Consider the following 538707-nt stretch of genomic DNA (forward strand, 5'->3'; position numbering starts at 1 on the left):
TGTTTTTCTCCGAACGTAACCTCCATGCGGCGGGTGACTATCAGGTCATACCTGAGTTACGGGCTGTCAGGTTTGACGCATGCTTTGTGTGGAACGTCAAGATGAGGGGGAGAATTCCACAGAGCAGAGGAAAGGCTACCCGAGCAAAACCTGGGCTTCTCAGAATCTTTGTGGCCAGAGAAAGCTTCATATTTACTTTTTTTTCTTCCCCCTCTCCAGTCGAATCGACGAATTGAGCTCGATGCAGGATAAACGGACCAGACGGCGACGCTTCTTCCCTCCACCCTCTCTGACCGTAACCGCTGCTGCAAGGTTTTTTTGTGAGATCTGACAAAGACTTGAGCAATTGTGGGCAGCGCTCTGCTGGATTGGGAGGAGGAGGGGAAGATCCAAGCAGCGCCGACGAGGAGGGGCAGCCCGGGTCCGGGAGCATGGACATGGGTTTCTCGTCAACGACTGCCAGTGACCGCTTCTCGGGAGCCAAGACCTCCAAACCTTGCCCTGCTCTGCTCGTCGATATGTATGTATGCTTGAACTGTGCCATTGTAGCATCCGTCAAGCGTCAACGCTGTCAGCATGTACCTCTGAAAGCAACCTTGGAAGAGTCAGAAGTGAGGCTTTCCTCACACCGCGCGAATGATTGATCACTGAGCGGCCTTCCTTTACCATGGTAGCGCGGACTTTGCGCCCGTTTGATGGGCGACGGAAAGTATGGATGGTCCTTGCTGGTGGGCTCGGTCACGGACATAGGACTGTGACACTGACAGCTGGGTGAAGGGCCGCCAAGTTGTCGAAACACTTTCTTGCTTTTCTTCCCTTCCCAATGGACTGGACTGCTAAGCTTCGGCACTCGGTCAATGTGTCGGGGGAAGTCGGTGGGCAGAAAAACACTGGCAGCTTTGGGCAGAGAATCCTGCTGCACTAGAAGTGGAATGATATCGATCATCTCAAGTTCGTTTGCTGTGGCCCATCCAGATCTTCGCCTGTGGGTTGATGGGCTTCGTGGGGTCCAGCGATAGTGGTATGCTTCTTCTTTGGGACGTCGCGCAATCTCGCGCAATCTCTGCGGACCCCATAGTTCAACGTCTGCATCTGTGTGATCTTTTCTGGACTCGATCTTGCTGGAGACTTCAGAGACGGGGGGTCCCCATCAGAAACCGAAGAGCCGCAAAACATAACCGTCAGACGATCGGCCATGTTGACGGTACCGACGGGTCGACGGCCCCGGCCTTCAGTTTCGACCGAGCTTCGGCGCTCTGTGCTCCGTGCTCTTTGTCCCAACTCTTGAGCTTCTTGGGCCTTGGGTCTTGAGTCTTGACCACCTACTCGTGGGGTGCTACGTTTCCCAGGAGTTCCCCTTCTCTCGGGTTGGCGGTTTGACTGTACTGTCGGCCGCTTGTTGCAGGTTCATGGCGCTTCATCCCAGCAGCTTGGTTCAAGACAGAATAGAGTTCATGGACGAGGTGTTGATCATTTGCGGGCTCCATCGAAACCTGCCACAATATCGAATGGCATGGCGAAGTGAACGAAGGCCAAGACTCGGTCAGACGCGAAGGTGCCGACACTACGAGAGTGATGGGCAGGCCTTTTGACAGACGTACTAATAGCATCGCAGACTAGAAAGTCCTAGACTCGTGACGTCTACCGTGATAGACTTAGAGTCGTCGAGATGATTATTGCGGAACTCTCCGTTAACTTTTGATGTCCCTGCGAAAATCCTCGATTTGTCTTGGGGGCCCTGCCGGTTCCGGGCTTTGAAAATGAGCTTGTACCTGTCCAGCACAAGTGGAGAGAAGAAGTGGATTAGATAAGCATGCCCTGTACCATGGAAACGTCCGAGCCAAGGGCCCAAGGGAAGTGAGTGACACTGACACTGACTGGGAGCTGGGCGGGCTGGGGAGGGGGTGGAGGGCCCTGGCCGAGAAGGGAGAGGAAGAGAGAGAGAGAACAGTTGTCGATGTACCTCGACACCCACAGGTACTTCCGCCTTGTCTTTACCTTTGCGGCTTGCCTTGCCTGCCCGGATCCATGAGAAAGGGGGCAGAGAGGCGGCCGGGACGCTGTACGTTCCAGGTCGAGGTTACTCCTGGTGCTCCTCCCATCCGCAGCTCTTCCCAGTGCAGCAGAGCAGCTAAGGTAGAGTGTAGGCGAGGCGAGCAAGGCAGGGCAGGACAGGACAGGGCACTTGCTTTGCGTCTGCTGTGCTTCTGCTGCGCTACTGCTGCTGCTGGAGGAACTCATGTTCCCATTCCCTTGGGTCAGCGAGCCCCCTGCTCCGTACGTCTGCGTCTAGGTATGTACTCCGTACACAGTAAGGACGATGTCCTAGCTGTAGCAGCAGCAGTCGTCGTTGCGCGGCTTAGGACTTCCCTCCGACGATAGTCCGCATAGCAAGCAGGTCGATGGACGTCCGCAGGAGAGTTCCCCATCAGCAGCTCCAGTTGCCCCTCTTCAGTACAGAACATGTCGACATTCATTGGCATCACGACTGGCCACGCCTCATCATGTGCTTCTCAGAGTCTTCCTCTGGGTCCTCTTTCCCGTTGCTATCTCGCCCTACCTCATATCCTTCTCTCTCGACTCTCGGTCTACCTCCCGAGTCTTGACACTGCGCATACACGAAGCACATGCAGATTCATGTCCAGTCTCCATCATGCCACCATGTAGACGCTCCGCTCATTACGCACGCATCGTCTTGGCTCACACCCGTATGCCTACAAGAGTAAGGATGCTCTGTACTCTGTACGGATATGCACAGAGCATCGCGGCTGGCAATGGATATCTCTCCATTCGGTGAACGGCTATCTCTTAGATACAACATGCGGTTACCGTTCCGGTTTGAAAAAGAGCCCTACTGCCGCACATCATCACCCGTTCTCATCAAGGGTTTTGACGGCTCCTGACTCGCCCATCTACCGTGGCACCACGGCACCGCGGCCATGGTCGCAGCCCTAAGGCAAGCCACGTCTGCCAGCGCACAGCACATTGGGGATTGTTTCTCGGAGCTGCACTTTGGCAATTTCGCAAGGACAAGAGGACCCAGAAGTGTTCGCAAGAAACCCCCCTCTTCTTCCTCGATCTTCATAACCTAAGAACCATTCCGGCGTTGTCTTGACTCTTGGGGTAGTACGATAACCTATCGCAAAAAGTCACCTTACCTTGACCTCAACGTGCCTTGCACCCCTCCACTTCAGCTACAACCTCACCGAATCCCACTTCCAGACTGTTTACACTAGTTTCCCCCTCCGTCCCCTCTTTTGAACCCTTTTCCTGTGTTCCCCTCACGATGTTCACTTTTTATTCTCTCGCATCATCCTTTTGGTCACGGCCCATCATATCCTATCTCGTGCTACACGAGCAGACGGACGGGAGAACCCCCGTGAAGCATGTCTTATACTGATGCAATGAGCTGATGTTGTGACGGACCATGTTCTCTCCCACATGGGGCCACGTTCGTGTCTCTTCTTCCCGTCGTGCCTCCTGCCTGTCCCGCTGCTGTATTTCATTGTGTCTGTATGCGCTGTGCTTGTGCTACCTACGCAGTACGGACGCAAAGGCAGGGTGATGCCAATTCTGGTGCAAAACAGACGTGCTTCATCCCCAAATCCCTGACTTGAGCCAATCATAGGCCCATCACGACGCCTTCGTTCCTCATTCCCGGGTCCCCACGTCTTCAGGTCTGACCCGACAGCTTGTTTTGAAGGATTCCTTCCCCTCCCCTCCGACGCCGATGCCCTTACCCTCCTCTCCCGCTGCCCGCACCACTGATGTGCGCAGCCACCCCACCGACAGTGGCCAGGTCTGTATGTTGTACCCTGCCTGTTTCCAACCTTGCCCAGCCCGTCGTATCTGAACGTCTGCGCCTAATAGTGTACTCACACACACTCACTCACACACTCACACCCCCCAGTGGCCCCCCCAGGCCCCAGGGGCAGATTGATGGGCGTTAGGCACACTCGAGGAACAGTAGGCGGCTGACGAGCTAACCAAATTCGAGACAACTTGCCTATGGGTAGCTCGCTAGCTCACTAGAGCTGTCGAGACTGTCTCGTCTTGCGCAGTAAGCATGGTAAGCTCGCTTGGTGCCAAACATTGCCAAGGACAGGTTACACACTCCTTGAGCTCTTCTCTCATCTTCCTATTCATCTTTATCTTAATCGACCTTGTGAAGCTGTAAAGTCATCAAGAAATATAGTTATTTAGTCGTCAGGCAGCGGCCACTATCTACCCTGGCCTGCAGAGAACCACAGCCCGGGTATCGAGCGGGAAAGCATTACCCGCCCCTGCAAGTACAAGTCATCCAAGCCTTGCTGTAGCATCTGAGGTAGGTATCGAAGCAGAGCAGAGCAAAGCGCAACTGCCACTCTCCCACTTGTACCTGGGCGAAGCAGTGTACATTCCCTTGACCCATCGACCCTCATGTACCTTTCCTTCCCTGCCTTAGTGTCTAGTAGGTTCACTTCCGTGCTTCCTGAGAGCAAAAGTGACAGAGAGAGCGAGAGAGGACCACAGCGACCCGTGCAGGGACGGGACGCGGAGCTGTAAAGACCTGGAACTCGCCAATCGCCAAATACTCGAACATCCATGCTTCCTTCAAGTCTACATTCTGTTGCCTGCCTCTCTCTCTCGCACTCATTGTCCCTTGCCTTCGGACCACTGACACCAAACACATACATAATCGCTCCCTTTTCACCTTTGTTTTCGCCATCGTGTTCTTCAACGTTGCCATACTGTCGGGCCCTCGAGATTCCCCCGCGTCATCATCTTACCAGCCCAGGATTCCTTCTGCGACTTATCTTGCGACCTTGTCTCCCGGTCGTGCCTCGATCTACCGGGAGCGTTGTTGAGCTATCGATCACCTGTCAACTTGAAGGATTCGAGATACCTGCCAGGGTCGACAACCTCTTCCCCCGCACAGAGCATTCGGCGAACAACCCGATCTCACCACATTCCGCTGCGTCGAATCGTCGCTGTTCACACCCCAGCCACGACGACGGCCGAGAGCACACAAAGTCTTGTCGCGTCAGACTTGAACACCGCTCTTCTAGACGGACGCTAGTCGACGGTCGAAGTCTGCTAGACAGGTTGCAGGTTACATAGCTCTACACGAAGCCTGAATCCCCCACCCCTGATACCAAAAGGTCATCCACCAAACACCATCTCATTCTCAGCCTGTCCGCCATCCGCCGCCTCCTCTGGTACCGGGCTCCTTCAGCTACCTTGCTAGTACGTACCTTGGCGACTTTTATTAGTCTATGGGACGACCCCCTTCTCGTTTCCCCCCAGTCGTGGAAGTCATTCAGATTTCTGAGGCACCCTCACGGGCCATGTCAAAGTTGATGCCGAGCCGTCCAAACCACCATACCCTTTCTCTCTTAACACCAAGCCTGTCCCGTCGCAAGACATGCCAGAATTTCCGAACAAACAGTTGTTGAAAGTCGATCCCTGATCCCCTTGCCTCCCATCCTTCTCTTCGCTGCTCGCGTCCGCGATTTATCTCGTCCCGAACAAAGGGCACGCACACCACCCCCAAATAACCCTCTCCCATTGTCTCGGGTCCCTCCTTGTCATCCGCTCCAGTGGTTTTCTATCCTTTTTTCCCCCTCCCAGTATCCTCCTCTTCTCCAAGACAAGCAGCGCAAAGTTTGCTTCCCCATCATTCGTTCTCGCCTCCCCGCTTCCACACCTCCAAACAGACCGACGTTTTCGTCCAACATCTTCCCTATCCAGATTGTCTCTCTATCCACAAGCGGCTCGACCGCTCCCCACGCCGCACGCCGCTTCGGGACTTTTCTGATCTGACGGTTGGAAACAGACAAGCCTGGCTGCCAATCAGGGACGTCATCGCCGGCATTTTGGTCTTGGTGGAGGGGTCCCTGATTAGAATTTTCCATCCCTGGAAAGCTCACTGACGTTGAGAAAGCCAAGGTTTTGGATTTGGATCGCTTCACGTTGCCAATTCGCATCGCCGTCAACTTCTCGGCAAGTCAGACGCCCGTCACTGAGGACCTTCCTCCACGCCTGACGGCAGTCGACTTCGTGTACGCTCAGGTTCGAACAGTTGACTCGGGCTGGCGTCTGTTGGGTACGAAGCGCAACAAGCAGATAATTCACGTCCACAATGAATTCGCCGCCAAACTCATTACGCGAAGAACAACTGAGAGATCTCTTGGTGAAGTCCGCTCGCGGCCCGCCTTCAGACCAAGAACCCCCCGAAAAGCGGCTTAAACTCGGCGGCCCCCCTTCTCCGGCAACCTCAGGCCCGGCCGTCATGTCACCGCCCGGTTCCACCGATACAGCTATCACTGTCGGTTCTCATAATGGCGATGAGTACGACACCGAGAGCTTGACCGACAGTGTGAGAGAGCACATGTACGAGAACCGACTACGATATCACGCCTATCGCGCAGGACGTTATGCATTTCCCAACGATGCTATTGAGCAGGACCGCGACGAGATGAAGCACATCATCAGCATTGAGCTGAGTGGGAGGTACTTCTTTTCCCCTGTCGATGACCTGATGGCAAGAGGCGCCGAAGTCCTGGATCTGGGTATGTGAAAGCTTTTCATGTGAGGCACCATGGTGGTGACGTACTTGAGTCCATCGTGGCGAATACCTGCCGCTACGTTATGAACGCTATCTTCGGCAAGAATCATCACAACGTTATTCATGATGCCTTGGCAATGAAGAGAACAACGCCAGAATCTTGCGACGTCATCACCGAGCCGTTTGTTTACATATTGGGATATGCTGTGAGTCGCAGTGAGTTAACGCCATTCTTCACAGGAACTGGACCCGGTCACTGGCCTATTGAACGTAAGTTCCAAGTCCTCAAGACGCTTTCATGCGCCGTCATATGATTCACTTTCACATCGTTCTCCTCACACCATCACGACCTCCCTACGTTTATGATAAGCGGTCAAACTTACATGTGACCCCGTAGTCGCCGATATGCATCCCAACTCTACGTTTCTCGGCATCGATCTATCCCCGATTCAGCCGAGTGAAGTGCCTCCCAACTGTCACTTCATGGTCGACGATATTGAGCACGAAAATGGATGGGATTTAGACGAAGAGTACTTTGATTTCATCCATCTGCGACATACCCTGCACTCCATTCGCGATCGCAACGATCTCATGCAACGCGCCTATAGGTAAACTCCTCATCTCATTTTCACATCCCATTCTCAAGGTATCGAACAATACTGCCTCAAGATAAGAGACTGAACTCTCGTAGGCACCTCAAGCCTGGTGGTTGGTTTGAAATACAAGAACTCGAGTTCTTCCCTTTGTGCGACGACCAGTCCTGCCCGGACGGAGATGGATACGGCTTCCGAGTCTTCACGCAGTACCTCGACGCGGGATTAAGAGTGCTTGGGTCAGAAATGCATGGGATTCGCGCCGCCGCTGATGAGATGCGGGCCGCTGGTTTCGAGAACGTGGAAGAGGACAGGAGGAAATGTCCCATCGGCGACTGGCCAGCAAGGCCTGAGCTGCGCGAGTGTGGCATACTGATGCGGGAAACGATCTTGGAAGGTCTCAAGGGTCTGGCGACAAGGCCTTTCAGAGCCCTGGGATGGACCGAGATACAGATCGAGATGTTCTTGTTGGACGTCCGGTCGCACGTCAAGGAAAGGGACTTCCACTCCTATCTGAACCACAGGACAGTCTATGGAAGAAAACCGCTCGACGCGCCGAAGCCATGAGTGGCGAATTTACGAAGAAAAAGAACCAAGAGCACGAAGCAAGACTGACGACACGAAACGAGCGAGGCGACGAGTACGAATGAGATCACCGATCACCGCATACCGATAAAGGCGATGTAGGGTTTTTTAGATTTGGGTTTCTGATTTTCCTGGGATTGGACGCCTCCTATCCCACGTTGGATGTGCTTTGGTGTCACTGGGGCATTGCATCAAAGGGTTCAGCCGGCGGGCTGGCATCATTATCATTATCGTTATCATCATCATCATCATCATCATCATCATCATCATCAGCAAAACAACGGCACTGCATCGGTTTGGGGATCTCTCGGTGGGTTTTGGGGTCTAAGGACAGCTGGAGGTAGCTTCGGCTTTGGCATGCCGTCATCGAATTTCGGCTACAGCGGGCGATGGGGGAGTTTTTTGTTGGCTTTCTACTTCGAGGAAGTCATGAGATGATTAGGACCATGGCGGCCTCATTGACTCCATCAGCTTCTGATAGGCCTGGTGTATCTTGCCGTTTCATCCCGCCATATTGGAGTAGTCCGCACGAAGGGGTTCGTTTATTGAACAATCCCTCAAAGTCGACGAATATTGCGGAAGTGGCATGTCTATATTGCCCATGAAAAATATATTGCAAAGCCTCTCATCCCCGAGGGCTCATTTTCAGTTTTCTACACTTCCATTCCTCCCTGATTAGAGCTTTCAAATTCGAAGTGATGAATCAAACAAGCCTATGTATTTGAGTCTTTGCAAGAGACATGTCATAGTTCGAAACGCAAAGGCGTCAAACAAGATTGTGATCAAGCTTGAGATGTTTCAAGTTGTGCTTGCTTTTTCAATGCCGATCATTTGATGACTTCATGGACCGTGATTTACATGCGCTCATAGAAGTCAATTCTTACTATCTTCTTATATGTCTCCATAGCCGAGGCTTGAATACACGTCCGGGCTGTTCTCTTCGTGTCTGAAAGGCTCATCATCGACTACAAGGTATGAGGTCTGGACTCAGGTGATGGAGGCGTTTGGTCACAGACTTCTTACTCTAGAAGGCTCATATAACATTGTAATGGACGTTAGGACTGCTGTCGATGCCATGGATATTCTAATGAACTTGTTGTGATGTGTTGGTCTGGAACCCTTAGTGGTAAGTTGGGGCATCGATCTTGCTCAAGGGTAATTGCGTAGCCTATATGAAGTGACTGGTCTTCAAGTGTCATGGACAACGATTTTCGGCACTGTTTTCTCTTCAATCAGCTAGCTATCTTTCTTGAAGGATGTTTGGAAATGCATGCAGATTAGGCTTCAGACAGTTCACTATCAAAGAAGACTGAAAGATTGTAATGTAAGGTAGAAAGCTAAGTGGGTGTAAAAATGGCTCGCTGGAGAAAATATGATCAATCGCCTTCGATTAAGTCAGTCAGTAGAACAAGTGATTTGATTTGATTTGGAAGTCTCATATGATCTGTCTCATGACTGAACATTGTCCTCACGAGCTTCTCGGTGATTTATATACGGTGACATCTCAGCTGAGAAACAACTGTTCTTTTTTCTTCTTTCTTTTCGATCCTTGTATCTAGACCTTCCGGCATGGATACATGCAATTTACTCTCAACTCACCTTGGGCACTTTCGGCGAGTGCTTGAGTGGATGATAAACTGATCTGCCGCTCAACCCATCCCAAGTTTCCAGTTGTCGATGACAGATACTCTGTATAGCAACATCGTTCTTTTTCGTTCTTACTACCGCACTCTCCACAAGCCTGAGTGAATATCATAGGTACGCTGAGAAGCACTCAAATTGACACCGGTAGTTACCATATGATTACAAGAGGCGTCGCTTACATGATGTACACCATTCCGACTATTTCGTCACTCACTTTGTGCTCCGGCTTGGGATACAGGATCGGGACGAGAAGTCCTACATAGCTTGACCTCATTACTTTGATTAATAGCAAAATCTCATTAAGTAAGAACCAGTAAGATTCTCGTAAGGCATATAAATTAGCCAAGGCAGGAAATGCTTATTTAGACTGGATGGCAAAGTACTGACGCCTTTCCTTGAAACACAATAAGGCTGTGTTATTATCTTGCCAATGATGATTTGTATCACTCCACCCGAGAATCCTCACCTGAATCCCCACAGTCTACTAACTTTCGCGTAGTGATGTCTCGTTCTTCAAAGGTTACACGACAAAGTATATGATTCTGAGCATCTGCAGGATAGGATACTGTAGACATGACCAACTGGAGAAATGTCAGCTGTGCATTAGTGGGATTCAATCAAGCGATTTCAGGTTGAATGAACCCATCTCTCACGATAATATGCTCAAAAGGTTGCCCGACCGACATAGCTATCGCGGCTTGGGTCTGATGGTCGAGCCGGAGTATTCCGGGCTCGCAGCAAAGTCTGGTCACGATGCCTTCACAGAGAAGCACCGAACCATGTAAGCGTTCATACATGCACTTTCCATATTACCAGAAGCTTCAAAGACATTCTGGAATTACGGATACTTACTCCTGTCTTTCGGTCCAGCTCTAGCCCTTTTCCACAGAACCTTCTCAGTGGGTCCCAGCAAAGCACCTTGACGGCACATCCTGCAAGGCTCAAGCAGATCGGATGTTTGCCAAGGATGCGATGGGGTCCAAGCTCCAATAAAGTTCCGGGCCCTCTATACTTCAGACTTTGGGTAATAGAATCCTTTCCTTCCCCTGAGATATTGCGAGATATGGAGCGTTTTTGTTGAATGGACGAGTCATGCATTGTTCGTGACTTTGCAAGCCAAAGCGCGCAGTTGTGTATTCGTAAAGGAGGCAACAGATGCCGAAGGCAATCAGTTTTCTCTTAAATAGTAGCCACTCTTGAGCGAATAAAGATTTCATGTTGATTGCGTCGCATCTGCCCCATTTCTTGCCAGACAGCATCCTAGCCTGTATTTCTTCAAGATTCGAAGTCAGAATGCCAGCGATAAACCAAAACTTGGGCATCGATGCTTAGAGACCAACACGTTGACAAGCATTCGAAGAGCTTTCAATGGTAACCAACAGTTCCGATTATGGAGCAGTCTTGAATGCACCTTAGATATGTTCTACTCAGGGGGCCCATGTCGAGTGTTCTGTATGATATCAGAGTAGTTTTACACAACACCAACTTTGACAAAAAGACATCATATTAAGCATTGATGTTCAACTGTGGCAAAGTTTCGGAAGCCTTGGAGAACAGAATTGGGACTTTGGCGTAGAGCCCATGTAGCTATGTAGAAGATGGAAACGAACGCCTCGAACGCCTTCTGGTGGCATTGAGTCGAATAAGAAAACAATTGCCTCATGGACGCTATGGATGCTTTTTGCAATATTTCTTGACACAACAACAAAACATGAGTCTGACTCGCATAGCTTTCCAGGAATTGGGTAGCCTCTGACAAAGTCGGGACCTCATGAGGTTGACTAAGATTCAATGTAAAATTTACTTTTGACTAGTTCAGACTTGTCGATGAGGAACGTAGTCTGACACTCAATCCTTCGTCATCCATGTGCAGTGACATGTGTGTGAAGTTGATTTTGAGACTCTGTGAAACTCACACGCGCCTCTTTGACTCACTGTAAAGCCATGACAGTAGGCAAAGTGATTTGAGAAGCACGTGTCTGACTCCCAGAGTTGCCAAAGATAGGTTTGTGGCTAACATCATGAGACCAGGCTGGCCCAGACCGCTAAACTACACACACTTCAACTTGACGAGTACTTCGTGTGGCACGGCGATGAGATAAAAGACTCAACGATCAAGATTCGCCCACACTTTCGTTATCTTGTCCACATAAAGACTGGGTTCAACGAGTTGGGCGAGCAGACGCTAATGGTCTAGTCCATGGAAGTCAAACAAAGCATTGGTTGCTGATGACATGTTTCTGCAGCTATGGAGTAGTTAAACCAAATATCACGTACTTGCGCTCAGACAGACCTCTCTAGCTCACCCCAGTTACATCATGGGGGCTCTCTCCACAGATTTGGGAACGCACGTCGACATCAGAACCGCCAGTCCGTGTGTCTGTGCTATCTTATGGTTGCATCGGATGACATGACATCCATCTCTAAGACCGCCACATGGCTTGGGATCTTGATCTCAAGATACCTAGCAATGACTCCTCGATATCCAAGCGTGTTTGCTTGCCACCGCCAATTTTCCCTCTGAAATTCGTTCGCAAACTTGTCATGTGTTATGTGTCAGAACCGTGTGGCAAATGCTCTGCTTACACGACTCACATCACGTTTGTCTTCTGCCCATGATCGACTGCATTTATTTGGAACTCTGGAAGCCGTTGGAACCATGTCCTGGCTGCTGTAGTCACTCAGTAACGAATATGACCAGCCATCAGTTGTCAGTTTACCCCATGATGCTTTAACCTTCAATGCAGACTCCAGAGTGGTAAAAGGTTCAAGTTGTATTCCTGGCGTGTTCATCTCATGGCATCTGAGCCTCACAGAGACAGCCAGCGTGATCCAAGGTGGACACGATCCCGGGTGGGCCGGCAAACAATGAACAGACCATCGTCCCCAGACTTTCCAAGGGCGGGGTGGTTTGGCGTCGTCGACGAGGTATCCGTAGTCCCCTCCAATAGGGTTCGCCGTCTTAGAGTGCAGATGATCTTCACTTCCCGAGGCAGCTCAATTAATACGAGGAAAACTTTAGTGCCCGGATGAGGAGCCAGGATCATGAGAGAAAACCAACCCCCGAGATAAGAGAAAAGACGGAGAGTGGTACGACCAGACCATACGAAGTGCCGTAGGTATGAATGCCCGAAAAGCGTTGGTCGGTCGGCTGGCTACATCAAATGAAGCGAGTAAAGGAGATTATTCTCGAGTTTCTCGAAATGATGTAAATCTTCAGCTCGTCATCACGGCTCCGACCTACCCGACGCAGGGTGTGCCATTCACGTCACACGTAGCCCTACTAGGAGCGGTAAGGCTTGCAAATCAGAGTTTCAATAAGCAACTTGCAGGATTCATGAAGCTCTCTAGACGAACGATGACAGGCCACCCCGCGCAACCCGCGGTTCATCGGCATTCCCATCTTCTCCATTGTTCCTCTCGCGCGGGGTCGCGGGCGCCCACTCATAGTTCGTATCGTTCGAACGGGCTTGCTGTGCTGGCAAGAAACTCAGAAATAGAATGAACCAGCGGAAAGAGCAAACAAACAAAACCGCTGGTTGGCCGTATTCCCGCCGCTGGGCTGATCTGGCTCGTCGGAGTCGCGCCTCTTGTGTAAGCTAATGTCTTCGTATATGCATATCGCACACAAGCGAAGCGGCAGTCTAACCTCGCGGTCTCAGTTGTTGGCCATGGGGGTCGGGCGGTGAGTCAGCTCCCAGCCTTTTGGTCTCACAATGCAAGGGCAGCAGCTTGGCCAACCTCACGGCCACATCACACATCACACATCACACACACTTCATGGCGGCAGAGACACAGTCACACACATGCTGCTGCTGGGTGAAGATAAGGCATTGGTGCTGTACGCCCGCTTAGCCGCCTGAAGCAACATCGCGCCCTGCAGGGTTGCGGCACGCGCGAATTTTCAGGCAGAGGGCCAGAGAGAGCGTGGGAGGCAGGTCTGTCCACAGTGGGAGGGCCAGAGGCCGAAAAGGGCTCGTTGCTCCTCGATTGCGACACGGAAGGATTGTAACCCTCGTGCCGAAAGGGCTCAAAAAGGCAACGTCAATAGAGTGCCAAGGAGCCGCAACACGCCGCAACGTAGCACCAGGCCCCCGGGAAGCGGTACGGAATAGGGAAGGGATGGAAAGATTGGAGGGAAATCGATTGAAGAGCACTTTATCTCTGCCCTCACCGGAAAGCAATCAATAGAACAATATCGAGCCGGAGCTCTCATTGGAAGTTTCACGTTCGGCAGCGAGGGCCGCGAAACACTTTCGTCCTGTTCGAGCCTTGAAGCCCCCATTCAGGGTCCTCAAGAGACTCGAACGACTCGAACCAGTCAATGAACCAGCTCATGATGGACGCTAAGCCGCAGCTGCTTGCGCGGACGCTGGCGTTGCGTGCGCTCCACGGTCGCAAGGCTGCGCGGATTACAAGGCGTACTTTTTTGACATGACTTGACAGATAGGGGAAATGAACGACTTACGTATCTGGACATTCAAGATACTGTACCTGGAAGATGACCGCCGACGCCGTCGACGCCGTCGCAGAAACCAGAAGGCAGAAAAATCCTTCCGAGGCTCACGCTAAGCGATTCGCAGTTAGAGAGGGCTCGCGTCAGTGAGTCCGAGGTTCGGGTCTTTTTAGTTGGACAGGCTCGCAATCCCACGTCCCGTTAACTACGACCTCGCGCGACCCTCCTCCGGGGGTGTTTCCCCTCTGTGCCTCTCTCTGCTGAGTAAGACCCACGTCACGTCTTTGGAGCGGCTGCTCGATAGTCTCCTTGCTGGCGGGCGGGTGTGGAGGTTTTTTTGTCCTAGTTGTCGGGGCGAAACCGTTGTGGAGATGACAAACAGTAGCTCGACAGTAGCTCGAACAGATTTCGGCGCTTCTCTGTGCCAGGCAGCAACTGCCATTTTCAAATCAACAGTGACAAACGACGACCCGAGGCGAGGGTAGGGGGAAACGAGGGTGGCGGCGTCAGGGCGTCTAGCAGGGACGGGTTGGGCTTGTCGTGGCTGTTTGAGTGACACTGACAAGTCACGACAAGAGCCGCAGGTCGTTCGTAAAGTAGTCGAACTCCGACGACATCAAATTACTTGCTCGCTGGTGGCACCGTCCCGAAGGATATACCCGCACGTCTGGAATGAACACGGGCATTTAGAGTGCTGGTCGGGGCGCTTCCGTCGTTCCCGGGTGATTGGGTCCAATAATTCCTTGCCAAAATAGTAACAATATTTGGCAATAATACGGAAGTTTAGACGGTAATGGCATATGCAAGTGCGAGCTCTTTTCTGGCAATACTCATCTCGACAATCGCAACGTTATCACTGGATACCGAAATTTTGGACGCGAGCGTCTAAGCGAGACTGAGAGAGAGAAGACTTTTTTCCATATCCACGGCTCGTGGGAGCTGAAGCCTGAACGTCGAATTTTCGTTGAGACAAGCCGCTGGACACTAAAGCCTTAGGGCATCGAGATCTTCGGCATTCCGGTGACCGCGGGGCCCATCTCGTTCTTGGCGGGGAAGCTTGGACGAGCTCCTTGCTTTGTGCTCAGCTCTGGGCGGCAAAGGGGGAGTGCTCTGTGACAGACAAAGAGAACAATTTCTCCGACAAAGCAAGACAAAGCAAGGAGAAAAGCCGTTGGAAACTCTGAAAAAAGGAGACCAAATAGGGGCTCAACTTTCTGGGGGTTGAACGACGATGAGTGAAGATATTTTTCCTCCCTCGACTCCATCAATTTGCTCTGCGACTTCGCCTACGCTACCGCACGGGTTGAGATGTGTCAGATTGATCGTGATTCCGTCCAGAGGTTTCGAACCCATGGGCGAACAACGCCAACGAGGACCACACTGGCTCCAGTGTTTCCTGAACCTGGAGGCTGGGAGTGAAGTGGTCCCAACCCACCGGGACAAGGGGGGGTGTGGCACAAACGCATGGTCAAGCGGTCTCGAATTCAGTCAGAATTGCTCGGCGGCGGTCCTTGTGCTCCGTTCTCGATAGTGGGCAGCCGAGGGACGCCACTCACAGAGGAAGTCAAGAGTAAGAGAGCAAAAACGAATGGGCTCATTCACTTCATTAGCCACAGGACCGGACAATTGTGCGAGCTGGTTGTCGATACTGGAGAGAAAAGTTGGCACAGCGAGTGAGAGAGCGAGACTGCGTAGTAAACGAGCCAATGGTAGACGCCACAAATCACACAAACAACGCTCTTCCCTGCTGTTCCGTCACCGATAACAGAGAGTATTTATAGCAACGATCACCACAGGGGACACGGATCGGGTTTGGGTGCTGAGAGGCGTGGTGCTGTCGTGCAACCGTCGCTTCGACGGCTGGTCAGATTCGGGCATTTTATGACGAGACTTCAGACCTCTTTAGCTACTAGTAAATATCTGCTGGTGCCGGTATTCAGAAGGCAAAGCTGAAGGATTTGCTTTTTCTCCGGGCCACAATCGCTTTATGCGGGCTCATTTTGATCACTTTATGGATTGATGGGCTCATGCTGTACGTCCCGGGCTGGCCGGGGGGAGATAGATGGCTCACCGAGATGCGTCAAAGTGTGGTTGCGTTTTGTTCAGGGGCTTTTCTCCAAATTGGTGGCTGAGAGTGGGGGTCGTCGCGGGCGGCGGACATGCCGATATGCCGATATTCTTTTACACGAGTAGAGTTTGATTGTCTACAGAGTATCGAAACGTATTTTGTGCTTTGTACTATGTGTACGGAGTATCCATACGGTGCTAAGGTAGGGTATAGGGGAATACGACACGCGAGGTGGGAAAACTCGAACGGTGTGTGCCTGCTTTTAGGGGCCGGACGGGTGGCTTTCGAACCGTCCTCGCATAGTCTGGATAGTCTGGATAAATCTGGATAGTTTGCATTAAATGGCTTGATCAACGATGACGGCGGCGGCGTATATGCAGGTCCGTGGCTATGTCGAGTGCACAAAAAACCGGCGCTCCACTACCGGTCCGTATTTCTTCGCGCAGCCGCGTCATGCCAACTCTGGAATAGGGGCAGAAGGGGGGTGACTAAACAAGCTTCTGGTCGACTTGGCGAGAATTTGTTCATCAAGCACGATAGCCCTGCCAGTGAGCTGCCAAACCTCCTGATTCCCCACAGATCATTGGCAATCGCTTGTCTCATTGGATACAATAGGTAAGGCAACTGGGCATAATCAAGAGAGAAAGTTGACAAACCTCTTCCAGGCTCTCCCAACCTCGCTGTTTGAGTTTCAGCTTGCAAGGACTGCCACTCCCGCGCGAGTCCGCCAGCGGTTCGGACGGAATACGAGAGACATCAGACGAGGAACAGACACCCGCTGGTCGCCCGCCGTTGGCCTTTCCTCTGTGCACTATCCGCAGCCTCTGTGCGCTAGAGGCGCTGGCTAATCTGCGCACTAAAGTATAACCGCCCTGTCATCGAGCTGGTCAGGGCAGTTCCTGGGAATGACAGAACCGTTGGCTTTGTCTCTCTTTCTCTCGTCGCCGTTCGAGAAACCTTCTGAGAGAGGGTCGAGAAGCGACGGGCGAAAGGTAGAGACAGAGAGATAGGTAAGTATGCGGGCTTCAGGTATGAGTTACGGCGATGCTTGGAAGTGTGTGCTACAGACCGAGACTCAGCGTAGCACCAGTTCAGATAGTGATAGTGATAATGGCTTGACAGAACATGGAAAAAGGAAGGTGACTGATAACCACGTCGGCTACCCAGCCTAAAGTGAGTTGTGCCGTTGCAATGGTTGGCGTACGATAGTAAGGATTCAGATACACACACAGTAAAAGGAGGATGGTAAAAGGCAAGCCACAACGTTTCGCCACCAAAAGTGCCGCTGCAGGCTTTCAGAGTTCTTGAATCTTAGCCAATGCCGTGACGTCAAATTGCTGTTCTGCCCACTTCTTTTCTGTCCGTCGACGTTCGACAATTCGACAGGCCGAGCACAACATCACGCTCAGTCCGTCCCATCGCCCATCCCAACCTATCCCATGCCATTACATCCCGGCGGCCGTGTTGTAAACTTGTGGGACCATCTCCTGACTCGCTTGGCAGCTGTGTTCTCCTTATCGCAGTCTTCCCGAAAATTCTTTTTCTTCTTCGCCTGTGCTTTCTCGCATGCCCGCCGCATGGACGCAAAATAAGGGGTCCTGTTTTTCCCTTTACTGTGAACCCAAGCAACGCAGCCCCAGGGCCAGAACCACATGCTGCGGGTTTGCGGGTTGCTGACACGAGAGAGAAATATGCAATGCAATGCATTCTCCATTCAATGGGCCATGCTCGCCGCCGCCGACGACGGTCGACCAGCCCCTCGCAGCTCGCTCGCCCAAGACATGCAGAATAAACGGCTTCAAACGCTCGAGAATCGGGGGACCACTCGAGCTGACATCTGTTGGCGCCCAGCGTATGTCGACACCTCGACACCCGTCGAAGCTACTGAAGCTTTCTCTCGGCGGCTGAGGACCATGGACGACACACCACGTCCACGCCCGACACAAGCCAAATGATCCCTGAAGGATCCCAGGATCGATTGGGTTCCCGGGAAAATACCCATGTCGGCCAGAAATCCTGCAAAAGTTCGACTTTTTTCAACTCTTTGCGGCTCCACCCTTGCTTGGCCCGGGTTCCGCTTCCCAACTTCTGTTGCTTGCCAGTGCGAGCTCAGTCCAGCCCGCGGACACGGCCATGGCAGAGCAAGGAGAGAATGGTCGTCGTTGATACTGAGATACGTACCTTTACACACGCGAAAGGGGGCCGCCGTCCGAACTATTCCATGAGAACAATGGACGGACAGTGGGACAAAGGAACCCCCAACGTCCTTCCTAGCCTCTGGGTCTGGCAAGTGCACTCAGTACCTACATACCGGGACTCTGAAGGTCGTGCGTGGTCGTCTATCCGTAGCTGGGTAGACTCCTCCAGGGCTCCTCCAAGTTCCCGACCGGGAAGATCTGCGTTGCTGGCTCCAGCCCACCCGCGGTGGCCGGGCCCATGGGCTGGTGAGGATATTCTTAGGATCCAATCGGCCACCCTCCGCAACCCTGCCCGCGAAGCCGAAGACACCACCGAGAGGTCACCGCTATGATGCAGACATGAGTAAACTTCGAGCTCGTATCCTAGAATGGTGGGCTCCGCAGGCGGCGGGCATGACGGATTCTGATGACCCTTTTTCGTGAGGCGATGCCCAGCAGCCGGGCGGGTCTGGTCTGCCTCTCTCTCCATGTATCCTCCCACCCCTTACCACCACCACCACCACACACGCCCGTGGACCGTGGACACGCCCAGAAGAGGCAAGCAAGCAAGTGCTGTGCTGTTCAAAGATTTCCGTCTCCATAGTAAAGTCCATCTATCCCGTAGTCCCTTCTCCCCTCCCCATCTCTGACGTACGTTGCTTCTGCATTTCCTGCCTAGCTCTCGTTCTTGCTCTGGTGTGTGTATTTTGTGGGAAAGGGAAACGGCTCTACTATCGTTCAACCATCTTTCCCATCTTTCGTCTCTCGCTCAAACCCCCAAACTGGCATCACTCGCTTTCTGCCAGTCCATGATTGCTGTTACATTTTGTTTACTTTTGTTACCCTTTTTCTGATAAGTATTGTTGTTTATCTCTGGCGTCTTCCACTGCTTGATATCGCAAGCCCGCGCCTACCCACCCTCGCTTCGAGGACGCACCTCCCAGGCGTCCTCCATCAGAACATCACAGACCAAACCGCCCAACATGTGGTTCGGAAGGCTAAAGGCGCTCCTATTACTGGGCGTCTTGTCTCATAATGTTAATGGTCTCAAGTATGAAGAAAAGTACGCCGACTACAACCTCAACACAAATAAGGATGCGACAGATCCTATCCTATACGATGGAAAGTGGGAGAACCACAAATTCACAGCGTCACCAGAGAACTGGCGATTTCCGTTTTATACAATCATGCTCGACAGATTCGTAAACGGTGATCCGGAAAACGACAGCGCCAACGGAACAGTTCTCGAGCAGGATATCACAGGCACACAACTGAGATGGGGTGGTGATATCGCCGGTCTCGTCGACACACTGGACTACCTGCAAGGAATGGGCATCAAGGGAATTTACTTTGGAGGATCTATGCTCATCAACGCGCCGTGGAACTACGATTCCTACTCACCGTTAGATCACACGCTGTTGGATTTCCACTTTGGCAACCTCACAGAATGGCAAGCCGCTATTCAGGAGGTCCACGACCGTGGAATGGTAAGTTGAATTATTCTGGCAAGTATCTCTGTGATTATGCGACTAACTTGCGCGCAAGTACATCGTTTTCGACAACACGATGGCCACCTTGGGAGACTTGATCGGCTACAAGGATTACCTCAACTCCTCGGCGCCCTTCGAACCTCATGAAATGGATGTCATCTACAAGACTGATCGCCAATACCTCGACTGGACGTTCCCCACCAAGTACAACGAGACTTGCGAGCATTTCCCCCGTCTCTACCTCGAGGAGGGTAAGGAGGTTGGCCAAGAGATCTACGACATGTTTGGCGGCTGCTACGATGGCGACTTCGATCAGGTATGCTTTGGACCGTTCTGGAAATCTTGAGTTTGGGATATTGTACTGACCTTTCCCGCGAACAGTTCGGTGACACTGAGGCTTTCGGCGTTTACCCCGATTACCGACGTCAATTGACCAAATTCGCTTCCGTCCAAGACAGATTGAGAGAATGGGTCCCGGCCGTGAACCAAAAGCTGGCGCATTTCTCATGCATCATGATCCAGCAGTTGGATATCGACGGATTCCGATTTGATAAAGCTCTTCAGGTTACGGTCGATGCCCAGGGTCTTTTCTCCAAGAAGATCCGTGAGTGCGCTCGCGATCTCGGCAAGGAGAACTTCTTCCTGCCCGGTGAGATTACAGGTGGTAACACCATGGGTTCCATCTACATTGGTCGCGGAAGAACCCCCGAGCAGTGGTTCAAGGACGTCAACACGGCCTACAACACCACCAACGAGACTGCCAAGGACATGGATATCTTCCTGCGCGACGAGGGCCACCAGGCTCTGGACTCTGCTGCCTTCCACTACTCTTTCTACCGTTTCTTGGTCATTTTCTTGGGTATGGACGGTACTGGTGTCGCCGGTTACGATGTGCCCAGTAACTTCGTCGAGGCTTGGAACGAGGTTCTCCGATCCAACGACATGATCAACGCCAACACCGGCAAGGTCGACCCCCGCCACATGTTCGGTGCCATGAACCAGGATACCTTCCGTTGGCCCGCCATCGAAGTCGGCCATGAGCGCAGTTTGATGGGTCTTTTCGTCACGACTCTTCACTTGCCCGGTATTCCTATGCTCACGTGGGGCGAGGAGCAGGCATTCTACGTTCTCGATAACACGGCGCAGAATTACATGTTCGGTCGTCAACCTTTGGCCTCTGCTCCCGCCTGGCAACAGCACGGTTGCTACTCCATGAAGGCAACTCTTTACTACCAAATGCCTCTCTCAAAGGCGCGCGAGGGATGCCGCGATGACACCGTCTCTTGGGATCATCGCGACCCCAGTCACCCCATCAGAAACATCCTGAAGCACATGTACCACCTGAGAACCGTCTACCCCGTTCTGCAGGACGGTATGTGGCTCGAGCAGCTTTCCAACAAGACCGAGGAGCTCTACTACCCTGGTAACTCCGGAATGGCCACTGTCACTGGTCTTTTCAGTGTCATGCGCTACCAGCTCGGTGTTCAGGACCTCGGCGATGACCTCGTCCCCGTCTGGTTCATCTACCACAACAGGAACGTCACCACCACTTACACTTTCGATTGCTCGAAGGAGGATGACGCGATCATCTCTCCCTTCACCTCTGGCACCACAGTGAAGAACCTGTTTTTCCCTCATCAGACAACGAAGCTCGAGGCCTCGCCCGTGAAGCTCACCTACGCCGGTAACACTGGCTACAATGGTTGCTTCAAGAACATCACCATGGCTCCTTTCGAGTTCCGCGCCTACGTTCCCGAGGCCGACTTCCAGCCTCCCCCGGTCGCCATCACCAAGTTCGTTCCCGGACACGACGCCCGTATCGAGTCCACCGAGCCTTCAAACACCGTGCCCATCGAGCTTCAATTCTCGGTCAAGATGAAATGCAGCAGCGTGACAGAGTCCATTACCTTCAAGTCTCACACCGACGACAACAGCGTTCCCACGATTGACACCAGCTCTGTCAACTGCACAGACATCTCCGAGACGATTTCTGAGTGGACTGGTGCCCTGGCCTCGTCCTTCTCCTGGAAGGCCAACCTACTGAACGTCAAGCACGGTGTTCACCAGGTGATTGTCACTAACTCCTCGACCGCCACCGGCAACTCCACGATAGCAGCCACCGACCGCTTCCTGTTCCGCATTGGTGCCCAGGATAACGCCATCGTCTTCCCTCACACTGCAAACTACTCTAGCAACCTGCTGACCAAGGCCGATGACGGTACGATCACGATCAAGCACACTTCCGCTGGAGCCAGCAAGTTCCGTTACTCCACCAACTTCGAGTCGTCTTGGAGTGACTGGGCCGACTACGAGACTTCCACCAAGGTCGTCAAGCAGTCCTGGAACGGTACTAAGGACCAAGAATGGGAGGGCGAGCACGTGATCGTTCAGTACTACAGCAAGCTCCTCGGCTCCAGCGCGTACAAGGTGCACGCCGATATTGACTACGACATCCCCCGTCGCATCCCGCACATGTTCGCTGTGGGCAAGTTCAACCAGTTCGGCTACGACAGCGGTCTCCTCAAGAACATGAAGCACCAGAGCGAGTCGGAGTGGACCTGGCATTACATGGACGAGTGGCCAAACTACTTCAAGATGAGCATCTGGGGTATGAACCCGGACAAGATGCCCGATCAGTCTTTTGTCTACGGTGACGTCGACGGAGACAACGTCGTTGAGCGTCTCCCGCCTTCGTCCTTGTACGAGAACGCCGTCAACATCACTGGCCACCCTCCTACGCCGTACCTTGCTTACAAGGTCGTCCTCAACGATGCCACTTTCCAGTACCAGCTCATTCCCCAGGGTAACATGTGGATCCAGTTCTTTCTCTGGCTGTTCCTCTTCATCGTCCCCGTCCTCACCGGTCTCGCCGCCGTCCAGGCCTTCAAGCGCTCCTTCTACAAGGTCAAGTTCAACGAGCACGGTGTCCACGACCAGTCCAAGTTCAACATGATGATCCAAAAGACCCGCAATGTCTTCATGGGCGCCGCCGGTGCGATCCCCCTCAGCATGCGCAGCTCGACCGACCTCGTCACCGCCGCCGCCGCCGCTACCGCAGGCAACAAGCGCAAGACGGTGCTGATCGCGACCATGGAGTACAACATTGACGACTGGAACCTCAAGATCAAGATCGGTGGTCTGGGTGTCATGGCCCAGTTGATGGGTAAGGCCCTCAAGCACCAGAACCTCGTGTGGGTTGTGCCCTGCGTCGGTGATATCGAGTACCCCATCGATCAGATCGCGCCGAGCATGTACGTCAAGATTATGGACCAGGAGTACGAGATTAAGGTGCAGTACCACATTGTGGACAACATCACCTACGTTCTGCTCGATGCGCCTGTCTTCAGGAAGCAGACCAAGTCTGAGCCTTACCCCCCGCGTATGGACGACTTGGAGTCTGCTATCTACTACTCTGCCTGGTAAGTTTTCGTCATGATATCTCTCCTGCCTAGACGACTGTATGCTAACAAGCCTTGAAGGAACCAATGTATCGCCGAGACCTGCAACCGTTTCCCCGTCGACATGTACCACATCAACGATTACCACGGTTCCATTGCTCCTCTCTACCTGTTGCCCAAGACCATTCCCGTTGCCCTTTCGCTTCACAACGCAGAGTTCCAGGGTCTCTGGCCCATGCGTACCCCCGAGGAGAGCGCCGAAGTGTGCAAGGCTTACAACTTGGATATCGAGATTGTCAAGAAATACGTCCAATACGGTTCAGGTAAGACAATACGCTCCTTTAGAAAACTCCACGTCCAGCTGCTGACGACTATCCAGTCTTCAACCTTCTTCACGCCGGTGCCTCGTATCTCCGCGTCCACCAGAACGGATTCGGTGCTGTCGGTGTCTCCCGCAAGTACGGTGATCGTTCATTCGCTCGTTATCCCATTTTCTGGGGTCTCAACAAGGTCGGCCAGCTGCCCAACCCCGATCCTACCGATACCGCCGACTGGGACAAGAACGACTTCATGAACCAGCCCAAGATCGAGGTCGACCCGGCCTACGAGGCCGGCCGTGGTGAGTTGAGACGCCAGGCCCAGGAGTGGGCTGGTCTCAACGTGGACCCCGAAGCCGAGCTCTTCGTCTTCGTCGGACGTTGGTCCCTGCAAAAGGGTGTCGACCTCATCGCCGATATCTTCCCCTGGGTTCTCGACAACTACCCCAAGGCGCAGCTCATCACCATTGGCCCCATGATTGATCTTTACGGACGCTTCGCTGCTCTCAAGCTCGCCAAGCTCATGGAACTCTACCCCGGACGTGTCTTTTCCAAGCCCGAATTCACTGCTCTCCCGCCTTACATCTTCAGCGGTGCCGAGTTTGCCCTGATTCCCTCCAGAGACGAGCCTTTCGGTTTGGTCGCCGTCGAGTTCGGTAGAAAGGGTGCCTTGGGTGTCGGTGCCCGCGTCGGTGGTCTCGGTCAAATGCCCGGTTGGTGGTACACGGTCGAATCAACCAAGGCCGCCCATCTTACCAAGCAGTTCAAGCACGCCATCAAGGATGCTCTCGCCACGGATACCAAGACCAGAGCCATGATGCGTGCCTGGTCCGCTAAGCAACGTTTCCCCGTCGCCGAGTGGCTCGAGAAGCTCGAGAAGCTCCAGCAGGGTTGTATCAGCGCTCACGCCAAGTATGGTAAGAAGGGTCTCAAAAAGGGCAACGTCCTCGTCAAGAAGACTCGCCCCGGTTCCATCCAGGAGCCTCTCCGCGGTGAAGTCGAACTTGTCGACCGTTCCCCCGCGTGGATGCGCCAGGTTTCCGACTACGATGATGATGGCACTACCCTCCACACCGGTCGCACTACTCCCGCCGGCATGCAGACTCCCGTTGGCATGCAGACTCCCATGATGTACACCAGCACTCCCGGATCGCCTTCCATGTCACCGTCTCCCGCTTATGTCGACTCCCCGTACGGTTCTCGCGCCAACTCCCCTGGGCCTTTCGGCAGACAGATGGAACACGGTCGCAACATCTCCGATACTCACAGCCGCAACTTCTCTCTTCCTGGACAAGGTGGCCAGGATGGAGTTCACAGCCGCAATGTTTCTGGCTTCTCCATGGCCGATACTCTGCCTCTCCCGCCCCCGGGTGGTGGTCTCGGCATGCAACAGGACAACTCTTCGAGAGCCTCCATGCTTAGTGTTGAGGATGTCGTTGGTGACAGACATGATTACAAGCTCCAGCAGGTCGATCCCTTCTTCACTGACTCCAAGGGTGAATTCTACGAGCACTTTGAGGAGAAGCTCAAGGCCCTCAACGCCGGCAACTCCATCTCTGAGCTCTGCATTGAGGACTACCTCATCAAGTCCGAGAAGGAATGGTTTGACATGTACCTCGACGCCAGACTGGGTCGCTCCGCCTCTCCCTCGTCGGCCAGAGGACAGTCCAGATCCAGAGCCTCCTCGCCCAACGCTTCCCGCCTGAGTCTCGGCATGTTCAAGAACAAGTCGTCTTCCAAGTTGAGCTTGCCTCTCGAGCGTGGTCGCGCCAGAAAGTCCGGATTGATGAACAGCATGGCCGCCGATGATCCGAACGGCGCCTACGACAGCAGAACACCCCCCGACTCGCCCGGCTCTTACAACGCGCAGTTCGACCTTCCCGAGGACTACGTCGCGCCCACCGGTATCAGGAAGTGGCTTCAATACCGCGTCGGCGATTGGCCCGTCTACGCGATGCTCCTGGCCCTCAACCAGGTCATCGCCACCAACTCCTACCAGGTGACCCTTCTCACCGGTGAAGTTGGCCAGACCGCCGAGAAGCTCTACATCATCGCGACCATCTACCTCGTCTCGTCCGTCTTCTGGTACGTCTTGTCGCGCACCATGCCTCTGCTCTACCCGCTCTCAGCACCCTACGCCGTCTATGGTATCGCCTTCCTCGTCCTCGGCTGCTCTCCTTTCGCCGGCGACAACAACACAATGGTCTGGCTCCAGAACGCCGCCACCGGTCTTTACGCCTTTGCTTCCTCCTCCGGATCGCTCGCCTTCGCCTTCAACTTCGGTACCGATGGTGGTTCTACAGTTCCCAAATGGATCCAGCGTCTTGCCATCATCCAAGGTCTCACCCAGCTCTACACCCTTGGTCTCTGGGCCTGGGGTAGCTTGGTCTCCGAGGCCGAGGCCAACAGCGTCGCCAAGCCCACTCTCGCCGGCAAGCCCGCTCTCCTGGGCATCTGCCTTCCCGTCGCCATCCTCCTCTGGGCCATCGGCGCCATCCTGTACCTCGGCCTGCCAGACTTCTACCGCCAGACCCCCGGCCCCATCCCCCAGCTCTGGAAGACGCTCATGAAGCGCAAGACCATCGCCTGGTACCTCATGGCCGTCTGCATCCAGAACTACTTCCTCAGCACCCTCTTCGGACGCAACTGGTTCTTCCTCTTCGCGTCCCAGCACGTGCCCGTCTGGAGCATGGTCATCCTCGCCCTCTTCTTCTTCATCATCGTCTGGGCCCTCGTCCTCTGGGGTCTGGCCAAGGCCAGCGAGAGCCATCCCTGGCTGTTCCCCATGTTCGCCGTCGGTCTCGGCGCCCCGCGCTGGGCCCAGATCTGGTGGGGTACCTCCCGCATCGGTCTCTGGATGCCGTGGGCCGGAAGTGCCGTCGCCGGTGCCGTTCTCAGCCGTGTCCTCTGGCTGTGGCTCGGCGTCCTCGACGGTCTCCAGGGTGCGGGTATCGGTATGATTCTCATGCTGACGCTTACCCGTGTGCATGTCGCGGCGGCCTGTGTCGCCGCCCAGGTTCTGGGTTCCATCTTTACTATGTTGGCCCGCGCCACCGCGCCTAACAACGTCGGTCCGGGTCCTGTTTTCCCTGATATTAGCGAAGGATTGGGCGTCGCATTTGCCAACGCCTGGTTCTGGGTTGTGCTTTTGCTCAACCTGTTTATCTGCATTGGTTACTTCAAGTTCTTCAGAAAGGAGCAAGTTAGCAAGCCTTAAAAAGAAATAGGCTATGACATGTTTGGGTTAGATAAGGATAGAATTTTCTTTCATTTTTCTTGAGTAGACATGAACCTCAGTAATGACCAAACTACTATGTTAATAGAGTTAATGACTTGTTATTCTATTGTCGCCATTGAATCCCTCCGTGATAAGTTCTTCATACTCTGTGCTGGATGGCATCTCAACAGGGCCTCAGCCATGGCTACCACGATTTCCTTACGAAAACATATCAAGGCCGGACGGCGTCGATTGATGGTAAGCCGATGAAGGCAAAGGGCAAGGATATGAGCCCCGTCGATTGGTAACAGTCATCAACGGCATCCGCGCCGCCCGGCCTACCGTGCCGGAGGGTCGACTATTATATGCAAGGGTAGGCTTGGTCCATACGGAAACGCCAACGGTCTTTTGACAACACGGTCTTCCACTCGCACAAGTAGTATCATCATTGCCGCAAACGTGCCGGATCATCGGTGCTTTCAGTGGCTCTCTCATCTAGAGCAATCTATGTTAGAAGTTTAAGCTTCCAAAAACACAGGCGCGGTGGGCGACCAAATCTCGTATCGAGTCATGCTAACCCACTGCACTTCATGGTGTAATTTGACACCCGCTCAGATGATAGTAGCTCTGGAGACTACTGACTCGTTTCCACATCTCACACAAGGTCGAAGCTATATCAATTCAGTCTCGGTCTCTTCTGCCCCAGGAGACTTTTAAGCTATTGAAGGCTTGAAGCTAAAGTTCAACAACTCTATCCTCATTACGAGCTTATCATTGCGGCCATCGAAAGTCAAAATGAAGTTATCGCTCCTAGCTACAATCGCGGCAGTTGCCATTACCTCTACGGAGGCATGCGCCAAGTACAAGACTTGCTGGTAAATAGACTCCATCATCATCCCTACAAAGCTCCAAGCGCCCTGTACTGACTTTGTGCTACAAAAAGGTGCGAGAGAAGCAACTTCATGTACGAGGGCAGACTGCAGGATAACATCCCCTGGGACGAAGACACAGTCAAGGCCTGCGTGGACCCCGGAAAAGTAGGATACTATGGGCAGAACTTTAAGGAGTGCCACCGATACAAGAAGTCGTTCTTCGCTTTCATTCCCTCCAAGGCCATCAACAACTGCGATTGGACCAAGGTTAGTTGACACGGAGATCTTGGAGGATACAAAGTCACTGACCAATTCCACACAGAAATGCCAATCAGTCGGTGCTACGACCGGATACTGCCGCGAGAAGATTTAGATACCCCGAAGTTCGAGAAAGCCTTACGCTATTTAATGTTTACTACAATTTAACTTCTTAACCGATTCGGTTTTCTAGTGCAACTTTCACACAGCATACAGGTTGGTCAGGAATGGCACAGATCGAGGTTGCGGGTCAATAGTCGTGAAATTCTATCGCACCTCCTTGCTGTAGTCGGGTCAAAGATATCGGTCATGCAACAATATGAACACTTAGTTCTAGTTCTTTGAGATCTCAAGAAACTCGGCAATGCTTAATCCTGCACCTTAGTTACTCCACCGAGCTCCTGCAGCGCGTCAAAGCTACCGTGCAGCTCATCGGCAACGGTTGGGGCGTCCCTCCAAAGTCCAGATGAGAACCACCCCCATAGATCGAAACTTCTTCTTTCGCGACCGCAACTGTGTCATCACTCATCGAAACATACGAGAAAGACCCCTCAACCAACACTACTCGGCCTCCGAACCAGTAGGAGGGACAGGCATAACCTCCTTGAGCTTCTCCCCGCCAAAGACAGGCATCTCCGCCGCAGTAAGCACAACAAACAACCTCGCCACCTCTGTCTCGCTCACATTCCTCCACCCGTGCATCGTGCCCCTCTGCACATAGACATCTCCCTTCTTGAGGATAGCCGTCTCCCCGCTGTCCAGGACCAGCTCCAGTTCCCCCTCGACAAGCACGCCCGTGTCCAGGGTTTCGGTCCGATGCATCGGCGCGCCGGGCCCACCGGGGAGGAAATCAACGACGCGGGCGGCGAGGCCTCCGGGGATGTCGATGCCGATTTCGAGGGGTGGCTTCAAGGTGAGGTGGGTCTTGTAAGCGTTCAGATCGGCGTCTTCGGGGAGCGGAGCGGGGAGGGAGGGGGAGGAGTAGGCCAGATAGAGGTCTGTTCCCGGGACGGATCCTTTGGGGAGTTCAGGGGCGAGGTCGGTGGTGAGGATCGCTTGGCCTGCGGCGTGGTGAGTTGTGACTATGCGCCGGGGTGCCGGGAGGGGCTTGTATGATGGTGTTTGACTGGACATTTTGAGAACCACAAGTAAGATCGCAGGCTTGAAGGTTTGGTCAATAGTGAGATGAAACTGCGATGTAATCGTCTAGATGGAAATCTGAGTCTTGCCAGAAAGCGTCTTGTCAGCTCGCTTATATACCTACTTAGATAAGTAGGTAGATCTGTTGCTTACTGGCCTTCCTCACTGGCAACTGTTCAGAAAACGACGTAATCGGTCGGCCGAGGAATACTTCCAAAGACCGAGGCACCGTCAGAAAACATGCCTGAAGCGAACCCCTCAATCCAGGATCGATACACCATCTTGCAGAATCTCCGGCCGAACCTAGCGACGGACCTACATCTCATTCGTTGTTGAGATTCCCAAGGATCGCTTCTCATCCTCTTCTCCAAGCAAAGTACGGCTGAGGATTTGTGCGGGGAACCTTGATTCGTCGCGTGTGCCCGACGAGGTGGTTGAAACGGCCCGAGATGGGATGGGAGACGTCAGCTTACCTCATGGCAAAGATCACTTCGCATTTTGCAGGCTGAGAAGAGCTGAGACGATGGTCAGCGGGAAAGATTGCGTGGTTCTGACCAGAGGAGGGAAAAGCATTTGCAATGCTGCAGAGCATAATCAGGCGTTTAAGTTTCTTTTCACCTCAGCCCTGCTATTCCGCCCGAATCTCTTTGGGATGCAAATCAGGATCCCCTTTGAAGATCTAACGATCAAATCTGCCGCATTTAGCATTGAACCGCTTGATGTCAATCTCCACTGGGGCGCTTCTAACCGCAGCCGCCGGATTGCTCCTGCTCTGTAGAGCGGGAACGCGAGCTTACACCCCGGGATGTAAGGTACGAGGACCAGTTGGGAGATATCTTGGAAGGCAAAGTCTCTTCGAAAGTCTTTCATAGGCTCGATCAAGTTCCGAGAAGGTACTTCTCAAGTTCCTCAACTCACGAGGCACTTTGAACTAGGAAGATAGGCCCACGGTCTCAGCTATTGCCTGCTTACATGCCTGCGAACCTGGCAGACACGCTTACATCCAATCCACTACACCAGACCACACCTAGAGCATTATATGATGCCTCCATGATGGATGAAAAGACGACGTGGCCTTTCGAGGGGCTCACAAGCCGCTGTTCTCTAGATTCTTGGAACTTATAAGCGTTTCTTAGTTATTCTTGGCGCGCTAGCCATAGTCTTAAGTATCAATTTCATATTCTGCCCCAAATCCTTCCAGCACATGGGAAGCGCATTGAGGAATCCTACACACCACAATGAACCCCAGACCTCATCGTCCCAACGCGGCAGAGAGCTACCGGAAGAGTTGCGACAACTGCGCCGATTCCAAAGTACATTGCGGAAAGGGGCAACTATGGTGTCAACGATGCATCCCACGGGGCCAAGCCTGCAGCTATAGTCCATCACAACAGACAAGAAAGCGGACTGACTATGCGGCAAATTCCGAACCCGAAGAACGCAATACAACTCTTTCACTCACTAATAACGAAAGCACTGCTCTTCAGACGCCAGGTGACGGCGGCCTGGGTTCGTATACTGATATCGTGGAGTTGTTGACCAGGGGCAGCAGCGCCGAGTTATTGACACCCGAAAACGCAGACTCGTCGTAGATTTCGGGGAAAGAAGAATCCCGAGGACCCTCGTCCAGAGTACAGTGATAACGACCCTCGCGAGATGAGATGGCTCTTGGAGAAAGGAACCAGTCTTTGGCCGAATGGGTGGGAGGCTTAACTTGGGGGCGAAGAAGATACCGTTGTCCATCGTATCTCGGGGGCGAATCATTTCACGATGTTGAAGAGAGGCCGGAATGCAGGCCTAATTGCTGAGTTTCTTGCCAGAGCTTTTGTCGACTTGAGTGAGCAAAATGTAGACTGAACGGTTGTCGCTTTTTGTCATCCTGCTTGGGAATTCGTTGCATCACAGAAATCTACGAAACTTAACTTTCTCAACCCGCCCTCCGTCTATGACCCTACAGTGGACTTGATGTTTTAATAGCATGAACCGAAATAAGACGAAAATTTGATCAAACACTTTGCTTTTGTAGCTATTCATACTGGGGATGGAGGCAGCTGTGCCCCTAATCATGTACTTCATCAAATATCAACTTGAACACACCACCCCGGCCTCGTCTTTTCATCTCTTCGTCTCCTTCTTTTTACTTCAACAAGTGCCCACCAGAAACGACACCCTCAGGCTTCTTCCAATGCACCGGCACCCCGCCCCAACTCTCCTCAGCATACTGCTGCTGCACCTTCTTACACGTCCTCAACCCCCACTCGGTAACGCCCACCATGGCACAGCTCTCAAACATGAAGGCGCAGCTGCCCTCGCCCACCTTAGCAGGCTTCAGCTCGGCGTTCCTCGCGCCCTCTCCGCTCTCGGCGTCGGGGCCGTGGCCAGACATGGTATTGTGCAGACTCGCGCCTCCGGGGACGAACCCGCCCTTGCCGCCGCGCTTGGCGTCGTAACCGCCCGTGATGAGGCCCATGAACTCGGACATCGTGTTGCGGTGGTAGTATGGGGGACGGAAGGTATCTTCGGCGACGAGCCAGCGCGGGGGGAAGATTACGAAATCGGCAATGGCGGTGCCGGGGACGCCGCTTGGGGCCGAGAGGACGGTGAAGATGGAGGGGTCCGGGTGGTCGTAGGAGATTGTGCCGATGGTGTTGAAGCGGCCCAGGTCGTATTTGTAGGGGTAGTAGTTGCCGTGCCAGGCGACCACGTCAAAGGGCGTGTGAGGCTGCTTGGCGGAAAAATAGTCATTGTTGAACTTGACCGTGATGGTGTAGTTATTCTCGCCCTCGTGCGCCGTGGCGCCAAAGTCCTCGTCGAAGCAGGCGACGGGCACCTGGAAGTCGCGCGCGTTGGCGAGACCGTTTGTGCCGATGGGCCCCAGCTCGGGGAGGGTGAAGTGACCCTGGTAGAGCTCGAGGGCGTAGCCGCGGGCCGGGCCGGAGGGGAGGTGGACCTGGTATTTCACGCCGCGGGGGATGACGGCGATCTCGAGGGGCCGGACGAGGAGCCAGCCGTGTTCTGTGCGGATGTCGAGGGTGCCCTCTTGCGGGACGATGAGGAGGTCGCCGTCTGCCGAGTAGAACGCCGCCTTGGAGTCCATGCTGCGGCCTGCGGCGTAGACGTACATGCCGATGCCTTGCTTCAGGGTTGGGTCGCCCGCGCCTGCGACGAGGCGCATGCCGGCGACAAAGTCCCATTCCTTGGACTCGTCATGGTCAAAGGGGTCCCAACGGAGCTGATTGGGGATGTATTGAAGCGCAGAGGGCTGGGCACGGGTCTCTGGAGACGGAGCTGTTGTCGGAGCGTACGGGTGGTGAGCGCAGGAGGGGAGGATGCGGTAGAGCCAGGCTTGTTTGCTGTCGTGGCGGGGTGCCGTGAAGGAGGTTCCGGAGAGCTTTTCGGCGTAGAGGCCGTGGGGGGCCTTTTGTGGGGCGTTTTGGCCGATGGGAAGGGAGTCGGGGACGGCTTCGGATCTGGGGAGTAGAGAAGGTGGAGATGTTAGCATATTCCGGGGAAAAGATTGTGGGGGAGAGAGGGATGAGTGGTAACCTAAGACGGGAAATTGGGAAAGTGAGGGTTTAACGTACTCTAGATGTGAATCGAAGCCGACCTGGTAGCGGTACTTCTCCTTGAAATCAAACGTTGTGACGGGCATTGCTACGGGTTCTTGTTTGAGAGGGCAAGGCTATTAAGATGGGTGAAGTCGCAAGCTTTGGTGATGTTGATGGTTTGCACAAAAGGCCGATTGATGAAGGAGATAAGAAAACTGTGATACACCAATGTTTCCTTCGAGGATACACGTCGTTCAAATATCACCGCGTTCTCCCCGCCTCCTCCCCCGCGGACCTTTTCTGGATGACGTTTGGGTGAAATGCCATCCAATTCCTCCCAAAGCCGGGCGGGCAGCTTGTGTGCGCCGGTATCATATTCCGCGTTTGTGTGAGAGGGAAAGGTGCGGCAAGACGCGGCGTCTGCCGATGTTAGCCGGGGTCCGTGCTTTGCTCCCCAAGGTAGGTACGAACCTTGGACCTCCCAATTCCGATTTCCGACAGGCTTACTCAGGATACCTTGGGTACCGTCAGATGTGCTTTTGAAGGAAGATACCCCCGGCCGTTGGTTCCGCTCAATCGTGCGATTCTCAAGAGCTTGCATCGGAGGCCAATCGTTTTGAGCATTGCTGGGGATGGTTCATTCACATCCTCACTGGAGAGGATATTTCATCAAGCGGGGAGTTGGCCATCATCTTCCGTGTTAAAAAGCATTCAATAGAGAGCCGTTGACGTATTAACAAAGTTAGCTGTGAAGCATAGCGCTGCCATGTTAGTGCACTATGGAATTACCCCGCCATCCATACCCCGCGAACAAGTGAGAGGTCTTCCCTTGATTGTTTGACGGATTCTTTAGCATTAATATCCTCATCTTGTGCCTGAAGGGTCCTTGGTAGTGATTCAAGCTGTAAGCCAACATTAGTCTACCATGATACAAATCATTCTCCAGTCAGGATCTTCCAGGCGTGTGGGCTTTCACGTGGAATCCACGGTAAGCCGCTACGGAGCTGCGGCGTGCAGGACCCTTGCTCCCCGGAGAGTGGGTCACGATAGATGCAGGCCAGCCGCAATGGACTGTCACTCATATCCACTCACTCGAACTACACACTTCTCTCGGCTGAGCGTCATTTTCTATTCGGACTCGGATCTTGAAAGTGTTCATAATCACTCGTTATTCTCACATTCAAATGAATGAACAGGTGGAAGGCCAACGAGTCAATTGAACTGGGTACCCAAGCTATCACCGCCAGACACCCCGCTCGATCGAGCGTCAACTCCATAATCCTCTTAACTATACATCTCGAAGCATCAAGCTCCAGAGCAGAGACCCGTACCCATTGACAATCATCCGACGATATCTATCGCAATATCCCATTGCGCCAAGTCGCCTATTGAGCCAAAGCGAAGCAAGCAGTTTTACCAGGAAGTATTGGACATGATACGAAGAAGCAGAGCCAGGGCAGTTTACTCCTCGCCCTCGTTCTTCTTGTTCTTCTTCTTCTTGCCACCGCCGCCGCCGCCGATCTTCTCAATTGCGGGGTTCTTCTGGAGGTGAACAACCAGGCGCGTCCAGCACTCCTCCTTGTCCCATTCAAAGCCTGCCAGGTACGGGTTGTCGAGCTCATCGTCAGACTGAGCACCCTTGTTAGCAGGGGTCTTTTGTACCAAGGGACTCTACAATTGTGTACTTACTCTTTTTTTGTATGCCTTGTGGATGGCGTCCAGGGCGTCCTTTATTGTTACTCCCTTGAGGTTGCGTGCTGTTACTTCCATGCCAAGAGGGAAGTGCAGGTCAATCTTCTTGACTGGGGGCTTTGACAGGTGCAGCTTGAGGATTTCCTTGTCCTCAACTTGCGATGATGAAGTGTTGATCTTCCTGTTGGGGGTCAGCCTGTGTTATCTGATGTATAGCGACAGCAGCCATCAGAGAGTCCAGAGTAGGCAACGTAGCTAATCATGTGTGCTGAATAGATGTCAACTTACCATCCTGTCCGTTGTGTTTCCGGTGCGAGCTCAAGCTCAATCTTTTGTTCCTCTGTTGTGTTGTTAGTCGTGTCCCGAAGTAGCCGAGTCAAGGGTCAAGTCAAGTGCGGGGTTGAGGCAGTGACGTACCAAGGTCCTTGATGTTGTACACACCAGGTGCAGCGGCGGAGGATTGGCGGCGAGTCTTGGACTCCTTGGGTGGTGATTGAGAGAGACCCTCGACAGCTGAGTCGACCTTGGTGAGCGGTTCCGTCATGATGGCAATTGTTTTGTGTGAAGTGTTTGATCAAAGGTGATCGTGTTGTGTAGTAATCTGGATGGCATGTTAGCTAGGGGAGCTTCCCATGATGCCAACCCGAGCTGAAGCTCAAGCTCAAGCTCCAGCCCAAGAGCTTCTCCAAGCTTCAAGCTCCGAGGCCCAGGAACAGGAGCTCTCGTACTTCTCTCAATGGATGACGATTTGGAAGGAAAGGGGTAAAGGGGTAGCTACCTTTGTTGAACAGGTGATGTGTGGTTGTGAGATGGATGGTTGGAGGAGAAGTGGGATGAGGAGGGGATTAAGAAGGGCAGAGAAGGAGGGGGCAGGAGCGGAGGTAGATGGATGTCGATCCGGTCGGGCGCCTGACCTGGCGTGCGGGCCTGAGGTAAGGAGAGGAGAGGGGAGACGAGGGAAAGAGAGGGGTCCGTCAAAAGTGAAGTATCGAGAAGAGGTATCTGATGTTACGATGTGCAGAGTGAGGCGTGGGAGGATACTTGGAGATGTACATTGGATTGGGGGTGTACTCGTACGTATTAGACGAAAAAGTGGTGCTTGGGGTCCTGGGAGTGGTCGGTTTTGTCGGACCAGAGCTGGAGCTGAGCAAGCCGTAGGTACTTACTTACCTGACTGAGGAAAGAAGCAGCAAGCTCCCTGCATTGGCCTTGGAGTGGTAGCCATTCCATTGTCGATGCATTACGGTTTCGTCAGACCGGGCGGGGTAACTGCCCATCAATGGCGTCGCCAGACGATCGCGTGACATGGAAGCTCATGAGATGCGCGCAGGCCTGCGACTTGCTGCGAGGGAGCACGGCGAGGAACGGGCGGCAGGTGACGGGTGGTCCGGGCTGGGAGCAGGTGCAGCGCAGGGACCAGGGGGCAGACCTGAGCTGACAGGGAAAGAGAGAACCACAACCCACAGGAGCTCCTTCTCTTTGCTCTCTCTGCGACCCTGGCACTCCTGGATGCCTTCCTCCGTGAGCTCATATGAGGTTATTCTGGAAGGTACCACTTCCATGCTGAGGAAAGTACACGCAATGTTCTCTTGCCTTGCCTTGACTCTTTACCTATCAAAACCCCCCGCTTTCTCCTTCTCTTCCACTGCCTTCACTCCTACTTCTAGGAAATGGTACCTAATTACCTGACTGGGTGAGCAAGATGGTCCGACTGCTTTGGTTGGCTGATTGTCCGAAACGGGCATGGCGCGGCCCAGGTCGAACAACCACTGGAGGGGACTTCCTGACAGATCGGCTTTAGTGCGGTCTCCGAAGTGCAAAGTCTGGGGTAAAAAGTCTGGGGAAAGGGCCAAAATAGAGAGCTTGAAGCTGCAGTCTGACGGTCCAGCGACGGTCGGGCCCACTCCTCCCGTCTCATCCAAAGCAAGCTACCTACCTACATGCAGCGATGAAGATGGGTGCCATCAGGAGGAGAGTGCGAGCGTGTGTGTGTGTGTGAGGGTATGTGTGGGAGGAGAGCATCTTGAGATCATCTTGATGCTTCTTTCTGGCAAGAGAGATTCTACGCAAGATCTCCAGCCTTGAAAGCAGGCACACATCCAGGGTCAGGAACAGGCGGAACAGGGACACAAGCGCAGCTCGGCGTTTGTACGGAGCACAGCAGCAGTAAGACCACCGTCTCCGACCCGTCGCTGCAAAAATGAGCCAAGCGAACCGGTTTCCCGTGGTGGGTCTCGCCGTTCAGTGTACGCAGTATGGATACGGTGGTACCACAAAACAGCCCATCCCTCACCTGATTCATCACCCCCCAACCTGCCGACACCAAGACAGCACGGCAGCAACCAGAAAGAGCGTTCGAGAGTAAATTGGGAAAATGGTTCGCTAGTGACACCCAAGACAGCCATTACCGATGGGCGATGACAGACGGCAACTGAGACGAGTGAGGTGATTTGCTGGTCTCGTGAATATGCTTTGATGGGGCTTCTGCTAGCAACGAATCGACGGCCTGCCCTCAACCGCCAGAGTTTGACCATTTCCTCACTGTGACACGGTGACACAGCTCACACCACCCTCCCCGTGCTTCGTCTTGGCCCCTTTGCTCCCCCTTCTCGAGGATCCCACCTTCAATATAAGCCATGCGGATCCCGACATATGCTCTTTTCCCACTGACTTCTGGAAACATTTCTTCTCATTCACGGATTGCACCCTGTCTGCGTTGATTCAGTGTTCTGTCCTGCTTCGAGCTTTTGTCCATCGTTGTTCTGTTTCCTTTCTCCAGAGCATCCCACCATGACCTGCTCCATGTCTTTCTCTATCTATACCTGCTTTTCTCAATAGCCAACTCTGGCAAAGTCACAGACACATTGCGCGTATATCAACCCCAACTGCAGCTAGGCGAAGCAACATTACAGTAGCAGCATGTCGTCACGTTCCCCACATTCTCGCGCCAGCTTAGCGTCTCACTTCATCTCGTCTCGCATGCTTCACACGTCCACGTTCACGCCCGCATCGTTTCTGTCTCTCTTTCAGTTTCTCGCTCGCTCTCTCTAAGTCACGTTTCCACGTCCTGCCGGCATTCCTCGTTCCCCGCTTTCGCTTCCGCCCGTCGTGAAGACCCCACAACCCCAAGCGCGCTCAGCAAGACCATGTCCATCTCCGTACGCCCCCGTCACCTGTTCGATCAGAAACGCCGTCCTACGCCACTGCCCAGATATCGCTCGGAACAGCACTTTGAAGTCCATCGCCAATGTGAAAATACCTAAACGTACTGCAATGCACTATTTGACTACTTCGCGACCTCGCCCTTGGATGATCCGGTGAGTATGGAAGATTCCCCTCCGCTGATGCTTCAGTTGGACCATTCGCCGTCCCGAAGACGTCGACTATCCCGAGCATGATGCGAGCATGAACACGATGCACTAGCGGCACGGCAAGCCCACAACGCCAATGACGGATGTCCCGGCCATTTTCTCTCCCCCACCTAGGTACTTTACCTTACGGATAGTCGCCAGCCCGTCCCAGTCCACTCCGATGCGCAGTAGTGATCACCCGCCACCTCACTCGCCCTCCCGGCGTTCACCGTTTGAACAAGATACGGACAGCGTTTGAGATGAGGAGGTGTGAAAAGAATGAATGAGAGTGTATGTGAAGAACATTTGGCTCCTTGTAATAATTGTACTAACGGATATGTAGTAATTCGAAGCAAGATGAGCATGGGGGTTTCAGCCTTTGTATCTAGAGTCTAGACAGCATGCGCCGACCTTTCGGAATTCGACAATGATACATCTTCCCCACCCAGACAACTACATCGAAACGTCGACATCGCCAAGCGACGAGTCGCCCTTTACATACGAACGACAGACGACATGAAAACACGACATAAAAACAATATATTGCATGGGCATAAATGGTTGGGGACGAAGCACGAACGCTTGACGGACTCATTGCTCAAAGCTTGAGCTTGGAGCCGCGGCGATAAAGTGCCCTGGGCTTGATGAGCGGAGGGATACATGAGCAGATGGTTTGGAAAGATGGAGCTTGTAGTGCTTGGGTCATTCAGAGCCCGGAGCCAGCGTCTTTGCTTGAACCGATAACAAGCCTTATCTTATCACAATCAAATCAACCCCGCCATCTCCCTTATCACATCTTAGTCATCAGTGACGGGTACGACTTTATGCCCCTCGTACCCCTCTAATGCCAAGTGAGCAATCCATCCGTGCCGTCCAGTGTCCCAATTCCTGCCACGGAACCCCGCCCCGGGCGTTTGCTTTGCTTGACGTGAACTTTGTCCCCGAACAACACTCGCTGCAACCAATCACTTTCTCCCTCGGCTGCCACCACCGTCCGCAACCATCCAATCGCACTTTTCCTGCGCTCCGTCTCTGGATCCCACCTACGGACCAGGTCCGCCATCTTATATCGGACCGCACTCGGCCAACCGCCCGTCGTTGCCATGTCATTTGTTACCGTCGCGGCGGCGACCCTGCCTAGTGTCCCCTTGGACTTCAAGGGAAACCGTGACAGGATCTTGGAGTCCATTCGCATCGCCAAGGCTCAGGGTGCCACGCTCAGAACCGGACCAGAGTTGGAGATTCCTGGCTATGGCTGTCTTGACCATCACCTTGAAGGTACTTACATCCAAAACCTTGGCGAGCGTTGCGAGAAGTTATCTATAGAGATGAGCATGGGCTAACATCCCGCCAGGTGATACCTTCCTCCACAGCTGGGAAGTCCTTGCTGAGATCATCAGCGATCCCATCTGTAAAGATATGCTGATTGATCTTGGTATGGGATGCCGCCATCGCAACGTCCGTTATAACTGCCGCGTCCTCTGCACATACAAGCACATCTATCTCATCAGGCCAAAGGTAAGCTTTCCATCTCAACCCTCCTTTTTGGGAACCCAAGCTGGACTCACACCAACAAGCAAAGCCTGGCCAACGATGGCCTTTACCGCGAAGCACGGCACTTCACGGCATGGACGAAGCTCCGGGAGGTCGAGACCTACTACCTAGAAGCCGTGGCCGCTGCGGTCACCGGGCAAAAGACGGTCCCCATCGGTGACTTGATCCTCAGCACGCTCGACACTGCCGTGAGTTGTGAAACCTGCGAGGAAATGTTCTCGCCCCTAAACCCATCGACGTTTCTCGGCCTCAATGGCGCCGAAATCATCCTCAACAGCAGTGCCAGTCATGCCGAGCTGCGAAAGCTAAAGACACGACTCGATCTGATTTCGAATTCGACGCGAAAACTTGGTGGCATCTATGTATATGCCAACGCGACCGGCGTCGACGGTGAGGCGCGCATGCTGGTATGTATTCACTAACTGGCCACCAAATTCTTTCAAATAGGTTCCAGCAGCTGACTCGAAGTCCAGTTCGACGGATCAAGCATGGTGCTCGCCAATGGCAAGGTCTTTGCACAATCCTCTCAATTCTCTTTGAAGCCGGTTGAAGTAATCACTGCCACCATTTCTGTGGAAGAGGTCAGAAGCTATCGCTCTAGCATCTCACGAAATGTGCAGGCTGCTGCCCAGCCCGACTTCCCTAGAGTCGACTGCGATCTGCGACTGACGAGGCCCGCCGACGAAGTGTATCTATCGGATCACCTGCAAATCGCAAAGGAGATCGAGCTTAAGATTCTCGACCCCATGGAAGAAATTGCCCTGGCTCAAGCGGTCTTCCTCTGGCAGTACCTCTGCCGCACAAATTCCCCTGGCTACTTCCTCGCCTTGAGTGGAGGTCTGGACTCCTCGACGGTCGCGCTCTTCGTCTACAGCATGGCTAAACTCGTGCTTCAGTCCATTGAAGCCGGGGAGATGTCGACGTTGGATGATTTGAGACGCATCACTGGTGACAAGACGTTCATGCCTGAGACACCACAGGAAGTTGTATCGCGCCTGCTGCACTCGTGCTACATGGGGACTGTCAATTCAGGAGACGATACTCGGACAAGAGCCCGCCGCCTCGCAGAGGTCCTCGGGGCTTACCACTCTGATATCTCAATCGATGAAGCGGTTCAAGCTCATGAGGCTATTATCGAGAAGACGCTTAACTTTAAACCCCGTTATGGTGTCGAAGGTGGCAGTCCCGCTGAAAATGTGAGTAACCCTCCCGGCAAGATGTACGAGGTTCTAACAGTGGATCTAGCTTGCGCGCCAAAACATTCAGGCGAGAAACCGCCTCGTTGTTCAGTACGAGCTGGCACAGCTATCAACAACTGCAAGACAACTCCCAAGAGCCGGCGCAGCGCTTCTTGTCTTGGGAAGTGGCAATGTCGACGAGAACCTGCGTGGCTACTACACCAAATAGTAAGTCTCGAACCCCACGCGCATGTGCATACGGCACATCAAGCTTACCAATGCCAGCGACGCATCGTCCGCAGATATCGCGCCGCTAGGAAGTATCTCCAAAACGGACGCCAAGAACTTCCAAGCTTGGGCCAGGGATCAGTGGGACTTGCCCATCATGTCCGAATTCCTCGAGGCTACGCCGTCGGCGGAGCTTCTTCCTCTCTCTGCCGGAGTCCAAGATGACGAGGCAGATACCGAGATGGGCCTGGCCTACAGGTAAAGACACCAGACGTTTCCTGCCATGGCTCCAAACACTGACCATTTTCGCAGCGAACTCTCCGAATTCGGTATCTTGAGAAAAGTACACAAGCTCGGCCCGTGGTCGACATATCTCCGTCTCCTCGGAGACTGGAAAGAGAGGCCCGGCTACGGTCCCCGCGAGATTGGCGAGCGCGTCAAGAGGTTCTTCCGCTTCTACTCGATGAACCGCCACAAGGCCGTCATCCTCACGCCCTCGCCGCATCTCTCGGCGTACAACCCCGACGACAACCGCCACGACCTCCGTCCGTTCCTGTACGTCGTCAACTGGCCCTGGCAGTTTTCCAAGATTGATGCGCATGTCGAGGAGCTTGAGAAGAAGATTGCGGATAGGGCGAGGCCGGCGGACGTCCAGTACGACGCGCTCGACTAGGAGACGAGACGCGAGTTGCTGGATGATGCTCATAGACGGATGGCGGGCTGAGAAAGTGAGGTTTGGTAGATTACCGTGGAACAATAAACTCCCAAGCAAGTTAACCAGAAGAAGAAAACATCAATTCTACAAGTTACTCACTCAATCACGTTAGAGTTCGTGACACAGGCGGGTGCCTTATCACTTTCCTTGGGGGTTCCAAGCTGTGAAGGCGAGGCTAGATGTCTCGTCTGGAACTGATGAGAGGCGATGGATTTAGCCCTGGTATTTTGTGTCATCTGCACCGTCGACTCTGGTCTAGGGATTGCGCTTCAATGCGCCATATGTTCTACGAAATCCCAAGTCAAGCAACCGCTTGACTGCCCGATTACATCCAGCCAGGCCTTGATACATTGATGACTGAGACTCGTTGCATTGAGTATGTATACATGTGATAACTACGATTTGCAATGCCATCCGAACGACCGATCCATCGTAATCACGCAACACTTCCGTGATCTAGCTCTTCAAGTTCTCGCAGGGCTCAGCGTGTGTCTAGCCCTTCTTCGTCTTTCCACCAGACGCAGTTACCGGCTCCCCGACACTAGCAGCATTGCCTTTCACGTCATCCCCTGAGGCCGAAACCTCGGTCTTCCGCGGGAGAATAGTAACCAGCATAGGCCACCATGGCTCAGAGCCCTCATCCGTACTCCACGTAGAGACAGACACCCCAAGTTGAGCATCGTAGAAATACACAGATTGTAACTCCTCATTGATAGCTTCAGCCCGATCCGCATGGCCAACGAGATCAGCCATTCGAAATCTCGTAAGCGGACCGAGTTCGCGCGCCCCGACCGCGAGATGCGCCGTCCATCCGCCACATGATTTGCCAGACAAAATGTACCGACGGGTTTGGACCCAGTCATTGGCTTGAAGATTACCGGGACACTGTTTGAACGTGATACAGCCGGATTAGGGCTGAACGTTGTCTTCCGAGATGATGAGGCCTTTTTGCAGGACTTGCTTGAGATCTTTGGCTTTGATGTAGAGTGCAGCCTCCCATTCTATCTTCGAAAGAATCGTCTCTCCTGGATTGGAGATGTAAATGAACAGGATATTGCAATCAACATTTTTGGTGGCGTTTTCTGTCGTGATCTTGCGCGGTTGGCGATTGCGCGGCTGGCGGCTGAAGATGACACCCATCATGACGGAGCGGAGCCCGTCTTTTGTAGCGATCTTGTTGTACTGCAATGCTTGTATTTTGTTGATTTGAGACAGATGTATGGAGTTGATGTAGATGAAAGGTGCGAAGTCAAGCGTCGAAGATTAAAGAAAGGGGCAGAAAGGTTCGTAACTCAGGCTTTGCCGTGCCATGGGGGAGGGGAGGTGCGCACGACAGAGGCCGTCCTTCCTACTTGCCAGATATTGCTAAATTGGGCAGTAGCCCCCCGGGTAGATACCACTTCGTGTACACATTGCGATATTCATGGTGACTTGACGGCAAGTGCGCCCCTACCTCTTCTATCTTAGCCTGTTATGCTTGCAGAGCGGCTTTTCTTGGATAGAGCAGCGATTCCAACAAAGATCTCAAAGACCAGAGGAAACCCATCACTAGCGATCAAAGAGAGTAGAAGGGGCACTTTGGCATACGGGACAACTGGCGACACGAAAGGCTACTCAACCAGCAAACTGGCACCTTTGGGTCACAACTCCCCATGAAGCAGTAGAATATGCCCCTGTCCAGAACGCCCCCTTCCCGGCTAAGTTTGTTGCAGTCTTGAGACAAACTGGCAAAGCCACTCAAGAATGAGACTTCCGTTGACTTGCTGACCAGATTCCTTACAGGCGTGTCCCTCGTTATCAAAGGGGGTCACGTATATAGGATCCTGCCTAACATGAAGGTGTTTTGTTTCTTTTGGTCGTCCTTGACTAAGGCAGTAATACACTTTTGGGGAATCTTGTTTCCTATGTCCTCCACACATTTATCAACCAGGCACTGCTCACTGGACCTGAAGCAGCCATCCATCGCCCTCCTTGCCCAGCGCACTGACGCCGCCCCAGAAGACGACACTCTTTCCATCCGCTGCGTCTGCGCCAAAGTATCCCCGTGGTCCGGGGTGCGCCTTTCCCTCCGTCTTGACTTCCTCTGTCGGAATGAGCTCCACCTCTGCCCAGCTGAACTCGCCAGAACTAACACGGGGCAGCTTGTCACGAATCGCATCCTTCACAGCAGCCGCGTTGAAGCCGTGAGTGGGTAGCTGAAGAGCCCAAATGTCAGTGTAGAAGTCCTTATCGGCTGAAGTGCTGTTCTCGCCAAACATATAGACGAGGTAGTGTCGGCCAACACCAGTGTCTACTGGCACTAGCGCGCCGCCTTCGCGGGGGCGGGGACCCGGGGTGAGTGGGTTAGTAGGGAAGTTGACAGTCTTCCACTGAAGAGCGTCGGGCTTCTCGCGGTCCTCGGCGTTTGACTTGAGGTCCATGTAGTGGATAGCACCGCTCATGTTAGAGTCAGCCCCAATGGTATAAAGAACGTTATCCACGAATGCGGCCGCGAGAGGAGGCTGAGGAGAAGGCGGTAGTGCTGTCCAGGCGAGAGTATCAAAGTTGTACATCCAAGTCTCGGTAGATGCCTCCTGTCCTGGTGCAGTCCGTCCTCCGTGGAGAACCAGGAAGTCCTGGGTCTGCTCGACAAAGATGTGGTGGTCGAATCTCGGCGTGATGGTCTTGCCAATCTGGCTTGCTCCTTGGATCTTGGTCCACTTCAAACTCTCAGAGTCCCATAGCCAGAGACAAGTCTCGTCGATGGGCTTTCCGCTAGCATCAGCACCGCCATTGACGATCACGAACTGGCCGCGGGCTGCCGCCGCATGTCTTGAACGCGGGGAAGGGACGTAGGTCTTGCCGGTCTCTGCATCCTGCATTGCGAATGCCGGATAGCAAGCATAGGCTGCAACTGGCTCACCCTTGGTCATGGCCGGCAAGGAGAGGACATGAAAGTCAGTAGAAGCTAGCTCGCCCTCTGCTGTCTCGCCGCCGAAGATGCATGCCTTGTGGTTGACGACAGTGACTGAGTGGTGAGAACGTGCAAGAGCGCTATTCAAATATTAGAGTTAACTTCCCTAGAAAAAAAGGGATCTGACTTACGACGTGTCGAAAGCGGGGGACTGGGTGGTGGCGACCTGGGACAGTGACACCTTCAGAGGCTGGGTTGGGCGTGCCACGGCGACGGCAGCTCCAGCCTCAATGCCAGTGGAAACGACCTGCTCAGCTACGACAGCGCCTGCCGCGATTTCTGCCATGGTGATTGTGGTGTGTGCTTGGTGTCGAGAGATAGAGACAAGGATTTTAATGTGATCGGTAGCAGGAAATGAGCGGCAATAGCCTGCTTGCTTCCCGTGGTGTGTGATCTCGCGAGTGGTGTTCTGAGGTGTGTTGTATGAGGGAGAAGGTATCATGAAGTGCCGCACTCAACAAATCTGACAGTTGAGGCTGGATTGGTTGTGCTGCAGCAATATCGGCTGCGAGGTGATTGTCAGGAACAACTGGGGAACGTTGAATGACGTAGTTACCTTACTTGAGGTCCCTGCCTTCTGTGTACGGTATGACGTCACGTGTTCTCGTCTGATCGTCCCTTCCGTTCTAAAATAGGGTTCCCAAAATTATTCGACAAACAGAATTATTACGGAATTGGTGCAGGGACGAATAGAGTATCTCCGGCATAGAGAAAGGACGAACATGGAGGACCTTCCCGCCCCGGCCCGACGCGTCCTGTTCCTGCGAGTCAGTCGCCCAACTGGCAGGAGCCAGACAACCTTCATTCAAATGAGGAGGAGTTCACATATTGATGAATTAGTCCGAGGGAATGAGTTTAATGAAGCATAAGATGATGCATACATGGATCCTAGCGGAAGCAGCTCTCAGGCGAGGCCCCGACGCATGTCACCTCAGATTCCCGGCGCCGGCTCCCGAAGGCCACTTCGGCGAGGTGGAGCCTGGCGGCTTGGGTAACCAGAGCCGTAATTCCGGACCTTTCAACCCACCCTACAAAATCAGCGCTGAAGCTCTCGATTATCATCAGCAGACAGGAACCACCAAGTATGTCACCAGCAGACAATCAGGAGTTGTAGCACTGTACCCCGCCCCAAGCACCGTTCCTGTGCGGAAATACTCGTCATACAACGGACAATACTGCAAGACCGTCGCATTGAAGTACCCCTGCGTGCATGCCAACTCCTTGAATCCACCAACATATCGCCCCGACGGAGGCTGCATCGTGCAATAGACATAGTCAAACCCGACGTCCTCGCCATTATGACCTCTGCGCGCCTGGATCCATCCACGGGGCAGGATGTGCATCAGCTCGAAGTCATTATAGTCATCGCTGGCGAAGAAGTGATCGTCATAGGATGTTTGCGTGACGATTCGGCCTTTGCTATCGAGGGTGAAGATGCTGGCGGTGCCTTTGTCCGGAGTATATTGCGGCTCGAACAAAACGCCATTCTCTGTGAACAATTCGAACTGCGGATTCGCGAGCACGTATCTGCCGTTGTACACCGGGACCGGTGTTGGGACCGGTGCAACGGTTGCTAGGAGGTAGAAAGAAGCGTCGCTGAATGAAGGGGTGCATTTGATCTTTCGCGTATGGGTCGCAATTTCTGCTTGCTAAAATGTCCCGAACTCAAGATCAGAGACGACCATAAGGCGACAACGCAGGGGACTTTGTGATTCGCGACTTACCGTGACAGTGCTAGTCAGAAGTGACACTTCGGTTGTAATGATCGGATAGTATTCGATATTGGTATACGTAATGAAAGAAGTTGTTACCTAAGGTAGTGATCAGACTCACGTCAATATTGGTCTGGTCAACAGGCCTCAGGGAGGATTTCCGGGTTAAGAAACCTACGACCCATGAGATCTCAGTCTCAACACTCTTAATGGTTTTGCGACTATCCTTGGTAATAGGTCCTGGACACGTGTAAAGACACGAGCAGGCGCTCTTCTGAACTGCAGACGGGCACACTGAAGTAACTGCTCTGTCTTCAAGGTGATTCGTGGCCTTTCGCCGTTTCTTCGTCTTTGCTGTTGTAACTTCGAATCGCCTACAACAGTCAGTCAAGAGCACACACCTCATTGTCATCTGTATGGCCTACTCGACTGTCCATGTTGGCCTCACAGTCTCAGTTGCTATGTAAATGTAGGTTGACTCCTGTAACAATGGAACTCGTGTCAGCTTCCTGAAGTTCTTGATGGCGCAATGTGGAACATGACAACGCATACTGTGTAAGAGAACGTGGAGGTTGTAGTTGTTTCGGTGCCCTATCAATCACGAACATGCGTCAGTTTGATACGCAACCCTAGAGTCCATGATACCTACTATTTCTTCAAGAGTGTACGTAGATGTCTGCGTTTTGGTTGTCGTCGTTGAGACAGTGCCGACCAGAGTCGTGCTTGTGGGCAGAGGGCATTCCAAGACTGAAGAGCAAAATTTCGACGCGGACGCTGTGCGACTGATGAGTGATGTGACCGAGGATACGCAGGAGGCAACGCTAGGAACTGCTGTGCAAGACGATGCTGACTGCGCGTACACGATTGGAACTGTTCGCAGCAGCAGCAAAAGTACTGCACCTGCGATGCTCGGAAGCCTCATCATTTTAGAATCGACCTATGGTTGTGTTCTTTGTAAAATGCTCAAGAGTTTCACCTGTGGAAGAGCCGATTTATATGAGATCCGACATGGAAAACCATCCTCCCACTTATTGTCAATTCTGAATTGCCCTTCCAACTTCCCACATTCAGCCTACCGCCACAATCATAAGCTCAACGCCTCACCAATGAAACCGACGGTCAAGTAACATTAGTCTCTGGCACATCGCCGCGTATATTGCAATGCACTTCACGCACCAGGTCAGCCGCAGCCTAGCGTCGGGGATAAGTATTTTGAGACTAGCAATTGATTTCAAGGGAGAATGAACTGTTGTTAGTGCGCCTTCGATAAGACAAATGCCTGTGGTCTTGACGACAGCTCTTTTGATGTCACGACTTCTCATTCCTGAAACCTAGAACACCCTTCCTACATAACAGATGTAATACCAGACGGAAGCCTGTTTTCATCTAAGGACAGTCACGTCCAGGCCAAGTTGTGGCTTTCAATCGATCATCACGCTTCATGCGGGGAAAGAAAATTCAAAATCTAGCTCTCGATTTTAATGCATATCCTGTGCTGGGTATCCGTCGTTCTTCAACTCAAGACTGGTTCAAATTTCTAATGCTTGACAGTTTGGATCAGGTGTCGATACCGCAAACTTGCTTTAGGCATGTAAGCAAAATCATGTCGCAGTAATCGAATGGAGTCGAGTGTACTCACAGATCTACGAGCTCTGAAGTCCGTGTAGAAGCTAAGCCACAGCTTTCGTGCAGTACAATCCTCATTCCCATCTTTGACCACGCAGTCAGGTTGCCTCTCCTTGATCAGACTATCAGAGGATTTCAACCAGGGTTTGTGCATAGGCCAGTCAGAGAAGTGAAGATATTTGGCCTCATTGTAGACAGTTACCGCATCCCAAACCTCGTTGCTGTTGCCGAGATAGTAGTCTTGGTGATCGCCGCCAAAAGAGCGAGTCAACAGCGCATATGGCCGGTGAGGGAGAATCATGGCGCTGTCTTTGTACAGGTCGTTGATGATTTCCATGTCATACTCTTCTTTCCCGGCGTGGTCCACCTTTTCCACTATCCGGGCAAACTCAGCAACGCTGGGCTGCACGAGCATGATGTGCGAAGCAACTATCTTCTTCTCAGGGTAGAGCCAGTAGGCCCGCGGGACGGCGACCGTAGCGGGCGGCGATAGGAATAGCTCATCGATATTCTGTAGCAGTGTGGAATCAGAGTCAATAGAAAGGACTCGATTATACTGGGTCTGGTTGAAGGCTAGGAGCTTGGTGAAAGACTCAGCCCATGTAGCTATTGTAGTTGACCCATTAGTACATCATAGACACAACTGGTGAGGCGCAACCAAGGGACTCAACGCACGATCCGAGCCTTTTCTGTGCTGAACAGTGATGGGAATTAGTTTCACACCATATGTATCCCTCGCATGAATGAGGAGGGAAGCATCTTTGGTATTTCCAGTTGTTGCCAGGGGATCTAGCATTTCGGAAGGGTACAGCAAGATGCGATCAGCTTTGCTTTGCAGGTGCTGCAACCTCTCAAACACCATAACCGAATTGCATAGATATGGTGTGTTGGTGGCATACTGCACATAGGCGAACCGGGACCAGTCTACGTCTGTGTGGCTCTTCGCGCCCTCGACTTGGCCCAACGCCGCCTGGGATGATGACGAGGTCGGGTGCCGGAATCTCGAAACCTGAACAGAGTTGTCGAGAACAAAGACCACCAATAGCGCTCCAATGACTGTCCCCACCAGCCAGCGAAAGCGCTTCGAGGCTATGACCTCGGAAAGACTTGGCCGTTCTGTACGGGAAGACGGATCATTTTCAACCGCGTCGTAATCTAGGCCCTTGTTGCGGTGCCATGATGGAAAGAGACCTTGAACAGCCATTGAGAAAGTAGATGTAGCGAGGAGGGAAGTGGACAAGCAGAGCGGCCAGGCACAACATGTTTTTTCACAGCTGTCAGATTATGCCACCTAACTCTATAAGACGGATCTTTGTGGATACGATTGATCTAACTTTGGTCTAGGACGCCCACGAGATTGCTGGACAAGCTTGCTGTGCCTTTGTGAACCCTGTCGTGTAATAACAAGAGTGGATTCGCACTTCCAACAGGCGCTTAGCTTCAAACGCAAACTATTTACCAAAAGGCTTCTTGCCGGTGGGCGCACTTTCTTGCAGCCAGATCTCTCGAGAAAGTGAGAGTGTCTAGAAAGAAATAAAGAAGAAAATGGAGCGAATTAAAGATGAATGGATCTAGGAGTCTAGAATATTTAGAGAGAAGTGTGAATTCTCAAATGTGGTGGTTTGTTGGGAATCCGTGCTTTGACCGAACGAAGCTGAGGCCCGGTTGTTCCGCAGTCTGGGCAGAATTCTGAGCTGCGAGGAGGTAGAAATAATCCCGACTGCCGACCCCTTGATTCAGTACCTATTAGCAGTTCATGTCCTCTTGGATATAAATAGAAATTCTCCTGGAAGTAAAACAAGCGTGGAAAATGCACTGTTTGCCGCTTGATGCCAGATAGATATGATTCTTGGATATGTGCAACCGACGAACCGCCGCAATCCTGCCTATGAATGCCCAAGGCCCATCTTTCATTGCTGACCTCTGTTCATTTTTGGTTGCTTTGTCTTCTTAAACTCGCACCCTTGGCATCCTAGCTTCTTTGTCTATGTTTTAGGTTCTGACATCCCCTGCTGATTCCTGTTTGGTGAATCTATTTCTATGAATCGCTGGGCCATGGCCCCTAGTTTCGATAACGGCCATCAACCCGCCGCTTGGTCTCCCGGTAATTATCTTTTCTTCTCAAATGTCTAGATTGTTTCGGTATAGGGCCAGTTTACTTCTCCAGTGGCAAGATCTCCTTGGACCTTCTGACCAGACGTTCAGTAGCAAGCCATCGGAACTAATGCCGGCGGGAAGTCGAACATGGCTCGGTATCTGGAACAAACTCTCATTCCATAAGGACTGAGTTTAAAACTTATAAGCTCAACGTTTCCTTCGGATACAATAGTACAAAAGCCGACACATATTTACTTTATATAACAGCATTGGTTGTTCAAAATGGCATCATGTCAAAGTGGTGCTTTGATAACGGAATGCGTACCGTACTGCCACCTAATAATCGAACCCGTCGTCAAATTACGGACTCTACCCTTTCCCTGGTTTCCCGGTGGAACTAGTATACATGATCTGGGGCAACGTTCTAGCGCATTCTGGGGAATATAGGTACTTGCGGCAGTCTCATTGACGGCTTAGCCAGGCTTCAGACCCGAGTAAGTCGTCGCCAAAGTCTGGCTTAGATTGTGGGGGAAAAGACCACCACCTCTGGCAGGAGTAGCAATCTCTTCCCCCCGGCCCATCTAAGCGGCTCAGTCGTAATAATGCTGAGGATATATGATGTACTCAATTCGCGGATTTCGTCATTCCATTTAATCAGGACACTTCAACACTGCTGCTTGTCGGACGGACTAATTATTCACTTCATATGCCTCCAACAGGCAAAAGTCGGTCCCGGATGATTCGACTCGGGCTAATTCCACGGACTGATTAATTGCGACTGCTGTTTTTTCTTCAAGTGTATGCCGCATAGCTTACCTACAAATGATTTCCTTTTCAAACCAACTATCATCGAAGAACAGTCCTACCCTTTTTACTTACCGACCACCATTTCTAAGATGGTGCTGACAGCGCCCATCGACACTCGGGTTTCGGCCCCAATGCAGCTTATTGTCGTTATCGCCAGCTACGTCATCTGGGCCGTCTTACTCATTTACGGACTTTTCCTCCAGAAGAAGGAAAATACGTGGTTTTATATCATTATTGCGCTGGCCGCGGGTCTAGGCGGTATATTTGAGCCAATCTACGACAATGCGCTGATGCTCTACTTCTACGGCCCCGGCCAGTGGACAGCTTTCACCTCGATGGGCGTACCGCAGCCCGTATGGGTTTATAGCGGCTACGCGACTCTCTACGGCACCGTCTCCGTCTTTCTCAATCGCCAAATCACCAGCGGCATCACACGTCGATGTTTCTTTCGATACGCCGTCATAGAGTTCGCCAGCTCATGTCTCTTCGAGATCGTCGTTATCAACGGTGGTGTGTACGAGTATTGGGGTCCGCATGTGCTCCGCATCTTCAAATATCCCATTGTTATTGGCATTCTAGAGACCGTTCAGGTCATGTTCTACAGTGTCGCCGTCGCCAACCTGCGTGCCAGGAGCGATCGTACGGTATACCATCTCATTGGCGCATTACTTATATTTCCGATAACTTTCATGGCCGCAAACATCGGCGTTGGTGCGCCTCTTATCATCAGTCTCCATTCTTCTATTCAATCTGAGGCCTTGGTCACCTTGGGGACGATGGCGTCCATTCTGGGCTCCGTGGTCGCCATCATGGCTCTCCCAACCATGATCCCTGGAATTGAGGAGGAAGTGAGACTACCGATGCACTCTTCGAGTTCTTAGCAGATCAGATCGTGTCAGAGTTGAAGGACAGCCACAACCGACGGAAGTTTTCGATTAATTATGGGCCGCTGCCGTTGTGTTATTCAAATGCAGACAGATCACTCATTCACCGTAAGAGCGGTTTATATAATGCATGAAGATCAGATTTAAAGAATAGTGTGTAAGGTATGTTTTTGGCTTTGCAGCTGTTTCTGGTCTACCGTGGCGCCCCGAACGTTGAATAAACAAAAATAGTTCAGATGCTAACAAACATCTCTTCTGAGCGTTGAGTTTGATGATGTTATTGACTAATGTGGCGGCCAATTGAAGAAGTCTGCAATGACAACGTTCACCCCTTTGTCTCCCCTTCAGATTTTCTACAATGAACGGGCTGATGATATGCCGAAGCTCAAAAATCTGCGGGGATGACCGTAAAAAGATGTCTCGTACGGATTCACTACGAGTTGACTAGTTAGCATACACCGGTTGTACGATGGGAAAGAAAGGCATACGTATGAATACTGTTTATCTACAGTTATTCCCAGTGCGGCAGAAGCCACAGCAACGCTGACCGGTGACTTTGCTAATGCAACATTGGCGGGCATTCAGCTCGCCGCTCGAGAACGGGTGCTCACCGAGCGGAGTGGCGGCGGCAATGGCGGCGAATGCAGCAACTAAGACAAATTTGAATTGCATGATGATGGTGCTGCGGCAGTAATGGGCTAACGAATGATGATGTTGGTTGAGATTGATGTATAGCGAGGAGAGTCTGTTGATGGTTGTAGCGTACTCATATATATATACCCAAAACGATTAGGTTGGTGTTCTAGAGATGCGGCAGTGTGTTCTAAACTAAGACAAAGTCTCTCTGATTGCCTTACTCCGTATAACCTCGCCAAAAGTCTCAACGTACCCTTGACCTCTGCTCGAGTTAATTACTTACGTAGGTAAAGTAGGATCAGTCTCAGCGGAGGAATAGTATCCCGTCGGTTGCTGCATGACTCTAACCCGACGGGATGTACAGGGTTGTTGACTTCGTATTTCCCCGGATCTTTGACTTTGAGACCGACAAAAACTTGCCGTGCATGTCTTTGTGAATTATGAGTAAAGAGGCGTCTCATACCCCAGAACACCTCGCTAGGAAATTAGTCCTATAGACTTATCCTGTGCCACTTCAACTGTGCCAATCTACCCTGGATTTTGACCATTGGCGAGGTGGACCGATGCTCATAGAGAACAGATTCAGGATCTCCCTTCTGCAGCTTCAGCAAAAGCAGAATGACATATTCCATCAATTGGGGAGTTGTGCTAAGGGCAAGGTTTGGGGGTTTCTGGTGAAGCCAAAGAGGCTTCTTTACAATTTATTTGACTTTCCGCTCACCGTCGATCCGGAAAGACGGCAAGAGCTATGAAGCCCAAATTCTTGTCATGGCGTGGTTTCAAGTCATGAGATTGAAAGCGGGTTGATTCTAGGGCGGAGATTGTCGATCAGTCAGTATGTTGGAGCCTCCTAACCTGGCAAAGTCTGCGGGCATGACCGGGACGTGCGGCACCGAGATGAATGCACTTTACTAAGGGTAGATGAGGCGATGCCAAAAATCGAACACTTGAAGTTGCTGACTCGTTTCACGAAGATCTCGAAGCCGGTTTATTTATATTCATTTTCTATTGCGTCGCTGAGACCGTAGTACAAATGTCTCATTTTCTCTCTTCTCGGACGATTGTCTTTCCATCGCAAAACGCTGATGGAATAGTTAGCGGTAATGGGCTCTGAGACATGCCGTGAAAAGGGCCGGCTGCTTACGTGGTCCGACGATGACTCCAACACCGGTGAACAGCCACGTAGAGTAAACCAGCGACCTTGGGCGTCATGTATCATAACGGTACTTGCATTTTCGAACCTTCTCCTCGTCGCTCTCTGCGTGTGCCTCCTACTGCGAATAGGTAGCCAACCAGCACCAGAGACTGCAGCACACACCGTTGCAACCTCCGGGCCTTCGTGGCTTCCACCACAAAGTAACGAAACCGCCCATTTCCCTTGCTTGCCTTTTCAGGGAATTATGAAAAACAAAATCACAGACATTTTCTAATATTGGCCGTGCTACAGTACCGATGAAGAAGACGCTCAACTCCGAACCGATATATGGAGGCCCGATGACGAATGAGAGCAAGGACGCTTGGGATGCATTGATGCCGCGTATGTTCCCGACACCTGGTTCTGAGTTGAAAGATCTGACATGTACACCAGACGGTCGTGGGTTTGTTATCATCAAGAATGAGACGGCTGTTCCTGAGATGCCAAAGTTCAATGCGACCATGAGTGAGTACAAGGGAGTAATATCGGTCTTCCACCAGCTCCATTGCGTGGTAAGTTTTCAGCATCCTCTACAATTGCAGTATCTGCCAAGAAAGGCAATCGCTTTCCATTGAATATGCTGAGAAAATGACAACTTCAACAGTGGGCTACTCGGGAGGCCTTCTTTCGGTTACTGCGTGATGGCAATTCGACTGAGATCGACCTTGGACACCTTGGTCATTGTTGGGACTTTGTCAGACAAGCCATTCAGTGTCGTGCTGACACCACCATCGAGTGGCAGGTGTCAGATGAGCTCTCTGGAAGCCTGGGATGGGGCTACCAACATCAGTGCTATGATTATGACGCCCTGCTTGCCTGGGCTGAAGAGCACAGGTGGGGTGATGAACAGAGTATTCACTAAACAGTTCTCTACTACATCAAAACTCCATTATGCCAGGCACGCTTGATGAACTGTCTCATGCTGACATCACATCCCTAAGCCATGGCCTATTGTTCCGTCTTTTCTAGCCGTTGGTCTTGGGTAAATATTTGTACTCGGCACGGGTCAAAGCAGATACGGGATTTAGTCTTTCTCATGCTGTGTCATACTGGTTAGCAGACTTGGAAGGAGTGCTCATGCTCCTCAGAAAGTTAAGTAACAGTCACTGTTCGCCGAGCTGCCACAACAGCTCTCAGTGATTGTTCACAAGGCAAGTGTTAGAATGACCTCACATGAAGTCTAGAGGTGTTGACTAGAGGTTCTATGTCTTTCTGGCGTGCGAAAGTGTTCACCCTGTTGGGGCTGAATGACCTTCGTCCGCTTATCACGGTTCCACCAAGTGACAATTCGGAGGATCGGCCACCATGCTCAATCACTGTAGCCGAATCGAAAGAAGATATGCGTGCGAGTATTGAGATGGAAAATGACGTGTCCGATCCAGACGGGGCGAACTGGGAGTTTGCCGACCGATGCCGGTCGACCTCCGAAATAATCCCCGAAAAGCCATCCGATTCCGGGGCCCAACGACGCCGGGAATACTGCAGGCAGCATATAACCATCAACTTCTAAATCTGGAGGCGCATCCAAGTGCCGACCGACTTCCAGATCTGCGCCGTGTGACAAAAGGCACGGGGACATCACCGCCCGCCCCACAAGGAACGGACTTCGTCCACGGAGCTAATATGGTACTACCTACTTAGTTGTACTCAACCTCCGTTGCTCTTACAAGTCCTTCGTCACAGCCCGACTGAAGCTATTTCATCTCTCAGTCTTCTCCCTGACTCTCTCTGTGTCAAGAAACCATCGGGCTGAACTTCTTCATAGATGCTATTGATTCTCGTCGGGATGACCAGAGTACAAGCCGGCACCGCCCAGATTGCGGGGTCACCAAACACACACTGAGTCGCATCAACAGATTGCGTGCTCAACGCCCAGGATAGCAACATTGCAACCACCATTGCTAATCAAAGCCATTTCTGATGGTCTCTTTGGTGGCCATCCCACCATAAGATCGGTCTTGTTAGATATGAATGGCGTCATTTCCCCCCATTCAGCAACACCCGACTCCTCCATCCTTTCGTCTCAGGAGGTACTGAACGCCAATAACATTGCAATGTTCCATGAACCCAACAGTCGGTACCGCATCGGCTGGTACTACTTGACTATGTCTTGTTAAAAGTCCGAAAGGCAACGCAATCGAACCCTTGTCAGTATGCAATATTTGGGACGATTGCCCCTCATCGGATGTACTCCGACATGGACGGCCTTTTGGAGGGGTAGTCTATATAAGCTCACGGACACGACTTCGAGTCTGTAATCCTGGCCGTGGTAACCTATCCTTGATTCGACATTAAGAAAGGAGAAAAAACATCAGTGGCAATACAATAATTCACAATGGCCCCTTCAGCAACCGCGACAGCGACTGTGACCGACCCGGCCAACCTCCCAGTTAACAATCTCCGCCTGTACGCCGACGGCTCCGGAGACTACAAGGAGCTATCACCCACAACCTACGACAAGGACGCTGAAGCCAAGGGAGGTGACGGTCATCAAGGCGCGAAGGTCAGTACCACCTCAAGGGCCCGTCAAATCATTCTTGATTAGAAGATGAAAGACTGACTTCAGTGACGTAGTACCCTCACTACCTACCGACGTGGAACCCCGAACAACAATACCCTCCCCTGCAGCCTTTCCAGCATGTCGAGCACGGCAGAGACGCAGACCCTAGCTATCCCGATCTTCTTCCCAAGGACGCACAAGTGACCGACCTCACACCCTCAATCGGCACAGAAGTCAGAGGCGTTCAGCTCAGCACACTCAGCAACGCTGGCCGTGATCAACTCGCTCGCTTCGTCGCCGAGCGTAAGGTCGTCGCTTTTCGCGCACAGGACTTCGCCGATCTTCCTATCGACAAGGCCCTCGAGTTCGGCGGGTACTTTGGTCGGCACCACATTCACCCAACTTCAGGATCCCCTGAGAACTTCCCCGAAGTCCACCTTGTCCACCGTGCCGCAGGCGACAGGTCAGCAGAGAAGTTCTTCGCCACCAGAACCAGCTCTATCGCGTGGCACTCTGATGTCTCATACGAGCAGCAGCCCCCTGGCACAACTTTCCTCTACATCCTCGACAAGCCTGAGACAGGAGGTGATACTCTGTTCTGCAATGCCGCTGAGGCTTACAACAGACTGAGCCCGCTCTTCCAGGAGAGACTTCACGGCCTTCAGGCTGTCCACTCTGGTATTGAGCAGGTTGCTGCTTCTGTCAAGAAGGGTAGCATTAAGCGTCGCGAGCCTGTTGCAAACACTCACCCCATCGTCCGCACACACCCTGTCACCGGCGAGAAGGCTTTGTTCATCAACCCTCAATGTGAGTTTGAACATCCCACACCATCTCCACTTGAATACTGACCATCATCCTAGTCACGCGCGAGATCGTTGGCCTCAAGAAGGAAGAGTCCGATGCTCTGCTCAAGTTCCTCTACGAACACATTGCTTGGGGCGCTGACTTCCATGCCCGCGTGAAGTGGGAGGAGGGCACTGTGGTTGTTTGGGATAACCGCGTCACCCAACATTCAGCTCTCATTGACTGGAACAACGGTTCAAGAAGGCACTTGGCTAGAATCACACCACAGGCTGAGCGGCCGTATGAGACGCCCTTCAAGGGTTAGAGCGCTGCAGGGGTGAGGAGTTCTGTGTTGTGTACATCAAAGACCGATGCGGTCGGTAGAGGCGAGTAAGCTTCTGAGAAATAGTCTGGAAAACCGGCCGTGTGAGCCAGGTAGTTACGAAGGAAATGCCAAACTGATGATTGATTATTACGTAGTTTGGACATGAGTCCAACGCAAAGTCAAAATGTAATGATTGACACCGTGTGTGAACACTCACAAAATGTCTTCGTTGCCCATCGCTAGAGTCAGCCGGGGAATGATTCCTGCGGAACATGCCTTACGACTTTGCTGAAGATTATCAGCCAGTTGCCTCAGTTGTGAGAGAAGAAATCTTTTCGTTCACTCCAATCTTGGTCTCGGAAAGACACCGAGTTCCTTTTTGCCGTTACCAACGTTTGAGACTTTTCCTTCATCCTTATCACCGCCAAATAGTACCAGCGGATGATGAGATAGTTCCAGCATCCCAAATAAACGTTAGCTCGATGAATCTGAAGTATGTTTTTCGAGCTATTTTGAATTTGGGGGCATTTTCTGCCCTTGACAAGCCACCGCTGAAGCCTGGAATTGCACCGTCGGACCCAGACCTCTGGGTAAGACAAAGACCTTGCAGCCTTTAATCAAGTATTTACTCGGAGTAGTGAACGATTAAGGCATTGGGTTGTAATAACTCTTGGCGTCAAGTTGCATAGCCGATTTGAAGGGACCGCCGGAGGGGTTGGCAGTTGACGCGGGTTGTTTCTTTTGCTGTTATCTGATTGGCCAATCTCTCACATTTCGGCCCAAGAGTCTGTCGCAATCCCATGGCCCCCATCACGCAATAAATTCTCCAAGCCTTTTTCGTCAACAAACGTGTGGATGCTCATGCCGCTTGAGACACTCAAGGCTCAATAGGGACGGGCATGGATTAACCTCGTTGTCGGACGCACTATCCACATGTGGTGATTGACTCGTCATCTTTGCGGCATTGAGCAGCTCTCCTCAGTCGGCATCTAGACCCTCAGACATCCAACTCCCCAATCACTCCCGGTAGTCCAGACGGGATTCCTTCCGCTTAGCTGAAGCCTCTGTAAAGTAAGCTTGAATCGGCTGTTTGTAGCGCGCTCCATGCCCTTAGGTAAGGGCCGCCGCCCAGCTATCGTCGACGACATTGAACATGGCCGGAGCCACCCCGGATCACACCCCCCACGCTGCCCAGCACAACTCGTTGGACCATTGACATGCGGCGCAATTCAGTCAAGCAATTGCACCATAGATAAGAAGTTCTATTCGCTCAAGGAAGAAAATCGCCCATGAGGTGATTGCCTTGGATCATCGCGACACTGTAAAGGTTTTTTTGTCTCTGGAGAGCCCCTGTCATCTAATGTCGGGAAGGAGGTTTGAGATGGATCTGGTTTGAATACCACTACCAGATTGTCGGGTCCAAGGATGGAATGTATAAAGGTCTTTGCATCTCCGCGGACCGGACCATGCTCCCGGTACCTCTGTGTGGCTAGAGCTCAAAAGACTTCAACAGGACTCTGCATTCAACACGACAATTGGTTTGTCAATTGTTTGCCAGTCACGTCCAGCCATGGCTTCGAAAGCAGTCGAAGGTCCCTTCAGGGATTCGACTAAAGAGGTCAACACCATCCAGACCCAAGCTGCTACCGACACTTCAGCTTCGTCTTTGAAAGAGCAGGTCGCCCAGCAGTACGGGTCCACAGACGAACATGTCTTCTCGGATCCCAGCATCGCCGACCACTGGCGGAAGGTCTACGAAAAGGCTTCATACGAGAACCGCCACCGTTTCGATCCCAACTACACATGGTCGGCCGAGGATGAGAGGAAGTTGGTCAGAAAGGTATACTTTTGTCCACCTGCGCATCGGAGTTGGTCAACACGGACTCAAATGGACGCTAATTCGGCTCGGCGTAGATTGATAGGAAAATCATGGTGTGGGCTTGGGTAAGAACTCCATCCTGTGAGCAGATTGATAGCGGGCCGAAGCTAACGGCATTGAAAGGTCATGTTCTGTGCTCTCGATCTGCACCGGCGAAACATCAATCGTGCAATCTCCGACAACATGGTAAGAAGTGAACGGCGTAAGCTATGGCAGTATTGAAGACGCTAACTCGGACACCAGCTTCCCGAACTCGGTATGACCACCAACGATTTCAACTATGGACAAACTGTTAGTATCCGCATGCGATAAGATATCTTGTGAGGTTCATTGGCTTATGCGTGGTTCAGATCTTTCTTCTATCATTCCTCGCTGCCGAGTTGCCAAGTGGTTTGGTCAGCAAGAAGCTTGGCGCCGATGTTTGGATCCCTTCGATCATGGTTGGCTGGTCGATTACGGCAGGATGCCAGGCTTTCTTGTCAAACCGTGCCGGCTTTTACGCTGTGAAGGCTCTGCTAGGACTCCTCATGGGTGGATTCATCCCGTAAGCTTTAACCTTTCCACATTTGCTTCAAGAGTGCAAGGTACTAACTTAACGCAGTGATATTGTTTTATGGCTCACATACTTCTACAAGTCTAATGAGTTGCCTCTGAGACTCGCATGGTTTTGGACAGCCCTCAGCACTGTCAACATCGTTGGCTCACTCGTCGCCGCTGGTGTACTTCAGATGCGAGGTGTCGCAGGATGGGCCGGTTGGAGATGGCTGTAAGCTTTTGTCGCAATTGGGGCTTTTTGTTCAAAACTGACTTTGGCTAGCTTCCTTATCGAGGGTATCGTAACACTCATCATCGGCCTTTTCTCATGGGGTCTCATGCCGCCTGGTCCTACACAGACCAGGAACTGGTTCCGTGGAAAAGATGGATGGTTCACCGAACACGAAGAGCTGATCATGGTCAACCGTTTGCTGCGGGATGACCCAAGCAAAGGTGACATGCACAACCGGTATGGATACTCGTACTCTACGACTTTACCTGTGGATATCAACTAACTCACTGAGCAGCGAGGCCGTTGGACCGTCTCTTCTGTTCAAGGCGATCAAGGACTGGGAGCAGTGGCCTTTGTATCTGATCGGCCTTACCACCTATATCCCGCCGTCCCCGCCGAGCACATACTTGTCCTACATCCTGCGCCGACTGGGCTTCTCGACGTTCCAGGCCAATCTTCTCGCCATCCCATCACAGTTCCTGTTTGCCGTCAACCTCTTGATTATCTCTTGGGTTTCCGGAAAGTTCAAGGAGCGCGCCATCGTTTCCTCCATCTCAAACATATGGATCTTCCCCTGGCTGGTTGCTCTCGTTGCACTTCCTGCCGATACCAGCACTTGGATCAGATATGCGCTGTTGACGGGCCTGCTGAGTTACCCTTACTGTCACGCGATCTTGGTCGGATGGAATGCCAAAAACAGCAATGCCGTGCGAACAAGAGCTGTTAGTGCCGCACTGTACAACATGTTCGTTCAGGCGGGTAACATCGCGGCTTCAAACATCTACCGTGATGACGACCAGCCTCTGTATCGCCGTGGAAACAAAATTTTGCTCGGGGTCTGCTGTTTCAATATCGTTCTGTTCTATTTTGTCAAGGCCTTCTATATCTGGCGCAACAAGGTTCGCGACAGGCGGTGGAACGCCATGACTAAGGAGCAACAGGAGGACTACTCTATCAACACCACGGACGAGGGACAGCAAAGACTTGACTTCCGTTTTGCGCACTAAGTAGCAATGCCCGTAGTTATTTTGCAATACTGTAAGGGTAGAGTATCTTTAGGGCCGCTGGCTAGAGATAGTCGGGGACAAACTTTGATCTTGCCAGTGGAGACACCGTTCTTCAAGTAGAAGACAAGTCCGCGAAAAGAGCCCTGACCTCAAACATCTCCCCAAGATCTTCCCATACGTAGAAAATTGTATTGTGCGAGTAATCATATCAAATAAGGACTAATCGGAAATGAACGCTACGTAAACGGTGCTTCCATGTTATAGTCTTTTCATTAACCAAGCGTAAGATATAAAGTCGATAAGCTTTTTCTCCTCTCGAAGGCCATGACTGCATCAATACAACTAATGCGCGAGTTATTGATTGGCACAATTGGGCACGCTCAAACAGAACTGGGGGGTCAGCCAAGTGATTAACATAAGGTCTCGCCATAACTCGATGTGTCAGTCAATAGGGCCCGCGAATGACGGCGTCCTCGCAGGCTATGAGGTACACATATGACTGAATAACTCTTTGACGCAATAACAATACTACCATCTGGCGATTTCTTGCTTCTTACAGCATTGAGTGCATTTTACTCACCGTTTACTGTGCTTTTGCTCTTCTAGCTTTCGCCAAGCGCGACGAATCATCATCCAGCTCGGTCGATATGCTGCAGGCATCGCGATCTAATGGCAAATCAAGACTCATTTATCGAGTTTACGAGGCAATTAAAGGCACGAAATATGACTTGTTTACGGCCGCAGCATTTCTCTGTCGAAATCTAGGCTATTGTCATCTACAACCAAGTAGGACCCAGCATCTACGAGTATAGCTCATCCTCACAACTCATCGTCTCAGGATCAGCTTCTATGTGCTGGCCGCAATGCTATCACTCATACTAGATTCGACATGTCTTAGCTGGATGAAGGGCACCATACTGGTCGGTGTCTTCCCATCCACACCTCAGCACGATGCGGGTTCTCTGCACCATTAAAGCCCAAGTCGACGACCACCACATCGAAGTTGTCTTCGACGCCTGCCCAAAGAACCAACCATGGCATAACTTATGAAGCGTAAAGATTACAACTTCTCAAAATAACATTGTGTTTTCTCTAACAAGGTACGATGACCAAGACCAACCTGTCCTCAAAGCGTTAGCCAAACCACCTCACGCATCAATGGTTTCAAGATATAATTAACCCGAAAGTTGAAGCTCTCCGGTCTCATTTCTTGTCAGAGACACGGCCATGAATAGGCTTGAGGTTGGCGCTAGTCCCGTCAACTACGACGATATCGCCTTGTTTAACCCCGTAGTCTACTCCAGATGTCGCCCCTTTGGTGACCGCATCCTGGATTCGAGGTGGCCAGGTTTTCTTCCAAGGTTGGGACTTCGTGGGTTTCGAACAGTTCATCGTAATGGAATGTAGTAATAACTTGATGGTCTGGATTACTGGAAGTTGTATGCTGTTTGATATAACTTAAGTCTTGAAGGGGGCGTTCAGCTCCTTTGATCTCAAGATCATGAGGTGGTCACAGAACCTCAGGAGGCGGTTGCACGTGGCTTTCCAATCGTTGGAGATGGTAAAGTATGTCCAATTTGAAGCTCTGAGTAACGTTGAGACAAGCTTAGTTGTAAGGATGGATGGGATCTATGCGAATTTGGAAATGAAGTGAATCTAGGGAAAAGATTATCTGAGTCAGGCCGCGACTGACGAGAGGGCGGCAAGCGCAATTGAGAGGATATTAAATATTTCACTGGCGTACCACTCGGAAGAGAGTGGCCTGAAGCTTTTTTAACATCCTGCAGGTAATCTCAGGCTAATCTACACCGCTTGGCTCAAACTACTGCTGAGCAGTGATGTGGCGGTCAGAGATAAAGATCCACGGTATCATGGGTGGAAAATTACGTCCAACGAGCAATCACCCGATTGGCAACCCCAGCCATTGACTTAGCTGCGCTCCGTGTATGCAATTGCGTCAAGGAACCCACGATATTATCAACTTCTCATATGTGTGAATTTGTTGAGAACTTACCTGGTACACCAAAAAGCTTGCAACCAAACCGGTCAATCGATCAACGGCCACACTTAGATGTCGTGAGTGAGGTGAATTCCTTCTAAAGACTAAAACTTTCCGGGCACACCCATATTTTGAGCTGAATGAGCCACACTTCGTTATAGCCATCATGACAAAATCCATCCAGAGCGTCGCTATGAGCTAGCACGAGCAGCACACGAAAAGATGGGTTCAGCTACAGATTAACGATCACAGGAACATTTTGGTGTACGTGCTAGGTTGACCGAACGTCGCACATAAGAAACATACGCTGACCTGGTGACCTGCAAGTCTCCTGAGGTTTCGTGGCCATATGCATGTTCTACAAATCAAGAAGCCGCGGAGATGCCGCGGGGGATAATGCGGTGTGTTGTGTCCTCGATTGTCCGAAGTCGGAAGGGTTCGACCGTTCGAGTAAGCACCCATTTCCTCACATGCAATTTCAACATAAATTTGTGACCCCTCCAAAGTTACCGCCGGGGCTAATCAATTTGAGTGTTCGAAGCTGGCCTCTCATGTTCTACGACCTCAATCAAAATGGCATTGCCTTCGCCTTCATGTTTGACGGCGCAACTGCATTTCCTAGCTCGCAACCCAAAATACGAACACGAAAAGCCTTACACGCTTCGATATACCCCAAGCCCCAAAGACGGCCTTTCTCAGAGCAACATTGACCGAGTCCAACATGAAGTCAAGTTCCATGATCTGCGCCTTCGGTCCTTAGATTACAGCGAGTGTGGCTTCACAGTGACCGACTGCTCATCCATCCTGCAGTATGACGACTACGCAGACACAGATAAGATCGAGAAAGCACATGCTCCAGAAGTCATGGTTGCGGTGAGACTGGCTTTAGGAGCAACATCAGTTGACCTACTTGACTACGTGGTCAGTACTCACCTTGAGTCTGGAAAGTTGACAGACTAGTGAAGCAGGCTCTGGCTTACGCCTGCTCATGTACGACGTAGGTGCGCCGGCGAGATCCGAACTGGCCAATTGCAACAGGAAGTCTGTACGCCTTCAATCAGCCTGCTTCGAGGGCGCATATCGGTGAGCTTTCGTCTCCGATTACCCCGCCCCAAAGCCTTACTGACGTTACTTCATACAGATCATACCTACGAAGGAGGCAGGGCCATCATTCAGGAAACTTTTGGGGGTGAGGCAGATACAATATTGGCGCGACGCTGGCAGTGTGTCAAGTAAGCCTTAATTCTGTGCTCCTGTTCCCAACACAACATCCTCGCAAGCCTCGATATCCAGGCCTTGTCTAGCGTTCCACTAGCTTCCGTGGTTCCCGAAGCATTTTTACCATCAACTCGGCTGCCCCGATACTCTGCCACGTCTGTTTCTGCACATACATCACATATGGAACCACCCACATCATGCTGTGATTGGGCTGACAAGGTGGCTTGCAAGCGTGTGGCATCCTCTTCGAGGGCCTTTGGTCGATTGGCCTCTGGCATTGTGCGATGCCCAGACCGTCGACTTCGCACGGGATACGATGGCGGGCGATGTCGTCGATCGTGACAACGTTTTTGAAAATACACAAGTTCATTTCAACGAGGGACAAAGATGGTTTTACCTCTCAAATCAGTTGCCGACAGAATTGCTGATCTTCAAGAACGCTGACTCGCAGGAGCCCCTGGGGGCGACTCCTGGCGTTCCGCATGCCTCTTTCGATAATCCCATCACAAGCAAGGAGGATTTTAGAAGGGAAAGCATTGAAATGCGTGTATTGGTTCAATGGGACTGATAGAGAATATTGGCCTGTCCATACGGTTGTTCTAATCCGACTTCATATCCCCCCAATTAGTCTCAAAGTATTCTGAGAGCGGCTGCAAGATCTCGCGATCTACATCTTCGGAGAAAGAATTCGCAGCCGTTGTGAGAGAAATTGCACCTGTTTCCCGAATCACTTCGCACATCAAGCATGCTTCTACTACAGCTTGATATGCCACACTGATCTCCTCTTGCAGTATCTTCCGCCCAAGAATAGTCAAAGCGGTATCGTAGTCTCTCTCATCCTGACTATCTTCTCCAAATCCCTCATCAGTCGTGCTGCCATACTTATGCAATTCTCTCCATCGAGATAGTCTCATGCCCAGCGCCAATTCGATCAATGCAAACCCGAGTCGAACAAGTAGCGGTTCTCGAAGAAATCGCCAGATTCTTGCTGGCTTTCCGGTTGAACTTCCTTCGGATGTTGGCGCAAAGATGGTGCGTGTCACGAATAGTTGGACATCCCTGGAATTATCGTCCTTGACTGAGAAATCCCTCCATGTCCACCACCTGTCAATCCAAGATGTTGACCAAAACTGCACAATCGCTAGAGCAAGCCTCTGTGCAATGTCGACACGCTTCTGGCGGGACAGTAGCCAATCCTCGGATTCTGGAAGCTTCGCATCGAGTGATATCACATGGTTGTCTGACATTGCTGGCTCTATGTGGCGAGCTGCAAAATGTCTGTCGCCGTGACCAAGTGTACCAACTGTTTGATACGATCTCCGAGTGGTTGCGACGTTCTTATCTAGACTCTTCACTAGATCACACATATCGTCAATTTGCCTCCCATTATCGTTGGATTCGGAGAGTGGCCGGTAGAATATGATCGGGAGTGCTCGGGTGGTTCTCCTTTCGTAAGAGCCACTGCTAGTGCTGTTGTGACGCGATCGAGACCATGATGTTCTAGCATCGTCCTGACTTCTACACCGTCAACTCCAGATATTGTCAGTAGGGAGTAATCAGATACTTACCCTGGACTTCTGCTGAACTCCGTCCGCTCAGGTGTACCCACAATCTCGGGCGCTACAAATCGTCCTGATCTGTCCAAACCACCTTCAATCCCAATATTGATGGCTGACACCGCCGGTATTATAGGAAGCTGGGGCTCTAGGGAGGCTCCCGAGAAGGCCCTTCCGGTTTCGTCATCAACATGGAAGTACACCTGAAACTGAGCGTCCCCATTGATGTTGAGATCCGCATCGTGCCCACCGCTACAGCTACAATGATAGCTCTCCTCGAGAATCCGGGAGAATTCATTTATCTGTTTTGGTGCCACGCGTCTCGCTCTCATCATGGTTGAAGCCCGTCGCTTCCTGACTGAAGCTGGAGATTTCCATCTGGGCCTGTTTTGAGGCTGTTCGAAGACCTGAACGAGCTGTTGCAGTTCTCTGTTGTGTTCTTTCAGCTTTTCGAATGATTTCTGAAATTCCGAGTGCGGCATGTTGATTCTTATCTGGCGAAAGTGATGCATCATTCGACCTCGTCTCGTGCCAGTCACGGTCTATCCAGTGCCTAAGTCAGGGTGATCGTACTTTTTAAAAGATTCACATGGGCTCACAAGATCTGCTTGGCCATTTTCAAGTTGGCTGCGTAGGCTTTCCATCGTCTTTTCTATCTGCTTTAAGACAGACTCCATCAACTCAAAGTCTCTTGCACCAAGACGGTCGTGCAGCTTCACTCGGAAAGATGGTCTTTGCCAAAACGAGATGTCGAGTTGCCTAATTTTCGCATCCGTCAAATCAAGGTCAATACTTTCCTGATTATCTTCGATAAGCTGTCTCACGCAGCTTTCGTAAATGGTCTGCTGGATTTCAATCTTGAGGAGAAACGACCTGCGGTCATCTCCATCCTTAGTTGCCTTGTACCCTTTGACAAGACTTGTGATAATAGGCCATAGACCGAGGACCAGGCCTACCGCTTCGACGCCTGACATTTTGCACTCGGGATTTGAGTAGGCAATGGTGAAATATTAGCATGCGGCGTGGCAGAAGAGTGATGGTTTGGAGTGGACGATATCTCGGACAGGATTATCATGATTAAATCTTCCCACTGGACATAAGACAAGAAGAAAAGGACTTGTCAATCCCAGCCTGATCGGACCTTCACATGTGGTAGCACACCACCCCCACCCCCAATCCTCTAAAAGGCATTCGGTGACGAGGATTCTAGGAGCGGGGTACTTTCATCACACGTTCTGAGTCCAAGCCACGCAGCCTTGATTTGGCTAGTGACGTTGGGCCTGAAGCCATCGCTTCGGCTCACAGCAGCCATCGTCAACCCCTGTAAGTCAGCATCATTTGCGATAGTGGTAATGTATGGATGAGTTGTAATCTTGAGGCGTGGTCGATGACTTATGTGTTTGAGCACTGCAGTTGCCCGGCATGCTTACTGCATCCAAGCCTCAAGCCTTCTTTCGTGCCGCATCGCGGGAGGGTGTTAGGAAACAGTCCGTCTAATGGGCGCTTTTTTTCGGCTGGACTCGCATTGCACTCTGTGCTGTGTATGAAGCACGGTACTTCTTGTTGAAGGATGTCAGCAGTCTGCCTCACACACCATCTCTGATCCCGGGGTGGAGTGTTCCAAGGCATACTCAGGTACTTACCTAGCATGACCGCCTCTCCATTTACCAAGGCAAACCCACTAACATCATTTGACCTTCAGTCGCACCCTATCCGTTCGCTGATTTTTTTCGAGGTCTTTCAAACTTCAAAGCTTCGGACGCTATTGAATCGACCTGGATAGTTTGTGGTCACATGATGTATCCTCGTTTCTCATCGACAGTGTATGCTACCATACGTTCTGGGAAAGGCAGGAAATCAACTTCCGGCGAAAAGGCCCTAATAGCAGCCAAGTTCGAAGAGTGTCGTGAAACTCTACAGAGCGTCTGTACGATTTGCGAAAATCTCAAGAGCAACAACCCTGAAATTGAACTTGATATTGCCGATCAAGTCTTGACATCATTCAAAACCTGGGGCAACGACATCGGGGCCTCCAGTTACAATCTGGACCGAAGCCTTCGGCTGAACCAAAGGCTTCGTGATCAAGTTGTTGCGCTATTGAATGTCTTTCAAGATGAACTGAAGCAAGGTGATTACCCCTTACTACACCGACCTCGTAATTGTTTCCATCTTACCCAGATTGCTGACTGATGGTATATATCTCTAGACATTGAGGCTCTTCAGTACGGAGCCTACCAACTGAACAACACAAATTTGGCCGACCCCTCTTTTGACGATGAATTGGATCTAGCAAGCCCGCTGCAGCAGACCGAAGGCACACGTATAGCTGCTGAAGTCCAAGAGGTTTTCCTTTGTGCCGAGGAGTCACTGGACCAACTTAAGTCTCTCAATCCTGCTCTGAGAGAGGCTTACCCAGAAGACCTAAATGGTGGTTCTGGAAGCTCGAATGCTTCCAGCGACCAACTGGAGAATCCATTGAGCGACCATGTAGAGTTGACTAGATCGATGTTTCCTGGCGCATCAAAAGTCTTAATCGAAAGGCTTGGACGAGCCAACTGGAGACGACAACAATCCCTGCGTGTTGTGCGGGAGAGAAGGGCTATTTCTATGAGCACTAAGGCTAAGATCTCTAAACTTGGTCCTCGGCAGGGCCCCCGGCGTGATGTCGCTGTTGACGCTTTCAACTTTCAGCAGCCAGCCCTCAAGGGCGGTAGCGATTACACGAAACCATCGGTCCCTAGAATTGAGGAGACTTCGGAAAGACCGCCCAAGCAGGACTCCGTCTCTGTCTCGGACTACAGCTCTTCATCACATGCAGAGATTTCTGTTGCACCATCCCTGTTCTCTCGTCCCCATTTCTCTCGTGCAGCATCCTTCACTTCTTACGCGCAGTCCACGACTCAGAAGCCAGACCCACCGCCTTTTATACAAGGGCCTGAGCATCGAGAAGTACCGCTGCCGCCCAGATCCTTGGATGGCCAGCCATTCACCTGTCCGTATTGCTGTTTCGAGGTCAATCTTTACAAAGAGTTGACAACCACTGAAGATTGGGAAGCTCATGTATTTGAAGACTTACTCGCTTATCTCTGCACTTTTGATCAATGCGACTGGAGTCGCAAAGCATACGGTGCGCGTGACGAGTGGTACCAACACGAGCTACGAAGTCATCTCATACCTCAAGTGTGGAGTTGCGAGTCTTGCCAGAAGGAATTCAAGACCAAGTCAGACCTGAAACAACATTTGTTGAAATCACACTCAACTGACTTCTCACCGAATGAGGCTACTCAAATGGTGTCGTTCCTTAGGCCGATTCATTCTCGCGAGTCCTTCTCGCGAGAAAGATGCCCACTGTGTCCGTGTCCACTAGACCCGGCACAGATGAAGGAGCACATAGCAGAGCACTTGGAGCAATTGGCTTTGACAGCTGTGTGTGGGGAGGAATCTACGGAAGAAGACGACAGCGATGATATCATGTCTCAAAGCGCTAGCGACACCATGTCTGAGAGGGGAACTAAACTACGAATGCTGCAAGCCTTTGCTGAAGAGCAAGGCGCACAGTTCGGACAACGTCCAAAACCGGCCGAAAACATCGATGAAAATGATATCAATGATGTTTCGGACGAGGACGAACCGTTATCGGACTACTCTAGGGCAACTGGAGATCGATTACCCGGTTCCTCGGGTGCTTGGAGAGTACAGGAATTAATGAATGATGGCACTCTTCCGAGCCGCCATGTCGAACAAAGCTCAGGACGAATCCCTCATCGATCTCGATCTGACACAGACTCGTCACAGAGGTTTCCACTTGTCGAAACAAGAACGTTTCCCAAAGATGAAAGTTTCAAAGGGCGTGAAAAAGAGTTGGCCAACCTCTACAAGATACTATCAGAGCCTGGCCGGGTTTATGTTCTGAGTGCCGAGGGTGGCATGGGGAAAACAACTCTGGCCGCTGAGTTCACATACAGATACGAGCAGTCTTTCGAGTACATCTTCTGGGTTCAGGCTGAGACACAAGTTGGTGCTTCAGAAACCTTCAACCAGATTGCTCTTGTACTAGACCTAGCAGCACCTGGCACTGATCAAGAGGAGCTTACAAAAATCGGGCGCGAGTTTTTGGAAAGTACCAAGAAGCGATGGTTGATGGTCCTCGACAACGTGGAAAAGTGGGATAATATTGATGGGTTCACGCCGATGAAAACATCAGCGACAACAGGAAGTATCCTGATCACCACGAGATATCAAGAGCTCACAGCACCATCAAGGCCAATTAACTACTATCGGAAGACACTCGAGGAGCTGCCAACGGAGGAAGGAAGGGAACTTCTGCTTCACGGGCTTCCCCTGGATCTTCGCCCATCCAGTCACTCCCTGAGAGATCCCGAGTACAAGGCTGCGGGAGATCTGGCAACTCTAGTGGGTTTGCCATTGGTAATTGTTCTGATCACTGGGTACATGAAGGCAATGAATTGTAAACCGTCTGAGTTTGCCACCTACTGGGATTCGTGGTGGATGGACAATAATCCAGGCTCTGGTCCAGAAGACCAGAAAAGTACCAAGGGAAAGCTTGACACGATCATGAAAATTTCCACAGAGGATCTCAGTAGCGATGCGAACAAGGTGCTCCGCATATTGTCTTTCTTAGATAGCGACGGAGTTCCCAAAGACCTTTTGGTCGTTGAGAAAGGTCAAAGTGGGCCGCCATATCTACAAGCCTTCAGGTACGAGCCCCAATTGTTACTGAGATCCTTTGGCTAACCTCCCTCAGGATCGAGAAAATCTTGAATCAGTTGATATCCAAGCACTTCATTTCTGAGAAGACCCAAGATAACAAGAAGATGTACATCGTTCACCGATCTGTACAAATCAGAATCTCCCGAGAGCTTCACAAGAAGACTCGGCAAGCTGAAGAGCTGTTCAAACTGACTGTCGAGCTGGTCCGTCGACGGCTCCCGCGGCCTTCTTTGGACTTCCCAGACCAACAGAAGTGGAGCCATTTCAAGGAATACTTGCCACATGTTGCGACCCTCCAGAAGATTTATTCCGATCAGGGTACGGTAATCGCTTTGACGCCTTTCATCGAACTTGCCGAGCTGTTCAAGGATGGCGGAGTGTTCCTGTGGCAAAGGTTCCTCCGAAATGATGCCATGCGGCTTTTGTTGGCTGCAGAGAGAATCCTCGACCAACTGGAAACAAATCACGATGAGCTGAGAGCTGAGATCCACGTCACAATGAACCTCTTGCTTCAATATCTTGGAATTTCCCGCCGCAAGGAAATCAGTGAACGGGCGAAGAAGATACTGGACTTTAATCAAAATCGTGCAAGGCAGCTGGAAGCTTCAGGCAAGCTCAGCGATGTGGACAGGATCCGAGTCATCAACGCTTTCGCAGACTACGCCAACTCATTGCTTCAGGGTAACGACTTCAAAGCCGCCGAGGCGATCTACAAAGGCTGTCATGAACGGCTGCTTACCATCACCTCTGAAGAATCAGATCCCTTCGCCTTTGCGAAGCTTGCCCATCACATGGCTTATTGCAGCATGTATCGGCACGATTTCGCGGAAGCCATCCTACTTGCCGAGAGGGCTATTCGGCTCATGCAAGTGTTTGGCGACAAGCTACTTGTTCTGCGATTTCAGTTCGACCTTGCCTGCATTGTGCTGCAGAGTGGCGACTTACAGGGCTCCCTAGACCAGCATGAGATCATCCTAGCCGAGAGGATGAGGCTTCAGGGTAAAGACAGCTACTTCACTTTACAAAGTCAGTATGCTGTGGGTGCATTGTATTCCTATCTAGCAAGATGGGATGACGCCGAGTAAGTCAATTCAGTGTAGTTTTCATCTCGTTCTGACTAATAGAATACCAGGTGGCAGGTCAACAACGCCCTGCAGAAAGCTGAAGGTAAGCCCGGGAAAAGTGTCTGGTCAGATGCTGCGACCGCGAGAGCCAAGTTCCATCTATCCCAAATATTGAAAGCACGGAATGGTGGCAAGATGTCAAAGGATGCAGAAAAGCTAGCCCAAGAAGGGAAGGACGTGTTATCAAAGCTACTCGTGTATGATGACATCTCCGGAGTCGAGGAGGATGATACACTGGCACTATTCGATCATTTGCAGCCGGTCTTCGGAGGGCGTTGGACGGGAATGAGTCTTTTGAAGTACGTATCCTAGCCAAGAACAACTAGTTTTTTCTTGGTGTGGTGAAGATGTCATGTTACCAAATCTTCCGGTTCCTGGTCTTGGAGTCTTGACGAGGTGGTGAAGCAAGTGGGCATGTCACTAGTCTATAGAATGCGCATACTGGGAGTAAGCTGGCTCGCGTTTGTGAACAAAGGTGGCAAATAAGTCAGCTAATTGACAGGACTTTACGCAAAAAAATGTACATAACCAAAGTTCAAGTCATAGATTCAAAGTTCAGTTGCTCTTAAGTAAGTGTTATCAAAGACCTGAAAGGTACATGCACTGTACCAACAAATGCTTGCTCACGATAGCATTGTCAAGACAACACTGAGTAATGCAGACTGGCAGCTCCCAAAGTAAATGCTCACTACAGGCCTCCTGTTCGCTGTGGAGGGCGGTCTCACCAAGATTCTGCACGGCGCGCAGTCATGTAGTCATGTAGGTGCAGCAAAGATCCTCTGCCTGCAGCCCCTTGAAAGTAGCCTCGGAGAACTATCCCGCCCTCTCCATGGTCCATGTCGACAAGACCGCCTCGCCAGGGAGACATGTGACTATGGATTCGCCAACAGCGAGGTTGGTTCTAGCCGCGCCGTGTGGCATCCGCAATGCCAAGCCGCAGAACTAGGCGATGAGTGCCCCTGCACCAAGGTTTTGCTCCATCCTCTGATTCCTCTCTGTCCTCCAGATGGATCCCCATGTTTATAGTAAGGGCTCTGGTGGGTCGAAAATGTCAATGTCAGGATAACTGATTGCAAGCAGTGTGAGCATCAGTCTGGACGCAGCCCATCATGCGTTTCTCTTCTGCAGCTTGGCTCACTGCCAATTGTTCTCGTCCATCAGCTACGCCCTACGGAGCAAATTCGGCCCAAGGAAGAGCCACATGTGTTATGAAGATTTTGGCGAGTAGCGACTTACAAACTTTTTCAGTAATGCGAGTGATCGATTCTTGTCAAAAGGCAGATTTTACCAGACTAGGCTAAAAGTCAGACCATGTCCATCAGGGGTGCCCCTTGAACGCGCTCTCATTCTTGCTCCAAGTTGAGACGAACCCATTGCCACATGCGAAGTAACTCGGTCTGTTCCGAAGAAAGAAGGCGCCAAGTCATTTCCCACGATGCAAAGGGACTCTTGCAAGTTGCGGACCCCCCATGTCTAGCCCTCGGTTAGACAAATGCAACCCCAGGGCTGAAAACCTCCCTTGTCTAGCGTTGCCACTAGTCTACGCTGAGATGATCCTCCGGTAAAGGGCCTTGCCTGGACTCCACGATGCCGAAGGCCGGATTGGACGGATGGATCAGATAACGAGGGTGGTGGGGTAGCAGAGCGGATCTGATAACTTGACTTGGCATCATGTGCAAGAGAATAATTCGGCGAGGAACTTTGACTTGGATGTGTGGCGTTTGCGCCACCAATTCTAAGCGAGGCAATTCGTGATACTTCTCGTTTATGAGGCACTTGGAGACCGTTGAAGGTTCTGCGTGTTCCTCTTGGGAAGCTTTAGACTGCACTCTAGTCTAGTTGCTTTGGAACCAATCATTTTTGGATATCATGATGTGGATGCCACCATGCACAAGGCAAGACATGAGGTACCTTAAGATCACACTCGCCGGGCCCAGCTGTTGGTCGTAGCTATATGTCTAAAGCTTGGCAACGACACGGCGGGGAACAGTTCCACAGACACGTTGGCCATGGATCAGTGGTCTTTTGCTAGTTCATTCGCATGTCGGGTCTGCGTGAGTTCATAGCTGTCCCGCCCATTTGGGTGGGTGGGCGGAATCGAGTCACAGAGTCTGAGAGTCCGCAAAAAAGGTTGCAGCCATCAACACTTGGCCGAAAATCCTCAGGGGTCTAGGGCGTAGCAGAGCGGGGGACCAACACGAGGGCGCGAGCAGACTTTTGCTGCTGGAATGGCGGATCTGATAACTCTAAACGAGCCTGGACTTTGGACGAGGTGGAATGGCGCCGAAGTGCTCGCTAAGTTAGCAACTTGACTGGCCCACTGGCATCTCCCTTTGGAGTTTCCGTACTAACCTGGTCCACGTCGAACACTTGAAGTTCCGCATCGCAGAGACTTCTCCGTAGGTTGGTTGAGCCGGAGGCTTCTTTGGTCTGGGCGAGACCAGACCATTTTTACCTCCTTTGGTAAGTTGGTCGGGAGGAGACTCCGCATGAGTAGGGCAGGGGTTCGACTTTGAAGCTCTATCGTACTCCATCGGAGTGGCTGAATGGGTTGGATTATGGGTAGATGATAGATACATGGACTACTCTGTACAAAGAGGGACAGAGAACATATATAAGTCTAGCTTCAGTCCTCGGTCAGAGCCATTACTCTAAAAGATAACTCAAATCATCGTTCTTTGCCATCTTCCACTACTCCTCTTGACATTCTGAATACATTTACTTTGCAAACGTTTTGAACTAGATCTGTTCCGAACATCAGTCAACATGGGTTACGCAATTCTGCCAGCGCTGATTCCCGACATCCAGAAGGTCTACGATTCATATTTCAGTGCCTTCACTGGTGATGAGATGGGAGAGATCATGGTCAAAGTTCTCTTCCCCAACGGCGTAGACTCTGAAGAATTCCGCAAGGCACACACCGCTGGCACGTTGGCCTGGTGGCATCACAGCGACTGCCAGTACACCTACAAGTGCGTCGACACCGAGACTGGCGAGATCGTGGGCATGGCCCTGGGCGACATCTATCTCAGAGAGCGTAGCGAAGAAGAGCGCAAGAACCATGGTGTTGGCTGGCTCGAAGGCAAGGACAGAGAGCGAGCCGAGGCTGTTCTCAACCCCCTGCACGAGGCTAGAGAGAGGCTGTTTGGCGGTCGCCGCTACATCTGTAAGTCGACGAAACCTACAAAGGGTACCCTGGCAAAAGAAAAAAGACTGACTCGACCTTCTCCTTCCAGACTCCCACGTTATTGCGGTCGATCCCAAGCACCAGGGCAGAAAGGCCGGTGCCCTCTGGTGTAAGTGGGGAGCGGAACTCAGCGACAGCCTGGGTCTCCCTCTTTACTTTGAGTCGTCCCCTTCCACATACAAGCTCTACGAGAAGATGGGCTACGAGACTCTGGACGAGAAGATTGTTCACAGCGCGGAGCTCATGGGACAACCTGAAGACACAGTCGTTCCCCTCATGGTCAAGATGCCTGCATGTGCAGGGGGCATGACTTTCAAAGAGTGGCGTGCTGCCGGATACCCTGCCTTCAACGAGGTCAAGAGCGTCCCGGCCGCTCCCGTGGTCGATATGATTGGTGTCGACAAGAAGGCTAGCAATGGTACCATGGCTGTGGAGGTGCAGGTTCAAGAGGTACATGTCTGAGAGAAGACGGTGGAGGGACCTTGTGTTTGATATCGGCGTTCTAGCATGCTTGAAAATTCCCCAATTTAGTTAATACAATCGACTCCTCTAATGCTTATTTTGTCTGATAATGCTCCCCTCCCTCCTCTTCAAAGGGTCTTTTGCACGCGAGGTCCGTCATGGAGAACCATGACTCGTTGCTTGGATGGCCCTGGTTCGGTTCTCGGAGTGGAAATTAGGCTCCTTGTCCCGGGACAGGGGCACCGGCGTCGGCAAGATCTCGTCTCTGTTGGCCGTACGGGCCCACGGAGCTGCTTAAGCCGCCTTTGGATCTTCGTACCGAGTGTGGTGAAAACGCTGCAGGTTTTTTTCCACTAGAGCGTAGAACGAAAATGGGCGAGGGTTTCTCCTCCGGCGGAGACATTTGTACGTAATAAACGCCCATAACCGTCCCGAAAGTGTGGCACGTTGTCTTAGCGCCCGAACTCTTGAGGGACGATGGAAGTCATGGCAGAGTAACACCTGATTATCTCATGCTCAGCGACACTGCACATTCTCCAGGTCAGGTCAAGGCCGAGGTCAATACCAAAAGCCCGAGGAGCTGCCTCTTTTAAATCCGTCTGCGTGTCAATCAACAACTGAATCTGACCAGTTCCGGGGATAGCGTCGGCCGATGCGACATCGGTCATTTCAGAGCCGATTCGTCCGCCGAACGACAGCACGCTACTAAACGAGACCGGTTCCCGTTTTGATCTAATCAGATGCATCTGATAAGTATTGAGGCCATCCGCTTGATCGGATCCTGTCAATAATCATTGTACCACACCTCCCTTGACTACTTCCCACCAACAAGCCCGCGGACTCCGGTTATTGGCCGTGACCCCAACGATGGACAAGATTAGGAAGGTCGTCCTTTTCGTGAGGCTTGTGGGATACTCGCTACGGCTTTATGCGGACTTTTTCTCGCGATCTTACACCACTAAGAAACTCCCCGCCGGTCCCGCATCGAAAAATGGCGAGCCGATCAACATTGTAGTCATCGGCGCTTCTTTTGCCGGATATCATGCTGCCAGAGTAATCGCAACCTCCCTTCCCACAGACGGTCCGTACCAACTCATCATCGTCGAACCGAACCAACATTGGCAATTCACCTGGACGTTGCCTCGCTTCTGTGTCGTCGAGGGACATGAGCACAAGACGTTCATCCCCTATGGCCCCTATCTGCCGGCAGGCTCGGAGAAGATTGTGCGATGGGTTCATGATCGCGTCTCTACAATCACCGAAAATACGGTGACGATCCAAGGCACGGGAGAGAAGATTCCATACTCGTACATGGTCATCGCAACAGGGTCGGGCGTGGGTATGTCTCTGCCGTCAAGAGTGGGATCAATAGACAAAGCTGAGGGAATCAAACTACTGCAAAACTTCCAGCAACGCATCAAAGCCGCCAAGAATCTTGTTGTTGTTGGCGGAGGTGCTGCGGGTGTCGAGCTTGCTACGGATGCTAAGGACCAGTACCCGGACAAGAATGTTACGTTGATTCACTCTAGAGACGCAGTCATGAACCGCTTCGGTCATGATTTGCAGGCTGGAGCTCTCGCGGGCTTGAAGGATCTCGGAATCGAAGTCATACTCGGGGAGCGGACAACATCCGAAACACCCGTGGATGGTTTCGTCACACTTCGCTCTGGGCGGAAAGTCGAATGCGATTTCATGGTGAGCCAAGTTTTTGAACTCCTATTTTCTCAGTGGCCTTTTAACAAGTTTCGGACGTCTAGGTGAACGCCACTGGCCAGCAACCTTCTTCTCAGATCATCAGCGATTTCGTCCCCGAGGCAATCGCAAAGTCAGGCCGGATCAAGGTCAAGCCAACAATGCAAATAGACGTCGACTCGCTACCGCACATCTATGTGTGCGGCGATGTTGCTGAGGCAGGCGTCACAAACCCCAATGCCCGAGCCGCTATGAAGCAGGCCATCTACGCCGCGGATAACCTCGTTCTCGCTCTTCAGTCGAAGAAGCCTTCCAATATTTACGAGCACTACTGGGCTGACGGCGTCATTAAGCTGACGCTGGGTCTCGTAAGTTTTCATCCTAAGCATTTTCCATAGCCTGTGAATCTTCACGTCTAATGCTCCCCAGCATAAATCCATCACGGCCTTCGGTATTGGGGACACAGAGCTGCTCTTCCGCGGAAAGGAGAAGGAGGTTACGCTAATGATCGAGCGTGCTTGGACGAACATGGGAGCTAAGCCTTATGAAGACAAGGAGTATGACACGGGAAGAGCGCAAAGCAGCGTAGCTGATAAAGCTCTGGAGGTGGCCAACGAAACGGTGTAATATGCATCCAGCGCAACCGCATGTTACTATCAAGGGCTTGCTTGCGGAGTATTTAGATATAGAGATGTTCTTTCGGGGTTCGAGGCCAGAGGATACCAGTACAGGTGTACAAGATCAACCAATGCCCTGCCTAAATCGAGTGACGTGATTAGATCAGATCCCCATAGGTTCCGCCTTTCTAAAGCATCGTGAGGTACGGTTTCTCCCACATTCCGGGTGGGACAAGAACAAAGCCCTACCGGGCTGCTAGTCCCCAGACTCTAGGTTGCAACCCACTGTCCGCATACCCCATCGGCTTCGAGACGCCTGCAGATCTGCCGGTCACACAGGAACCAAGTACACTAGTGGGATGGGCTTATTTTCCGTGCAGAAAACCTTGATCAAACCTCATGATTCTGTTTCTCGTTGGCACTAGAGAGATCATGCGCTCTTCAGTTGCAATACTCGAAGAAAACGACTTGCCAATCACTACATATATATATCGTTCCCTTGAGGCTAATTCATTCACAAAAAGTTCATCAGCCTCTGTTGTACAATTCTCGATACTTGATATTGAGATCACATTTGACCATGACACACTGTTACCTTACACTTTCGCCCCAAGTCCTTCTCCCCATGTACACCATCAACCCTGATCCAAACATCCACCTTCCGACACCTCTCCTCCTCCTTCTCATTCCACAACCTCCCACACCGCCAACAAAGACGAAAAACATCTCCCTGCTTCTTAATCGGCTGCAAGTGACCATACCACCTCTTCCGAACAGCACAATCCCAGCACCGCCTCATCGTCAAAGACTTCCGGAACCACGACTTCTCATACCTCCGCATTCGGTCGCCGAAGCAATTCTTCTCTAGGATACGACCGCACTCGTAGCACGGCCAACGCCCTCCGAACCCGCGGCGCCCGTAGCGATAGCCGTAACGCTCCGTCTTGTAGAGGTACTGATTCCGTTGGTGTTTCGGTATGAGGGTTTGGATGTTGAGGTGGTCGTGGAGGAAGTGGTTGGTTGCTGAGAGTTTGAGAATGTCCGCGTAATCCAGGTAAACGGCAATCTGATAATGAACATCGAAAGGCAAGTTCTGGAAGGGACACGGCATTTTAGGTGTTGTACCGGGGTCAAGCTCCTTTGCTAAAGCCATAATCGTTGTTGTCAGGATCATGAGTTGTTGTATTTTCTGTGGTCCTCTTTTCTGCCGTTTGGGGCAATCATGACCGGAACGCAAATCTAAGCTCTTAGACGTTCCCAAGTTTCAGTGGTTGATGACGATGTTTACTTTGATCAGGTAAAAATCTTGGTGTTCAACTCGTTGCTGCCTGGAATCGCTGATCGCGGTGTAGGAGTCATCGTTGCAACCGGCTTAGCCGGCCCGGCTTACCGTACCTGTGTTACAAGGTAGGAATGGTGCATCTCTTTAGACTCGAAGCATACAGAAATTGCTGAATCTAATCCTACCTATCTTTCAGATCTACTAAGTTCATACAGCAAAAGATCGCGTCGATGCTGTTAAAATAGATTCGAGGTTGTTTGTTGGAATTAAGGTGTCTCACCCAAGATTTTCTCGATGCCTATCCAGTAGTATTCCATACTTATTATGAATACTTTAAAATACCTTTTGCTAAACAATTTTGTTATCATGTGTCCGTGTTGCCCATTACGCCCCGTGACTCCGGACTCTCGCCCTGCATATGGCGTAAAGAAGCAAACTCATCCCAAAATTCCTCCATTTTACCGCAATACCGATTTGACTCCCATGGACTCGTCAGAATTCTCTCCTTATGTCTAAGACTGCTGCAAATCATACTCTCTAGGCTTTCCACCGTTGATATACTCCCATAGCCTGCTCTTTTGGCAGACTATGTGCCCTTCGACGTCGCAACTGCCATTTCCAGCTTTCATACGCTTAGCCATGAACTTGCTATCCACGACGCTAGTGAGGGTTTCGTTCAAGGGAAACAGTCTGTCGAGATAATGCTGATTCAATAGGTGACCCAACACGTTGTTCTCGAAAAGTAGTCCAGCAAAAGTATTCTGTCTCTTATCCAGGCGTAGAATGTCATCAACGATTGGCAAGAAAGGGTGCCGTCCATCCATTGGCTGAGGGTTGCTTTGCTCGGCAACCAGAGACTTGAAATGAATGACTCCCCATTGGGATACAAAGTCACCAGTGTTGCCATAATGCTCGATATGCCCGATAACGTGTTCATTTTTAGAAGTTTCGGGGTCATTGAAGTGGTTGGCAGCGTTACCGAAAGTGTAGATCTCCAGCTTATGCAAGGTCTCTCGGCGGTAGTTGGAGAGGAGCCAATCGAGGATGATGCTGCCCTCAAGTCCACCTTGAGAGTGAAGGATGAGAACGGTTTTGTCTTTCTTCTGCGCAGGGTCCAGGGCAGCTGTGATGAGCGCATAGCAAGTTCTGGTGTCCGAGGTACCAAAGTAGAAGCATCGCTCTAAGAGACACTGGATAAGGTCGAAAACAATTCCAGAGCTGCGGTATTATGATTTAGCGAAGGATGCACCTAAAGTCAGAGGTTGGTACAACCTACGTTCTGTTGTGTACACCCGTAATGGGACGCTGAAAAGTGCGTGATAGTCTGTTGATGTTCCCCTGCAGCCAATGCGAGCTAGCCTCCCGTCAGAAGCGTATTCACAAGACATAGTGTGATCAAGGTGCGCTTACCCAACGGACACGCCGTTAAGAAAGATCCATTCTTCGCTGTAGTTCTCGTTGGGGTCCAGCGACTTCCAATTAGCCGCCTCTGGCCACAAATCATGCTGGGACTTGAGCAAGTTGTTCTCGGTTCCAGCATTGAGCTGTAAGCAGAAGATATAGTTGACGAAGATAAATCCGCCGACGTATATCATGAAGAACTGGAAGGGAAGGGTGGCGAGGAACGGCAGTGAAACCAAGAAAGCGAGTTGCGTCACGATGAGGATGCCGTGTATAAAGAGACACCAAAGGTTTCCGACCGAAGGATAGAGCTCATCCATCTCGCCGGAGGGGTAGTAGGGGTCGATTTTGCCTTGATACCAGGTTTGAATGGCTGTGATGGCGCTGTCGATGGGGCCCCATAGGAGCCATCTCGGCACCCATGACTTGTCGAGCTTTGGGTATCGGACTCCATCTCGCCGAGGATACCATAGGGGAGTGATGACGAAGGGGATGTATCCGATGCATCTAATAAAGAGCACCAAATCATCCCAGAGAAGGCGCCATGGCGGTGCAGTGTAGTATTCGGGCAACGTAGCCTTGATTTCTTCGGTGTCGCCCGATGGTGGGCGTGGTGATCTCGCGACTGCCAGAGATGTGGTAACGGGGCGCTTGGTTTTGTCGACCGACTGATAGACGTTGACGAAGTGCCCCGATGTCGATGAGGCCGCCATGGCGAGGAGAGGGCCGGACGTGACGCAGTCTGTGATGACGTACAAAATTCACCAGGTTTATTTAGGTTTGGAATGTTGAAGGGTTCGGATCATTTCGAGGTTGACGGGAATTTGGGACATTCGCTTGCCTTTTTGTACCTCCTGCCTGCTACCTGCGTGCGCGCCTGCCCTCTGTGTTTCGGATGCACAGTCCGGCCCGCCCTTGGCACTAGCGGAGGAGGCTGACGACGGGCTGTCAGAAGAAGCAATAATTCCTCACTTGACTTGGAATAGTAACATTGAGGCTGTCTTGCAATCACATGCTCTTACTGCTCAGCATTCAACTATTTCACTACCTTGTTGGTTGAATCTGACATAAGAAAGCCACCCATTGGCTGCGGTCACTTGAGTTGCCTATCTGAGCCATGCTGTGGCACGCGTGGCACGCAAATCACAGCGAGCGTGCACACACGCGACACCATCCCTTGGAATCTGGGCTGCATGATGCGCCCATTGCCCGCCACTTGTCAGCCCGGCATCTGAGTCTGATGGGTCGCGCTTGAATCCTTGCCGCTGCACCGTTTGCCTTATTCTGCACCTATGAGCGCACAAGACAGGCTGGCGAGCCGCATTCTCGGCCCCCATCCTCTCTTCATGGTGCTCCTTTTCCAACGGCTATGTCCGTCTGACGTACAACCGATTCACTTGTGCGATTCGATTTCTGACATTGAGACAGGCTCCTATGCAGGTAGATGTCGGTACTTGGTGAGGCCGATTCCTGCCATAAAAGTTGTTAATTTCTGTGATAAAGCTTTACCGGCAGCTATCATCGCCTTCCTCCATTTCACTCACCTTAGAAAGTCTTCAAGTCGCGGTAGCCGGCTCGATAATCCTTATCACTTGATGTAACTTGTCGCGTCCATCTGAGTCAGAGTGAAAGGTTGGCATGCCACCATAACCCTCTTCTAACCGTATTATCGAGGTACAACGCCAGGCGAGACGGGAGACGGAAGACGGGATCACCACAACTGACGTTGTGCAGCAGCAGGCGGAGGTTGCGGCCAAAGAGCCCCAAGTGCTGCCAAGGCAGCCGGTACCAAGCCCCCTTGAGCCTGCGGCTGATACTGAACCTGCGGCTGGTACTGGACCGGAGGCTGGTAGGCTGGGGCCGGCGCTTGATATTGCACCGGCGGCGTCTGATACATGCAGTACGCCGGCGGAAGGGCATTCTCGAGGTCCGGGTCGGGACCCTTTTGTATGACGACGCATTTGTATACGCCGTAGAGTACGCCACTCCCTACTAACGTGCTGAGCACTGCGATTGTGACTGCTAAGCCGGTATCCATGGCGACGATCTGTCTCGTAGCAATTCTTGAAGTAGGTGGTTAATTCGGAGGTTGTTAGTGGTTGTTGGTAGTTGTTGTTGGTAGTTGTTGTTGCTGGCTGCAGTAAAGCTGATGAATATCCACGAGAAAATAGCGAGTATGGATGTCAGACTCTAGAAGAAAGTACTCAGTTGTCATGCGAGGGAGTAATGAGATTTTCGTCTGAATCTGTAGTCTGCAGAGAAGTTGGGCCTTTGTGTGTCTATTTCTCTAGGCTTCGGAGGTACCACCTAACCACGACTTCCAAATATGTTAGCGGAGAAAGTTTCCACAACCACTGGGTATCAAGTGCTTGATACTCGTCATACGAAGTCTGATGAACCTTGTTGAATGCCATCGGCAGGCACTCCTTTGCAGGACGCCTTACGCAACCATGGTAGAGATCATCTGGCTGCCTCGACCTTCCCAAGATATGCTTGACTTTGCGGTGAAATTATGTCAAGAATTCCGCAAAGGTCGGGTTCACCAAAGACTTTGAAGAACCTTGAGGGCCGGAAGACATCAATGAATTCCTATGGCCTCGTGAGTACGACAAGGCCATAGAACGGCGTCTCATGGATCGATAGACACAAGGCAGTAGATAGCGCCAGTCCTCCGGAATAACATCCCCACTTCTCACCGATATCCGGGCCCGGGGCCGATCGGACGACTTGCGACGGGCCTTTCGCGCGACATGTCCATGCCGTGACTTCATCGTTTCATTGCTTTTTCTAAACTCTCTCCCACAGCACTCTGTCCCACCACCGAATTGACATCGTAATGCGACCTTACTCTAATACGCGTACCGAGGTACCCCTGCCCGCGCGGGGTTATGCGAACCGAGGATCGTCCTCACTTGGCTACGGTCCTTCTCCAAAACGAGACACAAACAACACCTTCTTTTTCTGGTTCCGCCTAGATTGGCCACCAATCTCTCTTATTTATCCCACCAAAAGGCCAAGCATATCTGCAATATATATAGGACAAGAGCCAAGATGGAACATCCCCAACTACCGACCATCGTTGCCGAAGCTATGGGCACTGTTTTCAGAATTCTTGGATACTCAGGGGTAATTTGCCAACCAACTTCAACCCAGCAAATCGCAACCTTCCCCTTTTATAGCCCTTGAACTTGCCTTTTCGATATCCACGGTCCCAGAGTCCCGACCTACTTTCCCCTCTTGACAAGTGTTGCGTAGGAGCACTTTGCTGGTCTCTTTGATGTGACGATACTATACCAAGGAGGCGCTTACCATGCGTTTGGTCTTCTGCATTGAGCCGAGGCCCTGGACTTTAGGCAAGTCACAACGGCTGTTGAGAGACATCTCTGACTTCTGATAATCGGACTCGAGGGTCTATATCTCCTGTATATAAACAAGCTCATTGTCGATAGACTTTCCATCTGATCTCTGCATCTCCATCCAGAACAAACTTGTGCAACATCAAGATCCGCAAATCACCATCTCACAAAAACGCTACCAAATATGCATCCCCTCACCCTCTTCGTCGCCGCCCTCCCGCTGGCAACCCAAGCCAACGCAGCCCTTCAGCGCGTCACAAACTTCGGCTCAAACCCAACAGGTCTAACAATGGACATCTCCGTGCCCCCAAACCTATCCGCCTCCCCCGCCATCGTCCTCGCCCTCCACGGCTGCGGCGGCTCCGGCGCGGCCTACAGCCGGCAGGCAGAGTACATCCCCTTGTCGGACGCCAAGGGCACTTTTGTCGTAATCTACCCGTCCTCCTCCCGCGACTTCAACTGCTGGGACGTCGCCACAACCGCCAGCCTAACCCGCGACGGCGGCGGCGACTCCACGGGGCTAGCCAACATGATCCGCTACACCATTGCCCAGTACGGCGCCGACCCGAAGCGCGTCTTCGTCACGGGCAGCTCGTCGGGCTGCATGATGACCAACGTGCTGACGGCCACGTACCCGGATCTCTTCGCCGCCACCTCGTGCTACTCAGGCGTCGCGGCGGGTTGTTTGGCGGGCTCGCCCGGCTCAAGCCCCATCAGCGCCGATCCCACGTGTGCCAACGGGCTGGTCGTGAAGACGGGCGAGCAGTGGGCCGCGCAGGTGCGCGCCATGTATCCCGGCTACAACGGGAGCTACCCGCGCGTGCAGACGTTCCACGGCACGGCGGACTCACTTGTCAAGTATCCCAACCTGGCTGAGCAGCTTAAGGAGTGGTCTACCATCCACGGTGTGAGCTTTGCGAAGAACAACACCAACACGCCCATCAGTGGATACACGCAAATGATTTACGGAGATGGGACCAAGCTCGTGGGGTACTCTGCGCAAGGTGTCGGGCATACTGTCCCGGTTCAGGAGGATCAGGACTTGAAGTGGTTCGGCTTGTGATAGCTGTGGTTAGCCAAGAGGATTGAGAAAAAAGTTGAAGAATGAGCTGGTATTGATGCAATGCAATATGTACAGCGTAGATATGGAAGCAGGCGCTAAGTCTCCGCTAGATACATTAAATCAACAGATCCACTAAAAATGGGATGTGAAGGAACTGCTCGATAGACACTAGAACATTTCCCTAAAGTGGTTGAAGACGTTGTCGACGTATGGGTTCGATACAGCAGTGGTCGGCGGCATGCTGGCATCGGACTGGCCACCGAAACCATCCTCCCCGTTGGATGCGAAGCCATTGAGCCCCAAGTATCCCTCAAAAATGCGACTCATCTCGTTTTGAATGCGGACTCCGTTGTTTGGAGATGGGGCCGTGTCCAAGTTTGGTGTTTGCTGTTGGGGTATCGTTGGCGTTGTCGATGGGCGTCCGAAAGGCGCAATCCCCGCCGGGCTGTTTGGCATGCGTCCGCCACTCGCGAGTCCAGCCATCGTCAGAGCCGCGGAGCTGTGCGCATCTTCATCTGGCAAGTTGCGAAGACCAATGCTTGGTGCAACTTCTTTGAGCGAACTGATGGTACGCCATAGCCGCTGGGATACCCAACTTTTGGCAGAAAGATCCTTGACAAGCTCCAGGGCCATGTAGAACTCTTCTCGGCACGTGGAGCTGAACCTCACGGGTGCATGGACAGAAGCCAGGAAGAGAACAGAGATTGCCGATGTCAGGAATTGGTGATAGAATACTTGTATCTTACGATACAAGTTCGTGGTGTTGTTGAGATGACTTAGATAGCGGATCGTGTCTTTCGCGAGATCAACTACACGCTGAGCTTGGGCAAAGTGGCCCATGATGCTAGTTGCGCTATGCAGAATTGGTGTATACAGCCAGATGCGGATCTGCAGACAAGTCAGCATCAAAGTCATGGCCGCAATCTCTGATACAGCAGATACAAACCTGGTTGAACCGCAAATATGTCCAAATGCGCAGGCGTTGAAGGTTATACGACGGAGTCGACGTCATTTGCTTCTCCTTGTCCCAATTACGTAGTTTGACTTCCTCTGGTACGTTCTCATACCATTGAAGGATCTCTTGGTCTAACTGCTCCATGTCTTCGTGACGGAGCTCACGAGCTAGGACAGGGCCAAAGTCTGTGACTTGACGCCAGACCTTGGCTCCCAACCTCGAGTAGCTGATCATGGCAACCAAGTACGGATATTCTTCCTATGTGACTGTGAGAAAAGACACGCCCAGGTATTTCATGCTGAAACAGGGTTACTCACAGGCATAGGTAGTTCTGGGTCAATCTCTTCATCGGGAACGACGAAGGGTAGGCCAGTGTTGAAAGCCCACCGCCGATCCAGAACGTAGGCCGACCAGAAACTATTCAACGCATTCTTCCTATCCTCTTCGTTCTTGATTTTCGCGATGCCGGTTGTTCTGTGGATGCCCATCTCCAAACACAGTCTAGTGACTTGGCCCATCACGCGCCATGCCAGGATTTCCTCGTTGGCCAAGAATCTATATCCAGCGAGAAGACATAGAGCTGGAAGACTCACAAAGTCGACCGCCTCGACCATGAGCTTTCGGTTGAGGACGGCGTCCATGCTGTCAATCAGCTTGCACGCTTTCTCGCTGTGCCCGTGCTCTTCCACCACAAGAGCGCAGCTCATGACGATCTTGAGCTGCAATGTCTTGTCATCGTTGAGATTTGGTGTGATGCCCTGCTTTCGGGCTGATTCCATGTAAGCCGTCAGGTGACGGACATGCTCAATGACTGATGGTATCTTGATGACAGGATACATGATGCCGACCTCTTCGTCATGTAGTCGACACAAGCGAATCATCTCGTCCTTGCCAAAGTCCCATAAAGGGTCAATTTGGCTTTCTTGAGGAGGCATGCGGAAAGGACTGTCCTCGGGTATGCCCAGGGGCGTGCCTTGTTCATCCTCCCCAATGCCCTTGTAACCCATATTGTGAATGGTAGTGTTGGCGATGTCCAGACTGTAAGCCATACTTGTGGGGCCACGGAAAGTTGCCTGCTTCGTTTGGGTCAACTCAGGCCGGTGGAGAGGAGACAGCGAGCTCGCCGGGGAGGCCTGAACTGTGCTTGAGGGGAAAGGCAATACTTTGTCCTGGATGGGCGCCAGACGCAGGGTTTCGGAACGGAGGGTATTCATGTTCTGATAGAGGTTATCGACCTGCTCTTGCAAGCGGGCCATCTGCTCCGTCATGGTCTTGTACTCGTCCGAGTCCTTGAAGCTGTTGGAGCAGCAATTCGGGGCATAGAGGCACTGCAGGTTGAGATTGCCACATCGTTGGCAGGGAGTTTCGCCATTGCATTTGATTTTGCGTCTTTTGCATTCGTTACTGTTGGAGAGAGCGTGGGCCGAATTAGTGATTTCGTCTTTTTGTACAGATGCGTTTTGGAGACTTGAAGGAGCTTATGACAGCCAATAGTGGACGATTGGACCATGGGTCTCCAACCACGAAGAGAAGAAGTTGCAATGGTATTCGGCTGGGCGCATGCCAAAGACACGGCCGGGATGGAGGTATCCTTACCAGGCAATGGATATGTACTGTTACAACGGCAATTAGCTTTCTGGAGTTCCACAAAGTTTATCAATGACATGGCACACAGCGGGAAAGGTGTTCACAGGGGAAGAATGACAAGAACGAGGAGACGATGGGTAGCCAAGGTAATGAATGGTAAAGACTGAAGGACGTATAGACAGCGGCAAAGACTACGCACCCGGTTCCTCTTGCTTCTCTGCTGCTTAGCAGCATTGCTCTCATCCTCTGACTTCCTCTTGGAACCAGTAACGGAGCTTGAGCCAGGCGTTCCAACTTGAGTTGCACCTCTGGAGGCCCCTGGTTGTTGTGCGGAATTGTCTCCGGGGGTCGCGGAAAGGGGGGAATGGACAGAGTGATTGTGTGGAGAATAAGCGGCGGCATTGGCAGCGCGGTCAGGCGGCAGAGGAACGGCTGCTTGGGTCAAGTAGCGCAAGTCGCTGACCTGCGCATCAATCTGCTCCATTGCGCATGGCGAGGCCCCCGGCGGACCTGTTTTTGTTTGTTTCTCGCGTTCGATCGTGAGCGACTGTTGAGCGATGGGGAGCAGGCGAGTAATGGCGATTTTCTCCCCTGTTTGCTCAGGCAGGTACCTGGGTACCTCACTGTCCCCCCCTTTGGCTCTTAGCCTCACTTCTTTTTTCGGGTATCGGGGCTTTCCTGCTCTCAGCTAATCCCGCTGACCTTCACGTGACCGGCTGAGACGTCCGGTCACGCGTTATCTTCATAAATCCCACTTTTACGTGATGCGATCCTTGGATGATTGGTCGCCCTATCGAGCCTTTCATTTCAAATGACGGCATTCCACCCATTGCCCAGGCTGTCAACCGAGGCTGAACCGTCAAAGGGCGTGTTATCGACTCTCAGATCTGCAGCCAGAAGATGAGTCTGCCTTGTGCTTGTCCGAGTGCCGGTGATGGAGGGTTGGCTTTCGTTCAGCAAGGTAATAGGTAGACACGGAATCTGCTTCCAACACCGATGCATCCTTCTTGAAGGTTTGGGCCTTGAGAGTCCAAGTCCAAAAGGTTGGAAGTTTGAAGCAGTTTGAAGGTCTAAGTCTAAGAGGTGTTTTTTAAGTCCCAGAATTGATACCCATTGACTTGATACACTTTATTTCTCAAAAATTGAGTGTTTCTCAACATCAAGCATGTTCTAAAGTATTACTGAACATGCCGACACCACCTTGGGCAGCCAGGTGTACAGGGGTCCACGAGCTGAGCTTACATAATGCGTCAAACTTCCTTGGTGGGGTCCTTGGTTCTGCCGCACCTCACCACCAAAAAGTTTCTTGAAGCCCAGAAAATTCGCCTAGCATTGCGCAGCGGGCCCCTCTGCGAATTGCCATACAAGCCGTAAACCACATGCACGATGTCGGCCCGTAGAAGAACATCCGACTGGGAAGACAAGCCAGCAAAGGGTATGCGAAAATCTGCTAAGCACATCATTGGAGTACTGACTCTGACATTTTCTAGATCTCGATCCTGAGGCTGAGCACGTCGAGCAGAGCGAAAACGAGAGCGGCAGCGAAGAAAGCGCAGATGAGAATGCGGGCACCGAGCACTATGTCGCAGTCGGGTACGATACACGCCAAACAGAAAGCATGCATATGTAGCCTGGGGGGAAACTAACCGTCCGTCACAGCAAGAGCAAACTCCGGGGAAAGGAGGGTGTCTCGCTAGGCCCGAAATACCGCGGCGCTCGCGTCAGCCGCGACGCCCTGAACGAGTCGAGCGACGACGATGATAGCGAGATATTCGAGGATGCGCAGGAGGACCTAGACTCTAATGGCGAGGAGTACGATGACCCGGACGCCGCCGACTTGGCTGCCGACACTGCAGCCGCCGGAGACGAAGACGTCGAGATCTCGAGCGACGACGCACTCGGCGAGAGCGACGACGAGAAGCTCGAGGCCTTTGCTTTCCGCGGCAGCTCGCAGCCCAAGGATAAGAAGGGAAGCCGAAGCAAGAGACCTACCGCTGCCGACTTCATCTCCGACGAGGAAGAGGAGGAAGAAGATGATGACGAGGAGGACGGCGAGGGTGCTGCATTGGATGATGAGGACGACGAGATGGACGACTCGGATGACAACGAAGGTCTGACGGACGGATTGGAAGGGTCAGACGAGGACGAGGAAGACGAATTGGGTTCAGATGAAGAATCTGAGGAAGATTCCGAGGACGATGACGATGACGACGAAGACGACAAGCCTCGCGGCAAGTCCTCCAAAGCCGACGCCAGAGCCGAGCAGCGCAGGCTCATGAACGAAGGCTCAAAGGTCCTCGCCGCCTCCATCTCCGCCGCCGCGCAGCAAGACGCCCAAAAGGGCCTCGCCGTCCGCGAGCAGCGCAAGACCTTTGACGGCCTCCTCAACATCCGCATCAGGCTGCAAAAGGCCCTCGTCGCCACAAACTCGTACTCCGCCGTCGAGGACGACGAAGAAGAGCAAAACTCGGAACCGTACGAGGCGGCCGAGGAGGCGGCGCTCAAGCTGCTCAACACCCTCGACAGCTTCCGCGCCAGCTTGCTCCCCGCAGAGCTACAGCAGCAGCAGCAACAGGCCGGCGGCAAGCGCAAGAGGGGCGAAGCGTTCGACGCCGCGACCTCGAGCCAGGATATCTGGGAGGGCATTCAGCAAGCCGAGGAGCGCGCGGCCAAATACCGCAAAAAGGTGCTCGAGACGTGGTCCAGCAAGACGCGCAGCGCCACGGTGGAGGTCAAGTCGCGCAACCTCGTCTCCACGCAGACGTCCATCGTCGCCTCCCTCGAGGAGCAGCTCCTCTCCGCCGACCGCCTGATCAAGCGCACCCGCACCCCGCGCTCGTGCGCGCCGGCGCAGGTCGCGGCCAAGGTCAACGAGGACCCGGAGATCTACGACGACGCCGACTTTTACCAGCTCCTCCTCAAGGAGCTCGTCGAGCAGCGCACCGCCGACAACGGCGGCGCCGGCGCCTCGGGCGCGCAGCCCACGGTGCGGTGGGCGGCGATGAAGGAGGCAAAGACCAAGAAGCACGTCGACCGGCGCGCGAGCAAGGGCCGCAAGATGCGCTTCAACGTCCACGAGAAGCTGCAGAACTTCATGGCGCCCGAGGACCGCAGGGCGTGGGAGCAGGATGCCGTCGACAGGTTGTTCGGCACGCTGTTTGGCCAGAAGATGGAGCTAGGCGAGCAGGCTTCTGATGCGGAGATGGAGGACGATGAGGAGGTTGATGCTGAAGAGGCCGGTCTGCGGTTGTTCCGCAACTAGGACTGTGCAGGAATGTGAATAGCCGAAAGAAAAAAATGGGAAACTGGACACGCAAAAGTTTGTACATTCAAAGATATCCCCATGATATTTGACCGGGGCGAGAATTCGCATCAATAATCTCAAAGGACCATCATTAAACCGTTCCCCCTAAATCGTAACACCAGTCGACTTTCTAAGCGGCAACCCAGCCTTCACATACGCCATATCAATCATCCTCATCTGGCTAATACTATCCTCCCCATCAACCCACACGCTCGTCTCCCTGCCCCTGACGCGGTTGACAAACTGCTCCAGCTGATGCCGGTACGTGAACCAATACTCCTCGCCCTTGCCCGCCAACCCGGCCTCGTCAAAGGTATACGCCTTCTTGGACGTCTTCTCCATCCACCTCTTGACCACCTCGCCCGAGCCCGTCCGCCTCACCACAAACTCGTCCACGACGTCGATGCGGTGCCAGATCCCGCCCAGCATGAAATTCGCAAACTCAATCGTCCGCTTCCGCGTCTTCTCCTGGCCCGCGGGCAACTTGTCGTCAACAATCCTGACCTCCTTGTGCACGACGCTCAGCCGCGGCAGTCCCATCCCCAACGTCCCCGTCCGGAACGCACCCTCGGCGTGCGCCGTCCCGCCGTTGGCCATCCGCCACGTGATGTCCCACGCGTAATCCGCCCTCTCCTCCGGCGGCGGCATCGTCTTGAACTTGGCCGTCAGACACTCCTCGGGCTCGACGCCAAACGTCTGCCGGATGCTCGAGACGGTATACGTGCCCAAATCCATCAGCCCGCCGCCGGCAAGACCGTACTGGAACCGGATGTCGTCGTCCCCGAGCGCGAACCAGGGGATATACGCCCGCGCATGCACGTGCTCGACGTTCTCCTTGTCAACAAGCCCCATGAAGTACTGCCAACTCGGCTGGAAGCGGTAGTGGAACGCCTCCAGCAGGACGGGTGCTCCCTTCTCCTTGAGCAGCGGCAGCCGGAACAGGGTCTCGGCCTCCTCGGCGTTGGAGACGGACGGCTTCTCCAGCAAGACGTGCTTGCCCGCCTGCAGCGCCTTGAGGGCCCACTCGTAGTGCAGGCCGTTGGGCAGCGGGACGTAGATTGCGTCGAGCTCGGGGTCGTCAATGACGGCCTGGTACGAGTCCTTTACGTCCGGGATGCCGTGCTTCGCGGCAAAGGCCTCGGCCTTTTTACGGTCGCGGGCGGCAATGGATTGGACTATGACGTCCGGGTGAGTTTTGGCCGGGATGATGAGGGCCATTGGTCTACATCTCGGGTTAACTTCCAATTATTGATGATAAGGTAACTTGCAGGAGTTTTCTTTTTCACGAAAAGGCAAAGTCCGAGATGATACTTACGCAATGTTGGCTGCGCCCAGGACGCCGAAACGGATGGCGCCATCTTGCTTTGGTGCAACGGGCGGGTTGAAGATGAGATAGTTGCGGCGTAGGAAGCCGAAAACGGAGGCCATGATGGTGAAGGTGAGATACGCAGGAAGGGGGCTATGTGTGATTACAGATTACAGCTCAGTCAATTGAACTCAGTTCGCAACTCCAGCTACTCGCGAGTATTTATGAGAGCTAGAATGAAACTAATTGAGTGATGAGTGAACCAACAGACATATGCAGGGGAAAGTTGATTAACAATCTGGGGGCTGGTGTTGCAAGGCATGGGATGTTTCTCCTCACCGGCTTTGGTCCGCCGACGGACATGAGACGACGTAGCAGCACAAGGAAACGGAAGGGTTAGCTCAATCCCGGCGGGGTTCAACGGGCAATTAGGCCGATAACATCAAAGCTTAGTGCGGGTAGCTTATATTCGATTGCAGACTCTGGTCACATAATAACGAGGTGTCGCCGAGCTTGAAGTTGTTGGTTCAAATTGCCAAATATGGGCCTTGCATCCATCGTACCGCTTCTGGCAGGTGTTTTCCGTGTGCACCGTTGGACCGACCGTTGAAACCCCTGCAGATATCCTCAGACAAAACCCCGCCATCACTGCTGGGCATGTTGCGCTGTGGGAACGATGCATGTTATCACAGTCACCGTATGCATAGGCCGGTTGGTTGTCTCTTTTACTTCATTTTGAGAACTACGTAGGTGGGCTTTTCGCCATCATCATCCTACGGAACAGAGTAGACCACATCCCATTTTTGGTCTCATCTCTGTGGAGGTATCACCCATTAACTTTTCCTTTACAAAACATCGTTGGCGTTGAAGTCGAACAGAGCCTGCTTGACGCGCTCCTTCATGGTCTTCTCGCCCTCACGGACCCAGACTCTAGGGTCGTACTTCTTCTTGTTGGGCTTGTCGTCACCCTCGGGGTTGCCGACCTGGGTCTTCAGGTAGTCGATGTTCTTGGTGACGTAGTCACGGATACCGGTGAGGTAAGCCCACTGCAGGTCAGTGTCGACGTTGACCTTGACGACACCGAAGGAGATGGCCTTCTGGAACTCCTCGACGGCGGAGCCGGAACCACCGTGGAAGACGAAGAAGACGGGCTTCTTGTCGTCGGTGCCCAGCTTCTGCTGGACAAACTCCTGGTGCTTGCCGAGGAGCTCGGGGTGAAGCTTGACGTTGCTGCAATGGGTTAGAGCTGTGGTTTGCAGGTTTTTTGAGACACACGCGACTTACCCAGGCTTGTAGACACCGTGGACGTTACCGAAACCGGCAGCGATGGAGAAGAAGGGGCTGATGGGGCTCAGGGCCTGGTAGATGGCGTAGATGTCCTCGGGCTGGGTGTAGAGGGAGTTGTTGTCGACGTCCTCGTTGTTGACACCGTCCTCCTCACCACCAGTGATACCGATCTCCATCTCGAGCCACAGCTTCATCTGTGCGTAATGCGTTAGTGATAGGCGCAAGAAAAAGGTTTTGTTTGTGACTTACGGGAGCAGAGCGCTTGAGGTACTTGGCGGTGGTCTCGATGTTGTAGGCGACATCCTCTATGTAAATGTTAGTTGTGGCCTTGGGAAGGGTGGGATTGGAACTCGACTACACACCCTCGGAGAGATCGATCATGTGGGAGGAGAAGAGGGGGTGGCCGGAGCGCTTGAACTCCTCCTCATCGGCGGAGATCATGCCATCGAGCCAGGGCAGAAGCTTCTTGCTGTGGTAGAAGGTCAGTTTGCTGGGTATCAAGATTAGGCAGTTATGCTTGGAACTTACGCGCAGTGGTCAGAGTGGAGGACGACGGGAACGCCGTAGATGGGGGCGATAGAGGTGATGTAGTGAGCGGCAGCAATGGCACCGGCGACGGAAGCCTCCTGCTTGTCGGCGCTGTTGGGAATGCCCTTGCCGGCGAAGTAGGCGGCACCACCCTGGGAACTGCAAAGCTATCAGATATCTTGCTGACGTTTATGGTGTGGCTGATCTTGGATCCATGGGATCGGTATAGGATCTCTACGCACGTCTGGAGGATGATGGGAGACTTGGCCTCGCGGGCAGCCTCGAGAGCGGCAACAGCGGTGGAAGAGGAGGTCTGAGAGGCGGGGTCGTTGTTAGCCGATTGTTACCAAATATTATTTCCCCTCCACTTTGGACCGCACGACGCCGACTCAGCGCGCGTCACGGGATCGACAAGATTGATATTGATATGGCCGGGGCAACCAAAGGGGAAGCTACTTACGACGTTGGCAGCAGGAATGGCAAACTGCTTGGCCTTGGCGTAGTTGAAGAGCTTCAGGAGGTCATCGCCGTAGACGACACCAGGCTTGATGTTGAGCTCTGACAGGAGACCCATTGTGAACGGCGGGGTATCTGACGTGGGGTAGAAAAGATGTTCAGGTTGATTGCGTGTAGTAACTTGTCCAGAGTAAAGTCGGACTGTTTCTAGATTGATGCTCAGAGGCAGAAGGATAAAAAAGGTAAGAGAATATGCAGGGACAGGTATTGGAGAAGAGGGAGAAGAGTCAACAGGAAAGTTTGGATCGGGGTTGAGGTGGACGCGGGCGAGTTATGTTTGATTCCCACGAGCGGGATTTTACTCGGGCTGAGCAGGACTGGTCCAGTGTACCGCAGCTAAGGTACTGTACCAAGCCAGCCAGGCCCGGTCCACCTTGACCATCCGTCGATAGGCCACGCCTACGGCCAAGCATCGGTCCAGTTACCGGCGGGTGCTCTCCCACCTCTTCCAATTTGACCAAGCGTTGGCTGGTTGGCTGGGCGTGTTGCGTGAGGTGCGAGGTAAGGTACATGGGTGACGCCGATTTGGCCGTGGTTTCCCCTTCAACTGCTCCGAGCGGGAGTACTTTACCTGGTGGTTCTGAGGTGAGGTACCTGACTCCGTCCATGAGGAGCTCCGCTCTGCCAGCTTGCTTCAATGCTTTGGGGGAAGTACCACCGTCCACCGAGCATCCCATGCTCCCTCCTTCTTTCCTGCCTTTGGTCACTCCGGTAATGGGAGGAGGTGGATGTACCTGTCCTGGCACCTTCCGTCTGGAATTATACATCAGTCACGAACATGAACCCGTGACATAATAGAGGAATCTTAGGTAAGAGACTTTAGGCAATGCATCTTCCTTTCACACACTCAATTACCTACTTTACACCAAGACAGCAAGCAAACGGTTTGACCTGTGGCTGGATCCGAGCAGTGCTTCCATTGGGAGAAACAAGTCATCAACAACACTGCGCCTGTCTCAACCCAATGGAACACCGTGAGTTGTTGAGGGGCAAGTACCTCGACCGGGCGGACAGCAAGAGGGGTACTTCGGACAGCTACGAACAGCCCCTCTATTTCCTCTTACCACCACGTCAAACGCGAGTAACCCCTCCCCCCACCCGGCCATCAAATTGACGTCAAAAAATTGATACTGCACCACTTTCTGCAGGGATCCAATCGTCGCCTCTGCTTTTTTTGGTCTCTTTGGGTCAAGGAGCCATCAATAATGGCGGGGGCCTCGACCTGACACCACCGAAACCGCCTGCAACAGACCACCTGAACCTGGGCAAACGGTACGGATACACCTGCGACCTTGGTGCCAATGGCGCGCCGACACCGCCATTGGCCGGGGGGCGCAGACTGCTGACAATCATGGCATTTGACTTTTCCACCTCCAGATCTCTCGGCCTTATTATTTTTTGTCCACCACTGCGATATTTAACGTACAGTAGTAGCCCCGTCGCCCATCGAATGACTCAACTCTCTGACCTCTAGGGTTGCGACTATTATCATCACGCAGGGTGACGTCTCACCGAGACCGATTCTCGGTGTAATTTTCCCATCTACACCTCAGATGCTTACTTGGTCGGTGGGAAACCAAAGTGATACCTTCGTACCTAGAACTAATGGATGTTATTCTAGGTTCACCCGCATCAACGAATCTCCGCCTCACAACCCCTCCATCCCACCCACACCCAACCCATGCTATCCCGACCGACCATTTCCTTACCTCATGTGCGCCGGGCCCCGGAAAAGCCAGACCAATCGCGCTGCCCCATGACGATAACCTCCCCCGGGGGACCATGAACTCATCCCGTCCGCTTCCCGTCTGCGCCCTCACGTTTCCACCCCCAGCCTTAGCCCATTGCCGAAGGCCCGGAAAGATGCGGGATCGTGTCCAGCTTCCATCCTTTGTCCGCCGAAAACCGACTCTGCACGCCTTCAAAACGCCCCTCGACGCCATTCTTTCCTCGGCACAATCGTCCTCCAAGGCGCGATACCTTCTTTCATTGCCGGAAGAATTACCCACGCTTCGGCTCATCTCGTGTCTCTGATATCGTGCCTCTCCACTTCCAACAACTCGCCTGTCCACCTTCCGGCGCAAACACGAACTCGGAGTCTCGAATCTCGGGTCCAAACCACGAGCTTGCATAGAGCCATCCATGCCATGGCTTCGCGACCTCTCAATAAGAACTGCCAACCAATGAATGACGCCGAAACTGGGAATCTCTTCGAGCTCATCTATTCAGTTCTACCGTCGTCTTGACCAATATCTAGCACTCGTCATCTTCGCCAGTGTACCATCCCGGGAAACGCTGGGCACCTCGGCCATCTCTCCGGCCTTGCCATGTCTTCATTAGCGCCGTCAAGTCATGGGTATGTATCCGGGCGTCCTGCTCTTTCTTGCCTCGCTATATACGATCTCCCGCTCTAAACCAGAGCACCCTTTCCGAACCTAGCCTCCCAAAACCCCCTCAGTCGAGATCCAGCTCCTCCATTGCCTCTGCAACAAAGGTCTGGTCGGCTTGACGCCCCGAAGATGCCCGCTCTTCCGACCGCACCGCGCCATCATCCCCAGCCTCGCTAGTGCTGCCCTCGCTCTCCGTCTCCGGTGGCGTCTGCAGCCCCGTGGCGTCTCGCGCCCGCATGTTCCGCTTCAGCATGCACATCTCCACCGAGATCCCCGGCCCGAACGCACACCCCACCACGTAGTCCCGGGCTCGGCCCTCCGGCGCCACGGCGTCCATGTCCTTGGACCGCAGCCTGTCCATGACGCTGAATATCGTTGCCGAACTCGAGTTTCCGTGATTGATATATGTGTCGTAGCTCGCCCGCATGTGGTACGATGTGATGCCCATCGTCGTCTCTGCCCCTGATAAGATCGTCGCTCCTCCGGGGTGCATCGCCCAGTCGAAGTCTTCGGGTTTCTGATAATTCGATGGTAGTGATGGTACGTCGGAGACCATCTCTGCAAATGTCGACGGGATTGCCGCCGATGCGAGCTTCGGCACTCGTGGGGTAAGGATTACTTTCCAACCTGGATTGCTTTAGTCACGATACTTTGGTTGCTTCACAATGGAGTTCTTGAACTCACCAACAGGGTCGACATCGAAGCCGAGGTCCTGATCCGTGTCGGGTATGATCTTGTGCTCCCAACCCAACAGGTCGTAGACGGGTTCCGTTGGCTCGCCGACGCCGTTGCTAAGCACCACGGCGCTTGCGCAATCAGAGAAGAGCGCAACACCGATCCGGGTTTCTTGCAACTCGTCGATGCTGTTGAGCTCGCTGCGCACCATGGTAGTGCTGACCTCGAGCGCAACGCAGAGGATCCTCGCGGGTTTCCCGCGCGCCTTGTGCCCCAGTGCCAGGTTCGCTGCCGTCCGGAGCGTTGCCAGCCCACCGCTGCAGCCAACGCCGTGGAGCAGAACCTTTTCGACCTGGTGTGTGATGCCGAGGCCGTTGACGACGTAGTGGTCGAAGCCCGGGTTGGCGCTGTCGGTGCAGGTTGTCGATACGACGTGGGTGATTTCAGAGAGGTCGATGCGCGCTTCTTCGATTGCTTTGCGGGATGCTTCTACGGCGAGGGGCACGCCATCGCTCATGAAGACCTTGTGCAGTTCTGCGATAGAGGGGGCGTCTTTCTGGTTGACGACTTCGTGCTCGTGGGTGCCGATGGAGGAACGGTAATCGATGCCGGTGAATCTGTTGATGGACAGAACCTTTTTCATCCTACATGGTAGCTGTGGTTAGAAGATGTCTTGCTACGACTAGATAGGCTACCCAATTTGCTTACGAGGGCGATTCTGGATAGAACTTATTGCTGAGGTAGTCTATTGAGTCTGTCTTGAGCGAGTAGGGCGGATACTGGCTGGCGACGCCAATGATGGAGAGACCAAGCTCCCCGAAGGTGTTGGGAGCCGCCATTGTGGATTGTGTGTACGGAGAGCTGCGATGCGGGGGAGGGGTAGCTCAGCAGTTCCTCTCGATTGGATGTGTCGTTTCGTGCGTATTAATTTCTGCTATGTGAAAATCGACGTTGAACCAGAAAAGATCTAAGGTCAATGGCAGGTTGAAGAAGAGAGGAAGCTTGTCGAAGCTCTGGAGAAGCTGCGAGAGGCGTTTGGCAAGGGGGTAGAGCTATGTGCGACTCGCAATGGGCTTTGGCGCAAGAGAGAGAGAGAGAGACAAGGATGGATGGGTGCTAGGCGGCTGGTAGCTGAGGTGCGCGTACTGGGAGTGATGATATCACTGCGGACGAACAGCAACACAGAAATTGCCAGTGTAAAACGTAAGACACCAACGTTGTAGCGCGGATAGAATTGTTGGTCTAGTGTATTGTGCCAACGTGGTGTACTTCGTATGTTGTCGACGGGAGAAACGATGGACACAGGCGAAGCGGGTACTAGAAGAGAGCTCTAGGTCTCTGGCATGTCGATTTTAGGTGTCTGGAAAGGAAACTCGAAAAGTCGGTCAGGTATGGTCAGGCCAGATGTGTGTTCAAAGCCAAAGGATAGAGAGCGAGCGGGAGGCGAAGAAAGATAATAGACGAGAGACAGGCCCGTCATGCATTAAGGAAACATAATAGTGACGCCGGCATTGAGCATGGGTGGTGGTGGTTGGTGACTTGGTTGGTGGTGGTGCCCGTGGTGCCGTGGTGGGTGGGATGAGGCAAAGGCGACGGGGGGTGGAGGGGGGGGAGTAAAAAGGACAGTATCCGTATGTAAGGAAACACAAGCGCCGGTCGTAGTTGCACCTTGAGCTCAACAAAAGTGGTTGGCCAAGAGGAGCTACCCTTGCCGTACCTTGTCCGTATGGCGGTGCTCTTTCTACCTGCTGATTACTAGGCTTGCCTTAGACCACGATGCTTCCTCTAAAGTCCGTACACTACCTATGGGCATATGAACACTGGAAATAGAGAGAGAGAGAGAGAGAGAGAGATAGACGGCAAGACGGGGCTGGTCAAGAGACGCGCCGTGTTTGCTTGTGGCGATAATGGCAGTGTGGCCATAGTGGGCGAGTCGGGTCGATACTCGATACCAACAACAGAGTCGGAGGAGTTGTTGCACCGTTTCGTTTCGCATTCATGTTCTCCCACCCCATCTTAGGTTCCCCCGACTCGGGGTTCTGCCTCATCCTGGAATGTACGAGAGAGAGGCCCCCGGAATGACTTCCGTGCCCGGTTACTGCTCAGGGGTCCAGCAGTGTAACGCTGCAGTGCGGTTAGCTTGCAAGGTTGGAGGTGAAAAAAGTAGGGTAGCCAACCCCGGAACTGAAACATTGTCTGAATCCAATCTTCGGAGCCGGGCTCACGCGAGGCGGCGAGGAGGTGGAGTTTTTGTTTTTTTCTGGGCTGCTTCTTGATAAGTGATACTTGCTCGGTCTTCGCTGTTGGTTCTGGAGTTGGTCCTTGAGGGCTTGGACACCACATGAAGAGTAGTCCTTATCGCGATGAGCAACATGATCCCTGTGCGACATTGATCTAGTAAAGGAAGCTGTGAATACGTGATTAGACAGGCAGGAAAGCTAGAAGCTCCTATGGGCCTGCTCATGAGCCGTGATTGCACTGCGGCCGATCAGTCTGGCTGTACTATCTCACTGCCCAAAAAGTAAGTGGGTGTGAAGGGTCGTTCCCAGATGGGATCGGCCGCCAGCTGTCAGGAACCAAGATGTGGTTATTGGGAGGCCATAATCTGACATGCGTTGGGATATCCGAAGAACTGGGCTGGGTTGGTTGGACGCTGCTCATGCGCTGCTCATGGTCGCTTGTGTACCAGTTAGTCGCCATCCATTTTTTCTATTTTATTTTTCTTCGTCTCATAACTTTGCTAATGATTTGCCATGACCAAGAGGTCGGCACGTCTCATCCGATACTGTGTTCCATCCCAAGTCAGTCCACGTCTTCCAGAAACGGAACTGGTTTGGGAGTCCGTCCCGCGGCCCGCGCTCACGCTGCCATCTCTTTTTCATTTGACATCTCTACGCAGTGCATGTTACCGAGCAGACAGGCCATGACCTCAGTATGCATAGGTTGATGAATAACACAGCGCAGAGGCACAGGCCGACGGGTTTTGGGAGCTTCATTGCGAAAAGACACGCGGCATGATTCATGAATTGGCTCCAGGCGGGGGCTTTGAGGCGCCCTACGAGAGTCGCAGCTGCTTGAATGAACCCCAGTAGCTTAAATCCTCAACCTCGGCTCCTAGAGCTTTCCGAATCGACCGCCATGGCACCAAGCTTGCGGGTGCACGTCACAGGATTTCATGCGTAATCGGCAAGGTTGCTGGGTCTTATTCTCCTCGAGAGCCAGTCAAAGGCACCTCAATGGAGCTGACCAGGTCTCATAAGGCATCACAGGTACGGAGTACAATTTTGCATGGCCCAGCTATGGGTCTGTACAAATACTCTGTACAGGTGTCGACAGGGCGATTGGGCCTGATTTGCAGCATCCTCCAGGATTCTTGTTTCCCAAGGCACGTGTGCTAGGTAAGGTATCCAGATAATGACCATTCGTACAAAAAAGACAAAATAGAGTAATGTAAACTCAAACTTCGTCGGACCCAAGGCCTGTTGCAATCATCGTTCATGAGCAAAGCCACTGTAACTTACGTCGAAGCCGGAGGCAGGTTTCCAAAATAAAAGTATCAATCCCTCCGCTCGGACTTTTGAGTTGCTCCACGGCCGACCGAGCTTTTCAAGTCTCACCGTGCCGGTGAACCTTTGCGGATCCGGCCAGCTCCGGATTCTGAACTCCGGACCGACCGTGTCACTCTTCGATTAGGAAATATCGTGTACCCAGGTAGCAACAGAGACAGAGCATCAGTGGCTGAACCCTGTAGGTAGGTGCCAATATGAACGAACTACAATGATCAACCAAGGTAGTTAATGCAGACTCAAAAGCTCACTGCATGCAATAGTTCCACTCACACACACCCACTCACCACGTTCAGCTCCTCAGCTGGGGTTGACAGACATAGACGCATCACCGATACAACCCTCCACATGATGCTGCCGCCAATGATCCAACCCGCAAAACTCCCCTTCCTCTTCCACATCGCCATCGAAACCGCCGCCGCGTGCTCCTTCATCCTCAGGCCAGGCAGTCAGCTGACTAACCCATCGATCGCTGCGCAGCTCGTGCTGCAGCAATTCGGTGGGCTGCTGCTGACGATGAACCTCATCTGCCTCATCTTTGTATCGCGGCCGTTTGACGAGACGAGCAGGCAGGTCGCTGCGGCGCTGGCGTTTTGGCATGTCTGGCCGTGTTGGCGCGCCTATGTGCGATTGACGAGGCCCGAGGTGGATGGTCTGGGGAAGGAGAAGGGAGGAGAGGTGAAAGCTACTACGCAAAAGACTCTTGGAGGGCCGGCTGTTCATCTCGCGGTACATGTTGGCATGTTTTTGTTATTTGCTAGGACTGTTTTCATGTGACAGCCTAGAATGTAACCACTGCTGCTGGTTGACCTTGGAAACTGAAAATAACGTTATTGCTTCAATGTTAGGAGGAAAACCTCCGTAAATCCAGTGCTGAATAAGGTTGGCATGATTTGGCTCGCCGTCTCTCTTGTCGAGGCCGGTAAACACATCCATCCCATCCCAGCCTTCCCTTCCTCTCATCGAGATGCCAACGCCAACTCAACCACGTCCAAACCCGCCTTTGGCAACCTCAATAAACTCCTCCTTACTAACCCACCCCTTGCCCGAAATATCCGCCATGTCAATCATCCTCCTCATATCCGCCTCGCTCAGCGTAGAATTCACCTCGCCGCACACGGCCCGCAGACTCTCGAGCGTGACCCGCCCCGTGCCGCGGGGGTCAAACATCTTCCACGCGTCCTCGGCCTCCTCCTGCGGGTCGCGGCGCATCAGCAGCCACGCCGCGATGGCGGAGAAGTGCTCCTGCGGCATGCGCAGGCGGGACGGGCTGCAGGGGCCCCGCGAGGGGTCGTGGTCATGCGGCGGGACGCCGTGGGCGAGGAGGAGGGCGTAGGTCTCTGTGCGGGCCAGGTCGAAGCCGATGGCGCGGAGGGCAAAGGGCCACTCGCGCGCGTTGAGGGAGCCGAGGCCTTGTTGGTCGACGACTTCCCACTGGTGAGGGGTGTCAGCGATGTTTGCGCGTAGGATGAGGAGGGAGGGAGGAAATGGAGATACGTGGATACATGATTTGACCAAGTCGACTCTCGGATTATATAGGAGAGCATGATGAAGTAGTGCTAGATAATGCAAGGACTTACAGCTTCTCTGATGTTTTGTTGCCAGTCGGAGGGTAGGGCGGCTAGGTCGCGACGACCTTGCGTCATGTCGAACATTGCCGATGGGGTAGACATCGCTTCGTTTGTATGTGTGATATGTTTCTTTCTCCCCTTCTCCTTGGAACCGGTTTTGGTGCTTCTGATAACTCAGATGGAGGTGAGTCTCGAGACTTCCTTGCAGCGGTTGCTAGCTTGACGAGGTAAGGCAGGCACAAAGAAAACGAGAGTGAGTGCCAATGGTGAAAACAAAAAGCGTGGAATTTCAAAGGGGTATCAGAAATATGGAACTTGAAGGCGAGAACTGGGGGAGGATGTCACTATGAGTTCTTCATATGTGAGATCTCATGCTTAGCGGGCGGTGGGGCTCGGCTTCTTGAACGAGAGCTTTCAGTGAGTGAGATGTCGCGTCTGCAGCTCAGTTTCCTCTCATCGCGAATTCGACCGCGATGAAAAAGGTACGTACACGAGCCATGGAGAAGGTTCGGTGGGGTCATTTACACCAGATCACGTGATATTTTGACGTCCTGATGACTTAGACGTTCATCAAATGGGTTATGCACTGTTGTTTGGTCTTTCTCGATGGACTAAAGATGCATTGTGAACACAGGTCACTTTGACAGTAATAGATTGCATTGTTCTAGTCATGTGCTGCCGTCCCAGGTAGTGCTATTGCAAGTGAATGAAGCTGAAGCTCAGCCGAAGATACTCCGCAAACAGATCCAGTCTACGTAGAGCCAATCAATTACATCCTCTCATCACCACCCCCGAGGCATTGTCAGTCTCCCGGGTCTCTTCAATTACATTGTGCATTGCATCGCTCTTTGACGTTGAGGGTGATTGTGTATCACCTGTCAAAGGCCACAGAATGAGGCCAACATTATTCCGTCCGTTTCAGTCGACTCTCCGAGTCCTGGGCCATGAAAACCCCTTGGTATAACTCACGCTTCTCTCTCACTCTCACTCTCATGCGCCACTCCAAACTCAAGACTTACCAACATGTCCTACAGGGCCTGCCGAAATCCGGCACACCGCCCAACTGGCCCAGGAAGCCCGTGAAGAGGAAGATTACCGGCGTGGAGAAAATCATTGCAGTTTCTTCTGCCAAGGGTGGCGTTGGCAAGAGCACAGTCGCAGGTAGGTTACGCAGCTCGGACTGAAGCTTGTATGCAAAGGGGCAAAGTAATAATCAATATTCATAGCAAACTTATCGTTGGCGTTTGCACGACTAGGCTACAGGGCTGGCATCCTGGACACCGATATCTTTGGCCCGTCTATTCCGACACTCTTCAACCTCTCCGGAGAGCCTAGGCTCTCAGAAAGTAGGGACTCCAAACCGTATTGATCGTCCAAGTTCGCCAACTGACACTACCGTCAGACAACCAGTTAATCCCGATGACTAATTACGGCGTAAAGACCATGTCCATGGGCTACCTCGTGCCAGAGGATGACGCCGTGGTATGGCGAGGCCCCATGGTGATGAAGGCGATTCAGCAGCTACTTCACGAAGTCGACTGGGGTGGATTGGATGTTCTCGTGCTCGACCTGCCTCCAGGCACGGGCGACACGCAGCTCACCATTACACAGCAGATCATACTTGATGGTAAGTCATGTTTCAATGTCGCAACACTGGGCACATATATACCGGCCATCGCTTACAATAGCCAGGTTCCATCATTGTCACCACACCCCATACGCTCGCAGTCAAAGACGCGGTCAAGGGCGTCAACATGTTCAACAAGGTCAATACCAACATTTTGGGCTTAGTGCAAAACATGTCACTCTTCAATTGTCCACACTGCAACGGCGACACACACGTTTTTGGGTCCAACGAGAGAGTCGAGCGCATGTGCAGAGAGCACAAGATCGACTTCCTAGGCGACATCCCCCTGCACCCATCCATCGGCGATGATGCGGATCTGGGCAAGCCCACCGTCGTATCGGAGCCGTCGAGTGCCAGGGCGGAAATCTTCCTCAAGATTGCCAAGGATATTGCCCCGAAGATTGACCTCCGCTCACCGTAGCTCGCCAATGACATGTGACGGCCAGTGAGCGACGTATTCTGAGGCCGAAATGAGAGTGTAGGATATCCTGTATAGCCAGATGTTTAGTCAAGGTGGCCAAGAAGCTGGGGAAGTTGGGCATCTCATGTATTGGTAACAAGGACCCCTCCGCGCCTGATGCGCAGAGTCCAGATGAGATCATAATCCCATGTCCACCTGGAGTGAGTAAAACACATGTGTACAAACCGTTAGCCTATGTAACGCGGAAACAAGACACTTTACCATGAAGAGAATGAGAGTGCCAAATCACCCATGAACGCCAATGCCTTGACCCTCCTTCCCTCAAGATCCTCCCGCATCCCTACGCCCTAGCAGCAGTTAGTCGAGCTCATCGTTTTGTTGATACACGTGTCGACTGCGAGCAGTGTCTTTCCGCATAGCTTGGCCAGAGCCTGTGAAACCAACTGTAATTGTGTCAGCATCATCCTCAGTATTGGTTCGGCGCATACAACGTACCTCGGCCGCCAACGCCGTCGGGTGTGCGGAACATGCTGTCCTTTTTGTGCTTTCCAAACTTGGACTTTGAGTTGAACTCCTGCCACTTGGATTTGCCCTTTTCCAATTCTTTCGTGGCCTTGATCTTCTTGGCTTTGGGGGGCTTTGCGGCGCCATCGGCAGCATTCTTCTCTGCTTCAATCTTGGCTTGTTGCTCCGGGTACAAGCTAGCTGCTGCGGATGTAACGACACCATTCGAGGGGCCCGGCGGACGTGCGGTCTGTTGTGCGGTGCTAGATGCGGGAGCTGGTGCTCCGTCAGCCTTGCGTTTGTTGGACATGGGGCGGATGTCCTTGGCTCGCAGCGTTTCCGTGTTGTCATAGCTCTTGAACTTGACAATATAGACGGGATCTGTTGAAGAGCCGGTGATGGATGTGATTCGCGCAGGATAGAAGCCTCTGTCGCCCGATGCCCATTTCGCCATGACAGTGTCATTCACCGAGTACGTGACCGGTGGTTCCTCCTTCTCTTCGGGGGCGGGTGCAGCCTTCTTGAAAGCTGGGTGGTTTTCCTTGGACCACTTCTCGGGCTCCGGCGGGCTGGGGGCTTTCTGAGGAACGGGCTTGGGCGCCTGCTTCGGCTGCAGCTCAGCAAGAGACTCGTTTAGGAGGGAAATCATGTCATTCAACTCCGCCTGAAGATTCTTGAGTTCAGCATTTTCGGGATCATCTTTAAGGCCGGCGAGAACAACATCGAGCTGTGGAAGTTACGTTAGCGAAGAACATATATGATGTCTGAACGTCGAGGTGTTGCGTACCTGCTCTTGATACTGTTGGCGATCCTCCTTCAAAGCTGCAATTTGGCCCGACATGATGGCGGCTGCAGAAGCGGTCTTTCGAGGGTTGAGGCTGTGCGGGTTTAGGAATTGGAGGATACTTAGATATTCAAAGTAGAGTCGGTCCCGACTAAAGTTGTTCCAGCGTTGAATTGCTGGGATGATGCGGATGTCGGTAGAATGATGGTGAAGCATGCGCCTGGTTGATCTGTGACGAACTGGGGATGGCGTCCATTTGCGGAAAGAAGCTTATCCGGCAGAGTCACGTGGAGATAATGGGGAATTCTGGGTGAACCAACTGCATCGTCATTCCCGATATTGGCCAATCACCGAGTGCCTGATTCGTGCAGCCACCCCCCCAGACTCGAAAGTGGGATTTTTTTAGGAATCGTGGAATGCAGGGGTGGGAAGCGGTTGAAGTCGGTTCCAGGCGCACCTCAAAGCAGCACGCACAGGTGCTGACGATGGACGTTAGCGGGCGTGGCATGCCGAGAATGGTCCTGAATGGCGCCGGAGCCAGCAGTGGAGAGGGAATCGTGGGTGCCTCCCATGGTCTCGGGTACCTTGTCTAAGGTAATTTAGCCAAAGGGTACCTTAGACAAATGGACGGGAACTTCGACCTGGCCCTTTTCCCTCTTCTTCACTCTCTTTCTCATTTTACACTCCTCATTTCTCCTCGCAGCTTCTTCTCTAGAACGCAGATACCCGAACTCCCACTATACCTCGACTACGATACGACTCTCACCTCCAGTTGTCATCCCTTTTACTGCGCAATTGCTCGCCGCAATCGGCCCCCAATTGGGCGCGCCTTGTCCAGCCCGCGCTCTCCCAGAGTTCCAGTGCTCTCCCTCCCTGTAGTTTTCGACGCATTACCTCATTGAAACAGCAACGCGGGCAGCCACCACCGCAATCCGTCGGTCCTCCGAACGCCCACGCAACGTACCGCACCGCACCGCACCGCACCGCACCCGCGCATCAGAGAGAACAAGCCTTGCTACCACCCCCAAAAACCTGTCGACACCCATGACATTGTTGTACCTTGGCTGCAACGGCACATCATAGTACCTATTCGTCAAGTACCGGTATCCCCCAGGGGGCCAAATAAGCAACCATGGTTCGAGACAGAGACAGAGACGGTGATGAATCTTCCGCGCCCAGCCAATCAAGGCGCCCTCCTCTCAATCATCAGGAGAGCGATTCGACAAACAGCGACCAGGCTCACCGAGACCACCATCATCAGCACCGCTCGAAATCCCAAAAGCACGTTGTTGGCGGCGGTCGCCTGCATGCACGCGTTCCTTCCTCCAAAGCACTACACAAACACCATGGCTCGACGGCCTCAAAACTAAACAATCACCGCCGACAAGCATCCCCCTCGCCCGATCGAAATCGCGCCTCCGCAGCTGGCCATCGCCGAGTCCAATCTGAAGCAAAACTCTCCCGCGACAGCTCCTCCGCGAACCTCAGCAAAACCGCCTCCGCGACGAGCTTACGGAGGAACAAATCCCACGGCGAAGTCAACAAGCCCGCAAAGATCAAGTCGGTGGAGAAACTCAAGAGAACTAGCTCGAATCCGGCCGTGAACAAGGTCAAGTCGCAAAAGTCGCAGGTACATTTCGACTTGGGGAACGACGGCCAAGACGACGAATGGGTTGACGCCAGCACATCCGCTTCACCATACCTATCAAGACGAGGATCGCTCGCCAGCACACAAGCCTCTGCGAAGCCTGACGACGGCAGCAGCAGCGCGAATAACTCCGCCAGCAACTCGGCCGGCAACTCTGCGAACAACTCCAGAGCAGAAACTCCCGCAGCACAATCATCACCCCTGGTCCCAGCGACACCCGACCGCGAGACCGTACAGCACAAGGCCTATCTGACCTCGAGATTACTCCAACGCACCCCTTCCCACGGCGCACCTCCCAAGATGACGGCAGACACAGTATCCGTCTCACGGCGGGGCCACTCCTCATCCCCCGACTCCATCGGCCGCGGCTCGACCCTAGGCGACTCGCACAACGTCAGCACCTTACCGGGTAGCGCCGGCGACGAGCTTATTTCGAGGTTCGTCAACGCAGGAAGCTCCGGCGCGGCGCGCGAAGGATCTTTCTACCAGCTCCCAACGCCTGGGCCGGCGAGCTTACGGTCTGAGGAAAACCCCTCTCGAGGGCGACCGCAGTCCTCGGGGTCCGGACGCCAAGGAAGACACCGCGATCTGCCATTATCAGACGATGAAGACGGCGACAGCGCTCTCGAAACTCGCAAAACCCGCGATACCACTGACGGTACAGCGCTCGCGCCACGGTCAGGAAGGCGCTTCGCTCCGCCGGCTGAAAAGTCGCGAACGCAGCAGAAGCTCAATCTGCAGCGCGCCAGCTCCGTCATCGAGCCAGGCCAGGCGGTAGGAGGAGGCGTGGGCGCAGTGGGCGCGAGCCCCCTAGTCGGCATTGGCGGGCCGGGCTACGACGGCGGCGCGAGCCGCGACCCACGCGTCGCAAAGCAGCTGGAACGGACAGGGATGGAGTACCTCAGCGTCCGCCGCTTTCAGAACCCCGTGGTGCGTTCGCTGGATCGTCTCGCGCAGGTGAACCGCGCAAACAAGACGCAGCGGATACCGCGCAACGGGACCGCCAATGGCAACGGCAAGGCCGCGTCGGTACGGGGGGGCGTTACGCCGGCAGGGCAGCATATGCGTAACTCGAGCCTGAATGAGGCGGCTCTGACTGCGGCATCGGGCGGCACCGGCTCCGGTAATGGCTCCACCCGGAGACCCGTCACCCCGCGCGCTTATTCCATCCGGACCAACGGGGCTGGGTCGAGCTACGAGGCCGACGGCGACGATCATCAGAGCAGTCGCGCCCTTCACGAGGGAAACGGCGTCCAGGGCCTCAGCGGGTCGAGTCTTGTGGGTGGAGAGGAAGACGAGGGTATCACGGCGATCCTCCGCAACCTGTGGGAGAAGAATCCGGACCTCAGTGCCAGCCAGGAGTAGGTTGACCAGGCTGGCTACGTGGATCTAGATATCATTCCACTTGACTCGTGAACCCTGAGGAGGAGACGAAGTGACCATACACCCAACGTTGATAAGCAAGCCGGGTCACGATCAGGAGCGAAGCGAAGGGAGGATGCGTGTTTTAACAACGGATAAGGCGTACTACAAATGAGGTCTTCAACGGGCCTGGACGGGACATGGACGGGAGGATTACAGTGATGGGATGGCCCGCCCGGGGTGATTCTTTTGAAAAAGCATCAGGTGGCTGGCTGGCTGACTGTCAATCCAGTCTCTGATATCCAGGTTTTTAGTTTGGCTCTTCTTTGCAGATAAACAAGGGCAGGCGAAATGGGAAATGGCGGCATACACAAAGAAAGACTTTTAATAATTCCAGCACGCTTTTGATTTTCAGAGACCATCCAATGTTCCCCTCAGGGATTTGTCAATGGGGTTCATATTGAACTCTAGGAAGGGTATTTGATTCACATGCATCCTTCAACGGCCGGACATGGTTGGCTTGTATCCCACACATGAGCGTTGCATGAGCGTTGAGTTGGGCGAAAAGCCACATGGATATAATAAAAGATGTGACATACATACACGCACACACACCTCAACTGGTGAGCTCGGTGAAACCAAGTGGACCAAGGAGACTGGCTCTGCACACTTCAGCCTCTCTGCTGGGACTCACTCTACAGGTGAGCTTAGATAAATATCTGCCTCCAATGATTGATCCGCTCAGACCAAAATCTCACCAAAGGCATGCCACTGGCTCACACAGACAATGTTGAGGAACACACAAACACCGTCTTTGGCACTCAACCCCCCACCCGCTCTAAAAAAAAATTAAAAAAAAAAAAAAGGAAAAAAAAGGAAAAAGGTTTCACATGCGCAGGCACACACACATACACACACACACACATGCAGACTCACTAAGTGACACGCAGATATGGCTGAATTCTTCTTTATTCGGTCCCCTAAATAGCGTGGGGGGTCATACGCCCATCAATGCCCTTTCAACGGGTGGACGGGGGCTATGTACGTCTGTATGCCTCTCTTTCGTCTCCGTTCCTTGTCCAAACCATTGACATAAACCCAAAACGCAATACTATTTACCTCCAAGAAAACCCGACTTGCAATAACACCGAGAGCGCCGGGTCATTAAGAATGACTAATCAGAATGCGATGCCCAAATGGCTCGGAGGGGAGGCTATGCTCTGCTACACTCCAGCCACAAGAAATATTCGAGACGACTGAGACCTCGAGGGCGCCGGCGATTGAATGAGACTCTCGTTCGTGTCGTTCGTATTATTCGTTCTGCGTCTATTTGGTGATGAAGCCAAGGTAGTCGGCAACGATGAGTGTTACCATTCTGTTGGAAACGCACTATTGTTAGCACACAAACATGGTACCTAAAACACGGGCACACGGGGTTGAGATGGTCCACTTACGCATGGGGAGCAATGCGGACGTAGTAAGTACCGAAACCGCGGTAGAAGCGCATAACGCCCTCCTGCTTAGCCACCTTGGCGAAGCAGTCGGCCATTGACTTGTACGGAAGCTTGCCATCGGGTCCCTTGGACTGCTTCTGAAGGCGGGTCTTGACGAAGTCGAAGGGCAAAGAGAAGAAACTGGCGAAGAAACCGGCAATGGCGCTGGCGGTAAGAGTCTGAACTTGAGAGGACAGCTGCGTATTCTGCTTGAGCTGCACCTTGGCCTCGCTGAAGAAGGCGAGCTGACCAAAGTTGAGAGCCATAGCACGGACGACCGTGGGGGCGGCACCGGCCCAGAGAGCGGCAACACCTTCAGACTTTGCAATGCTTGAGAGAGCGTCGATGACACTCTTGTAGTTCTTGCGCTCAGCAAGGGGCTTCAGTCCGTCACTCTGCATGCGGATGAGGGCAAGGTCGGCAGGATTTCCAATCATGGCGGCAAGACCTCCGGCTGCGAGGCCTGCGGTGGCACGTTCCTTGAAGCCAATGGCGTTTCCTTGCTCTTTGGCGCGTTGGCCGAGCTTGCCCATAAAGGTGTCAAAGAAGCCCAAGCGGGCCGTTGTGTAGACAGCTTGGCGCAGGAGACCGGCCGACAGACCGGTGTAGAGGTCGAGGGCCTTTCCGCTAGCAAGAATTTCCCGGGTGACTGACAATGGTGTAGGCTTGGGTCCTCCGGCAACACCCTCTCCAGCGAGCTGGATGCGGACCTTAATCATGTCGACGGGCTGGATAACAGAGGTGGCTACCATGCCGCTGATACCGCCATTGATGAAGGGCAACGCTGCCCTCATGACAGGAGTGTGAAGGAAGTCATTGGCGACAGCGGCACCGTCTCCCTTCAGAACTTCTGAGGTGCGAGTTCGTGCGGCCTCAGCTGCCTGCTTGATGGATGAAGAGCTCATGATGGTGGATGTGTGAGTAGGACTGAATCACAGTATACTCTAGTATTCAACTCGGTGTAAGTTGAAGAGGTCGTCGAGAATGATAGCTGCTTCGGGTAGACAGTCGAAGAGCTAGGATGAGAGGTAGAGAAGCTGTCAAAGAGAAGAAGAGAGGACACTAGTTAGCCAGCGTTCGATCCAAGAGGTTTCACAGGTAGCTTTATAGTATGAGAGAGAGAGCTCCCTCGTTCTTCCGTGCCTGTCAAATACCAATGTTAAGACAACCCCCCGGTCAGTTTGAACGAGGACCAGATCCGGTGGGGGTCCAACAAAAGCATGAGACGGGACGCAAAGACGCAATTCCACATTTGGGCTATGGCAAGTCCCACATGCAGAAACGGGCGCACGTTGGACAGGGTATGCAGATGAGTGGTGTAGTGCAAGTGCGCAGGCTTCGGCGTAGAGTAGATGCAGAACGAGACAAGGGCTGGGCATCCGGCGGAACTAGAAGCAGTGACCGAGGTGACGGTCCCGGGTCTCATCGGCCTGGAAGATGAGGCGGTGGGGGCGGGGGTATGTCATCGGAAAAGATAGGGACGGGGGGTAGCTCCGGGTGGATGCAGCCGTGGTTGAGGTGTTCCGCTTCCCATGTAAGTGGAAGGGAGGTTCAATGACGGTGAGTGGGAAGAGAAGGGTGTTCCGCACTAGGCCGGAGATGACTTGGACCAGTGAAGGAGGGGAGACGGAGGAGAGTAAGACGCAAGGCAAGGTGGGTTTGGTGTAAGGCGGAATGAGGTGGATCGTAAGTGAAAGGTGCCGGCTTGGGCTGGAGCTGGAGCTGGAGCTACTAGAGCTTCGAGCTGGAGATGTACAAAGGTCTCGGACTTGCACACTATGCAGAGCCAGGTAGGGTAGATTGGTAGAAGAATGCCGGGTCGTCTGCAAAGAGCAAAGCCGCAGCGGGGGTGGGGTTGAGGGGAATGAGAGAGAAGAGAGACGGGATTAGCTCAAACGCCCTTGTTGAACGCCTCGCGTCCCCAATGAAAGCTTTCGAGACACATTGAGAGAAGACCGACGTTGGCTCGAACGTTTCGACTTACCAAGAGATGAGATGTCTTGTTGGATAGGATGGTTATCGTACAGCTAATGGTTTGACGTTTTGCAGTCGATATAGGGTATAAGAGTGTTGAATAAGCGTCGCAATGACTCTGCACGAAGACTAATGTTTGATTCGAGGTCGCGTGCTGGCGTTGGGGAAATACTGAAGTAGTGAGAGGAGAGGAAGGCGGGGTTGGGTTTATGGCTTGCTTTGGGGTCGGAGAGGAGAGGGTGAAGGTCGAGAGAAAGACGAGTCGGACGAGCAAGCAAATAAGCAAGTTTCAACAAGAGAGAGGTGGACGGTAAGGTAGGTAGGTAGTCACAAAGCTTGTGAAGATGCGGTGGCCCGTAAGGAAGAGACGAGTCCAAGTAATTCCTTCTTTGCTCGTGGATGGATAGTTTCCTTCGGGAGTTGACGGTAGCTTAGGTGGTTCAAGATGTCAGGTGCTTCTCGGGACGATCAACATTCGGCAGTAGCTGCTCCCAGTTGGGCTAGCAGAGGAAGGCGGATTGGAAGCCGTTGATGGATTCCAGCAGTAGCCTTGCTTCTGTGTGTTGTTTGGAGGAGGACCGGGGCTTCCCACTTGATCGAGATGTGTATACTGCGTAGGTAGCTTTCACGTCTCAAGAGGGACGGGTGGACGAGAGCGATGAGTGCAGTACTTTGGTACGGAACAGACAAAAAAGTATGGATGGTGTGAGAGGTGAGCATCTCGTGCGGAGTCGAGGCTATGGTGTCGATATATTTATGAGAGAGACACATGCCTTGTGCCACTTACCTTGGCTGATCCTGGTGTCCGAGACGGCATGGAGGAGAGAGATACTTGGTGTTGATGACCAGACAAGTACCTCTCTACCCAGTACATGGAAGGCATTGTCGGTATGCCAGTTCACACACACAGGGTCACAGTCGGTCGGTCGGTCAGTCGACCATTGGACTACGAGGTATTAGCCAGCAGAGACAGCGAGACATGCCAGCCCCCCTCCTCAAGCTCTAGAGACGAGAGGTAGGCTACGACTCAAAGCTTCCCACCCTCCCATCCAAGCGGCGTTGTCCCTGGCTTGGGGAGGTAACGCGCCAATGAGGAGTTGGGGATTTCACCAAGAGGCCGTGGTTGCGAAGCCAGGCGCATTGTCTGTCGCGTCTGTCTGGTGCCGTCCGGATGCGGGGTTGAATGGTTTCGGCACACCTCATCCATCAACGTGTCGGAGGCAATGAGGGGGGGGGGGGGCGTGGCTGGCCCGTTCTTGTCCAAGTACCGTGTAGTCGTACCTAGAGTGCTAGAGAGCTGGATGGATGGATGGGATGGGACAGGTTACAGGGTGGAATGGATGGATACCTGGGGAATCGCTCGAATCTCGGGAACATCCTTCGAACTGCCTTGGGCTGCAGTAAATTGAAAGCTGGGCAATCTGAATGGAGGTAATCAGGACGACATGCACATCGGTGGATGTTTGGTGTTGAGGGGAACATTGACATGTCCGACATTGGAAACGTCACCGTGGGCGCCATCAGGAGAGGAAATCTCCTGACAATCTGAGCAGATTGGAGCGGAACGAATGACTGCGACAGCGAGGTGCTCAAGGTAGGCGGCGGCTATGTTTGCGCCGTGGGAGAATGCAACCCCTTACGCAGTCGAGTCTTCTTGGACCGTATCTGTCTTTCTGCGAGTTGTGACATGCCTTGCCTTGCTTGCTTGGAGTGATACCTATTAGCGGTAGAGACCGGGTGAGACGGTGCCTGGCTTCGCCTGGGCTTGGATGACGGCACGACAGTAATGAAACGGGTGTCGATCGTTGGCTGACCTCGGGCTGTTAGGCTGGCGGGGGTTTGCCAGTGTGACTGAGGTGAATTGGGGCAGTAGCAGCTATGTTCGAGTAGTTAGGTACTCGAACCGTGATAGAGAAGGCTGGTTGCCTTTCAAGATGGCTTGGATTGCTCCGCGTCAACACGGACAAGGGAAACACCGCGGATGAAGAAGAGATGGATGGCTGATAGATGGCGTGCAAATAATGTAGCGCGTGGTGGCCGAGGCGTTTGATTGCTCCTGCGGGAGAATGAGAAGCGGTGGAAGAACCAAAGCAGATGGTCTTAAAATTGGATGGATTGCCATGCATTTCATTGCCTTCTTGTGTGTTGATACCGTTCCCTATGTTTGGTATCGCACCCAAACAAGAAGCGACCAGCTCCCTTGCTCCTTGGCTGCTCATTTGGCTTTCCCTTCGTCCTCCCGAGGCCAGACGAGAAAGCCCCGACGATGCCGATGAAGCCGTTGCATTTGGTCGAGGTACTTGATCAAAGTTGGGGTAAAGGTCACTCGCCATCGCATCGAGCTATGAATTCAAAAAAGAGCATAGGGAAGACTGTAAGAAGACGTCTGGCAGATGGGACGAATTTGCAGAGAGCGCTGTTCTCGTCTGGGACTGGCCTGCGAACTGTTCGCTGCCACCTGCTGCAGGAATGCGGGGTAGTCGGTATGCACGGACCATGATACGCTCCATGGGCGAAGAGACCCAGTTGATACGCTTATGTAATCATACACGTGCTCGGTATCGATAAGAGCTTGTGCTTGGGTCACTTGATGACCTCCAGGCCAGGGCAGCTTCACCACAGGTACCTCACCTACCTAGGTAGTGTACCTAACCGGCAAAACCTTGGACAACTTGGAAGCAGTCACGCTCTCATCCCGTAAGGCAATAGCCATGATTTCCTTCGTATCACCAAATCAGTTTTTCTTGCCTTATACTTCTCCCCCCGGAGTGGAAGCTGGAGAGGAAGCAGAGCATCAAACTTGGGCTCCTTCCCACAGACAGATGCCAATGGGGTGACGTAGCTAACTAGTTTCGCTCCCCTGTGCTTGCCAAACAAGCGCACTTGGCGCCAGGATTCTCGTGGGACGAGAGCTGTCCCGACTCCCGCGAATGATTTTAATTCCAGCTCTCAAGACTGGCTGGGCTCGAATAGCCTCTATGCTGCCCCCGTATCTCATGCACCATACTATCCACTCGGGTCGTCTTATTTCGTCACAGCTTGGCAGAGCAACATGATTGGTTTCACACCTCTGCCACTTGCCCTCGACTCACCTTGCCTCACCGAAACGACGTCAAAATGCCATGCGCCTCGTTGGATCCGTCCGTTGGGGCCACACCGGCTCCCCTTCAGCCCGCCATGTCTTACCGAGAGGCATCTTGTTGGAATTGGGAACCATTGAGCTCGCTCAAGATATTGGGCTTATTGTCTCTCGGGCAGTCAGACTGTCAGCGTACGGACTACCGCTACTAGTGCTAACTCTGATAAGCTGCTTCCACCCCAAAGACCTTATTCCCGTATCATCTCCCACATTTCCATGTTCGAGCTCGAGCTCAAGCAGAAGACATGTGAAGCTGTTGAGCTACCGCAGCCCTGCAGCATCCATCCAATTTGGTCCCCAACGGCGAGCCACCCTCGGCCCTCTCAACCGCTGGAAGATACGGACGACGCAGCCATACCAACGCCTTGGGCCAGCCATCCCTTGCAATCTGGCAGAACCTCCAAACTCTATCCTGTCCGTCCACGATAATTCGGCTATAGCTGGCCAACAAGTTTGAACGAAATGTGCCGATGCCGCAACGGAAAGTCGCGGTTCAAGACATTAGGGAAGATCCCCCTCCGAACAGACACGAATCGGATTTCATTGATTGGAAGAAAACACCGCAAAAGCCTCTCTTTCTTGGCTCATATCGGCGTCTTCAACATTTTCGCCGTAAAAGCGAAGACGCGAGCGAGATAGCTTCACATTCTCACTTGTGTATCCTTGGCCTTCCTAGGGTCTAATTTGGCAAGCAAACGCCCGTGCGCCACTTGGCTGTTATTCCCGAAAGCTCGGTAACCCGCCACGGCACTGGTGGAAAAACCACCGATCCCTTGCTCTCTTTCTCTCTACTCGCAGTTCCTCTCTGCTCGTTAATACCAGCAACTCCACGATCCATCCATTTGCCGGAAATTCGTCCCGAGGGAATCCGAGCTCACCATCCCCGGTCCGGAAACGCCAAACGGCATCTCTCTCAATGAGTCAATCTGCTTCTTCCAAACAGGAACCAAGCAAATAACATGGAATATGCACCTCGGCCTTCTATTCCCTAGGGCGGAAATGTCAGGAACCTCAGGTACCGCCCCGTCTTCCCAACCGAGCAAACATCCTAGCGCTCACTTCCATGCGCGGCCCCTCCATCCCGCGGGATGACGCTTGTCCGTCCCAAGAAGAAGTGGAATGGGGATGCACGATATGACCCCATCCACCGGGCGTGGTTCCGATGCTGCTGACCGCTTGCTTGTCTATTCGTACATCATACACTACACAATCTGTCTCGGACCCCTGGTTTGACAAGATTGAACTTGCATATTTGATGAGCCGCACTACGTACCCGTAAACCGATAGCACGAAGCGTCCCAAAAGAGATCTTCCGTATTCCGGCTACTCGACCCTGAGAAGCCGGGATGGCACTTCAGCTCGGTTACCACAGAGCTCATATTCATGGACTAGCAGAGTCGCAGTATCGTCAACCAGCCTCCTGGTAAATCATCTTCTTGTAAACGTGGGATGACACACTGGCGGGCCAGATCAGGCATCACCAATAACACCCAACATGGACTTCGTCTTCTACCTTGTTTGCTGTTCTATCTAGACCAGTCACCGTGGTGCTCACAATCTCTCAATCTCATCCAATCGATTGACCCCACCCCCGTCACAACCCGGCCGCTCCCGCACATTTCATATCCTTAAGCCGAAAACCCTCGCTCATCCTCATCATCTCGGCTTGAGACTCTACAGCCCGGCCGCGATCCAGGCTTTTGAGAGATGCAGGCTTTTCCAGACCCGGAATGGGCTCCCCCGGAAAGGAGCGTGGAGGGCCTCAAACATGAATAGACCATAGCCTAGCCCGAGCCTCATCATCCAGCGGTTCATGGCTCGGCTATGTTGTGATGCCATCGCTTCTTGCGGCTGGCTATTTGGTAGGGAGGCAGCCCGGGATGGGTCATGCTGATGTTGAGGTATCCCCCCCACCCCCCCCCCCCTTTGACGGCAACTTGGCTGTAAAGTGTCGATTAGACCTTATGACAACATTTGATGGCCAAGGTCGATTTGCGCCTTCATTACATCATATCTTTGACACTGCCTACTTGACTTTACTACTCTAGTCTGAGAATTTCCGAATTGCTGCACATTAGTGATGTTCCGTATTTGATGATTTTGGAGTGCCAGGCATCGCATCATCACCCACACCACCATGCTGTCTCGATAATGGTGTAATTAGATGTTAGTAACGTACCTTCACTATTGGAGGCGCCGGCCTCACAATGTTTGTTATTACACGGACGGTGCTGAGCAAGTCTCAAGGACCCGCCGAGGTATCCCAAGCACCAGATAAAACTATAGTCCGTAAGTCGGAATTCATAGAACTTGGAACCCAAACGAGGAGGTACAGCATGGCGCTGTCGTTCACAATGTCTGGGAGAGCACTTAATTATCTTGGACACTCGCATGCTTTGTGTAGATATTGTCCTTGATCTCCCATGGTGCCACGTCGCTCTCTTGGAAACGCAAGCGAGGGCTATTTGGCGAGGTTCAACACAATGTATGTAATAACACTAGCGAATTACATACACATCACACGGGGGAACTCCTTTTATAACCGCAGTAGGCAGTCTATTTCTTAGATCTGCACGCATCACGTTCAGGTGACCAAAACTTGGAGAGAGGGCGCCTGGGATGTTATCGCGAACTAGCAGTAGACTCCAGAATTGCAGCTGACGAGCACCTATAGCACCTCATCTCACCTCGAACTCGCTCGTTTCCCCGCCGTAATGGGAACCAGATCTCACCACGCTACCATGTCCCCATGTGTCGTGGACCTCGCTGTCAACCGTCTTCGACTCTGATGGCGCGTACAACGCTGTTCGTCCACGATTCTGCGACGAGATAACAGGTCTTGACGACGCCGATGATGCGATCCGACAGAAGCGGCTCGTAGAGTGAACGAGGAAAGACTTCTCCGGCTCATAAGAGGCTGCTCAACATCTTCATTGCGCCCGATAGTGGCCATACTACTTCATCACCCCGACTCAAGCCTGAGACCTGTATTCATACTTTGGACGCAGTAAGGACAGGCTGATTCACTGTTGTTGTCAAAAGGCATAGTCACGGGCTGTACTAGACTGCAAACTCAAGCATCAAGTTGGCACCTCCACGTCTGACTGGATCATGTCACGAGAGTAGCTTGGGTGGAACAGTGCAACAGGGGCAGGCAGAGGAGAGATAATAGCAGCCAGCAAAGTAGTCACGTCAGCACTGAGCAGAGTATCTGCCATGTACCTTGGTTGGTACAGGCCAAGATACCAAGTGAATGCCTTAGACCGATGGCGACGGAGAGAAATCGTTTCCTATGGACATGTCAATTACATTAGACAATGAGATCGAGACAGGATGGAAGGGTATGCTTACATTATGCGTTTGACTCTTGCCGCAAAGTGTGTCGAGGTTGACTAGAAGTTAGTTGAAGTTACAGAAACAAAAAGGAATGAATGACTTGCCATGTTGTTCGGCCTTGTTTTGACGAGTACCAAAGTACCTGTCGAAAATTGTTGAAAGTTAGTCAAAGCTCATTGAGACATAGAAGGACCAAAGGCTTACTTACCATGTCAACCAAGACTACTCTACCGAGTCGGGCAGATTGTGTCTAAATGAAGGGATATTAGTTTAAGCAAATTGGAATAGAGAAGGGAGAGAAGCTTACCATGATGTCGAGTTTGATGGCTGGATCTAAGTTTGCATACTCAAAGTTAGTGGACTGTGACAGTTCAGAGGTGGATGGGGAAGACTTACAGATATCGCTGACACGTTCTATGTAGCAAGAATATTGACATATATAGTAGATAGATAGATAGATAGATGAGATGAAAGTTAGATCATAAGAGCGGGAGTACAATGACCCTCCCGAACGAGGGACCTATCGAAGTTAGCTGACCAAAAGGGGGGCCGAACGAGAGTGGGGGAGTGAGAAAAAACAGAAAACAAAACAAGCACAAAACAAGATCCCTCAATGGCTCCTAGAGCCAAAAGGGAAGAAGCAAACATAACAAACCAAACCAAGACCAGATCCGAGACCAGTACCCAAGACCAGTGGCCAAGACCAGTAACCAAGAAGAAGGAGCCAAAAAAGACCTAGGGCCTAAGACCTAACCCGAGGAACGCGGCGGGTGATCTTGAGGGTGACTGCCTTCATGCCCTTGGGCTGGGTCGTGATCGTGGACGTGACCAGGTCAAACTCAGGCTCAGGCGCGGGAACGGGCACGGGAACAGGCGCAGGCACGGGCGAACGAGGACCATAAAGCTCCAGCAAGGAAGAGATCGATCCAGATTCCTCGGCAGAACCAGAAGAACCAGGGGACCCAAAAAAGCTGGAAGTACCGAAAGATCCGGTAGATCCAGGGGACGCACAGTAACCAGAGGAGCCACCAGATCCAGAGGAGCCAGCGGAACCAGAGGAACCATGAGAGCCGGAAGAACCAGATGATCCAGATGATCCACGGGAACCAGGCGAGCCAACAGAACCAGACGAGCCAACGGAACCAGACGAGCCAACGGAACCAGAGGAAGAAGCGACTGGGGATCCAGAATACACAGGGGAGGCGGCCGGCGAATCCCACTCTGCCAGAGCTCCAGGGAGCTCGGGAGAGGCGACAGGGAAGGCGCCCTTGGTCCAGGAGTATTCCGAAACCCGATCCTCTTCCAAGGTCGAGTCCCAGTTGGAGATGGTATGCGGCGTAGGCGAGTCCGTGCTGTAGTCGTGAGAGGGCGCGTACCGCCTCTGGGGAGCAGGCCAATCCGATAGTAGAGCCCGGATCTGCGCAAACTTCGCCTTGGCCTCTGCGCTGAGCTCGCGGGCCCGAATCCGTTGCCGTTCAACGCTGCGGTCGAGGGTATCCATCTCACGAGGAGGAGGAGTACGAGGCGGAGGCGTACAAGGCGGGTCAACCGGATCACGGAACAGGGAGCCAGACTCCTCAACAGGGGCATCCACCGAAGGTGAGGAAGTCATAGGCGAAAGGGACCAGGGCTCCGGAGTCCTAATCATCCTTTGCTCTGGGGTCCTTGGCTCCGGGGTCCTGGGAGCAGGAACAGCGATGGGGGCAGGTCGACGCTTAGCGGTGTAAGCGCGGGCCAGGTTGATTTGCCGGTCGGCAAAGGCCATCAACTGTTCAAAGTCAGGAGGAGGTCTGATGGGCGAAACCAAAGGACGGGTTGGCGAAGCCAGAGCAGGATCAGCGGCGTCGTCCACAAACGGATCCTCCAGGTTGGAAACGGAAACCGAACCAGATCCTGGAGAACCAGATGAAGCAGAGCGAACCGAAGACGAAGGGCTGACCCGGGGAACCGACTCAAAGTAATGGGACATACTGAGAGTGAAGCCACGCGGGGACAAACGGGGAGGAGTGCAAACAGGGCCAACAGGCTCCGTAACCACAGTTCCAGCCAAAGACGGAGAACCTTCCAAAGGCAGAGGACCAACCCGGGACTCAGGACCTAAGTAATGGGACATACTCAGGGTGAAGCCATGCGGGGACCGACCGGGAGGAGTGCAAACAGGTCCAACAGGAGCCGTAAACGCAGAACCAACCGATGGCGAAGGAGACCTGACCAAAGGAGAGCCGACCGAAGAAGGACTGATCCGGGATTCCGGCCCTAAGTAATGGGACATACTCAGGGTCCATCCATGCGGAGGCCCACGGGGAGGAGGAGTGGTTACGTGCACAGCAGGCTCCGTAAACAGAGAACAAAAGCCCCCAGAGGAGGACTTACCAAGAGAGGACGACACCGTGATCGAGGGCCGAGTAGCTCCAGTCTGGGGTTGACGAGGAGACGAGCTACGGGCAAGCATCGCGGGGGGTGCCGGGGTACCGATGTACCGGCTAGAGAAGACTGATTAGCTATCAAGAAGACAAAAAACCCAGAGAGGCTGAAGGTGTGAATAGTTACAGGATGGGGCGGACAGCGCTTGTGACGGCGGCTGCGAGAAGGCGGGGGACGCGGCGGAGGAAGGAACCGAGCGAGGCCACGAGGGTGCTGGCGTTAACGGGGGCAGGGACTTGAACCCTGGACTGCGGACCGGTCTCAGACGGGCGGGCGGCAGCCGAAGCAGGCGAGAAGCAGAAAGAAGCCATCGTAGCAAAGCTAGAGCATCAAACGATCAAACCGTGAAGAGGAAAGGAAGAAGGAAGATTGGGGAGTTCGAGGAGGAGAGGTAGAAGTAGACGGACAGTGCACCCAGATCAGTAACACCTGATTGGCCAGAATGGCCCACCCCCTGAGGGAGTGGTTGCAAGAACGACTCGTAGGGCTGGACACTAGGCCTAATGTAGTGTAGCGCCTACACTCGATCACCCGCTAGGCCTAATCGGGATGGCGCGTCTGGATTGTCAGATGGAAGGAAAATGGTATGAAAGATGGGATGACGGAGGCGCAATCCAATATGAAGAAATAAAAACCGTATCATTATCTTTATTATGCCTATTTGAACCTATGTGCAAGTTTTCCCGAAGAAAAAGGCCTGTTGTGGCGAGAGATACCGCGTCGAGGGTGGAATTGGCGGTTATAAGTCGAGGGGACGTCGGGAGCTGGCTGAGAATCGTCGATTTCTGGCTTCTGGCATCGAATAATCGCCGCGCAGATGAGATACTGTCGTGAAAATAGAATCAAAAGATGGAGCAAGTCGGTTGGAACATTTTGATGGCTGGATATGCTCGCGCATTACCGTGCGGTTGAGGTAGCCGAAGGAATAGGTCGGATTCGGCCACGATATGCCATCCTTCGTCGGGAGAAATCATCGCAGCATTTCGCAGCGCACATTGAGGTGCATACAAAATTAGTTTCAAAGTACTCTCAAGACTGCCAGCTTCCTCTCGATGTAATTTGAGCTCATTCCCTTGCGCCGTGGCATCGTGGTTGCTCATCGTAGCGGCGACGCCTTCCCCGGTATTAGGATCGAGCTTGCCGCTTACCTCGTCCAGGAACAGCGCGTAGCTCCTCTGGCTTCAAGCTCTGTAAACTTGGTCCTCGATTCTCTGTCAACAAAGAGTCATAGCCCGGAATCAGCGAACCGTAATTCGCGGCACAAGATTGACGAACATGGGCAAAACCACCGCTAGACAGTAACAAGGACCACAATCAAAGGGACGATCATCAGTAAGAAGATTTGCTGTTCTATTGATACTGCTGTCTAACAAAGTTGAAAGAAGCGTCTTCTGAACAAGCCCTGCCACCGATGCGCCCTCAGCGTCGTTTCGACCCCCTCACCGAAGAGGCGAACCCTTTCCTGGTGTCCAAGTTGAGCCTGCACCGAAGCCGCCACTTGATGTTCCACCTCCCGGAGCCCCCGGCGTAGAGGGTGCCTCGTTGGGTAAGGGAGGAGGCGTGTCTGTTCTTTGGACATCAGCGGCCTGTCCGCTCCTAGCAGGCGGCCGGAAGTTGACGTCTCGTCCGCCTCGATAGATATCTTGAAGCATCGGTTCCAGGATACCTGCATCTTCGAACTCCAAATACTTTCGGTAAAGCTTCAAAGCTGTCCGAGCATCCTCGATCGAGTCGTGTGTCTCCAGCTGGATATCTTCCTTCAGCAAGTACCAAGCCAAGAAAGCCAGCGAGAGCTTCCGGAGGCGGGATTTCAAGAAGAACAGATCGATCGTGTCGATGACCTGGGACTTCGGTATGTGTATGTTGATTACTCTGAAATCCTGTTTGAGGCCATGGCCGAGGAACTTGCAGCCTAGGTTCAGCAGGATCCAAAGCTTCTTGTAGGCAACCTTCAGCGGCACAAGATTGTGCTTAGAAATGCGGGGATCCAGATCATCGTGAGTTATACCCGAGTACGATGTCAGATAATCAACAATGGGCTCTCTGATCGAGATGTAGTCGTCGATGAACGGCAGGCCTTCGTCCTCTCCTTGGCCCCGGACGACCGAGGCTCTGGCTAGGGCGTACACGATCGGCCGAATTGTCTCTCTTTCGCCGTCGGAGTTCATCTCGATTTCGGGCTGACGGACGGCGACGAACTCCGTGTCTAAAGCGACGATGCTCTCTGGCCCGGGTCTTTCACTTGCCGAATCGAGCGCTCGGTACGTCTTACCGTCGTTATGAGGGCTTGATATGTCAGCGGGCTAGCTAGGACGGCACATTCAGGGAGGGAACCAACTTGTTATCTTCGTAAAGGAGGGAAGTATCAATATTCTTCTTCCAGTCCATATCGATCTTGTTATTTGCCTCCTTGATCTGGAAAGCAATTACCGAGGGTGTCTTCCACGGCGGGTGGAACGAAAGGGCTTCCTCGGTGCTCACAGACCGAACTAGGAAGTCATTGAACAAGTGCCATTGACTTGTAGCCGGGGCGGTTGGCTGCGAATGGGCAACTTGGACTTATCAGCATCGCCACTCCACAAGCAACGAGGATAACGTACCGTTGGCCATTGCGACCAGGTGAGGTTTTTGACCCGGGCCTGGGTCAATATTCATAGCCATGCCAACTAGCGAGTACACCGTTATGTTGTGAATACCACGCTGTAGGTGGAGCTTGAGATCCTCTCCCTCATAACAGAAGAACTGGCCGTGGTCTACTATGACGCCAATTTCTTCCGGAAGGAATCCGGGTGTCGACCAATACCGCCTTTGCTCCGAGTTCCCGATTGCTGTGTTCAGCATGAAGACGGCGGGGATATTATGGATGGTCTTGCGAGTTGCGATGGTCTGGTATCGCTGGCACCGACCACACCAACCTTTTGACGTTGTTTCCCTCTCGACACTTGACTTCAGGATTTGTGAAAACGTCACTTTCGGCGCTTTCTGACCCCGGCTAACGTTCTTCTGCGAGCAGTTAGCGTTTGGACAGGAAGGGAGAACCTTGGCCGAAAATCAGGAAGCTAAGCAGTCGGCGAAGCTGGCCACATGCGAGTTACGACATCCGAAGACGACAGCCAACACATTTGAGAACACGGACGAAGATCACAGTAGTTTGGACTTACCCCTGTCCCAGTTGTTTGCGGGTACATCAGATCGTTGACAAAATTTGATCCAGGACGAGTGTATTCGAACCTGCAGTTGATACACCGAATCGAACTCGTTGCGGAAGTTGTGAGCATCTAGAGACGGTCAGCCACTGCAACATTTTCCAACTTGTATTTGACGAACCTGCTCCATCATGTTCGAGCCAGGCGGCATGGAACGATAATCAAGGACAATCTTCTCCAAAAGGAACCTCGTCAGTCCCTGCAGCATCACCGTTAAGGTAGAGCCATTCGATTCTTCTTCAAGGAGGCCAAGATTGGCGGCTACGAAACAGTCAATATTCGCCGCAGACACAGAGAATTTAGTCACAGACATTGAGGGTGGTGGCTGAGTGTCTTCAGCATGTTGGTCGCTTGACAGATTGAACCTTCGGCCTTTTGGAGCATATCGAACAGGAAACCCAGTTCGCACAACAGACAAGTATCCGTAACACACGCAGTAGCCGCGTGTTGGAGAGCCATGTTTCGAATTAGAGGCGTAAAGTTCATGACTTGCAGCAAAGAGTTGGCGTATGAGTTTGCGATATGGATCTCGAGTCCAGAGTACTGCGTTCTGTTGTAGAATCTGGACAAGGTTAGCAAGCCAAACCATTTCAGTGCGATAAGCTGACATACCCAAAGTCAAAGTCGTCAACACCAAACTTGCTGTACTTGATCTCAACATTACGGTACATCGGGTGACACTCTTGTTTGGTAGGGTCGATTTCCATTTGCATCAGAGAATGGGCAACGTCGTCAACCTTTTCGTCGCCGCTAGCATTGCCGACTGTGGCCATAGCAAACTCTCTAGCTTTCTCGCTGAGGAACTTTGGCGCAAGGATTCCCGAAGCGTTTCCTCTGTCCAAGTTCCGAGTATCTTCAACTTGGTTCCTTCGAAGGCCCCGTGTATTCCGTCCATAGTGGCCAAATTCGGACTGTTTGAGGCCCGCAACAAATTGGGGCTCAAGTTTGGTCGGAGGAGCCCCAACATCAGAAAGAAGATCTGGCCAGGCGGACAGCAGCGCCTCGCGGTAATGCGGCATGCCAATAGAGTTGAGAGGTCTGGTGCTAGGTCAGTGATCGTGGCACATGTCACAGATTCAGCACAGAGAGGCATTACTAACGTATCGGCAGTCCACTCTATGGTAGGTAGAGGCTCTTCCGGAGTTGCGAACTCAGTTTGAGAGGCAAAATCGACGAAGCGGAGTTTCGAAGGGGAGCCCCAGATGTGAATGTTATGATCCGCATCTACCAGAGCCACGGCTTCGCCAGATGGGGCGATTTCGAACATGGTAAGGTAGTTCATCGTGTTGGTTTGCCGCACATTGCTAGTGTTTGGGTTCATCAGATCAACAACGTGCATCTGGCCACTTGTGGACATGACAATGCTAGTCGTCGACATTCTTGGGTGCATTCTGACAAAGGCAGCCCCGGCAGGAAACGGAATCGGCGACATGGACGACATTTTCTTGATATCAAACACATTCAAGAACGGGTCGAGCATGTAATCTCGTCCTTGCCGCAGTGAATAGCCGCAAGTGACGATGAAGTCATGCTGAGCATCCATATCGCTGATCAAGGCGGAGTGGGCGTTCCAGCTCTTAACGACGGAGAAGTTGACCGCGTCGATCAGGTTGACTGTGCCGGTCTCTGTGGCGGCGCAGATGTATCTGCTTTTCTTCATAACCTTATATGAATACGCGGTCGGAACCTGGGTTCATCAGCAAGGCGTCATCATCGTCATACCGCCGTCGAACGTACCTGCTTGACCACCTCTCCCTTAGCGAGGTCGATCACAAACATGGTGTCCTGGAATCCAGCAACCAGGATTTCAGACGTCCCTTTGGACGTAAAGCTCATGCATCGTAAGTCTTTCATATCATCGTGTCTGCGTTTATGCTGTCAGGTAGAATTCCAATAGGTCAGGTTTTATGCTCCCGCACCTTATATGCCATATCGGAGGGCCTTTCCGCGAAGCCATGTGGATGTCTCGAGACCCTAGTACCACGACGCCCTTGTCATTGACGAGTATTTGTCTAACCGGGCCGTCGGATGAGGTATGGGCCTTGAAGGACGTATAGCGCTGAAGCTCGCTGCGGTAGAACGACGTGACGCGGCCCTAGAACACGATCAGTCTTTGTCGTCGGTAAGAACCGAATCCAATGGCTCGTACATAATCGTTTCCTGTCCACAGCAGCTCTTGAGCCGTGTCAAAGGTCATGGTCGACACGGGCGTCGCTGCGGCGTGGATGCCCGGAGGCGGAAAGGGGATGCGAGCGACCTATCAGCCATGAAATCGGTTAGTTCAAGGTATGACTACCGGACGAGACGTGCGATATCCGCAAGCTAAGCTAGCGACAAGAAGTGCAAGGCTTGCGACGAAGGTGCGTCGCAACGGGCATTGAGGGGTGACGATGAGCTTCAACGTACCTCGTCCCAGTCTCCGTCCATTTTGGTCTGCGTTTCCTTGCCCAAATGACCATAGTAATGGGAACAGAAGAAACGACGTCAAAGGATGGGCGACAGACAGGTCGCAGTCGAAAGGTCCAGGACAACCAATATTGGGCACAAAATAGAGCAGAGCACCTCACTGAACTCAGATCGCGACGACGCCGGAGCTTCGCGCAGCTTGAGCCTTGGGGCAAGCGGGCAGAGACAAGGTGTCGCGCGCCCGAAAGCTCAGCCACTTGCATGAGCCGGACAGGGAAGAGAATGTGGGGGAGGGATGCTGAGCTTCTTTTCCGACTTCTCTGCGCTTTCTCCTCCCCTCCTCCTCTCCTTAGCTTCTGGGCTCTGGAGTGTGACGCACGCTAGCCGGCGTATTTCCGGAACTGGGTCCAGGTGAGACAAGCCCCACCCAGCTCCTCACCGAAAACCATCGAACTATGGGTACCTTACTTGTTGTCAGGGTTGAGTTTGGTAACATATTCCCTACTACTAACGATCTATTTTTCTATGGCTCATATACCTTCTCATCTTTGTTCACTACACAAAATAGCGGCTCAAAGCCGCGCCTATGGGTAAGTATCAAGTTGAAACTTATAGCAGCGCTCTAATAGTAGCACCGACAACCAGCGTCTCTCAACGAGTCTCGAAACACCATGGCCGGCGCGTGGATACCATGGAACGTCTAAGCGTGCCATGTGGTAGGGAAGTTTCCAAGTCTACCTCCATCCACGGTTATCACCGCGCCGTTACAATACGCACCAGCTCTCGAAGCAAGGTACAGCATGACGCCTGCCATGTCTTGCGAATCGCCCATTCTTTGAAGAGGCACCATCTCCTTTGGGACACTGCCGTCCTCAGCGTAAAGCTTGGCAATGGGGGCCGACATTTCGCTCGGGAACACTTATTGTTGGAGGATCAGTATGAATCTGAATATTGTTCTCAGAGGAATACTCACAGCCAGGAGCAATACAGTTCGCTCTAATGTTCCAACGGGGCAGGTTACTTGACAGTTGCTTGATAACCAACGTCGCGGCCGCCTTGGATTGGCCGTACGCCCAGCCGCCGGGAGCGATCTTATTGAAGGCGGCAATGGAGCTCGTCGAGACGACCTGAGAGCTTTGTGATAGGTTTCCCTTTTTGTTACCAAGGTCAAGCAGCTTCACGAAAGCCATGGCTGTGTACCACACAGAGGTGACATTGATGTCAAAGACTCGCGTGTAGTCGGCCGTGTCATGGGCAAGGTGCTGCTCGGCCCATTCCTCAGCTGTCATCTCAGGGGTGGGAGCCTTGACTTGCGGTCCACCGACACCAGCATTGCAGACGAGTAGATTGACAAAGCCGGCTTCCTTCTCAATGGCTGCGGTCGCCTCCCTGAGGCTGTCCTTGCCACTAACATCGCAGACCAGAGGAATGATGCTGGGTCCCACAGATGCGGCAGCTTCTTCCAGGACCTCTTTGCGCCGACCGAGGATGTAGACTTTCTCGGCGCCATTGGCAGCCAAGGCTTTGGCCATCATGAGGCCGATTCCTGAGTGATTTAGCACTTTCACGGTAGATATGAAGCTATCGCGTAAGTGACTCACCTGAGCCACCACCAGTGATTGCGGCAACCATGCCCTTGACGCCAAAGAGGTTGCCAGCTCCGAGAGCAGCGAGGTCTTCCTTGTTCTCAGCCATTTTTGAAATTACACAGTATAGAGATTTAACTAGGTATAGTTCTAGTTTTGAATAACTTCGCGGGAATAACTACTTATACGATTTGCCAAACAAGACTCATTTGTAATAGCGTAGGTCCACGGGCTATCTGCGACGGCGGGGTGCTTCGAGTGCCCCTCCAAGATCCAAGGGAACGTCATCCATGAGCGCTGGAGGAGCAGCTGTGGCCAATAAAAACCGTCAAAACCAGTAGCTATCATTTATGACCAATCGCATTGTACAGAATGCGACCCGTAGCGGGTCCTTTCTCTCGGCGAGCGTTCCGCCTTATCGATTAGATCTTTAAGGTCGCTGAACCACATTTTTTTTTCTGTTGCGATCCAGCTTCGAGGTTCGACGATTGATTGCCTGCGCATGTCCATCTAATACCCGCGATAGGGAATACGCACGATCCGAACTCGAACAAAAGCACAGACATGGTCAAACGAAAGAGGTCGCGCGAGGATGATCTCGAGGCGAAACTTGCCGACTACAAAAAGGAGATTTTTAGGGCCATCAAAGGCGCAAAGGGACTCGAGCGTCAACGGTACAGCAAACGCTTGCGCGATGACAAGGCGTCGCCAGACAAGGTCAAGCGGTTGGAGAGGGAGATCTTGGTCTTAAAGGTAAAGAGTTTGCCCATTATTCCTAGGTTTTCGCCGCTGATCATTGCTTCCACCTACAGTCCCTCGACCTCCAGCAAACCGCCGACGCTCACCTCCACTCCTCGCTACTCAAGATCAAGCAGATCGCCGAAAGCCCCGCTCTCCCCGAAGAAATTAAGCAGGGCGTGCCGAAGCCGGATTTGTCCGAGGAGGAGAGGGCGGCGCTGCACAATGTCACGAGCGGCCTGTTCAACCGCCCGCACGTCCGGGAGGCCGTCGACAAGGCGGTGCGGGGCGTATGTCTTATCCTGAACGTGCCCATACCAGACAAGAAGAGCAAAAAGGGGAAGAAGGATTCTATCGCGGCTACTGAGAGTAAGAAGCAATTAAAGGACGAGGTCGACGATGAACCTAGGGAATCGAAGAAGGCGAAGCTGGTGGATGCAAAGGATGTCTCCGCGAAGCCAAGGGCCGAGTCTAAATCAAAGGAGACAGAGGTAGAGGCAGAGGAGGAACCGAACCCATTCGACGAGATGGACGACGAGATCCCAACGGACAGCGATGTCTCGGAAGGCGGAAAGAATGCAGACGCCGCCAATGAAGAGGAGGAGGTCGACTCAGACGAGGAAGAAGAGGAAAAGGCCCTGTCCAAGATGGAAGCCATGCTCGGCGGCTCCGACTCGGAGGAAGACAGCCCCGACGAGGATCTCAAGGCCAGGTACAAGGCTTTGCTAAGTGAAGTCGCCGACGAAGGGGACACGGCCGACGACGAGAGCAACAGCGACGACGAAGACGAGGACTCGGACGAAGAGATGGCGGACCCGGACTCCGACGCAGAAGACAGCGGCAACGACTCGGACCGCCAACGCCGCATCAACGCCGCCAACGTCTCCCTCTCGCCCGAACCGGAACCAAGCAGCAGCAAAGAGAAGAAAGTCAAGCGCGCAAAGAAACCCACAGGCCGGCCCGGCGAGACGACGTTCCTACCCTCGCTCATGGGCGGGTACATTTCAAACTCCGAGTCCGAGGCCTCGGACCTCGACCTCGCGCCGCCCAAGAAGCGGCTTGGTCAAAAGCAGCGCCAGGCTATCTGGGAGAAGAAGTACGGCGCGTCGGCGAACCACGTTAAGAAGCAGGCCAACGGGCAGAGGGGGGCGGGCGGCGCGAGGGACAGCGGGTGGGATATGAGGAAGGGTGCCGTGGGCGCCGACGAGGACGGCGGGGCGAGGAAGCCGTGGAAGAAGGGCGTTTCAAACCCGTTGGGCGGCGGCGGCGGCAAGGGTAGAGATCGCGGCGGCAGAGGGGAGGAGAAGAAGAAGGCGAGGGTGCCGCCCAAGAAAGACGATGAGGGGATTTTGCATCCCAGTTGGGAGGCGAGGAAGAAGGCCAAGGAGACGCAGACTACGGCTGCGTTCACGGGTACAAAGATCACTTTCTAGGTCCACGATGTAAAGCGAAATACCAATGGAAAATTCCAAGTCAACTGTGAAAGAAATCATTCGCTGTCTGCCTATGTGGCTAAGGTAGTTACTGGTATGCAAGTGAGATAGCCATCACCTGTGCCCCTTGATTCGACCAAAAGCAAAACGCATATAAGCTCCCAAATTCGTCGGGCTCGGCACCGCAATTGCTCCAAATCGCTTGAAATTTGTAAGAAACGCCGCAAGATATTGATCAACCGCAGAACCCGCAAGAAATCAATGAGTGAGATTCAGGACCCATCCTGGCGAGTCAATGTCTTCGTTTTTTAGTGAAGGGACAGTCATCTACGCTTCCGACGCTTTGAAGACGCGAAAGCCTAGGGAGGGCAGTCTCCTGCTGTATGACGGGCGGGATGTATCCATAAATCCCTTCATTACCGCTACGGCGCGAGGCGGTGGCCATAGAAGAGCTTGGGATACCGGTGAAGTAGGAGCTGGCATCGTCATCCTCTGTCGTCAGATCGATGGCGACTCGCATTGCCGACTCGTCGTATCCTCTCTTGCGCAAGGCATCCGTCAGCACGGTAGTTTCACGGCGTTGTCGATAGTGTGACATTGACGGCGACGAGCCGCCCACGAAGAGGCCGTTTCCGCTGCCGTGAGATCTCTCGCTCCCGGCTGAAGACACATGACCAATTGACATTGCGTCGGAATGCTCGCGCTTGACGCGGTTGAAATTGTCTTCTTGCTGAAGGCGCCATAGGCGTATATTCATCTTTGGTGGCTCTGTGCTGTCCAAGTCGATCGGGTTGCTAGCATTGGACCCTGCCAGTGATAATTCGTCGTCATAGTCGTTCGCGAAGCTGTCTTCCGTAAGCGTTGAAGTGGTCATTTCAGTATCCGCTCGAACGCGGTGGATGTGTGCTTTCGGTGTTGCTTCGCCAGAAGCCTCGGATTCGGTTCCGTCTAGGTCCCTATCGGGCGTTGTGGTCCTAGATCGGGCGACCTTCTTTCCCTTCCCAGGACGTGGACCCTTTGATTTATTGATGGAGCTTGACTGCCCCAATTTGCTCCTTGCAGTTGTTTCTCCTGTTCCTTTGTTGGCTCGTGATCCGCCTCGAGATACCACCGTAGCACGTTGCTGGACCGGATCCTGGCTTCCAGCGTCTGCCATCTCGATATCGCCGTCTCCATCCCTTTCCACAACTGGCGGCGACACATACACTGCGTCAAAGGCTTGACTATTGTGATAGAGGCCCTTGATCGCCTCAACGTCCTCTTGAGAAGCCTCGTACCGTGGAAGAACCGGAATCAAATTGGCCAAGTTTGCGGTTTCTGCCTTATCGCCGGTCTTTGGCATAGCCGTCACACCCTCGATATCCCTGATGAATGACCAGTCACGGATTCGATGACGACCACCTTCCTGGCGGGATATGTTGTAGTCGTAAAACTGTATGAGCTCCATCCCACGAAGTGCGTGAAGGAAATGCAGTCCCTGGAGATTTCGCAGGGATCTCGTCATGCGGAAATTGGGTTGACCAGCCGTGACAGACGCCATCCAGTCAGCATAGGCCTTGGGCTCATGACGGCGCCTCGTGTACTGCGGGCCACTCTCATCGATATGTATAATGAGAGTTCTTAGACGAGGCAGCTGGCAGAGCCAAGAAACGTCCCATGTCCTTTTGGATACATATTTGAGTGCGCCCTTTCTACCTTCCTTGACAGGCTTGTGAGTGAGGTACTGGCTGCCAACCCATAGCAATTCGATATGCTGGATTCTTTCTCTTCTTGCTTCACCGATGCCAGTGCAGAAGCGGCCAAATTCTCCAAGGCTCGAGAAGGCGAAGGTGTTCAGACCGTAGAAAGCGTGGATCCCAAAGTAGTACCAACGCTTGCAGACTGTGAGCAGAGCGAGGCGAGTGTTCGGTTTCATACCGTAGGTGATATTGCAAGATGTTCCGGAAAGGTGGAAGCGACGAGGGAGACCACTTTTGTTCGCGTTTGTTTGCGTGGGTTGCTCTGGAGGCATGAATCTATCGAGACGAGTGATGCAGTGAATAAGCTTGCTTTCTTCAACGAAGACGAATTTGATGATGTTGGCCTGTACTTTGGCGGGCAGTCGATCGAAAGGAAAGTCCTTGAGGTAAGGATCCGCCCGTGGTTGCTGGCCCTCTAAGCTTTGAACTTCCTCGGGGTGCTCATCGTCCTGCACGAAGAGTCCCTCAGGACCATTACGGCTCTCCTCAGACTCCCTGTCCTGACTGACTGAATTGGTGTCAAGACCTTCCAGCACGTCGCCTTGAATTTCCTTACTTGTGGGGCCCCTCAGTCTCAAGTTCGGATGAACATTGTCAGTCTTCGTGCTCATATTCTCCTCCTTGCAGCATAGCTTGTAGATGTCAGTATATGTCAGTGCTTTTCGGTGGGCGGGGTTCGTAAGGTATAGGTCCAGCTTCTTGTGCCAGGTCGGCTCGTGTCTATTTTGGCTGTTTCGCTTTTTCTCCAACCTGGCTATATCCGCTCTCAAAGTGTGGTTGTCTAGACTAAGTTCATGGATCTTGCTCTCGAGTCTTTTGATCTGTTCATCGTAGATGCCGATGCCCTGCTGGAACTCCGATCGGCACTCGTCGCTGCAGCCAATGCTACTGAGATTGATGGGCGGTGGCAAAGACGGCTCCTCATCGTTGTCATCAAGAGGGCCAGGCTCATCGTCGAGCTCTTCGTCATCTTCTTCCTCTTCTTCTTCTTCTTCTTCTTCGTCGTCGCCGATTTCCTCAGTGTTCTCGTCTTCACCCTGTATGGTATCCACTCGCCCATCAGACTCTATGGTCTCTTCCCGATCAAGCTCCACTTCATCTTCGGAAGTTACTTCGTCGTCCTCGGACTCGACTTCGTCGTCATCTGGGTCATAGTGATGCTGTGGCCCATCGGCCTCATTGGAACTCAAGACAACAAGTCCATTTCGATCTAGCTCTTCTTCTTGGCTCAGTACCCGCAGGATGTAGGAGCTGGTGCCTGTGTGAGCTGTAGGGCTACTGTGTCTCTCGGTGACAGCGGCTTGAGAAGGGGATCCCGTCTGAGATGAGACATGCAGGTCCTGAAAAGACCACTCGACTTCGGAGATCCTTGGAGAAGAACTGTCGATATTGCGATTGTCAGAGACGGCAGCAGTGATTGCCGGTGGCTGGACGACAACCGAGCCTTGGCCGAGAGATGCCCCTGAAGCCAGAGGAGGTGAAAAAGCAGGAGGAGAGGGCGTGGGAAGGCATCCAGGTGTTGCATTTGACCCAGCTTTCGAGATGGCTCGTGATATGGATCGCGAGTGATCTTCCATCGTGACTGTCAGCGGCCTGTCAAAAATGAAATATCCTCAAGCTGAGGCTGCCCTTGAATGGTTGTCAATTATGCGTGCCGAGCAACCAACCAACCCATGGGGCAAGTACGAGCTGAAATTAGCTACACAGAGGGCAGTAGATACTGTGAGATGTGAGAAGTAGACCTGTGAAGGTCGTGATAAGTAAGAAGCAAAGCTGCCAAGACGTAGAGAGCAGTTGAAGTAGTAGTCCTCGTAAGAAAAGGAAAGAGTGATGTGCCTGATCACGGAAGGTGCCACTTGCTGCGGAAAGAAAGACGTATGCTTTGAGCGAGGCTATATAAGACTGCCCTAGGAGTGATCGTAAGTCGTGTGCAAAGTATGCAGCTAAAGGTTGATTGATCGAATAGTGAGCGTAAATTTGAAGCGGCCCTGGCGGTTGAGGTATCATGTAATGGAACGACCGGGCTTGAGGTACAAGCAGAATCAATATACCAGATCCGAAATAGAACGACTGTTGAAGATATGTTGATGAGAAGACGCGTCTGGGCAGACAAGGTCAAAGTCGTATGGTTGTGTAAAAGGAAGAATAGAGGCAAGCTCTTGTGTATGTGGCAGCCAAACCGTATAAGTAGCAGTAATATCGAGAAGGAAGGAAGCCTCTCAAGTCGTAGCTTCTTAAACCGGAAGAGGAAAGTGCGGGTTCGTTCGATGTATCCTGGTAATGAACTGTATATTGGGTCAGAATGTGAGAGAAAAGGGTGAACACAAGGCCAGGGTCGGTCTTCAACAACGCAAAGCTCGCGGCAGGCGATAGCAATGCCAGCCAAGGTACCTGATCAAGCAAAGTTAGATGTCACTATGGCGAGCACATATCCTACCGTTGGCAAAGGCCACGGAGATAAAAATGTGAAGCCCAAAAGTTTTGAAAATGATTGCATTGCTGGGCGCCAGAATCCAAAAAGCCCCGGTGTTGGTATCTGCCTGTACAAGATGTACATTCCTCCGGTTGTCTCTCTCTTTCTCTAAAATTTTTAATCTGTTCCATTCTAGGTGCGGATTTAAGCGTTGGTCTTGAGGGTGCGGAAGAAATCCATGACGCCGGTGAAGACGACGAGAAGGATACCGCCTCCGGGACCGAGACGGAGGACCTTGGGCAGGAAACCCTTGTACAGCGCGCTGAAGCCCTCCTCCTTCGCGACTGTGGCAACGGCGGGCCAAGCCCAGTTGTACTTGGGGGTCTGTCCGGGGACCTTGGGGCTGTTCTGGATGCGGGACTTGACGACGTCCATGGGGGTGTTGAGGATAGTACCGACGGTACCACCAATGGCACCGGAGATCAGGTCGTTGGTGACCTGGCCGGCCTTGTTCTCGGCCTTGGGGAGAAGCTCGCGGACCTGGAAAATGCAGCCAAAGTAACCGGCGTTCCAGACAATGTGGCGCCACATGGTGCTCTCGAGGCCATTGTACATGGCCAGAACACCCTCGGCGGCGACGGTCTTGCGAATAACGTCGAGCATGCCACTGTACTTGCCGGCAGAGGCCTTGTCCTGTAGTCTAATCTTGACGAGCTCGAAGGGGACGACGACGAAGGCCTCGGTGGCACCGGCGCTGGCTCCGGTCAAGATGGAGAGAGACTGGTTCATCTTGGCAGCGCCGAACAGGTTGCGGTAGATCTTTCCCCACTCGTCGTTGGCGGCGAACTTGGTAGCACGCTTGGGAGCCTCCATGAGGATGGGGGCGGTGATACCGCGGTAGAGCGTCGCAAAGCTGCGGTTCGTAAGCTTGGTGAGTACATTTGCGGAGGCCGAAGGAGTGGTTTTGCCTACCCCTCGTTGCGGACAATCTTGCGGAAGCAGTCAACCATGCCATTGTAGTGGTCGGCACCTACGCCCTTGCCGGTTTGGAGTTGCCTGGACGTTCGGGTCAGTCGGGGTTTGCGCGAGTGGCTGGCGATCGCGCAGAGCTTACACTCGTGTCTTGACGACGTCCAAAGGGTACCTATTGTGCGGGTTAGCATGGTGGCCACGTGAGCGTGTCGTAAGAGGATGGTTGACTTACATGACCAGAATCTAGAATTGCAGAAAGCGTAAGCATATCTCGTCACTCCATTACCGTGTGGCATCGTTGTGTACTGACCTCCGAGACACCGGCAATGGCGCCTGGATGCAGTGGTCAGTATTTCGGGTCCGATATCGCGACGGTGGGGGGATTTCGGGCAACGAACCTGCGGCGAACTGGTACTGGAAAGGGAGGGGCTTGTCGGTCGACATCTTGACGGTAGACAGCTGGGAAGTCGGTGGTTAGCTGGGAGAGGAGAGCAACGGCGGGTGCAATTGAGAACTCACCGAGGAGCAAAATCAATCGGGCGGGTTGAGGTGCGTAGGTGGGAGGGTTTGAGGAAGCGCTGGGAAACTGGAGTGAATTGGATGGAGCGGAAAATCGAACGAGGTACGGAGTCTTAGCTTTAGCGGGAACTGGGCTCTTATCGCCAGGGCCCCCGGGCGGAGGTCCCTTATCGGCCTCTTTTTTGTGTGTGCAGCTCGCACTGAGAGTCTCAAGCAGCCAGTTTCCAAGTTACCGAGCGGCGCCGGACTCCACCGGATGGGCTCTTGCAGCGTCTTGCTCATCGTCCCTGACACTTGCGAGGCTCATGATTGGTGCGCTCTTCTGGGACCAGCGGGATTACGTATTGGCATCTCGCTTTGGTAGCATGGCGGCACTGCGGCAGCGTGGGCAAGTGGCTTTTTGGGACGTTCCGGGGACCTGGGGGGGATCTTTCTTTACCCCAGGGCCCGGGCCACCTCATCTTCCTCTGCAATCCATGCCGAGATGCATCTGCCACTGCGACGGTGAGACAGATTTCATGTGCCGTCTATTGCCGAGATTCGGGCGACAATTCCGACTCAAATGCGATGGTCATTCTTCACATTGATCTCAATGCCATACTTTTCAGTACTAGGCGTGCCAGATATCGCGGCTTCGAAGCGGTAATGTATCATTGTACATCGTTGACAATGGACTCAAGAGTAGGTTAACGCAACAAATTACCTACTCACATACGCTAAACTAGACACACCTGTTTGGAGTGTTGTATCTGAATAAGGCAAGTCATGACGATGGCAATGGGGCCTTTCGCCGAATAACACTCTCTATATAAGATATGCAGGAATTCAAGGTACATGCAGATGACCGGCATTGGTTGCCAATAACTAAGAGCAAGCCCATTGCGCCTTACCTAGGTTCTTCGGTATCTTCCCCATTAGCACAACAAGGAAGCAAATGGCATTCGGTAATATGCAAGCCTGCCGAATGGAGGCTCATCGCGTGCAGGCCGAATGCGATCCCGGCGTTTCGAGGGCAAAGAGACCGCAGGCGGGGTGCAGCAGCTGGCGGGGGATAGCTCCCCACCTCATAACGGCCTTAGATAAGCACACAGCGTGTACCTGTCCTATGAGTCGGGAGTGGCAGCTCTTTCATTGTTTCGTTTCCACCACTGCTGCAACTGGGGCAAGTATCCGCGGATTTGTTTCAACGCTTTGGTCGAGTGAAGACTGATTCTACCTTATAGATACAATAAGTGAAAGTAAATTTGAGAATTCTTTCAGCCTATCCTACCTTCTTTGGGAGACGTAAATAAGTATACCTATGTGAACCTAGTAAATGTAAATTCAAGTTACCTATGGATTGACTTGTATGACATGATCAGGTACCCTAGATATTGACATAGATCCAGGGTGTTTGGCCAAGTCACAAAGACCTTGAGTATTGCACACTAACCAATCACTTTACGAATTGAAAAAAGTAGGCTGGAAAGTTCTCACCTTGTCATCGCCGTGACTTGGGTTCTCTTAGAGAACATGCTTACATAGACAGATTTCCTGTGACTTACTCGGCGTGCCAGGACCAGCATGTCTCAATCCCCAAAAAGTGCACCGCTGCCCGCTAGCCACCCCACCTGAAGCGACAAACGGGAAGCTTGTCTGGCCTGCAACCAGAGCACAAGCTCCCAGCTTCGAGTCCGATTGGCTGCGCCATAACGCACCAAGGTGCCTGTCACCTACCTTACCTTCGCTGCATGCCCCCCCGTGGAGCCGGGAATTCGCGGCGCGGCGGGCTCTGACGCGCACAATTGGCGACTTGAGGTGAATACCTTCAATTTCCATCGCCAACCCCACCCCCGATTCACATCTCTTCGCCAGCAACGACCCTCCTACAACCGTCGTACTCATCTCATCTTCCGTTCATCTCGGTCTTTCTAGGAATCAACACCAAAAATCGCAGACCCGCGACACCGTTCATCAAACCGAATACCCTCGCCACTCGACTGCTACTACGCTACCGTATCTAAGAGTCATAAGCTCAACGACCAAGTGGCAACTTCGATAAACCCCCCCCTCTCTCTCTCCCTCTCTCAACTCTAGGGCTTTGTAACCTCACAACATCCTTCGCGCACCATCTGGCCGCCCTCGAACCGTATCGATTCAATACCCACGATTCCGCTCTTCTCGCGCTCGGAATCGCACCTTTAAACAAGCCGTGATCCCAGAGACTCACAGCGAGGTGCTATCCAAGTGCTGGAAGGGTCCCTTGCCTACCATCTGCCCATGAGTCACCTACTTTGGAAATATTACTGGGAAAACGATGTCGACAGGTTTCGGCGTCTGCTCGTCCCGGCCGGCCATACGGCGCAAACTGCGACAAGGAGCCCGGGCATAGGTGCTGGACCCCTTGGGGGCAGTCCCGGACAATACGGAACTTCTCCCCGGAATCTTAAACAACGCAAATCCTCCGCCGTCGGTTTCGGCCCAGCTGGATCAAAGAATGCCAATAACGCTCTCGGAAAGGCTGAGATCAACAGCCGTGATCATGCTGGCCTCACAGTACTGCTCCGCGCTGCTTCCTCGACAGATTCGGCCGCCATCCTCTTCGTCCAGGCCCTGCTCGACCACCCCTCGATCGATCTATATGTGCAAGACCCCGAGAGTGGCTGGAACGCTCTTCATCGAGCACTCTACTGTGGAAATATCGCCATTGCACGTCTACTGCTTGAACGAGAGCGCAAGATCCTTACAGAGCAAACCCTCGGAGTCTCGGTCTCCAAGGTTGGGCAGTTGATCAAGACGAAAGACCGCGAGGGCAACAGTCCTTTTGATCTCTACAACTCAACCATTGCTGTGCGAACACTGGGAGACTCTGGGGACCTCAACGACTCTGACATCGACTCGGATACAGACAGCACCTCAGATGGAGGCCAGGCGTTGATGAGATCAGTCGCTGCACTCGATGGCGCAGCGGAAGGCGAGGAAATCTTTGTTTTTGGAAGCAACCGCAACATCTCACTTGGTGTGGGCGACGAAGACGACCGGCAGTATCCCGAGAGGATCAGCCTAAAGCGGCCGGATCAACTCATCCGCAGATTCTACCAAGAGTACCTGGAGAAGACCAAAGCTGTGTCTCATGGTGCCAGCCTGCCGGATGAAGATGTGGACCTGGAAGAGATTCCAGCCCTCATCCGCAATCGGCCTCTGCGGATTCACGATGCTGTTCTCTCAAAGCTGCATACCGCCATCTTGACAACTGACCCGGTTTCAAACTTGTACATCTGCGGTGTTGGCCGCGGCGGGCGACTTGGGCTAGGCGACGAAAATACGCAATACCGCTTCGTGCCGGTACAAGGCGGTCTCGCCGACAAGAAGGTGGTGCAAGTTGCACTTGGCCAGAACCACACTATGGCTGTCACGGATGCTGGCGAGCTATGGACCTGGGGCTCCAACAGCAACTCCCAGCTAGGATATGGCTTGCCGCCGCCAGCCAGACAAGACGAAGAACCGATGAGCACCACCCCACGACAAGTGTTTGGGACACTCAAGAAGGAGGTAATCCTGGGCATCGCAGCATCGGCCGTGCATTCAGTCGCCCATACCTCTTCGTCACTGTTTTGCTGGGGTAAAAACCTTGGTCAGCTGGCGCTGATGGATGCGGATTCGAGATCTTTGGAAGTCCAACAAACTCCCCGAAAAGTCGCAGCTTCGCTCTTCTCTTCGCCCATCGCTGCAGTCTCCGCCGTAGATAAAGCAACCACCGTCTTGCTGGCAGACAGCACCGTCTGCGTCTTTACGAGCTACGGTTACAACTTTGTCAAGTTTCCTTCCCCTGACGTCTTTGTAAATCACCAGTTCACCGCATCAATGTCGACTAGGTACAGTACAGTACGGAATCAGGTCAGCCGTATCACATCCGGCGGCGAAACGATTGCGGCTGTCACTACGAGGGGCGATCTCTTCACTATGGCACTGATCCACAAGTCGGATGCGACTACGACGGCAACTTCTACGACAAATCCAGCCAAGATCAAGGGTGCCGTCACGACACCGCAATGCGTGTGGAATGCTCGGAAGGATGGTGTCAAATCCGTCAGTGTTGGAGAACACGGCGCTGTGATCATCTGCACAGAGTCTGGAGCGGTTTGGCGTCGTATCAAGCGCGCTAAAGCGAAGGACGCTGCCACCCCGGGGTCAGCAGACATCAAGAGAAAGGATTTCAAGTTCCAGCGTGTACCGAGTATCACCAATGCTGTAGCTGTGCGAAGCTCCACCTTTGGTGCATTCGCGGCAATCCGCAAGGATTGTGATGTCATGAAGGAACAAATCAGCATCAACGAGCAGTCGCTCTGGGAGGACTTCGCCTCCCTATTCGCACTACGAGAGTTTCAGGCATCGACGCCCAAACCCGGCGACAAAGACACAATCGGTTTCTGGAAAGCCGAGGAGCTGAAGTATCGGATAGGGGAGCTGCCGTACGAACTCCTCAAGTCCGTGGATCTAGAGCGTGACTTACAACAATTTTTCCTAATGTACCCGAACTCGGACGTTGACATGGAGCTTCGCACCTCGTCATATCCAGATGTCAAGATTCCGGTGCACTCATGGATCTTGACTGCCCGAAGCTCTGTTCTGCGAAGTTTGCTCAGCGACTATCGCAATGGTGGTCAGGGGAACATCCCGCAAGTGCTTAGTCTCGAAGAAGGAGATGGGAGGACGATAATCACCCTCGAATCGGTCGACCTGCTGTCTTTGATGAATTTGGCTGTTTATCTTTATGATGACACCGTCGTCCCGGCATGGAATCACACTCGCCAAGCACCCGCTCTAGCCCACAGGTACCGCCAGGTCCGCAATGAGCTGATGAAGCTTGCGACGAAGCTTGACATGATGAAGCTGGAGTCGGCTGTCCGTCTGCAGACGACCGCGGAAAAATCACTGGACAAGGACTTTGCCAAAGCCATTCAGGACCTAAGGTACTTTGAAGACGCGGATGCTCTTGTTGAGCTCGACGGCGAAGAGGTACCGGTTCACAGCCAGTTGCTGCGCCAGCGATGCGAGTTCTTCGAAGGCCTGTTCCATGGGCGAGCCGGCGGCATGTGGCTTGCTGGCCGTCGCGATGAACTAGACGAGGAAGAACTTGTCAGGGTGGACTTGAGTCATTGTGATCCTGAGGCGTTCCAATATGTTCTGCGATACCTCTACGCAGACGTCGGAACGGAGCTCTTCAACCAGACCACATCAGCCAATATTGACGATTTCTCTGACCTGGTAATGGGCGTCATGAGCATTGCGAATGAACTCATGCTAGACCGGTTGTCCCAGGTCTGCCAATACATCATCGCACGTTTCGCCAATGCTCGAAACATCGCCTTGCTGCTCAACGAGATCAGCGCATGCTCGGTTACGGAGTTCAAGGACGCGGGGTTAGAGTACATTTGTCTGCAAATGGAGGCTGTGCTGGAAAACCACTTCTTGGATGGCTTGGAGGAGGATCTCCTAGAGGAGTTGGATAACGTTGTCCGAGAAAACCAGCTAGCTCGCTATCCTTTCGCCAGAAGTGGACGGGCCGAGCTGCTCTTGTTTGAGAAGGACCCCGATCTGGCTCTCGATATTGACGAGGAACGCCGCCGAAGAGTACGCGAGATGGCCTTCCGGGTTACGCAAAGAGACGACGAAAAGAAGATATCATCATCTTTCAAGACCAAATTTGGCAGTCTTGAAGACTTGTCCGGCGTCACGTCTCCCAGTTTGGACAAATCTCGGCGCAAGTCCAAGACTGGCCGCAACGAGCCGTTCAGTCCCAGCCTCAGACCCAAGGAATCCCATGCCGATTTGATGTTCAACATGGACGACGAGGGACCTTCCGCTCTAGGTAGCCCTACAGTATCACCCACGCAAAGGGCTGCCGAGGCCAAGAGCCAGTCCGAATTGGACCGGATTCCGTCGTTGTCTAGTCCCTGGAAAGACACCAAGGTTCAGGCAGGCTCGCCGCAATACCCAGTGCAAAGCCCCCCGATGGGTACATCCGCCAACCTCGGCATGAGTCCTTCACCGACAGACTCACGTGGGCCGACTGCCCAAAGGTCTGGCAGCCCGTGGGCAGCAGCAGCATTTCCAACCCAGAAGATGGACCTGCGTCGGGTTCTGACGGAGACGCCCACAAAGTCTGCCTTGTCCGCCGGCATTGCCGCGCAAAAGAGCAAGGAGGCGTCGCCGAAGCCCGCGCAGCCCAAGGTATCGCAAAAGGAGCGGAAGAAGCAACAGCTAGCACAAGCCGCTGCTCAGGCGGCTCTCGAGGCTGAGGTCTCGCAGCCGAAAGCAGCCTGGGACAAGGACGCAGCTGGCAACAAACCCGCCCCCTGGAAGCCTGTAACGAGCGGGCCGAAGACGTCGTTGAAAGACGCACTGGCCAAGGGCTTGGCTAAACCGGTATCGCCACCAGTGGACAGCCCATCTTCAAAGCCGCTACTCTCAGTCGAGAGTTCAGCGAGATCTTCACCGCGGAGGGCAGCTTCACCGGACACGCGGTTCCCGGGTCAATCACGCGTCAGCAGTTCCTCTCCAGCCGTGGCCGGCGCCTCGACGAGTCAGCCTGCGTCGTCGAAACCGCTGGTCCCGCACTCCAAATCTTACATTACGCCCGCGAACAAGGCCGAGCCCATTTTGGGATTGAGTATGGCAGACATTATCGGCCAGCAGAAGCGGGAGCAAGAGATCGTCAAGGAAGCCGTGGCGAAGAGGTCGATGCAGGAGATCCAGCAAGAGCAGGAGTTCCAGGAGTGGTGGGACCAGGAGACGCGGCGGGTGCAGGAGCAGGAGGCGAGGCGGGAGACCAAGGATAAGACGGCGAGGGAGGGCAGGGCGCAGAAGGACGGCGGCGGCGGAGGCGGCAGCAGTAGCAAACGAGGGCGTCGGGGCCGGGGCGTCGCCAAGGGTAAAGCATCCGGTGGCGTTCCTCCGGGCCAAGACCACGGCGCCACCACCGCCAGCAACGCCGGTAACGTCGATGCCGGAGGGGTACCACCGGCCAAGGCGCCCGGTGGCCCGGCGAATAACTCCCGAGGGCGTGGTTACCGTAACCGGGGGAGAGGTGGGAAAGCATCGGCATCCGCAGCGGCATCTACATCTTGATTTTCTGCGTCTTTGTTTACAACTGATTTTCTAGGGCGTTTCAAGGTGTCACGGAGCCCGACAAAAACCTCGAGGCATGGTTTACCATTTGGGAAACACGGCAATTGGGTTTTCTATTTTACACGAGCATTGGGGGACACCAACTTTGTGTTGTTACCAAATGTTATCAAATTGCTTTCCGCTTGGTCACAATAGACGGAACGAGAAGACAGACAGACGGAAAGAGAGAGAGACACACACACAAGAGAAAGAAAAAGAGACTTCTTCACTCCTACATGCTGCGCCCACTGCTGCCCACCGCTTCCCAAGATTTTGAAAAGACTTTGCACGATTCAGGTTCTCGTTGACCGTTGAGCGCTAAGGCATTGGCTTGGTAACGGACTTGTCCTTTTGCTGGATGGGAGGTGATGCCATGTGACCAGTGGGGGGGCAGAGAGGGAAACGTTGCCAAGAACGGTTTACTTTGAGCTACCTACTAAGGAACGCAGGAAACAGAAGGCTCTCTTCCTCCGCATCGGCGAATTTACCACGATGCCGTGCCCGCTTCCTCCTCCGATGTACAGGTCTCACAGAGAGCGTATCTATACGCAAATGTAAAAAAGGAGGGACAATGTGTGGTACTTTCGGGAGATGGGTCCGATCTGCAGACGCCGGTTCGGATGCAGCGTGCCACTGCGCCAGAACCACAGTCACCATGTTGCGTGGGTGTGTGATGCGTTGTGGTGCGCGGTTGACTTGCCTTGCCTTACTACTACGTATGTACTCCGTACGTTGGACGGGTGCGGGGGAGAGGAGAGGAGTGGAGCCCGGGCCGGAGCATGGTCTTATCGTTATCTGCAGATATCACGAGTCGGGTGGCAGTGGCACTGATAATGACTATGGCAACTAACCTGAAGCACCAAAGACGATGGTGGTGATGCTGATAAGGGGGCTGGCTGCCAGGCTGGCTGATGGATGTGCAGGTTGCTAGTTCATTGGCGATCGGTGCGATGACTCGTTTGCCCAGGGAAAGGTTGCTTGCTGCTTGGCTGCTCGATTTGGGATTGCCGCACATGCCGCCAGGGGTGGGATCACGACAACATGAACAGGCAACGAAGCGGCAAGCCAGATGGAGTAGGTCGCTCGGGGTTTGCCTTGCCACGCTTGCCTACCTTGGTATATGGGCGAGAGATCGCTTTCTCGGACGGTGCCATGTATAGGAGCTGCTGGAGGCTAGATCCGGCGCATTACAAAGTTGCCGCCCGTGGAGAGACGACGATAAGAGAGGCGGGTACGGATACTCTGTCAGTCCTGAGTCTGCAAAACAGGATGGGGGGTGGTTCCCCAAAGAAAAGAAAGGACGACGAGCTGAGCGCTACGGTGACGGGAGAAGGATTCCCGGGATCAACCGAGGACCGGGTGAGTCGAGTGCCTACCTTAGAGTGAGTGTCGACTACCGGCGTACAAGCCTGCGTACCTTGGACCCTGCCATCTATCCGCCTTTTCAAAAGTGTCTTTGCTCATCGTGGACTCGGGCGAGACAAATGTTGGCGACCTTGTTGACCTCGACGTTCACTTGATGGACACAAGGGGTTGGTTGGGTTCTCAGCCGCAGAGGCACACCGAGAAGGGGGCAGGGTGGTTGTTGCTAACACTAACAGTGCCTTGACAGTCGTAGACAAGGGACATGGCGATAAATCGAAATGATGATGGCGCTTGGATGACCCGGCCAGCTGTCAGCGAGCACCAGTATGTATTTGGACTCAACCCCAATTCTTCGCATTGCAGGGTCTGTGGTAAAGGCTGCGGCACTCCGTACAAGTCAACAAATCAACAAGCAAACACCGCTGCGGCCGAGAGAAGCGGCCCTGACGCAAGGCGGAGAAGAACAGGAACAAGCAAGACTGGTGTGACTGGCGACGGAAAGTCAACGAAGCACAAGTCGGCCGAGGCAAGGGAAAGGCGAAAGTGGAAGTGACTTAGCAGAGCCGCCCGCCACCCCTTACCTACCCCGTCATTTCTGCCCCAGAACCCAGTGGTCATGCATGGGGTGGAGTTGAGGCCATTCTGAGGTCCGGGCTTGGTACGGAGTAGGGTCGCGGCGCTGCCTAGGTATTCCCCATCCAAGACCTTTTTGCATATTGGAGGCGGCGACCCGGAGGACTTCCAGGACTCAAGCGTCAAAGATGTGAGAGCCAATCCCAGTGGATTTGATTGCCTGACCTCTCCGTATCGGGGCAAGTGTCTGTATGACTACGAGGTGCAGTCCCGGGCGCGCCCCATACATGATACATGCAGCTGGCGATGGCTTGATCAAGTTGGCGAGTGGCAGCCTAGAGGAAGAAGAAGTTGAGCCTCGAAAGTCTAGGTTGGGGTTGGTTGAACGTCGACCGTTGGAGTTGGAGTTGGAGTCAGAGATGGAGTCATGTCGATTTGAGGATGATGACTCTGACTCGGAAGGTAATCCGTGCCACCCCTTAGCCTCTTTCTTTTTCGTCTTCCTTTCTTCTTTTCTGCATTTTTGGGATCTTCTTTGTTGACATTTCTTGATACTCCGTACGGTATGTCGATATCCCCAGGTCAGCTGGGGGTAATCAATCGAGCCCAGGGAAGCAACACAAAGACTCTTGGTGATTGAATGAGGAGCATGCAGGAAGCATTTCAGGAGAGAAAAGTGGAAGAATGGGAGTCTTCACCCCACGACCGCTGTCACACAATAGAAAGGCCGGTTCTACCTGAGGTACCTAATGTATGCATCTTGACGAACGAACGGTGCAAGTACAACCAGGAAGCAAAAGCAAGGCATGGTACTCTGACCATGTACATACTTCCCGTCGTTCGTACTTTGGAGAACATCAGGGTGCTTGTATGTCACCATGTCACTCATGTCTCTACGTACTTGATGCACCTGCAATCTGCAACACTCACAACTTCGCAAAACCAACAACGCTCATCATCAGTCAATAGAAGACAGCAACTCGTAACAATACCAACTGACCTTGCCCTGTGGTGCTACAAACAACAACACCTGCAGCAACTTCAAACCCCAGCTCTGTTCTGTTCCGTCCCATCCCATCCCATCCTGCTCCAGTCAACCTGACGGAACGATGCATGCACGGGTGTGTCTTGGTCCACCGCCCATCACAGATGCAGCCCCATCGAGCCCATCCATGCTCCCCCTGTTGCTGTTCCATGCCCTGCCCCCCATGCTCCATGCTGCGGCTACTGGCTGCTGCTGTTGGCCTGCACGGCCTGGTACTCCTCCCACGGATACTTCCACTGTCCAGGCTATTAGCAGCACCTCATGCCGGGGCGGATGCGCTGCCGCTGCAGGACCCAGACCAGCCGGTGCCAGCTCCTCTCCTGCCCCCTACCTCTCTACCCTAGGTACCTTAGGTAGGTACCCTGTCACTCCTCTCTCTGTCTCTCTGAGTCCACGTCCCTATCACTGAGGTGGTGAGTCTCTCCAAGTCACTACCAAGCTCTGTATCTACACGAAGTTACTTCGTTGCTCATATGCTTATCCACACACTCAGACAGCTCCGACGAGAGATCCATGTCATCGGCTGCTCAGTGTCTCTCCCTTCCCATCTCTCTTCCATCATCCTCTGCCTCCCGTACCTTACCTCCAAATCTTCTCTATTACCTCTCGCCCTCCCTCACCTTGTGTCTCTCTTCCTAAACTACCCAGCAACTGCTCAGACAACAATCCCCTTGTCTTTGCCTACCTCAACGCACTTGATTATCTACTTCTTCTTGTCCTCTTTGCATCATCGCCTCTGGCCCTTGCGCCTTATCGCCCTTGGCCCCCATTCTGGCAACGCTAAATCTCCGTCTTCTCTCCAAAGTACTCACCACAACCTTTTCCCCATCATCACTCTTCTACACTTTCCCTCGCTCTCTTCGAGTCAGCATATCCCGTCTGATCTTTCTGCTGTGCCTGCTTCTTCTTCTTCTGTGCCATACTTAGCCTCCCCTGCCTCTTCGCTAGGTACGAACGCATCGACAAGTATACACCGCTTTACTTGCACGCCTGAATTACAGTCCATTCTGCTGGCCCACCCAGGTGACTCGATGACGGAAGGGTACTTGTCGACGATCACGAGGCTCAACAACCATTGAGCGGATGACACCAGCGCCGATAACCTCCGACTCGACCACCACGGCACCGCAACTCCGCATATCGCCGTCCATTCTTCTCTGATTTCCTCCCTTTTCTTGGAATCCGGATAGCCACACCAGCCGCGCATTCTGGAGCGGCTCGTTTGCGTTGTTGTTGGAGGACGTGCTTAGGAAGTCGCTTTCCCTGCTTGGCGAAAGCTTCCCCTCTGTCACCACAGCTTCTCGTTTCGACTTTCCTGCTCTATACCGCACGCAACCGAGAGCCATGGTCCAAGGCAGCGCTTAGCTTGTACATTTCGCCCTCGCCCTCGTTCTGCGGTTCTGCAGTCATCAAGCCCGGCTCCATAACGCCCTTGGCCTGCTTGTGCGATATCGCTTCTCACCATTCGCCGCCCGTCTCCACGTTGACTTTGTCGCCTTGCCCGTCGTTGCCTGCGTCGTTGCGCGCCTTTCCAAAAGGGTACTGCAACAACTACTTTCTCTCCGCCCGCCCTACGAGTTCTTCTCCCCCGACCGGCCGATTCTCCCCTCGCTGTTCTCTCAACGACCGAGGCAATCGAGGTGTTGTTTCACTCCCCTTGCAGTTGTCATGAAGGATGGATGAGCAAGTTCGGTACCACCCCAACTTCGATATCGCGAATACCCTCTCCCCCGCCGCCTAGAACTTCCACGAACTCGCAACACACAGCTTGTCCTTGTCTTCCCGAAGCTTAGCCTATCACGGCGGCTCTTCAGATCAATCTTGTCCTAGACTTGCCCTTGGGGCTGCAATCTGCCAGACAAGATGCATCAGCAAGCTCGACCCGCCCCACGGGTCTCTTCCCCCGCTTCTGCGCCCCAGACGAATCCCACAAGAACGAACAACCCGAGAGAAGGAATGCTTGGTACACGCGAAAGAGCTAGCTCGGGAGCGTCTGGTCGCGATTCTGCCGCAGCGTCACCCACCATCGAGACGCCTCCGGGTTCCGTTTCGGCAGATGCCGTCAAGAAGTTGGATCAGATAATTCAGGTGTGTACTACGAGACAGAGGCCCAAAGGTGCCTCGGCCAAGATCTTCCGCTAATTTGAGCGCAGAACTTCCACACCAAAGCTGCATCACTGGTGTTGCAATCGCGTTTGAACCTGAAGCCCATATATACGGCTCGTGGCTCTGGGAACAAGAAGCTGAACAAATGGGTGAGTGCTGGCTCGTTTTGAACCTCTGGTATCGCTTGCAGAGCTGGGTACTGACGCCTATGCCTCCTCAGTTTCAAATCGAGACGGAAGAATTCGACGACTTCAAAGAGGAACTTCGTATTTGGCGTAACTGCGGTAGCTTCGAGAACAAGCCTATGCCCCTCATCATCGAAACCTATCTCGATACATCACGTTTAACCCCTAGTCAGAGCCTGGTCATTGTGGACGAAAATGGTAAAAGATGGGACGTGATGGAAGCTCTCAATTCATCCGACTCGAGCGACGACGGCCGCTCTCTACCCACAAAGAGGAATACGGAGGTGATACTCGAAAGATGGCGCATTGAACTCAAGACTTTTCCCACATCCGACCCGGACGACTTTGGCCCGATACTGCCAACCATCTACAAGAAGAGCATCGTCTTCTTTCGGTCTCTCTTCGTTGCAACCAGGATTCTTCCTGCCTGGAAGTTCTCTCAAGCATCTGCAACCAAAGGCGTCCATCCTTCATTAGAACCCCGTTGTCGTGTCCGAACTGGCGAACTAGACACCGGCGGCATCGACCGGCTTAGGCATCCGTTGTATGATGGTCGCCCGGATGTCGTAACTGATTACGTTTTTGGCGACTTGGAGGTACCGGTTGGTCGCTTCTATGCATCAGTCACTTACAGAAATGAGTGTAATTTCAGAGTGGACGACTCAGAGGCATTGCTAAGCTCACGATTCATGGGCGTTGATGAGAACTTCTTCAAGCCATCACTGCCCCAGCGAACATCAAGCACCCGACGAAACGACCCCGAGGTGGGTTCTCTTCCGTCTCACAGGAGGAGTAGGACTCTTGCAGATATGCACCAGACATACGGCAGTCTCTCAACCTTTCACGGAGAGGGAGCCTTGGGCACTAGCCCTATATCAGCTCTCAAGGCTGTGAAGCCCCCTGGATCTGACACGAGCTCTCCGTCTGGGTCTGCTCCTACGAGCAATGAGCTGAACCCACCAAATTCATTACCCGTCACTGGCCTCGCAACAAGGCCCACAATGAAGGGCTTCAGCAGCAGTGGCCGACGTCCGTCCGTCTCTTTCCAGCCATTCAAGGCTGGGTCACTGTCTGGATCCCCCGTCCCTCGAACTCTCGATTCCGAATCTCCCGCATCTCCCATCTCACGCGCGGCGGCACTCAACGCTCTTACACAACCTCGCAATCGGACGTCACTGACCGCAGGAATGCCTGCCACCCTCCGAGGTGGTCCTCCACCGGCCGAAACAGCCGTAGTAGGCTCGCCCCGGCCGTCTTCGACAAGTCGGTACAGCAGCAGTTTTACTCATCGCAAAGGACGGTTATCCTTTGGCGGCGCTAGCAAAGCCGGCGATGATGAGCAAGGAAGCAGCGGTCGACAAAGCCTATCCTCGTCAGTGGCTCAGCCAGGATCAGGCCTCCTAGCAGAAGCGAGTGCAGGCGGCAGCTCCGGATCGCTCCAAACAGATGACGACCAGATCTCGGAATTCTTGAAAGCGCTGGATAGCAAAAAGACACTCAAGAGCTTCGAGTCAGGCAAGAAGGGCGAGGGCGCGACGAATCGGACAGTCGCACAGCTTTCGAGGTTCCACCTCATGAAGGAGTCGAACCAGGCGCTGACAGACTCGATGACTTCATCGATGCAAATGCAGCGCTCCTCAAGCTCATCCAGTCGACAGCTGTCCAATGTGCCAAGCATGGCCGCGCCAGCGTCAGTATCCGTTTCCTCCTCGCCTGGAAAGCCTCTCTCTCCTCACACCCCTCATACGCCTGCTGTCCCCTCACGATTGAGCGAGAACTCGATCATCAACTACAACACAAGCCAGCCGCGAAGCGACCGCACCAATCCCAGTGCAGAGAACACACAGATGCCTAGAGAGGACACCATCACCCAGGATGGGACCACTGCCATTGACATACCCATCTCTCCCAGAATCGGCACTCACCCTAGACGGTCTAGCTCGGTGGCACAGCAGAATCGGGCCATGGCCGACGATGAAGACGGGGATCTGGCCTTCGCCGCCAATCGCAGCATCAGCTTGGGGGCAGAGGATCGCGAGCCGCCCACGCTTAGCATGCTGCTGGGAAGACAGACAGAAGCTGAGTCTGCGTCTCGGCGAGCAGCGGGCTCGCTGCAGCCGACAGCGGACATCCCATCCTCAGGTTCGGCAGAGATGATGAGGCAGGGTTCGTCAGAAGGATCCAAACCCCCAGGTGGATTGATGGCAGTTGCGCCATCCAGTTCGCCATTTGGCAGGCGTCGTTACGCTGGCATGGCATCCACGGGAGGACGAGGCCAGACGCCTCCTCAGTCCTCCAGGGGAAGCTTTACGGGGTCCATTGGACGGTACGGACGCGGCGAGAATGACTTGATGGACGAAGAGCCGCTCCTCTTCGATATGTCAGAAATGGATGCGCAGTCGCGGAGAAGTCTGGAGGAGGGTCGAGGTGGTGGCAACATTGGTTCCGGATCTGGCAGTCGAGCCGACTTTGAACCTCGTGGTATCAGTCGAAGGGGATGGTGAGTAAGGAGCTCTCAGTGGTGATGAGGGACGGCTTCACAAGCAATGTTGCTGGAGGTGGCCAGGAAGCGCACCAGGCCCATCTCTTTCACTGGGTTATACTTGGGCTGAATGACACGAGCGCTTTTTATTTTCTCTCTCTGTTTTTTTCATAGGCCTACAAAGCTCAGGAGGACCTGAGGACAGGGTCCGGCAGAAAGGTATCATCGAAACGGTCTTTCATTTTTACTTCTCTTCTCCCGTATTCAAGACATATATCAACGGGTCGGAGAGATGGGTTCATGGCGTTGGATGGAATAGGAATGGCCAAGACAATTCCCAGTGCCGGCAGAGACGGCGGGGAGCACCTTGGGGAACCAAGGACATAGTACAGATACGATAGAAAATGCACAAAGACTGGCATGCATATACGCATTACCTCTGGGCCCCGAGTATATGCTATCCGGCATCGCATGAGCTCAAGCTTAGAAAATTGCAAGGGCGGAGTGACGATCCAGGGATGTTAGACGTTCTAGATGTGGCTTGACGTCGTTGCTGGTCCCGTTGGTTGGTAACTTGTTTCCGTGTTGGGTTCCCCGCAGGCCGTGATGGTGTGGCGCACGCAAGACTGACGTTGTGTTGTATAATAAGGATTTGGTTTAATCTCTCATTATCCTGTTTTTCTGTTCTTTCAATCTAGTCTGACAGCTTGATGCCTCTTCTGACGAAGAGATTTGGTCACCAAGGTATTTTGTAATCCATCTCGGGGCTACGTGGTGATTGTTGGGAAGTGAAGGGTAGCGACTGCAAGGTGAAGACTTGGATGATGCATGGATATCTACTAGAAGAAGAAGAAGAAGAAGGAAGAAGAGATTTGTAGCTATTTTAGGCAGCGGGTTTGAAGATGCTTCTTTGGAGACTAAAACAGAGGCTAAGGTAAAATAAACGCAAGAAGCCGTGGACCGTGGTGGAGCAAGCGAGGACGATGAGCCCGAGGAGGCAGGTCGCAGGACCCTCGGGCTCAAAGACGGATCAGGATCCGTTGGAATTAATTCGAGTCGAAGAAAGTCATCGTCGCAATTGGGCAGCGAAAGAAGAGGAGCCTACGGATACAGAGCAAGGTATGGAAGGCAACAAAAGAACCAAAGGCCCACGCGGTTGGTTACGCATGCTTTTGGCCGTCTCTCCTCCACACGTGTGGCGGTGCAGCAATTGCCCATAGTAAATGGGTACTGTTTTGAGCGTTTGCTGCTAGACCGCGGGTGGCAGAGGAGCAAGTCCGCGTAATTCATGGGCGAAACGGGCTCAGCCCCCCCTGTTGGGTTTTCCTGAGGTACCTTATACTCCGTACCCGTACCCATGGAGTAACTTACGCAGTACAGAGCTACCAGGCCGTGATGACGACGGGGCCTCTTTCGGGCTCTCCAAGGCGCACTTTGTTGGTGGCACCGCGGCACCGCAGCACCTTACACTGAGGTGAAGTATGTCACTCTCCGACTGTAGTTGTATGCAATGGGTACATCCCCCGCACATTCACAAAGCTGAAGAAGAGGAGCTCACACTTGGGCTGTGGTGGACGGGACTAGGTACCTAATGGTCCGGACCTTGTGACAGCCCATGGTGGCATGGCCACCTCCCAGAGCCCAGGTGCCAGATGCCAGCTAGAGAGCGTGCCAGGTTTCCCTGTGACCTTCTTCTCCCCCAAAGCCACAAGGTAATATCCGACCTCACCTTGCCTTCCATTGCCTTCAGGTTCCATACCTTGCCTTAGCGACGGATGCATGCTGCCGACTTTACTTTACTACGTATGTACATTAGGTATTAGTTGCTTACTTTATTTTCCACCAGAGGTAGAAGACGACGACTGCAAGATTCTGCCAGGTGTGCCTCAGCACTTACGCACTTACGTACCCGTCACTGATTACCTCAACCTTGGCGACCTTATCCATCACCTTCCTTTCCCTCGGGTTCACGCTTCGCCTCAGCACACACCTAGGTACACACTCGCGCGACATACCCACCTCATCGAGACGTCCCTCTCCCCAAACACCCACGACCTTCAACTCCGCCGACCCAGGCTCCAAGAACCTCCAACCTACACACGATTTGGCCAACTTTCGAGCGCACGCCTTTCACTCCGTCGTACTCGCCTAATTCCGTCCTCAACATTGCCAACCATCGCATTACATTCGCGCAGCCCGACGACAACTTGCACGTTCGCCTGACGTAGTCCACCGCTTTGCCCACTCCAGGCATCTTCTTGCCACAAAGCGCACCCGCAATATCTCCAAACCACTCGGAACAAGACAGCTTCTTGATCTCACCCGCCACCACACAGCATCTGCAGCGGCTCACAGCTTTTGCCCAACATGTTTCGAGCTGCCGCAGCTGGTCCCTTTGACGAGGGCGTCGGTACGTGTGCAGCCTTGCGAGCCAAACCCCATCGCTGGCCAACGTCGCTAACCTGTCCATCTTGCGTCATCTAGCCAAGGCCACCGACGAGAACCTGACGTCCGAAGACTGGGGAGCTATCATCGAGGTCTGCGACCGCGTAGGCAGCGATGCAAATGGTCCCAAAGAGGTTGTACAGGCAATGATTAAGCGTCTCGCCCACCGCAATGCCAATGTCCAGCTCTATACCCTCGAAGTGAGTTGCACCCATTTCTCCCCAGCTCGTTGCTGCCGCACCCATCCCGGCACACTGGACCTGTCGCTGACCTTGCTCCTCTTACTGCGCAATAGCTTGCGAATGCCCTCAGCCAGAACTGTGGCAAGAACATGCACCGCGAGCTCTCAAGCCGAGCCTTCACTGACGCCATGTTGAAACTCGCAAACGACCGCAATACCCACACCCAGGTCAAGGCCAAGATTCTCGAGCGCATGAAGGAGTGGTCCGACATGTTTAGCAAGGACCCCGATCTCGGCATCATGTACGACGCCTACTTCCGCCTCAAGCAGAACAACCCGACTTTGCAGGCCCCCTCGGCGCCCCAGAAGACTGGCCTGACCGACCTCGATCGTCAGAAGGAGGACGACGAGCTCCAGATGGCCCTAAAGTTATCGTTGCAAGAGGAGGAGAAGAAGAAGGCGCCTGCCGAGTCCAGCGCCGGCCCATCCTCTTCTGCCGCCGCCGCTGCCGGATCCTCGACACACGCCGCTGCACAGCCCCAAGCTCACTCTACACCAGTGCCTGCTGGCACGACAGCTGCCACTGTATCAAGGGTGCGAGCATTATACGATTTCGTTCCTTCCGAGCCGGGCGAACTCGAGTTCAAGAAGGGCGATGTTATTGCAGTCCTCGAGTCGGTTTACAAGGATTGGTGGCGGGGCTCGCTCAAGGGGAAGACAGGAATTTTCCCCCTCAACTATGTTGAGAAGCTCACAGATCCCACTCCTGATGAGTTGGCACGTGAGGCACAGATGGAGGCCGAGGTGTTTGCAGAGATCAAGAATGTCGAGAAGCTGCTCACACTTCTGAGCACGTCCAATACGGCGCCGAGAGAAGAGGATAACGAGGAGATATCGGTAAGTCCTACGAGTGCCACTTCAGCCCGACCCGGTACTAACAAGTCGCCAAATAGAAGCTCTACCATCAAACGTTGGCCATCAGGCCGAAGCTGATCAAGCTTATTGAGAAGTACTCCCAAAAGAAGGGTCAGAGATGCTCCACTCGCTTGTCTATGCTGCTTATACTGACCAAAACATGTAGATGACTTTACACAGCTGAATGAGAAGTTTATCAAGGCTCGCCGCGACTACGAGTCTCTTTTGGAATCATCCATGTCGCATCCTCCTCAGCCTAGTTACCACCAGTATGCCATGAGACCCGGTCCCGGCGGGTACCCAGGCGGACCGGGGGCGGGCTATCCTCCTCAAGGGCCTCCTCAAGGCCCTCCTCAGGGCCCTCCCCACCAACAGCAGCAGCAGGAGCAGAGATACTATACTCCAGCTCCCCAAGGTGAACTACCTTGATTGCCTTATTCCAAGCGCACCAAGTTTAACTAGTTTGTACATAGAACAACCCCAATACCCTCAGTCCACGCCCTCGCCGAATTTCCAGCGTCCGGCACAGGCAACGCCTGCTCCTTTCTACGTAGCTGGTGCAGAGGTCCCTTCAGCGCCGTCTCATAACCAACCGCAACAGTATCCTCCGCGTGATCAACGTATTCCATCCACGGGCAAGGCACAGGTGCCGCCGATCAACACCTCGTCACCACCGCCGGCCAACACGTACTCCGCATATTCTGTGCCTCCCAACCAAGGAAGGCCACAGAGCACTTACGGTCCCCAGGAGCTGGCAACCTCTGTCTACGACTCCCCTATTGCTACCCATAACCCGAGCTCTGCTGCAACATATACGTCCTCCGTGTATTCCCAAGACGATTACAACAACGGTAGCCCCGTCGTAGGCAATTCGACTGTTCCAGCACCTTCATCCTTCCAACCATCTGCACCACCAGTTGGGCAGCCCTCACAACCCCCTCAACAGCCACCGCAACAACACCAGCAGCCACAGTACCAGAGTTATCAGCCACCAGGAGCTCAAGGGCAGGATAATTACGTCAGTGCCCCTACTCAGGCACCGCCGCCTGTGCCAACTGGAGCAGCTCCGCCGATCCCTGGTGCCGGTCGATCTGAAGTGATGACGCCGCCGCCTCTGCAGCCCGGCGGTGCGGCCTACGATGCTAGAAACAGCCTTCCGAGCCAGGGACCATCACAGCCGCAGTACAGGGCGTATGTTCCGCCCGGTGGCGGTGCCGATGGGCCGAGCGCACCACCCGCTGCGGATTACTATCGACAGAGTGGCGTATACTAGACGCGGGGGAGACTGGGTAGTAGCAAGCAGCCTTGATATCAAGTAGATGAGGTGGTCAGTTTGGTCGGAGGCCATCCTATTAGGCGGGGTACATTTGATATTTCTAATGACTTTCATTGAGTGTGTCTGGGAGGTATCTTGGGCATGAACGGCCGCCCCTCGGCCATGCAAAGTTATGTTGTGTAGCAATCAGTCAATCGCATTGGTTGATTTTCAGGATGACGACTGTCAACTTTTTGGGAGTTGCAAAGCCCGTCTAGAGGGCATCATACCCGACATGACGGGCAATTTGTCGATTGTGGAGAGGGAGGGAAACCACCGTAGTGAAAGTAGGAGGAAGAGGAAGGCCGAAGGAAGGGTAATTAATAAATACTCGAATCTGTATACTACCTTGTCTCGTGATTGGTGTATTCCTTTGTTCCCATTGTCAATCCGCTGTCGCAGTCATGTGTCGCGAAGCAAGTGAAGCAAGGAAAGGGCGGTGCTTGATCAAACGTATATCCATAGTCGATTTTGTTCCTATCGTCATATCATAAAATGAATCCAATAACGCCAATGGTCCTGGGCTCTATGGAAGAAGCCGCCATCTACAAATGTCGCACAACTCCTAAACCGCACACTGCCTCCCTCCCGTCATAATACGCAAAACAAGTTTTCCCTTCTACTCCATAACATTGCCCACCAGGACGAGACAAGATATAAAGTGATAAAAAGGGGCTTCTACCACCGCCGACCAAACATCTCGTGCTCAGGCTTCTTCGCCTTCTTCTTCCCCGCAACCAAGCTGGACTCGGGGGACCCTTGCCTGCTCGTTCTCGCCGAAGTTGCTTGGGAGGCGGACGGGTCGGGATAAGAATCACCGAGGCCGATGGCGGGCGCTTGGGAGGCATCGCGCCGGAACAGATCCATGATCTCCTTGAATCCGAGCTTGAAGGCGTCCTTCTTCATGCCGCCCTCGATGGCCGTCTCGGCGAGGAGTCGCTTCTTGTCCTGCAGAGCTAGGATGCGCTCCTCCACCGTGTTCTCCACGGTGAGCTTGTAGACGATGACGTCGACCGTCTGCGTGAGGCGGTGTACTCTGTCGATGGCTTGTTCCTCGACAAACTAGAAAGAGGTAGGATGATTAGCATACTGTAAGATGTATATGTCTCGAACAAAACGCTGGGGTAGACTTACAGGATTCCAGAAAGGCTCTAGGATAATGACACGAGTCGCCGCAGTCAAGTTGAGACCCAAGCTACCGCACTTGAGACTGCAAAGAAGAATACGCGTGTTCTTGTCGTTGCGAAGACGGTCCAGACTAGCCTCGCGCTCGTCGTTCTTCATGCTGCCGTCGTACCGAGTGAACTTGAGCCCATCCTTGCGGAAGAATGGCTCAACGAGGTCCATCATGGACGTGAATTGCGAAAAGACAATGAACTTGTGCTTGCGGGCCTCCTTGTGGAGGATCTGCATCATTTCGCGAATCTTGGCCGAGGCCAGAACCTTGGATGCCTTGCCTGCAGGATCGTAATCGGTGTCATTGTCGGAATGCAGCTCCGACTCGTCTACACCGGTGTCTTCTTCCGAATCAGTTTCGGAGTCCGAAACACGCGACTGCGAAGATCTGAGCTTCTCCTCCTTGACCTGCGATGCTATCGCTCCTATTGAGAGAAGGCTGTCGTCAGAGACGTCACTCTGGTCGCCATTCTGACCGTGCTTGTCCTCGTCATCCTTCACAATAAAACTGTCGAGCTGGCTGTCGTCGTCTTCGTCTTCGGAATCGTGCTTGGAATCATTCGCACCAATCCACTCGCCACCCCCCTCGGCATTCTCATCCTCTTCGCCGCCGGTCTTCCCCATCCGCAATTGGCCCTGCTGGTCCTCGGGTACGAGCCAGCTGCCGTCTGCCTCCTCATCGTCGCTATCGACGACAACGTTTCTGTTTCTGGGCCTCCTCCTAGCCTTGGGCTTATACGGTGTTTCTTCTTCAGCATCTCCTCCCAAGGATTTCCGTACCACCTTCTTGACACTGCTCTTCTGCTTCTTTTGTTTCTTTGGCTTCGGCGTCTCGTGCTCATTGAAATATGCCAGGTCTTCGCGACACTCCTGGCAGGTGTCTTTGCCGCTATTGGCTACGTCCCTCGGCAACTCCCGACCGCAGACGTCGCATTGCCTTGCGGCTATGCCCATTCCGCCAAACATTTCAGCAAGAGTGTCGATGTCTCCGCGCGCGGTCTTCGGGGCGGCATCGGACAACGCTTCCCTGTCCTTTTCGAGCTTGCCTTCAAGTAGCTTTGGATGGTTACAGGCCTGCCTGAGCCGCAGGAGCAGAACCAAGGCATTAGCATAGTTGATCTTTCCCTGAAGCATTTGCTCGATGCTCTTGTCGGCTCGAGCTTCCAACCTGGTATAGAAGCGACGCTCTGCTGGGGAAAACTTTGTGGCAATTGTGACGACCTTGCGCTCCGTGACTTTGAAGCCAGTGGTGGACTTCTCGCCTTCCTTAGTTGGCTTACCGCCAGGGTTGAGGGCACCATCTTCCTTGAGGATTTCCTTCGTGCGTCGTTTCATGAAGCATCGCAGAAGGCTGTGAAGCCGGCCGATTGCCACATGGCCCTGGCCATTCTTGAGAGGCTTCTCGATTTGCTCTTTCCATTCCTTGAGATTATCGTATGGCTTGATACCGAGGAACTTGATGAGGGACTGCAGCTCCTCCAAATTGTTCTGCATCGGGGTTCCTGACAGGCACCATCGATACTCTGAACGCAGAGCGTAACAGGCTTTTGTCGACTTGGCGTTGCGGTTCTTGATTGTATGTGCCTCGTCAAGCACAACTCGCCACCAATGGAGGCCGAAAGCGCCTGCTTTGACACCCTTCTCATCTTCGGAGGAGTGACCCCATTCGGAAACCAAGACTTGGTAGGTTGTGACTACGACGTCGTAAAATGCGAGGTCCTTGAAATTCTTCGTACGTTGAGGTCCATGATGAACACAAACCTTGAGCCCGTGCGACTTGTTTACCTTCTCTTTGATCTCCGCTTCCCACTGCCTGATCAAGGCAAGAGGCGCGACCACGAGCGTTGTCTTCTCGATACCGCTGAAGTGCTTCTTCCAGCCCGCTTCATCCTTGTTGGGTTTTTGGTTGCTGAGTATCAAGGAAATGGTCTGAAGAGTCTTGCCGAGACCCATGTCGTCCGCCAGAATGCCACCCTTAGGTACCTTGCCCTTCTTCACCGGGCCGAGTTCGCGACCTCGCATCCACTCCACACCTTCAACCTGGTGAGGCAGAAGCTTCACTTTGAGACCCTCCACGGTACCGTCATTCACGGCTTCGCCTTTCTCCTTTTCTTCGCCCTCATCCTCTGATTCCATTCCGCCCTCCAGCAAAGCCTTCAGATCGGACGACGCCTTCGCAGGGTCTGTCCAGAACTCGTTTTCTCCAAAGGTTGTGGTGGGCCTAAAGGTCGAAGGGTTGGCATCAGGGCCTATGGAGCTATACAGCGTGGGTGGCTCGGGTTTCCTGTCTTGGTAGAGAGGGACTGATGGAACAGCCATCTGCTGAGGTCGGTGATGCTCGGGGCGTGATCTCCTCTCGTTGAAGATGCCTGTTGCCTTCTGCTTAAGAGAGGACAGAATCTTGGTAGGATGTCCAAAAACAGGCTGTGACGACGAAGAATGAAATGGATCGTGACGTTTGACATCCGAGAAGAATGACTCCAACGCATCGGAGTGCAGTATTGACTGCTCGTGTTGCGAGCTTGATTCGCTCGCCTTCGGAGCTGGTCGAGGAGGCGGCTTGAAGTCGTTGCGGGATATTTCGACCAGGTCAGGACTCGTTTGGCGATAGGCTGGCGGGTTGCGCCTCGCAGACGAATTCGGGATCGCTGCGGATGCTTTTGACTTCGGTGTTGTTGACAAGCGCATGGAACCGACTTGGGCGGCAAGGTCGTCGGGGTCGAATGAAGCTGAGTCCAGACTCTCAGCTCGTGAAAGCAAGTGTGCGGCACCACGGGATTCCTTACTCGGGTTGTTCGTCTTTGGAAGCTCGCGGCTGGTTGATGATTGCGAATCGTCGTTAGGGTTGACCGGGCGCAAAGGGCCTCTGGCCGGATTCCTTTGGTTAACCATGACTGTGTAACGCAGCTGCGGGCTGTCTTCGTGAATATTGTCGGAATGCAGTTTTTGTCTGCAATGAGATGGAGGGAGGTCGGAGGATGTCTCAGAGGCAATTGTGTTTCTAGGCTGGAAGGAGAAATGGGCGCCTGGTTTTCTGGAGTTTCGACGTAAAAGTGTCAGTTGGATGCTGGACTCTTGGAGGGGTAAATCCAGAGAGAAAAACAGAAAAGAAGGGGGGAGAAAAACAAGCGAATGTGGGCTTTACCAACTTCATAGAAATTTCATGAGGGGGATCGATATAGTGCCTGGACTCTTAGTAGACTAGGTAGTACTCGCCCCTTTTGTAGTAGAGTGGCTGATCGCGTCCAGGAAGCTCGAAATGTGTAAATAGATGCGATTGTTGGGGAAAGTGCTTAATTGTGAACGGGATGTGAAAGCCGTCGGTACCGCCTACTTAGCAATGACATAACTCTCCCCAGCAACGGGCAGGCAACGAGCGCGACGCCACAATATACCTTGATTGCGGGACACCTGCTAGGGGTCTTGTGCGACAGTGCACCGCCACTATCTTATGGACAGTGCAGAGTTCTAGCCCGCACTCCCTGCCACTTTGCTTCACCGAGTCTCACCGAGACAAGTAAATACCACAGTGTGCCATTATTACAGGCTACACCCTAGAAGGCATTGATTTTCTTTCGTCTAATTCAGAGGCATTTCTATTGTCTAGATGGGGTATCAGTGTATGGATCAAAACCAACACGCTTTTTCGTCTCCGTTCGAGCCCTCAAACGCTCTTCTCCCGTGAGCCCAGTCGTCGATGATTCCTCCAAGAAGAAGTTCAGGATATGGTCGTGCATCGTGAGATGCGGTGCCTGCTGGAACTCTTGCAAAGTCGTCAGTCGAATCAGCATCTCCATGAGAGACAGAGAAGTGACGACAGCATAAAATGGTGACCTCGCCGCGAACGAATCAGAACTGTTCAGCGAATGCTTTGCCACTTCTTGCGAGAAGGGCTGCGTCGGCGTCGGCGATCTCACGCTTCTACTGAAGGGGGATGACTGCACAGATAGATTCTGGATCTGTGCCATGAGTCTCGAGTCCAGCGAAGTACGGGAGTTCCGCAGGGCTGGTCTAGGAGACCCTCTTGCCGAAGTAGGCGTTGCCAACCTTGGTAAGCTAGGTAGCTGCTCAACATCATCTTCATCTTCGGTATCGCTGCTGTCCGACTCATCCTCTTCGAAAACCTCCAGAGCGATCCATTCCGGATCTAAGTGGCTCGGGAAGCTTCTGCGAGGATGAGAAACGGGAGGCTCAGGCAATTCTTGAGGCGTGTCCAGCGCTGCGCTCTCTTCCCGAAGCTGCCTATCAACGTCATCCTGCTCATCTGTGTCTTCCGATTCACCACCGGCCTTAAAAGCTGTCGGTGAGTCCGGCTCATCCTGGAAAGACATCATTTCCTGTTGAGTCTTGAGAGGTGGCTTGGCGAGAACGTCCCGTTTCAGCAACAAGACTGGATTGTTGTCGCCATCGTCACTGCCAATGTTGAGAATTCGGCCAGTGTCGGCGTAGAAGATCCTGGATATTTGATAGATCGGGATAGACTCACGAATACCCGCCCGCACGATGTCGTCATATGGAGTGTCGTCTGCGTCCAGGTCGTCATGAGCTCGCCCATCATCTAGGTCCTCAATGATTTCCAAGTGGTAAGCATACTCGTTGCGCGGGCCAATGCCGAAAGGATTTGAACCATAAAACCTTGATTCGTCAGAGTCTTGATCTTTGGGCGCTTTCGGTCGAAAGCCTTCTTCAGAGTCGAAGACATGGTCCATAGGTGTCCGACATAGTCGTACCCTGGCTTTGTGCATCACTTCCTGCCACAGCGGCTTGCGGTCCCCCTCTCCAATACCATAAGGTTGCGCGTCTTCGCGGAGAGAGCCTTTTTGAGGTGTTTGCGGGTTTCTAGCATGCTTGCTTCCCTCAGCGGGCTTTGAGGAGTGGCCAAGAAACAGCATGTAGATTGACAGGGTGAAGATGGGTCCAATCTGCACCGGGTGAGTGGGATCAACGGCAAATTGACTATCACCATAGGTGAGGAACGTTCCTGCTTGCGAGAACCTCGAAGGCGATATATGGGGGGACATGGCAGAATTAAGACTCTCTCCTGACGCTGATATGGCCATATGCAACAGGGGAATATCATTGTCCAGCTGGTCCAAGAGATCTTTCATGTCCTTGATGATGGCTTTCAGTTCTTCGAATTGCCTCTCAGAGTCGATATTTTGTCGTGAAGACCCTCGTGATGCTTCTCCAGCTTGAGCTGCTTGTTCTACCCGACGACCTAGGGCTACGATGTCTCGACGAAGACTCTTGGCCAGAGGAAGGGCTGATTCCAAGAAGGCGTTTCCTCTACCTGATCTGAGAGGTAATCAGCAAATAAGTCTTGATTCTCGAGGGAGTCCTTGATGATGTACTTGAACTCTATGAGATCTATTGCAGGAGAGACGATCTGCCAGCGAGGTCAGCATGTACGAACTCAAGGTAGAACCAGAAGGTGGAGTCTTGCCTTGATTTTGCTGTCCAGCCTTTTCTGGAGCTTCTTGATATCTGAACGCACAGTTCGATCATCGACAGTCTTCATAAGGCGAGAACACTGGGAGAAGGCATAGGTTGAGGTCAAGGCGATGCCTGACCTGATGGCCATGTTCATTGCCTGGGCTCCCAGCTTCGCAAGTAAGGCGTCCATGACTGTTCAGTTCCCATGCTGGTATGGAGAAGGACAGATCTTGAGTTAAGTCTCCAGCCAGCAAGACGGGTTGGGTTGATGTGTAGACTGTAATACGAAAGTGAGAACAAACAAAGAAACCCCTGCAATTGGTGATGAATGAATCGACCGGGATACCTGAGGCAGGTTGCCATAGGTGAATCTCACAAAAGACGGAATCGCATCTCCAAGCCTTAACCGTCAGTCCATGGAAGCCCTGTAAGGACGTTAAGGTAGCTACACCCACTGACCGCTGTACCTTGCCAACTGGGCTGCATTGGGTAGAAGGGATCCATAACACAGTGCGAAGGTCATTACCAGCCCCGCGCATCTCACGTGCCCAGGCGAGGGGCAAGACTGATTTTAGCGGCACAAATTACCCCTCATTGGCTACGTACCTCTGAGTTGCTGCCAGATGAGGACAGTGCGATGTACAGCCAAAAGTCGAGGCAGCAACCCCGCCAAGTGGTGGGGCCCGCACTTCAAAACGTTCGTCAGGTCTCTACGCTAGCAAACACAGAGCCGCTGCGTTATATCATTGAAAAAATTGACAAGGCCGGGAAAAGCTTCTAGAAATCTGACCTGAAATTCTACCAGAGGCAGAACAGGAACTATTTCTTGGAAATTCAGTCAGGCGGCCGTCATCAACCCACAAAGTGAGTCATTCCAGCCCAACTTCAAGTCACATTCTCGGGCCCATAGATTACATTGTTGCTCATCTTTTGCCTCCCATTTGTGTCACTCCTGTTACTGGTCTGCTGGTGCCACAGAGGTTGCCGTTCACGTCTGAGGTGCAGGAAAAATAAACCCTCCAGCCCCTCTTTAAATCTTTCTCGGGGCGCATCTCGTTAACGACCCATCCCACTTCTAGCTCACCTCTGACCGCATTCTTCCCCCCTCCCCCGATTACGCTCCCCGATCGTGTACAAACGAAACGACACGACACCTCACCTTACCTCACCTCACCCTCTCGACAATCCCATCCATCTGCCGCCCCGCTGCAGCCCATCACAATGTCGAACCTCAACTCGTGGGAAGACGACCCATCCGCTCAGGACGACAACCTGTCGCGCCAGGCCCAGCAGCAGCTCAACATCAACCAGCAGAACCCTCAAGCCGGTGCCTTCCGTCCAGGCGGCTCCTCCTTCACCCCTGGAGCCTCCTCTTTCACCCCAGGAGCCCAGGCTTTCCAGCCTGGCCAGCAATACGGCGGCTACCCCCAACAGTACCAGCAATACTACGGCCAAGGTTACGGTGGTCCCGGCGCTGGTGGTGCAGGTGGCTTCCCTCAATACGGCGGCCAGCAAGGATACAACCAATATGGTCAGGGCAACTATGGCGGTTACCCCCAACAGGGCTACCAGCAGCAGCAAGCCTATGGTATGTTCGAGACATCGATAAGTCATCTTCTCTTCCATGAGAGTTGCCTAACATAATCACCTTCCAGGTCAAGGCTACCCTCAATACGGCCAGCAGCAGCAACAGCAGCCCCAGGCTGCGGCACCTACCATCGCTAAGCGTCCGACTGACGCCCCGTCCTCTGGCTCCAGCACTCCTGCCCCTGCAGCCGCAGCCGCACCTCAGCCCGCAGTGAAGAGTGAGGGAGGCGCCAAGGTTTTGAGCATCGGCGGTGACGCCCCCAAGCCCAAGGCTAAGGTCCTCTCCATCGGCGGCACCGTCCCCCCCAAGGAGGAAAAGAAGAAGGAGGAGGCTCCCAAGGAGACCTCATCTGACGCCGCAGTTGAGGCCGGAGCCAAGGCAACAGCTTCCAAGGCGATCGAGAAGACGGGAGCTTCTACCACTAAGTCTGGCAAGGCCTCCCCTGCTCCTTCCTCAGGCCGTTCCAGCCCCTCTGGACCTGAGAAGAAGGGAGTCACGAGAGATGTCGATGCCGTCCAGAAGGAGCAGACTGCCGATGTCGACGAGGCGACTCTTAAGGAAATTTACGGAAAGGAGCACGTCAACATCATCTTCATCGGTCACGTCGATGCTGGAAAGTCTACCTTGGGTGGCTCTATCCTCTACAACACCGGCATGGTCGACGAGCGGACAATGGAGAAGTACAAGAAGGAGGCCAGGGATATCGGTAACCCTTCTTGGTACCTTTCATGGGTCATGGATCTGAACAAGGAGGAGCGATCACAGGGCAAGACCATTGAGGTCGGTAGAGGTTACTTCGAGACGGACGTACGACGATACAGCATTCTCGACGCCCCTGGCCACAAGACGTACGTCCCCAACATGATTGGTGGTGCCTCGCAGGCCGATGTCGGTATCTTGGTCATCTCGGCCCGTAAGGGAGAGTACGAGACCGGTTTCGAGCGTGGTGGCCAGACCCGTGAGCATGCTATGCTTGCCAAGACTCAGGGTGTCAACAAGTTGATTGTTGCCATCAACAAGATGGACGATGCCACTGTCGAATGGTCTCACGAGCGTTACACGGAGTGCACGACCAAGCTGTCCCAGTTCTTGAAGGGTACCGGCTACAACCTGAAGACGGACGTCTTCTTCATTCCTGTTGCTGCCCAGCAATCGATCAACATCAAGGAGAGAATTGCCAAGGGTATCGCCGACTGGTACGAGGGCCCTTCATTGCTCGAGTACCTCGACGGTATGAAGGCTCTTGAGCGCAAGGTCAACGCCCCCTTCATGATGGCCGTTGCCGGCAAGTACCGCGATCTCGGAACCATGATCGAGGGTAAGATCGAGGCCGGTGTCATCAAGAAGGGCATGTCGCTCGTCATGATGCCCAACAAGCAAAACATTGATGTGTCTGCCGTGTACGGCGAGACTGAGGAGGAAGTGCAGGTTGCCCAGTGCGGTGACCAGGTCCGCATCCGCCTCAGGGGCATTGAAGAGGAAGACATCATGCCTGGATTCGTCCTGTGCTCGCCCAAGCGCTTGGTGCACAACGTCCAGACTTTTGAGGCCCAGATCCGCATTCTGGAGCTCAAGAGCATTTTGTCAGCAGGCTTCAACTGTGTGCTGCACGTCCACGCCGCCATTGAAGAGGTGACCTTTGCCGCGCTGCTGCACAAGCTCCAGAAGGGCACCGGCCGCAAGAGCAAGCTGCCTCCTTCGCACGCGAAGAAGGGCGACAGCATCATTGCTCGTCTGCAAGTCATTGGCGGTGCCGGGTCCGTGTGCATTGAGAAGTTCGAGGACTACCCGCAAATGGGTCGCTTCACCCTCAGAGATCAGGTTTGTTGCGCCTCAATTTCCAGATTTTTTTCACCTGACGACTAACACATGGGGAAATAGGGACAAACCATTGCCATTGGCAAGATTACGAAGCTGATTACGGATGAGACATCTTAAGTTGATACCAGATGACACGAAACCCACGGCTGACTTCAGGCGGAGGAAGAGAGCCGAGCGCTCCTTGGATTTGGCAGGCGTAAGGAACGTTCGCAGGAACATGATGAACCTGTTCCGGGCCATGGCCAATGTGCATAGAAAGCAGCGCGGAAATGTGTAAAAGAGAATATAGCGACGTCATGGGGAAAAGGGGGCGGCCAATGCCGTTTACACGAACCGGGCCGCGAAAGGCTCGGCATGATAGACCCCGTACGTGGCATTCTCGGAACAAAGAGGATTTAGGAAGGGTAGGGACGGAAAGAACGGTTCTAAAACTCAAAATCAATCTCAAACCTTGTCAAACAAGCGCATGACGATGGCTTCACGTTTTGACCCTGTGTATGTGTGTGATGTGTACGGAAGGGGCGATTATGTGCGTTTGAATCAGGATTGACGAAATCCGAGGTGACTGCATGGAACTCTTTGCACTTCCGATTGATTCCGATGATAAGGGCATTTTCGGGGGGCATTGGGGCGGTGATAAGATATGGCCCACCCCGCCCCCGCGGTCATCGGCAGCTCCGAGTTATTCTCGTGCTTGGAGGGGAGGATCTTTGGGCCCAGAAGCCCTCTTCGAGTCTCCCCGGCTTTGGAAACTTGACAATCAACATGGGTGTTCACCGTGTTTGGGCAGAAAAAAGAACAAGTTGGCGTTGTGGAGCCGAGATATGACGGACGGCAATCTACTGTGGAGCAGCAGCGGAGCCGAAGGGGGTGATGCCGGCCTAACGGAGGCTTGCCAGTTCCAACTGACTGCGATGGGCAGTGTTGTCACGGTGTGTAATGCGTTTTTCCCGAGCCGTCAAGTCACGTCGGAAGGCTGGATGGCTGGAGCTCAGCATCGTGGGGTTGGTGCGTACATAGAGGTGGGATGGAGGGAGCCTCTTCCAAGGTTGGCCAGGCCAGTCCACGGGGGGAAGAAAGTCTGGAGTCTGGAGATGCTGCAATCTCAATTCTTCTTTTTTTGGTGTCGTTCCTCCGCCCTCCTCCTCATTACCCCAGAGAATTTTTTTTCAAAAACGTGCAAGTTCCGAGTGACCACTTACCCCATGCTTGGGAATTTTTTACGGGCTGGAAAGGCTTGGCCTGGGCAAGGTGAGTCGGTGACCTCCTTTTTCTGTCCGTCACATGGCTCTGGGGAATGAAGCTAGGTACGTAATAGTAACAACCGTCAAAGCGAGTGGACATAGTGAAAGTGTTGACTATCCTCGTGTAAAAAAAACACACCCCTCCCTCAGTAGGCTTAGGTTAGGTACTATTCGTTTGCTCAGGCACGCCGCACACGAAAAGAATCTACACAAAATATGACGGAACGGCCATGGGATCAATATTCAGCCCCAGTAGGAGCCGTATTTGATTGTCCACCCCCCTGCATCGAGTTGTATTATAGCCCTAGACGCTTGAGGAACCAAAGGCAACCGGAATACGTATTATGTGACAGTCGCACACCAATATCTTCCTTTTCCCTATCTATCGTGCCCGTTTAGTTCAAAATTCGGGTCAATATGATACAATCAAAACCTGGTGAAAAGAGAGCAAAAAGCTGGGAATTCCGAAGCAAGAGTCGGGAGAAGTCGGAATGAGAAGCTGAAGGTCAGCCTTTGTGTTTCCAGACCACCTCTCATTGGCAGAGACCCGTGGGGCGCGGGGTAGTCTGCGCTAGCGCATGTACTCAGGTACCTGTAGCCGTACGGATAGACAAGTGAAGGTGGGGCCTGGAGACTGGAGTTCAAGGTATGCTCGGCTATGTGGAGGGGCAATTTAGAGGGGGGGGTTCCGAAGCGGGGCCAGGCGGCTCTCGATGTGAGGTAGCAACAAACTTGAACGTCATCTTTTGGTCAGATTTCGGGGCTCATCCCGCTCAATACCAGGGGGCATTAGGAGGATTTGTGCATACGGACACATGGCTGATTCAGAGCTATGTTTCTAATGTTTCTTCCTTGCACATAGCCACAGTGTGTACACATAAATCGTTCCCGTGAAAGCCCGATCGAGAGACTACCTACGGAAGACCAAGCAGGGAGGGGTGTGCTAGATGGGCCATGGTACTTTACCGGTAGGTGTTCCGTTGCTCGCATTGCATTGCCGCGATGCGTTGGCGGGGTTGGGCTTAACAAGAGACACGCGCGCGCACGCGCACACACTGGTCCCAACTTCTTTGATATCGGAACTTGGGAAGTGGCTCAGGTTCCTAATTATTATCGTGAATGCTGTTTCAGCTTTCTTTGCATAGAAAAAGAGACAGCTGACGGCAGCTTGGTGCCGAGTAGCAACCAGCTGGAAACTTGACAGAACGCAATTTCAAAACTGACGGTGAGTATCAGAAATGGCAGACGAGGAAAAAAGTGAGAACGGAAGTGCCGTGGAGGGTTCAAAGACTCTGGGACTGCCCCAAAGCGGGGACGAAACATGTTACGGGGAGAGAGGGACGAAGAGAGCATTAGTGTAGAAACCAGATGTATTCAATACGTATAGACTTTCCGTGTAAGCGCTGAACGCTGTGTAAGGTAGCTCCTTCTCAGATTTGTGGAAAGATTCGGGGCCGCAACTTGCCAAGTTCCATTGAGATTTCCCAGGACTTCAGCCCGCAGGTTAACATGCTGATAGGGGCCGCCGCAGTAGGCAGCTAAAAAGATCAGACCAAAAAAAGAGAACTGGCCTAAATGTTCCCAATGCCATGTTAAACCGACCTGTCTTGAAGTCTTGGCTGCGTGTGCTTTCTTTCCCCCTGTTGCTGGGCTCGCTGGGCTGAGCGGGAGACGGGGTGAAGGCGGGCTGGGCTGGACAGTGGAGGGTACCTACGAAGAGGGGAGCGGGGGTGCACAACTTAGACAGTAGGGCGTAGATGCGGCAAGGCACCGCGGTAATCGAACGCAGGTGTGAGTCTATTGGTACTACGTACATACAGATGGGAGATGGTACAGCATGTGCAAGTGCAACTGCTCAGTCTCCAGGCCTGAGACGGAAGACGTCGGTGTACGTACCGATCTGGACGGACGGGCCAGGTACGGCAGGGAACGGGTGACTTGATTCGTATGCTTTTTTGATTCAGGAAACCCCGTCTCTGCTCTATTGGCACATTAATTCGAGGTCGCTTTCTACCCGAGCAGGTAGAAGCGTTAATTCGAGGCTGACTCGATGCCGAGTCAGAAGCCGAAGTTTTGGGGCTTCCTTGCGCAATTCGCAGACATAGTTTCGGCGTGCACGCGGCTTTGTCCGGCTTGATGACCTAAGGTGCGGCAAGGGGAGGGTTTCCCCGGGTCCCCTAGCAAGATTTGAATAATTATCCGGGTGAGCGGCGGGTGGGATAATTGATCTTCATGGTCCGGCCTTCTTTTTGGCGCCGACAGTGTAACGGGATCCCCCTCCACGTTCTGATATCTCTTTTGCGCCCAATCATATCAAGGTAGTATCCTATTTCCTGTTCGATGATGTAGCTAGCCTAAGCACCAATGGAGTTGTTCTTCGGGCTGCCGTTTCCTGGGAAATCAACATTTGAGGGCAAGGTAGCGGAGCGATGAGCGTGTCTGTCCCGGAGGCCGCCCGAACTCTTTCGTCTGTTGACTGTTGTACCTCCATGTACCTTTTGCCAAACCACATCACAGAAGAACCGGCAGCCAATGACGAAGCGTCACTTGTATGGGGTACCTGTAAAAGACGGGCAGAAATGCAAGAGACGACCCCTTTGCATCTCTCTATGGTGAATTGGCATACCCAACTTACGTACTGGGAAGGTGGACGGCTTCAAAGATGAGGTAAGTTAGCCAGGATTCGGGAGGACCAGGCCGACGCAACGGAGACAGACGGAGGAAGCCCGCAGATTGTGGGGATACGCCAACAGGGGGGGAGGTTGGAGGGGTGTACTCTTTGCCTTGGTTAAGGCAGAAGAAGGTACTTCCAAGGCTCCAGATTCAAACCCAAGATCAAGGTGGGATTTGTGGATTGCAGGATTGTGCATTGTGATAGACGCTGTCGAAGAGAACATGGTGAAATTTGGCTCCTTCACTCTGCCTTGCCGCAACCACTTCCACCCCCCTAGCCCCGCGATAACATGGCCCGAAGGGAAACATGGCGGGCAAGTTCGGGCCCTCGTTATCTTGGGACGATGAGACAATCCGATATGCCCTTGCACTCTTCATCTTCAACCTGCTGCTGCTGCTGCAGCATGTCTCTTTTTCTTCATTTTGTCTTTTTCCTACCTTTGCACTGCCCACACACCCTGCTCTCACACCCCTGACACCCCTCTTTCCTCCACACATTTTCTCCCGTACCTAGTCTTGCTAGTGTATCGTACTACACGCCTCCATTCCCAACCTAGGAAGCACCATGCAAAGATACAAAGTGACAAAGGGCTCGAGACAAGACGTTCTCCCGAGGAGTCTTCCCCAACTCTCCCCGATTCTATCCCTATTCCTCCTCTATCCCGAACCCGCACAGGGATCTACGCCCCTCCGCCGAACCCGAGATAATATCGTGAAGCTCGCAGCAACGGCAATTCGTCCAGTTACATCGGCGTCTTCGCCCCCGCGACTCCACACGACGCGCCCGTTCTTATAAGTCCAAGACCCCATTCTGGCCCTCTATCCTCGGTCCAGCTTCAGATCCAAGCCACCCAAAGCAGCTTTGTCTATGCTTGTACTCACGAGTCTCACACTCCCATCTTACTCCGTCCACCCCGGCCAATTTATTCCAGAAGTGTGGATACGATTCCTTTCGCGATCCCTGAAAGCGGACGAGAACCACAAGCCTCCAAGCCTTGACCCAAACCATCTTCACCCGATCTCAAAGACCTACCCGTCCAACGACTCAATTCTTTATAACCATGAAGGATCCCGTCCAGAGAACTGCTTCTCCCTACACTGATCCCAAAGTTAAAGGCCCAAAGTCTCAGATTCTCGCAGAAGGAACCCAAGCAGACTTACGCAAGAGTACGTCCACACTACACTCCATCTCCGTTATATCGTCATATACCCTCTTATACAACCATTCCCTCCCCGAGTTTTTCCACAACAACGCAAACTCAGTCTTGGTCTCCTTCTTATACCACTTGTCACCTCACCCAAAAAAACATCACCATCATTCAATTTTGCCAATCGACAAGTTGTAGCTAACATGGCGCCCTTAGTGATCGCTAGCAACGTCAACAAGACTCCTCTCCACCCTGGTGGTGTTGCGTAAGTTTCCTACTGTTTCTTGGTTCAGCGAGTCCAGTCTCTGGACGAGAAAAAACACAAGAAACAGCTGGCTAACCCATTACTTGCAGTCCTCACCAGGAGCACACTGAGCTTGAGGAGGAGCTTCACGAGACCGCGCACATCGACTACGACCGTGTCGCCATTATCCCCAACCCTTCCGTCCCCGCCCTTTACGAAGATGCTCTCGTCTACGAGACCGGTTCCGCCATCACATCAAGTGGTGCCTTGACTGCCTACTCTGGAAAGAAGACTGGCCGTTCGCCTCTGGACAAGCGAATTGTCGAGGAGGACAGCTCCAAGAACGACATCTGGTAAGCTTCTATCTCCTCTCCGAAGCCAGAATAGTCGACACGCACAGCTTCAGAACGGCTGGCGCTGACCATTGAATGCGTAACTATTTGCTAACACAATGTTCACCAGGTGGGGCCCCGTTAACAAGCCCATGTCACCCGAGGTAAGAGAAACCGCACCCCAGATCGAGTCATGGTGCTGTGGGCACGCTTCCCCTTGGTCCTTTGTTTGTGTGGCTCGTCATCGGTTGGACATTCGCATTTCCCCCCAAGACACTCAGCCATGGCAACTGCGCTTGCACCCAAACAGAGCCGTCTGTCACGCGACCTTTCGGAGACAGCAAAAAAGTCACTTTGGAAAGTGCCTGGGCCCTTTTCTGCTGTAGGCTTGAGTCCTACCCTGAGTCAGCAGCGAAACGAACTCAGGCACTGCCGAAGACTTCTTTGCTGTCAATGAATGCGTCATGTTTCAGCTCGGCACTGCTACCGGTATACACCTGCGCGCAACAAGCAACAAAGTCCACTACCGCTGGTCCTCTCTGCACAAACCCGAGGAATTGATGCAGGCGCATCGCATCGGTTCATGCCGGAGGGAACTCATCGAGATGGTCTTTCATCCAATGTTTTCCCCCGGTGTTCCCCGCCAGGTTCCTCGGGTGCAGTTTTGCGATTGGGAGTGTCGTCATCAAAGGCTGCAACCCCTCCTCGTTCCCCTTTGGGCTTTGGGTGCAGCGCATGAGAAAAGAAGGGCAGTTGGTTGCCGGCCCCGCATTTTCCAATGCAAAGCCGCGCTAAACCCTTTCCTCATGGCTCCACCCCTCCTCGTTCCCCTTTGGGCTTTGGGTGCAGCGCATGAGAAAAGAAGGGCAGTTGGTTGCCGGCCCCGCATTTTCCAATGCAAAGCCGCGCTAAACCCTTTCCTCATGGCTCCACTCCTGTCACCCATTCTCTCCTGCCACACCCACCCCGCGTACCGACGGCCTCCATGTTCCTGCTTCTCCCGGCGCTGGACCCACATCCAGCGCCCGGGCCAACCTCTCTTTGAGCATTCGCTGACATGTGAGATTTCTAGGTCTGGAAGATCAACCGCGAGCGTGCCATCGACTACCTCAACACCAGAAACCGTATCTACGTCGTCGACGGTTATGCCGGCTGGGATGAGAAGTACCGTATCCGCGTCCGTGTCATCTGCGCCCGCGCCTACCATGCTCTCTTCATGAGAAACATGCTCATTCGCCCTCCTCGTGAGGAGCTCGAGCACTTCCACCCCGACTACACCATCTACAATGCCGGCTCTTTCCCTGCCAACAGATACACCGAGGGTATGACCTCTGGCACCTCAGTCGCCATCAACTTTGCCGAGAAGGAGATGGTCATTCTCGGTACTGAGTATGCTGGTGAGATGAAGAAGGGTGTCTTCACCGTCCTCTTCTACGAGATGCCTATCAAGCACAATGTCCTCACTCTGCACTCCTCTGCCAACGAGGGCAAGAACGGCGATGTCACCCTCTTCTTCGGTCTGTCCGGCACCGGCAAGACCACTCTGTCTGCCGACCCTCAGCGCGCCCTGATCGGTGATGATGAGCACTGCTGGAGTGACCGCGGTGTCTTCAACATTGAGGGCGGCTGCTACGCCAAGACCATCGGCCTGTCCGCCGAGAAGGAGCCCGATATTTTCGGCGCCATCCGCTTCGGCTCCGTCCTCGAGAACGTTGTCTTCGACCCCGAGACCCGTGCTGTCGACTACGATGACAGCACCCTCACAGAAAACACCCGCTGCGCCTACCCCATCGAGTACATCAGCAACGCCAAGATTCCCTGCTTGTCAGAATCTCACCCCACCAACATCATTCTCCTCACTTGCGACGCTCGCGGTGTTCTGCCTCCCATCTCGAAGCTTGACCGCGCCCAGACCATGTTCCACTTCATCTCTGGTTATACCTCCAAGATGGCCGGAACTGAGGACGGTGTCACCGAGCCGCAGGCCACTTTCTCCTCCTGCTTCGCTCAGCCCTTCCTGGCCCTGCACCCCATGCGCTACGCTAAGATGCTTGCCGACAAGATCGAGCACCACAACGCCAATGCCTGGCTCCTCAACACCGGTTGGGTCGGTGCTGGTGCCCTTCAGGGAGGCAAGCGCTGCCCCCTCAAGTACACCCGCGCCATCCTCGACGCCATCCACTCTGGCGAGCTCGCCAAGGTCGAGTACGAGACCTACGACGTCTTCAACCTCCAGGTCCCCAAGACCTGCCCCGGTGTCCCCGACGAGCTTCTCAACCCCAAGGCCGCCTGGACTGCCGGCAACGACAGCTTCAACACCGAGGTCAAGAAGCTCGGCACCCTCTTCAACGAGAACTTCAAGAAGTACGCCAGCGAAGCGACCGAGGAGGTCGTCAAGGCCGGTCCCGTCGTTTAAAGCGCAAGCATGCTCTGAGTTGATTAGCGATCATATTTATGGATTTATGAAGGGCTCTTTTCTTTAATCATCTTTTGGGTACAATTTTGGGAAATCAGGATGTGTCGTCGACATAGTTCCGACACGAACATAATTGTCGCGTGGATTGGATACCGCGGCAAGCTTTGGGGATTTGGTGTCAAAACGGAGTGATATCTGTTCTGGGCTTCATTTCATAGAATGAGAATGAGAATAAACATGAAGCAAAATCATCGTTCCGAATTTTGAATGTGAATGTTCCGACCCACCACTGGTAACTTTCAACATCATTTTGATGTCTTTGTGGACTCCAGTACGCCAACTGGATCAAATTTCGATGCCTCTTTACAACTCGTCACTAGCCAACTTGTTCTCAACTAGCACTGGGGGGGGAAGTCTGTGACATATCAACTACATCAAGGATGTAAATTGTAATCATTCATCTCTCAATGTCAATGTGCGCGCGTTGTCAAGTAATGATGACATGTAAGCACATAAAATCTTTGTAGTTGATCAATTCCGACAGCAAATCGGTCTTGTCTTCGTTTATTTTTAGTTTTGTATGTTCTTTCAGTCGAGATTCTTCCTCTTTTCCTCTAGCCCCCAAATCTACCAATCTCTAGAAGAAATCTTCTCCGCCACAATCCATCTCACAGAACCAACGGGCGGCATATATATCTCCTTACCGCTCTTGAACTCCCACCCTTCGGTCCGGCCGCCACACGACTTCATCAACGCCTCCACTTCGTCCGGCGTCCTCGTCCTCAGCGCAGAAATGTACCCGTCGAACACCAACACAAACGGAATGATCGGGATGAGATAGGTGAAAATGAGCACGGAGAAGCTGCGTAGCCTCCAGGCGTAGAGCGGCGCGAAGATGAAGCAGCCGATACCAAGGATCGCGGGCATGATGAACGACAAGAGGTCGCGGCCCTGCAGCTCCATGATAGCGAAGCCATCCGACGTCTCGAGTGTGTTCTTCAGAATCGCCTTGGCCAGCGGATCGTCAAAGTGGTGGAACGCCAGGTTAAACAGGCGAAACACCTTTTTGCCCTTGGAGGTATACCCGTCGACCAGCTCGCGCGGCGCGTGCGCGGCGTCGACGCTCTTTGGTTCGTAGCCGATGTGCTCGCTGCGCGCGGCGGCGCGGGCCCAGGACTCGGTGTTGGGGTGCAGGTCCGTCAGCACGAAGTCGACGTTGGGCTGCTTCTGGGCGGTGAGGTGGCGGTTGACGAAGCGCTCGATGGCCGGGGTGGGACCGCCGGAGCCGGCGCAGAAGTCGATGAAGGTGTAGGAGGGGAGGCGGGGGCCGAGGACGTGTTGGAGGATCTGGGCCGCGACGCGGGCCGGGGAGGAGGTTTGTAAGACGGGGACGCGGTAGACCCAGGCTGCGTGGAGGCCTTCTTGGACGTAAGCTCGGAGGAAGGAGGGGAACCTGGGTTGGGAGAGGATGTGTTAGCTTTCTACAATAGACAGTGAGGATTGTGAGAGGTGAGGGTAGGATTTTGGAGGCACAACATACCAAGTCTGGTCGTCAATCTCAAAGAGGTGGAATCGTGGGACGAGAGGCGCCATCGTGATGACGTCGAGATGCAAATAGCTGTCGTAGCAGGAGTTTGTTGAACACTGGTGGCCGATTGAGCAGTTAATGTACTTGATTGTGCTGGTAGAAGATTTTCGGCATCCAGATCACATGCAAAGCGTCCGATGTAAAGCTCCTTGCAAGTCGGCTGGAGGTTCAACCCGGCGGCCACGAGGGCTTTATTACACGGTGCTTCTTGTTGAGACAGATGGAAGTTCGTAGGAGAATTGGGGTCCCCCTGTGCCCTGCCGTTAGCCGGCACGGGGTGGCGGGTGCGGGAGCTATCGCATTCGCTAGTGCTGAGCTCGAGACAGGGAAAGCTCCAGCCCGGGCATGGGTCTTATCCCCCCAAGCTCCGCTGGAAACGTGCCTACTAGGTACCTCATCAGTTCACCACGGTGGAAGTAAGGCCTGAGATCAGCCTGTCGTTCCACAGAACAAGGTGATCACAGACTATATTGATTTGGCACATCGTTGAAGTCTGGTTGTAAGTACCCTAACGGTGTCATGGCGCGTAGGGCGAAGAGTTCTTGGAAAAGAACGTCAACATGATGGCGGGGAGCTACCTCATCCTTAAAGGCAACAAGGGCCAAGCAAGGGCTTGAAGTTTCGACAGGGGTGAGATGTTTAGTGCAATGTGGACTCACTCGGGAGCGGTGCAATGGAACTCTGAGTTCCCCCGTCGGGGATGCAAGCTACCAATTGCTCCCCTCTCACTGGTCGACGCCTATTGAGACGTTGAGGGCATTGGACAATTGTGTTGGCCCTCGTCTTCGTCATCATATACTTCGTGGTATCATCCTTCCTCGTCTCTTCTCAACGCCTGCCTTCCACCATTCCTTTTCAGGTCGAGGTTAGTCAAAATCGAGAAGCTAGAAGCTACAGTCTGGCTGATAATTCTTGAAGGTTCGATTACAGTGAATTGGGCTTGAAGTGTGCATGGTGTCTTCGGCACATATTGTAGTGGAAAGTCGTCCCACATCTCCATTCTGAGAGATCAAGGACACCGCCTCGTGATGGCCCTGGTCAATGCCCCAGCAGCCCTCGTAGTGGTTGCGATCTCACTCCTAATATACACCATCTTTGGTCAGCCAAAGTTGAGGAGGAACGGCGTCCCATTACGGTCAGTTCACCAACTTTTATTAAGCCTATTGCACTACCTACTGAATACACCTTTTGCTTGGATATTGACTTTGGCCTAGACGACCTCCAAATACACTGCCGCTCGCCGGGAATGGCATCATCTTCCTCAGAGACCGCCAGAAGCTATTCGACTGGTTCACCAAGTGTGAACAACTTTACGGCTATGAAACCCTGCAAATCTCTGTTCCCAGTCTACCTCCAGGGGTCATCATCAGCGATCCCAAGAACCTAGAATACGTCTTTAAGAACGAGGGCATATTTGCTAAGGGAGAGTTCTTCAAGGGGAGATCGAGGGACTTATTTGGTGAGCCTCAGTGCCTCTCGGCACTGATGATCACTCCGCTTACGGACCACAGGTAACGGCATCATCAATGTTGATGGCGAGTTATGGAAGGTCCAGAGAAAGGCCGGCCTCAATTTCCTCAATACCTCGAACCTGAGAGTTCTCACAGACGTGGCATTGCCACAGTATCTATCTCAGAGTGTCGCCTACCTTGGAAGCCAGTCCGGTAATGATGTGGTGGACTTGCAGGCAGTCTTTCACGAAATCACGACCCAACTCATGGGCAAGATGGCTTACAACGTATGTTGGCATGCTTCTTACTGTCCATTCTGATCTTCCCATTGCTCCATCTAATACATGACGTAGATGGAAATGCACGCAGAAGACACATTCGGCCTGGCCTTCGACTACGCATCCGGTGCGACTGCAGAGCGGTTCCAGAATCCAATGTGGTTCCTCACAGAGATCTTCGCCGGAGCACGTCTGAGAAAATCCATCTCTGTCGTGAAATCCTTTGGACAGAGCATAGTCTCCAGTGCGATGACGGACAGAAAAGCGTCTCTCAAACCCGCACCAGTTGTCTCACAAGATCTGGGGAGCGACAGACTCGATGGCATATCCGGCAGTCTAGTTCAGTCATTACTAGACTCCATTGGCGACGAGCAGCTGGTTGCCGATGCCGGGCTGAATTACCTCTCGGCAGGCAAAGATACCACGGCGCAGGCTCTGACGTGGACATTCTACCTGCTTATGCAGCACCCCGAGGTCGTAGCCAAGATCCGCGAGGAAGTCGACGGCATCAAAAAGCAGAGTGAGGAGGACACCCTTGAGAAAGCCATTGCGGAACAGGGTAACCCGAATACGATGCCGTACGTCTTCTCAGTCTTTTACGAAGCGCTGCGCATCTTCCCACCGATCCCTTTCGAAATCAAACAGGCTGTTCAGGCGACAACGCTACCGGACGGCACCTTTCTACCCCAGAACTCCGTCGTTGTCTGGTGCACCTGGGCGATGAACCGCTCGCGCACCACATGGGGCTCTGATGCGGACCAGTTCCGGCCTGAGCGATGGCTGGTCGGCGGTAAAGTTATCAACAAGAGCACCTCCGAATTCCCAGTCTTCAACGGCGGGCCAAGAACATGCTTGGGGAAGAAGATGGCTGAGATCATTGCCGTGCAAGTAATTGCGACCGTGGCTGGTCTCTTTGACTGCGTGAGAGTCGATGACTCGACGAGAGTCAGCAAAAGTAGTCTTACCTTGCCGATGAAGGACGGCCTGCCCTGTTTTGTACATCGTAGACCTGACGTCGAATTTTAAGCTACCAATCTTCCGCTTTTGAGGGTTCTCATTCCCTTTGGTGGTCACTTTTGAAACTGTTGAAGGCAAGTAAGTCAGAGGATGTGATAGGGGATACGACGTTGATTCTGGAGGATCATCGATAACAGGTAGGGACCACTATGGCATTTCTGCACCCCCGATTGAAAGAAAAGAATGCAAAACATCATTCTCTGGTCCATCAGGGTCTAAAAGATCAAAAAGGGTGCTTCAACAGGAAAAATTGCAAAAGAAATAGCACAACCTGGTTTCGATCCAGGGACCTCTGGGTTATGAGCCCAGCGCTCTACCCCTGAGCTATTGTGCTTTGATGTGGGGCTAGTTGCTGACAGTTCTTCGCCGGACCAACGCTCATCAATGCTTGCTCGCCCCGTACAGCACTTGAGGTCCAGAATCCTGCGCCTTTGTCTAATTGCCTGTCATTTGTGAAAATTCTCAGACATCGAGTAGAAGCAAACTGTAACGTTTAAGTGTTGGAATAGTTTGAGGTATCTTTTCTGCCTTTAGATTATTACTTGTTGAGCAGTACAAGTTGGGGAAGTACACCAGTACGCGTGAGGTATCACCAAGTCAGACCATGTGTACGCAGACAAAGTCTTAAAAGATTAATTACAGAGGCATTAAAAAGCCGAGTATGTGCTAAAATTTTGGATACCCTTCTAAGTATTCTTTTGATTACCTGAACCACCAATTCACGGAGGCATTCAACCTCCCATCATGATGTCCACTCTTGACACTATGCCACCAACCTTTGGGAATGAAGAGAGCATTTCCAGGGCTCAATTGAGCCTCTGTAATATCCGCGTGGCTCTCCAATCCCCAGACAGCTGTATTCATTGCTACCCTCTCGCGACCCTCCATCATTTCCGTCGATCTAATGCGACTACTACCCGACTGCTGAAGCTGAGCCTGTATCTGACGATACAACCGATCGCCAGATGACGGCGGTAGCAGGCGGACTGTTTTGCTGCCAACAAGTTGACAGAACAAATTAGGGTTCGGATCGCGATGTAGCGGGGTGTATGTCGGCTCCAGCCCAAGCCACAAGCTCGAACTGTATACGTCGCCTTTACCGGCTTCCAAGACAATGCGTGGGACGGGCAGGTCTTCCTGGAGTTCTAGAGGTAGGTCCGGGAGTTGAGCCTGGGCTATGTAAAGCTGCTTGATCTTCTTCTCGTGCAGGCTGTTGAACTCCGCAGCCTTGAGAAGGAGTTGCAGGGGAGCAACGAATGACGAGAACTTTGGCTCCGAGGCATCTGGGTGAGATGCTGCGTGGACGATGCCCGCTAGCACTGCACCCATGGGATCCGGATCAGACGCGAGCCATGCAAGGAACTGTGTTGTTGTGTTCACTAAAACTCCAGAATCTTCGGCGATCTGAGGACTCATGAACTCGTATGGGAACATGTGGTGGGCGAATTGGTTCATATAGGGAGTGAATTTGGTGATGGGTTTCTGGTTAGCATCTTGAATTTGGGCGAACCATTTTGAAGATGCCGAGAAGGAACTCTGCTGAGCAGGGTTGGAGGACTGCCCGAATAGGAGAGGCCTTCCTTGTGTAAATGACGATTTTCGAAACTCTTCGATGTTGACCACCTCAAATGGAGATTCTGTAGCTTCTACCGATTTCAATGTTGAAAACCCACGTCGGATTTGGGGAGCCTTGGATAAGGTGAGCGCATGGCAACAGCCACGGGCAAGAAGCCTCATGTCTGAGAGCATCTAAAGAAGGACCATAGTCTTAAGTAAATGAATGAGAACAAGGATTGTTCTGTATCATAGACGAAGTAATCAGCAAGCTAAGAAGGGCAGTGATGGGCAATCAATTCGACTTGAATTGACATGGCTACGTACCCAGGCACACACGTCTCGGTGAATAGCAATGAATCAGTGGAAGCGAGAAGGAGTACCCTCACCGAGAAGATCGGCGGAGGGAACAACTAGAGGCCCGCTCACCGAAGGACCGATGAAGTGCGCACAGACCAGCACAGTGATTGGACGTAATCTCAGCGGGCTGGGCTTCGTGAGGCACCGCAGTCCACAGCCCACCCACCACAACTACAGCTTTTGCTGAGAGGCTCCAAATACCGCTTCTCTCCCCTGCCGCCAGAAAAAAGGACGGAGAAATATTTCTCTGTATCGCAACTCAACTTTGCTCAGTAGACGGCATCCGACCGCTCGCGAAACCATTCCTCGATCTTGCAACTTCTCCATCGCCGACGTCGCCCTTCGCGCTTGACATGCGCCGCACTTGACCCGTCACGCCCACCAACTACCCCGCCACCTTTGCGCCCCTGCTGGGAGACTATCGATATCCAAAGCAGCTTTTCGGAGACCGTCGCTGTCCTCCATCCGACGACTGTATCGCGCGTGCTTGCCCGCGTCGCAACCCAACCCATTTTTAAACGACACCCCGTCAATACCATCACCTTGGATTACCTCGACGACATGTCCACCTCTTCGGGGGCCCCGGAGTCTTGGATATCTTCCTTTTGCTCTCTCCTCGGCCATGAATACTTCGCCGAGGTTTCTGAGGAGTTCATCGAGGATGACTTCAACCTCACTGGCCTGCAGAACCAGGTCGCGATGTACAAGGAGGCACTCGAGGTACGCAGGCTGTTTCTTTCTCGCTAAAATATCCTTTTTTCTTTTGTTTCTTATGGCGATTGGGAGCTCAAGCGCCCTTTTCAGCCCCCAGGCTGCGCGATAGACGTCCATGCTGACTTGACCTGCATAGATGATCCTTGATGTGGAGCCTGAAGAGGACGAGGACGAAGAGGAGGAGGAGGATGAAGACGAAGACGAGAACGACTCGGGAGATCAAGACCGACTCGGCCCCAGACACGACCGGAGACAACATAGCCGTATGGCTAGCGACCTAAGTGTTATCGAGTCTTCGTCCGAGATGCTTTACGGCTTGATCCATCAGCGATTCATCTGCTCGAGGGCGGGCATTCAACAGATGAGTGAGAAGTACGAGTTGGGCCATTTCGGCTGCTGCCCCCGCACCAACTGCGACCAAGCGAGAACACTCCCTGTCGGTCTCTCTGATATTCCCGGCGAAGACACCGTGAAGCTGTTTTGCCCCTCCTGCCTCGACGTCTACGTCCCTCCCAACAGCCGTTTCCAAACCGTCGACGGTGCCTTCTTTGGCCGTACCTTTGGCGCCCTCTTCCTCCTCACTTTCCCGGAATACGACCTCACTAAGCGTGGGGCCGAGGTTCTCAGCAGTGGCGGCGCTCGCATTAACGATGATTCGCTCGAGATGATCAACGGCATGTACGCTAAGAACATTGCACCGGGCCTGGGCGCTGGACGTATATATGAGCCCCGTATCTACGGCTTCCGCGTTTCCGAAATTGCAAAATCAGGCCCTCGGATGCAGTGGTTGAGGGACAGGCCGGATAGCATGACCGAACTGGACGAGGCGCGTCTATACGCGGATGAAAACCCCGACTCAGATGATGACGAGGAGAACCTGAACGGCAACGGCCGGCCTACACCCCGTCGCCGTGCTCCTGGCAATGCGCGCCTCCGTGCAACGCAACGCCAGGCGCAGAATGGCAGCCCGATGGCTGTGGAGACGAACGGTGCAGAGTCGGAGCTTTAGGACTTGGTTTGGAAAACGATTCGTACTTATGGGACCGGTAGGCCTCCAGGGTTGAGCGGCGGATGTGGCAACGCGCCAGGATGGAGGCAACAGGCCAGAGAAAGATGTCGGTGCAGATCGAGCGAGACGGTCAATACGGCTGCTCTGCATAAGGTAGATGGCGTTTAGGAGGCACACCCCGATCTCCGTGGATGAAAGAGGCACGGCGTTGCTAAGGGAGATGCATTACTGAAGTAAACAACTCATGCCGTTACACGAACTCTGGTTTCAACTCTTTTTGCAGGCAATGGTGCCTGTTGTATAGGCTTAATGCGATGGCCATTGCATTTCTGGGCCTCGGGACACAGAATATAGACTGCATGCAATTCGACGGTCAGAAACAAGGACTCTTCATTTCGCTTTCATCGCGATGCAAGGAGGCGATGCCTCTAGACAACAGCTCAGGAGCAGATACCCTTGTAGGTAGCGATGGCCCACGTGAAAACCCCATCTTCCTCATGGGGTCAGCATCTCGATGTCCACGTTGCGTCCTTCTTCGCCATGCATACTAGTAGCGTATCACTGGCCTAATATTCTCGAGCCCACCCCGCCCCCTCCTTCCACCTGCTCCTCTCCTCCCGGTCGCGTGTTTCCGGGGTCGCCATCATGCTTCATGCCCCAGACGATCCTCCTAGATCCACAAACTCATGCAGAACAGAGTCAATGAGAGGACTATACGACCCCGGGTGAATGCTGGACAAATCTACGCTCGAGCTTATAACTATTTATCCTATGCCTGCTATTGACCCGGATGATGTCACCCTGTACCAACGATGCGGGGACTCGAGCTAGGCTTGTTCGTTTGCAGATATCCCGAGCATGTTTGATGCGATTACCATGACCTTCCGGTTCGCCTATAAGTCGCCCATATAGTCTCTAATATAATTACTGAGTGTCATATCTTGGAGAGAAGGGCATGTCACTTGCATTATTGTAGACATTATGTTTTCACTTGTAGCATTGGCCGTGTGGCTGATGTGCCTTTCAATATCAGAGGGATCTAACTCGACCTTTTATAACCCAATAATCCCAGGATTCCATCCAGATCCTAGCTGTATATTTGTCCCTGAGTGGAATAATACCTTCTTCTGCGCGTCCTCTAGTTTCAATGCATTCCCGGGTATACCACTCCATGCTAGTAGAGACTTGCAGAACTGGAAGCTAGTCGGTATGTTCTAATGACCTGTGAGGGTGACTACTTCATTAACACGGCCTAGGGCACGTCTTGAACAGGAAAGAACAGCTCCCCCGACTTGTTGAGACAAACCGATCCACAAGGCAAGTCTCTCGGGGCAAAGAAAGCTTGCTGCGGCTGACAGAATCCAGTGGCATTTGGGCACCGACACTGCGCTATCACGATGATACGTTTTGGCTTGTTACGACTCTTGTAGACGATGATAGAGACGTGGCAGATGCTTCGAGATGGGACAACGTATGATTTGATCCACGTTCTTCTCCTTGACTCATCTAACTCAGCTCACGGGTCCAAGATTATCTTCAAGGCGCAAGATCCTTTTGATCCAGCATCTTGGACCGATGCGGTCCATTTTGAGTTTGAAGGATACGATACGGAGCCATTTTGGGACGATGATGGCAAGACATACATCAATGGTGCCCACGCCTGGAAGATCGGGTATGTATCATGGAAATGAGAACGACCCTCGGAGAAAAAAGCACAAACGCTGAAACGATACAAGACCGTGGATTCAACAGGCGGAGGCCGATCTAAACACCGGGAAAGTCGGCGAATGGAAAACTATCTGGAATGGCACGGGCGGCATGGTCTGTGATAAGTCCTCTGGAGACTTCCGCACGGCTGACATGGAGATAGGCACCCGAGGGACCACACATCTACCGTAAAGATGGCTACTACTATCTTCTGGCTGCCGAAGGTGATTCCGAATGAACATCCTGTGGGCCCCGAAAGCTAATGGCAAGTTGAAAGGCGGCACTGGGCTTGGCCATATGGTCACGATGGCCCGATCAAAGAGTATTGGTGGCCCGTACCAGTCAAATCCATCGAACCCTGTTCTGACCAACGCCAATACTACCAATTATTGTTAGCAAAGCGCAGAGAGTGCTCTCTTTCCAATTTGGCTTTGCAGGCGAGGTTAACGGAGATCAGTTCAAACTGTCGGACACGCAGATGTATTTCAAGATGCCTCCGAGAATTGGTAAGGAGCTCCACCGTTGTACTTTGAGGAGCTAATGAGAAGTAGGTGGTGTGTTGCCTTGGCCACGAGATCAGGGCCAGAATGGCTCAACTTTCCAATGGGCCGTGAGACTGTCATGACTTCGGTAAGGTGGAACGAGGGGGAATGGCCATACTTTACCCCCGTCGAAGGGAAGATGAGTGGCTGGGAGATGCCGCTTGAGAATTTGGATATTGAAGGCTCCGGGTACGTATTACATCATTTTCCTCTCAAGAAGACTTCTGCTAACCAAGATAGCCCATTGATCTCACTGGGAGCAGTTGAAGGTGACGCGTTTGACTTCCCTCCGAATTCGACCCTTCCAGCTCACTTTACGTATTGGCGGTACCCGATCGAAAGCTCATACATAGTCTCTCCGCCTGAGAAGCCCAACAGCTTACGTCTGACACCATCCAAACTCAACCTCACCGCTCTAAATGGGAACTACGCGGGTCCCGATGGGCAGACATTCATTGGAAGAAGACAACAAGACACGCTCTTCTCTTATAGCGTCGAGCTTGACTTTCAGCCAACCGAAGAAGAGGAAGAGGCCGGCGTTACGGTGTTCCTTACGCAGAACCATCACCTTGATCTCGGCGTTGTCTTGCTGCCCGCGAGCTCTAGTACGCAGGCCTTCCCTGGCCACAATTTCACGACGGGGGGGAATCCGACTGATCTCAAGCTTCAATTTCGGTTCCGAGCTATGTCATATGTTGCTGTTCCCGCTGATGTTGTGGCACCCGTACCAGAGGACTGGCTTGATAAACCACTCAGGTTGGAGATTCGGGCTGCCAACATGACACATTACTCGTTCTCTGCTGGGCCGGCCGGGTCAGCTTTCCAGACCAAGACTCTTCTCTATGCCTCCAATGATGCCGTTAGTTGGGGTTTCACAGGTATGCTGCTTTCTTTTTCTGGATCAAAGCTTTCGCTAATGGCTCAACAGGTGTATTCCTCGGGGTGTACTCGACTAGCAACGGGAGGATTGGAGATACACCTGCTTATATCTCAAACTGGAGATACACCCCCGAGGTGCAGTTCAGAGATTAAAAATCACCAACCAGATCGGACTTTTCGAAAGTTGAATGTGGTTAATAAGGGAGCTACAAGTAGATTATTTGTACTGGTCCTTGTGCGCAGCAATCTTTCCAAACTCTCGTTCTCTTCTGTGATCAAGACCGCGGGTACACATCCACATCAGCAGACTGAATCCGTACATGATATGCTTCACTCAAGGATATTGCATCAACAACGGCAAGATGGCCGAGCGGTCTAAGGCGCTAGCTTCAGGTGCTAGTCAAGTAATTGGCGTGGGTTCGAATCCCACTCTTGTCATTAAGTTTTGCTGATGGAGATATCACCGAGTTATGATACGTGCTGGGGACCGAAAACATTATATCTGCTTAAACGTGTATGATGATATCTATTCTGGGATGTTATAGTACCCCATGCCAACCTTGAAGAATTGAACGTTCTATTTTGGTCTCTTCACTACCTCCGATTTTAGTATATGGGTTGGTTAAACACGACCTTGACGGTACTGTTCTCCAGCGGCAGTGATGGTCACGATTGTGGGAGTAATCTATGGTATATTCACTGAGGAAACAGTGTTGTGTCCACGTCTAGAAGTGCCTTCAATATACGGAAGGCGGGAGCTAGTTCATATAGAATGCCTTCTTTGCAAAGGCTGTCTGTCAACGTCACCACGAAGCAATAGACAAGAGAAGAGCATCTGCAATTAGGGCCCTGGCTTTATTCGAGGTTGACGCTTCGGCACATGTGTCACTGAGGCGCTCGCGACCAACAAGCAGTTGATCCGACGTCAGAACCACCTCCGCGTCCCTGGGGCAGCACTCCATGTCGCTCGCCGAGCAACTCAGAAGACGATAAAGGAAAAATATCACCAAATAGCGGGCCATTATGCACAAACAGACGAAAAGTATTTCTTATAGTCCGTGTTTATTGTTTCTACATGGGTGTACATAAAACGGTCCTTCTTGATATAGCAGGTTCATTAACCAAAGCCAAGGTTGAGAGATCTATTGATATCCAGGTTAGCTAGTGCTCTCGTGCTAACAAACGCTTAATAAAAATTTTGCTTCAAAGCTACATTCAGACTGTTGAGCTTGATAAATTGAATCAACATAGTATATTCTGTTGGCCGTTCTTAATGGAAGAGTTGATCATCAACGTAGCAACCCACAATGGGGTCGAATTTGTTAAGAAAATATGAGATCAAATGCTTACCGAGCAGGAAGAATTCTGTGAACAGAATGTAGTGAAGTGAGTAAAAATCCGAGGTAAAGCATTCGTGTCAGCTGAAGGCAGGATGCGCAGGAGATACCATGGACGAATTGAGCACTGTGATACAGTTGACCATTGAGATTCTCAAAAAAGATCGATACTCGGTTTGGTTCGTCCTTGATATCGAAGTGAGGAAAAAAAGCTGCGACTGAAGAGAGACAGAAAAGATTTTTGTAGTCAAGTTCTCGGCGGTGCACGGCCCATGCGGAACAGGCTCGCTTACTTCAGATGATGGAAACAGTTGAGTTGAGCCTTAGGCAGATGGCGGCTCCCCATCAAGAACGGTTTAGCTGCATCTATCCCTCGAAACAAGAATCACCCCGCCATTTATGCCAGTATCTACCATATAGCACTTGCACAATCGCATGCTGACAGTCGAAACGGTTGCCCAGTAGGTCGCAGATGTCAGAACCCCACCATCAATACTGGAACCCAAACCCAAAGACCAAGTAAAACTGCCCTATGCCTAAAACCTGGAAGTTGCCCGACAGCCCGGTGACATTAGGTACCTGACCACAGTGAGCAGGTGCCCAAGGTACCTTAGCCTCCCACCTTCCATTGCGTGTGTGCTGTGCGCCGCGCCCCTGCCATTTGATTGTGTTAGTCCCCCTCTTTGCCCACCACCCCTCCTTCGTTGCTCAACCTGGCGACCGGCGAAAGCTCTCCTCCGACAAAAGTCTCGATCGCTTCAAATCTACCGTAAACAAACCAACCCCTCCCTCCGACCCGAAACCTCCCCGTCTTCAACACATCCTTCGCCTTCCAAATCAGACAAAATGGCGTCCAACAGTAAGTCACATATGCACTCAATCGGCCTTGGCACTCTTGTGACTGCTGGACTTGCGCGCGCGCTCGCTCTGTGTGCTGCCCCGCATCTCCATGATGTTTTCGTCTTTTTTTGGTGCACTTCATCGGACCAAGAAAGGAGATAAGTAGCTAATTGATGCCTTTCCGCAGACTTCGAGGGAGTCGCAAGTAAGTGATCCCATACTCGATAGCCGAAGAAGCCCGCATCGCAATGCCCTTGCCTGCATTTCTTCGACACAGAGCACACTGACGGCCTCCTCAACGCAAACAGAGCAGTTTATCGAATTTTACTACAACCAGTTCGACTCGGACCGCAAGGGACTTGCCAGCCTCTACGTGAGAACTCCACTGCTACATAGTCACCCGGGCATTCACTGACAACAATAACAATAACAGCGGGAGCACTCTATGCTGACTTTCGAGTCTGCTTCTTCCCTTGGTGTCAACTCCATCGTTGAGAAGCTCACTGTGTGTACTCCCAAAGAGAATGCGCAAGTTCAATGCGCCGTCTGCAGTCCACTCACTGACCCTTTTACAATAGTCCCTCCCCTTCGAGAAGGTCAAGCACCAGGTCAGCACCCTCGACGCCCAGCCCACCACCGATAACGGCATTATCATCCTCGTCACTGGCCAGCTTCTTGTACGTATATAACATGCCCTGCGGCTGTTCCACCGTTACAACTCTTATCTAACCCAAGAAAAATAGGTCGACGAGGAGCAGCGCCCCATGAACTACACTCAGGCTTTCCAGCTTCTGCATGATGCCGCCACTGGCACCTACTTCGTCTACAACGACATTTTCAAGCTTGTCTACGGTGCATAAATTCTCCACGCACTCTAGGAGGATACGACTTGATGAGGCCCAATATCTGATTTCGAGGGACCGGGCATGGCTGAGGGCAGGATAAAAGAATCTCTGTCTCCTTCGATTTCTCATTCCCATTAATCTACGCTGGGTTGAGGGCAGCACGTTGGCAAGGATACCATTTCCCGTTTCCAGGAATCCCAAGACGGCTCTGTTCACACATGGCTCTTTAGAGAACTGGGAAAATACCCCTATTATTATCATCACATGAGCTAAAAGACCTATGACGCCCCTTGATATCTTTGTATGACTTTGTGGCCTTGATTTTGCCTGTCATTCCATTTCCTGCGCCTCGCATAAATTTCAGTACAAGAATGAAAACCCAAAAATGAAAACCAAACATCGCCCCTCACAGGCTAACTTCAGACAAGTGGTCACCGTATCTAGACGGTACCTTTGGTGTTACATCATCATCACATTGCCGTTCTTTTCCACCCTCAACGGACCTGCATGTGGGCGTCTCCGCTGTCGCGGAACACGAGCTGAGCGTGTTGACCGCGGACGATCTCCTCTTCCCCACCTCCGTTCTTGAGAATGCCGTTCCGAGTGGCACCCGGGCCCATGGTTCCGAACCCAAGGTCGCGGATACGGCCACTCGCGATGTCGAAGATGCAGCCGTGGACAGTCATACCTCGCTCTTTGATAGCCTCCTGAACTGTGAAGTTGGCCATGAGCACATTGACACCAGTCTCGACGTTCATCTCTGCGATACGGACAGCCTTGTGGTCATCATTCTTGATGGCGTCGAGCTCCTTTGCGTTTTGAGCGCGGACTGTCTTCAAGGGTGTGAGCCAGGTATCGAGCACGCCTCCGACACGGGAGTCGCCCAGCGCCGCCTTGGCACCGCCGCAGGCTGAGTGACCGCAGAGCACGACGTGCTTGACCTTGAGGTGGGCAACGGCGTATTCGATGACGGCCGAAGTGTTGATGTCTGTGGGGGCTACGATGTTGGCGATGTTGCGATGGACAAAGACGTCGCCGGGTTGGAGACCCAAGATTGTTGTCTCGGGAACACGAGAATCAGAGCATCCTAGCCACACTTTGCGTCGACATGCGTTAGCATCAGAGCTTAAGGTGGACGTTGACATTGCAGATGAGCTTACAGATTGAAGGCGACTGCCCCGAGGCAAGGTTCTTGAAGAACGCAGGATTCTGGTGTGATTTGTATCCAGCCCAAGCTTGGTTGGAGCTCAGGGCATAAAGGAACTTGTTCTCTTTATCCATGGCGATGGAAGGTCAGCATGTTGCCTTGCAGTAGGACTATTTACCCAGGGAGGTGAGATTGTCGAGCACTTACGGTCATGGAAAGCCATTGTGATCGAATGTACACTGACGCAGCCGGACTCAATGTAAGAGCAACGCTGCGGGGTATCTAGATGGATTGGACTACGACTCGGTCGATAGTCTGAGAACGCAATAGCTGGTTCAAGTGTGCAAGCAGGAAAGTATTACGTGTTGCTCCTGTGTCCGGATGCTGTGTGCAGGCAACCTGGCTGAGACCTGCCCAGCTGTAGAGATAGTAATGATATACGAGACCCTTGACTGGCGCTCGTTTCTGCAGCGAGGTAGAGAAGCCGGGCCGGTTCACTACTGGAAAGGAGAAGCTGATTTCTGACTGTACACACAGAGCACGACAGACGTCAAAGTTGTCGGACGTCCTTGGCTACGACGTAGGATGCCGGGTCGACGTAGGTGGGAACACAAGGCCGCAGAATCGAATGTATGACAAGTGACTTTCTGTTCCGGCCGACGGTATGCGGGTTAAGCTGGTTGGGAGGGACTTTGGAGTCTGAGATCGAAGATGGTGGTGGTGGTGGTGGTGGCCAACGCCGAATGCCGTAGTGTAACCTGGGGTTTTCTCGCGGACTGGTCGTGCCACTTGAGTATAAGCAAGATGTATTGAGCTAGTGATGCGTGACGAGAACAGGCATATGCAAAGAGATTCCGAGCCTTCAGCGAAGGAAGCAAGGATAGTAACAGAGAGAGGGGAAAGAGGGACGATCCAATGAGCCGAGTGAAGGAGAGTGAGAGTGAGAGAGAGTATGTGTGAGAGTGTGGTATGTGAAGGGCGAACCAACCTATTCCAGAAAACTTGCGTTGAGATGAGCAGAGACTTGTGGTTGAGTGGGAGGGGGAGCGCCGAGGGAACGGTTGATCCAATGAGAGATGGTGTTGTTGAGACAATGTAAATGAGCTTCAAGATCAAGCTGAGCTGAGAGAATGGTAGTATCAGACAACGTAGTGGGCAAGCGAAATAGACTCGAGATCCTGCAGAAGGCTACATGCAGATATCATAAGATGTAAGGCCATGAGCACGCGGGGGGGCGAGACATGGAGGATAATATAAGTAGTATGGCGATGCATACTTGGGCGCTACCATACATGGAGTCGATGCATGAGACGAGAGCAGAGAGACGAGAGCAGAGAGACACAGACAGACGGAACACCCCCCCGGGTACCACCCGCAATCCTCTTGGCCGGGACCATGACCGTGACCATTTGGTGGATAGCTCTCCGCACCTGGAGACAGAGCCAAACACAGATCCAGACAGAGCCAAGACTTTCGGACGAGTCTCCCCAGAGGATTGACGGTGCCACACCCCGGGCATCACCAGGGACAAGTACACACGGCAGAAGACAGAAATAGGGTGGGGGGGGAAGGGGAGATGGGAGACGGGAGAGAAAGACGGAGGGAAACTTGGGAAGAAGACACCATACCCCGGTCACGTCTTTGTGATGCGCACTATTTCGGGGTTGTGACCTGTGACTTGGGACGTTTGCGCTATGCCTCCGGCTAATCCACCACCCTGGGGCGGTGCGGTGTCCGCATGGCAATGGAAAGCATGGCCAGTGTTCACGGCATATGTCCTGACTACTATCCTCTAATGGACGGTTGTGTATAACAGAATCGGACTGGTTTTAATCGATTGAAAACACTGGCGAGGGCGCGCAGTGTATAATTGTCTCCGGCCACCGAGTGGGGGCTGAAGGACCGTCTCCGTGCGATGGTCAGTCAGGCCGGGCCATCTCCGTCAGTCGGGCACTTATCTCCGTTCCAGCCCACTTGGGTCATGGAGGATCTGACCGAGCCGCTGACAAGCTGAACTGACTGTTTGACAGACAAGGGCAGTGGGCCATAGTGAACCTTCCGTCTCTAATGCGCCACCGTGGAATATGATCCATGCTCTCTGTCTTTGGGACTACTAGAAGTCATGGGAAAACAGTCGAACCAAGGGCGACTCCCGGCTGTGAAACAGTGCTTGTCAGTGTCATCCCTCACAATACTGCCGTAAAGGCAAGGCATCCTTCGTAATCCCAATCCTTCCCTCGCTGATCTCCATGGTGTGATCGACGGTGATCTGACAGATTGGGTTCATGTCTCTATCTCAATCACAATGCAGACAGGACTGTTTACCAATGAAAAGGAGTATCGAGAGTCGACATTGTTGACCAGTTGTTCATCAATCCACGAGGAAACTCTTGGTTGACCGGAAGAACCAGTGAGAAAGAGAAATGCAACCAAGCTTTCTGGAAGAGGAGAACAGTGTTTGGTGGTTGCTTACTAACCTAAAGCAGTTTAGCTAGCTAATGTAAGCTCTCATTGAATGTCTGCGTGGCAGCGTGCTAGTTGCCGGGCGGGCACTTCCTCATGTTTCCCTCTGCTCTTCATAGGTAGGCTCACCTCTTTTTTTACACCCCACACAGAGTATAAACCGCCGGGGCAATGGTCCGGTCGTATGAGAAGACAAAAGTCAACCTGGCCTACGTAGAGTTGTAAATAGGCCGAGCACGTCCAGAGCTCGGGTCGCACTCGCAGTCGTGCTCTTTGGATGGACAGGGACATCTCTGTGCCAGAAGTGGAAGCATATGGGTACACGAATGCCAAGAAAATCAGAATGTTTTCGATATTTGCGGCCACGGCGACTTTGGAGTCTGAGGGAACAAGGAAAAAAAAAAGGGGTGGGGGGGGGGGGAGCCTTTTCCATAGACAACCCGGGCCGGGGTCATTCCCACAATACCTACGTACAGCTTCGGGATTTGAGGCGGCAGAGCACACAATGAATGTAAAGCTGGCCCCGGGTCTGCATCCGGTCCGGGTCGCCCGACATTCATGGAATGCGCCGTCTTCCACAAACATTCGACAAGCGGACGGGATGAGAATAATTGCGTATGCGAAGAAAGAAATAGCCAGCGAGAAACAGGGCTGCCTGTATTTACCAACCTGGGGAGATTGCTCAGCCCAGAATACAAAACGCGCAATGCACCACAAGGTTTACCGGCTTGGCGTGCAGCAGCTCTTCAGCGTTGCACGCGTGCAGAGGCCCTCAGGTTACCATACCGCAGCTATAAGGAGAGCATGTTCTCAGACTTGGTTCTTGGCACTTTGTTGAGGAACCCAGAGTTTTGCATCATCGTACGGTATTTCGATGGTCGATCTGGAGCACTACCGCACTTGGACCCTTGCGCCTCTGTCTGGGTTTCTCATCAAGTTGTGGGACCCCTGTCGTCGATCAACCCCACAGCCGATTATAACTGGTTGTTTGTTACTACTCCGTACACTCGTTCTACAGAGTGGTCCTGTAGTATCTCACGCTGTCGCATCTCGCCAGATGCGACTTGCCAAGACTTTTGAGAGAGAAAGGCCCTCGGTAAGCACAGAGTAGACCACGGCATCCATGGACGGACATACCCGTCCGCCTTAATAATGGGTTGACTTGGCATTTGTATGACTGCGCCGTGAGCCCATGGCAGACTGCCATCAGATAAGACTTGACTACTCCGCAACCCACAGGAAGGACGTCAGTAATCTTTAATTTCCTTACAGTATTGGGCCTGAGTTCTTTGCAAAAAGACTTAGCCACCAGTGTCTTTGATACCCGCGAACCGTCAAATTTCACATCATTGCTAAGAATTGAGCAGGATTAAAGAAGAAATGTGCCGGATTGAGAGTAAAGGGTTCGTGAGGTCACCATGTCATGGAAGCAAAGCATGAACTTGAAACCCAATAGAATAATCCCGACGCCATGCCAAATTTTTATGATCCGATAGCCTCCAGTGGCCTAGTCTCCTAATACACTAAAGTAGTCCGGGTATTGTTCCATCTTAGACCTTGATGGCGTTGTCAAGAGCCTTCTGCTTCTTCTCGGTGCGCTTCTGGGCCTTAGCACCCATGATACCACCACCCCACTGCTTGCGAGCGCTGTCGGTCTTCTCCAGGTATCCGTCCTTGATGGCGGAAACAAGCTTGGAGAGCTCGCTCTTGTCCTCGGAGCGGACCTCGGTGAAAGCGAGGACGGCGGCAGTCTATCATCAGTCAGTAAGCCGCAACAGCAGGATCTGTGACGACCGGGTAGACATACCTTCTTGTGGACGACGGTTCCGAGGCGGGCCTTGCCCTTAATGATGGCGAAGGGGACACCCATCTTGCGGCAGAGGGCGGGGAGGAAGATGACCAACTCAATGGGATCAACGTCGTTGGGGATGAGGACGAGGGAAGCCTTCTTGTTCTCGATCAGGCCAACGACGTGGTTGAGACCGTACTTGACAGTGTAGGGCTTCTTGGAGACGTCCTCCTTCTTCTTACCGTCCTTGACGGCGGTGGCCTCCTTGACGAGACGCTCCTTCTTCTCGGCCTTGGTCTCAGGGCGGTACTTGTTGAGGAGCTTGAAAGCCTGGGCGGCGGTGTTGCGGTCGAGGACGTGCTGGAACTGGGCGATCGCAGGGGGGACCTTGAGGCGCATGTTCAAGATCTTCTTCTGGCGCTGAAGACGGACATACTCGGGCCACTTGACCATGCGGGCCAAGTTGCGACGGGGCTGGATGTCCTGGCCGATGCCGAAGTTGCGGGGCTTGCGCTCAATGAGAGGGTTCTGTGACCGTTGTCAGCCATCTATGGAACTGCGCGCGCAATCGTGGAGAGGATTTGTGCTAACCTTAGGAGCCTTCTTGGAGCCAGCCTTTCCCTGAGGGAAAGGGGCGGGAGCCACCTTCTTACCGGACTTGGGAGGCTATCATTGAGAAAGCAAGACATCAGTGAATTGTTCAAATCAACTTGTGTCTTCCTTTAACTCTAAGGAGAAGGACGGAGAAGCATTGGAAGTGAATCCAACACTTCACCATCCCTTCCAGCCAAATCATCATCAACGGCCCGTCCCAACAAGCAAGCTAGCTGAGGACCGACGGCCGAGACGGAAAATCGCAGTTCGCATAGCAGCGAGACTGGATGGAGATTGGCCTCGAGGGCAGATGAAGCCGTCTTCGTTCAATGTGTACTCACCATTTTGTCGGTTGTCGTGATACTGCCTTTGGCGGGGATGGATGAAGAGAAGGTCGGTATGCAGAAACATAAATTTCGGGAGACGAGGATAAGACGTTGTTGGTGTGGGCGCGAAAAAATTGGATTAGGGCAAGATAGGGTGGGTACCCGATAAGAAACATTCACAACGTGGTCGCGTACCTGCACCGTACCTTAAGGTACCGGGGGGATTTCGCACCGCTGGTCTTATCTCCACGTGATGATCACTTTCCGACGATAAGCGACCTGGAGGCTTGAAGTTGCCTCAACAAATGTTGCGCGGAATAGCCTTGACAGGGACGACAGGTACTCGACCCCACTACGAGGGAAGATGGAATGTCACTTTTGCGCCAGACAAAAAGTTCAAAGACCCGAGCACCTCATTGTTGGTCATCTTGTTCACCACTATTGGACCGACTCTTGAAGTACCCATGACAAGTCTTTACGCCCATCCTGGATCAACCTTCTGCTGGCATAGATAATTACCCGTTTGGCAGCTCAAGCGTGCAAGCTGGCAGGCAATGCGAAATGGAGATAGCAGGAGCAATACGAACGAGAGCCTCGTGTCTTGTTTCCTTATCAAAACCAGGCTGACAGTCTTTGTTATTCGAGGGATGAAAATTGTTAGAGCAGATGATTGTAGTGCATGGCAAAGCCAACGAGGAGTACCTATTTAGATGCTGGAGAGAATTTCCCGTCCCTTTTCTGCGCTAAATGACAGTACGAAGTACCCGTGTGGTATCATGCCCACTAAGTGATCGAAGATCAGGCACGGAATCCCGCTTTGCGGTACGTACCTATTGCGCCGACGATGATGACTCCAAGGTCATCAAAGCGACACAGCGACACATGCTATTCTCAAATTTTCCTTAACTTCGATCTAGCAACGACATATTTTTCGATTCGACCCCCCGGACCACTCTTTCCCCGGAACACATATTACGTGAAGACACCCAAGCACACGTACACTGCGTTCTTAATCTTCCGGTTCAGCTCAATTTTATCCTGTCCGATCCACCGCGGGGTATCAATTCTGAAGTTCGTCGATTCAACTGAGGAGACGATTCCTCCAGCGCAAAGTGGCACTCAACCTCCGCTGCCGACACGACACTATTTCTCTGGGACGCCTCTCGTATCGCCGGGGACCTACTTTTCCTTTCTCGTGGTGCAGCAATCAAGATGGCACCGGTACTATGCGCAAAGTGCAAGACCGAGCGCGCGCTCGTGAAGCGGCCCAAGAACCACCAGAAACTTTGCAAGGCTTGTTTTATCTCAGTATTTGAGGAAGAAGTACATCACACTATTGTCTCTTCCTCACTATTTTCTCGTGGAGAGCAGGTGGCTATCGGGGCTTCGGGTGGCAAAGACTCGACCGTTTTAGCAAGTGTTCTCAAAACCCTAAACGACAGGTATGACTACGGCTTGAATCTTGTACTCCTCAGCATCGATGAGGGAATCAAGGGTTATAGAGACGATTCGCTAGAAACCGTCAAGAGAAATGCCGTGCAGTACGACATGCCCCTTACTATAGTAGGGTACGACGAGTTGTACGGCTGGACGATGGACCAGGTTGTCGAAGTGATTGGAAAGAAGGGCAACTGCACATATTGTGGTGTGTTCCGCCGACAGGCACTGGATCGAGGCGCCAGGATTTTGAACATTAAACATGTTGTCACCGGCCACAACGCAGATGATGTTGCTGAAACCATCCTCATGAACCTCTTGAGAGGCGATTTGCCACGGCTAGGTCGCAGCACAAGTATCGTCACTGGCGACGACACTAGCGATGTCAAGCGCAGCAAGCCCCTCAAGTATTCTTACGAGAAGGAAATCGTGCTATATGCTCATCATAAGAAGCTCGACTACTTCAGTACCGAATGCATCTACAGCCCCGAAGCTTTCCGCGGCACTGCTCGCACCCTGATCAAGAATCTCGAGCGGGTGCGGCCAAGTGCTATATTGGATATAGTCCGCAGCGGTGAGGATATGGCTCGGCTGGTTGCGGGAGGATCAGGCAGCTCTTGCGCCTGCAAAGGAAGTGCTCCCCGTGTCGCTGAGGATGACTTCATTGCTGGCTGCGGCTCGCAGCAAAGCAAAGGCCTTGCGACCGAAATTGCTCAACTGGATGCAAGCTTGAGCCAGACAACTCTGACCAAATCTCAGGAGACAGACTTCACAACTGCTCCTTCACCTTCACTAAAGATTGGAAAGAAGATTCAGAATTCGCCTGAGACGCCCAGACCGAGACATGGCCAAGCACAGGCAACTACAAGTGCTCCATTACAGACATTGGGCAAGTGTGAAAAATGCGGCTACATGTCTAGTCAAGCCATCTGTCAAGCCTGTCTGTTGGTGGATGGGTTGAACAAGAATAAAGCGCAGATTAGCTTATAGAGATAACAAGATCCTCATCCCAAGCCAGAACTAGCAGACATTCACAATGTTTGTCTGTGGCCCACCTCCCACCCCTCCACTAGACGTGACCGGCACGATTAACTCAATAATCGCATAGACTACGGCAGCAGTTCTGAGACTGAACAGGAAATAAAAGTTTCATTGGGTGGCTGAAGGGATGATGAATAGTGAAACCCCCATGGTTTCCAGGCAAAGTAGCATACATGTTTTCTGTTGAACCCCATCCTCTATGTCATACGCTTCTCCAACTGTACGATATGGTTAGCCGATTTTCAGTCATCCGTCGCAAGCAAATACATACTCTCCAGGGGTGGTTCAGTTCGAAGCCTGGAGGCGCTTCGTGGTTGGCAATCTGTCCCCGCAGATCGCCCGTGAGTCTGCGATCCCGGTCCATCACTGTTATATCTTTAGGTTAGCTTTCGATCGAACAGTAGGATATGTTCCCTGTCGGTTGGACACGTACTTTGCTGTAAGAAAGCGAGGTTAGCAACGTAAATATTGAAGGAGTGCCAGTTCACGAATACTCACCCTATCCCACTGATCCAAGCCCCAACGGGGCTTCTTTCCGCCGTTCTGAATGCCCTTGATGACGTGCAGTCCGGTACCGGTGATACCGAACATCTGAATACGACGTTAGTTTCCGTCGTGGAGGTTGAAGTCGTTTCGCGCCGGCGCAATGGCAATCACAAGGTAGCTCTTACAGCAATCATGATTCCATAGGGAATCAGGGTTTCGAAAGGGACGGGCATGGTAGCGGATAGCCGTTCGGCTGAGCGTCGTTATTCGTCGGCTTGTATGTATCGAGAGGTCGCAAGGTTGACAAGAGACACGGATTGCAGTCGTCGGTGTCTACGGGAGACGTCGTTGGATTCCGGCTTCCTTGAATTGATTGACCAATTGATAGAAGCAATCCGCAAGTCGTCGGGCCGTCGAACTGGTTATTTCTGAATCACGTGATATCTAATTCGCGTCAGTGCTTTTGCGATCAGACTGATTGGCTGAGCATTGCGAAAGGTCCCGGCAGCTTGCCATTGGTCACTGTGGGAGTTATTGAATAGAAGTGGGAACCCTCCATCCATTGTTTCTGTCCCTGACACGCCTGGCAATACCTAGCCCCTCCCCCAAGGTTGCAGCTCATGGCAACTGGCTAGCAGGTAGCTACCCAGGTACTGCGTAGGAGGCGCCTACCTATTACCTTAGGTACCTCCACTGCCTTACCGTCCCACACCCGGTGACCCAGCTGCATGTCGCGCATACCTACCTACCGTGGGAACCTCACCTTTGACCCAGGTGGTGCAGACACAGTGCTCAATTGACTGATTACTGTACGCGCCACAGGTGTGGAAGTCGCATCCCTTGGCTTGCGCCAGTCTGTCAACTAGGTATCTGCGCCTCGGACAAGACGTGAAAGCCATTGCTGGCATTTCTACAGTCGTGGAGGAACCTGTGTCAACCATCTAGTAACGCGTCAAAACCCTCTGCCAAGAGACAGCATTCGATCTGTACCAACAACAGTGCATGTTTGCCGCGCATTGTCGCCCAAGACTAAACGCGCTCATTTCGCTCAACAACATTCGCTCACGGCCAGCCGATTCACCACAGTTGTGCGCCAGACTCGCTCGATCCTTTGGCTTTCTTGCTAGCTATGGGCTGCGAATACCGGAACCTTGTCATTCACGGGCGGAATTCGAAGCAATAGCTCTGATAGACGATTGCAATCCGCAAACTCCCGCGATCTTCGAGCTTCGACGACAAGATGGCAAGCGCTCAACTCACCGAAGAAGAGCTGCAGCAGAGCGCTCTTCTTTCAGATGAAGATGCCGACATCGAAGACGCGCCAGCAGTGCCCGTCGAAGAGTTGCCTCAGGATACCGAGAGTCCCTTGACGAACCCAAACACGCACGACGACGAACTTTCGGATGCGATCGGCGATGAAGACGATGAAAGAGACGCGCCTGCCTTGGACGGGGACATCGAAATGGCCGAGAATGCGGACGATAATAGTGAACTGTCCGAGCAGGACTCTCTAGAAGAGAACCTGGACGAGTATTCTGGCGTCGATATGGATCAGCGCCTGGAACAAGACGATGGAGACGAAGCTTCGGGCGGTGCGCGCAGTCGCAGCAGCAGCTTGCTAGATGACATTGAGGAAGATGAGGCAGAAGGTGTTGGCGCTGTTAAGATTAGACCAGGCGAAACCGATGATGAGGACGCAGATGAGCCGGATAGCGAGCACTCGGAATCACACAGTGAGTCTGGCAACGAGTCCGAAGGAGGCGAAGCGTGGGACGACGTCGCCGTAGAGGAAGAAGAAGACGAAGACGAAGGTTCAGAAGACGCAGCGATGAACACCTGCATGTTCTGTAAACAAGATGAAGAACATGATCCGGCAGAAGACTTCGAAGAGTACTTAGCTTGCGTTGGATGTGGAGAGAACTGTAAGTGCTTTACATCATAGGGCGGAAAAATATGGCGCAGAAAGCTAACAATATCTATTTAGCACACCAACATTGCGCCAGAGAGGCCGGCGCGTTGCAGGAGTTTAACAGTATATACTCCCCTCCTCCGTTAAGCCTTATCGTGTCTAATTCTTTCTTGTAGCTGCTTCTCAGTGGAAGTGCCCCGATTGCGCGACTGCTGATGACATACGTGCCGACGAGTCTCGAACGAATGCTTCTCCCGAATATGCAGAAAAGCTTGAAGCTGAGCAGGAACCAGATGCTGAGCACGAACTTGGACTGTCTCCGTCGTCCAGACGGTCAACGGCATCCCAAGTAGCGCGAGACCTGCTTCCGCCCCAAAAAGGCACCTCAAAACCTGACTCTCACTCGGTGTTCAATCATCTTCTCTTGAACGACGATCCCATGGATGGAACCCGAGTTCTTCGTAAGCGCAAGACGTCTTCTGTCGAAGCTGAGGAAATCGTCATGTCGCTCAGGAAGCGTCGACGAAACACGCCCAAAGATAGGGAATCAAGCCATGGTACAGGCACACTACAGGACGGCGCCAACGGAGCTGGGGAGAAGGATACACGCCGCAAACTACGTCTACACCCCCCTCGAAAGTCAAAAGCGGTTACTATCACTCGACGGAGCCGGTCCATCATTGTCAAGATGCGTGTCAAGCCAGCCGCCCTTCGCCGCGTGCTGTCAAGAAAGTCCTCGTCCAATCGAAGAAGAACGGAGAAAGTGATAGACACGACGGCTTCGTCCCAGGATGGATTGGCTGCAGCCATGGCAGCTTCCTTTGCTTCCACTGACTACTCACATCCCTTCTATTCCTTCTTGGACCGAGAAACCGACGACGTAAGAACAAAGCCATACGGAGGCATTCTCAGTGAGAACGAAGCAGACACATCAAGGACTTTGCCGACCAATGATGATCGCCGAAAATTCGATGAAGCCAAGCAAAAAGCCGAGGAGGTATGGCGAGCTCGTCTCCACAGTGTCCAACTCAACCTAGCGACGCCAGCCAAGAGGCCCAAGAAACATGCTGGACCAGCGAGCCAAATTGAGTGCATCGATTTTGGAGGCTGGGAAATCGACACTTGGTATGCCGCTCCCTATCCAGAGGAGTATAGCCGGAATCGCACTCTCTACATTTGCGAATTCTGTCTGAAGTACATGAACTCGGATTATGTCGCCTGGCGTCATAAGCTAAAGTGCCCAGCCAAACATCCACCAGGCGACGAGATATACCGGCATGGATCCGTTTCGGTCTTTGAGGTTGATGGCCGAAAAAACCCCGTCTACTGCCAGAATCTCTGTCTCCTCGCCAAACTATTCTTAGGGTCCAAAACGCTCTACTACGATGTTGAGCCGTTCCTTTTCTACGTATTGTGCGAATACGATGCTCTTGGCTACCACTTTGTGGGTTACTTCTCCAAGGAGAAACGAGCCAGCAGCCAGAACAATGTTTCTTGCATTCTAACCCTGCCCATACACCAGCGAAAAGGCTACGGCAATCTCCTGATTGACTTTTCATACTTGCTCACTCGCGTAGAGCGAAAGACTGGATCACCAGAAAAGCCTCTTTCGGACATGGGTCTCGTCTCCTACCGCAACTACTGGAGGCTGGTACTCTGCCGGTATCTCCTTGACCATGTCGAGGAGGATAAGTCTACGGCACCGGGCCTCAGTGTTCGGCAAATGTCCGACGATACAGGACTGACTCCTGACGACGTCATCTCTGCCCTTGAAGGTCTCCGATGCCTCGTCCGTGATCCAGTTACGGAGCTCTACGCCTTCCGCGTCGACCTTTCGTACTGTAACGACTACATAGCGAAATGGGAGAGCAAGGACTACGTCAAACTGAATCCAGAAGCGCTCACCTGGACTCCGTACGTCATGGGACGAGGCAATGCTACAAACTTTGAGTTGGGTCCAGCTATCAGCGCGATTGCGCCACGAGAAGAAGATGACATTCACAAACCTGTGCAGAGTGTGCCGCTACCAGCCTCTCAACAAGAGGCAGCAGCCAATGGCACTATCGACAACACTTCCGTTGCTGAAGGCGGTCCATCGAACATCGCTGAGGAGACTGATACAGAAGCGACTGGGCCGAAGTTGGAGTCCAACATTTTTGAATCGACGGAGTCACATCCAGACGGTCTGATGAACGGCGAGACTGGCCTAGAACAGGCTGAGGAAGACCCGTTTCAGCTCAAGGAAGCGCTTCAGTCTACCCCCGAACAAATGGCCGGACGCGACTGGGCCAGCTTATACAAAGACGTACCTCCATCGAGGTTCGAGGTATATCCGCCTCCGGGGGGTCGACGGTCCGACCGGCCGCGACCCAGTGTACCTCGGCCTATCGTAGCACGAACAACGAGCAGCAACTCCAGACCACGACGTTCGGGTGGTGGCAGCAGCGCGAGACGAACCACATCGAGCCGACCCAAGAGCAAAAGCTCATCGTCGTCATCACGGCGTAAAACTGGGGGGACGGGACGTGGACCGGGCCGTTGGCCGAAGGGTACTAAGAAAAGCGATTACGGTAATGCCGATAGTGGACCCGGTCTCCCGCCGGGCTGGCTTAGAGAGAAGCAAGAGAAACAGCGGCTGGCTGGCCTTGCTGTGACCAATGGCGAAGAGGTCGAAGAGCTCACCATCGAGGGCAACGAGACAATGGATGTGGTTCGCGTGCAGTTCCAGGAAGGGGAACACGAGGACGGTGGCCCCGAGGGAGCAGCAAGCGAACCCAACGGTGATGTTGGTGGCCAAGCAGAGGACGAGTGATGCCAAACAGCCGATACCCCCTTACACTATTATTATTTCTAGTTTCATACGAGCCGACTTGTACCATATTGTTTTTTGTTAGTAATGCCAGCGCTGCAACTATTCGTTGATTTATGTTCTCTTTTTTTAATAGTCAAATCGACTACTAGTGGAACGTGTTCAGCTAGTGTCCTTACTGTGGACGAAGGCAGCTCCAAAAGGTGTTGGCAGTACTGACAACTTTTGCAATACTTGGAAAACCCTTTAATCTTGTTTACCTACCTGCAGGAAAGCAAACCTAAAGTTGAGGCTGACATTACTGAGTATCGAAATGTGGCTAACTGAAGGTGCGTCTGGTTCTAACTTCTGTGACATACACGGTTCGCCCTAGCGTCTTCCCAGCATTCTCCGTTATGAAGAGACTGGCTGTCACGCTTCCTATCCGTACCGTCCCGCGCAAATACGTCTCCGGCCACCTCACATGACCTTGCGATAGTATGCCTCCGTATCTATTCTGCTCAGCACCTCGACCGTAGAGGAGCCGAAGCTAAATTCACTCAGCCTCCCTTGATGACATGGCCGCAGCCTCCGATTTGGCCACCTTCTTGTTGCTCTCATCCAATCGCTGAGTTACGTGCCTTTTCAGTACGGGCAGGCACGTGATAAAGTATTTGTCTACGTGACACAGAGGATAGATAGGCAGCGACACATTTTCTGAGAAGATCATTCTCGAGTGAACATGGGAGTGAATGGGCAGGCGTGTAATAGAGCTGCAATGCTGGAGGTAATACCTTCCTTACCTTACCTTAGTAAGAGCCGAACAGGTCGGTAAGCTGGTGAGGTACCTAGTGTAGCTTAAGGTAGGTAAAATGTCTGCCCATAAGTTACCTGGAAATGTCAGTTTGGCAAGGTTGGGTCCGGCATCAGGGGATCCGCCAGCCGCGTATCCGTCGGTGAGGTGTCGTTGATGGGGTCTGCTTGTACCTTAACCTCAAAGCACATGCTTAAATACCTAGGTCGGGTAGGTAGCTTTTTTGATCGCCTGCAACATGTGAGGTAAGGTACTTGTCGGAATGAAGACCTGCAGAGGCACATCCTGTCGCATGTTGTTCGAGGCATAAGATACCGCCAGCTTTGCGCTACCAAGATGGAGGTACGGGCGTCCGCTACACAAATTGACCAACGTTAATTTAGACGAAGTGCCTCACACATCCACGACCTCTTTGAGATGACTTGCCATCCAGGTGAACGTGTGCTAGGTACCTTGAGACCTTGGCTGTCAGGAAAGGTAAGGTATTTGTACTTTGTACTCCGTACCGAAGCAAGGTAGGTACGGATACCTTTACCGACACAGCCTTCTGGCTCCACACTGAGGTAACTTCTATGCGCGGGACAGACCTGGAGGGAGACTGCTCCAGCACTCCAAAGTCTTGGACCTCCGAGTCGCAGTCTCCGTCTCCGACCGCCCGGCCAAGTTGCATTACGCACACGCACTCGCCGCACCGCCAGAGACGTGAAGTGTGACACTCAGGTCGTCACTCCCGCCCCAGTGCCAAGTGCCCAGTGCCCAGTGCCAAAGTCAGTGCCAGTGCCAACCGAACCGGGACCTTTCTGTCTTTTTGCCTTCCAAGTTCCACGTTGCTTCCCCAAGTCGCTCATCTTTGACAAACTTTAATGCTTCACCTTCAGAACTTCCATCTTCCGACAATCGCGACGCTCTAGGCACAAACAAGCGCCATCTTCGTCGCCAAAAATCTACCCACTAGCCAGCTAGGCACTCCATCTCCGTTTCTCAGTCTGCTGGGCTCCGCTATCCGCCGTCATCTGGCCTGCCTCCTCACCCCAACCACTGGCGAAGTCGGCCTTGCGACCCGTTCATCCCCCTCCGCCGACCCTTCGTCTGCCAACGCTCTGTGCTAGGCCGTCCTTCGATTCGTTGGACCAAGCTGTCGTCACAAGCGCCCCTCCCACCTCCAACCTTTGACTTCCATCCATCATCAGCCTGTCACTTCGCTGCGCTTTTATCCTGCTCTCCGACAACACCGTCAATCATTCTTCGTGCTGTTGCTCGTCGCATCAGCAATCAGCAATCGCCTGCGTTGGGCTCAAGCTCTCCGTTGTTGTTGCCCCAATCGCACCCAGCTACATCGCGTCGCTGTCGTCACTTTCTTCCAGCGCATCCGACAGCCCACTTTCTCCCGAACAATACCCAACCTCCCTTCCTCACGGGAACCGGACTTGGCATCGCCTACCAACCCATCGCACACCACCTACTGACAAAACAACACCCTCTGACGGACTGACGATCAAAACACCGCCAAAATGTCCAAGGTTATGCGAAGTGTCAAGAACGTGACCAAAGGTTACTCCAGTGTCCAGGTCAAGGTTAGAGAAGGTGAGTCGCAGAGTTCCTGAGCATTCGTCCTCCTCGGAACCCATCCTGACACTCGTCTTTTAGCAACCAGCAACGATCCATGGGGTCCTACCGGAACTCAGATGAGCGAGATTGCTCAGCTCACGTACAACACGTAGGCTTTTCCCTTCACCGTCGATCATGGGAGTCCGCTAAATTTATAATTCAGATCTACCGAGTTCTATGAAATTATGGACATGCTCGACAAGCGTTTGAACGACAAGGGAAAAAACTGGAGGCACGTTTTGAAAGCCCTCAAGGTGCTCGACTACTGCCTGCACGAGGGCTCCGAGCTTGTCGTGACGTGGGCGAGACAGAGCATCTACATCATCAAGACATTGCGCGAGTTCCAGTACATCGATGAAGACGGTAGAGATGTTGGCCAAAACGGTATGCGCCCCCTCTACTATTCCTAGTGCGTTCACTTTAGTCAATTCTTGGGGTTTCTAACACAGTGACTAGTACGTGTTGCCGCCAAGGAACTTACGTCTCTCATTCTGGACGAAGAGAGGCTTCGAGCCGAAAGAAGCGATCGCAAGTCATGGAAGTCCCGCGTCACCGGGTTAGAAGAATTCGCTCCTCAGCATACCAGCCCTACTCAACCGCGTGTCCGCCGCCGTATGAGCAACGAGGACGATACTGAATACAGACTCGCCATTGAGGCTAGCAAGCATCAGGAGGAAGAGGACCGCCGAAAACGAGCCGGCCGCGGCGCCAACGAAACCGAGGACGATGACCTAGCTAAGGCGATCAAACTTAGCAAAGAGGAGGACGAACGGCGCAGACGAGAGATGGAAGACAACAACGCCTCGCTCCTCTTCGACGATACCCCCGTCCAGTCAACGCAACCGCAGTACACTGGATTTAACCAAGGCTATCAGCAAGGCAGCGCTGTGGACTTCTTCGCCAATCCCATCGACCAGAACCAACTTCAGACGCAACCCACCGGTTACATGAACAATGCGTACACCGGGTACCAACAGCCGCAGGCGACAGGATTCCAGAATGGCTACGGCGGCAACGGTTTCGGCATGGACCCCTACGGACAACAACAGGGCATGCAAGGCTTCCAGCCGCAGCCAACGGGCTACAACCCTTACGCTCAGCAGAACATCACCCCTCAGGAGACAGCCTCGCAGCCAGGGAGCAACAACCCGTGGTCGACCGGTTCGATGAAGGCGGGCAACCCAATGAAACCAATGCAAACGGGTTCCAACAACCCATTCGCGTCCTCATTTGGCCGCCCTCAGACGCAAACTTCCATGCCCCCCTTACCAGAACAGAAGACACTCTCAGCTTTCAGCCAGCCCAGCTTCGCTCAGCAGCAGCAGCAGCAACAGCCGCTGCCTCAGCAACCTCAGCAACCTCAGCAACCTCAACTCACCTCGCAGCCATCCTTTGGAACTCCGCAGAAGGAGCTTACGGACCACGAAGCCAAGCTCAATGCGCTGCTTGCTGGTGGAGACGGTATGGACACATACGGCAACACCGGCCAGACACGTATTCCCGCGCAGCACACTGCACCTGGGACCTTTGTCAACAGCGCCGGCTCTGGTGCTCAGCGACTCACTGCGGAGGCAACTGGAAGCAACCCTTTCCTCCGATCACAATTCACAGGCATGCCCAGCATGTCATATGGGCAGCAAATGCCGGCTGCCACAGGTCCTGCAGGTATCAATGGCAGCAACAATCCATTTGCGGTCGGAAGACCACAGCAGCAAAACACCCAGCCGCAGGACCTCATTCAGTTTTAGGTCACCGTGTCACGGGGGGGATATACTACGAGGCTGACTCAGGCGCTTGATCATCGGCGCTGTTCAAGCCAACGAATGTTTGCACTCAGGTTCAAAAGGATTCTTTTTTTTTATTTTATTTTTAGAGACTGGGGGATGCGGAAGTTTTTACTTGCGGTGCGGTCACATACCCGGCAGAGGACTCAACTTGTTCCTGTTCATAGTTGGCCGGCGGTTTGCTTCGATTTACATTTACACAGCTTGCCTATAGCGCTCTTCAATGAGCCATTTATGATCTTTGAAATTTGGCCACAGCATGCACCCGCCACCGGATTCAGTGATAAGTAATGGAAGGGTTTAATGTCGTCTCATGTAGATTGCACAGTAACATGCTTTCCAGGCAAAGATGATCACGGCTAGCACTTACAACCAGTAACCATCTTGGCCAAAAATCTGTTGGATTTTCGCTTCTATCAAAGGGGCACAGGGGGTTGTGTCCTCGAGTGTGGCAGCCTAGGTAGAATTTATAAATGAGTACCAACTGGAGATGGATTCATAATGGAGAGACAGGTTTCTGACAAATGCACAAGGCCTAGATTCTCCCTGACTTCAATGCAAGACGACTTGACCAATTGAAAGGAAGGAAGGGGATCTCGAGTACCTATAGAATATGCCTCGGGAAACATGCATTTGAGCGTATGAATCAACGTCAATAGCGAAAACGTGATCTGATGACCTAGCAGGCGTTTTCGTGGATGCCGTTTATGCCCACGATGTAAGAGATGCAAAGGTACCATTATTAATAAAATTAGGCGGAAGCTACTTGCGGGTGGCTCTGCCTAGGTAGGTAGGTACAACTGCCTGGAACAGAATTCTAGCTTGATCATTGGCTGATTTATCCAAGCTCCTTCAAGTTGTCGAATCGGAGACAGCCATTGTCCTCAGGCAGCAGTTGTCGGAAGCTACCTAGCACGCCTAGATCTCGCCCGCGGGAGCTACCACCTCACCTTACCTAAGCTTCCTACGCTACTTGGGCACCTTTCCAACCGCGCCAGCTTTGGAAGTAACCTCTGCAAAGAGACGTGAGCTCAAGTCCATTTACCTACTTAAATCATTTCACCCTTCCCGTAGGCACACGCGACTAAACCGCAAACTTCACCTGGCAAGTTTGACAGCAGTTTTGACCGTTGCATTTTTGTTGTCTTGCTGCTTCTGTCGACGTCTTGACGATTTGCATTCCCAGTACCTTCCTTGGGCTGTTCAATCCCCCTGCCCCTTTCGTACCAGTCAGTACCTGGGCAGCGCGCATCCCTTCCCACCCCCCCAGCCTTTTTTTCTCCACGTATCTCTCCGTTCCTCAGCGCGCTTCGCAAAGTGCAAAAAAAACTCGACCACAACCTTGGCTAAGGTAGGTGTACTCGACACAGCTCACCCAAGTCACGTCGTCAATCGATTCCGCCGACGCGACGATAGCACATCAACATCATCGGCACCCCTCCGATCCGATTGCGCTGGATGTTTGTCCGCAACTGATCGTCGGCGACACATACTGCGTCCACGAGCCTGGACCTAACGCCCTCGTCGCGCCATCGATCAACTGGCCACGACTGTATCACGACTTCGTCGCTGCTAGTCATCGCCCATCATGTCCGGCTTTGGCAGCACCGGCTTCGGCGGCTTTGGCTCGACCAACAATCAGCAATCTACTGGTTTTGGCGGCTTCGGGGCCACCAACAACACCACTGCTAGCACTGGTAAGTCGAATCCATCTCCGTCGCATCACCTCACCTTGTTGTCCTGTCTTATTCCACTCCTTCCCCGATTGCCTGCCAACTAACTACCGTGTGCTCAAGGCTTCGGCTCTGGCAACACTACAAACAATGCCTTTGGGTCTACCGGTACCACCAATACCGGTGGCGGCTTGTTTGGCGGCGGCGGCGGCACAACCAGTGCTTTTGGCGGCACATCATCGGGTAGGTTGATCTCGCCGCTGTCAGGAGTGGATGATGCACAGGCTCCATCAGTATCATGCTAACTTTACATGCTTTCTAGGATTCGGCGCCAACACAGGCTCGACATTCGGTGCCGCGAAACCCGCCTTTGGGGCCACTCCATCTACCGGAGGTGGCCTATTCGGTGCATCCAGCACTACCAACACAACAGCCGCTCCATCTACAGGATTCGGCGGCTTTGGCGCCAACACCACAACCACGAATACCTCATCGCCTTTCGGAGGCACCTCGGGTGGAGGCTTATTCGGCAGTGCCAACAAGCCCGCTTTCGGCTCCGGCACCGCTAATACTACCGGCGGCACATCGCTCTTCGGCGGTGCCACGTCTACTGGTTTCGGCGGAACTACGAATACTGCCAGCGGTGGCTTCGGCGCGACCATGAACCCCGGCATCGGATCCAACGTTGGCGACCCACCAGGCACTGCGATCACCCCCTTCCAAGCACACCAAGAGAAGGAGACTACTGGAGCTGGAAACCAGTCCAACTCCTTCCAAAACATCCTTTTCCAAGAGCCGTACAAGAAGTGGTCGTCCGATGAGTTGAGGTTGGCTGACTATGCTCAAGGCCGTCGTCACGGCAATGCCAGTGGAGGAGGAGCCTTTGGTGTTTCCAACTTTGGCAGTGGCGGATTCGGAGCGACCAACAACCAGCAGACCACAGGATTCGGAACAGGTGCCTCTACTGGAGGAGGTCTTTTCGGTGGTGGAGCCAACAACACCACAAACACAACAACAACCACCGGCGCCTTTGGAGGTGGTTCTACCGGAGGTTTCGGTGCTGGCGGCGGCGGCGGCTTGTTCGGAAACAATGCCGCCAAGCCGGCGACCGGGGGAGGCCTTTTCGGTAGCGGAACGGCGACCACAGCGGCGCCTGCTCAGTCTGGCGGTCTCTTTGGCGGTGGTTCTACTGGAGGTTTCGGCGCCACGGGTACCACTGGTGGGTTCGGGGCCACTAATAACAACACTGGGGGCGGTCTTTTCGGCTCGAACAACAACACCGCAACTCAAAACAAGCCGTCAGGCTTCAGCTTCGGAAACACTGGAGCGACTACTGGTGGCTTTGGGAACACCGCGAGCACCGGCTTCGGTGCGAACAACAACACCGCTGGCAACGCCAGCACTACGGGCGGGCTATTTGGAAGCAACACCGGACAAGCTGCAGGTGGTGGCCTCTTTGGCAACAATCAAGCACAGCCTCAGCAGCAAAACACCGGCTCAGCATTTGGTGGAGGATTCGGTCAGCAAAACCAGCAAACGGGTGGCGGTGGACTATTCGGAAACACCCAGCAGAAGCCCGCAACAGGAGGTGGTCTCTTTGGAGGCGGCGGCGGTGCGACGACAGGTGGAGGACTTTTCGGCGGTGGAAACACTTCTTCCACCTCATTTGGTGCCACGAACACCAACACGAACACTGGCGGAGGTCTTTTTGGCGCGAAGCCGGCAGCTACCGGCGGCGGTTTGTTTGGGTCCAACCCGGCAGGACAGACCAACAACGCAGGTGGTGGCCTCTTCGGCGGCGGCTTAGGCCAAAACAACCAGACTCAGCAACAGACTGGACAAACTTCTCTATTTGGAGGAGCCCAAAACCAGGCCAAGCCTGGTGGCCTGTTTGGCTCATCTCAACCCGCTAGCAGCGGCATGTTTGGTGGACAAAACAATCAACAGCAGGGTGGCATGTTCGGGGGTGTAAACCAGCAGCAACAGCAACCGCAGAACTCCTTGTTCGGTGGTTCACTGCTGGGCAATTCCCAAGGGGTCAGCCAAGGCCCCCAGTCTCTCACGGCCAACATCAATGACGTCTCTGCCTACGGCTCGCCGTCGCTCTTCTCCAACCTGGGAGGCTCAGAGACGCCCAATCCCGGACCTCTTGCCACACCTCTTTCAAGCAAGTCTAAGCCTAGACGTAGCTCGATCTTGCCCATGTACAAGTTGAACCCCGCGTCAGCCGCTCGCTTCGTCACTCCCCAAAAGCGAGGCTTTGGGTTTTCATACAGCACCTATGGTACACCCGGAGGCAGTCCTTCAAGCGCAGCGAGCACCCCTGGCGGTGCCAGCCGAAGCTTGTTGGGTTCCTCGAGCTTCAACCGAAGTTTGAGCAAGAGCGTGTCAACCAGCAACCTGCGGAGAAGCTTCAATGCTGAAGATAGCATCCTTGCACCTGGTGCTTTTTCTGCTAGCTCTGGACCCCGCTACTACGGTCAGAACGGGAGTGTCAAGAAGCTGATCATCAACAAGGACATGCGCAGCGACCTATTCTCTACACCCACCAAGGAAAAGCCGTCTACTGATCTGGTCAATGGCTCTCGCAAGCTGTCGAAGAGGGTCAGCTTCGATACTAGCACGATGGACACCCCCGAAGTCGATGATAACGACAGTGTCTTGGGATCTACGCCAAGAGTCGGAAACGTCGCTCAGGAATCGACCCCGGCCAGTGTCAACGTTAACGGAAGCAAGCCCGCTAGCGCTACCGCAGAGGCAGATCCCAGCAAGGGTAAAGAGCTGGCTATCGTCCATGAGGAAGACACTTCCTCCCAAGCACCCGAAGTCAACAAGGAGGGTCTCGACGCCGCCCCCGGTGCCTACTGGATGAGCCCGACCAAGGAAGCTCTCGCCAACATGAACAGAATGCAGCGTCAACAAGTCACAAACTTCACTGTAGGCAGAGACAACGTCGGCAGTGTTCGCTTCAAGGTCCCCGTCGACCTTACCAATATTGATCTGGACGAGATCTTTGGTGGAATCGTCATTCTTGAAACTCGATCTGCGACTGTCTACCCCATTGCAGCCAAGAAGCCTCCGGTCGGCAAGGGGCTGAATGTTCCGGCTCTCATCTCTTTGGAACAGTCGTGGCCACGTGGTAGGGACAAGCGCCCTAGCAACGATGCCAAACGTTTCAACAAGCACATTGAGCGCCTGAAGCGCATCGAAGACACAACCTTTGAAAGCTATAACACCGATACTGGGGTGTGGAAGTTCTCTGTTGAACATTTTACCACCTACGGCTTGGAGTATGATGAGGATGACGATGAGCCTGAGCAGTCTGCAGTCCAGCAGCCCCACGAGGAAGTTTCTTTCAGCAACGCTTCCCAGGAAGACCCTTATGATTCGCAGTCCAGCCCAAGGGAAGATGACACCTTTGACTTCCGCAGAAACAAGCGACGCGCTCTTCCTGGCGCATTCGATCACCGTGATGAAGACTTCGGTGACATTCAAGATGCTCAACGCCCCTCCCAGCGCCAGTCTTTTTTAGGGGATAGCTTCGCGGGTTCGACGTCCAATGCGCTCATTCTGTCGACTGAAGAGGAGACAGACGATCAGGACAACGGATATGGCACGTCTGAGGACGAGGACATGGTGGGTACTCCAGCCAGACGCCATCTTGCCGCGGAGCAACCAATCGACTCGCCGGAAGGCGATGGTACTGCCCCAACAAGCGAAACACCAGGAGGCATCCTTCGAGCAAGGATGCGGGCACTGAAGGGTTCGGCTACTCCCATGAAGCTTCAGGTTGCCGGTGGAGACGAGTGGATGGACATGCTTCAGCGGTCTGTCAGCCCTCAAAAGAGAGATCGGGCGTTCTTGCGAAGTGTGAACGAGACAGCATTGCGTCCAGCTGCCGACGATGCCGATGCAGCAAGCCAGAGAGGTCGAGTTGTGTCAGATGGGCGTGGATTCGCTACAAGCATCGACTTGATGAACTCGCTGTTTGAAAAGGCAAAGGCGCCGCCTGCGCCTGCGCAGACGAGAGGCTTTGTTCAGGTTGGTGAATACTTCATGGTCTAGGGGTTGCCAAAACTCGGCAAAACGGTTTCGGGCTCTGATTGACTATCCTGTACTTAAGATGAGATCAGTTGACTAAAATAACTTTCTTTCTAGTGGCCCTACGAGCGACAAACCAAGTCATTCGTTGACCAGTCCGATATGAGTGATGCCGACCACGCCTTTCACAGTTCAATGAGGCCCACCTGGGGACCCGATGGAACGTTGCTGTTCACATCGACCCGTTCGTCTCTTGAGGATGCCAGCAAGCAAGGCGAAGCCAGCAACCTGATGATCACGAAAAATGTCATCCAAGCAGAAGGGCGAGAAATCCAGGCGGCCAAGTTTTCCAATGAGGTGAGCTCGTCTAGTGGCATGCCATGAGGTACAGCGACTAACACATGTCAGGACTCTGCTAAAGCCCTCGAAAACCACATTCGTCTGACCAACGTTGAGCTCGTCGGTGACGTCCCGAAGCTGTCGTTGCAGCCTGGTTCGCTCAAGTCTCTTTTCCATGATCAGGACTCAGGCAACCCCGCGAATGCGAACGAGAAGCTTGTTTGGGATCTTGCTTGTATTCTGTTTGACGGCGACGCCAGCACTGAGTCTCGCAGAAGCATGCTGTCCCAATTTTGGGCAACGCTCGTTGACTCTGCATCATCACGGTCTGTTGCTCTTGCAAAGTCCAGCGAAGAGAAGGCCATTGCAGCCTTGTCTGGTCACCGTGTCCAAGATGCCTGCAAGCACTTGCTAGACGGGAAGAACTTCCACCTTGCGACGCTAGTATCATTGATTGGTAGCAACGACCAGTCAAAGAAAGACATGCGCGAGCAACTCAGCGAGTGGCAAGATGCCAACTTCCTGTCCGAGTTCTCCGACCCTGTCCGAGCGATATACGAGATTCTTAGCGGCAACGTTTGCGTGTGTGAAGGGAAAAAAGAGGTTCCCCTTCATGACCGCATTGAGTCATTTGTCATATCCGAACGATTTGGCCTGGATTGGAAGCAAGCATTTGGTCTTCGCTTGTGGTACTCAATCTCGCGAAAAGATGACCTTTCTGCAGCGGTCCGCGTGTTCAAGGAGGACGTGACCCAGGACAGGGAGCAGCGTCCACAGACGTGGTACGTTGAGCAAGGCATTCCGGCACTCTGGGAGGACCAAGACCAAGACCTGCGGGAAGACCTCCTGTGGGGCTTGCTCAAGCTGTACGCGGACAGCGAGACCGATTTGGAGGCTGTCTTGCGGCCAGAGAACAGCCAGCTATCACCACTGGACGTCCGGCTTAGCTGGCAACTGAGCCGCGCGCTCCTCTCTACTGGCAAGGTGGCTTACGGCCGCGACGCGACGGAAAAGGCCGACGCTCTGACAATTTCTTTCGCCGATCAGCTCATCAACGAGGGCAGTTGGCTGGAGGCCACCTTTGTGCTGCTGCATCTCAGCCAGGAAGACAGAAGGGCGAAGGCTGTTCAGGATAACCTTTGCCGCCATGCTGCTCTTTTGGGTCCGGAAAACGGAAGTAGCTTCGCTACGCTCGCTCATACTTTGAAGGTGCCAGCGTCTTGGATTTGGGATGCCCAGGCCCTTTACATGCGAGCGGTGAAGAGAGATGCTGCTTCCGAAGTGCAGTGCCTCCTCCGTGCCGGCTCATATTTCGAGGCTCACGAGGTTTTCGTGCACAAAGTTGCGCCTTCTGCCGTCATCAGCCGCGATTATAACGAACTGGGCTCTATTCTGGCCCGGTTCGAAGACCACAAGAATGACATTGCAGGCTGGACTCTGGGTGGTGAGGTCTACAAGGCCTTCTTAGAGCTTGTGGATCGTCGCAGGCAGCGACAACAAGTCTCCTTGTCTACCCTCGAGAAGTTGGTTGCGGGCCTTCCTGCCATGCGTGAGCATGCAGAGAGTGCCAACGTGACGAGTATGGCAGCCATCTCAGAGATGAGCTCAACAGTAGCGAAGGTTATGGTGGAGACGTCCAGACAAGACCAGGTAAGAATGTCCGAGGCCCACTTCTCGTTGACACAATATACTAACAAATATTCCTTCATAGGATGTTCCTCGTGTATTAGGTCTTCCAGTCACAGAGGACGGTCACCTCAAGCACTCACTGCAACTGGGTCTTTCCTACTATGAAGGATTGATGGCCGGAGCCAGATAGGCAATAGGAGAAAAAGGATAAAGAGAGAAGCTAGGGTGTGGAGGGAGACTGCTTTCTGGAGTTGGGCATGGCGTCACGACTGCCCAGAGGGAGGGAAAGGAAGCAATAATGTATCATGTATGTTGTAAGGCGTAGCTGCATTCTGGCGTATCCAGAAATCTATATGTTTTGCCTGAATGGCGTTGTACTGTCGCAAGCATCCAAATAATCGTTTCTACCAATTCGAATGGCCCAAGTGACATGTGTGTTTTTTTTTGCCTCTTGGTAACATTGTGAGGTCGTGGGATGGAAAAGTAGACCTGTAGGTTCGTGAGCCAGCCACTCAATTCAACCCACTTTGGAACCTAATTCACACCAGCTGTTTGGGCGCTTGTTGCTGAAGTTCTGTCTCTCACAATCAAGTTTCAATAACACCTGCAGTCCAATATCACAAAATCAAAAGTTCTCAACTTTCCACTTCCCTGTGACTCATCCGGGCTCGTATCAGCATACGTGGGTACCTCAACTCAAGCACCCAGTTCAACAAATCCTGCACGTAGCCACGCCATGTCACAGCCCAAAAACTGGCCCTCGGGTCTGTCATACCTTTCGGCGCCGGCGCACTCCAAGCTCCTGAGCCAAGCACAACGGCAAGCCATCGCACAGAAACCACCAGACGTGCCCGACATCCCCGCGCACGCCACCGTGCTCCCCAGCCCGCTGGTCAAGATCACGCCCATCACGGACACGGGGCACCCGGCCCAGGGCCAGTGCGGGCTCTTTGCGACGCGGCACCTCAAGCCGGGAACGTTTGTCCTGCCGTACCTAGGCACGGTCCACCCTGGGGCCGGGGCCTTGGGAGCCGAAGCCGGGACGGAGAAGTCGGATTACGACCTCTGGCTGGACCGGGAGGCAGAGGTGGCGGTGGACGCGGACAAGGGCGGGAACGAGGCGAGGTTCATCAACGATTATCGGGGCGTCGGGGAGAGGCCGAATGCGGAGTTTCGGGAGGTTTGGTGTCAGAGATGGAGGCAGAAGTGTATGGCTGTATGGGTGCTGCCCGAGGGCAAGAATGGACGGGGGAAGGGGGGTATTGGGAAGGGGGAGGAAATTTTGGTAAGTTATGGGAAGGGGTTTGGGGAGTCGGAGGAATGAGGAGGGATGAGGTCTTTTTGGCATCAGGATTGTTTTTGTAGATAAAATCACCTCATCTGATGATATTATCAACAATAGGTTGTTTGTTTTCGAACCATTTTTTCGGCCAAGTGGCTAGGACTGACGTCCATCTCATTCTAGAATGATAAAGAGAAAAGTCAAGATGAATTTCAAGGCAGCCAACTTCAAGAGCCTCGGGCTTCTTGGCCAATGTTTCTAACCTAACCTGTGTCTGTCCGGTTTGGTGGTGCCACAACGTGCCCAAGGTCAAAGAGGCTGTGCCAAAACATGCCTGTACTGGAACGTAAGAACGACGGCAACCTGGAGGCTCCGCGAATACGTGGGCGCAAGTGCCACGGCTTCTCGTCGAAATCAAAGAGTTTTACGAGTGAGGCTCTTGAAAACACATTTATGTGGTATCGAATACCTAACACTTACAGTCTGCCTATATCACAACCAACTAGAGACCGAATGCTTTGGATTATGCCGCCGGCTAACTATAATGTCCTACGGTATAGACTTCTGTGCCAAAGGCCGTTATTATGTGGGACATTAGTAGCATTTCTCACTCGTGGGCCTTGGTGGAAGACATCGTCACTTCAGTCTGCTGCATAATAGTCGGGCAACGAACTGTTCGGCATCGGGATTGCACGAATCCCGTCCAAGCCTTGCGTGTATGACTACGAATGTCGAACGAGCACTTTTGTGTCTGGCATGGCGCCAAGCCGATGGCGGATTTCTCTGCCCTTGCCCAGATGTGTAGTCTGTCCAGCTTCATCTTTTGCCTTTGGGATGTTAAGTATTCTGAAATTGAATGCTGTTTTGAAATCGATGCCAGTCCGAGTGCCGTGTTCCGCCAGCATCGTACGAGATCTATCGTGTTCAACTCGACCAATTCTCCCGATCTGACCAAGCTACCTAGATACCTTATACGAATACATAGTAGAATTTACGACAATAGTTTCCGTAAAGTAACCTATTTCGGGTAAGCATGTGCCAAGGTTCCTTGGTGATTCTTAGGGGTTGAGCTTTTTGGAGGTAGTGACGACGACGATTATACGGGAAAGTGCACGGTGGGCAGCGTGGCCTATCATTTTAGGTTGGGTGGAGAAGGCAGCGCCCGAAACGCAAATCAACGTTTGCCCGGGCCCAGGGGAGCTTCCATGCTGTTGGCTGGGTGGCTGCTGCTTCCACGTTCAATCTCCAGGCGTTAAGCGAGCTGTGGAGGCCGCGCGCCCCTGTCATCCCGTAAGTTGTAACGTACATTAGGTTACCTTGCAGGCGCAGGCGTGGGCCGTACGGACTTCAGTAAACGCCTTTCTTTCCTGTCCGGGTGGCGTCCGGCGCGTTCATCCCGAGTCTGCGCACACTTCGAGACGTTCCGACGTTCATCGAAAGGTGTCTGGAAAAGAAGTTTTGGACCTAGTCAGGAACCTTCAATTCGTCTTACTCCGACTCTGTAGTGACCAAGGAGCATCGAGTCGTTGATTACCTATTCCTTCTACCGACCAAGAGTCTGCGCCCAGTCTCAATCCTCAAAGGACCACTTTCATTACAAAGCGGCATCGCCATTTGTTTTTCTTTCCCCGTCGATTTGACTCCGATTCTCTTCCTTCTCCCATGTCCAGGCACCCTGGACTTGACTAATTTTCAGCAACATCCTCAACATCGTGCACATTCCGTATTGCAAGCCTGCTTTCCTTCTATCAGCTGACCTCGTCGCCTTCATCGTCGACTTGGGCCTCCTCCCTCAATACCAACCTCCGGACGATACTGGCAGGCAACAGAAAGTAGAACACGGCCATCGGCCGACGCTCGCCAAACATGGCGTTCCTACGCCAGACTTGGACACTCACACTGAAGAACTGGAAAATCATATTCCGCCACGCCATCTCCGCCATCTTCATCGCCTTTATTCTTCCCATAGCTCTGACCACCTTCTTCAGCTTTGCAAAGAATCTCTTTGTTCCTCCCGCTGTATATGGTGTTTCTGATCCGAGGCATATTCGCACTCTCCCAAACGCTCTCGATGCTGCCGCCAGCGCTGGGAGACACAAAGTCGTATTTGTGAATGGAGGCTTTTCCGGAGGTGACATCGACAAGGTCATTGATAAACTCGCCGCTTCTGTCGAAAGTGCTGGCAAGACTACGCTCCGCCGCACGTCCACAACCGAGCTTTCGCTCGATTGTCCTACCAACCTTCGCGGCGTCTCCAATTGCTACGGAGCCGTTGTCTTCCAGTCATCGCCTTCAGAAGGACCCGGAGACCACTGGAACTACACCCTTCGCAGCGACGGGGCCTTGCGAAGCATCGTCATTGACGTCGACTCGGACAAAAATGATGCCCAGATCTACCTGCTGCCACTGCAGAGAGCCGTCGATGAGGCAATTGCTTCCGTCCAGGCCGCTTCCGGTCCTGCCTCAACTTCTGTCCAGCAAGGCCCTCTCCCCAGCACCGTCGACGAATATCCCTTCACCAGCCTGACCCAAGAAGAGCGTGCCGTCCGCGTCAGGATCAATTATCAAAGTGCCATTACGAACTGGATGGGTGTTGCTTTCATGACCAGCGTTCTCTTCATCACCTATCACCTTACGGGCTTCATTGCGACCGAGCGCGAGAGTGGCATGATCCGCCTCGTGGATGCTATGATGCCCGTCAAGCACAGATGGTTCAGCCAGGCTGCCCGAATCATCTCCTACCACGCCGCTTTCACCGTCGTTTACCTTCCGGGCTGGATTATAGGATCATTGGTGCTACGTGCCGGCGTCTTTGCTCGTACCAACGTTGGTATCGTGCTTGTATATCATGTCTTGAACGGCATCGCCATGGCGTCCCTCTCTATCCTGGCATCTTCACTCTTCAAGAAGGCTCAGATCAGTGGCATCGCGGCCGTACTCGCTATCATTCTCCTTGGAATCCTCGCACAGTCCATTAGCTACCCCAGCACCGCTGCCGTTGGTGTTCTCGCCTTTCTCTTCACGCCATGCAACTACGTGTACTTCATTACTTGGATGGCACGTTGGGAGCGAGAAGACCTCCCAGCCGACCTATCCAAGGTCGCTCCCAAGAGCCCGTGGGATATTTCCGGCATCATTCTCTGGGTTTTCTTGATTATCCAGATTTTTGTGTACCCTTTACTCGGCGCTGTCATCGAGTCCTCCTTACACGGCACTACTACCAGAGGCAGAACAATTGTTTTCAACCGTGCTCAAGCTCATTCCAGCACCGATGAGCCGGCTGTGCGCTTGCAAGGCTTCACTAAGGTTTATAGCTCTTCTCCGATCCGACGCTTGTTCTCCTTCATCTCAAAGCCACGCGAGCCCGTTCGCGCAGTCGACGGCCTGACGTTGGATGTCCGGAGAGGACAAATCCTCTGCTTGCTTGGTGCGAACGGTAGCGGAAAGTCCACAACCTTGGACTCTATTGCTGGCACAAGCAAACTTACAAGCGGCACCATCACCATTGACGGTACCGGTGGACTGGGAATTGCCCCGCAGAAGAATGTCATGTGGGATGACCTGACCGTGGAGCAACACATTGAGATATTCAACAGGCTCAAGTCCCCTGGGAGAGGTGCAAGCAAGCAGGAAATTCAAGACCTAATCCGGTCTGTTGATTTGGAGACGAAGGCAAAAGCTGTGTCGAAATCCCTTTCAGGCGGTCAGAAGCGCAAGCTGCAATTGGGCATGATGCTTACAGGAGGAAGCGCGGTTTGCTGTGTCGATGAGGTCTCGAGTGGCATCGACCCTCTGTCGCGACGCAAGATTTGGGATATTCTACTAGCTGAGCGCGGAAGGCGGACGATAATCCTCACAACACACTTTCTCGACGAGGCTGATCTCCTGGCCGACCACATCGCTATTCTCTCCAAGGGCACGCTACGTGCCGATGGCTCTTCGGTTGAGTTGAAAGATCGCCTGGGTGGCGGTTACCGAGTCCACGTGACCAAGGAGACTGGTATGGGCAATACACCTGACATCGAAGGAGTTCAGAAGAAGATACACTTCGACCTGATAAGCTATATCGCCCCATCTTCTTCACTTGCTGCGCAGGTGATTCGCACTTTGGAAGCCAACAACTTCCACGACTACCGTTTCTCCGGGCCCACCATCGAGGACGTATTTCTTCAATTAGCGGAGGAAATCCACGATTCCAAGGCGAGCGAGATTGTTCCTGATTCAGGGTCAGACTTGAACGAGAAGGGGTTAGCTGGCGACGTTGGCGCTACTCCTCAAGCTGGACTTCAACTCCTTAGCGGTCAGCAAATTGGATACATGCGGCAGGCTGCTATACTTTTCCGGAAACGAACGACAATCTTGAAGACAAATTGGATTCCCTACCTTGCAGCATTTGTCTTACCCGTTGCAGCCGCTGGCCTCGTCACCCTGTTTATCAAAGGCCAAACACAAAGTGGCTGCGCTCCATCTGAAGAGCGCTCGCTTGATCAGACGCAAGGGTTCAGTCTGACAGATTTTACATGGAAACTAGTCCTTGGGCCCAGTTCACGATTTGACCTCAACACTGCTGCCAGCGTTCTTTTGCCAGTATTCAACGCTGCTGCCGGCAGCTCCGGCAACGGATCGACCTCTGGGACTGGAACCGACTTCGCAAGGCAACTACTCGCCGAGAACGCCACATTCACTGACAGCTTCAAAGCCTTCCAAGACACTGTGGTTGCACGGCGGGTCGAGACCGTTCCTGGCGGTATCTGGTTAGGAGACGACTCCACGGTGCCCACCATTGCATACATGTCGAACTACAACGGTTTACTGAACCCCATTTTGAGCCAAAACATCTTGAATATGCTCCTCAGCAATGTCACTGTCATGATGGCATGGGCCCCCTTCGCTACGCCTTGGCAGCCCAACGATGGCAACTCGCTACAATTCCTCGTATACACCGGAATCGCACTTGCATGCTATCCTGGCTTCTTCGCCCTGTACCCAAGTCTGGAGCGTCGACGACAGGTTCGTGCCTTACAGTACAGCAATGGAGTTCGGGTTCTGCCCTTGTGGGCGGCCTACTTGGCGTTCGACTTCATCATCGTTCTCGCGTCAACAGCTTTGGTTACGATAATCTGGGCTGTTTCGTCCGGCATCTGGTACCACATCGGCTACATCTTTCTTGTCTTCATGCTCTACGGACTGACTGCGATTCTACTGGCCTATGTTATATCCCTATGGTGCAAGACGCAACTGTCTACTTATGCCTGGGTAGCTGCTGGTCAGGCGGTTCTGTTTCTAGTCTACTTGATAGCCTACATGTGCACCATCACCTACTCCCCAGTTCCCAAAGTCGATCGGAACATTCTCGTTGCTCACTTTGTCATCTCGGCTTTTGCACCTATTGGTTCTGTAGTCCGGGCTATGTTCCTGGTTCTGAACTTATTCTCAACGGCCTGCGATGGACGACAATTAGCGGCATACCCTGGTGGCATTCTTCAATACGGCGGGCCAATCTTGTACTTGGTTCTGCAGTCCATCCTTCTATTCGCGCTTCTGCTATGGGCTGATAGCGGCTCCGTTGGCTCTTCAATTCGGCGACTTTGGCAGCGGAAGTATGACGGGCCATCGGATGATGGCAGAGTCGCCGACGAGGAAGTCACAAACGAACTGAAAAGGGTCACCACGACATCGGGTAGCGACGACGGCCTACGGGTGATTCATCTTACCAAGACTTTTGGCAAGAATACAGCGGTCGATAACGTAACGTTTGGGCTCAAGCGGTCTCAGGTTTTTGCCCTTTTGGGACCCAACGGCGCTGGCAAGTCAACTACCATTTCACTCATCCGCGGAGACCTCAAGCCAAGTCGGAACGGCGGTGAGATCCTCGTCGAAGATCAATCTGTTATCCATAATTTGCCTGCTGCTCGATCTCATCTTGGCGTCTGCCCTCAGCACGATGCGTTGGATCTGATGACTGTCCGGGAACATCTAGAGTTCTACGCTCGCATCCGAGGCGTCCCTGATATTCACCACAATGTCGATACCGTCATTCACGCCGTTGGTCTTCAGGCATTCTCGAACCGCATGGCGGCGGCCCTGAGCGGCGGGAATGCCCGTAAATTGAGTCTTGGTATAGCATTGATGGGATCTCCTAGCGTGATCTTACTCGACGAGCCATCCTCTGGGCTGGACGCCGCCGCCAAGCGAATCATGTGGAAGACTCTGGCGGCCATCGTCCCAGGCAGATCTCTCCTCCTCACCACGCATAGCATGGAGGAGGCCGATGCTCTCGCAGACCGCGCAGGAATTCTAGCCAAGCGAATGCTTGCTTTGGGCACGACAGATGATCTCCGTCATCGGTTCGGCGACGCACTCCACGTCCATCTAATTAGCAGAACGGCACCACACACGACACCCGAGGAAACTGCACAGCTTCGTAACTGGGTAATATCTACATTCCCAGGGGCCGATGTAGAGGAGAAGACGTACCATGGCCAAATGCGCTTTTCCGTCCCCGGAAAAGAGGTTCTCGAAGTTTTCGGCGGTGACAAAGTCGGAGACATCACGCCGGCAGATACTCACTCCTCAAGTGCGGTTGGCCAACTGGCTGTCATGCTGGAAGAACAGAAAGGGGCGCTAGGTATTAATCATTTCAGTGTTTCGCCAACCACTTTAGACCAGGTGTTCTTGAATATTGTCGGTAAGAACAATATTCAAGAGGAGGGTTACAAAGAGCCCGAGAAGAAGCCATGGTGGCGGTTTGGACGATGAGAGCAGTCGCCGACACGTACCGTCGTTACGTACTGCGGCTTTGAGATACCCAGTTACTGGAGCGTCGACGACACGATGCTGTCATAGGCAGCTCATTTAGACTTGAAACATAAGACACAATACATCAGACATAATATATCATTAGTTAATCATTATTCGGACGCGTGAGCACACCAGCGCCATTTGATACATCCGCAGCGGTTGCCCGTCGTGTTTATGTTCGCAAAACCCCACCCACATAAGAGTCAACTCTTCAGGTGTAACCGCCAGTCTCGAGGGACGACGCCTGCGTCTCCCGTAGACTTTCAAGCTCAGATCTTCTCGCCGCCACATTGGCGTGGTACTGGCAGAAGATCTGATTAGATTCCGCAGAGATATTACTCAGCCAGCATCCGCACTGAAAGCGCTGAAGCACACATCCAGGACTCGATGTTGCCTCGATACTACGTCTCAAGGAGTCCCTTCCCCTTTCAAAAGGGTGTTCCATCTCTACGGACAGGATACGAATTTGTGGAAGTAGAAGCAGTCCATGCTGGCCTGGGGCTCAAGGGACTGAAGTTGGACTTAACGGGTGTGATGGAATCCCCGCGCACGCTAGCCAGGCCGAAAATCGTATCACTCGACTCGTGGGCGTGGGCATTGTGCTGATACGGCGATCCGTGGTTAACGGAGGATCCGTCGTCCTTGAGGTGGCTCGATCGAGCACTCGATACGCCCGAGGCCGTGGTCCCCTTTTCGGCGTCCCGGGGAAAGCTCTTGGGCAGGTTCGAGTACGGGCGGGTCGGGTGGGTTCCCGGCCGCGTGTCGGTCTGGTTGCTGTGGAGGGAGGTGATGTTGACTCTGCTCATCAAGCCCGGGAACATCTTTGTCAGAAGTGGGCGGAGCGTCGGGAGACAGGCGCAGGTAACGGCGGATGAGATTTCGCCGATGGACCAGAGCGAGGCGTCGACGTTGGTCCAGGTGAAGTCTGCCGGTGTGCTGAGGTATTGGATGCGTACGATGGAAATGGCGACGGTGCTGGCCTTTGGTGTTACTAAAACGGACAAACGAGGTTTTTCATGCGTGAGACAGGATCTCCCAAGGTCGATAACTTACAAGAATCCAAGACTGAAGATGCCCATGAGGAGTGCTTTTTGTTTCCGCGGCAGGCTGAGATGCCAGAAAATGGGCAACGGCAGCGCAAAGACGGCAACGTCGGTGATGATGTTTCCAGCTGCGTTGACGTACCACTGCGGCTGATTGGGGATGCAGTGCGATACTACGGACTTGTCCCAGAACCCTTCGACTGGGAGGCATTGGAACGCGGCGATGAAGACCTGCGAGGTTGACCAGGCGCCGACCACGAGGAGGGCGACTGCGTAAATTCTACGCATCCGAGGTACGGCCATTATGCGGTAGTACTGGCACAAGAAGGAGAGTTTGATAGCGAGAAGGGCGATGTTGTAGAATACGATGGATATGTAGAACATCTTGAGTTGCAGTGTTAGTCGAGGGAACTGAGCCATCGTCACTGCTGTGACGAGGCGAGTGTGACTTCACTTACGTGCAAGTATTCCACAATAGCAGATGGCTTGAGGACGACGATGTGTCTGCCAAGACCATGATTGGTCACTTTCATGGTCGTCAGCTAATCTTCCTCCGCTAAGATTGCATGAGTATATAACTTACTGAGTGCGATGGCGATGCCACAACCTGTTGTTGCCAACTAGAACAACGAATTAGACTCAGCATCTTGACATTGAGGTACATATCGTCACTTTCACTCACCAGAGCCACAACAGCTAGTATATCATCGATACCGAAGAGCACGATAACCCTTGTCCTCGTATAGATCCTCAACCCAACCATCGCCGTCACAAACAGGATGCAGAAAACCACGGATGCGACCACTATGGTCCTTCGATCATCTTGATAAACTTCTAGTGGAATCGTTGTATCCATGGTTGCGTCGACGGGAAAGAATAGGCAGTATAGCTGAACTAGGCCGGATTTCTGCTGAGGACTAGTGAACTGAATGACGGGCACTGCCCGTGTAAGACCACAGTACAGATGAGGGATGTAGGAGAAGGAAAACCAAAGGCGGGTTGAACTGGATGGTGTTGTCGGAGATTGTCTCAGTATCTGTCGGGGATACTCGAGAGATATTAGTAAAAGAAGCACGAACAAGCAACGCAAACGAAGAAGTTCAGTCCATTCTGGAGGGGGTGTTCACGAAATAAGACGACACAAACGAGCATACCCAGACTTTTCCAAACAGCGTTTGCGCGAGGGATTGCCTTTGGGTCTAAGCTGCCCAGCACATCCCATCCTAGCAGATGACCGCTGCCGGTCGTAATCGAGTCATTCACTTCTACAACAGTACGTCTCCTCACATGGAGGCCTGTAACGCCGAGCAACTGATCCTGGGGGAAGGAGGCATGACAGCCTTTGGTGCGCGGCCGGATTTGTAGCCGCGCGACGTGCAGTAATGGAGGAAACGGAGGCGGAAACAGGTTGACGGGGCTTCCCTTCCCTGGGGTCAACTTAACCCACCCACATCGCGTGAGGCTCCACAAGCAGAGTTGCAGACCTACAACGCAATACAGAGAATACAGGAGATTTCCTGACTCTTCCAATTCCCTGCTTTTGTGGCATCGGGGGCGACAAAGAGGGGTTTGCTAGGAGTTCACACAAGCCCAAAAAACAGGCTTATCCGAACCAAGATTCTAGTTCACGAGTAGCCGACGTATCCATGTCCGCACTCCTTTGATCACTACAGTCGACCAATATGAACAAACGAGAGAACTATCAGATTGGAGGGAGAGAGGAAGCGGGGCTGCACACACTTCCCAAGGGAAGACCAGAGTTTAAATGGCGGAAGCCAAGTTGCGAGAACCAAAGAAGCAAATACCTATATAGACAGACTACCATATATAGCACTATAGTTTTCTCGGGAAGAGACAAGAGAGGCCAGACATGGATACAAAGATCGGACGTCTTCAGAATTTTCCCTCCCATCGCTATCCTCTTGTGAAGCAGCTCTTCTAGATCACCTGCTGGCCCTTGCTGCAACACACAGACATCATGAACCGACGTAAGAATGGCGGCCAGCATTAGCCACAGGGACGACCACACAGGTCCGAACTTTGTTCAAGGGAAGAGGGATACGGATACTTATCTTACATGCTTACAATGACAAAGTTGCTCGGACAGTCAAGAAAGGCTTGCGATGACAGCGGACGACCTTGCTCGATGACTCCGGACGCAGGTTGCGCATCGAATCATGATACGAATCTTGCACAAGCCCAGCCGGGTAGAGTTGGTCCACAGCGCTCAGTCCTCTTCGCTCTACCATCCGTCATCCCACCATCTCGAAAGGAAACAGTCGGTTCTACGACGGTCATCTACGCAGGGTTCTCTTGGTTTTTGGCTTTTGATATCTATCCGAAATCTTGGAGTTGCATATTCGCCTGTGTTTATCCCATCCTGTTGAACTCTTTTTTTGTCTCCCCGCTCCCGCAAGGACGGCACTTAATTCTCCCGACAAGTTGTGGACAGGTTCGGTCACAAGATTACCAGACGAATGAGTTAGACATCGGTTTTGTTACCAAGTTTACCTCGCGAGTAAACAAGAAAGACGAGATTTATAAGCGATTGATGCTGGTATATCAGCTTCGCCCATTCGAACTCAATCTTGCTCCACACGTTCTAGCAATACACCCTTCCATCGATTAATATGCTTGACACGTGCGAGGGCTCGAGAGGGCATGCTTCAAAACCTCAGGAGATGCAGAAAAGAACGAATCACAGAGTACGATGCTCCTCGTTCCGGGAGCGGGCCACCTCGGAAGCTACTGCAACCAGACGTTCAGTCATCATGTCCTGCAACCTAAGCCCAGCACACCCCGCATGCCAATGTTTCTCATTTTCCATCTGCTCTCTCGTCTCTAATATCAACCTTTCCATATTCCATCGAACGAAGAAAAGGAAACAAAGGGATGAGAAGGGCTACGGTAAGCAGAGCAAGTGACTGGAATACAATCCTTGTGTCCCCGTGCGAATCGCCGGCTACTTCGTCCAACGAGCGTCCGTTGATAGACATGCAGAATATAACTACGGACGCAAAGACGGGTGGAAGAGCACGAGTCGCACCCATGCCAGGCTCCGATGCCTCTACCCTGCCCAGCTGCCGTACGGGGGGCGGATCCTTGGCCGTCGTGGGCCGGCGTCTACGATTGACTGCTTGTCGTGTCCAATCTTGTCTCGTCCTGTCTCGACGCAAGTCCGTGCAACATGTATCGCTTGTCGCTTGTTGTGTCTTCGAAGTTCGCGGTTCGTCCCCGGCAGCCAAACCTCACCTTTGATACAGGACGAAAGAGGGCAGGAGAAACGTCTCATCGTGTATGACTGAAAAAGCTGTTCATTCTCTCCCATCAACATACCATTCTGCTAGACTATAGGGCATACATAGTACCATCGTCGCCTGTACGGTTCTATCACGGATTCAGGGTTCTCCTAAAGTTGAGTTGGGCAGAAGGCTTGACTCAAGTCAACCCCCCTCGGGCGCATTAGAGGATCATCGCTTCTATGAAGCCGGGAAATCTGATACATGTGACGAATCTGACAAACCCTCAACGTGCCAACCGAGTTTGAATGTTACCGCAGCATGCAAATCAGATTTTCGAATACTAAATGCCTGAAGGGCATCTGTACAACATCGGGATCGGCTTGCTGTGACGGATCATTTGCACGGCAATCGTGTCATTCATACGTTGGCCATATGTGAATCCCTAGACCAGGTATGTCCAGGGTCTCCAACACTTCTGTTGATTGGTTTCCGCGTCATCGCCGTCGCGACAGACGATCGCCTGCCACGTGCCAGTGTTGCATTACCGATGCTTCAGTGGTTATCTATACAAAAGCGCGCTTCATGAAAAGCACCCCATTCAGGCGCGGTCGAAGAGCGGTCTCTATTCTCGGGATCATATTTAGTAGACGCTTTGCAATGAGGTAGAATGTGGTTTTCACCCAGATGCTTCAAGCCGCCGCCAACGCCACCATCTTACAAGGCTGAGGACACCCTAGTCAGAACCGTCAGATGGCGATTTCCAACTACAGACGAAAGTATGCCTCGCAAATGAGACTTGTAAATGGTATAGTTCGTTTAATACCGTGATATGTCATGTACACTGCGCAAACTCGAAAACGCCGCCCAGTGCTGAGTCTTCTAAGACAGTCAGCCCCCCTGGGTAACCTTCCCCATGCAATCCGTATGCTTTTGCCATGGTATCATTGCCGTTTTCCCCTGAAATCTATTTTCATCATATTTCAACAAGCTTGTGTCCTGTCTTGAACCCGTTCCTTTGAGTCACCCATGAACTCCATATTCGCCAAGAGCCGTCATGGTAGTGTCGCTAATGTCTTCTTTGACATCATCCTTCCTCGCTGCTCGGCTGAATGCCAGCTTTGCAAAGCATCTTAAACAGCAAGGTTCGTCAAGATCTTGCCGTTGTACAGATAGCAGTAGCCGATGTTTCCACGGCCGATATCCGTTTACAATGTCTTCCCAAAAAGTTGTAGGAGAGGCCGTCGAACAGTACATCCTGCTGCGCTTTGCCGGTGTCGACTGTCAGTGCCGGCTGCCAGCCAGATACTGACGACTTTAGCTGGAAACCTCCACCTCTGGCGGTGGATCTGTGTTTCCATCTGTTGTGGTCTCCGCAGACGTGTCCATGCCTACAGGCGCCGGGGACACTGTAGGTGTTGGCACGTCGTCGTCCTTCCTCTCCTCAGTGTTCCTAGTATTAAACCAGCCGCCCTTCTCCCATTGTCCAGATGCATATAAGCATGATGCGCGCACTCCATCGTCCACAATTCCCAAGAGAAGCGTGTTGAGTCGCTTGAAATCAATAGGCTTGAGAATCCACCCATCAAATCCGGCATCGATGTATTTGTCCTTCTCTCGTTCAATCAGAGATGCAGAAACTGCAAATACTGGAATACGGCCGTTGTGAGTTGCGATCGCTGAGTGCCCCCCGTGGTCGCTGGACTTTTCGTGGGCTCGTATCATCTTTGTGCTTGTCAGGCCATCTACAATCGGCATCTAGGGAGTCCAGGCGTCAGTCGGCATCACACAAGCCTTTAGCGGTTAGTACGACATACCTGCATGTCCATTAACACCACATCGAAGGTTTCAGGCCTCTCCTTGTAGACAGTAGCGCAATCCTCGCCGTTGACAGCATGGGAAACCTGGTGGCCAGATTTCTCTAGGCGCTTTCGCAGAATTCTCGAATTGATAGGGTCGTCTTCCGCGATCAAGACTTGGAGCTTCGTATCGTCGAAAGCCGAAACAACGCTTGGCGCGGTGCCGGCAGTGCTACCGATTGTGCCAGCTTCCGATGCACCGCCTAGCTTTGAGCGACTACTGACTTCAAAGAGAAATCGTGAGGAGTCGCTTTGCTGTGACTGTGGTGGTACGGATGTCTCATCAACGTACTCATCTGGCACCTTGACAGCTCTGATGGGCGTTTTCGCATCTGTAACTGTCGCGTACCCAACCTCTGAAGGCTTGGAGGCTTCCATGCTTGAGATGCTGGGGTTGCTTCGACGCGAGGTAGGGGATTCCATGCGCCTCGCAGTCGATGCTCCAGCAGTGCGGCTCTCCGAAGACCTCGGTCTCTGCGAATACTCCCAAGACTGCTGTCGCATAGTCGACGGTCGGTTCATGTCAGCTTCGCCAATAGAAAGTGGCGTCTGAATTGCGTCGATCAAGCGATCTGCATCACTTCTAGAGCTCTGGCCACTGACTTTGCTTCCTCCCGTACCTGCTGTCTTCATACTTTCGAAGCTTCGCGTCTCGGAACCTAGAGCATCTGTCCCGCCTTCCTCAACCATCGATATCTTGCTGCCGCGATCGATGAGCATCATCTCGCCTTCGTTATCTGGTACAGTTGCCGTTGTGACAGAAGCCACGCTTGAAGTAGGGTCCGACTTTGCAGACTTCTGACCGCCCTCCGGTGGCACAGGCACATCGCCAGGCAGGTCGAACGGCAGCTGAATCACAAATCTCGAACCGATCCCTTGTTCCGATTTTAACCGTAGCTGGCCATCCATATTGCGGACGATTCTAGCAACGACGGCCAAGCCCAGACCCAATATCCTAGAGTCTTTGCTCGCTTCGTCATCATCTGGGAACATGGAGCTGACTTCGTCGGTCTCGACGCTCACTTGCTCGAGATCCCTGAACAGTGTGTCGAGCTGCTTAGCCGTCATTCCTTTGCCTGTATCTTCAACAACAATCTCGACGCGTACTCGTCGTTCGAGGACCTCGCTGACGTATAGTTCGACTCTGACCGATCCACTGGATGTGTTTTGCACTGCATTGGCTGCAACGTTCGAAATAGCTTGTCTGAGGCGTCGGCTGTCACCGCATACGTGCTGTGGCAGTCCAGGATGTTCTATAACCTGATACTCGATGCCCTTTCTCTTGGCGTCGTTGGTGAACGGGTCTGTCGCTTCTCGGATGCACATGCTGAAATCGAATACTTCGTCTTTAATCAGATTCTGGCCCTCCTCAGTTTTCGTCAAGTCGAGCAGGTCGTTGATCACGTAGATGAGTGACTTTGAAGCGGAATGCGACTTGGCGAGATTATCGCGCGTCTCTTGGTCGAGAGAACCCTCCAACGCGATCTCCAAATAATTGATGATGGCATTCAGCGGCGTCCGTACTTCGTGGGCTGAGTTCGCCAGCAAGAGGCGCGTCAGTCGGCTACTTTGCAATGCAGCCTCCTTCTGTCTCCATACTTCAATGAATTTGCCGTAGACCAAACAGAGAACGGCAGCTGTCTCAACTTGTTCCTCTGACCATTCTCGGCATTTCCGAAGTATAGTCTCATGCCAAGTCTTGAAACTTTTCCGAGGCTCGAGATAGGCTTGAGTGCCCTCGCGAAGAGTCTTTTCGTAAGGGTTTCCAGCCCACTTGACCTCTTTGACTTGGCCTTTGCGGAAGAAGACAATGAAATCGCTACCTCCGACACTCAACGGAACATACAGCAAGCCTGCGATTACGGTAAATCCAAGAGGGTATCGCAGATCTGGGAAGTCCTCTTTGATGTCCTGAGAGGTGACCACTGACGTGAGCTCCCGCAAGCGTAGATATTCTAGCATGGCCAACGCTTCTTGCGAATGCTCGAGATCGCCCAAAATTTTCGTTTCCCCTCGGATCGAGAGCATGCCAAAGTCAGCATCGAATAATTTCAAAAGATCGTCGGATGAAGCAATGATGTAACCCGAAGGATTGCTCTCTGACGGTGCCGTGTTGATGAGTTTCCTGGCCTGCAGTCGAGTAGCGTATGATAACCTCTCAATATTGCGAGACGCGGTGTCTCCCACTAGACGACACATCTTTCTGATGGGGAAGGAGACACGCATGCCCTTCCGGCCATATGAGTGGCAGGCAATGAGACCCCAAAGCTCGTTGAAGGCATTAATAGACACCGACATGGATGACCGTACAGCCATGTTCTTCAGGTACTTGATGTGGATGGGTGACATGGCACGCAAGTAAGAATGGCTGAGGTCCAAAGGTACCTCGAGGTCTTCTTTCGCCCTGCAGACCAGACGTGCGGTTTCCAGGTCCCTGTCATATAGGAGCCTCACCTTGTTCAGCTTGTACAGCTCGCGAGCCTGTCGCGGTATGTCCGAGGCGGGGAAGTGCAGACCCTTGTATAAATCCTTGGTGTGCGAGGTGTCGACGAGTTCCGTAACCACTTTTCCGTTGAACGAAGAATCGAACTGATATATCATGACCCGGTGAAACCCTGTCAGTTCCTTGACGATGCCCACCAGAATTTTGAGAAACCCTTCCAGGTTTATGGCCGCCGCAAGTTGCTCTTGAACCTGGGACATGATATCGAAGACCTGCATAGCACCAGCGTCGCCTCGGCGTTTGCGTGCGCTTCGCAACACCCTCAATGGCTTGCTCAAGATTTCGGTGCTCTCCGCTAATTCTTCCGATGTGGGATTTGATTGCAAGGTATCTTCAGGGGTCATCGGCGTGGCCTCTTCCGGGGGTCGTAGTGGGAATTGATGATCGTCGTCGACTTCAAATTCGCAAATGACGAGTTCTGGATGCGCGGGATTGATGTGAATTGCGCACCAGAGTTTGACACTCTTCTTTTTCGGGGGGCGGATAGATAGACTGAAGACTTCGGGTCCGTTTATGGCTGGGTCTGCGTCTTCGTCGCGAATGAAGTCGATATGGTCTAGGAGGTTATCTTGCTGCTCCTCGCTCAATATATCCAGAAAACTTTTAAGTCGGAAAAGCTGCTGAGGAGAGTATCCAATCAATTTCTCCGTGTTCTCGCTGGCGCAGCGAACAGAGAATTGGCCGTGGCTTTCTTCGCGAATGGCCACTAATGCGCCAAATCCTTGCACAGCTCCCGGGGTATGGATAGGCTCATCCTCACAAGTTTGTAATACACCGTCGGTACCTGTGATGACATGATGCCCTTCATCTGTCATGACGTATTTGAAGCGCGTTGTCAGGAGAGTATCGGTAGCCGAGTCTCCAAGGGCACTGGTAGATGATGCCTGGTTTTGCGAATGCTCATCGCCGGGTAGTGAGTCCTCTTCAGCATCTGAAGCAACATCTTGAAATATATCCAGCGGTTGCGAGGTGTTGTGACGTGCGGCATCGGCTTGAACGCTGGACATGGGGCCAGACCCGGCGTTCTTCCTCCTCGCTTGGATTCCTTGTCGATCGCCAGGCGAGGTGACATTGGATAGCGGCGTGGACGCAGAATCGCGACGAGGAACAGCTTCGAAGGCGGCGGTATCGATTCGAGGATTGCTCGGACGGGGGGCTTGGTATTGGCCATGGTCGGGTACTCTGGGGAAGTAGTCATGCTCGCCAGAGGTTCTGCCGGTGCGATCTACGCGCACGACGGAGCGGATCGGGTAAACGCGATCCGAGGGATCGGGACTTGCAGTGTGGCCGAGTTGGCGATCAGAATTAGCACTCCATGATGAGGAACAGCTCAGGGGAGCGTTGACGGAGACGGGAGTAGGAGCTGCAGACGAGTCTGGCATGTGCGGCGTGACAGTATCGGAACGGACGCTGGGGATGGGAGTCGCCTCCGAGGAGTCTGTCGTCGAGCGGCTGGCAAAGGAAACGGAGGGCCGCCGTGCGTCGGACGGGGCGTCCATGTCCTCGGTTGAATATGGCAAAAAAGACCTAAAAGTCTATCAACTCCGACGCAGTTATGTGAATGAGGCCTCGCCGGAAGAGGCTCAAAGGTCCGTAATCAGTGATACTTGGCATGGAGCGAAGGCGCGTAGAGTAATGTGTTGAGCCAGCTGGTGAGATGCAAGGATACAAGAGTACGCGTGAACCTTGAATGAAGAGGCGAATGAGGGGGACTGGAGAGGAGTGTAATGCAAATGTGGTGCAAACGTTGGTGAGAAAGAATTAGAACCAAACTCCAAGGATTCAAGAAAGAGCGCAGAGGCTCGCCGTGATCTAGAATTTCCCTTGTATGGGTGCTCTCTCCCCCTGCTTGCAGTGCGGTGCGTAGGATTCGTCTACTCGATCATTCGGTCGTCGAAGAGGGGCGTGCGGGATGGGGATGTCGGGGTGGGATGCAATTGTGCGCGGACGGGTCGAGATTTGGTGGCAGTGGGCCGGGGTTGGGAAATGGGAAATCGAAAGCTGAGGGCGCAGGGCGAGCTCGTGGCAAGGTGAGGTGGGTAAAGCTACCTTGGCCAAACCGTAAGGTAAGGTAGCTGAGGTAGACGTCGAGAGATCGCTGGGTTGTAGCGAGAGAGCTTCGCGTGCTCTGTGCCGTATCGTCTATCGAAAGTGCAACAACAAGTGAAGAGAGAGGAGACTGGAGATGGGCACTTCAGCCTCGGAATTCCTCAATTCTCAGGTCTGGGCCCGTGGTGGTGTGGTGTGTGTACCGGGTTGGATCGATCGATGAAGGAAAGGCGACCAAAGGTGAGGGAGGTGTGTGTGTGTGTGTAGGTAAGTAAGTGGCAGAGCAAAGCCGTACCTAAACTCGTGGCTGAGAACAGGAAGGTAGGTGGCCAAAGCAGCACACCTACTGGATTCGCTACTCTGATGCCCTATGTCCAGTATAAAGGAAAGACCTTATTCATAGGTTAGGGGGGTTATAGGTGCAATAGGTAGGTAGGATGGCACGAGAAAAGGTACCTTCTATCAGCCAGAGCTTGATCGGTGGTAGAGGAGGCGATGCGATGCAGATGCAATCAGTGGACAGGCAGGTGTTATGGTAAGGTATACTTTGGAAAGCGCGGTCGAGGGTTGGAAGACGAAGGCAAAGAAAGACCAGCAAGAGATGAGGCTAGTGAGTAGGCATTGCCTACGAAGAAGTGGCTGATGGAAACATGCAAAGTATGAACACAAGTGGCGGGCTGAGGCAGGTAGAATGGTGAGCGGTAGACAGTCAGTAACGGGGATCTTTCAAGCCCCAGCCCGAGAGTGGCAAATGAAGAATTATCACCGTGCAGGGAAGTGGAAGGCGAAAAGAAGAACGGCAAATGGGCAGGGTTGGTGAGGTCAGGTATCTGGAGAGGCGAAGAGGGGCCGGTATCCGTACCTCTCGCAGGGACGGCTACAGTAACCTACCTAGGCACATTAAGATGAATGATGCACAAAGTAGGTACTCCGTACTGCTTTACATACAGGCAGGCGACTTTACAGCCAGTACGGACCTGGGAGCAGAGAGGTGAAGGCAAGGGAGGGAAGCCCGTCTCGTGTGCCGGCTAACATCAATAACGAAAAGGTACATTGACCGGCCAGTACAAGTATGCGTAAATCGGAGAGTACGTAGTAGAGGCAAAAGCGTCTCGATAAACAGGTCTGATAGGGCAAGCGTCGAAGCAGGAGCGCTATCCATAGTACACCAAATTGAAAGTCCCAAGGTCATGACGCAGACAACACAGACAGCGCACCTAAGTTGTGCAGGCACGCAGGATCTGGGAAGCGCAGACGAGACGGGGAAACGGGCACATGGGAAGACTGGAAGGTAAAGACGAGACGACAACAAAAACAGGAATGAGATGCGGCGTGGCCCGGTCCAGTCAACCCAATCCGATCCAGTTTGTTGCTCGCGGTCACCCAGTCAAACCCAGTCCCAGACTCCCAGTCAAACCCGGTCGAGTTCAATCCAGTCCAGTCCAGTCCAGTCCAGTCCAGTCTAGTCCAGTCGAAACCACGATCCACAATCCAGTCACGGAGCGGTCAATATGATGGTCATCAGCGCTCTGCATAGGCAGACGGATAATACCGTCTGAGTCGTGCGCCGAATGCTGTACGAGACCTACAGCGGCAGCAGTGGCAGAAATCTTCCTTTTGCAACAAAGAGGGAGCAGGTAGCGAAAGCAGAAGCAGCAGCAGGTTTGGTGAGGTATCCGTACCTACTCCCTACAAAGTCTCGGGATGGATGCGAGAGACAAGAACATGGAATCATGGATCCAGGATGGACTGCCTAGCCCTGTTTAGTGTGCCGATCATCAATCAAGTGGCCCCCTCCGTGGGACAAGTTGGAATCGCGAACCAAGCCCACTCATCAGTCTTTTTACGGAGTACCTACGGATACTGAGGTGCAAAACCGCTTAACGACGTGAGAGACAGGCCCCCAGTGGCCCCCAAATGGAGGGGAACACGACCTACCTACACAGGCACACAGGGGAGACACCGAGGGTGGGAAGGGACGATTGATCCAAGGTCCTCCCAGAGCTGCTTCGTCCGCTTGCGGTACCTACCCCACTAGACTTACCTAAGCAATTGAGGTACCTGGAAGTATGTCTGGCTAACCTTGGTTAGGAGCATTTCATCCGGTTGCAACGAACACGAGACCCTAGGGACCCCGAGCTCTCAAGGCCAACGTTCGGACACCAGGCCGCTTGCTCTTTTGCGCTGCTGTGCTCGTGGCTGCTTAGCTGCCATCTCTCTACTGCTTTCCTCAAAACACGGCGAAGTGCAGCGCATCACGGCGACCGGGGTGGCATGTCGGGTATCCATTCTCTCATATGATACGGAGTACTGCGTACAAAAAGATGGCCGTGTCTGTCGGCATACGGAGCCTCGGCCATAGCTAATTTCGAATAAAAAAAATGAATCACTTCGCCGCAGGGCTCGACGGGCTCTTGTTTTGTTCCACCACAAGATGCCAGACATCTTGTCTGGCCCGCCTATCTTGATGCAAGTCTCGGTCGAAGGAACGGTATGTAAGTCATGCAAGGCAATCGGGGTATCGTATAAACATAAAGCTGAAAAGATGATACATCGTGCGCTTAGGAAGGGAAAGAATGATGAAAACCGTTACAAAAGTTGGTAGTCGGAGCTGCTAATCACAGAGTGGAAGGACAGCTTTGAAATCCTAGCAGCGATTGACCAAGGAGCAACTTGGCAGCATCCGTCCACACCGGAGCTGGTACCAATGGGGATGTTCTATCCGGCTTGATGGTTTTTTGCATGCGCAAAATGCTGGTTTACCTAAGCAGCTAAGCAACTTGAGGTAAGAGTGGCACGAAGCAGTGTGGGGTGGAGGGGAAAGGGATCGGGGTTTCCAGCGTGCTGAAAAGGCGGGAATCGAGAAAGGCAGATCTTGCCTTTCGCTACATTCTGTTCGTACTGGAATTCGGAGACAGTCATTGCAGTCAACGAGGGCGTCTGGAGGGGTTTTGGCAGTCTGGGTGACGACTGGGATATCCCCCTGACTATGCATACCCTGGGCCGGGAGGTAGCTCGCTTGATTGGATGCTAACCTGGCGTGTCACAGGCTCCATGATGCGCTCTTCTCCTTGTTGTGGCTGGCGTCAAGAGTCCAGTGCCGAGTCGCGAGTGTCAGATTTCGTCCCCAAGCTGTGTGTGTGTGGCTGGCACGCCTGGCAATCCACAACAGGAGAGAAAGAGAGAGGGAGAGGAAGAGAGAGGTGGCGATGAGAAGGACGCCGTGGGTGGTGGTCAAGTGGGGTATACAAAATTCGTGGTGTTGTCGAGGATGGGATTCTCAGAATTGCCTATCCTTCAAAAGGCTGTGTCAGTGTCGATCCTTGCTTGGACAGACTTGACTCTCCACTCGCGTCAACTCTGATGGATCCCCAGCTGCACGTGCCCGCTCGGACAACCTGCCGCGCCTGCCAACCTGCTTCAAGCTTGTCAGGCTTGCTTGCAATCCTGCCTGCTCCATCCTCCTCGCCTTTTCCTGTAGGTAAGGGTAAGGGTACCTTACGGAGAGACAGTCTACGTTTCCAACGAAATTTTTCAACGAAAGACTCCCAGCTACGGAGAAGAAAACTGAAGCCCAAGTCTTCCCGTCGCTGCGACCATTGTCTGTTATCCTTGGCTACTCATGTCTGAGCTGAGGGGGAAACAGGCTTCATCCAAGTTGCTTCTCCAAATTGAGCATGATGGGGGCCGGGTTCCAGCCCAGACTTCTCCTTTGATGTACTTCAACTACCTACCACCCTGGCAAGCTGGCACGGCGTTCACAGCAATTCAAGTAACAAGTAGGGTCTGGAACGCGGTCCGTACCCGACCAATTCTTCGGACACAATCAAAGACAACCTTACTGCCCAACATACACCATCCACATTCCATACATTCCTTATTATGCCGTGCGTGCCCATCGAGGCCCCTGGACTCCAGCTGACGGGCTATTCGTCGACGCCAGTCTCAAAACCGGATTGCATCTCAAATGCGGCGCCTAGGCGAGCAAGTAGGAAGGCAGGCACCCGCCCAAGCATTCTAAATTCTTTTCTCATTTACCGGTAGACGGTAGACCCCGACGACAGTTCTCCCCACCGCCTAGCCGAGTCTCGGGCTAGGGTAACCGGGCAGTTTGCAATTCCTTCCTGCTGTTCCTATTTCTTCTAGGTATGGCACGCCTGGCAGCCTGGTGTACGGAGTGAGGTACTTTCCTGGCGTGGCTCCTTAGATAAGCACGTACGTGACCATACGTCGGTGTCTTCGGTAGCAAGGCAGGCACGCCGCACGACCAGGGCCCATCTCAGCCCTGCTCAGGTCCTACGTCATAAACTGTAGTCTGTGCACTTTGCTTCCAGATCTTCCAGTCCAATCAGAGCCCGTTCATCAACCCCACCCTCAGATCCGAACCACCAAGTATGACAGCTGCTTGGTTGAAATATCCGGCGAAGAAAGCCTCTTTTCTCTCTCTTCAAGTCCAAATTCACCAACCCATCCGACCGCATCCGGCTCTCACTATTACTTCACGGACGGGCACTTCCCGCTCTCCGAGACTTTGGGTTTATAATTCGGGACCTTAAGCCTCCTGTCGGGTAGCTAGTGTCGACGTTATTTCCTACAGCTGTTACCCACAGGACCCTTCGTCTTAAATCAACGCCACCGCCACATATCTTGACGGCCTGGGTGCCCTTCACCCACGTCTCAACGCCTCACTATTGTTATCCTGAGCTTGCTCCAACCCGGCTCTTTTGTGGCCGTTGACAGCTATATTTCTCGGCTGAACATGACGTGTTGACTTCGTGACTGCCCCGTCTATTGCCAGGAATTCGACTCTGCTGTGTCGGTTCTGTTGTAAACAATAAGAACGAGACACATGCTGGGCCCAGCTCTGGATTGTGCCGCCCACGCCGGGCCCATGTCGTTCTGAGACCCCCAGCGGGAGACACGGGTCACACAGCAAACTGCGTTCTTTGTTCAAAGGCTCCGCGGCTTGTTTCACTCACGTGCTTTCTGCCGCTCCTGGTGCTCGGCCCCTGTCCGTACCTGCTCATGAGCCATCCCGTCATCCGTGATCTGCCTTCTCCTACGATGTGCCACCTCGAGTGAGATACGGGTGCTGTTGGGGCTGACAGGCCATCGCTAGATCGGTCTAGACCCTGACGAGGGTTCCGTAGACCCTGACGAGGCTCGGAACCCTCGTCGCTTTTTAAGCATAATTTTGTGGTGTTGAATCTCCGGGCTGCATGGCTCATTAATTGTGCCTGATAGGCGTGCTCATACCGTACCCACGACATCTATTGAGTTCCCGTTCTATATCGAGGTTACTTGACGTGAATGGGGGCAGAGATGGGCGCATCTTGCCTGCAAAGTAGCCAAAGATTTGATAGCATTGGCCAAGAGGATGGAGTCTCAACTTATCAGCCATGAGCAATAGTTGAGTTGACCTATCTCTCAGACTGGGCTTTCAAAGTTTGCGGCCACCACAACGTATCAACAAACAGAAGCATTCGAAGGTCCCATGAGTTCCAAAAATTGACGTATTTACTCGGAGTGAATTGTCCACTTCATACCTGGTCATTGCCCAGGTACAAAGTAATGTTCATTGACATGAGATGACTCACGATTCAGGCTTGTGAAGACGGAGCCATGAACACCTCTAAAAGCCTGCCACGTTGCCTCGAATCGCGGTGCTCGTCCAGATAGATCCACATACTTGCTGTTAGAAGGGAAACATACCAATACGCGATGAACGGTATATGGACATCAAACACAAGCTATTCGACGGACCATGCACGAACTATACACACGTCCATCACATCGTGCCCGTCCTCACTAGTACCTGTGACCATCGTGTCGCGGGACGGTGAATCAAGGGCATGGGGCCCATAAAATCAGACTTAGGCGGTAAAATCCCGACTTCGGTTGCGAAGTTGGGTTAAATCGAGCATGCCAGGTGGCCATCTAACGCGCGACATTCATATCCTACAGCTTCCCCTTGGTTACCCTCTCCTCTCGAGTCCTCTGCGCACTGCTCAGCAAGGCATATAGTGTCTGCAAACGGGGCATCTCCACCCCGTGGGCTCTAGCAATCCTTACCGGATTGCCCAAAATCACTTCCAACTCCAACGGGCGTCCGGCCTCCCAGTCCAATAGCATGCTGGGCCTTGCTCCCGTATTCCGCTCCGTGCTCTTGACAATACGATCCGGCTTCGCGAGGTCGTCGGGAAACTCTCGTCCCAGAATCTTGGGCACCGCCGCTCTAATCTCATTCATGATGCCCACAACATGCTCTCGGAGCTCCGGATCCGTGACCATGTCTGCGTTGCCCCTTCCGCCACTCAACACAGCACTCGGGTTGAACGCGGCATTGATGCAGAGCTTGTGCCATCTCACCGTCTGCAGCCCAATCTCGTCGTGAGGCTCTACGTCGCGGATACCGCCCCAGCCGGGACCCCACCACGTGCCGAGCTGCTCGACCGCCTTTGTACCGCGTTGGCCAAGCTCAGGGTCACCCGTGCCGAGGCCGTTCGTATGCGGCCCAATACTGACCCTCGTCCATCGGTTTTGTCGGATGACACCTGGTGAGGTCTGCTCGGCACTGACAATCGTCACGGCACTCACGATGGGATTGTTGGGGAACCGCTGGCGAAATGGTTCCTCGACCCCGACGCCGTTCTGGATGAGAACGATGCTCGTGTTCTTCCCTACGAGAGGCGCGATCATGGCAGAATCATCAGAGCGATCTGGAAGCGCCTTGGTTGTCACAAAGACAAAGTCCCACTGCGTCTGAGAGGATGCTGCAGCGTCGACGGATGGGAAGGCGGCATGGGGATGAAAGATGTAGTCGCCAAATGTATGGGTTTGAAGTTTTACGCCCGACTCTTTCAGCGCCTTGTAATTAGATCTGGCAACCAGTGAGACGTGTATGTTTCGGTCGGGCTATGGCGTGAGTTAGCCTGGCTGGACGAGTGGCACGAGGGAGCTGACTTAATTACGTGGTGCAGTCGCGAAGCATAGAAGCACCCGACGGCGCCGGCTCCGATAAAGATGATATTCACAGCGCTGCAATGTGGTATTGAGTTCAGCCCTGTCATGAAGTTGTCACTGTCTCGTGAACGTAGAAAGGGGCGTACCTTTCGCTGGATTTGTTCTTCTCTGAACCCATCGTACTTTCTTCCGCCCCTGGTAGCAGTGGTTCAAAATCGGTCTTACTGATCGAACATGTACCAAAGTAAAGTTATTGATATTGAAAAATGCTACTCGATGAGCTGTTCAGGGAAGTTTGCTGTCACCACTGAACTTGGCCGAGGTGTAGTTGAACGTGTCCCGAGGAGTTGCCGATTGGCATTGACGACGACATCGCCCCACTTTGCAATGTCGCCATTGGCCGTGCCGTGCCCGCCTTAGTAGGCCAGCTTCCTCGCGAGCGACGTCGTCCTGGATATGAATTTCCTTCGAAACCATATCTTCCCTAACAATGGTCTTTAGTGTGATATCGTAGGATCTAGATGTACTTACTCACATATGAAACGCTGTGACACAATGACGGTTATCTTGCACTGCCTTTACTTGTGTGGTTCGCGAGACCTTCATGGAGTATAATACAACGGGCGCATCATCTTCCATCATCAAGTCGAACCGGCAACAAATTCAAGGCATGATACGACAGAGGAGATTCCTGGCTAATTTTGATCCTTCGCAGGCGAGAGACTGTGACGACTTAATGTGCAAGTCATAGTGTCGATATCTAGTGAGCGGCAGGGTTGGCCTTTGGTCAAGTTAGCTAGTAGAATACAACTTACCATGTTCGTGGCCACAGCGACTTCGGGAGATGAAGAGTGACAAAAACTTGTTCTGGGGCATTCCGCAACCGCACACTGATTGTTCGTTATGAGCAATAGCTCAAGATCGACGGCACTGTTCCTCGTTGTGTAAACATCAAGGCATTGGGGCACCAGTGTCAGCTCACGGGACGGCGCAAACACATAGTTGCTGACTCAAAAGAGGCCCTTTTGGCCATGACAGTCTTTGACGATGAACCCGAGTCAATCGATTTGCTGCTGCGTATGGATTCATACAGCCATCACTCGCTGCGACTTTCTTTTCCACGAGCAGATTCCTTGGCTCGGCAGCGGGCCATCGTGTCATTGCCACATGTTTTGGCCAACAGTGGCAGCCAACGAGACCAGCAAACACTTCCAGTGCATGGAGAACAAGAGTCCCACAGAAGATTCCGAAAGTTGCTATGGCATCAAGTGTACCTGCCCACGGATATTTAGACGGTGCGTTGGCAAGATGCCAGACTCCATACAGCAAACAGTGAAAAGACCCTAGCTCATTTCGTCCTGATGATAGGTCGCATCTGGTCCAAACGCTCGACTCGTTCTTCTTCCAATCCAAGTTGTTAAATACAACCTCGATTGGCCGTAGCATCATCGCCCAAGACCCGGTCATCGCACTGGCTCTTAGATGCAACTCCCATCTTATCCTATGGAAATAACTGTAACTAGAAGCCATGGTCATTCTATAAGTTCCGTCCAGGGAGCACCCATTTACTCAGAATGAATCAGTCGCATGTTCTATCCCGTAGCCGTATACCATGAGTCTGGGCGAGTCTAGATGGACATTATTCGTCGGGACACCATGCCACCTCCATGGCTCCCCTTTCGGAGCTCCGCATCATATTTAATCGAGACATGCACCAGGGCAATGGACATCTTTGTATGTTAAACAGTATCAAACTCGCGCAGCTATCAACATCATCAAGGTCTTCGTTTCACCCTCGTTACTAGCACGCTGAACACGATCTATGCGGATGGCAAGAGGTCGAAGGGCAGCGGAGCTTCCAAATTCGGACTTACCGGTCGAAGCAACAAATCGTCGTGGAATGACACCTCTTTCAGCCATACCGACAGTACCGGTGACGAAGTGCGGAGTATCCGTATCTGAATAAAAATAGGACTAACAAATGGAAGCCGAAGGCTAAAGAGGGGGCGGGGAGGGCTAGAGCAACTGGGCTTTCGCGGTTGAAGTCGGCTTCTCAAAGAGCAGCCACGAAGGAGATTAGCCGTTCACCGTATGGGGGGAAAACATTCACAAGAAGCGCTTTTGCATCCAAGAGGCTGACTTCGAATTTCCCATCTTAGCACGGATTTCGGGTGAGATGGGGAATGCTAATGTCAATCCACCTCCCTGCTCTCGGGGAGGAGAGATGTGCCTCGATTTCGCCGCTTGTAAAAGCATTCTGGCCTGCATTCTGCGAACCGCACAAAGGGCACCAATGTAGTTGGCTGATCGGACGTCAATAGTCATTGGCAGCTTGGTTATCCTGCTTCATTGCATTCCCATTTATCCGACAGGCAGAACTGCCCTGCATAGTCTTGGTCCATGATAGCGATTGCTCTTCTTCTCGATGCGAGGCATCTTGGCTGTCCAAAGACCTTGCGGTTCAGGATTGCCCAAAACATCTTGATTGCGTGCTACTCCAGTTTTCATTGAATATGAACATGAAGGGCTGTAGTCCTCATCCAAGGTCCCGTATCTCAAATCTAAATTCGCCGACTAGTCCTCGGGATCCGGAACCGTAACTTGTTAGCTATACCAATCGATCGACGTCGGATTCCTTCGTAATGGCCTATTGAACTTTCATTTGATATTTTCAGCATCGCTGAACGAGAATAGTTTAACGTGTCATGTCGTTAGCGGAAGCCGCTTCGCTAGTGCGACCCGAACACAAGAACTGCACCCGAGCTAGAGCACGAGTCGATAATGAGACGAACTCGACGACGAGATGACAATGGCCGAGGGCAACCGATTCTCTCTTTTGGTCTGGCTGCAGAATGGGGTAGTGAGGGGCAATGTAAGCAGCGGATGCAATGGTGCCACTCTCGAAATATACTTGTCAAGCTGTATTCGCTTCACGTTGCTCCGACCGTTGGCGCTCGGCTTGGTGAACAGAGACAGAACGGCATGTGGGCATAGTAGTTTACATTCTGGCACACACAGATATCGATTCCGTAGCAAGCTCATTACTTGTAGAAATTCGACGCGACTTTTGGAGTCCATTGTAGCTAGGGAAATACATGTTTCGGTCAGAGTCGTGGCTGCTGGTCTACAGGCTTTGATCAAATAGACTTTGAGCGATTGGAAGAGACGGCCGGCGGGCACTGATTGGATCGCTATTGAAGCAACATGTCGTCCGTCCATAAGTCTCCATGCGATCGCAAAACGTAGAGACTACAGACCTAAGCCCAAAGCGGACACCGAGGGCTTCAAGACTCTTCAGACGTTGATTTGAGCAGAGAAGCCCCAAAGGTTGACAAAGGTTGACAGTCAAGGACACCCTCGTAAGGGTTGACCAACGAGATGGACCGTCAATCAGTCAGAGTCGCTCAGCACAGTCAGCGGGCGCCTGGCGCCTGGCGGAGGGTGTGAGGGGGTCGCGACTCGCGAAGGTGCAGCCGAGGGTCGACCTCAGCGCTGCACCGTGTCCAGAAGGGCCGAAGGTGGTGACAGACGGTGCAGCAGGTGAAGCATCGACTGAGAAAGGATCTCCCGAGTAGACACGCACGACACACAGACGAACGCAGCACCTCCCATTCCCAGTCGATCGCACAGACCCAAGCATTTAGCGCCGATAATTTGACGGGCAGCCGACCTGGCTGATGGCCAATGGTCAGATGGAAGGAGGAAGGCGGAATGCAAACCATGCCGCCATACCACCCTTTCGTATCCTCCCATCGGTTGGCCCGATCAGGTTGTCTTCCATGCAGACTTCTAGAAGCTGTGCCGTGGGCAAGCATCTACGGATACACTGTAGCTGGGCAGCTGAGTTGCAGCCATCGTCATCGCCCTAGATACCGGCAATCGTGTGCTTCTTTCTCGAGAAACGGACACCTATCTTGGCAATCGAAGAACTCTAGCGTGAGATAAGATAGCGACTTGGGCGATTAGTGCCTACATATATGTTACCTAAAGCATGGCAAGCACGTCTGCGCAATGTTGATAGGCATCGTGGGCATGAGGTCAGTAGGCAATACCTACGCAGTAAATGTTGGTGGTTGCCGCCATGCACCTTCTAGCGTGGTGGGGGTGCCAGAAGTCAGGAAACGTTCCGTCGTCGTCCACCCGACTGCCCTGTCACAAAGCATTTCATTGGTACCTTCTTAGTCGACCACAGTAAGGTACGGATACTCCATAATAATTACCACACTGGACTTCATGTATCTGCATCTTTCTCGATTGTACGGAGTACCTGAGGTATCTGCCCTGAAGCCCTAAAACTGCTCAAGCACCTAGAAATTCTCAACCTCAGGCCTCACTTTCAATCCAAGGCTCGAAGATACCCACAGATGTATGAGTGCCTCAGGTCCTCAACGCCTCACAGGCGGCACCTGCAGCCTGCACCGCCTTCCCAATTACCTCACCCCACGCCTTCCTTGCCCTCCCACCCCACCTCTCGCTGCCCATTTCTCTTTCCGACGAAAACTTTTCTTCCTCTTCTTTCTTTCACAGCAAACCACCCATTCAACCTTTTCCGATCTCGTGTCGCCTCTTTCTCTAACTCGAGTCGTCTTACCCAGGCCACTCACGTCTTCTGTGTTGCCACTCTCACGTCAAGGCCGGCACCGGCAGACGTTGCAGTTCATCGCGGTAGCCGCCGTTGCCTGTGATGAGACCTTGGTCAAACCCTGGCCTTGTCACGAGTCTCGATCACGAGGCTCCATGCTGTTCTTTGCTTCACACTGGCTTTCGCCGGACACAAAGCTCACAATATCGCTACTGGAGACGTCGGTTCTGACACTTCAACGCGAAGTTCGGTTTCCCAGGGCTCTGATTCCCGCATTTATTACGGAACACTACTCCGTACCTTGCTTTGTATCGCACCCAAAATCATATCTGGGCATTGATACGGTCATCCCTTCGCCATGTGATGTAATTGCCAGAACTACGTTTTACGTAGATCGGCATCAACTGTCGCACATCACTCGACGTTGGTGTTTTCGCTCCTGGCATAGAATAACTATTTAAAACCCGTTGCTGGGCACCTGGCTTTGAGCAGTCGTCTTGACTATCATGAGAAGTTGGGAATCAGCTGAGGTTACATTGATGCGAATTCGTTGCAACTTGATGTTCTAATCATAAGATACGCTCTGCTGTCTAAGGTAGGCCCAAGTCAAAGGGATCAAAATGCCCGAGTACCTTTCGCCAAGCTTGCAGGCAACGAGGCACATGTCAGGAATCATTGATTTCTTAACACGGTTCCAAGTCACAATCGTGATTGGTACCCGCAGAGCGTTAGTATCGAGGCTGTGAAGTTGCAGTTTGTTCTTGGCGGCTCCTGTTGCTGCTACCCTTAGTTTTAGTGGCAGCAGTTGATGTCTCTGTGTTGGGTACGACGTAATGCCCAAGGTACTCCTTAATAGTAAGCAGTTAATTTACCTTGAGCGCAGACGTTGAGGTCGGCGTACGTAAGGTAGACACAGTGGATGATCTTTGAGATCCAATGACCATGTACAAATGAAAGCGACATTCCTGTCCTAGGCCACTCAGCTGGTAGAACAGTCCGAATAGCTGCTGGGTACGAGCATCCATGCCCTGCACGAGCTTCAATTCAAATACTGCGCAAGTGTTATCCGTGTCTGTAGCCGTATGTACACAAGAAACGGAATGACGAGTATTGACCAGCGTGTGTTTTGTGCTGCTGTCCTGACCGTTGGAAACTGGAGTCTGAAGGATCATGAATGTGCCTGGTCAATGTTGTGGTGCAACTCCAAGAACCATGGGCACTCCAGAATCTGGACCCCAGACTCCAGAGTGCCAGCCCGCGCTTGGAGCACCAGCCGGTCTCCACTCAATACTTGAGCGTCACTGTCGGATCAGGACCAACAAGGTTGTGGTCGAGGACAGGTAAGGTCATCATGTAAGTACATAGACTGCTGGAGAGACTCGCGAAGGTAAGGTACCTTAGGTACGGATAGACTACTGTGTAAGCAATACGGAACCAAACGCCGTTCGAGCCTCGAGGTGCATCGTATTTATCGGCATGATTCGGGGCATGCGCATCCTCATCCCGTCTTTACCGTCTTATCCGCAACGCAGCAAGGCTGCATTGTGCCTATTTTCACACTCTGCAAAGGACTTACGGATAACGTACTTAGCATCCGTACACCGTACGGGGTAGTCGGACGGGATCGGGACGGGTGATTGTCTCGCTTGTTTCACCCAATACATGTTCTGAGGACTGTTCTCTGTGTGCTAGTGAGTACGAATACCTCAAGATACACGAGAGTTGATGGATACCTTGGTAGGCTGGGCTGCCAAGGCGAGATGAGATGTTGAAGTCGCAACAGTCGAGACGGATACCAATCTTGAGGGGCACAGTGGTGCTTGCCAAATGCCAGTTTTGAACTGAGGTCTGCGTCCAGCTTCTTGAGGTATTCGTATCAGTGTGAAGAACTCCCGCGCGATACAATGTGGCGTTGCTCTCATGATCCCCTTCTACCTTAGGTAGGTACCCAGGTAGGTATGTAGGGACTTGATCGCCTTCTTAACTCCCGCGAATGAACCTGATCCTTCATTCTCGCCCAGTAAGGCATGGCGCAGATTGCCTTGCTCTTCAGTCACAGACCTACTCAGGTCGCTCCTCTGGACATCTACGCCAACTCCAGCTACAGCCCCAGGTCCAGCTGTACGGAGTACATGACTTCATGAGACTGTCTGTACCTGCCCCCATCCAGGTCGAATGGGGCTCACCCCCCATAGAAACGGCTTCAAAGACCCAATCATGGCCTCCGGGCAGTCTGCAGGTGGTGGATGCATGGGCGAACCCTCCCTCTTTGGCTCCTGCCTGCTGGCTGCTGGATTCTGGAAAGACCTGACATGAAGACCAGGGCACCCGCCTCAGGCATGCACCCTTTCGCGCACTTGCATTTCACCATTCCAATTTATCCCGTTCACCACCACTACATACATGGCACCGGGTCATCGCCATCGCCGTTGTCGTGGCCCTTTCCCGTCCTCTGCCTTGCGACAAGCTATTGCCATTCCGTGCCATTTTCTCCATGGGCACAGTCAGTTGCCAACCGAGTCGGCCTTCACCGTAGCAATGCTCCCTGTGCTGAAGCAGTAGGTAGACACGCAACACACCCCCATCAGTCTACCTTGATCTACCTGTCGGGACCACAATCGGCAGCGGCGAGAAAGAGAACAAGAAGAAGCACAATAAGATGCTTGAGAAAGTAGGGAAGCAGCTACCGCCGTCCCCGCCGTCTTTGCCAGTCACTCCAGGTCAACCTCAGGTGCCAGTGTGGCCCAGGGAAGGTAGCCGCGCCTCGCCTTCCTATCCCATGCATCATCTCAGTCTCACCCCAATCCCAATTCTTGAATGTGGAAGGCCCCAAACATTAAAATGGCTTCCTGCGTCCGCCCCGGCGCCTGCCACTTCACCTTGCCACCTGTCCCACGTCCCTTCCCATTATTCTGCAATCTTTCGAGAAACTTCATCGTGTCCACGGAGAGACTACCTTACTCTCCTGCTCGTCAGGCGACGCATCGCCCTCCTCCTTGATTATCAAGGCAGGACACAGCTTGCGCTCCGCATACCACTGACACACGCGGAGTCTCCAGACAGGGTCTCTAAGGTAGTATTCACAAGGCCACCTCACTTACACAGGAGCAATTTTTGTGCCTTTCGTCGAACCAGCGCAAAGTCGGCCTTGGGAATAACCTACAGCGAATACGACAAAAGGCATAACTAGCTACCGTGCAGCCTTACCTTACCTTACGTCTTGTCCTTCAAGAGAAGAATAAGGAGTCTGGGGTCTCAAAGTCCTGGATAGAGTATCCGTACGAAATTACGAATACTTTGCGAGTTTACCTTAGTTTGCGAACGAGTCATCGCCTACTTCCCCGCCAATCACAGCTGGCCCCTCAAGGTACCAGCACACTTGTAGGCTACCGTTCAAATCCCCCGTTCCCAAGGTTCCCACGGCCCAGGGGCCTTCAGAATTTCAGCGGCCAGCCACCATCTCGCGTTGTTAGCTCCGACGACCAGTCTCGTTCACTGCCCTGAAGGCTGAATCCGCCTACCCGCCCGCCCTTGGCCGACCAAACTCCCGACCTCTGAACTCATCTACTTCGGGCTTCACCACCGAAGAACCGCACCGCCGACCAACCGCCGTCATCTCCAAGGGCCAAGAAAGCACAGCTCGATCCAGCGTGTCCCCTCGAGGTGCCAGTGTCTCCGTTTTCTTGCAGCTTTCTGCACCCTGTTCCTACTCCCCAGGACCTACAGATACAAAGACAGTTTCGGCCTTTTCCCCTTGCCTAGGGAATCTTGTTGGAATCCCATTGCAAAGGTACATACCTACCTTACCTTCTTTCGGCCACAGTCTCTCCGACCGTGCCTTGCCTGACACATACTGCAGCCAAGCTACCTGAGCCCAGCTGTGAAAAGGGCCAAAGGCTACCTACGGATACCTGTCAGCGAAGACGTACAGACTTGACTTTGACGCCATTCCGCTGCAGACCTGCCACCGTGCCAGCAAAGGAAAAAAGGGAACCTCGAACCCCCACCCTGCTGCCGCTGCGCTGCTTCCAACCCCTCCGATCTTCACACCCTCCAGGGCTTCAACGCCTAGGAACGACTGGTCGGCTGGTTTACCCCCCGCGTCTCCGAATCAGAGTCTCGATTTCATCCCGCCTCCCTGCAACCCCCAAAACCCGGACACTACTTCATACGCTACACTAGGCGAGAGAAGAGCTGGGAAGGCGCCAACACCGGCAATCGCTGCACAGCGCTGCACGGTCTTCGTCGACGACCACGGTCCGCCACACACCGACCACATCCTGTTTGTTGCACATGCTCAGCCCTTGCGCCCCAGGTACAGACAGGCCCTCTGGCGACCCTCACTAGCGACGACACGCTCAGCTACCCCTACCAGGCTGCTCTACAGAATACGATATTGGCAGCTCGTCTTTACGGGTCCTCTCCTGCGACGTACTGCTCGATACTATCTCTGCCATCCTCTGTTAAATCTTTTTGAGCCCGTGTCATCCTCGATTACTTCTGTCACGGACTGCTGAGAACAAAACCTTCGCTGTCGGTATTCTACCTCGCGTGCGCCAACCTGGTCAAGGCTTGAACAACTCGAGCAGGCCCAGACACAACATTGGAAAGGTGATGAAAATTCTCCACTCAACACCCACCACTCGACTAGACTTACCCACTTGTTCCGGACGTTGACATCGGTCAATTGGTCCAAAGTACCTCTGTACCTCGAAGCTTGGCCGACCCTGCCCTCGTCCGTCGTCCTCATCTCTTTTTTTCTTCTGATTTTTATGAAAATCTTTTAGCTGCTATCCGTCTACCCCACGGATATGTCCTATTCATAGACCTCCACACTTTGTCGTGCTTGGCGGTCACTGTCACTCCAGTCTCTCTCCCCTCTTCTTCACAAGAAAAGAAGAGACAAGAGGTCCGTCACCCTCCCAGAGGACGGACATCACAAGCAAACCCTTGGCCAAGTTCCCACCACCACCACTACCACCACCACCACCACCACCAGTCTTCCACCCCTACCACCTACCACACCCAGTCCCAGCACCATCCGTACAGCCGTACGTAAAGTACGGACAGACAGACACCCAGAACCCTTCAGCTTCCGCTACCGGCCGGCCCAGCTTTTAGCCATCGCACCCACGGCATCCAACCCAACCAGGGGCACTGGACTAACACGGCCCCCCCCAGCCCACGCCAAACATTCTGTAACGAGACCGAAGAGCTCCCGCTCCACGCTCCAGGGCAAGAAAATCCCACTTTCCAGGCCGACCCGACCTACCATATCCTCGTCCTCGACTCGACCGTTTCTTTGCACGCCTGCCGACCGCCGATTGTCTTCGATCTCTCTCCTTCCCAAACTCTCGTGGCGGGGGAACTTAGAATCGCTTTTTTCCTCCCAACCATTTCTCTCCCATTTTGCTGCTTGTTTTGCCTCGCCCGACATGATTATCGACGGGGAGAAGTATGCCTGCGAGGCCTGCGTTCGGGGTCACCGTGTTAGCAATTGCCAACACTCTGGTAAGTTCTTGGGCCTTTCATTGCACTTTTCTTCTCATTGCAATTGCACCTATGCAATGCAGCTCACTTAGCTATACCACAACATACCCCAAGCTACCTCTAACTCTTTCACTTGGGGGTTTCCTTCTCCAACTACGCCACTGAGCATCGAGTTTCTAGCAAACATGTGCAGCTAACCGCTTGTTTTGCTGCAGATCGTCCCCTTCAACATATTAACAAGAAGGGTCGCCCCGTCTCCCAATGTCAACATTGTCGGTCGATGCGCAAGTCACGCTCTGCCCACATCAAGTGCGATTGTGGTGAGAAGACAAGCAAATGCGCTCACCTGCAACCTTTGGCCGATGGCCATAGAGGTGAGTCTGCCCTGTGCTTTTGACAAGTCATTCGCCTCTACGATGAGAACGATCCCCTCTAACATTCATGTTCTTCGCGCGCAGAGACTTGTTGCTGTAACCATGGTGGTCGCTGCACTTGTAGCCACAAGAAAGAACCAGCCCTCGACACCGTCCCCGAATCCGACTCCGACAAGGAAGCCATCGCTCCTCGGCCGAAGCCGCCCGTTCGCAGGCGGCGTGCGAACACGGTCCATTCTGATGGCATGTTGACCTTCGACGAGCACGGCCATCACAAACCAGCACACAAGCTCAACAAGGCTTCTCAGAAGTGCGGACCTTATCAACTCAACCGTGTCAATTCCTTGCATAGCACCAGTAGCTTGGGCAGCCACTCCCCAGAGCGCATCAGTGACAACCCTCTCAAGGATCCCGTATCGGGCCGCGTCGCACCTGTTCCACAGAGACTAGTCAAGTCTGAAGCTGCTTCTCCACTCATGAGAGGTTCATCTGGTTTCCAGCAACTCAACAACCAGCTCCCGCCCCTTGATCTCTCTGGCATTGAGTACCCGACATATGTACCCAACGCCTCTTTCGACCTGTTTGGCGGATCAGGAATGTCGTCGGATCACGATGCGCCGATCTTCAGTGCTGGGCTGAGCGCTGCATCCGTAGATTGGAGCCATATCGATCTCACTGACAGGACGGACAAGTTTGCTCCCTCGAGTTACAGCCAGGCTGGCGCTCAGAGCTTCAATGGCATTTTCGATTTCGGTACGGGCTCCGAGCCAGCCCCTACCCTCGCCGCGACGACTTCGACGTCTGGGGAGGTCTCTGAAGTAGAGGACAACTTCATCGCTGGCGATAGTGACTTCGACGGCTTCGGCACTGGAAGCAACAGCTTTATTCACCCGGCGAGTTTCCTTGCTACTGGAGCAGACCTGAGCACGATTGACTACGACAGCTTCGCCAAATCATCGAACAACAAGTTCATGGCAGCACCTTCTTCATTTGATGACGGCGGCCCGATTGCTGGCGGTTCTCTCACCTTTGAAGATGATCCAGCGTTCTGGGGTCAGCAATTCAACGACGGCATCGCCACATACCAAGAGTCGCCAGATGGCCTGCCTCAGTTTCAGCCGGAACCCTGGACAATGCCGTAAGCGTTTTGATATGACGACAGTTTCGACGCTTGCACGCCAATGATATCCAGTCCAACAACTTTTAGACGGCAAGTACAGGCGCAAGGGATGCGAGCATAGGCGTGACGAGATTTTGTGGTGGACGACTGGATAGATGCCCGCTACGATATCCATACCTTGGAGTTGGCGTAGACCTCTTGTTTTTCTTCGACTTTGTTTACATTTTACTCGGACAGCATTAGAGGCTATATCTTTCTTATGTTTTGACGTTAGGCTTGACCATGGGACTGAAAAAGAAAAAAGACGGGGCGGGCGGCTCAAAAAAGAGTGACAGCATCTCATTATCATTACCATCATCGATTGGACTTGGCGCAAAGGCAACTGGGTAGCATCTGGGTGAGGCTATTGGGGATGGTTTGGTTACAGACGACGACGAATTATGTATGTAGGCCTTGGAAACCGGATTTCAGTGTGCAATTGGCTCACCCTCACGACATATCGTTTTCCCTCACTGCAAATGAACAAGCTGTATATAGAGAGACACCAGCGGTTTCAATTCCTTGTTGTTAAAGTGCGAGGCAATCAAAATAGTATCTATATCTAGGCGATTGCGGAGGCGCATTCATGTAGGATTATTCGCGTGGAGTGATCGATTTGAGCTTTGCTGCGTATTTGCAACAGTTTTACTTTCCATGGCTCTTACTTTCCCTTGATACGGGCTGAAAGTGATTACCCTCCCGTAACGACATGCTAGCGGGTCTTGGAGTAATAGGAATGGCTCAGAGACGAAGGGCGCTTGATACATCGCCAGGTGAATATGGTAAGAGGCCGCTGATCGAGATTCGCACGTCCGTATTAGTGGGTACAAAGGGTTCAACTGGTCATTGGCAAATTGAATTTGACAATCTCTTGGTGAATTACCTACTTACAAATTACCATGCGCTCAGCGAGACAATGCCTTGCTATTGATTTTCATTTCACTTTTTGACAAGCATTTGGCAACTTCATCGTTAACTTTCAAGGCAAGTCAATAAGTCAAACGATGCACGAACCGAAAACTGAATGTGCCACCGATGTGGATGACGAATGCGAATGAGATGAGAGAGGGGCACAGGACAAACGATCTAATAAAATCAAAGCTACCTTGGTACGGATATACTTAGCTTTCGATGTTCGATGACAGGGCCCACATCAATCAGATAAAAGGGCCTTGCAATAGCGATTGAGTTATGCGGCCTTGGAGGAGGGGAGGGGAGGGGAGGGGGAGAGGGAGGGGGAGGGGGGTTTATTGTTTAGATGTCTTTGTTCTGTGCTGCATCTGTTCTGTGTACATCTATTACAGTTACCAGTAGGGAGGGTATGAAGAGTACCGTACTGGTGCTTTTCCCTCGTGCGCCGTGGCCAGGTTGCCTACCTTATCAGCCATTGGCTCGTTGCAAGTACCTGAGATTCACCACCCAGTAAACGACACCCCTAGGCAGGTAGGTACTTGAGTGTTTCGATGAGCCAAACTCGAGGCAAAAGGCAGCACCTTCGCGGAGCAGATGGCCGGCAGTAGGGGCGGGCAAACAGGGGACTCAGTGAGAGACAGACAGTTGCAGCCTGCAGGCGTCCTTCACAAACTACCTTACAGGCTTACATACCTGTATCCGTACTCTTAGGGCTTCAGGGCTCTGTCGGGGAGACCCTCCTTTCCTGTTCCTGCATATCATCCATCCAGGCTGGCACCGCCTCACCATCGGCGTTTTCCACCATGGGCTGGGCCCCAGTGGTATTTTCCAACTGGGTGATTGGTAGGGTCGACGGTGGTCACCGAATGTGACTCTGTCCGGAAATCGTCCAAGTCCTGTCCAATCTCCATCCAGGGAAGTTCCCCCCTTGTGCTGCATGGCACTGAGAGTGCCAAGTGGCCAGTGCCCACCGTTGTGTAATAATTCTCCTCCTCGGACCTCCCTCCTCTTTCTTCTCTCCCCTCCTCGGGGCACTCGCTCTCAAGGGGGGTCCACCGAGACTGGCCTTTGCGGGAATCGAGAGGGACTGGGCAAGTTACAACGGCGATTGATGAACCCACCCAAGCCCCGCGAGAACCGTGTGGATTGCGACTTGATCACCCAGTTAGGTCCATCAGACCTCGGGCGTCCAAGGTCCAGAAACATACACTGGCAGATACAGTGCCGAACTCAATGAATGGTTGCGAGAAGCTGTGGACTCTATGGATAGGTATGCGCACTTGGTAAAAGCGGAGGCTCCCGACTAGTATCCGTAAGGATACAGAGCAGTCGAGTTATGAGTATCCGTACGCTCGCCGAAACGGTATCTGGACCGGCAACGGTGGCTGGGTTGGTGGAGGCGCCGCAGCCGATGTGTGTGCGACTATGAGAGTGTGTCATCACCTGCTGTCAACACCGGCGCGGCTCTCGGCGCCTTTAGACGAGGGAATGGGGGCACAAGGGGGGTCTTCGCAGGGGCTGTCCAACCCCCGTGAGCGGTGGCAGTCGATGATCTCCGGTGCTCGGGAGTCGGGACTGCAACCAATCGACGCAGACAGCTCTGAAGTAGATGCCGTCCCATGTATGCGAGCGCATGCTCGTTTGCCTTGAGTCGCGGCTAACGTGCCAGAGACTGAGAATAAGTCATGAACGGCAAAGCCGGCAGTGAGAGAAGTCCGGGAGGTGTGGTGCAAGAATAGGATACTTGCTTTCCAGAGTTCGGGGCACTACCCATCACAGCTTTTCCCACAGACTCGGAACCCAGTTTCGATACGTTGCCAGTCAATTGACTCTGACGGCATTCATCACATGGTTCTTCCTGCATGGGTCCGGCAGGCGCGTGGTGCGCCAGCTAGCAGGTTTTCCATGTGCCGCTTCGAGGTCGAGGCTACCGACGTGCCACAGATAGTTTCGCTGCGATTGAGGGGAAGGGGGTTCTTTAACAGCTTACCTTACTCTCGGGTCAAACCCTTCACCGCCTTCTACCTCAAGCCAATGACCAAGTTTTGTAGGACAGCCCCCCCCCCCCCCCCTCTCTCCACCACCCGCGCGTCGGTGACAACCAAACGGTAGCATCTGGTGTGTGCAAGTGTGAGATCATTACATTGGGCCATCGCCCATTACATCGCCCATTACAGGCATCAAGGCGAGAGAAGGCTTTGGCATATAAGGATGCGGCTTATAGAGAGAACTAATTGTACATTACACTTCATATTAATACACCGATCCTAAAGCACCCAGATAGGTGTCGCAAGCATCTGTATCTTCCACTGATGGATGGTAACCATATGGATAAACACCCTGGTTGATCCATATCGACCTTTCGCGCAACCACACTTGATCTCCTTCCAACATAGAGAGGCACTCGCCCACTGTCGCTGTCAACATCTTCAATAGTACCAAAAGTGCTTTTTGCCAGTCACTTCTGAGTATCCCAGAAAGCCCGTGTTCGGCGGTTGAGCATTACGCTGCTCAGTAGCTTGATGCTCCAGCTGAAGGAGCTGCTGTTGTTCCAGCAGCAGCGGGTGCCCCTGCCCCTGCAATTCTTCCTCTCCATGCTGTGAATGATGCAGTACCTGCTGGGACTCCACGACACTCCCCGCCTCCTGTGGCTGCTGACAATCTGCCATTTGCTGCGCTAGCTGTTGTTGTTCACGCAGCTGCCGCTCCTGCCGTTGCTCGATCCACGCAAAATGAGAAGGTTCCTAAGCTGCTTGTTGAGTTGCGCGGACAACATTGAGGTAACCAATAAGCAGTAACGGTCGAGGGTCGAAGCCCATGTCTTCGTAGCTGAGCGCAGTGCGGTAGGTCGGTGCCTCCTCTGTCTTTTCCACAGCAGCTGATGAGAGAGTTGCTAAATCGGCTAGATGCTGCAGCCCCTGGCTTGCAGCTGCCTCCATAGCAGATGGAGCTGGAGCTGCGGCAGTATTAGTGGAGAGGCGAAGGTGATCAGCAATCTTGTCCCGAACCAGTCCATCGAAGACGGAAGCTGGAAGTGAAGAGTCTCGGAATTCACCAAGAAGCCTTGTGGCCTCCTCCTTTGTCTTATCCAACTTTGCCAGCTCGACTAATGTGAGCACCGCCAGAACTGTAAAATGATGGTGCAAGGGCGTGATGAGTTGCGAATGGCCAATCAGGAGGTTGATCAGCTCTTGACCGGGCCACAAGACATCGGTCGACTTGGCGGATGGGTTGAGAAGATATGCTAACAAGCGGCAGTGCCAATATACAAGGTGAATAACAGGATAAATGTTGGGCTCGATGTGGGCAGGCAGATCCTCACGAAAGTCTTCTACCCACGCATCCATAAAGGAGCCCACCATGCGGTCCGCAAAGGTTGTGTTGAGTGGCTCTTGGAAGTTGGTAATCATGGACGACGCACGGCTGAGGAACTTGGACGCACCTGCTATATAGTCAGCACCCTATAATACTCTCACACATACATGGGCATAATTTCTTCAAAAGAACACTTACGGATCAGCAGATACGGCACTTCGCCGATGACAGCCTTGAGGCCAGGTGCCAGGACCACGCTCTCATCTCGGATCAAGGAAGGCACCGCAGCACCCACAGCATTCCATCGGTCGAGCAAGACCAACGACCACCAGATCCTGACACGAAGCTGGCTTTCGTTATCTGGGCCTGCTTCAGCCTCGGAAAGATCTGCCTTGGCCTGGTACAGCTTCAGGGTGTTGGCGCTCGCTACCGCTCTGCCCAATAGGGATTCCTTGGGTGCGCCGATGGAGCCCAATGGTCGAATGTCAGCCTCAATAATCATGAGGAGAAGTGTCTGGAGGAAAACGAGGTTCGCAACGGCAGTCCGAGAGGTAGAATCACTAGCCTCCCATTCTACTAATAGCGTGTGGGCGAGCCGGACATCTCCAGGGGTGCCAGACTGGAATGAAGGGAATGAGTGAATGGTTCCCGAGAGAGCCTCTACAAACGCTTCCCGCAGAAGGCCGGGGCACTGAGCCAAGTATTCTTGAATCAGCACCCTGCTGCTCGGCAGGAAGGGAAAGTAAGGATGAATCATGGTCAGGTAGCTAAGAGCTCCGTATTAGTCTCGACTTTTCAAGGGCAAAGAGAAAATGACCACGTACCCATTGAAAACCTCTTCGTCCACATCCCGTGCCTGATCGATATCAGGCATGTCAGCCACAGGGCCATCCATTGACGCAATAGGAGGCCGTGGCTGCATGTCATTCTTAATGGGCAGAGCCATAGGCTGGGGTGCCAAGCCATTGGTGGCGAAAGGGGACGGTTGATAACGATCAGACGGTGTTGTTATAGGCTGAAGAGGGCGAGGCTCGGTACCCCAGGCGACCTGTCTCTGTGGTACTGGGGTAGAGATGTCGGTACTGGAGATGCTGGAGAATGGTCGTTTCCGGCTGGTGTCCTCACCAGGGCCTGACATGGAGTTAAGCATTGCTGCCGCAGAGGTCCAGTTTACCATTGACTCGGGTGGCAATGACTCACTTTGGATCTCCAACTTGCCCTCAATGCTGTTGATCCTGTCGGCAAGTTCTTTTATGTATCTAAGGCATTGTGTCAGTTTCCGGATCTTGTAGATAGAGTAAGCGAGCGCTATCCTCAACTAACCCCTTGCTTGGCCCGCGCTTCTGAGGAACACGGCTGAACATGCAGCGGATGCCAGACCGTTTGCAGTTGGAGCATGGGCTGTCTCCAGCATCTGACTGGGCATCGCATTTGACCTTCTTCCTCCGGCACTCATCACATGCGCGAGACACCTTTGACCGTTTCCTAGGCGGAGTGCTGTCACCCAGGGCATATGGTTGAGCAAGATGATGGTGGTCCATGGGCACGGACATGGGCATATGTTGCTGTAGTGACTCTGGCAATGCCTCCTCGGGCACGTAAGAACGAGAGGCAGGCGGGAGGGAAGGGGGCTGATGAGGGTGCTGATGCGGATGCTGGTGAGGAGGATGCTGGTGCTGGTGCTGATGCTGTTGAGCCTGTGTCTGAGCCTGCGTCTGCGCCTGCGCCTGCGTCTGCGTTTGTATCTGGGCTTGGGTCGGGGCCTGGGCCTGGGCCTGTTGTTGTTGGGGTTGAGGTTGCTCCGAATGAGAATGGGACTGAGGATTGGGCATGATGCTACGAAGACTTGGGTCCTCGACGTTCATGCCTGGATCTGTGACGTGCATCATGGGCTCTGCTGCAAGATCCTGGCCAAGCTGAGCAGCCAACTGCAACTCCTCCACACTGGCAGAGTGAGACGAGGGCTGCTGTGGCGTGGGCGGCGGCTGTTGCTGGTCTTGGGGTTCATCGTCCCGTGTAGCCGGGTGATAATAAGGACCGCCGTCTTGAGCTTCGGCCGATGGTGAAGGATAGCTTTGCATTCGATCGGCTTCTTGAAGTCGCTCCTCTGGCAAAGGAGACGGATAAGTCGGGATGCGCTCCTCGTCCATTCTCTCGCTCTCCAGCCTCTCGCTCTCCAGTCTCTCGTGTTCCAGCCTCTCGTGCTCCAGTGATTCGTGCTCCGGTCGCTCATCCACTGATGCGTCGTGGAGTCTCTCTTCTTGTATACGGTCATCGTTCAAGTCGTCTACGTGGATATCGTCCTCTTGTAGTCGGTCCTCCCGCAAGCCGACTTCATGTATTCTGCTGTCATCTTCTAGTTTGCTCTCTTGAAGATCCTCCACCTTCAATCTCTCTTCCTCGGTCGTCTCGCCTTCCTGCGTCGAAGTCATGGCGAGATGTGCCTAGGGTGGTCTGTGTGAAGCCGACGACTATCGATTTCGTTTCGCGACACTGCTGCGCAAGACACAATACGGCCAGTTATTCAGGGTTTCCGGGTGTACGATTGAGCATCAGCTGGAAAGACTTCGAGAGGTTGACGAGCGGATTGCGTCGAAATGAAGTGAGGACTCGTTGCCCGACGGGAAGCGGGAGGTGGACGTAGGACGTCGAAGGCTCTTCGCGACGAGAAGAAAGCGCGTCAATGGAAATGTGTAGTGCGAGTTCGTGCATGCACAGGAGCGCGTCGCGATTGCGTTGCACGACCAAGCGGTGAGTCCTCGAGCTCGAGGCGGGCTTCAATTCACTGTTTAAAAAAAACTATGTGTTTAGTATCTGTACCCTCTAGGATATTGCAAAGCTTTTTCTCTTGTCTCCCTCGTTGCGACGCGACACTTGTGAATGGTAGCTTGCATTCTCAAAAGTATTCCCATCCATTCGCGCGACAAGCTCCAGGTAGGGGCGAGTCGCGGAAATCAGCTGTGATGCGAGCAGTTCTGTAGCCATCGTCAATCGCAATAGTGCGACAACGATGGCATCTGCGAGGGTTTTGGTTCATCGCAGCAGTGCCGCCGCAACAGGAGCAAGTCGCTCGAGTAGTAAAGCGCGTGGGGGTTGAGGGGAAATAATGAATCGGGCTGACTGACCTCTGCTCTCTCTTCAAAAGATAGTCCGACGCGGGCTGTCGTGATGGATCTGCTAAGCAGGCGATCTGGTGGACGGAATAGGAAGAACCAGGCAGCCGATGGAGGTTGGAAAGGCGTTGATTGATCCGGATTGCGCTGGAGTTTTGACCTTGGGGATTCTCAGTCAGCACAGGGCGGGCTTTCCTGGTTCGTCAGGGTTTGTTCGGGACCGGGGACGTGGATACTCTGCGTCTCGCATGGGCCCGACGCGCTTGACTGGAAGAATTTTTTTCTGGAGATGCCGGGAAAACCACTGGGGACGGACAGTGAAAGTGTGGGAAGGTACGTATCCGTAGGCACGTACCTTACCTAGGTAATGTATCACCCACCATCGTTGAAAATACATAGCTGTTACTATCCGTCCGTGCGTCATCGAATCAAGGAGCTTGGGCCACCCTGCTGGCTCGACCTCTTGACAGGCATCCCTCAGATCTCTACGAATTCATACACAAACTAATAATTACGGATCAGGTATGAGCAATAGTACTTAGCTAAGGTACCTAGGCTGTGAACCTGCGAAGAAATATATCCATCCCATCGAGCGCGAGTTGACGTCAGTCCATGTGTTTGTACTTTTGTAGGGAGTAATAGCTAGCTGTACGATGATTCGACTAATAAGTCAAGAAACTTAACAAGGCAACCGCCTTCGAGAAAAACGAGACATCGTTGTACTTACATCAACTCTCACTCAGTGTGGACCCTAGGTAGGTATATTGGTCTCTATGTTCCAATCATTCTAGGCGCAGCAGGAAAGTTATTCATGTCTCAATAGTCGTATTCGGCGTTCTGTTGGGTATCAAAATCTATCGGCCCATCCATCAAATCCCAATCCTAATCCACCAAGAATCCTCCGCCGTTCTCATCCTCCTCCATATCGTATTCCTCAGTCTCATCGCTCAGCACATCTTCAACCTCGTTGTCCTCTTCTGCCCCAAGACTTTCCTTCCTTTGACTCTCAGGCCTTGCCTCAACCCCAGCAGTTCTCTCGACTGCATCAATGTCATCAAACTCCTCATCAGTATCAACCAGGAAACCGCCTCCGTCAACCTCCATGCCATAATCTGCGGCGCTCTCACCCATATTCTCGTTGTGGGCAGCAGAATGAACACCTCTCTCTAGATGAGAGCCATTTGTGCTCTCCCTTGCATCGGCTCTGCCTGCGAGTCCCGCACTGGTCCATGTCTGCGCAACGTCGTCAACCATGACGCTGTCTTCAATGAGGAAACCTCCGCCCTCGTCCGGCCCCTTATCTATGTCGGTTCGGACGAATTCGGTCAGCTTTCTTTCTTCCTCGGCCCGCTCCGCAGGTTTGACGCCTGCCCACACGCGCTCAAAGATCCGGAGCGCCACAAGAAACCGCCTCCAAGTCCGGATGGCGACCAAGGATCGCTTGCTTTGCTCTTCCTGTGCGTCGACATCCTCCAACCCAGTCATCACTGCACGCACAGCTTCCTCATACTCCTTCGCAATCACGACGCCGTTGAAGACTGCAGTCCCGTGTTTGCCCTTAAATTGAAACCCTGACAGAGCTGGCGCGTAATCGACCCCTAGAACGTAGGCGGCTCTAGCAGCTGTGTCGAACTCATCACGGATGTGGACCCCTCCCTCGGGTACCATGCTTTCCACATATATGTCGATGTTACCAAATTTGTTCTTCGGAACTCGCCCATTGACGACCGGTGATGCGTGGTAAATATCCGTCTGATCCTGCGTGAAGACCGGCGTTCCTGCGGCATCACGTTCGTCCCCACCGTAACCGTCGTCGGCGTACTCGCCCAGTTTCGCATTGGACCTTCGCGGCAGAAACTTGATTGGAACCTCCATCGGCTTGACTTCGCGCCCCATGCGATACCACTTGTCCCTGCTCCGGGCAATTCGAACGTCCCTACGTCGATACACTTTTTCCAGCGGAGCCCTGCTACCTGCTGCTACCGTTCCTGCCGGCTGCGCGTCTGGCGTAAAGACCTCATTGCGCCTCAGGTGCCTCTCCAACGCAAATACTGGATGGTCTTTAAAGTCTGCCACATTTCGCGGCATTGGTTCGCGTGCTTCCATTGCATTCAGCTCGGTGTGTTCAATTTGGTCAAGGTCGGTCAGGCGACGCCGGCTGAACGGCTTCAATGCTTTCCGCCACCAACCCTCGCCACGTTCGATCACTGTCTCAATGCGCAGACGACGTGTCTTTGCCGTGTATGCCTTGGCATATCGCCTCGTGACGTCTCGAACTGTGCCATCAGTGTCGAAAGCAATGACATATGTCATAGAGTTCTCCTTGTCGGTTGCCGGGGGTTCCAAGTGTCTGGGTTTCCACATGGAATTTGTTACCAGAGGGTCTACAGGCTGCCACTTCTGGTGGCCCACGTCTAGCACTTCCACCCAGTATACCGGGAAGCTCGACTCGCGAATCTTCACGGGACCCTCAACCTGTTGCCGCAGAGTCGGTGAAGATGATGATGTTGGCAGCTTATAGGCTGTGGCATTTGGGTGACCCAATCGACGGAGCGGTGAAGTCAAGACGGATGCTGAAGACGAAGGCTCCTCGACAGCCGACTTGTATTGTAGCAACTGAGACCTTATTTTCTCCTCCTTGGTAGGCTTGTTCGAGTGCTTTGCATCTTTGGGTCTTGGCAGAGAGGGACCGGCTGAACCAAAAGACAGCGGCTGTAATGAACAAACCAATCGCGCGCGAACCCCTACTGCCCTTAGCAAAGCACAGTATAACTGTGCACCAGTATCTCGAGACCCTGACAACTTTCTCGCTGCGTCTCTGAAGTCCGAACGGTCTAAGCATGAATCCATGTTGCTAGGTGGCTCATACTAAGGCAAGAGGATTAGCATGTTGCTTCGAGTGCAGTAACCTGGCACAGACTCACGTTGTTCAAATGGGCAGGATCTTCAGCCCATAGTGGTCGACGCAGGCCCCGTTCAGTTATTTGGAATTTGGATCTGAATATGGCTCCAGCCTGTTCGAGGCCGTTCTTTAGGGACTCCGTTTGTCCGAATTGGGGAAGATCGGGGCCAGGTGTCAAGTAGCCAATCGTTTTTTTCGAAAGCAGAGGACGCAAGGTCTTGTGAACCTGCTCATCATCACACCAACGGTTTCTGAGGGCACAGTGTAGCAGGAGACACAGCAAATGAGTCTGGTGTATGGTGATGCGCCGTTGCTTCTCTTCCTTTGTCACTGGCTTTCGTTTGTTGGCACCTTTCCTTGTGACGCTCGTTTCATTGACATGCTTTGATAGATTGAGAGTCAGTTTTTGGGGTTCTTCCTGAGTCTCTTGAAAAGGGCGTATGTCTCCATAAGCCACATTGGCGAAATTGCTGGCCTCCTCATTTCCGACTTCTTCTTCGGTGTCATCATCAAGATCATCCTCTTCATCGTCGGAATCTCGGTACATGGTCTGGACGGTCGCCGGAGGCAAAATCACGTCTTCAAACTCAATGTCTGCGTCTTCGTCGTCCTCCCCCGATCCCTCCTGTTCTGTAGCCTGTGACTTCATGACCCCTGCTTTTCCCTCCCTAGGTCGCTTTAGTCTTTTAGCTGGGGGCTCTGAGAGTGCTGAAGAGCCAGCGTCCGCAGCAGCTTCCATCAGCATTTCTTGATAAACATCCGGTACGTCGGACTTTGCGGCCCTGGGCCGGGTGGCCCTGGTTCGTTTCCGGCCCGCCATTGTGGCTCTGGTTGGGGTGGATGTTTATATCAGGTTGGAAAACCCATACGCAGTGGACGCAGGGGCAGGCGGGGCAAGAGGACGCGACGTAGGTAAGGTATGTGGTTGAGATTGGGTTGTCTGCTGCAGAATGGTTGCAGTGAATAACCTATGATTAGATATATTCTCGCCTACTTTAGGTACCTTACCTTCCACACATAGATACCTCCCATAGGTACCTTGCAGCAGGGCAAGTTCTTGGGTTGAAGACTCTGTAAGTGAGGTAAGGGAAGGTAGCGGTAAATAGAACTTGCGAATCTCAAGATGAGATGGGTACCTAGGCAGAATGAATCGGATACTGGGTCGCTGACAAACCATGAGGCATGACGTCATTGCAGCAGCAGCAGCAGCATCCCGCAGGCAGCAGGCAGCAGGGTGAAAACAAATCCCCAGGTCACTCAAACGCCACGTGATCTTGAACCGTTGCCGAACCAACGTGATAATTTCTCAACAACTGTGCCGTCTTGAATGTACAGAGTCACTTCAAAGGTCACGAGGTGATACGCAAGACAAGGTAAGGTACCTTAGGTAATATGAAATGACATGGAAATGGAGGAATTACTGCTATACGCTGTCCTTTCTGCCCGGCTAGTTTTTATTGCGGTAGAAAATAGTGGTATCCAGAGGCAACCTGTCGCCCATCCACGTAGCTCTTTGTGTGTGATTGCGGAGTTCCGTGGCACTGTGGTCAACGCCTTCCTCGATTGTGTTGGGATGAATAAGGACGGAAAGAGGGCCTCGATATATGGTCAACCACGGTATAAATGCACCAAATTGTGCTGGTGTGAAGATGTTGACTTCAAACATGGCCACGGGGTGGGGGCCAATGGGTTTTTCCCAGAATCGATAGATTCTCAGCTCTGGGACTGAACGGGGAAGCAAATATCAGCCATACCTTTCGCTAGAGCTGGATCAGTTGCAGACACTTACATTCCCTCCGTATACGTTCCCAAAGGTCTCTGGCATGCTTTACTTGTTCTGGGTTGCTCTGAAAATGGTAAATGTGGACGTCACTGCAGTGCGTATAGGAGGTTAGCACCATAAGCGTGAAGTAAGGTACCTTACCATGAGGTAGGTGCGTCGCAATGTCGGGTCCCTTACAAACCACCTTGTCTCCCATTGTCTAGGGGAGCTGGAAACTCTCCATAAGTCTTGCTCAATCCCTCTCGTGGTGGGTTCCTGAAGCTCTTGCCATCCTCATTGAGCTCGGTTGGCAGCGGGGGGGCACTTTCGTACCCCTCGCGAGGGGAGATGTAGGTATAGAGCGGAGTATTGGCGGCCATTGCAACACCGTATCCTTTGATTAAGGTAAGTATGCAGCGTCTTACCAGCTAAGGATGTCTGAGTTTGAAGTTAATTTTGAAGACTGAATACAAGGAAAACCACAGACCAGTGGATTGGGCCTTCATGAACTCGGAGTAAGAACAGCACACTCTTTAACTTATATACACACATGTCAGGTAACACACCCTCCTGATTGTCAGACGTCCAAGTCAGTATTGCGCTGTTTCGCGGACGCCACTGCTGTTGGTCAGCACGCGATGGGATCCACTCACTTTCTAAGCAACCGCGCGCGCAGAAAACACTAAGGTGTGGGCAGACTCCATTCGGCTTGGTCGCTCTTTGCGCCGACACGCGATCAATCTTTCATTGACGCATGTATCCGTACATGTTGTTCCAACTCCCAAGGACACCGCACCTCCGCTCCCTTGCATCAATCTTCACCAAATGGAATCTGCGCGGATCAAGAAAGTCCACTACCTATAGCGAAAGTACAAATGTAGTGATCACTCTCATTCATTAAGTGCTTAGTTTGTCCGTGGGGAGGACTAACATTCTCAGCCAAGCGCAAGTATACAGCATCATCGGAAACCGAAACTCCAAACCGCGACAAGGCATATCCCAAAACTACGTAACAAAGCTGGAAAACCCCCAAGAATCTCGCTCATGTCATGAATCTTCATCAACTCAGCCAGTCGTGCACCACTCTGCTCCCTGAGCAACCGAACTTCTCTAACACGGTTGAAGGTAATTGCTTGGGACCAGCCCCATGCGCCCATTACTCCCATGAATTTCAGCTTCCCACCACCCGTCATCTTGGTGACGCAGGACGGCAAGAAGGTCCCCCTTAGAGAATCCCAGTTCTTCTGGGATGGCTGCCTGGTAAACGTACAAAGCCCTTGCTGCAACCTAGTTAGCACCGTCTTCTTCTTCTCTGCCTTCTTGTTATAGGGCTAGCACTTACCAAAATGCAAAATGGGCCGGCCATCACGAGTATATTGCCGAGATGGATCTGCCACGCTCTTGCTACGCTGTCTCGACTCGCCTTGACCTGGTGGCCCGCCGCCTTCGTAGAGTCCCATGGCCCGATTGCTGGAGCTCGTTCCAGGTCGACTCCCACCACGGCCACGGACTGATCCATAGCCCTCATCACCGACAGGCGCGAGTTGAACAGCTAATTCATTGGCGACATGGCTGCTGCCCGGTCTCATCTTCTCCAAGTAAGGAGCTGGAGACGCCGCTCTCGACATTGAGCTGGGTGACTTCTGGTAGTAGGGCTGTTCTGACCCCCTTCTGGGTATGTTGCTCATTCGTGATGAGCCTCGCCCCAGAGAACCTTGCGGATTAGGAGACGCTGATCGGTAACCACCCCTAGTATCCTCGGCTGGCCCGGCTCTCGGCGAAGCAGTGCGCGGGGTGCTTCTGTAGCCGCTTCGCATGTCCTCCGTCGGTGCAGTTCTCGGGGAAGCGCTTCGAAGGGGGGCAGGTGACGCTGCCCGAGGAACGTCGCTACCTCGTGTCATTGGCCGTGAGCTGGCCGTTCCACCGTAGCTTGACCCAGGGCGGTTGGCCGGGTTAAACATGCTACGGGTCTGGTCGGTAAATTTGGCCGATGTCTCTTTCATGGCCTTTGCTGTCACCGCCTGGGGTGGTACTCCGAGTCTCTGCACGACTTGCTGATCATAGGGAGGCGGCGTGCCTCGAAGTCCTCCGGCCGTTGCATTGCTGCTCCCCACCGCCGGGACCGACCTGGAGAACGGCTGAGAGCCAGGCGTCGGAGTAGCAATGCCGTGATAGCGGTCTGCGGAAACGCGCACGCTGGACTGCTTTCCTACGCCGACGCCCTTGAGCTCGGCCAGGGCTAGAGCAATCGGATCCGTCTCAGGCTGAGCGGCCGGAACATTGGATCCCTTCCTCTTCTCCAAGTCTGGAGTTGTGACGGAGAAAACATTCTGCCCAACGTTCAATGCGAGACTAGCATTTGCATCAATTGGCTCTGGGCTCATGGTTGATCTGTCTCCTAGCAGGTTCGATGTCTCCTGAGTCTGCAGTTGGGGCCTTCGAGCCGGACTTCCTTGAGATGTCACTGGGTGCCAGGTGTTTCTATTCGCCGGCGAGCCTGGTGATTCCTTTGTGCTCTTGCGACGGAATGGACTGTGATTTTGGAAGAAGCCACTCCGTTTCTTGAGAACTTGTTTATCCGAGACCGGAATCCCACTCACCGGTTCCTGCTTAACAGGCGATACTTTACCGCTTGCTGGCTCTTGGCTTGAAAGCGAGGTTGGGTTCGAGTAATCGCTGAGGGAATCGCGGCTCGAAGGCCTGGCTGAGGGCGGGTGGGAGCTACGCTCCGAGGGTGGGCCGGTACGGCAAAGCATTGTCATGCCGTCGAGAGGGTACGGATCATGAGGGACTGGTGCAAATGATCCACGCTGACTCATATCAAGAGAAGGTCGGCTTGGTTGTTGCTGCTGTTGAGCCGGAGGTTGAGCAGCCGGGGCTGCCTGCCGTAATTTGTCTAAAGGTCTCTGTGCAGTAACTGGTGCTTCGCGAGTATTAGGGGGTAAGATTTCTCGACGACCCGTGTCTTGCAGATAGCTCCTTGCGGTTGGGCTCGCATCCTTATGGCCCGAATCTAATCCAAATCCTCTAGAAGAGGAGCTTACATCCTTTGGTGCTGTATCATGAGCGAGTTGCCTAGTCGTAGAAGGGCTTGCATCTTGGCGCCTTGAATCAGGAGCGACAACGGTTCTGGGAGTAGCTGAAGGTGGATCTTTGTGTCCTAGGTCCTGAGCAAGACTTGAATTGGGATCGTGGTGCGATTCGTATGTCGAGGGTTGCGGTGAAGATGATCTGAATGCCGGGTTTATACTCCTTGGAAATTGGGCAACGGAGTAGCTGTCATCGTCCGACGTTTCCGATTGCGTGTCGTTGACATCTCCTCGACAGAAATTGATGTACTTTGGCGGATCTGGGATCTCTTGGCCCGTTCCTTGTTCTTTGATGAAGCTGATGATGTCCGTTTCAACATCCATCGTTTCCAGTGACAAACGGATCTTCTCGCAAGAAGCATCATCGCTGACGCAGACAGTGGAAGATATGTTGGCGAACGTCCACAAGCTACTCTTTGTGAAGTCGAGACGCTCTTCCTCCAAATCTTGGAACTTGTCCGCAGCCGCCTTCCACTCTCGATTCCACCTCACTGTCGTGTCCTCAAGTGCCTTCACAGCATTCTCGTACTCGGTATTAGACGTTGCAACGCTGATCTGCGTCTTCTCTAGCTTCGCCTTGTTCTTTCGCTCCTCTTGGCCCATAACCATGTGGCCCTGGGCGAGGTAGCCCTTGATCTTGAGACACTCCTGCTCGAATCGGTCCCGCGTCTATTGTATTCGTCAGCACATGACTCGTCTCGAGATTCAACCCGGAAGACTCATGGGCCAATTCGGATTTTGGGGCATCATCAGAACTAACCTTATTGACGTGCTGTGTTTGTTGTATCTTCGTCTTGAGGATCTTCTCAATCCCGTTTTGCACAATCTTCCGTCTCTCCTTCATACCACCCGCGAAAGCGGCAAGAGGCTCTTCCAATTCTGTCTTCATTTGCGCTGCGATGTTCTGATGTTGCTTCGCCATCGATTCGACCTCGCCTCGAACGGTGTCGAGGGAAACCTTCAGACTTCCTGACTCATGGGATCCTAATGATTTTCGACACAAAGAGAGTAGTTTTCGGGAGTATTCGTCTTCGATAGACGCACGAGCTGCACTGGACATTAGCTCTCGGCGGTAACAGATCAGTCGTGTTACTTGCCGCTGTAGAAAGATTTCAATTCATCGCATGTTTGCTTCGCAGCGAGCATACGGTCCAGCAGAGGGCCTACGCCAGCATCTTCCTTTCCCCAGAAGTTATTCGCGACTACATGTCGGGTCGGTCAGCTCCTGCTTTGCTGCAGACACGTAGAATCTCAACATACATGACAAAGCCACACTTGGCCCATCCGCCGTCGATGTAGGCATGATGCCTACAAGTGAGTCAAAGCCTTTAAATAAGGAACAGACTCGAGAGAGGTATGGCGTTGCGTGCGGTCGATTCGGGCTACTAAACTGTAGAAAATTGTATCAAGGCTCATGAACAGCCCTTGGGTCTCTTTGCGCATAACCTCAAAGTATCGTTTCTGAATTTTGGCGTTGGAAAGCTGGAGTTGATTGAGAGCCACGTTGGCGTCAATAACTGTATTCGGGCGACGGGTCGGTCGCTTGATGAACAGATGGCCAAGGTAATAGGTATTGTTTGGTTCCGTTGCCGAGTAACCATGTCATTACATAAGGCAGCCGTCTAACCTCAGTGGATGGCTAGGCTGAGTTTAGCGTGCTCGTAGGTGAAGCATGCCTGCCTTAGGGAAATCGCCTGTAATAAGGTATCCGTTTTGGTAGCAAGAAAGTACCTCAGGTGGGCAGGACAAGAGCGGGGGTGGTAGGCACGTGACCAAGGCAAGCAGGCATAAAAGGGCCTTAGGGGTTGTTGGCCCAATACTGAATGCCTATCTACGCAGTAAGAGGTACCTTCCTAGATGTCTCTCCTTGTGAGGGTGCCATTTTAGATACTTCTCCCCAGGTCGAGATCTTTGGCAGGTCACGTACAATCATGGGCTCTACCCCCACCTATCAATCCAGCTGTACGGAAATTAGCTATCTTACCTACCTATCTACCTTAGTACCTCCGTTGAATTAAGTACTAAAGAAGCCAGCTTACGTCTAGAAGAGACTCGATATCTTTCTAATCAAGCTACCTCAGAGTGAGTGCTTACCTGCAGCGTGTCTAGCCGTGCCTAGATACCTAGGTAAAGCATGTTGTCTGAGGGCCATCTATCCTTTTACAACGCCGGGCCGGCTGCACCTGGGCTGCCCTTGGTGCCTCAAGTATGACCGTCCTAAGCGGTGTAGGTGCATACAGCCTGTCACCTTGCCTAAGGCACCCTAAGGTACCTTACCTTAGGTACCTACCTGGCCTGTCCGGTAGTGCACCCGAGGTAGGTACCACCCGGCCTTGCCTGGAGGTACCTTAGACTCCTGCTTTGAGGTTCCTTACCCTCCCTCCACTGTGTGCCTTCGCCCATGAGGTCAGGTACCTTAGGTAAGGCACATTTTCCCTTAGGTGCCGTCCATTCTCCGCCTTGTGCATGCCCAAGCCAATCCCCTACCGGCAGCCATAGCCTCCACGTCCTCACGTACCTTTCAAACCAGCCAGGCTCTAATTTCTTCTCTCTTTGCGAAGCTGTCAAGCACCGTACGACAGACGTTCCCGATCGATCAACGTCGCATATTCTACGAACTCTCCCTCTCTCCATTCCCCTTTCCATCCTCCTCCTCAACCTCTGGCAATAGCGAGCTAGTCCCAGAAGCCGCTCATCGATCCCCGCCCGAACATCGGTGGGCATCTTGATTGCGGTCTCGGTCGACCTGGCTCAAGTGCCAGGTCCCCTCCTTTGCTCAATACCTCCATCGCATCAGCAACGATTCGGACACGGCCTACGCATCCTCGTCTCCGCCCATTCATCTTCCTCGTCGCACTCGCGCATCATCTGCGGCATTTGTTGCCCGCCACGTCGCGCCGAAGGCCACATTCACAGTTCTGGAAGTGCTCGTCGTTGATGTGGGCGTAGTCGATCACGAGATAGTTTACTTTGGCGGCTCGATAACGGAAGCCTCCAGCGAGGAAGTTGGTTTAGTCTGGTCTTGCTGTAGGACGGACTCCTCCTCCTTCCAAACTTCTTCCGCCCCGATACGCAATACTCTCCCATGGTCCCACAACCAAGGTCGGGATCATTCTCTCCACATCCTTCACAGACACTGCACACTGGAGTTTGGCACTCGACGCATCCATCACAATCCGCTGGGTTGACTGCAGGCGCAAGTCCAAGTACGAGTAGTCCGACAGGGCCAAGTTCCCTGGTCAAAATTGCTGTCGCCCAAGTTTATCTCCTTCTCGGTGCTATCAAGGAAGACAAGGACCGCGCCAAGTGGGAGACACAAGCAGAACAACTACAAAAGGTAGCCTTCCCACCCTCGTCGAGCTTGTAACCAGATTATCTCAAGTTTGGTCTGACACTGGATCATTACTGATACGTAAACATCTTCCTTAGCTCATCAATGAACACGGAATGGAGGTCTTTGCGAAGTATTTTACGCGCCTTGTCGCTGCCCATGCTGGCCATATCTTCCACGGACATACACGGCCGGGGACCAATGGCAATTTTCACCTTCTCATGAGCGAGATGAAGAAGATCTCTCACGACGCCAATCAAGCCAATAAGATTGCTGAGTCTATCGAAACCGGCACAGAAGACTTGTTCCGTGACTTTGACATGTCAACATTCATGGAAGCATTCAAGTTAGATGCTCTCGAAAAGACGATATTGGCGCTAGCCTTCAAGACAGGATCAAGGTCCGACCTCAAGACCAAGGGTTGGTTGTCCTATCATCGTGGAAAACAAACGTTTCTAATGCTGACTACTCAAATTCAGCCGATGCCATCTTATCTACGAATTTCCCGACCTTCGTGAACATTCTTGCCCGGCGTGAACTAGAAGAGCACGCAGATTTGACCGATTCCTTCATCGCTGTACTCGTCGATCGCTTCATTCAGTATCAGCCACCAAACTTCAACGCTGCGTCTAAGTCCGAACTAGCCTACAAGGTCCAGGCAAGGTGGCACGGGGACCAGGCTCCGCCGCCTTCTGAAGTGCTTGCCGCGCTTGATTTGGTAAGGGTGCTGGCCGACAAACCTCCAAATGCTCTGGCAACATACATCCAAAGAACGGGCGGCGACTTTACTGGAGATGAGGAGAGTTGCGTCTCATACCTGCAAAGTCGGCCTCAGAATGTTCAGCTCAGTGAAGAGCAGGTGTCAATCGCCCTGACTTACAGCACCATCAGCCAGACACCCCGTTATGACCCGTCGATTCTCGCGGCAGCCCTCCGTCGAGTTCTACCTTCGTCATTTAGGTGGCAAGACGTGGTTTCATACTTCGATCAGCGATCCGCTCGAATCTCCTCCCGGCAATTTCTCCGTCTGTACAATGCGTTGCTCCCGATCGCTGAAGAGGATCAAACATTTGATATCCAGAAGCTATGGGGTGGAAATTGGGAACATCCAGAAACCCAACTGTCTTTCATATGCGCGTTCGCCTCACTTCAGCCGGATCAGCTTGACGCTAGTACAATCCCGGGGTTGATTCCAACGCTGACACTGGAAACCTACGTGCAATCTGCCCCAGAGGTTCAGCAACGCGCGGCGTTCGCGGCCAAACACGCGTTGGTGTCTGTTGAGGCGCTATCGGCCGTGTTCCATGTTGCCCTTCACTCAGTCCACGCGTCGCAAAGCGTCGAAGCCAAGCGCCTGTTCCAGGAAGTCGTGGTGCCTAACCTAGACATCTTCGTCGTTTCCGCATTTGGAGTACCGAAACCATGGCCAACGATGGCAGTCGACACGCTGAACTCTCTTTTCGAAAGCTTCCTCTACAAACGATCAACGGAATATGATTTCGTTCTCGACAGCCTGTGGAAGAAGGACAAGGAGTGGGTGATTCAGCGGCTGATTGAGGCACATGCCATTAAACCAACCGATCTTCCCTTGATCTTTGAGCATGCCTTGAAACACAAATGGCTCGATGAGCTTGTTTACCTTTCAAATGGGTTTGGACTCGATCTCGCAGCGCTTGCTCATGCTGAGGGTTATCTTGATTTGGTCAATTGGGCGCGACTCAATTCCGAGAGAAGCAACGAGATTGCGCGGTCTTTGCTCCAGTTTTTGCTGATCAAGGCAAACTTGGAATTGCAATTCCAGCGCCCCCCCGACGGCCAAGCTGCCGTCAAATCTAGCACCACTCTCCAAGTGAGGACAGTGGCTGCTTTTCTGCAAATTCTGGAGGACTTTCTTCCCAAGACTCCCTTGCAGGATCTCATTATGGTGCAGCGATCTTGCATCACGGTCTACCCTAGATTGATCAACTATGGCGAAGGCTTCGACGATATCATTGACGCCAACGGCAAAGATGGGAACGCTTTGCCTACCGGGGCCAACAGTAAGATGGAAGAACATTACAAGAAGATGTACGGAGACGAAATTCAAGTCCGCAACATCGTCGAGGTCCTGGATCGGTACAAACATTCTCGCGATCCTCTAGATCAAGACGTGTTCGCATGCATGATCCACGGCCTGTTCGATGAGTACGCCCATTATGTCGATTATCCCTTAGAGGCACTCGCAACAACCGCAGTGCTTTTCGGTGGCATCATCTCCCACAAGCTTATCTCAGATCTCCCGCTCAAAATTGGTCTTGGCATGATTCTTGAGGCTGTCAGAGACTATTCCCCGGAGGATTCGATGTACAAATTTGGACTGCAGGCCCTGATGCAACTGTTTTCTCGTTTCCGGGAATGGCCCGGCTTCTGTCGACAATTGCTGCAGATACCCGGCCTACAAGGTACCGAGGCCTGGAAGAAAGCTGAAGACGTAGTTAGAGACCACGAGGATGAGCTTGCACGATCGCGCAACGGCGTTATGCCTACAGCTCATGTCAATAGCGAGTCTCTTTCGAACGGTAACGTACCCGAAGGCAGACCGACAGATCGTCAACCGCAACCCTTCCAGTCTATCAACGCATCTGACCGCTCGCCTGGAGTCGATTGTGAGGAGCCATCAAGCGATACACAAGGCAAGATTCAGTTCGTACTGAATAATCTTACCGAGACCACCCTTCAAACCATGTGTCAAGAGTTGCGGGAAATACTTGAACATCGTTATCAGCAATGGTTCGCAAGCCACCTGGTCGAGGAGCGAGCCAAGATGCAGCCTAATTATCACCAAGTCTATCTCGAACTGGTCAAGCTATTCGAGGACAAGATCCTGTGGGGAGAGGTTTTGAGAGAGACGTACGTGAGCGTGGCTCGTATGCTCAACTCGGAGGCCACCATGCAGAACTCGACCGAACGGTCACACCTCAAGAATCTTGGAGGTTGGCTTGGTCTCCTTACTCTGGCTCGCGATAAGCCGATTAAGCACAAGAACATTGCCTTCAAACAGCTCTTGATCGAGGCCCACGACACGAAAAGGCTCATTGTGGTCATTCCCTTTGTTTGCAAAGTCATCCTTCAGGGAGTCAACTCAACCGTATTTCGACCACCGAACCCATGGTTGATGGACATTATTCACTTGCTCATCGAGTTATATCACCATGCTGAGCTAAAGCTCAATCTCAAGTTCGAGATTGAAGTGTTGTGCAAGGGTCTTAACCTTGACCACAAAAGTATCGAGCCTTCCGGCGAGATTCTCAACCGTGCCGCCGTCGAAGACGCACAAGAGCTGGTTTCCCAAGACACTTTGGAGACGTTTGAAAATCTTTCCCTGAACGGGATTTCCACGGGTGTCACAGCTGGTCTTTCTCCTCAGGTCATTGCTGCATCAATTCCAGATCTTGGCCCGCTCATTCACATTCCGCCTACGAATGAAATGGTGGTGACGGCTACCCGACTGCACGAGATTGTTCGGACTGCTCTGACGCAGGCTTTGCAAGACATCATACAACCTGTGGTAGATCGATCCGTCACGATTGCTGCCATTTCCACCCAGCAAATGATTCACAAAGATTTTGCGACTGAGCCTGATGAGAACAGGGTCAGGACATCGGCCATCAGCATGGTGAAGGCGACTGCCGGAAGTTTGGCGCTGGTGACCTCTAAGGAGCCGTTGAGAGCCAACTTCACGAATTATATGAGGAACTCATCTAATGATTTACCCCAAGGGTTACCAGAGGGCACTATCATCATGTGTGTAAACTCAAATCTTGATCTGGCGTGCAACATCATCGAGAAGCAAGCTGAGGAGAGAGCTGTGCCGGAGATTGAGGAGATGATTGAGCCTGAACTGGAAGCCCGCCGTCGCCATCGCCTCCAGCGCCCTAATGAGCCATATGTGGATGCCTCTCTCAGTCGATGGGCATGGACTATTCCCAACCCGTTCAAGTTGTCGCCAAGCATGGGCGGCCTCAACCCTGAACAGATGGCCATATACGAGGACTTCGCCCGCCAGCCTCGGACCACCACTTCTAATGCTCCATCTCACGTACCCTCCGCTTCTGATGCGACTAGATCGCTGGCCAACGAGGTTCTCCAGGACCAGTTCTCCACAGTACCCAGCCTGGGAGCTACGGCAGATGCACCAGCCGTTCAACACCTCGGCTCTCAGGTTCAGCAGTACGCCCCCGTTCACAATGGAGCGTTGCCTACCGCGAGGCCCCAAGCATTCCAAATGGACGGCCGCGCTTTGATTGAACGCGTCCAGAAGCTTCTCATGGAACTGCAGCGCGTGGCGACCGAAGCGCGCGAGGAACACTTCGCCGACCTCCCGAGGCCACATCCCGTCCTAGATGTGGTTGACGCATTGGTTCAGCATATGATCAAGGCATCACAGACTTCAGACGAGTTTGCGGTTTTTGCTGCTGATCAAATTATCCAGCTCATTTTCAGCCCGATTGATGACAACTTGGCCTTGGAAAGCCTAGTTCATGTTCTGGAGACGTTGCGGAAGATTTCTGGCCCAACACTGAATAACCGCGTCACTGCCCACTTCCGCCAGCAGTCTGGAGCCACCTTCCTCCAGATGCCACTCCTCGCCGCACTGCTGCGCACCGACCTCCTCGACTGGAGAAACATTGATTTATCCATGTCCAAAGCGCTGCAGCAAAGGAAAGAAGGCTCGCTAGACTTTTTGGACCAGATGGTCGATCTGACTCTCCTCGGCAGCCGACCAATGGCGCTTTATGGCGACTTTGTTCGGACACTCGAGGCTGCTTGGTCCTGGATACAGGACGAGCCAGATTCCGCTATCGGACAGCGCTTGAAGTTGAAGCTCTCTGGTCAAACGCTGCCGCAAACTGCGCAACAGGAGAGCGAAGGCGTACTCCAGCAGGACCAGATGGAATATGTTTTTGACGAATGGATCCATCTTTGCAACAACCCTGACGGATCGGAGACCTCGTCCATCATGTTCGTGCAGCAAATGCAAATCAGAGGTGTTGTCAAGAGCAAGGACGACCTTTTTGTTTTCCTCAGAATCGCAACAGACATGTCGGTAGACAGGTTCGAGCACTACGTCCATTCGACGGGAACCCTGACGGACGCCTTCCTCGCTGTGGATGCCCTCGCAAAGATGATTAACATCTTTATCAGACTTCACGGTGAAGCACAGCCGACTCCGCCGCCAAGCCGAGCGGTCTACTTGGATTCTGTCCTGGCCTTCATCACTCTCGTGCTCAACCATCACCATGTGAAGCGCGCGGATCACTTCAACCAAAGAGTGTTCCATCGTCTGTTGTCGGTTCTCCTCTACGAAATCAGCTCTACTGCAGAGCAGCTTCCCGAGTCAGAGAAATCGGAGCTGTTCCTGAAATTCGCTGCCAGACTCGCAGACCTCGGGCCGAAATATCTTCCTGGCTTCGTTTTCGGCTGGCTCTCCCTCCTCCAGCATCGGGCTTTCTTGCCTGTAGTAATGAAGGATCGCTCCGGGTGGGTGGCGTTTACCAGACTTCTGCAATTGCTCCTGGAACATATTGGCGAACAAGTCAAAGCGATCGAGCCCTCCAATGTAGCGCGAGAGATTTATCGAGCCACCCTCAAGCTACTCGTTATTCTACAGCACGACTACTCGGACTACCTCGCGGCACACTCACATCAACTCATAACTAGTGTCCCTCCCCACTGCAAGCAGCTTCTCAACGCCATATTGACAGCGAACCCAGCAGCCCATCCTAAGATGCCGGATCCTTTGTTTCCCGGTCTGCAAGCTGATAGAGTAGATGGTGCCAGGGACTCCCCTGAATGCCTAGACAACTCTGCGTCTATTCTGCGCGACTTAGGCTTGCTCGATGTCCTCGACCACGCGCTGCAGAACGGCCCGTCCGAGGATACATTAGCACACATCACGCGAGCCATTGTGGAGAGCCAGCGATCTGATACTGGTTTTGGGCATGTGCCCATCAATGCTAATTTGCGAGTGGTCGAGGCAGTCACTCTTCATGTCGGCAACTATGCTGTCCAGCAGTCAACTCAGAAGGGTACGGATGTCTTCAATCCAGCCTCATCAGATGTGGCCACAATGTCCATCTTGCTTCACGAGTTACCTCCTGAGGCCCGCTACTACCTCATCACCAGCATTGCAAACCAATTGCGGTTCCCCAATGCCCATACCAACTACTTCAGCCGTATCTTACTGGAGATCTTCGGCCAGGACATGAATGACCCGGAGGAGACAGAGATCAGGCAGCAAATCACTCGAGTGCTTTGGGAACGCCTAATCGGCTACTGGCCCCAACCCTGGGGTCTCATGGTGACAGTTGTTGAGTTGCTCAAGAACGAGAAGTACATGTTTTTTGATCTCCCATTCGTCAAGTCAAACCCAGAGGTAAGTGAAGCAGCTTGTGCCCACTCCGTCGACATTCACCCGTGACTAATGTTGCGCCAAATAGGTTATTGAACGCTTCCATGCCATTTTACAGCGCGCATGAGAATCTGTGGAGAGATTTGGTCCCAGTCTGACAATCATGTCCATTCACAAGACAAGGCGATGGCAAGGTGTGTTCCTCGGATCAATCGCGGCACAAGACGGGTAGGGAAACAGGCGGATTGGGGATTCACAAAAAGGAGATATGGGCGGTGATTCCTTCCTCAGGGCGTTCTACATGGAAAACACGGAAAAGAACCTGTAGTATTTATGCTAATGTACGATAATGAGAATTCTGGTGGTATGTTGGACATTCCGACCTAGAAGCGTTTGGCCTTCATTCCCTATTCGTCCAAGCGGCGTCACGGCGACATGATAGAGATAAACACATCTAGTCCTCTAAGGCAACGGAGGCTTAGGGTCTCATAATGAACTCAGGCACAGGTAATTGTGTGTGGCAGCCATAATGTCAGGGAATAGAGTCAAAGTAGACCAAATAGACAATGCGTTAAAGAGACCTCGACAATTAGTCGTGGTACTCTGTACCCTCAACCTAGCCTCCGACCCTCCACCCCCGCTTGGTCTTCTCGCTCTGCACGACTTCCGTTCCTCCACTCGAATGATCGTGTATACGCGCGAAAGATATCCAATTTCGCAGCGACCTACGGCCAACAATCAAGGCAGGAAGTTATCTAAGCTACATCCTAGCGATGAGGTTGCCGGATACAAAAGTAAGCAGTGCCCCGCCCTTAAAAGGTGTTTGGGCAACCCTGTAGTCTTCGAACCTCGTAAATTACTCTCTTCTGCCTGTCCACAGCAGTAACCCAGAAACTGTAAACTCTAGCTTTTCGTCGACCTTGGTGGACTGACGATGGTCTTCCAACTATCAGGTTGCCGGATACAACAGAGGCTGACCACAGAAAGACACAATCATACTTGTAGGACAGTACCGATTCGTTCCCCTCCAAAGGTCTTTTCCTCAATACTTCGCACGGTCACTAATTCGAGATGCCTGTCTTGCATATATTCCTTGAAGCTGAGGCACAGAGTGCTACACAGTGATGTCCACCAGTAAGTAGTACGCACACAAGAATACACGTTTCTATTGAAAGCAGGCTGGGCCTCGCGGCTTCCTGTGCGGTCGTGGCCTAGCTGAATCGCCGCTGATTTGTCAGAACGGCATACAAAATCACCGAGCAGGCCTTCTTCAGGTCCTCTGATGCTTTTCTTATTCATCGCACTCGCCTGTCGTGGATATCGTCACGGACCCTCTTTACCATGTGACCCAGACTCCCGCAGCCCCTCTCCTCCCTGATTGAACCAGTATAAGCGATTGAGCATCACAGCTCTTCCTCGTCGGCATTGGTACCTGAGGTGGCCGGCGCATTTGTCTGTGTAGGGCCGCCACGGTTCATGACATCGCCCAAACTTGAGTTATTTGAATGGGCTCGGACTTGGTCATCGCCGCCAGAAATACTCGGCCGATGTTTCTTCAAGGGGCTCCCAACTGTTCCCTCTACTGTAGCATCGTTGCTAGGGTCCTGGTTTATGCCCCCAGAAACATGGCCATTGCCTGCAGCGCTTGCAGCGCCAATCGACGGACTACCGAACGCGCCCGAGTTTACAGAGTTATTGGTGGCACCTGCGTTCTCGGAGCGGTCGGGCTCCGCTGAATGTGCTCTCTTAAGCTGTTTTATGAGGAGTCAGGTGTCAAGCTCATACAAGAGGGTGTCGGGGGTAATACATACTCGAATACGGTTCACACCATCAGCAAGCTCCCCTTGAGATCTAACGTCCTCGGGAGCGAGCTTGTTATTGATGTCCTTTTCATCAATATCCTGCATCTTTCCAAGAAGTTCACTCTCGTCGTCATCGTCGTCACTGTCGTCATTGAGAGCTCCCCCAATATTGCCATTGCTCTTCTTGCGGGCTTTCCGTCGTCTGGTGGCCTCTGTATCCTGGTCCCTGAAGGCAGAAAATCCAACGGTGCCAGATGTCTTCAAGGGGCCGAGGCTTGAGAAGTCCAGCTGCCCAGACCGGCGTTTGGCAGATCCCGGCGTTGCCTGGGCTGCCTTGGAAGAAGCAATGATGCCAATCTTTTGGAGTTGCCCTGCGCATTGTGTTAGCCTCTTCAACGCAATATTGTTACATTTCTTGAGAAATTGGCCAACTTACTCTCCCCGCGATAGAAGAATGTGAAAGAAGCATATGGCTTGTCGGGGCCATCGATACCTGTCACGGTCTGAGTACTAATAGTCTTCGGATCCAACGTCTTGGGCTTGGCAAAACTTGTGGTATGCTCCACGTCAGCATCGACGCCGCTCTTTCCATTGCCTTGCTTTCCGGATTCCGCGTCATCGTCATCATCATGAGCATCGAACTGTGGAGAGTATTCTCCTTTTTTTATTTCGCCAGAAGCAAGCACACGGAACATCAGCACCTTGATCTGTCCAGTTGCCTCGGGGATCTCGTCATCGTCGGATAAGGAGTCGGAGTCGTCTTCGCCAAAGACAGCCTCAACAGGAGATCCGTCCTCGGCGCCGTAGCGCAGAGTGTCTCTGGGGCCGTTGGGGCCTTCCTCAACTTGCATGCTTGTCGCTCCAGCTGTAGTCTTTTGTCTCCTGCGTCGCTTCTCAAACTTTTGACGGCGACGTTCCAGCTTCTCTGCTGCATCGTGACCTTGAAGGTCCAAGCCGTTAAGCCAACGCTCCAAGCCAACTTCGCGGAAGAGAAATTCGCGCTCAGCAAGACCTCCGCCTTCAGAATCGGGTACCTGGACCCAACGACTGTTGACCCAGGTCTCCTCACCTGGTCGCAGAAGCGTGGCGACTTCCTCCTTGGATCTTCCGTCAAAGTATATGTAGGCGGCTATCGTCTCATTCTCAGAATTGGTCATGGGAATATAGGGGTTGACCACTCCGGAGAACTTCGAAGGACCTTGAGCGGCGGTGGGCAGGCCTCCGACGAACTGAGGCTTGGGATAAGGGTTCGTCTCGGTGGACTTCGGAGTCGAGTACGGGATCGGCAAGCCGGGTGTCAAGAGGGTAATTGAAATGGCGAACTTGGCAGGCTCGGGCTTGTTCAAATCGGGGTTGATGCTTGGCTGAGGCACGGGTATATAGGTGCTGATGCGTGACAGCCGTGACTGCTTTTGCATACCATGCTCGGGAAGAGGAGCACCGTTGGCATGTATGCTAACGGCAATCCCTTTGAAGCAGGGCATGGTTGCGAAGCGGACTAGAGCGCGTAGAAGCGCCGCAGTCCGAGCAAGGAAGGAGAATCGGCGAAGGGCACCGCGGTCGCCAGTGACAATGCGGCGATCTGAAGGTTTTCCTTGTGAACGCGGCGGTCAGGCAGCTGGGTAAAGCTGCGTGGTATCAGCTGAAGGCCGTGGTTTGGGTGAGTCGTTAGGTCGATAGTTCCGTGGGTGGTTTGCGGGATTCGGTGCGGCACACGGCGGACGAGGTGGGAATAGTGGGGGGATGCTTCTTGCCTTGGTGGTTGTCGAGGGGGACACAAGCAACGGTGTTTTGCAAGAGCGATTTATTGGCTCAACGATGTCAAAAACCGCAGTGGCGGGTAGCGAGTAGACTGCAGCGTACTAAGGTGGCAGTTGATGCGACTATGAGGTCGAAGCTGAAGTAGAAATTGCTCTTCTTCACCGTCTCCGAATGGACCTGGTTGTGGTGGATCTGACGACCGGGGGCAATGAGACCTTGGGCGAGGAGGCCTAGGTACAAATGGTGCGCATATTGCCCGGACGACAGTGGAGAGACAGAGGTGTGGGATCTGGGAGAGAAAATTATTGAAAAGTAGAAGATGATGAGGCTGAAAAATACCAGAGTATTGTTGGCTACAGCGTGGTGTGGTCGAAGTTGGGACAAGGCTCAAGATGATGGCGGCGGCAGCTGGCGGTGTGGGAGGGCAAGGAAGCGACAAGATAGTGCCCTGGAGGGGAAATGTTACTTGGCTGTCCCGTGTCCGTGCTTGGATGTTCCCGCAAGCGCAGCTTCCTACATCCGCTGGGATCAAGTGCACTGGTGCACTGTGGGGGGGCTGGCACCTCCATCCACGAGGGCACTGGCAGGTATTGGTATTCTGGGCCGCGACTTATTGCCTCGACTTACCTTAGCTCCGTACCGACTTTCAGGTGCCTCCCCGCCTCCTGTTAGGTAAGCAATGGGCACAGCCATCGCGCTGCCGGCACGGTGATACCTAAGGTACCTCACCTGGACCTTCTGAAATGGCGACTTGGGTGCCTCACGGTCAAGATCGCTGCTGACAACTGGCTCACACACCATCTTTCTACCCAAGGCATGTTCTACCTAGCCTTGTAGTGCCTTCGTTTCGTTGCACTCCGAGGAAGTCGACGCAAGCAGCTTTGTTACAATTATTTTAATGAGTGGATGCCGAATCCTCAGCGGGGTCTCTCAATTGGCTCTTGCTTTCTTCCATATCTCGACGTATTAATGTACCCCCGCCGGATCTCAGCAAAAGGTCAGCAATAATACCACCATAAGGTAGCAAGCACTCCCTCATCAACTTCGATGCGATGACCTTCGCCGCACGCTACTGGAACCTCCCTCACTATAACTCGTTCCAATGCCCGAGTCCCCTCTGAAGCCCCTTCCGTCATCTTCTTCCTCGTCATCGGCCTCACCACCAAGCGGGAGCAGGTCCTCCACACGAGGCCCCGCATGCTGCTCATCCTTGACTTCAGGCTCATACCGTAACGGAGCCTGGTTACCATAGGTCGGGAACGTCCTCGGGGCATCCGACAGCTCATCGATGCCACTTCCTTCCTCTCGCTTGACTTGGCCCATCGACTTATTGTACGACTTTTCCACAGTTCTTCCATTGCCGATGCCAGAGCCCTGTGACGATCCTGAAAGCCCAGACCATGCCAACCATGCCACCGCCATGAATACGATCTCGGATGCCCAAAATAACAGGACGGCAGCGGTCAGAGTCATCACGCGGTAGTTGTACATCAGCCAACGCAATCCCCGCAGTTGAGCCGTCAGCGTTATCGAGGCAGAGTACGTCTCGATATCCTGGCCGCCCTGAAGTTCAAGGTACGCTGAAGCGGGTAAGGAGGAGCCTTTCGCCAACTCCACGCGCTCGGCCATCGGTACGGTCAGGACGCAAGTCTCCGAATCTGAGAACAAAACATGGTAGGCTAGGAAGAGAATCCGTGACGCTATCGATACCATTGGATCGTGATATGGCACCAAAGCGGGCCGCCTTGAAGACAAAAGGACTGTCTTCCCGTCGAAATGAGCATAGGGTTCAGGGGCGATATGAGGTTGTATTTTGTCGCTTCCCGTCGACAAGGCTCCAACATCCAGCAGGTGGATAGCAATCATGAAGTTGCCTCGCTGTGTGTTGGCAGGCGAACGGGGCATAGACAACGTGACGGACACATCATACTCCTGCTGCGTTCTCAGAGCAGACGTCGGGATGGTTGCTGTTCCAAAGGGATTCGCACCTGATCTAGAGGTGAGGTTAGACAGCAACATTCTGGTTGAATTAAACGAAAAGCAGGCGGGAAGCACGAGGAGGACTCACCCGTACTGGAGGTGGACTGGGGTCGTCACTACTTGCTCGGGTAGGTAGTCGCGGAAAAAAAGGATGGAGGCGATAGCAGCAAAGGGCAGCAGAAATAGCGACGTGCCGACGAGGAGGCTCGCGTTCACAATCGTCCGCTGTGCAGTCTTGGACGTGGCCACTCGAGACGCCTTGCTCAACACCTCCTACCAGCGCCAGACTTAGAATCTCAAGGACTAGAGATCGTAATACTGGATAGAGAACGTACCATTATATCTGAGAACATATGTGATTGTATGCTATTGGAGCTCAAGGGAGTAGTCTCAATAAACAAGGTAGGCGAGGGGGGTGCTCCAGCTGGAGGTTCGGGGGCACGTCGTGGGAAAATGATATCGTCCGATTCACAAGCGATGTCGTCCGAAGCATACGACTAGTTGCTTCACCAAGCTATGCGCGTATAGTGTCGTCGTTGCGCAGGGGGTGAACGATTAGCTGTCAGGTGCTCCGTACTTGCCGTGAGGTGAGACTAACGTAGTCAAATGGGCCGTTGAAGGCAGCACCCTGCACTTCTGGAAAGAAGAGACGCAATTTGGGCTCTGACTTTGAACGGGCCAGAGCTCCTGGTCACGCTTGATGTTGATGTTCAGTGTGAAAGTGACGCGCAGATGGATTTGTAGCTCGAGGCTTGAGCTACCCTGAGCAAAGGGATGACGGTGGGCAAGGTGGCTCAAGCCTTGGGCCGCCAATTGATATGCTGTCGGGGCGTGTAAGGTACCTTGTCCGTACTGGTTAGAAAGCTGTGGTGCTGGGCTTACACGCCGCCATCTCCATACCTAGGTATCCTTCGTCCTCACCAGCTGGAAATTGCTAATCTTCCCGATGGCTTTGGCTTTGCTTCGACGGGAAGGAGTAGCTTGGCAAAGTGCAGGACTGTTGTCCATTCATACGTATTAGAGGCTATGTACCTTCCTCAACACAACAGCTTGCTTCGACCCGCATGTGACGTTCCGTGGGTAGCAGCTACCCATACCTAACATCTAACGTAAGGTACCTACCCGGGAGTGGGTAGGTACTTAACAGATGTCCGTTCTACTGCTAATTAGGAGGTGTTATATCTTTAAGAGACTAGTGCACTGGCTACATTAGCTCTAATGTCAAGTAAAATTAATACGTATACTAAAGTATTTTCTGTCTAGTTTTTTAAAATAGTATTTCAATTTTATTAAGATTTAAGATCTAATTTAAATTTCACTTTACTTTAAAAGAATTGTTTTTATTAATATAATAAATAAATATATAAAGAAAGAGACGCACTTATTATCATATTAATGTATATACTGTGCTATAATTATGAAGCGGTATTCATTAAGAATGTTACTATTTATTCAAGTATCATACACGCTACAGGTTGAACGGACCCCTGTCGCCCCTACATTCCCTTAGGTATCTTAACACCAGTACCTTCTCACACACCTATGTACCCTATGGATATATTGACGTGGGAAACCCCTCAGTCGATATACGTGACCATACCCGTACAGTGTCCTATGCGTAGGTAGCCACATATTACTGTGTACCTAGATCAGGGATAACACTGTGTTCTTGGCGTAGATGTCCGTGCATACATCAAGAGGAAAGTAGGAACAACCCATTTCCCGATGGTCAATGAATGCGATGTACGGATGAGATAGGTACTGAGGTGTAACAGAGGCATAAAGGTGAATGCATTCAAGAGTGTCACGGTGAGTACCGATGAATCTGCTGTGCTTCCAGATGGGGCTACTTTCAATTTGTTCACTTAACTTGACGTTGCGTAGCCAATTACAGTAAACCATCTACACTGCGTGAACTCTCTTTTCCTCGACGCTGCCGATACAAATAAACGCCCGAGTAAGCGACTCATGAAACGATAGTTCTGGCCGGCTCAGAAATGGCTTCACAACAGGATCTTCAGGAACTGCTAAGGGTCATCACCTCTCGGAAGGGAGTGACGATGATGGCTGCAATGGGCCAGGTCAAAGCACTGCAAACAGTGGAGCTTCGAAGGTGTGTTGATCGAGTGCGTCTGCTTTTATATATCACCAATCTCACGTGTATGTGAGTAGCATCCAGCAGATCAGTGACGCTCCGCTCGACCTGATAGAGCGTGGTCTAGGTGATTCAAAGTCGGCCAAGGCTTTACAGACCGCATGCAAGATCCACCTGAAGAGGGCAAATACCAAAAGATCCGGGGATCATCTTACCTCTCCAAGTGGGAAGCGTCCCAAGAATTATCATCCCAGCGACAACTCCGAAGGCCCTGCTCAAAGTGCAGAGGACATGGAGGCTGCCCTGAGTCTTCCTGTAGTTACGGACGAGAAGGAGATCGCCGAAGCGTCCATATACACCAATCGGGCGCCACTGATGTTGGCCTTCGTGTTGGAACTTCTCAGGCACACAATGCCAATGCAGCCCATGTCGAGTCGTCTAAGCTTGGCCCAGGCTGTTGTAAGCGCCAACTCAAAGTCAAAGGCCATCAGCATTGGACTGACCACGGCCGCCAACGAAGACAGCTCGTGGGGCGAAGGACAACCAAAGGTCAACATCATGGGCAGAGCTATAGCTGTTCTCAAGAGGGGCGACTTCGACTTGCAAGGCAGCGCTTTGGTGGCCCCGGAATTTCCAGGAAGGGCTTCAGGTGATAGTCTGCAGGGCAGGAAGCCGTCAGACTCCTCGAAGCAAGACCTTAGCAGCATTGCATTGACGGAAAATCCCTGGTCCGCCAGCCGTCAGGTCACTTTCAAGTCATCGACCTTTGTTGCAAGGGTGGCAAATGTCGAGGACGGCGCCCAGGCATCAGGTCTCCTTCGGTCCCTCTTACTATCCGAGCCACAACTACAAACGGCCACGCATAACGCCTGGGCCTATCGAGTGAAGAGGAGAGGGCAAGGCGACAAGCAAGATAAGGGGTCGGGAGAGATACGCGAGGCAAGTGAGGACGACGGCGAAACTGGCTGCGGCGAATTCATACAACGACTGATTAAGGAGGCCGGAATTGTCGACGTGATCGTAGTACTGACTAGGTGGTTCGGGGGGGAGATGCTAGGTCCAGATCGCTGGAGACTGATGCGAAACGTCGTCACAGAGGCACTCTCCCAGAGGCTACGACTCTCACAGACCCAGGGGGCCGGTGATGATGTAGCCTTATGGGCACTGGATCTTCAGAACATGGACAATGGACTTGGCAGCCGCAGTGCCAGCGGAACAAGTGGTAACGTCGTCGGAATCCCTACCTATCGCCCGGAATCGGCTCGGGCATACCTACTTAAAAGTTTTGCTTCCGGCCAATCTGAAGGTGTTCTCACTGGCGACAATCCCGGCGGGGGTGCTTCTAAAGCCAAGCAAAAGAGGGTCAGCAAATCGGAGGTCGATAGCGAGAGAATGCGCAACCTTGGTCGTCTCCTCGGAGCTCTCAGGCTGCTATTCGATAGCTGGAGCAGCCTAGGACCTCGTGAGATGGACCGCAAGGCATTCTCATGGTATGCGTCTATCAGACCAGATGTACAGCCAGGGGTGGCAGGATGGGGCGCCAAAGGTTGGCTGAAGCTAGATTCGATACTTCGGCTACGTCGAGATGACACACATAGTACGGGGAAATAAATCATCAACCTGGCAGTATGCCCAAGCCTTTGGCAAACCAAAGCGCTCACGTTCGCTCTCAATGTCTGCAGGCCGAGACGGGGTAGAACACAAACCCGTTATCCGGGACATAGCAATGCCGTATAATATCTACAGGTAATACGGTAACCCATATCTCAACCACATCCCCGTCTCCGCCGAGACTTCGTTGGTAAGGCACTCACTGCTTGGCGGAAGTACCGTGTTTGCGTGTTCGCAGAGGATTGAAATTGAAGACATGGTGGGACCGGGACGGGATGTCCCCTGTTTTAGCCTGGTCCCACACAACGAACGTAAGCCGGGTACCTTAATTTGGGTAGCTTCCTTAGCTAAGGTGAATCACCTCTGAGGATAAGGATATCTTATCAAGAATACTGCACCTGATCTTGCTTTACTCACGGGTCATTAAACACTATGGCTGTGCACGCACACACATCACACCTCGCTAGGCAAGGTCAGTATTCTTGTATACCGCTTCTGTAAAGACGCAAACGTGGCAAGTTGATACCATGTGTAGCTGCGCCATGATCCAATCCTCCCGCAACTACCTCTGAAAACACCAAAATACACTTTGTGTCGGTTGCGAACCATGCTACACCTTGCAACCGGCAGGAGCGCCCCTCGCCGGGCAGCTTGTAGCTTTCTAACAATATCTCGACGGCTGGCCTCAACTCGATCCGCGGGCCAAGGTGCAAGAGCTCCACGGCCGTTAGTCCAAACAGTCCTCTGCTCAATATGTAGTGCTAACCATACTGCAGCTACGCCACTCGTCGTGCCAACCAACTTAAACCCACTCCCACCACTTCGAATACTCTCGAAACAGCCGATGCCATCTTCAAGGCCAGAAAGATACCTTTGCTTGCCTCCGGGGTAGTAGCTTTGGGTCTAGGAATCTATATCAGTCTTTTGGCATCTTCGTTCTATTCTTCGACCTGCCAGGAGAACCCAGAGCCAGCGCCAGATGCAGTTCCGACAGGGCGACCTCACATCTTCACCAAAGATTCTGCCAAAAGATTTGACCAAAGTCTCGAGGGCTCAGAATGGCTAATGGGTATCACTTCTCTGCGGAAAAGGCTTGCTGCAGAGGCTTCTGGACATGTGCTTGAAGTCGCCATGGGCACCGGCCGTAACCTTCCCTTCTACGACTGGAATCAAATTATCAGCTCTCGAAACTCAGCAACTCAGGCGCTTGCGGCACCAAAGGCTAATGCACAACCATCCAAGCCCGACGCGGTACCGATGATCTCCTATACGGGAATCGACATTTCTGATGAAATGCTCGGCGTTGCTATCGAAAAGCTAGCAGAAATTGTGCCAGAGCTGGCTGATGTCGACCCAATAACTGAGAAGGAAATTGCGCCGACTCCGGCTGAGCGGAATGATATTTCCTACCTTGCAGGAAGACTACGAATACTCCGATCAGACATTCACGAACATATTCCTTCGCCCCCACAGCAATCTTGTCCACAAGCTAAATACGACTTCATCTGTTCCACATTTTCCCTCTGCAGTGTCCGCGACCCGGAACAAATGGTTCGGGATTTGGCTAGCAAAGTAAAGCCGAACACAGGCAAGATCGTCCTAGTCGAGCATGGTAGAGGATGGTGGGGATTTGTTAATGGGTTACTTGATAAGTCTGCAGCTTCTCATTTCCAGAGTAAGCTTGGTTTCTTCCACGAGAATCATCAGCACGAACTAACTCGCCTGCTCTCAGAATATGGATGCTGGTGGAATCGAGACATTGCTGAGATTGTCGAGAACGCCGCACAGTGTACACCAGGACTTCAAGTCACAAAGGTAGATCGCCCGTACTTCACGCAGCTTGGGACAACCTTGTGGATTGAGTTGAAAGTATCGGATCCGGGTGTGTCTTAGGCAACCCCTGGTCTGTAGATTCGTAGGCGAAGAGTCATGATGCATTTATTGCAGTCTGGTGGTCAACGAGAAGTCGGCGAACAGCTGAATTCGAGAGTTGTAGAGAAAGGGGAGGTTTGTTTGTTTCATTTCAGTCATACCCGGCCAATTCTCGAGTCTAACCCCCCCCGGCTTAGATTCCCAATTCAAGCCTGCACAGACTCTCTCGGGACCAGGTGCTCTTACAACTACTATACAAGAAAGACATCCGCCCATTCCCTGATTGTACTTCCAACGAGACCAACTTCATGCTATCGTATGCCCTGGTTCCACAATTGTTTTCGTCATCATCCAGCAACGCCAGCTAAGTATCAAATCTCCAAAAAAGAGAGCCCAGTTGATTCCAGAGTCGACAGACCAAGCCGCACCTGGCATTGGTTTGCCCATAACATAATCAGTCGACACGCCGTACGCTGATACGGAACGTGGACCATGCCTTCGCTACACGTAACATTTCACGGCCGTTAACAAGAGTCCAGCAAACAATCGAGTTCATCAAGTTCAATGCTTTCAGGGCTATGATCCCATTCTAGGAGGCCTCCCAGCTTGAACCAGCTGTCACCGTCACTTTCCTTTCTGGCGCTCGCCGGGACGGTTGCCTTGAAGGCTGGGCTTGTCATGAACTGATGCATATTTGCTAACCCGCTGTTAACGGCCACGCCGGTTCTCTCGTCGAACATGCCATCATCCCGAGCCGGTTCATAGGCGTTGGTAGATTGCTCGCCATTACCCGACAAAGACAGTTCGCGGGCGAGCTTGCGTTTCTGCAGACCGTCTGCCGTCTGCGTAAACTCTCGTTCATCCTTCTCCAGAGGAGGAGAGGCACTGCGTTGACTTCTTGAGTACCGGAAACTGCTTGGTAGTGACCCGACGGGAGTAGTAGGCATGGCAAAGTCGTCGTCACCATCATCAAATTCAGGAGAGGAAAGATCAACCTCAGGGGACGGGCTTAAATCCCGCCGGCGAAGGTCGATGTCGTCACCATCTTCGGATCCAGATGCGATGCTGGAAAGAGATGGAGAAATGACTGCACGCTGAGCGAAGGCCGGAGAGTCTGGGAAAGGCAGTCTTGGCCGCGTTGTGAGATAGAAATATGTCCGGCGTGGGTGTATCTTTTCGAGTTCCTTGGCCATTGGGCAAGGTACCCGACCACTCCAACAGGATCGCTTCAGGTAGGCGGAGAGGCGGGAGGAAACAATGGCGCATGGGTTTGCAGAGCTACGAATCTGTTAGTAAGATTGTGACGAGTTGAGAACGGAGCTGAGTGGCTTACTTCTTGACAATTGGGATCTGCTGCGAAAGCACAGTTGCCAGCTCTCGCACCAGATGAGGTCGGTTACAGGTGGCCTGTAATTGGGCAATGGTAGCTTCTACAATCTCATCGTTGATTCCCTCAATCTTCATGTGAGGGGCAGATTCGGAGTCGCTGTGGGATTCCTGCATCTCGACATTACTTCTTGTCGGAGACGGCGGTGGCGTATGATCAAAAACTACAGCGTCTCCGGTATGTTTTTGTGACGTCGGCCCCTGCACTGTTCCATCTCCATGCGAGCGTTTTTGTCTCTTACTCGGGCGCGCTATTGTTGTCGATGTAATTGTTACGCGGTTTCCTCCATTTTCGGAATTGCTTCGACTTGGAGCGGCGGTGGCCGAACTGCGACTTGGATGGCTCCCTGGGACATGAATGCCCAGCGATGGGAGAGACAAAGATTTGCGGCGAGTGTTGTATGGCATTTTGACGAGGCTTGTCCAGAGATGGGATGTACGGATGGATGGATATGAATGGTGATAAAGGATTCAGACGAGTGCATCCAGGAGACAGAGACGAGGTCACTTTTGGCGATGAGAGAGAAGGTGCAGTGGTAACATGCGTCCTCGTTTGTTATGGGGGTGGTGGATGGGATTTGCGTGCTGGGCAACGACATAGTACTGGGAATCTGGGACGAGGCAGAGGCGAGCTAGCACCCTTTTTTTTTTTCCTTCCTTTTTTTTTTTTCCCAAGCCTAGTCTCCACCTTCCCGCAAGCCCCTTGACCACATACGCAAGGGGTCCAGTCCGATGAGGTGTGGAACAGGCGAGTGCTCTACCCTGGCGTGCCGAGACTAAGGAACCTAACCATGCGTACGTCTTATGGAGCGCGAATGGGAACGGTTCCTATAGGCTAAGTATACGTCAGAAGTACCTCTTCGTATCACCCGGTCGAAAAGATTTTAAACTGGGGAGACGTCGGGATGAAGCTGTCAGACACACCTAATAGAGGCTGTCCTGCCCTGAGCCAGACACTTCCGGATGGAATAATGGAGATGCTGATTGGTTGCTAGACACAGCACTGACCCATGCGTACGTAGTACACGTGAGACGAGACGTGCATAGCTTCTTGGAGACGATATCCACACATGCTATACAAGTAAAGAGCATGTTTCTATGAGGCACATCTGGTAGGAAGTGGTGTGCTTTGCGCCTTCTAATCAACCTATAAAGCTCAGTTCCTTCTGGCACTACGTGCCCAACGCGCACTATAGGCACGGTTAAGTGAACTACTTTAAGAATGAGTTTCACTATTAGGGTAATACTACATAGCTATGACGGCAATAATCTACTTTTTAAGCTAATTAGAGCATTTAGATTATTATAGTCTTTTTTATAGCCTATAAACTTTATATTAATTATAATATATATGAATATTTTAAAGCTTCTAGCTATTATAATAATTTAATAAGAGTAATTATTATTAAAAGTATAACTATTTTTTTATAATAGCCTATTTATTTATTATTACTTTATTACAAAATTTAATATTATGTATCATAAATAGTTCTTTAACTTTTAAATAGTAATTATATTATTATTAAGTATAAAATATTTTACTATTTAACTTTAATAATTATTTATATTAATACTTTTTGTTTAAATTAGTAAGTTATTGCTATTTAGCTTTATATTTTAATTATTATAATTTAATAATAACACTTTTCTTTATCTTATTTATTATTCATATAGTTTAACTTTAATAATACTTAATTATATATTATATATTAGTTCTATTATAAATAAGATTAAATATTAGGGCTTTTATAAAATAAATAGTTATTATTATAATATTAATAAGAGGTAATTTTATTATTAATAGCGTAATTTTTAATTAAAATAAGACCTTTATTAATATTAACTTATTTAAATATAGTAATAAATAGGTTTATTTATTTAAGAAAAATATAAAAATAAAATAAAATATTATAAAATAAAACGTTTCTTTGAAAATATAATTAAAATTAAGGTTAATAATAAGTTTTTTAAGTATAAATAAGTTAGAGTAATAATATTAAATTTAAAAACTATAAATAAGTTTATTTTTAATAAAGTTATTTATTAAGAATGTTATATATTATATATTAAAGAAAACTAAGTATATTACGCTCTATACTTAATTACTAATTAAAGTAATAATTAATAAACTTAACTATTATCTCTTTTTATTAAAAATTAGAAATTCCTTTATATAATCCTTTATTTATTTTATTATTTTACTTTTGCGAATTAGGCAGTTCTTAATATTATCTATATAGTATTAATACATAGTATTAAATACTCCTACTATTTTATTAGACTATTTTTTATAGTTTTTTTACTTTTTAATTTTCCTCTTATAAAGTTTATAACTACGGATTAACAACGATATATAATCCTTTATATAGTGGTTTTTTCTAACTTTATAAATATAAAAATTAACTTTAACGGGATTATACTTTTAAAAGAATTATATAATACGGTTATATTTTTAATTATATAATATATATAATATACCCTAAGTATATTTATTTTATATTCTACTTTTACTAGCTACTCGGGCAGTTCTTAATATTAGTTATATAGTATTAATATATAATATTAATAAATACTCCTATTATTTTATTAAACTATTTTTATAATTTTTTTACTTTTTTAATTTTCTTTTTATAAAGTTTATAACTACGAATTAATAATAATATTAAGTATATAGTTATTTTATAAACCTCGTACTTAGCTAAGTTCGCTACCTTTTAAGTAATAGTAGCTTATAATAATAATATTAAAAATACCCTCGTTATCGTTATTAATAACAATACTAACCTACTTTAACTTATATATATATATATTATATATTTATTACCTCATTTTTTTATTAAAATTAAAAACACTACTTATTATTTATTATTTATTACTATTATTATTATTATTATTATTATTATTATTATTATTATTATTATTATTATTATTATTATTATTATTATTATTATTATTATTATTAAATTATCTACTTATTTAAGCCTATTTTATTAAAATACTAAGATATTAATAACTTATTAACCCTAAGGCTTTTTTAATAATTAAAAGTTTAATCCTATAGCTATTATATTAAATAACTTCTGAGCTATAAAACCGTTTTAATAAATACTATTTTTATAATATTAACTTATAAAAACGGATAAATATATTATAATAAATATTACTCTTATTAGCGCCCTTTAATATAATATAATAATATAAATAAGCCTAAACTTAATAATATAATTAAGAATTTAAAAGAGTATAAACGAGCATATTAAATAAAAATATTAAAAAGAGGTTATTATTAAATAAAATAAGAAGAGAAATAAAAAGTAATATTTAGTTATTTAAAAGTAATTAATATATTACGTTATTAATAATAGTTTGCTATATTAATATTAATAATTACGGCTAGCTATTATTAATTATAAAATTTATTAAGTAATATATATAATAAAAACTTAATATTAACCCTCGTAAACTAGCTTATTTATAGGGCGAAGTTAGCCCCTAATAAGGCGGGCCGGACCCTAAAGGGATACCCTAAGTATATACTTAATATAATATAATAATTTTAATATAAAAACTATTATTTAATTTAGAATAAATAAGCTATTTTTATATAATAATACTAATTAAAAAATTAATAATAAAAGTTAGTTATAAAAGTTAAAAGTGCCTTAATTATAGAGGTTCTAAACTTTAATAATAATATAAAAGTTTTTAAAAAAGGTTAAAATAATTTATTTTTAATTTTACTTTATAAATCGCTTAGGTAGTTCTTAATATCGGTTATATAGTATTAATATATAGTATTAGTAAATACCCTACTATCTCGTTAGGCTATTTTTTATAGTTTTTTTACTTTTTAACTTTCTTTTTATAAAGTTTATAATTATAAATTAATTAAAGGGCTAATATTTATTATTTTTTATACTAAAGCTTATAAAAATTATTTTTATTTCTATTATTTTTAATATTATTTAAAACTACTTTCTATTTTAATTAAATGAATTTATTAAATAAATGTATTAAATAAACTTATTAATATATAAATTATTATTTTAATAAAAATCTTTTAGTATATAATTTTTAAAAATACCTCTTAATAAGTCCTCCTCTAGGGCTTAATAAATTCTTAAGCCCCCTTAACGCTTTAATTATTATAATTAACGTAAATATATTTAAAGAATAATATAATACTTTTTAATAATACGAATTTAACTAAATAATAATATAAATATTATAAATAACTAGGTTAATATAAATATTAAGATTTAATATATTAATATTAGTTTAGAAATTATATTTTATAAAACTAAAAATCTTTTAATACGGGCTATATTATAAATATAAGGATTATATAAGGGTCCTCTAACTTTTAATAAAAAAATACGTAATATAAAATTTAATTATTTATATAAACTAGTATTAAAAGGTATTATATATATTAAAATAAATAAAGCTCGTTTTATAAATAACTAAAACTTAAAAGAATTTATATAATAAAAGTTAAGAACTATTTTAATTAGTAATTAAGTATAGAGCATAATATACTTAGTTTTTCTGAATACGTTATATATAATACAGCCCTAGCGGTTTACTTTATTAAGAAGATATAATTTTTATATTTATAAGAATTAGTAGAGAGGTATATAAAATTAATATACTAATATATACTTTATAATAATACATACGTTTACTTTTATCATTAGCTCGAAATTTAATTATTAATATATTTAGATTTTACTACTCCTCTAATATATATACATACTTTAAAACAAAATTCTTTTATTATTTTAGTTTTTATATTTAGTATTAATATATATTATTCTTGATAATTAAACCTTAGCAAAATTTATATTATTAAGCTATAGAACGTAGCCCTCATAATATAATATAATTTTTAAAATATTAACGTATTAATATATTATTATCTCTTTTTTAATTAGTAACTATTTTAATATTAATTGATTCTATAAAACTAATAGCTTTTAATTATATAATAACTTAATTAGTAACTTATTACTTAAGTTATTATAAAAATATACTTATTATTTCGTTATTTACTCTATTATTTTAAAATCGAACTAAGACTTTATTTTAAATATTATTTTTAATAGAACTAACTCTTTTTAGATCATTATATTACTTTAACTCTTATTTATTTATAGTACTCCTATTTTAGTATTAAATATTTTAAATTTATATTTTATTTTACGTACCGTTTCTTAGAAAAGTTTTAAATACTTAATATATTACTCTCCTTTATGTCTTATTAACATAAAATCTATTTTTTAATAATAGTTATTAAAACCCTAATAACTTATTTTAAAATATTTTAATAATACTCTTAAGCTTATTTAATAAGTTATTAGTATAAATACAAGGTTAATAACTACCCTTTTTAATAATACGAACTAAGCTATTATTAATAAGAGACGTAAGGTTTTTAAAAAAACTTATTACCCTATATTTATTTTTATAATAAAACCCTCTCTTAAGTTTATTATTTTTTTAAATTATAGCTTTTTATTATTTGTTTTATGGTTCTACCTCTACTAATCGCTCGGGCGGTTCTCGATATCGGTTACACGGTATTAATAGCTTTTTATTATACTTAATTTAAAAAATCCTCTTCTCTTTTTTAAAAATATTATTTTAAACTTATTAATTTTAAATAACTTAGAGCTTATTAAAAAGCCCTTTTAATTAATTTAATATATTCATGAAAGTTAGAAAATTTAATATTATAAATTAATATAAATATACTTTTAAATAAATTAGTTTATATAATACTTAATTTTTTAAATAGAGTAATCTGCCAGGGCCGTATTATGTATTATATATTAAGGAAAACTAGGTATAGTGCTCTATACTTAATTACTAACTAAAACTCCTAACTTTTATTACGTAATTATTTATAAAATAAGCTTTATTTATTTTAATATATATAAAACCTCTTAATATTAGCTTATATTAATAGCTAAGTTTAATATAATCTCTTTTTAATATAAGTATTATTATTACCTAGGGAGCCTATTAGAGCTATTTAAAATACTAGCCTTATTATTTTAACCTTATACTCTAGTTTATTTATTATAATTATTATAACTAAGTTAATATTAATATATTAAATCTTAATAATTATACTAGCCTAGTTATTTATAATATTTATAATATTATTTTGCTAAATCCGTATTATTAGAAAGTACTTTATTACTTTTTAAGTATATTTATATTAATTATAATAATTATAATATCGAGCTAATTATAAGTACTTAGCTTAAGAGGTAGATTTATTAACGGGTATTTTTAGTAAAATAGTAGTTTATATATTAATAAGTTTATTTAATAAGTTTATTTAGTTTAAATAAAGAATAATTTTAAGTAATGTTAAAAATAAGAATAAAAAAATCTTTATAAGCTCTAATATTATTTATTTATTTTATTTCTATTAATCGCTCAGGTAGTTCTTAATATTAGTTATATAGTATTATTATATAGTATTAATAAATACTCTTATTATCTCGTTAAACTATTTTTATAACTTTCTTTTATTTTTTTAACTTTCCTTCTTATAAAGTTTACGACCACGGATATAAGCTCTAACATAAATAATAAATATTAATCTTTTTAGTTTTTTTAAAACCTTTTATATTATTATTAATGTTTAGAACCTTTATAATTAAGGGCCTTTTAACCTTTATAACTAATTATTATAACTAATTATTATAATTAGTTTTTATTATTAACTTTCTTAATTAGTATTATTATATAACGAATTAAGTAGTTTATTTATCCTAAATTAAATAGTAGTTTTTATATTAAAATTATTATATTATACTAAGCGTATATTTTAAATATATTACGTATATTATATAATTAAAAAGTATATTATATCATATAATTTTTTTAAAAACGTAATCCCGTTAAGGTCGATCTTCTCCTTATAAAGCTAAAAAAAAACTATTATATAATACTTATTTTAATATAATTAAGTTAATAAGCCCGGTTTTTAAGAAAAAATTTAATAATAAGAGTTTTAAAAATATAAGTATTAATAATAAATCCTTTTAAGGTCGGCCTACCTTATTAGAAGCTATTTTTGTAAGTTAGTTTACGAGGATTAATATTAAGTTTTTATTATATATATTATTTAATAAACTTTATAATTAATAATAGCCGTAATTATTAATATAACTTAAGCTATTATTAATAATATAATATATTAATCGCCTTTTAAATAACTAAAAACTACTTCTTATTTTCTAACCTATTTAATAACTCTAAAATATTTTTATCTTTTTATCTTTTTAATTTTTTTATATTATAATTTTAAAATATTAATAATATTTTAGAATTAGTTAAATATTTTAAGGCTATATTATATAAATTAGGTATTAATAAAAGTAATACTTTTATTAATATACTTATTTTAAGTCTTTAAATTAATAATATTTAAGCTATATATTTTTAAATAACCTTATTATATAATAGTTTTTTCCGGCTTTATAAATATAAAAGATCGACTTTAATAAGATTACGCTTTTAAAAAACTTATATAATATAATATACTTTTAATTATATAATATATATAATATACCCTAAATATGTACTTAATATAATATAATAATTTTAATATAAAAACTATTTAATTTAGGATAGGTAAGCTATTTATTTTATTATATAATAGCGCTAGTTAAAGTTAATAATAAAGGTCAATTATAATAGTTAATTATAAAGGTTAAAAGTATAACTATAAAAGTTCTAAACTTTAATAATAATATAGAGGTTTTTAAAAAAAGGCTAAAGGGCTAATATTTATTATTTATATTAGAGCTTATAAAGATTTTTTTATCCTTATTATTTTTAATATTACTTAAAGCTTTATTTAAACTAAATAAATCTATTAAATAAACTTATTAAATAAATTTATTAAACGAACTTATTAGTATATAAACTACTATTTTAATAAGAACCTCTTAGTATATAGTTAGTAACTAGCGGGCTAGGACTTTAAAAATACCCCTTAATAAGTCCCCCCCTCTAGGGCTCGATAAATTAGGCCCCCTCGATGCCCTAGCTATTATAACTAACGTAAATATACTTAAAAAGTAATATAATACTTTTTAATAATATAAAATCTAATCAAATAATAATATAAACGCTATAAATAGCTAGGTTAATATAAATACTAAAATCTAATATATTAATACTAACTTAAAAATTATATTTTATAGAATTAAAAATCCTTTTAATTTAATCCTTTTAATTTAGGTTATATTATAAATATAAAGAACTATATAAAAGTCCCTTAATTTTTAATAAAAAGAGTACGTAATAGGATCTAGTTATTTATATAAGTTAATATTAGGAAGTATTATATATATTAAAGTAAGTATAGCTTATTTTATAAACAGGTAGTAGAAGGTTAGGAGCTATTAATAAAAAGAGATAATAGTTAAGTTAATTAATTACTATTTTAGTTAGTAATTAAGTACGGAGCGTAATATACTTAGTTTTCATACGTAATATATAGTATAGCCCAGTAGATTACTTTATTAGGGGAAATAACTTTATTATAGTTTAGGGTTTTTAGTATAATATTTATAAAATCGAACTTTTAGTTATTAAAAAGCCCTAGGAGTTAATAAGTTTTAATATATTAATAATATATATTTAAAAATAAGTAAATAATTTAATAATATAATAATAATAAATAATAAGAGAAATAGTATTTTTAATTTTAATAAAAAAATAACGAATATATAATATATTAGTTAATATATATTAAATATTAATAAGATTAGTATTATTTTTAATAATAATAACGAGGGTACTTTTAGTATTATATTATTATAAGCTATTATTAATTTAAAAAGTAATAAACTTAGCTAAGTATATAAGCTTATAAAATAGTAACGTCGTACTGAATATTATTATTAATCCGTAGTTATAAACTTTATAAAAAGGAAGTTAAAAGGTAAAAGAAAATTAAAAAAAGGAAGTTAAAAGGTAAAAGAAAATTAAAAATAGTTTACTAAGATAATAAGAGTATTTATTAATATTATATAACTAGTATTGAGAACTGCTTAGGCAATTTATAAAAATAGAATACTAAATAAATTAATAATAAACAATTATAATTATATAAAGAATAGCTTTTATATTACTTATTAACCCCTTATTATAATTAATATAATTAATAATTAAGTTTTAAAATATTTACTCACCCTTTATATTAAAAGCTTGCTTAGTTTATTAAAGATTTTATTAAAAATAAGCTGTTATATTAATATTTAAATACGTAATATCCGTATTATTATATAAGAGTAATTCTAAATTTTATAATTATTTAGTATAATATTTATAATATTAGAGTGAGTTTAAATCAAAAAAGCTAAATAATTATTTATTAATTACTATATTAATTAAGTTATTTAATAAATAAGAGATTCTTTATATTATTAAGTAAGCTAATAATAAGCTAGACCGCTTTATTAAACTCATTTAGACCTTTTTATTATTTTAAATATAAAAATAATTCTTAAAAGTAATTAGTTTTAATAATATTTATAATACTAATTATTTTAAGCTTTTATTATTTAAAATAACTAAATAGACCTATTTTAACTTTATCTATAATATAATATTTAGTTAAATTAATAATAAATAGCTAGAGGGTTTTTAAAATTTTAAAAATTATTAAATAATAAATTAAATAATACTTAATTTATTGCCTTATAATTGTTATTATAAATTATAATAAGTATATAAAAGCTATACTTAGTAAAGAATTTTTAAATATTTAATAATAGCTTTATATTTAATATATTAATTCTAATATTATATTTAAAACTAAATAAAAGTAGTTTAAAATTAATAATAATAATAGTAAAAATAGTAAGTTTAATGAAGAGAATCCTTATTTAATAATATAAATAATAATAGAGCTTAGTAATAAAGACTATATATATATTAATATAATAATAAATTAAGCTACTTTATATACTTATGATAATATATTTATTATATAAAAGTTTATTATTTTTATTAAAACTAATGCTAAAAGTATAGAAAAAGCTTTATAAAAAGTTCGATAACTAATACTTAATTTTATATTATCTTTATTTTATATATTTACTTATAAAAGTATAATAAGCTTATTACTTAATCCGTAAAAATTAGAACTTTAATATTTATATTATTTTTAATATAAAATTAAATAAAAATAATAATATTAAGGGCTACTTTTTAATAAATTTAATTATTTATATTAGCTCGTAATCGTTATATAAGATATAATTAATAATCAAGAGCTATACTTCTACTAAGCTTATATAGAGGATAAAGTACTTATTAACTAGGAGTACATTAGTCCTACTTAAAATATTTTAATAAATTTCGGATTATAGTTTTATTAAAATATTTTAAGTTACTCATAAGTAATATTAGTTTATATATAAAGTAATATTCTTTAATAAAATTTTTATTTCTTATTAAGGAGTATAAATAATAACTATTTTATATTAATTAAACTTAGTATCCTATATTATTATAAGATTTTTTAAAAATAACTAAATTATTAACTTTTAATAAATAAAAGTTTATTTATAATAATACTTTTAAAAACGGTTTTTAATACTTATTATTAAATTTTAAACCTAAATATTATAACATCGCTCTATAATAAATTAAAAACGTTACATAATAAATTCTTATAAAGCTTATATTACTTTAATAAGGCTGATAATCTTAATATTAAATTATTATAATATTTAATAATAAAAGCTCGATTAGTTATAAGCGAGGCTGCTCGCTAAGAAATTATAATAAATTATCCTTAGTTAAGGGTTTATAAAAGGCTAATTAATTAAGTTTTAATTAGGCTAAACCTATTTTAATAATAAATAAGAAGTTAATTTAGTATTCTTAATAAAAGGAAAATAATAAGGGTTATATAAATAAATAGCTATTATAACTTAGTATTAAAAATAATAAAATAAGTAAGAGATAATATTAAGTAACGGTAAATAAAATTTCTTATAGCTATATTATTTTATATTTTATATTTATTTTCTATTCTACCTCTATTAATTACTTCAATAGTTCTTAATATTAGTTATATAGTATTAATATATAGTATTAATAAATACCCTACTATCTTATTATACTATTTTTATAATTTTCTACTACTTTTTTAACTTTCCTTCTTATAAAGTTTATAATTATAACTTAACGGATATTATTTTATATATTATCTAAATAATCTATTATTTATTATTATTAAATACTATAATTAAAGTATAAGTAATTAAATATTAATTAATTTAGTATTTTTAGAGCTATTTTAATAACTCATAAAGAACGGTTTAATAAATATATTATTATATAAGAGTTCTAGATTTACTAACTAATTAAAATATTATTATAACTACTTTTACTACTTTTATAAGAATATATTAAAATTCTAGGCTAATTATAAGAGTAAACGTATATATTATTATAAAGTATATATTTCTATATTAATTCTATATACCTCTTTATTAATTCTTATATTTATAATATAGCCTATATTAAAAGAGTTTTAATTTCATAAAATAAAATTTTAAAATTAATATTAATATAATAAATTTTAATATTTATATTAGTATTTTACTAAATTTTATATCATTAAAAATATACACTATCTTTTATAAATTTTTATTTTAATTATAATAACTAGGGCATCGAGCTAAGTCAAAAGTATACTTAGCTTAAAAAGTAAACTTATTTATAAGTATTTTTAAAATAAGTTTTTATTAAAATAATAGTTTATATATTAAAAGTATATTTGAAAAGTTTATTTAATAAGTTATTTAATAAATTTATTTAGGAAATTTATTTAGTTTAAATAAAAATTAATTTATAAATAGTATTAAAAATAAAAATAAAAAAGAATTTTTATAAGCTTTAAGTGATAAATATTAGCCTTTTTAGCCCTTTTTAGAAAAACTTTTATATTATTATTAAAACTTAGAACTTTTATAATTAAAGGCCATGTTTAATTTTTAGACTTTAATTATTAGTTTTTAAAATTAATATTATTATAAAATAACTTATTTATTTTAAATTAATTTACGTAGATTTATAAAATAGTAGCGTTACCCTAATTTTATTATTAATCTATAATTATAAACTTTATAAAAGGAAAGTTAGAAAAAAATTAAAAAAATCAAAATAGTATAATAATATAGAGTTTATAAATACTATATATTAATACTATATATTAATATCAAGAACTACTTAAGTAATTAATAAAGGTAGGATATTAAATAAATAAATAAATTTTAAATTAAATAATAATTTTTATTTATTTTTAATTCTACCTCTACTAATCGCTTAGGTAGTTCTCAATATTAGTTATATAATATTAATATATAGTATTAATAAATACTCTTATTATTTTATTAAACTATTTTTTATAATTTTCTATTTTTTTAATTTTCCTTTATAAAATTTATAACTACGGATTAGTAATAATATTAAGCGTTTAATACTACTACTTTATAAACCGTTTACTTAAATAATTTTTATATAATAGTTTTTTTAGTTTTATAAATATAAAAATCGACTTTAATAGGATTACGTTTTTAAAAGAAATTATATAATATAATATAATATATTTTTAAGTCTAAAGAGATAATAAGAGTATTTATTTACTTTTTATTTTACTTTTACTATTCGCTCGTAGTTCTTAATATTAGTTATATAATATTAATATATAGTATTAATAAATACTCCTACTATCTTATTAAACTATTTTTATAATTTTCTTTTACTTTTTTTAACTTTCCTCTTATAAAGTTCATAACTACGGATTATTAACGGTATAAAAGTATTTATTAATATATATTAATACTATATAACTAATATTAAGAACTACCTAAAAGATTAATAGAAGTAAAATAAAAATAAATATATTTTTAATTATATAATATATATAATATATTTTAAATATATATTATAGGTTTTATATTTTAATTTACGTACTATTTTTCTTATACGCGTACACTATATAATATTAGTAGATTTTTAGATCTACAGGTCTTAAATTAACTTAATATATTATTACGTATATATACTATATAATTACCTTTATACTTATATTTAGGTAATAGTACTTTTAAACTAATTAGTTCGGTATTACTTAATATATTAATTATAATAATTAATTATATTGCGAATTAATTATGTAATATTATATAACTATATATAAGAGAATTTATAATATATATATACGTAAGTAATAGATTAATATTATTATTAGCTATATATAGTTATTACTTTTTAAATAGTTATAGGGTATATATTTTTATATTTACGTAGTTATTAGTTATTTATTTTTAATTCTACTTTTATTAATCGCTTAAATAGTTCTCAATATCGGTTATATAATATTAATATATAGTATTAGTAAATGCCTTAATTATCTTATTAAACTATTTTTTTAATTTTTTTACTTTTTAACTTTCCTTCTTATAAAGTTTATAATTATAAATTAATAATAATATTAAGTATAGGATGCTACTACTTTATAAACCTATTTATATACTTAGTTAAGTTTATAGCCTATCTAAGTAATAATAGCTTATAATAGTAGTATTAAAAATAATTACTATTATTAAAAATAATACTAACTTTATTAATATTTAATATATATTAACTTATACTTATACTATATATTTATTACTTCGTTTCTTTTATTAAAATTAAAAATATTTTTATAACTATTTATTATTATTATTATTATTAAATTATTTATTTATTTTTAAATATTAATATAGCTCTAAAATACTTAGTTAACTCTAGAATATAATTAATACCCTAAGTTCGTAATAATAAAATAAAAAGCTCAGAGAGACTAAAAAGAATTCTAAAATTATTAAAAAAAAAAAAAGTTTTTAGCTATTTAAAAGTAATTAATATATTATATTATTAATGATAATTAAGCTATAGCCATTATTATTAATTATAAAGTTTATTAAATAATATACGTAATAAAACCTTAATATTAACCCTCGTAAATTAGCTTATTTATAGGACGAAAATAGCCCTTAATAAAGCGGGCCGACCCTAAAAGGGTAATTACTAATTATATAAGTACGAAAAACGTTAATTATAAGCAGATTTAAACCTTTATTTTAAAATTAAATTAAAAATTAGTTAAAATACTTAGACTTCTTAGGCTTATATTACTAAGCTACGTAACTATATTCTAAATATATATTTAATATAATATAATAATTTTAATATAAAAACTATTATTTAATTTAAAATAAGTAAGTTACCCTAAAAAATAATAATTAAAAAGTTGATAATAGAAATTAGTTATAAAAGTTAAAAATAGCCCTTAATTATAAAGGTTTAAAATTTTAATAATATAAAAGTTTTTAAAAAAAGGGCTAAAAAGCTAATATTTATTATTTTTAGAACTTATAAAAAAATTATTTTATTATTTTTATTATTATTTATAAACTACTTCCTATTTATATCAAATAAAGTAATTAAATAAACTTGTTAATATATAGATTACTATTTAAATAATTAGTTAAAAAGTTAGTTAATTAAAATACTACTTTAATAAGAACTTATTTTCTTAATATATAATTAGTAACTAGCGGGCTAGTATTAAAAATACCCTTTAATAAGTCCTCCCTCTCTAGGGCATAATAAATTCTTAAGCCCCCTTATAACCTAGCTATTATAATAAATATAAGTATTTATTTTTAATTTTACTTCTACTAATCGCTCAGGTAGTTCTTAATATTAATTATATAGTATTAATATATAATATTAATAAATACTTTGATTATTTTAGTAAACTATTTTTTAAATCTTTTTTATTCTTTAAACTTTTTTTATAAAGTTTATATAGTAGTTTTTTTAGCTTTATAAGCGTAAAAATCGACTTTAATAGGATTACGCTTTTAAAAGAAATTATATAATACGGTATACTTTTTAATTATATAACATATATAATATACCTAAGTATACGCTTAATATAATATAATAATTTTAATATAAATTTTAATATAAAACCGCTATTTAATTCGGGATAGGTAAGCTACCTTACTATTTATTAATAATAAGCTAAGCGATATATTTATATAATAGCGCTAGCTAAAAAAGTTAATAATAAAGGTTAGTTATAATAGTTAGCTATAATAGTTAGCTATAAAGGTTAGAAGTAGCTTTTTTAATTATAGAGGTTCTAAACTTTAATAGTAATATAAAAGTTTTTAAAAAAGACTAAAAACTAATATTTATTACTTATATTAGAGCTTATAAAGATTTTTTATCCTTATTACTTTTAATATTACCTAAAGCTCTATTTAAACTAAATAAATTTATTAAATAAACCTACTAAATAAACTTATTAATATATAAACTATTACTTTAATAAGAACTTGCTCTATTAAAGATACCTAATAAGTCTACCCTCTTAGGTTAGGCGCTTATTTCAGCTAGCTCAATGCTATAATTATTATAATTAACGTAAGTATACTTAAAATAATAAAATACTTTTTAATAGTACGGAATTTAATTAAATAATATTATAAGTATTATAAATAGCTAAGTTAATATAAATACTAAGATTTAATATATTAATATTAATTTAGTTATAATAATTATAATAAGCGGACTAAAGGAATATAAGGTTAGGGTAATAAATTAGTATTTTAAATAACTCTTATAAGCCCCCTTAGGTAATAATAATACTTATATAAAAAAAGAGATCGTACTAGACTTAGTTATTTACGCGGGCTAGTATTAAGAGGTTTTATATATATTAGAGTAAGTAAAGCTTGCCCTATAAATAGTTAAAAGCGGTAAAAGGTTAGGAGTTAATAAAAGGGAGATAATAGTTAAGTTAGTTAATTACTATTTTAGTTAGTAATTAGGTACGGAGCGCAATATACCCAGTTTTCCTTAATATATAATATATAGTATAGCCCCGGCAAATTACTCTATCGGGGGGCTTATAAAGTTTATAATTATAAATTATTAATAGGCTGCGTAGCTAAGTAATATAAGTCTAGGGAGTCTAAATATCTTAGCTAATTTTTAGCTTAATTTTAAAAAGTAGTTTAAATCTACCTATAATTAACGTTTTTATACTTATATAATTAATAATTATATAAATATAAAAATACATACCCTTTAATTATTTAAAAGTAGTAGCTATATATAATTAATAATAATAATAATTTATTATTTACGTATACGTATATAGTAAATTCTTTATATACGGTTATATAATATTATATAACCGATTAATAATATAATTAGTTATTATAGTTAATATATTAAATAGTATCGAACTAGTTAATTTAAAAGTACTATTACCTAGATATAAGTATAAGGGTAATTATATAATATATATACGTAGTAATATATTAAGTTAACCTAGGACCTGCGGATCTGGAAATCTATTAGTATTATATAAGCGTATACGTAATTAGATAAGTAAAAGAAATAGTACGTAAATTAAAATACGAAAACCTATAATATATAAATTATTAATAATAATATTAATATAAGCATTTATTTTAAGTTTTTATTTTTATTAATTACTTAAATAGCTATCAATATACCTTATATAATATTAATATATAATATTCATAAATACTTCTATTATCTTATTAAACTATTTTTTTATTTTTTTATTTTTCAACTTTTTTTATAAAGTTTATATATATAGATTAATAATAATATTAAGTACGACGCTACTACTTTATAAGCCCTTATACTTAACTAAGTTTATTATTTTAAATAATAATAGCTTATAATAGTAATATTAAGAAAATCCTTATTATTATTATTAAAAATAATACTAATCTCATTAATATATTTTTAATTCTTATTTATATACGTATATATTATATATTTATTACCTTGTTTTTAACTAAAATTGAAAACTACTATAACTTATCGCTATTAATTCTTTTATTTAAATATATATAATTAATACTTAAAATATTAAAATAAGCTATTATTAACTTATAATACTATTTTATAATAAGAACTTTAATTCTCAAGCTATAATATTAGTTAATATTACTTTTTTAAAACAAATCTATAAGTATAGCCTCGAATAATTAAATTTAAAAAAACTTAAATTAGTTTAAAAAGAAATAGCGTTACTATTATTGAAATATTAATTTTATAAATAGGTTTTAATAATATTAATATTAGAATAAAAATTAACTCTTTAATATAATTAAGGAATTATATAGCTAAATTTAAGCTAAAGAATAATTATTTAAAAAGGTAAAGAATTTATAAGAAGATAAATTTAAAAGTAATTTTTACCTATTTAAAAAGTAATTAGTATAATTTAATATATTTATTAGTTAAATTTAATTAGTATAATAACTATAGCCGGCTATTTTTAGTTATAACATTTATTAAGTATATAAAAAACTTAATATTAACCTTTATAAATTAGTTTACTAATAAGGTAAAATTAGCTTTTAATAAGGCGGGCCGACCCTAAAAGGATTAATATTTATTTTTGATTTTTACTTTTATTAGTTATTCGGGCGGTTCTTAATATTAGTTATATAATATTGACATATAGTATTAATGAATATTCCTATTATATTATTAAACTATTTTTCATAATTTCTTTTATTCTTTTAATTTTCTTTTTATGAAGTTTATAATTATAAATTAATAGTAATATTAAGCGTAGGATATTATTGCTTTATAAGCCCTCGTACTTAGTTAAGTTCGCAGCCTTTTCAAATAATAATAGTTTATAATAATAATATTAAAATACCCTTATTACCGTTATTAAGAATAATACTAATTACTAATATTTAATATATATTAACTTATACCTATACTATATATTTATTATTATTTTTTATTACTATTATTATTATTATCAAACCGTTTACTTAAGTATTTAAGAATATTTAAAATACCCAGATATTAATAACTTATTAACTTATAAAGATATTTTAAGGAGTATATTTAGTAATTTAATCCTATTAATATTAAAAAAGATTATTTAAAAGAGTATAAGTTAATTATTATTAATTTAAAAACTAAAACGTAAATATCTTTATGAATTTTATTATTATTAGTACTAAAGTTATATAATATAGCCTTAATAAAATACTTAATTAATTAAAAATATAATTAATACCTTAGTATTATAATAATAAAATAAGAAGTTTAAAAATTTAAAAAATCTAAAATTATTAAAAAAAAAGTAGAAAGTAGTTTTTAGCTATTTAAAAAGTAATTAATATATTATATTATTAATAATAGTTTGAGCTATATTAGTATCAATAATTACTGTTAGTTATCATTAACTATAAAGTTTATCAAGTAATATATGTAATAAGAACTTAATATTAACCCTTATAAACTAGCTTATTTATAGGGTAAAGTTAGCCCTTAATAAGGCGGGCCGGACCCTAAAGGAAAAGGGATTAATAAAGTATATTTTAAAAATAATATAATACTTTTTCATAATATAAAATCTAAGTAGCCTCGAGCTATTATAATAATTTATCAAAAGTAATTACTAATAAAAGTATAGCCGTTTTCTTATAGCGGCCCGCCCGCTTATTATTACTTTATTAATAACCTTTCAAGGTCATATACTATAACTAACTTTTTAACTTTTTAACTTTTTAACTTTTCAAATAATAATTATGTTACTATTAAAACTAAGTACTAGGTACTTTACTACTTAACTTCTAGTAGTTACTTTACTTCTGACCGACCTAGTTCAATAATAACGCCTTCCTCTTATTACGATCCTTATAATAGCCCTATTTACTATTAGTATAATTTAGCCTTAATAATACTTAATTATATATTATATACTAATTATAAATAATATTAAATACTTAGGGCTTTATAAAATAAGCAACTATTACTATAATATTAATAAAAAAGTAATATTATTATAAATAACAGCTTCTAATCAAAATAAAACCCTTTATTAATTCTAACTTATTTAGATATATTCTAAAATACTTAGTATAATATAAATACTACTTATTCTTAATATAACTAGGGTAAATAATAAAAAGTTTATTTTTTAAAAGTATAAAAAGAGAAATAGAGTATTATTAAATAAAACGTATTTTTAAGAATATAATAAAAATTAAGGTTAATAATAAAGCTATTTAAATATAAGTAAGCTAGGTATTAATATTAAACCTAAGAGCTATACGTAAGTTTATTAAGTTATTTATTATATATACGTCGTTCGTAATATTAAGTAATAAAATTATTTAGAAATAAATAATTTAAGGACTTAAAAATATAAAAAGGGATTTACTTATTATCAAATAGCTTAATAAGTTACTTGTATTTATTTTAAGACCCTAAAGGGATCTTTAAAAATATATTTTATTTAATAATACTCTATTTGTGTTTTATATATCTTTTTCAAAAAAACAGGCCTTTTATTATATATTTTAATTATACTTAAAATATATAATATTTGTATTAAATATTTTAAAACGTACTTAAATAAGTTAAAATTAATAGAGGTTTTTAATTTAATTAGAGGTTAAGTTATTAATAATAATATTACTTTTTCTTATTAATATTATAATAATAGCTATTTATTTTATAAGGGCCCTAGGTATTTAATACTATTTATAATCAAATTAGTACGTAATATATAATTAAGCTATTATAATTTTGATCGAGGCTAAATTATGCTAATAATAAATAGGCTAAAGGGAAAGCGTTATCGTTAAATTAGATTAGTTAAGAGTAAAGTAAAGACGATTATTAGAAGTTAAGTAGTAAAGTATTTAGTACTTAGTTAATAATAATATAATTATTATTTAAAAGTTAAAAAGTTAGCTATTATTAGTATATAACCTTAAAAGTTATTAATAAAATAGTAATAAGTAAGTAGGCTATTACAAAAACGGTTATGCTTTTATTAATAATTACTTTTAATAAATTATTATAATAGCTAAAGGCTTTAAAAAGTATTATTTATTTTTCGCTCAGGCGGTTCTTAATATTAGTTATATAATATTAATATTTATTTTATATTCTATTTTTACTAACTGCTCAGGTAGTTCTTATTAGTTATATGGTATTAATATATAGTATTAGTAAATACTTTTACTATCTTATTAGACTATTTTTTATAATTTTTTCTACTTTTTTAACTTTCCTCTTATAAAGTTTATAACTACGGAATAATATTAATATATAGTATCAATAAATACTCTTATTATTTTAATAAACTATTTTTTAATTTTTTCTACCTTTTTAATTTTCCTTTTATAAAGTTTATAATTATAAATAAACGGCTTAAAAGATTATATATATTAAAATAAATATAGCTTACTTTTTAAAAAGTTATATAATAAAAGGTTAAGAGCTATTAATAATATTATAAAAGGGAACTCGAGGCAGGTTAGAACGCTACTATATTAACCTAATAGACATAACTTAACGTAAAAAGGGAAAAAGTAAACCAGTAGGCAGAATCTAGGGCGCTGGGCTTTTAGGCTCAGCGGTCCAGTAGTTACGTGACCCGTAGGGGGTCCGCTCGGTACCTAAGGCTCGAGCGCATAGGGGCCTAGCACCCAGTGCCGTAACAATAAAAGGGAAATAATAATAGAATTAGTTAACTATTTTAGTTAGTAATTAAGTATAAAGTATAATATACTTAGTTCTTTTTTGATACGTAATATATAATACGGCCCTAGTAAATTACTCTATCGGGGATAATTTTATATTAGGGTATATTTAAAATGTATTACGTATATTATATAATTGTTTTTTGTTTTTAAAAACTTGATCCTATTATAATTAATTTTTATATTTATTTATTTTTAATTTTAAGTTCACTTATTACTTAAGTAATACTTAGTATTAGTTATATAATATCAATATCTACTATTAATAAATATTCTAACTATCTTATTAAAATACTTTTATAATTTCATTTTATATTTTAAATTTTCTTTTATAGAGTTTATAATAATATTAAATATATAGTTATTTTATAAACTTATTTCGTACTTAGTTAAGCTCGCTATTATCTTAGATAATAATAACTTTAAAATAAATATAATAGATCTATTGAACTATTAAATAATACATAGATCCCTTTTTATATCCTCTTATATCCTTTTATATCCTCGAGTTTTAAGAATCTTTAAATTATTTATAATAATTTTATTATTTAATATTATAAATAATATATATATAATACGGACTACTCTATTTAATTTAATAAAATTAGCTCTATTTACTAGGTTTAATACCCTAAATTTAACTTGTTATCATTTAAATAAAAACTATTACCCTAGGCTTATATTATACTCTTAAAAGCGCTTTTTATTTAATAACGCCGTACTTTTTATATCCCATAAAGAACGGCCTTTTCATTATTTATTATAAATATATTAAAATTAAATAATTATTTAGTTTATTTTATTTTATATATTATGTATGTAAAAAGCTTACCTATGTGAATATATCTCTCCCCTAATAAAGTAATCCGCTAGGGCCGTACTATATATTACGTACTAAAAAAACTAAGTATATTATACTCCGTACTTAATTATTAATTAAAATAATTCCTACCTTTTATTACCTATTTATAAAGTAAGCTATACTTATTCTAATATATATAATACTATTTAATACTAATTTATAGAAATAACTAGATCTTATATTATATATTTTTTATTAAAAATTAAAAGACCCTTATATAATCCCTATATTTATAATATAACCTATATTAAAAAGATTTTTAATTTTATAAAATATAATTATTAAACTAGTATTAATATATTAGATTTTAATATTTATATTAGCCTAGTTATTTATAATATTTTTATTATTATTTAATTAAAATTTATATTATTAAAAAGTATTATATTACTTTTTAAGTATACTTTTATTAGTTATAATAACTAGGGCGTCGAGGGGGCTTAATTTGTTATGCTTTAGAGGGGGGGACTTATTAAAGGGTATTTTTAAAATAAGTTCTTATTAAAGTAGTATTTTAATTAGCGAACCTCTTAATTAATTATCTAACTAGTTATTTAAGTAGTAGTTTATATATTAATAAGTTTATTTAATAGGTTTATTTAATAGATTTATTTAATAAATTTATTTAATTTAAATAGAGAGTAGCTTTAAATAATATTAAAAGTAATAAAAATAAAAAGAATTTTTATAAGCTCTAAGTAATAAATATTAGCCCTTTTAGCCCTTTTTCTAAAGACCTCTACGTTATTATTAAAGTTTAGAACCTTTATAATTAAAAAAGGCTACCTCTAACCTTTATAACTAACCTCTACCGTCGACCTTTCTAGCTAGTACTACTATATAAATATATAGTAGTTTTTTTCTAGCTTTATAAGCGCAAAAGATCGACCTTAATAGGATTACGCTTTTAAAGGAAATTATATAATATAATATACTTTTTAATTATATAATACGTATAATATACTCTAAGTACGAGCTTAACGTAATATAATAATTTTAATACGAAAACTACTATTTAATTTAGGATAAGTAGGTTACTTAGTGGTACTAAATAAAAGATTAATAATAGAGGTTAGCTATAATAATTAATTATAATAGTTAGCTATAAAAGTTAGAAGACCCTTAATTATAAAAGTTTTAAACTTTAATAATAACGTAATTTTAGAGAAGGGTTAAAAGGGCTAATATTTACTACTCGTACTAAAGCTTATAAAAATTCTTTTTATCTTTATTACTTTTAATATTACTTAAAGCTACTCTCTATTAAAATTAAATAAATTTACTAAATAAACTTATTAAATAAACCTATTAAATAAACTTATTAATATATAAACTACCGTTTAGATAATTAATTAAATAACTAATTAAAAAGTTTACTAATTAAAATACTATTTTAATAAGAACCTATTTTCTTAGTATATAATTAGTAGCTAGCGGGCTAGGACTCTTTAAAGATACCCTTTAATAAGTCCCCCCCTCTAGGGCTTAATAAATTAGGCCCCCTTAATACCCTAATTATTATAATTAATATAAATATACTTAAAAAATAGTATAATATTTTTTAATAATATAAAATCTAACTAAGTAATAATATAAATATTATAAATAGCTAAGTTAATACGGATATTAAAATCTAATATATTAATACTAGTTTAGAAATTATACTTTATAAAGCTAAAAATCCCTCTAATATAAGCTATATTATAAACGTAAAGGATTATATAAAGGGTCCCTAACCTTTAATAAAAGGAGTACGTAATATAGAATTTAATTACTTACGCGGGCTAGTATTAAGAAGTATTATATATATTAGAGTAAGCATAGCTTGCCCTATAGATAGCTAAAAGTGGTAGAAGGTCAGGAGCTATTAATAAAAAAGAAATAATAGTCGAGTTAATTAACTATTTTAATTAGTAATTAGGTACGAAGCGTGATATACTTAGTTTTCCTTAATACGTAATATATAATATAGCCCCGGCGGATTACTCTATCGGGGGGCTATTATATAAGTATATTACTCAACTTATTATTAATAAATAACTAAAAAGGCAACTCACTTATCTTAAATTAAATAGCGGTTTTTATATCAAAATTACTATATTATATTAAGTACGTACTTAAAGTATATTACGTATATTATATAATTAAAAAGTATACTATAGTATATAATTTCTTTTAAAGCGTAATCTTATTAAGGTTAATTTTTATATTTATAAAACTAAAAAAAACTATGATATAAATATATCTCTATATATAGTTTTTTTAAATGATATATTTATTTTATATTTTTACCTTTACTAGCTACTTAGGTAGTTTTTATATTAGTTATATAGTATTAATATATAATATTAATAAATACTCCTACTATTTTGTTAAACTCTTTTTATAATTTCTTTTTATTTTTAAACTTTTTTTATATAAAGTTTAGGATCATAGATTAATAATAATATTAAGTATAATGCTATTACTTTATAAGCCGCTTACTTAGCTAAGTTTATTACTTTTTAAATAATAATAACTTATAATAATATTAAAAATACCCTTATTATTATTATTAAGAATAATACTAACCTTATTAATATTTAATATTTATTTTTAATTTTACCTCTACTAATCGCTCAGGCAGTTCTTAATATCGGTTATATAATATTAATATATAATATTAATAAATACTCTACTATCTTATTAAATTATTTTTATAATTTTCTTTTACTTTTTAACTTTCCTTTTATAAAGTTTATAATTATAAATTAATAATAATATTAAGCGCTCGACGCTACTATTTTATAAACTTACGCCTACTTAGCTAAGTTTATAGCCCTCTAAGTAATAATAGCTTATAATAATAATATTAGAAATACCCTCGTTACTATCGTTAAGAATAATACTAACTATTAATATCTAGTATATATTAACTCATACTTATACTAAATATTTATTACTTTGTTTTTTTATTACTATTACTATCGTACTATTACTATCGCGCTATTACTATTAAACTATTTACCTTAAGAATACTTAGAATACTAAGATACTAATAACTCGTTAACCTATAAAAATACCTTAAGGAATATACCTAGTACTTTAATCCTATTAATATTATACTTAACGATCCTAATTTATAAAAATTACCTAAAAAGTATAAGCTAGCTATTATTAACTTAAAAAAAAAACATAAATACCTTTATAAATATTATTATTATTAGTACTAAACTTATATAATATAGCCTTAATAAAATACTTAATTAATTATAAAATATAATTAATATCCTAATATCGTAATAATAAAATAAAAGTTCAAAAGAACTAAAAAAATCTAAAATTATTAAAAAGTAAAAATAGAAAGTAGTTTTTAACTATTTAAAAAGCGATTAATATATTATAGCGGGTAATTAGTATCTTAAGTTCGGTTATAATTATAACTAGCTATTATTAGTTATAAAGTTTATTAAGTAATATACGTAATAAAAACTCGATATTAACCCTCGTAGACTAGCTTACTTATAGGGTAAAGTTGGCCCCTAATGAGGCAGGCCGGACCCTAAAGGGTAATATTTAATATATATTAACTTTAATATACTATATATTCATTACCTCGTTTTTTTTTATTAAAATTAAAAACGCTTCCCTTATTATTTATTATTATTATAATTATTATTATTATTACTATCGAACCGTTTCTTTTAAAAATACTTAAAATACTAAAATATTAATAATTCGTTAATTTATAAGGATATTTTAAAGTATATTTAATAATTCGTTAATTTATAAGGATATTTTAAGGGTATATTTAATAATTCGATTTTATTAATATTATATTTAACGATCCCGATTTATAAAAAGATTACTTAGAAAAATATATAAATTAACTGTTATTAATTTAAAAATTTAAAATATAAATGTTCTTATAGTTATTATTATTATTAGCGCTAAACTTATATAATATAACTTTAACAAAATACTTAATTAATTTTAAAATATAATTAATACTCTAATATTATAATAATAAAATAAGAGGTTTAAAAGATTAAAAAAATTTAAAATTATTAAAAGGTTAGAAAGTAAAAGTAGTTTTAATTATTTAAAAATAATTAATATATTATATTATTAATAATAATTTAAGTTATATTAATAGCTATAGCTAGCTATTATTAGTTATAAACTTTGTTAAGTAATATATATAATAAAAACTTAATATTAATCCTCGTAAATTAGCTTACTTATAGGGCGAAAATGGCCCTTAATAAGGCAGGCCGACCCTAAAGGGTTAAATAATATATATTGGTATATATATATATTATTAAGTTAAAAAATATAATAATACTTTATAATATATATAAAATTTCTATTAAAAAAGCACCTATACGTCTAGCCGTATTATTAAATATTTATTAATTACGTAGTATAATACCTAAATAAACAAATAGCTTATAAAGGTCGTTTATTTAATTATAGTTATGAATAATATATAATAATATTATTAAAATTAGAGCTGCTTAAAGTTATACTATTATAGTTTTTAAACGTTCTAACCTGTATTATATTAAATTACTTATAGTATAATTAACGTACTATAAATATCTTTATAATATATTTTATAAACCCTAATAAATACTCTTAAAATAGATATTAAAAATGTATTTATAAACTATTAAATAGCGGGTAGAACCCTTTTTTATATCTTTTATATCCTTTTATATTTTTAAGCTTTTAAATCTTTAAATTATTTATTTTTATTATAATAACTTTATATAATACGGACTACCCTACTTAACCTAATAAGCCTAGTTTTATTTATTAAGTTCTATATCCTAAATTTAATTTATTACTATTTAAATAAAAGCCATTATTTTAAGCTCATATTATAAACTTAGGGATACCTCTTATTTAATAGCGCCCTATTTTTTATTTTTATACCCTTTAAAGAAATAAGCCTTTTATTATTTATTATAAATATACCAAAATTAAGTAATTATAATATTATACCCTTTAGGATATTTTTAGATATATTATTATTAAATACAAACTTTATTTAAATTAAAAGCTAGTTTACTAATAATAATATTACTTTTTTATTAATATTATAATAACAACTACTAATTCAATAAGGCCCTTTAATATTTAGTATTATTTATAATAATAAAATTATAACTAGTATATAATATATAATTAACCCCCCAACGGAGCAATCCGCCGGGGCCGTACTATATATTACGTATTAAGGAAAACTAGGTATATTACGCTCCGTACCTAATTACTAACTAAAATTAACTAACTTAACTATTATCTCCCTTTTATTAATAGCTCTTAACCTTCTACCGCATCTAGCCGTCTAGAGGGCAAGCTATACTTATTCTAACGTATATAATACCTCCTAATACTAACCCGTATAAGTAGCTAGATCTTATATAATACGCTCTTTTTCTTTAATTATCTATAGACTTTTTAAATAGTATCTCTAGTTTTTAATTATTATTATTTCCTAGTTATTAGTTTTATAAAGCATAATCTCTAGCTTAGTATCGATTTATTAAATTTTAATATTTATATTAGCCCGGTTATTAATAGCGTTTATATTATTACCTAGCCGGATTTTATACTATTAGAAAGTACTACGCTACTCTTTAGGCATACTTATGTTAGCTATAATAGCTAGGGTATCGAGCTAGCCGAGGGCGCCTAGCCCAAGAGGGGTAGACTTATTAACGGGCATTTTAGAGAGTTCTAGCCTACTAATTACTAACTATATACTAAGTAATAGTTTATATATTAATAAGTTTATTTAGTAAGTTTATTTAATAAATTTATTTAGTAGATTTATTTAGTTAGAATAAAGAGTAACTTTAGGTAATATTAGAAGTAATAAGGATAAAAAAGATTTTTATAAGCTCTAAGTAGTAAATATTAGCCTTTTTAGCCCTTTCTTTAGAAACCTCTACGTTATTATTAAAGTTTAGAACCTCTATAATTAAGGGCCGCTTCTAACTTTTATAACTAACTATTATAGTTAATTATTATAACTAACCTTTACTATTAACCTTTCTAATTAGCACTACTACGTAAAAAGTAGCTTACTTATCCCGAATTAAATAATAGTTTTTATATTAAAATCACTATATTACGTTAAGTACGTACTTAGGTATATTATATATATTATATAATTAAAAAGTATACCGTATTATATAATTTCTTTTAAAAATATAATCTCTTAAGGTTAATTTTTACGCTTATAAAGTCGGAAAAAACTATTATATAGCTAAGCTTAGGTTAAGGAGTAATTATTTAAAAAGTTAAAGAATTTATTAAGGAATAAATTTAGAGACTAATTTTTAGCTATATAAAAATAATAAATATTTATTTTAAAATTTTACTTTTACTAATCGCTCAGGCGGTTCTTAATATTACTTATATAATATTAATATATAGTATTAATAAATACTCTTATTATCTTATTATTTTTTTAATTTTTATTTACTTTTTAATTTTCCTTTTATAAAGTTTATAATTATAAAAAGGATTAAGTATAATTTACGTACTTATTAAGTTAGGTTAGTATAACGGCTACGGCTAGTTATAATTAATTATAAAGTACGTAATAAAAACTTAATATTAATTTTAATAAGACTAGCTCATTAATAAAGCGAAGATAGCCTTTAATAAGGCGGGCCGACCCCAAAGAGTTAATATTAATTATATAATTTTCCGTTAATCCGTAGTTATAAACTTTATAAGAGGGAAAGTTAGAAAAAAATAAAAAATAATTATAAAAAATAGTCTAATAAAATAATAAGAGTTTTTATTAATACTATATATTAATACCGTATAACCGATATTAAGAACTGCCCAGCGATTAATAATAAAATTAAAAATAAAAAAATTACATAATTTTAATATATAATATTAATAAATACTCTCACTATATTATTAACCTATTTTTATAATTCTCTTTTACGTTTTTAACTTTCTCTATTATAAGATTTATAGCTACGGTTAAATATATATATATTTATTTATTAAAACTTAGCCTTTTTTTAGGTCCGGCCCGCTTTATTAAAACTAACTTTATTTTTATAAATGAACTAATTTTATTAAAATTAATATTAAGTTTTATTATATAATAAAGTTTATAACTAATAACTACTAATTATAATTACTAATATTAATTAAATTTAAAATTCTAATTACGTTATTATAATATATTAGCTACTCTCTAAATAATCAAAAATTATTTTATTTAGTTTTATTTTATTTTATATACTCCGTATATAAAAAGCTTACTTTATATAAATATATCTTTATATATATTATAGGTTTTCGTATTTAATTTACGTATTATCTTTTTATTCATTTAAACGTATTTATATAATATTAATAAATTTCCCGATCCGTAAGTCTTAAGTTAACTTAATATATTACTACGTATTTTATACTATATAATCGCCCTATACCTATATTCAAGTAATAGTACTTTTAAACTAATTAGTTCGGTATTATTTAATATACTAATTATAATAACTAATTATATTACTAATTAGTTATATAATATTACGTAACCGTATACGAATAGAATTTATAATATATATATATATATATAAAATAATAAGTTAACGTTATTTAATTAGTTATATATAGCTATTATTTTTAGGTAATTACGGAGTACGTACTTCCGTATTTACGTAGTTATTAATTATGTAAATATAAAAACGTTACTTATAGGTAAATTCGAACTACTTTTTTCTAAAATCGAGCTAAAAATTAACTAAGATGCTTAGACTCCCTAGACTTATATTACTAAACTACGTAGCTATATATCTCTATGTATAGTTTTTTGTAATAATATATATTAATATATATATATTTGTTTTTAATTCTACCTCTGCTAATCGCTCGGGCGGTTCTCGATATTGGTTACACGGTATTAATATATAGTATTAGTAGATACTCCCACTGTCTCGTTAGACTATTTTTTATGATTTTCTTCCACCTTTTTTTAACTTTCCCTCCTGCAAAGTTCACAACTACGGATTGACGGCGATTAATATATATATATATATATTTTATTTAGTTAAAAAGTATAATAATACCCTATAATATATATAAAGCTTTTATTAAAAAGGCACCCCTATAGGACGTCTAGTTATACTATTAGCTACTTATTAATTATATAGTATAGTACCCGTAAGTAAAAGCCTATAAAAGTCGTTTATTTAATTATAACTATAAATAGTATACTAAAATAATTAACTATAACTATTATTATAATATTATTAAAGTTAGAACTACTTAAGGTTATATTATTATTAGTTCTAAACCTTTTAGCCTATGTTATACTAAATTATAGTATAATTAATATATTAAAATATTTTTATTCATAAAACCCTACTCTTAAAATAAATATAAAAATCTATTAAGTTATTAAATAATAATTAAATCCTTTTTTATATCCTTAAGTCTTTAAATTATTTATTTTTAAATAACTCTATTATTTAAATATAATAAATAACTTAATAAACCTATTTATATAGCTCTTAGATTTAATATTATTATTTTAGTTTATTTATATTTAAATAGCCTTATTATTAACTTTAATTTTTATTATATCCTTAAGAATATATTTTATTTAATAACACCCTATTTCCTTTTTATACTTTTTAAAAACGGGCTTTTTAATTATTTATTTTAATTATATTAAAATAAATAATATTTATATTAAATACTTTAAAGTATATTAAATAAATTAAAATTAATAAAAGTCTTTATTTTATATTAAAAATTAGATTATTAATAATAATATTATTTTTATTAATATTATAATGATAACTACTCGCTTTATAAAGGCCCTAGATATTTAATAAATTAGTACGTAGTGTGTAGTTAAGTTATTATAATTATTATTAAAACTAAACTATATTAATAATAAATAGAGCTAGGACGAGGGGAAGGTATTATTATTAAATCGGGTTAGTTAGAAATAAAGTAACTACTAGAAATCGAGTAACAAAGTACCTAGTACTTAGTAATAATATAATTATTATTTAAAAAGTTAAAAAGTCGGCTATAATATATAACCCTAAAACGTTATTTATAAAATAGTAATAGGTGGGCGGGTTATTATAAAACGATAGCTATACTTTTACTAGTAATCGCTCTTAGTAAATTATTATAATAATTAGAGGCTAAAAATTACTTTATATACTATTTGTTTTTTGTTCTACCTCTGCTACTCGCTCGGGCGGTTCTCGATATCGGTTATACGGTATTAATACACAGTATTAGTAGATACCCCTACTATCTCGTTAGACTATTTTTTATGTTTTTCTTCTACCTTTTTAACTTTCCCTCCTACAAAGTTCATAACCACGGATTAACGGCACTTTATATACTATATTTCTTTAATAATTTTAAAAGAATTTTAATCCTTGAAACGTTTTGTTTTATTATTATAATATTTAAGTATTAGTTATATTCTATAATTAATTAAGTATTCTACTAAGGTTATATTATATAAGCTTATTAAGAATAATACTATTTATAAGAGTAAAGAATAATACTATTATATAAGAGTATTTTTATTTTAAATTTTAAATTAATAATAATTAGTTTAGAATCCTTTAAATAATCTTTTATAAACTAAGATCGTTAAACTTAATATTAATAAGACTTAATTATTAAATATATTTTTAAAGTAGCCTTATAACTTAATAAGTTAGTATTTAAATATTATATCCTTAAAATAAATAGTTTAATAATAACAGTAATAATAATAAAAGAAATAAAGTAATGAATATATAATATAGATATAAGTTTAAGTATATTAAATATTAATACTTATATAAGTTACTACTATTCTTAATAAGAATAAAAAGTATTTTTGATCTTATTATTTTAATCTAATTATTTAAAAGCCATGAATTTAGTTAAATATACTATATAAGCTTATAAAATAATAATATCTTATACTAAATATTATCATTAATCTATAATTATAAATTTTATAAAAAGAAAGTTAAAAAGTAAAAGAAAATATAAATAATGATTTAATAAAATAGTAAGAGTAGTTATTAATATTATATTAATATTATATTAAGATTATATTAATAATATTAAAACTTCCTAAGTAGCTAATAAAAATAGAAATTTGGAATAAAGTAAGTTAGCTTTTAAATATATATAGTATATAAAATAAAATAAAATTAAATAATTATTTTAAATTAAATATTACTATTTAATATATTTTATTTATTTGATTTTTTACTTTTACTAACTATTTAAATAATTCTTAATATTATTTATATAAGAATAAATATAATGTTAATAAATACTTTTATTATTTTAATATACTTATCTTATCCCTTTAGGGTCGGCCCGCCTTATTAGGGGCTAACTTTGCCCTTATAAGTAAGTTAGTTTTATTAAGGTTAATATTAAGTTTTATTATATATATAATAAACTTTATAATTAATATATAGCCGTAGTATATAGATTAAACTATTATTAATAACGTAATATATTAATTACTTTTTAAATACCTAAAAATTATTTTTATTTTTACCCTTTTAATAATTTTAGATTTTTTTGATTTTTCTAAATTTTTATTTTATTATTACGATATTAGTTTTCTAAATTTTTATTTTATTATTACGATATTAGGGTATTAATTATATTCTAAAGTTAATTAGGTATTTTAGGGTTATATTAATATTATATAAGTTTGGTACTAATAGTAGCGATTCTTATAAAAGTATTTATATTTTTTAAATCTTTAAGTTAATAATAGCTAGCTCATATTCTTTTAGGTAATCTTTTTATAGATTAGGATTGTTAAGTATAATGTTAGTAGGATTAAACTACTAGGTATACCCTTTAAAGTAGCCCTATAAGTTAATTAGTTAGCGTTTTAGTATTTCGAGTGCTTTTGAGGTAGGAATGCTACTAACGCGCTATTTTCTTATGTTCTGTATTCTTATTTAAGTACCCCGATAATCTATAGTAAGCTATATAAGCAGGCAAAGTATTAGGTATAGACGGTTTAATAGCAATAGCAATAGCGACAGCGCAATAGTAACAGTAATAGTATAATAGCGATAGTAATAAAAGAAACGAGGTAATGAATATATAGTATAGGTATAAGTTAATATATACTAGATATTAGTAGTCGGTATTATTCTTAACAATAATAACGAGGGTATCTCTAATATTACTATTATAAGCTATTATTACTTAGAGGGCCGTAAACTTAGTTAAATAAGCGGCTTATAAGGTAGTAGCGTTAAGCGTTTAATATTATTATTAATCTATAGTTATAAATTTTATAAGAAGGAAAGTTAAAAAAATAAAAGAAAATTATAAAAATAGTTTAATAAGATAATAAGAGTATATATTAATACTATATATTAATACTATATAACCGATATTAAGAACTACTCGAGCGATTAATAAAGGTAGAATTAAAAACAAATACTTATTTTATAATATTTTTATTTTTTTAACTTTTTTAAAAACCTTATTTTAGTTTATTTTATTTTTATATTTATTTTTAATTATATTCTTACTAATTATTAAATCATTAACTAGTTATTATACGAGCTAAAGTTAGCTTATACTAGCCCGATTATTATAAATAATACTAACTAAAAACTAAATATTTCTATTATTATTTTTATATTATTTTTAAAAATATTTATTAAAAGCGCTCTATATTTACTAAGCTTACCCATATTAATAAGCTTAAGTTTTAATAAAAGTACTATTTTTATAATAAGCTCCTATATACTTTTAAAACTAGGCTATTTTTAAATATTTAAATAAGGACACTACTTTTTAAAAATATATAAAGTATATTATTTAACTTATTAATATTATATAGTTTTTAGTAGTTAGTAATAGGTTTAGAAAAATATTATACTTATTTATATTATTTTTTATTAAAAATAAAAACAAAGAGGTATTACTAAGTAATATATTTATAGCTAAATTATTAATTATAAAACTATTTTGAAAGCCCTATATTAAAAACTTAAGGACAGTAGTACTTATTTTATTTATAATGAGTTTAGTTATATTTCTTAGGACTACTTTAAAAAACTAGTTATTATTATACTTATTATGTGTTATAGGATTTCGTATTAATTTACGTACTATTACTTCTCGCTTATTTAATTATGCGCGCGCTTATATAATACTAATAGATTTCTAAATCCGCGGGCCCTAGGTTAACCTAACATAGTTCTTTTTTTTTTATAATATAATTACTATATACTTATGTCCGGGTAGTAATACTTTTAAACTAACCGGTTTAGCCTAGTATAGTATACTAATTATAATAAATAATTATATTACTAATTTAGTTATATAATACGTTATATAGGTCCGGTATACGATATAAAATTTATAATATACGTATATATAAAGTAACGAATTAATATTACTTAATTAACTATATATATATTATAAGTTTTCGTATTTAATTTACGTACTATCTCTTCTACTTATCTAAGCATACTTATATAATACTAGTAAATTTCCTAGATCTATAGGTCCTAAGTTAACCTAATATATTATTACTTATTTATATTATATAATTACCTCTATATTTATGTTTAGGTAGTAATACTTTTAAATTAATTAGTTTAGTACTATTTAATATATTAACTACGATAATTAATTATATTATTAAGTAATTACGTAATATTACGTAACTATATATAAATAGAATTTATAATATATATATATATAAAATAATAAGTTAATATTGCTTAATTAACTATATATAGCTACTACTTTTTAAATAATTACGGAATACGTATTTTTATGTTCATATAATTATTAGTTATATAAATATAAAAAATATTAACTACGGGCGAATTCGAATTACCTTTTTCTAAAATTAAATTAAAAATTAACTAAAATACTTAGACTCCCTAGACTTATATTACTAAACTACGTAACTAATTAACTATATATAACTATTACTTCCCTTTAGGGTCGGCCCGCCTTATTAGGGACTATCTTCGCCCTACGTACGAGTAAGCTAGTCTATAAGGGTTAATATCGAGTTTTTATTACATATATTATTTAATAAACTTTATAATTAATAATAATTAGTTATAGTTATTAATATAGCTTAAATTATTACTAATAATATAATATATTAATTACTTTTTAAATAATTAAAGACTATTTTTTATTTTCTAGCCTTGTTAATAACTTTAAATTTCTCTTTTAGTTTTTAAACCTCTTATTTTATTATCATAATATTAAAATATTAATTATATTTTAAAATCGATTAAGTATTTTATTAAGGTTATATTATATAAGTTCGGTATTAATAATAATAATAATTATAAAAGTATTTATGTTTTAAATTTTTAAATTAATAATAATTAGTTTATATTCTTTTAAATAATTTTTTATAAATCGGGATCGTTAAATATAATATTAATAAGATCGAACTATTAAATATACTCCTAAAGTATCCTTATAAGTTAACGAGTTATTAACATCTTAATATTTTAAATATTTTTAAAATAAATAGTTTAATAATGATAATAATAGTAATAATAATAATAATAGTAATAATAATAATAATAATAATAATAATAATAATAATAATAATAATAATAATAATAATAATAATAATAATAATAATAATAATAATAATAATAATAATAATAATAATAATAATAATAATAATAATAATAATAATAATAATAATAATAATAATAATAATAATAATAATAATAATAATAATAATAATAATAATAATAATAATAATAATAATAATAATAATAATAATAATAATAATAATAATAATAATAATAAATAGTAAAAAAATATTGTTTTTAATTTTAATAAGAAAAACGAAGTAATAAATATATAATATATAAGAGTTAATATATATTAAATATTAATAAGGTCGGTATTATTTTTAATAACAGTAATAAGGGTATTTCTAATACTATTATTATAAACTATTATTACCTAGAGGGTAGTAAACTTAAGTAAATAAGTAGCTTATAAAGTAATAGTATTACGCTTATATTATTATTACCGTAATTATAAACTTTATAAAAGGAAAGTTTAAAAATAAAAGAAAATTATTTAAAATAATTTAATAAAATAGTAGGAGTATTTATTAATACTATATATTAATACTATGTGATTAATATTAAGAACTGTGAGTAGATAATAAAAGTAGAAATATAAAATAAATAATTACTATTTCTTAAATAATAAGGTACGTATCCCGTACTTATATAATTACTAATTATATAAGTATAAAATATTAACTACGGGTAGATTTAAACCACTTTTTTTAAAATTAAGCTAAAAATTAATTAAAATACTTAGACTTGCTAGACTTATACTACTAAGCCACGCAGCTATTATAATTATTATAAATATTATTATTAATAAATAACGTATTTTAAATTTAAAAACTAAGCCCACTAATATAAATAACCTCTTAATTAAGGAATAAATATAAAAATAAAAGATTAATAATTTATTTAATAAATTTATAGAACCTTATAAGATAGTAACTTCTTAAAATTAACTTATAATAATATTTAATAAGTATAGAATTCGTTTAAAACCCTTAATTAATACAGGAGTTAATAAATATAAATTTATAAATAACTATATAACCCTATTATTATAAGATTTTTATATAGCCTTATTTAATAAATCATTATATTTTATCCTTATTATTAAATTTAATATGAGTAATTAAAAAATTAATATAATATAAATTATTAATTTATATATTAACTACTAGGTCCTTATAAAAATACCCCTATTCTAGCTTAATATAGGGTATTATTATTTAATTTTCAAATAAAAGTAATTTAAATATTATAAAATAAACTTAAATATATACTATAAATACTTAATATAGCCTAAAGAATTATTATTATAAAATACCTTATTTATTATTATTTAAAATAAAAACCTATATACCCTAAACTTATTAATATATAGTATTAGATCGATACTAAATAATAATAAAAATATTTAAAATAAATATAATATAATATAATAAGTAGTTATAAAAGAAGAGAAGTAAATAGTATTTAAGCTTATTAAGATATTTTATTAATTATAGGCTTATAAGATTAATATATATAGTAGTTTAATAACGCTAAAAATATTTAAAAATAAACTATTCGCTTATTAATACGATATTAATATTTATAAAAATAAAATTTATATAGGCCTCTATTTAATTAAAAAAGGAGATAATAATACCTAAATATTATTTTTATTAATACCTTAGCGTTCGAGGTTAATTTAAAGTATAATAATATAGAGCTAGGTTTTATATTATTATATAAGCTAGATTATATAATTAAAAATAAGAAAGACCTTTTAAAGAATAATAATTAAAAACCTAAAACTTTATTATTATAAAACTTTTAGAAATATTAAGGCCTTAAATAGACGTATTTAATAAAATAATTAATAATATATTAATATTATATTATAATTATAATTATAAGATAAAGCTCAAAGGAGGTTAAGAGAAGTTTATATACTACTCCTTTATAAATAATTAATACTTAAACTAAAAATAATTAGAGTTTATTTTTAAAGTACTTTTATAAAAGTTTTATAAAGCTTAGTAATGCTCTTTTATATTATTAATATTATTTATTAAAAAGTATAATAATAATTTATAGTTCTATATTAATTTTAAAAACTAAATAAGATTATAAGAAAAATTAATACTTTTTATTTTTAATTAATAAAATATTAATATAACTAAGCCGAGCTAAAATATTTATTAAACTTAATATTAACTAAGCTTTTTATTATATTCGCTTTAATTTTATTTTAAAGTTTTTATAATATTTTATACTTATTATAAAATATATAAATATAAAATATTATTCTTTAGTTTTTATAATAAGCTAATTATATATTAATAATATATAAATAATATATTAATAAAGTATTTAAATAATTTTCATATTATATATATAAATAATATTTTAATTTTTTAAATAACCTCTTATAATATTACGAATACGTTATAAAAGTACTAAATTATTTATAAAGCTAAATTATAAACCGATATTAAAAATATGAATTTAGTATTATTATTATAAAGTATTTAATTTTTATAATTAGTATTAATAGTATATAACTTAATAAGAATAAGGTTTTTATTATATAGAACTAGAAACTACTTATATTATTAAAAAGTATTTAGTTATTCCTCGTTTTTATAATTTTTATAAAAGTTTATAAAAACTATAAGTACTTAGTTAAGCTATTAATAAAGCTAATTAATAAAGGTATATTTTTTAATTTAATATTAATTATAGTATTATATTTAAAATACTAAAATTAGCCCTTATAATAGTACTTATATTTTATTATTTTAAACCTAAGCTATTTATATATTTAGAGATTAATACGTTAAATTTAATATATATTAGAGCTTTAGTTTAATAATAAATAAATAATAACCTATAATACTTAATAATATTTTATTTAAAAATAATAAATAATATAGAGCTTAATTAAAATATATAATAAAAAATATTAATAATAGTTATTTATTTAGAAAAGTAGTACGTTAAGCTAGTTAGTTATTATTAAAATTCGATATTATTATTAATTATTAATTATTTTTATTTTCTATAATAGTACTTATTTAACTTATAATAGCCCGCTAAGCTAGTACCCTAGCTAATTTTAATTTTTAAATTTAATATTATTTAAACTAAAAGAACGTATTTATTAACGTATTATTAAAAAAATAAGGATATTAAACCTTAATAAGTATTAAAAGAGGCTAATTAAATTTAGGTTTTATTATTATTAGAGAGTATAATATAGTAGTTTAAACTTATTATTAGATTTTTATATTAAAAATAAGCTCTAGGGGTACTTATTAATTAAAAAATATTAAAGCTTAACCATAACTCAATAATAATATCGCTTATTTTAATATAAACGTTAATAATTAGGGCTACGAGTATTAAAAATTTAGGATAACGGATTATTTATAATAAATAATAAGCTTATTATACCTATAATTATTTATAAAGTCTATAAATAAAAGCTCTTTACGTATTTAGGTATAATAAAGTAATTAAAATAATTAAATAGTAGTATTATTAACCTAGTTTTATAATAAATATATATTAATATATTAGAAACTATTATATATATTATTATTTCTAAAACCTTATAATAAGCCCTGGGAACTAAGGCCTTTACTTATATTTAATTACTTATAATAATATATTTTAATAGATTTTATAATAATACCCTCTAACTAAAAGGGCTATAATATAATATATATAGTAGTTAGTAAATTAGATAAAAGATTTATTTTAATACCTTATTATAAAACTATTATAATACGAGATATAGTTAAGTAAAATATTTTATAAATAAGTATTATTAATTTTTAAGCTACTTAAAATTATTATTTTTAATTATAATCCTTAATTTATATTAGATTTTTAAAAAAAGCTTTATATATTTTTATTATGGTACTAGGCGCTAGGCCCTTGTGTGCTTAAGCTTTAGGTACCGAGCGGACCCCTTATAGATTATATAACTAGTAGACTACTAAGCCTAAAAACTTAGCGCCCTAGATTCCGCCTATTACTTTATTTTTTCCTTTTTTATATTAAGTTATGTTTATTAAGTTAATATAGTAGCGTTTTAACTTACCTCAAGTTCCCTTTTATAATACTTTATAGCGTTAAATTATAATTATTAATAATAAATTATTTATAAATAAATAGTTAAATTAAAATTTTAAATTAATATATTCTTTAGTAATTATAGCCCTTAGTTCCTTTTAGGGTCTGGCCCGCCTTATTAAAAGCTAACTTTACCCTATAAATAAGCTAGTTTTATTAAAGTTAATATTAAGTTTCTATTATATATATTACTTCATAAACTTTATAACTAATAATAACTAGCTATAATTATTATACTAATCTAACTTAATAAATATATTAAATTATATTAATTACTTTCTAAATAGTTAAAAACTATCTTTTAAATTAATTTTTTTTTAATTTTTAACCTTTTAAATTAATTACTTCTTAGTTTAAGCTTAGTTATATAATTCTTTAATTCTATTAAAAAGTCAATTTTTATTTTAATATTAATATTATTAACCCTTTGGGGTCGGCCCGCTTTATGAGGGGCTATCTTCGCCCTATAGGTAAGCTAGTTTTATTAAGGTTAATATTAAGTTTTTATTACGTATATAATAAACTTTATAACTAATAATAGCTAGGTATATTATGGTACTAGGCGCTAGGCCCCTATATACCCGGGCCTTAGGTACTAGGCGGACCCCTTACGGGTTACGTAACTACTAGACCGCTAAGCCTAAAAGCTTAGTACCTTAGATTCTGCCTATTCATTTACTTTTTCCCTTTTTATATTAAGTTATGTTTATTAGGTTAATATAGTAATATTCTGACCTACTTTAAGTTCCCTTTTATAATACTACTTAACGTTATTTATAAACCTCTATTCTCTAGAAATAAAATAATATATTTTAACTTATTAATTTATTATAATAAAATAGCTACCCTTATTAAAAAAGTATAATATTAAGTAATAACTAACTAATTAATTACAAAATAATTAATACCCCTAAATATATATATACTCCTCTACTAAATATTATAATCTAAAATAAGAGCTAGGAAAATAAATATCCTTTCATACTAATAACTAATAGGGCTATTACTTATATAAATAATACTAGAGTATAATAAGTACTAATAAGATTATTAAGCTCCTTATATTTAACCTTAAAATTAACCTCGCTAACTAGCTTATTAAATAGTTTTACCCTTTATTATATAAAATAATTACCTCGATTTCTTTTATTATATTATTAATAAATATATAACCCCCGTTTAAATTTATAATAAAAGACTTTTTAATAATACTAAATAATACCCCGTTAACTTTAAGTTTATTTAGGACCTATACTTTAAAAATAATAATATTACTTTTATACCTAAATTAAAAACTAATTAAAATATATATTACTTAGTACTAACTTAAATAAGTATTAATCTTTTAATCTTTATAATTAATTAATTAAATAATAATACTAAATAGCTTTATAAAATAATTAAAAAAATATTAAAATCTTTAGTATAACTATTATAAAACTTTAAAATATTAAAAGTAGTTAAAAAGGCCCTTTATACTAATACTATACTTAATAAATACGTTTAATAACTAAAAATAGCTCTATATTTAATATTAATAATAACGAATATAATAATAATAATAATTATTATACTTAAGTAATACTTTACTTACTTTAAAGTATAAAATAGTTATAAAGTTACCTAGCCTTAGCTTATTAACCCTTTACTAAATTAAATAAAATACTTAATATTCCTATTTTTATTAATAATAATAATAATAAGGGCTTAAAATTCTCTTATTAACTTTAATATATTACGAAGCGTTTTAAAATACGAATTATAATATTAATAACTACTATTTAGAATATATTATTAATAAAATTAATAATAATATAGCTAAGTTTATCTACTTTATATTAATTACTAATAAAATCTAAATTATTAACTAATTATTATACGAGCTAAAATCGGCTTATATTAATCTAATTACTATAAATAATATTAATTAAAACTAAATACCCTTATTATTATATTTAAAAATATTTACTAAAAATACTTTATATTTACTAAGCTTACCTATATTAATAAACTCCTTAAGTCTTAATAAAAGCGCTATTTTAATAATAAACTCCTTATATATTTCTAAAACTAAGCTATTTTTAAATACTTAAATAAGGATATTACTTTTTAAAAATATATTAAATACGTTACCTAGCTTATTAATATTATATAACCCCTAATAACTAATAATAAACCCTAAAAAGCACTATACCTATTTATATTACTACTTTTACTAAAAATAAAAAAGTAATATTATTAAATAATATACTTATAGCTAAATTACTAACTATAAAACTATTCTTAAAGCATTATACTAAAAATTTAAAAATAATAATACTTATTTTATTTATAATAAGTTTAGCTATATCTCCTAGGACTACCCTAAGAAGTATTATTATTATAACTATTATAAATATTATTATTAATAAATAATATATCTTAAATTTAAAAACTAAGCCCTTAATATAAATAACTTAACTAAAAATAAATATTATAAAAAATAAAAATTAGTAATTTATTTAATAAACTTATAAAACTTTATAAAAAATAACCTCTTAAAATTAAGTTTATAATAATATTTAATAAATATAAAATTTACTTAAAAGCCTTATTTAATACGAGTTAATAAGTACGGATTTATAAATAATTATATAACCTTATTATTATAAGATTTCTATATAGCCCTATTTAATAAATTATTACGCCCTATCCTTATTATTAAATTTAATAATAAGTAATTAAAAACGCTAATATAATATAAATTACTAACTTATATATTAACTATTAAATTCTTTTAAAAATACTTATTCTAATTTAATATAGGTATTATAACCTAATTTTTAAATAAAAATAATTTAAGTATTATAAAATTAACTGAATATATATTATAAGCGCTTAATATAACCTAAGGATTTATTATTATAAAATACCCTCTATAATTATTAAGGATATAAAAGACTTATATACTCCTAAGGTTATTAATATATAATACTAAATCGATACTAAATAATAATAAGAAATATTTAAAATAGATATAATATAATATAATAAATAACTATAAAAAAGCAGATAATACCTAGGCTTATTAAGATATTCTATTAACTATAGGGCTTATAAAACTAATATATATAATAATCTAATAATATTAAAAATACTTAAAAATAAATTATATACTGCTAGTACATTATTAATGCTTATAAAAAAATAAAACCTATATAAACCTTTATTTAGTAAAAAGAAGATAATAATACCCTAAATATTACTTTTATTAATACCTTAGCGTTCGAGATTAACTTAAAATATAAAGATATAAAACTAAGTTTTATATTATTATACGAGCTAGACTATATAATTAAAGATAAGTAAAAACCCCTAGAGGGTAATAATTAAAAACTAAGACTTTATTACCATAAAGTTTTTAAAAATATTAAAGCCTTAAATAAATATATTTAGTAAAGTAACTAGTAATATACTAGTACTATATTATAACTATAATTATAAAATAAAGCTTATAAAGGAGGTTAAAAGCTTATATATTACCCCTATAAATAATTAGTACCTAAACTAAAAATAACTAAAGCTTATTTTTTAAAATACCTCTATAAAAATTTATTAAGCTTAGTAATACCCTTTTATATTATTAATACTATTTATTAAAAAGCATAATAATAGCTTATAGTTCTATATTAACTTTAAAAACTAAATAAAATTATAAAAAGATTAGTACTTTCTATTTTTAATTAATAAAATATTAATATAACTAAGCCGAGCTAAAGTATTTACTAAACTTAATATTACATAAGCTTTTATTATATTTACCTCGACCCTATTTTAAAAACTTTATAATTTTCCGTACCTATTATAAAATATATAAATATAAAGTATTACCTTTTAGCCTTTATAATAAGCTAACTATATATTAATAATATATAAATAACATATTAATAAAGTATTTAAATAATTTTTATATTACGTATATAAATAATATCTTAATTTTTTAAATAACCCTTTATAATATTATAAGTACGTTATGAAAATACTAAATTATTTATAAAAGGCTAGATTATAAACTAATATTAAAAATATAAATTTAGTATTATTATTACGAAATACCTAAGCTTTATATTTAGTATTAATAATATATAACCTAACGAGGATAAAATCTTTATTATAAAGAATTAAAAACTATTTATAACACTTAAGAGTATTTAATTGTTCCTTAGTTTTATAATTTTTATAAAAGTTTATAAAAACTATAAATACTTAGCTAGGCTACTAATAAAATTAATTAATAGGGCGTACTTTTTTTTAATATTAATTATAATACTATATTTAAAATACTAAAACTAGCTCTTATAATAGTACTTATACTCTATTATTTTAAGCTTAAGTTACTTATATACTTAAAAACTAATATATTAAACTTAGTATATATTAAAGCCCTAATTTAATAATAAATAAATAATAGCTTATAATACTTAATAGCGTTCTATTTAAAAACTATAAATAATATAAAACTTAACTATACTATATATAATAAAGAGATATTAATAATAATTATTTATTTAAAAAATAACGTACTGCTTATTAGCTACTACTAAAAGTTTAATATTATTATAAATTATTAACTATTTTTATTTTTATAATAAAGCGCTTATTTAATTTATAATAAGCCCGTTAAATTAATACCTTAATTAATTTTAATTTTTAAATTTAATATTATTTAGGGTAAAAAATATACTTACTAACGTATTATTAAAAAAATAAAAATATTAAAAGTTAATAAGTATTGAAAAAGCTAACTAAACTTAGGTTCTACTATTATTAAAGCTATTATTATTAAATATTATTATTAAATTACGAGTATTATTAAAAACGTAGTATAATAACCTGAGCTTATTATTAAGTCTTTTATACTAAAAATAAGCTCTAGGGTACTTACTAATTAAAAAGTATTAAAACTTAATTATGACCTTATAATAATATTATTAATATTAATATAAACGCTAATAACTAAGGGTAACGAGTACTAAAAATCTAAGATAATAAATTATTTATAATAAATAATAAGCTTATTATACCTAAAAATAGTTTACGTACTATAATAATCCGCAAGGCCTATAAATAAAAGCTCCTCGTATACTTAGGGTATATAGTAGTTTTTCTAGTTTTATAAACGTAAAAGATCGACCTTAATAAGATTACGCTTTTAAAAAAATTATATAATATAATATATTTTTAATTATATAATATACGTAATATACCCTAAGTACGCGCTTAACATAATATAATAATTTTAATATAAAAACTACTATTTAATTCGGGATAAGTAAGCTATACCTTTTATTACGTAGTAGTACTAGCTAGAAAAGTTAATAATAAAGGTCGGCCGTAAAGGTTAGAGGCGGCCCTTAACTATAAAAGTTCTAAATTTTAATAACGATATAGAGGTTTTTAAAAAAAAAGCTAAAAGGGCTAATATCTATTATTCTTTATATTAAAGCTTATAAAGATTTTTTTATTTTTATTATTTTTAATATTATTTAAAGCTGCTCTTTATTTAAACTAAATAAATCTACTAAATAAACCCACTAAATAAACCTACTAAATAAACTTATTAATATATATAAACCACTATTCTACTAAAGATGCCCTTTGATAGGTCCCCCCCTCTAGGGCTCGATAGATTGGGCCCCCTCAACGCCCTAGCTATCGTAGCTAACGTAGGCATGCCTAAGGAGTAATATAATACCTTTTAGTAATACGGAATCTAGTTAAGTAATAATATAAATATTATAAATAGCCGGGCTAGTACGGACGCTAAGATCTAGTATATTAATACTAGCTTAGAAATTATATTTTATAAAGCTAAAAATTCCTTTAATACGGGCTATATTATAAACGTAAGGGATTATATAAGAGGTTTTTTAACCCTTAATGAGAAAGAATATATAATATAAGATCTAACTATTTACGTAGGTTAGTATTAGGAGGTCCTATATGTGTTAGAGTAGGTAAAGCTCGCCCTATAGACGGGTAGCGGAAGGTCAGGAGCTGTTAATAAAAAGGAGATAATAGTCGAGTTAGTTGACTGTTTTGGTTAGTAATTAGGTACGGAGCGCAATATACCTAGTTTTCCTTAATACGTAATACACGGTACGGCCCCGGCGGATTACTCCGTCGGGGGGGTATACCTAGGGTATAATAAAGTAGTTAAAATAATTAAATAGTAATATTATTAACCTAGCCTTATAGTAAATATATATTAATATATTAAAAACTACTATATATACCGTCGCTTTTAAAAACCTTATAATAAACCCTAGGGAGCTAAGGCCTTTATTTATACCTAACTACTTATAATAGTATATTTTAATAAATTTTATAATAATACCTCCTAATTAAAAGGCTATAATATAATATATATAGTAATTAATAAGCTAAGTAAAAAATAATTTTAATATCCTATTATAAAATTATTATAATATAAAATATAAACTAAATATTTTACGAGCAGGTATTACTAATTTTTAAGCTACTTAAAACTATTATTTCTAATTATAGCCTAATTTATATTAAATTTTTAAAAAGAGCTCTATACGCTTTATAATATTAAGCTATAATTATTAATAATAAACTACTTATAAACTAATAATTAAACTAAAATCCTAAATTAATATATTTTTAATAACTACGGCCCTAATTATATATTAAAATAACTAAAATAATATATTACTTATAATAAACTTTATTTACGTAGCCTAACCTAACGAAACTATAGGGCTATTACTATTTAAAATTTAATTTAGTTATTAATTTTAACTATTTTTAACTAAGCCGCTAAAACTTAATACTTTAACTTAACTAAAAAAACTTCATTATATAAAAACTTAATAAATAGCTTAGGTATTTATAAAGCTTAGAAATTATTAAAAGTAATATAAAGTTACCTAAATAAAATATTAAAAATATATTAACCGCTATTAATAGCTTAATAACCTAAAGGTTAATAATAAAGTATTTATAAATATATCTTATTAAAAACTAATAATATTAATAAGCTATAGTAGCCTAAGCTAGCCTCTAACTTATTATAAGTATTAACCTAAGTAAAATATAAATTATAAAACTACTTATAGGAATAAAGCACTTAGTCTTTTATTTAAATAAACTTTAAAAAACTATAAAAATCCCTATCTAGATAATACTAAGACCCCTATTACTAATTTATTATAATATTAACGAGCCCAAATATAAAATCTTATAATTATTATAATTACGAATATAGTATAATAAACTATAGTACTAAGCTAATTAAAAAGGTATATAATAATTTAATATAGTATAATACTAAGAGTTTCTACTATACGCTAATAGTACTATAAGCTTTTATAAATATACTTTATAACTATAAAACTATTATAAAACCTCTTATTATAAATAAAAATAGTAGCTAATAATAGCCTAGCCTTATTATAAGCTAATAATAATATTATAATAACCTTATAATAATAAATTTGTTAATAAATACTTAAAGAACTTATTAAACTTCTTTATAATCTTTTAAAAACTATTATTAATAAATTTAAAACTATTATTTAAAAACTAATTTTTACTCTATATTACTATATATTTTATTAATAATTTAATTAGTCCTAAAATTAATAAAAAATTTTCTTATTTTTAATAATTAATAAAATAGTTACCGTAATATACCTTAACCCGCTATTATTAATATTAGATATAATTAACTACTTCTAAGCCCTCTAATATAATAAAAGCCCTATATTTACTACTAAGAGGTATTCTTTACTAATAATAAGATCCGTAATTCGTATTATAACTACTTAGTTAACGTTAATAATTATAATATCCTTATTACTTTTTACGAACTTTAACTACTAATAACTATAAAATTATACTATTTAATACCTTATTTAAGAACTAAGTTAAAAAAGGATTTAAAAATAATAATTAGAGGGTATAGTAAAGGATTAATATACCTAAGCTATAATAATAATTAAAAATATATACTAAAGCTAGTACCTCCTCGTTTATAATAATAATATAAAAACGTTAATGATAATACCTAGATTACTAACACCTATAAAATTTATAATAAACCTTTTAAAAATAAGCTGGCTTATAATAGTTTTATTATTTAATACTTAATAAACTAGAGCTATATTAGTACTAACTTTTATTTTATTAACGCTTATAAAAAAGTTAAATACTAAGCCTCGCTAATAAATAATAAAATAAAAAATAATAAATAGTTAATTAAATTTTAGTAGCTTATAAAGAAATAATTATAAAAAATTTAAATAAAATTAAGTACTATAAATAGCACTTTTTGTACTAGAGGGGGGGGTAATATTATAATACTAAGTATTAAGCCCCTATATACCCGGGCCTTAGGTACTAAGTAGACCCCTTATAAGTTACGTAACTACTAAACCGCTAAGTTTAAAAACCTAGCGCCCTAAATTCTACCTATTAGTCTACTTTTTCCCTCTTTATATTAAGTTATATTTATTAGGTTAATATAATAGCGTTCTAACCTGCCTTAAGTTCCCTTTTGTAATAGTTATAATTATTAATACTAACCGAACTTAAAATATTAATAAATATATCAAATTATATTAATTACTTTTTAAATAGTTAAAAACTACTCTTTAAATTTATCCCTTTATAAATTCTCTAACCTTTTTAAATAACTACTCTTCGGCCTAAGCTTAGTTATATAATTCCTTAATTATACTAAAGAATTAATTTCTATTTTAATATTAATATCAATATTAAAACTCTTTTATAAGACTAATACTCTAATAATAACGATACCGATCTACTCTTTTCTTAACTATTATATGGTGGTTTTTTTCCGGCTTTATAAGCGTAAAAGATCGACCTTAACGGGATCACGCTTTCAAGGGAAATCACACAATACGGTACACTTTTTGACTACATAATACGCGCAATGTGCCCCAAGCACGCGCTCAACGCAATATGGTGATTTCGATACGAAAACCGCCATTCAATTCGGGATGGGCAAGCTGCCCTGCTGCTTGCGCAATATACCCAGTTTTCCCCAATACGTAATACACGGTACGGCCCCGGCGGATTGCTCCGTCGGGGGGTTCTTAACTATTATAAGTTTCTTCTCAGGTCTAGTTATTTAAGGCCGTACTTACGGATTTCTTTTTTTTAAAAAGTAATATTAATTAGCATTATAGCTTTAGGGTCGAACTTCTTACCGCAGAGGTAGTACTATAAGTCGATAATAGCTTATTTTAATATCTTAATTATTAATTATATATATTTAAAAAAATTAGTAATAATAGCCTATAGTAGCGGTTTTTAATATTAATAAAAGAAATGAAATAAATATATAATATATATATATATAAGTAGGAATTAAAAACGTATATTAGTAAGGTTAATATTATTATTAATAATAATAACGAGGGTATCTCTAATACTACTAGATATTATTATAAGCTATTATTACCTAGAAGGGCTACGAACTTAGCTAAGTACGCGGGCTTATAAAATAGTAGCGTTAAGTACCTAATATTACTATTAATCCGTAGTTATAAACTTTATAAGAGGGAAAGCTAAATAAGTAAAAGAAAATTAAAAAAATAGTCTAATAAAACGGTAAGAAGATCCACTAATACTATATATTAATACCGTATAATTAATATTAAGAACCGCCCGAGCAACTAGTAGAGGTAGAATAAATAAATAAATTAGTATTATTAAAGCTATTTATTTATTTTATATTTCTATTTTTATTAGTTACTTACTATATAATAAGCAGGCTACTTATCCTAAGTTAAATAGTAGTTTTTATATTAAAATCACTATATTATATTAAGTACGTACTTAAAATATATTATACGTATTATATAATTAAAAATATACCGTATTATATAATTTTTTTAAAAGCATAATCCTATTAAAGTCGATCTTTTATACTTATAAAACTAGAAAAACTATTATATAAATTATTATTATTTAAAAGGTCTACGAACTTAGCTAAGTACGAAGGTTTATAAAATAATAACGTCCCGTATTTAATATTATTATTAATCCGTAATTATAAACTTTATTAAAAATTTTTAAAAATAATAAAAATTATAAAAATAGTTTAATAAAATAGTAAGAGTATTTATTAATATTATATATTAATATTATATAATTAATATTAAGAACTACTTAAGTAGTTTATAAGAGCAGAAATTTAAAATAAATATATATATTATTTATAATATTAAATAGTAAAATTATTATAAATAATTTAAGGATTTAAAAATTTAAGATATAAGAAAATATAAAATATAAAAAAAGTATTTATTATTTAATAATTTAATAAATATTTTATATTTATTTTAAAAGTATTAAGGTTTTATAAATAAGGATATTTATAATATATTAATTATATTATAATTTAGTATAACGTAAGTTAAAAGTTTAAAAGTTATAGTACTACGACTTTAAATAGCTCCGACTTTAATAATATTATTAATTATTTACCTGCTTAAGTATTATATTATTTATTTAATATTTTACTTTATAAACTACTCAGGCGGTTTTAGTATTAGTTATATAATATTAATATATAATATTAGTAAATATTCTTATTATTTTAATAAACTATTTTTTTAATTTTCTTTTTTTAAACTTTCTTTTTATAAAGTTTATAATTACGGATTAATAGTAGTATTAGGCGCGATATTATTATTTTATAAGTATTACGTACTTAGCTAAGCTTATTACCTATTTAAACAAATAATAGCTTATAATAATATAGTACTAAAAATACCCTCGTTACTAGTATTAAAAATAATACTAACCTTATTAATATTTAGTATATATTCGTTTATATATTATATTTATTTTTAATTCTACCTTTATAAATCGCTCGGACGGTTCTCAATATTAGTTATATAGTATTAATATATAATATTAATAAATACTCCTACTATCTTATTAAATTATTTTTATAATTTTTTTACATTTTAACTTTCTTTTTATAAAGTTTATAATTATAAATTAATAATAATATTAAGTATATAGCTACTTTATAAACCCTTGCCTAGCTAAGTTCGTAGCCCTTTTAAATAATAGCTTTATAATAATAATATTAAAAATACCCTTATTATTATTATTAAGAATAATACTAACTTATATAAGTATTAATATATACTTTAACTCTTATCTGCCGGGGCTATACTATATATTACGTATTAAAGAAAACTAAGTATATTACGCTCCGTACTTAATTACTAACTAAAATAGCTCCCAACCTTTTATTACCTATTTATAAAGCGAGCTTTACCTACTTTAACATATATAAAACCTCCTAATACTAGCCTATATAAGTAACTAGATCCTATATTACATACTCCTTCTTATTAAGGGTTAAAGAACTTTTTATATAATCCTTTATATTTATAATATAGCCCGTTTTAAAAGATTTCTAACTTTATAAAATATAATTTTTAAACTAGTATTAATATACTAAATCTTAGTATTTATATTAGCCTGGCTATTTATAATATTTATATTATTACTTAGCTAGATTCTCTATATTATTAAATATTATACTACTCCTAAGTATTTGTTTTATATTTCTACCTTTGCTAGCTACTCAAGCGGTTCTTAATATCGGTTATATAGTATTAATATATAGTATTAGTGGATATTCCTATTATCTTATTAAACTATTTTTTATAATTTTTTTTTACTTTTTAAACTTTTCCTTTTATAAAATTTATAACTACGGATTAACGGTAATATTAGGCGCGCGGCTACCTTATAAGCCCTCGTACCTAGCTGAGTTCGCTACTTTTTTAAGTAATAGTAGCTTATAATAGTATAGTACTAGAGATACCCTCGTCGCTATTATTAAAAATAATACTAACTACTAATATTTAATAGACGTTAACTCTTATATACTATATATTTATTACTTTATTTCCTTTATTAAAGTCGAAAAACGCTACTTCCCTTACTATTTATTATTATTATGCTATTATTATTATACTATTACTATTATTATCGTTATTAAATCGTCTACTTATTTTTAAATATATATTATTAAAATACCGAAACGCTTAGAGATTATCGACCCCTAGGGCTTCCTTAACGGCTAAAAGTTCGATCCTATAAGTATTATACTAAAGGACTTAGAACTATAATAAGGTCGTCTTAAGAAATACGGCCTAAATATTATTAACTTAAAGATCCGAAGTAGGTATATTGATATAGGTATTACTATTATTAGCGCTTAACTTATATAATACGATTAAAACCTCGAAATACTTAATCGACTCTAAAGTATTATTAATATTTTAAAATCGTAATATAGGAATAAATTAAGAAAGATTAAGAGAAAAAATTTAGAGTTATTAGAAAAGGCGGAATATAAGAGGTAGTTTTTAGTTATTTAAAAAGTAATTAATATATTACGTTATTAATAATAGTTTAAGCTACGTGCTGCGGCTAGCTATTGTTAGTTGTGAAGTTTGTTAAATAATATACGTAATAAAAACTCGATATTGACCCTCGTAGACTAGCTTGCCTATAGGGCGAAGATGGCCCCCAATGAGGCGGGCCGACCCCAAAGGGACTCCTTAAGTATATTTATATTAATTACGATAATTAGGGTATCGAGGGGGCTTAAAAATCTATTAAGCCCTAGAGGGGGGGACCTATTAAGGGGTATTTTTAATAAAATAAGTTCTTATTAAAATAGTATTTTAATTAGCTAATTTCTTAACTAGTTATCTAACTAATTATCTAAGTAATAGTTTATATATATTAATAAGTTTATTTAATAAGTTTATTTAATAAGTTTATTTAATAAGTTTATTTAGTAGATTTATTTAGTTTAAATAGAGCTTTAAGTAATATTAAAAGTAATAAAAATAAAAGAATTTTTATAAGCTCTAGTATGTAATAAATATTAGCCCTTTTAGCCCTTTCTCTAGAAACCTCTATATTATTATTAAAGTTTAGAACCTCTATAATTAAGGGCTACTTCTAACCTTTATAACCGACCTTTATTATCAACCTTTTTAACTAGTACTACCATAATATAACTTACTTATCTTAAATTAAATAGTAGTTTTCGTATTAAAATTATTATATTACGTTAAGTACGTACTTAAGGTATATTATATATATTATATAATTAAAAAGTATACTATATTATATAATTTTTTTAAAAGCATAATCCTATTAAGGTCGATCTTTTACGCTTATAAAGCTAAAAAAACTACTATATACTTTAACTCTATATATACTATATATTTATTACTTTATTTTTTTATTAAAGTTAAAAACGCCTTATTATTTATCGTTATTATTATTATTATTATTACTATTACTATTACTTTTCAACTATTTACTTACTTAGATAAACTTTATTAAAATACTAAAATACTAATAACTTATCGATTCTTTAATAACTAAAGTTCGATCCTATAGCTACTATATTAAATAACCCTGAGCTATAAAACCGTTTTAATAAATACTATTTCTATAATATTAATTTATAAAAATAAATAAATATATTATAATAAGCGTCGCCCTTATTAGCGCCCTTTAATATAATATAATAATATAAATAAGCCTAGACTTAATAATATAATTAATAACTTAAAAAAGTATAAGCGAGCGTATTAAATAAGAATATTAATAAAAAGAAGCTATTATTAAATAAGATAAAAAGAAAATAAGGGTAATATTTAGCTATTAAAAAGGTAATTAATATATTATAATAAGATTATTAGTGTCTTAAACTTAGTTAGTATTTACGGCTAGCTATTATTAATTATAAAGTTTATTAAGTACGTAATAAAAACTTAATATTAACCCTCATAAACTAGCTTACTTATAAGGGCAAAGTTAGTCCTTAATAAGGCGGGCCGACCCTAAAGGGTTATATATTATATATTTATTATTTTATTTCCTTTATTAAAGTTAAAAACGATACTTTTTTTACTATTTATTATTATTATGTGATGAAATTATTTATTTATTTTTAAATATATATTATTAATATATTAAGATTTATTAGTCCCTAGGGCTTTTTTTAATAACTAAGTTCGATTTTATAAGTATTATATTTAAAAACCCCGAATTATAATAAGGTTATTTAAAGGAATATAGCCTAGATATTATTAATTTAAAGATTTAAAATAAATATATTAATATAAGTATTACTTTTATTTATTTTTATATACTACCTCTATTTATTACTCAGGCAGTTCTCAATATCGGTTATATAATATTAATATATAGTATTAATAGATACTCCTATTATCTTATTAAATTATTTTTATAGTTTTTACTTTTTTTAAACTTTCCTCTTATAAAGTTTATAACCACGGATCTATAGCAAAGGTATTACCCTTATTAATAATTAATTTATATAATACGGCCTCGACCTAATAATTTTAAATATTATTAATATTTTAAAATCTAGTATAGGAGTAAGTTAAAAAAGTAAAAAGGATATTTAAAATTATTAAATAAGTTAGAAAATAAGTAGTTTTAGCTTTAGTTATTTAAAAGTAATTAATATATTACATTATTAATAATAGTTTAAGCTATATTAATAGTTATAGCTAGTTATTATTAATTATAAAGTTTATTAAGTAAATATATATAATAAAAACTTAATATTAACCCTTGTAAATTAACTTACTTATAGGCAAATATATAGCTCAATACAGGCTAACTCAAAGGGGTATTATATTATATAACTTTTAAAATAAGTAACTAATAGTATAACTAAACATAAGTACCTTTTTTAATAAAAGCTCTATATATATTATAAAATATTATTATATTTTTTTAATTTAATAAAATATATATAGCCTCTAGTTATTATAATAATTTACTAGGAGTAATTATTAATAAAAGCGTAGCCGTCTTTTTATAGCGGCCCGCCCGCCTATTACTACTTTACTAATAACCTTTTAGGGTTATATATTACTAATATCCTCTTTATTAACGTCCTCTTTATCAACGTCCTCTTTATTATTATCCTCACCCTCCGTAGTATAAATATAAGTATATATAAGACTTTCTTTATTAATAACTTTTTTATAAAATAATAACCAACTTTTTAACTTTTTAACTTTTTAAATAATAATTATATTATTACTAAACATTAAGTACTTTACTACTCAACTTCTAATAATCTATACTTTATTTTTAACTAACCTGATTTAATAATAATACTTTCTTCTCTAGCCCTATCTACTATTAACATAGTTTAGCTTTAATAATAATTACTTAACTATACGCTACGTATTAATTATAATCGTTATAAATAGTATTAAATACTTAGGCCCTTATTAAATAAGTAGCTATTACTATAATATTAATAAAAATAATATTATTATGAATAGCCTAACTTCTAATTAAAATAGAAACTTTTATTAATTTTAATTTTATTTAAATACCTTTTAAAGTACTTAATATAAATACTATTTATTTTTAATATAATTTAAATAAATAAAAACCCTATTTTTTAAAAAAAAATAAATAAAAAAGAAATAAGGTATTATTAAATAAGATACGCTCCTAAAAATATAATAAAAATCGAGGCTAATAATAAGACTATTTAAATATAGATAAGTTAAAATAATAATATCAAATTTAGGAATTATAAATAAGTTTATTAAGTTATTTATTATAACGATTTAAGAACTTAAGGATATAAAAGAAGGGATCTATTTATTATTTAATAGCTCGGTTATTAATAGATCTCTTATATTTATTTTAAGGGTATTAGGTTCTATAAGGTATGTTAGTATGTTAGGTATTTAGTATTATTTGTTTTTAATTCTATTTCTATTAATCGCTTAGACAGTTCTTAATATTAGTTATATAGTATTAATATATAATAATACATACTCTTACTATCTTAATAAACTATTTTCTTTTATTTTTTTATTTCTTTTTATAAAGTTTATAATTATAGATTAATAATAATATTAAGTACTTAATATTATTATTTTATAAGCCTTATACTTAGCTAATGCCGTTAATCCGTAGTTATAAACTTTGTAAAAGGAAAAATTAAAAAAAAGGTAAAAGAAAATTATAAAAAATAGTCTAACGAGACGGTGGGAGTATCCACTGATACTATGTAATAATACTGTATAACCAATATTAAGAACCGCCCGAGCAACCCGCAGAGGTAAAATAAATAAACAAATAGTTTAAAAATTATATAACAAAGCTTAGGCCGAGGAATAGTTTTAAAAAAAAGTTCAAAAATTTATAGAGGGATAAATTTAAAAAATATTTTTTAATTATATAAAAATAATTAATATAGTTTAATATATTCATTAGTATAAGTTTAGTTAGTATAATAGTTATAGCTAGATATTATTAGTTATAAAGTTTATTAAATATATAATAAAATCTTAATATTAAACTTAATAAGATTATTTTATTTATAAGTATAAAATTCGCCGCTAATAAGGCGGGCCGGACCTTATAAGAGAAAGCCGTATTTATAGATTTTTTTTTTTAAAAAATAATATTAATTAGTACTATAACCTTAGGTTAAATTTTATATTATAAAACGGTATTATAAACTAATAATAACTTATTTTAATATTTTAAATCTTATTATATATATTTAAAAGAATTAGTAATAATAACTTATAGCGGTTTTTAATCTTAATAAAAGAAATAAAATAACGAATATATAGTATATATAAGTAATTTTTTTTTATATATTATTTATTTTTAATTCTACCTTTATAAATTACTCAGGTAGTTCTTAATATTAATTATATAATATTAATATATAGTATTAATAAATACCCCTACTATTTTATTAGACTATTTTTTATAATTTTATTTAATTTTATTTAACTTTTTTTTTATAAAGTTTATAATTACGGATTAAAAACGATATTAGGCGCGCGGCTACTTTATAAACCCTCGCACTTAGCTAAGTTCGCTACCCTTCTAAGTAACGGCCTTATAATGATAATATCTAAGATACCCTCGTTATTATTAATCCGTAGTTATAAACTTTATAAAAGGGAAAGTTAAAAAAGTAAAAAAAAAATATAAAAATAGTCTAATAAAATAATAAGGGTATTTACTAATATTATATATTAATACTATATAACTAATATTAAGAACCGCCTGAGCGATTAATAAAAATAAAATTAAAAATAAATAATATATAAAATAAAATAAAACTAAAATCAAATAATAGGAGTATTTATTAATATTATATATTAATATTTAGATAAGTTAGTATTATTCTTAATAATAATAACAAAAGTATTTTTAATATTATTATTATAAACTATTATTATTTTAAGTAATTATAAACTTATTTAAATATATAAGCTTATAAAGTAATAATATTATATTTAATATTATTATTAATCCGTATAAACTTTTCAAAAAAATCTAAAAGTTAAAAATTAAAAATAAAATTATAAAAATAGTTTTCTAACACTTCTATTATTAACCTTTTTAGCTAGCGCCTTTACATAAAGAAACTTATACTTATTTTTATTTTTACTTTTACTAATTCCTTAAGCATTTCTTAATATTAGTTATATAATATTAATATATAGAATTAATAAATACCCTACTGTTTTATTAAACTATTTTCTTAATTTCTTTTACTTTTCTAACTTTTTTATAAAGTTCATAATTACGGATTAATAATAATATTAAATATAGACGCTACTATCTTATAAACTACTTATTTAGTTAAGTTTATAGCCCTTTAAGTAATAATAGTTTATAATAATAGTATCAAAATACCTTTATTACCATTATTAAAAATAATACTAATTATTAATATTTAGTATATATTAATTTATACTTATACTATATACTCGTGATTTTATTTTTATTATCATTATTATTATCGTATTATTATTATTATATTATTATTATTACTATTAAACCGTTTATTTTAAAAGAAATTTAAATATTAAAATACTAATTCGTTAGCTTATAAAGCTATTTTAAGGGTATATTTAGTAATTTAATTTTATTAATATTATATTTATTAATTTTAATTTATAAAAGATTATTAAAAGGAGTATAAGTTAGTTATTATTAATTTAAAAGTTTTTAAAAATATAAATACTCTTATAATTATTATTATTATATTATTATTATTAAACTTATATAGTAGTTTTTTTTTAGCTTTATAAGTATAAAATATCGACCTTAATAAGATCATACTTTTAGGAAATTATATAATACGTTATATTTTTAATTATATAATATATATAATATACCCTAAGTACGCACTTAATATAATATAGTGATTTTAATACAAAAATTATTATGTAATTTAGAATAAGTAAGTTACTTTTTTTATTATATAGTAATACTAATTAAAAAGGTTAATAATAGAGGTTAGTTATAATAGTTAGTTATAATAATTAGTTATAAAAGTTAGAAGTAGCCCTTAATTATAGAAGTTCTAAATTTCAATAATAACGTAGAGGTTTTTAAAAAAAAGGGCTAAAAGGGCTAATATTTACTACTTATACTAAAGCTCGTCCCTTTAGGGTCGGCCCGCCTTATTAGGGGCTATCTTCGCCCTATAAGTAAGCTAGTCTTATTAAGGTTAATATTAAGTTTCTATTATATAATAAACTTTATAACTAATTATAACTAGCCGTAGTTATTAATATAACTCTAACTATTACTAATAATATAATATATTAATCGCTTTTTAAATAGCTAAAAACTACTTCCTATTTTCTAACCTATTTAATAATCTTAAAATATCCTTTTTATTTTTTTAATTTACTCTTATACTACGACTTTAGAGTATTAATAATACCTTAGAGTCGGTTAGGTATTTTAGGCTATATTATATAAATTAAGTACTAATAAAAGTAATACTTATATTAATATACTTATTTTAGATTTTTAAATCGATAGTATTTAGACTATATTCTTTTGAATAACCTTATTATAGTTCGAGGTCTTTTAATATAATATTTATAGGATTAAACTTCTAATTATTAAAAAGCCCTAGGGATTAATAAGTCTTAGTATATTAATAATATATATTTAAAATAGATGATTCGATAGCGTAATAATAATAAACAGTAAGGGAAGTAGCGTTTTTAATTTTAATAAAAGAAACAAAGTAACGAATATATAGTATATTGTCACGGCACTGGGCGCTAGGCCCCTGTGCGCTCGGGCCTCAGGCACCGAGCGGATCCCCTACGGGTCACGTAACCACTAGACCGCTGAGCCCAAAAGCCCAGCGCCCCAGATTCCGCCCACTAGTCTACTTTTTCCCTCTTCACGTTAAGTTACGTTACGTCTATTAGGTCAATACAGCAGCGTTCCGACCTACCTCGAGTTCCCTTTCGTAATACTACTTAACGTTATTTATAAACCCTCTATTCTCTAAAAACAGAACGATAATATCTTAACTTATTAAACCCGCTATAATAAATAACCACTTTTATTAAAAAGAAGTACAATACTAAATAATAGCTAACTAATTAACTACGTAAAGTAATTAATACCCCCTAAATATATATACCTCCTTTACTAAACGCTATAATCCGAGATAAGAGCTAGGGAGGATAAATATCCCTTTATATTAATAACTTTTAATAAAACCACTACTTATATAAATAGTACTAGAATATAATAAGTACTAACAAAACTATTAAACTCTTTATATTTAACCCTAAGGTTAACCTCACTAACTAACTTATTAAATAGTTTTTACTCTCTATTATATAAAATAATTACCTCGATTTTCTTTATTATATTATTAATAAGTACGTAACCCTATTTAAATTTATAATAAGGACTCTTTAATAATACTAAATAATACCTTATTAACTTTAAGTTTATTTAAAATCTATATATAAAAATAATAATATTACCCTTTATACCTAAATTAAAAGCTAGTTAAAGATATATATTACTTAGTATTAGCTTAAATAAGTATTAGTTTTTATAATTAATTAGCTAGTAATAATACTAAATAGTTTTATAAAATAACTAAAAAAATATTAAAGTTTTTAATATAACTATTATAAAATTTCAAAATATTAAAAATAACTAAAAAGGCCTTTTATACTAATACTATACTTAAGCACGTTTAATAACTAAAAACGGTTTTATATTTAATATTAATAATAATAAGTACGGTAATAATAATAAGGCTTATTACGTACTTAAGTAATATCTTACTTATTTTAAAATATAAAATAGCTATAAAGTTACCCGGCCTCGGCTTATTAGCCCTCTATTAAATTAAATAAAATACTTAACGTCCCTGTTTTTATAAATAATAATAATAATAAGGCCTAAAGTTCCCTATTAGCTTTAATATATTACGAAGTATTTTAAAAATATAAACTATAATATTAATAATTATTACTTAAAATATATTATTAATAAAATTAGTAATAATATAGCTAAGTTTATTTATTTTATATTAGTTATTTATAAGATTTAAATTATTAACTATTATTATATGCTAAAGTTAGTTTATATTAGCTTAATTATTATAAATAATATTAGTTAAAAGCTAAATATTTTTATTATTATTCTTAAAAATATTTATTAAAAGCGCTTTATATTTACTAAGCTTATTTATATTAATAAGCTCTTTAAGTCTTAATAAAGCGCTATTTTTATAATAAGCTCCTTATATACTTTTAAAACTAAGCTATTTCTAAGTATTTAGATAAGGATATTACTTTTTAGAAGTATATTAGTACGTTATTTAGCTTATTAATATTATATAGCCTCTAATAACTAGTAATAAGGTTTAGAAGAATATTATACTTATTTATATTATTCTTATTAAAAATAAAAGAAGTAATACTACTAAGTAATATACTTATAGCTAAATTATTAATTATAAGACTATTCCTAAGGCCCTATATTAAAAGCTTAAGGATAATAGTACTTACTTTATTTATAATAAGTTTAGTTATATTTATTACCCTAAGAAGCCGCTATTATTATAATTATTATAAATATTATTATTAATAAGTAGTATATTTTAGACCTAAAAACTAAGCTCCTTAATATAAATAACCTCTTAATTAAGAAATAAATATAAAAAAATAGAAAATTAATAATTTATTTAGTAAACTTATAAAAAAACTTTATAAAAGGTAACTTCTTAAAATTAAGCTTATAATAATATTTAATAAATATAGAATTTATTTAAAAGCCTTATTCAATATAGGAGCTAATAAGTACGGATTTATAAATAACTACGTAACTTTATTATTATAAAATTTTTATGTAGCCCTATTTAATAAATTATTACGCCCTATTCTTATTACTAGATTTAATAATAAACGATTAGAAAATATTAGTATAATATAGATTATTAATTTATATATTAACTATTAAATTTTTTAAAATACCTATTTTAATTTAATATAAAGCTACGACCTAATCCTTAAATAGAAGTAGTTTAAGTATTATAAAATTAACTTAAATATATACTATAGGCGCTTAATATAGCCTAAAGAATTATTATTATAAAATACTCTATTTATTATTATTTAGGATATAAAAGACTTATATACCCCGAGGTTATTAATATATAATACTAAATCGATACTAAATAATAATAAAAATATTTAAAATAAATATAATATAATATAATAAGTAACTATAAAAAGTAGGTAATATTTAAACTTATTAAAATATTTTATTAATTATAAAGTTTATAAAACTAATATATATAGCGGTTTAATAACGCTAAGAATACTTAGAAAATAAACTATATACTCGCTAATATAATATTAATATTTATAAAAAATAAAACTTATATAAGCTTTTATTTAATAAAAAATAATAATAATATTTTAAATATTATTTTTATTAATACCTTAGCGTTTAAAATTAATTTAAAGTACGAGGATATAGAACTAAGTTTTATATTATTATATAAGCTAAATTATATAATTAAGAATAAGAAGGACCCCTAAAGGATAATAACTAAGAGACCTATAACTTTATTATTATAAAGCTTTTAAAGGCACTAAGGCCCTAAATAGACGTATTTAATAAAGTAATAAATAATATATTAGTACTATATTATAATTATAATTATAAAATAGAGCTTATAGAGGAGGCTAAAAAGCTTATTTATTACCCTTTATAAATAATTAGTACTTAAGCTAAAAATAACTAGAGCTTACTTTTTAAAATACTTTTATAAGGGTTTATTGCTTAATAACGCCCCTTTATATTATTAATACTATTTATTAAAAAGTATAATAATAGCTTATAATTTTATATTAATTTTAAAAATTAAATAAGATTATTAAAAAAACTAATACCCTCTACTTTTAATTAACAAAATATTAACGTAACTAAGCCGAATTAAGGTATTTATTAAACTTAATATTAAATAAGCTTTTATTATATTTATTTTAACCTTATTTTAGAGGACTTTATAACGTTTTATACTTATTATATATAAATATAAAATATTACCCTTTAGCCTTTATAATAAACTAATTACGTATTAATAATATATAAATAATATATTAATAGAATATTTAAATAATTTTTATATTACGTATATAAATAATATTTTAATCTTTTAAATAACCCTTTATAATACTATAAGTATATTATAAAAGTATTAAACTATTTATAAAAACTAGATTATAGGCTAATATTAAGAAATATAAATTTAATATTATTATTATAAAGTACTTAGGCTTTATAATTAGTATTAATAATATATAACTTAATAAAAATAAGGTCTTTATTATAAAACTAAAAGCCGTTTATAATGCTTAAAAATATTTAATTATTTTTAATTTTTATAATTTTTATAAAAGTTTATAAAAATTACGGTACTTAACTAAATTATTAACGAAGCTAACTAATAAGGAGTACCCTTTTAATTTATATTAATTATAATAATACGTTTAAAATACTAAAATTATTCTTTATAATAATACTTATACTCTATTATTTTAAGCCTAAGCTATTTATATACTTAGAGATTAATATTAAACTTAGTATATATTAAAGCCCTAATTTAATAATAAATAGATAATAGCTTATAGTACTTAGTAACGTTCTATTTAAAAATAATAAATAATATAGAACTTAATTATATTATATATAATAAAAGATATTAATAATAATTATTTATTTAAAAAGTAATATACTAAGCTTATTAATTATTATTAAAAGTTTAATATTATTATAAACTATTAGCCGTTTTTATTTTTATAACAAAGCGCTTACTTAATTTATAATAAGCTTATTAGGCTAGCGCCCTAGCTAATTTTAATTTTTAAATTTAGTATTACTTAGGGTAAGAAAATATACTTATTAACATATTATTAGAAAAACGAGAATATTAAGACTTAATAAGTACTAAAAAGGTTAATTAAACCTAAGTCTTATTATTACTAAAATTATTATTATTAAATATCGTTACCGAGTTACGAATATTATTAAAAACGTAGTATAATAACCTGACTTTTATATTAAAAATAAGCTTTAAGGTATTTATTAATTAAAAGTACTAAAGCTTAACTATAACCCTATAATAATATTACTAATATTAATATAAATACTAGTAATTAAGGGTTATGAGCGCTAAAAATTTAAAATAATAGATTATTTATAATAAATAATAAGCTTATTATATTTAAAAGGATAATTTATATATTATAATAATTTACGAGGTTTATAAATAAAAACTCTTTATGTATTTAGAACATAATAAAATAATTAAAATAATTAAATAGTAGTACTATTAGCTTAGTTTTATAATAAATATATATTAATATATTAGAAATTATTATACGTACTATTACTCTTAAAAACCCTATAATAAGCTAAGGAGCTAAAGCCTTTACCTATACTTAACTACTTATAATAATATATTTTAATAAATTTTATAATAATACCCCTAATTAAAAGGTTATAATATAATATATATAATAGTTAATAAATTAAATAAAAGAGCTATTTTAATACCCTATTATAAAATTATTATAGTATAAGATATAAACTAAATATTTTATAAGCGAGTATTATTAATTTTTAAGCTACTTAAGATTATTATTTTTAATTATAACTTTTAATTTATATTTAATTTTTAAAAAAGCTTTATATATTTTATAATATTAAGTTATAGTTATTAATAATAAACTATTCGTAAATAGATAATTAAATTAAAATTTTAAATTAATACATCCTCTAGTAGTTATAGTCCCTAATTAATTATTATTAAAATAATTAGAGTAATATATTACTTATAATAAATTTTACTTACGTAGCCTAACTTAATAAAATTATAAAATTATTACTTTTTAAAATTAAATTTAGCTATTAGCTTTAACTATTTTTAACTAAATTATTAAAATTTAACGCTTTAACTTAATTAAAAAAGCTTAATTATATTAAAATTTAGTAAATAGCCTAGGTATTTATAAGGCTTAAGAAATTATTAAGGGTAATATAAAAATACTTAAGTAAAATATTAAAAATATACTAATTATTATTAATAGCTTAACGATTTAAAGGTTAATAATAAAGTATTTATAAACGTATTTTATTAAAAATTAATAACGCTAATAAGCTATAGTAATCTAGGCTAGCCTAGCTTATTATAGGTACTACTTATTATAGGTACTAGCTTAAGTAATATATAAATTATAGAGCTACTTATAGGAGTAAAGCTTACTTAATTTTTATTTAAATAAACTATAAAAACTATAGAAGATCCCTTATTTAAATAATATTAAGACCCCTATTATTAGTTTATTATAATATTAATAAGCCTAAATACGAAGTTTTATAAATAATTTAATTATAGTTATAATATAATAAATTATAATACTAAGCCGATTAAAAGAGTATAATAACGATCTAATATAATATAATATAAAAAGCTTTTATTATGCTTTAATAGCGCTATAAGCTTTTATAAATAATACTTTATAACTACGGACTGCTATAAAACTTCTTATTATAAATAAAAATAGCGGTTAGTAATAGCCTAGCCCTATTATAAGCTAATAATAATACTATAATAACCCTTATTATAATAAATTTATTAATAAATATAAATATTTAAAGGACTTATTAAACTTCCTTCCCTTATAACTTCATTAAAAGCTACTATTTATTACAGCTAGCTAATCGTAGTAAGTATATTAGCAGAAGTTAAGGCTATAAATACTAAGTAAATAATATCGTAATCATAAATAGCTTCCTAAAACTATATTTATAAATTATAAAATAAATAAAACTTCGGTAATTAATCGTAATCTTATTAAAAGGGTTCTTAATAAAAATAGCTAAAAGCGATTATAAGATCTAATACTAAGTTAATTACTAAAAAGCTATAAAAGTCTATCCTAAGCCTAACTTAAATTTATATTATATATAAGTCTCGTTTTTAAATATATTTTTATAATATTATTATTTATAATTACTTAACCGTTTATTAAATAGTTATTCGTCCTGTTTATATATAATCGTTTATCCTATTTTTTATAAGTATCCGTTTTTATTTTATTATATAATTATAATTGCGTAATTTATTTATATATTTTTATCCCGAGAGGAGTTACCTAAGTTTTATTTTTATATATATAATATAATAGCTGCTGTAAGTCTTATAGGGCAGGCCCTAGCCTTTATTATATATATTAAGTTATAATATTATTAGCTTTTTTAAAAGTTTAGTTCCTAAACTTATAAATAGTTACTTATTCTTAAATTAAGGAATTATTAAGTCTATTTTTATTAAAAATATACTAATATAATATTAAATTAAATCAAAAATTAAAATCTTAAATAACTATTTCTTATTATTAATTATTATATATTATTTATTTTTTAATAAAAGTATAAAAATAATACCTTATTTAAATTATTACTAGTAGTATCTAGTATTTAGTTTTTTTAATTTGAAATTTATAATATATATTATTAGCTAAGTATATTATATAATACTTTTACTAATATTATTTATATTTATAAGTATTTATTATTTTTATATTTATTATTTAGTTAATAATATAGTTAATCGTTTAGTAATAAAATCTAATTAACTAAATTATAAAAATAGGTAAAAGAATTACGTTTTTAAAAGAGGGTTATAAAATTATAAAAGAAAGCTAATACTTATTAAAAGCTTAAGTAGAGTTAAATAAGTTATTATTTAAATTAAAATATCTCCGTACTTAAAAGCGGATAGTTTTTAAAAAGCTATATTATATTAAATAAGTTTTTAAGGACGTTAAAAAGCTTTATTAATAGCCCATGAAATATAAACTAATAGTATTTTAAAATTATTAACTAAGACACTATAATAATTAAGAGTTCTAAGTTTAATTTTAATTTTAGTACTTAAGAAATTATTAAAAGTTCTAAAAGTTCGTAATAAGTTCTTATATTTTTTTATATCTATAGTTTTTCTATTTAATTAAAAATTCTTATATTTTATTTTTAATTTTATAGTTAATAATTTATTTAATTTCGTATTTTAGTTCGTTAAGTTTTATAATAATATAATCTTTTATATATAAACCTTTAGGTATTAGTTTAAGAAGTAAAATATAAAAACTAAATAATACTTTATTATATCTAGGAATTTTAATTTATAATTAATATTTAAGACTTTTAAATAATTTTAAAAGTTTAAGTTTTTATAATTTAATTTATTATTTAGTTATTTTATTTTAATATTATAATAAAAGAGATAAGTATTATTTCCTTTTTAAAATTAATCCTCTAATTTTTAATTTATCCATGTTTTTTTATATATTAGTATATAAACTTAAAATTTAAAAATACTTTTTTAAAACTTTTTAAATTTTATTTTATTATACTTATTATTATTTTAATAATTTATAATCCTTATTATATTTCTTTATATATTATTAATTAGTATTTATAATTTAAATAGAACGAGGATTTTTTATATTTTTGCTAATTATATTATTATATATAAATTAGGCTATTAGTAATAATATAACCTAGTTATTTTAATTGTAATTTATATAATAACGGAAGTATATTTTTAAAATTTAGTTAATCCTTTTATTTAACTATCGGTTTATAAATAAAAAGAAGTTAATAATTTATAATTTATACTAAGTTACGAGATTAGAGATTTTTAAAATTTTAAAATAAATAGAGAGCCTTTATTAAAAATAATTTTTTTAGTTTATTATAATTAATAATAACGACTTTAAAAAAATATATACTAATTCTTTTATATTACTAGCTTTTTTATAAAGTATAAAATAAATAAACTTAGTAAGTCGATTAATTATAATTAAAATATTATTATATTTTATATTCATAAATAGTTCTTTTAATTTTAATAATTTAATAATAAAATCTTATAAAATTAATTATTATATTTCTATAAGTAATTATAATAATTATAACTTACCGTAAGGTTTATATAAGCTATTCTTATTTTTTTATAAGTCGCAATTCTTAATTACTTTTATAATTTTTATATATATAATAAATTTATTATAATACTAGCAAATCGTTTTTATATTTTAATAACTCCTTAATAATTATATATAAATATATTATAAATTTTTATAATAAGCTTAGGGGTTATTTTTTAGTTAGGCTAGTATTAATCTTTTAGTTATTATAAAAAGCTTTATAATTAATATAAAACTACTATTCTTTTTTTAAGAATAACTTTATTTTTTAGGGACCGTAACTTTATAATTAGGTCTTTTACTAAGAGCGTTTATTTTATTATTTTTAAATTTTTTAATAAATAATTTAGAAATTATATTTAAATAAGAACTTACTCTATTTAATTTATTATTTATTTAAGTTTTTATTTATTATAAAGTTTATAAGGTTTTTATAATCTATATAAACTATAATTTTATACTTAATTCTAAATAATTATAGTCTCTATTTTTAAAATACTTTAATAATAGTTATTAGTTCCTTATTATAAATTTGTTAATTTAATTCTACTTTATAAAATACTTTAGAATAAAAATAATATAAATAAAGTTTTTTATTTATCTTATTATCCTAAGACTGCTCTTATAATAAAGTTTAAAATATTAGTTTTAATTTGAAAGGTTTTAAGGGTTTAGAATTATAATAATTAGTTTAAAAATAATTATATTTTTAATTTTAATAAATACTTTTTATACTTTAGATTTTAAATAAATAGAGTATTTTTTATATTAAGTTATTAAGAGGTTTAATAATATTAATATAATCTTTAAGGAATTGTTAATAAAAGTTAACGAATTTCAAGAATTTTTATATATTTTTAACGTTTTATAATATAGGCTAGTCCTAATTATTTTTACTTTTAATATTTATATATAGATTTATTTTAGCGTAATAATATATTTAAAAAATTTTTTTTATATATAGAACTTATACTTAAAGAGTTCGGTATATAGCTTAGTATCTTAGAGTTTTAAAATACTATATAAATATACTTTTATATATCTTAAAGTTAAAAAAATAAGAATATTATTAATATAAATAATAATAAAAATATTAATAAACTCCTAGAGTATATAATTAAGTATTATTTAAAAGTTATTAGAGTATTAATAAGTCCGAAGAGTATAACGAGATACTTAAAAGTCCCCTATAAATTCAAAATACTATTTTTATTCGTTTCTTCTTTAATTTAAATCTAATTAAACGCTTTTTAAAATTTATTATACTAAACTAATTAGCTCTATATAATAGATTTCTAAGCTCGGTAATAAATAATAAAAATAATAATTCTTCTTTATAATTTCGTTAACTTTCTTATAGTTAATAATAAGTCTCGATTTTCCTCTTTTTTAATATAAAAATAAAAGAAATCCTATAAGAAAATTTAATAATTAAATATATCCCTTTTAAGTTTTTCGTTAATATATTTATTAAGGTATTTTTATTCTTCTTAGTTTATTAAGTATATTAAATAGAACCTAAGTTATACTCTTTTTTAAGTTCGATTTTTATATCCTAGTTACTATATTCTAATAATTCTATTTCTTTAGGTTTTATAAATAGTTTTAAATAAATATATATAGTACTCTTTAAGTATAGTTTAGAGTTATTATAATTTTTAATTATTATTATTATATATAAACGCTTTATAGCTTTTACTATTTTAATAAAAGCTATATATTATATTTATTTTTATCTTTTAGGGGTTATTAAAAATCCGTTTAAACCCTTTTTTTTTAAGTCGTTTAGTAATTAGATTTTTTATAAGACCTAGCTAGTAATCTAATCTATTTATAAGTTATACTTTTATAATTATAAAATTTTTAAAATAATATCAAGGTTTTTAATTTTTATAATATTATATTATAATTATTCTTATTAATCGTTAATATATATTAAGAAGTATATAGTTTCTTAATTAATATATTTAGTATTATAATTAACTTTTTCTTTTTATTATTTATAATAAATATAGGTTATTTTTATATTTATAATAAGTTGCTTATTTACTATTCTTAGTAATATAGCTTTTTTATATACCGCTATTAATTATAATACGCAGTCTATATTTATATATTTTAAGCTTAATTTATAAATATATATTATTATACTATTTAGTTATATATAGGAACTTTTTTAGTTTTTGCTTTTATTATTCTTTTATAATTAGCTTAATTAGTTTTTTAAAAATCTATTCTTTAGTTATACTTTTATTTAATTTATTTTTCTCGTTCTCTAAGCTCATAATTTAAAACGTAATAAATCTAATAATAGTTATACTTATATTCGTCCTATTTTATATAATCACTATTTTAATATTATATAAAAAGTATAAGTCTAGTTTAAATATTATTTTATTAAGTTTATTAAAGTATATAAGTATTTAGTAGTTTAGTAGCTAATTATTAACATAAATATTTTTAATAAATAGATTGTTATTTTTTAAAGGTAAAAATAATTATCCTTTTAAGTAAGAGATATTAAAAGTACTTATTATTAAGGTATTTTACTTAAAATAATTCTTTATAAAATACATCCTCAATATTAAATAAAAACTATTTTCTTTAATTAATAATATTATAAGTACTTTTAAATTAACTAGTTTTATAGAACTATACTATTTAGTTATTTTTATATAAATTAATATTTTTATACCATAGTTCTTTAGGTTCTTTATTAAAATTAGTATTATTTATATTAGGATAGAATTTATAATTAATTTTTATTTAAGTACGTTATTAAGTAATATTATAAAGTTTATCCAAATTATAGGGTAATTCTTTATTAAAAATATAATTATTAGAGCTGATTTTAAGTTTATTTTTTTAAATTAAAAGTTTACTTTTCTGTTTTTAATTTTAAAATTGAGGTCGAGCCTTTTAATTACTTCGATTTTATTTTTACGTTTTAGGTCCTTAAGCTATTCTTTAATTTTATAAATAAACTTTTATTTTTATTATTTTATTTTATTATATAAATAGATTTAGTTAGTAATTATATTTTTATATTAAGATTTTTTTTTAGTATAAAGATTCTTTATTCTTAGTAATTATCCTCTATTAAAATCTTTTCTTATTATTATAAATATTTAAGCTTATCGGGCTAATTACTAAGTTATACTTAGATAGTTTTATAAGCTATTAATAAGGTTTAAATATACTTTTATTATATTTTTAAGGTTATCCGTAGCGTTTTATTTCTTAGTTATAGTAAAAGTTTTTATTTTTAAAAAAGCTTAGGGTACTACTTTATTTATTCCTTACTATCTTAATAAATAAAATAGTTATTATGTAGTAGTTTTTTTTAGCTTTATAAGTATAAAAGATCGATCTTAGTAGGATTACGCTTTTAAAAGAAATTATATAATACGGTATACTTTTTAATTATATAATATAATATACCCTAAGTACGCGCTAACATAATATAATAATTTTAATATAAAAACTATTATTTAATTTAAGATAAGTAAGCTATACCTTTCGTTACGTAGTAGTGCTAGCTAAAAAAGTTAACGGTAGAAGTCGGTTATAAAAATTAAAAGTGGCCCTTAACCATAAAGGTTTTAAACTTTAATAATAATATAGAGGTTTTTAGAAAAAAGGCTAAAAGGGCTAATATTTATTACTTAAAGTTCATAAAAATTCTTTTTATCCTTATTACTTCTAATATTACCTAAAGCTTTATTTAAACTAAATAAATTTATTAAATAAACTTACTAAATAAACTTACTAAATAAACTTATTAATATATATAAATTATTATTTAAATAATTAGTTAGATAACTAATTAAGAAGTTAGCTAATTAAAATACTACTTTAATAAGAACTTATTTTACTAAAAATACTTTTTAATAGGTCCCCCCCTCTAGGGCTTAATAAATTCTTAGGCCCCTTAATACCCTAGTTATTATAATTAATATAAGTACGTTTAAAGAGTAGCGTAGTGCTTTTTAATAATATAGAATCCGGTTAGGTAATAATATAAATATTATAAATAGCTAGGCTAATACGAATATTAAAATTTAATATATTAATACTAGTTTAAAAATTATATTTTATAGAGCTAGAAATTTTTTAATACGGGTTATATTATAAATATAAGGGATTATATAAGGGTTTTTAACTTTTAATAAGAAGGAGTATATAATATAGGATCTAGCTACTTATATAAGCTAGTATTAAGAAGTCTTATACGTATTAAAATAAATAAAGCTCGCTTTATAAACGGGTAATAAAAGGTTAGGAGTTATTTTAGTTAGTAATTAGGTACGGAGCGTAATATACTTAGTTTTCCTTAATATATAATATATAATACGGCCCTAGTAGATTGCTCCGTCGGGGGGAAAATAATTATTATTATAGTAAGTTATTTATAAAAGTTATTTATAGGGGACTTCTTTACTAATAATATTAGCTCGCTTTTTTAAAATAGGTTAATATTAAATATACTTAGGCTATTAGTAATCTTTAATTATATATCCTAGCTTATTATAGTTATAATACTTAAAATCCTTTTTTAATAAGGTTATTTTTCTTAGTAATATTAAGGTTTATAAATCTATTATAATAACTAATAATAATTATTAGTTTATATTTATACTTACTATTAGGCTTAGAGTAGCTATTTTATATATTCTACTTTATATTTAAAGTATTATTTATAAAGTTTATTATTAATCTTAATAATTATATTAATATAGTTATAAAGTTCGTTTAGTTAGTCCTAATAAAAGAGTTTATCTTTAACTTCCTCTTTTAAACTATAATAAAAGCTATTATAAGTACTTTATTATCCTAATTAAGTTTAAAAATAACTTATTAAAATTCCGAAGTATACTTACTAACTAAGCCTTTTAAATAAGGGTTATAAGTCTTTATTTAGTAATTCGTTCTTTATCTAGGTTACTAAAAATTTCCTTAAGTTTTTTTTTTTAAACTTATTATAATTATCGAAATTTTTTTTAATATCTACTTTTTATATTTTATATTTATTCTTAAGATAATCTCTTATAAAGGGTTCGAACTAAGTAAGGGCGTCCTTTTTAAAAAAGGATATTATATAGTAAACCTTATTTACTTTAATAATAAAAAAGATTTATAATAATATAAGTAAGCCTTAGTTCGAATAAAAAATCCTTAGAATATATCCGGGGACCCGTTATAAGGTTCTAGTTCGGAGTACTTAGCTCTAAGTACTAAAAGGGGTCGGAGTACTAAAAGTTAAGTATAGAATTACTTATTCTTATTTTTAAATTTAAGTATTATATTATATAATTATTATATAATAAGTACGGCTATTTAAGTAAGTTATATAGTATTATTATTATTAATAATTAATATATTTATACTATTTAATTAGTTTTATAAAATAAACTTATTGAATAAGAATAAATAAAGTATTATAACTAACTAGTTATAATAAGTATATTAATAAAAATTAAGGTTATAAATACTAAGTAAATAATATCGTAGTTATAAATAGCTTCCTAAAACTATATTTATAAATCGTAAAATAAGTAAAGCTTTAGTAATTAATCGTAGTCTTATTAAAAGAGTTCTTAATAAAAATAACTAAAAGCGATTATAAAATTTAATACTAAGTTAATTATTAAAGAAGTTATAAAAGTCTATTTTTAAGCCTAGTTTAAGTCTATATTATATAAGTTTTATTTTTAAATATATTTTTATAATATTATTATTTATAATTACTTAACCGTTTACTAAACGGTCGTTTATTTTATTTATATATAATTATTTATTTTATTTTTATAGGTATCCGTTCTTTATTTTATTATATAATCGTAATTACGTAATTTAATTATAATTTTTCTATCCCGAGAGGAGTTACCCTAAGTTCGTACTTTTATATATATAGTATAGTAGCTACCGTAGGTCCTGTGGGGCAGGCCCTGGCCTTTGTTATACGTGTTAGGTCGTAATACTATTAACGAATTTAAAATTATTATTTAGAAGCTAATTTTTATTTTATAATACTATATATTCCGCTAACGATTTAATTAGTCTTAAAATTAATAAAAAAATTTTATTTTAATAATTAATAATAGTTATTACGGCGCACTTTAACCTATTATTATTAGCGTTAAATATAGCTAATTATTTTTAAGCCTTTTAGTACGATAGAGGTCCTTATATTTACCCCTAGGAGGTATCGTTTATTAATAATAAGATCCGTAATTCGTATTATAACTACTTTGTTAATATAAATAATTATAATATTTTTATTACCTTTTCTAAGCCTCGATTACTAATAACTATAAAATTACGCTATTTAGTACCCTATTTAAAAATAATAATTAGAGGGGTATAGTAAAGGATTAGTATACTTAGGCTATAATAATAATTAAAGATACTTAGTAAGGTTAGTATTTCCTTATTTATAATAATAATATAAAAACGTTAATAATAATACTTAGATTATTAATACTTTATAAGGTTTATAACGTACCCTTTAAAAATAAGCTTTAGCTTATAATAGCTTTACTATTTAGTACTTAACGGACTAAACCTATATTAATACTAACCTTTACCTTATTAATACTTATAAAAAGTTAAATATTAGGCCTTATTAACTAATAATAAGATAAAGAAAAGTAATAAATACTTAGCTAGATTTTAATAGTTTATAAAGAAATAATTATAAAGGATTTAAAGGGATAATTAAGTATTATAGATAGTACTTTTTATACTAGAGGGGGGGGTAATATTATAATACTAGGCGCTAGGCCCTTATATACTCGGGCTTTAAGTACTGAGCGGATCCCTTATGGGTTATATAACTATTAGACCGCTAAGCTTAAAAGCCTAGCGCCTTAGATTCTACTTATTAATTTATTTTTTCCCTTTTTATGTTGAGTTACGTTATATTTATTAGGTTAATATAGTAGCGTTCCGACCTACCTCGAGTTCTTTTTCGTAACAATATAAGTTAATATATACTAGATATTAATAAGGTTAGTATTATTTTTAACAATAATAACGAGGGTATTTTTAATACTATATTATTATAAACTATTATTAATTTAGAAAAGTAGCGAACTTAGCTAAGTATAAGATAAGTATATAAAGTAGTAGTATCGAGTACTTAATATCGCTATTAATAATCCGTAATTATAAACTTTATAAAAGGGAAAGTTTAAAAAAAAAAGAAAATTATAAAAATAGTTTATTAAGATAATAAGAGTATTTATTAATATTATATATTAATACTATATAATTAATATTAAAACCGCCTTGACGATTAGTAGAAGTAGAATTAAAAATAAATATTAAAGTTTATAAAGATTTTTTATTTTTATTACTTTTAATATTACTTAAAGCTCTATTTAAATTAAATAAATTTACTAAATAAATTTATTAAATAAACTTATTAATATATAAATTATTATTTTAATAAGAACTTACTCTTTAGTATATAGTTAGTAATTAAAATTAATAAGCTAAATATGCCCATCAATAAATCTACTTTTCTCAAACTAGGTACTTAATTTAACTAGTTCGATATTATAATTATTATAACTAATATAAATATGCTTAAAAAGTAGTAAAGTACTTTTAATAATACGGAATTTAACTAGGTAATATTATAAGCGTTATAAATAGTTAAGTTAATATAAATATTAAGATTTAATATATTAATATTAGCTTAGTTATAATAAGCGGGCTAGAAAAATATAAAATTAAAATAATAAGTTAATACCTTAAATAGCTCCTATAAGCCTCCCTAAGTAATAATAATATTTATATAAAAAAAGAGATCGTACTAGACTTAGCTACTTATATAAGCTAGTATTAAGAAGTTCTATATATGTTAAAGTAAGTAAAGCTCGCCCTATAAACGGCTAGAACTTAAGAGGATTATAGTAAAAAGTTAGGAGCTGTTTTAGTTAATAATTAAGTATAAAGCGTAATATACCTAGTTTTCCTTAATATATAATATACAGTACGGCCCTAGTAAATTACTCTATCGGAGGATTATTAAACTTATATAATATAGCTTTAATAACATACTTAATTAATTTTAAAATATAATTAATATTTTAATATTATAATATAATAAAATAAAATAAAAACTAAAAAAATTTAAAATTATTAAAAAGTTAAAAATAGAAAGTAGTTTTGAATATTTAAAAGTAATTGATATATTATAATAAGATTATTAATATTTGAAATTATAACTAATTATTATTAATTACAAACTTTAGTAAGTAATATATATAATAAAACTTGATATTAACTTTTATAAACTAGTTTATAGTTTATAAAATAAAGTTAGTTTTTAATAAAGTAAGCCGGACTTTAGAGAGAGGTAGCTTATATATTTCAAATTAAGGAGTAGTTTCTATATTAAAATTATTATATTACGTTAAGTATATACTTGTATATAATATTTTTTCTAGCTTTATAAGTATAAAAATCGACCTTAATAGGATTACGCTATTAAAAGAAATTATATAATATAATATACTTTATAATTATATAATATACATAATATACCTTAAGTACGCACTAAATATAATATAATAATTTCAATATAAAAACCGCTATTTAATTCGGAATAAGTAAGCTATTTAGCAGCGGTACTAATTAAAAAGTTAATAATAGAAGTTAGTTATAAAAGTTAGAAGTGGCCCTTAATTATAAAAGTTCTAACCTTTAATAATAACATAAAAGTTTTTAAAAAGGGCTAAAAGGGCTAATATTTATTACTTTTTACTATACTAGAGCTTATAAAAATTCTTTTATCCTTATTACTTTTAATATTATTTAAAGCTTTATTTAAAATAAATAAATTTATTAAATGAACCTATTAAATAAACCTATTAATATATAAACTACTACTCTAATAATACTCTCTAATAGGTCCCCTCTAGGGCTTAATAAATTATTAGGCCTCCTCGATACCCTAACTATTATAATTAATATATTAATATATAAACTACTACTCTAATAATACTCTCTAATAGGTCCCCCTCTAGGGCTTAATAAATTATTAGGCCTCCTCGATACCCTAACTATTATAATTAATATAAATATACTTAAAAATAATATAATACCTTTTAATAATATAAAATCTAGCTAAATAATAATATAAATACTATAAATAACTAGACTAATACGGATATTAAAATTTAATATATTAATATTAATTTATAAATTATATTTTATAAATCTAAAAATCTTTTAATACGGGCTATATTATAATTATAAGAAATTATATAAAAGGTCTATTAACTTTTAATAAAAAGACTATATAATATGGGATTTAGTTATTTATATAACCTAGTATTAAGAGGTTTTATACGTATTAAAATAAGTAAAGCTTATTTTATAAGTAAGTAATAAAAGTCGAGAGCTATTTTAATTAGTAATTAAATACGGAGCGTAATATACCTAATTTTTCTTAATACGTAATATATAATACGGCCCTAATAAATTGCTCCGTAAAGAGAATACTTAGGTATATTATATATATTAAATAATTAAAAGTATATTATATTATATAATTATTTTTAAAACGTGATTTTATTAAGGTCGATTCTTTATACCTATAAAGCCGGAAAAAACTATTATATAAAAATAATTTAATAAAATAATAAGAGTATTTATTAATAAAACTTTAAAATAAATAAATATATATATATAAAAGTTAAAAATATATATTTTAAGTTTATATTAATTTTAATAATAATAATAATGGTATTTTTAATATTATTTAATTTTATTTTATTTTATATACTACGTGCGTAAAAAGCTTACTTTATATAAATATATCTTTATATATAGTTCTTTTTAATAGTATATATTAATATATACGTATTTTATTAAGTTAAAAGTATAATAGTACTTTGTAATACGTATAAAACTTTTACTAAAAAGGTACCCTAGAGGACGTTTAGCCGTATTATTAACTACTTATCCTAAATAGTAATATTATTATTAGAGCTACTTAAAGTTATATTACTATAGTTTTAAACTTTCTAACTTATATTATATCAAATTATAATATAACTAACGTATTATAAATATTCTTAAATATAATATTAAATACCCCAATATACTAATATATTTTATAAAACCCTAATATTTTAAAATAAATATAAGAAATTTATTAAGTTATTAAATAATAAATAAATCCTTTTATATCCTCTTATATCCTCTTATATTTTTAAATCCTTAAGGTTTTAAATTATTTACTTTTAAATAATTTTAATATAATATATATTATTTTATTTAACTTAATAAATCCAGTTTTATTTATTAAGTTTTATATTTTAAATTTAGTTTATTATTATTTAAATAAAAAGGCTATTATTTTAAACTAATATTATTTATTTATTTATTTTATGTTTATAAATCGCTCAGGTAGTTCTTAATATTAGTTATTTATTTTTATTCTACCTCTATAAATCGCTCGGGCAGTTCTTAATATTAGTTATATAGTATTAATATATAGTATTAGTAAATACTCTTACTATCTCGTTAGACTATTTTTTATAATTTTTTTTTACCTTTTTTAACTTTTTTTTTTATAAAGTTTATTACTACGGATTATTAATAGCGATATTAGGTGCGGGACGCCACTATTTTATAAGCCTAGCCTTATACCTAGCTAAGTTTACTACCCTTTTAAGTATTAGTAGCTTATAACGGTAGTATCTGAGATGCCCTCGTTACCGTTATTAAGAATGATGCTGACCGTCGACGTTATAACTCTCATACACACCACATATTCGTTGCCTCGTTTCTTTTATTAAAGTCAAAAAACGCTACTTCCCTCGCCGTTTGTCGCTGCCGCTGTCGCTGCCGCTGTCGCTGCCGCTATTACTATCGCTGTCCAACTATCTACCTACTCAAGCCCACTTTATCTTAATATTAGTTATATAGTATTAATATATAGTATTAATAGATATTTTTATTATTTCATTAGACTATTTTTTTAATTTTTTTTTATTTTTTTAACTTTTCTTTTTATAAAGTTTATAATTATAAATTAATAGTAATATTAGGCGCGCGGCTACTTTATAAGCCCTCGTATTTAGTTAAGTTTACTACCTTTTTAGGTAACGGTAGCTTATAATAATAATATTAAAGATACCCTCGTTACCGTTATTAAGAATAATACTGACCTATATAAGTATTAATATACGCTTTTAACTCTTACTTATATATATATACTATATTTATTTTACCTCATTTCTATTAAAGTTAAAAATCATTATAAACTATTATTATTAATTCTTTTAAATATATATAATTAATACTTAAGATACTAAAATAAACTATTATTACTTTATAGCGTTATCTTTATAATAAGAGGTTCGATTTTAAGTTATAATATTAATTAATATTATTTTTTAAAAAATCCGTAAGTACGGCCTTAAATAATTAAACTTAAAAGAAACCTAGATTAGTTGAAAAAACTAGTATTATTATTATTAAAGTATTAGTTTTATAAATAGGCTTCGATAATACTAATATTAAAATAAAAATTAACTCCTTAATATAATTAAAAATTATATAGCTAAGCTTAAGCTAAGGATTAATTATTTAAAAAAGTTAGAAAATTTCAAAAAAACAAATTTAAAGAGTAGTTTTAGTTATGTTATTTAAAAAATAATTAGTATAATTTAACGTATTTATTAGTATAAGTTAGTATAGTAGTTATGGCTAGTTATTATTAGTTATAAAGTTTATTAAGTAATATATATAATAAAACTCGATATTAACCCTTATAAACTAGCTTACTTATAGAGCGAAAATAGTTTTTAATAAAGCGGGCCGACCCTAAAGGAAACTTATATTATAAACTTAAAAATACTTTTTATTTAATAATAATTTATTTTTATTTTATACTCTTAAAAGAATAAGCCTTTTATTATTTATTATAAATATATTAAAATTAAGTAGTTATAATATTATATTTTTAAAATATTTTTAAGTACGTTATTATTAAGTACGAACTTTACTTAGATTAAGGGCTAATTTATTAAATATAAAATTTTTATTTTTTTAATATTATAATAATAGCTACTCGCTTTATTAAGGCCCTTAGTATTTAATACTACTACTAATAATAAAATTATAATTAGTATATAGTATATAGTTAAGCTATTATATTATTAAAACTAAATTATATTAATAATAAATAGGTTATTACAAGGATTATAATAAGAAGAAGGCGTTATTATTAAATTAAATTAATTAAAAATAAAATATAAAATAATAGTATAATATATTAATTAATAATAGCTCATCAGCTTAAAATAAAGGGTATTAATAACAATAATTACTAAGAATTAAGTAATAAAGTACCTAGTACTTAATAATAATATAATTATTATTTAAAAGTTAAAAAGTTAAAAAGTTAGTTATTATTAATATATAACTTTAAAAATTATTAATAAAATAGTAATAAGTAGGCGGATTATTAAAAAAACGGCTATACTTTTACTAATAATTACTTTTAGTAAACTATTATAATAGCTAGAGGCCAAACTTGATTTTATTAACGTCGACTTTTATATTTTTTGAAAAAAATATATATACTTATATTTATATTATAAAAAATTAAAACGATAATAAAAAGAATATTAATAATATATAACTTTAAAAAACCCTTTAGGGTCCGGCCCGCCTTATTAGGGGCTAACTTTGCCCTATAAATAAGCTAGTTTACGAGGGTTAATATTAAGTTTTTATTACGTATATTATCTAATAAACTTTATAATTAATAATAACTAGCTATAGTTATTAATATTAATATAGCTTAAATTATTATTAATAATATAATATATTAATTACTTTTTAAATAGCTAAATATTACCCCTTACTTTCTCCTCTTATTTTATTTAATAATAGCCTTTTTTTAATATTCTTATTTAATATACTCGTTTATACTCTTTTAAACTCTTAATTATATTATTAAGTTTAGGCTTATTTATATTATTATATTATATTAAAAGGGTATTAATAAGGACGATACTTATTATAATATATTTATCTATTTTTATAAATTAATATTACGGAGGTAGTATTTATTAAAACGGTCTTTTATAGCTCGGGTTATTTAATATAATAGCTATAGGATCGAATTTTTAGTTATTAAAAAGCCTTAGGGGTTAACGAGTTATTAGCGTTTTAATATTTTAATAAAATAGGTTTAAATAAGTAAATAATTTAATAACGATAATAATAATAATAATAATAGTAATAGTAATAACGATAAATAATAAGGAAGCGTTTTTAATTGTAATAAAAACGAAATAACGAATATATAGTATATATATATATAAGTTAAAATATATATTAACGAGGTTAGTATTATTATTAATAATAATAATAAGGTATCTCTAATACTATTATTATAAACTATTATTATTTAAAAAATAGTAAACTTAGCTAAGTACGAGGGTTTATAAAATAGTTATGTGCTTAATATTATTATTAATTTATAATTATAAACTTTATAAGAAGGAAAGTTAAAAAGTAAAAAAATTATAAAAATAGTTTAATAAGATAATAAGAGTATTTACTAATACTGTATATTAATAATATAATATATTAAGAACTACCCAGTAGTTAGTAAAAGTAGAATATAAAATAAATAAGAAAGTAATAATAAATAAATAAGTTATTAAAAGTAATAGTTATACTTTTATTAGTAATTACTCTTAATAAATTATTATAATACTTAAAGCCTATTACTAATTAAGTATAAAGCGTAATATAATTTTCTTAATATATAATATTCAATACGGCCCTAGTAAATTCCTTCTTTAAACGGATTTTTAAAATTGTAAAGTTAATTATTATTAATATATAATTTTAAAAATTTATAAATAAAATAATAATAAGTATGCGGGCTATTATAAGAAAATCGCTACGCTTTTATTAGTAATTACTCCTGGTTAATCACTATAACGGCTTGAGGCTATAAATAAATATTATAAGTGCTTCTATATCATTTTTCGTAGTGACGGCCACCTTAGTGGGCGCGTTGTAGCTGGGCTCTTATTAAGGTACCCTAATAGTCTGACTGGCACTGTGCAGGGGAGATGTAGGAAACATGAGGAACTCCTGCTACAATTGTTTTTGACTAAACCGTCAGACTCACAAGATTTGGCCTGGTGCATTCAGATTCGGGGGAGTTTTGATAGGCTGGAATGGTCGTGTTTCGGGTCGCCAGTGGTCCCAAGCCATCCTGACTGACAAGGAAGGCAATGCATGTCACAAACCCCATCTTTCCTCCACGCAATTCCTGGTGTACACAGAGCATCCAAACCAAGGCACCTATGAAACTTTTCACTCCTTCCACAGATATGCACCGGCTTGGAACTAGTGAAAATCTCCAGCATTCTTGGATTGCGGTTCGTGGGATTACTGTCTCTGTATGGCAAGAGCATCGACAGGTAAAGAGTAGGAGTCGAGCAGTACGTTATCAGAGTAAATTCCGCATGTCAGCGCAGCGCGGAAGCTCTAGGTACCTACCCACGCGCTACCTTAAGCGAAGAAGATGCCCCTCATCGTAGTATTTACCGGAGTTGATCATTGGCTGCTGTTGGAGCAATGTCTCTAGCCTGCACTGTATTCTGCCTGCCATCGTCACGAACCAATGAGAGCAATCGTCCCGTGCGCTCGGTCGAGCCGAATCTGGCTTAGCATCAGAAAGTGTGACTCACACTCTCGTTCCGTGCAGGGGTACCGCTCTTCCTTCCTGTGGGCGCAGTCGGCTGCCTTGCGCTACATCTGGAGGCGGTACTTTCGGCTAGGTAGCGTACTTGTGAATTGAACACCAATCCGTGCGCTCAGCTACACGGCGGGATACACTGCCCCGCTGTACCTTCTGGACAACAGGGCTTCGACAACTGCGCCCTTCGCCCTGCTTGTGTATCCGGAAGTGCCGTCCCACAACCACCCGCTCTTTTCGTTTTTTTTTCTGGCCTGTTGCTGCCTTGCAGGCTACAAAAACTCGCTAATCCCTCCACGCCTGTTTCCCACCTGCCCTTTTTTCTCCTTCTTCCTCATCACCACAATTTTCCATACTACAATCAAGAATCATTCAGCCATCGAGGCCCGCCAAAATGCGTTAAATCATCGTCTTCAGTTCGATCCCGCTTCAAAGCTCAACAACATTCAGTCTACAACAATTCACCACTTTTCTCCGCTCCATACTTCAGCTCAACCTTCCCAGGTCGATCTGAACTACACTACGGCTTCTAGCTCTAGCTTAGGTTCCGCCTCCGCAAACATTCTACCTCAAGACTTTTCAGTCTTCACCACGGATTCCCAATCATCATGGCTTCCCTCCAGTTCACCCAGCCTGCCGGCACAACCCGCGCAACAGCCTCAGTTCAGCCCACCGGAACAGTCTCCCCAACAGGACTTCGTCTTGTTCGATCAACCTCGTACCAGTCAACCTAGACACCTGGCAACCCATACCGCCATCGGTTTTAATCAACGTCGCCACTCGTCATATCATCTCCGACAGAACCAACAAGGTCGCGTCCATTTCCAACAGAAGCATCGTCTTGCCCAGATCCAAGCCTCCGGATCCAATTCCCGGTCACCTTCAGTCTACTCCCCCGCTCAGTCAGCTAAATTCTACGCTTCATCCGCTCCGTCGTCTTCAGCTGCTCTGAACCGCCGTCAGCGTCCTCCTGTACCACTGTTCGCTCAAAGTCTTCAGGGTGCAACTAACAAGATGGATCTCCAAGGTAAAACGGCCACACTCTGGTCTCGCCCAGCACTGTGCTCACATGCCTCTACAGACCTTGACCTGGACGACTTCACCGGCTTCGAGGGTGGTGCGTCTACCACCTACTCGTCGCCAGCCATGCCGTCGGTCTTCGATGTCGGTCCCAGCACTTTGGGCACCGTTTCTCCTCAGGACCTTCTCATTCAGGAGCCCTTCATGTCTGCTCCCAACTCAACAGCCCTGACCGCCTTGACATCACCTTCGATCTACAATGAGTCTCCTGACTTTAACGACGGTTACGATGTTTCCCCCAGTTTTGACTCGGGCGACTTCGGGTCGGCAGACTTTGACACCACTGCTGGTGATCCTTGGTTCCCCCTCTTTCCTCAGGAGTCTACCTCCGCCACAAAGGATGTCACCAGCATCGAGGAGATCCAGAAACTGCAGACTGATCAGTCTCCTGCTCTCAATGGCGATGACCTGGAAGTGGTCGAGTTCACTTCAACCTCGGGTCGCCGGAAGTCTGTCAACTCTTCCCCAACTAGTTCCGCCCGTCACTCTTCAGTGTCGGGTGTGAGCTCTCGTCGACGAGACAAACCGCTGCCTCCTATCATTGTCGAGGATCCTAGTGATACCACCGCTATGAAACGTGCCCGCAACACATTGGCTGCACGCAAGTCTCGTGAGCGCAAGGCCCAACGGTTTGAAGATTTGGAAGAGAAGATCCGTAAGCTTGAAGAGGAGCGTGACCACTGGAAGAGCATCGCGCTTGGTCGATCCTGAACTGTTTCCTCACAAATCACTAAGGCACATCTGGATGAATTGGAGGGATTAGGGTACACTTCGTGCATTTCCTTCAGCAAATCCATTTCCTCATGTATTGTTTTTGTTTGTGCCGCTTGTCATCCTCGGCTGTAGTTTATTCAATTCATACATTAAAACCCGAAGATCTGGACTATCAAGTCATTAAACAAGATATTTAGTTTCCCTCGTACGCCGAGAACGTTAAGTCCAAGGTACGGTAAGCTATTTTCGGGCTCGAAGGCGGCTGCATATCAATCCCTGCCTATTCCTGCTGTCATCCCAACCCCGTTATCGTAGATCGGCAGAATCACACGTTGCCAAATTCCTCATGCTAAATACGTCTGTCCCTCACGTCGCCGCAAGGGCAGCATCGATTTTGTTATCGTCTCATTGCGGTCCCCAACGTCCTCTTTAAGCCAGTACTCATAACCCCTGCCTGTTATTGGAAGTCTCTCGAAGACAATTTGTCGTATCATATGTAACAGTAACGCATCGCTAAAGCATCAATTGGTCCGTAGCTGTGTCAACGATGTTTGCTAAAGCATTCGGTAATACTTATGTTACATACAAAAACGCCAAATACCGTCTTTGCGCGATGAGCCCCTTATATAACGGCTCTTGTATCGGCCGTTGACATTAGCCATGCTATCAATGTGATTGGGTGGTGCTTAGGAGCATTGTAGACCTCAAGGTCAATTCCGACCGATTCTCTCGCCGCCAACTTTGGTTTCGAGGATTTCGTTGTTGACGATGTCTTTATTTCCATCCCGAAAGTCTTTCATCAGTGACAAGAACCGAGAATTCTTCCATTTGTCTCCTTGTTCATGTTGAACCGAGTCAAGTATCTGTCTCGCTGCCTCCGAAATGTCAGATGTTGACTGGGCATGTTCTGCAGATGCCTGATCCGCTTCGTCGAGGCCTAGACGTTCCAAGTCAGGCATGTGGTCCGGAAAACTTGCTCTCGTTGATACTTCGATGGCACCAGTCCCAAGGACCGAGGATGCGCCGGATATCTGTTGGTTTGTTGAAGCCGTAGCATTGAGTGTTTGTATTCCTTGTGCTTCATCTTGGACAGAAACATCTAGAGAGGTCGTGAAAGTATCCACAGAGCTGCCGATGGTATCTCTGGATGCTTGTATAGCGGCATCTGGCTGGTGCTCTTGTTCCAGTTCTCGCGCGAGTTGTTCCATGACAGTGTCGAGGTCCTCCATCTGTCCATCTCCATTGGCTGCCATCCACCGATTCATCTCAACATCAAAGTCGGCTTCGGTGTTTGTAACTCCGTGACTTGTGGCGGTTACAGAGCCGCCTTGAGGCCCGAACAACCAAGGTCTAAATTGCGATCCCATCACACTATGCGTAAATCCGGTTACAGGCGCTGGATAATTCGAAGAAGAAACCCCTGTTGTGTAGCTTCCAGCACCTGGCGGTGCCCTAGAGAATGATGCGAAATCTTGCGCCCAACTCGATGTCCTCGGTGGCGACGCCATGGACACATTTTGCCGAGAAACTGTCGGGATTTGTGACGTAGATTGGTAGAGATTGGCTGGGAGAATTCGGCCAGCAGGAGGCGCTGATGAGTGGAATGATTGCAACCCTCGAGAGAAGTCTGATGCGGGCGAGTTGAGAGTTTGGGGAGTGTCTAGGCTGACTTGCCCAGTCCGGTTGGAATCGAGGAATTCGCCAAAGCCTGCTTGAGCCGGCGTCGAGACGGTTTGGGTTGTAGATCGAAAGCCCTGTCATTGTTAGGAGAACTGCGTGAGAGCACGGGGGCGGTACTATAGGCCTTACTTGCTGAAGACTAGGAGTACTGGAAAACCGATCTCGGTGCAGGCTTCGATCTTGGGCGCCATGGTCAACGAGGCCTTTGAACGGCGTAGAGCCGCTACAGGAACTGTCAGCCATTATGAGGGCGCCTGCAATGGCTTTGTGCGGGAAATGATCAATGATTCCAGCACTTAGGGTGTACGGTATTCGAGTGCGCTCTCAAATTGCATGTAGTGTCTGAAGAGTATGGCCTTTGATGTTTGAGGCTGATCACAGTCCTGGGCAGAAGCTTATGGCGTGTCGAGAAAAGGTTTTGATTAAAAAGGTAGATTATTCCGTCAAGCGCCACGGTAGCCGGATTCATGGGGTAGCAATGTAGAGAAAGAGTATCCCAACGTTTTCTGGCATACATAGGTTGGTAGGCAGGCGGTAATGAGGCTTTCATCGACTCCCACTTCGGTTTACCTCGGCATCGGCTTGTACGTACCTCTGCGTTAGCGCGGCACCACCCTGTTAACGGGACCGGAGCTAGGGGAGGGGGAGGGGAGAGGTCTCACGTGTAAGAAACTGGGAGCTCCTAGCCGTCAATCTAAAGGAAGTCACGGGACTCAGGTCACGGGATCATGGTTTCACCGCCTTCCTCGTACGGAACACCCTACTGGTGGCCTTGCAACACGGCCCCATCCCGTTGGCCAAATTGGATCTCAAGCTTGGGCTAAGGCCAGCTGGGAGCTTCGATTCCCTTAGGTGGCACTTACAGTGACGCCGTCCAGTCTGCCATTCACCATATACCCAAGTCTTACCCAGCTCTTGACCCCCCGCATCAGCCCATATTTGACGTTTTGAATGAGCGCAATTCTCAATTAACAACACCAGCTTCTACTTCACGCAATGGTATGGCATCCCAACATACACTTGGCAATCCGCTTCTCTAACATGGCTCTTCACGCAGGCGTCTGCCCAGGTCATATCGAATTCTGGCCACGATGATATGATTGTAAGTGTCTCTTCGATTCTTGCCACACGTTCCCGATCGCCCAATGTTTTTCGAGACGGGGAAATATATACCATCGACGCCTATGCCATGATGTGCGATTGGCGGCCGCCTCCTTGTCCTACATGTTCGGTCAGGCTAATATTTCGCCCCCCTTACCAGCACGATGCTGTCCTCGATTACTACGGACGTCGCCTTGCGACATGCTCAAGCGACCGCACCATCAAAATATTCGAAATCGACGGGGACTCCCAACGACTTGTCGAGACCCTGAAGGGGTAAGCATCGCACATTCGAGACCTTCAGAAACACGAGCCTACTACTCCTGCTGACTTTGTTGCAGACATGATGGCGCAGTTTGGTGCGTTTCATGGGCGCACCCCAAGTATGGAAACATTCTGGCCTCCGCAGGTTACGACGGCAAGGTCTTCATCTGGAGGGAACAGAACAATCAGTGGCAGAAGATTTTCGATTTCGCTCTGCACAAAGCTTCCGTCAATATCGTCTCTTGGTCACCACACGAGTCTGGGTGCCTCCTGGCGTGCGCTTCTTCGGACGGCAACGTGAGCATACTCGAGTTCCGCGACAACAGCTTCGACCATGTGACATTCCCAGCCCACGGGTTGGGCGTCAACTCCGTCTCATGGGCCCCAGCCACGGCACCTGGAAGCATCGTCAGCAGTTCCCCTGGTCCTGGTTCGGCTGGTGTGAGGCGATTTGTCACGGGCGGCTGTGATAACCTACTCAAAGTTTGGGTTTTCGACTCAGCATCGCAGTCGTACAAGCAGGAGCAGGAGCCTCTTGCCGGTCATACAGACTGGGTTCGTGATGTAGCATGGTCGCCGACGGTCTTGCAGAAGTCATACATTGCGTCGGCCTCCCAAGACAAGACGGTTCGCATTTGGACGTCGGACTCGTCGAGCCGTGGACAATGGAACTGCAAGGTTCTCAACTTCGATGCAGCTGTGTGGAGAGTCAGCTGGTCTCTGAGCGGCAATGTACTCGCGGTCAGCGGAGGTGACAACAAGGTCTCGTTGTGGAAGGAGAACCTCAGAGGCGAGTGGGAGTGCGTCAAGAGCATCGAGGAATAATACAGACATCCATGTAACGTCATAGGCGAGGCGTTCGCGGCAAAATAGGGCATAGATGGGTCGTTACGTATTTGCACTCGTGAATTTCATGTCGTTTTGTAGTTAGATCAACCGTTACGGATGAAACGAACTCAGGCTAGCAAGCCACTGTCGCTTGCACACCGTACATTATTACTCACATGAAGCAGAATACTCTCGGTATCAACTGAATATTCTTTTACTATTTGAACCCGGCCATTCCCAGACTGAGAGTATACAAAGCTGATTTTTAGACAACGATCAGCCTGACCACGCCCGCACCTCCCATGAAAACAAGTACTGAGATTGCAAGGCTGCCAAAAGAGGTGAGCCGGGAGGGGACTAAGGTTGCTGCAGCGTCGGGTGATGATGTCGGAACAGGGATAGCCGGAGAACTGGTCGAGACTGAGACATCGGTTCTCTGAAGGACATAAATTTCGCCCGTCGAATCTGATGTCATGAAAAGTCTCTGCTGGCTGTCCCAAGCAAGTCCTACCGGGCGAAAACAGTTGTCAGGGCAGCTACTGGTATCTGCGTTACTCAAAACATCAGTAATTGGTGTCCGGCTATCAGCTGACTCTGCAGGCTCTCCATTCGAGAAACGTATGCTAGATAGCTTGTAACCGACAGCCTCGTCTCGATTCCCTAGGCCGCCGTAAGTCATGGGACTAAATGTGGACAATAGAGCTCTGGCACCACTCACAACTGCCATGGAATGTTACAAAGGCTTCTGAGCCATCGGGCGTGAATTTTATATCCAATGGAGCAGTGTGCGCCTGGAAAGATAATCTCGGAGGCACATAAGCGGAATTGCAAGTCGTATCGTTCAGGGTGCGTGATGGGTTGAGGCTGAACTGATCTCCCGTCGTCATGTTGCCTTTATCGGGAAATCCCTCGGTCGACCAGACAGCAAAGCAACCTGGATATCCATAATTACCGCCCTGATCCTTGTTAGAATCACTGAGGTGTCCGTGGAAGTTGAGTTCTTCGGCAGGATTGTCAGTGTGAATATCAACGTTGTTCCTCCTCAACTGGTCCGCTGAGTTCTCCACTGTCCATACACCGCCTGTGACGGGCTCTTCTGCCACGCCGACTGAGTTCCGCAATCCCCAGCCTAGCATCCTTCCCTCAGTCGGGAAGTTGAGCGGCCCAGAATTCTCACCGAGGCTCCCGATATCAAAGGCGCGAAGCTGAGAATGTCCAGTCGACTGGCGGGTCGCAGCCTCGTCGATGTTGGACGCGCTACCTCTCGACACCAAGAGTATGCCCGGACTTTTGCTGGATAGAAGTAACGTCCGGGTGGTATGGTCGGTATTGCTCATATTTGATATGAGTGTCCTATTCCTATCACCAACGATGGCAGCACTGCCATTATATGCCCAGGAATATACCTTGTCGGCGGTCGAGGCATACAGAGTCTTCCCATCCGGGGAGAGGGCTATTCCGTGGTTCAACTTTGGGTCGCCGGACATATTACAATAAGTAAGCTCGCAACACATACTCGGTCTCTGAATTGTCATACCTCTGGAGAATCAATGATCGTCCGTTTCTCGGCCACAGATAAGCAAGTGCCGCCATCGTCAGTCAGCTTCAGATGTTTTATCCCAGAGTTAGCATCGACAACCAGGAGAGCTCCCTGGTTGTCGAAAAGTATGCTTCTGGGTCGAGTGAGTCCGTTCGCGATCAGGCGATATGTCCAGCCACCGGCAGCAATGGGCGAGGTGTACGTTGCTTTCAACGTATTTCGGCACTCCTGGGCCAAGGCCACAGAAGGTTGAGTGGCGGCAAGAAAATGTAAAGAAAGTAAGAGATTCATGCTGTTGGTAGCAGTTACGTACATACTGGAACGGAGAAGCACGGCGAATGTAGAGAGGGTCGTGAGCGAATAACCGGATCGGACCTGAAGCCGTTGTTATAGCGCGGAGAGGCAGGTGTCGCTATTCTGTGACGGAAGATCACCCTGTGTTGCACTGAAACTTAGCCTAAACCGACGGGCCAGCCAAGATATGATGCTACACTTGTTTGTGCCGGGGGAGCTTGGCTAGGATTTGGGGCTGCATTAGTGTGCCTGACGCTGATTCTCCCCAAGTGAATGGTTATGGGGAAGAAGGTGCGATGTCTCTTTTCGCACGAGGGCTGCTTCTGTCACCAAATATTACATAGCTAGCATTGATGAGCAAGGCGTTTTCTGCTTGTTGTCCAGGAGCCCATTGGGGTGAAGGACGCGACAGTATGAGCAGGAGTTGGACGAAGACCGCCTACCCATCTATGCTGACAGATCGGGAACACAGCTGGCAACGACCCGAGCCAAGACAGCATGGACTTGAAGTCACTGCACCTAAAATTAGTCAATGTTCCGTTCCGTTTAGACGATGACGAGAACGTCACTACTGGGTTCCTCACAAGTATCAATCATGAGCCCACGTATTTAAGTGACAGACATCCATGACTAAGAAAACGCTCTCGTTTGATTATATAAGAAATGACCTATGGCTCATGTTTGCCTTGGTCTGACGCGCCTATGAACACGCTCAATATCAGCCGTAAATAGCGGTCTCGCCATTGAAAACGAACGTTACCTATGTATGGCCGACGAAGCCCACTAACCATTTCGCGCATGTGTTCACAGAAGTAGACGGAAGGAAACCCATATTTCAACCCACAAAGCCAGGCTGCGCTACACCATTACGCCCATTCCCGACCTCTCGCCGCACAAGATTGTAGCCAAGCTTGTCGGCCTCATCGGAGGCCGATGACGCTCATTTCCAGGGTCCAAACGCGCCTGATCCAGACCTTTAGCTTCCCCTCGATGCCCTCAACATTGTCAAGCTCCACGCCTTCCCACCAGCAGCGTCTCGCAGGCTTCCTCCAAAAGAGGAGCAGCTTCTGCGCCATGCCAACGGCATTACTGCCCATATCGTTACCTCTGATATCGCTTCGTAGGCGTGCCAAAGCTAGGCTGCAAACGACCGCCTTGTTGGGTTCTCCTGCTCTGTGACCCCAGTTGTCGTCATGATTGAAACCGCTGGTGAATGATTAGCTCTTGTCAAGGGCCGGCCATTGACATGCCGGGGAGACTTACCCTGCTGTGAGCATTTCGATGAGGTGAGCTTCCGTAGTACCCGGCTCATCACTGCGCTTCAGACCTGAGAAAATGCCCGTCTGTTGAAGAAGGGCTCTCCCCGCAGCTCTCTTGACTTCCATCATTTCAGGCTGCGTGATATCGGCCCGTGGGGGTATGACGTAGAAGTCAAGATCCTCTCTCAGAACGATGATGCCAGCTCTCTTGGATGAGTCGTCTCGTGAGCCCATTGGGTCTCCCGTCGCAGGATCCTCCTCCTGAGAAACACTCGGAGATGAGTCGACAGGTATCGACTGCGCAACGGTGCGGAAGAAGTCCAGCATATACTGCAGGGATGCCGGGTCGTACTGCCGGGAAGTTGTCAATAATCATAGTGCACTATGTAGGTTACTGTAAGAATTTGTACTCACGTCCACTTGCACTGCATCGCCCTCAGTAAATCCCCCCATGTGCCCCTCGGGGAAAAGGCCGTTAGGGAACAACGATAAAAGGACAAATTCGGGCAGCGTCAAGAGTTCGTCTCTCGACAGAACAAATCGGGTGCCCCTGCAGATAACAACGGTTAGCGTTCAGGATAGGACGTCGAGTAGGAGCAAACCCTACCGAAGGTCCATCGCGATCGTCTCGTCGGCACCAACATCTGCCATTACGTTAGTATGAACCGATTCGTCCTGATCGAGTAGAAACTCACCTCCAATCGCATTGATAGGCGGCCCTCCTTGTTGCACCTGAGTAATGATACTCGACGCGCCTCCGGCGGTAGCCATCAGAAAGGCAAACGATTGGAGTGGACTGGGTCCCTCCGAGTATGCGGGGGGTGGTTCGGCGTTGTCTTCCTTTCCGGATGAGCCCCCTTTGGTGTCTCGAGGAAGCGCACGCTTTGTTTCTGAAAAAGGTTGATCAAAGGAAGTCGGAACCGATTGTTCTGCAGAGAAGCCTGAAGCTAGAGATGCATATGACGGTGCAGCAGGAGATATTCCAGCGACTGCGACTGTGATCGCAGAGCGGGGGTCGTGAGCCGGTTCGGAGGGGTTCTCGAGTGAATCGCACACTGAAGAGAAGGGTGGCGGTCGGGAGGTTGATGCTTCGGAGGAGGGATACTGAGGAGGAGGAAGAGGTGACGGGGCGCTGAGACTGGACTCTCCTGCGCTTTCTTGCTCGGTCTTTGCTGGTAGCTGAGGAGGATCTTCTTCTTCAGAGGCGATGACTGTACGCCGGGCGGACACGGGCTGCCCGTTCCTGACGTGTTGCGAGCCTGGCAACGTGTTGGCGGTTTCGACAAGGTATCGAGGATCGGATCGTAGTTAGATACAAACAAGTAGGGTGCACCACTCGACCTCTTAGCTAGTTCCAATTGATGGCATTCATTAACAGCGTTTGTAATCAGGCGCCAATGCGAAAGCCAAACGAATGTTCTACTTGTAACGTTCTTAGCTCGGATGGCGATGATGAGCTCAGTGACCAAAGTGGTTTGCGAAGGACAGACGTGTAGAGAGAGGGAGAGAGGAAGAGCGACGGGATGCTCGCCAAAAGGTAGGTAGTTCGTTTAGTAGAGCGCGAAACGGGGCAACAAAGGTCGCCTTGCAAGCGCAGGGGTGGCAGGCGTATGCTAGGCCTGAGAAATCAATGGTTGATTGCGAGTGTCCGAGCAAATGGTGGATGGGAAATTGGTCGTTGGGGGGCAGTTTGATGAGGTAGGGAAAGCAGGGGAGGATGGCGGCTATTTCCTTACCTTAGGTATTAGTGACCAAAAAGGCAAGCCCAAGTCTACAGCACTTATGCCCAGTCAGTCCCAGTATTACGTCTACGCGCCTGCAGCAGTCTGCTAAAGGACCCCAGAAGTGAGTGGTCACCCTTTAACGGATCTCCGCTTTAAGCTATGGCAAATCGTAGCTTGCTTTGTTTATTATTGTTTTTGAAAAAATAAATAAATTGATGCTAATGATATAAGCTAGACTAGACCGTTTACATTTTCTATAAGTTTAATTTATGTAAAGTCTTTTACAAATTATCTTATTTAACAAAAACTAGTATTCAGTAGTTAAAAGCTAAATCACATAATATTAAATATGATTATTATAATAACTACTTAAATATTTATATAGCTTTTTTATGTATAAGTCTATACTACATAGTTTTAGCAACACTCATGTCTTACTTCAAATAGAAGTCATACATTTCAAAGGGAAACGGCCGAACAGAGTGAACTGTCGTGTAAATGAAGACGCACCGAGATGACCGAGAACAGTTTATGGGTTATCTTTATGCGACTATAAGGTTGCCCAAGCACCCCTTTAAGGGCGGGGAACTACTTACTTTTGTACCCAGACTAGGTACCTGAAGACTAACGCAGGGAGATGGTTGGTGCAGCCAACGAACGCACCTCAGAGGCCCAGCCTGGGTTCATGGCACCGTAGGCCCGTAAAAATGGAAGTAGCCCAGGTATCGCGACGAGGTATTGCTTACCTTCTTCACAACCGTTTTCTTTCTAGGTGACGGCTATCAAAAGTTAAGGCAAGTCACTATTTCATTAGACGCTTGCTAGATAAGATGGGGAAACGACACTATCTTGGAATCGGGCACCGTGGGCAATTTAGACCTTCCTACTGCTAGTTTGTTCATCCCATCACAGCTTTATACCTATGCCTATATTTGTGCCATAGCTACCTTAACGGTAAGGGGAGTCAACACTGCAGGTGTTCGGGGCATTAGACCAGTCTGTCGGCATAGCACGTGAGGTCATCACATGTTATTTCGATGCATGAAAGCCCCGCGGTAGCATCCCAATGGCTAAGCATATATTATCATTCCGAGCATGGCAGCGCTTTCTTGGAATATCCCCGGTTTCTCAGCTCTATCGGCTTCTATTGTTGGCCCTGGGGTATAGACGATTATGAACTTTCAAAGCGCGATTCTTCTTACGGAGACATCCCCTGCCCCGTATCTCGGCTTCCGCGAATGCATCCAAAGCCGGTATGTGGAGCACCAGCCCTTCCGGTCCCGTGCTGAAAACACCTTGCTATATTCCTTGGAGAGTCTAGGTCGAAGGTGATGGGTTTTGTATACCAGAAAGCCCAGAGCCATACTCCGCAGAGGGGCCTCGCTGAACTTTCACCATCGAGCTGTAGTTCGGTAAGTGTAAGGTTACCTGAGCTATCCATGTGGCTTCATCGTCTCGTCATGGCGTCAGTCTCGCGAAGACAGTTGTCACTTACTTATTCAGCCTCATCGCTGCTGTCACCGAAGATCGATTTGAAGATGTCATTGCTTGGTCGCGAGACCTCGCCGGCCTCGCTTCCGAGCTTTGAGATGTCGGCCGTCTGCGGCGACAACTGCTTCGCCATATCGAAACCCAGCATGTAATCCACATCTGAGTTCGTTTCACGACTGAGTGATTCGTGAGGTGTGACCTCACTCGCAGGTACTCCGCAGGAAGTCTTATGATGCTCTAATGGAGTTGCCGCATCCGAATCTGGTCGCGAATGAGCCGGGGGTCGGACATTGAAGCGCTTGCACAGTAATCTAGTTGGAAAGAAGTCTGCAGTCAGCCTCGTCATGCGCCCATACATCCCCATCTTGGCCGCCGTTTCAATAGGATCTGCCTGCCCAATTGGCCCCGGGACCTGCTGCGCATTGTGAGGAGAGCCTGCGTCTGCGCCCTCCCTAGACCCAGTCGAAGCTGTCGTGAACCGTGTTGCCATAAAGCCCGTCATTGGTTTGAATAGCCGAGCACACCCGTAAAACTCTTCGATCTCTTTGACATAGTCATCTTCCGTCATGCCTGAAGGCTTGAGAGGAGCTGAACCCCCGAATCCCGCGGCATCCTGTAGATAGAGTCGATATCTTGCCTGCTTGGCCTCGTTATTTGCATAAGGCCCTCCTGTGCCTGATCCTCGACTCATTGCGGCAATGGCCGTCTCTTTGGCCAAGACAGGTATGTTCCCTAGCCTATCTTGTAACTTTTGCTCTGCTGTGCGCGCATGCCCTGCGGGAATCTCGCCTTTGGCAGGGGGAAGATTCGTTCTCCCAGTGGCCGCGGCCAGTCGCTCGCGAGCAGCGGATGACATGTAGTCAAAGATCGATTTGCCAGGCAACGTCGACTCGCCCAGGAGCAGCGCGCGAGATCTGGGATCATGTTGAGCCGTCTTGGCAGCGTCTGCTGCAGAAATATACGCTGCTATTGTATTCCCACCGACAGGGCGCTTTGTTGACTTCCAGTGATCGGGTACGGTTGGGGGACGATATGACACCGCGGGTTCTCCAGTCAGCCGAGATTCTGCACTACGGCCAAGGGCAAATCCCTTAAGCGACAGCTTCCCGTCAAGACATCGTGTCTGGCCATAGGCATTTGTCGACGAGGATTTGGCGATGAAGACTGGCTTCGACCTCACGGTGGGGTTCGCAGACAGACTGGCTGGTTGCTTCTTCTTCTTCCTACTTTTGTCTCCACCTAGAACTCGATTGTATGATATTCGTGGCCCAATATCGTACGGATCTTCGTCATCTGAGCCGGTATCATTCAGTATGCCCACACCCAAGCCCCCGCGTGGCGCTGCCGGGATTGGCTTTCCTGTCGTGCGTGAGATGCCGAGTGCCGGTTGGAGGCCATCCGGGAGTTCATTGCCGCTGCTCGCCTCCTCGTCCATGCCAATTTGATCTCGACTCGCCCGTATGATGCCTGGACCGGATAGCTGTGAGAGTTTTTGCTCTCCTATGAAACCCAAGCCTTGGCGGTTTCGCTTGCGATCGAACTCTATCATGTTGACATCATCTGGAGCGAACAAGTGAGTGTTGCCACTGGCTACATCTTGAGTGCTGGTCATGACACCCAGGCGAGCGGTCCGCCGTACTTTGGGGCCAATGCCCTGCCCGTCCTTCCAGCCCATCTTCCTTAAAAGCTTGAGGCCCATGGTATCACCAGAAACTCTCGCTAAACCAGTGAAATCGCTGGCGTGACGTCTATTATGGCTAGAAGCTCCGAGGGAGGAAAACGGATCAGTTGTCTGGATGTTCTGGGTGGCAGCAGTATCTGCGAGATCCTCTTCGTCCATGTAATCCTCCGGTCGTTGTCGGCTCGTACGTGGCTCGTTTTTTTGACGGTTCGTGCGACTTGAGACGAACGTAGATGGCGTCCATCCTTCTTTGGAGCCAACGGTGTTGAAGTATCTGGGTTTCCTCTGTCAGTTAAGTGATGGCTGAGTTTGATTCAGTGCTGGGGGTTCTGTGGGAGACAAACCCTGCGCTCCATCCACCTGTGAAAGCGCCATGAAGACGTCGCCTTCCGTGTTCATCCCTTACTTCTTGCTTATGTACTGGGATGTAGGCGCCATCATCGCGGACTTCCGGACCAAGTGGCGGGAGAGGGGTGCCAAAGGCGACGTGTACGGCGGCTTCATCGTGCAAGTCAGCCTCGTAAGTAGCATGCGACCTCTTGCTACGCGACATATAATAACGACGGTGAACGATTGTGCAGGCTTTCGTAGCTAGTTAATATGTCGCTGCCTACATTCGCTTAGGCGAATCGAGCGGGCGCCTGCGTAAGATGTGTCAGGTTTGCGGCAGGAAATAAGGCAATCGGGGTGAAGGACCTTAACATCGGCAATGTCGCGAGCTTAGGGATTTCCCCAGAGGTGAGGTGGAATACCTACCTAGGTAAGGTAGGTACCTACCTCCCTTAGGTAAATTTGCTATCGATAACTCATGATAAGATAAGAGCTCGATTCGCTACTACCTCAGTCACGGACAGCGCTCGGCGGCTTTTTATTGCTATTGCATGGGTACCTGAATGTAGCGCAATACCTTGAGCTTAGTAGTCGCGGATGGTGTAATGGAGAAGAGTGCGGTTGAGCTTGTCTATCACCTCTAGGAAGGTTCCTGCAGTGTAGCGAATAGTCTTAAGAATCGACATTGCTCAGGTCTACAATTGAAATGCGGGAAACAGCAAGATGGATCTCACGATGCTTGTTTCGCAGTTTGTCAATCTTCCTCACAGCCGTTGCCCAGTATAGAGTACAGCGATCTACCATTGAGCGTAGCTGCATTTTCAATTTCCCACGCACGCGTGTTGTCACGTACCTTGCCGTGCTTGCCTCGAGGCTAGGGCGAGCTGGGATAGGAATCAAAGGGTATTTGGACTTGGCTCTGCATCAGTCTTGGTCCAAAAACTCTTGGCTGCACCCGTACGGATATCGGTATTCTTGTCATGGAAATAGACCTCATCTGGTTCCTCATGCTTGCTCTCGGGTACCTGACTACTATGTAGGGAAGTCCGTGCAGTTGTTGCTCGGCCTTGCCTAGACCCAGGCCGTCCGTGATTCCTCCAGTCAGTATGTACTTAATTGTCGGTGTATTTACGAAGACCAACCATGCTACCGTGTTACTTCGTACCTAACCTTGCTCTGTAAATCAACTAAGGTAGGCCCAATCATATCACACTCTGGGAGTCGGGACTGGCATTGGGCCACTGCTCCAAATTTAACGCGGATACCCGATTTGATCATGTCCAGATGCTGATCAGCGCGGCTTGATGTCCAGGACTCCAGGGCCCTAGTATTGTGTGCGAGACTCAAACGTTGAGCCGGTACGTAGCCCCCTGCATGTCTCCTTCAAAGATCCAGAGATTTTAAATCTACGGCGTATCATGGAGTTTCCCCCTGACGTTGTCCGAATATCCGAGTTAAAGAATAAGTTGTCGCATGGTTGCTCAATGTTCCTTTCCTGCCTTGGCTTGTCTCGCTTGAGATACCTCGAGGTACGGATTATCTAGGCAGTGTGCCTAGGTAAGGTAGGTAAGTACCGTCTGGTGAGGACTGAATGTTCTGTCCGAGGTACCTACGTTCCACGCCGAAGGCAGCGCAGGGGACATTGGGAACCTTGGGCCCTACCTAGCGAAGAAGACTTTGCGACCAAATGAATCCAAGGTTCTCCAGCGCGGGGTCTGCATTCCTATCCACGGCATCTGTCGTCATCTCTGATGGACTTGATTTTGTCTTACTTGTTTCCGCCATCCTCGGCCCAATTTACCAGAGGATGGGATGTGAGGTGTTAGGTATCCATATCCGTAGATGCAGATAGCCAGACACAGGCATTCTACGGATACAATGTACCTCACTATTCGAATTTAGAGCGCCTGCCACCCGACACGAATTTCCCAAGGTGCAGCAAGATGTGTGCCCCCTGGTGTCCGAGGCAAGGTAATGTTAGGTAGGTCGACATGGCACCACGCCAACAATGAGGTGGCTTGCCCCGTCAAACAAAGACGCTGGAGAAGGAGATTTCATGTCGACCTTGTTCGCACATACTATACCTTGGCGACATGGAAAATCCAATTCAACCCAATGCGCGTGCCATGAGTAACGAAATGGCCATGTCTATTCCTACCTATATAAGGTACCTATCATAGAGTACCTATTGGGAGCTTGGCTGGGTGTCGCTGGGGGGTTTGCCAATTGAAAGTGAGAGGCATTCGCAAGTACCTAAGGCAGGTACGGATACCTTATCCAACCTGGAACCTGAAGGTAAGGTACCTAGGAAGGTCAGGTTAGGCAAGGCAGGCAACCGATAAGCGCCGGGCAAACACAACTTGAAGTCTTGAACAACTTAAGGCAAGGTACTAGAAGTTGTAATCCGACTTTCTACCTAAGGTACCTTACTCAAGTTTTCCCAATTCTTCTCTCCTTCTACGGATAAGGTGTTGCTTTCCCCGCCCTTTCAAAATCATCCTCACTCCCATGCTTCTTTTGCGTGCAAACACACACAGACAGCACTCACGCCCGCACACCCGCATCAGACGAGACTGAACGTCTGCCTTCCTTGCTTTGCCTGGTGTGGATACCTCAGCTCTCAAATCATCCTTGCAGGGGTTGTTCACTGCCGCTCACTCTTGAGTTTCCATGAGTCTTGTTGCGCACACCTTCTCTCTCCCCTGCCTGCTACTACGGACACTCATCAACTATTTGTCGCTGTTTTCTCTCTCTCTCTCTCTCTCTCTCTCTCTCTCTCTCTCTCTCTCTCTCTCATTCTCTCTGTGCGTCTGACCGCTCGTCTGCTTCGGTGCCTCATCCCCGACAAATTTCCACTTTCGCTTCAGACAGTGCAGCGCTTGCCCTCCTCAGTACCTCGACTCCTGGCCCCCCCTCCCTCACTCTCCTCCACTCTCCCCTTCAACCATACGGATACCTTATTCTTGTGTGGAAGACTTGGTTGAAGTACGCAGTGGAGCCGGTGGTTCCCCAGCCCCCCCATACCTTCCTTAGGTACTCCGTACTTACCCTCCCATCCCATCCCATCCCATCCTGAAAGTGTCCTACCGTACCTGACCTCACTGTTCGGTCCACGTTCTGCCTCTCCCCCTCTCGTGTCGCCAGAGGAGCCGGAAACCGTGCCAGCGCCAGTGTCAGTGCCAGTGCCAGTTCACACAGCGAACCCTCGCAGTGTCACACCCCCGTTTTCTCTCTCCTGCAATGACAACAGCAATCCCGGCCACCACTGATCTGCCAGCACATCCTCCTCCCCAGGCTCCCCTTCCTCCGTCTCGCTCTCAATCTCAATCCCAATCTCAACCATCGACTGCGCACCGCTCCCTCTCCACCCGAACCCGGCCTCCTGTCTCTGCCTCTGGCTCTGGTCCTCCTTTACAGCGTGGCTCCTCCACCTCCAATCAACAACACAACCGTCACCAGCGCCGTCACCAATACAGCGGGAGCGAGCAACTCCAACACCGCTCTCACTCTCGACAACCTTCCTCCACCTCTGCCACCGTTCCTGCTGCTGTCGCTTCCACTGGCTCAGCTGCTTCTCGTTTCGCTCAAGACATCCCCCAACGACATGAGTATGAAACACCAGAAGTAGTCCTTCACTCCAAGCGAAACGCCCCAAGCCAACACCCGCCCTCATCGACCCGCGCCGACGCCTCGCGTCCCCAGCGTCACAGCAGTACCAGATCAAATCATCGATACAATCACGCTGCCGACATGCCCGCGAGCACCGCAGTTGCCAACAACGCCGGGCCTGCTCCTGTCAGCAACCATGGCGGGCCCGATCCCCGGAGCCCAGGCGCGCCCACTACCTCAAAGCACACGAGTAGATCACGCACCACGATACCAACCCCATCTGGAAAATGGATCTTGGGCAAGACAATCGGTGCTGGTAGCATGGGAAAGGTGAAGCTGGCCCGTAAAGAGGACACAGGCGAGCAGGTATGTTTCTTCTCCCTCCTATGGCTTGCCGTGTTTCTCGGCCCAAACGTGTCGTGCTTGCTAACCCACGCTCCTCTCTAATCGCAGGTCGCCTGCAAAATCATTCCCCGTGGCTCAACGGAAGATACACAGCATCAGACTCGAGCGGACAAGGAGAGAGCGGACCAATCTAAGGAAATCAGGACCGCCCGAGAGGCCGCCATCGTCACTCTCTTGAGCCATCCCAACATCTGCGGTATGCGAGACGTTGTGCGCACCAACTACCATTGGTACATGCTCTGCGAGTACGTCAATGGCGGCCAGATGCTTGACTACATCATTTCGCACGGAAAGTTGAAGGAGAAGCAAGCCCGCAAGTTCAGCCGTCAAATCGCCAGCGCTCTTGACTACTGTCACCGGAACAGCATTGTCCACCGAGACCTCAAGATCGAAAATATTCTCATCAGTAAAAATGGAGACATCAAGATCATTGATTTCGGGCTCAGCAACCTGTTCGCTCCGCGCGGTCATCTCAAAACCTTTTGCGGCAGCCTCTACTTCGCTGCCCCGGAGCTACTTCAGGCGAGAGCCTACACCGGGCCCGAGGTGGACGTATGGAGTTTCGGCATCGTTCTTTACGTTTTGGTGTGTGGAAAGGTGCCCTTCGACGACCAGAGTATGCCTGCTCTACACGCCAAAATCAAAAAGGGGTTGGTGGACTACCCAAGTTGGCTCTCAAGTGGTAAGTTGCTCAGACTCGTACTGCGTCTGGTCTCCATCTAACATGATGCAGAATGCAAGCACCTGCTATCTCGGATGCTTGTAACGGATCCCAAGCAACGTGCAACCATGCAGGAAGTCATGGTTCATCCGTGGATGACGAAGGGTTACAACAGCCCATTGGACAACGGATTACCTCCACGAGAACCCCTCTCTCTCCCATTGGACTCCGATGTTGTCAACGCCATGACTGGATTCAATTTTGGCTCACCAGACGCCATCAAGGCCCAGCTGGAACGAACAATCGAGTCTGAGGACTATCAACGCGCAGTCAAACTCTACCAGCGCGAGAAAGAGCTCCCTCAGCCTGCCAAAGACGTTGAGAAAAAGCGCGGCTTTGGCTTTGACTTTTACAAGAGGAGAAACTCGGGCACCAGTCGCGACACGTTGACGGCTCCTAGTTCTGAGGCTCTCCAGCTCGGCAACGATCCTCTCAACGCCTTCAGTCCGTTGGTTTCGATCTACTACCTGGTACGAGAAAAACAGGATCGCGATCGTGTTGAGAAGAACCCCGGAGCTGCCAGTGCTCATAAGGAGAAGGAGAAGCCTGCAATCCCTGAGATTACACCGCCGCAGGAGGCTCATACCAACTCGTCTACTTACGAAATGCCCGGCGAACGGGTCACGGGCGGCCGTTCTCGTCCTCGCGCAAGGACTCACGGTGAAGATGAAGCCCCCGACACCGTGAAGAGCTCTCAACTTTCGCCAACAACGCCCCTTTCTCCAGAGGTGCCGCCCGAGCCGCTCCCAAAGAAGGAGAGTACCGCTGCAGGTATCCTCCGTCGCTTCAGTACTCGAAGACGGCGGGATCCGGAAAGGTCGGATAGAGACCGATCTCATCCGCCTGTAGTTCAGGTTCACTCACCCTCCGAGGCCCCTCCTGCACCGATGCCCCGGAAAAGCTTCAGCATACGTCGCGGCAGACGGGAACGAGAAGAACCGGACCCTCTCCCGCTCCGATCTGGTAGCAGTCAGCCACAGCACGGCGATCTTCTTAGCCCACCTTTATCGGCCGGAGGTCAATCGTCGCGGCGCAAAGGTTTGGGCCGATCTACAAGCGTAAATTCAGCAGACTTGCGTCGCCGTGGGTCGACGCGAACACCGAAAGAGCCACCCCCGACGAGCGGCTCAGACCAATCTACGGCCACTGATCGACCACCGCCTGCGTCTAGAGACAGCCAGCAAACACGGGCTGCATCCATGAGAGCGAAATCACTCGGTCATGCTAGGCGCGAGAGTATTCAGCAGCGCAGGCTTCGCCGGGAGGAAGCTCGAGAGGCTAACGTGCCGGAGGAAACGGATCAAGAGCAAGGCGACCAGAGTGGCGTGTCCACCGACAGGCTGGATAGCTCAGACTTGGCTAAGCCCGTTTTCCTCAAAGGCTTGTTTAGCGTTTCGACAACTTCTACCAAGAACGTCACAGAGATCCGGGCGGATATCAAGCGGGTGCTCAAGGGCCTAGGAGTCGACTACACCGAGATCAAGGGTGGCTTCCTGTGCAAGCATACACCCAGCATTGACCTCAAGAAAGTACCAGAGGTTCCCGGTAGCCCGGGACAAGCGCCACCAGGTCACAGGAGACGCTTCAGTTTTGGGGCAATCAGAGGTGGCGACCGGGAACGAGAAGACTTGCCAGCTACTGAACGAGGACCGAGTACGCCGCGTGGCTCCGGACGTACTGAGGCAGATCACAGTTACTCCAACTCCGACGTCTCGGTTGATAGTGTCTCGCGGGAAGCGGGAGCATCATCCAGAAGAGTACCTGGCGAGACGAGCACTCACGTTCAGAGTGATCTGGGCGGAAGCATGGTCCTTGAGTTTGAGATATTCATTGTCAAGGTCCCGTTGTTGTCTCTCCACGGAATCCAATTCAAGCGACTGGTGGGAAACACGTGGCAATACAAGAATATGGCCGATCAGGTTTTGAGGGAGCTTCGTCTTTAGATGGGGCGGAAGCATTCAGATGAAAAGCGCGGAGAACATCTGTGGTCAAGGATTAGCTCCGATCTGGGAGCCCGACTCCGGGATACTAGAGCGGGTGGAGGGTATCGAGGGCAAACAATCTCATCGTACGACCTTTTTGACCTTTAAGTTATTTGTTTTCTTTTCTCGGTCGCCTTGGCGTTAATCGAGGTGTCTTAGTAGCCAACTGCCAATCAGTAAGCAACTTTCTGCCTCGGCGAAGGAACGGCATTACTTGAATAGGTGCCCATCAATGCATTCAGCGGCGGTTGGGTAATGTCAACTCATTCAATTAGGTGAACGTGTATAGAGAAGTTTAGAAACGATAATTGTGTGTACGTACGTGCGTGCACTTGGTTCTTTCTGAAAGCAGCTGGCCGTATGATTTGCTACTCCGTCTACGCTACATCGGTGTTAGGGCAGAGATGGTCCAAGTCAGTAGCTATCACTCAGTCATTGGGTGCCGGCAGGCATGATACATCCGGAGGCTCCACGAGGAGGGCCATTGGGATTCTGCTGAGTGTAGCTTAGGATTATGATGTTGGCGCGGACAGGCGCGTAAGCCCAATATGACCAAGGGGCATTGATCATCCCTCTCTACGTTGCTAGGCAGACTCGGAAACTTGAAGAAATGACCAGCCAAAGTTACTTCCCTTTGTCTTAGTTGGATCCATAATCCTCTGTACCAGGGAGCCTATTTCAGGACTTGAGCCGCACGCGCAACCCCAAGATTGAACGCAGAAAGCTATGACAGCAATTTTGGTCCGGTCCTACAAGTCTCCTAGGCACGCCGGTCACATTGAGGCCAGGCGTGACACTGGACTGCCGCTTCCTCCTCTCCTCTACCTAGGTCTTCTACGTTGCGGAATGTAGGTACTTCATGCTGGCCATGGTAAGGTCATTGGAGAAAGAGAGTAAAGCAATCACGTTGTCATTGCTATTTGCTGTGCTATGTGCGCCCTGTCATTATAGGATTGCCTTGCGCCCCAGCCTTAAGTTAAGGCGATGTACGAGAGGCACCTTAGGTAGTCGAAGGGCAGCTTAGGTAAGTACGCGCCAGTCAGGAGGGGGGAGGGGGAGGTTATGGTGATTCAAGGTGAGAAATAGAGCAAGAGCAAGAGCAGCGGTGCTGACTAACCCGAACTGGTGCTGGTCTAGGTAAGTTGCGCGCTATTTCATCCATGCCCGTGCATGAGGCACCTGTGCTCCCTGCCTCCAACGCTCTCCATAGGCACACCTAACCTTAGCCTGACTACCAACCAATTACCTAACCCTGTCTGGCCTTGCCTTCCTCTGTGTGTGCCTCATCCTCTCTCAACCTTCCCTGCCCAGTTTAGTGTTCACAACCTCCACCCTGACTGAGTACGCACATTTGTCCCCTTGACTACGAAGCACCCGCCAAAGGTTTGAAGTTCGCGCCACCACGAAATAACGACGGCTCAATTTTCGGGCCTTTGAACTCATTACGAATCTGCGATTAAATCTTCCAACGGCCTCGCGCGCAAGAGCCCAAAGTCCAAATCGCCCCCGCGAAGTTGACATCCTCGATCCGCCGCCGCCCGCCGCCCACAGATCAACACTCCGACGAAGTACTGCAGCTCATCGTCGTTCCCGTTGCTGCAGTGCCATTCGAAAGAGATTTCTCATTGGGAAACTGCGATAAAAAATACTTGGCTACGATCGGTGCAGTGGCTTCCCTCGTTCCAACACCACACATATTCGTCGAGAACATACTCTGTGAAGCACACGGATCTGGGATTCGAAGATGATGCCCGCTCAGCACGTTTACGGACACCATCAGTTTAATCCGCAGACTGACTCGGCATGGATGCATCAGCAGTCTAATCAACATCACCATGCCCAGCAAGCTGCTGCCGCCGCCGCCTCTGCCGTACAGCAGCAGCAGCAGCAGCAGCAGCAGCAGCAGCAACAGCAGCAACAGCAGCAACAGCAGCAACAGCAGCAGCAGCAGCAGCAGCACTACAATAGACTTGCTAGTGGGCATTCTGCGGTTCCATCTCTTGGCAATGCGCATGCCCCGGAAGGCAGCCACGACAACATATCCGAGGACAATCGAAGAACAATGGCTTACATTGCTGATCTGCTGAGCGAGAGCACCCGTGAGGCGGCTCTTCTGGAGCTGAGCAAGAAGCGAGAACAGGTTCCCGAGCTTGCGCTCATATTGTGGCATTCTTTTGGTAAGCTTTCATGCATGAGACCAGCGTGATTGACGCATACTAAACCCACGTAGGAGTCATGACATCGCTACTACAGGAGATCATCTCGGTCTACACTCTCTTGAACCCTTCACAACTCACTGCTGCGGCTTCCAATAGGGTATGCAACGCGCTAGCACTTCTTCAGTGCGTTGCCTCCCACAATGATACGCGCACGTTGTTTCTGAATGGTACGCCGTCCAGGTGATCCCCTTAAATGTTACCCGTCCCTGAGCTCACATTCACTAGCCCATATCCCTTTGTTCCTGTATCCCTTCCTCAACACGACTTCGAAATCGAGACCTTTCGAATACCTACGTCTGACGTCGCTAGGCGTCATTGGCGCCCTCGTCAAGAACGACTCTTCCGAGGTCATCAACTTTTTGCTCACCACAGAGATTATTCCTCTTTGCCTACGTATTATGGAGACAGGCTCGGAGCTGAGCAAAACTGTGGCGATTTTCATTGTGCAAAAGATCCTATTGGACGACAATGGGCTCAACTACATTTGCGCTACCTACGAACGCTTTTACGCGGTGGGCACTGTCCTCAGCAATATGGTTGCTCAACTCGTCGAGCAGCAAACAGCTCGGCTTCTCAAGCACGTTGTCAGATGCTTTCTCCGGTGAGTTCTCCGATACAAGTCGATTGGGCTAGCCTCTCGCTAATGCCGCATAGGTTGAGCGACAACGCGCGCGCGCGTGAGGCTTTGCGCCAGTGCCTCCCAGAACCCCTCCGAGATGCGACCTTTTCTTCAGTCCTTCGAGACGACGCTGCGACCAAGAGATGTTTGGCCCAGCTCCTTATAAACCTGTCAGACAATGTCGTCGAACCGGCCCAAGGGGGGCACCCTGGCCTTTAAGGCCAGGGATACCTGACATATTGTAAACGTTCTGGGGCCCACATAGACTCATGCATAACTCGGCGACTTGGAGGTCAGTGATTTCATCGGAAAACGCAAAGCATCGTAGACGTATTGATACCCGCTTTCTCTGCCCAGATGGGGGCATATCAGGCTGATCTGGGATGCATCTTCAACTTGCGCGGACTCTCTTTCTCTCTTTTTCTCTCTTCATATGTAGCATCGAAAAGGCGGGGGACAAAAGCAAGGGTTTCTTTTCTCGTTCGGTATTGGCGAAGGGGTTGTGTCTTTTTGATTATACGGTAAGGAGCAGGCGGACCTGGAACTGGCGCCGGAGGCTGGGGATGACGTCTCGGGCTTTATGGACACGGCCCAAAGATTTCTGTTGCTAGCATACTTCCTATCCGGGGTTGCGCATGGTAGTATTGGCTTCAGTCGGGCGGTATACTTGTATGAACTGTTCTTCTTGGCAGTGTGGTGGGGGTTGTCATGCTACATGGCTCGACCTACCCGTGTATGTGTAAAGGGTCAGGTCCATTGAATCCAATTTTTCCAACTCATCATATGTTCCCCAACGATGCCTTCCAGTGCTCTCCGGCTGTTCAAGTGAGTGATGTACCCGTCAGATAAGGCGATGTCTCCGCGATGTATTTCCTGGCCATCTAGCTCAATTCATTGCGAGATACCATGACAGCTGTGCCGGGGAGAGGGAGAGGTAACATGCAGAGAACCACAGAACCAGACACTCCTACTTAACTTTGGATGCATGATGAAGGCTTTCTGGGCGTGATCACAAACAGTTCTGCTCGTTGTTACACGCTGGGAACGTCGGCAGCGACGTCGCGGGCTGCTTGGGTGTATCCTGCTCTAATCTTGGCAATTCGGTACAGCGCGTCTCACCTCGGTGCCTGCAAAGGTCAAGTCGTCACTCTCTCAAGATAGAGAAGACGCGTCAAGGTAAGGAGGTCACTCTATCGGGGTGAGAAATCTTTATAACTTACGTCTTGCTTTCTTCTTCTTCTTCTTCTTCTTCTTCTTCTTCTTCTTCTTCTTCTTCTTCTTCTTCTTCTTCTTCTTCTTCTTCTTCTTCTTCTTCTTCTAAGCAAATCTTCACACAAACAACTTTTTAGTCATTTACATCACGTTCCGGCTTTCAAATCATTTCAACGTTTCCCAAAGCCCCTCTGACTCCTTTGGAAGCTTTTATTGGGCTCAACACAAACCCAACACCAACTTCGAGTTCGCTACTCTCCGAAAGGTCCTCGAAACATTCTGCGAGCAGCATCAACGAGATACCAAGAACGTTCAGACTCTATACTATATTCCCCCAACGTTACGGGAGATGGTCAACAAGCTCAGCCGAGACGTCAATCAAATAAGACAGGTTATAAATCGCATAACATCTACCAAGCTCGTGTTCCCTCCAAGCATTCATGAGGAAACATTCACTAACAACATGCAGAGAAACAAACGATATAAGTCGCAAGGCAAACTTTGATGCAGTGAAACAGTTCGGACTTTAAGCGGAGCTCCATCACCGATGAATCCCACCACCCACGGGTTAAATAGAGTGGTCGTTCCCGGCAACACTACTGGGAAGCCCAGGACCTGGAGTATTCGATGGGCATAGGAAAGCTACGTGTAGGACATGGACTATCTCTTTGTTGCATGCCTTTGAGCTGGAGTTGCCTTGGTTTTTACTGCAAATGCGCTGGAAATGATGAGTTCAAGGCGACAAGTCTCTATGCAAGGGAGATCCATAGCCTCTAATAACCTCATCCATAGATAGTACCCTTGACCTTATTACTAAAGCTACCCATCGTCAATCTACTATACCTCCCCGAACACACAAACAAAAACCCGGGGTAATATGAACAACAAGAACAGGAGGGATCCCTTGAGTGTTTCTGTGTTCTATGCTCGATGGCAGTTGAAGTCACCCGATGAGCTCAATCAGGTCGGTGGCTAGTTCGCAACACGGATAGGGTGTCGCGCCGGGTCTGGTCATGTTCTCAGGAAATATGAATTATTGGCCAGCCTCTCAGCCTCTTTATATGAAGTCATTCAAAGTTCCAACGAAAATGGTGAAGGGGCCAATGTACGGCCAGACCTAGGCATCGGTAGTTGGACTTATCGTGAATATCTGAGAGTTTACTACACTCCACGCAACAGCATATCCTCACTGAGAGTAGAGGCACCCTTCCTTCACCGTCCTCAATTCTATCGATTGTGGCTCAATGAATACTACATAAGCCTCGCAAAGAGTATCTCTGTGCGAATGTCTCAGTAATCAAGCATTCGAAGGCTAAAGAAAACATGGAAACTTCGTCTCAGCAGCTTGATCCGCGGCTGGGCTTGACAAACCAGCATCGCCATGCATTCAAGTTTCGCATGTGTTTCCCAGCATCAGCGGGTGACGTTAGTAGTCGGTTCTTCGCTCAATGTTTCCAGCATACAGTCGTTCTGTTTAACTTGGGATTCGAGTCTTACCCCTTTTTGAGCACTTCAATTGGGTAGGGATGTGTGTATATGAAGGCTTCGACAAAGCGGCCTGGTCCGTAGTTGGGCTTGATTAGTTCGACAACGCCGTGTACTCAAAGTTCGCATGTGTTATGGAGATCCTACGCAATCCCAGCATCCGCAGGTATTACTGGCGTTTATATGTTCATTCTACGTGTCTAACATCCAGTGATCCTATTCAAGTTGGAGCTCCGGTGAGGGGGCAATGAATATTTCTTGGCAGTCACTTTGATTGGAACTTGGAAACAAGAATCTAGCAATCAGAATTAGCTTCGAGAATATAGACGAGAACCAGAAAATGAATGCCAGGTATTCTTCGCAGTGGCACATGAGGTTTGCGAGCCCCGTACCTATGAATGTTCGTCCACGGGCAAATAGGGAGGGCGCCTCTACTAGATAGATACCTGATTGAAGCTACATGATCCTCACACTCCTCGGACGTATGCCGACCCCTCGGAGAAAGAATGAAGAATTCCGTCAGCCCTACAGCCTATCGTATTCCCAATAGGGTTCTGAGGTAACCCAGCCACCAAAGACATGCCCCAGGAAACTGGGTTTCCCAATCACATGATCTGAACCGTTTACCTCTCATAGCGACATCAGGGAGCAGTTGGTAACGAACAGAGAACCTTGACAGGGGTGGCTCTCTAGGAGTGAAAGATTAACATATCGCGGATCATTTAACCATGGTAGTGAGTTTGAGCATTGAAGATGCTACCTGTTACGATAAAACACCAGCAACTAAAATTAATTGCTCGGGCCGAAGTGTCCTCACGGTTCAGGTCTTCTTCTCTGAGAAGTCAGCAACTCTTAAAAAGTATCAGACTCCAAATCGCAGTGCTCGACGATTAGTCATGTGGGGATGGCCGGGAGAGCAAGTTTGTATTCGTGCCTGCCCCATTTGGGACTGTACGACGCAGCGGAGCTGAAGTCAGAACATACCCTTCCAAGGCAAAGCGGGAGGTGAGGCTCAAGGAATGGTTCTCAGTCGACCAGATGAGTCCAGCATACGCTCGAAGCCTGATAGATTCCTTCATTTCTCACGTGGGGTCTAGAATACACCTGTTGGCGCGGATAGGCGGAAGGGGCCATGTGAAGTGAAGAGTATGTGGAATTTCATTCGGGGGCCTCGGGGCCTTTTGTGAGCCAAGCTCCTATTGGAGGCGAGTACGAAGACGCTATAGGATGTCGGCGGAAGGATTGGTCGTCACCGTTGCCACAGGGCATCGTGGGCATGTATGGGCCAGCGTGCGCGTCGTGTGTGCGTGTTGGGCGCGCGCGGGTGCTCAGAGCAAGGAATAGAGTGAAGGAGCCAACTCTTCGACGTCCAGACCCAAAGACAAAGTCTCCGAGCTTGGCTGGAAGGCTAGTCAGAGGCTTACAAACTCAGCCTTAAAATACACTTCCAATCATCTGCCGGAGCCTGGCGCTCCTCCACGCGGGCCATATTAGGCTCATAACCGATAGCCAATTTGCAATAGATGCATATTTCCCAATCCCCAGGCAGTTATGACTGATTCGTCGCCACGAGCGGAGGAAGATAGTCTGTTTCGTATATTCAATATTGCTCGAGGGTGAAGTAGACGAAGGTCGGGCGGAGATGGTTGTGGCAGGGGCAGCGGCAGCGGCAGCGACGATAGACTTGCAGCTACCTACCTTGGGTGATGTAAACTCCGCCGCACTTTCCGTCGTGGATCCAAGACATCGACAACTCGTGCCTGCGTATTGGGGTCCAAAACGAACGGACCACGAGAACGTGTGACACAAGAGATGGGAGTAAAGCTAAGGGTAGCGGACGCTATTCGCCAGCCCTACGAGCTTGCGTCTCATTTTCCGTGACAAATCCAACGGGCTCGGCTCACTGTTGTCATCGTCGAATGAGCAGAGGAGGAGACGATGCCTTGTGTCTTGCCTCAAGTCTGCTGCCTGATATGCGTAAGGCGGCTAGGTCGTTCGTTAGGCTGCATTGAAGCAAGAGGCAAAATGTAGGTGCACCTCGAGTTCTCTAGATGCCAATGTGGTGAGTGACTTGCTAACTAATGGGCAATTACAATTCAATTCGACGGAGAGCTCACTAGTGACTCAACCGAAAGCTTTCTCTCAAGGAACGAAATAGCGTCCACTGCATTGAGGTAATATGATAGGTAAATGGGTTCAAGTCCAGCTGTAGTTGACCATGAAACAAGTGTCTGTAGTCCGCCAATACGGTATTGATCGGGCTAGTACAAAAACGGACACCGTCTTGCCGAGTCACACAAAACGGTATGAGGCCCCAAGGTTCCGAGGAAGGCGCAGTGCGGGTGCAGATTCACTTGCAGTTGCAGGTTAGGTACCTTAGTGCACCGTGCAGGTGAGGTGCAGAGCGGGTGCGGGTGTGAGGTGGAGCGGAGAAGCAAAGGAAGGTAGGTACGTATTGGATCCGTACTTCGTACGGAAAGTGAGAGACAGAATAGTGCAGGGGTCGTTGCGTCCAGTCCTTTCCTGTACCTTAGCTCATTGCAGTCCAGACCCCTGTCTTCCGCCTTTTCACCACCAAAGCTCGACGAGGCACACCAAAATCTGGCGGGAATTGGCGGTGGCTCGTCCTGGTCAAATTTCGGAGGGGGAAAGGATGGCTGCGACCTGATTGGCTAACATGCCGTTAATCCGGACACAGCGAATTGAATCCCCCCCTCTGGCCTCTGCAGTCGCACCTGAGGTTCCTCACCATGGCCTCATATTCCGTACCTCGTCATTTCGTACACGCTCTGCTCTATACTACATCACACACTTACGGATTATGGATACAACTCGTTCTCGCTGTTGCATCTTGCCTTGCCTTGTCGTGCCTTGCCCTACTTACAAATTACCTACATATGCCCGGTGGCATAGGTATGGTGGTGGTGCCATCAATGTCTTTTCTCGGTACGCCGTTGAAGCTCGCTTTATCACAAATTAGGCCATGCAGTCAATAGGTATCAGCAGTTGTCTGGATCAGTGGATGCCCGCCCATACGGCTACAATGTGGTGGGGTCCATCGTCATGTTCTCCCTGCCCTTGTGTCACCGGCCATCACTGACTGCTTAGATCTTTGGTTGCCCATGACTCCATGAGAGGCGGCCGCTCGACGACGTTGCACGCGCAGACAAGACGATACACGCGATTGGTCATATCGCACTAACATACGGATACCCGTACGCAGATGCCTTGCCTGACTGTCCTGACAGAACAGACATGGATACAGATTAGGACGCGATTGCATTTATCGATACCCATACGCACCTGAACCCCAATTGCAGTACCGGCGCAATGGCCCTGCGTGCCCCGCACTAGTGGCCGATTTTCTTTGCGATCGGGGGCCATGAACGACAAATGACAACGGCATGATGGGTCCCCTTTCGCCGCACCGCCCCCAGAGGCACAGGAAGAAACAGCCACGAGTTCGTAGCCACGTCTTGCCGGCAGCTGTCCTGGTGCGAGACGGATGCAGAGATGGAGTAATACACTCAGACATAGAGAAGAACAAGCAGATGCCCGGCACGAGTTGATTTGAGAGTAGAGAAGCACTTCAGGCTATCGCCGCCGGAGTGGCACCCATTGCCTAGTCCCGGTGTGACTCTTCATGATACGGGCCAGCCACGTGTAGCCTATAGGCACGAACGGATGAACCGCATCGGGTTTCCGAGCCTTGCAACATTTTCATCATGTTTTTGATAGCCAAGCCAGAACACCATCTGTCCAAGGGACAATGCACTACACGGTCTGTATGCGTTGACAATTGCTATTACTCGTCACCCCGGAACTTCAGTGTGGATCACAAGGCTTTCACAGGCACTCGCTTTTGTGCCCATTGTTGTTTCACGTCCGCCCGCTGAGCCGCAGTTGTATTGCTGTCGGGGTAGGCTCGCCAACCCTGGGAAAATGTCAAAAAGCCATGGCGAACGTTGCGTTTCATCTCTCTGCCGATTCACATTGTGGCGACACAGGCCGGTGTTCATTGATTTAGAGGGACGCCGCCTTGTCAAAAGTGTTTGCCTGCACGAATCTTGACCAGGCGAGGCTACGGATGGGTACCATCCAAATGATCCCATTCTTCCAGGTGGTCTATTGTGGCACCACCACCGCCGGCGCCGGGAGCCCCCGACGTTACAACGCCTGCGTCGGTGTTTGTCCCCCGGCAAATCCAAACACCGAGTCACTAGGATGGATCAAACATCTTGTCTGATCAAACGCCGTCTTATTGATATTCCCATCAAAGGGCAGGTAGGGATACTACTGTTTCAATTGCTGTTTAGCCCTGGAGGCATGCTTGCCTCTCTTTTTCGTCGTCGGATGAGATGTAAATGAGCAAGAAGCCGACAAGACAGGGCGTGCTCCCTCACTCTGGCCTGTCTAGACACTTAGGTTCATCAGCGAACGGCTTGCGGGTATGCACATCTTCTTGGCGAGGACACCCGCGTGTGATGCGTAGGTACACGTGCGACACCTCGAATGTCTCTGTGCGGGAAGGACATTTTGGTCGATCATCGCCAATGGTCATGGTGGTGGTGGTGTAGGTACTGTACTTCCACGGGTTCCTAGATTACAAAGCATGTGCTGTTGCTCAATTCGGTCGAGGGCTGCTGCGGGCGTTGCCGCCGAAGATGCGCCCAAGAAAGCGATGACAGGTTCTATGTCGCATCTATGCCCAGGTAAGGTACTCCGTAGAGCTTCAAGGAGACATACACAGCAGTGCTCAAGGAAAAGTCTAGTTGTGCGTACTTGCGGAGTTTAGAAGAGGCCTTGGTCGGGAGACGGGTGAAGCAGCGGGACTCGGGGAAGCTCGGACAGCTGGGCGTGAGGTGGCAGGGTGCCAGAACACCAGGCGGCTCTCAGATAGGCAAATTGCGGTACGAATACCTCGACTGAATGTGTGTTTTGCTATAAGGAATGATGTACCTGCCTCCCTCACCTTGACAGCAGTGTGTCACATTCACAGCCTCCTGGAGTTCCTAGGTAGGTCTTGGGCCCGCTGGCAGAGTGAGGGTATTCGTGTACGTACTGTACCTAGTACGGTGCCTAGGTACTTCGTACCGTCATGCAGGCAAGGCAAGGTGCCCAGGTACCTACGTAGTGCGTAGGGAACCAGCAAGCGAGAAAGTTTGAGGTTACACAAGCTCTTGAAGCAAACAGACCAATCAACTACGTCCCTTGGCCCTTCCTTCAGCCCTACGACCCCTCGTTTTCTGGCGGCGTCACCGAAAGCTTGGCATCTGCAGTCTGCACCCAAGCTCCTTTGACCCCGCCTGATGGTCTCCTGGTCTCTCCGCCTCTTGCCTGAACCTGCTCCCATTTCCCATCTGCCTCACCCCAGTCCAGGAACTTCTTCAAGCCCTGTGTAACCTGCTTCCTCCGCCTTTTCCCCTCCCTGCTTCCTCGTCATCCACCCTCCGCGTCGGCTGTGCGCGCGTAGGTACGAGTTACACTAGTTTGTTCCGTACTCTTCTGCTTCGTCGGCCCCGTTGTGTAACAATCTCGTTTCTTCCATGGAATCATTCCCTCGCTTCTCTTTACCTGTCGTCTCACACCCCCCGGGACAACACAGCAAACCCAAGCGAATCATCAGCTTCACAAATGCAGTCTAAGACAGCTTGCTCCCCTGCCAGTCCACACCCGGCCCGGGGTCGACCCCGATTCCCCATTGTCTCGCCCGGCCGTCCCCCTTCTTATCGAGTACCTACCTACAGGCTACACACACAAGATTCTACGACGGGAGTCTTATGCTGCAGCAAGTTGATGCACGAACAAAAGACCCTGTATGCTCTGCGCATAATCGTCAATGAAACCACCTGTGACCAGCACGTCTCATGCTGCTTTGGGAAATTTCAATTAGATAGCTACACCGCTAGAAACCCGAGCCTACGTACGACATGGACGCAGGTCATGTCTTGTACGGACAGAAACGCCTTCGATTATGCCTTGCAGCTGTCTCGACGGAACGGCGGTGCTGCTCCCTCTCCTCCGTGCATGCCGGCCGCATAAGCCCGGATCTTCGGGGTGACTGCGGCACAACCGGTACATGCACCGCATCATAAGCGAAATCGAAGGCAATTACCTGTCCAGACAGTCATCCCAATATCCCAGTGGCTTATGGAAGCTAGCCCTACGGGCATCCATCTGGCAATTAAGCATCTCACTGGCGCATTGAATGGCGCACCAATGAGGTACGTCACTGGTGGAGTTGCCATGTTCCCGCAAGCAGGTCAAGTCCAGGTCAATGGATGACCACTTTGTCATCACTGGAACTTTTGGTGTCTACTGGGCGTGGCAGACATGCTACAGCAGGAACTTGGATTTCCAGTACGGGTAGAGCATGGTAGGCGATTGTGAAGCCACGTCTGTCCCGGGTTCTATGGAGCCGATACCTGTGAACAGTATAGGTAAGGTAGACAAAAGACTGGGTGTTCAGAGGCTGGAGTTGTATTTGACATAGGCAGAAGTTTTGGTCCTTTGAGAGCCTGGGTCCTACGACTGGTTCGTCGTGGCTTGCGGTTGAGAGAGGATTCCCATTGGCTCACACCACGAGTTACCGTATCGAGACGAGCTAACAAGCCTAGGAGATGCGTTACGGTCCACGGATACGCAGTAATTACGCTGTACGCACATTTTGGCATCCCAGCCTGGCCGTTGTCGTCTGATTACCAATCGTGGAGCTTCGAAATTCCTCTCGCGGGCGCTGAGCCGTCCATGGTGCGACATGGGCAATTCCCCAGAGCTTCCTTGCCATGATACTCCTGTTGTGAATGAGATAATGACGGTTAGATTACCAGTAGGCCGAGTGGACGGCTTCGTTTCTTGCTCTCTCGAGTCTCGGGAGTGCTGATCTATTGATTACTTAAGCACAGACCACTTCTCTCTAACGATCAAGTAGGTACAGAAGTACCTATGTACACTGGAGATACTTGTTACATCGCTTGACCCAAATAGGCAAACCCTTCTGCCGGGGGAGGGGTGGTGGTTCATGCCTCGAACGATGTATAGCGACACACCCCTTGTCCTGGGTCCCTCTGGCTGTTGCTTTCAACTGGTGGCCAGGACGGGACTCCCAACACCCTGGGTTTTGGAACCGACAAGGCGAGGGTGCGGCGTATTATCCGTCATGATTCCAAGGCAATCGCAATCTGCAGACATCGTGAGTGTGACATCGCGAATCCAAGCACAGACACACAGGAAAAAGCACAGGTATCACTGCAATCCCTTCCCTTTTCCTTCCGCTGAGGTTGTTCAAACTTTCAGTGATGGTTGACAAGGGTAGGGATTCCACATCATCCTGTGTACGGACTATGTACTTCATACAGAGCAGGGCCTGGTATCCTACCTATCCACCATGATGCGGTTTCCTCCCGGTGGGCTTTCATCACAATCATCCATGGGATGGCATCTCTCTACCCGCAACTTTGTACAAAGTACGAATACCCTCAGCTTCCCTTTTACCCTCTCAGCCTCCACGAGGGGGCTCCGCTCTGCACTGCAAAATATGCCCAGATCAAGCAATCAATTGGGGACATCCCATCCTCCAAATCCACTTTCGCGATTCACCGCCGCAACGAAACTTCATCCATGATCCAACATCGAGAGAATGGCGCTGAGTTGAGGAGATTTGCTGCTCAGTCATGACAAGCGAAGCGGAGCCTAAAGACCAAACGTCCACCGTTCGGTCCCAGGCAGCAGTATGATGGCCTTGGAAAATGCCTATCCAGATTTTCAACGACATTCTTTTTTTCAGGAACTTTTTCCATTAACGAATATTTACCGAGGCCAGGAAACACGCCATCTCCACATTGTTCGCCTACCTTAACCTTGTATCTGATTCCTGCATACTAGTTCTGGAATCCGATGAATTCGTGATTGGGTCAGTTATTGTGTTGCTTCTATTACTTCGTCCTATTATCTTTACTCTCCATGTGACTTGTAACCGACCGGGCATGACGATGATGGTGTATCGCAGTGACCAAAGCAAGCAACGCAGTCAATGGAGGAGATATCTCCTTGCGACTCTAAGCCAAACTGTTATCGATTGTTACTCTCGTGAACAGTAATCCCCCATATTGCACCCTGCGGTTTGGCGATTTCGTGGTCTGTCGTTCACGGTTATGTTGCGTTGCATGGACCGCAGCAGAAACGAAAGAAACGCTGGCGCTGCCCTTTCACCCCAACCCCGGACAGTGGAGGCCCCACGCAACAAATGCGAGCCGGCCAGTCGCAGCTATTCGTCCCCGCTTGCTGTGGGTCTCGGAACCCTGACGACCGTCAAGACCCCCGGGGCGTCCCCCCTTTCCCCCTTGCCCTCCTGGGCCCCGATCGACTCCGGAGCTTTGAAGCGGACGGGAAAGGACGACTCCTACGGACTACTACTACATACCTTACGGAGTACCTCGACTGCCAATCTGCCAATCTGTCACCTGCCATCTGGTGCCCTGTGCTGTGCTGTGCTGTGCTGTGCTGTGCTTGTGGGTGTTGCCCCCTCCATGTGCCCGCTGTGACCCGCTGTTGCCCCGAACCCAACGGCCTTCCGGAGACAACACCGTACCTGCTGCCAATCCCGGCGACCCTTCTTGCCTCCTCATCTCTCTCCAAGACTTCCACCCAGCTTGCCAGCCCATATCGTATGCGTACCCATGGTCGTATGGATGTTCAACAGCCTGAGCAACCGCGCAACCTAGGAGAACGAGGAGAAATCGCGCAACCTTGGCCCGGTCTGGACTGCCTTGGACTTCTCAGACCTACCCTTGCTCTCCCTCGAATCTGGCAGCCTGATGCTGCCTCTCTCTTTCTCTCCATCCCCATCTCCGTATTCTTAGCCAAGGTAAGGTAGCTCTATCCGTACCTCCCTCTCTTGGCCAAGACCCATCAACATTATACTGTACACAGTAATGCGATGAAAATGGTTACATCCCAGCATGCCACCCCTTCTCCGTACGCATGTGACGATGGTATACTCCGTACACTGACCACAATGAGGCCAAGTCCCGTAAAAGAAGAAAACGGCTAGTACAATCAGCCACACCCGCGACATTTCTGCACCCTGCTGGCAAAGCAATCCTAAATTTCGGGCTTGGCAACCAACCCAGTACGGATACCAGGCTGTCCCTCACCTTGTGTGTGGACATCGTCAGAACCTAAAAAAAAAAAAAAAAACACCCTCTTCAGATTTCCCCCAGAGCTTCAGCCGGCACATTCCTTAGCAGGTAGCCGTCTCGTGAAACACGGCCTGGTACCCAATCGTTCAACCGCCCACCCGTCGTAAACCCCCATGTAGATGAAAGCCTTGTAGCCTGTAGGGTTAGCCTGTAGAGGGGGGACCAGCGCAGCGCCCCCTTTCCTTTCCTGGCCGGGGCCCGCGTAGCAGTGTAATCCTACTGGCCCACCGCTACATCCTACAAGCCCGAGAGTTCGGTGTGGTGGGCTGGGGTTCGTTCGCTGGAGGAGGATGCAATCGTTATGCGCCCATCTGTCTGTCCCCCCCTAGGATGGATGAAGCCAATCTAGATGGCGTAGGGCTGGATATCCAGGAGAAGGCACAACGCGTAGAACACCATGGCCCCTTACGGCTCGAGCTTGGCCACCTTTACGAGCCTTTATCCGCAGTGCCGGGGCTCAATTGATCAATGGGAAAAGAATCGTCAGCAATCGATGTTTACTGACCATCCAAGGTCCATGCTGGAGGGAGAGGCCATATCGTCGTTGAAGTTGAGTGAATTGGAGGCAGGCCACAAGGTAGCTCACAAGTTCCTAGGTAGTCAAAGGCGACGCAAATGGAATAGGACATGCTGCCCGAAGAGGAGAATGTGATGATTACCGAATCGTGGACGCGTTGGATTATCGTCATGACCGGCAGTGCTGCGCCATCATCTCGCGCAACTACCTAGACAATGCGCATGTCTGACGGCATGGCACGGTGCGTTGTGTTTCTCGATTTGGACAGCTCTGCTCTGTTGGGAGCGAAGGTGATGACAACGTCTGCATGGCATCTTTGGCCCGCGCTGCCATGACAGGGTGACGGACCGGCCGCCGTTGGATTGCTGACAAGTGCAGATGGATAGATAAACGGCCTCTAAAGGGAACTACATGGCGCCCGCCTTTTTGGTGGACAAGTGCGTCAAACGGTTTTTGCGGCGTTGTGATGCCCCTGCAAATCCAAGTCAGAAGCTACGTTGTATCGCATCGTACAGATAGAGAAGTGCAGTGCTGACAAGCTCGGCAATAGCATCGTCGAGAAAATAAACCATGGCTGGGGTATCAAGTTGATCCTGCTTCGTCTGGCGGTCCATTGATATTCTCATTGGGCCCGGGGTTGGGGAGGACGGCAGCGACGCATAACAGGCAGCATCTAAGAGCGAGCAGCTAAATGATTAGGTCTTGTTACACTCTGGGACCTTATTTCGGAGATGGATATCGCCAAGTCAACGTGTCATGCAACGGCGGGCCACTCAGAGATCGAGACTGTGGTGGTGATGGTGCTAGACGTTCTCGGTGCGACATAGGAGGGGAGGGGTGGGCACTGGCGCGTAAATAAGTCATTAGAAGTCAGGTCAGGTCAGGTGTGCGCTTGACGATGTCTGAATCCGACGGACTCAACGGCGCGTCCCTGCAATAGCATCAAGCGATGGGAAATGCAGCCCTGTTGGAGCTGTACAGCAATTACAGATACTCCGTAGAGAAAATGCACGTTTTGTTGGGTGCCTATTCGTACCCTCTCCTGTGGAACCCCAAGTCCGAGGTCCCCACCCACTGCGAGCTTTCGACCTTGCGGCTTGCCCAGGCTGCGACGAAGATCCAGGGACAAGGGGTGTTTTGGCGATGGAGCCGGCTGGCCGGCGTAGACAGGGGTTGAGTGGTAGGGTAGGTATTGCGGGCGTCGATGGTTTCCATGGACGGGGTTATGATATAGGTAACCGTACGATACAGGTCCAGAAAAGAGAGAGAGGGACCTGGGGAATTGTTCGGATCATGGACATGGGCATGGGCATGGCATGGCATGACCCAGCGATGTGTTTGAAGGTGCGGTGATGATTCTTGGGAAGGGGGGTCGGGGTCGGGGACGGGGTTAGGACAGAAGGGTTAGATGGGTACGAAGTACGGATACATTCCCAGTTGACTGAGTACGATGGGATGGGTCACTTCGTCCGAAGGAGCGCAGGTGAAGGTTGTATCCGCGCATCCACGGTTGAGGTAGATGGGGGAAGATGTGGAGGATTTGGGGGGAGGCAGGTACTTTGTTGTGTGAGTGCAAGTAAATACGGACGAATAGGAAGGCAGGCATCGTCTTGCTAATCGACTTTGCAAAAATAGACGTCTTACAAAGCACGTGGAAGCCTTCGTCATTTGGCTCCCTCCTGGGAGACTTTGGGGTCCTTGGAGAGGCACGGGAAGGGTAGACCGCACTACCGTAAGGTAGGCGTACGGCGTAGTTCTCAGAAGTACCTCTTCCTACCTACCTACCTTACCACACCTAATTACCCAGTCACCAGTACTACGTAGACAGACACCTACCCCTACAGACTACAAGCAGTGTACAGAGAGCCAGAGCCTAGAGTCACTATCGCTGGTTGGGGGCCGAGAACGAGCGTCCCAAACAAGCAGATGAAGCGCACGTTGCAGTTGCAAGTTCACATGGGGGAAGGGGAGGGCCCTGTCTCGAGATTGATAATTCATAGTTACACACACTACACCAGCCCGGCTGTCGGCCGACCCAAACCACCTTGCGCCCTTTCCAGCGTCCAGGATTCCTTGACACCTTGTCCATTTTGGCCTCCTGTATCGACTATTCGTGACTGGTCCCGCTCTGAAGGATTCGCGATGTTGAGGATCCAGACCGAAGGGGTAGGATTCAGGACGACCAAGGTGATGGTGATGATGATGATGATGATCAAAAAAATCGTACGAATTACCGGAATTCGCCAACGATAGCCGGAGCAAGACGTGGCCCCAATCTCACCGGTTCCTTTCACGACACATCACTCTATCTTATTCCCGTCTGCACGGAGCAATCTGTGTCTCGACCGCTTTCTTGGATCCAAGTATCCTTGCAATGAACGATGTTGAAGTTCGGATGCTCGATATATCTTCAGCTCGCCAATGTCACACACACACACCTATCTACAGGCAGGGATCCATGGAAACTCCGGACGTGGTCCATCCAGGTCTCCCGTGGCGATTTGATAATGCCATATCCGAATTTGCTGTTTGGGGTAGCAAGATATCAACGAATCGTGCCAAGTACGCGCATTCAGTGTTCCGTGATACGAGTCACCTTTTGTCCACAGATGTCAAATACCTAGACCAACCGCGAGAACCTAAGCCAACGGGAAGACGTTGACACGGGTAAGGATTCAGGAAAGACGTGACGCTGTGCCGTGTGTGCCTTGCGGGCGGGACACCGCCAAAACGGCGCTGGCGCACCTCGCCCTGTGGCTTGGTAGCCGGAATAGCCTCTTCCCGTCTCTAGGCTGGAAAGACTTGGGGTTGGGTGGTGGGCTGTCCCCTTGGGCCTTGGGGTGTACCGTGTCTCCCGTCCTTGAATCCTTTTTACCTCTTTGGTGATGACGTCTCGGCAGGGGAGAGAGAGAGAGCACCCTTGGTCTTAGACCACAGTATGGGGTTGAAGGTTCCCTGGTCTCTGGAGTCGGGTCCGGGACTGGGGCTGGGTAGGACTCTTTTTCCAGTCAACTCACATGGGAAGATCGAATGGAAGAAAATCCCACCTCATGGATTCCCCACCCTGCCTGCGCCTCTTCGCGGGCGCAAGATGAAAAATACCACAGCACAGCACCGCGTAGCGAAGGAAAAAGACCAACGACAGGCTCTCACTGGCTGCTCCGTTCGTTAATGACCAAGCTCGGCCACGAGACTCCCCCACTCGCCTCTAGGCAATCGAATTCTCGTGATGCTGGTTGGGCCGCACGCTTCAGTGTTTAATATAGCCAAGGCAAGGTTAGGGGTAGAGTGGTCCAGCTACCTTAGTGTATCCCAAGTCTGAGTCCCCCTCCCTTTAGGTTGGACACACCCGGCCAGTACTCCGTAGACCCAGCATCTGGCATTGAGCACCTGCCACCTAGCAGTAGCACCGCAACCGCAGTCCTTGGTCCATGGAACCTCAAGATTGAGAAGAGCAGAAAAAAGAAAAAGAGATCAGAAAAGTTTAGTGCACTGACCCGTGTTTGAGAAACACTCACCTCCCGTCTCCACGGAGTACCTAGATACTTACACAGGCTCACACCTAAGGTACTCCGTAGGGTCTGCAAAGCTTGGCCTGCGGAAAGAGGCTAAAAACCAGGGGCTTTGGAGCTTCGGGATTGGTCCGTCTTACGAAGCTACATCTTGGGACTAGCGTCGCTCCGCTCCATCCCGGGACCGGCCCACTTTTGTCCCGTCCTTATTGCCGGCTGGCCACGGATGCTTCAATCAACTTTTACAGGCAATGGCCCTGTCTGCGAACACCTAGCTCCCGCTCCGGCTCAACATTACAGGCGCGAGATTGCGGGATTGACTGTGATCAATTCGGGAACCCTTTCGAGATTCGCCAAGGGTTTCCCGATACCGTGCTGTGTCCGGCCCCATCGCAAGCGGGGTCTTCGCATCCTACACGTCCACGACGAACGAACCTGCGAATATATGTGCTGGTGTATGGATAAACGAACAAACTGGGAGTCCAGACGAAAGCTGTATCCGTAGATGGAGTCACTTTGAAAGAGTTTCCTCGTACGAACGTCGTGCCATGGGTTGATCCATGCTTCTACTGTCCAAGACTCCCAATCCCACCGGCTCTGCCTTGACCATCCGCAGCTAGATTTGGGACTTGATCTTTTGGGTTCGAAGCCAAGGTGGATGCCATCATCCTCATCTCCCCTCTTTCCGATATCGTCAGTACTAAAGACGTCGTCAATTTGTTGTCCACGGAAACGGTGCTAGCCTGAAGAAATAGCCACTGCACCGTCCGACCTTTTGACAGCATCTTCCCGGGCACATTGCTTGCCCACGGACCTGGTCACGACCTCATTCGGATTACCAACCAGCCGTGCCAGCCAACTAGCCCGCGCCTCTCGGGACGTATTATGTCAATGGGACCAGCAGACAGCATTGCTCGACCGTCAACGTCCATACGGATCTGCGCTCGCCCTTTTCGCGCCTCCACTAGGACGGTACACCTGTGAGGCGCAGGGTCGTTGCCGATGATCCTTCGAACCCAGCAAATGCCGCCAGTGTCAACTCTATTGCATGGCACGCCTCTGGATAGCCATCTCCCGTTCGGGACTCATTCTGCGCGAGTGCGCGCGCCCGCGCAAGAGAAGCCAATCTAACCACACTTCAACTACACGAGCAACAGAGCTCGTCCGTTGTTTGGGTCGGAGACTATTTCTTAACCCCCAAGAGAAGATTTCGGTCGTTGTCCGGGGAGGGGGGTGGGGGGTAATTGACGTGGAGCATCTAGATCTGCCAAGGACACCTTGAACTGACAAGGGGTGCCTCCGTAGCAGAATAGGTATTGAGAGCTCGCCACGGAGCCGTGGCCTTTCATCCACGGCAGCGGCATGTTCTTTTGCTAGTGAACGATGACCAGCCACTGGCCAAGGTAGGACGAAACACTCGTCACTGGGCCGGGGAAATGCCATTGTGAGCTCTTGTCAAACATTGGTCTGTCTAGGCGGAGTTTAAGGTGTCAGGGCGCGGAGACTTACCAGATGGTTTACTGTGTCTCTAGTGGCATTGATGGTTCCAATGATGAAGGCCAAGTAAGGTATGAGGCATAGCCGCATAGGTACAGAATCCTACCCGATTCCATCTCGGGAGGGACGTTATGGCGCGGCAGAGAGAAGCCGCCACAAAACTCAATGCGTGGGTGTGTGTGAGTGTTTTGGTGGTTTAAGACGACGCATCTTAGCCCTATGTGAGGAACTTTGGGAGAAGCTAGGCCTTGTGTGCGGGCTGAGCTAGGTAGCTTGGGGAGCAGTGGTTTTGAAACCTCCCCCAAAATCCCCAAGTCGCTACAGATTACCTTAGCTACTGCGCTACGTACCTTACTTTCACCTTGAGGTGTACCTTGCTGCGTATGGATTCAGGGCGACGGCGACCTGGAATGGGCCCAAAGGCCACAACTCACCACCAAGTGGGCGGTGGTGACTGGTGGAGGGATCGGCCGCCCTACAGAACGCCAGGCGAAAGCTTGGATCTGAACGGCGGCCCCCAAATGGGGTAGCAGTTCCCGCGTCGGGGTAAGGGCGATTCTGCCGCAACAGCGCACACCAATGACCTTAGCTAACAAGCACGACAAGGTACTCTGTATCCGTAGACTGAGGTGATTCCAGGAGCCAGGGCGGCGTTGCCTTTCCGTTGCTTGACATGGCATGACTAGGTACGAATAGGCGGATGTTGGCGACGAACGGCGCGGACTGAATTGTGCATTCTGCCGTTTACCATTTCCCAAACACCCCGAGGGCCCCAAGGACCCCAAGGTGCTTCTGCGCTGGCAGATCCTTCAACGAGAGAGACGCCGAGCAAAGGATGAGCGCGAGGGGGAGGCGGCGAGAGAAACGGGATCTCTCTGTGCGTGCGTGCGTGCGTGCAGCCCTACGGGACGGACATAAGGTACGGAGTAAGGTGTTTATTGTCGCTCTGTATCCGTGTCCGTAGCACGTACGGAGGGGATAGAGCCTGTCTGCGCCAATATCCGTACGAACTCCCTGCCCTGTCCTTTCTTGTGTAACACAAGAAGTTGGCAGGGGATGCGATCCTTGGTACCAGTACGGTAGGTACGGGTGTACGTACCTCGTGGGTGGGGCACTGCGAGCCCTCGGTGGTAGGTAGGTTTCCTCGAGGGCTGGCTACCTAACCTAGAAATCTAGGACTATTGTCGAAGCAGTGAAGCAGAGCAAGGCGTCCACGAGGTTATTCCTAACTTCCTGCATATGAGATATATCGAGAGCAACTTACAAAGCAAGACAGCTGGCTCAAAGGAGCAAAACCTTGACGCTATGTCATCCAATGTGAACCGAGCGACCTGCTCATTCGATTTGTTGCCGACCCGACTGACGCGGGAAGTCCGACAGTTGTCACCTGGTCCATCATCATCCATGAACATGAGGCCTGGCCAGCCTGGACCTTCGAGATGAAGGATGGATTGATTGATGCACAATGAACACCAAAATAAGATGGGTAAACCAGACTGCCCTTGACTTGACGCGCTTGATTCGCGATGGCATCTCGAGGTAGTATTTCGCAGGTATTGATAGAAGGAGACGAATGCAAGTGGGCAAAATTAGCCCAGGCTAGTAACCGTAGAGCCAATGAGAATGCTTCTGCTGTGCCGCGTGCTGCCACCAACCAAGGTATTAGCCCTCCGAGTCGACTTAGTCCTACGGACGATGCTGAATTACCTGTCTACTATTACTATTGAGCATCTCGATATATCATGGTGGTGCTGTCGGGTTCTAACAATACCCAAATGCCTCTCCCAAGATTGGTAGACAAAATTGGTTTCCCGTCGGGAACTTCTAATTCTGAACTTGGTGGAGTACATCCGGGCATGTTTCCAAGGATGCCATATGATGAGGAGTGGCTAGGCTCCAGCGATTGTCTAGGTCCCCTCGTCGAAATGAAGATGATGTCGTAGGGATTGATGGACACCAAACCCTTTTGCGTTTGTCGTACAAGTGATGCAGTCATTGGTATCTGAGGTGGACGATTTGGATTATCTACCTAGCGAGATGCCTTAGGTAAGTTAGCTACCTAGGTAAGGTCGGATGATTCGAGGCATTCGTAAGGGAAGGAAGGTATCTGTGAAGTAAGAGTCCCCGGGGCTTGGTGGTGCCGTCGGGTTGGCGCTGCCGCTGCCGCTGCCGCTGCCGCAGTTTAAACCCCGAGGAGCAGCGCCTTCCTTGGAGGTCCAGCCACCTACCTGACAAAGGTGAGTGCCCCTGCCCCTGCGTTGAGTATTCCGTTGTAAGGAGTACGGATATACAGTAGTCTGGATGGAGTCGTGAGGAAGTTGCGGTTGATGGGCGTTGCTTTCCTCCCCCGGTCGTAGGACTCTCCACCCCCTGGGCCTTCGTAGGTCTGTACCTAGGTTTGTAGGTAAGGTAGGTAAGGTAGGTAAGGTCCCTAAGGTATCCGTACCCAGGTAGAGTGTCCGTAGGTACTCCGTACCGGGCCACCAGCGCCAGGGCCTGTGCCACCCTTCCCTTGTCCCCAATGAGCAATGGTACGTACTCCAAAAAGAAAATACCTACCTTACTGTAGGTAGGTAGGTAGGTACCTACTCTTTGGTGTGAGTCTGTGTCTCCCATCGACGTGGAGACTCAAAACTTATCGCGAACCCTTGAACGACAGCCGCGGTGCACTCACAGCTTCTCTCGACCCGGTCGGGTGGAGCCATCGAAGAAAGTGCGAGATGGAGATGCAAGGTACGTACCTCCACCGCCGTCTCTGTTCAACTTACCTTACGGATACTCTTCCACTCTTCCATGTCTTTGAGAATGAGAATGACTGAAAATGACACTCAAACACAACACCACTGTCGGACCCGACCCCTGCAACACAGCAACAAACCACTCCATCCATTACCGAGTATTGCCATCTTCATCTCCTCTTTTCACCCTCTCTCTCTCTCTGTCTCGTTCATGCTTTCCCCCCCGCCCAGCCTGGACACTTTCCGAGTTCAACGTTGTCCTCCACCGGCCTAGATGCAGTGCAGCGCAGCATCCATCCAGTGTGTGTGTGTGCTGCCGCCTTTCATCACCCACCGGACTGCAGCCTGGCCGTCAATCTGTGTGTGTTTGGCCTCTTCCAGCTCCGTCAAATCTCCTTGCTGCGGCCCAGCCCAGCTGATCCCTTACCGGTGCGCCCATCTTTCCTGTGCTGGTGTGCTGGTGCCAGCCTACAGCCTACCGCATACACTCACCTCTCTCCCAAGCCGTCCCGTCGTAAAGAGCTCCCGTTGAAACTGAGGCGCCCAGTATCTGTAAACGGAGAGGGGAACGAGGCGTTGCTCTTGGCTTGCTCCGTTTAAACCAAAAGGTCATCAGGCACCTTCTTTACCACCCACTTGTCTCTGGTGTCTACGGACTGCAGCCGTTCTCTCTCTCTCTCTTTCACACACACACACACACACACACACACGCACTCTCTCTCTCTATCTCTGCCCTACGGTTCCTTCACCCCCCCCCCCCTTCACTTTACTATCAACACTCCCTTATTCTCAACTCTCTCTCTCTCTCTCTCTCTCTTTTGCCTCTCTGTCTCTGTGTCTAGGTCTGTTTCTTCCTCGCTCTCTTGCCCCTCCCCCCCTCCTTATTCCTTCCCATGCGCCCCCATCTCCATCCCTACAAGTAGGCATCGTGGTAGGTATCCTACCTTACCTGAGATGGGTAATTCGTAGGCTTTCATCACCCGTACTCGCTCATTCGCCTTTCCTCACTTCACCCACACCACATCACACCCCCCTTCCACACAGCCGCACGCCCTCCCCCCTGCCTCCCCTCCCATCCCCTCCTCGTCTTCTGGCGTAAGGCACGGTACCTGTACGAATACCCTTCATCTGCTTGCACGTCTGTCTTGCTGCGATACCTTGTACTAGTGTAGGGTCGCCAGGCTATGTGGAACCTATCTACATAGTTACAACTCCACGCCCTGCGAGGCACCCCTGCTTGTACTTGGCCGTCCTTCGCACTCACGCCGCCAGCCCTGTCGTTGCTGCCGCTGCCAGCCATGTCATTGCTCCCGGCTTGCTGGGCGGTTCGGGCTGAGCTCCTATGAAGCCTTTGGGCTACTTTTTATTTAATAGCTTGCTCTCCCCTTCCTCTGCCACATCTCGCCTCATCATCCAGACTTCCAACAATCTAGACTTGATATAAGTTGCGAATTGTCAACTATCACCAAGCTTCCTCTTCTACATCTTGAACCAATATCCCCCCCCGCCATCCTCTTACACCAAGAAGCACGACAACACAACAGTCCGCTCACAATGTCAATGTTCACCATGTCTCAACATCACCAATATGCCTACCCGGCAACAGCTCCCGCTCCCAGAGCATACTCTGGACACGGAACCAGCAGCGCCTTCAGCAGCTCTGCCAACCCTGATGAAGACTGGACCAAGATCTCCGACCTCGCTGAGCGCAGGAGGATCCAGAACCGCATTGCCCAGCGCAACTACCGTACGTCAAAGCCGTAGTCTCCCAACGATACAAGCACGCAAAAACTAACACCGACTTACAGGCAAGAAGCTCAAGAGACGCCTTGAGGACCTCGAGAGACGCGCTGGCCAGGAAGGCACATCCCCCACCGAGAAGCCCGCGGCAACCAAGAGCACCAAAACCAAAGCCGCGGGCAAGACACAAAAGACGCCCCCGCCAACGAAGACCATGAACCAGGGCCAATTCACTCCTCCTATGAACAACGACGACGAGGTCTTCTTCGCACAACAGCACTACGAGGATGACCGCGGGAGATCCATCACTCCTCCGTTCCTCGCATACTCAACCTACCCTCCGGCTGAAGAGATGATCATGGCTCCCGCATACACCACACAACCGTACCCCATGTCTGCCGCCGAGTATCCCACATATCTCGCCGCAACGGTACCGGTCACACTGCCGCCCATGAACCACTTCCAAGACGCCATCAAGCGCGAATCGTACCACAGCGACGACGGTCTTTCTCCCTACATGAACTACGCGTACATGCCCAGCATGGACATGAACGCGCAAAGCTCCTACGACCCCACGAACCCTCATGTGAGTTATATGCGACAACCGCCTTCCCGCGATACATGATGCTGATGGGTTGATGAGCAGACTCCTCCGCTCTCACACTCGTTTGACCACTCGGCCAACTGTTCCGACGCCGGCTACGAGTATCCCACAACACCACTCTCCATGCCAGGATCTCCTGGCATGATCCAGCAATAGAGAGCGCAGCGCGAAAGGAGGAGGAAAAACGAACATGCAACATCCCTGTCTATCGGAGCGTAGCATTTCTGGCGACTACAATTTGGGTTTCCATCACCGCTTGGTTCTTTTTCGTCCACGATCCCCCCTTTATTTTTTTCTTTTGCACATGTTCAGCGTGGCTTTGGCCAGGAGTTCGGGGGCGTACGGATCGCATGTATTGGTCGAAGCGCTCGACCTCACGGAGATATGACTGGGAATAGGCGACGGCGTTTCACTTTGGGCAGACTGATCACATCGAGGATCGTCTTGTTACGAGGTTTGATACGGCAGTCCAAAATTCAAAAGACGAGATTGTCCCAAACATTCTTTGTACTACTATAGAGAGCAACCTCAAAAAAGTAACACGATATTAATCACATGTGTGCATCATCCGCCTTGACTCTTGTGAGATGTTCGTGCTGGGAAAGGTGTCCGATGACGAGATGGACGTTGGTATGTGTGCCGAAAGGGCGGCAGCAACAGGATGTGACAGCCTGGTAACGAGGAACGACGAATTCTAGCCCGCCGTAGACGACTATACGTATCGTAGGATTATACGAAGCGTGCAGGGAAGGCGGAGTTAAACATCAGTCTGGCCGAGGCGGGTGCGGAGAAAATAGCTTAAAGTTTCTTAACTCCTAGTATCCGTATGGACTCGGGACAAAGCTCGAGACTCGAGATACAAACTACAAGTCTTGGCCAAGGTCAAGGCAGCTGACAAAGCACTTTGAGGAACAGACCTTCTGGGGGTGAGAATGAGGGTGGTGCTGGGTTATTCGTAGCATATGTAGAGACTAAGACACGTCCATGGGGCAAGAGGCAGACAGGAACTTAGACACCATGCTTCAGGAGGTATACTGAACTATGGGAGGAATTGTTTCCATGATACCTCACATCTGGAGAAGACGGTGATTGTCGATAAATTGAATGACCGGGATTCCAGCAATCCTGAGCAATGCAGTACACTAGAGATGAACGATGTCGCGGTACCACCCACGAATGAGCCTCTGCCGCAAGCGAGTGCTCGACAGGGATCAGAGACCAAGACAACTGGAGAGGGCGGAATGGGGGGAACGAGGGGCGGAAAGCATATACGCGAGAATACCTATCGTTCTCCATTTTCTTCAACATAACGCGCAACATAACGCACAACAAGGCTCCCCAAAGGTACCTGAAACAAGATTACGAAGACATCAGGGAGATTTCCGCGCAAACAATGTAGGAACCAGTGCAGCCTGACAGAATACCTATGTGATTTCGCGGAGTAAAAGGAAACCTGTGCCTTGAACAAGTTCCCGACGGGCGGATGTTCGCCCGTAGCCCGGTCGAATCTTGTGAATCGTCGTCATATGCCCTTACGTGTCTTGGGGCCGGACGCCGTGGCGGCGGAACGGCTTTGGTAGTCGTGGAGTTCAGCCAAAAGTCCCAAAAGATAGCACTTTCGAAGGATTGTCTGTAGATAACTCACGCAGGGTACTCCGTACATTGGGTCGGAATAGGAGGAAGAGGAGGGTAGAAGGGCGCTTTCAGAAGCATGCCTTACACGGCAAAGTCCGAACAGCCTGCCGCCCCCTTTCCCTTGCCCCCTTTTATGAGGAGCATGAGAGGAGAGTTCTTACACATGACAAATGGAGCGGGAATATGGCGTGTCAAGAGCATGAGATGGGTGTCTGGACGGATATCACGAAGACGATACGGATAACTCGTACGCAGCGGCAGGGCAGAGCCGGGCGTCGAGAAGGTCTCAATACATCATGTCAAAAGGGAACTTTGGCTGCTGTTGCAGGGCATTCGCAAGGTGTGGCATGGCATGGGATCAACACCTTCATGGGTTGATGATGGATGGGCGGACGGTCCGGGGATGGCATTCGGATGGCTCAAGGGAAGTACGGGATTTGAACCGCTTCGCTTGTCACCCTTTCCTACTGCTGCGAGCTGCGTCTATTGCTCGATTGGGGAAGCATGGCCATTGTCGTACAAGGAGAGAGAGAGAGGCCGACCCACCCCAGGGTTATCACTCGGGCTCTGGGCCAAGGTGACACAAGGAGGATTCGAGTCGGCTGTCAAGCTGCGTACTGCTCTTGTCACCCCCCAGCAAGCGCAAGAAAAGGACCAAGCATTGGGAGGGGAGGGGAGGGGAGAGAGAAGCAAGACCGATTGATAGCGCGTGCAAGAGTTGCCGGCGACCGCATGATGTGTCACCAACGACTTTTTCCCTTACCGGTTTGCCAAGAGGGGCTGCCGCGAGTTCGGTTTGGTGACACAGCATTCGAAGGTAGACGCAGAAGGGGAACTGACTTGCACGTATTGGAAGCGTTTTGCCGCGAAACCCTGGAACGTCGGTCGAAGAGGAGGAGTAGGGGGTGTGGGGTGTAATTGGGGGAGCCCAAACGGTCGGTCGGTTCAGTCAGTCCGGGGTAAAGGTTGTTGATGAGGCCATGCTCCCCTTGGTCTTGATTGATTCCAAGAGATTGGGGGACTTATGGGAGGCGTTTCTAAACTTTACTACGGCCAGTCTCCAAAAGCTTAGTAACTTTTGGGCTAGTTTCTGCTACCAGTCTTGTATCCGAACGTCCACGGATGTTGTTCAACTGGGGGAAGTCGCCGGAAAGTCGCCGAGGGCGGCAGAACGCCATCTTTTTGAGGGAGGAGGAAGACAGCCGAGTGGGAGGGGAGTGCGGGAAAAGGAGACAGAGAGGCTTGAGGGTGGCCGTGAAAGAGACGGGAGGGAGAGATCCCGGGGGGCGTGTGCCGTGTGCGAGTATGTCTTCCGGAGTTAAGCCCCGACTGCTTTCTGCCAACCCGTGCCATCACTGCCATGTCATGTCGTGCAATAGTAGAGCCTCCTCTTCTTAGTAAGGATTCCATCCGAAGTGCGAGCATCTCAGGGTAGGGAAGTTAATCTGTAGGCCGAGATGGAGCGGGAACAATTCACTTTTCACCGGACAGCAATTCATGGTACTCGGGTTAGCCTTGAAGTCGCGAGATGTTCTTCTGAGTTGTACAATCCATCAGGATGATAGCAGTTGTTCCTGTAATAATGCTACCTATGTGTCTAAGGTACGCAGTGCCGGCAAATGTGCATAGTAATGCCGCTAGTGGTCTCATTCCGCGTGTCCTTAAATAGAGTCGCGACCTTTGGAGGAACAAAACACTTTCCCACCATCTCATCTTATGTCTCTGCCCTCTCTCTTTTCGAACCAAAAACAGGTAGCGCTGTTACTAGTAATTGTGAACCGTGACGCTGCGCACGGCCTAGGCTGGTACGGCAGGTTGGATATGTCGGCGAGATTTTGCAAGGTGCCGAAGTTACGGAGTAAACTCTTGTAATTCGTCGGTACGATGATGGCTGCCGAAATATCTGTCATTCAGATTGAACGTTTCCCGGTATTTACCTTAGGCTCCGGTGTTCCCAGAGGATCATCCGACAAATGGAAGAACGGTGGGATCTGTAGGCTTTTCTTCTGTACTCCGTAGGTGGAAACGGAATCGGGACCGGGGCCGGAATAAGATCGGACGGAGTTAGGGGCCGTTCAACAGCAGAAGGCACTACTCAAGATTTCTTCCATCAATACAATGCTCATCCATATTCAACCACGTCGGCGCAGCCAAGTCCCAAGTCTTGGATCAAGGTTCCTCGAAAAGAGTAGGCAAATACTCAGAGTGTGTTTGTTGTATACTTGATGAACTATTAGCTAGTGGATAAATCATGCGTCTGAATAGGCACGTTCTGGACCTCCAGTTTACTCCAATATTCAACCCAATCTTGTCCCTTTACTTCGTCTCAAAACTCATCGGGGAGATCTAGAACCGTCATCATCCCGTCTCAGTCGGCTTCAGCCATGAACCATATCAGGCCGTCAAAAGGCCTTGCCCGCCTCCCCGTCTTACTAAGTCACGAGTCCTCAGAACCGCCATCTTCCTAGTTACACACTCGGGGCCGATCCGGCAGAAGACGGGGGCACAGGACCGGCCCCCGCCAGCTCCAACGCCCGTCCTCATTATCCCGTCACTGCGCTAAAACATCATCCGTCCACGGCCATTTCATGCTTTCCCCAAGGGCGCAATCAAGACAAGCACTTGGGATCTGCCCTAAAACAGTAGGGATGGTCGGGGGGCTGCAGAATACAGAGAAGAAAATGGTTAGTGATTAGTGATGAACATGCACCACACCACTCAGTTGCAGCTCTCCCCACAAGCCTCAATGCCAATATTCATCAGCAACAAGGAACACCCCTTACGTTGCCTTACCTGGTCGTGTCTACCGAGTCGAATGTGAGCCGGATCATCCCAAACAGACGTCGTAACGCCCCGCACCGAGGCGATGAATCGTCAAAGTTAAGACGAGGAGAAAGTAATGTCGCTCATCCGAATCCGTTGAGGCGAGCATTGAGTTAAGCCTCAGCTATTTTCGAGTTTAGCCCACGCTAGCTCTCAAAGACATGTGAGCTTGAGCCCGGCGTGCCGTCTTGAGGCCAAAGCTGCCTTTGGAACATTGACACAACACACACAGACAAACCAAGGGCCTTGTGGCTCAACCCAAGATTGACCTCATTCGTCATTGCATTTTACACTTGAGTTTCGCGCTCGCCTTCGCGACTTCGCCCAGCTCGCCCCTCGGTGTCGCTCGCGCTGAGCCGCACCATTCCAACTTCAACAAACCACCGTCTATGTAGTTAAGTTTCAGGTACATTCTAAAGTAAACCTTCTCGCGTGACATAGCTTGTAAAACCGTTCGTAGCCGTGGGCGAAACTTGTTCAACCATCTCCAACGGGTGAGCAATCCTGTCAATCGGCTGGCTCGAAGATTGATACCGTTTGCCCTAGCGTTTCTCGGCCTTCCTTCTCGGCTCCTTGGCGGAACAGGCCGAGATGATCTCCGTAGTCTGAGTCTTGATTCAAACGTTCTGACAAACCGCCTTTTTCCGAATGCATAGGCTCAGATTCGTAGTGCTTCGGGGTAATTTGAGACAATGACACAGCGATCGACATGCCATTCCCACCTCCAAGGCGACGAGGTACGTCCTCTTACCAATTACGGAACTGAACCCATATGGACTCAATTGATCGTAGGCAGCAATTCGCAGTAAATAGGGAGGCGCTGTTGCTTTATTCGAACTAAGGTATGCGCTGTGATGTGAAGGAGGGAGGATGAACATCACAGCCGTTGTACAGCCACAATTCAGAACATCTGTTGGAGCTTAGGTAACTAAATTGCTGAGCCACAATAGGTAGTTACCGGGACCCATTCGGGTGGGTCATGCTGCACGCCTCTGCGCACTCATCCCATTGGCCAGGATCCAAGTGGGAGCTCATCAGCCTCGCGAACGCTCAAATGAGGTCGTCATGATCCTTCGCGCTCTTCAAAGACTATTGTCCACCGTCGACCGGTCACGACTCAGCCCTATCTTGGAGCCAATTCCGTCCCTGACACCAAATTTTGGATTCTATTACCGGTTCTTGGCCCGTTTCCTGCCAATTGACTAGCTCAAATTTTCGTGCCATCAGTTCTGTTCCGAACCCGCGCCCCAGTGCAATTGCCGGTATAGTCACAGCTTTGCCAACCCGCCAAAGCGCACATCATGCCTCCCGATTGGAAATTGCTCTACCTTTACGGTGGCGACAAGTCAGTGTGCCCAAGTTTGCTAAACAAGCGTTGCTCGTGGTCTTGCCTGACCATCCGGCCTCGTTTTCTGATTTCCGTGTGAACTTGCCTCGTTGACCATCATTTGCAGCCCCTGGGACTCAAGTCTGTGGACCGATTCAGATGATAGAGTACGTGGCGGTAAGAGCCAGTCTCATTTGCACTGCGAATCACCGGAGAAGGCTGAGTTCTTCGGCAACTTGGACATCACCGCTCTGGGAGGAGCAGGATTCGCGTCGCAGAGGACGCTCGGCACACTTGACCTAGACTTGAGTCAGTACGACGGGCTTGCTATCAAGGTCTTGAAGAGCGATTCCAAGAAGTACACAGTCACTATCAAGGATGAAATCCTTCCTCCAAGAGAGGATGGCCGCGACCAGAGCACCATCAGCTGGGAGTTTGACTTTGTTCCCGAAGAGGGCGAAGTGAAGATCCCGTGGGAGCAGTTCAAGGCAACCTACAGAGGCAGGGACAAACCTGATGCCAAGCCACTGGACATTGCCAACATCAAGAGAATCAGCTTCATGATGCGAAGGTAGGACGCAATCCTGTTTGATAAGCAATCCCCCAGCTGTTGTTAACTCCACCACAGCTTCTTCGGAACTCAGTCAGGTGATTTCAGCTTCACTGTTGGCTACCTGGCGGCTTTCAGTAACCGTCGCGAGTCGTCGGGCTCCGATGTTTCATTTCAGAAGGAATATATCGCTGCACCTGCACCGGCTAAGTCATCATCATGGTTGAGTTGGCTTTGCGGATGGGGGGATAGACGAGTTTAAGATGCCAAGGCGACTGCAAAGCTGGATGGCAAGGCGCGCGGCTGGGTAGAAATCACTATTGTTATTAGACATCCCAATATATCCCATGGCGTCAGGGTAGGCAAGTAGATTTCATTCCATGAAGCTACATAGAGCTTTAAGCAATCTGGCCCAATACCTTGATCAAGTCAGCGGTAACACCCATGGCCGTGACATCTCCACCGGCACCCGCACCCTGGACGATGAGCGGGTTGCTGCCGTAACGTTCCGTATAGAAGCTGATGATGTTGTCGCTACCCTTGAGGGCGGCGATGGGGTGAGATGCGTCAAATTGCTCTAGGCCAACCTTGACCTGCTTGCTGGCAACATCGATGCTGCCAACGAAGCGAACGACCTTGCCCTGCTTTTCCGCAGCAGCCTTGGTCTCCTCCATTTGGCTGTCAAATTCGGGCAACTTCTGAAGGAACTCGTCTCCACTTGAGCACGACTCGAGCTCCTTGGGAATCAAGCTCTGGACGGGGAACGAGGTGGGCGACTCGACGGGGAGTCCTGCCAGTCTGGCGAGAATGGTGAGCTTGCGGGCGACATCGAGGCCGTTGAGGTCGTCTCTTGGGTCGGGCTCCGTGTAGCCCAGCTCCTTGGCCTTGGCCACCTCGGCAGACCACTTGCCGCCGGCGCCCGATGTCGGAGCGAAAGAGTTGAAAAGGAAGGACATGGTGCCGCTGAAGACACCCTCAATCTTGGTAACGCGGTCACCCGTGTCGACGAGATCCTTGAGGGTCGAGATGACAGGCAGGCCCGCGCCGACGGAAGATTCGTGGTAGACCTTGGCGCCGGAGGTCGAGGCCGCGTTGAAGATATCCTGCCACAGCTTATAAGAGCCAGAGAAGGCCTTCTTGTTCGGGGTCACAATGCTGATTCCCTTGCCGAGGAAGACGGGGTATGCGTCGGCGACATCCTGGGAGCTGGTGTTGTCGACTAAGACGACCTTGGCCGGGGCGGCGGCAAGGTACTCGGCGAGCTGAGGGAGAGCGGGAGGGGCTTGCGAAGCGCGAGACAGTTCCTCGATGGCGCCGGCGAAGGGAGTAGGGGTGTACTTCGCATCGTACAGGGCCTTCTTGCTGGTCGAGATGTAGATCAAGTTGAGCTTCGGGGAAGGTCTGCGAGTGGCCAAGGCCTCGAGCTGGGACAGGAAGCACTTTCCGACACCACCAGCACCTGTAACACACCGGTTGGTCAACACAAGTTTGCTAATCTTGTACGTGGGGTGGGAGCAAGGAAAGCCTTGAGGTTGTCTCAGGAGGTGAGCAATTCTTACCAATGATGGCGATGAAAACTTGCTTGGAGGAGGCCATTGTCACTTGCTTGATTGACTTTCGTCGATTGACTCAGATGTACTAGCAGAAGAGGATGTTCTGCAAGTGTACGTTGGGAAATAGACTCATTTTCGAAGCCCCTCCGACCGCGGGGCAGCTCTTAGTGGGGTAAACGCCATTCAGACCCCGATAATCTTTCGGTGAGTGCGGGGTCGGTGCTCCGCTCACCGAGGAAAACACCGGCCTTCTCACCGAGCGACCGCATCCGGCAGACGGGCATGTCGGCATTCCGCACCTTTCTGAAGACCGAAGCCTAGGGAGCTTGGGCCCTCCTTGGCCAGGTCGTGTCGTCATTCACTCCAGTCTCACCAGGGGTGAGCTTCGGCCGAGTGGACTTCATACAAATCCATAGGGCTGACTCTACAGCAAGCTCAATTCGATTCTGTAGCTCATAAAGGGTTGCTTGTCCCCGATCTTGCACCGTGGGAGGAAACAGGCGATATCCTCGCAATAACATCACCCATCATGTCCCTACTACAATCTCTCCTGCACCTCACCAACTTCAAGAACCCTCTGCTGCGGACTCTGATCCCCGCCGTCTCAGCAGCGTATGCGATCCAGGCAGCCTTCGCTGTACCGTCAATTATCGCCCAAAATGAACGTTTCTACGACTTCTCTGGGTCGCTGACCTATTTGTCCGTCACTGCTCTGAGCTTATACTTGCCCTCTCTCCGTGCCAAATACTCCTCGGCCGTTGCCAGTTCGGCACCGCTCCCTGGTCTGCTCGAAGCGTTCACCAAGCCCGGTGGCGTGGGAGCCCTCAACTGGAGACAAGTCGTCATCAGCGGTGCCGTCGCCTTCTGGGCTGTCAGACGTAATATGCCACTCCTCTAGCCGCGCGTGATGGCCAAAAACTGACTGATTGTGAACCGCAGTCGGATCATACCTCTTTCAGCGCATCCTAGAAGAAGGCAAAGACTCTAGGTTCGACGAGATCAAAAAGTCCCCGGCGAAGTTTGCCGGCGCCTGGTTCGCCCAAGCGACCTGGGTTTCCCTCTGTCTCATGCCCGTCATCGCTTTGAACTCCGTGCCAGCCGCCGCCTTCGCCTCTCTTCCCGCTTTCAAGATCACGGACGCCATTGGCCTGTTCGTCTACGTCGCTGGGTTCGCATTCGAGATCACGGCAGACAGGCAGAAGAGCAAGTGGCTGCGCGAGAAGCGCGCAAAAGCCCACGACGAGCAGTTCATGACCAAGGGTCTCTGGAGTGTTAGGTATGTCTGGCGATTACACCTGAGCGATGCGCGTGTTGCAAGACCGCATGCGACGCTGCCCTTCGACGCTGCGAGAACAAGACACAAGCTGACCCTCTCTCTAGCCAATATCCCAACTACTTTGGTGAGATGTCACTCTGGACAGGTATCGCGACTGCGGCGGCTGGTGTACTTGTGACACAACCCATCCAATTGGCACTCGGCTTGTCGTCTGGCGTCACCGGGCCACTTACTGCGATGGCCATGTCCTATGTGAGCCCGGCCTTCGTCAGCTTCCTTCTCCTTAAGGTGTCGGGAGTGCCCATGAGCGAGAAGAAGTATGACAAGCGCTACGGTGACCGCAAGGACTACCAGGAGTGGAAGAAGAACACGCCCAAGTTGGTCCCCAAGATCTTCTAAATGCGCAGGTTCTGCTATGGGCATCACAATCTTCAATGCGTCTATCGTTGTTTGGGACATACTCAATGGTCAGCGAACTTCACTCTGTAGATGACTCAAACGTGCAATTCATTCAATGCATATCCTGTTCCTGGCCAAAGCAAGGTTACGATCTACGGCCAGACAATTATCCTTGAGCTCGCAACAGGGAATCCTCAATCCAATCCCTTCTTGGCACGTAGCCAGCCAGCCTCATGTTCATTGCATTTGTCCCAAAGCGCCACATTAAAGAAGAATAAACCACCCGCCAGGTTTCGGTAAATCATAAATGCGCCGTGTTCTCCCACATTTTGGTGTAAGATGGTATGTAGCACGAGGACACCAGTCGTTCTTCCCCAGCAATATACTTTACTGGTGGAACTTCTTGACCTTCTCAACCTCGTCGAAGCTGCCCATGAAGATTCCAGCTCTGTCGTGAATACCCTCGGGAACGACGTCCAACATTCTCCTCATTTGGCTGTCTACCGCTTGGCCACCGGCTGTGATGATGTTGTTAGCATGCTGCGGTTCAATCGGTCTGACAGTCTGCAACTAACCATTCTCAAATACCAAGGCCATGGGCGCGCACTCGTACAGGATACGAAGCTTGCCCTTGGGGCTCTTCTTATCCGCCGGGTAGGCAAAGACGCCTCCGTACAGCAACGTGCGGTAGGCGTCGGCGACCATGGAACCAATGTAACGCGCGCTGTAGGGCTTGCCGTTCTCCTGCGGCGTCTTCAACGAGTTGAAGTAGTTGTTGGTGCTGTCCTCCCAGTAGAGCGAGTTACCCTCGTTGACGGAGTAGATTGCGCGGGACTGGGGCAGGCGCATGTCTGGGTGGGTGAGGATGAACTCGCCGACGCCGTTGTCGAGGGTGAAGCCGTTGACAGTGCCGCCCTTCATGGTGAGGACGAGCTGCGTCGAGGCGCCGTACATGGTGAAGCCGGCGGCCAGCAGCTCGGAGCCGGGCTTGAGGATGTCCTCCTTTGTGCCGGTGGAACCCTCGGGCAGCTTGTGGATGCCAAAGATGGTGCCGACGGAGACACCGGCGTCCAGGTTGGAGGAGCCGTCGATGGGGTCGCAGGCGACGGCATAGCGAGCGCCGGTGGCGTCCTTGAAGAAGATAATCTCCTCCTCCTCTTCCGATACGAGCAGGGCGCAGCGGCCAGAGGACCTCATGGCTTCGATGAAGAGGTCATTGGAGATGACGTCGAGCTTCTTTTGGTCGTCGCCCGTGATGTTGGAAGAACCGGCCAGACCCGTCAAGTTGACCAGGGTAGCTCGGCGGATGTAGTATGCGATGGACTTGAAGGAGAATTGCAGGGCGTGGCACAGAAGACTGGGACTATCGTTAGGAGCTATCACGGGGGGTTGGAAGCGCGTATGAGACCTACGTAAAATCTCCGGTGGCTTCCTTGTGCTTGGTTTGCTCTTCCGTTAGGAAACGGGTCAGGGTGATAATGTTGGTGTTGATCTTCTCGGTCTCTTGTTCACCGGCGTTCGTTGTGTAGGCTGACATGATGGGCTAGATTTTGGTCTACAAGTACCGAGTCTTAGCTATCAATGGGAGAGGAGGAAGGGTCTGGACAACTTGTAAACAGAGAGAAGACTTACGGAATAATTCTAATGGAGGACGAGGGGTTGACACTTGCGATGGCGGGGTTTACGGGAGCTCTAACAAAGAGTGTTGCGCACTGACACAATGGTTCGGGATGTAGGCCGAAGGATAGTAGAGGGTAAGTAGATGAAGGGAAATGTTGTAGGAGGAAGGCAGGGAGGGAGAAGAGAGAGAGAAGTAGTCAAGAGATGCGATCACGAAGGAGGAATTGGAAGGGGAATGAACCTTGTTTGTAGTCCCGGGTCTTGGGGCATGGACTATTACTAGGTAATTACCTGAGACTTCAATCATCAGCGTTGCCGGAAGCTCTCGTGTGTGTACTTCCGTACCAAGGGGTCCTCTTCTGGCTCTCGATGGGCAAAAGCATGGTCCATGGCCCAGCCATGAGAAAATGCCCCTCAGTTCGGCATACGGCTATCACAGGGCCACACGTCCTATTATCGCGCTCGATCCCGAGTCACCACGACAAAGTGGAGTCAACCGCAGGCACCTCCGGCCGAGGGGAACCCGAGACATGGGGACGCGGGCGCAACAAGGAGAGGACGCAAGGCGTCCCTCGAGGATTTCTCGGAAACCCTCGGCGCGGTGTGCAGCGAGCACACACGATGGCTGCGGCAGTCTACGGGTGGCTTTGGAAAATCAGACTCTGAGAGGGCGGCTGGGCTGGAACAGAGAACCTTGCCTTTGGCGGGGGCGGGGGGGCCACGCCGCACCTTTGTGTGGGCAACGCAGCTTAGCAACACTAATAATTCGCGTCGAGGGGGAGGGGCTCCAGAGCCAGAGGCAACTCTTTCGGGGATAGGAGAAGAGCAGGTAGAGGAGCGGCAGAGAGGCACGGCGGATAAGACATGACCGATGGAAGGGGGTGACATCATGCGGGCGATGGGATGAAAGTATTCTGGAGTCTGGACCCTAGCACCTTTTTCTATTGCCTTCCAAGCCGTTGGATCGGACGGATATGTAATAATCACTCTGTTTCGGTGTATTGCGTTGATAATCTCCCTTCTCTTTGGATATGGATGTTGCGGCGATGCTTTACTGTCCATGTTCTTTCCCAGTCTGTGGTGAGAAAAAGGTGTTAACTTTGTCCGGACCAGTATGCTTCTTGTAGCTCGATGGGACTGACGGGGGTCGATTCTATGTACCTAGGTGTCGGATGGAAATAGAAAGACACGAGAAGTGGGATGGATTGTGAATGACAAGGGGGTTTCCGGGAATCCACTACCTACAATTACCATAGGAGGAAAAACTAGTCGTTGTGTAGTCATGGGAATTCAGCCTCTCCATACTGGTTGTGGATAGGGAAGATCCAATATCCGTACCTTACCTCATAGAGAGGAGGAGCAGTTGGTTGCTCGTGTCTGGAAAAACGGTAAAGATTCAAAGCAGAAGGGAAACGCTCCAACGCCTCCTTACCAGGCATAACTAGAGAATATTCTCGGCGTGGATGCTACCTCCCTACGCAGGACCTTAGCCGCAAAGGGAATGATTCCGTATGCACTTGGTCATTGGGATATAAGTTGCTGATGACTGGCCCCTTTGGCCTTGGGTAAAACGTACTGCCGTCAATTGTCACGGGTCACTCGATTTCCCCAGTGAACCGCCCCACCTCCTTAGCTAAGCCGTCCGAGTCGAAGAAAGTCTGTAGGCACGTGAGAGCCTTCTCCGCACCCGGCTCCTGTTGCTGTTGGCGTTATGGCTACCCAGGTGCGCGTCCTTCCGTCTGTCTGCCTCCCCGGGTCCCCAGGCTCCCAGCCAGCACCCCAAGCCCCAGCTCTGGCGATGTCTCGGGCTCGCTGGCGGACCTCGGCATGTGGCAGCTCGTCTTTGAGCCGGTCGGCTTGCCCAATGCTCTGCTCTCTCTCTCTCTCTAAACCGCACCACCCCCGATAAGAATCCCTATTTGCTTTCGATACCATACTTGAATGCTACAACCTCCGCGTGAAGACCAGCCCACTCATCCATCTCGTGCTGCTTCCCCATCCAAAAAAAGGGCCATCTCCATAATCCAGCAAAACATCATCATCTAACTCCACCATCCCATCCATCCCATCCGGTGATTTGCAATCCCATCAAGAACCGCCAAAATGGTCGCCGACGCCCTCATCTACCACCCGTCCGTATCGCACTACAACAAGTTCGTAGCCACCACCGTCGGTCGCGACAAGATCCTCCGCACCCTCCAGTACTTTGCCCGCTTCTACGCCTGGTACCTCTTCCGCACCAATGGCTCCAAGGCCGAGATCGCCCCTTGGGATGCCATCAAGAAGCAGTTCGGCCTGACCCGCAAGATCATGCGCATCGGCAAAAACGTCGAGCACTTCAAGGCCGCCGCCGTCGCCTCCGACGCAAAGACAATGGACCCCGTCCTCCGCTACGCCGCCGTCGGCCGACAGCTGGGCTACGCCGGCTACCTGACCTTTGACGCCGCCACCGTCCTCGACGCCGCCGGCATCAGAAAGTGGGAGGGCGCAAAGAGGCTGCAAAAGGAGGCCTACCGCTTCTGGGCCATTGGAATCCTCTTCAGCGTCGTCGCCCAGACCTACACCCTCTACCGCCTCCAGCAGCGTGAGGCCAAAGTCGATAAGAAGGAGGGCGAGGGTGTCGTCGAGGCCAAGAGAATAGCAATGTACGTTCCGCATAGTCCGTCCCTTTCACCACCCACCCTTGAATGCTTTTTCCAAAGTTCTGGCAACACCAAGCTGACAAAACAAACAACAGTGAGCGCGCCGCCGGCCGCCTGCAACTCATCTCTGACCTCTGCGACTTGACCGTCCCCACCTCTGCCCTCGCGTGGGCCAACTTCGACGACGGTATCGTCGGCCTTGCTGGTACCGTTAGCAGTTTGATTGGCGTGTATACCCAGTGGAAGAAGACGGCATAATCGCGTTGCCGCGCGGAACAAAGGAAGGATAGTGCGTTGTATATGTATGCTTGTGATGATTTGTGTCGATGTCGGATAACGAGATGCGTCGTCGGAGCGATTGGTATTGTACTTGTCTACTAAATTGAAGAGTAGGAACGTTAGGGGTAGAGCTTGACTGAGGCAATGCTTTTGAAATCTTTTGGGCGTTCGGTATGTACCTAGCCTGAGCTGAAGGCATGGTGCCATGATGGGCGGGATAAGGTAGGCAGACTGCTAGCTACTCCCTGCTGTCGATGCGGACATGATAGTCGGATTGGATACCAAGTAATCCTCTTTCACCAACATCGAATATTCAAGATATCTACGAACGGAAACATCTCTTGCTCTTGCTGATGGCAAGTGGTTTTATCGCCCTCAGTCGCTACAGCTAATTTGGCAGAAAACCACGTCCGGCCTGAGCCATGACACATAATTCTTTGATTGACTCGAAAGCCGGCCCCAAAGGACCAAAATTGTGTTCATAAAGCGAATACGCCATTTCATTTTTGGTGGATATCCATGCATGTAATCGTACAATATACATCAGGCACTCGACATTTTTTTCCCCTCCTGAACTCAACGGACCCAGAATCGTTGCATCCACAGCTGTGTTGTTGATGATGCTTCGACAAAAATCGCAATTTGAAACATGCCTGGAACGTCTGCTTGACGAACACCGTAGAGGCGCAAGCCTAACACTGCTCAACTACCTCATCCTAATTCATTCTCACGGAACACCGCTTGTTGCCATTGATATTTACCATTGTGGCTTGAGCCACTAGAGTGGAGGTGCTTCCAGGATCTATGCAGAGTCAAGGACAGCCCCTATGAGGCAAGTTTATGAGCAGGAGTGAGTTACCAGTAACGGCCACCACGGTCATACTCGCGAGGGTACCCATCACGCGGGTAACCTGCTTCCCTGGGAGGGAAGTCTCTAGGGGGGCGATCATACGGCCCTCTGCCGTTGACATAGGGGTCGGGCGGCGGGGGGTAGTCCCGTCGGTAAGGGTCGTCGTAGCGGCCTCGTGGAGGAGGGTAATCGTCCATGGGGCGACGCGGAGGAGAGCGGTAACGAGCACGCTCGTCGTAGTACTCGCGGCGGGGACTACGCTCACGGTATCCCTCACGATAACCATCTCTGCGTGGGCTGTAGCCTCTCGGGGGACCACGTCGGTCGTAGTCGTCGACTGGAGGCGGGTAGGGTCGACGGCCGCCGCCGGGGGAACGAGACCGAGCGCTGCGCATGTCGCCACGGGGCGGCATGTCCGGTTGAGTCTGGTGAGACGTGAGTACAAACATTCTCTCATCATTGGTCATCTGCTCTCGCTTACGTCTGCTACGCAGGTGACGCGGCTTCCCTTGAATTCCCGGCCATCAAGCTTCTCGACAGCGGTTCTCAAGTCCGCCGCAGTCTCGAATTCAACGAAGCTGGATAGAGTCTTGGTCAGCAAACGCAAAATTGCAGGTGTTAGGCTAAGGTCAACATACCCGCGCCCGTTGCCGTCGCGGGGCGTTTCCGAGTAGACAACGTCAAGGCTTGACTGACGAGCAAAGTCTTTGAGGTCCTATATCCAGAATCCATGTAAGTTGGTGTCCAGGATCGGTATGATGGGCCGAAGAGGGCTGCTAATCCAGGATTCATAGACCAGTCGGCAGCAAGCCAAGGGGATTGAAGCCAGGAGTGGTGTCGTCCGGCATTGGGGTTCCGTCGCTGCTTTGGCAGGCCCGCGCCGGTTCAAAGAAACGGCCATGGACTTGGGAAAGCAAGTTTCAGGAGCGCAGCACGGTCCGGACTAGTCGACTGACAGGCCGCCAATGGCTTGGAGCTGAGGCTATACAGCATGCCGGAAAGTCCACAGTCCACCTCGAAGGGTACGATGAAGGTCCAGGCGCGCCATAGGCGCAAGAAGAGAAGGGAATCCAGGAATCCAGCTTAGAGAATGGGGAGAGAACAACAGACCTGCCAACTGGTATCGGTGGGAAGTCCCGTGATCTGCATTCGGTGGGGAGTGCGGCGAGGCCTGGGAGGAGCGCGCTCATTGTTGCCAAAGCCGCCGGCACTGCCGCCCTCCCTGTGACGGGTTCCACGGGCAAATTGTACAGTCAAGCGTTCGCCCATGAAGTCGGATCCATCTTTTCAACGCTATGGTTAGCGCACCAGAAGTGAAGGGATATCGTTACGTGGTGGGACGGCGCAGTAGGACATACGGAAGGCTAGGCAAGGAAGAAGTTAGCAACAGAGTAATGCATATAGGCGCAATCATAATTAGAGCTGGGATCACCTACCAGGAACAACATCGCGAGCATCCATGGCATCCTTGTACTCGATGAAGCCGAATCCGTTCATGAGCTTTATTTCGGTAATTTCGCCGGTGCCATGGGTCGCGAAATGGGCCTCGACATCAGCCTTGGTGGCTACGAAGGTTAGCCAGGTTGCGACAAGAACGCGCCGCGTGGTGCGCAAGGCTGAGCTTACCATTGCGAGGGAGATTTCCCAGGTACAGCCTGGTGGAGGATACCTCGGTCATTGTGGCTTTCAATATGATGCGTCCTTGGGTAAACAGTCAGGGTCGGTCGTTGGATAGAAACAAAGGTTGGCCCAAGATTCCGGTCTGGATGGAGGAGAATTCGCGGAGGCGATGGCCCGCAGACCGGGCAGGGAGAGATGTCCAAAGGGTTTCCAGAGCAGTCCTGATGGAATAGCTGCGAAGGCAGAAAATGGGGCGACTGGACCGGGAAGGACGAAGCTTCAACGGTCGAGGCCAGCTTTGACCAAGGCGCAAAAATTCAGGTATACTGACGATTCAGGAAGACGAGATGCCCGGTCTAGTCGTTGCTCGACGTCTGCGAGAGGGGAATTGAATCGACGGGGGACGGTTGGTGGGCGGGGATATTATGAAGACGGGGATTTCGACGCTGACCCGGTCGGTCGAGTCGCGATGCGATTGGTCGGAGCAGAGATGGGATCTAACTGTGTGAGAGGTCGAGGGCGCAGGATTCGGAAGAGGAGGAAGAGGAGGGGTTCTGGAATGGATGTGGTTGTGGTGGTTTGAGGAGAATGGGACAAGGTGAGGTAGGTAGGTGTGGTGGTCAGGCAAATGGAAGGTATTTGATATTGCTTAGGTAGGTTGGTGGCATCCGTACCTCAGGTAGCTACACAGCAAGGTAGGTAGGTACCCTTGGGCAAGCGGTAAAGTTCCTTACCTCTGCGACGGGAGGTACCGCGGTACAAACAGTGGGTACCTGGTGAACCTATGTTCCTTGCGATTCGGTAAGGTAGGTAGGAACTTAGGAGGAAGAGGATGAGAAGGAGCTTGATTTCTTCCTTTTCCTCTTGGATAGAAAAAAAAAAAAAGGAGCAGGGGAAACAGCAGGAGGCTAGGAGCTGTGAGTTCGAAAAGAAGGAGGGTGGAGCGAAAAAGAGAATCAGACATGGGCCTGGAGGGGAGGCGAGGAGGAGAAGACTGAATCTGGGCGTGATGGGCCGCCAGCCGGGCCCCAGAGCACAGCTGCGGCCTTCTGCTTCTGGTCCCAAGGTACCTTTGAGCAGTGAGGAGAGCGCCTGTCCCCCCAGACTAGACGTAGCATCAGCCAATGATCGCGTTTGATTCAGTCTCCTCGACCATCCTGATCCTGGCTCGTACCTGACAATGGTGGGAACCTGAGGTAAGGTAAGGTACCTAGGGAACCTCACCTCACTCCAAAGGTACTTTTTGAAAATACACGAGCTCAGGTTCTTTCTTTGAGTCGCAGAACAGCCAACACCTTGCTTTCTTCATCATTCAGAATACTCAGCCAATTCCGTCTACCTAAGAGCTCTTGCGCCCAAGTCCTGAAGATGTCATCACCTTCAGAGTGACTCTTCATTGATTCACTCATTCATTACAACAGCGATGGCTTGAGAACACCGGGAAGATGAACCAAAAGTCTCTGGCTTGTTGAATATTTCACCTCGAGGAAGGAACCTTGCCGTTTTGCCAGATCAGTTACATCGCTCTAACCCAGCTCAGGTACGGATACCTCGCCAGACCAGGGTCTGCGAAAGGGGAACATCATGTCCGAGGGCTCGCTTTCATCCGATCAAGCTTCCATTCGGCTCCACGAGTCTATCTCACCAGAAATCTCATGGCTAGGAGGCCAGCCAAGTTTCATTCCTGTTGTGCTGTAAGGAGTAAAGTCTAGACAACATCTCGACTCAACTTTGCGACAATTCCAGGGGAAGATGCTCCCTCTATGCGCACAGGTACCTTACTCAAGGTATTCATACTGGTCATTGATCACGGCTAAAAGAAAAGGCGTTCCAATTTCAGGCTAGCTCATGCACGTTGAATTTGACACTCTTCAGTTTGAAGGCCGTCACCTGTGGCTAGCTCCAACGGTCACTGTGGCGCTTTCCCTCCGCATCCTCCTTCTTCTTAGGTTTAATTTCTTTTGTTTCTTCAATGGTTTAAATGTCCCGGAGAGGAGGAGAACAGGAGGAGTCGCCGGCGCAACTTCAAACTCCCCTTAACGTCCCAAAACAGAGAGGGGACGAAATAAGGAAGATCTCCGTCAAGGATAACAAACTCCTCTCGGCTTCGGTCCTATTCCGATTGCCAACATCGCACTGCCCAGCCGGGCCTTGTATCCACGTTGGTTACAAAGTGAATACGGGATGCACCAGTGTTCGGCAACCATTATCACAGTAGAAAGTCTCAGCGAGAGACAGAGACAACAGAGGCACGCCGGGCGACCTCGTCTCCAGATCGGTGCCACCCCGGCGCCCTGGCACCCCCCTTTTTTCCCGTACGAACCGCTGCATCTGGTAACCAAGCCCAGGCAGTTCCAGGACCTGTCTGTTTCACCATCCCGCAATAGGGCAGTCGACACCAGGCAACGTCTCAATTCATAGTCACATTTCAAGAGAAAAACTAAGCCGAGATTACCGTGACCATCAGGAAAATCGGAAGATCAATGGCAAGGAGCCAAGTCTGCCAAGACAGCTCGGATACTGCAGCAGGTTGACTTTACTCGATACTTTGTGACTTGTGCAACGAACCAACTTCCACTCTCCACCCTTTCTCCCGCAACAGCTATCCATGGCAAATCAGGGATGACTTGAGAGAGCGAGGCCGTCGCGCGCATGCCATCCGATTACCTTACACTACTTTGACACACGATCTGATTAGTAATGGTCGACTGATAGATAGAGTAGATACTTGGTTGTCGCCATATCGCCCAACAAAGCTTGACGATCCGATGTGCGGTACCACAAACACATAAGCCAAACCCATCCAAGACATGACGAGCGTTCGGTAAATGATACACCCTGGTGTAATCCTGAGTGTTCTTAATCGTCAGAACCTCGATCGAGCCTTCCGCTCTTAAGGGGTGGTGGGACCCCAAAACTCGAGGTCAGCCTGGCCTCGAAAGTCAGACGGCTCAGCAAAGACATCCATTATTCGTATCCGACCTGGTTCTGTAACAGAGACGGGTCTCCTTACTGTTCCTGCCTATTCCACATATGTTCTCCTTTCCTCTGCCGACCTATATGTCAACGGACAAGCAAATTTAATCCACCGCTCTCGCGGGTGGGAACTTCAGACTCATTGTCCCATGAGCCAACGTGCAATTTTTCTGTGCTAGCTTTCATATTGCACGTTTTTAAAGTTCTCACCATTGACTTGAATGTGTCTTGAGCTTCATTAATCTCGCGAATTTGGAGGTCTCTGCCTAGCTTCTTCATGTAAGTTTGCGTATCTAGTTGACTAGACAATTCGTCGCGATTCCTGGGAAGCCGCATATCCTCCCGTGGACTTCGTAGGACACAGTCTCGTGCCTCTTGTCGCTTCATTACATCTTTCCGTGAATAGATCCCTGTCGGGACTTTTGCATTATATGCCACTTCTTGGGCCATCCGCCTTCCTCTCCCCTGTCATGAGTGTGAATAAGTATGTATGTACTTCCGGACGAAGAAATATTAAACCAGACGCCTCCTCATGCAACCTCATAATCGTTTCCGGCGTATGCCGCCGGTTTGGGTTGAATGATCGTACTCCCGTCGCCGCATCATCTGTAAACACATCCGAATGGTATCAAACTGACCAAGTAAGCAAAGCCTGCGCGTCTTAACCAAACAAAGTTTCTATCAATTCATCCATAAACGTAAAGGCTAAGTGTGCGCTGAGAAAAGATGTCTTGTTAGCAATGTGACAACCAGCGGCAACTCAGCCTTGCACCGACAACTTACTTGAGTCTCGAATTGTTGAAGGTTGCGAACACACGCCGGCTGGCTGCTTGTGCATTCACTCTTCCGACAACGCTTCCTGCTAGGTCGGGTATAAGGGTAGCCAACATCAAGCTGGCTTCCGTCCTCGTCTTCTTCTTCTCTGATGACGTCCTCGGTTGCTTGTTCTTATTCATTTCACCGCCGGGCCACATGCTATCCTTGAGCAGGGCGATGTACTTGATGATGGCATCTTCCTGTACGAGCATCTTGACATTGTCTCGAACCTTGCGCTCGATTGTGCCGCCCAGTAGCTGTTGAAGGACAACAACCACAGCACGACCTCGAAGCCAGTTGTTTCCTCGGTTGAGTTCAAAGACTTCTAAGAAGATGTCGCAGATAGGCTTGATGAAAGACTCTAGCTCCTTGTTCTCGAAAGCGTTCAGTTCAGCCTCGGCCTCAGCAGCGCTGACACCATCCTCGTTAACAGGTAGTGGCATAGCGTTCAGCTGGTTAGTGGCTGCTGCGATGAGATTCTGACCAGCCACAGACAATTGATCCAAGACAGGAATGTTGCCGAGGATGTCTTCCATTCCATCCGTGACGGAGTCGTAGAACCTTGTGATCATGTCTTTCTTGTCCTCGCGATCCACAAGATCTTGGCCTTGCGCTATCACACTTTGTGACAAGAATGCTCGCAGATCTCGACTCCTGCACGCCTCTGGAAGCTGAAGGAGATCTCGGAGGTACTTCTCAAGGGCCGTCCGTCGTTTGCGTAGAAATTCACTCTGGAACTTCATAACCATCCTTCGCCTGGGAAATTCCAAGTTCCGAACAGAAGGATATCTTGAGCGAAGTCTCTGATGCAAATCGTGGAACTCGCTATACCGGCGAGTAACCATCCAAGTCGCGGCTGGCATCTTCTCGCCAGCATCTCTTTGCACCTCGATCACATACAGGGCGAATTCCCTTCCATCGTCTTCCTTGCCGACTTGGATGGCCTTGATCTTGATCGTTGACCGCCCGTACAAGCTGTTGTCGCTCTCTTGAACAACGTACTGTTGCCTTTGAAGTTCTTTGCGACGGATTTCACGTTGCAAACTCGCCTTGGACTTCCGCAGAATACGAAGCTCAGCCGTGTTGTTCGTGAGGTCCGCCTTCTTTGTTAGTGACTCGACAATAGCATCTTGTGCTATGAGGCGGTCAATATCATTGGACAACGCCGTGATAGCTTCTGCTAGCCCAAGGTCACCAGGGGCTGCTTCCTGGATTTCGTCCTCAACATCGCCTTTCGTCTCTTCCTCTGGATCGTCTCGTTCGTCAGAAAGGTACTTCTCCTCATCACCAAAAAGATCGTCATCTATAAACACTCCAATACGAGATGCCGCGCTAACGAGACCAAGAGATGCAAGGCTTGGTTTGTCGATTTCCTTGGAGGAAGCTGCAGGTCTCGGCATTTCAAGTGATCCGCGAAGGGATTCGTTATCTCCAGAAAATAAGCTTGACCTGTCGACTTGATCATCCGTCCCAAACAATGACTCTCGAAACTCTTCAGCCGTTTGCGGCCGATTGTCCTCCATTATATTGTTCAGAGCTTCTTCCATTGCTTGCACCACGTTCGTATCTGGCACAGGAGGCTTGCCTGCGTCCTGGTCAAGACTAGCGACCGAGTCCATCATGCCCTCCTGATCGAAATCGTCGTCGTCAAACAGCGGGGTTGAAACATCTTCCTCGAAAGAACGACGTTGCTTAGAGAGCGATTCGGAACCGTTCCCGTTAAGAGTGAGGCTGGCCAAATCCGATGCAGAACCAGCTCGCCTTGACAGTGGTCGTGTTAACCTTGGGGCTATACGGGTCACAGGACTGGGCTTAAATTGGAAGGAATGAGAGCTTCGATGCGTCGGTGGGTGTGCTGGAGGTGCTGGAGTAGACGCTGACGGCTCTGCAACGGGTAGTGGTGCACTTTTCGCTGACGCTTCTTGTGAGGCTAAGCACTTGTAGAACAGATCAGACTTCTTGAAGGCCTGGAAGAATTGGGCTTGCATTGCGTCCAAGACAGCTGTCTGGGCCCTCAAGATTGCTCTGCGAGCTCTGTAGTACTGCTCGGGAGTGGCTGTCTTGCCGGCGTTCAGGAAAGCGCGCACCTCATCTCGAGAAGCTTTCGAGACCTTCAGTTCGGGTTTGGATAGATATGCGTGGTCAATCTGGCCCAAATCCTCACGGTCAGAACTCGTCCACATTGGTAGATTGGACGGTAGGTGCTCGTCATCTTGGCCCTCATCCTCCAAAGGGTTGCGAAAGCCATCAACAACTAGCCAAAATTGGACTAGAGGCATCATGTGGTGACGATCCATGAACTCCATGAAATACGACAAGCCTGACGCATCTCGGAGCAGGTCAACAAGAGATGCATGCTCTAGCTTGGAGGGTGCCTGAGGAACACCGGAAGGGCGGGTGGGCAAAGTCGCAGAGGACTGTCGACTTCCACCAGCAGCAAGAAGCTGAACGCGTTCATCCAGTAGTCGCTTGCCCATTTCTAGTCGTCTGAGGTAGACCTGATCCTGGTTCTCCTCCAAGGAATCCCGCTTCAACTGGCTCGCAACCTCGCTCCGTAGCCGCCTTGCATCCGAGAGATTGCTGACTTTCCGAATAGCGCGGATGAACTTCTCAAACTTTCTCTCACTATCGGTGGGCGAGAGACGGGGTATAATGGCAGCCTTGCCCGATCTTGGTGCTGGAGAAGCATGTTGATCCAACGCCGCCCTGAGCTTACGGACTGTCGACCGGTCTTGCAACATCGAACGCCCGTAGTTTTCCATAACTTGATTCCATGTATCCGGCTCGGCTAGGATTTGCATTACGGGAAATAGCACAGCACAGGCGACGATCTCTCGGATGATGCTCGAGACGGCTCGACTGGCAAGCATGTTTGGCTGTAGGACTTTTGGCAGAATTCCAGACACCATCTTTCGCAAATAATCTTGCTGTACGAGCTTTGTGTCGGGAAATGATAACGAAGCTGCGGGATGGAGCTTCCCATCCTTATATTTGGAGGCAATTGCGAGGTCCAGCTCCTCCGATTCCGTCACCGATCGATTGAGTTTCTTCCCTCGGACAGCTCGCTCGGCCTCGTAGAAATCGCGGAAATGGGCGTTGAGCATCGGTACGATTCGAGTGGTGACGATGTCGACGAGGTCAAGCTCCAAGAGGCGCTCTCGAATGTTGATGAGGGCATCGCGCACAGCTTTATCGACCTCGTTGGAGAAGACTGGGTTTTTGCTGATGTTGGAATACCACGAGCTGACAAAATCCCGTATGATGAGTTCGAGGAGGTCGTCGAGGGCTTTGGATATGCGTTTGGAGTTCGGGTCGAGAGCGACTTTCGTATAAGCCTGTCTTGTTTGAAGGCTTGAGACCTGTCGGGCCCAGGCCTTGGGTGCGAGGAATGCAGGGCCATTTGGTCGCGGGGATCGGTGTCGCAAACCACGGCCGAAGCCGCGCGACGTAACGAGGACGAGGGTGAGAAAGGCGACAACGGTCAAGATCACCCCTCCCACCAAGGCGTATCCTACCCATCTCAAGACCGGGACCCAGCTAACAGCATAGCCCCAGGCTATGAAGCATGTGATGGCGGCAAGGATCAGTTCTCTTCCTTGCAAGGCCATATCCAGATCGGTTGTGAGGGGCGATAGGCTGTCGCTACATCGTACGTTGTCGAAAACTGCGGTACTCTCGGGAGCTGCTGAGTCGGAAGATCTGGAGGAGAAGAAGAATAGGTCGACTTGGCTGGGCTTTATCGATTTCAGGGGACGTGAAGGTGCGGGTCGAGAGACACGTGTGGATAGTGGATGGCGGATGATGTTGAGGTGTGACCGTTGGACGCTTGTTCCCGGTGCTTGCAAGGTGAGGGAGTACCTACCTAAAGTAGGCGTGTACCTCGGTGAAGTATACCTGACCTCACCGTACTTACGTGCGCATTACCTCAATTTGGGAGGTACCGTATGTACTCTGCATAGCAGATACAGCAGGGTATCTAGGCACTGACCTCAGAGTGGACTAGCTGCTTTTGCAACACTCTTACCGTTGCTGCAGGCGCGCCGCAGGGTTGAGTGCATGAGGTGAGTCTCGGTGGGGCCCTACCACTTGAGGTACCTCCGTATGCTTGAAATGCGCTTGCCTCTTACCAGAAAGCTACCATGAGGGCAGGAGTTGCGTCGTGAATAGAGATGGATGTATGCAACTATGCGAACTTCTTCGATAGGGCATGAAGCTATAGCGGCGAAAAGCCCATGGGACTGAACGCATTGTAGATAACCTCGACCATCGTAGAGCTTGTACATACGATAGTAAAGGTTCAACATAAAGTGGCCTGTCAACGGCCTCTGACATACCCGTCTTGAAGTTCAGTATTCCACCGAGACCAGGGCACAATTTAGTCATCTCTGAGAATCTACGACAAGAGAAAAGGGGTATTATTTGAACTTTTTGAGCCGAAGCACCGAGGTCTCTCTTCCCAGAGAGCCATGCCGCCATCACTCTGGTCAAGTCCTTCCCATTCACCACGGAGGATCTTCCAGCCTGCGGAAAAGCGCAATGTGCTTCTGTCCCTGATTCCGCGTCACCTTCTTGCTCTCCTCCGTCTCGGATGCCATCACCTTGACACACTCGTCCGTCTCCTGTTCCTCCTCGGACACACGCTCGAATGCGGGATGGGCATTGAAGTGACCCACCATCCACTGGTGCAAGGGTTCGACGTCTGTAATGGTGTACACGATGCCTCCTGGGCGCAGCGCAAAAGCGTATTCGGAGTTGAGTGTCGTTGATACGATTCTGGCCTTGTGTTTCCGTGCCTTGAAGTGCGGGTCGGGGAAGCAAATGAAGATCTTGGAGAGCTGTGCCTTTTTGAAAAAGTTGGGGAGGAACTTCATGCTATTGGCTCGGAGGCAGCTGATGTTCTGGTAACCGCCAGTCTCCTGATTCTGAACTCTGAGGGCCTTGATACGCTCCTGGACATATTCGGTAACCGAAGTGCGGATTTCGAGGCCTGCAGAGGGGATAGGGGTCAGCACGCTCACTGATTACAAGCTTAGAGATTCCGCCTACCGAGAATGAGGGTCTCTGGGAGGATCGGTGACAGAGCTACGGTCAAGCCTCCGAAGCCGCAGCCAATGTCAACAACCTCCACATCCTTCGTAAGACTGCGCGTTTTCGGCTTCGAGGCATCCAGGGTCATGGATTCCGTAACTGTAGGATCGGTGGAGGGAGTCTCATCGTTGGCTGCGAAGGCGGGATAGTACTGCGTCCAGTTCATGGAGTCTGGACTGGCCGGGCTTTATTTGGGACGGTGACAGTTAGCGAGAGAGTAGAGATCAGAGGGCGGCATGACCGTTGTGACTCAACTAGACTAATTGATGATCCGAGAAAGGGTTTGCATGAGCGCGTTGGCGGTAGAACTTCTTTTTGGGCAGTTCAGCCACGCCATCTTGGTTGCGCGCATTGCGATACTCCTCCCTCTTTGTGGTTTTGTTTTTCTTTTCCGGTCTACTCATGGCCGATCGCTGATCGAATCCGATCAATTATTTGTGAAGATAGTCGTAAAGAATGAGTAGACACGTTCAAGCTGTCTGCGGGCAGAGAGACGGCTTGGATGGAGAGTCGTCTGATATGCGCTCAAAGTGAACAATTGGCCGCCTGAAAATCAAAAAGTTGCGATGGGAGCGGGCGGTGATGCATGGCGGGGGACGATGAAAGCTGCCGATTGGGCAGGCGGTGAAAATCGACACTCGACCTCCCCAGTGAACCTCAGGGTATCGGTACCTGAGTGATAAGCGATAAGAGCTGAAGGCCCGCCCGACGCACCCGTGCCCGCTGCGGGTTCCTGGCTGCGTCACTCGTTCCGGGTGATCAGCCACCCAACCCGCCAGTGTACCTTACAAGTTAAGGTATGTTTTCCAACGCTGAAGAGGGGCCGAGGGCGCCCCTTTTACCATCCAGAACACGACGGGAAGGTTTCCGAGATACAGGTGTAGGATATAACAAGGATGGATTCGTGAGAGAACAGAAAAGGCTCAGAAGGGAGCCGGGTGACTATACTACCACCTTGGCCTTAAGACATGGGAAGACATAGGGCCCTAGCTGCTGTGAATTCCATCGAATGGAAGAAGGGGGTCGCTCTCGGAAGATTACCAAAATGCCTTGTCACTTACAGAGTGAGAAAGTCGCTGCACTGTTGGCTGCTTGATCTGGACTAAACACTAAAACGTGACGGAGGCGTCGGTCGGCCATCCCATGCTCTCTCCGCGCATCCTCATAAGCATCTATATCAATGCCTCCCTTTGCCTGATTATCCACCTCGGCACCCAACACCTGACTGTCTCACGACTGGCCCGCCCAAGAACATGACCGAGGGGAATATTTATTAACATAGAGATCCCCCCCAATTGCACCCCTTGGCGCAAAGGGTCTAGCATACCCAGCAACGACCCTCTCTCTACCTGATTGCTCAATCACGTCTCGTCATACCACTCTCAACATCCCTTTCGCTACCTGCCGTCAGACTACCTTACATTTCTGCCGTTACACGCGCGACTGCACCAACCGGCCATTGCGATTCAAGAACACCCCGCCGCATTGCTCCCGTCATTCTCCCATCATCGTCATCTTTCTTCAATCAATCCCAATCTAAATAGCCAACGGCCCTCGCCGTTGCTCCCGCAATTCCCTGATGAATACTCACGCGCAAACCGCCTCGTGGTACGACACCATGATGACCTACTCATTACTACACTCCGACTATCCTACCATTGTGAGATACATTTCAGGCGCCTTTGTAAGTCCAGTCAAAATCCATCCCAACCGCCGCGTCGCTAACACTCCTTCGATAGATCGCACTGGGATTCTGCTTCTTTGGCCCTATCCTCCTCCTGATCGGTGTAGACATCGTCATCTACATCTATAGGATATGTTGGAGCCGTCCGTGGAATCAGAACCAAAACCAGACATCCTTGCGTGAGCCGAGGCACTTGTTGCAACCGCAAAAGGCACAACCGCCACCACCACCACTGGGAGCCTCGGGTGGGACGACGGCCGTCCCTTCGACAGTGACAGTGACAGATTCAGCGCGGAAACGCATACAGCATCCGAGCGAGTCCGGGACCGGGCACAGCTCATTTTCTGGGTAGAGCGAATGCGAGGTTATGATCAAGGGGCTGTGCTTTGAGCGCAAGGTTTTTGCGAGAGACTAGAGCAGTAGCTCAATGGGCGTATAGGCTATGGTTGCGTAATGAGCTGCGAAAAGCGTTTCTCTCCTGATGCAGCGTTCTTTTTCAATGTGTTTACTTTATCGGGCTACCAATCGTATCTGGGCGGTTCTCATGATTGAAGGGGAGACTCGCTTCTCTTTTTGTTTGTTGAGGTTCCCTTATGAATGAGATGTCATAAATGTGTACTATGAAGCGACAGGGGCAGCAGACACGAGAACAAAGAAGGAAAGCGAATGTACTCTTGACTGAAGTTTCGAGGTGCCACAAATTTCCAACTTGACCTTCAGGAATATTTCGTAAATAGGACTTGCTGAACTTACGAAAATAGCAATATTTCCAAGGAGGTCAGCAACTTTATGGCGGGCTCCTTGGCGTATTGTTCAAGTTAACACGGGTTGTGGATGGTCTCAAATTATTTGAAGACATCATTTCTAGGGTACCTGGAGCTCTATTCTAGGGTACCTGTGGCGGTTCAAATTCCGTTTCATGCTTTGAGGTAGCACCTTGGTGTCGCCTGCCCGACGTGCCTGCTATTCCGATAACGATAAGGGACATTTCCACTGCGCTCACTGCCTGCGCATGCGTCCAGGCAAGGTCCTCCCATCTACACCTCCTCGACGAACACCACCATTGTACACAGCGACGTTAAACACAGCGAGCATCCCTTTGGATTTCTGATCAAGCCGAGTGATACTCTCGGAGCACACCAAGATGCAGCACACCAAGACCCCGCAGGATCCAAATCTCTACGGCCAACCGCCGCCCAAGAAGCGCAAAAACGACACGGCCCTTGGCAGCTCGCTCGACTTCACAGCCCAACTCACCTCCCTCATGTCGGCCCCCTCCACAGCATCCTCAGCACCAGCCCGGCCTCGGCCCTCCAAGGCACGATCAAGCCTCTTTGGCGGGAAAGGAAGAGATGGCGACAGGCATAATAAAAAGTCCGCAGGCGCAGCAGCAGCAGCCAGCAGCAACAAGTTGAACCTAAAAGACCCGCTCGGCACGGAAGAAGAAACGTCAAACCTCGCCAGCGCACGACGCAAGATGGAAGAAAAGGCACGCCTCTACGCAGCCATGAAGCGGGGCGACTACGTCCCTAAGGAGAACGAGGCAGCGCCCCTCATCGACTTTGACCGAAAATGGGCCGAATCGGAGGACAAGAAGAACGGCCGCCGGGAGGATGCGAGCTCAAGCGGCTCCGACGATAACGAGTCCGACGGCGACGGCGACGGCAACGACGAGGACCACACAATCATAGAATACGAAGACGAATTCGGCCGTCTCCGCCGCGGCACAAAAGCAGACAAGGAACGCCTCGAACGCCAGCGCCGGCGCGGCCTCCTCGGCGCCGAAGAGCTCGAACGCATGTCGGCCCGCCCCGCGGCCCCGGCCAAGCTGCTGTACGGCGACGCCATCCAGACCATGGCCTTCAACCCGGAGGATCCCGAAAAGATGGCCGAGCTGGCCAAGAAGCGGGACCGCAGCGCCACGCCGCCCGAGGCCAGGCACTACGACGCCGACAGCGAGATCCGCACAAAGGGCACGGGCTTTTACAAGTTTAGCAAGGACGAGGAAACGAGGCAAAAGGAGTTTCAGGGGCTCGAAGAAGAAAGAGTGCGGACGGAGGCGGCGAGGAAGGAGAGGGAGGAGAAGAAGGAGGCGAGGCGCAAGGAGATTGAGCAGCGGCGGAAAGAGGTCGAGGCCAGGAGGGCCAAGAAGATGGCTGAGAACTTTTTGGACGGGCTCGCGGCCGACATGAAGAGTGACAGTTGAGGCAGGCAGTGATTTTGAAAATGATACCCAGCAGGCAGCATGCATGCATTATGAGAGGAGGGCCATTTCGCCACACAATGTGGTTTCTTTCACGTCTGGCTTTGAATTACTCTATGCCTCCCGCTCTACACATAACACTACGACTAAGATAGGATGACTTGCAACATGAATAAATCTCTTTAAATAAGTGTGTAGCCTACTCTGAGAGGAATCGGCAGGCTATATAAGTAAACCTTTCTGCCGTCCTGCAAGTGGCCTTTTGGGGGCATCTTTGCCCATCCATAGGTATTTGCCAAATATGTATACAATCGCCTGCCTAATTGCGCCTACTGAATGACGCTTATAGATGCTCATCCACATCTCAATTGACGCCCCCAAACAAAAGAAGTCAACAGCCGTATTGACGAACACAGACTGTTGACGCAAAAATGGTGTGTGGTACATTAATCCGTACAGTAAATCATGGTTGTGGTGGTGACTTTGTCCGTCATGGTCAAAATGGGTGTTATGTGAACCACCATATACATCCACAGTCGCTAAGTTGACTGGTCCTAGATGGCCGGTCTCGAGGTGATACCAACAGGCTGTCTTCGTGTATCCAGCGTTTGCTCGAGTCTGCGATTGCTACCGTTTGCCGGTTTTCCATGATCATGACCTCAATTGGCTGGCCCTGATCGTCTAGTACGGGCACGGTGTTCTGGCCGTCATCGCAGACTTCGACTTGTCGGCAGTAGGCATTCTTCGTTTGGTCGAGCGAAACACGTCGCTCTTCAAATTTGATGACCTGAGGGTAAGGTGGTGGTGGGGCACGGCGTGGCCTATCAGTCGGGATCGGACTTGATTGGGGAGACTGGGTTTGCAATCCGCGGACCAAGAATTGCGTCGATGTTGAAGGAGGGAATGTTGCTGCCGCCGGAGGCCTGGACGTCGTGGTAGAAGGCTTTCTTTGATAGCTGTTGTTCTGGGCAGGGTAGACGAAGACTTCGAGAAGGGTTCCGGGCCAAGTACAGATCCAAGGCCGATCGCCGGCCTGTGCTCCTTTGACCCCTTTCCTGCTGAATTCAGACATTCCAGGCGGTGGTCCGTCCCATGATCCGCCTCGTTTGGATTGTGGCTGTTGCTTCTTGGGGGTTGAGACGACGCCAGGGAACCTATCCTCAGGAACGACCACGGTCTTGTTGTATGTCATCTGAGCGAACCATGCGGCGCCGCGTCCTTGTTCTGAAGTGTCGTTGACAAGACGCATCTTCAGAGGATCCATGATCAGTGGTGGTTGAGTACCCCACGAGAACATGTTGATCCTAGAGTTATCGTCGTGATCGCTGTCATTGAAAGTAGTAAGTTTTAAGGTGTAGTCAGATATAGGTAGTTCATTGGCGATTCTGGAGACGCCCATGACGTAGCTGGTAAAGGGAATGTTGCAGGTCCAGGCTTGGGCTTGCGTTGTGTCGTTGAAACAAGTACTTGGTGCCTGGCTTGCAATGAGAGGCGGCAGACCAAAGGTACCAATCTCCATTGGTGGAAGATCCGGTGGGAGAGTAGCAAGGGGCTTCACATCAACCGTGGCTGTTGGGATGACCACTGGTATAGGCTCATCGTCCTGATGCTTGCCAGGTGGCTTTTTATGCTTGGCGAAGAATGTTCCGATGACAGCACCGAGAATGATACCCCTAGATATGGTTAGTGACATTAAACAGAGAAGGAAAGAAGTTGATATCAACTCACATCATCACCAGTCCAACTGCCAACAAGCAGATAGCCCAGTAAGGAACGACACCGAACAACCTCTTCTTTGCCCTCTTCTGCCATTTTCGGTCGGACGCGTTTTCGCCCTTCTCAGCGTAGGACTCGGCAGCAGTGTTGATCTCGTGTTGGCTAGCAGTCTCGTCATTCAACGTCCGAGAAGACGTCCGGGATGGCGATGAAAGACGTAGATCCTCTCGTGATTCAAACTCGGGATTGCGTGTCGCAAGTCCGATGCCCCCAGCGCCAGCAGGAATGGCGGGTACCGTTGCAGTCATGACCGTGACGGCAGGTTGTTGTGCCCGAGGTTGTTGCTGCTCTGGCTGCCGTTGTTGCTCTTGTTGAGATTGCACTGGAGGCGTCGATAATTGTGGTTGTTCACCTGGCTGTTTCCTTGTATAGGCCTGCTCGGGGTATCGAGTGTAGGGTGGAAGCTCTTCGGTATGGCCCAACGGTCCGATCAGGTCAGCAGCTTCCTCTCCATCTGGCCCAATGCGGCGGTGATATCCATCGGAGCGGCCAGCAAATCCCACGGGGATGCTGTCACCATCGTTCGTGTCGGGGGTTACGGTGTTTTGCGTGTAGAGTGTATATGGGTGTGTCGGTCCGCGAGGCCCGGCGTATGATCTTTCGGACATGCGAGCGGTGTTTGACGTCGCGACACTGTTGGTCCGTTGCGGGTACATTTGGTACGGGAAGGACGGCCCAGACGGTCCCTCGTAGGGGCTCTCGGATCTGATTATTGGTGAATCGCTCGAGGCACTGGAGACACGAGACATTGGGGCGCCGCTAGATTGGGATTGAGACGTCGAACCATCGTGACGGAGGGCTAGCGGATCATGGGAACGAGGAGGTTTTGAAATGCTGGAAGGTCGAGGTGGTGTGACGCGCTGAGGCACGGGAGATTCTCGTGACACAACCGCCGAGCCAGTCGAAGGGTTGGTGATCGAGTTGATGGGTTGATGGGAAGCAGAGACGTTGGCTGGGCGAAAGCCGTCCGAGATGCCCATTGCGGCTAGGTCGTAGTCATCATCGTCGGCGGTCAAAGAAGCCCTCGCTGACATCCTGAGGGAAGCCCTCCGCTCGTTGCCTGCCTTGTCGTGGAATGGATCCATGAAGATGGTGATTCGATGGTCGGGTTTCGATTTCGACGACGAGCTGCGGCCTGTTGAGAGTGTGGTGGCACCAAGTTCACAACATGGGCGTCCGCCGCTGACCCCGTAGGCCCAAATCCAGATCCAGTCCCGGCCTCAACCCGCGGTTGCCTGCGTCGTTTACCCTCTGCCGATTGTGCCGCGCTCCGAACCAGTCGTCGCCCAAGGTAGTCGAAATGAGAATCGATCGAGTGAGTCGACAGAAATGGAATTACGCGGTTGTCGGGATTTTGGTGGTGAGTGGTGGACAAGTGTGGAATCAGTAGTGTGCAAGAAAGAGAGGCAGGGCGTGGGTAGGTAATTGGGTCGTGGAGGAGAAGGAGAGGAATAGGCGTAGGACAGGGCGAAAGAGGGAGTGAGCAGGAGAGTGCGGGTGCGGGAGGGTAATACCAGACAAGGTTGGACGATTCAGGAACAGTTTGGGTTTGGGGTCCGACACGAAGCGTCCGGGACGTTGATTGGTGGGAGGCCGGGGGGTTCCTCTTTTTTCCCTTCTCTACCGGCTGCGGAGGCAGGATACCCAGGGGCCGTATTCAGAAGCGAGAGAAGCCAACCCGCTGGAGACTTTCCTGCTGGAACCAAGAAACGACCGGGGTTCCCTTCACGGTGGAGAGGGAAGTGGTACTTATGGGTACCTGGCCTTCAGGCACATCACGGCGGGATCAATCTGTATTGAAAGTGTTACCCAAATATTGTCCAGGCCTGCCCGGGGGGAAGGAAGAGAGAGACTCGAGAGGAAGAAGGAGACCAGGCTATGACCCAGATGAACTACTTGTATGTACTACGTACTGCGTGGGAGGCGTGGGCACCGGGCAGAGAAGGTGCGTGCTGGGTGAGTGACATGGAGGGACAAGAAGGGGAAACCGTGCCGTCTTTGGGAGCACTGAGCCGGGGGGCCGGGCGAATCCATCACAAAGACGCCCGAATGCAGACAATCCATTGCTAAGGTCTAGGGAGTAGTGGTACCTACAGCCATTGTCTGTGTGTCACAGCAGCTGGATCAAGTACACTCTTCCGACACGGCTAAGACGAGGAGCGTGTGGCCGCCGTACATATACGTGTATTCTGGCCCAGCGTCAGCAGGCTGCAGACAGCGACGATGGGAAGACGGGCTGGGCAATGTCACAGTCTCGTCGGAAAGACAAAAGACAGGCGAGCAGACGATAGGCATCTTGCTCCCATTGACTACGGTATCGTCAAGATGTCGTGGTACCTATCTGTAGTGTAGGTAGCCACGTACCGTAGTCTGCGTGTCTGACCTCTTCCTCGGCGATCTCTCTGTTCTTCAAGAACAATTGTCCGTAAGTATGTACGGACGGTGCTAGGCGGAATCCGCAAGTACAGCCCTACCTAGTAGACTGCAAAGTCTACTTGCCTTTCCTTAGTAATAACGGGCAGAGACAGAATACAGAATTCAGGGTGGAGGAGACAGGAGCAGCACCAATGTGGGACTGCGGACAGCCCTCGGCCGGCGCCTCCCTGAAGGTGCAGGTGCAGGAGTTCGTTTGTGTGTGAGACGAGTGGGGAGGTGCAGCATTGGCGTCTGGAGTGAACAAACGCTAAATAAGTCCAAATCCACCGAATCCGCCCCGCTCACTGCCCACTGCCCAGATCCACCCAAACAGACTCGGTCGTTTATCACCGGCAGGGAAGGTCGTTAACTCATACCAGCAGCCAGCTAGGTACCTTACTCCGTACCCTATCCGCCATTCCGCACCTCACTATCCGTCGTGTACGGAGTAGGTAATACCTACCACTGCCTATATCCTACCTCACCTAAGGTCCATCACACATTGGATAGTAGTGGCACAAGACGCAAAACAAGGTATCCTTTCGTTCCATCTGTAGATCCATCTATCCGTAGATGCTATGATTACTTACCAAGCCGTCCCCAAACATTCGCCTCTATCCTCTCCATCATACAGCAAGTGGCCACAATGCTACTGCGGGGAACACTCGTGGCTCTACGTACTGCGTATACATCACAAGAATAGACCGAGGAGAACATGGTCGGCTGCCCTTCGGTGCTTCATCGTTTCTTCCTTGTCTGGCATTCTTCCCACCCACCCACAGCGTGACAGCGCCCACGCCCAAGCACAAATCCCGTAAGGAGTAATGTACCACGAGCGGACTGGGATCGTCCACACCTTATCTGCAGAGCCGGCCGACAGACAGGTTGTCGAGACCTGTTGACCAACCAGTAATGGCGATTTTGTCTGGTTCTGTTGTACACTGTCAGTCAAGGGAAGTCCAAACACTTTACTTCCAGGTTGCCTCTTCATCTATCCGTACAGACGCCAGCCACCGATTCACAGCAGGCATTCCAGAAACAATGCCACATGTTCTGCCCAGAGCGATCCTGTGCGATGAACCTATTTACCCGGAACACCGCGAACAGAAACCAAAGTTCTACTGTCCCATGGCTGAAGTTTCTCTTGACTTGTAAATATCGGTAGAGTACCAAAACTAAATTATCACCTCGTTAGGGCTCGGCCATCCACCGACCAGCCCTCCCAGAATGCGAGAAGGTGACCACGGGGATCTCCGAGCTCGCTTTCATCAAGTTGCTCCTGGTGATGGACTGGGGGAAACAGGGCGATTCTGTATCAAGTCGTGAACAAATGCCGGTCCTGTCAGCAACACCAAACGATCCTTCAAGTTCTTCAGATGGACTGACGAGACCAAGTCGAGTCTTCGGAGTAAACTGGTACTACTGGGAGAGATGCTGTCGCAGAGCAGGGTTTCAGACGTTTGGCAAACAGTGGGGTTCCCGCCTCAAATGCCGCCCGCCCAGTCACTTGAGGTGCCAGTTTTGGCAGTGTGGTCGCTGTCTGACTGTGCGGTGTTTTCTCCCACCTAGGTCCAGCCTGTCAGCCACTCTACTGGCCTCCCACGCTTCTCAATCACGAGAAAAGGACTTGTTCCGGCTTGCAGTCAACGGAGCCAAAGAGTCAAAAGTGAAGAATTAGTGGAAGCAGGGACGCTTGTAGATCTCAGTTTGGCTGCCGGCGCGAGAGCTTGGCGCTAGATCCGAAACAAGACTAGCGTCATGCCAGTCGGCTCAAGCGCTGCGGGCCAAGCGGTCTCTCATTCTCCGCCAAGCGAACATTCAACAGGGCATGTGGGGACCGAAAAAAGACGACCTGGGCCGAAAAGCCTCTTGTACGAGAGTGACGGGATTACTATGGCAGAGGGCGAATCGGGCTTAGCGTCTGTCACTTTCTTCGCCGTGGACCGTGGACCGTGGGCCCCGTCCCCTGTAAATCTCATCCGCGCCTGCAGAGAGCGTTATGCAGGCAAGGAAGCCCACGACAGAAATTGGCAGATAAGCAATACTGCCCTTGTAAAGGCTGTCCGCAATTTGCAGGTGCAAATCAAACAGCAATTGCCATTGACGTTGACTGGAGAGAAATAGCAGCAAGATTTGAGGAATTCGGATAGAGCTCATGGTGTCTTGACTTTCCCGTTGTTGACTGGCTAAAAGCGGATCCACCGCTCCGAGTGTCTTAGGTCAGCTGCGAACCGGGAACGTACCGCGCCTAGAATGGAATGTCCAATGGGGGCCCACCTCAGTGACTGTGCTTCTTTCCGCCGGTCTTTTTCTTCTTATTCAGAACATCTCAAGGGGCTCCAGGCTCTTTCCATGATTGTCTCGGCCACACTCAGACACAGCGCCAGACACTTGACAGGGTACTCCCACGTACCTACCAAGACACTTATACCGGTATTGAGCTCGTCGATGGCTATTCAAGGCATGAGGTAGCCACCGTAGTCTGTATGTTTCCTTTCCCAACATGGTGTACCGCCGATTGTCACGAGTATAAGGTACGGAATCCACTTGTTTATTCAACCGCCTTACCTCGCCGAAACCCGGCCTGCCAAAATGCTTCCCGCTGTCTCTCGCTGGGCATGTCGGCTAGCGGCAAATGATTCTACACTACGAAGGGTTCTCTGTGATGCAGTACCTAGGTATCCGTAGAGAAAGCTACTTGGATAGCAGCTCAGGTAAGATGAGCTAATGTCGCTAGATCTACAGTTACCTTTCCAAATGCCTCTTTTGTCCCTGTCACACAAGACACGCTGACACGTTATCTGAATTAAGGATTAAGGTTCTGCTAACGGGGATACACATTTCAGTTTCCCCGGAAAGGCAACCGGCCAAACCATTTGCGTCCGAGGCAAGTCAGAGTCGACTTGTCAATAGTTCAAGACACTGACGAAGCTTCCCGTCTCGCTGAACTTCGGTCGCCGATGGTTGTTCCCTTACGACTGCTTTCATCTCTTGGCAGCCTACCTTTTCTCCGGCCCAGGTATTCCTTCCCCTCAGAACCTTGTTTAAGTTGTTTGCCTGTTTACACTAGTCTGTTGATCTCAGCATTTCTTGTCAGGCATAGCCGTGTCAGCAACCCCGTCTTGTCAATCTGTCCCGGACACTGAGTGACCCATCAGTTTGCAACGCTGACTCGCACTTTTCTATTGCCACTGAGAAACTGCGGGTACCAGGCAGATATTGATTATTATTGATTATTTGTGCTCCGAAGTAGCTACGATATCTTTATCGACCAACGGCGGCAGAGTCTTTTAACCACTTGGCCTCTTGCTACCAGAGCTTTCCTCTGTGTCGCTGTATTACTCACGATTATGGATACTAGGGCCACTATTTCTGGTCTCGACCGACGCCGCTGACGGCGACCATGTGCCGTGGGCGCCTCTTCAAGCCCTTGGCTTGCGGATTGTGGATACGGTTCCTTGCCAACGTAAAGCTCCCAACTTCCCCGTCACCCGGGATGCTTGATGACTTCACCTCGACTTCCGTGACACAGTTGGTCCCTTCGCCCTTGGTCTCCTCTACTATCACTTAATGTCCGTGTCGTATTCGCGTTGCGGCGTATACAACGTTCAGAACGGCCAGCCCTGTGTCCACAACAAGAGACATACAAGTGCAGTCCCGGGACAGTTGTCTATCGCCGCTTATATCCTAGATTACAGATACTACATCACATCCATCGACAACTATAATTTATCCGAGTTGACGAACATCCCACGAGCATGCGCGTCTTCTTCATCGTCACCCTCAGCATCGCCAAAGGGCGTATCCCCGTTCGCGATAGTTACTCCTTTGCTGCTTCTAGTTACTTGTACCTGTTGGACTATGCGGCTTCGAGCAATTTGCAAGCCAAGATAACCAAGCCCGCGGACTTTCCAATCAACCAGCACTTCAGACGCTCGACCCTTTTCAACGCTGCCTTTCTCACTCAATCGCCGTTCTTGGCTGGACCAGTTACGTCTTGCGGCAACTTTCGGTGTGCAGCTCTTGCGACTAACAGGTGAGGCGCCCATGCAGGCACAGAGTCAGAGTCGAAGTCGCAAAAAACTCCGGCATACTGCGAGATGGATGCCTACCAGCCTGCGTCTGATCAGTCCTGGCACCCGCATACGAATGCATCATCCCATCATCTGTCTCTCGGAGCCGACCCCGGACCATGTAAGCAGCCACTGGCCCGCCCGCTGCGACCGCCCGGAGCTCTTCAGCCCACACCAGCGTAGGATTTGTCGCCGGGTACGCTCAGCAGTGGTCAACGCCATCGGTGGTCTCCTCTTGCTTTAGACGGATAGTTGTAGCTTCGGCTATGCTACAGGTCGCATCTCCCTCCGTGCTCGTCCCATGATTTCGGTGTTATCTCCTCACCAAGACGGCACCTTTTTCGAACGATCCTATCCATCAGCTAGAGTTCAAGGATGGCGATGCCTTTCAGCTAGCCTGCTTAGAAGAAGAAAGCGACCAGTCCCAAAACTGGCCGCAGTTGACTACCTGCGAACTAGGCGTCTGCATTCGCATTCCTACGCAGATCGAGGCGACAGAGAAAGGGTTGCTATGACCTCTTTTGTATGGTTGTGGTGGTTCGCGGCTACTGCACGTTAAGAGATATGTGCGGCCGAGTGGCTCTGATCACTCGATGAGCAGCCCCATTTTCATCCAGTCATCCCCCTCCTCAACCCCCTGGTGAGCAACAGCTGCAAGTGCTTCACGTTGTTGGTCCCAGGGGTCGCCTGATGCGGACAGATTTCGTTGGTTGCCTGTTCTTCCTTTCTTCTGCATTTGCAGCCTCATTTTCTACTCCACATGGCCGGATATCCCAATAGATGTTGGTTCTGGTCAACGGCAGTCGAGTTGATGACCGTAGGATTGCATTCTTCTCGATAGGCAACGTGCTACTTGGCCTAGATCGCTCTCGAAGCCAACAACTTGACCGGCAACAAGCTCGATTGATGTCACTCTAGCTGCTGAGTCTGGTATTGCATCGTATTAGTTGCAGTGGTGTGACTCCAAATGTTCCAATCGCGGACTGGCAGTGAGTAGGGCAGATCATCCGTTTCTTTCCCCCCTCATGTAACCCGTACTTTTTCTTTTACGCTTTCTCGTTCTCTCGTTCGGTTCTGTCATCCCCTTGCACCATTGAGTGGGCATCTGGTCTCGCACATGCGCTGAGTTGTGCAACTCGGCAATGGATAGCTGCCTTGCCTGAAGTACGGGTAGGCAATTCTGGTGCCACCAGAACTCGGAACGTGGTTTCTTTTCGGTGCGCTTTGAGTTGTCTCGAAAGATCGGCGTGAAACACGGTGAATGGGTTAGATGTGTGCGTGCAGGGCTGCCGTGGAAGCAGGGCGGAGGAAGAAGTGCTTCTTTCTGCATCCCAAGGAGGGTGACCAGGTGGGCTGTGAGGGTTGAAGGTACATACCTACTACCCCGCATGAGACGCCATCTCATAGCCTTCTTCCTATGTTGATACTCGGACACTACCGGTACTGGGTGTTTGGCGATAGGGTGAAGGGGTACTTTTTTCCCTTCGTCTTGGCTGCCAATGTGAAAGGGACGAGACATGCAATTTACGGTCCAGTCCCCTTGCCTTTGCACTTTGCATCATGCATGAGCTCGAGCTTGCATGCAGCCATTGCTCTCTTGCTCCAGACACTAGCAATGAGACGAGGCGAGCAACGCTGACCAAACATGTAGGTAGCTTCCTTCACGACCTCTGTAGGCATTGCTCAACCGACGCTGCCTGCAATGCCCCCGTTGCCGAGTGCAATAAGTATTTGATCAAGCCCCATCCCGGACGACTGTCTGTGCAAAGCTCGCTTGTCGTTGTCTGCTCCGTCTCTTCTTCGGTGGTGAAGCAAAACTCTCCTGCTGCGTACTTGACCAGTAAGGGTACCGGCTCAGGCAACTTGTTCCCAAGTTCTACTGTGTCATACCAGGGGTATTCCTTCATCTCTTCGCATCTCTCTATACGCAAAGCTTGTTGCTGCTGCTTCTGTTGCTTGCTGCTTCTCGCAACCCATTCGCTCAAACAACCCAATTCAGTTTTACTCATCGTTCCCAAAACGCACATCAGCCATGGCTCACCAACATCAGCACCACCGCTTTGACGACGCAGCCTCCGTATCGAGTTACTCATCCGGGAGCTCCTCCCGGTCGTCCTCCCGATCATCCTCTAGCTCGGGCGGTTCCAAAAAGTCCAGGTCGTCCCAGATATCCCACTCCAACATCAAGAGCGATCACTGGACCGTCTCCTTTATGAAGTGGACGACGGGCGCTCCCCCCGGAAAGCAATTGGCCCTGCGAAAAACTAAAGTCTGCGACTACGAAGAGGACTGGGACTACGACGACGGCGGCGGCAGCGTGTACAGCGACGCGTCGTATATTTCCTACGCCTGGGTCAGTCCCAAATGGGACGACAGCATCTCCGAGATCGCCTCCCGCTCTAGTAGCCGATCGAGCGGTCGGCTCCGGAGGGAGCAGCGAGGTTCGGGCGGAGGCCGGCATCGGTTCCCAGTGCCGCCGGTGTCGTATCAGCCTCCTCCCCCTCCCCCTCCTCCGTTCAACCACCCGCCGCCTCCGCCTCCACCCGGTATGGCTCCCGGACCTGGCTTTCCCATGTACGATGATGAGCCTGCCTTTTTCGATGTGGATCCGGGGTATCACCAGCCTCCTCCCGCGGCAGCCTTCGGCGGCGGTGGGGGTGGTGATCCCGGGTTTGTGGATCTTAATGCCGGAGGCGGTGGTGGTCCTCACTTCCCTGGCAACCCTGGCAAATACGACGATTGGGCAGATTGAGTCTGTTGTCCCTAGTCTCTGAGTCTCCGAGAGACTGTGTGTTCTTTCTTACTTGGTCACGATTATTGTACGGACATACGGGCAGGCGGTTTGTTCCTTTTTATTTTCTGGGCTTCGATTAATGATCGATGTTGGCGTTCGACAACAAAAACACACTCACACACATACAAACTACGAGGCTCCCCTTCCCCTCCGATTGTACCCAGAACATTTTTCGAAGGGAGAGAACAGAACCTTCAAGGAAATTGGGGAGGGCGTATAATGAATCATGATGTCTGTATCTTGCTTTACTATTGATGATATCACGGGAGAATAAGATTATAATATTGACGTGTTTATTCACTTGGCCAGAACATTGCTTCAAATGCCCACGCCCAATTGGCGGCGACTCTGCTTACGATCTGCTCTTTTTGTCTAACCCCATATTGACGTGCATCTTGATATACCTCAATTGGAGCAATTCCCAGAGTCGAGACCATTGGCGGCCCGTGAGAATCGAGACTGACGTACAAAATGGATCATTGATCACAGCTTAAATTGGAGTTTTCACAACGGCGACATGCCTGCAGTGATGTCATCTTAAGCAAACTCCCGATGAATTATATTACCGGCAGACGGAACTAAAGGTGAGGAAAACGGCCTCGATGCGGATATCTACCGGTCCTGCGTCATTCGGGGAAGCCGCTGTAGCTAAAGCTCGAGTGTGGCTGAGCGCGTCTGCGCTGTCCCTCGGCTCTTTGGAGGTCTGGACCACAGCCACACGCAGACTTCGCAGTTGGCCTCAATCCCGCATTTCACGGTGCACCCCGTCCAAGTTGTCTTGATCCTGCATCTCCGACTATGCAACTTGTGCAGCAATTGCTTCTCAGCCGCAATGGAGTAGCATTCTGGATAGTGGATATTATCCTTTTCCTCAGTTGGCAGATCGTAAACTGCAGTACTTGGATATAGAAGAAACAACCCTCGGCCTCCGCCACTTCTGATCTGTCGTGCAGGAAAGCTACCGCAGCATGGTACTAGGTAGGTATCATTGTGGAAGGCTCGTTTCGCAAGCCAATCAACGTCTGGTTAACCCAATTCAAGCGAATTCGTCTTGTCGTAGACACAGGTCTCACTCCTACACTTCTGTCCCCATTGGCTCACGAGGACCACCTTCACTTGAACCACTCATCTATCCCCATACTTTTGATGACTGCATAGAAACAACAACGTAGCTGTCTTACTTAACCCAGATTTCATTCCAGAAAGCTAAGTGGCTCGCCCATATCCACCTTAGACCTTGGGCCGCGCATTTCCGGCCATCCAAGAGAGCCCGGCAGCTTCTTCCCCAGACCAGGTTCCATGTTCCTCACTCAGCCTTACAAGTCGCAAGAGTCCTTAGCCGCAGGCAGCAAATGTTGCCTAGCATTTAGCGTCAAGTCCTAAGTCCTTGTTCCCCAGAAAAAATGCCCCTCAAGGTTATAACAGGACTTAGTTTTTACGACTTTCCCTACCTCACCGCTATCCTAGCGCAGCCGGAGTGACTCAAACCATGCTTTTCACGCCTTCTCTGTTACAGGCGGCCTCAGCGACCCATCTCAATTCCCATGTGCTGACGACCTGGATCTACTGGGCCGGCTATGCCAATTGGTGTGTGATGTGTTCCGGCAAACTTGCCCGCATATTGCATGTGGTGGTTGCAGAAACCCCTGCCTAACTGGCTAGACTTGTGATCACGAACGCCTCGTTGACGTGGTTGCCTCCCAAGGGAATGGGTGTGCATCTTCTTCTGTAGTTCGACTATATAAAATAGCAAGTGTCTCGCACATTCAAGATTTAGAGATTTCACACACTTCAATAGTTCGACATCTCCTTGTCTTCCTGCTCCACAATATATAAGAGGAGGCATCTCAACCGTCTTACCTCCTACTATCAACGAGATATCTCAACCCAACCAGACCGATTGTATAACATAGACTCATATTGTTTCCCCTCGAGCTGGCCTCATATTCTCAGCTTCTGCGGACAATGGACACAATCACAGATACCGGCTACGCCGACCCCATCAACACCTCATCCAGCATAGCTCAGCCTCCTCCCCAACTGGCACTGCTGGACTTCTTCTTCCCAGGCTTCAGCGTCTTCACGACAGCCTTCCAAAAGTACCTCGGAATCGACCTGAATGTCTACATCCCTCTAGTGATCCTCTGCGGCGGCGCCACCTTTGCCTGGAGGTACTTTAGCGAGTACCTCTGGGAAAAGGTCGAGAAGCACCTCATGTCGACAGTCGAAGTCCGCACCGACGACGAGATCTACAACATCCTCATGTCCTGGGTCGCCGCCCAAAAGTTTGCCAAGAACTCGCGGCGTTTCGTTGTCAACACCAACCTGAGCTCCCGTTCCTGGTTCCTCTGGCGCTGGGACGACGAAGAGGAGGAGTCGGACGAGTCCTCCGACGGCGGCCTCGTCGAGATCTCGGGCCAGAAGAAGAAGCCCCTCGCCTACACCCCCAGCTTCGGCAGCCACTCGTTCTGGTACCGCGGTCACCTGCTCCTCTTCAAGCGCAGCCAGAACCGCGAGCAGGCCTCCTACCTCGTGGTCAGCGAGCGCGAGGAGATTAGCCTCTCGTGCTTCGGCCGCAACCCCTGGGTCCCCAAGGAGCTCCTTCAGGAGGCCCGCGCAGAGTACCTCAAGAAGGACTCGCAAAAGACAATGATCTACCGCGGCAGCACCCGCGCCGGCACCACGGAGCCTACGTGGCAGCGGTGCATGGCCCGCACCTCCCGACCCTTCTCGACCGTCATCCTCAACGAGAAGACCAAGAAGGAGCTCGTCGACGACGTCGCCGACTACCTCTCCCCCGTAACCCGCAAGTGGTACTCCAACCGCGGCATCCCCTGGCGCCGGGGGTACCTCCTGACGGGTCCCCCCGGCACCGGCAAGTCCTCGCTCTCGCTCGCCCTGGCCGGTTTCTTCAAGATGCGCATCTACATTGTGAGCCTGAGCTCCATCTCAGCCAACGAGGAGAACCTGGCCACCCTCTTTGCCGAGCTGCCCCGGCGGTGCGTGGTTCTTCTGGAGGACATTGACACCGCTGGCCTGACGCACACCCGCGAGAACGGTACTGGGACTGGCAACGATGCCGCGGACGCCAAGGACGGAGGCGACATGGTGCCCGGCCAGCTGACCTTGGGCAACGGCGCCAACAACACCAGCGGCCGCCTCTCTCTGTCCGGCCTGCTCAACATCCTCGACGGCGTCGCCAGCCAGGAGGGCCGCGTTCTGATAATGACCACCAACCACGTCGAGAAGCTCGACAAGGCCCTCATCCGCCCCGGCCGCGTCGACCAGATTGTAAATTTCACCTTGGCCGACGGCGAAATCATTGGTGCCATCTTCCGTGCCATCTACGCACCTCTCGAGGGCGACGAGGACATTGCCACTCAACCCCTCCAGGAGCACAAGCAACTGGTCGGTGACACTCTTGAGGACGACGACGACGAGAAGAAGAAAAAGCTTGCCGAGGAAGCCGCCGCCCGCACCGCAGAAATTGTCGCCGCTGTCGAGGCCCTCTCCGAGACTTTTGTCGCCCGCATCCCCGCGCACGAGTTCAGCCCCGCCGAGATTCAGGGGTACCTCATGAAGCACAAGCGCAGCGCCGAGGCCGCGGTCGCGGGCGCGGCGGAGTGGGTGACGGAGACGCGCAAGGAGAAGAAGGAAAAGGAGCTCAAGGCCGCCGAGGAGAAGCGGGCGGCCGAGGCCAAGCAGAAAGAAGAGGAGGAGAAGAAGCGCAAGGAGGAGGCTGAGGAGAAGGAGAAGGAGGCCAAGGAGAAGCGTAAGGAGGAGAGGGAGAAGAAGCGCAAGGCGGAGAAGAAGAGTAAGCGGAACAAGAAGAAGGAGGCGGCTTCTTCTGATTCGTCTTCTTCCGACTCGGATTCTGGCTCCGGCTCGGAATCGGAGGCCCCCGCCAAGGGTTCGGAAGAGAAGACGGCGGAGGAGCCGGTCGTGGTCTCGGGGGCCAAGGCCGAGCACGGGGCTGAGGATGTCACGCAAAAGCGAGACTCGGGTTACGGTACTCCAGTGGAGGTTTGAGAAAGCTGGAACCCTGCATTGCAATTTATTTGAGGCGCTTGTTTCTTTGCCGTTTCTGTATACTTCTTCTTTTGCATTAACCGGCGTCCGGGCGGCCGGTTTAGATGGGGAGATCCGGAGGAGGACTGCGATCCCATGTCATAGCGTTACATCTTTAAGGGGTTTCATTCTGACTTCATCAAGTCTAGAGAGAAAGGCATGGTTAATGTCCATCTTCTAGCGTAGAACAATAGGCCAATAAACAAGCCATAAACACGGATACAGTAAGATTGTGACTGTCACCGAACCATCTAGGCCATTGAACAAAGTGAATAATCTTGTCAACGTTGGCTAGACGTAGGAGCCTTCGTACCTATTAACGTCTTGACTAGCACCACAATGACTGCCATGAACAACTGACAACTGTGTGCTTAGTCACTTCATCGGCTTAGTCGATTTAGACTTTAGAGGTATAAATTAGTAGCTGGAACACTCTCGTCTCCTCTAAATCCTACTTGTAGGGTGGGCGTATCCGGCCAGCCTGAAGATATCGTCATTGACCTAAACTACTCATCTCGCCGGCAGCATTCTACTGAATCACCAAAACTTCAGTATCACCATTTCTTCGGGCATCGCTGTTTATATATGCAGCAGAGCGTTTCTGACAGGCTGTATACAAAACTAGACCACGTTTCTCGATTCCGCAGCGGCATTCGGAGTACGCAAATAGGTAAATCATTCCATATGTTCTTTCAAGTGAAGTTGCAGACGACCCTCTTACACAAACCGCGTTCATCACTTCCGGCTCCACCGCGGATTAGTGCTCGTCTTGCTATTTTCTCTAACCTTCTATATACTGACGCGGTGCAAAGAGCTTTAATGGCTCTGCTTAGGACACATCGTCTAGTATGGCGGGAAGCTCATCGACCAACCTAACACTAATAGCAAGCAAGCAAACTACATAGCGGGGGGGATATGAATTCTGTATCACAGATCTGTTGAGAGGTACGATACATTGATGAAAGAAAAGAACATTGTGAGATATATTGCCAGAGGTCTTTATAACAATTCGAAATGTTATACCTGTCAAGAGAAGGCTTGACTATATCTCCGTCGTCTCATGCGCGAACGACCCTTTCGTATATACGTAAACGTGGTCTGTTCCCTCGTGATGTTGAGTCGATATTTAGACGGCGACGTTGGGCTTAAATGTAGTGATGTGCGTAATTACCTGCTTTTTAACCGAAGCCTATCTAGCTTGTGACCAACGTATCATGGCAGTGCTTGGCTGACTTGTGCAATTCCTACCAGGCTGCTATTTCATTCTGAGCTTTATAATCACACGTAGTCCGCGTTTTTTTACATGATCTAGGATCCTTCTATATTCAGACGGCCATATGATGATGATGGAGTATAATAGGGGCAAGAATGACTCTATGTACAGCACGTAGACGGACGAGCTTATTTATCGTGAGGACGCTATATAAGATGACTAGCTGACTCCGAGTTGTATACAAATATCAATGGACGGCCCTGCCTACGCCTCTATCTACTAAGATCTCTTGTCATGACGTTCTTCGTCCACTCCATAGTAACGCACATGGGCCGATGGCGAAGACGCCGGAGCGTCAGCATTCATCTCCGGATGCCAGCCTGTCGAAGCCGCCCACTTCTGATTGATACTGGAATATCGGAAGCGCCACAGTCGCCGGATCCTTCCTTCAGTTCCACCAGAGGATCGACACTGGCAAGGACAACCCCTACGATATCGACATCTTCGAGGCATTCGACCGGGAGAGACAGACACAAACTCACGAGGACAGTGATGACCGGCTGGCCCAGCTTTCTGTAGTATATCGTCAAGACCGAGCACGGAGAACGCCCAGGAAATCGAGCCGCTAACAAAGCGAAGGCAAACTGACCGATGCATATGTAGCACCTCCTGTACCGGCCTGACATCCCCAAGCTCACTAGGGGCGGGGATGCGGTTCTCACGATCAAGGGTGCAGCAGCGAATCCGGGGACAACCGTAACGCGACAGGCGTGGTTCACCGTTTCCGTGGCAGAAGTGGCGCCGGGACGGACCCTATTCCGCAAGAATGTCGTCTTGGATTAATCAGACGCCGTTGCTGAAAGATTCTCTCCCCGCTCTGTTGTTTCATCTTCTGAGGGGAAGGAAGAGAGATGAAATCTACATGGAGGGAGCGCAGAGCAGCGAGAAGCCACAGAAGCTTGAGGGAGGTCTGTATGGGAGGCTTGAGACTGATGAAGTTCGGTACAGAATTCCTAAAGAATGAAAACATTACTAGCGAACCGAGAGGGCAATTCAGCGGTCGTGAGGATCAAGGAGGGTGAAATCCGTCAGTCGACTGAGCGCTGCCATCATTTCGAGTTGGAATATTCAGCGTCTGAGAGATAATTAGACAACATACAGTCATACTACTCTCGACGAACTTCATCAATGAAGCCTGAAGGACTGCTAGAGTATGTGCGGAAAATTCAATGAGATGTGCGGTAAGATTTGCTGCTTCAGAGGGGACAACACTGCCTACAAAATGATGTATCACGAGAATAGCTAAACAAAAACACAAAAAACATACAACACCAGGTATTCGCTGGTCGTCACCGACCCAACTACTAATCCGGCCCTCATTGGCTTATCTATGGGAGAGCGGACGGGATCCCGAGTTTTCCAATGGGTATGGTCGTATGTGCCAGAGGAAGGATGCTGAGTTGATCATATTCACAGATAGTGGTGTTGAGTTACACTTGTAGTCTGCGCTGAAGGTTTGGAAGGCGAATGCTGACAATGCCTTCGTAGCAGGCTTCTGGAAGCAAGTCACTGGAAAACGGGCAAGATGCAACTCTAGGGTCTCAACGGCAGAGAAGCGGGCCAGCTAAGGCAGAGTGTCATCATCAATGGTTCGATAAACCTTGGATGGGGTGTGTCCTAGATGCATGCGGTTCCCGAGCTAATAGAACGGGGACACAATACATCTGAAAGTTTTCAAGGGCAAGATCTTCAGACGATGAAAGATGTCCATGTCCGTGCCGAGCATGCGCCTCTGCCTTGCCTTGCCTTGCCGTGCTGTACATTTGATCGCTGCGAAAGGAATGGCGACGATTCCCAACCTGGAGAAAACTGGAAACTAAGGGGAGGGGCCGGACCATGCAAACCTGGGCAAGAGGGCCGATGCGAGACCGGTGCGGTGCGGTTCGGGTTGCAGGGCATGAAGAACGAGGGGTTAAAAAGAGAATTTTTTTCTTGGACGACGTGATGGTTGTTACGCTCGGTCTAAGAGCCTCGGAGTTCGAGGCTGAAGAGAAGACTGCGAGAAGGGGCCAGCCGCCAGCTGCTTGTGACATGTCGTTACGCGGGGCGGTCCCATTGTGGATATCCGCCGGGAGGGGCCATCGTTCGGAGGACCGACGCGGCGATGCGAGGTCGAAAGCGTGGGATGCCATACCATATCATACCTGGGTCGCAGTCGATCTACGGAGTAGCAATGGCCAGTCACTCAGTCGGAGTTCAGAGTATGGGGTTGGTGGGAGAGAGATGGGCTGCAAGGATGTGATCCCCAGAAAAGGTCTCACGTTTCTTGTTTATTCCCTCTTTCTTCTTACGTATCGATGTGCGTCTGGCGAGGCGAAATCGTCCAGTGGCACAAGGGTCTAATTGTCCACATGCTTGTCGCTGACGAGATGCGCACATGCGGCACGAACTAAATGTTTGAGAGTCTTAATTAGTTTGTTCGCTTGTCTCTGATCTCTGCAGAATTTTGGCCGGGCCTTTCACCTGCTCTCTAACGTGGGTAGGGCGAGGACGTGAAGCTCAGCCACGATGGACGCGAACACCATCACCAATGACACGGGGTTATGGTGGTGAGAATGAAGCCCCGTAGTTGTGTTTGGAGTTTCCGCGATGCGGTGATTTGGTGACTGGCCTGCCTGTCACCCTTAGTCTTCCGCTACCCTAGCACGCCTGGTAAGCTGCTTGTTGCCCTTGCAGTTCTGCAGTCAGACGCATGTGCCTGTGCCTTTTTGTGTTCCCATAAGACTCTTTCGTGCCTGTGCCTGTGCTCGCTCTAGCTGCTTGGTGATAGTGTTGGTAGTACGACTAGGCAAGTTCTTGTCGGCGGAAAGCAAATTGGAACTGTCAATATCGGGATGCATGGCCGTTTTGCATCAAGCTAAACTGAACAAGCTTAGCGAGTCAACGCCAGAGACGGCCGTGGTGTTGTTGAAGATGGAGCCATCAAACGATGAATCGTCAACGAGCAGAAGGCGCTAATCCCAACCAGGACTTTACCAAATCAATTGCAATTCTGGATGCACGCCTCGGGGCAAGCGCAACGTCTCATCCTGGATGACGCCCTGGCCAAGTTCGGGAACCTGAGGAGCCAGGCGCACTTACTGCGCAGTATATGCCGCCGAGTGAAAGAATTCTTCTCTGCAGCTGCCGTCGTTGCAGAAAAGCGCCCAAGAGTATCCGCAGTCTTTCCGCAACTGGCGGGGTCATGCGATTCGCCTTCCGTGATAGAGTGAGAGATGAGGGGCAGAGGCGAGCGAACAATGCCCTGACGTAAGATGCCATGACCTACCAAAACTTTTCTTGCTCGACAAGTAACCGCTAGAATTGCACGGGGTCTTTTTACCTGAGAGACTTCGAACTGACGCTTGACGAATGAATCTTGTTATTGTTCGAGCTTGAGTTGCTGTTTGACAACTGGTCCCCTGAACTTGGATTGATTTCCTGCTTCAATGACCAAGATCACGAACGGAATAACGAACAAGCGCCTCAAGGCTGCCGATTGCGCTCCTCGGAAGGCTGATTTGTACCGCCTGTTCAGCCTATTCGACCCTTGAACTTCTTCTGGCTGCCATGGCATGCAGCATGCTTCTGCTTCTAATTGCCGCGTTGCTGGCCTCAAGAAGCGTCTGCGGCCCGGTCCAGTGGATCCTCAATGTATGGAACACGAAGCATTCTCGGAGCACTAGAAGCAGAGTACAAGGCCTGCCATGTTATCAAGTACCTCGATCTCTGCATCTCTCCGTGTCCTGACTCCTGCCAACCTGCTTGTCACTTCACATGCTTTACGTCAGATACCTCCGTACTTGAGACAGGCGACGCCAAGGTACGGAAGGGGGTAACCGCGGGGCTGGAGGGGGAAAAAGTTTCTCACCACGTTGAGCCGTTTCCATGTCTCAGTGCAAACGAGCTTGAGCTGTCTTGAGAAAGCTTTGGTGGCCTTTTCAGATACTTTCCTTGCTTACAATAAGGGCACTATCCGTCATGCAAGGCTGATGCCGCGACAGTCGGATAGACAGGCATCAAACGCTTCGTTCCGAGATGCCGTCCGTCTTGCTTTGGCCAGGTAGCGATCCAGCTCTGAGCCAAAGCTGAGCAGAGAAGCAGGACTGAAGCCTCTTTTCGTCTGTTTGAAAATTTCATCACTCCGATGGAGAAAAGTGTGTGTGAGAGCCCAGCAAGGTACAGCTGGGTACTTGTCGCAAGTCGAACTTGCCTCTCGAAAGTATCCATCGAAATGGTACCTTTGATGGAGGGGCAGATTGATAAGGTACCTTTTGGCTTTCGGCCCCGCTTGACTGTACTTGGACCCCACCAAGCATTCCGAATGAGGTGGGCGAAGACGATGCGATGCGAAAATGTCCAGGGAGGTACGTACCGATGGATGGAGGGGTGAGGGAGGGCGGGCCTGGGAAACGCCATTTCCCATCTTTTGGTGGTGATGGTAAGGTACCATAGGTAAGTAAGATTTGCTTCCTTCTCACCGGGCGCGCAACGGAAGGTGAGGTGGTGAGGTACGGTACCTGCCCGCCCACACAGTAGAGAGCACCGTCCCCCTCCAACTCGATCCATCAATCATTCAGCAGCAGCACCACGAGTGTGTTTCTTCCTGCATGTTTCTTGTCAGTCTGGCATTGTGCTTGTACGACCTCACTGCGTTCCGGACGCAGGGTCCGTCGCAACCTTATCTACTTTACCAGGCCTACCGGGGTCCTCTATTCTTCCGTTGTGTTGATGTTTTGTTGCTGTGTAAAGCTTCAGCTCAAGCGATAGGTACAACAGTACCGACCAGATATCTTTGACGAGCTTGGAAACACGGCAGCCGACTCAATAGGCCCAACAGACCATCCAACTGGCTTGTCAGGGTTGTCGGGTGTCTCAATTTCCCTGGCGCGATATGTCGTTGATCTCTCGCCTCACCTGGGTATGTAGCGAGCTGCTAATTACCTTAGCTTACAGAGAACGTTTGCTACTTGTACACCTCGTCATGCCGCTGCTAAAACAAACAAGAGAATTCTTCAACGCCAAGGCAAACGTGTGCTAGTGCAGACCGAGGTGAAGAGAGATACGCCAAGTTTGCGAATGCGCCGAGTCCGCAGTCGAGGCGAGGCGAGAAGAGGAAGGGAAGGGTCGTTGGCGCAGCGCCAGATAAGCATGATAACGATAGCAGTACTCCGTAAGGTACCTTGTCTTCAAGGGTCCTGGCTTCCAATCTTAATTGTTCGGAATACGGCAACATCATCACATTGTTCAGTCGAGAATACCACAAAGCAGATGACCCGGCATACGCAGTAGAAGAGTTATACAGGCAGATCAGCACGCAGATAGCTTGAAGCAAGACCAAGTACGGATACATACATGCGCTCATTCGGAGGGATAAATCTTCGGAAACCTGGATCGGGCTGGGCATTGCACCGAATTGACTGCGCGCGCAGCCCGCACACTCCCTCTTCCCCAACCCAAGCCACCGTTTGTCACACAAGTCCAGGTCGCACACTGTCAGTCTGCGCCGCCACCGGTGTTCGTTCCTGGGCTCTTTCCCATTGGGGGTTTCGGGCGTCTCGTTACTGTTACTGTCCAGGGAAGGTAATGCAGACGGGGAGAGTGAGTGAATTGTCTCTTCTGTCCGAGGTAGACGCCGGACAGCGGACAGCGGACAGCGAACGGCTATACTTGGCCTGGGATGTTGCTACTTGTTGATGCGCGTCCAGTTCCAGTCTCAGTCGCAGCAGTTCAGACCAGAACTTGTACTCGCAGCACCAGTCCCCTCCCATCCCGCGTCTAGGAAGTAGTCGGGTGTACATCCATTCCCTCCATGGACCATGGACCATGAACCTGTGGTGTATGAGTATGACTATGATCCCACCCTTCAACGGATACCTAGCTCGTTTTCGCCCTTGGTCAATGGTCTGGCTGTATGGTGTGTTGCGACGTCAGTGGGGATTTAATATTAAATCACTCCCCCGTGCCTTTTTTTGCCTATGCCGCCGTTAGTCTGCTCCTATCATCTGCAGAGCTGTGGGAATAAACAGAAGAAGAGAATTAAAATAAAAAAAAGATAAACGCCCCTTCCACCACGGCACCACCTCGACCTCTGGACCCTCTTCTTGCTGTTACTGCTGCTGCTGCTGCCTCCCGTTCGTCTCCGTCCCAACATCTTTTTACCCACTGCCTCCCTCTCCTGATTTCTTCTCATTCATAGCTTCCTCCCTCCTCCTCTTCCTCTTACTCCCACCTACTCTTCCTTCCTCGTCCTCCTCATTCTCTCAAACTCTCTCCAACACACACTTTGGTCCTTCTCGGAAAAGACGACCACCTTCTACCAATAGGTGCGTTGGGCCCGAATTCACTGCCCCTCCCCCTCTTCTTCCCGTCCCCTCCTTGGTGCTGGAACATCCTTGTCCTGATTCTGCACGTTGGGCACCTTTGGCGACCTGTTTGCCAGACGCGTTGAAACGGCGGTGAATGGTGTCTGGGAGTTCAAAAATAAGTCTTTCTGGCTAACTCTTCAATCTTTTCGTAGACTTCAACTCTCCCAAAATCACAGTCTGTTCGATCGCGCCGCCCAAAATGGCTTCCAGACCTGAGAACATTGGCATCAAGGCCATCGAAATTTACTTCCCCAACCAGGTTGGTCTCACCATGCTTTTTTTTTGCGCCACCACCGCCAAATTGCTGGAAAAGGGAGAGCGAAAGGGGAGAGAAAAAAAAATCCGCGCGCTGCCCCTCAGCGCCGAAATCGCAATCCACACGCCAGCACTGCGAGAATTACCCCTCCTCAATCTCCCAACTCAGGCTCGGGCGGGTCAAATAGCCGCTCCTTGTTGAAGCTCTCACAAGATTCTGAGAGCATTGTGCTGACCTGTTTGCTTCCCGTCGTCTAGTATGTCGAGCAAACCGAGCTTGAGACTTTCGATGGCGTGAGCGCCGGCAAGTACACCATCGGCCTTGGCCAGACCAAGATGGCTTTCTGCGACGACCGCGAAGGTGAGCTCCGCCTGCTTCTCCCTAAACCCGGTGCTTGCTCTAATCTGTCGCGCTTTCTGTAGACATCTACTCCTTCGCTTTGACCGTCACCTCCAACCTGATCAAGAAGTACAACATTGACACCAACTCCATTGGTCGCCTCGAAGTCGGCACTGAGACCCTCCTGGACAAGTCCAAGTCCGTCAAGACTGTGCTTATGCAGCTCTTCGGCGAGAACACCAACATTGAGGGTGTCGACACTGTCAACGCCTGCTACGGAGGTACCAACGCCTTCCTTAACTCTGTCAACTGGATCGAGTCTTCCGCCTGGGACGGCCGTGATGCCATTGTCGTCGCTGGTGACATTGCCCTCTACGCCAAGGGCAACGCCCGCCCCACTGGAGGCGCTGGCGCAGTCGCCATGCTTGTTGGCCCCAACGCTCCCGTTGTTCTGGAGCCCGGTCTGCGTGGTACCTACATGTCCCACGTCTACGATTTCTACAAGCCCGACCTCACCAGCGAGTACCCCTACGTCGATGGTCACTACTCCTTGACCTGCTACACCAAGGCTCTGGATGCTGCCTACCGCGAGTACAACAAGCGTGAGGCCAAGCTCGCCAAGGCTGCCAACGGCCACGCCAACGGCAACGGAACCACCAACGGAGAGTCCAAGATCCCCAAGACCAGCCTTGACAGATTCGACTACTTCTCCTTCCACGCCCCTAACTGCAAGCTCGTCGCCAAGTCGTACGCTCGCCTGCTCTACCACGACTACCTCGCCGATGCCGACTCACCTGTCTTCGCCGAGGTCGCCCCTGAGCTCCGCGATATGGACTACGAGAAGTCGCTGACCGACAAGGTCGTCGAGAAGACCTTCATGGGTCTCACCAAGAAGAAGTACCAGGAGAGAGTCGCTCCCGGTGCCCAGGTCGCCACTCTCCTCGGCAACATGTACTGCGGTTCCGTTTGGGGCGGTATTGCCAGCTTGCTCTCCTACGTTGACGCTGCCACCCTCAAGGACAAGCGCGTTGGTGTCTTCAGCTACGGCTCCGGTCTGGCTGCCAGCTTCCTGTCTTTCCGCATCAACGGAGACGTCACTCCTCTCGCCAAGGTTCTCGATATTCCCGCCAGACTCGAGGCCCGCACCAAGCTTGCCCCCGAGACCTACGAGGCTGTAAGCAATTTCCTTCCCCAATGCAATGCCCCCAAGTGAAAATTTACTGACAACATCTCTCCAGTTCTGCGACCTCCGTCACCAGGCCCACCTCCAGAAGGACTTCACCCCCAAGGGTGACGCCTCAACCATCACCCCCGGTACATACTACCTGGAGAAGGTCAACGACAAGTTCCAGCGTTCCTACAGCGTCAAGGCATGAAACCGACAATGACTTTTTTGATCTTGGAATTGCGAAACAAATAGAGGTGGCTGCATAGATCCTGCGACATCATGATAGCTGAAGGAGCATGGCCAGCATTACGTACTTTAATCAGAGGAGGAAATACAGAGACGCCGCCGGCCACGACAGACGAAGATTCTGTCGTGAGAGAGGAATCGGCGCTTGGAATGCACCTCGCAATGGGGGCATTGTATATACCGGACCAGATAGCCGTATTTGAGCGTCCCTTAGGACGAATGAAGCTGGAAGAATAGACGAATGAATTGAATCATGCCACATCACTCTCAGATTATCATGTGCCGCAAGTTCTTGTGCTAAATATTTCAACAGTTCGTTTTTATAATCCCGTATCTATGCCAAAATGCCAAAGGCCCCCCTTTTGCGGTCGGCTGTGATGCTAATGATGCTACACTACTAATACATGCCACGCATGGCAATCTATGGGTAATATACGCGGCCGTTTCCAACATGATCTACGCCCGACAATGAGAATCACTAGTCACATCCATTATATGATGCGGCCTCACCTTCCTACTCGTACATTTCTACTTCTCCTCATTTGTCACCCTTCCACTTCCACTCGGCCCGGCGGTGCAAATGGTAATCCTTGCTCTGAATAGCCTTGTAGATACCATACAGACCGCCAATGGGCGGCTTGGACTTTACGACGTCGCGCCACCCCTTCTTCTCGCCCTTGCGGGCCTCGACGTCGACCTTTACCTTGTTGTACACGGTCGGCAGCGTCGTGGCGTTGTACTTTTCGCGCAGGGCCTCGTACCAGCTCTTGTTGTTGTAGGCCTGCCAGAACTCGTCTTCGGTGTAGTACGTGTGCGCGTACAGCCACTTCATGCCGCCCAGCTCGCGGAGCTTGTGCTCGAGGGCGCGGTTCTTGGTGACGAATTCGGCCGGGTCAGAGGGGCCCCAGCCCCAGAGGCCGATGTTGAGCATCGGCTTGGGGGCCGTTACCGTGCTACCACTGCTGCTGGTGCTGCCCTCGGCAGCGGGTAAGGTCTCAACCTCGCCCGTGTGCGGGTGGAACGTGGGCGGAGCGGTCTGCTTCAAGGGACAGAGCCAGAGGGGCCAGATGCCAAAGTTCTCGGCCGTGTAGTCAACGAAGCGCTCGGCGTTCTTGTAGGGGAGGGCGAGGTCCTGGACGACGAAGCGGGCCGACTCGCCGCTGCCGTGGAGGGCGCGGTAGAGCATGCGCGTGTGCAGGAAGTCGTCGAGGAACCAGCGGGTGAAGCGCGTAAAGGGGACGTACTTGAAGTAGTCAAAGGCGGCGGCGCCGACCCAGAAGCCGGCGCGGTCGTAGCGGAAGAGGTACTCGGCCAGGGGTACGTAGTCGACCACGGCGGACGAGGATGTCGTCGCCACCGTCGTCGCTTCGCTGTTGGCGGAGCCGGCGGTAAGGGTGCGGTCTTTGACGTGCAGGTAGAACCAGGGGTCCCAGGCACCGCTGAAAGTCTGCGGCTTGCGGTCCTCGGGAATCTCGTCCGTCAGCTTGCCGGTGATGACGACGCCGTGGTCCTTGGAGAAGAGGATGCCGTCGACGTAGTCGTTCTCGGCGTTGAGCGTCTCGGCCTGAACGGTCTCAACGGCCTCGGCGACACTGTGGGTGCGGTGGTACGTCGTCTTTACGTACTTCTTGGCCTCGACGAGCTGCAGCTCAATCATGGTGGTGACGCCGAGGGTGCCAACGGCTCCCGCGGCGCCGCGGAACAGATCGGCGCGCTCGTTGGTCCGGTTGGCGCGGACGACCTGGCCGTCGGCGAGAACCATCTCGACCTCGTTGATGGTGTCGTCAAAGAAGCCGTGCTTGAAGCTCGAGGACTCGCCCGCGGTACCCGCGTAGCCGCCGCCGGCGGTGATACCGGGGAACTCCATGACGACGGGGGGGATGAGGCCGTGGCGGAGGGTGCCCTCAACGAGGCGGTCCATGGGGACGTTTGGCTCGACGAGGGCGGTGCGGCGGGCCTTGTTGACCTCGAGGACGCTGCCGAGGGCCGAGATGTCGACGACGCGGTCGCGGCGGAAGGGGCGGGTGCTGTTTGTCGAGCCGTGGAAGATGCGGTAGGGTTCCTTGCGGTCGAAGAAGGACCGCACCGCGGCGGCGATCTTGGAGACGGTCTTCTTGTGGCGCTCCATTGTGAAGTCGTTATTAGTCGTGCCTGTCCCCTATACTATACTAATGATTCACCGTGAGCTCCTTTGCCCTTTTCCGGTCGGGGTGTTTTGTGAGATCTTGGTGAGATCTCTGTGTGTTCACATCCAACACGGGGTGAGAGTGAGAATGAGATGTGAGTGAGAGCTACGTCAATGAGATTTCGGATGCGAGGTGAGATTTTTCCAGACGTTGCGCCGGCGCCGCAGCGCCACGTTTTCGGGGCTGTAGGTGCCTTAGCTCACCCGCATGTACTTAATCAAGGTTCCGACAGGGGGTGCTACCTTGCCCGGAGCTGTTCGGTGCAGGGGTAGCTCCAGCCTCAACCGTTAACGCCATCTTCAACCTCTTCGCTCCGAGGGATCAATCTGACATCTTCAATCCCCAGTCGTGGGTTTTCGGAGTTCGTGAGAGTGAGTGAGCGACCTCCCGGTGTGACTCGACGCGGGAGCTTCTTGACTCTCGGAGAATTTTAATGAGGCGAAGGGTGACACGACGAGCTGCGGCCCGTTGCCGATGCAGCAAACACAACATGGTGTGTAAGGTGAGATCTTTACCAAATCCGCCATCTCACTTCGCTGCACTGCAACACGGCCCGAGCATTTCCCAACTCGTCAATCGTCACGAACGCGTGGATCAGCGCACAGAAACCTCCGTATTCGTGATACACGTTTCGTTGGCCCCTTTCGCATGTGATACTAGATAGCTCCTAGAACGGGGCGGACATGAATAATCTTCTTGGCTTTAGAGAACCGTCCGCTGCTTGTTCAAGGGGATGATCCCAGCAACGAGGGCAAGTACGGACACACTCGACTCTCGTTTTCTGTGCGAAGTTATCTTATTTTGATTTGTGCAATTGCTCGCCCTATTATCATTCCTTTTTTCATGGGGCGTTTAAATAATTACATGGTCTGATGTTGAATATGCAATAAAATCATTAATAATCTCTCCTTTCATCGAAACCCCTTAAAGCTGATCATTAGACATCGACGCGAATCTCCTAAAGCCCCTTCTTTCAGGTGGACTCTAAAGTTTCGCAGCAGTCTCTGGCGCAGCCGCCAATGTCGTCTCCTTCTTGGCGAGGACCCTCTTATGCACGTCCTCAGCGCTCACGGCACTCAACGACTCAAAGTCGAGAACCTCCTCCTGCAGCGTCTTGGACTTGATCGAAGTCGCCCTGGAATCGATCGTCTCCGGGCTTGTGACAGCTCTCTTCATAAAGTTGGTCCACCCTTCAAAACACCGCCTCGCGTTGGGAATCTTTGTCAGGATCAGCGCGAAGCAGTGCGGCATCCCCTCGTACTCCTCAAAGATCACGGGCACGCCGTCCTGGTGCAGCTTGCGCGCCATGTACTTGTCCTCGTCCGCCAGCAGCTCCCAGCCCGTGCAGATGTACACGGGTGGCGCGCCCGCCCAGCTACGGCTCATCAGGAGCGTCACCAAGGGATGCGCGAGGAGGTCGTCGTCGGCGTACATGTTTGTCCGGGGCGGTTTCGCGGGCCAGGCTTCGCACGGGGGCGGGTTGTATTTTGCGTAGACCTCTCCTGTGGGCAGGTAGTCGAATTCCCCATTGGCGTCCCAGCTGGGCGAGCTTTGCGTGATGTCCATCCACGGCAAGTTGAGCGCGAGTCCAGCGGGTAAGGGGATCTCTCTTTCCTCGCCCAGCCAGCGGATCTTCCGACTTTGTCGGCGCAGCTCGAGGAGGAGTTGTAGCAGAGATAGACTCAAGTTGCCCCCGGCACTATAACATTTTGATTAGCACACCAACTTGCTCCTGACGCTTGAGATTCGCTCACCTGTCTCCAGCAACCACAATGTGTTTCGGGTCGACGGCTTGGTGATAGGCATCGGGTGGCGGGTATAGCAGAGTCAAATAGGATACCAAGGCGTCTAGCAGAGCCGACGGGAAAGGGTTCTGCGGAGCCAAGCGGTACCGCACTGAGTACACGCGGCCTCCAGTCAACTTGGCAATCTTCTTCGTAGCTGGTCGGTGAGTCGCCGGGTCGCAGAGATAGTACGCTCCTCCGTGAAGGTACAACACCGTCAGCGGGCTGGTAACCTCCTTCTGTAGCTTTTCAAACTTGTCCTTCTCTCCAATCGCGGGCGGCCGCTCCTCTTCCGTCGCACCGGCACGGTAGCCCGTCCACTCGGCCTCCACTGGCACGATATCCGGCAGTCGCAGCTTGAGTTCTGGCGTATCTGGTGCCCTGGTTGACTGTATGATCCCGATGATGGCGTCGCGCACGTCGGTTTCTGGCGGCACGGGGCTGGCATATGTGGAAACCCATATTCTCCCCTTGACGCCGCTATCGCGGTTGGCGAGCTTCTGCGTGGACGTGATGGAGCGCAACTTGGCTGGCTGAAGGTATGAACGTAGCACCGAGACGATGAGATCGCTCCGCAGATCTAGGTACTGGGATGACTTTGACAAGTGTAGAACATGAAGCAGTGCTACCCGTGTTATCAAGGGCACTTTGGGCAGCAACGACAACAGCAACTTGAACTGGGCAGGGTCCATATTGAGAGGATTCGGATAGTCGAAGGATGAGCGGGACATGGCTAAAAAGGGAGGGAAAGGGAAGATAGGCGACGGCCTAGTCAAGGGATATATAAGAGAAGAAGAAGCAAGTGAAGGGTCGAGGCCAAGACGGCTACTATGCCTGACGTGGTTGAAACACCAGGAACAACACACGCTACGCCAGCAAAAGAAGGCTGCAATCTGTCGATAGAAGGTAGCAACGGTCAAGGGCTAGGGGTCGACAGTATGTTCAGATGAGGAGGGAATTGGTTGCGGGACCCCCCTGGCCATCAGATTCGGAGCCCACTCAGACTCACACGCACACCTCACCGTACGGATCGGCGGTCCCTTGGGGAGAGGATGTATCCTGCCTCTAGGAACAGGGTACCAAGGTCGACGAGAAGACAGGGTAAGCTGAGGAAGCTTGCCCGTGGAGTGTGTGTGGTGCGTGGTGTGGATGGGAATAGCTGCTGTTGTGGGGAAAGCGGGAACGTGTTTGCACTCTGTCACGGTACAAGGAGGATGAGAAGAACCAGAATGGAGAAGAAAATAAATGTAACGGTAACTGGATGGTAGCCCACAAGTGTCCGCAACATGAGCCAAAGTAAGAAACTAAAAGGAGTATTGGATAATTAAAAGAAAGCCAACGAGGCTGGGGATGCTTCGTTGGCGACTAAGGCGAATTGCCTACCTCAGGTGAATGGCAGACAAATCGATGACATGTCGGTTAGCCCAAAAAGGTGCCTCGGTTGATGGGATTTTCCCTCGACTAATCGCTTGTGGCCATCAAACCAATGCGCAGCGGTCTAAGGCGAGTTTTACCCTCGCCGTTAGCTTCCCGCTTTAACCCTTGCATCATGTGCCAAAGACTACTAATGGTGTTGTATCCCTAGAGAGGGTAGTTCTCCAAATTGGGGAATATCCTCATGGCCACTCCAAATTCTTAATCCATTGGGGTTTCGGAGCAATTCCAGCAGCGATGATGGATGGAGTGGAGGGTTAGAAGAGGCCGAGGGGCCGAAGGAGGGCGAAGATTGGATATGAGTGGCGCGCAGGAGGACACTCACGAGGAGGCCCAGCGCAATGCGAAGCGTTCCAGAAGCCGTGAGTGGACGGTTGATGAGAAAGTAGTCTGAATCAACCAGGTAAGGTACCTAGCACTTGGTATTCACTTCTGAGAAGCATACGGCTACCTTAGGCTTCAGCCCGTCCGTCGGGGAGAGGGGAGGCAATCGATTGAGATGGCAGATGCAGTGGCGGGGATGAGCCTGGCAGGCGTCATGTTTTGAGTATTACCGTTGCTGGTAAGGAGGCAAAAGACCAGACGGTCGACAAGCCGAAGGAAAAGATGAGGGCCGTTGGCTTTTGCTTCATCAGCAGCGGCGGCTCCCGGGGGGGTTGCTGTTGTTCGCTCCGCAAGGACGGTCGAAAGAGGAAATTGTTGCGGAAAAGGGTGGAACATGTTCGTTGCTTGTTCTTCGGCCCGCTCCAGTGCTGTCTGCGGTTCTACCTTAGTCCGTATTCCTGACTAGATTTCGCGGGGCATACGTTTCGCACCAAAGCTGGGCGATTTTCTTCTTTTTTTCTTTTTGCTTTCATGTTCAGATAGTTCCTTGAAGGGTGGAGGGGAAAGACGAATGTGTCAGTGTTTGACATTAAAACACTCTTTGACATTTGCTCCGAAGGCCTCCTCCATGTGGTTGACAACTGATACTTACCTTACTCACAACGTACCTAGAAGCCACCTGTAGGCTTGCCCAAAGCTACTGCTCGGAGCATTCCGCTATGCTTCACGGTGGCTGGCATTTTAGACTGATAGATGCTTATCCACTCTTCAAAAGTTCAGATACACACTTCAATCCTCTCTCACCCCTCATTCTAACACTGCATTCTTCAATCTGCTTCTCAAACATCCGACTCCATCGTCTGTGGGTTGAAGCAAGGAGCTTCAAGCTCCATTGCGGTACACTATTAGCGTGAGATCTGCGCCCGTTGCTGAATCAAGCGCGACTCACGAAAGGAAAAGAGACACCACATCCCACACAAGACACTAAAACCCCATGCTCTCATGCTCCGTTTTTAGTTTTCTAGCCCCCCTCTCGGATGATTAACGTCGCTTAGATGGAAGAAGAAATGCACCCAATCCTACGGCTCCGGCAGTGGGCCCCCGGCGTTCAGGCGCGCTCCCGCAACACTATCGGGCGACGCCACCCCATTTCAGTCGAGCTTGCGAAGATCGCCAGATACCTGCGTTTTACAGCTATTTGTACCGGCCTCGTTTTCCACACATTCTCTCTTAATACTCACGCTCTCTTTCTTCTCTGCCTGACCGACATCTATGCGGATCCTCTCAAACTGCACATTGCCAATCAGTCTGTCGTAATCGACTCTTGAAACTGACTGCGTGACAGCCTGGTCCATCTATGAACGCTTCTCATCTGGCAAGAAAGGTACTAAAAGTGAATGAGACGGGCTCATTTCGCAGTGAGACGTTGACACGCACACCCACACTCGCCAACGAACCTTTTCACCCCCGTGAGACCCTCCTCGCTTACGGGACAACTATGGCAACACCCAAGATAGCGAACAGCCCATGTAAAACACGTCAATGGAACCCTGGCCAGCCTCACACGTTCACAACCCCTCTGAACCCTGAAGCTGCGGTCCGGGGCTGGGCTGGGCTTCTGGCTCTTGCACGTGGGAAACTGTCACACACAAAGGTCGCTTTCGGATGTTCTATGCCGCATACACGTACTCAGCTTCAAGGCTTATATCTACCTTTGCTACACTGTACAGGCATTTCTTTTCCCCAAAAGTTCCACACGCGCAATTATACCCGTCGCTCTCCTGTTCATGACGCAATGAAATCATAGATGCATACTGTACATTGTGTTCTCTTACTAGTCCATTTATGAAGAAGCGGATGCCTGCTGCTGCGAGTTGCTGTCGGACGAGGTTCCGTTTGTTGCTGCCGGTGTGGCGGCAGAGTCCTTGTTGGCCATGGCCATCTGCCAGGCCGGAATGGAGGCCTTTGCGCCTGTGGCACCGCTGAACGGCGAAGGGCGGTTGAAGGTCGGCGTGCTGGCGGGCTTGGTGGTCTCGGTGCTTGCAGCAGCCTCCGTGCTGTTTGCAGCGGGGGCGGGCGTAGCGGTCGCACCAGTTCGCAGACCGTTGGCGGGTGTCGATGATGACGCGGCGGTCATGCGTTGTGTGATCAGGGTCTTGAGGCTAGTGAGTTCGGTGTTGACCTCCTTCAGTCTCGAGTCGGTAAGGTCCTTCTGAGTGTTCATAGCCTTGGGAATAGAATCCTTGAGGATCTGCACGTCGTCCTTGACGCGCTGTGTCTCGAGTTCCCGTCGCTGGTTGGCGTTCCTCAGCTCCGTCATAATCTTTTCAATATCCTCCAAAGCCGTGTCCAGCTTTTCGGTCCGTTTTTGCTCCGTAGCCTTGAGTTCCTCCGTATCCTTGGCCAGTTGCTCGACAAGTCCAAAGGCCTTGTCAAACTGCTCCTCAATCGATTTCTTATCCTGTTCGAGCTTCTCGGGTGTCGGCGGCGCAATCAGAGGAACCACGTATCGCTAAGATTTGTCAGTCATCTGTTTTCGCAGAACCAGAGGTGTGGAAGTCCGTACCTTAGCCAGAGTGTATGCGCCGTAGCTGAAACCACCGACGACTGTTGCCATGATGAACCAGTCCCTCCAGTCCCTCTTAGGGGGCGGTGGTGGAGGTTGCCATGCCTGGTACTGAGGAGGGTATGCTGGTTGGTAGTATTGTTGTGGTTGTTGCTGTTGCTGCTGCTGGGCGACCGGCATCGGACCGGGTGCAGCCTGGACGCCGACTCTCGACAGAGCGGCATCGATTTCTTCTTGGGTTAGGTTCTTAGTCCGTAGGAAAGACATGCGACTCTCGATGGACGAGCTTGCAACGCTCGGGTCCTGCAGAACTACAGTTCAGTCAGTATAGGGTTGCGCGCGATACATCGGTTCGTTGGTACTAACACTGCGTCTATCTACAAGTTAGCAGGCCGTCATTGGACATGGGGATTGAGGTCACCATACCGCTGATGCGACGATATCCTCTCGTATCGCCATCTTCAATGTGTCGCCTTGTCAACCTCGCCGCGAACTTCTTCAGTGAAGAGTACGCTTCGTGGTAATGGAGGCAAAGATAAAAGGCATGTGCAGTTGAAAGGAATGGCGGAGGTCCCTTCGCGACCTGAATACGTGCAATAATGGGTGGCCGGATCCTGAGCCGAGGCTTCGGCGTAGAGCAGCGGCTGGGGAAATGTCTGGAGCGATTACCTAATGCGGAGAAATGCCGAGCAAGTACCGTCCTGATGTCCTTCGCTCACCGTCACGTGTTGGGCATCACCGAGACCGTGGCAGCCGGGGACCCATCGCCCATTGTTTGAGAGGGGCAGTGCGCAACCAATGAACGAGGGGCAGAACAATTTGTTTACTTGCTCCAGAGCAACAACACTTTTGCATCTGCTACCCGATCCGCCATCCCACTCGCACCTCCTTACACACGACGCATGCACGCACGCGCAAATCATACATCTTTACTCGAATTCGTCGCGCAACAGCTTGCTTCTATTCCCGCGACTCGCAATTGTTGGCTCCTGGATCGCAAGTCTTTTCGCAAGTCCGTTGACTGCGATTTGGCACCAGAACTACCACTGTTCAGCTCCCTCCGACCATGTCGCAAGACACCGGCCTGTGGAGTGTGCGCAGACCAAGAGAGGTCAGCATTTTCCTCAACATCAGCCTGTCGCAATACCGTGGCCTCTAGAGGTTCGCCCTAGCTAAAATCTTGAGCAGACATTAGGAGGCATTAACTACAACACCGGCCTACCTCAACCCGCATCAGCGATGAAGCGATCCGCCTCAGGCGTCGGCGCAGGCGCGCCCTACTCAAACAGTCATGGCCGATCCATGTCCGGCTCCAGACAATCTCTGGCGTTATCGCGACCTAGCCAGCCCATGTTCCAGCGCTCATCATCCGGAACGAACTTGGCAGACATTGGCCTGTCCTCGGTGAAGCGAACATCATCGATGCGCGACAAGTCCTTTGCGCCGACCCCTGCGCCAGGACGATCTTCACAAGACGATAGAAGGAGCAGCGTGTACCGCGCAAGGACATCAACCGCCGGACCCATGAGCCACCAGAGTTTCTTCCAGCAAGCACCACAGCCTGCTGGCGTACCGCGAGACCCCCGCCCGCTGCGAGACAGATCATACCAGGCTAGAATAGGCCAAGAGCTGCTGGATTACCTCGCCCAAAATAACTTCGAAATGCAGATGAAACACACTCTATCGCAAAACATCATCAAGTCCCCTACGCAAAAGGATTTCAACTTCATGTTCCAATGGCTGTACAGACGGATTGACCCGAGCCACAAGTTCCAGAAGAACATCGACCAAGAAGTGCCACCTATTTTGAAGCAGCTGCGATACCCATACGAGAGAAGCATTACAAAGAGTCAGATTGCCGCTGTTGGTGGTCAGAACTGGAGCACTTTCCTGGGATTGCTGCATTGGATGATGCAGCTGGCGCAGATGCTGGATGGCTACGCCTGTAGCCGATACGACGACGCTTGTCTCGAAAGCGGCATCGACGTCACCGGAGATCGCATCATTTTCGACTTTTTGAGCAAGGCATATAGGGATTGGCTTGCCATGGACGAGGACGCAGACGACGACGATGCCAACCGAGCACTGGCCCCTCATATTGAAAGGATGGCTGCCGCTTTCGAGCAGTCCAACTCCAAGTACACCTCCGAGCTTGAAATGCTCGAGGCAGAGAACAGCCGACTTTTGCAAGAAATTGAAGACCTTGAAAAGTCTACACCGGATCCCGCGGTACTCGACAATCACTTCAGGATCATGGAAGAGGACAAGATCAAGTTCGAGGAGTACAATGCGCTTGCCATGCAGAGATCCGACAAGTACGAAACTCGAATCAACGTTCTACACGAGGAGCTTGATAAGCTCAATGAGGAGCTGAGAGAGGTAGAGGACGAACGACGAGGACTTCAAAAAGCTGTGGACGATCTCGGCATCAGCATGCAGGATATCGACCGCATGACTGCTGAGCGGGAACGTCTTCAGAAGGGAATCGAGTCGGCATCGCAAAGATTGGAGGACGTCAAAAAGAAGGTCGCCGAAAAGGAGATGGAGGCAAGCAGGAAACTGGATGAACTCGAGAGAATGGTTGACAGATACAACACTTTGGCGTATCAGATTGCGCTTATACCTGCAACCGCAGTCAATGCCAACGGCAGAGACTACGAATTACAAGTAACGGTCAACGATGGGCCGGACTTCAGCTCTTCACAGCTGAAGGGCTCTAGCGGCGTTTCTTCGAGCGACCGATTGCTTGCTGACCCCGTCACTGGTTACCAGGCGGCCCACATTCTCAACCTCGACCTGCGCGGACAGGTCAAGAACAGCTTCCTCACGCTAAGGAAGGAGATTTCTGAAAGGAGAACCATTGCCATGGACAACATGATGAAAGATCATGATCTGCTTGATGGCATCAAGGAGGCAATCGAAGACAAGCGTAACGAAGTTGAGGCTCTAGAGCATCGTGTCCGCGCTGCTGAGGAAGAATATGAGAAAACCAAGGAGGTATGCGGTATGCTGAATCCAGACAATAGACCGTATACTAACAACTTTTACAGGTTACAACGACACAAAAGATGGCGTCTGATGCCCAGATCGAAAAGATGGAAAAGGAGCTCGCCAAGATGCGAGCCACTTTGTCAGAGTCGGTACAGCTGATGGAGCAACGTGAGATGAATACCAGCATCGAGTAAGTCTAAGTGAATCGCAGCTACTTGTACGTCAGTACTGACCGTTACCTTAGATACGAACAGCTTGTGCTTCGCGCCAACTCCCTGCGAGAAGAGCTACACACAGAGATTGACCGCATGCTCAACGATGTCATCAAGTTCAAGATTCATGTACAGAAGAACCTTGACGACTACGAGGGTTTCGTGGCCGATGAGGTCCAGGCAGAATTGGGCAGCGAGGAAATGGGCGACGACACACGGAATATTAACATGTGAGATCTGCTTTGCAAGGTTCTTTGGGTGGCTTGATGGACGCTTTCCTTTGCGAGGATCGTCTATTGGTTTTCTTGATGAGCGTTCCGTTCGGGCGCAACTTTTAGTTCAGGGCTTGCTTTCGTTCTTGTTTCTCAGATACCATGATGACGGATAATGACGGCGACAGGGACATCACAGTCTCGATGAATTTGAACTTGGTTTACTGTTTTGACTTTTTTTGCACCTCTATGGCTTGAGTTGGTTTCTGAAGACCTCTAGGTAAAACTTAGGGCCCGTTCGTCTAGTTCTACGCGGCAGAGTTTTGCGTGGGAGAGGCACAACTCCGTAGCTATCTCCGCCTCGAGACGCAAAGGTTGATGGAGAGCATACAAAAAGCGAGTCGATAAACTGATGGGATTGTTCATGGCACATTATCTGTACGACATCATAGCCACCATATCTCACATACTCAAACCTCATTGTACACAACCCAAGAAGACAACGATCCATATTTTGAGGACATATAAGAATGCCAGCCGCAGCCATCATGAACTCTCTTACACCGACAAACCACCAACAACTTACCCCGCCAAACAACCCAGCAGCAGATCCCGACGCCACAGTCTGGGAATCAGCAATTCTCGCACTACGCCGACAAAGCAGCATTCCACTCTTGGACAAAAAGGTGCAAACATGGCGCGACGGGTTCGAAGAGGCAGAGTACCGGGACGTCCACCGCCTCGTACAGGAGCACCGCTTACCCTGGGACGCAAAACGGCGAATCCAAGGCTGGCTGCGAGAGGCCCATGAGATGGAGAGCGAGGCGAAGAATTGCGGACATAAACCTACACGGATCCTGTACGCTGGTATTGTGCAGGACTGCGAGGCTGAACTACACTGTCTTCGGAACCAGTTCGTCATCAAGACGTTTCGGTTTGAACGCATTCCGCATAACCTTGCAAAGCTACGGCGGTGGGTTGGCCCAAGCGAGGAGAAAGCAGTAGCAAGTACCATGGGAGTTTTTTCGAGTGTCACCACGACTGAAGTCAAGCCATTAGGGAGGACCGTATCGCTTCCGTCCCTCGGCAAACCGCGACCCCTTAGTCTTGAGCTCGTAAGAGGTGTCATGGAACTACCAGATGAGATCGATGGCGCGGAGGTAATGGACGACGACGACGACGACGACAGCCAAGAACAAGAAGAGGGGGACACAGAGGAGACGGCAGACTACATCTGCTCTGAACAAGAATGGGCTCGTCGTCTGGAAGACTGGACTCGACGCCAAGACTGGGCTCAACAACAGGAAGACTGGGCTCGTCGCGAGGAGGAGCAGGAGAGCCAGCGGCTGCAGCTGGCGATGAGATACAAGTACCCGGTCAATATGCGCAGGGCCAAGACACAATACCTGAGGGCTATGGAGAGGCAGGAGTGGGAGCAAGATAAGGGGGTGTTCGACTTTGCTGGTCATGGTCGTTTCTCGTGGGCCTCGGTGTAGAACATCATGTTAGAGATCACCCCCAGGCGTTCATTACATTGCTGTCTAGAGGACTTCAATGACGGGATACGAAATTGCTGCCAAAGACCAAGATGTGGTTTGCTCAGAAGTGGTGAATGTGAGTCGCTTTGAAGTCAGGTTATCAGATGCGAGTGCGGTCCATTTAGAATGCGGGCATGCGGCCGCATGCCCGCTTGTTCCAGTCAGCATGCCTCTTGTTGCTTTGCATGCATGCTTACGTGAACTCTGCCATATGTGGACAATAACCGTAATTCGTAAATGTGGTGTACCACAGTATGGATGAAGAGGCGGCCCGCAGTTGGCTAAAGGTTGCATGTCAATTCTTCTGGGGTACTTGGGTCCCCTGTTCTAGGGTACCTGATTGTCTTGACTTTCAAAAACGATGACTTCTGACGGTGACTACCTAGGTAGAGAGGTGGGTTACGAAAATGGACTAGCGTCGTTGCCCCGGTATCCCGCACCACGGAGGGATCATTCCACCGTGTCGGTACCGCCGGACTTTAGCAACCCCCGCACTCGCACCGAAGCAAGCCAAGTGCAATAGCTCACCCAAAGTACCTTAAGTTGGTGGATGAAGGAGATGGGACTTTGGAAGCCGGAGTCGGTGGCTTGAACTTTCAGGGCTGGTCTAGTCGTATGGACCATTGGACTGTCAATGAGACGGGCACAACCGTGGGCGGGTTAGGGGACTTTGGTTGTCCTAAAAGCCGGTATCTCCACTGACGTGCCAATCAGATGCGCCCACTTACATACAATGACTTAGACGGAGGGTAGTGACGCGCAGATGCTTGACGCGTTGCGACAGGGAGAACAGCTCACTTTTCATAGCCATTGGGTTAATGGCTCATAGGCAGTCATTCCTGTGGCTCGCAATCGCACATTTGACGTGCAGATTTAAACCAAGCCTCACCGCATGAGTGATGCATACGTATCGTTGACTGCCTACCTCATCTTTTCTCTCTCGGACCGGGCTCATTGCTCTCGCTAACGCCGAGTGGATCCCGTTCCGTCTAGTCCAATTCCCCGGCCGGCGAGCGCGGATTGCAACCACTTTGAGCTTGTCTCTTCCACTCCCCTCCCTCCCTCTCCTCTTCTTTGTGTCACATTCTGCATATGTAGCAAAGTCCAACTCTATCTATATATCTCGGAATCCCCTCACACCTCTCGGGCAAGAGGGCCTCTGATGAACCATGTCCACATTCAGACAGTTCTTCCGCACTTTCTTCCAGCAACCGCCCATACGTCCCGGTACTAAAAAGGCTTCAGCAACACCAGCCTCTGTGCTCGCCCTCTCAATGGCATCATATTCAACCACCGTCACCAAGATCCCCGACTTGGGTCCCTCGCCCGAGGATGCCTCGTCCAAGCCTCACCACGTCACGAAGAATGGCAACAGAGTCGGCTTCAAGAACGTTCACCCTTCCTTTGGTGATGGCATTGGCTTTTCCAAGATGGTCCGCCATGTCCTCTGGTACGTAACAATCTCATTCTCATTCTGACAGCCAGGTTGTGCCGGCCTCACTTCCGCTCTCACCCCTGCTCAATTGCATCTAACAACCATCACAGGCCGCAAGTGACGGGTGAGCTCAAGTGGCCAGACACCACGCCGCCAACTGTGACCGTCAAGAAGCCAGAGTTCCTGCCCAACCGCACAGCCTCAGACAAGCTCCGCGCGACATGGCTGGGTCACGCCTGCTACTATGTAGAATTCCCCTCCGGCCTGCGCGTCCTCTTCGACCCCGTCTTCGAAGACCGCTGCTCGCCCTTCTCATTCATGGGTCCCAAACGCTTCACCCCCAGACCCTGCGACCTCGCCGACATACCCTTTGTTGACGCTGTCTTCATCAGCCACAGCCACTACGACCACCTCTCCCACGAGTCCGTCCTCACCATCCAGAAGCACAACCCAAAGGCGCACTTCTTCGTCGGCCTCGGCCTGGAATCCTGGTTCAAGAACGCCGGCCTCAAGAACGTCACGGAGCTCGACTGGTGGGAGGACGCCGAAATCACCCTCAACATCGATAAGGGCGTCGACGAGGCGCCCGAGTCCATCGCCGCCCAGGTCTCTTGCCTCCCCTGCCAGCACACCTCCGCCCGCACGCCCTTTGACAAGGACACGACGCTTTGGGCCTCGTGGGGCGTCAAGTCGGCCGGTAAGTCGGTCTGGTTCGGCGGTGACACGGGATACCGCGCCGTGCCGTGGACCCCGCTCGACGTCGATGACTACGGTCCAAAGTACGCCCACCTGCCCATGTGCCCGCAGTTCAAGCAGATCGGCGAGTTCCGTGGGCCGTTTGACCTCGGCCTGATCCCCATCGGCGCATACTACCCGCGCGTAGCCTTCTCAGGGATGCACGCCAACCCCTTCGATTCCGTCGAGATCTTCCAGGATACCAGGTGTCAGCGCGCCATGGGTATTCACTGGGGAACATGGGCTCTGACCATGGAAGAGGTTCTGGAGCCGCCAAAGCTTCTCCAGGAGGCCATGAAGAAGAAGGGCTTGCCCCCGACTGGCGTGTTTGATGTGTGTGAGATTGGAGAGAGCAGGGACTTTTAGGCAGAAGTCCTTCTGTTGTGTACTACCACTGTTTCCATTGTCAGTTTTCCCGCATTGCGATCAGGCGTTCTCTCGTGTAAAGGTTCATAAACACTATGTAGATCAAGGCATGCAACGCGTGTGATAAGCGTTCATCCATAATCGAAATCCGTCGCTGAAAAACGTCCTTGATTCTAATCAAGCTATGAATCAATCAGGCTATGTGCCCCAGCAAGGCGAGTAATAAACAATATGCAGTCAGCCTGCGCATGACCATATGCATGCCAACAACATCAACAAGGCCAATAGAATGTCATATGGTCACATGATGTTGAACAAGCTGTAGTTACCATTTACCCGGGCGCCTTGAACATTTTGCCAGTTACAAATGCCCAGCAATCCTCGTCGTCATGGTCTGCTCAATCTGCAACGATCTCCGTGGCCATGGGGATATTTGGGATAAAGCCATGAAAGGCAACCGAATCCATAAAGTGTCAGGCTTATTATGGGACAAATTCCAAAGCTCTGCAGCTTCTTGTCGTTCTTGTAAGGTCCTCTTGATCGGGTGTCAAGGCTGCTTCGCACAGCATAATGTTCACGAGTCCAATATCATCCACTGCGAAATAGAATTCTTCTATATGTTGCCGGCTGACTTCGAGGACGAAGAACCAACCGACGTTAACAAACATATTCGATTCAACATGAAAGACGGGAGTCGTTTTGAAGTTGAGATATTTTCGCTTGAGGGCGGTAAGTACATCACAACCGAGTTGCCATGTTTAGATTTCTTGCGTTAACGGAGATGTTCCAGATCCCATTCCTGCCACTTGTGAATCGATACCTACCATGCGCAGAACATCAAAAGGCACTGATTCAGATTCCGCTCTTGACACTATCAAGTCATGGATTGACATATGCCTGGGAAGCTCGCATGGGTTTTGCGAGTCTCCTGAAGAGCCATTGCTCCCAAGTCGGGTGTTAGATGTTGGACACGACAAAGACGTCATCCGACTCATTGACTCCAAGAGCCAGCATGCAAATTATACAGCCCTGAGTCATTGCTGGGGCCGAAAACAGATCATAACCAGCACAAAAGCGACTCTTGCCCAACGCCAGACAGGGATACGGTTGACGGAGCTCTCGAACACCTTTCGAGACGCAGTCTTACTCACCAGAAGGCTCGGTATCAAGTACATTTGGATCGACTCTTTGTGTATCATCCAAGATTGCAAGTCTGACTGGGAAGCGGAGTCTGCAAAGATGGCCGATGTTTATAGTAACGCTTACTTGACCATTGCTGCCACGCAATCACACGATGGCGATGGTGGACTATTTGTCAACGCACCGGACTTCGAGGTGTCAGACACTACCTTGCCTACAACATCAGGTGATCCCTATCGACTATTTTTCCGTCGCCGAGTGGACCATCATCTTGAGGTTGTCACCGTCGTTGTTACGGCAGACCAAGGAGATCCTACATCCTCCTTTCATCCTTTGCTTACTAGAGCTTGGGTGTACCAGGAGCGTATGCTCTCGACCCGCGTTCTTCATTTCGGTCCCCACGAGATATTCTTTGAGTGCCGTTCTGACTTGTTCTGTGAATGCGGCCGGATCCAGTACTACGGGTCGTCCGACTCTGTCCCGATCGCAATCACCAAACTCTTGCACTCTTCCGCACTTGATAGCGAGATGGAAGGGTACGACTGGGCGGATGTAGCTTCTTATTTTATTGCAAGGTTATGGCGCACCCTGATCACCTCATATACCGCGCTTGATCTCACCATGATTTCAGACCGCCTGCCAGCTATCGGAGGTCTCGCAAAGCATATGGCTGCCAGGCGAAAGTCTACGTATCTGGCAGGGATATGGAAAGACACCATTAACGATGATTTGCTTTGGATCATACCGACTACCCTCAAAAACCCGAGACCAAGTCCTCGGACCGCACCGACCTGGTCTTGGGCTAGTGTCGACTCGAGTGTTGATGTGTGGGACGCAGTGTTTTTCTGGGATCCCGACCTTGACTACGAGGAAGACTCTAGAGGCCTATATGAGCACAATAGCACCGTTGTGGACTGCCAAGTCACTCCGTCAGGCGTGGATAATTATGGCGGCATAGCCCATGGGCTTCTGAGAATATCCGGCCTCATAGTGGATGGAGTGCTTGAACGAGACACCGTGATTCGACATGGGAAGGAGACCACGGTTCACTATGTCGTTGTGTCAACCGGTCGGTTCCGTATCGATGCTGATTACGCCTTGGACAGCCCTGGACCAGATCAGGTTCTTCCGGGCGCAGCTATCCTATGCCTTAGGATGAGCTTCATCCAAGACGGACCGAGTGACAATTTCAAACTCATTTCACTGGTTCTGAGGGAAAGTAAGCAGCAACCTGGAAAGTATGAACGGATCGGATGCTTCTTTATCCAGTCAACCACCCCACCGAACGATTTGCAGAGAAGCATGTATGCGAGTGGCAGCGTGCGTACAGTGGATATCGTGTGACATAGCGACATGAAAGCACTGGCGAAGACTCGTATCGGACCACAACACAGAAGCGTAGTTCATCGTCGGCGACACCGTTGCAACAGAGAGCTGTCTGGTATTTTGTTGCCTCTGAGGCAGCAAGTGTGCCCAGTTCAATCAACATCGGAATACTTTCGATGATTGGGTAAACTCCTTCTTATTAGACAGAAACACGAGTTGTTGAGCACATCGCCCTATATCATTTCAATCTCTTGTGTGACTCTACAACTATAAAGCATTCTCATCAACGATGTTTACTTCCACGCAACAAGATCACATGCACACCTTCGAAGGCTGGTTACACAGCAGGCCTCACAAGGTCGTTGGCCAAAACTTCCCGATAAAATCCTCCACATCTTTCCATAAAGTCTCTGGCTCTTCAAGCGCAGCAAAATGGCCTCCTCTCTCATGCATTCGATACCAGCTCACCTGGTCTGTTTGCTTGATCCACCTTCCAGGTGCAGTGACAAGTTCATACTTGAATGCTGAATATCCAAGTGGGACTTTGAGAGTCTTCCAGCCATTCATCATGAGCTCAACGTTCTCAAAGACCACGCGATGGATATATACCGACGTTGGGAAGCAGCCCGTGAACCAATAGAGGGCCAGGTTCGTGATGATGAGATCTCTATCTGGTGTCTTGTCAGACCACTTGATCATCTTGTCACCAATCCAGGCGAGTAGTGCCACTGGGTTGCTTCCGATAATGTACCCTGCACTGGCCGGCTTCGTTCCGTCGAGTTGGATGAATGCGGTCCCCGTCTTTGCGAATTCGGCCATTCTGGCAAAGGCTGCTACCTCGTCTGGAGTATACCGCCCTGCCTGAACACCGGCCTCAACATCTTCACCGGCAGGCGGTGAAACATTCAGCATACTCATGTGGACGAGCTTGCACGCTGGGTCGAGATTCGCAATGACGGGCGCTGACCAACCGCCGAGGTCACCGCCTGAGGAAATATAGCCAGACTTGTCGAAGCCCAACGCATGCATCATCTTTGACATGAGGCGAGCGTTATCGAGATGCGAAAAGTCTCTGTCGATGGGCGGTGCGTCAGAGAACGGAAATCCGACATGGTGAGGCACAATGACGTGATAGGGAAGCGACTCGGGATCGTATTGAGATTGAAGTTTGCGCAGGATCGGGAGATACTCTACAACAGAGCCTGGCCAGCTGTGTAGGAATAGAATGGGGGTTGCAGATGGGTTCTTGGAGAAAAGAGCGAAAAAGTTGATCTTGTATGTTTTGGAGTCGTCATCGGTAACGTCCACGTTGAACTGAGGAATAGTGTTGAGAGTAGACTCCCATTTCTTCCAGTCGTAGTCGTGCTCCCAATATTTGACCAAGGCTGAGAGGACATCTCGATGAAGGCCGAAAGACCCATCATCATTCGAGTTAAACCTATTCGGCTTGGGAATGGGCGTAAGTTTGAGAAGCGTCTTCAAACTATCAATCTCAGCATCAGGGATTGAGATGCTGGTGGGCGTGAGATTTGCTGAAGCAGGGACCTCGTGGGGACGGGCACTGAAAGGCAGAGAGGCCATTGTCTGAAATTGGTAGAATTATGTTGACTAAGAGTGATGAATAAAGCAAAGACGGTTTTTTTCTTTCCTCTTGTAAGGAATTGAAGCGATCTTTATACCAAATCCCTAAGTCAAGTTGCTCAATCTGTTGCCTGGTAATGCTATTAGCGGCTTGTTAGTAGGATCAGCAGGCAGACTTCCAGAAGTTTCGTGAAGCCACTTTCTACTCGTTTCATAATCGATAGTTGCCATACTCGAGCGTAAAAAACATCTTCTGGTTATGGGTAAATTGTGGTTCTCCAAGGGATGTGCAGGAGTTGGCCGAACCCCGTACAATCGTAGGGAAAAGGAGGCCAACGATTATTCGCCGGCTGACAGGTTATTCGGCCCAAACGGGAATAGCGGCATATACTTGCCTTTGCTTAAATCTCACATGAAATCGAATTTCGTCGCCTACTCCTTTGCTTTCTTTTGTTTATGGCCAAGTCGAAAGGCCAGAGAAGAAAGCTTTCACCCGAGCCTTGATCCCGGCCGCTCACATACCAACCATGGCCCCTGAGCCGGATCAGCCCATGGCGAGACGCACCAATACACGAAGCCGGACAGGGTGCGTATCATGCCGCCAAAAGCATATTCGATGCGATGAGAGGCGCCCATCTTGGTAAGCTACCTTCCTAATGTGTCCATTTACGCGGCCAGATAGTGGATATGAAGACTATCTCGACGACTGCTGTCTGGGAGGATCCAATCACATCATAACAACTTACCCCACGAGGCTTCATCACAAGTCATAACACGTCAGGAACACACGATTAATGATTTTGTCCGACAGCTTCAATTGTAGACTCAAAGAGCAGTCATGTTCGTATGTGCCGAAGATTCCGCTCCGCGAACGTAGAGCTGGCCCTTGCCCTGGCCAACAAGCACCATGGGCCGTTGAGGATACACGACCCGTCACACACCACTCTCATAGCCTCAAGGAGATCGCTGTATCATCAGAGGTGCCATCTATTCAAGTGCTCACAATACCGAGTCCTTTTTACGTAAGCCCGTGGGAAGCTCTTGATCCCTTCGACACTTTGCCCATCAACATGCCCCTTAGGTCGAAGGAACTTCTTCACTACTGTTAGTCTATTCCCTCATGCTAAGCTAGCAATATGTGTTGGCTGTATCTGATCATAGCAAAATAGTTTTCCAAGCTGGCCGCTCTCAAGGTCTGTTACCCGGAAATCCGGATGATTGGTAAGTGTCTATCGCGGTACCCGGATGCGATGTACTAAGAGGCCCTGTAGCATTGCATCAGCTACTTCCGATGCGGATGTCCTGCAAAATACGATGTTGCTGTCCGGTCTTTACTACGCATGGAATAAAGGCGATCTCTCTTCATTTGAATCCACTTTCGTCTCCCAAAAGATCCAGAGCATACGGCGGGTCAATTCTTGGCTTGTCGCCACGCCGCACGAACGAGATGTCATGCGGTGCGCAAAGTACATCAGCACGCTCTGCTTTATAGAGGTGCTGTAAAGCTATTTCGCCCTTATACCCTGCCATGCTGACATCTCAAACTCTTAGTGCTGCCTAGGAAATCTGGCTATTGCCGAATCTCATCTTAAAGGTCTCATGACTTACCTGGATTCAAACTCTTAGTGCTGCCTAGGAAATCTGGCTATTGCCGAATCTCATCTTAAAGGTCTCATGACTTACCTGGATTCACAGCGACCAGAAACCCCCAGTCAACATATGACTGATGACATTGAATTTGACCAGACAAATCGCTACCTTATTTTGTAAGAAACCTCAAATGATAGACTACGATGAGCATGTTCATTGATTCTTTACCTCGCCAGAGATTACAACGTCGTCCAATGCTTGAAGAGCCGCTCAAACGACAGTCTTACTACTTACACCTCATCTCAAGGCAAAAAGCCACGCTCAGATCCTAGAGAGTCAGCCCACTTGACGCACGAATGGCATATTCACGAAGCTAGTGACCAAGATCTTCGTCTCAGGGCCCTCCGAATGGTGCCTCGCTTTTTCGGCTCTGTTCCACAAGGCAGAAAGCCAAAGAACATTGATATGTACCCGATTATCACAGCTCTTCGGAACATTACCAAGCTCGCAGACCTAAGACATGCGAAAGCATCTGCTGACGTAGTTCTTACCACGCCCTGGAAGGGTTGGGATAGTAGTAGCCCATCTGAACTACTGTTCGCAGTAATCAACGCCCATACTTCATCGTTCGCAGACAAAATTCAGCTCCCTTCTCATGGAAAACAAGCTTTCATATCGTCGTGGTCTGGATTCTGCGGGGTCATCGGCATGTATCTGATTGCTGTTCTTGGAATCTGGAATCAAGGTCTGCCGATGGAGAAGCAACTGCACTACCATATACTCCGGATTCTTACACAGGATTTGAGAAACGACTTGGTCCATCTCCAGAGTATGAACCGAGAGACACGCGACACGTGGCTCTGGAAAGCATTGGTCGGGTCATTAAGTGTGGTTCATGCCCAGCTATTTATCTGCGACAAGCGCCTCGATTCCATACTGGAGGAATTGGCCAGCTTCATTCGGAATTGGGCCAAGATCACCGGCGTTGTTGCATGGTCTGGAGCCAGGGAAAGGTTGAGCCGCGTTGTATGGCCAGTCAGTTTAGATCGCGAGGATACGTTTGAGTCAATGTGGGCAAGGCTAATCTAGCGTTCCTCATACCTCATCAGAGAGCTCCTCCTGATTGAAACGAATGTGCAAGGGCCAGCCAAAACGGTCTCACCTGCGTCCAGTGATAGGTCTCCAGTACCCTTGGCAGCAGATGACAGCACAAAAAAAGAAAAACATACAACACCAGGTATTCGCTGGTCGTCACCGACCCAACTACTAATCCGGCCCTCATTGGCTTATCTATGGGAGAGCGGACGGGATCCCGAGTTTTCCAATGGGTATGGTCGTATGTGACAGTCATCACCTTCGATGAACCTCATAGAGTGTCTCCTCTCTGCTCCGCTATGGCACAAATCAGATGTCGAGTTGATTGTTCCCGCTCGCGAGAGTACTAGCAGCTTTCAACTTCGAGCACTTCATAATCAAGACTTCCTTTTCTGGGGCAAATGACTCCTAGTACTGCTCAAGGACCACATGCTTGGCCATTGATACATAGCGCAGTCGTCTTGTTTTCAGTGCTTTGCCGATTTGAGAATCCGTTTGTCGAAACGGTCGAGATCGTAGGCATGGATTAACCTGCCGCCTTCCAGTACGCCCGTTTGTCTGCATAGTAAGCTTTGCTGTTTATAGCTTGACTCGGCATAAGCTGAACCTTAGATAGGTGTTCTGCCGTCTAATGCCCGAAAAGAGTTCGAGTCTGAGACTTGATGGAGTAGGAGACTGACGACGACCCCAACCTAGACCGGGGACGACTAGGGAAAGTATATGTAGATATAGCAACCGGCTGCCAAACCCCTACGCGCATCCAATGCCGGAATAGGACTTATCTTAATACTCAATCACGATGCATCTATTCACTTACACCACAACTGCCGTCTTACTAGCTTCTGCGGCGGCACAGTCTCTCGGAGACAGCCTAGCCAAGCATGGCTCGACCTCAATGCTCCACGGCCTCCTTACACACCTGAAGCTCATGGACAGCTTCGAGAAGGCACAAAACTCCACACTCCTGGCTATGACCGACGATGCGATTATCTATCTCGCAAAATGGGGCCTGAACCTCACCTCCATGGACTCAGACATCGCCAGGGGAATCTTGCAGTACCACTTCCTGGAGGGCTCTTACCTCTCATCGGCCCCCGCACTTCATACAGAGACCCAGCTAGCCCGGTCGTCACTCAAACCATCCTCAGGCCTAACGAACATCTCCAAGGGGGCCGTCGTCAAGTTGACAGCGACCTGCGACGGTTCACACAGTCTACGCGTAGAGTCCGGCGACCAGAAAATTGTACACACAGTCGACACGGACATTCCCCACGCAAACGGCGTCATTCACACAATCAACCAGGCTCTGGTACTCCCTCGTAGTCTGTCAGAGACAAGCAGCCTGGGCGAACTCGACGGGTTCTGGAACGTAGTTACCGAGTCCCGCATGGATGGTGTACTCGAGAAGCTCCGCGACGTGACCGTTTTCCTCCCGAGGAACAAGGCCGTCTGGAGAGGACGCTCGAAACTAGAATCGCTCGACGACAAGGCACTCGAGACGCTCATTAAAGACCACGTCGTTCCGGACCACGTCTTGTTCCACACGTGTTTCTCACAAGAGCCGAGGCTGGTGACGACGATGAGCGGCAAGAAGATTTCCATCAGCGGCGATGCCAAGGGGCGTATCTTTGTTAACCACAAGATGGTGACGATGCAGAATGTGCTCATTAGCGGTGGGGTTGCTCATGTTGTGGATGAGCTGCTGTCACCAGAGACAGGTATGTCTTCTATTCTGCCCAATGCCTCGTAGACTTCCGTACTGACGCAGTTAGATCCCGACCATGACTCATCTCCTGGCCCCATTGGAGCTCCTTGGGGATTACGTGAAGACATTGCTCGGGCTGTCGTTGGGCTCACTGTCATCTCAGGTGTCTTCATCATTGGCGTTATCAAGGCTGTGAGATGGAGAGCCGCCAAGAGGAAGGCCTTTTTGCATTATGAGCCACTGCCAACCACACCCAGCGTGGTTTGGGTGGTGCCGAAATAAGCAAGTTGAGAGCAGGTTGGCTATAGGAGACGGGGGGAAGAGTCGAAGATGTGTGTACTGAAAGAGACAGGTCTAGTCTGTAAAGGCGCTGTTCTATAGCAATGAACTCCTTTAGCAAGTAACGATGTAAGCAAACATGAATGAATAAGGACCCCGAAACAACTACTTTCAACAGCGTCGCACTAGTCGACGGCTGTCCAGTGCATGAAGCAACGAGAGAATGAATCTCCTGACTAGGTTCTACTAGGGCTTAGGCAGCGGACAAGTTGCGGTACTTGGCCAACGTATTGAATGAACTGTGGAAGAGAGAACGTGTCTCAGTCTTATTTTGATAGATGGTCTACCTAGTAAAATCTGTCTTCCCCTGCAGCTGTCCTTGCTGTCATATCCCATAGTTTCGTGAGACTCTTCGACGCCAACGCCGCCCTCTTTCGCATCGCTGCGACCTAACCATCTTCTCGATCTGGAAGGCGACTCTGGGATAATATGGTTCCCTCGAAGTAACCGCGTAAACGCTAAACGATGCAAACATGGGAGATTTTCCTTTGCCCCGGCCTGAACCCCCGGTCCGAGTTTTCCTGTGCCTCCTTACTACCTTGATGGCGTGTAACACATCCCGTGTACACCCTAGACAAAGAGAATAAAAAGAAGAGTAGAGGTATTGAAGTAAGAAAAAGGAGCTTGTCCAGACAGACGACGTAAGTCGAAAAATGAGTAAGAAAAAAAGAAAATAGGTGTGAGGGTATTAGAAAATCTTGCTCGCCAACGCAGACACATCATCAGACTGCGCCAGCTGATCAAAAGCTTTCACCAACCCCATCGCCGCACCCGCCGCCGCACCACCGACGACAACCATCTCCAACCCACCGACGACAGCCTGTCTCACGCACCGGAAGCCAGACCAGCCGGAAACGATACACGTCTTGACGTAGCCAAAAGCGAACAGCGCGACGGCCATGACGGCGACGGAGATGTAGAGCGCCAGGTAGACGTCCTCGGCGGGGACGAAGAAGTAGGGGAACAGCGGGATGAGACCACCGAGGAGGTAGCCGGCGGCGATGGTGAGGGCGGAGATGAAGGCGCGGTTGGAGGCCGGTTCCTGCTCGCAGTGGTGGAATTGCATGAGGAAGTCGATGAGTCGGGGCGAGGTCGAGAGGTGGTCTGTTACGTCTTCGAGGGTCTGTTTGGGCAGGTCGTAAGGTTCGAGAACCTCGAGGACCTGGGCGCGGGCCATGGCCGGGTCGTCCTGGGTTAGGCGGGTGCATTCGCTGCGGGTTTCCTTGTAGGATGCACTGTTTGGTTTGAGTGTTAGTGATAATCCCCAAGACATGATGTCGGAACTGTGGCAAAGGACTTACGCTTCGCTCTTGGCTCCGAGATAGCCACCAAGACCCATTGATATAGCACCGGCAATCAACTCCGCCATACCGCCAAAGATGACAACCTTTGTCTGTCCTAGTGCTGACAGGCCGGCCGTGAGGGCAAAGGGCACCGTCAGGCCGTCGGACAGGCCAATAGTGGCGTCGGAAATCATGCGAGCGTCGAGGCGGAAGCTGCGAGAGTCGCTCTCCGAGACCCTCGTAGACGTCGTTGATGTTTCTGACGTCGCCGTCGCCATGGTCGCCGTCGAGACCGTCCGGTCGCTGGACCGCAGCAGGGGTTGCCTCTCGAGGTCGCCGCCGTCGACGATAGTCTCATCTGACATTGTGCTCTCGGCGCGGCCGTTGATGGTTTTGGCGCGCGTCGGGGGTGGCGTGCGACCGAAGAGGAGGTTCTTCAATGTGACGAGACCCATTTTGTGTGATGTGATGTAATGTGAAGTATAGCTCTTCTCTTTGATATGAGAGAGAGGTAGAAAAGAAAGCAGGTTCCCTGATGCTAATGTGTTATCGAGATGGGAGCGTGGTGTCGAAGTCCAGGTAGGGGTTAATCTGATGTATCTCAATCTTCTCTCGCCCTGATCCTGTAGACCTTTTGTCGAAGCACGTCCGAGGGAAAGAGAAGCTTCTTTCGACTTGTAAATCGGCGAGGTGTAAGCTCGGTTTTTAGTAGTAGAATCGAGAGAGAGAACTCGAGTCCGGGGTAGTGAGACAGGCTTGTTTGTTTTGTTTTGGTTGAATCGAGCTGTTCACAGGTCTGGATGATGTAGTATGAAGTAGTACGAAGGGACGAGATCAGTTGGCATTCCAGTGTCAGATTCAAGAGTGGTGTAAGAGGGCAACTATCCGTCACTTTAAATTCCTCGAGACCTGGGAAACGTTTGACTTTTTTTTTTTTTTTTCTCAAGGTACCGTCTCCCCCCCTTCTTGCCCTTACATATCAAAGCTAAGCAGAATCAAGGTACTTTGACTAGAAGAATGTCAAGCAATGGGGCAACAAAAAACGAAACTTACAAAGCCCCAGAAGTGAAAAAAAGGGCCAAGCTTGCCTCGAGTCTCGCCCATGACAAGCAAAAAAGCAGCCTATGGTGTAGCTTGTTGCTCAATGCGACCCGGAAAGCCATTAGCAAGGGCCCAGTTCGAGCGCCCCCGATCCCAGAGGCTGCAGGGGTCGCAGGCCACCCTGCGGCCCGGTGTTACCATTCGGACGTGTAATCAGCAACGGCCGGTCGATAATTGGCCAGATCCAGAGGTAAGCAGTGATTCCAGCGTTTTTTATTGGCCTGTTGGCTCGGGAGGGCCCCACCGAAGCTCGGGAGTACGGACGGACAGGTACGTATCTCTTATATCCTTAAACGCGACTCGGAGCACCGTGACGGACCAAACTGCATGGTTACCTCCGCTTTACCTTTGCTTTACACAACTACGTTTCCTCTTTTGGGTTTCTCACTGCGTCTACCTTCGCTATTGATTGGTCCGCGGTGCAACCGGCCGACCCTCCGGGGGTCATACGGCCGGTCTTCCGGCGTTTATTTCGCAGCGCCGAGTCGTACTGTGGTAAGGGGGGGCTAATCTTCATCTAGAAGCCTACCATAGTAGTGTAGAGAGAGAGAGAGGACAGGGGGGAAGACAAACGGTGAAGAGAGAATAAGCCTGCTCATCCTGACTGGGGCCATGCAATTGCACGGTCAATTGCTTGCTGCAAAAGGCAGTTGATCGAGAAAGAAAAGTCCGAGGGGGAAATCGCCGCTCGGTGCTCGGCGCCGACGGGAGACGGGAAATTCGAAATCCAAACGCTCTCACTGGCCCGTTGGGTATCCAAAATGGTTCCTGGCTGATCTGGATGCACCTTGTTCACCTTCTTCCGTATTCTGTTCTGTACTACTGACCTGCGCGAGTCGAACCAGAATGGCGACTCTTCCCTCCAGTCACCAGACAACTGGAAGAGGAAAAAAAACGTCACTGGATAACGTGACAGAGCAGCGCAATGCGATTCAATCGAGAGTGAGACAGGTTCTACCTGACATGGCCAAGTCGAGTCGATTTAGAGTAGACAGTGTCTTGTGTCTCTTGGTGGCCCAGGCGCGCACACACACACTTCACCAAGAACGACGTTGCCGTAGAACCCTATCTCACAAAATGTCATAGGTAATGTCGCAATGTCGTCCCTGACTCTTTCAAGACTCATCCCACCGGGGACCCTTTGACTTTATCCCTACAGACTGCAGATTGCAAGAAATACTGCCGTAACATTGGGCCTTATCCGCAAATCACATCCCATGGCCCCTTACCTTGAACTCTTGCTCAAGGACTCGAGAGCCAAAGCGTTGCACGCAGTATGCTTTGACTTTTCCCGACTCTCCATTACAAGCAAAGTTTCGAGCAATTGCCTTTCGGGGAAGACATCCTGTGTTTGCCATGTCTCATCCAGAACGGTAGCTCAAACTCCTAAATTTTTTCCTCTCTCGCTCACCCACTTCCCGACGTGCGCAAGACACACACACAGAGAGACAGAGTGAGAGAGAGAGACACGAGTGTTCCAAACTTTCAAGACAATCTAGATCACAAACATGAGCCAACCTCTAAATTAAAGAGACAAAAAACAATCGTCTCACTTCAAATCTCGATTCCGGCTGCCCGGTGAACACAACACGTGTACGGAAGTACATTCCACAACCTACGTACCATGCCTCTCTGCCTGCCCGGGGTGCCACCCACGCATCTCACCTCACCTCACCTTGTCAAGCTTGCGGTGTGTGTATGTAGCTTTGGACCTCCGTCCAGTTCACTCCCGGAGACAACAGGTGGGGCGGATCGGCTCGAAGACAAGACACTTCCAGTCCCCGACCATCAGTTCGGATCCGAACCACCTTTACCCACACACGGCGAATAGCGGAGCTCGCTGCGTCCCTAGGTCAGCTGAACAGCTTTGCTGGCTCCCTCCCACGATTCGCCACAGGTGACTGTTTGACAAGCATACAAGCAAAGGCACCCATCAACGCCACATGGAATCTTCCATTCACCTACTTTACAAACTTCTTTCCCCATAAATACATCACATTCACCAGCCTCATTCCAGCCACACTTTCTCTTCACAACCTCATCCTCATCCTCATCCTCACCCAAGTTCCAACTCCCATTTTCTACGGACACACACAACCCTCACTCACACACCCCATCCCACACTACGTCATCGCAATGGGTCTCCCCATCAAACTAGGCGTCCCCGTCGTCCCGGAAGACGAACCTACAAAGACACAACCAGCTCAGTCGAGCACCACGGAAACAGTCGGACAGAGCCAGCACCAACACACGGGCCAAGCTACCGGCGCCGGCGCAAACACGGGAGCCGGCACGACCCGCCCCAAGACGGAAGCCGAGCTCGAGGCCGACCGGCTCTACGAGGAGGCCATGGAGGAGGAATACGCCAAGAGGGACGGCGGCTCATAACCAAGTATAGACAATGAACCCAGAAAGATCATGTCTACGAAGAAGACATTCGGTATGAACTTGTCAAAAACAAAATGCAATTATTCATAATGGGTATCTATGCCCAACTATCAATATTACCGTCCCACCTCTCGCTCATCAATGCATGCATCACAACCTCGGCCTTCTTCTCCTCCCCGTACAAGTCTTTGCTTTCTAAGCGATCTGGAACGGGTGCGCCTCCGTGTTGAAAACAAACTTGTTGTCCGCCACTTCGACCTGGACCTTGGCATCCGTCGCCTGGATCAGGTAGCTGTACTTGAGAACCTCGGCGAACCAGAAACTCTCCTGGAAATCGTCGAATGACCCTCCCTTCGGATCCTGGACGTTGGTGATGGACGAGAAGCCGCTTCCCGCGCTGCACGTCTTATTGATCGCCAAGAAAGCGTCCCACGCCCAGTCCTGGTACTTGCTGTCGCCGGTGGCGCGGTAGGCGTAGTAGTAGCTCTCAATGACCTCGGGTCGGAGGACGTAACCCGCGCCGTCCTCTCTGATCCAGAAGCCCGCCTTTTGGTAGAACTCTGTCTGGTTGGCGGGCGGGTCCGGGTTGAGCGTCTTGTTCACCGGCGGCCTGTCGTCTTGCCAGCGGAAGATTTCTGGCCCGATTCCAGTCGCCGTCTGCTTGTACGTCTCGCGGCAGCCCTCGGTCAGCTTGATGCCAAAGTCGACGTATTTCTGCTCCTTGAGAACAAGGCCACCGAGAATAAAGTTGCCTCCATCGAAGCACGCAACTAGACCAATTTTTTAGCAGTCGAACATGGCCCAAAAGAACCGGTTCAAACTTACGATGGCTGCTGACGAATCTCAGGTTCGCGTTGTTATACGCGGCCAAGAACGTCAGGTCAGGCCGAGTAGTCGGGCTCGACGCCAAGAACTTGATCGATGAATCGGCCGCAGCAATCCACCGTTCCTTGTAGAGGGAGAATCGATTCTGGTCGTACACCCACATCTTGATGAGGTATTCATAGAAACTGTCGGTGCCTCCGTTCCAGCCACCGGACCGATCCGCAAATGTCCCGTTCGAGATGAAGACATCCGTACCCAACAGGCCGGGGAACACCTCCTCGTTGGGCTTGAGGAGGTAATTCTCGCCCTTCTGCGACAGGTCCGCATATTCCTTATCCCCCGTCAAGTCGCTCAAGCGAGTCCACTCCAGCACCAAGGTTCCAATGGTCGCAATGCCGTTCGTGTCGGAGCCCTTCTTGCGCGGCTTGGGATCGTAGACGAGAGTATTATCGGGGATGCCGGTTGCTGTATCGAATGCGACTTTGAGATTGTCTGCGAGTTTCTTCGACTGTGCGAGAAGATTGTCTACGCCAGTCTGGTTACTGGCGACGTCTTTGAGTGGTCCTTTCAGCAAATCATGTCCTATCCAGTTGGATTAGCTTTACGAGAGAAACACCACCATTTTACATTGGGAAGCCTGTCTCACCTGCCAACATGCCGCCAAGATATCGGATAGTCGTCTCAAACAAAGAGACCTCGCTGTCCGTCACGTTGAAGTTGATAGTCGGTATAAAGTCTAGAATCTGTCCCACGACATCCTTGTTCTCCATGAGGATGGCAGTACTCAAGGCGTCCACAGCACTCGCACCCCAACCATTCCTACAGCAAAAAATCGTCAGAAAACGGAGTTCTTCGTGTTCTGTCTATTATGGAGCAAAAGACTAAAAAACGTACCGGTCATTCTCGGCCGTGTTGGACACCGGCTTGAGCGTATCATTCGGGAAGGCGAACTTGCGGTACCCGTCCCACGAGCGCTGGAAGGCTTCCTTGACGGCTGCCGCCCTCTCGGGCTGGTTCACATACTGCGGCGCCGCGGCCTGTAGAAGAGATTGAGGGGAGGCCGAGGCCTGGGCGAGGAGCCCGGCGACGGCCAGTCCACGCATTGACAGGTGCATCGTGTTCGCGACGAGAAGCCTCCAAGCTAATTAGATGTCGGTCCTGGGAAGCAGAAAGAGACTGAGACTACAGACGGAGCAGGGTCCGGACGAACGACGAACAACAGTAGGAGAAGGAGAGAGGCTGTGGTCAAATATATATATCTACCGTCGACCGCATTATTGGGGCGCGCAAAGGCTAATAAAATGACAACGGGTCAGTCGGGGGTGTGTTGGAATCACGCAACCCCTAGGAATCGGCAAACTCTGGGAAACTTCGGGAGGGAGGACCTGGAGACTGGGAACACTTTCACGCAGGCACAGCATGAGATGAATAAACTCTGTTTCTCATCCATAGTCCCCCGGACTTTGCGTTCGCCCCTGCTCCATGTCTCATAGTCGGGACCTTTTATTTTCTACACACCAGCTGCCCCTGCTTCATCTCTCCTGCTTCTGTCGGCTTTCTGCGTCTGCAACGTCGGTTCTTGTGTCCATGACTCCATTCGACATGGTAAGTGGTCCTCGCGACCCGGTGTCTTTCCCTTCCCATCTCCGGCTCATCTTCGCCCTCCTGATTATTGTTCCTTTCGATACCACCCTCCACCTCTCCAAAGTCCCACCACCACCCCAGTAGAATGAGACTATGAGTGCATCTAACATCCGGGAGTCAGACGAACTGTTCTTATTCGAACGGGGGTTACACCATTGGTAGGGCGAGTGATGAGCCGTCCACGCGGGCCGAGTCCGCTGGTGGCCGTAATGACTGGCATCAAACACGCGCAGAGATGATCTTGCCCAGGTTCGTCGCTGCTCATCTCGAAATGGCAAAGTCACCAGGCACGGACGTCCCTGGTGAATCAAGCACGTGCGGAGCAGCTGTTGGGGGGAAACTTGGGAAAGGCCCCTTGCCCAGTGCTACCCAAAGTTAAATGCAGCGTTGCGTTGCAGTTGCAGTTGCATACGGGCAGAGGAAGTCAAGGAAACAAATGCTGGCGAGTTGCAATACCCGAGCCTCCGAGGGACAGGAATGGGGGGAAGAAGTTCTGGGCCCTCGTACAATGACCCGACCACAAGGTGGTGTAAGTTGTAAACTTGTTGACCTTCCGTATGAGGCAGTGTCTCCTCGGGACTTTGGAGATGCGCTTCAACGGGGAGTCAATTTCCATGGCCTCCAGATATTGACCGACTGCGGCCTTTGGCCTTGGCACGGGCGGATCAGAAGACTGCTTGGCCATGCCGGTGGCCGCTATACCCGGCTTAATCTAGCCGGGGATGATCGGAGCTACTGATCATTGGATCTCGGAGGCTCTGCATGCTCGGCGTCGATGCAGTGCCTATTTGATTCTCATGTAAGAGCAAGGAGTAGCGCATCAATAGTTTTAGTCCTTTGGCAAGTTGCCCAAGAGTTACACAAACCAAAGATCAAATGTCAATCGTGATAGGGAGAAATGGCGCGGCGTCAGAACTAAGGTCCGCCAGCTCGTCCCATGTCAACCACTTGACTTGGTCAGAAGGGTGACATTGGAGAAATAACAGATGCGTGCGTGACGATCTTCATCTCCAACTCTTGACTTTGAGTTCGGTACCTGCAAACCCGTGTCCAGGCCGCCCCCGCACTGCGCGAACCCGCGAACACAACCTATATTGAGCACAGCATACAGTCCCCCACCTGCTCTGTTGATACGCCAAAGGCAGCGTTGGAGATTCTAGGCAAATCTGACTTGGATGGCATGCTTCTACAGACGGACTTCGCTTTCCTACCGGGCGAGTCGTCTGATGATTGTGTACCGTTCCCTGGTCGGCATCGTCGTGATTGGCCCACCGGCGAACCAAGGGTCGCTTCAGAAGTGCGCAAAGTTTACTTCATCGTTCGATCCGTTCTTCCTCTCGAAGCCGCATTAATGCTCTTCTTCGAATCCCAACGAGTCATGGAGTTTCCTATTCCTTATGCGAAAGGTGCCTCGCGGAACACCAAGGAAAAATGCCATACACGCAAATTCGTCTCTTGTAAGGTGTGCCGTCCTTTCGAAACGTCGATTAGACTTTAGCCCACAATCTTCAAGGCTGTGTTGTGTTTCTGGGGCTGTACAGAAAAGCGGGATAGCCCAGAGGATACAGGTATTCAGCCCTGCTTCCGCAACTTTGCGAGTGCGGCTGCGACCCCGTCTGTAAGTGCATCGTCTTTGGCACCTGCGCTGTCAACTTGTTTCGTCTGCGTCTGCGCCTGCGCCGGCGTCTGTGCTTGTGCTTGTGCTTGCACCTCAGTAGTCCGCCTTGATTCCTCAATAGCGGCAGCGATCATCGCCTCTTCATCGTCCTCGTCCAGATCCGGATTGCCTCTTTCCAAGGCCGCAGGCTTCTTGGGCTGGGTTGTCGTTGGCGTGCCCACTGCAGGTGAGCCTCGTGAAGAGTCCCTCGTAGACATCTCACGAAGCGGGACCCGGCTGAGAGGCACAGCTTGATCCAACCTCGATGCTTGCGACGGCCTCCCGTCCTCGGTGCAGTCCGATCTATCCAGCTGTCGTTTGCCAGACTTTTGTGCTCGGAAGGGCTCCTCGACAGCCTTGACCCATTTGTTGACTTTGACAGCTCCCCAGCCAGCTAGCAGGCCAATCTCTTCGGGATTCGCATTGATGGCGTTCTTCAAGCTACCAAAGTTACTGACCAGGGCAACGGCATCCGACTTGTTGACGCTCCTGGGAACCGTGACAAACTCGACGAGCTTCTCCGCATACGTCGACGCTTGTTGACCGCGGATGGCGTTGAAGTTGGCGTGCTCGTACGACTTGTACAGCTCGAGATATCGCGCGGCCTCGGCGGCTGACCAGCAAAGAATGAGGGTGACGTTGTTGACCAATGAGGTCTTGGACAGCTCGCGCAAGACCTCTTCGTGGTTCGGAATATCAACCATGGTCAACACGAGACGTAGGTTGTATTTCCCTTGAAGATTCCTGATTCTCGTATGGATGTACTCGGGGTGGAGGCGGTGGTACTTCAGACTGAGTGCAGACACCCGTCAGTATGCCATTTAAGTAGGTAGGTAGCTTGAGGGAATTGGTTGAGTAGTGAACCTACCTCAAGAACAATGCACATGTCGTCAAACCAAGACCGTAGTCAGCTAGAATATCGCTGTACTCCCATGGCATCGACTTGAGAGATGCGAGCACCGGGTTGCCCCTCTGCCGTGGAGAGACAAGAATGGCGGAGCCGGATCCTCGCTGGGGAAGGGCCTGGGGAGTCGGTTGGACAATCTTGCCGCTCGCAGAAGCATTTGCAGGCGGTGGTCTATCCAAGCGCTGCGGTGTCGGCTGCTGTATCTTCTGCGGTGTCGGTTGCTGCACACGGGGACGGGATGGTTGAGGCTCGGGGCGTGAAGGTGCCGGGTTCGACGATGCGAGAGCGGCCAGGAAGTCTTCGTCGGCGCCGAATTCATCGTCCATGATTGGCAGTGTTACGTATTTCCTCAATTTCTTGTATGTGAAGGAATCGGAAACCGGGCTCTGTCTGCGCCACGGTGCACGGCGTGGAGAGCAGGAGGATGACAATACGACTGGTGATGTTGAACGAGGCAAAGAAAGTGCACGCGGCGAGAGTCGCGTCAGCGGAAGCTAGGTGTAGGTAGTAGGTAAGGTATGGATCTGTAGAACGTACCTTACCTTTGGCGGGGTCTGGTAGCCAACGCAGCGGTGACTACAGCGGACCACTCGCCCAAACGGTAATTGATGATGCCATCGAATTCAGCACCTCAGCAAAACTGTCAAACTGGTGGGGTTATTCATCTACCTCGCTTCCAGGTTATGTACTCATTGAAACCATGAAACAATAGTAGTTCACATGCCTCACATCTTAAGTTCTTCTCATTTTCAGATTTGAATTGGTGTTGAGTTTTGATACTGTTGTTCTTCTTTACCTGAATCAAGGTACTCTCATGAACTCAGACATGCCATGTCCGAACCTATTCCAACTCCAACGCCGTTGCCCTAACCTTGCGGGTGTCTCCGTACCCAAGTTAACTAACAGTAGATCATTCGCGATGCGTCCTTATATCCTGGCCCCAATTATGCTTCATCGTAGTTGCTCCCGCGAGAAGCCGCATCACTCGTCATCTGGTCATGAAGGGTATAGAGAGCCTTCAACCAGGTATCAAACACCGTCTCTAGGTTCTGCGCGTCATCCGTCTGCCTCCTCGCTTCTAGAACCTGATCCCTCAACCTCTCGTAGGCTTCGATCATGACCCAAACCTGCAGAGACGAGACGTCTGTCCCCGTCTTGTGCGAGTTGTCCAACATGCTCGTCGAGAGCTCGCGCGTCAAGAGGTCCATTGCAATCTGCAGGCTCAGGTTCTGACTCGATCCCCCTTGGGAGGACGAATTGCGATTCAGTCGGGCGCGATTCCGCGGCGGGGGCGGGGGTGTCGAGGGTGGTTCTGGCGAGAATGACAGGGGCTTGAAGTAGATCGCTTCCTCATCGAATGCAACCAGCGTACCATCATCGGACCGTGGTGACCTGGAATACGCCGCCGATGCACGGCGCAACGGCGCCGGTGCCGGCGAAAATATGTCTCGTCGGAGCTGCTCTGCGGGTGTCTCGCCGGCGCTGTGACGTGACCGGGTAGTGGAGGAGGAAATCTGGCTGTGCAACGATTGTCGTGATGGGAAAGGTTCAGAGTGGGCGTCAGTGTATATTGAGCTGGCATCCTGGGTCTCGAGGAGATCTCGGTACTGGTTCGCAATCAGGTCGACGCTTGTGACTTTTTCAGCGGTTTTTGCACTCCTCCCATAGCTTGCGTTTTCCAGCTGGCCAATGGCGTAGATGGGCGTCTTTGCATGGCGTCTCATGCTCGATCTCGTGCTGATGGACGAGGTCGGCGAGCTGAGTGAGCTGTCGAGAGAGGGTCTCGGCGTCAGATTGCTGACGGCTAGGTGTGAGAATTCTGGAATGATGGCTGGCGCTGGTGGTGTTGTGTCGAATGAGACTTTTCGTGGTTTCTCTGGTGTTCTCGGTCTCGCTGGTAGGGGCTTTGATCTTGACTGTGATTTTGATTGCGATTTTGATTTTGGATCTTGAACAGCGTTGCTGTCTCCGAGATATGCGTGCCATTTTGCATCGCTCAGGTCTGGTGACAAACGCAAGGAAGGTTGGCCGATGGTTCCGGCTTGCTGGGCAGCTACTGCCACCCCGGTATTGAGTTTGTTTGATGCCACGGGGTCGATAGGTGCAGGACGTCGGATGGACAGGAGCTTCTTTTGCAATCTGCGCCGTAAGCGTTGTGGAGGTTCCGGCGGGCTATTTGATATTGGGGCTGGCGGTGCCAGTGACTGTGCATGAGGACGGCGATCCATGTTGTTCTGGTTGGAGTATGGTAAAGTGATGCGACCAGGTTGAATGGAGGACTGCGATGAGAAGCGGTATTAAGCCGTTTTTTTGGTCTGGTGGTATAGCAATACCAATGGTTGCGGTAGAAGAGTTATCTAGGGTTTGTACAAAGTCATATATGGGTTGGTTGAAGTTCGCAGTCTGCTGAATTCATGACTCTCTGTGAGCGGCAAATGACGTCTCGGGGAATCAAAATTGAGCGTGAGGAAATGGGCTGTTCCATGCACATGTTGGTTTGTGGGTGTGAGGGGATAGCAAGAGGGAGGGATGTTATAGCATGGAGGAGGGCAAAAGGCAGAGTCAGCGCAGGTATCCACGCGCATGGAGGTCGGGATATGCATGTACGATGATGGAGGCTTTGAGAACTGGACGAGGCAGAGCTCAAAACCGGATTCCCACTGGACGAGCGGGCCACCAGGCATGAAGCGGGCAGTGGGAGAGCAAAAAGGTTAAAGAGGTCACAGAGGAGGGGATACCGGGATGGTGTGTGCAAGGAGTGCAAGGGAATGCAAAGGAAAGGTAGTGTAGGGTAAGAAATGAGATGCCTCACTCTGCTGCGTATGCGAGGCAAAGCAGGGTAAGCTAAGCTCAGAATGATGTGAGGTTGGGACAACACATCGCAGTTGGCTGGGCCTGGACAAGGTAGCCATGCGTTCCTGTTTGCTTCTTTCGCTGTACGTGTGTACGCAGTAGTGGCAGTGGAGAGTGGATATCGAGAAAAACCACCCGAAGGTCGAGACTCGAGGCGAAGCGTTCAAAATCCCGCTCTGTCTGTTGGTGTCACGGTGTTTGCGGCGTGCCGTGAGCAGTCACTGCAAGTCAGTCAGTCAGTCACTGTCAGTTAGGTTAGTTGAGGAAAAACATGGATGGGGAGAATGGAACGTCGAGGGCATCCTTGCTGAGCCCACGTCATCGCATCCCACCTTTGCAACTTGTGCCCCAAGAAACTCGAGGGAAAAGGTGGTCGAGGCTCTGACCAGTCAGGGATATGGCCTGGGGGGTTGGTGGGCTGTCCCGATCGCTGGCAGGGGTCACATCTCAACTCGCATTCGCTCAACGGTGGGCTGTGTGACTACATACGTAGTAGGTATAAGGATGGCTGCGCTTGCAATGGATGGACGGCATGTCGGATGGTTCGCGGTGAGCGGGAGTGAGTTCGGAGTTGGGGTCAGAGATTAGACGGGTGGTATCGGGGGAGTAGTGGTGAGATCTTGCGAGTAGCCTATTGTAGTGATGGGATGTTTCCTTTGTAGTGATTTTCAGTGTTTCCACCAACTCTCTTGATGATCTTGTGGTGACATTTCTTTGCAAGTTGCTGATGGTAAGAAATTGGAACTGCATCTCTACCTTACATAATAATGTACGTACTTACCCATGTACGGAGTACGTACTATCGGCAATCAGGCGCTCGGGTCAGGCAAAGACCCAAGAGAAGGCGGAAAGTCGGAAGGCTCCCGTCTTGCCCGTCGCCGACTCGCCGTGTGGGTGGATTGGCCCATGTCATCGAAAAGCCTCACCACTTTGGTGTTCGCAGTATGCCAGTAATACTGTACCTACTCACCTAAGTAGTAAGGTAGGTATTCCCAGTTCCCACATCCTCCTACCTTCAACCCTGATCTTGGGTCCGCCACTTTGTCCCGTCGCGGCTTGCCTCCTCCACCTCGAGGCTACACATCCCAACGCCGTGGCCGCAATGAGCCAATCAACGATTGCCATTTTCCCCGCGTTCTCCCGTCTGCATTGAATCGTCCTCGAGCCACCAACATTCGCCCTACCGCCTCCGTCTCTTGTTCGGTTGTTTCCCCCTCATCATCTTCAGCTGTCAATTCATTCGCCTTCTCAACCAAAAAAACCCTCTTCAGCCGTCAAGATCGACGCCAATCCCGCAAACTCGCCTCCCGCACTCCTCCAACGTTGTCCAAGCATCCCGGACTGCGCTCCGGTATTGGATGACAACTATCCGTCTTCGCCATCTCATCCATCTACCTTCATCTAAAAGTCAATGGGCATTGGCATCGGCATCGCTCACCACACCTACCCTACCCTACCCTACAATACCTTATCACACCTTATCATCATCATCATCATAAACCATGAACGACTTTGCTCTCTTTCCCAATCTACCTCTGGAGCTGCAAGACAAGGTTTGGGAGGCTGCCCTTCCCCCGCCCGCCCCGACCGCTTTCCATGTTCAGCTGGCCCGCCATCCTATGGGCCGCACCGAGGATGGCTCCATCGACCGCTACAATGTCAAGGATAGAGTTCTTCTCTACAGACTTCGCACCTCTGGTCCCCCTCATCTCTCGGATCGCGACTGCGTCATGTCCACTCTCTTTGGCATGCTTTTCGCCTGTCATCGCTCCTATCGTGTAGCAACACGCGCTCTGAAATTTATCAAACCTTCTCACCCATTTCTTCTTCGAGGCGGTGATTCATCTTCCTACACCCTCATACTTCGAGGTGGCGATTCCTTGGGCGCATACCACATGGAAGTTGACGCCATGCGGGATCTCATCATTCTCAATACGGGATGGCAGTGGCCCTGCCGTCTGATCAGTACTGCCGGCGTTTTTCGTCTTCATGTGCCAACACCGCTGCGCTGTCTGGCCCTCGCCTGGCCTGGGCCTCACCAACTCGGCCCCTCTGACGGCCGAAGTTCATTCTACAATTCCGAGGCTTTGAACGGCCTGCTAACCTTGTGGGGCTCCCGTACTCTCCGTGCTCTCTACGTTGTCGTGGATCCGGCTCATCTGCGGGAGGCGGAGAAACCGTGGCCCGCTTGGGGTAATCGATGGAGTGTGCCGATGTACGCAGGCTCTGACACTATACTAGAGGACTACTTGGCGTCTTTTGAGGTTGATACAAGTAGCCAGGCACAGTACCTCTTTCAACGTGGAAACCGTCGGTACTTTGAAGTCTCGGCCGAGCAAGTGGCGCGGTCCGGTGGTCTCGGAGAGGTCGTCGAGCTTCTCGAATCAGCTCGCAGGCGTCTCACCCCCACCGTCAGCCAGGGCGTCCATCAAGAACATCTCACCCAAGCACTAGAGAGCGAGACAGTGCCATGCAGATGTAGGATCCTTTCTTGGCAGCAATCGTTCTAGACGATACGATATGCCGCCCTTGGGTCCCCTGCCAAGTCCCACATTGCATCGTGCACCATCTACTCTTTTCGTAGGGCGTGCTTGGCGGGATATGCGAACCCCATGCCTTGTCTTTCGCATGGTCCAGGTTCATCTTGAAGTCAACATCAAGAATTGAAGCCGGTGTCTGAGAAAAATACACACGACTGCCTTCTCCTACATCAAGCTTGAAGGCTGGTCAAGGAGATCCCGATGGGAGAGTTGTAGCCAGTAATGACTGAACGATTCTATCAGCGTTTTGCCGAAGCCAGCCACATATGGAGTAGATCCTCCGGCTGGACCAGCAAGATGGAAACGGAAGAAGTGTAAGAATATCACAAGGTCTATAAGAGCATTCGAGTGTCCGGGTGTCTGAGAAGATGCGAGTCCAGCTCTAGAGGACACACTGAACTGGCGCCCTTTCGACCATATAACTCACCAACACAACTTTACCGAACAGACGCTTTCAAGGGACAACCTGTTGAGAGAACAACGATTGGTACAGTCCAAAATGAGAGAGTTCCGATTGTCTGGCACTTCACTCGCCAATGCCGCCAAGTCAGCTCGATGGGCGCAAACGCAGAGAGAGAGTGAACCCTTGGCGGTGAGATGCCGTCTAGAGCCGTTCTGCATATACTTTACGGAGAATTAACTACCTGCGTGCGTTAGATGAAATTCATCACGGCTAAGGACGCAACATGAAATTCTCCAGCCACAAGAACCCCGAATGACAGGGAACTCTTTCGTAGAGAACCTGTCTGATCGAATTCTCCCATTCTCATTCGCTCCCCCCACCTAACATCCACGAATATCGTCAACATCTGCAGTAGAAGTCTAGAGACTAGAATTGGGAGGCCTGGGGGTCTGGCGGAGCGTACACCGAGCACGAGGTACGCTAAATTGTCCAGGCGGAGGGATTCTTCCATCAATCAGAGGCCGCAAAGGGGGTGGGTCCGAAGCCGGCTCGGCCTGGCGAACCCCCCGCGCTGGCACGCCGTCTCTGGGCCGGGTTGTTTTCTGCTGCCAAGCCCCACCGAAAGGGACCCTCTCCGGCGCATGCCCCTCCAAGCCCTCCACTGAAGGCCCCTCCCCCTCCTTCCCCCTACCCCTCCATTCTTCCGTCTCCCCCTCATGCTGCTGGCATGCTGCTGCTGCTACTAGCAACTGTCCCCTCCTCCGCCTCCGGCCCAAACTCCAGACTCGGGGTAAGGCAAAAGAGTGAGCGAGGTGGAAAAAAGTAGAGGGTCGTGGCCCGTGAGTGGTCTAGTCATTGGCAGAGGCGGGGAGGGGAAGGTGGGAGAAGAAACGCATCGTCGGAGGCTATAAAGGTCTCTAATCTCTCTGCCCGTTATTGTGTCGTGTAATAATTCCCTCTATTCTTCCCTCTTCCCTCCTCCAATCTCCTTGCTGTCTCCTGTCTTTTCTCCAAGAATCACGGTCCGTGTTTCTCTCTAGTTTTTTATCGTTCCTGTTCTTAGACAATTGCCCAACATGAGTCTCGATATTACCATCACCGGGTGGCAGACGCGCGATGTGCGCTTCCCTACCTCCCTGGATAAGACCGGTTCCGATGCCATGAACGCTGCTGGTGACTACTCTGCCGCCTACTGCATTCTCGAGACCGACTCCAAGTACTCTGGCCACGGCATGGTATAACCCCCCCTTTCCCTAATCCCAAATCCGTCTCAGTCTCGTAAAGTCGCTCACCTCTTCTTCTCCCTTGTTAGACCTTCACAATCGGACGAGGAAACGATATCGTCTGCAAGGCCATCGACTACCTTGTTGAGAGAATCAAGGGCAAGAAGTTGTCAGACCTCGTCTCAAATTGGGGTCAGACCTGGAGATACCTCGTCAACGACAGCCAGCTGAGATGGATTGGTCCCGAGAAGGGTGTCATCCACCTGGCCCTCGGCTCCGTTGTCAACGCCATCTGGGATTTGTGGGCCAAGGTCCTCGGCAAGCCCGTCTGGCGCATCGTCGCCGACATGTCTCCCGAGGAGTTCGTCGCCTGCATTGACTTCCGTTACATCACCGACGCCATCACCCCCGAGGAGGCCATCCAGCTCCTCAAGGAGCAGGAGCCCACAAAGGCTCAGCGCATCAAGGACGCCGAGAACAGCCGTGCCGTCCCGGCCTACACCACCAGCGCTGGCTGGCTCGGCTACGGCGAGGACAAGATGAAGGGCCTCCTCCAGGAGACCCTCGGCAAGGGGTACCGCCACTTCAAGCTCAAGGTCGGCAGCAGCGTCGAGCAGGACAAGAGGCGCCTGAGCATCGCCCGTGAGGTCATTGGCTACGACAGCGGCAACATCCTCATGGTCGACGCCAACCAGGTCTGGTCGGTGCCCGAAGCCATCGAGTACATGAAGCAGCTCAAGGAGTTCAAGCCCTGGTTCATCGAGGAGCCCACCTCCCCCGACGACATCCTCGGCCACAAGGCCATCCGCGAGGCCCTCAAGCCCTACGGCATCGGCGTCGCCACCGGCGAGATGTGCCAGAACCGCGTCATCTTCAAGCAGCTCCTCATGTCGGGTGCCATCGACATCTGCCAGATCGACGCCTGCCGCATGGGCGGCGTCAACGAGGTCCTCGCCGTCCTGCTCATGGCCAAGAAGTTCAACGTGCCCATCGTCCCCCACTCGGGCGGCGTCGGCCTGCCCGAGTACACCCAGCACCTGAGCACCATCGATTACGTCGTCGTCAGCGGCAAGCTCTCCGTGCTTGAGTACGTCGACCACCTGCACGAGCACTTCCTCAACCCCTCCGTCATCAAGGACGGGTACTACCAGACGCCCACCGAGCCCGGCTACAGCGTCGAGATGAAGGCGGACAGCATGGACCAGTACAGCTACCCCGGCAAGCAGGGCGTCAGCTGGTGGACCAGCGACGAGGCCAAGCCCATTATTGAGGGAGAGAAGATTTAAAGCGGGAGTCTGACGACTCTTGAGGGGTCGAGCAGAGTATAGGTTGCTCGTCCGCAGGGAAACGATGGCATCCTGCATGGCTCGGCAGCCGCCGGCCATCCTTTACCAGCGACTTACGACAACGAGAGGGGTCCGGCCAGGGAAGAAGGTCGGTCCGCAGGGCAACGATGGCATCCTGTATAGTCAAGTCAAAATGGCTATCCTGTGCAATTGGGCACATGAATCGCATTGGCACATGCGAATCCAAAATTCGGGGGGTCTGGCGAATAGAGCCAGGCCGCAGGGCAACGATGGCATCCTGTATGGCGCAGCACTAGATCTGTGACCATCCCTTATACCTAGCGTTTGATTTCGGTTGATTATTCTGCAAACCAAAAAAAGGGGGTTTGGTCATAGGGACCATTCCGCAGGGCAACGATGGCATCTTGTATAGAATGAGTCTAGAGGCTCTCTATCCCGTCACAATAGCTAAATAATGAGACAATTCTCAATGAGATCCTGGTCCTGACTTTGCCTTTGATTTCAAGTGATTGTACGTGAAATGATATCTGAGAATGTAAAAGTGAAGGTGAAGAACCCCAAATGACTGAGTTGACTGGGCGAGGAAGAGTGATCAGTGCACCGCCACATGTACGTACAATCAGTCCATCAGCCACGCCAAGCTCACAGCTCAGAGCTCGCGCCACACAAGTGGCTCCAGAAATGATTTCAAGGAGGGAGCTACGGATACGGAGCAAATAAGGAGACGTTTCAAAACGGCAACCAGACAAAACCCCCTTCCTGCCCACAGCGTTGTGTCGCATCGCAAGTCGATGTGTCTTGAAGAAAGTCTGAGCTCAAGAGAAACACGCCACGCGCGAGAGCGAAGAGGAAGACCAAGAGATCTTCGACAGCAGGCTGTTGAAATTGCCTGATAACATACCTTCTATTCCATATTTTACCCCACCGAATCGCTTGGAGAGCTTCCCGGGCGCTCATCCGCAGCGTTTGTTAATTCATATTTGTATATTGAAATTATATTCATCGTCACTCACTCACGCAGCTCTCATCTCATCACACGATAACCTCACTCACTTCATCTCACCCGGCAGCACCGGACACGCTCACCCTCCCCCTCACAACGATGCCGCCAAAGTCGACGGTCAAGGTAGAGTCCGCTCCCGAGGGCTTCACGCCCGAACGGTTCGAAAAGGAGCTCAAGAGCCTCGCGGCAAAGGCAAAAGGCCAGACCAGAGGCAGATTCTACAAGCAGCAGGCCACGGCGTACCTGAAGGCCACCATCCTCATCGCCCTCGCCGCCACCTATAGCAACGTCTCCCAGCTGGCCATGTCGCCCGTCTACGGCGCCATCCCGTCCTCGATATACCACGCCAAGCTCGTCATGGTCGCCTGCTTCTTTGGCTGGGCCGGCAACGTCGTCCTCAACCGCACCCTGCCCTTCAACCCGGCCACCCTGCTGCCCGTCGTCGCCCTCTGCGTCCCCGCGATCCAGTACTACCTCTACCAGACCAGCGCGCTGCTGACGGCGTACTGGGGTCCCCTGGTCATGGAAGGCGTCACGCTGTTCCCTATCATCGTCATCTCGGTGAGCTGCGTGGCGACGGAGATGGAGAAGGTGAGCCTGTCCAAGCTTCCCAAGTTCCTCGCCGACGCCGCGCCGGGCCTGGGCTCCTGGGGCCTCTTCCGCTTCGTCGAGACGCTGTCGGGCGACTACCTGCAGACCTACGTCGGCCGGTCCTTCTTCCAGACGCGCATCGGCCTCGAGGCGCTGCTGGGCGCCGCCTACGCCGTCTACGCCCCGTCCAAGCTGCTGCTCTTCGCCGTCCCTGCCGTGCTGCACACGGCGTTCCTGAACCCGCATGCGCTGACGCCCATGGCCGCGGCTTCGCTCAACTCCACATTGCAGGCGGATAACTGGTTCCTGCTGGATCGCAAGGAGTCCGTCACGGGGTACGTCTCCGTGCTGGAGAGTATCAAGCACGGGTACCGTGTTATGCGGTGCGATCACTCGCTGCTCGGCGGCGAGTGGGTGAAGCACAAGGGTCCTCGCGTCGCGGAGCCTATTTATGGTGTGTTTGTCATGTTGGAGGCTGTTCGGCTCGTCAAGACGACCAAGGCCGTTCCTGACTCCAAGGCCAAGGCTTTGAACATGTAAGTCGCCGCTGTTCTTTGGCAAGGGACCTTGAAGAACAAACACTAATGGCAAACCAGCGGCCTTGGTATCGGTACTACGCCCGCGGCGTTGGTCGCTCACGGCGTCGACACGACGATTGTCGAGATCGACCCCGTCGTGCACGAGTTTGCGTCAAAGTACTTCCAGCTGCCGTCCAACCACACACCCGTCATCGCGGACGCGGTAAGCTACACGCGCAAGCTCGCCGACGACCCGGACGCGAGGTTCGACTACATTGTCCACGACGTCTTCACCGGCGGCGCCGAGCCCGTGCCCCTCTTCACCCTTGAGTTCCTCCAGGGCCTCAACTCGCTCCTCAAGCCAGACGGCGCCATCGCGATTGTGAGTTTTCAATCTTTTTGTCGGTTTCCACTGCTTTGTATTGCATGTATACTCACACCAGTCATAGAACTACGCGGGCGACTTCCTCCACCCGGCCCCCAAACTCGTCGTAGACACAATCAGAGAGGTCTTCCCCTCCTGCCGCATCTTCCGCGAGTCGGAGCACCCCACCCCGGAGAAAATCGAGGAGGAGGGCCAGGATTTTACCAACATGGTCATCTTTTGCAAAAAGACGTCCGGGAAGCTCAAGTTCAGGGCTCCCGTTGAAGACGACTTTTTGGGCAGCCGCACGCGCCGCGCGTTCCTGATGCCGGCGCACGAGGTGTTTCCCAAGCACTTTTTGCAGGGAGATTACGGGATCTTGAGGGATAACAGCACGGAGCAGCTGACCAAGTGGCACGAGAAGAGCGCGCTGGGGCATTGGGAGGTGATGCGGGTTGTGATGCCGGATAAGATTTGGGAGTTGTGGTGATCCTTTGTGTCCTTCGTGGAGGGAAGGGTGTTTTTTTGCGCCAAAAGTCTGAGAGGATGGAATCGACGAGCAATCTTTCATTGGAGATGAGGAGTGTTTGCTCTCTGTACATATGGTACTCGGACATGTGTAATTACATTGGGATGAGCTAGAGCTGCCTACCTATGAAGCTCACTTAGACAAACTATTCTTTGAGTTGTAGAATAAGACCGCTGTTTATTATATATTTCTTCAGGGCTCCCTGACATGCCTTGTGTATCTCATCAACTCGTCGCTCTTCGCACTGCTAATCAAAGATCTTTCATCCTCCGTCTCCATAATACTACCTCACTCATCCTCACCCCCCTTCTTCACCACAACCTTCCGAGCAGCCTCAAAAGCAGCCTCCTTCGTCACCGCATTCGTCTCCCGCACATACTCCCCCAAATACCCAGGAACCTCCGCCACCTCATTATACGGCCCCGCCACCGGCTCCCCAAGAACCTGATACACCGGCACAACCCCCGTCCACACCCGTCCCGTAACCTTCGCATCCTCCTTATCAGCCCTATCATCCCCCGGCGGGCCCTCGCGGATCTTGGCACTCCCCGTCGCGATGCGCACTTTCAGCACGCTCGTGGAGGATAACTCGCCCTTGTTGGGCGGCACGCGGGACGCCTCCCAGCGACCCGGGACGACGCCGTCCGTGATGAGCTGCATCGCGTAGAGGCGCTCCGCGGGGTCGGAGACGAGGGTTGCGTGGCCGAAGAGGACTGCGGAGCGGTAGTTATAGCTGTGGGCGTTGGGGGTCAGGGCTAGGACGAGGCCGTCTAGGTGGGATGCTGCGATGCAGACGGGGAGGCCTGAAGGAGGGGGAGGAGACGAAGGGGACGAAGTAGAAGAGGCGTCGGAGGGTTGGCGGGAGATGTTTACGAGGCGGGAGGAGACGTAGCCGTGGAGGTAGAGGTCTAGGACGTCGCCTTCGTCGGCGGAGGGGCGGGAGAAGGAGCCCATTTGGCCGAGCATGGGGAGGATCGTGGGGAAGGGGGATTGCGGGTCGTTGAAGGAGACGTGGAGGATTGGGCTTGTGTTTATTATGGTGTGGATTGTGCGGAGGGCATAGGATGCTGTGAGGTTGTGTTAGTTGATGGCTTCGCGAAGACTTGACGTAAGTGAGAGTGAGAGTGAGAGTGAGGCATACCGCGCGGGCTGTATCGTTTAACGGTGCCATATGGCTCTTTGGGATACTCGAGTTCAGTGCGAGGCATGGTTGGATGCTATCTACCTGTTGAAATGATTGATGGGATTGTATGGTATGATGGTGCTGCAACAGATGTCTAGTTCTAAAGCCACTCAAAAATGATCTTTTTGAGGTTGTGTGTTTTCCTTTATATTATATCCCCCAATTCTCCAATTTGATAACAAGTAACGCCCACCCAATAACACAACGAAGAAAAGATACGCCCTTTACGCCCGCCGTCATCCCGCGTAGACCTATTGACTCATCTTGGGCGCGACCGGGCCGGGTGAGGTCTGTCGTACCTTTCGGGCCCGGCTCCGAAAGGAAGACGAGGCATGCGGAGTGAGGTGAGGTGATGGCGGGAGGAGGGGCCACCGGCAAGCGGCATACCTGCACACATTACAGTCCCACGCCAGACTAGATCGAGTAGGTCCAAGCAGCCATCTTGGTGTCTGTCAGGCTCCCGCTGTCAGTGACCATTTACGTGTGGCGCGAAGGAGCTAGCGGCCATGCAAGATCTTGTGCTAAGGAGTGCTTGTCTTCAGTGATTACGTTTGCGGTCGTCGTCTGTGGACGAAGCGGCGCGGGACCCAAGTGAGCGGGCGGGGGCGGAATTACCGGATAAGGTGTGGAGGCGCGTCCCCGGCCTGGCTCTCGCCGATGTGGATGGATCACGGCTCTACGGCTGGGCACCAGACACCTCATCACTGGTACCTGAGTGTTGAATATGTAGTCTCATTCATCGCTTGAGTCGGCGGGGGAAGAGAATATCCCCAAACCCGCTTCAAGCCTGGAATTGCCGTTGGGAAGAAGTTACATAGCGAGACCAGTTATTCAAAGCCCGACGGACTTGAGACTTGCGAGCCTGATCCTCGCTCTCAGGCCTCAAGTCGGCAAAGGTTGTTTTTTTCTTCTTATCCTTCCAAAGGTTTTGTCCCAAAACCTTGGACTACTGCCGATGCCCGAGACTGCAAAGTTTACCATCATCTGTATGTACGTGTAAGAGGAAGAAGGAAAACGTTAGAGTTGAGGGCGGGGTAAAATGATGGGCGGCGATCACGTTCGTCTCCTTGGGCCATCAGACGGGACAAGCTTCAGGACCTGAAGGTTTATTCGCTGTGCTTTGGTGCGTCCCCGAGTCCTTGAAAGGTGGAAGAATGAGAGGGAAGCATCGTTGAAGCAATCTTGTTCCTACGCTGTTTAGGCGCGGGAGTTGTTTTGCCTATTCTTCACGCTTCACTGGGCTCTTGTGATTCAATCTCCTGAAGCCGAGGCGCTGGTCCTCTTTGTGTGCTGTCATCATACAGCCAAGTAGGTCTGGTCATACAGCCAAGTAGGCCTACATGATATCGCACAACTTCGCCTCAATGATGGCATATCGGTAGTGATATCTTCCGGACGCGCTCACGGGCATCTGTCGTTAGAGAAACGGTACCTGGTGCCCAAGGCTACCGCAGAGTATTTGACAGCAAACGCACAGAGGGAACCGAGTGGAAGGAAAGTTGAGGAAACAAAGGCGCATGCAGAGGCGGTAGAAACAAAGTCTTGCGTTGCTTTACCTGCCAGTGGCGCCGCTGCGTACCTGCGCCGCCTCCCGCATACCCGCGCAGAGTCAAAGAGCCTTGATGTCTTGGTCTTGGTGTACTACACCACACTAGACAGAGTGACAGTCAAGACAGTGTACCTACACTACCTCATGGTCGGTGGTGTTGGTGGTGTAAGAAGTTGAGCGGCTGGTCGGATTCGGTAGCAGCCGAAACGCAGGATAGCTAGGCGGCCAAAGCTTGATTGATTAGCCTTTTGGGACCATCCGACCTTTACTAATCAGCTGGTGCCCTTGGTCTTTGCAGCACGTAATTCACAGAGGGTGAAATCACTGGAACTTGTGGAAGCAAGCAGGGCACTCTTGACTCTTGAGTCTTGAATCTAGCCCTCGTGGGCAAACTCCGCCGTCACAGGGGACCCCTCGTCAGCTGTCTCCACTGTAGAGGGTGCGCCAAGAAACATCGAAGCCCCTGACAAATCTCAAGGAACGCTGGGAATCTCCCATCCTTTCTCCCACCCAGAATCCATCCTCACACCCTCGTGACCATCCATCGCCTTCAGCACACTACAGATACAGAGCAAGAAGACTCTCTCACAGATATAGACGCCTCAGCCCTTTTCTCTTCAGTCCACCACGCCAAAGGCTGCTGTCTGAGCGGCTGCAGACCTGCCCCTGGCGCCACCGGCTTCTTCCCTGTATCCGCCATCCGGCTCCCTGGAGTCCTGGACTGCAGCTGGCTCCCCCTTACCTCACCTTATTTCTCCCATGGCTCGACACCTAACTGCCTAGTGTATCCGTACGGCTGCACTCGTTGACGGCATGAGAGAATGCGAGCGAGGACGAGGTGCCTTGCTGCATGACGGAAACACATGTCACCCAGACCAGAACCGAGGGTAGCTCTGCCAAAAGGCGATTGCTTTCCAGAGAGAAGGCGTTCGATTCCTCATGTTCCGATCTACCAGGAGTTCCAGGAAAGCTGCAGTTCCAAAGGAGACACGCGGGCTGCACAGGGATATCGCCGTTGCGTCGAATAAAGGTTCTATTCTCGGCCCTCTCTCCTCTGCTAAGCGTAGGTAGGTTCCTGATGCGAGGAATGCACCTCAGTACCTTCTTTTCTCCCCCTCCCTCATGGCGAGGCCAGCGTCAAAGTTAGACGTCAATTGTCAAACAGCAAGGGCAGGTTGCGTGTGTTGCCACGTACGGCTAGCAATTGGCCGAGTCTATCATCTTTGGTCTTTAGGATGTTCCTCTGCACTCTGGTATTACGGAGTACTGCACAATTGTTCGACGAGGCGCCGACTTTCAGAAACTCCTTGTTGCAAGTCTGCGGGTCAAGTAGCCCCCAAGTTGAGCCTCAACTACCCATCGCCACTCCATTGGACGATGACGATGGGACACAACAAGTGTTGTCAAGGTCTGCGCTGCTCTAGTGTTGTTTCCAGCTACTCACACGAGTCCATCCAAATCGTTCCATACCAGCTGAAAAGAGAAAACCCCCACAAAAAAGGGTCTGACGTTCCTGTTCCGATGACAAGAATAAACCACCCTAGGTCTCCAAAGACACGAGGCGAATTGCTATAGATGAGAAGAGACCACCAGCCAGACAGACACACACTGGACCAGACCCAAAGACCAGAAAAAGAAAAAGAGAAAAAAAAGAGTCAAGACGGATGGAATGGAATGGGGCCTCTGGCCGACCCTGGACCCCTCCATCCCGAACATCGTGGGTTTCGACGCTGAAACAGAGTCGACGCACGCCACGGCGTCGTGGTGGATAGAACAAGGTTCTAACCCCTGTCAGCCTTGCCGCCAGCCCAATCACCGCCCCTGACCAGTGCCGGCATGAACGACGTATCGAGAGATCTCTCACAGCACCCTGCCCACGGCCGGTTTGAGACCCTCTTCCCTCCTACACTACGCTTGTCGAGTGTCTACTGTCAAGTAGGTATCCCATTCTTGCAACTCGACTCTTCAGAAGGACCAGACATCATTTCAGCCGATTCTGGCCCTGGGATTGGCTTAGACCATCCGCTGAGGTAACATTTGGCCGGGTCCTCCAGAACCCCCATACCGAGAATAACCTTGGAAATAGGCTACCACAGTATGCCCGTCCCATGAGACGAGGCCGAGTACTTTGTACGGATACTCTAGTCTGCAGGTACTGCTGGTATTCTCTGACCTTCGTGCCTCTTCATCGCGTGTCCCTGGCGTTACGTCTTTCTGCTCCCTCGTCTTGCTCCAGCGCGGTAGCCCATACGTAGACGTAGCCGCAGAATCACCATCCATCCATCCATCCATCCGTACCTTTCTTTACACCATCACATCCAAATCTACCCTGAGTCTCTGACTATCCGTACCTGTCCTTCAACCCATCTGCACACACCCCCCTCCCGGTTTGTCTGTCTGCCGGCTACTCTGTTCTCCTTCCCTCTTCGTCTGTGCCCCCAGTCTTTGCTCTCCACTCTGGTGCGTCCCCGAAAGAGTATCGAGAGAACAGCCGCCTCTGCTCGTCCTACCGCGCGCCCTCACACATCTCCGTCCTGTCATCCTTCATACTATCTATCTGCCACTTCGTGTGTACATCGTGGGGCATCTTTCCTGTCATGTTTGTCTTTGTTTGATCGTGGAATGCTACCATAGTACGAGGCATTCTCACAATGATTCGTTTCCTTCACTAAGACCTTTTTTCTTTCCTTCAACATCCCCCCATTGACTGGGTTTTTTCGATTCTCCTCCCGGCCGGCCCGCGGCCCCGACAAACGAAATGTTCATTCCAGGAATTGTTCAGGCCTTGGTCTCGGCCCTTACCTTGTCAGTCACCCGTCATCACCTCCATCATCGACGCTAGTTAGGGAAAGCTGGGAGCCTCGAATTTGAAAAGAGGCATGGAAGAAACGATCATCGGCATGGGAAACAACCGAAGAGAGGAAGGAACCGCGAGAACGGAGGGAGAACATTCGTGCTAACCATCGTGATTCACAGTGGAATCGTCATCCAAGCCGCGACGCCCGCCGTCTTTCCTTTAGCAAAGGGCCATGGCTCAAAGATCTTTCGGGACGGCCTGAGGCTGGTCCTCATCACATTCCTTGTATCATCCGCCCTGTGGGCTCAAATAGACTTCACCGGCATCACCCTCGACCCAACCTCGACTGCCGGATGTCAAGTCGCCGTAATTTTTACTACAATCTTCGATCAACTCGCCCGATTCGCCATCGAGCAGTTCTTGCTATGGGCTATCAATGCGAACGCGAGAGCGCCGGCGAGCGCGATGGTCTACCAGGCGGTCCTCGGCGTGCGATTTATTCTAGGCGCCGTATTTGTTGGGTTTCAGAAGGCTCAGATTGCCACCGTCTGCGTTGCCAGGAATGATCTCCTGGCTATAGGTGCTGTTGTCATGGTCACAGACTTTGCCGTGATTGCTGCGCTCGCCTTCAGAGCCAACTCGATTGGCATCACGAGTGTGCCAGTGAAGAAGGCCATCTTCTGGGTCATTGGCGCCCTCGCTCTCTGGACGGCGGTACGTTCTACACGCTATTGCTTGGACATATCATGATACTAATCACGTACCATCTTGATAGACAAGTATTCCAATGCTTCTGGGCATAGACACTATTGAGCTGATCTTCAGAACTGCTCTTCCCGCCACTGGCCTGTCAATTCTTCTCAGTACGTGGGAAGCCTTCGACTCGCTGCGCTGATTTGCTAACAATTCCTAGGCGTCCTTACAGGCTCTCTGGGAGTCTTGCTACCCCCTCGCCAAAAGCAAGAAGTCCATCCGGATGCCCAGTCCCCGCGAAACATCAGTTCCAGCAGAGACCTCTCAACTTCAGACACTGACTACCCGCCGTCGCGATACGAGGACCTCAAAGGAGGCACGATTACTACTGTCACGACTTTCAACCAACCTGTAGACTTTGGTGGAGGTGTCGGCGGCGGCGCTCTGCCCACCATGCCTAGCATCGCTCCGGGTCAGGCATCTACCGGTGTAGGCGGTGTTCCCGTGCAGGGCCAGCTCTTCCCACCGATTCGGGCCCAGACGGCACCTCCCAGGCAAAGCAGGAGCATGGACGCGAGACCCAACATCATGAAGGGTCGGAGTATCTTCGACAAAATTGGACCGGGCTCGAACATCAAGAATGCTATATCCAATCCGATCCTCCAGGACAGCGGAGAGCAGAACCCCCTGAGCAAGATCGCCACTATCGATCTCGCCACGGCTGCAAAGAACGACAGGGAGAAGAGAGGCAACGACTTTACTTCGATGCAAAGGAACTCGAGCTTCAACGCGCAGCGCCCAGCCCCCAAGCCCCCAGCGATTACTCCGGAAGAGGCTCTCAAACGTGCGCAGAGTGGAAAGAGGAAGGAAGTTGGACTGAAGTCGCCTCCTGCGGAACCGCAACAACTCCGATCGGTTGGGCTCATGTCAAATCCTCCCGCAACGACTTCGTCCGCCCAGCTGTCCCCCGGCGTGGAGGAAATCAGACGCAGATCCCCCAGACAAATGCCAGAGACCCTCCAGCAGCTCGAGAACGAAAAGAGACCGGTCACGCCCCCGCAGACCGCACCTGTGAGCAGCATCTCTCCGCCTCGCCCACAACGCCCGCAAAGACCTCTGAGCCCCTTTGAGACGATGGACAGATCAGCCAGCCAGCGTACTGTGGAAAGGACTATGAGCCAGAAGACGGAAAAGACCCTCGATCGTTCCGTGAGCCAGAAATCCTCTACTGCGACCGAATTCACAGTTGCATCACCGCCCCTTGGTCTCGTACCTCCGCCTCCACCCAAGAGCGCCGCTCGTTTGATGTCACCTACCAAAAAGCCGGACCTACCACCAACCTGGCCCATTCAGACCGCTGTTGACCCGACAATCCGCCCCTCCAGGCAAAAGCCTCTTTCGCCCAAGACACCTGGTGGCAGCAGTTTACAGCGACGCCCGACAGGTGGCCTGCCATCAAACCCGAGAGCGATGGCCATGAGGCCTTTGCCCAAGGACGCAGTTCAACAGGAGCAGACTGTCATGTTCGTGAACAAGATCCAGTACAACGACCCGACGGCAGTGCAAAGCATCATTGAGGGAGCCTCAAACCAGGCCGCCAAGACGCCTCATACGCAGTCTCCTGGGCCAGGGCTCAAGTCATCAGGGTCCGTCGTTCATAGACCTCGCCCGATTCCGAGACAGCAGGGCAAGGACCGTCAAATCTTCCCAGCAGAGAACTCTCCTAACCACAGGCGGAGCAAGTCAGGGGGTTCCATCATGAGCAGGAAATCAATTCTCTTATCGAACCCTGGCAGCCCAACTCAACTGCCACCCCTGCCACCACCACCGAAGAGCGCTGGTAACCATCCTGTACGCGCACTGCCAAATGACACCAAGAGCATGACTTTCGATGAGAAGATGGATCTTTTCTTCCCGGGAGCTCTTGGCAACTCTGAGACGGGCGTCCAGCCCAGAACCCCAGTTCCCGAGATGCCCATGGTTCCTTTGGCCTTCAAGCCTGCGAGCAACTCGGGAGGTGACGAAAGAGATGCATGGGAATCAGGAAGCAGTCGGGATCAGTCCAAGCAGTCCGATCGCTCGACCAAGACGTCCATTCGGACCCAGAGTATTCTTGATATCGAAGAGTCAGTTCGGCCAGATCTGCCTCGCAATACCTCCAAATTCAGCGTTGATACCTCCGTTATTACTGGAAGACCTGATGAGCACGACTCTTGGATTCCTGCGTTACCTGTCAACGACACCGCGGAGATCAAGCGAGCATACGATGGAGCAAAGCGCCAGTCATCACCTGTGCTTCCGGTTCGCAACCTTAGTCTCTCTGAGTTCAGCGAGACGAGGACGGTCAGGACTCGCGATGAAGAGACCACGACAAATTGGGGATCCATTCACTCACCTGTCGCGCCGGTGAACATCCAAGAGGCTACGCACATGCCGAAGCCAACTTGGATCCAGCCTCGCGACTTGTCCATGATCAGCCACAACGACGGCAAGGAAGTCATGACAATCATGCTCGATGCATCTATTGAGCACGAGAGAGACGTGGAAGCCCCGCAAGAGGCTCGCGAAAGCCCCGTTGACCTTCCAGAGGTGAGCCTCGCAAACAGAGGTGCTCGCTGGCACCGGCGCATCGGCGACGAGAGCATCACATTCACTGAGCGCAAGGAGCCGGTGCAGTCGCGCAGACAGCCGCCTCCGAGAGCTCTTCAGCTCAGATCTCCCGTCAAGAAGAACACGATCGTGATGCACGCCGCAGAGCCTTCTCCATTGGAGTCGCCGCAGCATGCCTACGAAATGATTCAAGCGCAACTCAAGAAGCTGGAACAGCCGAACCGCGACTCGTACGAAAGCCAAGGACAGAGAATTCGTCTTCTGGAATCTTTGGAGGCTGAAATGGGCCAGCAAGAAAACCAATGGCACGAGATGCAGCATGGTCTCAGCCGGGACTCCATGTCGACAGTTGGGACGACGTCGGTCCGCAACTCGCAACACGAATCTGCAATTGTCAACTCGCGAAGCCTTGCCCAGATTGACGAGTCGCTTCAAGAGATTCCCCAGCGTAACAACATTGCGTTAGACCGGCGCAATTCCCGTCGCGCTCGGATGGGCAGCATGAGCAAGTCGTCGTCTGAAGATCTGAGGACGCTAAGCGCGTCTTCCCTCTCTTCTGACGGCACCAACAACAACCGCACCAGTCTCTGGCAACAGCGACTTGCGGATGCTCAGATGGAGTATATGGAGAACGCTTCCGAGCTATTGGCAAAGAGAAACCTCAATTTCTTGTCTGTCTCAAAAGCGCCCTTGAGTGCGACTGCTGCAGCGTTGCAGCTTGGCAGTCCTACCCCACCGGACACCGACGAGGAGTCCGACGGCGCTGACGGTGTCAACGCTCAGATACTCGCGAGGCTCATGCCGAACGAGCGAGCTCCCGCACCCCCAGAATGTCTGTGGAAACCCGACTCGCCAGTTTATTTTGAGCGCGAACCACCGCTGCTTTGGGCTCCTCCCGCAAACCATGGCGTCGCGTCTAAAGTTACTTCCCCCAATGGCGACACCTTACCTGGTATCTCCGTTCGCCCTGCGACACGCAAGGTCTCCGATCCCCTAAATATCGTGAGCTCGCAACTTTGGCAGCCCGATCACACTGCTGCTAAGAAGCTACGGCCCACCTCCGGACTTTGGCGTGTCTCTTGGAGTCCTGAGCCCATCAAGGATAACTTCCAACCGCCCCAGCGTCCCCTGACCCAACGTCCACCAAGACGTAGCAAGCGTGTCACACTGTTACCCGATATTCTTGAGAGCCCGCAACCCCTTCCTGATAAGAGAGGTACGCTCGGTATCTTCCAGTTCCCCTGGGGCGAGAAGTCGGACACCGCCACCGTCCAACCGCGTGGGCCAAGTCATATGTTTATGGCTATGCCCGGTACTATGTCAACTGGTGGACCTGCAGTACGTGCCGCATTAGAAGCTCGCGCAAAGCAACTCGAAGCTCAAGAATACTCCTCTTCCTTCTTTGACGACTACGACGACGAGGAAGAAGGTGACGACGAAGTGTCTGATATTGAAGACGACGAAGACAGTGACGACGGCTTCGACGAGACCACCCTCTGGGAAATCGCCAGTCTCCTCCAGTCGGATCAGGTCCCATCCAAGAACAGTCTGCTTCCCCAGCCTATCACATACCGCCCAGAGTCCTTTGCCGAGGAGTACATCTCTGAGCGCTCTCAGTCAGAGTACGAAGACTCCGAGGACGAGAAGACAGCTGAGGACAACGACGACCCCAAGCACGACTCAATGGTCATCACCATCGCCGCCGAGGACTTTGCCTCCTCGCCGGAACCCGTCTCCCTTCTCTGGACCCCTAAGCCAAAGCAGTTCATCAGCCGTCGCACCTCAACAGGTCTTCCGCAACCCGATGCCCGTGTATGGGGAAGCTACCTCGACAAGATGAGCGCCCCTGCCCGCGTCCGCGAGCGTCTCCCAGAGCCTGCCGTCATCCACAGCACTTCTCTCTGGACCGCGCCCGCGAAGAAGCAAAAGCTGGCCCAGTCCAACACTCCCCTCTGGAGCAAGCCGCAGCAGCAGCAGCGCAAGAGCAAGAAGACGTCCATGTGGGCTGCCAGACCCGCCGTCGTCTACACCGAGTCTATCGGCCTGTTCAACCCTAGCCACAAGCGCGCGTGTTTCAGAACAACCTCTGCTCTCCCCGTCGGCCTCGGCATGCCCTCCGCCGCCCGCGTGACGTCCGAGGAGCTGCCCCAGCTCGAGTCGTTCAGCCTCTGGGCCCCTACACCCGCAGAGACTCGCGTCGAAGACTGGATGTCCCTCGCCGTCGCAAGACCTAGCTCCCGCGCCTCGTCTGGCCGCTCCACGCCATCCTTGGACACCGCATCAACACGATCCGACGATGAGGAAGCCGTGTCCGACTTTGAGCCGCTCCCGGAGGTCCCCGCCGTCAAGCAATCGACGTGGTGGGATTCCCTCAAGTCCCAAATGTCCGCTCAATCGCCCGCCACCCAGCCTGAGCCCCTTCGCCGCACAACAGCGACGGCGGCGCAATGGGAAGCCGCCCTGTACGAGGCCATCGGCGCGATTCCTGCGCCGCGTCTCGTCCGCAAGGCCTCCACGCCGTCAGAGTGGGCAGAGGCTCTCAACCGGGCCGTCATCTCATCCTCCTTCAACGCAGCGACATCGCACCCGGCCCTCGCAGGCTCCGTGACGACGACAACAGTCTGCGACCCCGCCGTCGCAAACCCAATCTTCTTTGCCTCGGTTCCTTCTCCCGTCGTACCCCTCTGGACCGCCCCCGTTGTCACGATCCCCAAAGACACGGGTATCATGTGGATCCCTCCCACTAAGCCCCGCCGCCACGCGCACGACACGACGCCCATGAAGCCCGAGGACCCTGAATCCCGCCGCCTGCGCATCAAGCGCACCAAGAAGATGGGGGGTACCAGCACCGACCCGTCCACGTTTGGCCTCGTCAGCTTTGACGGCCAAGCCATGTGGAACGACGTCTATGGCGCCGAGCTCAGAAGCAGGAGCGTCACGCCTCTGGGTGGTAACCGGTACTGGATCGCGGAGGACGCGGCTCAGGAGTCTGTGGAGGAGGAGCTGATTATCCAGTTTGGCTGAGAAAATTGTCGTGTTTGGACATAGATTGGAAAAAGTATATCCAGAACGAGGAAAGAACAGGATCTGAGATTTGTGGTCTCAGGGAAAGGAAATCGGTGACACGATGTACGAAGAAATTAGTGGTCCTTTTTACATAGCGTTTTTTTTGGTTTCCGCGAGGTTGTGGGAAATTCCCTTCTTTTCTCTAAAAGGACTTTCGCAGTCACACCCACACACTCAAACAGTGTTTCTCTTTTTTATCTTGTCTAGTAGCTACAAAAGCTTCAGGTATTCCCACATTGGTTCTCAGGATTAATAATGTGTGCGTTTGTCTGTGTTTGTATGTCTTCTGATTAACACATCGTGGTAATACGTTCCCCCCTTATATCCCGGATCAGATTACACCCTAAAGCCAAAATGTCATCACCCGCAAAGAGTCGGAAAGCCACACTACAGGAAAGTTAAGAAGGTAGAAATAGAGAGTATCGGACAACAAAGACGCTTTCTCTACGTTTATCACGAGTCATCGCCTCGATTCCAAAGTGCGCGTGCTGTCTGCCTACCATCTATCCAGCCAGCCAAGTAACAGAAGTTGACACACGTCAAGCATGCCATGGCAGTCATCAAAGGAAGAAGAAAATCATGAACAGCTCAGAAATGCTTGGGGAGCCCAGCCAAAACGGTGTGTTTTCTTCAGACTAAAAATGAAGCAGAATGTTTCCGTATACTCAAGGGTCCGCAAACCCAATAAAAGAGACTCGAAGACGGCCAAAGTGTGCTGATTAATTGCCCTCCCTTTTCTCCCAGACCTTGTCCACTCTTCTATACGTCAAAGGGGTAGAACCTGATAAACGGCACCTCGAGTTCGTCAACTACTTATCTAATCCATATAATCCTTCCTGTCCATCAATCGTACACGTCTTTAACTTCCGATCCCAGCACCAGGCAGTCACATTCACACAAACGGAGACTACAAACAGAAAGAAGCCTGATGAAATTATTCATCATTCATTAAGCCCATGTATACATCTTCATCACCTTCTACTTCATCTTTCATCGTCTTCGCGACGCCACGTCATGAATCCCCCTACTAAGCTCCATCGCCACAACCCCTCCTGGAAAAAGTCCAGTAGCCCCTCCTAATCCCATTTCCCGCCCATTTTTTGGAAAAAAGCCCGAGTATTTCTCGAATTGTTCCGTTGACCCGTCATGATCCATGTTTCCTTTCCCATCATAACCATCTCTGAAGGTGCTTAAAATAAAGTCGCTAATGTAGATGGAAGTAAATGCCAAAGAGCATGCGAGCCTAGGTTATAATACTGATTCGTGCCAGACATTTTGAAGCCCCCCTCCAAAACAAACAAGAAAGACATGGTGGCATGGCGGAGGACAGGGGGGAAAGCGCCTGCTCATTCATATAGTCTTTGCACATGATGAATTATCGGAATGGAAGCAATAAGAAGACCACCATATGCGAAGCAAAAAGAACATGTACGAAAATAGGAGGGTAAAAAAACCATGATATATAACCAATGGGCCGACCAATGAACTGATCCTGTCTGTTTTGTTTCTGCCTCTTCGTCTACCCATGGCATAATGCCACTGCAAGAACTAGCTGGAAAGAACACTAGGTCTCTGAACGAGGTAGATATCTGTTCTGGCACATGGCCCATCTTCGCAATGTGGACCACGTGTCGTGCGCGATGCTTTGATTCCAAATTCCATTTCCCTCTTTCATTTCCTTGCCCTTTTGTGTTGTTTTTCGTTCGCATTCCCATTTCATCATCCACCCATTCCATCGCCAGAGGGTGCTTGTCCTGCCATGGCATTCCATTAAACCTGGGCTCGAGGACTTGCCTAGCGAAATCGTACATGATTACGTCGTCATAAGCCTTCTCTCGTTGGTAAGAAAATAATAAAGAAGCGTAAGGGAAACCCAGCTGGAAAAGCTGGGATATGTATCTGTCTACAAGGCTTGTTGCCAGCCACAGATGTCGCCGTGTAGAAATTTTGTGGCTCGCTCGATTCGGCCGAGTCGATCGAGTCGAAAAAAGTGCCGGGACTGTCTTTTGTGTCGGATATGGCATCGAGTGAAGAAAAAGGGACAAAAAGAAACCTCCAACTTAAAACCCCCCAAACCCGTCGCTATGCAGACAAGAAAATCAACAATGTTCGTACATGTACAGGGCTGTTGTAGCCCGAGAAGGACGGACAGGCCGTCGTGCCGTCAAAGTTCCAGATGTTGTGACTCAACATCTCTTGCCTCATCTCAGCTGACCGTCATCATTTGCATTCGTTGTAAGCCGCTTGATGGCGAAGCGTCAACTGATCCACGACCGAGTGCAGAATTTGCGCTCCTGCTGTGAGGCAATTTCTTTGGCGGGCTAGATGGGGACGGAGTATGCTCTGGGGTGAAGACCCGGGTAAAGGCCGGGCTGTCGTTGTGCTGCCGGGGTGTTCTGGCAGGGCTCGATGTGAGTTGGTCTGCGCGACGTATGACCTCTGACAAAATGTCTCGGAGATCGCCTGCGCGCTTGACGAGAGCCTTGAGGCTGTTGGTGCCAAAGTGCAGCTTGTCGTCGCGAACGGCGGCATCGGAGACGGATCGTTGCTGCATGGCGTCCAGGACGGATCTGACAATATCGGTAACGTCGTGACCACCCATGTTGATGTTATTCTCCGGCGTTCTCGGTCGCGGCGGAGGAAGCTCATCCGGAGCGGGACTGTTTCCGCCAAAGATGTCGTCGTCTGGAGAGAAGACCGAACGTCTACGACCAGCGGGGCGTTCACGAATGACGGCTGTTTTAGAAACGTTGATCTCGTGTACCTCATCAAAGGGGTCTTCCTTCTCAATAGGGTCCGGCGACGCAGCGTCGAATCCGCTCATGATAGAGGATGAGTCCACGTCCATGCCCTCCAACTCATCTTCATCAGGTGACGCGAGTGCAATGATGCCCTCGGCTTCCTCCCAAAGGCCTGCGTTGGAGCCGCCGAGCATATCCAGATCTCGACCATGGCGACACAAACGCTTGAGATCGTTGACGAGCAGCGAGAGCTCTCTAATGTGACCGGAATGCTGCTTGAGGCTGGGTTGTGACGCTTGAATGGAGGCGGGAACAACCATTGCGAATGCGTTTTCGGTCTCCTTGTCTTCGCTCTCGTTGCCACCAAACTCAAAGTCATCGTCCCAGTCCTCGCTGACAGTCTTGCTACTCAGGCCCCAGGTGCCGAATTTGGGATTCACGGGTCCTCTGTCTGTAGGATCGTGGACTACTGGCACACTTTGGCTGCGAACGTGCATGGCTGAGGGTCGCATCCGGATAGCGGCGCGACCACCTCTGATATCGAGTTCTTGCTTTCCATAGGCGGTCTTGGGTCTGAAGGAGCTGCCCAGGTCGGTCTTCTCTTGGGATGGTTCACTCCAGTCAAATATGTTGCTTCTCGGCCTCTCGCTAGGGTCGTGCGTTGCATCGGCGTTGCCGTTACCGCTAATGTTGGCAAGCGCCATGCGCAAATTAGGGCTAACGCCACGCGAGTTCATCGAGCTAGGAGGCGATAGCTGGTTGCTGTAGGCCATCTCGTCTTCGTCGCGTGCCCAATCTTCATCGAAATCGTCTTCGATAGACAGGCGACCAAAGTCCTTGCTTCCGAGCGAGTACTCATTCGAAGGGCGTTCCAGGCTGTAGCGCGGTGCCATGGTATCCGAATCGGTACGAATTCTGGGTTCATGATGAACACGTACCGGCGTGGGCATGTTTTCGTCCTCTTCCATGATTCTCTCATTAGCATCCCACGAGTGACTGAGCATTTCCTGGATGGACAGCCTCTTTGCTTTGGGATGACCGGCAGTGCTTGGGGGCGACTCATCAAACATGTGGTCGAGTGGGGTTTCCGCTGCGCGATTGCGATCGGATTCGGCAGTTCGCAACGAGTCAAAGACAGTATCGCTCTGTAAGTCCGTGTCATAATCGTCGCCAGAAATAAATCTAGCATCGAAATCGGAACTGTTCATGGTCGAACTGCGGTCTGTCGTAGCGCTGCGATTATAAGCAGCTAGCGCTGCCGAGCCCTGGGAACTGCCAGAAGGATGTATCGAGCGGGGGGATGGAGTAACGCCTCCCGACGAGGAGCCAAGTCTAGAAACGTCGACGTTGAAGCTGGAAAGACGTGAAAGCGGCGGCAAGGGCGACGAAGAGTTGCGACTGCGAGTTCTGAGGTGCGTATTCGAAGTGGGGTCTAGGCTGGCGGCAGGGTGATGCTTTGGCGACGTTTGAGACTCGTCTGCAGGCGCAACAAGGTTGTTGTCTTGCGCTTGCGCCTGGCCGGGGGATGTTGTCGTAGGCGCAGACACATGCCGCTTATTCCCACCACCACCACCACCTTTGGATCCCGCCCCGCGTTTTGTTCGTCGGAGGCTGCCAGCTCTTGGCATCCAATTCGGGGAGTTGAAATGCATGGTGAGCGATCGGTGTGTGCGCTTTGTCGGTGTATCTTCTGGTGTTGACGGGATGTTGTCTTCTTGCGATTCTCTCTCTGTTTCCTTCTCACAATGAACTTCCTCGTTTGTGTCGTCGACGGCTGATGGGGGATCTTCGACAAGCACCAGGGCTTCTTCAATGGGCGCAACCGAGTCGCCCAACATGCCACTCCTTATTAAGTAAATATCCTGCTTCTGGCTGTCGGGTACTAGTATGCGTTTTGTTGTTGCCGATCGGGTGCTGGGACTCCTGTCAATTAAACGGTCAGGCACGCTCCGTGCAATGACATTTGCTCTGCGATTGTGGAAAAAAGAGGTCCACTTGGTTGTTGATTTTGTTTTTTGCTGCAAGGTCGATTCGCCTTGGGGCCGTGGCGGCACGAGGCCTTCTCCTGCTTCCTGAAGATATTGATCAAAGGAGAACTTTGGTTCTGCAATTGGCTCGATGTGGTTTCCGTCGTAATTGATCTGGTGCAAAGTGGCAGATCTTTGGTGGCTCGTCGCTGGTCGGCGAAGACTGGGAAGGTGTGTCCTGGAGCGACGGCGCATTACAGCACCATTCTGATGTGCCGAGGGCGGGCGCTTCACCAGTTTATTCGGAGGCAAAGGAGGAGGAATAGAACCGGTAGGCGAAAGAATGGGAGCGGCTGAACCGTGAGAGAAAGCGACAGACTGATTATCGAAACCCAAACTCGATCTAATGCTTCCGTGTTGTGACAAAGGCCGTAGTGACAGTCGTCTCATCCAGGACCCACTAGAGGAAACCGAGTCTCTCGTATCCTCATTGACCGAGGGCGCAGTTGCTTGGTCTCCCTGCTTCACGTAGGACGCTCTCCTGCTGTGCAATATGGAGGGCGCAAAGTTGAAGTGAGAGCTGAGAGGGCGGCGGGGGCGCGCAGAGGGTTCGGCCGGGGTGTCGTTTGGGTTTGAATTCGAATTCGAATTCGAGTTCGAGGTAAAGGAGAAATGAGTGGGAAGTGGCGTGTAGCGGGCGTCGTCGAGGGTCGGCAGCTGGGCAACAGAACTGGTGCCGGGCCGTGAGGAAGAGACGGGAGGGCTGCTCAGTCGATGATTCGGAGGAATGTCTTGGTCTGAGACTAGTATCCTCCTGTTGGAAGAAGACTGTGTGGAACTCGAATCGTCGGGATGAGCAAACACCAGACCTACAGCCGCTGCAGCAACGGCAGTGCCAGTTCCCACGAGCTAATGAGGCGACGAGTCAGCAGGCAAGATGGGATGAACCAGGCAAAAGAAGGACTAGATATCAGGGACACCGGTGCTGAGTGCTGGGAAGCATGGGAATGGAGGAGTATATGGGAAATGAGGAAGACCCATGTAGGGCGGGAATTGGTGTGGTCTACGGGAGAAGAAAGCATGCGCAACACAGTATCCGCGTGGTTGTGATCCAAGCAGGTGTTGGGGGGATGCCTGTCGGGGTGGAGGGCAAAATGCTAGTAAGCAAGCATGAAGGCAATCCAACTTACACTGGGAACGGTCTGCATGATTGCAGAGCCTTATTCGACGCGGGAGAACCAAGCTACGGCTACGAGGCCCAAGACGGGCATGCGGGCGGAAGAGTCGTGGATGCTCTCGAGAGACGTGGTGAGCATCGTCAAGACATATGGGCCAATTTCTCGGGTCGTAGGGTGAGGAATGCGCGCGTCGAGTCTGGATGTGTTTTGCGAGGTGTGTGTGTGTGTGGGTGGGCTGTGTCGCGGTCTCGGCGGGCAGAGAGAAGACGGATTCCAGGAGAGGGAGGGAGTAAGAAGGAGAGAGAAAAAGACTGAGAAGTTGGAGAGAGAACAGGGGCGCAAGGTTGAATCGAAGTAAAGAAATCCTAGACAGGGCCGTTGGCGAGTTGAGCTGGTGGTGGTGGTGGACGTAAGGCGAGTTGTCTAGGTAGTTGAAGAGCGAGAGTGAGGCCCGAGACAGAGAAAGGGCTGTATCGGTAGGGCGAAAGAAGAATCGCACACACGTCGAGCGACCGTGATCTCACACAGACGGATTGGCCCTCGGACAATCAAGTAATACGGCCAATGGGTCCAGGAAACCCCCCCGTTAGACCAGAATAGAAGGCGAATGGAAAGAAAAAGGACGCTGGGGACCGAAGAGAAGGGAAGAGGAGTAGGAGGAGGAAGAAGCGCGCAAGCGGGTTGAACGCGGTAGAGGTCAGATCAAGCCAGACCCGGACACGGTGAGGTGAAGTAAGGTCCCGTCCCGATGGAAAGGTAGGTAAGTAGAGGTAAGTAAGTTAAGGTAAGGTGAGGGCGAGTTCGAGAGTGGGTGAGGAGGAGAGCAAGGTGGGTGGAATTGGAGACGGGATGGATAGGTGGACGGGCAGACGGGGTGGGCGAGTTTGGTAGGGTGTGGTTGGTGTGTGTACAAGTATGGTGTCCGTGGGAGTTTGTTCATTCGTTCTCTCGGATGGTCAAGGTAGTAAGGTCCAAGTCCGGGTCCAGGTCCAGGTGTCAAGGTCCAGGTCAAGGTGTCGGTGCTGATGCCGGTCGGTGCTGGGTGTGGTCTAAAAAGTCCAAGGTTCGGAGAGAGGTCAAAGAGGAATGGACGACGAGAGAAAGCAATGCAGATGCAGAGTAGACGAGAGCACAAAGCAGTCTCTGTGTGCTATGGCAGAGTACAAGTCGAGGAATTGGCAGCTAACCCGAGTATAGAGGGTGTATGGTACGGAGTATGGATAATGGAGAACAAAAAGAATAAGAAGAAGAAGCAGGGTCGTTGTTCCCAGAGAGGATAAGACCGGGATAGACCAGGCTAGCTGAGCTGGAGACTCTCTCTCTCTCTTTCTCGCAGTCTTGACTCTTGACTGAAGTTTGACGGTCGAGCAGGGTAGGTAGGGTGGGCGTGGATCGTCTTGGAGGAATCGGGAATTTGGAGACCCAGGCAAGGCTTGCCAGGACAAGTGGAGAGGGGCCAGGGCAGCCGAGGAGGGGAGAAGATACAGTGACAGAGATTCGACCGAGTAAGTCTTGTCTTTTTGCTTGTGCCTGTCTGTATTCGTAATCCGTATGAAGTTGTTATTATTGTATCTGTGGCTCTGTGTTCGTTCGGGTTGAGAGCGTTGCTGTAGTTGTGGTTTGTCTTTTGTGTTGTTTACTGCTCTTTCCCTTGCTTGACTCCTTTTTCTTTTTCCACGTCTCTGTCAATTTTTCTTGTATTTTTTTTTTTCCCTGGCTGTATTCTTTTCATAAACAAAAGCGGGCAGGAAATGGCAGATAGGCATGCACAGACACACAGAAAAGAGAGAAAGATGGGAGAATGAGAGCAGGTGGAGCATTGGGGGAATGGGGAATGGCAAGCGGGCCAATACCTGCGCTAACGTACCTGCTGCCATGTACGTACTCCCCCTAGTACACACTTCGAGAGGTGGAAGTACAGGCTGGGAAAGATACCTCTGGCGCAAGAGCCACCACTGGGCAAGATATGCGCAGGCAGCTGCTAACTGTTCGCAGCCCAGTGCCTCGAGGTACTTTGTGAGGTACCGTACTGCGTAAGGTCAAGGCAGGCGGGTGTCCACTCTCAGGGCATTATCCATGTTTGTAGGTGCATAAGGTACCTGGGACGGCGAGTGGGCCATCGCTAAGTGCCAGGAGTGGCCCTCGCTGGCGCCTCTCTTCCAGTAGCCGTGGACGCGTGGAGCAGCAGGAGATGACTGCTGAACGCTCCGAGCCAGTCACTGCCCCGGTGAAATGACGGACCTGCAAGCCCGCGCCCAGCACCCAGGGGACCTGCCTGTGATGTCCTGCACCGTCCATTGGGCCATTCCTTGCTTTCTTACCTAGGTACGCGGTACTAAGTAATGCACCTCAGCTACCAGGTACTTGCCGTCCATGCCTTATCCAGCAGTTGGTTCATGTACCTCAATATCCATCTGCCATCAATGTTATACACAATACGACAATTAATTCAACCATTAATCAACGCCTCCTGTTGTTTCCTACACACGCAGTACTCCGTACACTTTCTACGCACCATTGTGTATGTAATACTTACTCCTTACACAATGCAGTACGGATGCAATGACTAACTTGGAAATCTACGACTCTCTTTCCTTTTTGTCACAACCTGCCTGGGCCTGGGCATGCTGACCTGGGCAATAACACACTCAACCTGTTGATAACACACCGCAACAACCAACACAACACGACTGAGCACAAGAGCAAACTGCTTCCCATCCCACGCCTTGTTAGTCACAAGCAGAGACTTACCTACAACTGCCCAACGGAATCCTTCCTGCAACGGACCGCTGCTTGTCTTTGTCCTCGTCTCGTCTGTTCCTCCTTCCTCGCCCGCTACGCAATTTCTAGCATGGTGAGGCAGCGCCAACCAGCCGCCATGTTCCACTTCTATTCCGCTTCTCATCCTCCTCTCCCGTCTTCTCTGCTTCAGATACACCTACAATGAAAGTATCCGTACACATTCAGAATGCTGTGCCCGAAGCAGTAATATCTAGAATGCTCAACGAACCCGCTCTGCAACACTCTTGACTCGAGTCCAGCCTCCATTCAAGCCTCAATGCTTCTTTGTTGCTTCCATGGCCGCCCCTCCTCTTCAAACATCCCAAAACAGACCAGCTCTGATCCGAACCGATGCTACACTGCTCAGTGTTCACTGCTCACAGACTACCTACTCTCGCCACTGCCACCAGCCCACCGGTGCCAGCCCCCCTGCCACTTCACAAAGAGGCTATTCCAGAAACCAATCGAGCCAACGTAAACGTAGGCTTGGGAAATCCGGGCTGCCGTGGGTGCGTGGAAAGAAGAAACACCGAAAGAACACCACCTGTCCTAGCGCGAGATCGGCTGAGACCTGCTATCTCACCTCCTTGGCACACTCCAGTCAGCACCAACCCCCCCCCCCCCCCCCCCCGGCCGTCTCGCACCCGAAGACTGCCTACGGATACGGTACGCTACCACGACTACTTACTTTTGCTTTCTTCCTCAAATACCAACCTCTGGTGTTCTCGACCGGGCCTGTAATGACAGGAAAAAGGGTCACAGGCCGCCTCGTGGCCCTTCTCAACACACGTCCGTTCAAGTCGGAGCGCTTGTCCGTGTCTAGGACTCTTTAGTCTCTCGCCTTGCCAAGTTGCCAACATCAACCTGGTCTCACTTGAACCACCTTTGCTTCCAAGGCCACCTCCCTGACCCTGCCAAATTCTCGCGTGGTTGCTTGCCGATGGCCATGGAGCAGATGGTACGTGTATCCGAAGGGGCCCGCCGCGCGACGAAGACAACAACAAGCAGCAGCCCACAACAACTCCCGGCGCTTTCAAATAGCTGACGGAAGACTCTCTTTTGCAGGGGCCATGCCTGAGCTGAGAAGCGCCCCCTCACTCTCGGAGAGAAACCCAGGCGTATCGATCTCCGGAAGCGCCGCAGCACTCGCTTGCTTGCTGTTACTCGCCATCTTTTTAATTCAGGCTCATTCAGCGGCAGCCTACCATCGCTAGCGGATGGCACTGATGGAGCCCGTCTGTGAACCCGTTGGGAACACCTACAGAGTACAGAAGCATTTACGCTCAAACCATCAAACTCGCAGACAGGCCGCATGGCGGCGACATCCCGTCGACACTTTATGTTTTGTTGCCTCTGTGGACATTGTACCGCGCACAGCATAACCTATGAATCCTCAGCTCGTGTTGCCGACCACGTTTGCACGGCGTCAAGCCACGCTCGCTTCACTTCTGACACCTGCAGCAGCTCTGCCTGTTTCTGTCTCTCATCTCGAGATTCAATGCCTACTTACGTCGCCAAGTTTGCCCTTGCCTCGTGTTACTGTCGTTGGCCGTCGTCCATTCAGCCCATGGGCACCAGCATGCCGCCATCTGCCGTTAACTTGCCTCATCTCAAGACATACAATACCATCTTGGACTGCTACACCTTGGAAAAGGTTTCAACGAAAAAAGGTACGGTACGACCACGACCATATCCTCTATTCCTGTTGCACAAGCAGAGGAGTCCTTGCCTATCTACCAAGCAGGCGCGCAAGACCGTCCAAATGGTCTGTTCCTTGCCCGCAGGCGTACTTGTACACAGGCCTCAGGCCATAGGGTGGAGGAGTGCAAGTCGATAGGAGACTTGTAAACACCGGCATCCCAAGCCTACCTTACCGCGAACCGTTTCCTATCAAGTTCGACCAAGGAAGACCCTTTGATCTCGCAGAGACCGGCTCAATTTTTAGCAGCTTTTTCTTCTGCAACCGTCGTCTTCACATCCACCACCATCACCAACATGGCGCCATCAACCTACTCCGTACTCCTCTGCCACTTCTCACTCGCCAACGGCGATCCGTAAGCTACCGGGCACCGGTAGACGACCATGGGAAGAGGAGCAAGCAGTACTACACGTACCGGAAAGAATGGGGTTTCGTGCCACGGTGTGCGGGGGATGGAGCTGAAGCATCGGTGTTGGAGATCAGCCAGGCCAACAAAACAGGTCTCCAAAGAAAAGACCAGACGATGCAACTCCATCCGACAGCCACAGAGCCCATAAAGTTCGGCACTACGCACGGAGGAAGTGGCCCTCGTCCTGTTCCCCGCCTCCCGGTATCTTCTTTCAGCTGGTCCGATGCATCAACAAGCCGGGGCCCTTTTTGCTCTTCTTTTCTTTTTGCTCCCCCCCTCTCTCTCGTCATCTCGTCTGAATACCTAGGCCACGGGGGGGCAATGTATCTCGGTTTCGTGGCATCGATGCTGCCACTGGCGATCTCTGTAAGACCCTAGTACACATGCGTACACGCACACACGCACAGCGCGTGCAGCATGTTGCTTGTTATCGCAAGATCTTGTGTTGCGGCCGCCAGCAAAAGCCGCGTGGTTGAGCGAGACAACACAGATTAAAGAAGAAACGATGCCCCAGAGACAGACAGACCGCCGACCCAGCTGGCTGGCCGCCGGTCTGATGTTGTGATGGGATGGGACCTGAGTCTTGACCACCAGTTGAACCACCCACCCCGCCTACGGTGACGAGGTGACATGGGTGGTAAGACTCAAGAGAGGAACCTACAGTACGCAGTATCCAGTATCCACGAGCAAGGCCCCGCGGCTGGTGGGCCACCTGCCGGCCTGTGTTTTGAGTTGCGGTTGCTTGACAGCCATTGACAACGACAACAAACCAAAACAACAACACACGAAAAAAAGCAAAACAAGTAAACATCCTACCCGAACCGGCACACACCCTCATCTCACACAACCACCTCACACCACACACCACGAGACACAACGTTGAGATCGATCCTCCCCGGCAGGTACAGTCTTACAGATAACAGAATGGAAGGGGTCCTCCCCCCATGCTGTGTGATCCACGACGCAAGGCCCGTCACA

General features: G+C 48.0%; 113 protein-coding genes across 113 annotated transcripts; 59 read left to right on the forward strand and 54 right to left on the reverse strand.

The window, feature by feature from the left end:
* The first annotated feature begins 4581 nt into the window (after positions 1–4581).
* HER10_EVM0011782 (methyltransferase domain-containing protein) lies at positions 4582–8381 on the forward strand. The gene is made up of 4 exons (XM_035483157.1): positions 4582–6551; positions 6788–6817; positions 6945–7155; positions 7239–8381. The coding sequence occupies exons 1-4, from the start codon at positions 6122–6124 to the stop codon at positions 7705–7707; spliced, it is 1140 nt and encodes a 379-aa protein (XP_035334438.1). The 5' UTR covers positions 4582–6121; the 3' UTR covers positions 7708–8381.
* A 9523-nt stretch (positions 8382–17904) lies between these two features.
* On the forward strand, positions 17905–26613 carry HER10_EVM0010680 (alpha-1,3-glucan synthase). Its single transcript, XM_035480132.1, has 5 exons — positions 17905–19557; positions 19616–19876; positions 19942–22979; positions 23040–23281; positions 23338–26613. Exons 1-5 carry the CDS (start codon positions 19054–19056, stop codon positions 26490–26492), a joined length of 7200 nt encoding a protein of 2399 aa, XP_035334351.1. The 5' UTR covers positions 17905–19053; the 3' UTR covers positions 26493–26613.
* Positions 26614–26682: 69 nt separating this feature from the next.
* On the forward strand, positions 26683–27744 carry HER10_EVM0011997 (uncharacterized protein). The gene is made up of 3 exons (XM_035481402.1): positions 26683–27367; positions 27436–27631; positions 27687–27744. Exons 1-3 carry the CDS (start codon positions 27288–27290, stop codon positions 27735–27737), a joined length of 327 nt encoding a protein of 108 aa, XP_035334459.1. The 5' UTR covers positions 26683–27287; the 3' UTR covers positions 27738–27744.
* Positions 27745–28183: 439 nt separating this feature from the next.
* On the reverse strand, positions 28184–28756 carry HER10_EVM0012120 (uncharacterized protein; the record flags this gene model as incomplete). The annotated part of the gene is made up of 1 exon (XM_035481521.1): positions 28184–28756. The coding sequence occupies one exon, from the start codon at positions 28754–28756 to the stop codon at positions 28184–28186; it is 573 nt and encodes a 190-aa protein (XP_035334462.1).
* A 2006-nt stretch (positions 28757–30762) lies between these two features.
* HER10_EVM0005980 (homogentisate 1,2-dioxygenase) lies at positions 30763–32615 on the reverse strand. Its single transcript, XM_035475578.1, has 2 exons — positions 32347–32615; positions 30763–32232 (listed from the first exon to the last, which is right to left on the reverse strand). The coding sequence occupies exons 1-2, from the start codon at positions 32412–32414 to the stop codon at positions 30900–30902; spliced, it is 1401 nt and encodes a 466-aa protein (XP_035334019.1). The 5' UTR covers positions 32415–32615; the 3' UTR covers positions 30763–30899.
* A 518-nt stretch (positions 32616–33133) lies between these two features.
* Positions 33134–36002, reverse strand: HER10_EVM0002643 (uncharacterized protein). The gene is made up of 4 exons (XM_035482901.1): positions 34420–36002; positions 34291–34342; positions 34000–34183; positions 33134–33939 (listed from the first exon to the last, which is right to left on the reverse strand). Exons 1-4 carry the CDS (start codon positions 34544–34546, stop codon positions 33772–33774), a joined length of 531 nt encoding a protein of 176 aa, XP_035333801.1. The 5' UTR covers positions 34547–36002; the 3' UTR covers positions 33134–33771.
* A 639-nt stretch (positions 36003–36641) lies between these two features.
* HER10_EVM0005006 (glutamine-dependent NAD(+) synthetase) lies at positions 36642–41274 on the forward strand. The gene is made up of 7 exons (XM_035474632.1): positions 36642–38630; positions 38707–38870; positions 38930–39313; positions 39380–40102; positions 40152–40312; positions 40370–40570; positions 40625–41274. The coding sequence occupies exons 1-7, from the start codon at positions 38456–38458 to the stop codon at positions 40983–40985; spliced, it is 2169 nt and encodes a 722-aa protein (XP_035333961.1). The 5' UTR covers positions 36642–38455; the 3' UTR covers positions 40986–41274.
* A 630-nt stretch (positions 41275–41904) lies between these two features.
* Positions 41905–44489, reverse strand: HER10_EVM0001713 (kelch domain-containing protein). The gene is made up of 2 exons (XM_035471452.1): positions 44112–44489; positions 41905–44060 (listed from the first exon to the last, which is right to left on the reverse strand). The coding sequence occupies exons 1-2, from the start codon at positions 44420–44422 to the stop codon at positions 42965–42967; spliced, it is 1407 nt and encodes a 468-aa protein (XP_035333742.1). The 5' UTR covers positions 44423–44489; the 3' UTR covers positions 41905–42964.
* A 2740-nt stretch (positions 44490–47229) lies between these two features.
* Positions 47230–48522, reverse strand: HER10_EVM0000885 (glucose N-acetyltransferase; the record flags this gene model as incomplete). The annotated part of the gene is made up of 3 exons (XM_035470652.1): positions 47230–47924; positions 47994–48168; positions 48223–48522. The coding sequence occupies 3 exons, from the start codon at positions 48520–48522 to the stop codon at positions 47230–47232; spliced, it is 1170 nt and encodes a 389-aa protein (XP_035333683.1).
* A 1789-nt stretch (positions 48523–50311) lies between these two features.
* On the forward strand, positions 50312–51103 carry HER10_EVM0010793 (uncharacterized protein; the record flags this gene model as incomplete). The annotated part of the gene is made up of 1 exon (XM_035480242.1): positions 50312–51103. The coding sequence occupies one exon, from the start codon at positions 50312–50314 to the stop codon at positions 51101–51103; it is 792 nt and encodes a 263-aa protein (XP_035334361.1).
* A 2169-nt stretch (positions 51104–53272) lies between these two features.
* On the forward strand, positions 53273–53799 carry HER10_EVM0007562 (uncharacterized protein; the record flags this gene model as incomplete). Its single annotated transcript, XM_035477115.1, has 3 exons — positions 53273–53279; positions 53331–53449; positions 53542–53799. The coding sequence occupies 3 exons, from the start codon at positions 53273–53275 to the stop codon at positions 53797–53799; spliced, it is 384 nt and encodes a 127-aa protein (XP_035334126.1).
* A 693-nt stretch (positions 53800–54492) lies between these two features.
* HER10_EVM0008317 (TfdA family Taurine catabolism dioxygenase TauD) lies at positions 54493–56623 on the forward strand. The gene is made up of 3 exons (XM_035477844.1): positions 54493–55440; positions 55512–56244; positions 56298–56623. Exons 1-3 carry the CDS (start codon positions 55273–55275, stop codon positions 56543–56545), a joined length of 1149 nt encoding a protein of 382 aa, XP_035334180.1. The 5' UTR covers positions 54493–55272; the 3' UTR covers positions 56546–56623.
* Positions 56624–58115: 1492 nt separating this feature from the next.
* Positions 58116–60413, forward strand: HER10_EVM0000349 (major facilitator superfamily transporter; the record flags this gene model as incomplete). The annotated part of the gene is made up of 9 exons (XM_035470134.1): positions 58116–58385; positions 58460–58489; positions 58548–58610; positions 58668–58715; positions 58775–58968; positions 59026–59190; positions 59242–59427; positions 59483–59832; positions 60364–60413. The coding sequence occupies 9 exons, from the start codon at positions 58116–58118 to the stop codon at positions 60411–60413; spliced, it is 1356 nt and encodes a 451-aa protein (XP_035333649.1).
* Positions 60414–62769: 2356 nt separating this feature from the next.
* Positions 62770–63982, forward strand: HER10_EVM0004182 (uncharacterized protein; the record flags this gene model as incomplete). The annotated part of the gene is made up of 4 exons (XM_035473834.1): positions 62770–63117; positions 63198–63279; positions 63338–63428; positions 63646–63982. The coding sequence occupies 4 exons, from the start codon at positions 62770–62772 to the stop codon at positions 63980–63982; spliced, it is 858 nt and encodes a 285-aa protein (XP_035333895.1).
* Positions 63983–70114: 6132 nt separating this feature from the next.
* HER10_EVM0002636 (uncharacterized protein) lies at positions 70115–71137 on the forward strand (the record flags this gene model as incomplete). The annotated part of the gene is made up of 3 exons (XM_035472340.1): positions 70115–70629; positions 70693–70782; positions 70834–71137. 3 exons carry the CDS (start codon positions 70115–70117, stop codon positions 71135–71137), a joined length of 909 nt encoding a protein of 302 aa, XP_035333800.1.
* Positions 71138–73591: 2454 nt separating this feature from the next.
* HER10_EVM0009126 (acetyltransferase) lies at positions 73592–74474 on the forward strand (the record flags this gene model as incomplete). The annotated part of the gene is made up of 2 exons (XM_035478625.1): positions 73592–73991; positions 74062–74474. The coding sequence occupies 2 exons, from the start codon at positions 73592–73594 to the stop codon at positions 74472–74474; spliced, it is 813 nt and encodes a 270-aa protein (XP_035334241.1).
* Positions 74475–75151: 677 nt separating this feature from the next.
* On the forward strand, positions 75152–76933 carry HER10_EVM0000886 (uncharacterized protein). Its single transcript, XM_035470653.1, has 3 exons — positions 75152–76169; positions 76232–76534; positions 76596–76933. The coding sequence occupies exons 1-3, from the start codon at positions 75342–75344 to the stop codon at positions 76791–76793; spliced, it is 1329 nt and encodes a 442-aa protein (XP_035333684.1). The 5' UTR covers positions 75152–75341; the 3' UTR covers positions 76794–76933.
* A 1428-nt stretch (positions 76934–78361) lies between these two features.
* On the reverse strand, positions 78362–80438 carry HER10_EVM0004587 (uncharacterized protein). Its single transcript, XM_035474223.1, has 3 exons — positions 79476–80438; positions 79342–79419; positions 78362–79283 (listed from the first exon to the last, which is right to left on the reverse strand). Exons 1-3 carry the CDS (start codon positions 80177–80179, stop codon positions 78578–78580), a joined length of 1488 nt encoding a protein of 495 aa, XP_035333932.1. The 5' UTR covers positions 80180–80438; the 3' UTR covers positions 78362–78577.
* A 2568-nt stretch (positions 80439–83006) lies between these two features.
* HER10_EVM0012721 (PHB depolymerase family esterase) lies at positions 83007–83885 on the forward strand (the record flags this gene model as incomplete). Its single annotated transcript, XM_035482109.1, has 1 exon — positions 83007–83885. One exon carries the CDS (start codon positions 83007–83009, stop codon positions 83883–83885), a length of 879 nt encoding a protein of 292 aa, XP_035334498.1.
* HER10_EVM0001223 (fungal specific transcription factor domain-containing protein) lies at positions 83829–87013 on the reverse strand. Its single transcript, XM_035470978.1, has 5 exons — positions 86627–87013; positions 86437–86453; positions 85158–86244; positions 84832–85098; positions 83829–84773 (listed from the first exon to the last, which is right to left on the reverse strand). Exons 1-5 carry the CDS (start codon positions 86909–86911, stop codon positions 84054–84056), a joined length of 2376 nt encoding a protein of 791 aa, XP_035333705.1. The 5' UTR covers positions 86912–87013; the 3' UTR covers positions 83829–84053.
* Positions 87014–87813: 800 nt separating this feature from the next.
* Positions 87814–89689, forward strand: HER10_EVM0009391 (TRAUB domain-containing protein; the record flags this gene model as incomplete). Its single annotated transcript, XM_035478880.1, has 4 exons — positions 87814–87862; positions 87918–88020; positions 88087–89413; positions 89453–89689. 4 exons carry the CDS (start codon positions 87814–87816, stop codon positions 89687–89689), a joined length of 1716 nt encoding a protein of 571 aa, XP_035334261.1.
* A 76-nt stretch (positions 89690–89765) lies between these two features.
* On the reverse strand, positions 89766–91485 carry HER10_EVM0009329 (uncharacterized protein). Its single transcript, XM_035478819.1, has 2 exons — positions 91047–91485; positions 89766–90953 (listed from the first exon to the last, which is right to left on the reverse strand). The coding sequence occupies exons 1-2, from the start codon at positions 91157–91159 to the stop codon at positions 89837–89839; spliced, it is 1230 nt and encodes a 409-aa protein (XP_035334255.1). The 5' UTR covers positions 91160–91485; the 3' UTR covers positions 89766–89836.
* Positions 91486–91489: 4 nt separating this feature from the next.
* On the reverse strand, positions 91490–93756 carry HER10_EVM0011698 (fructose-bisphosphate aldolase). The gene is made up of 7 exons (XM_035481121.1): positions 93313–93756; positions 93095–93165; positions 92853–93011; positions 92687–92793; positions 92574–92629; positions 92322–92518; positions 91490–92267 (listed from the first exon to the last, which is right to left on the reverse strand). The coding sequence occupies exons 1-7, from the start codon at positions 93424–93426 to the stop codon at positions 91883–91885; spliced, it is 1089 nt and encodes a 362-aa protein (XP_035334429.1). The 5' UTR covers positions 93427–93756; the 3' UTR covers positions 91490–91882.
* Positions 93757–95822: 2066 nt separating this feature from the next.
* HER10_EVM0000168 (chalcone and stilbene synthase) lies at positions 95823–97272 on the reverse strand (the record flags this gene model as incomplete). Its single annotated transcript, XM_035469962.1, has 3 exons — positions 95823–96385; positions 96443–97077; positions 97142–97272. 3 exons carry the CDS (start codon positions 97270–97272, stop codon positions 95823–95825), a joined length of 1329 nt encoding a protein of 442 aa, XP_035333635.1.
* Positions 97273–99938: 2666 nt separating this feature from the next.
* On the forward strand, positions 99939–100776 carry HER10_EVM0000179 (uncharacterized protein; the record flags this gene model as incomplete). The annotated part of the gene is made up of 1 exon (XM_035469973.1): positions 99939–100776. Exon 1 carries the CDS (start codon positions 100348–100350, stop codon positions 100774–100776), a length of 429 nt encoding a protein of 142 aa, XP_035333639.1. The 5' UTR covers positions 99939–100347.
* A 204-nt stretch (positions 100777–100980) lies between these two features.
* Positions 100981–102032, reverse strand: HER10_EVM0006228 (uncharacterized protein; the record flags this gene model as incomplete). The annotated part of the gene is made up of 2 exons (XM_035475820.1): positions 101580–102032; positions 100981–101433 (listed from the first exon to the last, which is right to left on the reverse strand). The coding sequence occupies exons 1-2, from the start codon at positions 101670–101672 to the stop codon at positions 100981–100983; spliced, it is 546 nt and encodes a 181-aa protein (XP_035334038.1). The 5' UTR covers positions 101673–102032.
* Positions 102033–102462: 430 nt separating this feature from the next.
* On the forward strand, positions 102463–103618 carry HER10_EVM0004362 (uncharacterized protein; the record flags this gene model as incomplete). The annotated part of the gene is made up of 5 exons (XM_035474011.1): positions 102463–102528; positions 102605–102731; positions 102797–102916; positions 102973–103197; positions 103263–103618. 5 exons carry the CDS (start codon positions 102463–102465, stop codon positions 103616–103618), a joined length of 894 nt encoding a protein of 297 aa, XP_035333911.1.
* A 357-nt stretch (positions 103619–103975) lies between these two features.
* Positions 103976–104963, reverse strand: HER10_EVM0008647 (uncharacterized protein; the record flags this gene model as incomplete). Its single annotated transcript, XM_035478162.1, has 3 exons — positions 103976–104061; positions 104114–104849; positions 104910–104963. The coding sequence occupies 3 exons, from the start codon at positions 104961–104963 to the stop codon at positions 103976–103978; spliced, it is 876 nt and encodes a 291-aa protein (XP_035334211.1).
* A 314-nt stretch (positions 104964–105277) lies between these two features.
* On the forward strand, positions 105278–108422 carry HER10_EVM0010878 (uncharacterized protein). Its single transcript, XM_035480324.1, has one exon. It carries the CDS (start codon positions 106039–106041, stop codon positions 107917–107919), a length of 1881 nt encoding a protein of 626 aa, XP_035334375.1. The 5' UTR covers positions 105278–106038; the 3' UTR covers positions 107920–108422.
* Positions 108423–108867: 445 nt separating this feature from the next.
* HER10_EVM0005603 (mitochondrial 2-oxoglutarate/malate carrier protein) lies at positions 108868–112312 on the reverse strand. Its single transcript, XM_035482989.1, has 2 exons — positions 109371–112312; positions 108868–109291 (listed from the first exon to the last, which is right to left on the reverse strand). The coding sequence occupies exons 1-2, from the start codon at positions 110312–110314 to the stop codon at positions 109243–109245; spliced, it is 993 nt and encodes a 330-aa protein (XP_035333990.1). The 5' UTR covers positions 110315–112312; the 3' UTR covers positions 108868–109242.
* Positions 112313–118600: 6288 nt separating this feature from the next.
* HER10_EVM0002565 (uncharacterized protein) lies at positions 118601–120143 on the reverse strand (the record flags this gene model as incomplete). The annotated part of the gene is made up of 2 exons (XM_035472271.1): positions 118601–119751; positions 120050–120143. The coding sequence occupies 2 exons, from the start codon at positions 120141–120143 to the stop codon at positions 118601–118603; spliced, it is 1245 nt and encodes a 414-aa protein (XP_035333796.1).
* Positions 120144–121211: 1068 nt separating this feature from the next.
* HER10_EVM0002213 (PAB-dependent poly(A)-specific ribonuclease subunit PAN2) lies at positions 121212–126180 on the reverse strand. Its single transcript, XM_035471934.1, has 12 exons — positions 125895–126180; positions 125638–125745; positions 125408–125583; positions 125226–125352; positions 124589–125175; positions 124101–124526; positions 123800–124050; positions 123610–123749; positions 123444–123560; positions 122883–123285; positions 122621–122834; positions 121212–122568 (listed from the first exon to the last, which is right to left on the reverse strand). Exons 1-12 carry the CDS (start codon positions 125913–125915, stop codon positions 121722–121724), a joined length of 3417 nt encoding a protein of 1138 aa, XP_035333777.1. The 5' UTR covers positions 125916–126180; the 3' UTR covers positions 121212–121721.
* Positions 126181–126594: 414 nt separating this feature from the next.
* HER10_EVM0011358 (short chain dehydrogenase) lies at positions 126595–127690 on the reverse strand (the record flags this gene model as incomplete). Its single annotated transcript, XM_035480791.1, has 3 exons — positions 127496–127690; positions 126868–127440; positions 126595–126812 (listed from the first exon to the last, which is right to left on the reverse strand). Exons 1-3 carry the CDS (start codon positions 127587–127589, stop codon positions 126595–126597), a joined length of 885 nt encoding a protein of 294 aa, XP_035334407.1. The 5' UTR covers positions 127590–127690.
* A 354-nt stretch (positions 127691–128044) lies between these two features.
* HER10_EVM0002274 (NADH-ubiquinone oxidoreductase 30.4 kDa subunit) lies at positions 128045–129651 on the forward strand (the record flags this gene model as incomplete). The annotated part of the gene is made up of 2 exons (XM_035471993.1): positions 128045–128233; positions 128293–129651. The coding sequence occupies 2 exons, from the start codon at positions 128045–128047 to the stop codon at positions 129649–129651; spliced, it is 1548 nt and encodes a 515-aa protein (XP_035333781.1).
* Positions 129652–129943: 292 nt separating this feature from the next.
* Positions 129944–132967, reverse strand: HER10_EVM0004905 (uncharacterized protein; the record flags this gene model as incomplete). Its single annotated transcript, XM_035474533.1, has 2 exons — positions 129944–132048; positions 132121–132967. 2 exons carry the CDS (start codon positions 132965–132967, stop codon positions 129944–129946), a joined length of 2952 nt encoding a protein of 983 aa, XP_035333954.1.
* A 1040-nt stretch (positions 132968–134007) lies between these two features.
* On the reverse strand, positions 134008–135219 carry HER10_EVM0003553 (uncharacterized protein; the record flags this gene model as incomplete). Its single annotated transcript, XM_035473226.1, has 6 exons — positions 134008–134716; positions 134776–134859; positions 134918–134947; positions 135008–135018; positions 135086–135108; positions 135174–135219. The coding sequence occupies 6 exons, from the start codon at positions 135217–135219 to the stop codon at positions 134008–134010; spliced, it is 903 nt and encodes a 300-aa protein (XP_035333858.1).
* A 1913-nt stretch (positions 135220–137132) lies between these two features.
* Positions 137133–142642, forward strand: HER10_EVM0004406 (BTB/POZ domain-containing protein). The gene has a single exon (XM_035474054.1). It carries the CDS (start codon positions 137554–137556, stop codon positions 142402–142404), a length of 4851 nt encoding a protein of 1616 aa, XP_035333916.1. The 5' UTR covers positions 137133–137553; the 3' UTR covers positions 142405–142642.
* A 3339-nt stretch (positions 142643–145981) lies between these two features.
* HER10_EVM0000297 (uncharacterized protein) lies at positions 145982–150619 on the forward strand. Its single transcript, XM_035470085.1, has 3 exons — positions 145982–147514; positions 147580–147681; positions 147753–150619. Exons 1-3 carry the CDS (start codon positions 147290–147292, stop codon positions 150219–150221), a joined length of 2796 nt encoding a protein of 931 aa, XP_035333646.1. The 5' UTR covers positions 145982–147289; the 3' UTR covers positions 150222–150619.
* Positions 150620–151911: 1292 nt separating this feature from the next.
* Positions 151912–155370, forward strand: HER10_EVM0008605 (VHS domain-containing protein). Its single transcript, XM_035478120.1, has 6 exons — positions 151912–152609; positions 152684–152844; positions 152940–153722; positions 153779–153851; positions 153907–154155; positions 154214–155370. Exons 1-6 carry the CDS (start codon positions 152567–152569, stop codon positions 155011–155013), a joined length of 2109 nt encoding a protein of 702 aa, XP_035334208.1. The 5' UTR covers positions 151912–152566; the 3' UTR covers positions 155014–155370.
* A 126-nt stretch (positions 155371–155496) lies between these two features.
* HER10_EVM0008672 (SNF2 family domain-containing protein) lies at positions 155497–159504 on the reverse strand. Its single transcript, XM_035478185.1, has 2 exons — positions 156190–159504; positions 155497–156117 (listed from the first exon to the last, which is right to left on the reverse strand). The coding sequence occupies exons 1-2, from the start codon at positions 159121–159123 to the stop codon at positions 155734–155736; spliced, it is 3318 nt and encodes a 1105-aa protein (XP_035334212.1). The 5' UTR covers positions 159124–159504; the 3' UTR covers positions 155497–155733.
* Positions 159505–159827: 323 nt separating this feature from the next.
* HER10_EVM0005424 (RanGTP-binding protein) lies at positions 159828–161854 on the reverse strand (the record flags this gene model as incomplete). The annotated part of the gene is made up of 3 exons (XM_035475042.1): positions 159828–161526; positions 161583–161617; positions 161675–161854. 3 exons carry the CDS (start codon positions 161852–161854, stop codon positions 159828–159830), a joined length of 1914 nt encoding a protein of 637 aa, XP_035333984.1.
* Positions 161855–162397: 543 nt separating this feature from the next.
* Positions 162398–165587, forward strand: HER10_EVM0002051 (elongation factor Tu GTP binding domain-containing protein). The gene is made up of 3 exons (XM_035471778.1): positions 162398–163252; positions 163320–165073; positions 165134–165587. Exons 1-3 carry the CDS (start codon positions 162886–162888, stop codon positions 165188–165190), a joined length of 2178 nt encoding a protein of 725 aa, XP_035333770.1. The 5' UTR covers positions 162398–162885; the 3' UTR covers positions 165191–165587.
* A 3796-nt stretch (positions 165588–169383) lies between these two features.
* Positions 169384–173374, forward strand: HER10_EVM0007725 (phosphoenolpyruvate carboxykinase). Its single transcript, XM_035477271.1, has 5 exons — positions 169384–170157; positions 170355–170403; positions 170493–170735; positions 170845–170878; positions 171787–173374. The coding sequence occupies exons 1-5, from the start codon at positions 170052–170054 to the stop codon at positions 173128–173130; spliced, it is 1776 nt and encodes a 591-aa protein (XP_035334137.1). The 5' UTR covers positions 169384–170051; the 3' UTR covers positions 173131–173374.
* A 304-nt stretch (positions 173375–173678) lies between these two features.
* HER10_EVM0002870 (uncharacterized protein) lies at positions 173679–175242 on the reverse strand. The gene is made up of 2 exons (XM_035472563.1): positions 174671–175242; positions 173679–174583 (listed from the first exon to the last, which is right to left on the reverse strand). The coding sequence occupies exons 1-2, from the start codon at positions 174721–174723 to the stop codon at positions 173758–173760; spliced, it is 879 nt and encodes a 292-aa protein (XP_035333817.1). The 5' UTR covers positions 174724–175242; the 3' UTR covers positions 173679–173757.
* Positions 175243–175520: 278 nt separating this feature from the next.
* Positions 175521–177633, forward strand: HER10_EVM0009813 (cytochrome P450). Its single transcript, XM_035479286.1, has 4 exons — positions 175521–175853; positions 175933–176177; positions 176230–176456; positions 176523–177633. Exons 1-4 carry the CDS (start codon positions 175747–175749, stop codon positions 177471–177473), a joined length of 1530 nt encoding a protein of 509 aa, XP_035334292.1. The 5' UTR covers positions 175521–175746; the 3' UTR covers positions 177474–177633.
* Positions 177634–178166: 533 nt separating this feature from the next.
* HER10_EVM0004516 (JmjC domain-containing protein) lies at positions 178167–179340 on the reverse strand (the record flags this gene model as incomplete). Its single annotated transcript, XM_035474158.1, has 1 exon — positions 178167–179340. The coding sequence occupies exon 1, from the start codon at positions 179211–179213 to the stop codon at positions 178167–178169; it is 1047 nt and encodes a 348-aa protein (XP_035333927.1). The 5' UTR covers positions 179214–179340.
* A 196-nt stretch (positions 179341–179536) lies between these two features.
* HER10_EVM0012433 (casein kinase II regulatory subunit) lies at positions 179537–181546 on the forward strand. Its single transcript, XM_035481829.1, has 2 exons — positions 179537–180098; positions 180229–181546. Exons 1-2 carry the CDS (start codon positions 179940–179942, stop codon positions 181099–181101), a joined length of 1032 nt encoding a protein of 343 aa, XP_035334482.1. The 5' UTR covers positions 179537–179939; the 3' UTR covers positions 181102–181546.
* A 536-nt stretch (positions 181547–182082) lies between these two features.
* Positions 182083–184382, forward strand: HER10_EVM0006843 (uncharacterized protein; the record flags this gene model as incomplete). The annotated part of the gene is made up of 11 exons (XM_035476417.1): positions 182083–182308; positions 182358–182418; positions 182467–182572; positions 182631–182773; positions 182838–182922; positions 182972–183032; positions 183086–183199; positions 183266–183314; positions 183360–183539; positions 183591–184228; positions 184279–184382. 11 exons carry the CDS (start codon positions 182083–182085, stop codon positions 184380–184382), a joined length of 1767 nt encoding a protein of 588 aa, XP_035334080.1.
* A 2030-nt stretch (positions 184383–186412) lies between these two features.
* On the forward strand, positions 186413–187266 carry HER10_EVM0010650 (nuclear transport factor 2; the record flags this gene model as incomplete). Its single annotated transcript, XM_035480103.1, has 6 exons — positions 186413–186425; positions 186594–186611; positions 186715–186779; positions 186840–186911; positions 186985–187083; positions 187150–187266. 6 exons carry the CDS (start codon positions 186413–186415, stop codon positions 187264–187266), a joined length of 384 nt encoding a protein of 127 aa, XP_035334346.1.
* Positions 187267–187745: 479 nt separating this feature from the next.
* Positions 187746–188621, reverse strand: HER10_EVM0009641 (carbonic anhydrase; the record flags this gene model as incomplete). The annotated part of the gene is made up of 3 exons (XM_035479123.1): positions 187746–188347; positions 188412–188522; positions 188606–188621. The coding sequence occupies 3 exons, from the start codon at positions 188619–188621 to the stop codon at positions 187746–187748; spliced, it is 729 nt and encodes a 242-aa protein (XP_035334276.1).
* A 3609-nt stretch (positions 188622–192230) lies between these two features.
* HER10_EVM0009723 (60S ribosomal protein L8-B) lies at positions 192231–193690 on the reverse strand. The gene is made up of 4 exons (XM_035479200.1): positions 193586–193690; positions 193242–193316; positions 192669–193178; positions 192231–192612 (listed from the first exon to the last, which is right to left on the reverse strand). The coding sequence occupies exons 1-4, from the start codon at positions 193586–193588 to the stop codon at positions 192412–192414; spliced, it is 789 nt and encodes a 262-aa protein (XP_035334281.1). The 5' UTR covers positions 193589–193690; the 3' UTR covers positions 192231–192411.
* A 736-nt stretch (positions 193691–194426) lies between these two features.
* On the forward strand, positions 194427–195997 carry HER10_EVM0004148 (PP-loop family protein; the record flags this gene model as incomplete). The annotated part of the gene is made up of 1 exon (XM_035473800.1): positions 194427–195997. Exon 1 carries the CDS (start codon positions 194783–194785, stop codon positions 195995–195997), a length of 1215 nt encoding a protein of 404 aa, XP_035333894.1. The 5' UTR covers positions 194427–194782.
* A 58-nt stretch (positions 195998–196055) lies between these two features.
* HER10_EVM0000850 (uncharacterized protein) lies at positions 196056–196909 on the reverse strand. Its single transcript, XM_035470617.1, has 5 exons — positions 196720–196909; positions 196547–196639; positions 196482–196485; positions 196320–196414; positions 196056–196266 (listed from the first exon to the last, which is right to left on the reverse strand). The coding sequence occupies exons 1-5, from the start codon at positions 196765–196767 to the stop codon at positions 196246–196248; spliced, it is 261 nt and encodes an 86-aa protein (XP_035333678.1). The 5' UTR covers positions 196768–196909; the 3' UTR covers positions 196056–196245.
* A 383-nt stretch (positions 196910–197292) lies between these two features.
* Positions 197293–201349, forward strand: HER10_EVM0000609 (MOZ/SAS family protein). The gene is made up of 3 exons (XM_035470383.1): positions 197293–198456; positions 198519–198566; positions 198620–201349. The coding sequence occupies exons 1-3, from the start codon at positions 197775–197777 to the stop codon at positions 201253–201255; spliced, it is 3366 nt and encodes a 1121-aa protein (XP_035333662.1). The 5' UTR covers positions 197293–197774; the 3' UTR covers positions 201256–201349.
* Positions 201350–202870: 1521 nt separating this feature from the next.
* Positions 202871–205801, forward strand: HER10_EVM0008553 (ENTH domain-containing protein). The gene is made up of 4 exons (XM_035478070.1): positions 202871–203629; positions 203693–203762; positions 203817–204037; positions 204110–205801. The coding sequence occupies exons 1-4, from the start codon at positions 203557–203559 to the stop codon at positions 205399–205401; spliced, it is 1656 nt and encodes a 551-aa protein (XP_035334202.1). The 5' UTR covers positions 202871–203556; the 3' UTR covers positions 205402–205801.
* A 654-nt stretch (positions 205802–206455) lies between these two features.
* Positions 206456–213443, forward strand: HER10_EVM0010825 (nucleoporin autopeptidase). Its single transcript, XM_035480273.1, has 6 exons — positions 206456–207134; positions 207234–207353; positions 207433–211151; positions 211269–211508; positions 211560–213140; positions 213202–213443. Exons 1-6 carry the CDS (start codon positions 207026–207028, stop codon positions 213307–213309), a joined length of 5877 nt encoding a protein of 1958 aa, XP_035334366.1. The 5' UTR covers positions 206456–207025; the 3' UTR covers positions 213310–213443.
* Positions 213444–213445: 2 nt separating this feature from the next.
* Positions 213446–214633, forward strand: HER10_EVM0003515 (SET domain-containing protein). The gene has a single exon (XM_035473190.1). The coding sequence runs from the start codon at positions 213856–213858 to the stop codon at positions 214441–214443; it is 588 nt and encodes a 195-aa protein (XP_035333854.1). The 5' UTR covers positions 213446–213855; the 3' UTR covers positions 214444–214633.
* Positions 214634–215872: 1239 nt separating this feature from the next.
* Positions 215873–221290, forward strand: HER10_EVM0007609 (ABC transporter). The gene has a single exon (XM_035477161.1). It carries the CDS (start codon positions 216268–216270, stop codon positions 221158–221160), a length of 4893 nt encoding a protein of 1630 aa, XP_035334128.1. The 5' UTR covers positions 215873–216267; the 3' UTR covers positions 221161–221290.
* Positions 221291–221630: 340 nt separating this feature from the next.
* On the reverse strand, positions 221631–223101 carry HER10_EVM0007927 (uncharacterized protein; the record flags this gene model as incomplete). Its single annotated transcript, XM_035477466.1, has 5 exons — positions 221631–222177; positions 222256–222629; positions 222704–222771; positions 222829–222865; positions 222928–223101. The coding sequence occupies 5 exons, from the start codon at positions 223099–223101 to the stop codon at positions 221631–221633; spliced, it is 1200 nt and encodes a 399-aa protein (XP_035334147.1).
* A 3277-nt stretch (positions 223102–226378) lies between these two features.
* HER10_EVM0002601 (hsp90-like protein) lies at positions 226379–232623 on the reverse strand. The gene is made up of 2 exons (XM_035472307.1): positions 227302–232623; positions 226379–227242 (listed from the first exon to the last, which is right to left on the reverse strand). The coding sequence occupies exons 1-2, from the start codon at positions 231343–231345 to the stop codon at positions 226802–226804; spliced, it is 4485 nt and encodes a 1494-aa protein (XP_035333797.1). The 5' UTR covers positions 231346–232623; the 3' UTR covers positions 226379–226801.
* A 5147-nt stretch (positions 232624–237770) lies between these two features.
* HER10_EVM0005608 (uncharacterized protein) lies at positions 237771–239165 on the reverse strand. The gene is made up of 3 exons (XM_035475216.1): positions 239005–239165; positions 238867–238933; positions 237771–238810 (listed from the first exon to the last, which is right to left on the reverse strand). The coding sequence occupies exons 1-3, from the start codon at positions 239034–239036 to the stop codon at positions 237854–237856; spliced, it is 1056 nt and encodes a 351-aa protein (XP_035333991.1). The 5' UTR covers positions 239037–239165; the 3' UTR covers positions 237771–237853.
* A 7069-nt stretch (positions 239166–246234) lies between these two features.
* On the forward strand, positions 246235–251036 carry HER10_EVM0001185 (copper fist DNA binding domain-containing protein). Its single transcript, XM_035470940.1, has 3 exons — positions 246235–248951; positions 249146–249304; positions 249389–251036. Exons 1-3 carry the CDS (start codon positions 248876–248878, stop codon positions 250444–250446), a joined length of 1293 nt encoding a protein of 430 aa, XP_035333703.1. The 5' UTR covers positions 246235–248875; the 3' UTR covers positions 250447–251036.
* A 2551-nt stretch (positions 251037–253587) lies between these two features.
* HER10_EVM0002944 (uncharacterized protein) lies at positions 253588–257967 on the reverse strand. Its single transcript, XM_035472635.1, has 4 exons — positions 256014–257967; positions 255515–255949; positions 254889–255457; positions 253588–254817 (listed from the first exon to the last, which is right to left on the reverse strand). Exons 1-4 carry the CDS (start codon positions 257120–257122, stop codon positions 254120–254122), a joined length of 2811 nt encoding a protein of 936 aa, XP_035333821.1. The 5' UTR covers positions 257123–257967; the 3' UTR covers positions 253588–254119.
* Positions 257968–258685: 718 nt separating this feature from the next.
* Positions 258686–261525, reverse strand: HER10_EVM0005964 (Rad4 transglutaminase-like domain-containing protein; the record flags this gene model as incomplete). The annotated part of the gene is made up of 2 exons (XM_035475563.1): positions 258686–260671; positions 260728–261525. The coding sequence occupies 2 exons, from the start codon at positions 261523–261525 to the stop codon at positions 258686–258688; spliced, it is 2784 nt and encodes a 927-aa protein (XP_035334018.1).
* Positions 261526–262152: 627 nt separating this feature from the next.
* Positions 262153–262847, reverse strand: HER10_EVM0006823 (dopa 4,5-dioxygenase; the record flags this gene model as incomplete). Its single annotated transcript, XM_035476397.1, has 3 exons — positions 262153–262430; positions 262495–262577; positions 262666–262847. 3 exons carry the CDS (start codon positions 262845–262847, stop codon positions 262153–262155), a joined length of 543 nt encoding a protein of 180 aa, XP_035334076.1.
* Positions 262848–263202: 355 nt separating this feature from the next.
* HER10_EVM0006313 (uncharacterized protein) lies at positions 263203–267084 on the reverse strand. The gene is made up of 5 exons (XM_035475902.1): positions 266817–267084; positions 266654–266758; positions 266317–266603; positions 263810–266225; positions 263203–263747 (listed from the first exon to the last, which is right to left on the reverse strand). Exons 1-5 carry the CDS (start codon positions 266857–266859, stop codon positions 263578–263580), a joined length of 3021 nt encoding a protein of 1006 aa, XP_035334044.1. The 5' UTR covers positions 266860–267084; the 3' UTR covers positions 263203–263577.
* A 967-nt stretch (positions 267085–268051) lies between these two features.
* On the forward strand, positions 268052–275858 carry HER10_EVM0006277 (CCR4-Not complex component). Its single transcript, XM_035475868.1, has 4 exons — positions 268052–268893; positions 268986–269307; positions 269367–275302; positions 275367–275858. The coding sequence occupies exons 1-4, from the start codon at positions 268642–268644 to the stop codon at positions 275403–275405; spliced, it is 6549 nt and encodes a 2182-aa protein (XP_035334040.1). The 5' UTR covers positions 268052–268641; the 3' UTR covers positions 275406–275858.
* Positions 275859–276059: 201 nt separating this feature from the next.
* Positions 276060–279317, reverse strand: HER10_EVM0008380 (uncharacterized protein). Its single transcript, XM_035477905.1, has 3 exons — positions 277517–279317; positions 277090–277451; positions 276060–277029 (listed from the first exon to the last, which is right to left on the reverse strand). The coding sequence occupies exons 1-3, from the start codon at positions 278562–278564 to the stop codon at positions 276682–276684; spliced, it is 1758 nt and encodes a 585-aa protein (XP_035334188.1). The 5' UTR covers positions 278565–279317; the 3' UTR covers positions 276060–276681.
* Positions 279318–279605: 288 nt separating this feature from the next.
* HER10_EVM0010839 (uncharacterized protein) lies at positions 279606–281796 on the reverse strand. The gene is made up of 3 exons (XM_035480286.1): positions 281157–281796; positions 280910–281094; positions 279606–280834 (listed from the first exon to the last, which is right to left on the reverse strand). Exons 1-3 carry the CDS (start codon positions 281172–281174, stop codon positions 279880–279882), a joined length of 1158 nt encoding a protein of 385 aa, XP_035334372.1. The 5' UTR covers positions 281175–281796; the 3' UTR covers positions 279606–279879.
* A 1022-nt stretch (positions 281797–282818) lies between these two features.
* On the forward strand, positions 282819–286460 carry HER10_EVM0011520 (methyltransferase OMS1; the record flags this gene model as incomplete). Its single annotated transcript, XM_035480950.1, has 5 exons — positions 282819–282934; positions 282994–283671; positions 285304–286202; positions 286260–286342; positions 286398–286460. The coding sequence occupies 5 exons, from the start codon at positions 282819–282821 to the stop codon at positions 286458–286460; spliced, it is 1839 nt and encodes a 612-aa protein (XP_035334418.1).
* A 463-nt stretch (positions 286461–286923) lies between these two features.
* Positions 286924–288193, reverse strand: HER10_EVM0004195 (mucin; the record flags this gene model as incomplete). Its single annotated transcript, XM_035473847.1, has 2 exons — positions 286924–287677; positions 287733–288193. The coding sequence occupies 2 exons, from the start codon at positions 288191–288193 to the stop codon at positions 286924–286926; spliced, it is 1215 nt and encodes a 404-aa protein (XP_035333897.1).
* An 81332-nt stretch (positions 288194–369525) lies between these two features.
* On the forward strand, positions 369526–371216 carry HER10_EVM0008564 (bZIP transcription factor). Its single transcript, XM_035478081.1, has 2 exons — positions 369526–370246; positions 370301–371216. Exons 1-2 carry the CDS (start codon positions 370234–370236, stop codon positions 371008–371010), a joined length of 723 nt encoding a protein of 240 aa, XP_035334204.1. The 5' UTR covers positions 369526–370233; the 3' UTR covers positions 371011–371216.
* Positions 371217–371541: 325 nt separating this feature from the next.
* HER10_EVM0007441 (uncharacterized protein) lies at positions 371542–373215 on the reverse strand. Its single transcript, XM_035476996.1, has 2 exons — positions 372823–373215; positions 371542–372767 (listed from the first exon to the last, which is right to left on the reverse strand). Exons 1-2 carry the CDS (start codon positions 372934–372936, stop codon positions 371724–371726), a joined length of 1158 nt encoding a protein of 385 aa, XP_035334116.1. The 5' UTR covers positions 372937–373215; the 3' UTR covers positions 371542–371723.
* Positions 373216–373545: 330 nt separating this feature from the next.
* HER10_EVM0000004 (putative protein transporter sec-13) lies at positions 373546–375093 on the forward strand. Its single transcript, XM_035469802.1, has 4 exons — positions 373546–373692; positions 373751–373795; positions 373955–374070; positions 374136–375093. Exons 1-4 carry the CDS (start codon positions 373690–373692, stop codon positions 374881–374883), a joined length of 912 nt encoding a protein of 303 aa, XP_035333625.1. The 5' UTR covers positions 373546–373689; the 3' UTR covers positions 374884–375093.
* A 58-nt stretch (positions 375094–375151) lies between these two features.
* HER10_EVM0005383 (uncharacterized protein) lies at positions 375152–377326 on the reverse strand (the record flags this gene model as incomplete). The annotated part of the gene is made up of 3 exons (XM_035475004.1): positions 376424–377326; positions 375605–376355; positions 375152–375546 (listed from the first exon to the last, which is right to left on the reverse strand). Exons 1-3 carry the CDS (start codon positions 376739–376741, stop codon positions 375152–375154), a joined length of 1464 nt encoding a protein of 487 aa, XP_035333981.1. The 5' UTR covers positions 376742–377326.
* A 3606-nt stretch (positions 377327–380932) lies between these two features.
* HER10_EVM0000143 (uncharacterized protein) lies at positions 380933–383600 on the reverse strand. Its single transcript, XM_035482821.1, has 2 exons — positions 383220–383600; positions 380933–383149 (listed from the first exon to the last, which is right to left on the reverse strand). Exons 1-2 carry the CDS (start codon positions 383426–383428, stop codon positions 381199–381201), a joined length of 2160 nt encoding a protein of 719 aa, XP_035333633.1. The 5' UTR covers positions 383429–383600; the 3' UTR covers positions 380933–381198.
* Positions 383601–385610: 2010 nt separating this feature from the next.
* On the forward strand, positions 385611–390015 carry HER10_EVM0001983 (uncharacterized protein). Its single transcript, XM_035471714.1, has 3 exons — positions 385611–387180; positions 387268–387901; positions 387953–390015. The coding sequence occupies exons 1-3, from the start codon at positions 386446–386448 to the stop codon at positions 389881–389883; spliced, it is 3300 nt and encodes a 1099-aa protein (XP_035333766.1). The 5' UTR covers positions 385611–386445; the 3' UTR covers positions 389884–390015.
* Positions 390016–391666: 1651 nt separating this feature from the next.
* HER10_EVM0000937 (cell differentiation family protein) lies at positions 391667–392979 on the forward strand (the record flags this gene model as incomplete). Its single annotated transcript, XM_035470702.1, has 4 exons — positions 391667–392099; positions 392153–392308; positions 392367–392742; positions 392796–392979. The coding sequence occupies 4 exons, from the start codon at positions 391667–391669 to the stop codon at positions 392977–392979; spliced, it is 1149 nt and encodes a 382-aa protein (XP_035333687.1).
* A 20810-nt stretch (positions 392980–413789) lies between these two features.
* On the forward strand, positions 413790–415809 carry HER10_EVM0007093 (uncharacterized protein). The gene is made up of 3 exons (XM_035476659.1): positions 413790–414668; positions 414730–415247; positions 415308–415809. Exons 1-3 carry the CDS (start codon positions 414476–414478, stop codon positions 415419–415421), a joined length of 825 nt encoding a protein of 274 aa, XP_035334096.1. The 5' UTR covers positions 413790–414475; the 3' UTR covers positions 415422–415809.
* Positions 415810–420645: 4836 nt separating this feature from the next.
* HER10_EVM0003243 (complex I intermediate-associated protein 30) lies at positions 420646–421937 on the forward strand. The gene is made up of 3 exons (XM_035472927.1): positions 420646–421068; positions 421178–421621; positions 421679–421937. Exons 1-3 carry the CDS (start codon positions 421025–421027, stop codon positions 421860–421862), a joined length of 672 nt encoding a protein of 223 aa, XP_035333838.1. The 5' UTR covers positions 420646–421024; the 3' UTR covers positions 421863–421937.
* Positions 421938–421998: 61 nt separating this feature from the next.
* HER10_EVM0009970 (homoserine dehydrogenase) lies at positions 421999–423253 on the reverse strand (the record flags this gene model as incomplete). The annotated part of the gene is made up of 2 exons (XM_035479440.1): positions 423160–423253; positions 421999–423059 (listed from the first exon to the last, which is right to left on the reverse strand). The coding sequence occupies exons 1-2, from the start codon at positions 423194–423196 to the stop codon at positions 421999–422001; spliced, it is 1098 nt and encodes a 365-aa protein (XP_035334304.1). The 5' UTR covers positions 423197–423253.
* Positions 423254–423682: 429 nt separating this feature from the next.
* HER10_EVM0003647 (uncharacterized protein) lies at positions 423683–424828 on the forward strand (the record flags this gene model as incomplete). The annotated part of the gene is made up of 3 exons (XM_035473313.1): positions 423683–424031; positions 424093–424429; positions 424534–424828. The coding sequence occupies 3 exons, from the start codon at positions 423683–423685 to the stop codon at positions 424826–424828; spliced, it is 981 nt and encodes a 326-aa protein (XP_035333864.1).
* A 387-nt stretch (positions 424829–425215) lies between these two features.
* Positions 425216–426365, reverse strand: HER10_EVM0001991 (fructose-1,6-bisphosphatase; the record flags this gene model as incomplete). The annotated part of the gene is made up of 3 exons (XM_035471722.1): positions 425216–425346; positions 425404–426185; positions 426241–426365. The coding sequence occupies 3 exons, from the start codon at positions 426363–426365 to the stop codon at positions 425216–425218; spliced, it is 1038 nt and encodes a 345-aa protein (XP_035333767.1).
* A 1852-nt stretch (positions 426366–428217) lies between these two features.
* On the forward strand, positions 428218–429755 carry HER10_EVM0008845 (peroxisomal biogenesis factor 11). The gene is made up of 2 exons (XM_035478353.1): positions 428218–429093; positions 429186–429755. The coding sequence occupies exons 1-2, from the start codon at positions 428552–428554 to the stop codon at positions 429346–429348; spliced, it is 705 nt and encodes a 234-aa protein (XP_035334224.1). The 5' UTR covers positions 428218–428551; the 3' UTR covers positions 429349–429755.
* Positions 429756–429854: 99 nt separating this feature from the next.
* On the reverse strand, positions 429855–432768 carry HER10_EVM0011866 (pre-mRNA splicing factor). Its single transcript, XM_035483161.1, has 7 exons — positions 431846–432768; positions 431656–431784; positions 431578–431583; positions 431330–431502; positions 430858–430934; positions 430701–430797; positions 429855–430644 (listed from the first exon to the last, which is right to left on the reverse strand). Exons 1-7 carry the CDS (start codon positions 431895–431897, stop codon positions 430225–430227), a joined length of 954 nt encoding a protein of 317 aa, XP_035334448.1. The 5' UTR covers positions 431898–432768; the 3' UTR covers positions 429855–430224.
* Positions 432769–435020: 2252 nt separating this feature from the next.
* Positions 435021–439459, reverse strand: HER10_EVM0012650 (uncharacterized protein). The gene is made up of 2 exons (XM_035482042.1): positions 435599–439459; positions 435021–435531 (listed from the first exon to the last, which is right to left on the reverse strand). The coding sequence occupies exons 1-2, from the start codon at positions 439237–439239 to the stop codon at positions 435477–435479; spliced, it is 3696 nt and encodes a 1231-aa protein (XP_035334491.1). The 5' UTR covers positions 439240–439459; the 3' UTR covers positions 435021–435476.
* Positions 439460–440045: 586 nt separating this feature from the next.
* Positions 440046–441249, reverse strand: HER10_EVM0003008 (tRNA (guanine-N(7)-)-methyltransferase). Its single transcript, XM_035472698.1, has 3 exons — positions 440975–441249; positions 440678–440904; positions 440046–440618 (listed from the first exon to the last, which is right to left on the reverse strand). Exons 1-3 carry the CDS (start codon positions 441121–441123, stop codon positions 440131–440133), a joined length of 864 nt encoding a protein of 287 aa, XP_035333826.1. The 5' UTR covers positions 441124–441249; the 3' UTR covers positions 440046–440130.
* Positions 441250–441890: 641 nt separating this feature from the next.
* Positions 441891–443101, forward strand: HER10_EVM0010860 (uncharacterized protein). The gene is made up of 2 exons (XM_035480307.1): positions 441891–442403; positions 442459–443101. Exons 1-2 carry the CDS (start codon positions 442299–442301, stop codon positions 442753–442755), a joined length of 402 nt encoding a protein of 133 aa, XP_035334373.1. The 5' UTR covers positions 441891–442298; the 3' UTR covers positions 442756–443101.
* A 297-nt stretch (positions 443102–443398) lies between these two features.
* On the forward strand, positions 443399–444609 carry HER10_EVM0003224 (uncharacterized protein; the record flags this gene model as incomplete). The annotated part of the gene is made up of 1 exon (XM_035472908.1): positions 443399–444609. The coding sequence occupies exon 1, from the start codon at positions 443548–443550 to the stop codon at positions 444607–444609; it is 1062 nt and encodes a 353-aa protein (XP_035333837.1). The 5' UTR covers positions 443399–443547.
* Positions 444610–444704: 95 nt separating this feature from the next.
* HER10_EVM0012144 (uncharacterized protein) lies at positions 444705–448146 on the reverse strand. The gene is made up of 2 exons (XM_035481545.1): positions 446335–448146; positions 444705–446279 (listed from the first exon to the last, which is right to left on the reverse strand). Exons 1-2 carry the CDS (start codon positions 447465–447467, stop codon positions 445115–445117), a joined length of 2298 nt encoding a protein of 765 aa, XP_035334464.1. The 5' UTR covers positions 447468–448146; the 3' UTR covers positions 444705–445114.
* A 6397-nt stretch (positions 448147–454543) lies between these two features.
* HER10_EVM0006790 (uncharacterized protein) lies at positions 454544–455828 on the forward strand. The gene has a single exon (XM_035476366.1). It carries the CDS (start codon positions 454903–454905, stop codon positions 455620–455622), a length of 720 nt encoding a protein of 239 aa, XP_035334073.1. The 5' UTR covers positions 454544–454902; the 3' UTR covers positions 455623–455828.
* Positions 455829–457468: 1640 nt separating this feature from the next.
* HER10_EVM0009236 (uncharacterized protein) lies at positions 457469–459928 on the forward strand. The gene has a single exon (XM_035478728.1). The coding sequence runs from the start codon at positions 457630–457632 to the stop codon at positions 459691–459693; it is 2064 nt and encodes a 687-aa protein (XP_035334247.1). The 5' UTR covers positions 457469–457629; the 3' UTR covers positions 459694–459928.
* A 6977-nt stretch (positions 459929–466905) lies between these two features.
* HER10_EVM0008774 (hydroxymethylglutaryl-CoA synthase) lies at positions 466906–469618 on the forward strand. The gene is made up of 4 exons (XM_035478283.1): positions 466906–467611; positions 467866–467968; positions 468031–469121; positions 469186–469618. The coding sequence occupies exons 1-4, from the start codon at positions 467552–467554 to the stop codon at positions 469321–469323; spliced, it is 1392 nt and encodes a 463-aa protein (XP_035334217.1). The 5' UTR covers positions 466906–467551; the 3' UTR covers positions 469324–469618.
* Positions 469619–469651: 33 nt separating this feature from the next.
* HER10_EVM0005195 (FAD binding domain-containing protein) lies at positions 469652–471635 on the reverse strand. Its single transcript, XM_035474818.1, has one exon. The coding sequence runs from the start codon at positions 471487–471489 to the stop codon at positions 469900–469902; it is 1590 nt and encodes a 529-aa protein (XP_035333969.1). The 5' UTR covers positions 471490–471635; the 3' UTR covers positions 469652–469899.
* Positions 471636–472392: 757 nt separating this feature from the next.
* On the reverse strand, positions 472393–474897 carry HER10_EVM0001416 (uncharacterized protein). Its single transcript, XM_035471164.1, has 2 exons — positions 473302–474897; positions 472393–473246 (listed from the first exon to the last, which is right to left on the reverse strand). Exons 1-2 carry the CDS (start codon positions 474060–474062, stop codon positions 472532–472534), a joined length of 1476 nt encoding a protein of 491 aa, XP_035333722.1. The 5' UTR covers positions 474063–474897; the 3' UTR covers positions 472393–472531.
* Positions 474898–476580: 1683 nt separating this feature from the next.
* On the reverse strand, positions 476581–478302 carry HER10_EVM0005034 (uncharacterized protein). The gene is made up of 4 exons (XM_035474660.1): positions 478082–478302; positions 478022–478028; positions 477656–477966; positions 476581–477601 (listed from the first exon to the last, which is right to left on the reverse strand). The coding sequence occupies exons 1-4, from the start codon at positions 478112–478114 to the stop codon at positions 476933–476935; spliced, it is 1020 nt and encodes a 339-aa protein (XP_035333962.1). The 5' UTR covers positions 478115–478302; the 3' UTR covers positions 476581–476932.
* Positions 478303–478515: 213 nt separating this feature from the next.
* Positions 478516–481255, forward strand: HER10_EVM0000769 (HEC/Ndc80p family protein). The gene is made up of 4 exons (XM_035470537.1): positions 478516–478766; positions 478844–480652; positions 480706–480836; positions 480891–481255. The coding sequence occupies exons 1-4, from the start codon at positions 478722–478724 to the stop codon at positions 481090–481092; spliced, it is 2187 nt and encodes a 728-aa protein (XP_035333674.1). The 5' UTR covers positions 478516–478721; the 3' UTR covers positions 481093–481255.
* Positions 481256–481600: 345 nt separating this feature from the next.
* On the forward strand, positions 481601–482566 carry HER10_EVM0009468 (uncharacterized protein; the record flags this gene model as incomplete). Its single annotated transcript, XM_035478954.1, has 1 exon — positions 481601–482566. One exon carries the CDS (start codon positions 481601–481603, stop codon positions 482564–482566), a length of 966 nt encoding a protein of 321 aa, XP_035334265.1.
* Positions 482567–483467: 901 nt separating this feature from the next.
* On the forward strand, positions 483468–485425 carry HER10_EVM0007673 (NAPE-hydrolyzing phospholipase D). The gene is made up of 2 exons (XM_035477222.1): positions 483468–484058; positions 484154–485425. Exons 1-2 carry the CDS (start codon positions 483778–483780, stop codon positions 485142–485144), a joined length of 1272 nt encoding a protein of 423 aa, XP_035334132.1. The 5' UTR covers positions 483468–483777; the 3' UTR covers positions 485145–485425.
* Positions 485426–486812: 1387 nt separating this feature from the next.
* On the forward strand, positions 486813–487628 carry HER10_EVM0007236 (uncharacterized protein; the record flags this gene model as incomplete). Its single annotated transcript, XM_035476798.1, has 1 exon — positions 486813–487628. The coding sequence occupies one exon, from the start codon at positions 486813–486815 to the stop codon at positions 487626–487628; it is 816 nt and encodes a 271-aa protein (XP_035334102.1).
* A 333-nt stretch (positions 487629–487961) lies between these two features.
* HER10_EVM0006468 (uncharacterized protein) lies at positions 487962–489429 on the reverse strand (the record flags this gene model as incomplete). Its single annotated transcript, XM_035476051.1, has 1 exon — positions 487962–489429. The coding sequence occupies exon 1, from the start codon at positions 489189–489191 to the stop codon at positions 487962–487964; it is 1230 nt and encodes a 409-aa protein (XP_035334054.1). The 5' UTR covers positions 489192–489429.
* Positions 489430–489655: 226 nt separating this feature from the next.
* On the forward strand, positions 489656–491870 carry HER10_EVM0011881 (uncharacterized protein; the record flags this gene model as incomplete). The annotated part of the gene is made up of 6 exons (XM_035483163.1): positions 489656–489831; positions 490003–490295; positions 490361–490412; positions 490463–490685; positions 490818–490957; positions 491018–491870. The coding sequence occupies exons 1-6, from the start codon at positions 489719–489721 to the stop codon at positions 491868–491870; spliced, it is 1674 nt and encodes a 557-aa protein (XP_035334449.1). The 5' UTR covers positions 489656–489718.
* A 615-nt stretch (positions 491871–492485) lies between these two features.
* Positions 492486–493863, forward strand: HER10_EVM0001585 (fasciclin domain-containing protein; the record flags this gene model as incomplete). The annotated part of the gene is made up of 2 exons (XM_035471329.1): positions 492486–493594; positions 493649–493863. The coding sequence occupies exons 1-2, from the start codon at positions 492676–492678 to the stop codon at positions 493861–493863; spliced, it is 1134 nt and encodes a 377-aa protein (XP_035333735.1). The 5' UTR covers positions 492486–492675.
* A 363-nt stretch (positions 493864–494226) lies between these two features.
* On the reverse strand, positions 494227–496072 carry HER10_EVM0012788 (integral membrane protein DUF125). The gene is made up of 2 exons (XM_035482173.1): positions 495222–496072; positions 494227–495155 (listed from the first exon to the last, which is right to left on the reverse strand). The coding sequence occupies exons 1-2, from the start codon at positions 495656–495658 to the stop codon at positions 494609–494611; spliced, it is 984 nt and encodes a 327-aa protein (XP_035334504.1). The 5' UTR covers positions 495659–496072; the 3' UTR covers positions 494227–494608.
* A 2218-nt stretch (positions 496073–498290) lies between these two features.
* HER10_EVM0001070 (uncharacterized protein) lies at positions 498291–498798 on the forward strand. The gene has a single exon (XM_035470831.1). It carries the CDS (start codon positions 498441–498443, stop codon positions 498690–498692), a length of 252 nt encoding a protein of 83 aa, XP_035333694.1. The 5' UTR covers positions 498291–498440; the 3' UTR covers positions 498693–498798.
* Positions 498799–498854: 56 nt separating this feature from the next.
* On the reverse strand, positions 498855–500705 carry HER10_EVM0007681 (glycosyl hydrolase family 47). The gene is made up of 4 exons (XM_035477230.1): positions 500412–500705; positions 500164–500336; positions 499518–500099; positions 498855–499462 (listed from the first exon to the last, which is right to left on the reverse strand). The coding sequence occupies exons 1-4, from the start codon at positions 500630–500632 to the stop codon at positions 498888–498890; spliced, it is 1551 nt and encodes a 516-aa protein (XP_035334133.1). The 5' UTR covers positions 500633–500705; the 3' UTR covers positions 498855–498887.
* Positions 500706–500987: 282 nt separating this feature from the next.
* Positions 500988–504219, reverse strand: HER10_EVM0002242 (DNA repair protein rad10). The gene is made up of 2 exons (XM_035471962.1): positions 503687–504219; positions 500988–503610 (listed from the first exon to the last, which is right to left on the reverse strand). Exons 1-2 carry the CDS (start codon positions 504049–504051, stop codon positions 502734–502736), a joined length of 1242 nt encoding a protein of 413 aa, XP_035333779.1. The 5' UTR covers positions 504052–504219; the 3' UTR covers positions 500988–502733.
* A 230-nt stretch (positions 504220–504449) lies between these two features.
* Positions 504450–506900, reverse strand: HER10_EVM0007801 (uncharacterized protein). The gene has a single exon (XM_035477345.1). It carries the CDS (start codon positions 505951–505953, stop codon positions 504670–504672), a length of 1284 nt encoding a protein of 427 aa, XP_035334142.1. The 5' UTR covers positions 505954–506900; the 3' UTR covers positions 504450–504669.
* Positions 506901–507613: 713 nt separating this feature from the next.
* Positions 507614–512330, forward strand: HER10_EVM0007136 (mandelate racemase/muconate lactonizing enzyme domain-containing protein). Its single transcript, XM_035476702.1, has 2 exons — positions 507614–510756; positions 510834–512330. Exons 1-2 carry the CDS (start codon positions 510598–510600, stop codon positions 512028–512030), a joined length of 1356 nt encoding a protein of 451 aa, XP_035334098.1. The 5' UTR covers positions 507614–510597; the 3' UTR covers positions 512031–512330.
* A 467-nt stretch (positions 512331–512797) lies between these two features.
* HER10_EVM0007213 (spermine/spermidine synthase) lies at positions 512798–516566 on the forward strand. Its single transcript, XM_035476775.1, has 3 exons — positions 512798–514181; positions 514242–514545; positions 514613–516566. The coding sequence occupies exons 1-3, from the start codon at positions 513154–513156 to the stop codon at positions 515015–515017; spliced, it is 1737 nt and encodes a 578-aa protein (XP_035334101.1). The 5' UTR covers positions 512798–513153; the 3' UTR covers positions 515018–516566.
* Positions 515227–516566, reverse strand: HER10_EVM0001504 (flavin-nucleotide-binding protein). Its single transcript, XM_035471249.1, has 2 exons — positions 516198–516566; positions 515227–516123 (listed from the first exon to the last, which is right to left on the reverse strand). The coding sequence occupies exons 1-2, from the start codon at positions 516262–516264 to the stop codon at positions 515345–515347; spliced, it is 846 nt and encodes a 281-aa protein (XP_035333728.1). The 5' UTR covers positions 516265–516566; the 3' UTR covers positions 515227–515344.
* Positions 516567–520238: 3672 nt separating this feature from the next.
* On the forward strand, positions 520239–527283 carry HER10_EVM0011249 (uncharacterized protein). The gene is made up of 4 exons (XM_035480685.1): positions 520239–520593; positions 520765–521299; positions 521361–521448; positions 521499–527283. Exons 1-4 carry the CDS (start codon positions 520547–520549, stop codon positions 526910–526912), a joined length of 6084 nt encoding a protein of 2027 aa, XP_035334399.1. The 5' UTR covers positions 520239–520546; the 3' UTR covers positions 526913–527283.
* Positions 527284–527906: 623 nt separating this feature from the next.
* On the reverse strand, positions 527907–534067 carry HER10_EVM0004514 (uncharacterized protein). Its single transcript, XM_035474156.1, has 2 exons — positions 532853–534067; positions 527907–532571 (listed from the first exon to the last, which is right to left on the reverse strand). Exons 1-2 carry the CDS (start codon positions 532868–532870, stop codon positions 529161–529163), a joined length of 3429 nt encoding a protein of 1142 aa, XP_035333926.1. The 5' UTR covers positions 532871–534067; the 3' UTR covers positions 527907–529160.
* Positions 534068–538707: the final 4640 nt, after the last annotated feature.

This window comes from Colletotrichum scovillei, assembly GCF_011075155.1.
Source record: "Colletotrichum scovillei strain TJNH1 chromosome Unknown Contig00005, whole genome shotgun sequence".
NCBI classification, from domain to species: domain Eukaryota; kingdom Fungi; phylum Ascomycota; class Sordariomycetes; order Glomerellales; family Glomerellaceae; genus Colletotrichum; species Colletotrichum scovillei.

Bases quoted from the DNA above. Each gene is read 5' to 3' on its own strand.
- HER10_EVM0011782 (XM_035483157.1), top strand. From the start codon at position 6,122: ATGAATTCGCCGCCAAACTCATTACGCGAAGAACAACTGAGAGATCTC. The intron at 6,552-6,787 runs GTATGTGAAAGC...CATTCTTCACAG, and splicing joins CGCCGAAGTCCTGGATCTGG to GAACTGGACCCGGTCACTGG. The intron at 7,156-7,238 runs GTAAACTCCTCA...GAACTCTCGTAG, and splicing joins CTCATGCAACGCGCCTATAG to GCACCTCAAGCCTGGTGGTT.
- HER10_EVM0010680 (XM_035480132.1), top strand. From the start codon at position 19,054: ATGTGGTTCGGAAGGCTAAAGGCGCTCCTATTACTGGGCGTCTTGTCT. The intron at 19,558-19,615 runs GTAAGTTGAATT...CTTGCGCGCAAG, and splicing joins AGGTCCACGACCGTGGAATG to TACATCGTTTTCGACAACAC. The intron at 19,877-19,941 runs GTATGCTTTGGA...TCCCGCGAACAG, and splicing joins ACGATGGCGACTTCGATCAG to TTCGGTGACACTGAGGCTTT.
- HER10_EVM0011997 (XM_035481402.1), top strand. From the start codon at position 27,288: ATGAAGTTATCGCTCCTAGCTACAATCGCGGCAGTTGCCATTACCTCT. The intron at 27,368-27,435 runs GTAAATAGACTC...TGCTACAAAAAG, and splicing joins GCCAAGTACAAGACTTGCTG to GTGCGAGAGAAGCAACTTCA. The intron at 27,632-27,686 runs GTTAGTTGACAC...AATTCCACACAG, and splicing joins ACAACTGCGATTGGACCAAG to AAATGCCAATCAGTCGGTGC.
- HER10_EVM0005980 (XM_035475578.1), bottom strand. From the start codon at position 32,414: ATGCCCGTCACAACGTTTGATTTCAAGGAGAAGTACCGCTACCAGGTC. The intron at 32,233-32,346 runs GTACGTTAAACC...TCTACTCCCCAG, and splicing joins GGCTTCGATTCACATCTAGA to ATCCGAAGCCGTCCCCGACT.
- HER10_EVM0002643 (XM_035482901.1), bottom strand. From the start codon at position 34,546: ATGACGGAACCGCTCACCAAGGTCGACTCAGCTGTCGAGGGTCTCTCT. The intron at 34,184-34,290 runs GTAAGTTGACAT...GACCCCCAACAG, and splicing joins GAAACACAACGGACAGGATG to GAAGATCAACACTTCATCAT. The intron at 33,940-33,999 runs GTAAGTACACAA...AAGGGTGCTCAG, and splicing joins ACAAGGCATACAAAAAAAGA to TCTGACGATGAGCTCGACAA.
- HER10_EVM0005006 (XM_035474632.1), top strand. From the start codon at position 38,456: ATGTCATTTGTTACCGTCGCGGCGGCGACCCTGCCTAGTGTCCCCTTG. The intron at 38,871-38,929 runs GTAAGCTTTCCA...CACACCAACAAG, and splicing joins TCTATCTCATCAGGCCAAAG to CAAAGCCTGGCCAACGATGG. The intron at 40,571-40,624 runs GTAAAGACACCA...CCATTTTCGCAG, and splicing joins GAGATGGGCCTGGCCTACAG to CGAACTCTCCGAATTCGGTA.
- HER10_EVM0001713 (XM_035471452.1), bottom strand. From the start codon at position 44,422: ATGATACCTTCTCCCTCATACAACACACCTCAGAACACCACTCGCGAG. The intron at 44,061-44,111 runs GTAAGTCAGATC...ATATTTGAATAG, and splicing joins TCCCCCGCTTTCGACACGTC to CGCTCTTGCACGTTCTCACC.
- HER10_EVM0008317 (XM_035477844.1), top strand. From the start codon at position 55,273: ATGGCCCCTTCAGCAACCGCGACAGCGACTGTGACCGACCCGGCCAAC. The intron at 55,441-55,511 runs GTCAGTACCACC...TCAGTGACGTAG, and splicing joins ACGGTCATCAAGGCGCGAAG to TACCCTCACTACCTACCGAC. The intron at 56,245-56,297 runs GTGAGTTTGAAC...CCATCATCCTAG, and splicing joins TTTGTTCATCAACCCTCAAT to TCACGCGCGAGATCGTTGGC.
- HER10_EVM0000886 (XM_035470653.1), top strand. From the start codon at position 75,342: ATGGACAAGATTAGGAAGGTCGTCCTTTTCGTGAGGCTTGTGGGATAC. The intron at 76,170-76,231 runs GTGAGCCAAGTT...TCGGACGTCTAG, and splicing joins AAGTCGAATGCGATTTCATG to GTGAACGCCACTGGCCAGCA. The intron at 76,535-76,595 runs GTAAGTTTTCAT...AATGCTCCCCAG, and splicing joins TTAAGCTGACGCTGGGTCTC to CATAAATCCATCACGGCCTT.
- HER10_EVM0004587 (XM_035474223.1), bottom strand. From the start codon at position 80,179: ATGGCGGCCTCATCGACATCGGGGCACTTCGTCAACGTCTATCAGTCG. The intron at 79,420-79,475 runs GTAAGCGCACCT...ACGGGAGGCTAG, and splicing joins CTTAACGGCGTGTCCGTTGG to CTCGCATTGGCTGCAGGGGA. The intron at 79,284-79,341 runs GTAGGTTGTACC...ATAATACCGCAG, and splicing joins ACGGGTGTACACAACAGAAC to CTCTGGAATTGTTTTCGACC.
- HER10_EVM0001223 (XM_035470978.1), bottom strand. From the start codon at position 86,911: ATGGAGCAGATTGATGCGCAGGTCAGCGACTTGCGCTACTTGACCCAA. The intron at 85,099-85,157 runs GTGAGTAACCCT...ACAGTCACATAG, and splicing joins ACCCAGAACTACCTATGCCT to GAAGAATATCCGTACTTGGT. The intron at 84,774-84,831 runs GTTTGTATCTGC...ACTTGTCTGCAG, and splicing joins CATATTTGCGGTTCAACCAG to ATCCGCATCTGGCTGTATAC.
- HER10_EVM0009329 (XM_035478819.1), bottom strand. From the start codon at position 91,159: ATGGCCTCCGTTTTCGGCTTCCTACGCCGCAACTATCTCATCTTCAAC. The intron at 90,954-91,046 runs GTAAGTATCATC...CCCGAGATGTAG, and splicing joins CTGGGCGCAGCCAACATTGC to ACCAATGGCCCTCATCATCC.
- HER10_EVM0011698 (XM_035481121.1), bottom strand. From the start codon at position 93,426: ATGGGTCTCCTGTCAGAGCTCAACATCAAGCCTGGTGTCGTCTACGGC. The intron at 92,519-92,573 runs GTAAGTCACAAA...CATTACGCACAG, and splicing joins ACCTCAAGCGCTCTGCTCCC to ATGAAGCTGTGGCTCGAGAT. The intron at 92,268-92,321 runs GTAAGTCGCGTG...AACCCATTGCAG, and splicing joins CACGGTGTCTACAAGCCTGG to CAACGTCAAGCTTCACCCCG.
- HER10_EVM0010878 (XM_035480324.1), top strand. From the start codon at position 106,039: ATGGTTCGAGACAGAGACAGAGACGGTGATGAATCTTCCGCGCCCAGC.
- HER10_EVM0005603 (XM_035482989.1), bottom strand. From the start codon at position 110,314: ATGAGCTCTTCATCCATCAAGCAGGCAGCTGAGGCCGCACGAACTCGC. The intron at 109,292-109,370 runs GTAAGTGGACCA...CGTTTCCAACAG, and splicing joins GTCCGCATTGCTCCCCATGC to AATGGTAACACTCATCGTTG.
- HER10_EVM0002213 (XM_035471934.1), bottom strand. From the start codon at position 125,915: ATGGACGGAGACTGGGACGAG. The intron at 125,176-125,225 runs GTACGTTCGACG...TGATGAACCCAG, and splicing joins AGGGAGAGGTGGTCAAGCAG to GTTCCGACCGCGTATTCATA. The intron at 123,286-123,443 runs GTAAGTCCAAAC...AACTGCTCGCAG, and splicing joins CGCAAACAACTGGGACAGGG to AAGAACGTTAGCCGGGGTCA.
- HER10_EVM0004406 (XM_035474054.1), top strand. From the start codon at position 137,554: ATGAGTCACCTACTTTGGAAATATTACTGGGAAAACGATGTCGACAGG.
- HER10_EVM0000297 (XM_035470085.1), top strand. From the start codon at position 147,290: ATGCATCAGCAAGCTCGACCCGCCCCACGGGTCTCTTCCCCCGCTTCT. The intron at 147,515-147,579 runs GTGTGTACTACG...ATTTGAGCGCAG, and splicing joins AGTTGGATCAGATAATTCAG to AACTTCCACACCAAAGCTGC. The intron at 147,682-147,752 runs GTGAGTGCTGGC...ATGCCTCCTCAG, and splicing joins ACAAGAAGCTGAACAAATGG to TTTCAAATCGAGACGGAAGA.
- HER10_EVM0008605 (XM_035478120.1), top strand. From the start codon at position 152,567: ATGTTTCGAGCTGCCGCAGCTGGTCCCTTTGACGAGGGCGTCG. The intron at 152,845-152,939 runs GTGAGTTGCACC...ACTGCGCAATAG, and splicing joins TCCAGCTCTATACCCTCGAA to CTTGCGAATGCCCTCAGCCA. The intron at 153,723-153,778 runs GTAAGTCCTACG...GTCGCCAAATAG, and splicing joins AGGATAACGAGGAGATATCG to AAGCTCTACCATCAAACGTT.
- HER10_EVM0008672 (XM_035478185.1), bottom strand. From the start codon at position 159,123: ATGGTTAACCAAAGGAATCCGGCCAGAGGCCCTTTGCGCCCGGTCAAC. The intron at 156,118-156,189 runs GTAAGTCTACCC...ACCTCTTTCTAG, and splicing joins TAGAGCCTTTCTGGAATCCT to TTTGTCGAGGAACAAGCCAT.
- HER10_EVM0002051 (XM_035471778.1), top strand. From the start codon at position 162,886: ATGTCGAACCTCAACTCGTGGGAAGACGACCCATCCGCTCAGGACGAC. The intron at 163,253-163,319 runs GTATGTTCGAGA...ATCACCTTCCAG, and splicing joins CCAGCAGCAGCAAGCCTATG to GTCAAGGCTACCCTCAATAC. The intron at 165,074-165,133 runs GTTTGTTGCGCC...ATGGGGAAATAG, and splicing joins GCTTCACCCTCAGAGATCAG to GGACAAACCATTGCCATTGG.
- HER10_EVM0007725 (XM_035477271.1), top strand. From the start codon at position 170,052: ATGAAGGATCCCGTCCAGAGAACTGCTTCTCCCTACACTGATCCCAAA. The intron at 170,158-170,354 runs GTACGTCCACAC...TGGCGCCCTTAG, and splicing joins CCAAGCAGACTTACGCAAGA to TGATCGCTAGCAACGTCAAC. The intron at 170,736-170,844 runs GTAAGCTTCTAT...AATGTTCACCAG, and splicing joins AGCTCCAAGAACGACATCTG to GTGGGGCCCCGTTAACAAGC.
- HER10_EVM0002870 (XM_035472563.1), bottom strand. From the start codon at position 174,723: ATGGCGCCTCTCGTCCCACGATTCCACCTCTTTGAGATTGACGACCAG. The intron at 174,584-174,670 runs GTATGTTGTGCC...CTCCCAACCCAG, and splicing joins GAGATTGACGACCAGACTTG to GTTCCCCTCCTTCCTCCGAG.
- HER10_EVM0009813 (XM_035479286.1), top strand. From the start codon at position 175,747: ATGGCCCTGGTCAATGCCCCAGCAGCCCTCGTAGTGGTTGCGATCTCA. The intron at 175,854-175,932 runs GTCAGTTCACCA...ACTTTGGCCTAG, and splicing joins AGGAACGGCGTCCCATTACG to ACGACCTCCAAATACACTGC. The intron at 176,178-176,229 runs GTGAGCCTCAGT...TACGGACCACAG, and splicing joins GAGATCGAGGGACTTATTTG to GTAACGGCATCATCAATGTT.
- HER10_EVM0012433 (XM_035481829.1), top strand. From the start codon at position 179,940: ATGTCCACCTCTTCGGGGGCCCCGGAGTCTTGGATATCTTCCTTTTGC. The intron at 180,099-180,228 runs GTACGCAGGCTG...TGACCTGCATAG, and splicing joins TGTACAAGGAGGCACTCGAG to ATGATCCTTGATGTGGAGCC.
- HER10_EVM0009723 (XM_035479200.1), bottom strand. The intron at 193,179-193,241 runs GTTAGCACAAAT...CAACGGTCACAG, and splicing joins GCTCCAAGAAGGCTCCTAAG to AACCCTCTCATTGAGCGCAA. The intron at 192,613-192,668 runs GTATGTCTACCC...GACTGATGATAG, and splicing joins GAACCGTCGTCCACAAGAAG to ACTGCCGCCGTCCTCGCTTT.
- HER10_EVM0000850 (XM_035470617.1), bottom strand. From the start codon at position 196,767: ATGCCCGTCCCTTTCGAAACCCTGATTCCCTATGGAATCATGATTGCT. The intron at 196,640-196,719 runs GTAAGAGCTACC...CGTCGTATTCAG, and splicing joins CCTATGGAATCATGATTGCT to ATGTTCGGTATCACCGGTAC. The intron at 196,267-196,319 runs GTATGTATTTGC...CATATCGTACAG, and splicing joins AACTGAACCACCCCTGGAGA to TTGGAGAAGCGTATGACATA.
- HER10_EVM0000609 (XM_035470383.1), top strand. From the start codon at position 197,775: ATGGCAAGCGCTCAACTCACCGAAGAAGAGCTGCAGCAGAGCGCTCTT. The intron at 198,457-198,518 runs GTAAGTGCTTTA...ATATCTATTTAG, and splicing joins CGTTGGATGTGGAGAGAACT to CACACCAACATTGCGCCAGA. The intron at 198,567-198,619 runs GTATATACTCCC...TCTTTCTTGTAG, and splicing joins CGCGTTGCAGGAGTTTAACA to CTGCTTCTCAGTGGAAGTGC.
- HER10_EVM0008553 (XM_035478070.1), top strand. From the start codon at position 203,557: ATGTCCAAGGTTATGCGAAGTGTCAAGAACGTGACCAAAGGTTACTCC. The intron at 203,630-203,692 runs GTGAGTCGCAGA...CTCGTCTTTTAG, and splicing joins CCAGGTCAAGGTTAGAGAAG to CAACCAGCAACGATCCATGG. The intron at 203,763-203,816 runs GTAGGCTTTTCC...TTTATAATTCAG, and splicing joins GCTCAGCTCACGTACAACAC to ATCTACCGAGTTCTATGAAA.
- HER10_EVM0010825 (XM_035480273.1), top strand. From the start codon at position 207,026: ATGTCCGGCTTTGGCAGCACCGGCTTCGGCGGCTTTGGCTCGACCAAC. The intron at 207,135-207,233 runs GTAAGTCGAATC...CGTGTGCTCAAG, and splicing joins CAACACCACTGCTAGCACTG to GCTTCGGCTCTGGCAACACT. The intron at 213,141-213,201 runs GTAAGAATGTCC...ATTCCTTCATAG, and splicing joins AGACGTCCAGACAAGACCAG to GATGTTCCTCGTGTATTAGG.
- HER10_EVM0003515 (XM_035473190.1), top strand. From the start codon at position 213,856: ATGTCACAGCCCAAAAACTGGCCCTCGGGTCTGTCATACCTTTCGGCG.
- HER10_EVM0007609 (XM_035477161.1), top strand. From the start codon at position 216,268: ATGGCGTTCCTACGCCAGACTTGGACACTCACACTGAAGAACTGGAAA.
- HER10_EVM0002601 (XM_035472307.1), bottom strand. From the start codon at position 231,345: ATGGACGCCCCGTCCGACGCACGGCGGCCCTCCGTTTCCTTTGCCAGC. The intron at 227,243-227,301 runs GTATGTCGTACT...TGGACTCCCTAG, and splicing joins TGGTGTTAATGGACATGCAG to ATGCCGATTGTAGATGGCCT.
- HER10_EVM0005608 (XM_035475216.1), bottom strand. From the start codon at position 239,036: ATGGGTTCAGAGAAGAACAAATCCAGCGAAAG. The intron at 238,934-239,004 runs GTACGCCCCTTT...ACCACATTGCAG, and splicing joins AAGAACAAATCCAGCGAAAG to CGCTGTGAATATCATCTTTA. The intron at 238,811-238,866 runs GTAATTAAGTCA...CTCACGCCATAG, and splicing joins ATGCTTCGCGACTGCACCAC to CCCGACCGAAACATACACGT.
- HER10_EVM0001185 (XM_035470940.1), top strand. From the start codon at position 248,876: ATGATTATCGACGGGGAGAAGTATGCCTGCGAGGCCTGCGTTCGGGGT. The intron at 248,952-249,145 runs GTAAGTTCTTGG...GTTTTGCTGCAG, and splicing joins TAGCAATTGCCAACACTCTG to ATCGTCCCCTTCAACATATT. The intron at 249,305-249,388 runs GTGAGTCTGCCC...CTTCGCGCGCAG, and splicing joins TTTGGCCGATGGCCATAGAG to AGACTTGTTGCTGTAACCAT.
- HER10_EVM0002944 (XM_035472635.1), bottom strand. From the start codon at position 257,122: ATGACTTCGACGCAGGAAGGCGAGACGACCGAGGAAGAGAGATTGAAG. The intron at 255,458-255,514 runs GTACGTGGTCAT...CGGAGCTCTTAG, and splicing joins GACGAAGAGGTTTTCAATGG to CTACCTGACCATGATTCATC. The intron at 254,818-254,888 runs GTAAGTGTTCTT...ACTATATAGCAG, and splicing joins AGTGCCGTATCTGCTGATCC to GTGCGTCCAAGTTCCTCAGC.
- HER10_EVM0006313 (XM_035475902.1), bottom strand. From the start codon at position 266,859: ATGCCTACATCGACGGCGGATGGGCCAAGTGTGGCTTTGTCAT. The intron at 266,604-266,653 runs GCAAGTAACACG...TGTCCAGTGCAG, and splicing joins ATTGAAATCTTTCTACAGCG to CTCGTGCGTCTATCGAAGAC. The intron at 263,748-263,809 runs GTAAGTGCTAGC...ACTAGGTTGCAG, and splicing joins CCGGCCCATTTTGCATTTTG to CAAGGGCTTTGTACGTTTAC.
- HER10_EVM0006277 (XM_035475868.1), top strand. From the start codon at position 268,642: ATGGTCCCACAACCAAGGTCGGGATCATTCTCTCCACATCCTTCACAG. The intron at 269,308-269,366 runs GTTGGTTGTCCT...ACTCAAATTCAG, and splicing joins GTCCGACCTCAAGACCAAGG to CCGATGCCATCTTATCTACG. The intron at 275,303-275,366 runs GTAAGTGAAGCA...TGCGCCAAATAG, and splicing joins TCGTCAAGTCAAACCCAGAG to GTTATTGAACGCTTCCATGC.
- HER10_EVM0008380 (XM_035477905.1), bottom strand. From the start codon at position 278,564: ATGCCCTGCTTCAAAGGGATTGCCGTTAGCATACATGCCAACGGTGCT. The intron at 277,452-277,516 runs GTAAGTTGGCCA...CACAATGCGCAG, and splicing joins ATTCTTCTATCGCGGGGAGA to GGCAACTCCAAAAGATTGGC. The intron at 277,030-277,089 runs GTATGTATTACC...CTCATAAAACAG, and splicing joins ATGGTGTGAACCGTATTCGA to CTTAAGAGAGCACATTCAGC.
- HER10_EVM0010839 (XM_035480286.1), bottom strand. The intron at 280,835-280,909 runs GTGAGTCCTCCT...CCTCACCTCTAG, and splicing joins CCAGTCCACCTCCAGTACGG to ATCAGGTGCGAATCCCTTTG.
- HER10_EVM0007441 (XM_035476996.1), bottom strand. From the start codon at position 372,936: ATGGCTGACAGTTCCTGTAGCGGCTCTACGCCGTTCAAAGGCCTCGTT. The intron at 372,768-372,822 runs GTAAGGCCTATA...TAACAATGACAG, and splicing joins GTACTCCTAGTCTTCAGCAA to GGCTTTCGATCTACAACCCA.
- HER10_EVM0000004 (XM_035469802.1), top strand. The intron at 373,796-373,954 runs GTAAGTGTCTCT...CCCCCTTACCAG, and splicing joins CTGGCCACGATGATATGATT to CACGATGCTGTCCTCGATTA. The intron at 374,071-374,135 runs GTAAGCATCGCA...ACTTTGTTGCAG, and splicing joins CTTGTCGAGACCCTGAAGGG to ACATGATGGCGCAGTTTGGT.
- HER10_EVM0000143 (XM_035482821.1), bottom strand. From the start codon at position 383,428: ATGTCGCGTAGCAAGAGGTCGCATGCTACTTACGAGGCTGACTTGCAC. The intron at 383,150-383,219 runs GTTTGTCTCCCA...GAGGAAACCCAG, and splicing joins ACAGGTGGATGGAGCGCAGG to ATACTTCAACACCGTTGGCT.
- HER10_EVM0001983 (XM_035471714.1), top strand. From the start codon at position 386,446: ATGACAACAGCAATCCCGGCCACCACTGATCTGCCAGCACATCCTCCT. The intron at 387,181-387,267 runs GTATGTTTCTTC...CTCTAATCGCAG, and splicing joins AAGAGGACACAGGCGAGCAG to GTCGCCTGCAAAATCATTCC. The intron at 387,902-387,952 runs GTAAGTTGCTCA...AACATGATGCAG, and splicing joins CCCAAGTTGGCTCTCAAGTG to AATGCAAGCACCTGCTATCT.
- HER10_EVM0007093 (XM_035476659.1), top strand. From the start codon at position 414,476: ATGTCAATGTTCACCATGTCTCAACATCACCAATATGCCTACCCGGCA. The intron at 414,669-414,729 runs GTACGTCAAAGC...ACCGACTTACAG, and splicing joins CATTGCCCAGCGCAACTACC to GCAAGAAGCTCAAGAGACGC. The intron at 415,248-415,307 runs GTGAGTTATATG...GTTGATGAGCAG, and splicing joins ACGACCCCACGAACCCTCAT to ACTCCTCCGCTCTCACACTC.
- HER10_EVM0003243 (XM_035472927.1), top strand. From the start codon at position 421,025: ATGCCTCCCGATTGGAAATTGCTCTACCTTTACGGTGGCGACAA. The intron at 421,069-421,177 runs GTCAGTGTGCCC...CATCATTTGCAG, and splicing joins TACCTTTACGGTGGCGACAA to CCCCTGGGACTCAAGTCTGT. The intron at 421,622-421,678 runs GTAGGACGCAAT...ACTCCACCACAG, and splicing joins ATCAGCTTCATGATGCGAAG to CTTCTTCGGAACTCAGTCAG.
- HER10_EVM0008845 (XM_035478353.1), top strand. From the start codon at position 428,552: ATGGTCGCCGACGCCCTCATCTACCACCCGTCCGTATCGCACTACAAC. The intron at 429,094-429,185 runs GTACGTTCCGCA...AACAAACAACAG, and splicing joins GAGGCCAAGAGAATAGCAAT to TGAGCGCGCCGCCGGCCGCC.
- HER10_EVM0011866 (XM_035483161.1), bottom strand. From the start codon at position 431,897: ATGACCGAGGTATCCTCCACCAGGCTGTACCTGGGAAATCTCCCTCGC. The intron at 430,935-431,329 runs GTCTGTTGTTCT...TTCTGGATATAG, and splicing joins CCACCGATACCAGTTGGCAG to GACCTCAAAGACTTTGCTCG. The intron at 430,798-430,857 runs GTATGTTGACCT...GACTCTATCCAG, and splicing joins CGCGACGGCAACGGGCGCGG to CTTCGTTGAATTCGAGACTG.
- HER10_EVM0012650 (XM_035482042.1), bottom strand. From the start codon at position 439,239: ATGGCCTTGCAAGGAAGAGAACTGATCCTTGCCGCCATCACATGCTTC. The intron at 435,532-435,598 runs GTAAGTTGTCGG...ATCTTTTCTCAG, and splicing joins TTCAACAATTCGAGACTCAA to CGCACACTTAGCCTTTACGT.
- HER10_EVM0003008 (XM_035472698.1), bottom strand. From the start codon at position 441,123: ATGAGTAGACCGGAAAAGAAAAACAAAACCACAAAGAGGGAGGAGTAT. The intron at 440,905-440,974 runs GTTGAGTCACAA...TCCCAAATAAAG, and splicing joins TCGGATCATCAATTAGTCTA to CCCGGCCAGTCCAGACTCCA. The intron at 440,619-440,677 runs GTAGGCGGAATC...TCCCCTCTGCAG, and splicing joins CCCAGAGACCCTCATTCTCG to GCCTCGAAATCCGCACTTCG.
- HER10_EVM0010860 (XM_035480307.1), top strand. From the start codon at position 442,299: ATGAATACTCACGCGCAAACCGCCTCGTGGTACGACACCATGATGACC. The intron at 442,404-442,458 runs GTAAGTCCAGTC...CTCCTTCGATAG, and splicing joins GATACATTTCAGGCGCCTTT to ATCGCACTGGGATTCTGCTT.
- HER10_EVM0012144 (XM_035481545.1), bottom strand. From the start codon at position 447,467: ATGGATCCATTCCACGACAAGGCAGGCAACGAGCGGAGGGCTTCCCTC. The intron at 446,280-446,334 runs GTGAGTTGATAT...AACCATATCTAG, and splicing joins GCAGTTGGACTGGTGATGAT to GGGTATCATTCTCGGTGCTG.
- HER10_EVM0006790 (XM_035476366.1), top strand. From the start codon at position 454,903: ATGGCTCACCAACATCAGCACCACCGCTTTGACGACGCAGCCTCCGTA.
- HER10_EVM0009236 (XM_035478728.1), top strand. From the start codon at position 457,630: ATGGACACAATCACAGATACCGGCTACGCCGACCCCATCAACACCTCA.
- HER10_EVM0008774 (XM_035478283.1), top strand. From the start codon at position 467,552: ATGGCTTCCAGACCTGAGAACATTGGCATCAAGGCCATCGAAATTTAC. The intron at 467,612-467,865 runs GTTGGTCTCACC...CCCGTCGTCTAG, and splicing joins AAATTTACTTCCCCAACCAG to TATGTCGAGCAAACCGAGCT. The intron at 467,969-468,030 runs GTGAGCTCCGCC...CGCTTTCTGTAG, and splicing joins TTTCTGCGACGACCGCGAAG to ACATCTACTCCTTCGCTTTG.
- HER10_EVM0005195 (XM_035474818.1), bottom strand. From the start codon at position 471,489: ATGGAGCGCCACAAGAAGACCGTCTCCAAGATCGCCGCCGCGGTGCGG.
- HER10_EVM0001416 (XM_035471164.1), bottom strand. From the start codon at position 474,062: ATGTCCCGCTCATCCTTCGACTATCCGAATCCTCTCAATATGGACCCT. The intron at 473,247-473,301 runs GTGAGCGAATCT...AAAATGTTATAG, and splicing joins ATTGTGGTTGCTGGAGACAG to TGCCGGGGGCAACTTGAGTC.
- HER10_EVM0005034 (XM_035474660.1), bottom strand. From the start codon at position 478,114: ATGGCGATACGAGAGGATATCGTCGCATCAGCG. The intron at 477,602-477,655 runs GTACGGACTTCC...GACAAATCTTAG, and splicing joins GCGCATACACTCTGGCTAAG to CGATACGTGGTTCCTCTGAT.
- HER10_EVM0000769 (XM_035470537.1), top strand. From the start codon at position 478,722: ATGTCGCAAGACACCGGCCTGTGGAGTGTGCGCAGACCAAGAGAG. The intron at 480,653-480,705 runs GTATGCGGTATG...CAACTTTTACAG, and splicing joins AATATGAGAAAACCAAGGAG to GTTACAACGACACAAAAGAT. The intron at 480,837-480,890 runs GTAAGTCTAAGT...CCGTTACCTTAG, and splicing joins GAGATGAATACCAGCATCGA to ATACGAACAGCTTGTGCTTC.
- HER10_EVM0007673 (XM_035477222.1), top strand. From the start codon at position 483,778: ATGTCCACATTCAGACAGTTCTTCCGCACTTTCTTCCAGCAACCGCCC. The intron at 484,059-484,153 runs GTACGTAACAAT...CAACCATCACAG, and splicing joins ATGGTCCGCCATGTCCTCTG to GCCGCAAGTGACGGGTGAGC.
- HER10_EVM0012788 (XM_035482173.1), bottom strand. From the start codon at position 495,658: ATGGGTCTCGTCACATTGAAGAACCTCCTCTTCGGTCGCACGCCACCC. The intron at 495,156-495,221 runs GTAAGTCCTTTG...CAAACCAAACAG, and splicing joins CTCGGAGCCAAGAGCGAAGC to TGCATCCTACAAGGAAACCC.
- HER10_EVM0001070 (XM_035470831.1), top strand. From the start codon at position 498,441: ATGGGTCTCCCCATCAAACTAGGCGTCCCCGTCGTCCCGGAAGACGAA.
- HER10_EVM0007681 (XM_035477230.1), bottom strand. From the start codon at position 500,632: ATGCACCTGTCAATGCGTGGACTGGCCGTCGCCGGGCTCCTCGCCCAG. The intron at 500,337-500,411 runs GTACGTTTTTTA...TTTTTGCTGTAG, and splicing joins AACACGGCCGAGAATGACCG to GAATGGTTGGGGTGCGAGTG. The intron at 499,463-499,517 runs GTAAGTTTGAAC...AAATTGGTCTAG, and splicing joins GAGATTCGTCAGCAGCCATC to TTGCGTGCTTCGATGGAGGC.
- HER10_EVM0002242 (XM_035471962.1), bottom strand. From the start codon at position 504,051: ATGGACGATGAATTCGGCGCCGACGAAGACTTCCTGGCCGCTCTCGCA. The intron at 503,611-503,686 runs GTAGGTTCACTA...GTCTGCACTCAG, and splicing joins ACATGTGCATTGTTCTTGAG to TCTGAAGTACCACCGCCTCC.
- HER10_EVM0007801 (XM_035477345.1), bottom strand. From the start codon at position 505,953: ATGGATCGCCGTCCTCATGCACAGTCACTGGCACCGCCAGCCCCAATA.
- HER10_EVM0007136 (XM_035476702.1), top strand. From the start codon at position 510,598: ATGAGTCTCGATATTACCATCACCGGGTGGCAGACGCGCGATGTGCGC. The intron at 510,757-510,833 runs GTATAACCCCCC...CTCCCTTGTTAG, and splicing joins AGTACTCTGGCCACGGCATG to ACCTTCACAATCGGACGAGG.
- HER10_EVM0007213 (XM_035476775.1), top strand. From the start codon at position 513,154: ATGCCGCCAAAGTCGACGGTCAAGGTAGAGTCCGCTCCCGAGGGCTTC. The intron at 514,182-514,241 runs GTAAGTCGCCGC...ATGGCAAACCAG, and splicing joins AAGGCCAAGGCTTTGAACAT to CGGCCTTGGTATCGGTACTA. The intron at 514,546-514,612 runs GTGAGTTTTCAA...CACCAGTCATAG, and splicing joins CAGACGGCGCCATCGCGATT to AACTACGCGGGCGACTTCCT.
- HER10_EVM0001504 (XM_035471249.1), bottom strand. From the start codon at position 516,264: ATGCCTCGCACTGAACTCGAGTATCCCAAAGAGCCATATGGCACCGTT. The intron at 516,124-516,197 runs GTATGCCTCACT...ACAACCTCACAG, and splicing joins TAAACGATACAGCCCGCGCG to CATCCTATGCCCTCCGCACA.
- HER10_EVM0011249 (XM_035480685.1), top strand. From the start codon at position 520,547: ATGTTCATTCCAGGAATTGTTCAGGCCTTGGTCTCGGCCCTTACCTT. The intron at 520,594-520,764 runs GTCAGTCACCCG...CGTGATTCACAG, and splicing joins TTGGTCTCGGCCCTTACCTT to TGGAATCGTCATCCAAGCCG. The intron at 521,449-521,498 runs GTACGTGGGAAG...AACAATTCCTAG, and splicing joins TGGCCTGTCAATTCTTCTCA to GCGTCCTTACAGGCTCTCTG.